The sequence below is a fragment of the Dermacentor silvarum genome, chromosome 2, assembly GCF_013339745.2.
Source record: "Dermacentor silvarum isolate Dsil-2018 chromosome 2, BIME_Dsil_1.4, whole genome shotgun sequence".
Classification (NCBI taxonomy): domain Eukaryota; kingdom Metazoa; phylum Arthropoda; class Arachnida; order Ixodida; family Ixodidae; genus Dermacentor; species Dermacentor silvarum.
In genome coordinates this window covers 157,225,816-157,802,531 of record NC_051155.1, presented here as the reverse complement: position 1 = coordinate 157,802,531, position 576,716 = coordinate 157,225,816, and the positions used below count along the sequence as shown (strand labels likewise).

General features: G+C 45.3%; 1 protein-coding gene and 1 pseudogene across 1 annotated transcript; one reads left to right on the top strand and one right to left on the bottom strand.

Moving 5' to 3' along the window:
* Nucleotides 1-350,372: 350,372 nt before the first annotated feature.
* Nucleotides 350,373-350,542, bottom strand: LOC119443223 (U2 spliceosomal RNA; annotated as a pseudogene).
* Nucleotides 350,543-572,522: 221,980 nt separating this feature from the next.
* Nucleotides 572,523-575,521, top strand: LOC125943553 (uncharacterized). The gene is made up of 3 exons (XM_049662947.1): nucleotides 572,523-572,559; nucleotides 572,753-573,268; nucleotides 574,805-575,521. The coding sequence occupies exons 1-3, from the start codon at nucleotides 572,527-572,529 to the stop codon at nucleotides 575,519-575,521; spliced, it is 1,266 nt and encodes a 421-aa protein (XP_049518904.1). The 5' UTR covers nucleotides 572,523-572,526.
* The last annotated feature ends 1,195 nt before the right edge of the window (nucleotides 575,522-576,716 follow it).

Genomic DNA, 576,716 nt, shown 5'->3' with positions numbered 1-576,716 from the left:
TTTACACATAATAACGCTAGGAATAAAGCTGATATATCTTTTTCTTTTTACAGTGCAGCAGAAAATGTTAAACGATACCTGTGCCTGTGCACGTGCCATCTAGTCAGCACCGTGTACCATGCAAGCTATAAAGCAAATTGATCAATGATCATTATATGTTTTTACACATGCAGAAAGTTAACAGGTGTCATTCAGATTTTTTTGATAACTCCAATATTGAGTGCGCGTCGGATGAATTTGCTTTTATTTCTATCTTTGCGCATACGATGCAGCTTCTTCAACATGCAGCTATTGCACTGTTACAAATTTTCCGCTCATCGTAAATAATACGTAAAACAGCGCTAAGTTTTCCCGCTTCCTTGCACATACCAGTCGATATTCAGAGTACGTGACGGACACCAAGAGAAGTAAATCTGTCCATACTAACTCAGTCTTTCGTTGTAAGTGACTCAGGGCGGAACGAACGAAGAACAGAAATGAAGTGAAACCGCACATCACTTTACGTTAAGAGTACGATATACGACACAGGAAAAAAGAATTGAAGAAAAAGAAGGATTATCGCATGGGAGCGTGCCGACTAATTCGAGGAATGACGTGATTGTGGTTTTCGGAATTAGTCCCTCTTTCCTCCACTAACTGAATTCCACCGTCGACAGAGAGCGCGACTCGTTTGCTATCAGCCGTGCAGACGTGCTTGACGTTCTTTTGAGGCCGGAATCTCGTGATTTCTGGCGTCATTTTGTACTTTTTTCCGCGTGCCCGTTCAGTTTCCACGTAAACAGGAACTAATTTTCCCGAATAAGCGTTTCTGCATCTGCATTATTCCCATCGGAGGCGGACATACACAGACACCGGTGCGCAAACATTTGGACACTCATGCGCGCGTGCCGCGTAAACAGCGCTGCTCATGACTTGCAGGGAGAAGTGTGGTTTGATCATCGGCGTTTTTTGAGTTCAGTATGAACGATAGCTCCCAGAATGAAAGTGTCACGATGAGAGTAAACCGAGCATTACGAACATGTACGCGCTGGTTTCCGCCATTTCCCGCCTTACGCAAAACTCGGCGATGCGCCTGAGAAATTATAAGGCTGCTGCTCATATAGGAACGAAAACGAAAACAAATTGTTGTTATGGCATCATTCGTTTATTGAAATCCCAGTCTCCTCTTTTCCTGAAACGTTTAGCATTCAACGTTTTTGTTTTTGTTTTTTTAGCTTGGAAGACTCATATTTTTGTCAGCAGCGCAACTTTTCAGACAGTCCTGTTATTGTGGCTCTTGTGCACCTTTCAGATTCCCGAGATGCGATTTTTGTTTTCACCGTAAATATATCGACGCTTACACAGGTGCGCTGAGATATACAACTTGTTACAACTTGAATATATGTTCGTATATATTGCATTCGTGTTCCCTTCGGAATGCTTACTTGTTCTGTTCTGTGGCGGATAAAATCCATGCATTTTTGCTTGAAACGTTATTGCCCATTCCAATATGCCTTTGTCTAATACATGACAGCTGAGTACACTGAAACACCAATCACGCCGAACAATTTTTCATCATAAAGCTGTTGCAAGACGCATGACTAGTACTAGTTAGTGCGGCTTCTACAGTATATGTGCCTATCAACTCTTGGAGGTCATATTTTGATGCGGGAGAAAACATTAACAAGGTTTTCCAATCGCTCATTTGCATTTATAATGGTGGGTCTTGCGATTTCATTGAATACAGAGTTCTTGCACTTTCTTCATCTTAAAATGGTTTCATTTTATTACGTAAGCTTGTATGAAAGCAATAGCTAATCCCCTCCCAGCCCAATTAGATCGTCTTGAAGCAGCATGACCAGAAACTCCTGAGCCTATAATAGCTCGTCTAATGTAAAGAAGTCGTTTAAAAAGCTCAGAAATAATAACTGCGCAACTTTGCCAACGTTTGCCAAATCCAGCTGAGAAATGGATGTGGCATTAACAGGCACTGTTGAATAAGTTGTTGACATTATTGTACTTCATTTGGTTCGTTTAGGTGTAGAATGTAGATGTTCAAGAATTTACCTTATTGTACAGATTGTCGGAGGAGAAATAACGTGAAGCCTGAGCCAGCGTGTAGTTCGTACTGCTTGAATTCATAAATACGATAAATCCAGCAGAACTTGTGAACCTATCTCAACTAAAGGACCTCTATCCTTCGGTTATTCCAGACACATTGGAATTATCTTGTATGTGTCATCATGCTAAGAAAGCACTATAAATACAGCGCCGGTAATCTAGGCAGCCCCATACAGCAAATCCTCACTGCAATTTTAGTTTACGTCTGTAGCGCATATAATTTCACACATATCACAGGGGTATAACTTTCCTTGTAAGCAGGCCGTCGTCAAAAAGGACTTACTTCAAGTTCATTCTCATGTTTAGCCATTACAAATCGAAGAAATCGAAGTTCAACATAAATGATGAGAACTTACATGAAAGAGCTGGCCAAATTTCTCACAGAACCAAGCTATACGCTCTCGAAGATTGAAAAAACAAACGCGTAACTAATAACGATTACATAAAGGAACCGAGTCATACATTCCAACCATGCTTGGTTTCCTCCCCTTCTATCCGTGCTACCTGCCGAGCTTGATGCACTTCAAATGAGTTGGAAAAACACATACGATAAAAAAAAAACATTAAGGCCAGACGACAGCAAAGACTCTACAGATCCTATAACAGATCCACTGAAATAACTACTCTGGCCGGTCGTCACGAAAACGCGACGCTGATAGCTAAGTAGACAACTGTGGACCTACGATTGCCAGTCGGAAGTGCGACCTCTCGGTCTTTCTGCCGACGCAACCACCGAGAATAATAGTGTCTAAAGAGTGCGTTGGTACCTGTTGCTGTTGTGATTAGCTCACACCACACTCTTCAGTTTCTCTAGAAATCCGCAACAAAGTGAAACAATTAGGCGAAGCTAGCAGTAAGACATGGAAGGCAGGAAGGAGAGACGAGGACGCAATAATTGTTTCCCCACCTAACAACTGGGGCGTGCCACATAAATGCTGTGTGCTTATCTGCAGTAGACTGCTCCGCATGTACTTACCTTGGAATGTTCATTCCAAATGATACGGAATAAAACAGTCTAAGACTTACTACGCCTAATATTGCGCTAGCTCCGATGCTGCACCACAAAGAAGATGCTCCTAAAGAAATACGATTGGCTGACGCGCGATACTTTACTGAAACCTGGCAGCTGATGTATAAAACAGCACCGAATTTTTAAAAAATAAAGGATACCAGTGACAAAATGCGAAGGGCAGAATAGCAAATAAAAGAAGCAGCTAGGTCTTCCAATTTACGACCACGGATGCCATGTACGTGGAATAGGAGGATTACATCCATAGCCTACTGTGACCATATGACGTCCTTGGAAGTGTCTTGACGTAAACCGCTGAAAAATAAATATTGACATCTTACTTTCTCGAAATGTCGAAGTTACCGAGGAGTCTTAAATTCTGTAAAGTGTATATTCAATACAAAACATAGCTTTAGCACCCTATTAGGTTGTATCACCTAAATAAAAGGGTTCTAAGTGTGTTATACTAACCAGTACATCCAATTTCTTAATTTTCAATAAAAGAGCGCAAAAAGGATCCAGCCAATCCACTGCTTACGGTGTTATGATTATAGAATTTTTTTTAATGTGTATGTGTAATGGTGAACCACGACCGAAACGTAAGGATTACGAGGGCAGACACGAACGGGCGCTAACTATTGGAAGTTAGCGCATGTTTGTGCCAGTGCTGGTCGCCCTCGTCATCGACTCATACTTGAACACCACTTATTGTGATGTCTAGTTTCAATGCTTGCTCTTCATAGCGCGCTTCACCTGAGATGGCGACTGTAGTTTTGCGTAGGAGCTTTTTGATTTGTTCGCCCTATCAATATGATTAAATGGTATCAGTCACATGTGCCTGGCTCCGCACCTTCTTTAGCTCCAATGTACTACACTATAGGCGAAAATAGAAATATTATTACTTTCAGTTTCGTAACGATGGATGCCGTGAAAAGCAAAAGGTGGTATTGCGAAATGATAAATTGCGGGTGAAGAGGAGTATTCCCAAATTGGCTGTAAGGCAGCCTTGTTGGCGTGTGACTCGGTTCCTTTTTTGCAAAGCTATATATAGCAAATGCGCCACTGGGTGTCTCCTAGTGACCTGGCAACAATACGCGCGCATTTTAGCCTCCAGTAAAGCTGGAAGGAAGAATCTAACTTTTCAAATGACAAGCATAATGCCGAGGCTACGTCAAAAGCTGGAAAGTGGAGTACCTATATTTCTGCCCTGTCTAAAGTGCAAGAGGAATGATCTGCCAAAAAATATCGGAACTGGAACAGCCAGCCGCGGAAGTACCACCGGGCCATAAAAATATGACGCCAGCCAGGCAGCACTATAAGCGTGGAGGAGGCAAGAAAGCGGCAAAGACTGTAGATGCGCCAGCTCTTTTTTTTTTTTTCCTTTCCCTACGCTAAACGCAAACGCCAGCCACATAAGCAAATCTCACTGCGCGCCACAAATGCGGGAAAGATTCATGCCTTGAAGCGTTTGCCACTCATCATGAAACAAACAAAAAAAAAGCCAGTGGAGAAACACTAGCACTGCTTGTGGTTTTGCAAATGCGTCTGCGATTGAGGGCACTCCCAAACGTCTTGCTTCGTTGTGGCGGGCCTGTGTTTTTAGAGCTATGTGTAAACGTTTCCACGGGATAGCAATAGTGCGCTGCCGTCTTTTTGCTATTATTCGAGCTCAGACCCTTGTCTGTCGGCGAAGGGTTCTGCCCATAGTGGTAATATTTTATACGAAAGCTGACCTTATCTTTTATTGTCGGGTGCCTTCTGGCATGTTGGTTGTTCGTTCGCGCACATCAAGCACCATCTTCTATGAGCACATGTGTTTCTAGACGTAAGGGGACTGTAAGAATGCGACTAGGACGTGTGGGATATTGCAGTCGCATGCTCGGCCAACCGGCATCCAAAAAGCAACTAGCTCCCGTGCCGTCGCAGATTCATCGTCTCGGGAACGCGGGTGTTTCTCCACGCCCTGCAAGGAAAACAGGTATCGATGAAGTGGTTGCATACCTTTTTCACCTCAACGCTGGGAGCAGTTGAATAGTCAGGAGGTTTGGTAACTGTGTTCCTGTGGCTGTCGCATTTCTTTCTTCTTAAATAGCGTATTTTTTTCTCCGATGCAGTAGCAGCCTGGGCTGCAAAGACAAGTGCAATGCGTCTAGGCATCTCGGTCACTTTAGGGAACGTCATGTTTTTAAATGGGCACTACTGACTCTGTATTGCGACCACCGCGAGGCAACGAAAGATATCTGCAGGTTATAACTCGTAATCACTTGTGCTGCGACGGCTGCGGTTTAATGCATTGGGAACTGAAACATCCACACGTCTGTTTATCTCACAGCACATTGAGTGGCATATACGCAGGATGTTTTTTTTTTCTTTTTTCATTTGCTCTCGTTACGTGTATGACTCCAATCTGTCCTAACCTGGTCTCCAATGCCCTCCGTAGCCATTGTACAAACTGCCGTACCTAATTTTGTTACCACAGCACGCTTTATTTCGTTTTATAGCTATTCTGCATACGAAATATATCCACAGTTTTGTTCGTGGTGATTTACCGCATCGTCGACTTGGCACGTAGTGTGAAGGACAGCGTCGAGATGAAAATGTGCTTCCGTCGATACGTATGTTTTCCTTTGCTGCATGCGACAGCAAGCTTACGTCACTTAATGTGAGCGCGGCTCGCTCATGTGCATTCATTCGTTTGATTAGATTAGTTTAAATCCAGCTGCTAGTATCAAGGTTTTTAAGGTTTTCCTTTCAAGTGCCTTTCCGTCCACTGACCGCTGCGCTGTGCACATCATGGGTTACAAACTATAACCTGGTCTTACAACTTGCTGGAGTGAAATGTCTGAGCAGGTTTTAAGGGTTAGCTTCTTGTTCGTTTTGCAAGTGCAATGAAACCAGCAATCAGAACAGCTTGCTCACGTGACATAATATTAATTTTCTGGTGCGACTTTGCGCATCAGCTATCGGATGACTATTCAGACTCGGCAAATGAAAGATCACATATCAGACAGCCGTTACCACGCTTTGAAACCAGACTCTGGCAATTATCCGTGCCTTTCCGTTGCGATATAGGCACCGGATGAAGAGTTAGGTTGGAGTTGTTAATTTGCAGGATGTTTGAGTACACTGTCCTCGCGGTGCAGAAACTCGTCTCTGACGCATAATTGTCTGGTTTCCGTACTTTCTATTCGACACGTAGAAACAAAATAGGCGTCCATCTAGAGCGCGTCGTGGAATTTCCCAGTGAAGGAGTGCCATAGCATAGGGGTGGCTTCATAAACAACGTTGTTAAACAGGTGTGAGAGACGCCACTGCGATGCATTCCAAACCTGGAATCGGTAAGCGTTCCTGCAATCTATCCTTCCTCACACCGCCCGACCATATCCACACACCTCGAATCGACAAAATGACCCTTGTTTGGTGGCTCGTAATGAAATTGCTTGCAATTACTTCACTATGAGGAAGCCGTGTGGAAAACGGCTTTCACGGTCGCTATAATTGCCTTCGGGTACTTTGACCTTCATTCGCGGCCGTTTTGAGTTAATACGGCACTGCGTGCAAAGGTTCTGTTATGAAGCATTCTCAACCCCACCAAATGGTTTCCTCTGAACGTAGGGACCAGCCCCAAGCAGTCGTGTTTCACGCAAGAACCGTCCGCTAACTGCGTGTGCCATTCTAATTACGTTATGGAACGACGTCTGCTAATTGAAACTTGCTCCATTATAACCATCAAAGTTTCACCATATCGTACAGCTGCGTGCAGCCAGTGCCCCGCAACGTACTTTTTATATCGTACCGTCATTGCGTAATGACCCCGTGTACAATACAGCACCCTGCTATACTGTAGCGTGTGGTGCTTATAACATGCGCAGATAAACAGCCTTCTACGTAAACAAGTTATGCGTACATGGTTGCCTGCATCACTTATCGAACATTTTCGGAGTAGGATAGCGAAAACAGTTTCTAAACACGCAGGTATTCAGCAGTGCAGCTCGCGTCTCGAACGCAAAACATTGATTTGATAAACCTGTAAAATAAGAGTAGTTTTGAGATTTCGTTTACCTGACGAAAACAATTGCCGACGATTACGCTACTCCTGAATGCGAAATTTGAGCGCAGCTTTACACGTATGTTCAATTAGCGGTATATTGGCTAGCGCGGATAATCGGTTTCCTGCGGCACGTTGCAAGCTGGGTGGGGTGTGGTGCGACTGCCTCGCTAATCTGGAGATCGCGCGGGGCCAGCGCGTGGGTGCGATTCACCGAAGCCGCCGCCGACAGACCTCGCCGACGACGCGCGCTACTCTGGTGCTATCGTCGCCGCACTACTGTTTTCTTTTCATGATTTTGCGATACCCTCCCACTGCTTTCCGCCATATAGTTCCGCTGCACCATCCTTCTGCACTTTCATCATCGCGCCTTTTCGCTCTCAGCGCTTTTTAACAGCGGAGCTGTTTAAGGTCGAGGTTGATCCCTACGGAGCTATGGTGTTCGCAGTTTAGAGCGAAGTGGAGAGAGTGTAAAATGTGGAGAGGAGGTGCAGAGAGAGAAAGGAAGAGATACAGAGAGCGAGAGGAATACAGAAAATAAACTTCCTTGGCGAGGTGGGATTCGGACTCGGGTACCCACGGTCCGAAGGCGAGCGTCATAACCGCTATGCTATGCACCCACGCTTGCAGAACACGCATTTATGGGAACCATCTATGATGGCGTTGTACCGACGATTGTAACACAACTTGCTAAGGGCGAGAGAAAGAGAAAAAGAGAGCAAGAGACAGAGAGAGGAAAAGGAAGAGAGAGAGACAGACAGATAGAAAGAGAGAAAAACGGAGAGAAACAAAGAGCGACGGGATTTGAACCCGGGTACTCAGGGTCCGAAGGCGAGCGTCATACCCACTACGCTATCGCTTGCAGAGCTCCGCTGTTTCATCAGATTTTGCAAGCGCGGAACTGGCTTAATTTTTTCATCCGCCGCGGCGGTCTGTGTTCTCTCTCATCTTTCACTGCGCTCGTTCGCTTGGTTACGACGGGAACGCCAACGCTCGCCGCAGGAACGGGCGCCTAAGAGCTGGGCTCTAAAACAAACCTTGCCATAATATTTTGTGGAATTATAGCATGTAAAATTTACGAAACCCTTTACGAAACAAAGCAGGCAGTGCTAAGTAGGCTACACAGTTTCATATTTAGGAGGATAGATGGATATTAGATAGATATATTGATAGAGAGATAATATTTTAAATTGCAAAAGTAGGTGAAGAATGCTAATTGCATTAAAACATCAATCCTACACAGTAATTATTTGACGCTGTGGTTGGGGTGAAGGCGTGTGGAAATATAGAATGGCTTCTCCAGGTAACTATGGCGGTTTATGCTGGTACTGCTAAACTTTGCAAAGAAGTTGCGAACAATGTTTGAAGCCAACCCCTTTTTGCGAACCCTCCCTGACTTCCCTTACCATGGCTGCTTGCTCAGTATTGCAGTCTTGCCGAATAGCTCATAATTAAAAAACTTACATAGCTCACGATGTGATCAAACCTGACTCCCAGGGAACCGTAGCCTGATGCTCCAACCATTAGGTCGCAATGGCACGTATAAGCTTATCGTACCCACGTCAACAATTTCTTTGAGATGATCATCGCGTGTGTCACGTTGCGTAGCATGCGCGAGTTTGTGAGAGCAAATGTGCGCGCGCCAGTTTCCTTTACGCCAAATTTAAGACGCTGAAACGAAATGGGCAGAGTACAGCATTTCAATAACCGCTTCACGAAAGCTTCGCTTCACATAGCTCCCAAGACGTGCGTTGGGCCAGCATAATTTTAAAGCGAAGTTTTTTTATCGCCAGCCAAAAAAAAAAAAAAAGCTGGCAAGTTTTCACTCGGTTGAGCAAAGCTTAGGCACAGCGAAAGTGTCAATACTCAAGTCTTACTGGCTGGTACTGCTAGGTATTAACCTGGTTTAACTTAACTACGCATGTAGGGAAGGTATTCTTGAGCGATCATTTTCGTAGGTACCTTTCCTTTCGTGACATTTCGCGTGACTAGCGCCTACGAGCGACAGCGTTCCTGGCTTGCCGCAAACGCCGGCAGGCAGGAGACGTGTCTGTGTCGGGTGAAGCGACCGTGCACCTGCGCCGGTGGTTACTAGGCAACGCGAGGTGACGTGATCAATACTGCTTCGGCGCATGCGCGGTTAGGCAACGCGGGCGTCGTCGGCAGCAGCTCTGCGCGCTGCCTCGTTGGTGCTGCTACAATTTCTTACTCTGTCTTTCTCGCTCTCATTTTCTCTTTCACTCTCCTGAGCATTGCGCGCGCCGCGCACATGCTCTCCTTCCCTGTCCTTAACGTCCCATGTCAAGGCAAGATGTGCACGGCACGGAGAGCAGGCGAACCACACACCGCACCGCGAGGTGGTTGCTAGGCAACGCAGTGACGTCATAGCTCGTCGTGGTTTTGCGACAGCAGGTGCCACTTTTTACGGTTAGCTAGAACAGCTTCGCTGTTAAATGCGTCTGTCGTCGCCTGTGTACAGAAAACTATCATCATCATCATTGGCTCGATCGTCGTCGTCGCCTTCGGCAGCTGGCTCGTCGGCGCCGCTCGGTTTGCGCTCGTGCTCGGCACGCGCTCGTGTCACTGTTCCCGCGTTCGTCGTCGTCGTCTTGCTAAGCTGGCTCCATTGCCGATCATCATTCTTGCGTAGAATTTCACTTCTGTCGTCGTTATGGGGAGGCCGCGTGCACGGGAGTATGAGCATTTGCTTAATGGGGTAGGAGCCAATAATTGTCTTACGTAACAGACAGATTTAAATTTGAAGCAATTTAATTTCGAAGAATCGCAAGCGGCAATAGCTGGCGAATGCTGCTAACCACGCCGCCGAGCAAACTCAAGACATCAAACGCAAGCGATAACGGCGGACTGCGGGCATACCGTCAGTGAGGTCGTTCACTCCGTCACAGCCGAACCTCATTAAGAAACACAAAGGCGTGCCTAGTAATTGAGAAGTACATTAATGAACAGTCGGGATTAACCCAGTCATAAAATCAAGGCCGCATGTTTCAGCTTCGCTGGTTAACCATCTATAAAAAGTGCTTGAGCGGTGATTTTTAACAGCCGGGCTGTTCTTAGTCGAGCGTGCGTCGGCTATGACGGCCGTCGTCACGCAGGAGCAGAGCCGGAGAGGCTGCGAGCTGCGCCGGGGGAGCGCAGGTGACGTGACCAGCAGAGTGCGCTGGGAGAAGAGGCGACCAATGAAAGGGCGCGCACGGGAGGGGGGGGGGGGGATGAGGCGACTTCAGCGAAGCATTTTTAAGGGCTTTACAGCGAAGCTGTGCAGGCTGGCCCGAACGGGGCTACTTGCGGGGGTGCTGGTGGTGAAAACATTTATTTCGCTATAGAGGGACAGGAAGTATGCTTGGACCAGCCCGTAAGGGACTGGTCCTTACAAATACTGGGTGGAGGTCCCTAGTTCGGGACGCCAGTGGCGGATGGGACGCGTCGGCGTCCACGGGTGACGGCGTTCCTGGCGCGTTACGGGGATGGGACGTGTCGGCTTCCACGGGTGACGGCGTTCCTAACGCGTTGAGGGGGATGGGACGCGATCTGTCGAAACAGCGCAGATGTGGTCATTCCTTCGATCTAAAACGAAGACTACTACAGAGACAAAAAAGAAACATACGCGAAAATCACTGAAACAGAACGGCCACAGCTCCACTGTTTCGACAGATTTCACTTCGTCGAACTGGCTGCATTTTTTATTTATTCATTTTTTCAATGGTTTTTGTGTTAGCGCTTCAATTTGGAAGTCAATAGTCTGTCAATATCCTTACAAATGTGAAGCCGAAGGGAGGAAATGAGGAAGTAAAAAATGTCACAGTTTCGCCCTAAGGGCGAAGCAATGAATGCGATAGCAACACAGCAATGTCATACGAAGTAAGGTGAGCGGCTTTGGTAGCAATATGAATTGTAGTAAACATGAGCTGATTAAGTAAGCAGGTGGCTGCGGCGTAAGTAGACCGACATGAAGAGAGATTCGATGACCACGAGAAGGCGCGTGTGAAACGGTGGTGTTGATGAGAAGCGCTTCCCGTGGGCAACGCGTGCGAAGGGACACACCTGTAGTGCTGCACTGCCGATCCGGGCAGTATTGCATGTGTAGCGTGCGTTGGAAAATGTGGCCCGACTATTACTAACTGAATGAACAAGCGTGGTGTGAGCGCGCACAAACAAACGTGAATAGATCACACTGAATGACTGCAGACAACGACTGTCAAAACGCTGGCAGCAAGCGCATATATACGCCGCAGCGGCGAAGGTACGTGCGGTCTATCGCTTCAACGGAAACTGAGCGGCGAATGCCCGGCGCATAAAGGTCAGAGCCGTGGGGAGATAAGAAACCGTGCGGGCGAGACGAGCGCGGTTGTTGGCAGAGGAGAAGTGCGCCCCCCCCCCCCCCCCCCGCTCCCTCGGGCGCTGGCTTCCGGCTTCCTTGCTTGCGCGTGGGAGATTGAGTGCGTTCGCTCTCCGTGATAGCGCGCGTCCCCGCCCGCTTCCGCTCGGGCATACGGCGCGCGGCGAAGATTTTATCTATAGGGAACCTCACGGCGACGGCGACGGCGACGCCGACGGCAGAAATCCGGTTGAAGTGTCCATATAATTGCTATCGCAATAAAAAAAATTGAGCAACGTCATGGCCCCGCCCAGCTCAGTGCAGAAAAGTTACGTTGGTGTCCCTTGGGTGGGCGGTGGAGCAACCACGGAAAATCTCATATCGATGTTTCATCAGGACCGTTCCCACTAAATTTGTCTATACAGGGTGTCCCTCCCAACTATCATGCATCAAGACTTAAAAACATGCAAATGTCACGTAGCTGGACAGAACCAAGCTAATGTTTACCATCGCTTGGATATACTCAGATTATTTTTTACATTCCGCATAATTACATAATTACTCTTAATTGATCAACTTCTCAAATATTATAGTTGGATGAAAAGCATCCATGATGAAATTGTAGAGCAACATAAAGAACTCCCGATACAGCTTTCTGTTGCTCAATGAATGCTAAAAAGAAGTGTTTTTCCGAGCGTGAAAGAATCCCGCTAATACACGAAAAAATGCCGCGCGACTGGCCGGTCGAGTCACTTTGTGTGTATTCCCGGGTTTCCTTCACGCTCTTAAAAAAATTAGCGGACGCTTAAGCTTCGCCTTTATAAGTCAAACGCCATAGCGTTATGGGGCTCCGTTCGCATCGCATTTTTCTTTATGCGTAGGCTTCATTCACTGCAACAACTAACGTGGGAAAGCCAGCTTACAAAGACCAAGCCTCCACCGATCCCCTTAAACTTAGCTTCACTTTCAAACACAAATAAATTGTTGGGAAGGCATTTTTACAGGGCAATATAAGCCGTCTTCTATCAAAATGTGAAGGCCCTAGGACCTTCTTTATTATTTTATTAATTGTTTGCTGTTGCCCTCAGGCGCGCATGTCGGGGCAACAGTTGGAGGACGCTTAAACTTCGCGTTTAGGAGGAGGCCTCCGACGACTGGTAGACGGACGTCTAGCCACAGAAGGTGGTGACGGACGCCTGCTGGGATTGGAGCACAATGACCTCCCTCTCTCCCCCTGCCCCCGGACCCTCCCCTTTCTTAAGAAGGGAAATAAAGGTTTGTCCATTCATTCAATAGTGGAACGCATTAGCATTCAAAGATCTCGTATATTCAAATTACAATCCGACGGTATCAAGTCTGTAGGTTGGGGTTAAGTTCTACTTTACAATTTTTCTGACAGATTTTACTTTGAAAAATTCAATTTTATGCCCTAAAGTCTTGCGCGAAAAAAATAAACATAGCTCGTCGGGCTGCGGATTCGAACGACCGACTTTCGGTTTGCGAGACCACCACGTTAACCGATTCAGACACTGTCGGTTTTTAGTTTAACATGGTATTTATTACAATGAATGAAATGTATGTACAGAAATTATTTAAAAGAGTATGAGCACCAGGTTAACATAAGTAATCACACGTCAACGAGAAGTTCATATAAAGAAAATATCACACACAGCAACACGTGTCCATGACAAAAAAAAAACCTGGAAGGTGTAGTTAAACACCTAATCAAAAGTGTATAGCAATCCGGCTGACATTCATCTTGGTCGTAAATGTCCCTTTAAGTGCATGTTCATCTGAGCGAAATGCGATCTTGAGGAAATTGTTGTTTCTGCATTTCGGTCTTGCATACGAGTCGGCTCATGATACCCAGCCTTAAAAGCGAGGTTTCATTTACACAGGTGGCCAGCACGCACTCGTGCTCCCCTCGCGTTCCTGCACTGCTGCCGTGATCGTCGTCGTCGGCGGCTTCCACAGCTGGAGGCGCTGCCGCAAATCATTCCAGCGGCGAACTTTAACAGCGGAGCTCTTTATGCCTAGCGTAATCTGTCTGTCGTGCACAGAAAAAAACTCCACGGAGCGATGACGTCACCTCACGTTGCCTAGTAACCGCCGGCGCAGGTGCGCGCTCGCTTCGCCCGACACAGACACGGCTCCACCGAGCTCCCGCCAGCTGCGCTCTACTGCAAATGCACTGCCGTGACGTCATCCCGGCGCATCTGCGCTCGCCGCCCGTATACTCTGCATAGCTTTCGCCCCACTTCCCCTACGACTTTGCCACCAGATGCGCACTACTGCGCATGTGCCGTGAGTCAGATGTGACGTCACGGCCAACTGTGAATGCGCTCCTTCTCTTATGCCGCGTTCCCCCTGAGTAGAGTTGGGTCCGGCTGCGAGGCTAGCCGAGCAAGCCTGCTGGAAGCTGCTCCCGACTACACTTGAGCACTGCTGGGTGGCTAGCGAGGCTAGGTAGGCGGCGCGCCTCGGCTGCTGACGCGCGCGCTTTCCCTAGCTCCTCCTGATGCTCCCCGTGCGTCTATTGACAGGGCCGCTGATAAATGAAAGGAAGGCGAGGAGGGCGCGGCGTGCCGGCCCGTTGGCGGGGGAGAGATACGCGGCTGCCACGCATGACTGTGCGTGTGTGTGCCGGCTCTCCCACTGCGGCGCATGCGCGTAGCCCTGCCAGCCTCTGCCGCCTGTGCCGCAGACTCTTTCCGGGCTCTGGCCCTCCTCTCCCCTAGCAGTGTCGACAACGGTGTTTAGCCGTTCCGTGACGTGGACATCGCGCTAGCACTCTTATCAGTTGTCCTTACGACTCCCGATGGCCTGGCCGCGTGCCATTCGTTCGGAGGAACAACGCAACGAGTGACTGCATGCCCAGGGCCGCGATTTTGTAGCGATGCATTATGACTTATTCTACTCTAGTCTTATCATCCACCGCTCACGGCCGGCTGATGCCGTTGATAACGCGAGCGGACCGTCGCTTTGACCACTGACAAACCGCGATAAGCGCGAAAAGGCATTATTACCGGAAAGGCATCGCTACGAAATACCGGCCCAGAAGCGCGCATGGGCGTGCAAACACCGCGAAAGAGCGTACGCAGCTGAACGTACGTCCTGTGGTTCGGAAGCCCTAGTCGAACGAGAGGTCGTTGGCGTAATACACGGCGAACGAACGCAGAGCCGCCAATCTGATCGGCGCATGCGGCCGCGCCGAAGGCGTTGCCATCTACGCACGGAACGATTTCCTTGTTGTAATTCAGCGATACGAGATGCCGGTGGCGAACGATGTCATCGTCTCTGCTTGCGCCGACGCGTGTGCCATCATGGTGATCGATTGTCCGGTGGTCACCGTCATGTACGTTCCACCCGCGACGCCCAAGAGAGATGTTGAAGGATTTATTATAGACTTCTTTGGATGGGTTATCTTCGATGACAAAGCATATGTCGTAATGACGGGTGATTTAAACGTTCACATTGCACGCCCGGATGGAAAGTGATTCACTTCGTTTATGCTCGAGCGCTTCGGGTTGACGTGTGTGAACGAACCGACGGTACAAGCTACGACACACCGGACGTGTATAGACTTCGTGTTTATGAAGAACATGCCTACCATTGCCGTCCACCCTATGGCGGTGTACCATCGCGACCATAAAGCAATGGTAACTGTGGTCACTAAATAAATCTAAACCACAGAATCATATGTATTTCTCATTCTTTAACAGTTCAAATAACCAAGTACAGCATACGATCACACCTTAATAGTCATTGTTGAAAATACATAATTCCCACCATAGTACAGTTTCGCTGTGCTTCCATCTCCACCCAAGTGGAAGGGCTGACACATTCAACGCGATAACGTTAAGGGCCCCGTGTCGCAGAAAATCCGGCGTTGGTGTCGCCGCCGGCATGTATGTAGCCGTCTGTGGCGGTAAAAAATCATCCCCAGCAACCTGGACCGCGCACGCCCTCCGCGTGGCGCAAGGTGTTCGCGAAGGAGAAAAATCATCCCGAACCACCCCGACCGCGCAGGCCATCCACGTGGTGCTGGGTTTTCGGTGAAGAAAAATTGAATTTCTCACAGTGAAATCCGTGAGAAAAAAAGTAAAGTACCACTTAACCACAACCTACAGACATGGTGGCGTCGGATTGTAATTTGAATGTACGACAAAACATAATTCTGTTACGAGGAAATGCAAACACAAACCCCTTTTCCAGCATTTCTACCATAGCAACACGACGCGCTCGGGTAATTTACTTGCGAAAATGCTATCGAGATGGCGCTCACATCCTCGGCAGCTCAAATCGGGACATCGCCTGCCTAATGCGTTTATGACGCGCGCGCGCGTCAGGGCAATATCAAACAATTAATAAAATAATAAAGAAATGCTAGGGCCTTCGCATTTTAATACAAGACTAATTATATTGCCCCAAAAAGACGTCTTCGCAGCAATGCAGTTCTGTTTAAAAGTGAAGCCGACTTAAATGGGATCGGTGTAAGCTTGGTCTTTGAAAGCTGGCTTTCCCAGGTTCAGTGTTGCGGTGAAGCCCATTGAAACAAAAATGCGATGCGAACGAGGCCCGATAACACTATCGCGTTCCACTCTTAAAGGGCGAAGCTTAAGCGTCCTCTAATTTTTTTCCGTTTTTTTACAGTGCACACAGTACTAGGTCCCTCATCTTCGATCACCTTCGTGCAGTTTGCACACATGTAGATGCGTGTTCGTGACCTTTATTCTGCATTCTGCCGTACGAGAACAGGTGTGCTCGCCGGACTTGATTCAAGATGAAGCCCCAAAAGGTTGCGATTACATCTTACCGTAAGCATTGACAACACATGTAAAGCGCAGGTTGTGCGTAATCGTGGTGTGTCCATGAATGAACAGTTATTAACAGAGATGAAATATTTTCGACTATTATGGGGTGGTTGAAACAACTACTGTACAGTTCAGTAAAGCTCTTTCCGTCTTGGGTTAACTGTTTCTCGCCTTCGAAAATTTCATCTGGTCCTAGTACTTGGATCAAAAGGCCGCCAATTCTTTGCGAGACCATTTGTTGCTAAATGTAAGCGCAATTACGGTCATTATACTACTCCCTGCGTTTCGGTACTGATTTATACTGCGCACAATTTTTTTGCGTACAGCACCAGTGTGATTCCCAGTGCACCAGCACCTGAGCGGCGCAACTTAGTTTACATTGGCACATATTCCCACCGCTCTTCATTCCCCTAAACATATATGCAGTATCATAAACTGCAAAGCGCTGACACCCAATAATGTGAACACATTGGAAACATATGCATATATCTGCGCCCATAAGCATGGTCGCAAGGTCCGTATGAACGGCCAACTGGGACTAGAGTAGAGCGCGTGAAAGCATAAATTCAAATATATACGATCTGTTATTTCAGCTTTTGGTAGAAGACTAGCTCTCAAACTTTGTGCGTCTGTCCATGATGTGTACAGTTTCCGTGTTTAATAAAAAATTGTAGATGAAACTGTATGAGTAGAAACAGTGATTCAAACAGCGTGTATAGTTTTCCTCGCCAGAAATACCGATGTTCACATTACGAAAATACAGAATTATTTCCGTTTCTCGCAGAGCAGTGCAGTCCCTGTACTATTACGGATGCAACGTCCGTAAAATTCAAACGGGAGAACTTTCTGTATTTTAACGGAAGTTGCTGCCGTATTTACTGAAAATGACAATTATCCGTATTTTTACTTGCCATTCCTCCGTATAATGACAGATTTTTTTTTACATTTTATTTTCATATTCTTGAGAAGAGGCAGTTTGGACTTCGCATCAATTCCGGACATAACATAAGTTGTCGTTGTGCATTTGCGCACACATTCTCTTCCGTGAAAAAGACGCTGAGATACTGTGAATGTTTATCGTCCTGAATTTAGGGTGCTTTGTTTTCTCAATTGCAAGCGCCGTTGCCAAAATGCATTTGATCCAAAATTTATTATTTCTTTTTTCTTGATACTATTTCTACAAATGCCTGCCAATACGTCATTTCGGGCGGGGTAATACGTGTAAATAAACGATACATGTTAAATCAGCTCAAACATTTGTGAGTATATAGAATAGCAACGTACTAACACGCTATCGTAATTCGCATATACCTAAAAAACTGCACATTTTGTACAATGTTTCAAATTAGCTAGCGCGAGACAAAGAAAATCGACTTTCCAGAAAGAAATCACATGCACACAAGTAAGAAAGCAAGAAACGACCATTTCATATAATGAATCACTAAACATAAAAAAATACTGGTTGCGTCGAACTTTCTTGAAAAAACCCGTGGCATACTAAATCTCACAAAAGGCGAAACACAAAAGTTTCGCGCGTGTTTTGACATGTGTCAGATTATGCGCCCTGCTATCGCTAGCTTGCAGGCGCCTTTTCAGCTCCCTCTTACGCTTAGTGCATCAGCGCAGAGTCTATGCGTTTTTGGTCCTCTAACTCCGATCACGTTCCCTTACAAGCCCCCCGGAAGAGAGAAAACGAGAGCCTTCTGAAAACATATTTTTCACTTCAGAACTTTCCCGATCGTTACTATTCCTATAAGTTTCTGTGCTGGTTCATCTTAGAGACAGAGAGAGAACGTTCAATGATAACTCGGAAGGTTAGCCTAGCGATTAGGCTTGTTGTATTGCTCCTGAAATAATTGGTGATAAGAGAGAAAGGGAGAATGATGTAAAATATGACCACCCAAGCACTCCGTACAGATGGTTAACCAGCGACGCTGAAAGTTGCGGCCCTCGGTGTTTATCACTTGGTTAATCCCGACGGTTCATTAAAGTCTTTATATTTTTTTCCATTCGTTATTGGTTACGTCATTGTGTTTCTGAATGAGGTTACACACACGTTCGGCAGCGATAGAGAGAACGACATCACTGACGGTCCGCCGTTGTCGCTTGCGTTCGATGTCGCGAGTTTGCCCGGTTAGCAGCATCCGCCAGCCATTGCCGCTTGCGATTCTTCGAAATTAAATTGCTTCAAAGTTAAATCTGTCAGTCACGTAAGGCAATGAATAGATCATACGCCCGTAAACGCGGTCTCCCCATTACGACGATAGAAGAGAAGTGAAATTCTACGCTGGGGTGATGAGCGGCAACGGAGCCAGCTGGGAAGACGACGACGACGAACGCGGGAGCAGTGTCAGGAGCGCTTTCGCGCGGTTGTGCCGAGGGGCGCCAACAAGGCAGCTGTGAAAGAAGACGACGCTCGAGCCATTGCTGATGATGAGTTTCTGCGCACATCGGACCGACGGATTTTGGTTTCGCCTAGTCAAATGCAGCTTCGCCGACACACGCACAATATACACGCTCACGAAATGCACTAACAAACAATATATTTACAGGGTGTCACCAAGACCTGTTTACAGAAGGAATGCCATTCGTGCCTTAGAAGGGCGCACATCAGGCGTGTGACGCCCCCACGGTCCATGTAAGTACATCCAGCATCTGAAGATACGTGTCATGTGGCATTTTAACTATTCGACTAATCTGTATTCAAGCTGGCTACAAACTATCCCGTTTACATTTCTGGAGCTGGCACACTTGCCTGATGGACTCTACGTTCTCGGCATGTAATTTGTAAGTCTAAAGAAAGAACGAGATATTAAGGTACCCTTCCATGTGCAAAAATAAATGGTTTTTGCAGCTTCGTCACATGTTCTACAAAAACATAGTTGCGACACGACTGTCTCAAGCAAGCTAATTAAAATCACTGATTGCTAAAGAATGGAGCAGATGTCTCGAATAAAGGAACAGACTGATAACGGAATGGTGTATGAATTACGGAATTTGACGTGCCGGTCCCTTGCCATGTACCAAAGATGACAGAGTCAAAACTTAAATCACATTCTTTGTAATAAGGCTTTTGAATGGTGATTTTTTCTATTTAATTGCATTCGAATCTTTGGAGAAAGCTCGCGTGAATTGTAATTTGCATTCCAAATACTTTCACTTTAATCAATGACCTTGACTGTCATAATAGTGATTGTCATTAATTTCCTTAAAATATGACTCGTAGTACATAAAATATTGACATTGCACGACAGCGGTACCATTAAATGAAAATACCCTTTGCAAACCACTTGCAATTATTTCTGCCCTTAATGCTGCGTTTGTGTGTGTGTGTGTGTGCGTGCGTGCGCGTGTCCGTGTGTGCGTGCGTGCACGCATTATTTAGTCGACTGAAGCTTTATCACGTTAAGTTATTCAATTGTAAACAAATATTTCAAAACATTGAAAAGGAAAATTCTAGATTACAATATTTTTCAGACAATAGAAAATGTTCTATCTAAACTCTAAATTTCCAGCATTCGCATGCTTCTTTTGACTCACCTATGAAACGAGGGCAAAAAAAGTAATTCTACTACTACAAATATTATGCACGTGTTCAAATATGCCATTCTTTGGTACTACTACTATCAGCCAAAATACTCCGCCGTAGCATGGTGCTGTGCTTGGAATCCAATGAATGCAACTGATTTACAGGGTTGTGATTACGTGTGGCAATCAAATCATTTATGTAGACCTTCATTCTAGCCCAAATAAATGGGTAAGTATGATCTTTATTGGAGAGACAAGTAATGACGCGGTATCCATTCAACAGGTAGTGATACGGGTCCATTTTTAATCAATAAAAATACCTATACATGGGTTTATACTTAACCGAAGGAAGAACCTACTGAAGCACCTACCAAGATAATCTAAAAATGAAAAGGAAGCTGAATGTAGCAGTAATGAAACATAGAGCACTTTGGCGCTACAATGAAAAGCGCCAGGGCAAACATACGCAAACACATTTCTGCAATACAAATCAGAAAATTTGTCGCAGTTAGAGATTACACAGAAGGCGGTAGGCCGACTGGCTTTGGGGGCCAATAGTAAAACCACAAAGTCAGTGAAAGGTGATTTGAGTGGGCTTCGTTTGAATTCATAGAAGCGCAGAGCAAGTTTAGTTCTGCAAAAAGACCATGGAACATAGATGAAAAGAAATGGCTGGCTAAACCACACAATTATGTGTACCTCCAATGCATGGACACGGAATGAAGGAAGAGGTCAAGAAAGTTGGCAACGAAGTGCAGGGTGATTGAAAGTGCAAATAGATAACCAGTAGTTACAAAAATGGAAGTAAGATAAACAGAGACAGCAAATTGGATGCACAGGATGAAAACAAGAAAGACCACGGAGAACTACAAAAACAGCAAGAAATAAATCAGAAGGGAAGATCTGTAGAATAACGCCAAGGGGAGTGCCTTGCTATTGGAGGCCCTGGCTAGCTGCCTCAAGGGTGAAAGCATACCGGAGCAAATGTTTGCCACAGGACGACGCATGTGTGTAATTCGAGGAAGCCCCGGAAACGACTCGGCAAATCGTAATGAAATGCCAAGATATTGACCCAGCGAGACCCGCAGACAGTGTCGACCTTCCGGAAGCATTGGGATTAAAAGAAGATGGAATTATTAACTGCTCAGCAGTCGAGAAAAGTAACACACGATTAGTGTATTGGTGGAAGAAAAGCAAGAAAGAGGGTGCTAGAAACGCGGTCATTGCAAGTGTAGGTCAGGATATTGAAAGATGTTCTAAATGCAAAAGTTACGATCGAAATCAGATATAAAAAAGGCTGGAAACAATATATGTAGTAAAACCTGATTAAATCAAGCATTCTAAGGGACTATTCTTCCCAGCCCAGTTTGAAAAAGTATGCCATAAGCATCACCAATATTGACATTGTGATTGATTATAAATACTATAAAAGGGTGTCTGTGAATACGCATGCTGGCCACTTCATGCACATAAATCTTTATTACAACTTAATGCAATGAGTCCTTGTAAAAGGCTGAAATGATGCTCTCTAAAATTGCATTTTTTCAAATGTTGGCCACCTGCTTTTTGAGAACTAAACATCCGTTTGCCGGGCTTCTTGTGACGTGTCCAGCACTCTCATCCTCGGGAGATTGAATAAAACTACACTGGTCGCATTACTGTGCGGCAGTAAACTGCGCAAGAATAACGATGCCCTAAAAATGGCGAGAGTTAATCTATAGGTCGTGCGCCTTAGCGGTCGTATATTTTCGAAACAGGATGTACGTGGTTTCCCGTTCGCCATTGTGATCAATGGGTCTTGTGCACCCAGGCAGAGGGCCCATTGATGCCAAACAGCAAATAGCGAAGTCCCAGTGGAAACGGGTTGCAGCACTGTCTTGAAGTCGCTCCGGTTTGCCGCAGACGTATCCAACGAGAAAAAGTAGGCCTGCATCCTTATGTCGCCCCGAGTATTCAGATGATCTCAGGCAGCACTAATGAGTTTTCATCGTTGAGGAGGGCGCGGGAGGCGTGTGCAGAGCCAGTGCCAGGGATTTCTCTGGGGATTCAGAACTTCTTTTTTTTTCTTCTTTTTTTTTCGTTACTGTGAGAACCACTTCCTTTCTCAGATAACATACTGTAAGCTGCATCGCCAAATATCTGCACCAAACTTGGAAGAGTAACTATATTCGCATGCGCGTCGTAAGTGCGACAGCTTTGTTTATACGGTTCTAGGTCAGATCTTCAGAAAAGTGGTGGATGGTGAGAGTATGGGTAGGTCAGCTACAGCAGTCAAGTCATGGTTGTTATATGTGTTCAAGCGTGTAAAAAATAGTGGCTGGTGTGTTTAGGGCAACCAATTACAGACCTATAGAATCACTACAGCTGGCGGCACTTGTTGACTGCGTTTTTTTCGGTGGCGCCTTCATTTTTTCCAGGGCACTGCTCCCGAGAAAGCAGCATGCCGTAAAAAGCTGCTAAAAAGAAAAGAAAAGAAAGCCCATTTGACCTGTCGTTGCGTGTTGAATGTACGTATTTGCCTCCTTTACTTGTGAGGCTTTTTCTATTTTTTTATATGCGAACCACTTTGCCTAGTCACAGCCAAGGTAAAACTTTAGGGACCTCGCGCAGTTTGTCACCTATGCGCGCACGCCCCCATGCGCTCGCTCACCGGTACCACCTCGGCTCGAGCTTGCTCCACTTTGCGGTACTGGCGCCCGAGCCATAAACAGACGTGGCTCGTTTGCGGTAGGTAGACTACGTTGCGCGTAGGCCTCTACTGGCAGAGACAATAATGGTCCCTCTAAAGATATCAAACAAAAGAAAAGAGTAAGAGTTCAAAGGCTCTGCAGAGACGACACAGGCATGGCATGTAGCGGCCATGACACAGGTATGTGATGCGTACCGAAGCGGCGAGGCAGGAGGTGTGGTGAATGGCCGGCGAGATACGTGCGGCCGTGGAGCAGCGACTCACTAGGCAGCGCAAGCAGAAGAGAAGCGACGTGTGGCCGAAGAACAGCGACATGCGAAACGGAATGAAACCGAACTGGCTGACGAGTTCAAGCGGAACTGAGTGGAGGACCAGCCCTTGCGGGGTACAGACACGTACTTTCAAACGAACTTGAAACTAATAAACTTGAAACTTGAAACTTGAAAACTTGAAGACCAATCTGGCGCGGCTTGTAGCATCTGCGATCGCCTCTGGTTCCGATAGGACGTCCTAATTGGGACATTGCCTGCCCATGTGGTCAGCCTTGAGTGAGCGTTCCCCGCGAAATGTGAGTTCGTTTGGGCTGTGCGCCACGTGCAAAGGTTTCCTGAATACGGCCACGGCTACGAGCCTGCCCCAAAGCAACGAATTCTCGTATCCCTGACGTGCCTGTCGCCTGTCAACGAAATAAGCGAGTGCCCGGTGTTAACCTCGATCTCGTTCATGCGAGTTAAACGTCTCATGCAAGAGGGGCAATTTGGAGCCGCCGGCCCTATCGTCAACGTTCCCGTCGACGTGGAGGAGATGGTAGACTCACTGCCCCGCAACCTGGCACCATCTGCTCTTGTGCCAACAAAAAGAACAATGACAATAGGTGAAGAAGAACAAGGCGGAAGGCAGTGAAGGGGACTCGAGGCTTGGTGGCATTGGCGTACAAATTCAAGAACACAAAATAAAAGCTGCGCAAAAACACACATACAGTTGCGTTGTTGACTTTAGGAAATAATTCTCATTGACTTAGATAACTATCGAGGATGATATCTGCCACAATTTTTTCAAGTACTCCAATGGTTCACGACTGTAATACGGTCAAGCGACAGTCAGCTATGACGGCAAGTTTCCTTTCATAAAAAACTGTGACTTAGCAAATTGTAACACAATGCTAGAAGCACAATTGTTTGTATATCTTTGAACAAGAAACATCAAGCTTGAAAAAGTATTTGGCGTGGTCGGGGCACCAAACCAGGATCAGCACGTATAACATATGTAGTCACCTTATGAACTTGAGTTAGCCACCATGGGCCAGGTGTCAGGGTGAGGCGGTGTGAAAGGACAACTAGTAGCTCTGAAATAATGAATAAAGGAATAAGTCAAATAAGTTGACCCTACCCGATCTTGACCTGACCTTTTGAAATAAATAAAAAAACTAATGACAGGAAAGGAACAGGTGAGCTCGCTTGGGGCTGAGAGAGAACATGGCAACTTCCAACTACTGAAGCTCTTACCGAATACTATCGGCCATGCCATGCCTGAAGCTTAGGTTCATGTCTGATCGCCGTAGCTCAAAGCGTTATAGTCAATTAATAGCAGAAAGACGAACTTGGAACGGATGAGGATGGGAACTGGGAACGCTGAGAGCTTGCGATTTTATATTCTTCTGAAAAATAGGTAAATGTCTCCCCTGAGGGAGATACTTCTACGGCTGCAGGTGCCCGACCTCCTCCTCACTCATAAATAGCGGCACTGTTGTCCTTATTGTTTTTCTTTGTTTTTTTTTTAGTTAGCAATGCCCCGGTCGTTCGGTGTACGTAGGACGAACATCCATTGAGGATAAGGTAATCTCGGTAGAAACATCAGGAAGCTATGAGCAGGCGTACATACTGCACAATAGTAGATCCTGTCTGGTGAGCCCGCCGCGACATTTTTTACAGCGAAGCTGTTTACCTGTATATATCCCCAGCATGCATCAACCCCATGCGCTCCCAGGTGCGGTACCCTGGGTCGCTTACGTCCGTATCACGGCGCGTGGACAGGACTGGAGGCGGGTAGGCGAGAGGAGGAGAAAGTATGGCGGCAGCGCTGAAGCAATGGAGACTGGTTGAAAGAGGGCGAAAGAGTGTGGCGATGGCGCCCATCCACGTGGCCTGCGCTTCTGTGGTTATAACTTCTCGCGCGTCGGAGGTGCCGGCTCGACTGCAGCAACGGTTGGGGCAGATGCATGGATGGTGCGGTATGGCGCTGAGCCGTGCTACCTCAAGGGCTGCAGAAGGCAGCGCCAACCTTTCCTTTTCTCATAACGAACCACTTAGTAGTGGTGCGGTGACCACGGTGGCGCTTGCGTCGGCGTAGTGTGGTGCCTTATGGAAAAAAAAATGTATGATTTCATAATGTTAGCAACCTACACAGCTTCGCTCGTAATCCGTCTCCATATGAATGTTGCAGCCCCACGAATTCTTCTCTGTCTGACGTTGAGAGACCTGAGAGGCATGTCTAATTTATTTCTAATTCCTTTCGAATGCTCGCCTCGGTCATCTGCCTTGTCGACAGGTGGCGGTTCTTTCTGCATACCTTCACTTTCTTCTGCAGCCTTCGCTTTCTTCTGCAGCCTTCAAGTGCATTCAGCTCTTCCACCATCGCTGTAAAAGCTTTACCATCTAATTCAATTCCTTTTTTTTCTATTATTAAGTTACGAGGAGGGGGGTGTTGGTGGTTGCTGCCACCTACCCCCCTTTGCGAAGCAACGCAAGGATAATGCGCGAAGATGGAAGACAACAGTTAGCTTTGAAGAAAAAATTGCGGTATCAAATTGCAGCAGCCATGCACAAATTTACCATTTATCGTATAAAGGCCAAATAAAGGGGACGCAGCGATGACGGCGATGCTTGCTTTAATGGAAAATATTCTTGTCAAATGTTCTTGTCAACCAACACGTGTTCATAGGCCATTTTCATAGGAAAGCAGCGCATGCAGTAATTGATTAGCTGAAGCCGAATACAGTGCAGTCAAACACAGCGCCTCAAACAGTGACACAGCAATGCAGTTGGAATCACGGCTCTGATCAAACGCCCAGACAACGATCAATGTGATCTTGAAGCCCAGTAGAACACCAAAGAAACAATAGGCATCACTTAGCTCTCAACGGAAGTTGTGTTTGCCAAATTGTATTTAAAAGGGTATTTTTCACATAGCCATGATTGCCAAGAAGAAAAAAATATAAAAAAGAAATGAAGACCGGATTGTCTTTAATTCCTTTGCTGAAGTTTTCATGTCCCTTTTTTCTGCCAGTTAGCTTCTCCAGAATTGCCGCATCCACATTCTGGAATATCCTTCCAAGAAATGGGCGAACCTCAAGACGGCACGAAAGTAAAAATGCGAAAGGAGTGATTAGTCTGGCACAAGAACTAGAAGATGTAAACGGATATGCAAAAGTCCATTTGCACAACGAGATTGGCCGCCAACAGGTCTTCAGATGGCAAAAAGCCGTATTTATTCGCACCTTCTTTCATGCTCAGGAGCCAGTCCACACACAATGCTGAGGCATTTCCGTGCATCGCGAAAGGTTTTAAATGCGAAGCACTTTACGGGCCCGGGCTGTCGCGTCTAATGTGATCTGATGTCGTCGTGGTCACGCGAAAAAACAAGATCTGCCAAAAACTCACGACTCGTTCACTTGGTATATCCGAAAATTGGCATGGAAGGGTACGAATGTATGACTAACATGATTGATAGGTCATGACATCAATACCGTCACATGCTCATTAGTTACGTCACGATTAACGATAATAAAATCACGCGTGGCGCATACCCGCATTGGATATGCGGGTATAAGCCAGCGATATGCGAGAAGTAGCAGAAACTTGTAAAAATCACTTCCGAAACGCCAGTATGGTACCAGCGCAGCGCAAAAGAGGGCGCCACCACCCCACAAGCGCTCAATTCCTCCTCACTTGTGCAAGAGTAGCACAAGAATAACATAAGGGAAACACCGGCACATTCCTGCTTCACACTTCCCCAGGTTTCAGATTAGTGGAGCTGCATTAGCGCAGGATTTCAACTGCAGAATTGGAGCAGGATTGGAGCTACAATAAGTGTAGGATTTGAGCAAGGTTTGAACTACGCAAGCGCAGAATTTTTCATTGAGGCCTGGCGCCGTGCCTCTCTCTCTGCGGCGGTAGTGATCATCAATGACCAAGGTCTTGTCGAATATTATTTGCTTGTACATGTCAACCGCGACTCACACTTCTGATGTCTTTTCCCGCGTGCTCAGATATCCCTTAAAAGCGAGCTAAAACCGTTTCCTTTTCATAAAAGGAACACACGGAGCCATTAACATTCGGCTTGAAGCGCTTAATTAGGAAATACATTGCCTACAGCTGTGCGCAGCAAATTATACTTATACGACATCCATGATTCCAATGTGCACACACTTTATGCATTAATCTCACCATTTGTCGTAGCCTCATGGTATGCACGCTTTTTAAGCATGTTCGCTCTCGTTTCGAATGTTTTCCACCCTTTAATTCTCGAAAACACGCCAAATCCATGTCGTAATTACTATACGCGCAACGTCACATATGTCACTTCGCGTTGACTTTGCCCAACGTAGAGGCTGTCATCGCTCACTAAATCAAAGTATCGTATAAATTGTGCTGCGAATACTTAGAGCGAATGGTAGTGCAGTAAACATGTGAAAACTGAATGCTCCCAGAGTGCACTATTACAAAGGTGCTGCTATCGCGCGTAGTGTTCGGCAAATCTGCGAATGTGTTCTCTCCTGACCATAATAAATGAACACATCGCCATATTCTTTTCCCTAATCTCTGCCACGTGGGTCCATGTACCATACCGCGTCTCTGAACCGGAGTATTTTCATTGAACTGTTCACTGATGCACTGTTCTGAATCAGCTACTTTCCCTTCAATCACCCTACCTTACGAGTGCGGAGGTCAATAGAATTGGCATGAGGTTGAATAGGTAGCTCTGTGCGTCTCTCTGCACTCTCTCGGTTGAGGAGAGAGAGGGGAGGAGAGGGAGAAGAGCAGGCCCTCTTGTTCAGCAGCGCGTTCGCTTTCCCCCGCGTGCACGGAAGTGACAACATAACGCCGGAAATGAACGCCGAGCCAAGCTCGATGCAGATATAGTGGTGTGGGCTGTGACGCGACAGCGTTTCGATTTCTGGGCTTCCCTGGCGCACGCGCCACATCACTCTTTGTTATTCCATCTTTATAGTCTCTTCCATTCCCTCACACCCCTACCACTGCGTGGTATGCAGGGGCACGCTAGGGATTAAACGTAAACAGATCGTCTGCCAGGCTGCGCAAATATTGACATTCCTGTCATCCGAGTTCTTGCGCCGGCGACAGTACAGGCGGCACTCACAAATCGACTTCACAGCCTCGGGCAAGCACATATGGCAAAGACTGTATTTTCGGAACGACTGAAGTCGGATGGTAGCCGCCCCACCGTATATCAGCTGAGCTGACGTACGATGCTATTATATACGTATGCATCCAGTCACCGGGAGCTTTATAAGACTGTAGAGGCGATCGGCTACGGATTCATAGCGGCACAACCATAAGGAAGCGCTGAGACCAACTTAATCCCCCAATTCCACCCGCGTTTTTTTTTTTTTTTTTTTGCGCCAATCGTATGATTGTATTCAGGCTATCGTGCTTACCGGCTTGAGGTGAGTGAGTGAAACAACTTTATTCGGTCCACAATAGACGCGAGTAAACTCAACGTCCCCTGGCTAGATAGATTTTTTATCTCTCTCTCTTAGCATTCACGGCTAGCTGGAGTCATCGACTTTATCGGCCAGCGTGGCCTTCCTTAATTACGGGCGAGGCGTGTACAAATGCATTGTGGTTTGATTATTCGTATCGGGCGTTTTCGGAGTGGTATTAACGGCATCTTTTTGTGGGAATATTACCGTACCAATTTTTAGGGCATATTTCCTGATCAGGACAGTACCTCAACGAAAGCCACAAAGCAGAAACTACGAGTATTCGTTTAGCTCTCGAGGATAGGTACCGCTGAGTTAAAGGGTCTGAACTTGAGCTGGTTGGTATGACTTCATTACGGGAAAACAGCGCGAAAAAGCGAGACAGACCTGTCTTTCTTTCTTGTCTCGTTTTTCTCTTTTTTGAGCTGTTGAGTAAAAAATGAATGATTAATATTGTGGCCCGGTCAAGTGATCGTCCCAAAAAAGAAACAAAAAGAACGTATTATTACAGTCAATGTAATACCTCCTGTTCCTCCTGTTCCTCCACCTCCTGTTCCTCGATTTCACCGGACTCCTTCACCACGGCGTCGTTCAAGATCACCACCGCCGGAAAACTAGAGAGCGCGGCCAATGGAGGTGAGGTCGCTGGAGATTCGCTGCTGAAAGATATGCCTCCGCCTGTGTTTATGTTGAAGAACAAAGTGAAAGTCCTCGTTGATGGTCTGTCTACATTGGCGTTAGTGGTCACAGGGGCTGTTGTTTCTGTGATGAGTTTCGCTTTCCAAAGGTTATTAGGACGCAAAGTGGTATTTCAATGGAACCAAGAGGGAACATTTTGTGGCGTGAGCAGGAATTCGTTGCGGTCTGTTGGTTTTTGCACTGCACAAGTGTCACTGTGTGGTAAAGTTTTCACGACTGAATTTACAATCCTCCCCCGTTCCTCACATGATGTTATATTTGGTACTGATTTCCTACAGATGTGCGGTGCCACCGTTGATTGCCGAACAGGGGAGATGTTTGTGAGTGGCGACATTTCTTACGAGCTCATGCAGGATGCTCCGAACGAGGATGGCGCATTTCATGCCTGTGAGGACACTCTCGTGCCTGCTTTTTCAGCTGTGTGTGTGCCGGTGGGCTGCGCTACTACCACTCATCAGGCCTTCGATGCCACAGTAGATCCGGCGTATTTACCGTGCATGAAGAAGAATATTTTTCTGCCAAAATGTCTTGTGTCTGTTGCTCAGCGGCGCTCTAAATTATGGGTTGTCAACCCTTCAGGCGAAACCTCAGTGGTACCTGCTGGCATGAAGCTTGTTTCCTTCAAAGAGCACAGATCGACGCCAGTCTCCGTGCTCGCACATGCTCTACATACACGAGTTGACGTCTGCTCGGAAGACTCGAAGATTCTGCCAATCATCAGCAAGTCGATCAGCATGGACGAGCGCCGTGCATTAGTGAACGTCCTGACTAACCACTTAAGCATCTTCGACTTCGCCAAGGGGGATAACGCGCCGTCCATTCCTGCGTCTCGAAGCAAGCACAGAATTAGCACGGGGTCGGCGCAGCCTGTTCGACAGAAACCCTATCGAGTATCACCATCAGAGTGCAAGGTTATCGACGAACAGGTTCACGAAATGCTACAGAAAGGAGTAATTCAGGAATCATCCAGTCCGTGGGCTGCTCCAGTTACGCTTGAGAATAAGAAAGACGATACTTGTAGGTTTTGTGTTGACTACCGCCGTCTCAATTCCATTACCAAGAAAGACGTTTACCCTCTTCCAAGGATTGATGACGCATTGGATTGCCTTCATTCAGCATCCTACTTTTCCTCTGTAGGTTTGCGATCGGAGTCCTGGCAAATCGCAATGCATCCGGCGGATAAAAAAAACAGCCTTTATAACCCCGGATGGCCTGTTTGAGTTCAACGTCATGCCGTTTGGACTTAGCAACGCACCCGCGACTTTCGAAAGATTTATGGACACCATTCTTCGAGGCCTCAAATGGCATATTTGCATGTGTTACTTAGACGACGTTGTCATCTATGGAAGCACTTTTGAAGATCACAACAGACGCCTCGAAGACGTCTTACATTGCATCGAATACGCCGGCCTGGTACTCAATTCTAAGAAATGTCACTTCGGTGAGCGGCAGACATTGGTGCTCGGGCATCTTGTAGACAGGGATGGTATCAGGCCTGACCCACAAACACAGCAGCTGTTGAAGCGTTTAAGCCTCTTCGGTCTGTTAAAGAGATTCGTAGTTTCCTAGGCCTCTGCTCTTATTTCCGCCGATTTATACCTGCTTCTGCCGATGTCGCCTATCCCCTGACTTGTCTTCTGCATAAGGACGCCGTTTTTTAAAGGTCTCACGAGTGCGACACTTCTTTTTGTGAAATGAAGCTCTTACTGACGACGGGTCCCATCCTTCGGCATTTCGACCCAGCCGCACCGACAGAGATCCACACCGATGCGAGTGGCGTGAGGGTCGGTGGAGTCCTCGTTCAGCCATGCGGCCCGAACGAGCACGTCATTGCTTATGCAAGTCGTACGTTAAGTAAGCCTTAACGCAATTACACTGTTACGGAGCAAGAATGCCTAGCGGTCATTTTTGCTGTGTAATGTTCTCGCTCGTACGTGTATGGACGCCCATTCACAATCGTCACAGATCATCATTCGTTGTGCTTGCTTGTCAATCTTCGTGATCCCTCTGGTCGACTCGCGCGCGGGGCTCTACGTTTCCAGGAGTGCAACTTCACAGTTTCATATAAGAGTGGTCGCCGACACGCTGATGCTGACTGCTTTTCGCGAATGCCGATAAACACCACACTTTGTGATGCCGATAACTTTGATCATGTGATTGCTTCTTTGGCACCTTCATTTCCTGATAAAGAGACCTTCGAGAAGGAGCAGCGAGAAGGCTTCAGCTTAGAGCCGCTTTCAACGCTGCGCATGACTTCACAACAAGCCGAGGATATTGTGTTCGTGATGACCTCCTCTACAAGAGGAATTTCGCAACCACTGGTGCCCATTTCCTTCTTGTAGTTCCGGAGAAGCTACGCTCCACTATTCTGCAGGTTATGCAAGACTATCCTACCTCCGGACATCTATCAGCAGCGCGTACATTTCATCGTGCCCAAGAACGGTTTTACTGGCCCCGAATGAGTCGGTCGACTGAAATCTATGTGGCCATTTGCGCTCAGTGTCAGGCCCACAAACACCTAACTACGACGCCAGTCGGCCTCCTACAAACACTGACGTCTCCGAGCTCTCCTTTCGAGCTAGTTGGAATTGATCTCATGGGTCCCTTTCCCCGCTCATCGAAAGGGAACCGTTGGATCATCGTATCTGCCGACCACCTGACCCGGTATTGCGAGACGGTTGCTTTGCCATCTGCCACCGCCAGCCAAGTTTCCTTTATTTTTCTGCTGCATTCGATAATTCTCCATCACGGTCCTCCTCGAGTAATCATCAATGACCATGGCCGCCAGTTTACTGCAGATGTCGTGGAAGAGCTTTTAGATGCGAGAGCATCTTATGCTGGGGGCAGTGTCCGTTCTGCGGCGTCCGCACCCATACAGCGCATGCGCAATTCTCCCTCATTCTCCTCTCCTACGCAGGTGTACGCTCTCCTCCTCCCCTCTCCCCCTCTCCGCCTAGAGCACTGCACGGGCTCGGGCTTACCCGAAAGCCCGGGCCGGGCCGGGTAGAGCAGTTTTTTGATGGGCTCGGGCCGGGTTCGGGCACGGCGTGTGCTTTTTGATCCGGGCCCGGTCCGATCTGGGGTTTTTTGACGCGGGCCTGGACCGGGCTCGGGCTTTCTGGTGGTGCGCATGTAACGTGCAGCTACTTATTCTCGGGCGTCCCAACTCTGAAAATATGTATTTTTCGGTCTCGGGCTGGGTTCGGGCCGGTTTCGAGCCGGGCTCGGGCCGGGCTCGGGCCTAAGGTAAAGGGGTGGCGGGCCGGGCCGGGCGGGTAACGTAGATTATTTCCGGGCCCGGGCCCGGGGCGCGCCCGGGTCTCGCCATAAAAGTTTTGATCGGGCTCGGGTGGGCAGCCCAATGTATCTCCGCCATAGGTGCGGCACAGCAAATCATTGCATATAACTCTCTCTCTCACTCTCCCCCTCTCCCTCTAATAGTACGCCGGCAGGCGGCGCAAGTGTCGTGGCGCAGTATAAAGCGCGCGTTCGCTGTGCTTCCGTCATTCTCTCTCTGTGCAACGATGTGCGAAACGCCATGAACAACGTCAACGTCGGCGATAGTTGCAGCGGCAGCGCCACCGCCGCGGAACAGAGGAAGGCTCGGGAAGCCGAACGTAAACGTCAGCGTCGGCAAGCGGACCCCGAACTTCGGGATCGTCTTCAAGATACCGCGCGCACCGATGCTATAGGAATCACGTACGATCTTTAAATAAAGACGCAACAACCCCGTACAAACGTCTCCTCTCTTCTCAATACATTCTCTCACACTGACTTTCATTGGGTTGTGACAGTGTGTTGCCAAGTGAAACGAAACGGAAACTCGATGCGCACCCCCCGCGATGCTTTCGCATCCCACCATAGTTGCCCGTAGGGAGAGATAATGTGATTTTTTCGATTATGTGCTTCCAGCTTCCGCCACTCGACACCGTGTCACCCGCAAACAAATGGGCTAACCGAGCGTACCAACCGCACACTGGTGAACATGCTGTCCATGTACGTCGCATCGGACCATACTGTGATGTGTGGAGCGCGACGGTGATATTTGTGGTGTGCGACAAGGTGCGGTGCATTCAAACAAGAAGCAGACGACAAGGAGAGCGCGCGCCGAGGCGAATTCCATGCTGATGGAAAACGACGACGCCGAAGACCGTCCGGTGCGTGAACACGCGGCGCAAGAAACAAAACAAACGAAGCGCCATCCAATTGGAAAGAACCACGGTGCTCCTGTCGTGAACGCCGACAGGACGCCAAATTGTCCTGTCGTGGACGCCAATTCGTGATGTGCAGGTTCTTGTTTGAAAGCAGGTCTCTGAGGCAGGGCCTCAGAGGACCGAATCAAAGGACGAAGCCGTTGGTTTCAAAGAGCAGAATGAGACATTTAATATACACGTTATGAAGACAAGTAGGAGAAATGAAGTGAAGAGCAGAAGCAATTAATAGAAAGGAAGGCACAAGAAATATAGGCTGATGATGATGATGATGATGACTTCATTTGCAGACACAGTGGGCAAGAGTGTTTACTTGCTCGCGCTGTATTACCTCAGCGGGAAAGAGCGCCGGTAAGAAAATCACAGCATATCCACGGGGTGAATTATGATGAGTGGGCGAAGCTCCGGAGGGAATCATCGGATCTCCCGCTTAAGGGGACGCTAGCACAAACGCGTTAGAGACGTGCAGTACTCTCTAGTAAGGGGGAGCGGCCACAGCGTCTTACGCAGCCATTTACACATGCCGGAACGTGCACCGCGTTTGCCGACGCCATCACATGACTGCTGAGAGAGTATACCCCCCGTATTCATAAACGCTCCTCGACTTGAACTTGACTTGCCACCGCCTTGGGCAGCGCGTTCGAAACGCGTTGAAGGTAAGGCGGAGAGGCCACAGCGTCTTACACCAGCTTCTTACACGGGCCGTAACGCGCTAGCACAAACGCGTTAGAAACGCGCTAGAAACGCGGCCTTTCGGTAATGTTATGTATTTATTGCCATCGTGGTGCTTGTGTCTATGTGTGCTTCGTGGCGTAGTGGGCTAACGCCGCGCGCTCGGAAGCGAGGGGTCCCTGGTTCGATTCCGCGCTACGGACACAACTTCGGAATTTTTTTTTCTCATTTTTCTCAGACTGGTTACACACTACTACTACGACGAGGGACGAACGGCTGCCGCCTTAAGGAGCTTCGCCCCTAAAATCCAAGTTAGACACCACACAGAGCTAGGGCTTGGCGTTGATGATAGCGCGCGTAACAGTTGGATGTGGAAGGGTGGTGGTAAGGCGGCCAAAGAAGGGCGTTCGTCTCACCAACTGGATGACGGGCTGGTCGACGACTGGGTAGAGCGCCCGATCGCATCGGCTCCGGCTCGCGGAGGGGACAGGGGCAGCTGGCGGCACGTGAAGAGCGAGGCGGCGTTCTCGCCAGGCTGCTGGGCGAAAACTCGGGCCTGTAGCCCGACAGCTCGATCGCTGCCCACAGACGCTGGAGCTCGTCGGCCTCAAGTATAGCAGTCTGCGACCGAGTGGAGTAGCGACGCCTGCGAATTGGCTGGCGGCAGGCCCAGGTCAGGCGAAGTCCGCGTGGCTCGGGTCCGAAACCCGACAGCCTGTCTTCGTCTCCCGGCCCTGTGGTAGTAGTAGTAGTAGAGGTTCGGTGTGGGAAAAGATGCATATTTCTGCAGCCCTTATAGGGAGCACGGCTCAGCATCAATTGACCTTCGCCCGGCGTCGCTTCTTGAACTCCCCCCTCTCTTCGGCCACTGCCTCGTTTTTCTTACCTCTGGTCCGTGTGTTCCTTTCGGATTGGTTACCTTCGGGCTCCATGGGCATCGGTCATTGGCCCCCGTGAGCACCGTGGTTCTTTCCAATTGGATGGCGCTTCATTTGTTTGCTTTCTTTTTCTTTGAGCCGCGGCGCCTCGTGCTTGACGCTCTTTGTCATCGTCGTCGTCTTGCGCTCATCATGCTCACGTTCACACGCGCACAATTGAGTGAACTTTGTCTACTCGCACTACCACACGCCCCACATACTAACTGGGACGACATTTTGCCCTTCATTACATACGCTTTTAACAAAGGAAAGCACGATACTACTGGCTACAGCCCGTGTTTCCTGCTCTACGCTCGTCCGCCACGTCACACACTGAACACTACATTTTCTATCTCCACCCACGACGATCTCACCATCGCCGAGACTCTGTGTCTCGCTGAAGAAGCTCGACGCTCGGCCCGCATAAGTACTCTGGCTTCGCAAGACCGATCAAAAGCACGGTACGACAGGCACCATCAGGATGTCACCTATTCTCCAGGGGATCTAGTCTGGCTATCGTGTCCGGTGCGCAAACGTGGCCTGTTTCAGAAACTTCTCGCCAACTATACTGGCCCGTACGTTAGTGTTGACCAGCTCAGTGAAGTGAATTATCGACTGGCGCGTCTCACCGCAACTGGACGGCGCTCCGCCAAGACTGAGGTTGTGCATGTCGCTCGTCTCAAGCCCTTCACACCGAGAACTTAGCTGACTTGCCCGGCGGGCTTCGTCTAGTAGGGGAGAAATATTACATTCAATGTAGACGCATGAGTAGAAGAGGAAGGAGTGTGAGCGGAGAAGCTGAGAAAAGGAACGTTTTTGCCCGTCCGAGGCTCGCCCTGAGGCCTGTTTAATAAACTCCGTTTTTCTCGCGTCGTAACAGTTGATTAATACATCCTACATACATACTGTCCCGGTTAACGTTAGACAAGTTGTTTTTAAAAAATGCTGGTACAATATACCATTATGAGACTGTGGTGTTCGGTCATCACAGAGTATTCCGCCAACTGGATGTGATCTGTATACTAATTGCTCGACTGATTAGGTAACATTATATACACATGCTCTTATAATTTTAATTAGGCAGTTATTTTTGATGAGAAAGCCTGAAAGATTCTATTATTTCGTTTTTGGTTCACTGAGTCCTGCGTAAATATTTTTTCCGTCCTTCACTCGTAGCGCGTAAAATACAATAAGTGCCGCGTGATTATGCTTATCATGCCACGCTCCATGCAAACGTGATATGCGCCACGCACACTATGGTAGTATTACGCGTACACCGTACACCGAGCGCTCAATCCTATATAATTGCCAACTTTTAGGGGGGGGGGGGGGAAGAAAAATGCTAGTGTCTGTCGCAGTGATCACTAGATTGAACGAGCCATTGCTTTGATCACATCCTATGCACAAACGGGGAAGTATAGTTAAATGGAAAGAAGTCTGTTTACATTTGTTTGCTTTTTTTCCTGCAGCTAGATTTATAGACTTGTAAAACACGCTGGTCGGGACAACAATACCAATGCTTTCTATTACTTCAATACATACAGCGTGTACCACTGCGTAGCTACCCTAATAGAAGAAATCTTCTGGTACGAACCGGAACGCTGATTTTGGGGACGGTGGCTCACCTCCGAGAGAAGCTTCTACAGAAGCATGACCTAAAGCTGTCACCACCAATATTTTCTCTTTCTCAGTTGGTACTTTGCGCACCTATAAACTTGCGATACGATTTACGATAAGAAAGAATAATGTTCTCGCAACGTGTATCGTGTCCTTGATTTTCTTTTAATTTAAAAGTGACAACCACCGGCCGCATGCATTCTGGCTAGGGTAGCTTTTACACTTCTACGTAAAAAAAAAAGAAGTAACCAATGAAGTTGTCTCAAGTAAAGCGAGAATTGAAAAACAGTCATATGGAAGCATATAGCGATGAATCAGTGTGAATAAGGATAACGCGTACATGGCAACCAAGGCGAAATAAGAAACTCGAGATAAAAGGCAGATGGACCGCAATGAAAGGGGGGCGACAATCTTTACAGTATCCGCTGTCTTTGATACCGGCAATTGCAGACTTAAATGCGCCCACAGTACAGGAAGTTTCCACCTCAACGGGCCACTGTTCGCTGAAAAAAAAAAGCTACTTCAACGTGACATTGAGCCCAATGAATATGTAGAACATATTTTTGAAACCATTCACTTTCTTTCGCGTCGCTAGGTGCCCTCACCTCCCCCCCCCCCCCCCTAGTACATACGAATAAACCCACAACATTGACAATTTATGTATCTTTGACAAATGACTCCTACCTAAACGTACTTTTTTGCTGTATTTTCTTTAGTGATGGTATTTCGTCATAAATAAACTAGGAGCGTGCTTGATTAGAGTGAAGAAATTTTCATGTGAGGTTTCGTTTTTTCTTTTTCTTTTCCTTGCATTTCTTTTTTATCACCGTACTTCATTCTGCTCACCCCATTTTCAATCTCTTCACGTAAGCGTAGACCGCGCGGCCGATAAGCACGCAAAGCCTCATCAGTCTCATAACTCTTCATTACCGGAGAGACTACAGTGTCATTTTCATAAAAGTATTATTCATTGGACATTCTCTTTTTTTCCCACTATTTTGAAGTGGAAAAGCTCCACCGCATGAAGCGAGCAATGCATACTGCATACAGGCATGGAACGGCGTCGTTCGAAGCGAAGAGATAATCTGACGTGTTTGATGGCGCAAGGATCTCGAAGCGAAGAGAAGCTCAACTCTCTCCAAGAGTGAAGCAAAAGTTCGTTTAAAAAGCAACGAGTCGCTTTAAATGTGCAAGAACGGCGAAGGGACTATGAAGGTCTATGACGGCAAGAAAAACAGGCTGGCTCGGTTTGCGTAGACACGTGGTGCTTCTAAAGTAGGCTCAATCCGGGGGCTTGACTTATGGTTGGCCATAACAGCCAAACACTTCCTTGAATCGCGAAATCCGCTTGTTAGAATTTTCTTCAACTATACTGCTGAACAGTTATGCAAGCAGCGTCTCGTAGGACATTGAAAATAAGAGCATAGAGCGAATGAAGAAAATTGGCTAACACGGTGACAAAACTTTAACGCACAATATGGGTCCAAGGTCAAGCCCGCATGGTGACTTGATGGCTACGGCGTTGCCGTATTATGCACGAGCTCACGGGATCAAATACCCGGTACGGCGGTCACATTTTGATAGGGGTGAAATGCAAAAAAACGCCGTATTCTGCACTGGACGTCCAATAAAGAACCTCAGATGGTCAAAATTATTCCGGAATCTTCTACTATGGCGTGCCTCATAATCATATCGTGGTTTTGGTACGTAAAGCCTCAGAATTTTCATTTAGGTTGTATTGGCATACCCTCGCAGACGGAGATTGGTATCAGTGTGTGCAGGCAAATAAGGCATACGGGACTGAAAATAAAAAAACGACGGTTTGGAACTCCATCAAGGTACAGAAAAATTAAAGGGAAGTGGAACAACGCAAAGCTTCATCTCACTGTTCACCTGTGGAAAGACACCCATCAAGCAGATGTAACTACGCCTGCTAAAGCTAGCTCTGAAGATTGCGCAGATGGAAAGACCTGCCACCTCGGTGCACCTTATAATTTCTGGTGTCAATGGAAATGTAGGGCTAGTTAAATGTTACCTACGAGCCTCTAGCATCTCTCTTCTCATTGGAGATATTGTGTTATGCTAGCAAAGAGGAAGGTTATGAAATGACGCACAGTTCATTTCTTTGTTAACCATCTTAGGGTTGATACTTTTTCGAGCGGCTTATTGCAGATCGCTACATGATCTGCAATACATTATGGGCATCTACATGATATATGGCACTGCTGAGCACGGCCACGCTGGTCCTATATTGAAAGCCATCTGTGGTAAGTACAGAGTGTGTGCGTGCTGAGGACTGGTGGCTTCGTGTGCGATATGTTCTCGCCGCTTAGTTAGCGTCGAAGCGAGAAGCCGCCTGCAGGGCAATTCGCGCGATGCTGCTGCAGCCACTCTTCCTCACCCCAGCGTTCTCACAGCGAGGGTCCGCGGTCATCGAGCGAGATGTGTTCATGTTTGCTTCTGCAAGCGTGACACCATACTTGTTAATTTAATTGGTAATCGAATAATTTAGTGTTAATCCGGCGAAAAAAAAAAAACTAGTGTCCTTTCTTCCACATGGCTGTTTAATAATTTGCTATCGGAATTCATGTTTCGCATTTCGGGCAAAAATGCTTAATTTTTTGCATGTGTTTAATCTTAATCAAAAATATAACCTGTAGAGCAATTAAAAGCATTAAAGTATTCTATCCACCATATTTATTTCACGGATGCACGTGATTAACAACACAGTTAAATTTCTAGAAAAAATTATTGAACGATTATTATGTGTTTATTTCTCAAATTGCAGCCATCCTGGAACAGCCTATAACAGTCTTGGCGAAGGGTCTCGAGCTTAATTTCCAAATCTTTTTGAGGCGCATGTTTTTGAAATCGTTATTCGAAGCATAGTTGTGAACTCGCTGGCCACGTCTCGGCATATTCTGAGATTTTTTTCGCTATTCTCAGTACCTAGAACATTCCCAGAAAGGGTGCGGGTTCCTTGTGACCTATTGGGGTGCTTTACGCCGCCAAGAAGTTATACATATCCGAGTTCGTAAAGGAATTTTATCATTTGTGTTTGTAGTGGGCATTAAACTTGAGAGGCCCCTTACGTAAAGAATAATCACTTCTAGGAAACCACGTGTTCAGTGCAGTACTGGCCACACAACACGAGAAACAAATACAAGGGGATACTCAATAGTAACCAGTTTTTCTTACTCAAGCGGTAGGGGAGTTATTACCAACGCGTGCGACTAGGTGTGACTAGGCTTTTTTTTTTTGGCCTGGAAGAGCTTCTTGATGTTAATTTCCACGCGCAAGCTGAGAATTTCCACGCGCAAGCTGAGACCTTCAACAGCATTTTTACGTTGAGGTGCCCAACTAATTGCCTTACGTAGGTCGAACATAACTCCCCGATATGAAAAACTCAGGTGAGAGGTATCACGAACGCACAACCCAAGCAGCCGTGAGCACGCGGCCGTTTCTGCCGAAAAGTGGTAAGAGAATGATACTGCACTCTCTCTGCGCTCCCCGGATCTAGGTTCTCGCGAGCTCTTATCTCCAAGACTGGAGCGATAGCTCAAAGAAAAAGCGCTTTCACAATGCCAGAACGTCAAGAGGGAAGCGATGAGAGCACTGAGAGCCATCAGTTTGCAAGAGTTCCAGAACAGATATTAACATTTAATAAAACGCTGAATTGTTTTTAATTAACTGTACTTTGAAGGCATTCACTGTTTGACAACGTTCAAAGAAAAATGAGACAATATTTCTCCTTACATATTTCTCCTTACTCACATAATACCTTAATGAAATCGTCTAGATTCAATAGTAACTTATTTATGTGTTACCGAAACAAGTGATGTCGATTTAACGTGCGCTAAACCTTCCATCACGTATGTGTGTACGAATCTATAGGTGTTCTTATCACCGTAACGTGTCCCTTCTGCGCCATTTACTGATGTGTTGCTGTTTGCAAATACGTATACACTCATTTGGCGCCATTGTGAATAAGTGTTAACCGGGATGCTCCTCCGGTTTTAAAATCGGCGATGGCTCTGCCAATCACAAAATGCGTCGGAGAAAAAATACGGGTGAGTACGAAAAAGTATAGCAGTGGAACTGCATGGCTTACCGATAGAGTGTCATAAATAATAATGTGAGTTGAATTTTACCGGTCCCCCGCGAGATCCGAGACCTTATCACGATCGCTCCCATTCCGCGAAATATGCATCCCGACCTAAACCGAGGCAGGCGCCTTGCGCGAGCGACCGCACTTCTCAGGCGCATAGACATGAAAACGGACGATGTCTCGTTCGTGGACGCCGCTGCCCATCGCAACGCCGCCCATCGCAACAACCGAGCCTTCGCCTCGGTCGCGGTTTCATCCTCGCAGCGGATCCTCAACTCCGCCACGATCCTCACTTGAGAGCCTGAAATAGCGGAGCAAGTAGCCATAGCCCTAGCTATGCTCGACAGCAAACGCAATGTCATCTACAGCGACTCCAGACCGGCCATCAAAGCCTTCGAACGCGGTGTCGTCTCGGACCAAGCGTTACGCATCCTCCGCAGCGCGGATCAGAGTACCCTGAAGCACCACACCGTCATCTGGTTCCCCGCCCATCTCGGAAGGGTGCCAGGTGCCCCGCCAAACCTCAACGAGATCGCCCACGACGCAGCGCGTGCGCGTACTGACCGCGCCGTCCCAGGGCAACCCCACCTCGCCGAGATAGAGACCAACCGGGATGCACCCATTACGTATAATGAAATCACCAAACACTTCTACCTTGGACGCCGCGCCGCATCTTTCCGCCCCCACACCCCAAACTTAACAGACCGCAAGCGCTAACCCTACGCTTATTACAAACAGACACGTACCCAAACCCCGCCAAACTCCACGTTCTCTATCCTGACGCGTACCCCAGCGACATGTGCCCCTCGTGCGGATACACGGCGACACTCACACACATGCTCTGGGAGTGTAAAAACGCTCATCCCGACTCTACCTCGGACAAGTGGGAGAAGTCCCTCAGAAGCTCCCTTCTCGCCGACCAGCAATGGGCCGTCCAGCAGACCCACGAAGCGGCCGCCAGGTATTCCCTGTCGGTCCCTACGTGGGAGACGCCCACTACGCCCTAAGCGCGTCCTGCAGGACCCAAATAAAGTTTGTCCAGTCCAGTCCAGTTGAATTTTAATGCCATATTCATAATAATGTAGCCGTTTCATCTATCATTTCAACTTGCTGGAAAGATTCAAACGTCACATCACGTCACGGAAGAAATTGAAGAATGTGTTATCAATTTCATTGCGTCTAAGCCATTTCCACGTTACGATTTGTTATCGACGACTACGTGAACCTTATAGTAAATAATAAAGCAATACCTCAAATTTTTGCGTTTTTGTTCGAGCTTCCGGGTCCATTCTGGTCGGGAAATACATGATACCAGGAGATTCAGAGTACACAGCCGTTTTTTCATAATTTATTAGACTTCCGCTTCGTAGTAGTGTATATTTGATGAATGTACTGCTGGAACTGGCATCCTTCATTCACAGCCTCAGCAGTTTATAGCCTCAATATTCCATAGCCACGTCTCCATAGCAAATTATTTAAAGATTGTGTTGTCGGAAGCCTATGCCATAATTCTCATGAACTATACTTTAGCCGGTGTCATGAAACTGCAGATTTATCATCCCTTCTTGCAGGCAAAGCTTACTCTTGCGTACGTTCAGACAAGCCTACAACCACACATTTACTTGCCTTGCGTAACACATTTTGTTAAGAAAGGTATATACGAAACTATGTTTTATAAAGACGTCTTTCAGAGAAGAACTTGAACAAGTTCTAAAATTGTGTTTCTGACTTTAGTGACATTGAGAGAAATCAACTAGACGCGCCTGAGTTCTAGCTAACAGAGCATGCTAGCGGCTTCTAAATTGTACCCTAATCAGTTCTATTGGGCGCACCTCGGGTTATTCTTTTACAAGCGTAACTGTTAAAATCTCGCTACAATGATCATTCCATCGTCCGCAGCTTCGGCGAGCTTGGGGAGAGAGTGAAATCAGAGTATAAAGATGACATCGCACCGCCTAGCGGATGCGAGGTGGAGAGGCGGAGTGAGACAGGTGGTAGTGGGAAACGTAGAGCTGTTGCCGACGCCGACCGCGTTTCCCTGCGTTCGCGCCAAACGCGTCCGGTCTCCGTGACTGTAGCCGATGCCTCCGGCGGTGGCTCCGCAGATTTCGACCAGAGAACGGGAGACTCGTCGCTTTTTAAAGACTAAAATGAGAGCTAGGAAATTTGAAACCAAGTGTCGCAGAAGAGAACACCACGAGTTTAGATTGAGGGAAGCCGAGAGTTCGCGTAGGCGAAGAAATGAAAATCCGGAGGCTCGTGAACGTGGACGGTCAAAAAAATTATGCGTGACTCTGCTATCGCAAACACCAGAGACAAACAGAGATAGGGGAAGCACAGCAAACTTTGACTAAGTATGTGGTTTGCCACTACTTTACTGGGCTTTCCCCTGCTCCACTGGTCTCTGGTGTTTGCGATAGCAGAGCCACACATATTTTTTATGTAAATATTTTTGAATAAATGTTCCTAAGCGCTATATGCTTAGGAACATCTCAAGTCGTATGTATATACGCCACTGCGTAAATCTCATTTAACTCTCATATCTTTGTTCTCCTGCATAAGGGAATATTCGTCTTAAGTGGCCGTTTGAGTTTTTAGTCACATGGTGAAATTTGTAGAGGATATGCGAGGTGCCAATGCAAATGTCTCACGGGGAAGAGAGATGGAAATTGATGACGAGCGCTGTCAAAGCACCAAATAAAGTAATTTATGCAAGTGCTTCCCCATGGCTTACCGACAGTATACGGTTGCACAATTTTTGCTCATAAATCACCTTAGATCACCGCTGGCCTGCAGTGACAATTTTAGTCGAGGGAGTGCTTCCAGAGTCTACGTTAAGTACGAAGTGGAGGAAGTTTCTAGAGTACGGTGGTAATTGCTCTGAGCGTAAGGACGAATCATAGAATTTATTTAATGTGTTCTGCGATGGGTCGCGCACCCTTGGATACTTATGCCGTAATCTAAAAACAGCATCTCCCGAAATGAAAGAAAACTAGTATATATAATATACGTTCGACCCACGCTCAAACACGCAGCATCCGTGAGGCATACTTCGCAAGCCTGTCTTTCTGCTGACATAGAAGCCGTGCAAAATCGCGTTACGTGGTTTGTATCATCACACTATTCTAGGCAGGCAAGTGTAGCCGTTCTAAAAGGCACTCTCGCCTCTTTGACTACTAGAATAGTAGTCACCTTGAATAATCTTCAGTTCAGCCCGTCTTCACTTATATTATTAAGCCTCCTAATCCATACATGTGCTCCTAAACCCTTTCCACTGAATATATTCCCGTTTATCTCAAAAACCTATAGATCACCTCAAAGGTCGAACATTACCCATAAGAAGCTTATTCTTCCCCCAAGCTGTTACACTGTGCACGGAATTCACTTCCTGATATTATTGCATCTTTCAAGGACCACTCAAAATTTTACGACATCCGACATCCGAAATCTTCTTGCTAACACGGAAACACCTTCGCCGCAGCGTCATTGATTTCCTTCTTTTCCCTGTACTATTACTTTATTTAATTATTAGTTTGTGTGCCTAAGATACAGCTCGGGGACCCGTAAAGATTCAAATTTTATTTACAATAATTGCTTCATACCGTAATAAAATTGCACTTTCAGTAGTACTTTTTATGTATGTGTATGTATACATATCCGTGATTACATATAGCGTCTGTATAAGTACTGATGTATCCCCCCCCCCCTTTATGTAATGCCCATGGACCTTTAGTGTGAAGTAAATTAAAATGACAATTTCATTGCATCCACTGAACTGTCAGAATCACAGTTTTTCTGACGTCATCTGCATGCCTAGTAGAAGCAGAAGCAACGTAATAATCTCCATACTGCATTTATTGAAATACGAGTGGCTTCTTGGAGTCTATGTTAAAACTGTCCGTTTCTATATAAGAAACAGTGAGCATGCACGTGGTCCAACTGCGAAATAGGCGCGCAAACACCCGCCGCCTGTTACGACGCACGTTTCGTTATCAAGTCCAAAACTGCACACATTCATATTCTCACTTCAGTAACCGCGGCATTGCTAAAATATGAATTTCTGCTCCAGCGACCTTAAAAATGCGGCCTCATTACGTTTACGGCCACGTTCACAGAAATGTTCTTAAGCCACGGCACAGAGAGATATATGAATAACTCAAAGACAGGGAGGTTAACTAGGACTGAGCACAGCTGGCGACCCTGCACTGGGGGAAGGGAAAATGGAGGCATATATTTAGAGCAGGAGAGGAAGACCAGTGTTGTTGTCGCCAAGGTAGTGAAAGTTCTGTGCTCTTTATAAGAGACGGTTATTCATTCCGGTAACTTTCAGAAATTGCCGCAGCACTCTTGTGCCTTCGGCAGCTGTGATATGCCAGACCATGGTCCCGAGATCTTGTCCAACGATAAATATCTTCCGTCTAGGTAGTTCAGAACTGTGCGGAGTGCAAGAGTTTTATTTTCAAAGGACGGGCAGTATCACAAGATATGTATTGTTTCACCGCCAACACAGGCCTTGCATTCGCCGCTATATCAGTCATTCTAATCAAGATTGAGTTCGCATTGGTCAGTGCAGCGCGCAGGCGTAAGCGACACCCTACGGTTTCTTTACTTCGGAGAAGACCAGGTAGCAGGTGGAACTCTTGTCTTGTTAGACATGTGATTGGGGAAGGCGGCCGGTCAATAGCAGGCCGCTCTTTAGAATGAAAAGCTTTGTGTATTTTGCATCTCATCTTACGGCGTCTTTACTTTATTAACAGCGAAACTGTTTAAGCTAGCCGCAATTTGTGGTTCGTATCAAGAAACTATTTAGAAATACAAGAAAATAAACTTTCATGCCCAGGCAGGATTCAAGCCCACGTACCCCCGGTCCCAAGGTGAGCGTCGTAACCACAAGGCTATACAGCCACGCTTGCACAGTGCCGAGGCAGGATTCGAACCCACGTACCCCCGGTCCCAAGGTGAGCGTCGTAACCACAAGGTTGTACAGCCACGCTTGCAGAACATGCATTTATGCGAACCATATGATTGCGTTCGAGCGTCGTCGTCTTCGTCCACAGCTGGCGCGTTCGCACGGTCGTGCTCTGCGAGGTGAAGAGATTTTGCGTGCTATCAGAGCGAGAGAGAGAGAGACGCATTCACGGAGCGGGTCTGCTGGAACGCGTTGTCGGCATTGCAACACGGTGTCGGTGTTGCAGGCTGCGCTATGCAACGCGCAGTGATGGTTGTAAGTCAGAGACGCGCGAAAAAAATTATCATCATCATGAGTAATAAGATGAAAAGTTGGTGCGCACTTCCAGAAAATGCTGGGCTACGATTGCCCAGCTTCAATGTTTCAAGCGTTGCATGGCCGAGTGCAAGGTTACTGGATGTAAAACTTTAATGAAAGTCCTGAGGTACGCGACTGAGCGAGCTTTTTTTTATATTGAGCAGCTCATAGCAGATTTGGAATTACGTTTTTTACGGTAACCATGCAAAAACAAGTTGCAACGCCCGGTGTTTTTTTTTCTTTTTTACTTCAAAGTGAGTTACTACTGGACAGATTTTCGTTTAATTCAGCCACGTGGGGCTGAATTTCTACACGTGTAGAAATTTCAGTTTTGTTGTAAACAGTGTAACTCCTTCTCTCGGTCATCGTCACTGAACACTCTTCACCACGTTCCTGCTGCTTCAGGGTGATAGAAAAACCCTCCTTTTGTTTCACTTTTCTTACACTGTCCACATCAGCGCAGGAGTTCGTTCGATGCCACGGCCGTGCGCTACATGCCGACGAGTACGTTTCATTGTTGTCGCGTCGATGCCAGCTGACGCGGAAATTTCGGAAACGACTCACGGGCCACTCGCAAAGCCACACTTCTGGTAACGACGTCTAATGCTGTCGAGCATTGGCGTTTCTATTTCAATAATTTGTATTCTCCACTTGCTGGACGCAGCCACGCTGCAAACGGTTCCCAAATGTTTGCCGAAAAATAATAATCGAAAGCAATAATTCGTGTCCGCACAAGCAAACATTCCACGTGCCACGTGAGTGTCTCAGAGTGCCCGTTTGTTTAACAGCAAGGTTCTGGATAGGGCACACTTTCCTCTAAAGTTATCAGGGAAAAGGCAACCAATGTGGTTTGCGGCCAAAGTGAAACTTCGGCACGTGGGCAGAGGACTTGGTCGTAGAAACGAATGAACATAGCAAGGACATTAGGAAATACCACATTTTCGAATATATGTAGTATATACATGTAGTATATGTATTTCGGCAGGCTTTGACTTATCTGTGCCAAAGTAGTGCTAAAAGTAAAGTGCTTCACCACTCTAGCTTCAAGTGTTCGCACAAACTGAAGAACCGAGCAAATTCAATGTCACCTCGGACATGTCATAAAAGGAAGGTAGAAATGCACTTAGCAAAGAAAGCAATGTGTTTGCTACGTCTTTACTTTATTAATGGTGATGCCTGAATCTATCTTATTATATATGAGCTCCTGTTGCCGTTGTTAGAGTTCTAGGTCACATGAATGATGTGACCTTGCCTGTCTGGAGGTACAGAAAATGAAATCTAGTGTTCAACAAAGTACAGTATACAAACATTTGAACCCCGACTTTGGCAAATGTATGGTTTGCTACGCAAGTCATTCATAGTACAGAATCATTCGAGAGTTGGTATTGTATACTGACAAGAAAGAAGCACGACATGAATTGGCATTGTTGTGCCTCCGACGTATAGGGCACGACAAGAACACAGAGGACACGGGTGACACTAACGCGCATGCCGTGCTTCTTTCTTGTCCCTTGCGTGTCGCTGTATCTCTCGGCAGATAATTCCGCATAATCAGAGCAAAACAGTCGCTGTGGCATCAATTGAAGATTTCTATTCTTGTTTTTTTTTCCTGTTACAGAACTAGAAATGCGTTTTTACTAAAAAATGAAAAACATTGACTGCATGGCGAAAAAAATTGCCCGCCAATCCACCCTGTGAAGGTGGTTGGAAAGCGAAGCTTTTTACGCCACCCTCACGGTGACTGCGGCGCACTTGATATTTCACACACTACAGCGTAACGTTAACCACGGCCTTTATTATTATTTACTTCACAACAATGTTCACTACTGCTTTATGATCGGTGTGATATACACTACTAGACTACCCCATAGTGGGGTAGTCTAGAAAATGAACCGAAGCAGTTACTAGGCTGGAAGGGTTTCGAATGACGTCAACCCTCTTTCAAGCAGCTGCATAAGCTTTGCAACAGCTGCAATCTAATCTTACGGACCGCGCCGAGCCTGTTTCCGTTGTTTTTCCCGCAGCCCTTATCATCTATCATGTTGGCTCATCACTTTGAAGCTTGTTTTTGTGGTTTTCTTGCGAAAACTAGTGCTTAGTTGTACGCTGAATGCCTGAATTCCAGTAAAAAAAATTAAATTATGGGATTTTACGTGCCAAAACCAGTTCTGATTATGAGGCACGCCGTAGTGGGGGACTCCGGAAATTGGGACCACCTGGGGTTCTTTAACGTGCACCTATTTAAGTACACGGGTGTTTTCGCATTTCGCCCCCATCGAAATGCGGCCGCCGTGGCCGGGATTCGATCCCGCGACCTCGTGCTCAGCAGCCCAACACCATAGCCACTGAGCAACCACGGCGGGTGCCTGAATTCAAGTAAGCTATACTGCTATACCTGCAATTGTTAGCGGTTCGTCGGGATCGTTTTTTGATTACAACGACGGACAGGACAGAACCCTTGGCTGGTAGAGGCACAAAGCTTCGCTTTAAAGACAGCGCGCGAAAAATGGCGCAAGAACAAACAGGGCGAGTGATTTCTTGTCCCGTTTTTCTCGCGCTGCTTTTTCGTCATGATACAGGAACAAAAAAACTCAGGTTAAGAGCCTTTTTTAAATATCGCCTAATTTACAGAAATAAATTAAATTAAAAGTGCAGAAATGTTACGAAATGGACAAATAATTTATTGGTCCATTTGGGTTACGTTCTGTGCATATTTGACGTGCGGAAAACGTTTCTAGGGTGTCAGCAACTAAGGACTTAGCGCAAGATTTCTTACGCAACTGCTCGAAATCAGTATACATTCGTTATACGCAATGTCTTCCAGTGTGCCGTGAGAACTAAACGTGGCACGGAGTCCAAATTTGAGGGAAATAAGGCAATTAGACAATGCAGAAGAGAAAGATAACCTTCAATATTCTGGCAAGGGAACAAGAATTCAGGATCGCTGGTCAGCCTCTTGAATCTGTAAAGGAGTACGTTTATCTAGGTCAGCTCAGCGCCTCTTATATTTTTTCAATGCCAGTGCAATCGCTCACTCCGCAATGGGAGCCGTTGGTGCGCCTTAGTTTAGTGAGTTTCCGCGATCTGACCCTACTCATAGAGTACCACTACCACTGCTTGCGTCACGCGTGCGTCTGAGCTCGTGGCGCTGCCGTTCTGGAGATTTGGTAGACGCTTCACGCGTCCGTCAGGATTACCTCCTCCGACTTCTGTCGTGAGACGCTAATCAAAGGGTACTCTTCCCCACGACCGTAAAGCAGGGGCGAACGCTGGCCGACGGGGCAGAGTAGGAAAGGGCGATCGGAGGGGGTGGTGAACGGTTGGATCGGCCGCATCTGGCTGGCATTGAAAAGTAGAGGAGGCGCTGGCCAGTTACTCACAGGGTACCGTGATCATCAGAAATAAATTTAGAGAAGAATAAAATTAAGAACCAATTAAGAGTATCAGAATGAGCGGATGAAATCATGAAGAATAAAATATATAGAACAATTATTCGAGTCATGCCTACAGTTTTTATGAGGCTTGTCATGACGCATGCAGGCCATCTTAAAGAGAAGCTTATTTAGAATAAGGAATAACAGTCTCGCAAAGGATGTAGTTAAAAAATTAAGATTGTTGGTAGAAACAGCCACTTTCGATGCCAGTGTCATTAGCGACTGGACATTTTTGCAGCGACTGAAGCACTCCATGATTTATTGAGTTCCTTAAGCATGAAGCAAAATATTGCGTCTTATGCCTCATTGGTTTGTTTCTGTCGTCTTTGTTTCACCTATGCAGCGCTAGCATACCTGCTCCTAAGCCATACGCGATCATTTAGGCTGCGAGTGGAAGTGGAACGTACACTGCAAACAGCCCGTTCGGCTGCACACCGGCTTAAGATTTATCATCTTCCACTCGACTGCTGACAGAGTTCGGCGCACACGCTGCTTTGCGGTTCTGGGTGATATTATGCGGTGCACCGGTAGTTTTGTCTATTCAAGACTGCATTTCAAGCTCTCGAATCGTGGTTGTGGATCGTTCTTATACATTTGCGACCCATACTTCAGAAATAAAGGTCAAATAGAATCGCCAAAGAAATTTTCGCCAGGCAGAAGGCGACCTGCAGTCGAGGCAGGTAGACCTCAGCTGCGAGATTTCCAACAAAAAGCAACGCGCAATTGCGCAAGCCTATTAAAAAGTAATACTGTAAGTTGTTCAATAGTAAATGCAAAGATTGTGAACTATGGCAGCTACAAGTGTATGCAGTAGTAGCTCGTTCACGAAAGTGCAATGTAACTTTAGAAGCAGCTGTTCAGTTCAGTTTATTAGCTTAAAACGTATCCAGGGATTGTAAATTAAGGGGTGAGATTACAGGACGGTGGTGCAAGAACATTCGCATTGTGGCTTATGATGACAGATAATCGTTTATTGCTCTCAAGAAGTCAGTCTTGGGGGTAGTGGCTGCAATATGGTGGGGTAGGTTGTTAAATTCTCAATCGGTGTGGGGAAAGAAAGAAGGAGAAATGAAACAGGAACATAAAGTTCTAGCAACTTGAAAACTATGCTGGGCACTGAGAGAGATGCGAAAAGACGGCAATACGTATCCTGTGTGGCCGGTGGTGCTGTATAAAAAGCTCTCGGAAAGCTGCCGGCAAGAGCTCGACAAAAAGAAATACGTATGTGGTAAAGCCAGGTACACCGCATACGCCACTTATATGACGCCCTTATCCCAATTGCTCCTGTAAAAATACACAACAATCTACAACAAAGGCAGCTCATCGTTGAATGCATATTTTCCTTCGGTAGCAAGGGCCCATGCGCTTGTGGAAAGAGTGCCTATTCCAGCTTAGGTATAGGGATCCAACTGCCTTATAACTGGCTCCGCTTGCATATTCCCTGCTGCCAGCTCCACAACATAAGGTGGCATGGTCTAGAACCACGGGGACGACATCGCGATATATCTAAAGTATAAAAAACCTTCCTTTACAATGTATCAATTTGACATCGCCACGACCTTCAAAACGTCTGCAGCGAGGTAACAAAAATAGAACTTTGGACCCAAGATCACTCAAAAACAACGACGATAACCACAACGATCAATATGACGACTGCATGACACTTGTCAACGATGTCCGTTGAGGGGCATTCACTGATTCGCAGTCTTGGTGCGTCAACAACCAAGACAGTGAACAGCTCTTGTTGTTGTTGCCTCAGAGGAAAGAACAGCTGTCATAGATATGTCAACTTTGTCGTAGATATTCACTGACATATACGGCAGCTATTAAGCAAACGTTCAAGTACGATTGTTTCACTTTATTTTAAGACGTCTAATCTGTGACTGCTTCTTTGACATATTTGTCAATTTGGCACCTTTCACATATATACTGTAATGTATATCAGTCGACTTTGTTGCCTGACATCTATGACAATAAAGAGCGATGTGAGCGGTATGCCTAAAATGACTTATATGCTGATAACCGTGCTGCAAACGATCACTCTTCTTTTGTTCAAAAGCGTTGGTGGCTCTGTCTTTCACAGCAAATAATTATGACTATGCCTGATTGCTTCATAATCATGAAATTCCGTAAACTTCATGTCGACATCTTTGACTATCAAAATAACAAGTCCTACTTCCGGATCTTTTAATAAGAAATTATAATGTGCACAGACCGCGCCGCTCTAGCTGGGTTCTACGAGATATTGTATACTTGTTGCGCAGTAAACGCATGCAAAAACAGAGGTCAAGTTAGGTACTGAATCTAGCGCTCATTTGTTGTCCAATCTCTTGGTGAATTTTATCACAATATTGAAACAATCCACAAAAGAATTCATCAAAATCAATTTGCAGCACAAATTTTGCAGACTGCCCAAGTTAAGAGTATTTCTCTCCGATTATGTTTCTCACTGAAACTATTTTTGTTTCAATAGCTACCCAGGCCTATCGAGACTTGTATGTCAACTCTGCATCCCTCTGCGTTTGCCCTAACAGGTGGCCCTAACAGGTAAGTGCCCGTATACGGATGGCAACTTCCGCCGACATGCAAAAAATAGACCTGATTTATTCGCTGTAGTGTACTTGGAGAGGATAAGAATATTAATGCACGGCCCATGAGGTTACTATTTATCATCCGTGTAACCGCAAGGATTAACTACGGCAAATGTGAGTGAGTTAGCTGAACGTCATTTTTTTCTGTTTTCTATTATGGTTCGCGCTCTGTGAACATCTTTATTGTGAGTTTTAAAAATTATTGCGAACCGGTAATTCAGGGGCTTAATCCAACTGAATAAATATGCTGTCCACTTCGGTGCTTGGAATATCTTCAGTTGTTGATGAAATTTGAACGCGCCTGTTCTGGGATCAGGTCCTTAGGCAGATTTGGAGTTAGGGAGGTAACGTTTCAAATGTTTCTTTTTTTATCCTTTAGGCTTACTTCTATTTTCACAAATATTGACATTTTTGTGGTCGCGTAGACGAGACGACGCGTGTCCCTGCGGCTATGGGCACTATGGGCGGTTTATAAACGTTTCTTGCAACGTTACCATATTCTAAGGTCCTCACAAATGCACACGGTCGATAGTTGAATACGTGCTGGAGGCACATGTGTTGGCTCCAGAGATGGCCACACAGCCCGACACATATTGAAGGTGACCTTATGATCGTTCTCATCGTAATATTATAGTCACACTCTGAAGGTGACTATAGTAATACGATCCTCAGTTTTCGCTTTCCCGTTTTCTTGTTTTAGCCAAATGCGCAATGGGCTCACTGCGTAACGGCATGCCACCATATCCGAAGCAAAAAATACCTCTCCTAAGTGGTTGCAAAAACCATACCCGTTGGACATAGGCTCTCAACGGTACAGCAACGCAATGAAGGTAGTGAAATGACGTTGGTTGTGTGTGCGTAAATTTTCGCAAATCCATCAAATAATGTTACGCGTAGCTGATGCCCAAGGCTGTTTACAATTTATTTACACGGAAGCCAACAGAGGCCAAGATGGGGATGCTTTGTCAAGCGGGAACAGGTCGTCTTCCACCTGTTCAGTGCAGCCACACTGTGGCGGCTGTTCCGTATCAATATTAAACCAAGTATTGAAGTAATATAGCGAAGTGCGAGATAAATTTATTTTCTACTGCGTAGAATCTTTCGCTATAGCTCAGTATTTCATGAAAAGATAGCAAGATACAGCATTCGAAGTAACCGAGTTTGAAACATTTTAAATGCGAAGCATGTCTTGGCGAACATTTGCACTTTGACAGTATCTATCTATCTATCTATCTATCTATCTATCTATCTATCTATCTATCTATCTATCTATCTATCTATCTATCTATCTATCTATCTATCTATCTATCTATCTATCTATCTATCTATCTATCTATCTATCTATCTATCTATCTATATATCTATGTGTCTATCTATCTATCTATCTATCTATCTATCTATCTATCTAGCCGCCTACGTCTTTGTGCTCTCATTGTCGTTTCGTTTACTTGGTATGTACCAAAATTGGTATACGATGACAAGGGTATATGACGAACGTAAATGATATGTCATGACATGCGCGTCATGTAGGTCATGAAACAGCCGCCTGTGTCTTGGTGCTTTCATGGTCGTTTAGTTGACATGGTAGGCTCCCCGCACACTGCTTCGCATAATATCGATTCGCACAGAGCGTGGGATCTTCCGGCTTTTCTTTTTGGTTGCAAGCTACGAAAAGCTAAAAAAGTAAGATGCAAAAAAGATATATGCCTCCGTAAGTGCGCACGTACATATTTTGTAAATGCGCATGTACGTATGCATGTATGTATGTGCGTACGCACGCACGAAAATAATTATGTCCACATACATATGTATGCATGTATGTATGTACGTATGTATCTAAAGCGACAAAAAAACCTGCGATAACCAAGACATAGGACCAGAAGGAGGGAAGCACACCCACAGTCGCTGGACTTACAACTGAAGAAGTATGTGGATGCTTCAAATAAATCAGCTGTAAGTCTGGCGACTCTGTGCGTGTTTGCCTCCTTCTGGTCCTGCGTGTTGGTTTTCGCTGTTTTTTTTCCCTTTAGAACATGAACCAACTAGCCCAGCAATTCACGCTTCTAAGATACGTATGTATGTATGTATGTATGTATGTATGTATGTATGTATGTATGTATGTAGTATGTAGTATGTATGTATGTATGTATGTATGTATGTATGTATTATGTATGTATGTATGTATGTATGTATGTAATTATTTATGTATATATGCCTGTATGCATGTGCGGATACGCGCATGCATGTATGCTAGCTGAGGTGCTCTGTGCCTCATCGCTGATACTTCCAGAAACTATGCCAGTTACACTACGATCCTCGCCATTTCTCGCTCAAATTACCGCTTGACTTGCCCAGTCTGGTTACGCTTTGCTTCACCTGCTCTACAAAGGAGAAAGTGATCATGCTTGAAAACGAAGCGCTATAGCCTCCCCCACTTCACACTTCAATTCAACTCCCCACTGGACGCCCTTTGTGAAGCGTACAAACACAAGGTGGCAGTTTTCTTTGATCCGCGATGCGTGCCGCAATCAGGTTCCTCTAGCAGGTCTCGGCAAATGTCTGATCTTTTTATTTGTTTGAACGGGGCCTCGAATAGCCAGTGGCACTCAAAGTTGCAAAGAAAGTCCCTGAATGTCTTTTTTGGCCGGCTAAATTGAGTCTGGATGACCGTGCACCAAAATTTGTATATTTAAATCTACTGCCCTGTTGCACTCTAGCTTCACCTTTCTTCCGGTCGCTTCCAGAGCGAACATCCCTGCTTTAACGAAAGAAGTGCTCTGCACTCTCAAATGTGTCTAAGCCACCGAGAGGGATGTACAAATGAAATGTTTTCGCTTCCAAGTTTCTTGGATTTTGATGTCACAGTCCCGACAATTTTTATATATTCATCTCACTTGTCTTCTCATGCCAAAAGCGTCATCGAAGCAGTCCTCTTCGATGAATAAATTAGTCGTCTTCTGCACTTTGATAGTCACACGTATGAGTAGTACTAGAAGCTCATGTAAAACAAAGTACAAAGCCTCCTGAAGCAGTGAATGCGTGGGATGTTTGTAGAATTATAAAGCAGCAGAAAAACAACAAAGTCATTGGCGAGTAACGCATTTTCTCGTTTCCTTAGCATATCACTGATTTACATTTATAACGCCCCGTACCACTTGTATACGTCTGCTACGGCCGTAATTAGCCCCCGAACTTCGATCTTTGCCGACACTCCTCTTGCTGTTCTTGCTGGCGTGCCTGTTCCGGTTGGCGTTCCTGTTGCTGTTCTTGCTGGCGTGCCTGTTCCGGTTGGCGTTCCTGTTGCTGTTCTTGCTGGCGTGCCTGTTCCGGTTGGCGTTCCTGTTGCTGGTCCTGAGCTGCCGTGCGGAGAGCAGAGGTCACCTGGGGGTGACCAGAGGCCTGGAACGACGCTGGCGAGAGGCGCCAGGGCGAAGCCGCGAACCAGGGAACCGGTACGGGCGCCGCTCAGCTGTAGCGGTCGGGCTTGGTCGGTCTTCGACTCCGACAACCTTGGACTCGGACGTCCGGGTTGGCTCTACCGTGCGTCCGCGTCCCTCGTATGCCACTGCCCGCCACGTCACTACTGCCGTCAACGCAAGTGCAAGTACACGCCGTCAACGCAAGTGCCCGAGTAACTAAGACTCGATGATTTTTGTTTCTGTGTTTTGATTGAGACTCTTCTCGCGTGGACTAACGGGGTTAATTGTACTCGTCTGCTACGGCCGTAATTAGCCCCCGAACTTCGATCTTTGCCGACATATTACCCATAATGTCCCTCTAATTTCAATTAAATATAAACGTAAGTGTCATGCTTAGTTCAACAAGGACACTAGGAAGATCTACCAGGAACCTCGTATATCGCAATAAAAATAGCGAAATACACCAGCCTTCAATAAATAATTCCAATGTTTCTCGCTAGGCAAGGAATGCTAAATTTCGGCCTGAAAGTACATATGTTATTCCTCCATCTTCGCTACATGCAAGCTCAGTGTCCCAAAAGTTATTCGGGGACACTGGGGAATGACGTAACATGGTCATAAAATACTTTTAATCAGTTTCTAATGAATTTTAAGAAATCTGTATCTGATCCACAAACATTTAGGTTCGCACACAAATGTCTCATAATATTACTCCTTTTGTCACTAAATTTGATCTCGGTAGCATTTGTACTTCTGTGATCAAAGCGGGATGAATTTTGTGCCGTCCGATAATCAAATTCATAACGCTCCGGAGTGCTTGAATACATAATTTCTTGACAAGGCCGCCAACAAACTACTTGCTTTGAACCCAATTGCCTAAACATCACTCATAACCTGGCCCGTATACATTCACCAAATATAGAAAGCAGTGCCTAAGTTAGTTAGTTCTGTGACTTACTGCTTAAACAGACGCCAATTAACCTGGACCGATCTTTCTCAGAAGTTGATGATTATTTTATGCAAGAATAGTTCAAGGTCAACTTCAATAACAACGTAATCAGCCATGCTTTAGTCTCTACAGCATTTAGCGTTCTTGTGTTTGGCGACGTAGATCATTAGCGATGAGAAAAATCACAACAGAATGGTCGCTTAGTCCCGGTCACAAGGAAAGGGGTTTCACAATCAATGAATGTGTTGTTACTACTTGGTTTAAGATAGCAGCACTAGTCGGTGTAGTAGGAGTTGGAGATTTGACAAGTTGAGCAAAGGTTAATTTTATGTACCTATCAACCAAACCAACACATTCACATGATCCACGGGTCACTACTGGAACAAAGTCAGTCCAAGAAATGTTTGCAAACGTGCAGTCGCCTAGACGGAAAATGGGCGAACTTGAGAACCTTACGCGCAAATTGCACAGTACATCATGGAGTTCAGCTGAAACACCGGTAGGCCAGTCAGGCGAGCGATATGACGGACATGTTATGTAATCCTCGTAAAAAAAATCACGCGCCATTCCACAACTGTGAAAGTAGATTACCAGCGAAGCAGTTTAGCACACAACATAGAGGTGACACAGAATTTTGATCAAAGGCATGAGCAAATTTTTATTTCTTTTGAGCGGTGAAGACGGTCATCCCGAAGAAAGGCACACGCACACACACTTTTATTTTGATCGGCGGTATTGGTCGGCGGCATATATTCAGCCGAAGGCCATCGCCACCTCGGGGAGCCGAGTGAAACTAGACAAGCGCCATGGCTCCGCCACGCCGGAAGAGCGCCTGGAAACTAGGCACGCAAGCGCTTGGGACAAAGACAAAGAGAGGGCGGTGTGAGCATACACATAGCCGACGCGGGTCGCACAGCGGCAAATATTTGAGAAACCCTTATTATTTATCTGAGAGTCTAGTGATCTTGTAAATGGTGCCGATTGATAATTAATCTACTGAAAATGCATATACCAGTGGTGAGACGTATAAGCTTTTGCATAGAATGAAGCGATTTTGCATCAAATTCGGAAACTGAGTTCTTGTACACGCACATTTGTTGACAGACACGAAAAATGCATGGCACCCTAGCAATAGATGGTTTCGCTGTAAAAGGTGAATGCACACACATGCAAGTACGAGAGGGGATGTAATAGGGGCAATAAAAGGAAACTAGTTCATCAGAAACCACCATTAAAATGCCAACGCCGTAGCAATTTCTACGGTTGCATATATAAACTTGTACTTCTCGCAGTCCAAAATCTCGCGGTTGTAAATTTTTGCACATAGCCCCGTTTTTGTTAAATCAACCAGATCTGCTCCACATGTGCCTGTCAAGGATCATTCAGCGTCACGTTTGTGGATTTCTTATATTTGACAGAAAGAGAGCAAACATCGGAAAATGATACGCGTGGTTGATGAACCACTTTCTAGCTATTATGGCGATTGCTGGATGCACGCATTTCTAGAATTATTAGGATGACTAGACGCGACAGAACTGATCACTTCAATTTCACAGACTGTCAGTACATGTATGTTTTCTTATTATTGACAAGTTAGTGCCCATAAGCTTTGTGTCTAGACGTGTAGCCAGCTGGCGGACACAGCGTTCTAGGCTTCTGCTGATTTTCAATAATTTTGTCTATTGACTTGAGTATACCGTCATACCTGTCATTTAGGTGCACAGTAAGGTCTTTAATGGCATTTAGTACCTCTCTGTGCTGGAAAGCAGAACCTTCTTTTGGCGGAATAGGGTTACGCTCTACGTCAACACCTAGCATTAGCAATTTCATGACATATTTCAGCAATTTCATGACATACTCCACAGCAGTAGCCATCACAACAATGGGGCATGTTGTTAGAGTGTTTGTTGTTGGAACGTTTTGAAAAAGAGAGGGCGATACGCGCACTTGCCACAAGACGCAGAATCCATTTGTGACCGGCATTCAAAGTGCATTCTTATGCCCATTGAAGATCAAATGCGCACGCCATGCAGTTTTGTACTGTGCGTCTGATGTAGACAATATCGCTGTGGCTTTCTTAACAAGGCAGGGCTCCAGCACAGCGTATTCCGGCAAACCTTGCAGGGAAAGGTGGTCAGGGTCGTTGGCATGGCACGTGTTGAATGTCGAATGCTAGCCAGCGGCCAACTGAAGTATCGGCACAGGCGATGTCACGTAGGAACGATAGCACGTCCCAACATTGCCAAGTAACTGCAACAAGACGCAGAATTCCTTTGTCAGCGGCATCTTAGCTGCATTCCTAGGCCAACTAGTTTTCTAGTGGATTAGTTTAAATATCTATGCCTTGGATTTTGTAATATCTGATGCAGGTAAGCGCAGGTTCTTCCAATAATTAATTAACAATGCTAAACAGCACTATCTGTCACGAATCTTCTTTTAGTCTGCAAAAGAAAAAAAAAGACAAGGAAAGAAAAAAAAACTGCGCTGTGTCTACAGCTTTCCCGGTGCAGGTGATTCCTTGTCCTTACATTAAATAGACAGTTATATCAATCGTCATGTAGACATAGCCATTGGAAACAGAACATTAGATGGAAGTTTCGACGAGTGATGAAGCTGTTCAATGGGGTGACAAGTAGTTGTTTTTTATCGAGTGTGTTTCAAATGTACGTTTACTGTGGGTTGGAAAGCTCATGTCAAGGATCAAAAACGCTGTTCACGAGTGTGCAGTTCATCAGTCAATGCCTTTCTACAAAACGGCCTCTAGTTAAGCACGAAATGTGGATTATGTTTGTCTCCAGCAAGAAGTGCTTGGATTGCGCACAAGAGCACATAATGCTCAGCTGCGGCGTCGAGCAGCGGTAGTAGCAGTTAATGCACTGAGCCAATAACCACATTCTACCGGCGTACATATATCATAAGACAGTATAGGTACATCACCTAACTTTCTCCGGGCTACGCAGCTGGGGGAATGGCACATATTTTGTGCGTATTCTGTTTTACGCCTATTGCGAAAAAGTCTTGAGTGTGCCATGTGCTACCGAGCACATATCGGGGCGTTTGATTACTGACTGCACCTACCGTGGTTTGATGGAGGCAGAATGCAAAAAATCTTCACGCATTGCCTTTTAAGATTTAAGTACCCGTTCAGAATAGGATGCAGAGTAGCCGACATTAACCCGTAGCTCTTGCTATAGGTGCCTCTTGTAGCTGAAGTGCTGATTTCGAATAATACCCAAGATCTATCAATCCATTTCAATCGATCAATAATTCTACATCAGTTGTTTACTTGAGGAGCAGGCAAGAAAAAAAATGAAGGTACTAGCCATATCCATGATCAGTGTCGAGGAGCTCATTCAGGAGTGGATGTATGGCATGCCAGGGGAACATGGCTGAAGTAATCCGGAAATTTGTTTTGGGCGCTCTCTGTCCAGAACACCTGACAAAGCGAAACACTTTTACCTATTGATATTTTATAGTAAGAAGACAGTAGCAATTGCTTTAGGATCAGGGTAAATAAGGCATGGACTAGAGGAAAAGGAGAGGCACGAACTTTTTAGTTTATTCCACTAAACCTACATTGAATGAACCTTCCTACACACGCACGTGCTACTCACATACACACACAACATAGCCTCATCACAAGCTCCAAATTTCGTGTCATTCTTTAAACAGTCATACCTAAAAAATTCAACTCATTGTAATAAAGGGATAACGAGGGAACGCGGAAACATACGAAGTTTCCTTTGGTTTCCCTAAATAAATTCAGTTGAAAATTACAGCTTGCCCAGTCCTCGTCGTCCATGTATCTTTAGCGCTATTGATGAACCAAATCATGAGCCAACTAGTCCGGAAACACGCATTAGGAACGCATGGAACAACTCTAAGCACTCTCTCGAGTTCCACTGGTTCCGCTGAGGTCTCACTGTGCATGGTGATTTGTTTGACGCATTGCAAATTTCAGAGCTGCAAAGTAGCATGCATGAATTCTAAAAGAGCCAAAATAGTTCCCTGTATTATTACTACCTTAATTTGTGTCTGCTTCAAGTAATGCTCTTTCTCTCTCCAAATAATTTAAGTGTTCAGAATTTTACACCTAAAATTTGCTTTACAAACTGTCAGCAATAGACCAGACATTGTTAATATGTTCCTGATACTCCTTTATTGTCAATCATATGTTAACATTTCTAATACTTCGAATAATATTATTCCAACACCGAGTTTGCTTATCAACGACAAGAATCAGAATAACTTGCTTTTACCTGTATATTTCAACCTAATGACGAAAGCAACTCCCTTCACGTCAACGACATTCGCCACCTGTTGGATTGTTGATGACACAGCTGTACGAACAATACATAAAAAAATGAAGTGTGTTAGTGAATTTCTACGAAGCTAAATTAAGGTGCACCGAAGAACAAACATAGTTCCTTGACAATGAATTTAAGTTATGGCGGAACATATTCTTCTGTGATAACGTGTGAAATGCTTCCCATTTACGGCGTTCACTATTTGGAATGCAGAGAGTCAAGAAATACGGGGGAGGCTTTGACCGCCAGTCTATTGGCGTACGGTACGTTTATTGAATTGTTTTTGCTGAAATATAGGCACGGGTCGTCAGCCGCAATCCTAAACAGTGCACGTACAAACATACGATGCTATGTGGAAGCAAAAATACCCGTGCTCTTTTTCGAGGCTATATATTTATGTGCAGGAGTACACTGGGAAAATTTCAATGAACCGTCACCAGGGTGCATTCTCTTGCGATTCGCCATTGAAAACCAAATCACTCGCATAAACTCGACAAGTATTCAATTTACTTTATGATGCGTATTTCTTTGTCCCGTTGGCAAGGTTCGAGATATCAAACGGTTCAACAACCTGCTCGAAGGATTTCAAACAGTACTTTATTCTTTCTGCTCCTAAATAGTTCTTGCGTATAATGCGCTTATTGACAGGTCAGCTAGTTTGAGGGAGTTTGCTTTGCTCTTCAATATAATGACTGGTGTATAACTAAACTCATCCGACCTGAAATCCTAATAGTGTTTTATGACATGTTCTCTTTTTTACGTATTTACGCCATGTTTTTCTTACTCGGATTAGAAGCCACTGGTTTTAGTAACCTAAATATGTGTGACAATGTGGCTACTTGAATAAACAAAATTGTTAATATTATGAGCGCGTACTTGTGAACATCTAGACCAAGTTCTGGCGTGTCTAGCAAAGGCTGGTCTCCAACTCAATACTAAAAAGTGTCACTTTGCAAGCCGAAGCATTAAAGTATTGGGCCATGTCGTCAGTACACTCTTAGCACGGTAACGTTTATTTTAACCTATAACTGCAAGTAACGTATAACATAAAGGTTAGTCGGTGACTAAAAAAACTTTATCTTTGTGTTTTCGTGAATTTCCGTCGCGGCTAGAGGTTACATGTGCCGAAGCGTATATTTTAAAGGTTACTGCAACGCCAAATGTCTTGTAACCTTTAGATTGTAACTTCTAAAGGAGTTGCCATTCGTGGCTTAGGGGACCTACTGTATGGATTGGAAGTTTACTTATTATTATGTGGTATTGCTATCCTGATGTGGTGTTTTTAGCCGGGACTAACCTATACGATATGTTGTGCGCCCGAGGGAATGAGGCTGGTTGGACTAGATTAATATTTTATTGATACCAGTAGGGTTCTTCGGTTTCGCAATGTAAAAAAAATTAAATCTTGCACGAGCGTATGCTCAAGAGAGACAGCAGCAATTCATTCGTCACTGATCTCTACTGCACATGTGCCATTATAATCTAAAAGGAAGCCACAGAAACAGTGAACATACACCGGAGAATATTGTGGCAAACGATGTTGTGGCATGAATTATCACTACGCGTTTCAATGTGATGGAAAGCCCCCCGCTACCGATACAGACATTTTAGGCTGTGGTATAAAACACAGACTTGTGGGCCTGCACAAAACCTAAAAGCAGATGCATAATGGTGATTGAATATATATTTGTACCCAATATTCTTTTTTTTTCCCTTGTGTATCAATGCACCTTATATTCGCGTTTGTTTTATATTCTCCTGAAACGCGACACCCACTAACAGCGGGCGCACACTGAAGGCCGCACGTGGGCGCACGCTAGAGTAGTGTAAAAGCTCGACGACCGACAGAATCAAAGCGTCGAGCAGGCCGAATAACTAATCTGCAGGGCGAGAAAGATGCTTCGTAATCAGACTTACTTGTACACTGCGACTGAATGTTTTGCCACCGCGCTTTCTTGTCCTTCTTTTCTTTCTTTTTTTTGTATTTCGATGTATAAGAGGGAGTGGTTCCTAAATTACAGCAAATGTTGGGTTCATTTGAGAACGCCAGACACGCACCAATTTTGCCCGCTCACTAACACGCGAGAAAGACGCCCCTACATTCACATGACAGCAGGCGACAGCCGCTCCAGTGAGGTCTCGTAGAGAGATGAACGTGCGCTCACGGTGGGAGGCCACAATGGCGGCCGGCGAAATGAGCAGGGAGAAAACATACAAATACAAACGAAAAGCAACATCCTGAAACATTAAAATATTAGAATCTTGATATATATGGTCCTGTGATACTTTGACGGAACCGTAGTTTGATTATTATATTTAGTTGCGCTAGATGCGGGGCGTAATCAAACGCGCTTCAGCTTCAGCCACACATGATCGCCGTCATATCTCCTCTGCATTGCGCAGTTCTCGCGATGCATGCTGGGAAGAGTATGGCCGGTGGTGTCGTTTTAAAACGGTCGTGTCGCGCTTTGTTTCATCCCTTTACCCACGTTTTTACGCTCTCCGATTTGGTGGCGTGCGCTTACCAAGCGTATTGTGTGTCTGAGTCACTCGTGACGGGTGGTACAGTTACCAAAAGGACTCCTAAAGGCTCGCGCGCCGCTGAAAAGAAGCCGTGACGCCGGACGTGGAGCACGGACATGTTTGGCGTGCTGCGTGGCCGCTGCGACGAGACTCATTGCCGATGGCCAATGGTAAAGGTTCTTCGCTTACCTGAGAGTGGTGAGCATCGTTTGTGTTGTGACTGCTGTAATGAATGCCGAAGACAGCAATAAATGTTACCTAGGTAAGCAATGCTTCCTGTTTAACTATCTATTTGCTGGTGTGTGTTTGTCGTATATTTCACCGTCAATTCTTGCTCATGCTCGCAATGTTCAGTTTTATTTAAGTGAACTACTTGCTTGCTTCATAAACACTGTTGTTTAAATATTTTTATCACTATCAGTCACCGTGTTGGTTATTCTTAAATCTGAAGTTTATGTTGCACTTTTGTGCGGACGCACATTGACCTCATGCGCGGAACTGATGTTTTGTGCTGATATTCATTTTGTAATCACTTGATATTGCATTTTGACTGTTAAACTGTCACATTATTGCGGTGTTTTTTTTTGTACTTGTACTGGAGGGGAGTACGAACTGACTTGAGAATTCATTTTCGTTCAGTTTTTTTAATCTTTAATTTTTATTCTTACCGACATTTCCTAGACAGAAGAGTATATTCGCCTTAGGCGTGTTTAATTATTTGTTCTGTGGTAGTTTTTCATCTGTTTGTGGTTTATTTATGTCTCTTTCATTACATGTTAATAGCTGTTGTTTGCAGGGCGACGCTAACACATAACTATGAGATTGTAAGATTACTTTTCTGTCGTTGTAGGCTCCACTACACAGCAAGGAGGTCTGAAAATTAGCAACTGACATACTAGCAGCAAAGAGACATGATTGTGCTCGAAACAGGGATGAGATCGGCCTCCACGTGGAAGTCTAAAACTTATATGTATTTGTATTTGAACATATTGTACACGAACCTTCAACATTTCTCTTTCTTTTTTGGCCCTATTCCTCGTGATGCTGTAGAAATTTGTGATGCCAGGCAGCGCTGTACTCAGAGGTTTTTTCATTACTGCTTCATTGCCGTGGAGAAGAAAACAGACCAAGGAAAAATGTGATCTTGCTTGTGAAGGGAGAACATTGAGTTACCTTGTTTTGTATATGAAAATAAACATGACATTTTCACTAAATGTTTTGTGTCAGCTTGCCTTCTCACAGCTGCTACTCACATCATTTCCAGAATGTGGGTGCTGCCGTCTCATACCTATATATATTTTTTTTCGATACAAGAAATGTTGCATGCAGAAATGCGTATTCATTCTGAATTGTGCCGCCTTTTCAGATGTGCTTTCCACTTGTGCAAAATGTAATTATTAGAAATCTCATTATCATGTGATGACGACATGATACTTTTTGCAAAAAACTTTTAACATGGTCCGCAGCAAAGAAAAATGTTGCGGGACGAACCTTTATACAATGCATTCACCAGTATACAAAAGCAACATACCGTGCATTTCATAAATTATTTTGTGTTTTGCACATTTAACCCAAAATTACCAATTATGTGCCAGCTTATTTCAAAAGGTACAACTCTTGATGCATTGTGCGTTCTATACTAATTCCTGCAAGCCGCCTTGTGTAAATGAGCTGCGCTGTAAAATAGCAAGGGGGCAAAGGTTTATACGTTGTTGACCAGTCTGTCCATGAATATTAAAAAAAAAAGATAATTTGAGACGAAATGTTGAGGCTAGCTTAGCAGGGCCATTTGAGGAATTATCAGGCATTGCCTGGGATATTATTTGGTGTAGCGAGGTTATGATTTCTGCTGAACAAGTTTTATAATCGCAACATAATTTCAATAATAATCATTAGTACGAATGGTGCCAATGTTTGACTGATTAGCATGTAAATAAACAATCGTGGTTAACGGCAGAGCTGGCCAATCAGCACGCCATATCCGGTTGCTGGAAGCATTCTGCCACAGGATAGTCTCAAAAGCACATACTGTGAACATGCCATAAAATGCATTGCTGTTCCAGTTGAGATATTTACAGACTTTTGCAGCAAACATGCCATAAAATTAATTGCTGTTCCAACTGAGATATTTACAGAATTTTGCTACAGGTTGTGCAGAAAGAATAACTGAAACAGCAACACACTTCATTGCAGATTCAATTTCTCGAACTTGGTGCCAGGCACAATTATGGCAAATCGGTATGCTTTCAGTACTAGCTGCCTTCAATGTGCAATTACATGTTCCCAAAGAAATGAAAAAGCTCATTAGTAAAATTTTCTTCCCAAATGTATTGAGTATCGCGCAAATGCTGTCTGTCGCCACTATGAAGTTTTCACAGCAATAAAATGTCATTTTGTCTTAAAACCTGAATATCTTTTTGGTTTTACACAATGAGTCATGTCTAAGAAATTAGGGCATAACCCCTGCGGCCATATTTAGGAACCTTTTTTTCTGTAATCTTTCGTATAGGCATCCAGTCTTGCACGTTTTCACCCGCACGCCCTTCTGCGCACGCACGTGAATTTTGTGCATTGCTCCTTCAGCCATCCATTGAACTTCACGGCAGGGCACTAGCGTAACTCACTGAGCAGCGTTTTCAGAAAAAGTGTATTTCGGAAGATCAGCCGAATTTCAACAACTTTCCGTTGGCTACGTCGAAAGGATACCTTTTTCCGATAACATAAGCTTTTACGGCGCTTAATCGTAAATTGCCTGCTGAGTTATAGCAGTGATTTAACCTTGACCAAAGCGCAAATATAACGCAGCATAGAAGTTATGACTAAGTGCCTTAAATGCCTATATTTTCAGAAGAGTGCATCCTCCTGACGTTGGTAACCGAAAGTTCTAGAAATTCGGCCGATCATTTGAAGGAGAATTTTTATGAAGTTCTGTTCAGTGAGTTACACTAGTGCATTGCGTTGAAGTTTGGTGGTTGGCCGAAGAATCAATGTCCTAAATTCATGTACATGCGCAGAAGGACGCACGTGCGAAGCCTTGCAAGACTATGCCTATACGAAAGGTTACATACAAAAGAGCTACGCGTACCTATACTAAAGGTTACTATATAGTAACTTTTAGTATAGGTACACGTAGCCTTTTATTTTATACGTTACACGTTGGTGAGAGTGTACCCTTCATTAAAGGTTACCTAAATAAAGGTTACTATGTAACTTTTTTTTTTATAGGTGCACAAATTTGTGAGAATATACCCCTTTAGTAAACGTTACCGTGCTAAGAGTGTAAGCGTGGCATCTAGCCTGATCCTGATAATATCGCTGCAGTGCTACAATTTCCGCCACCAACCACACTCCGCAGCTTTCTAGGACTAGCGTCCTACTTCCGCCGCTTTTTCCGTGACTTCGCCACCATCGCTGCTCCTCTGCACCAACTTCTGACTTCGTGCGCGTCCTTTGCGTGGTCGGACGACTGTGAAGCCGCCTTCCAGACCCTCAAACGACTTCTCACGTCAGGGCCCGTGCTCCGTCATTTCGATGCAACCGCCCCTACTATTCTACACACTGATGTCATTGGGCACGGAAACGGCGCTGTCCTGCTGCAGCGGAATCAGAAGTCTGAAGAGCAAGTCGTGGTTTATGCAAGTCGTGCTCTTTCTCCTGCTGAGCGCAACTACACAACTACGGAACAGGAATGCCTCGCCATTGTGTGGTCAATACAAAAATTTCGACCCTATCTCTGCGGCCGTCATTTCACAGTTGTGACCAACCATCATGCTCTTTGTTGGTTGTCGTCCCTGAAAAACTTGTCTGGACGCCTCGGCCGTTGGGTACCGCGCTTGCAGGAATATGACTTCACTGTCACGTATAGGTCCGGCAAACAACATCAAGATGCCGACGTTTTGTCGCGCTGCCCGCTGTCCCAAAACGCCCATGCTTCACCTTCGGTCTGCACGTCAGCATCTAGCCACACATCTAAGCACACGCCCAGTAGCCCGGGAATGTCGGTTGCCTCAGTTGACTTTCTTCCGTCTACTGACCTCGTCTCACTCCAACGTACTGACCTGTACTGCCGTACGCTGATCGACCGACTTACTGGCTTGGCACGACCCCGCAACAGTCGCTTAAGACGACAGCTTTAACGTTTTAAGCTTCAAGGTGGAGCGTTATTTCGATCAATCTACCATCCTTACGGTAACCGATGGGTACCAGTAATACCTCGCTCACTTCGACTCCAAGTATTAGAAGCATTTCACGACGACGCGACGGCTGGCCACTTGGGCTTTCGTAAGACCTACGACCGGATCAAAACGCGTTGTTTCTGCCCGGGCCTTTCTACCTCTGTCGTCAAATACGTTGGAGAGGACCAGCTGGTCCTCTGCAGTCTCTACTATGCCCGTCCACCCCCTTCGAAATTGTGGGCATAGACTTGTACAGACCCCTCCCACTCACGCCCGCTGGTCACCGCTGGATCGTTACCACAGTGGATCATCTAACGCGGTACGCTGAGACAGCTGCTCTTCACTCTGGTACTGCTTCCGAAGTCGCCGAGTTTTTCGTGCACGGTATCGTTTTGCGCCACGGCGCACCTCACGTGCTCCTGAGTGACCATGGCAAGACGTTCCTATTGCATGTCCTTCGTGAAGTCCTCCAGGCCTCTGACACCACCCATAAGACCACATCAGCGTACCATCCGCAAACAAATGGCCTTACTGAGCGTTTTCATCGAACTTTGTCCGACATGATGTCAACATATGTTCGACCCAATCACACCAACTGGGACACCATTCTACCTTTCGTGACGTTTGCGTATAATACTGCCGTCCAACGTACAACCAGTTACAGTCCCTTTTTTCTTGTGTACGGTCGTGCGCCGTCTTTCGTCTTGGACACTGCACTCCTTTCAGCACCTGCTGCTCCATCCGCGTCTGTTCCTGATGAATTTGCTGCTCGCATCGCCCGCTGCCGTGAAATTTCCCGCGCCAACACCGCTACCATTCAGGACAAAAGGAAAATTCGCTATGATGTGACGCGTCACGTTGCTTCGTTCCGCCCAGGCGACGAAGTTCTTTTGTGGTCATCTGTTCGTGCACCGGGGCTCCGTGAAAAATTTCTACACAGATATCTCGGCCCCTACATCGTTTTGCAAAGAACTTCGGCCGTTAACTACCGCGTCACTCCTGGCAGCTCAGCTACTGATCGCCGCCGCCGCACTACGGAAATCGTTCACGTATCTCGCCTGAAACCCTACATTGGCCGTACCTACCCTTTCTAGCTTGCGGTTTTGCTGACCGCTTTGGTGAAGGGGGAGGGGGGGGGGGAGTTAGTGGGAGCGCATTTTGGGCATATCGTCGTCGTCATCTGTACAAACGGCTCATCATCTTGTGTGAGCGCTATTTGTGCATAACGTCGTCGTCATCTGTACATACGACTCATCATCATCTTTTGTCTCGTGCGGTGCTTCGTCTCTGCTTCGGGGGGCTGCTCGGAAATGAAGGCATCGCATCGGTCGCCGTCTCACAATATTTAAAATATTTGCCGTGGATATTTCAAAATACAGCCAAACGATGTATTTGGACTATCGTGTGTTCGTGTCTTATTAGTCCTTCAGTTAACCGGACATGTGGTGACGTAAGAAAACTGTACTGGATAGGTGGTGTGCTTTAAACATGGCAGTTCAGACATTGTGGCCTATACAGTATTTCTGTTAAGGGTCCATCCTAAGTAGGATTATTTACGTATTACTTGTTAGTTCAAAAAATTCCCAGTTTCGTCCGAAAGGCGAAGCATCGATTGCGATAGCAAATTAGTGGACAGATATACAAAGTAAGGATAGTAGTTTTATCAGCCATATAAACTAGTAAACATTGGCGCACTAACTAAATTAGCAAGCATTGTGTCACACGCGCACAAGAAAACATGAACTCATCTCACTCGATGACAGCGGAAACTGGCTGTCAAAACGCTGGAGTGAGTCAGCGCAGCAGCAGCAGCGAGAGAATTGAGCTTCGTGCCGGCGCTCGCACCAACGCGATCTTAGCAGCGAAAACACAGGGAGTGCGGACGCACCGCAGATGGCTTTCAAGATACAGCTGCGCGGGTGGTCGCTCGCGGCTCTATTGGTCTAACCGTTCTCTCCAACTTGGGTAAACGGGTAGTCCATGGTCTAATAGGTAGCGCATCGGGTTGCTTTGCTGAAGGCACTGGGTTGGAAAACAACCGCCGCACCCACTTGAGTCACTGGGTATGCAAGCTTAAGCATATACTGCTCTTAAATGAACCACTTTCACGATAACTTGGCTCATTTGGTATGTGGAATTGGGTTTATGCCACTGGTTATGTGCCTCACATCACTAAACGTCTTTGACGCCAGAATGGGCAAGCGGGTATGCGACGAACGTGGCAGGTGAAGACATAAATGCCATGACATGTGTGTCATGCAAGTCATAAAACAGCCGCCTAAAATCACGACTCAGCGAAAAAACATTAACATTCAAAAAACACTGAAATGGGTTCGGACGTGGATACTAAGTGAAGGAAACACTAAAGGATGATGGCAGAAATCATAGTCATGAGCATGACTCAGCATAAACGACAATGACTCAGCGAAAAACGATTAACCGTCAAAAGTCACTGAAATGGGCTCTGACGTAGGTACTAAGTGAGGGAAACACTAAAGGATGACGGTAGAAGTCAGTCATGACCATGACTGAGCAGAAATGACAATGACTCAGCGAAAAACAATGAACGCTCAAAAACCACTGAAATGGGTTTGGAGGTGCTTACTAAGTGAAGGAAATACTGAAGAATGGTGGTAGAAATCATAGTCACGAGCATGACTCAGCAAAAATGACAATGGCTCAGCGAAAAAAGATTAACACTGAAAAACTACTGGAATGGGTACGGATGTGGGCACTAAGTAAAGCAAACACTAAAGGATGATGGTAGACGTCATAATCATGGCCGTGACTCAGCAAGAATGACAATTACTCAGCGAAAAAGGATTAAAGCTGAAATACAATTAAATGGGCTCAGACGTGGGCACTAAGTGAAGGAAACACTAAATGATTGTGGTAGAAGGCATAGTCATGACCATGACTCAGCAAACATGAGAAAGACTCAGCGAAAAATGATTAACACTCACAAACCAATGGAATGGGTTCGGATGTGGTACTAAGTGAAGGTAAAGGCTAAAGGTTGACTGAGGTTTTCGCCTTAAAGTCTCTTAGATGTAGCTAAATGGACTGCTGAGGAATCATGACATGAATGTCATGACATGCGTGTCATGTAGGTGATGAAAGTGAAAGAGCCGCCTACGTCTTGGTGCTCTCATAGTCGTTTCGGTAACTTGGTAGGCTCCCCGCACACTGCTTCGCATAACATCGATTCCCACAGGGCGTGGGATGTGGCGGGTCTTTTCATTTACTAACGTAAAAACTAGTCCAATGTGTATTCCTAATTCAATGAACGCTGCAGATCACGGGTATATATATATATATATATATATATATATATATATATATTCCTTATTTTTCCTTGTTCATTTATTAATTATTTATATTCACGTATTTAGCTTTGACGTTTTCTTAGAAAGTTTTTGCTTATTTGTACTTGTATTTTTTTCTATAATCAACTATCGTGTGATTTGCCTCTGTATTTACCTTGCCCCTCCCCTCTACAATGTACAACTGTATCTTGAGGGTATATTAAATAAATAAATAAATAAATAAATAAATAAATAAATAAATAAATAAATAAATAAATAAATAAATTGCCTCAAATAGACCTGAGGTTTGCTTTGCGCTGTATAATGTTAGCGTGTATGACCCCGTGCCATCAGTGCATGAAGCTTGGTTGGTTTTCGCCGGGTGGTTGAATCGGTTTTAGCCGGGCGTTTGAATCGAGTGAAAGACAGATAGACAGATGGACAGACAGACTAAGCTTTTCGCGTGTAGGTGGCCCAAGAAAGACTATCGTCATTAAAAGAAATGCTATTTTGCATAGTCCTGTGCTTGGTGGGACAGCGTCTATTGGCTACTCCCATTTGCTTCCTACCTATTTATATCTGAGGCCACCCATGCCGCTCTTCCAAAGGGGCTCTCACTGGTTCTTATTGCTTCGTGAAAAAAGCTTACCCGGTCTCTATATTTCTTTGAATTTTTATCGCCCGTTAGTAACACACATCACCTCGAAGCTGCTGGAGACGTCATCTACCATTTAAAGGAAATAGGTTCCACCAAACATTGAACCAACGGGGGGTGTAACCAGCCTACTGAGAAACGTCGCGGTACCGACAATCCCGAACGCCAAATTCCTACGGAAGCTAGCCCGAAAAATACGGGCAAGCGTCGGGAGTTTAAATCGGAAGCAGGATGTAGCAGTACAAAACGCAAACTCGAAGTGAGTTTGGTCTAGGTTTAGGCTAGCAGTTTCTTCTTCAACCAAGAGTCCTCTCCGAAGACAGGCTTGCTTCGATGTGACCGGAGTCGCCCAATCCCTATGAACGGTAGAAGTAGGATTTGAGAAACTTCCTGTTTTATTTTCAAGTTCGTGGTCCAGTAACGTTTTTCTACCTAGCACATTTCATTCAATAAACGTAAGTCGTAAAGAAGCCACCTCAGCAAGAGAAAGTAACAACGCGGAAAAGCCAGATACTTCAGAAAACATTATCGCAGAGCCAAATAAACAAAATTGTGGACCGCTGCATCAGTTCTAGTTCTCTTTTTTACTACCATGGAATGAGTTGGAATAATTTTCAGTTCAATCCCTAAGAAACTAAAGCACCATGCAACTGTGAATCAACTCTGCCCGGCATTGAGAAGTGTAGGCTGGTGTTGTTGCTGGTTGCCCCCAGACGCGTGCATTTTAGTGGTTTCTTTCTTCAATCAAGTTGATTCGAGTTCGGGCTTAACTTGTTATTGGTGTTTTGTCCTTTTTTTCTGTAAAGCCAACAAAAAACACGCTATACAAAAAAGCATCAGCGTTTTTGCTTTACGCACTAAAATTTTCTATATTGCTTTTTAAATAATGTTACTTGCTATTAACGCCACGCTTAATCGAAGCTATAGCGCTGAAGGTCAGACAAAAGCTATTTCGATGCCGCCGCTTATACCTTCAGTGCGCCAAAAATAAGCCCGACAGCTCGCCCGCCTGCACATGAAGAACCAGCAAATTATGCGATGACTGGCGGCTGTGTTTGCGGCTGTGGTTGTGAATTAAGTGCTGATTATCCGCATGAGCACAAGTTTTCCCAATAATGAGTTAGATTCGTGCGTCCTGGGTTAGCAAAATTCATAAACAAAACCAGAGCGCTTGTTTTGTTGATGCAGCAAGACATACAGACAGAAAAGCTTTCATGGTAGCTCTCGTGGACAACATGGGCAAGACCGTCAACTCACCCACAGTTATCACGAACAGCCCAGAGATTGCCGAGCAGACAGCAATCGCCCTGGCGTTAACGGATACCCGGAGGCCATACATATACAGTGATTCTCGTAGCGCAGTCAGAGCCTTTCAGAAAGGTATAATCTCGCAGCAAGCCTTACATATCTTACAAAAGAGCAAAATCCACTTCCATTCAATCTGATGGTTCCCCGCACACCTGGGGAACATCGAGAAGGCCCCCCTGAATCTCAACGAGATGGCCCATAAGAGCGCGCGAGAACTAACCCTCCCCAGCGCTGCCCTCACGGGTCAGGACCATTTCCAAGAGAACAGGGACGCCCCACTCACATATAACGAGCTCATTAAACACTTCTACCTCAGCCGAAGAGAATTTGCCACACCACATCCCACACTCAAGAGACCACAAGTACTCACTTTGAGACTACTTCAAACCAATACATACCCCCCACCCAAACGCCTACACTATACTACATGGCGGAACGATTCCCCTATACACAGTACGCGAACTGTAATGAACCACTTGACCTCAAACATATGCTCTGGCCATGCGACCGAACTACCAATGCCGATTACACTCAGGACCTGGCCAGGTTCGAGGCTGCCATTCGCAGTCCGGATCTGGTTGAACAACTTTGGGCAGTCCAGCAAGCCCACGACGCGGCCACGAAGATCCGTCTTCCGGTCCAGACGTGGGATTAGCCCTTCTATGGGTCACGCCATAGCCTTGCAGGACCAAATAAAGTTTTCCAATCATCCATCCATCCAGGGTTTGCAAATATTTCGTTCATTGCAGTCACTAACCTGGCATCTGGTACAACGGTTGAGTATCGCTTAGGGCGCAAGTTCGGCCAATAAAGAGTTAGAATCTTAACTCTCGTTTTTGACATTGTTTGGTTCCTCGCTGCCTATACCACGTGACGCATACCCTGTAGCAAATATGTTTAATGTTCGACGTGTGTCTCTCTGTGACATATATGTCTGGCATTCACATTACGCAAAAACAGCTCATTGGAATGATTTAAACATTGGCCGGCTCGGACGGTTAACTGGAGGTTCGATGCTAAAGAGACAGCGGAACTGATGGGCACCTAGCTAGCCCTGGACTTTTGGGCTAGGCTAAGCACTACCAAGTCATCCTCAGCATTTTTCGGAATTGATTGAGTATTGATCGATTATCAATTACCACGTATTTCGGCTAGGCTAAGCACTACCAAGTCATCCCCAGCATTTACCAGAATGTATTGATTATTGATTGATTATCGATTAGCTATTGACTATGTGTGTGTGTGTGTGCGTGCGTGGGTGCGTGCGTGTGTGTGTGTGTGTGTGTGTGTGTGTGTGTGTGTGTGTGTGTGTGTGTGTGTGTGTGTGTGTGTGTGTGTGTGTGTGTGTGTGCGTGTGTGTGTGTGCATGTGTGCGCGTGTGTGTGTGTGTGGGGGGGGGGGGGGTGAACATAAGGTTGAGGTACTCTGCACAGCCGTCTCGCTGAGGCGGTTGGGCGCAGCAAGTAACCTGTCCATCGCCTACCCGTTGCTCACCGTCGCTTTGTCCAAATGAGCAGAAACATAACCTACTCTAATTGAATCAAGTACAACCACTGTCATTAGCGTTCTGATGAAAATTACGTCCTGCGCAATATAGTTGTCGCTATGACATAAAAGAATAGATAGTTTATACGAATAATGTCGAGGAGGGGTACGTACTGTAGGTATTTTTTAATATCGTGCTCCTCCTGATGTCTGCTCGAACTAATCGAGTGGGTGCAGCTCGTTCCTCTTCCTACGCATATTTGACTAAGCTGAGTAATAATGTCTTGCAGCAGCGCTAATGAAATGCCTGCCAAGAAAAAAATCTGACAAAGCCTGAAGACTAACAAGAGAGAGAGATAATAATTATAACATTGCGGCGTGGACCGCTTGAAGATATCAGGGAAGAGAAAATATGTGACTTAATTCCACCTTGAATAAAAGATAATTCTTATAGTTCAATTGCATTTATTTCTTTACATCTGTCGCAGTGAGTGTCGTGTACAGACGGTAACGAAGGCGTGACGTTATGCACACTAATGACAAAAGACAAAAAAAATGAAATTTAAAGCCATCATCAGATAATGCTGCACAAGAACGATTCCTGCATATTTGTCCGCAGTACCACCACCCAACCGCAGCAACCACGCCTTGCTAGCTTATATTTATTAATTATGATTTCTTCTTTGAGCAGTACATCCAAAGACAGACACATAAAAACATAACGGCAAAACTCACCTCACGATAATTGTCGACAGTAACGCGAATAGCATTTGCGCAATATAGCGACAGGCCGTATTCCTGACGCCACGTTTATTTAACACGTGTAGTCGTAATTGTGAGAGTTTTGTTGCCTCGGCAATATGCCACATACTTCGACATAGTCCCACTTTACTACTGGCACTCGCTTGCCAGGGTCGCCCATGAGCATGGCGGCATGATAATAGACAATGGGATGAAACCGTAGTGTACGATGGCAATGGCGTAACAGTCGTTGTGCTATGAAACCTGTATGACTAGAGAGCGTGACGACGATAACGTGACGAGCGTCGGATGACGAAGCTGCAGTGTGACGACAATGGCCCAACCACGACGGCATGATGAAGACGGTCTAGCAACAAATTCATTATAACGACTGTCTGGCGATGAAGCCATGACAAAAGTGGTCTAATCACAAATGGATGACGACAGTATGATTGTATTAGAATGATGAAGAAAAAATGATGTCAATGGTACCACCAAAGCGGCATGGCGACGACGTCTTCACGAGAATGGGATGTCGTTACTGAAGTGATGACGATTATAAAACGACCACGCAACGACGACGGCATGAAGACGATGGCGCGACTATAACGGCATGACGAAAGTCAGATGACAAAGCTGGAATTCAAGCGATACAACGACCACGACGGCATCAGGACCGCGAGCCCATACTTAGTGGTCCAAGCTATTAGACAACTTGGGTGACTGGGTCGTTGTAGCGGTCTTGACGACGACGGCACGAGGATAGCACGATCATGAAACTGGAATGACTACAGTTGAATGACTACGACGGTGTCACGATCAGGAACACATATTTAGTGGCCCAAGCAAGCAGACAACTTTGCTCACTGTGAAAGGGTTAGAGACAAGATAGATAGATAGATAGATGGGCTCAAAACGGCTGATGTAGGCAAAGAATGTTATTCTCATTAAACAAATAGAATACAGGGAGGCTAATCAGAGGGAATATTTGTTTGGCTGCCCTCTATAAGGAAGGGTAAAGGGGTACGAAAGTTGAAAGAAGAAATTAAGTAGAAACAATATAGATCTGTCGGTGTGGGCGCCGTCGAAGAGTCTTTGAAGGCGCGATATGGTCAAACACAGTGTCAATGTCCGACTGAGACATACGATGCCACTAAGTGCGCAGTCGCAATTTATAGGTGAATCTGGTGTCTCTTAGGAAACGCAGCAGCACCTTAACACCGACCCACGCTGATGTCCATGTAGACTTATCCAAGAATTTTCATTTTTGTGAGTTCGTGCTTGTCCTGCCATTCTAGTGGAGACGAGAGCACTTCCGTTTGCTGGTTGGAAGGAGGGCTCTCGCAACAAGATTAGTCCTCGAGTAAACATCCTTGCCGTTTGTTTCACTTATGTTTTATTCTCAGCACCGGTAATGAAACTCACGTCTATAATTCCTAAATATTACCTAATGTATAAGGCGGTGTGCTAGATGCGCTAATCACACATTCGAAGTACCAGTGCACGTAAAAAAGCGACACTTCGTCTCCTCACGCAGCGTTTCGCGTACATAACCGCCGATGTAGGTTCCTTGGCAAGTGCGCACACCAAGGAAAGTGATGCGGAACAGCCGCCACAGTATGATATTAACATAATAAGTGTGATATTAAGATTCTTATAAGCCTATAAATGGCACTTGGTGTAAAATATTTACGTGCATAACCGCAAATTGAAGGAAAATTTCATGAAATTGCCAACTGTCATCCACTCCACTGTAGCACGAAGCGGCATACTAGGCTATGACGAAGGCGGCATAATGAAAAAAAAAAGTTGAATCAAGCAACACAGAGCTAATCACATTGATCTATAGAGGCTATAACTTCTCAAATAAAACAATGTATTGAAATAATGAAGAAAATAAATTCAAGGCTTGACGTTGCTTTTAAGGAGAAGTCATCAGATCTAGTATGCTTGCAAGTATGGTAGTAGTTCTTGAAAAGCAAAGTTCATTCTACTGTATTAACAAGTCTTATCAACCGCTTCCACGTCCACTTATTTGCCGGCTTGAGGAAACCTACCATCGACTTCGTCGGAGCACGGAGTTCACCAACAGCTGTTTGTGCTATCTTCGATGGTATACCGACCAACATTGTGTCTGTAGTTATTGTCAAAGTATATCTCAGGTAGTAAACGGTAGTTAAAGGTAGTCAAGGATAGTCAAAGTATATCTTAGATGGTATACCGTCCAAGATGTACTTTGACGGCCTACTATAGTGTGCATTGGTGATCATCATCTTTAGTGTGACAACTATGACGCATTAGAAACCGTGCAACACAGTTTTTTCGAATGCCCATTTGACGTAGACATACTCAAGAAGTTTGGGAGCTTGTGGAGAAAGGGAAAAAAGTGCCCAGGGCTCACCGGTGCTCTGGGCTTCTCGCTGTTATGCAGTATTTTACGCTTTTTTCAGTTTAGTGAACCTACTTTCATCAAGAATAAGCAAGTAGATGCTCGCACGACTACCTGAACAAGGTCAGCCGTCTGCTTCATCACTAATGTTTAAGTGGCGTGACTTTGGCAGCTCATACCAGCTCCATTCCTGGGAGAGCTCAAAGCCCGAATCCAAGTACTCTGACAACGAACGAGTACACCGTAGCCATGGGCCGTCGTATGAAGAAGATGCGAGAGATGTCCAGAGAACAGACTTCATCTAATCAGAGTGAGCAGCAGTCTTTCATGGTCTCTTACGCGCCGCTCATGGCGTCACACAACCTGAGCTCCCTAAGTAGGCAGTTTATAACAGAATATTTTGAAAGTGTGGCCGCTGGTCAAGTCAACGAAATCAGGATCAACTATCAAAAATACATCCTGATGGTAAATGCAAGAAGTTCAACTATAATAGAGAAATTTAAGATTGTTCCGATATTAAGCGGAATTCCCGTCCGTTCCTTTATAATTACGCGAAGGAGTCAATGACGTGTAGTTTTTGATATAGACCTTGAAATCAAGAATGTGGACCTCGGCAATCTGCTTAGTTCATCGGTTCGCATTCTTGAAGTTCACCGCATGGGGAACTCCCGGTGCATCAAACTAGTATTCGCTTCGTCAGCTTTGCCAGTGTCTGTCAAAGAGGGGTACGTGATACATCACGTCCCGTCATTCGTCCCGAGGCCTCTGCAGTGTCGGAAGTGCCTCAAAATAGGCCACGTAAGGGCCGTGTCCAGAAATCAACTGACTGGCCGGCGTTGCGGTGGTCATCATAATACTGCAGACTGTGATGCACCCTCATTGAAATGTCCCAACTGTCCTGGCTCTCACGAAGCAACGTTGAAGGATTGCCCGAAGATGCAGCAGGAAGTTCGTATGACTTCGGAAGAAATGTATTGCGGGGCGCATTGGCCACGACAACCTCTGCCTGTGTCAGCATCAAGGACGGTAACCGCGCCTACTGCAAATTTAGGATCTCTGAGAGCACAGGGCGAACATTCGTCGCCCCTGGGTGGCGCAGACACGAAGTGGCCTTTGCTGCCCTGTAGACCTACGGGCACGATATCATGCCGTAGTGTTCTTTTACGTCAAGGAGTGGATGCTAGGGTGAGTATGGCCGACGACCCTACGACAGGCAAACAAGGAGCCGAAAAGAATGAAAAGGAAAGCCTTGAAAAAATGCTTAAGCAACTGCTAGAATCAATGCGCGTGATTCTCTGTGATCTCCACACTCCGGCCGTTAAAAACGCCGTGCATATCCTCGCCGTACTGCAGCAGGATATGGCTGCTCTTTACATAATTTAACAACCTTTCTTGACACCTGTCCTGCTCACGGAGAAGCCCACACACAAGCTTCTTCGTTGCTCGTTTTTGTGAACTTTCAATTGCATTCGTGACTCCATCCATGCTCTGGAAGGTGGATGACACTTTTCAATGACCTTTTTGGACTTTGTTGATAGCATGAGGATGCTGAAATTGCCTTTATCGTTGTGCATTCTTCTTCTATGTCATCATCACCCCTCATGTAGCCTTTACGTCCCCTTTCCCCCCTCCTCCTGTGCATAGTAGCTGGCCAGAGCACGCTAGCTCAGGCCGACCTCTCTGCCTTCTTTCAAATAAGTTCTCTCTCTATTTCTCTCTCTCTCTCTTGGGAGCTTGTAGTCAAGCTTGTCTGCTCTTCCGGGGGGAGACGTGATGGTATGTAAACATTATTATTCAAAGTTCAAGTGACAATGCGTGCATTGACTTAAATAGCCAGTATGTGAGCCCTGTCACGGCGAAGAGATAATTGGCCGCGTGCTGGTGTCTAACCCTGGAACTCGCGCTAACCTTATTGGTGAGATTTCGCTCCCGACGGGCATCGTAACTGCTAAGAAACGCGTGTGGTCTGGGAACAGGCTTATTTCTATAATTTTTCTGTTTGACTTTCTCACTATGACATGAAGACAACAATTCTGGAAAACGTGCTGTTCGTTTCAAGAAGCGTTATTGCAACGAACTAGTGGCAGAGCACAGACGTACAAAAACCCATGAAACATTTCTGACTCACCACAGTTCACGCAAATAGGGCCCTTGTGAAGACTTCCTGGTACCAAGATATTTTAAACTTTCGTGGCAATTCGAAGCAAACGTATTGCCACAAAACTAACTAACTAAATAAATAAATAAAAATAAATAAATACCGGTAGTGCTTCACGTGTCACGCGTGTGGAGACAGGAACGCAGATACTATTTTCTCGGTATGTCCTTGCTTGGCTGCGTTTATGCGTGGTTAGTTACGTGCGAAGAAGGGCGTTCTCGATCTGCTTGAAACCCCGATTGTTGACGAGGCTCGCATCGGAATTGGTGGACCACATAAAAACGAACCTAGGGTGCTCTAACGTAAAATGATTCCAAACAGTTTGGATTCCAATTTCTTCAATCAGCCTCCACGATTGGTCAAAACATTTTCGGGCCACTCCCAACTTCGCCTGTCCGTCACGGGACGTCACGAAAACCGCGAGAGCTCCCCATCTGATATACCGTGTACACACTGATTATTCGTGATTAAACCGCACAAAAGAAATACAATCATTCCTGATTCAACGCCTTTTCACCATTAGCCCTTTGCTATTGGTCCAATGTTTTCTGGCTACGCCCACTTCACCTGTCTGTCACGCGACCTCACAAAACCGCGAAGACTCACCACGTCAAAGTGACGTGTACGCGAAAAAAAATGCATTAATATGCGGAACAAAACTGAAAACTTGTCTGAATAGCCACAGACTGCTCCATTCCGAAAGGAATAGAAGATGGCTGCCCGCTGATCGCTCATGCCCTCGCTACTCGCCCCTGCCGGTGAGCATGTATTTATTTGCGCATAATAAACCTTTTTTGCGTAGCAGTAAAACGTTATCGAGCCCTTTCGGCATCCACACGACATCGCTCTGCCAACTCTTCCTTGATGAGGATCCGTTTTAGCGGCATTCTTATCTTTCCGTTGCACGCCGCTGCGATTTTCGACCAGCCACCGCAAGCTAAGTAAGGCGAAGCGGACCAATTGGAGAAGCCCGCGCCACCCTCTTTATGCGGTTATCTATATTCACTGTGCTGGCTCGGCCCCATCAATACCCTCTCCACTAGAGCGTGCTCCTCGCCTCTTGTCAGCTAATTAGATAAGAAAAACCGCTGAGTGTAGATAATGTTACTGGTTTTGAAAGCGAACAAAGGTGACCTCCTATAAACGAGGAGAGTGTTTGATTAGGTTGTTCAGACAACGCTGCGGGTCACCGCCCAATGCTTGTGTCGGTGTTTACGTAAATTTGACGTCAGGAGTTTGGAATCAAAACAGTTTGGATTCATTTTACGTTATAGCGCCCCGAGTCGGAAGGCGATGTATTTATTTATTTGTCCATTGATTGACTGATATATTGTTGGAAATGTTGGCAACGAGTACGGTATGCCGCGAGGTCTTCGACAACGTTAAATTGTTAAGTCATTGCTTCTTGAACGTGCCTTATATAGGCGCGCTTCAGTCCACCTGGTTATAACACAAGAAACAAGCACTATATAGGCCCACCACTAAGACACTCGTAGAAGGAGCTGCCGCGTACAGCGAGGGAAACGTAAGAGATCGAAGACAGTAAGCATCAATAGAACAACAAGGACATTAAGTGCTTGAAAGACAAGCTCTGCTGCCTCCTTTGCTTAGGCGCCTATTTGCGGAAGATCTTGCGCTAACAAGGACTTGATGAAACTTCCGGCTCCTGAACGCCATCATTGCTCAGTGCCAGCTGCGATGTGCGGGTCGTGCTCTCTTTCGTAGTTGTGTAAACGTAATTGCTAAACCCTGAGAGCAGCTCGTGCGAGGCAAGATCGAGACAAGAGGCAACAGCCTCTTTCCAAACTGAGATTGAGTAGAGGTTCACGTAGTGCTTTACAGAGGTTATTAAATTTCTTGCAATGCGTACGTGCTTTCAAACGATTTCGTTCTTAGAATTAGAACGCGACCTAAGCTTGTGTTCTTTCCTTCGATCCTTACGGAAAGACCTGCGGCCATCTCTAGAGAAAATGAATGTTTATTTATCACTAAGCTTAGTTCACACACTGCTTGTAAAATATTGGGCCGTACTGCACTAAAATCCGCACCGTGGACAAATGTGTTTACGAGGCGGTGGCCTTATCGATTAGCCGGAAACATTTGCAAGCTCACACATCAAGGCTGATCTGGTTTGTTGGTTGAATTGATTTTCAACGGCTAAGGAAGTTGACTTACTTATAAGTCCCCTCATGCCGGAATGACGGCAGATGTAAAAACAGGTTATAAGATTCAGACTCCCTCCAAATGCACATAGTAAGCAAAAATTCCGGCAGCGCATATCTCACGACGACTGTCGACTTTAATGCTATTCTTCAAGTGTTCTTATTCGTGAGGCTAAAGTTTGCGGACATAAACGTCAAGTGGTCTGAGTTAGCAGGGTCTCGCCCCTGGTGCTATTATGAAGCAGTTCGGACCTTCGGCATTCATTTTTTTTTTCGTGCTTGAGTTGGCACGCGGAATAACGTCAGTGTGGAACTAAATATAAACATGCAGGCTCATTTCATAGAGGTACGGGAATAGTGACTTATAGAATGCGTTGTCCATAATCCATCTTTCACACTTTCAGCTTGATCCCTGTTCAATTTCAGATCTTTAAGTACACCTTCGGGAATTGTTTTTGTCCCAGGGCACGTCCAGCGTAGATGGCGGACATCCGCTGCAGAAGCAGGAGTGGAGCACTTCGGACACTGGGAAATGTCGTCGTATGGTTGGCGCTAAGCACAAGTGGCGACTGGTGTAAGGGCCACCCCGGCACGAAATCTCTGGAGAGAGACTTCTTCCACCTGAGAAAGGTTGTAGGGAAGGGAGCAGACAGGCGGAGGGATCAGCACGCTCGTGTCACGCCATAGGATTGATGCATGCCAAGGACTTTGGTCTGCTGCGTGAGGTTTGATATATATATATATATATATATATATATATATATATGTCCTTGTCACCTATACCAAATGACAGAATTGAGGCGGTTAAAGACCGCTGGCGAGAAAATGAGTTAGGGACGTAAAGCTATTGTGCAAACCGTCTTTCTTTTTTTAGAGAAGTAAAGAACAGCTAAGCTGCGCTTAGTGACAAGGACACATAGCAGGCACATATACCAGATACACATTGAGCTAGTATCTACTAGAGAGAACATGGTCAACGAGCTCGGAAAGACAGGCGCACAGTTGTTAATAGGTAGAATGCGCACCATAGATAAAGCATTTAGACGTCCAGATAGCTTCGTTGATATTCGGTGTATTGTAGAACTTAGAGAAGTTGTAAAACTTATTTCACAATAACATGCCATTAGTCGTGCCCTGAAGTAATTTTGGACACACAGCAATGGAGGTCATTTACGAAACTAAATTCATGTTCTCAACAAAACTAGAGCATCGGCTCTTCCGATAAGGTTAAAGGAAAAAAATGTCCTTTTTCCTAGAAGCTGCGGTTTCTCTAAGCTACAGATAACGGGGCCCTATGTCCCAATGCATGAAATTAACGCCCGCGTGAATCCGTAAGAGTTCTTAGACCCTTTTCTACACCACGAACTCGAAGGATATCCACACGTTTTTTTTTCTTTGTCAATTTGTTTTATTTTGCTGAGATTGCGACAGATGTATGATAATCGTTGTGAGACACTTTGGGTTTGCACACACTTCATTCATTCTAAACGTTATCTTTTATCGTCTCGTGGATTTATTTACTCTAATAGCTCCCCTACGTTTAAGAAAGAAAGCTGGGTATCTGCATTCATTGGCGTTGTTATTTTTGTTTGCATTTATTGTACCACTACCTGCGTTTGTTCAGATGTAATTCTTCGTTCAGGTATAAGCATCATTTTAACGTCACCAAACGTTCACAGCTCTTTTATGAGGAAAACGACCCCTCCTAATTTTTATTGGCACTTTGCTTTTGACACATAGCATTCGAAATCTCAGATCAGAGTGTAATGCGCTCAAGATTTGTCACGTGTTTCTGACGTCTGCAACATTTTTCATACTGAAAGCTGACAGCCAAATTGCATGCTCTTGGAAGGTTTTGGGTTGTGTCTGTGAATGCTGTTGAGAAGCGGGGTCTGGCTGTTTGTGCCCTACTTTGCAGATATTTTGAATGTGGGTGCCTAAATTTCGTAGGAAAACTGGAAAGTTTAATTTGTCTGTGCCTGCAGAGAAATGTGAATTTGCAATGACACACACATGAAAACTGAATCACAATTAAGCTGAACAATTCGTCTCTTTCTACTTCGGTGTTGCTTTTAATAGCATGCGAAGCAGAACCAGTTTCTGGCAGAACCTTTTGTTTCCCCTTGCACTTACGTTTTATATTTTCAATAAGAGCTCGAAAACTGTTCATCGAGCAAGTGACACAGTGCGCCAAAAAATTGCAGTGTCTTCTTCGTCTCTGCAAATTAAGTCGGAATAAATGACCCCATGACTCGGAAGCTTCAGAATCATGTTGGCATGGTTCTTAACCAAAAACATTTACAATGCCTTGGATAACTTGAAGAGCGACGGCACGCAGAACAAGAAATTGCTTCTAAGAAAAGGAGTGTCAGATCTGTTTCGTTTTGTTTTCCAAATTTATTTTTATACTGAACAACAGGCGTACTATGACCGACACAAGTACAAAGAAAATGAAGAATGCAAACATCTACTTGTGCCCATGCCACCACACTTGCCTATCAGTAAACTGATTTCCTACCAAGTTGCTCAACTTGCAGTCATTATAAGCTTAACTTTTTAGCATACAAGTTGTTTTGCTTCTTAGCAAGTCGGAAAGTATTCAGTGGCTTCGCAATAAAACATGCATAAGTTCAATATAGAGGCAAAATGTACGTGAAAGAGGGAAGTTTGCGAATGAAGTGGGTTTCTAAAATAATTAGTGAAGAGCACACGCTTGCTTACACCATATGAAAGAGAATCGCTTACGGATACTAATGATATCATACAAGCGACAAGACTGACAGCATAATTTAATATAGAACTTACATAGAATTAAATAGAATTTACCTGGGCAACCGTAGCGGCTTCAACTTAGCCATGTTTAACCTTTAGAAAGGTAAGTGACAGTAAGAACATACTTTAGTCTCTGTTGCTTTAGCTCACTTCCCTCACGCAATCAAAGCGTGTTTTCCATAAGGCTTGTCATGCATGCATAAAATTCGCTGCCATGCTGGGTGAGCCGTGTGGGCCACGTGAGAATCCGGCAGCAATACTATATGTCATATTTGCTGCAGCTCTTGGTTCATTTCCCTGATGAATGAATAGAATGTGGGCCTTGTTAGTAGTGGTCCACAAACCGGGGAAACATCTCCTGGAACTTATTTATTATCCGCCTCTTTGCTGTCTCCTCATACCCGCAAAACATCTGCTAAAAGCAAGATTTGCATTAGGAACTTCATATGAGGTGAGAGAAGACGTCATTTGCATACCGCAGCCGACAGTTGCAAATTAAGCATGGCACGACAAGCAGCCATTCGAGTAATCTGACGGTGACTGCCAAACTGTGTTAGAATAAATATACCTACTTATTCGAGCACGCACACACGTACATACCTTCTCCTGCGTGCGAACATGCGGGCTCTTGCAATACCTTAGAAAGTCAACGAGCTACCTGCCTAACACTTTTGATTATCGCTGCGTCTTAGGGAACTCGCGGTCTCCATCTGAATAGTCATGAAAATGCGCATATGAGCGTGCTGCGGGCTCATTCAGCTATGAATTCTTCAGTCACCCATAATGACTGATAGTTGGTTTGAATAAAACATATAAAGGTTGTCATTGCTTTACGCCCACGAATACACCGCTCAAAGAGATAAACTTGATGTCGGGAACATGTCATTGCGACCTACCCACGTATGGCAAGTGCCGACGGACCAAGGCTCATGGCGTTGCACCACTATTATCTTTTCATCTACATTAATGTCCGTTCTACGCCATCAAATGGGAACTACAATGAATAAAAATCTGTACCTAAACAGCTGGTTGTGTGTAAAGTCCATGCAGCAAGGATCTGCAATGGGGCAACTTTGTTGCTGACGCAATATTCGGGTTTGGGCTTGATTCTAATAATACACCAGATAGTTACACCGAATCTCACGAGAAAAACTTTCCTGTGAACATTTATTAAAGAAGGAAATACCAGCGTCGTTAGTTGGCATAATATCAGCGCCATCTCGAATGCAGAAAACTTTCGGACACAGCATAGACAGATTTTGGTTCCACGTGCGTAGGAACTCTGCACACGTAAGGACCTTGCGTGGTCTGAATGCGCACGCGCAGAGGGTAGAGAACAGGCTTGCTTCTTGCGTAAAAATGCTAATCTGAAAATGTCTGCATGCACCACCTCCGGAAGCATGGTTATCCATCCCGTACAATTGCGGATAAGCAACGCTTTCGTGCGTGTGTGCACAATATTGGACCAGAGCCTCCAATATTAAGAAAAAAAAACTAACGAAGAACACTGTAATATATGGCTGTATTCCTAAACTGGAATAGGTGATTTCAGTGGTTATAAATTATAGGCTTGCGTCACCTATGCAGTACACCTTAGTGTTTTAGGCTTGGCCCATAGGCAGTCATCGATTTATTTTTTCTGGACTTTCCTGGTAGTCTTATTAGTGTGACGAGCTGCTCCCTGAGAGAAATTGGAGAAGAAATGCAAAGCAATAATATACAAAATACTGACCAATGATTGCTTTTAGGTTTGCAATTAGCTAAACGTTCTCTAAACTAAAGCTGCTGAATTTAATGGTAAGCTCGCGTCTTGAGCTACAACACTTTTTTTCAGCTATGTGTGATTTCCATATAGCATGGCTCTTTTAGCGCTATCACATACGGTCTCTTGTTAAACCATCCCACCATGTTCAATTCGTTCTCAACACGCTCATGCCACGACTTATCCTCATTGTATTTCCTCTAGCCCAACTAAGTCAATCTCAATTACCTTCTTGCCGAAAGTGTCGTTGTTTCTACCCATGGCATGTCGAATCATCTCAATGTTTCTCCTTGAGCTTTAACTGCAATGTTTGCGATACTGAACATGGGTCTATTTCCTAGTTTCTCCTGTTCTTGCCAATCCGGCCATCAGTATAAGCAGCATCATTTCAGTAACTTTTACCTTTTTAAATCATAATTCTCTTTATTGATCTTGCTTCGGCAGCACTTCCATACATACGGTGTACGCATTGCTTTACCTTCTCTGTTGTCTTCTCCCTAAGAAGTGCATGGATGTGTATGAATTTCTTGTATCCTTCCAGGATTCTTCCCGCAGCCTTTCTTTGCAAGCTTATAATAAAAATAGCCTTATTTTTAGATAAAGAAAACATTTTTACATTTCTCATATCTACTCCACATAAGCCTGACCGCCTTGTGTGCGTACTTGGGCTGTCTAGGCAAACAAACACTTTGTTTTAGCTACTTAAATCTAAATTTCCCACAAAATGTATGCTATAGACTATGCGAACATTGACATGTGCACAATTCCTGTGCAAATCTTGACTTCTCATCTGTGGTTTCTGCTCCAGCAGGTTGTACAGTTTGTCTTGTCCCTGTTGTACTCATATAGCGTTCCACTTACGCGTACTGTCGCAGAGCTTAGTCGTTGTCAAGAAATGCAACAGTACCTTTGTGGCGCAAAGCGCGGATGACAGTCGAAGCCATGGTCGCAGTATTTATTTTCTTATTTGAACGCTCTGTTGTCCAGTGAGCCGAAAGCGTCACGCAATGTATCTTTCATTGTTAAAACAGGAGTGGTATATCAGTATATTTTGAATGGTTTTGTCAAATGCTGCACGAGGCACTGATTATCATGCGCATACGCAAACAGTAGGCGTTCATAAAAGCGACAACCAGCCACAAGTGACACAACAACGTTGCGTCTCCTCGAAGTATACCAGGCGGTAATCGCAGGCACACTCAAAGGTCAAGAGAGTGCAGTCGCGAGTTGGCGCTGAACACTGCTGTTTGTGCATGCGCGTATCCCTTGTTTATTCTTTCCTTCTTTTTTTTCTCTTACCTTTCTCCTCGCTTCCCCTTCCCCAAGTGTAGGGTAGCAAACCGTGTACACCCGATTAACCTCCATGGCCTTAAAATTCACACTCTATCTTTCACCTGTGGGGTTCTAACGTCACCGATATACTCACTGTCAATGGTGCACGGATGAACTTGGCATCACATAAGTAAACATTACAAAATGCATCTTCCATGCAGCACTACGACAGTATATCGATCCCTGCGTTTCAGACAAAATCTCACACTGGCGATCTTTCGTTCACCTACATCGCAACTCGAAAGCTACTACTTCACCGGGTAGCTTCAAACTACATTTCTTTCCTGTTCCCTATATCGAATATACAACGGATAAAACAAAATGTGCAGACACTGTGTATATATACAGGAATGAAATTCTTAAAGATATGAACATTTCGCAACCATGCGAACATTCCTTGATACTGCAAGACGTAATGAAATACGACCGAAGCATCGAATGTGTGGGGTTCGGCAATATATAAATATGCATATGCGATGGGTTTATTCTCGTGTCGAAGTATGATAGAAGCCTGTGGGTAAACTCAGTTCAGTGCGCAGCTGGTGTGGAAAAAAACTAGCAAGAATAAATACCCAAAAAGAAATATAATGGTCGTCAAAAATTTTCAAGCGAACACAAGCAAATAGATTGCTTTACTATCTTTTTCAGTGTCTCATTCACGTCGAAGCATCTGGAATCCTCCAATATTGAGGCAGGTCATTGACCGGAGATGTGAATGTTGTGTTGAGAGTTGTATCGAGCTGGTGCCAACTGTGTGTTCGTAGTATCAGCCTAGCTAACGGCAGCCGCTGTTTTTATGTAAAAAAGAACAGACCTACCCTACAACCACTGGCAAAGAAATTTTATACCTGTGAGAGTTGCGAGAAAGGTGCATTCAGTAAAGGTTCTGTTGCTCTGTTTGACGTTTGGACAGCTTTGCCGGCTTTATTTCTTATTGACTGAAAAGGGATCGCGCGATAAACAAGAAACGATAAAGAAACTGTCAGAGTTACAGAGTAGCAAGTGTTACATTTGTGTTTTCAGATGCTAAATTCTTCGAAAAGTAAAATTGTGCGCTCAATCATTGTGATCACCATTGCTTGTGAGGTATTGCGGATATGTCGGATCATTACTCTAAGTCTAAGCTTATTTTAAATAAAAAAATGACATCAGGCCGGTGACTAGCTGTGATACTTTTCTTTATTTCCCTGCGTTCAATAAATATACAAATTGTTTATTTTGTGCTCTGAAAGTACAGAACGAAGGGGGAGAGAAAAGAAGCTGCTTATTAGGCAGGTTTACAAAGCTCTCACCCGCTTATAAGAAAAGCAGCAGTACAATAAACACGTATGTTAACTCAAGAAAGGTACAATATATTCTAAACAAATTCATAAGATATACATACACAATGATATACGCAATTTTATTGTAACATAGGTAGAGTCAAGTAAAACAAACTAAACGTAGATTTTCTTACCTTTTTTTCAGTAAGATACACGGCATCATTTTTTTTCATCGTTGGAATTTAGTAATTCCAGGATCGTGCTCTTAAGCATTTATTCGGCGCAACCAGCACTTAGTGCTGTGCATTTCCGATATTCTGGATGTTTCATGACATAGGTATGCCAATTCGGTGTTAGCAAAGCACGTTCTTTCAGAAAGCAGACCTTCCTGTTGCTGCTGAGGAGTAAAGACAGGCAGTACTGATAATTGTTTTAATAATTAAAAGAGAAATGTATTCCGTTCTATGTTAACTGAAGCACGTAGACACCAATTACATACAGCTAAAAGTACTTTGTTTTGCATGCGAGTTTGTCAATGCTCGTAGCCCCCCTCCCCCCCCCCCCCCCCCCCCGTACAAGAAAAGTATAGTGCACACAATAATTTCGTTTATTTTCATTCAACTGATACATACTGCAGCCCCATAGGAGGGCTATTCCACAAGTGAATTAATACAGTGGCAAACAAAAATGAACTAATATTAATAATGATCCTTACAACATTGGCCACTTTATATATTACTACAACAGTCAATGCATTGGAACATTGTTTTCTTCCATGCTAAAAACAGCGAAACACTGAAATACATACACACAAGGCCTAAACACAATTTAAGCAGTTACACACACTGATTGTCGAATTCGCTTGTCGGGAGTGAACGAATGCAGCCAGGTAAGGAATTCCATACTTACATAGTGCGAAGAAAGAAGCTGTACTTGAAAGTATGGAAAAAGATAAGACTAAGCTCGTGGAAGTTACGCATGGAGGAAGGCTTGGCGAAAGATAAAGGAGCTGTGTACGAAATATGATTGGACATGTTAATTATGCTGTGCCAAATTTAATAATTCCACGTCACCGCATACGGAAAGCAATGTTAGTTTCAGCGCAAAGAGGGTAGACGAGGGTGAAAAATAGCGGTCATATGGTGAAAACTGAAGCAGATGGCTTTCTTTCGAAAAACTTCGTTTGATTATGTTATTTCGGTTATGGGATGACCACACTGTGGTGGCATAATCAATAATGGAGCAAACAAGAGTTTTATACATTAAGCGTTTCGTAGCCTTTGGACTCTTCTGCAAGGTACGAGGTCGATATCCGAGTTGTTTTAATGCCTTATAACATGTTTGGTCAATGTGCGCAGACCATGAGAGACTGTGAGTAAATATTAGCCGAGGTATTTATATTGTTCAACTCTGGCTAAAAAAGCAGGCCAGGAAAGTCACATTACATAAAAACAAGGAATGGTTAAGTAGTCATCTTGAGGTAATGGGGAGCTGGTGTCTGTGACAATACAGCAAGCCTACAATGCGCTCCAATTTGGTTACAACGCATTCTGAATGCGAAATGCCGGCGCATGAAATCAGACAAGATAACTCGCAGCGTCCTAAACTCTTTGAATATATCAATTCCATAGTTATTATTATAAGTGAGTGACATTCTTAAAATACTTTCTTTTTATCTGAAAATTACCCCCCCCCCTCCTTAGTATAGTTTTCTCACAATTTAGAACTACTCCATGACAAGACGGCAACGCACCTAATTTACTGAAAACATCAGTTTGCCAATATACAATCTGCTGCAATGATCATCAAGAAATATACACTTCCGTATAAACCAGAAAATAGGACGAGATTCTACCTCGAAAAGGAACAGCTAAAGTCGCAGCATCGTTGTGCATAATTGACGTATTTCACAAACAGATCAATGGGAACAAAAACACTCAGGCATCCCTTTAGCTACTCTTAAGAGATCTTAAGGGGAAAACCTTTGTCATGCTCATGACTATGAGTTTTACCATCAGCCTTTAGCATCTTCCTTCACGTGTTACCACATCCGCACCCATTCTATTGGTTTTTGAGTGTCAGTATTTTTCGCTGAGTCATTGTCTTTTTTTCTGAGTCATGCTCATGACTATGAGCTCTACAAGCATCCTTTACTGTTTCCTTCACTTAGTATACCACGTCCGAACCCATTTGAGTGGTTTTTGAGTATTAATCTTCGTTTGCTCACTCATTGTCATTTTTGCTTAGTCTTGCTCATGACTATGACTTCTACCATCATCTTTTAGTGTTTCGTGCCTACGTCCGAACCCATTCCAGTGTTTTTCAGTGTTAATCATTTTTCGCAGGGCCATTCTTATTTTTTCTGAGCCATGGTCAATATTGAGTCCTTGTTGTATTCTACTATCATTATCGTTAGTATCATAACCATATTTGCCCCTATTACTATCAGTATTTCTCGACTCTCTGCCACGTTGGGGGTTTTTCTACCCATTTTTCGGCTTTGCCATGCTCATCACCAAAATTATTTAATGACTGTGATGATAATTTATTGCTATGTATGTTAAACGTGTAATTACCTAACTATATATATATATATATATATATATATATATATATAATGTTATGGGATTTGTAGTGATCTTATTGAGTTATTGTTTTTTACACATATCTTTTACCACTTGTGTAATTTTCGCTCCTCTTTTTCAAGGTCAGCTCAAAACGACACATACGAGGCTTTCACCTTAATATTGTTAATTTATATGATGAACAAGAACGGCCCGAGAACGCGGAGCCTGTGGAATGCCAAAACAGGTTGATTGGACTATATAATGATAACTGTTATTTGATACAAGCTGTTGGTCATTACTAAGTACGCTTTTATAAAATTGTTGGCTTTACCCCGTATTCGGTAGTGCTCAGTTTTTTTTCTTCAGAAGGACGTTGTGGTTTAGAGAATAAAAGGCTTTGGAAACGCTTGCGAATATGGCGAGCACATTTTAGATGTCTTCAATATTTTTCACGACAAATTTTTCTGGACAAAAAGTGATAATTGCGTACTTTTTCGAAGGCCATATTGCGAGTCTGTTATGATCTCGTGCTTATTTTTAAAACTTATGATGCGTGTAACGAAAAGCTTTTCGGAAGCTTTAAAGACGACAGGAAGGATCGTGATTGGTCTGTAGTTGGCTATGTTGTTTCGGTCTCCATTTTTATGAAGGACAATTACTTTGACGGTCTGAAGCGCAAAAGCTACGAATATGAGTAAGAGAAGCTGCAATAAGGTCAAAGAAAATTTTACTGGTTTAACCTATATGTCTAAGGAATCGCATCCACCGTTATTTATCAGATGAATAATTGCTCACAAGATTTCCGATTCCGAAATAGCACTGAAATGCTTTCAGCACAGGCATTTATTATGCATGAAGAGTGATTATCGGCGATAGGTGAAACAGTCAAAAAGATTGATTTACAGAGTAGTCAACGAGAGCATTTGCCAAGTCAGTAATGGTAATTCTAGCGGCCATCGTCATCTTCATCGGTCACCTTTTATTTATGGCGCACTCAAGTGCATGCGCATGTGCCTCGTTCCTCATGCTGAGTGCTGCGAGGTTAGAAAAAGAGAATAATAAAATATAGTCTCTTCTGCTCCTGCCATCGCCCTGAACGGTTCCTTGTTCTTTCGCTCGCCGAATCACACATTGTTATAGTGGACTTAACCTCGGTCCCTATAACGTGGTGACCCGGACGTGATCGCAAGGTGAGCACCACATCATGGAAGGGACCACGAACGACAGACCGGCGATCGGCGCAGAGGGCATCCTTACGGTGCAGATTCACCTGCTATCGCTTTAGCCACAGAATCCTGCAGCTTGGTTTACACACGTGTAGGCAATCTTCACCCTTCGGCGCATTACTTCGCAACAAGCGAAGTTCTACCAGGCTGTCTCCGCACTCTCAACGGAGGTGGTTGCGGAGTTCTGCGACGTTGTGGACGCACCCCATGAAACGACCCCCTATGATCACTTTAAAAAGACGGTGCTGCACCGCACGTCTGTGTCTGTGCGCAGACGTCTTCAGGAGCTTCTCAACAAAGAGGATATCGGAGACCGGCGACCATCGGAACTTCTACGTCGCATGCGGCGGCTTCTCATTGACAGTAGGCTGGAAGCAAACAGCCCACTGCTGCGAGAACTGTTTCTTCAGCACCTGCTGCAGAATGTGGTTATTGCCTTGGCTACCGCACCACATGACTTGTCCCTCGACAAGCTGACGGAACTGGCCGATTACGTCATTGACTATTCACCAACAAGTACTGTGGCGAAGGCATCTACCGTTCCGCTGTCGCAACTTGAAGACCACCAGTCTCACCTAGAGCAACTGATCGATGACCTTACCGAGACTGTTAATGCACTACGTCCTCCGTCCCACCTTCGTCGACGAATCTGCGATTCCTGTTCCAGATGGTCTTCTAGGTCTAGCTTACGTTCAAGCCCTCGTCGCCATGTATACTGCTGGTACCACAGCAACTTTGCTGCCAGCGCACGTCAGTGACATTCCCCTTGCGGCTGGCAAGGAAACATACCGCAGAGCCACTGATGGCGGCCAGAGACTCTTGCCGTATGACAAGCCGCCTGTTCTACGTCACTTACAGGATTGCCCAACATCAATTCCTCGTGGACACAGGTGCAGAGGTCAGTGTCGTAACTGAGCCTACGCGTCCTCATAACAACGACAAAAAACACACCAGCTGTAAGAGCTTAGGAGCGTTCAGTGATGAGAATATTTGAGGTAGAATACATCTTACTGACCGGTACAGTACCCAGAACAGCCAAGCTACTCTCCTTCGAAGTAGTGATGAACAGGATACAGAGGTTTCTTCTATAACTAGCGATGAAGTTAGAAGGGCCTTGCAAGACATAACTTGGGGAAAAGCAGCTGGAGAAGATAGAATAACAGCCGACTTAGTAAAAGATGGAGGAGATATAATGCTTGAAAAGCTTGCGGCCCTTTATACGCAATGCCTCACGATTTCAAGTGTACCAGAGAGCTTCAAGAACGCCAACATTACACTAATCCATAAGAAGGGAGACGCTAAAGAAGTGAAAAATTATAGGCCCATCATTAGCTTGCTTTCAGTATTGTATAAAATATTCCCCAAGAAAATTTCCAATAGAATCAAAGCAACACTTGACTTCAATCAACCCATAGAACAGGCTGGCTTCAGGAAAGGATATTCTACAATGAATCACATCCATGTCATCAATCAGGTAATCGAGAAATCTGCGGAGTACAATAAAGCCCTCTATATGGCTTTCGTAGATTATGAAAAGGCATTTGTTTCAGTAAAGATACCAGCAGTCATAGAGGCATTGCGTAATCAAGGAGTACATGAGGAATACGTGAACATCTTGAGAAATATGTACAGATTCCACAGCTACATTGATTCTCCACAAGAAAAGTAGAAAATTTCCTATCAAGAAAGGGGTCAGGCAAGGAGACACAATCGCTCCAATGCTATTCACTGTATGCTTAGAAGTATTCAAGCTCTTAGAATGGTAAGGCTTAGGAGTGAAGCTCAATGGCGAATATCTCAGCAACCTTCGCTTTGCAGATAACATTGTCCGGTTCAGCAACAAAGGGGACGCATTGCAACAAATGATTGAAGACCTTAATCGAGAAAGTGTAAGAATTGGGTTGAAGATGAATATGCAGAAGACGAAGATAATGTTCAATAGCCTGGCAAGGGAACAAGAATTCAGAATCGCCAGTCAGACTCTCACATGGATCTCTTGTTCTCTATAGAGGAGCTCGAAGCTGCGCTGGCAACTTGTAGGAAGTCATCATCACCTGGGCCCGACGGAGTCACATACAAGGCACTTGGAAACCTTGGCCACAAAGCCCGCAGTGTACTTACAACGAATCCTGGCGCGAAGGATTAATTCCTTGTGAGTGTAAAGTCAGCCGCCTAATACCATTACTAAAGAGCTCTAAATTTCCATTAGACTTGGCATCGTACCGTCCCATCGCTCTTGCCAGTTGCGTTGGGAAACTAATGGATAGGATGGTGTTGACGCGTCTTGAATGGTATTTGGAACATAATGAGGTATATCGGAATGCAATGGCGGGCTTCCGGCGCGGTCGGTCATCGGTCGATAACGTGCTTGATTTGGTAACATCCATTCAACACCAAAAGAGCACGAAACGTTTAACGGTGCCGATGTTTCTTGATGTGAAAGGCGCATATGATAATGTAGCGCACCAAGCAATCCCAGATGCTTTGATCGATGTGGGCATTGGTGGCCGTGTACTGCGCTGGATTCACAGCTATTTGGAGGATAGATCCTTCTTCGTACTTACAGAAAATGGAATGACATCCCACCATGTCACAAGCAAAGGTGTGCCACAAGGCAGAGTGTTAAGTCCCACGCTCTTCAACGTAGCACTGCTAGGCCTTCTTGGATCATTGCCAAGGACGGTCCATATATCCATATATGCAGATTATATCTGCATCTGGGCGGCCGGCGTAACTTGTCCGCAGATACGAGCGAGACTGCAGAAGGCGGTCACAGAAACTTCGTCTTATCTGCGTACGAAAGGCCTAGAATTATCCTCCGAAAAGTGCCAATTAGTCACATTTACGCGCAAAACAATGACTCCTTATGTTATACGCATAAATGGACAAATAATTGCTTACGAAACAAAACACCGCTTCCTTGGAGTCATCATGGATCGTGATTTGTCTTGCACGCCACATATTTCATATATGAAAAAGAGGTTGACTGCAATAGCACATGTATGCAAATTTGTCGACGGAAAGTCTTGGGGTGCATCTGTGCAGTCGATGCTACAGCTGTACCATGCGTTATTTATGGGCTTCCTAAGATACAGCCTGCCCGTGCTGGGAAGCACCAGTAAAACGAACCTTCGAACACTCCAGAGTATGCAAGCCCAAGTTCTACAGACGTGCCTCGGCCTCCCTAAGTGTGCATCCACAGCGGACACAATCGCCATAGCATGTGACCATCCTGTATCAACGTACTTTGCAGTTGACGCTCTAAGGGTGCACATTCGACATGTAGCAAGGACGCCCTTTCACCATCTTGCTTGCCTGCCAACAACTAGGCCGCATACGAGTTTTCGCCCTCTCCTGACTATACACGGAGCTTCGCTACCATCGAATTACGTCCCTGCAGCTTGGCCTTCGTTGCCACTGTGGTCTCTGCATTCATCTCGAATATGCCTCACCATTCCAGGCGTAAATAAAAAGGCACAAATGCCGTCAGCAGCATTCAAGCAGGCAGCATTATAGCTACTACATGAGGTCCACAGTGACCGCTTACGTGTTTACACAGATGGGTCGGTCATGCACACCACTTCAGCAGCTGCAGTATTTGTCCCAGCAAAATATACAGTAATAAAATTCCGAACATCGCACTTGACATCGACGATGGCTGTGGAACTTACAGCTCTTTGTGCAGCGATGAAATTTATCGACCAGGAACCGCCCCAGAAATGGTCTATCTTCTGCGACTCCAAGGCCGCCCTCCAGAGTTTTCTCTCTGCACTACGCCGTGGACCCCACGAACCACTTGTCGCAGACACACGCGAAATTTACCATCAGGCAGTTGACAAAGGACATGACATCGTCTTTCAAAGGCTGCCAAGTCACTGTGGTATCTTTGGAAACGAACAAGCGGACGCAGCCGCTCGATCTTCACATACCAGTACCAATTACGTCGCTATCCCTATGTCCAGAACAGACGCAGCACGAAAGCTCCGTGCGCTTGCTCGCGAGCTTACGTTAGCCCACTGGAATTCAACGGACTTTAAAAACCAGCGCCTCTATTGCCTGGATCCTAATCTTAAGCTTCGCCTTCCACGTATGGCTTACCACGACGGGAGGTAACTCTCCTTTGTCGTCTAAGACTTGGAGTAGCTTTCACCAACGCGTACTCCTACCTTATCGGAATGGCCACAAGTCCAGATTGTGAAACTTGCGGGTGCAAAGAGACGATAGCACATCTTCTGTGTGATTGTCATCGTTTTAGTGTACAAAGGAAAGTCCTCGGAACCACGCTCGACAAGATAGACAGCCGTCCCCTTACGGAAGCCAGAATTCTTGGTCCCTGGTCCCAGCTGACGTCGGAACGAACTGCTTTAAAAGCACTTGTACGCTTTTTTAAAAGAAAAGAGGACATCGTGAAAAACTACGGAATTGTGCGGAGTGATGTGTTTTTTTTTTGTTTTTTTTTTCTTCTTTTTATTTTTCTCTTACTTTCTAATCTTTTCTGCCCTTACCCCATCCCCATGTGCAGAGTAGCCAACCGGACACTTAACCTGGTTAACCTCTGTGCCTTTCACCTATTATTTTCCTTCCTTCCTACAGAAGAATAAAATTGGGTCGGAGTGCCTGCGGTAGGTATTGCCAAATCCTGACTGGGAGCTTACCACTGCCGTTGAAAAAAAAAGTGTACAATCACTCTATTCTACCGGTGCTAAAATATGGGGCAGAAACTTGGAGGTTAACAAAGAAGATCGAGAACAAGTTAAGAACCGCAAAAAGAGCAATAGAACGAAAAATGTTAGGCCTGAGGTTAAGGGACAGGAAGAGAGTGGTGTATATCAGAGAACAAACTGGTATAGCCGATATTCTAATGGACATTGAGAAAGAAATGGAGCTTCATGCGGTTCATCGCTTCAACGGAAACTGAGCGGCGAAAGCACAGCGCATACAAAGGTAGGAGCCGTGTTTCAGATCGCTTTCAAGATAAGGTGCGCGCGACCAGCCGTCGCCGTGCAAAGTACAAGTACGCAGTTAATTGCTCCTAGAGCAAAAGCCGCACTCCCTCCCTCCCGCGCTGTCTTCCCGCTTTCCTCCTTTCGCTTGGCTGATTGAGTCGCCATTTCCCCCTGCGCCCGGTCGCAAGATACGCATTTGGTGCCGCAGCTGAAACGTGGCTTCTCCCCCTCCCCCCCTCCCGTCCCGCCATGGTCTTTCGCACGACGGAAGAAGTCACGTTTGCTCTCTGCCGTGCGTTCGCTCCCCGTGAAAGTGCGCGTCCCTCGCACACTTTCACTGGCACAAACAGCATACGGTCAATGAGAGTTTTTTTTCTACACGCGGATACGACCATCGGAGACTGAGCCCTTAACAGCTTCGCTCTAATAGGCTGATGATGACATCTACTTATTTATGTTTCATAAGGGCAATATCAATCGCATTCATTTCTCAGGTCACGGCAAAACAAACAAAAAAGGACGACGTATCAGGACTACAGCAACAACTCAGCCCCCTTTTTTTGTGTGTGTATGCGGGGGCTGATAAATTTTTCATAGATAAAGTAGTTGACACGGACCTCCGTTCTTCCAAGAATTTTTAGTATTCATGTGGCTAGTTTGAAATAAAGATCGCTTTGAAGTATTCTACTGACCAAAAGTACTTCAGTGCACTAGTTTTTTTTTTATCCGTCGTTTTTTGTATTTTCAACAGAGAGTATCAGCTACGAGAAATATACACTAAATCTTTCTCTATCAGTAGAAGACACTTACATAGTAGTCACCATTGGCCATTAATGCCACTTTCATTGGTGAATATTAACGATCGCTTGCGTTATCAACCCACACAACAGCTTGCTTCATGCGGCACAGGGAAATTTTTGTCTGCTGGTAAAACACTCACATGCGAATAGAGATAACAGAATCTTAATAAAGTATAAAAACATGTTAGGAGACTCATATGAAGCGTCCTCATATGAATCTTTTGCGAAAAACATAATTATTTTCAGTTTCAAGTTACAGAAACTTTTGCCCGAAAAATGGCAGTTTCGCACGATGATGAAGCATTTAAAGTTATGGCAATGTTTAGCGTTGCGCTGAAGGCGGCTGAGACAGGCGGCATGACGGAGAGGACCGCCAGTGGCGTTGCTGGCGTCGCACCTTGAAGGTGTACGAGATGAGACCACATCTAAACTGCAAGCGTTTGAGCGTCTAAAGGACGAGTTACCTCAATTCACCTTCAGGTTTGATTTTCATCCCGCTTATACCAGTGCACACACCACGGTGTGGTGTATACATACAGCAGCGCAATAGGAACGCAAATGTGGGTGCGCACAGCTGATTGAGCGGAGCTCGAGCGTGCGTCCACTTGGCTTCGTCGTTTGTGCAACCAAATGCACTGCATGTCTCTGAAGAAATTCTAAACACCAAACTACACGTACGCGTGGCGGTGCGCTAGAGGTCGCGCCCAGGCGTCTCACGCAGGCGCAAGTGATGCAGGGCAGATCACACGCGTCGAAGCGCGGAGCGAGCGCAGATGTCTTCTCCAGACAAGTATCTGTTCTCTGGCTGCCTCATAAAAATACGGAACGATGCACATCAAGGCGAAAATAGGGAGCCACGGGGGTGCGCTTGCGCGCGTCCTGTGGTGTGGGTTCAAACCGCCCTTCCTCGCGATGCGCGGAAAACGCAAGACTCGCGGACTCAAGCTTTTGCGCGCCGGCACGCGTCCGTGTGGCTTGGCCATAATGCTCCACGCGGGGACCGCACATTCGCGTCAATGCTGTGACAGCGCGACGACGCCAAAGACGAACCGCGAAGTTGCGATTCGAGCGTCCGTATAACGCTACCATAGTTAAGAAAAAAATTCTGATGCGTTCCTGGAAACAGTGATTTGCTACACTATAAGAAACGCTGCAAAGAAAACACCAAGATGCAATTCTGTGGAATTCCCTTTGGTTTTTTTTTGTTTTTGTTTTTTAAGTGCACACGGCAACAGCAGCAAGCAACACCGCAGTCATATTCGGAGTTATTTTCACAACATCTTTTCGCTGCCTTCAATTTGAGTCACCGAAGGGCCATTTTTGTATTCTCCCCCGTGGTGTCTGTCGTCATCGTCATTACGTCGTTGTCATAGCGTGGTTTGTGTCGTTAAGGGTCACGTACCCTCACTATGTTTGGCGTCAAGACGTCGTTGTCGTATATATCTGTGTCATCGTCATCACTGTTGTCGTCGACTGGTTATTGCCGTGCCGTCGTTGCGTGGTCTTCATTTTTGTAGCAATCCCACCATTGTCATTATTGTTGTCATCCTCACGCCACCGTCGTTTTTGTCATGCCATCGTCATTGTCATTACACGGGTTTCGTCTTTCTGGTCATCGCGCTATCTTCATCAGGTTACCGTGAATTTCATCATGGTTGTCGTCGACCTCTCGTCGTTTTTACGCCTATATCGTCGTTGGCGTACCATCTTCGTCGTAATGGCATGACCTCCGTCATTGTGGTCATCATGCCATCATTATCGGACCATCATCATCATCATCGTTCTCATGAAGCCATTATCAATACCACACTGTCGTTGTCATGACCTTGTCGTCGTCATCGACCACACTTCTGCATCGAAGTTGTCGTGTAGTCGGTGTCATAGTTCAGTAGTAATCGAGGCAGCGCCGTCGTCATCGTCGTTCTGACCATACCGTCCTTGTCACGCCATACAATACTTTGCAAACTAAATGACTGTAAGATCATCGGGCCATGCCCGAACCAAAGCGTGACGAATGAACGGATGACGGAATAGTTCATGATTGCTGTTTGCAGTAGAAGCATTGCAGGGTGCCTGAAAATTTTCGAACATGCTGATAAGAGCAATTTAAGGCGCCCATCTATAAATAGATAGGTGAATTATGCAAGTGACGATACCCGCAGCAATTTTAGCCCCCATCACTCACTAGCTTTCCTAACGTGCTGCACTGTATAAATTCAAGCCGAACAGTTTACCCTCACTGTCCTTGCGTAGGATCCGTTGTTTCGCTCTGATTTGTATCCGACAACTCACGACAATGTCACAGTGCAGATTAACTGAAGCTCCTAACACCACCTTTGCGATAGGTTGCTTTACCGCTCGTTTCCGGAGTAATTACCGATAGCGATGGGCGGCATCAAGCGCACGGTGCTTTGCGTTAAGTTTTATCTTACACGGGAAAGGAACGTTGCTTGCAGCAGTGATTACTCCGGTCCCTGCGTGAATAAACATCCGCCAAGGCAAATATATACAGCACAGGGTTCCTGTAGGGGATCTTCTGCGCGCTCTGCAAGCTTTACTTACGCCATCGCGGAAGTCTGTTTGGCACTGCTTTAGGAGAAAACCGGCCTTGCCACAACCTATTTCTAAAGAAGTCCACTATGAAAAAGCATGTTTCTGTTTTGGGGTAGTTGCGGATAGCAAGAGGACGAGATAAAAAAGAAGAAAAGACAAGCACGTTAGCCAGCGTAGGTTTAACCGCCGGCTTTTTGGCCAATCCAACGTCTTGAGTACGCGCCATAATATAGGAAGCAAACAAGCAAGCTAGATACCGGCTGGCTACCCTGAGCTGATGAAATGGTATTCAATGGTGATAGAAGGAGAGTAGTGGAAAAAATTGAACGGGGAGGAAAAAATATTCACACATTACCCTCAAGCAATGCCCTACACCTTTCAGAGTTAGTCGCACAATTTACAAATTCTTAAGTATCGGAGCAGGTAATTTATGTCCTTACGTGCAACCCGATCTGGACCAGTGTCCTATTACTTTTTCCTTCGTAAAGGGTAAATCGTCCAGTTTTTCAAGCGTGGTTGCGAGCACTTTTCTTGCAACATTGTAACGGAGACCGTTAAAGAAGAGGTGCTTGATCAACTCCTCGAAGCCGCAGTTTTTGAAAGCTGGGCAGTCGGTCATTATTATACTGAAGTGATAGGCGTTCGCGAATGGCATGCTGAGCCACAGGTGCACAGAAATGTTTCTTCCGCTTGTGGTATCCCTGGTAGAAGGCGGAGACGTGGATCCAGGTTGTGGAGACGTGTGTTCATATATTCGCTTGAGTTTCAAGCAGTTAGCAAGCTTCAAAAAGAAGGCACAGCGATGCAGATGAAACCCGAAACCATTTTTCTGATTTCTGGCAATCAGTCCGTGAAGATCTGAGGTGACACTTTCACTCTTTGAAAATGTTACAAGAGAGGGAGTGTGGCTACTCTCAGTGGGCTTTATTTATTTATTCATTATTATTGATTTTAGGACTTCTTTCTCACTTGCACGCTTACCATTATGTGTGCGAACGAGCTTTTTCTTTCGAACGGCGTCTGCAAGTGGGTCGTGAAGAGTGAACTTTTGCTTCAAGCTTGACATCTATTTAGGAGCTCGCTTGGATTTCTAGTCTCTTCTACACAACAGGTACACAAAATAGGTGCATAACCGCTGTAGCAAATTATGTTTTGCTGGCGTAAATACATTTTTGAAGCTTGCTATAAATAAAACGCTGTCCATGGCTGCTACCCATGTGCTACAGGGGTGCCCATGGCTGCTAGGTATAACTGATATCACTCATAGGCGATCTATCGGTTGCTGGATAGGCGACCAAGCTATTCAACGTACCATCAAAAGGCAACTTGTAAGTATCGCTGCAGAACAGTTTTCTACCGCAGTTTTTTTTTTTCAGGAGAGATTGAACTATGTGGTTATTCACTAAGTTGGCAATTTGGACTTGCTGGTTATTCATCGCGACCAACTAGTTGACATAGCACGTAGAATACAAGAACAAATGAATTGAGGGCATACTTGACGTGCGAAGAGTGCACTTCTGTAGTGGAGCGTACGCAAGCTATCATAGCAAATTAGACGTGACCGAGAAAAGTTTCGCTAAACTCCTGAACCTATTTTTGTACCCACGAAATGCAACAGAGTTCGCTGTTTTACAATTTGGTGGGTGACGGCTGAAACAGAGACACAGTGTTGTCTCTGTTTCTTGCCCCGTCATTTGCGCCATTTGCGTTCTATAGCCGGTGACAACTTAAAAATTAAACGTTATATGTACGCTGTGGAACCCAATGCTTGGAACTCTGCATTCTAGGGTTACATGTATCCGAGAAAGCCGGCGTAATGTTCTGAAGACCATGAGGGATCTTCATATTTTCTTTCTTTCCTTTATTTCCGGCAGGAAATTTTTGTAAGCAAAGCAGGGACATTCTTGTTATAGTTATCTGCCTTTTCCCTGTTATCGCTTATCTCTAGAGGTCGTTGCAACAAGTGACGTGGCAATGTCATTTGACTGACTGGATTCCACCGCTACTGTGACACTTACAGTGTTCACTTTAGTCCACAGACACATATTTTGTGTCGCTTCGCCCCCCTTCCCCCCACTCCACACACACACACACACACACACACACACACACACACACACACACACACACGCACACGCACACGCACACACACACACACACACACACACACACACACACACACGCACGCACGCACGCACGCACGCACGCACGCACGCACTTACAAAATAAAGAACGAAGAACGCACAACACCTGAGCACTTCCTTTCGGAGGGATTAGTCTTTTGGAAGACCATGTTACAGAAGCAAAGAAAATTGGGTCCTCATCACCGGTACGGTGAAGTACTCGGCGCCCTGCGCTATAAGCGCCTCATAGGAAACGGCGCGCTCAGGCGTCGTAGTCGCCCCTTGCAGAGCTCTTAACCCGATTTGCGCCTTGGAAAGTAGGAGTTTCAGGCCATCCGAAGCGGCTTCAAATTCCTGCAGACCGTGGTACAAGCTACACAGGCAAGCTTTCGCGTTTATTTTTATTTTCGTGCACAGAAACCGTTCGAAATCGGTTGGTTGGAGTTCCCTTATCGCTGCCGCACTGAGCCTGTTAACTCCAAAATTGAATGCCTCTCTGGGAATGCTAGGGGCTTCGCCTCTCTTGCAGTGCTAAGTTTACTCTAGAGTCAGGTGCCGAACAAGACGTTCTTTTCTAATAGAAGTTTATGCAAACGTAAAGATGAATGATATATTGCGTCCGACATCCTCTCTATGCTCTGTAGGCACGTTCGTTCTCTAATTGGCTCATGTGTGGCGAACGACCATGCTGCTTCCACTTAGACACCACTGCTGCCTCAAATTTGGGCATGATCTCTAAAGTTGTTTACTTCCCAGCCAGTCAGACCAAAGGCGAAGTAATTTCGTGGTCAGTGTTGAAATTTTGTATACAACCGTGGTGCCGAAATATCTCCTAGGCCAAAGTTGCGTCAATAATATTGTCACGAAGATAATTAATTCGGGCTCGCCGAAAGAGAACAGCCTATGACCGACACTCAAGAGAACGCGCGCACACCTGCGCCCTTCGTCGTCTTCTCTATGGCGATCTTGTGCCTGTAGTGGGCTGCTGACTTTTGACGATCGGTGCCTGTAGTGGGCAGCTTACTTCGCGTCATTACTCCCCACGTGAAAAGCGACCGTCCCGGTCGCCGGTTGGAGAGGGTAAAGGGCAACAGAGGACGTGGGAGAGAGTTGATCAGAAGGGCACTTCTTCGCGGCCGTAGTACGGCTTCATCCGTACTACGTGGACAATCTCGACTCGTGTTCGCCGTCGGCTCGAGCTCATATTAATACTCTGAGGGACGACCTCGTAGTTCACGTCGCTGAGTCGCCTGACGATCTTGTACGGGCCAAAGTATCTGCGCAGTAATTATTCTGACAGCCCCTGATGGCGGTCGGGTGTCCACACCCAAACATAGTCGCTGGGTTCGTACTGGATGTTCCTTTGGCCACTGTTGTAACGGCGGGCGTCGGCACTCTGCTGGTTGCGGATACGGTTGCGAGCAAGCTGCCGAGCTTCTTCGGCTTTCTGGATGATGTCGTCAGCGTTGTCACTTGTTGTTCCGTTGTCTACCGCGAGCATGGCGTCTAAAGGTGCTGTTACGCAGCGCCCATAGACCAGTTCGAATGGTGTGAATCGGGTGGTTTCCTGCCCAGCCGTATTGTATGCGAATGTCACGTATTGTAGAATTTGGTCCCAGGTCTTGTGCTCTACGTCAACGTACATCGAGATCATATCGGCCATAGTTCTGTTCAGGCGCTCGGTTAGTCCATTAGTTTGTGGGTGATAGGCCGTGGTTTTCCCATGATTGGTGTGGGTCAGCGTGACGATCTCTTGCATTAAGTCAGCAGTAAACACAGTTCCTCGGTCGGTTATTAAGATAGAAGGGGCCCCGTAACGTAGCACGATTTCATGGACCAAAAACATCGCGACTTCTGTAGCGGTTCCGCGGGGCACAGCTTTGGTCTCTGCGTACGTCTTTAGGTAGTCCGTTGCGACGACTATCCATTTGTTTCCTGCGGACGACGTAGGGAACGGACCGAGGAGGTCCATTCCCATTTGTTGAAACGGTGGTGGGGGAGGGTCCAGGGGTTGCAGAAGACCAGCAGGTTTCAAAGGTGGAACCTTGCGCCGTTGACAATCACGGCAGCTTCTCACGTAGCGTTGAACGGACGAGAATAGTTGTGGCCAGTAATACTTCGGACGTATGCGCGCTAACGTCCTGGCGAAGCCTAAGTGTCCGGCACACGGGTCGTCATGACACGCCTGCAGCACTTCTTCGTGCAGTGAAACTGGGACGACGAGAAGGAACGTTTCTTGGCTGTTTTCGAAGTTCTTTTTGTAGAGCACGTCGTTCCGGAGACAGTAAGAAGTCAGACCTCGTGACATCGGTCGTGGGGCAACAACGTCGGCACCCTGAAGGTATCTGATGAGGGGGAGCAATGTACTGTCTGCACGTTGGAGGTCAGCCATCTCGACAGTGTCTACTACACCAAGAAACGGGAAATCTTGCTCTACATCACAGGGCTTCCAAGGTATAGGTGCACGTGAGAGGCAGTCAGCGTCGCCGTGCTTCCGTCCGGATCGATATACCACTGTGACGGCGTACTCCTGAAGGCGGAGGCTCCAACGAGCGAGGTGGCCTGAAGGGTCCCTAAGACTCGCAAGCCAACACAGTGATTGGTGGTGACTTACCACGCGAAAAGGTCGGCCGTAAAGGTAGGGTCGGAACTTGGCGATGGCCCAAACGACAGCTAGACACTCCTTTTCAGTCGTGGAATAGTTGACATCCGCCTTTGTCAGACTGCGGCTCGCGTAGGCTAGTACTCGTTCGGCGCCGTCTTGCCACTCAACATGTATAGCACCAAGCCCCACGTTGCTGGCGTCTGTGTGGATTTCTGTGTCAGCCTTGTCGAAATGCGTGAGTACGGGGGCTGTTTGCAGTCGCTTCCGCAATTCTGTAAAGGCTTCCTGTTGTTCTTCCGTCCACTCGAAGGGTACATCTTGGCGTCTTAATCTCGTTAATGATTCGGCAATCCTTCAAAATCCTTCGACAAAACGACGGTAGTAGGCGCAGAGACCTAAGAATTGCTGAACTACCTTCTTGTCTGTTGGACGCGGGAACTCAGCGACAGCAGCTAGCTTCTCGGAGTCTGGCCGAACACCGCGGGGGCTGACTACGTGTCCGAGAAACTTTAGCTCCTGAAAGCCAAAATGGCATTTCTCAGGCTTGATAGTCAGATTTTCTTTGCTGATTGCGAGGAGTCCATTCCTGAGTCGTTCTAGATGTTCATCAAACGTTCTTGAAAACACCACAACGTCGTCTCAGTAGACCAAGCACGTCTGCCATTTCAGTCCAGAGAGAACAGTGTACATCATCCGCTGAAATGTGGCAGGCGCGGAACACAGGCCGAACGGGAGCACTTTAAATTCATATAATCCATCAGAAGTCACAAATGCTGTTTTTTCGCCGGTCACGCTCATCTAGTTCGATCTGCCAGTACCCAGACTTAAGATCCAACGAGGTGAAAAATTGGGCGTGGCGTAGACGGTCCAGAGCGTCATCGATCCGTGGCAGAGGATGAACGTCGCGTTTGGTGACACTATTAAGCCGTCTGTAGTCGACGCAGAAGCTTAGTGTGTTGTCCTTATTTTTAACTAAAACGACGGGTGACGCCCATGGGCTTATGGACGGCTGGATCACGTCATCATCTAACATTTCTTGAACCTGGCGCTTTATCACTTCCCTTTCCGTAGGCGCAACGCGGTAAGGATGCTGACGAACGGGGCGTGCTGACTCGTCCGTAGGAATGCGATGCTTCGTAACGGAGGTACGCCGTACTTTGGACTCGGTAGAGAAACAGCCAGAGAAGTCATTGACAAGGTCCAGTAGCTGCTATTTCTGACGTTCCGATAAGCCGGGGTTAATCTGAATGCGATCGCTCAGGTTGACCTCTTTCGATGAATTAGGGGAAGCAGTTTCTAGCGAGGCGACATCAGTGAAGGCAGCAATTTCATGAAGGAAGGCGACAGCTGTGCCTTGCGGTAAGTGCCGATATTCGTTGCTGAAGTTTGTCAGCAGGACTAATGAGCGTCTGTGCTGAAGCTGAACGAGTCCCCGTGCAATGCAGATGTTCCGATCAAGCATTAACGGAATGTTCGCCTCGGCGATGCCTTCATAGCCGTCGAATGCGTCGCACGTTACCAGGGTCAGTAGGCTGCTTCTTGGCGGTACCGTTATGCTGTCTTCGACGATGCGCAAGGTGTTTTCGGTGTGATTCTCGTCGCCAGCGTCGCTTGCTATGGCTTTTGCCATAGAGAACGTCAAGCTCGATTTTTCCAGGTTAATTATGGCTCCATTCGCCTGTAGAAAGTCCATACCGAGTATCAAGTCCCTGGAGCAGCTGGGCAGAATAATTAAAACCCCGACGTACGTAAATCCACGAATATTTACCCGAGCGGTGCATCTGCCCATGGTAATTAGTAGATGCCCTGCAGCAGTACGGACATGCGACCCAGTCCACTGCGTAAAAACTTTCTTTAACTTTGACGCAAGCTCTCTGCTCATAATCGAGCTGTCCGCACCAGTGTCAATTAAAGCGGTAACTTCGTCGTCGTCTATGGTAACCAATATGTCTGAAGTTACCACTTGCCTTTGGGCACCGGAGTGTGACTGAACGTCGGTGTATTGTCGTCGTTGTCGTCGTGATGGAGGATATTCGAAGCGCTTGGCGTCAGCGGCCTCACCTCCGGAGGTCGCTGGACTCAGTTTTCCGGGTTTGCAGGGCTGGGTGAACGACGTCTACGAGCGTCTCGATGAAATGAGGGACTTAGCGATCGGTATCGAGCAGGCGATGCAGAACGGGGCTCGTGACTTCGCTGCTCGAATGAACTGTCGCGACTGGCGATGAAGTTCTCTACCTCCATCGGGCGCTGACCAGGTCGTGGACGAGGTGCACCTGGAGGGAACCCGCGGAGGCCCACGCGTCGATAGGGGCACATCCTGTAGACCTGGCCAGCCTCTCCGCAATGAAAACATAGGGGCCTGACGTCAGGAGCCCGCCAGACGTCGATTTTTCTGGGCCTCGACTCCTCGATAGACGGTGGACTGCAACGCCTGAACACTACTTCTGTTTGTTCGGAGGGGCGCATGACGTTTGAGGGGCTGTACAGCGACGGTCGTCGTACGGCGTCCGCATGAGTCATTCGGGCTGGCTCCCGCTGTTGTGGTACCTCGTAGCGTTCAGGAGCTTGGACGGTTTGCCTAATCTCGTCGCGCACTATCTCCGCCACAGAAATTCGGGCTGTGGGCACGTCGGTTACCTGCATTTTGTGGAGCTCTTCTCTTACCACAGCCCTGATCAATTCGCGTAGGTCCTCGAGGTGGTTTTCCGAGGTCATGCTAGAGAGGCTGTGTGAAAGTTCCATCACGTTGCGATTGTATTATCTGGAACGCTGTCGAAGGGTACCTTTCCATTGCTGTCGCTTCAGCAAGGAAGTCTGCAAGTGTTGTGGGCGGATTCCGAATACGTCCAGCAAAGATCTCTTGCTTCACACCTTGCATCAAATGTCGCACCTTCTTGTCTTCGGCCACTGAGGCATCCGCACGTCTGAAGAGCCGAGCCATGTCTTCAGTATATGTGGTGACGCTCTCGTTCGGGGCTTGGAATCTTGCCTGTATTGCCAGCTCCGCTGGCTCCTTCCTGTCTATGTTGGAATATGTGGCGACCAGCTGCTGTCGAAATTCGTGCCACGAAGTCAATGTCGCTTCATGGTTATAGAATCACGTCCTCGCGGAGTCTTGGAGCGCGAAGTACACGTTGCGCAACTTGCGGTCGTCGTTCCATCCGTTGCATTCGGCGACCCGCTCGAAATGGTCTAGCCAATCTTCCACGTCTTCAGTAGCATCTCCGTGGAATACAATTGGCGTCTGTGGCTGGTTGAAGATGATCTGCGCTGGCGAAATAGCCGCAGCAGCAGGAGGCTGTGGGCTCAGGTTCATCTTCCGGATTCGATCAGGCAACAGACCATGCTCAGGTTGGAGCCCTTGAAGACGGCGGCTGGTGTGTACGTGCACAGGAGTGATCTCTCCCGGACTATACTCACTGGGGATGAGTCAGGGGTACGCTGCGTCTCCGGCAATGGTATCATATACCCAGCACCTCCACCAGTAAAATGTCACGAAGATAATTAATTCGGGCACGCCGAAAGAGTACAGCCTTCTTTAATGATGGCCGACACTCAAGAGAACGCGCGCACACCTGCGCCCTTCGTCGTCTTCTCTCTGGCGAGTCAGCTGCCTGTAGTAGGCAGCTGACTTATGTAGTGGGCAGCTTACTTCGCGTCAATATATCGCCAAGTGTGGTTCCTTTACCCTCTGCTATGACCTGCGGTGGCAGCGACTGGTTAGCCATGCATGGAGAGCTAGATATATTCCGATAATAGGAAACAGTGGTTGTAAGCGTAATACCTTATTGTGCAATAAAAGAATTGAAGGCTCATTCATCATAATCATCAGCAGCAGCCTATATTTATGTCCACTGCAGGACGAAGGCCTCTCCCTGCGATCTCCAATTACCCCTGTCTTGCGCTAGCTGATTCCAACTCGCGCCTGCAAATAACTTCATCACCGCACCTAGTTTTCTGTCGTCCTCGACTGCGCTTCCCTTCCCTTGGTATCCATTCGGTAAGTGTAATGGCCTACCGGTTATCCATCCTACGCATTACATGGCCTGCCCAGCTCCATTTTTTTCTCTTATTGTCAACTAGAATATCGGCTATCCCCGTTTGCTTATTCATCCGTACCGAAAACTGTGGTCCCGTCTCAATTCTGCAAGTTGCTACTTGTTTCGAGGACGAGTCCCAGTGCTATACCAAGAGAAAATTATTTTGAATTTTTATGAGTCTCTATAAGTGTAATGACGCTCTCAAATGGACATGAAACTTTGTTTGCCATCAGCATTTGCGATTTGTTTATCTGTGAGTTTTCTCTGGGTAAAGGTACACGCCAGCTCAAAAAAAAAAAAAAAACAATCAGCCTTCTTCTTCACTAACGGTATGGTCATGTTTGATATCGAGCACTCGAGTTTAATGTTAGAAAGTAAGCGTGACGCGTTGCTCCAGAGACATTATTCAGATAGCGCGACCTGTCAGGTGATCCGTGCATAATTATTTCCTTCTAATTCCTTAAAATACACTGGCCATACAATTTATTGTTAAGCTCGGACTTTTTGCGGTAATTTTTACCAGATAGAAAAAAACGTAATTTGTAGAGAGTAAATAAAAGTTTGAGAGAGACTGGAGTGTATTTTCGTACACAAATACAAAAGTAATTGAAACGCTACTACTTTTAAGACCAGCTAAGAACACACAAATAATATTGCAATGCGTATCACTTAAATGAAGCTTTAACGAACAATATTGTTTTATATCCCCATCTGACATGTTAGCGTTCTGGCCCTGTCCCCACAAAACGTTTTCTCACGCAAAATATTTTAGTTGATTGGCTCGCGCTATCAGGCTGACTCTAACGTGATTTATAATCACGGCGCCAATGAGCAATCGAATACGGCCCGCGAAGCATTGGAGCACCTCAGACCTGAGATACAGCATCGTAACATCAGCCACGCTGAGGCGTTTGGCAACAGATTCACGCATAATAATAGTACCGTCTGTGAAGGAATTAGGAATATTAAAGGTTACTAAATCGGGATATGGAACCTTGCATCCCATGTACGTCGATGTAGCTCATGCTCTCGCAGAATTGCAGAAAATCTTGTTTTCCAGCAAGTTTCTTCATACTTGTGCGTGCGCGAGTACAGTGCTTTGAAAGTGGCAATGAAGAAAGATTTTGTTTGCACCGGCCCAGGAACATTTTAATTTTGTGAATTTCCTTGTACCTTTGTTTTACAGTGAAGTTTAAAACTAATGTCACTGTATTATTTCCGCTCGTTGTTTCATGGTATTTTCACCCTATTGAGCCTAATTATCAAGGAACATGAGTAGCCAGCGCCAACTACAGGCACCAACGGATCTTAATTGCAATAAAATACCAATCAATCGGCCAATCAATCTTCATTGTTTCCTATAGATATGTAAAATTCCATCTTGTACGCTGGCAAGAATACTTATTAATGACAAAATAATTTTGCTCATCGCAATACCAAGCAAACATTTGCGATAACATCTTGGCGTCGAGGTGCCCTCGCGATACTTTCCATTTGACGAACGTTGCATGGACGGGAAGCCTTTCGACTTGAAATTTCTCAAGTAGCGTTGACCACGAAATAAGCGGGTTCTCTAAACTTATTCCCCCTCGTGCGCGTGGGGGACATCAAAGCCGTCTGTGACGTCTGAGTCATTTCTGCACAGCACAGTGCGCTCTCGTCTTCCTTGAAAGCTGAGCTCCTCGGGCGCATTAGAGCACCGCTGTGCTCGGCTTACGAACATTTCGTTCCTCGTGTCTCTGCTCTAAGGTACGGTGTTGGTGTTTTGTTCATGACAACTTTAAGGCCTCGTTCACTGTCACCTAAGGATGCTATAACTGTATCAGACAGGCAGCCAAGGCACAATGCAAGCACTTGTCACTGGGCATTACTGTCACTCGCTAGAAATACGACTGACACACCACGGGAGGCTATAGCTGCAGAACGCGCACACCAGCTCTTTTGGCATGGACGAAGACGCTGCACGACTGTAATAGACACCATAACTATAATTATATTTAATCATCCTTAGTGCATCTGCATTACTTTGGATATCTGCATTTGGGGTGACGCGTTTCCAGGAGCGGGCCGACCTGCAGACAGCTGCCACACTAATTTCAGAATAACTGGGAGGACAAGGGCTGGAGCTGGTCGTCTCATTGCTTGCCTTCACTGGCAGGGCGATGAGACAATAGGACCTTAACATGAATGGACATGCAATCAATCATGAGAAGACCTAACGCTTTCCGGGAGTAATATTAGATCGCGATCATTATATAGAGAGCCTTCATTATATAATAGAGCCTTCATTATATCCTATTTGAAATAGAAAATCACCAAGATAACCCACGTCCGAAAATTTATTGCGGGAAGGTCGTGGGGTGCCATCTCTATGAAGGATGCTTCAACTCTACCCTGTGCACTTCCTGCGTTTCCTGCGCTACAGCTCGCCTGTGCTGGACAGGACCCGTAAAATGAACATACGTGCGCTCGAGTTGGTACAAGCTTCAGCTCTGAGGTGCGCGTCTCTAGCGACGACTGCCGTAATCGCACATGATCACTCCATCAAAACACGTAACTTTTGACGCTTTAAGAGTGCACATCAGACACTTCGCCTGGCTTCCATCACACCACCGGGCCTCCCTTCCTACGCTTAGTTCACGTCCTACATTCCGTTGTGTTACTGCTGCCTATATGGTGATCTACCACCAAACTTAATGCCGACAGCAAGACCATCTTTACCGCTGTGGTGCCTACACTCCTCCCAGCACTCCTTACCATTGCTGGCATCAAAAAGCAAGCCGAGTTGTCGTGTTTAATCCTGCCACAGACCACACTACCATTCCTGCGTGAGAAACACATAGGTAACCTGTGTTTTTCGTACCTATTAAGGTGCAGATTCCTTCACGTCCTGACGTGATTTTTGCAGCTTGAAGCAAGGAAGTGCGGAAAGAAAATAAAATGTCGAAGGGCAAGCGAAAATACAACCACGAGCGCTGACTATCAACTGGGTTTATTCGTAAAGAACACTAAGGTGTATACATATGCGATAGGGTTATCAATCACTGTAACGGATACAATAGCCACATCGGTATATCCATGAACCATCAGTAAAAACTTGTGTGAAAACTCATCCATGGCAAGAAGTTTTGGTAGAGTTAAACCAGGCTAGATTAAGGTTTACACAGGCGCATGTTGTTTGTTGTCACTTGGAGCGCGTCTAAGTATTCTTGTATTTCGCCTAATTGCATAATTACCCATTATGAATTATTCAACTTCCTTACATGATATATTCGGAGGAAAAGTATCAATGAATAATTGTAGGATATCCTCAGAAGTTCCCGATTCAGCTTTGTACGTGCTCAGTACATGCTACACAAAGTTGTTCTTTTATTTATTTTTTCAGCCCTGAAGGACAACCTGCCAAACACAACAAAGTGGCGCTATTAGTCACGCAGCCCTTCTCGTGGGCTTTTTTTCAGGCTTGCAAAGAAACATTTACGCAGCCCGTATTGAGCAACCGAAAGCTGGATCAGGAATTTTCGAGGATGCTCTACCATTTGTACTATTTAATTACCAGGATGTCTACTATTTAATACGTTGATTCTCTAATAATCAATAATTATGTAATTAGACGAAATACAGAAAATAGTATGATTTGCTCCAGGCTACGGCAAACAACTTTACTTCTGTCCAGCTACGTGGCATTTGCATATTTAAACATTTCGGCACAAGTTGCTTGGGACACATGGTATAATAATTGCATCAATATTTTGGAATTTTCTGCCCAGTTAAGGTAGTGGGCCTCTTATGGTGACATCAACTATAGGGACACTCTATGTCAATTGTTCGCCGCCGTTCTCATCGCCGCTGTCGGCGTCAGTGGAGTAGTCCGTATCGATGCTTCTATAATTTGGCCCACACATCACCGATAACATGGTCCCGATTCGTTGAAAAGTCGCCTAGCAATGAGCTCCCCTACCAAACTGAGCCAAAATTTTATGGGCTGCGTAAAACTAGCCTATAACGCTTCCGACCGCCTACATTTGCTATATAGTGCAAAGCTTGGAAAACATAAACATTGATTAAACTTTGTCCGTACGTATCCCATACCATTCCTTCCATTCCTTTGCAAAATTCAACTCTCCACGACGTTCACTTTTCCGAGAACACAGCAGAAACTATCTACATGCTCCATAAAATATTTATACAGAGGGTCAAAATGAATATTAAGGTGCAGATTCCTACCGTAAATTCAATATTGTTCACAATAAAGTTTTATTTTCTAGAAATAAAATGCAAACGCGAAGATACAGCTTGATAAAGGACAAAAAACACGCCCCACACAATTATGCGTAAGTGTCAAATGATCCATTGAGCGAAATGCAGCTCCACTAACGTGAAACCTGGGGAGGTGCGAAGCATGGAGTGATGCACCGCTAATGAGGTCATGCCGCCTTAAGCAATGGCCCATAAGTCCGTACACGCGGCCTCCCCAATACGACGACAGAACAGAAGTGAAATATCGATCTACGCTGGAATGATGAGCGACAACGCAGCCAGGTGTGGAAGGCGACGACTATGACGACGAATGCGGGAGCAGTGGCACGAGTGCGTGCCGAACGCGAGCACGAACCACTTGTATACCATGACTACGACTACGACTACGACGACGACTATTAGGACAGGAGACGCCGACAGCCCGGGCGCATAAGGTGGGTCGCACCTAAAAAAGTTTTGCAATAATTTATATATCTTTGAGACTACGTGACCGAGTGTTGGTGAACAATAAATACATTATTCGTCACTGCAATCTTATATGTGACAGTATGACATGTTTTCTCCAAATATTAAAAGCACGTGTTAACATTTCTGTACCACCAGTATCTGACTTTGCATTTTAAAACAAATAATTTATGGCGTTCCACATCTTTTTGCCCGCTGGCTGCTGGTTGCTGTCTAGATCGATTTGTTGGTGCCGGACATACTGCAAACAGGCAAAGAAAATAGCACAAATCAAGGTTGCCCTGAGAGGCAGGTGATGCGCGCCAGTTGGGACGTGATCTCCAATACAAGCTCGCCGTCGTTGTCACTCCGTAGCCGTCATTTCATAGTCTTCATTTTATTGCGACCACTTTCGTTGTCGTGCAGTCTTCATTATTCTGCCGACATCACTTTGTCTTCATCATAGCGTTCTCATTTTATTGTCTCTACACCGTCACCATCACGCCGTAATCATCATATTGTCACCGCCATTCTGTCGTGTACATCCCACAGTTGTCACGCTGTCGGTATTGTGCAGTGTTCGTCATTTCGTAGCCATCATATCGACACCGTCCTTACGAGATTGTAATTATAAATGCTGCTGTCATACCGTCATTCTTCCATCGTCATTATGCCGCTGAGGCCTCTGAGGCTGAGGTCAATGGGGCCACTGGACAGAAACAAAGAAGGTAGATGTGAGTACAGAGAAGATATGTTTACTGTTAGTAGCGATTATTTCATCACCATTCGCCGTTTTACACTGCTTTACGTTAGGAACGATGACAGTGGCTTCCCTATAGCTGTGATTACCGGACGAAACGTTGAGAGTAGGCAACATGTTCTCGTTGCCGAGCACAAGCCCACAACAGTAGAACCAGAAAACAAAGTTGAAATAGCCTGTGGATAGTATCCAACCTAGATAAAAATGTTTTAACTCCGGTGTTCGCACCTGGCTGGTAACTATGCTAATCTCCCTAATGCTTACACTGAAACAACGCACCGATTCCACCGGTGAAAAAAAAAAGCTCTTGCATAAAAAAATGAAAATGTACAAGCACCACCATGAAAATTAGAGTGAAATAGCATCAGCAAAGCACCAGTATTCAAGGATGTTGGTTTATAAATTTTAACGAACGCAAATGCGAAACGGCGCTCACGGTATTGTGTTATGACAGTATGGGATGGGACCACGCTCAACAGATCTGGGAGAACTCTGCGTGCTTTGCGGGCGCTAAGTCTCCTCTAAAAAATTAGGAAAATTCCAAGGTCAATGAGTGCGGGCATGTTTGATGAACGGAAAAGGAGGGGTGCAAGGGGGCGAGAGGTGGCGATCGTTAGATGAACGCACAGAATTGGCGAGACCTTGAACGAGAAAGCTGCTAGACAGCTCATCTAGATGGGAAGCCTGTACCGATACGGCGTGATGGATGGCCAGCCACAGGCGTGCGTTGTGAACGATTACCTTTAACCTCCCTTCTGCGGCAAACTTCCCGTGGCCGATGGATCGTAAGCGGCTGGTGTGAAGTGCCGGAGCACATGTCGAATGGCTCTCGGCGTAGTTTTACTTTTCCTGATTTAATGTGTTCTACTGTTAAGAAAGGCTGTTACGAGAGAGAGGGAATCTGTCAACACGGAGATATGATTGGAGTAAGAAGAATAAAATATTCTTAAGTCATCGTAGACGGTCGAGTCAACGTCCTATTGTGGTGTGATCGCTTGCTGAAGACATCGTTATTGCGTGGAATAGCCGCAAAGAGCATAATCAGAGGTGGTGGGCCTCGTTAAGCAGTATAATATATATAATTACACAGAAGTTCAGCCTCTTTTCCGAAATTGCGGAAGCTTGACGAGCGACAGTAATTTGTTTTAGGTACCAAGTAGCTTGTATATTGTAAACTTTTCTGAAATATAAGAATGAATTGTGAGAAAGCTGTTTCGGCTCTTCCAAACACACAATATGAACAGTTATATTGCTTGCGAAATCATTCTATTGAGCCTAATGTTTCCCTGAACTGAACCAACTTAATATAACGCCACCGCATTTGCGGATGCTTTGTGAAACATTGCATTCAGTGTTATTGGCTAAAGAGGAGTATCGTCCCATTTGCCGCCACTGCAAAAATATTTACTTCGACGCCTGTAGCAAAACACAGCATGAGCCAAGGAGCTGTTGCGGAACTTCAGAATTAAATAAAAATCACCTACCCTCAGCCCTCTGCATTGCCACAGAGAGTTGTATATATTCTCTACCAAAGAATGAAAAAAACTTGTGAGATAAAAATGCAAACAAGGAAGACAGAAGCGCCCAAAAATTGTGTACACCCGTGTTTATTTAGGTTGTGCTGTTGCATGAAGTAGACTCTTCCTATCGAGCTGGCTGTCTTTGTTTCCTTTCTTGAGATGCGGTTGTGGACTTATTTGCAGTGTGAAGCCGCCAGGTCAGGTTTAGTTTCTCTAATGGATGATAAACACTGTCACGCCCCTTGCAATCACAAAGTAAAGTTATCATTTCCTGCCCATGAGTCTACAGTATGGGTTTAGTGACATTTTTGTATTGCTGCACGGAAGAGAGTAACGTTAAAGTAAACACAATGTGGCAGCCTCGCGTTAGGCATTAGTACAATACAATAACCACAACAGTGACCTATTACCTAGGTCAGGAGAGCAATAAGTTCCTGCCCGAGTTTGAGCGAACATAATACTTCAACACAGCCATGTATCACTGTGAGCCACATTTTGATTCCTCCTAAGGCTTAAGTACAGCTGTGCGCCACGATGTCATGCGGTGCGTGCAGCACGGAAGCACACACCAGTGCATTCAGAATACAAAGTGAACTATTGTTTTCTCAAAACTGATGAACCAGTCCCAAATTTCAGAGAACAAATAAGTGTTCAATCTATTCTCACGACTTAAAACGCTATCAACCTCGAGGTGCGTCAGGCTTTGCTTTCGGCAAACCTCTAGTTCCTTCCTGTAATAAGGCTAGCACTCGAAGTCGCTCTCTAACAATTAAAGTAGTCCTCGTGCGGCGGGAGTCAATTTTCAATATAATGCATAGATCTATTATCGACGCATCAGATCTTTTTGTACATCAAAGTATACAAAAATTCTTGCAGCGCTTTTGACTTTTTACATTGTTGCTTTTACGCAGTATCGCTTCACCATGTTTCGTGCTACGGATGAGAAGGCATACAGCAATGTCATGGACTAAGTTTCCATGTAGATGCACATTACGGACCTTTTTACTGAAGTCATTTGTGCTAGTTCTAACCTTCCATTCGTCCTCTCACATTGCTAGGCTCACAGTTACCGGAGTGCAAAGCATTGTGCCGACATAAACTCGTCATTTTCTCCGAAAAGTCATTCAAAAATCTCTTGAACGATATAGGAGGAATACCAAAGGAGATTCACTGCAACTGAATTTTTAATCGTTGAGAAGTTCGTGAGGGCACGTGTACCTAGCTTGAGGTGAGATCGAGGTTCAGCGCTGAAAAACAAAAATTCCTTTCACGTAAATAAAATCGCACAATAAGAACAAATGCAACAGATTCCAATCAGGACAATGCTGTGTATCTGGTTTGGTTTTATGACTGTACTAGGGGCTCAAGCACCACAGAGATAATAGTATAATGAATATAACATACTTCGAGACACATATGAGTTCGATCAGTTTCATGACGAGATAAGGAGAGTGTACTGATTACTGGTCAACAATGCAATTGAAACTCTAGCCGTCAGTGTACGATGAAACGACGAAACTGCTAATGCATGCCTGGGCCTTTAAAAATCGCTTGGGTTGCACGCCCAACGTCTTAGCACCCGCTTCCTGGGGCAGTAACTGATATAGGCCAAATCATTTACATTGTGCCAGATCCGAAGAGGGTTTTGCAGTGGAGCCAGCCATATCAAGCGCTTTCTTTTTATGGGCTGGACCAAGGTGACACACCTGCCGTGGTGGCTTAGCACCTATGGTGTTGCGCTGCTAAGCATGAGGTCCCGGGATCGAATCCCGGCCGCGGTGGCCGCATTCAGATGGGGGCGAAATGCAAAAACGTCCGTGTCCCATGCATTGGGGCCACGTTAAAGATCCCCTGATGGTCAAAATTAACCCGGAGTCCCCCATTACGGTGTGCCTCATAATCAAATGGGGCTTTCTACAAGTAAAACCCCAGTCCAAGGTAAATGTAACCATGTTTGTCGTAAATGTTTGAAGAGAGTGATAAAATAGCCGCTAACTTGGATACACCTAAAAAGCAGGTTTATAGGACAGTAATGCATTTGTTCTGTAATTTGACCGCAGCAGAAAGTCCAAAGTCGCTGCGTTGTTTTTGCTATAGGAGTGGTACTGAGGGTATAGATGGGCCTTGCCTGGTAGGCTATGGCTTATGCTGTTGATCTTGAGTAACCATTCCTGTACTTCTGCCATTAAGTGTGGCCTCCGTTCTGTTAAATATATAGTATGGATAAAGAAACAGTCTTACTTCTTCTCGGAGAACATATTAAGGTTAGCATCTAAAATAACTCGCATTCACACATCAGTTCGGGTGTATCAGGTATACCCGCCATTTCAAGAGTGCGTTTCGAACGATGACTCGACAATTTAAAGGTTGGACTTCAAGTCCAAAAGAAAACAAAAAAATGCACCTGAGGGCTGCGTTCTCATATTACGTAGGCGTGATGGTGAACTGAATATATGAGTCGAACTTGTAGAAGTACAGCGCCAAATTGAATGAGCCCATTTAAGAGCAGGCATTTCTTGCTTGTGGAGCAAGAGAAAGACAAAGCATTTACTAAATATAAATATAAGTAAATTACTTACTTAAATACTTAATACTTAAATATAAACATAAGTAAATTACTTACCAAGTAATAAATAAATGAACATAAGTAAGAAGACACCACGGAGAAAATGAAGCAACTTTGTCTGATACAAACGGCGTTCGATTGGTTAACGTAATATAAAGAAATACTACAATTAGAGCATTAGGCATTGAAACAATACAAAAAAGAATGATGTTTTGCCTGAACGCAATAGCAGCCATTCAAGTACTTTTTTTCTTAACGTTTTCTTATATTTTCTGCATCAGTATTGTACAGTAATCAAGTCAAGCGAAAGTAATTGTCACTCGGTAACTTTTGCATGTTACCCAATATTTCACGACTGCCGTCTGATTGCCGGAATAATTTCTATTTTTATGCGGTACACTGATCATAATGGGCTGCGGTGGAAATGCGAACATATTTTAGTAGGGTAGAGTTTTTGTAACTAGATATTATCCATTCTGCAGCTGAAGGCGGAATAAATAGAAAAAAAAAACTGCTTCCGTAAAAGCTTGAAAATATCAAAACCAAAAAGTGTGTCTTTGGGCCCCGGTTCTCCAGTGTTGTATAAGGGTATAGCAGAATAAACTTATTAAAATAATAAAAAAAACTCTAGAGTGAAGGAACTCAATTATGTACCTAAATTACATTAGTTAGCAAGCACAGTATGAGTGTGCTTCCCATCGGCAACTGAAAAAGAGCAGCTTCCGGACACTGAATATAAGGCCATGAAATATGAAGGGCTACTACTGAAAGCGAGGCATAAAAGAGAAGCAAGAGTCACGTCATTTTACTTCCTCAAGGTTTTGTTTCTCACGATTGGCCTACCCTGAAAAGTTATGGAGGACCACAGTGGTCCTATAGTTGGTTGAAAAAGAATGATGGTGGAATTTCTGGCGAACTTGAAACTTCCGAAATGAAATCCCCCGCAAGAAAAATGACTAATATAAGGTCTACAGGAATCGTGTTCTCCGTTATTGAGTTACTCGGAGAGTTCCTAACCATGCTGTCGGGCTAGGTGATAAATTAGATTTTTTTTCTCTTCCCGAAAAGCTTGCCATGTAGTTTAAGTCAAGGATTGGTGTAGGTAAAGCAAGAATAAAGAAAAGAGAAGGGGAGAGACAAACTCTTTTTTTTTTCAAACACTGATACTCGCCCAAGCTACCACGCTTGTGCTAGGGTCTGCTGATACGATTGGTCACACGATAAATTCAGTTCCTTTAGCTCGTTTATGAATCAGCGCTTGCGGACCGTAGATTAAGGTATACTATTGGTCTGGAGAGTAGTTTTGAATTATACTTTTCATAGGCTGCGGTGTTGTGCGACCTGCAAAGGAGGCTTCTTGTTTAGGTATAATAGGGCAGCTAAGTTCTCCATTGTGCTTCGAGTTTTGGCCCCCTAATGTTGCCTTGATCCCTTGCTGTATAATAGCCGGCGCTATGCCTCCATGCGATTAGCAGCGAAGATATTGCTTGACATACGCGGACATATACAGACTAATAATTCCTGAAGGTCTAGGGACAGCAACAGCTGTCACGGACATCCTGCTTTTTTGCTTAGCGCCATTAACACACTGTTTGACCTTTGTTCACCTGGACTTCCTTTCTTCCCGTTTGTATTGTTATTTGCTTGCGTATGTATGCGCTTTTCGTGTCTTGTATACATGGCGTTTTTTTTTCTTAGATTAAGCATTTTTTAAGAGTAGCGAACGTGGCGTTTTAGCAAAGGAGTTGCTAGGTTAAGCGAGTATGTATTGCGATATTATGGTTAGCTTGGAGTGGCTATTATAACAGACATTTCTTAATTACCTTTTTTTTCACCCGGCAGCTCCTATGGGAAATTTGCCGGCCGTCGCCTTTTAATGTACACACTATTTTTCTTTTTTTTATTCTTGAATATCGCCCCTAAGTATAGATACGCATTATCATATTTTAACCCTCAATCCAGGCATTACTAAAACCGAAAGTTCCATGAGCGCAGTATAGAAAGGTAGCCCTGCGATTAGATGTGACGGAAATGTTGCGTGAACAAACGTGTGACAAAGTTTGAATTACTGCACGTTACGACAGGTACTGATACGGCACATTTTTCCTGGCAAGCACTCGCCGCAACGTAGGAGGACTCAATTCTTTATTTCCCTCTCTCTATATAACGTAAACACGTGGTTGGTTGAGTGGCCAAGTCTTCCAGTGTCTTGGCCACTCAAGTCCAACTCTTGAGTGGCCAAGTCTTCCTCTTCAGCAGCTGAACCAGCACAGAAGAGCAATTATTTTTGATCTCGGCACGCCGTGGTAGCCTATCACGGCTATGGGATTTCGCTGCTGTTCTCGAGGTCACGCATTCAACATCGGCCGAGGAGGTCACCTTTCGATGGGGACGAAATGCGAAAACACTCATGTGCTTAGATTTAAATGCACCTTAAGGAACCTCAGGAGGTCAAGACTTATCCGGACCCCTCCGCTATACGGCGTGCTTCATAATGAGGTCGTAGTTTTTAAGGTAAAATCCTGGATATTTTCTTTTCGCTCTTTATTTAACTGCGTTCATAGTATAAAGACATTTTCATAGGGCGAAGAGGAAAGTGTGCGCGGCAAGCCTTTCCTCCTCTCTGGCTCGTGCGAAAACGCGTGTCGCGGCTTCATTGTGTTGCCGTCACGCGCTGCCGAACGATATGGAGATGTTTTAGCTTGTTGTCCGTGAAATTTACTTGATATCAGTTAATACGATGTCGTCGAACAACCACTGTGTAGTCTTTCGCTGCAGCGGCGTCTGTGAACTGCCTGCGGGAACTGGAAGATGTTCTAACAATCTGATCACTTGGCGTGGAAACTAAAACACAAATATAAGAGAATTCGTGTACGGCCAGCCTAATGTAACCCTGAAACGTCTAAGCGCTAATCACTATATACAACATTTGCGACAGCCACCGGAATCGTTATCATGCATTTCGAGTCTAGTATACTTGAAACCACTATATATGCTACATCTGCGTTAGCTTTCTGTGTGAGGTCGATAGCGTTGCTCAATGTAGTGATCACTGTGGTTGGTAAACCAGCATCATACACATAGTCTTTGTGCTTCGACAGTGCCTTTTTGACTTGTAGAGCTATAATGTCCAAAGGGGGAACACATAAAAAGACTCCGACGGTTATTTGTGACGGCACTATTTCCGTGAACGGCTGAGTGCGTCGTAGAGGTGGGGACGAACAAGACCGAAAAGCAAATCGGTTTTCATCTTCTTTCGCAAAAATTGAAAAAGAAAACACGGGTTAACGCCGCAATAACACTTCGCCTGGTGATTCCGCATGCTTGGGCCATGCGCTATAGAGAACAAAAAAATACTTAACCCGCCATCAACCTCTGCTTCGGAAGCTCGAGCACTCAGCCGCCGGTCGCTCGACCATTCGGCAAGTGCAATTTACAGCATACACTATGCTCTTATTACTAACCAAAACTATTTTATTCTTATGCGGAAAGCTCCTCCAACAAATGAGATAGTCGCGCAATCTATCAACAGATAAAAGCTGTAAAGCTTACCAAAGTAAACAGCAGAACTTATTTCGTAGCAAAACTGAGAATCACAGTGAGAATGCTGCAGTAAGGCCACATCAGTGAAATACATTTTCAGAAATACACCACTTATCCGAAAGGCTGATTGTAGGCGCAAACATACGCGCGTACATCACGCTGAGTGCTGCGTCCGCCTCAACGGCGCAAAATTAAACTCCTACCTTGCTTACTTAAATCACTTCAGTACATCTCACAGAACCGTTTCCCACGTAGAAGACGATAGACCCCGCGAACGCAGAAACAATCACCAAAAACTGCAGTCGAGCCTATACTTCTTGGCCTACAACATGGAGCGCTCGCCCAAGCCAGCATGCCAAGTGACCATAGATGGCGCCAATGCCTACGCAATAAGGCGGTACCCATGAAAAAAAGCTCTACATGCAAGCGTCGCGTTGTTCCCAGGTAGCCTAATGTCTAGCAAATTTTGCGAAGGAACTCTTGCACGATTGGCTTGGGAAAACCTTGCTTTGCTAGGACGTGTTTGGTACGGTTTCTTTGGCTAACGGCTGGTAATCATTATTATTCGCAGGAAAGTGAGCCCAAAGGATAAGGGTACTCCGCCACCCGCCATCTATTTTCTCGCTGATGATTTCTAAACGAAGGTGTTCGTAACTAAACATCTTCGTCTGAAAAGTCGCCTTATATTTTGCCATCGCCTTATATTTAGCGCTCATTCAGCTATACTTTACCGCGACGCACCTAAACATAGATGCGTCTAAGGAAGCGGTTTATGGGCAACAAATTAACGCTCAATACATCTAAAGCAGAATACCTCATATTTTCCACCAGTAGAGTTATAATGTCACCAATAAGTTCGAAGCTAGCGACGACAACAATTGCAGGAGCTCAAAATATAAATATCTCGGTATAACGTTAGATTCAACCCTTCATTACAGGCCACACAAAGCAAACGTCTGCGCCCAGTTCAGTCACGCATGTTTTACTTGATATCAGGTGCGTCAGCATTTTCCGGCATGTCCACTACGAATGATGATTTACTTCAGTATTTTTCATAGTCATTTAAACTATTGTATTGAGACGTGCGGGCATACGTATTCATGTTACCTAGATCCGGTGATCAAGCGGCAGAAAAGTGCCCTTCGAATTACGTCCTTCTCTGGTTATACGGAACACACAGGTATTCAAGAAAATTAAAATTATGCCATTCCTCATTGTTAGGGGCTTCAAAACAGTGCTAAGTTCATGCCATACTTTCGGACAATAACCTCCTTTCAAGTACCATTTTCATCATGCCACACGGGCACTCGAGCACACATTGAACAGACATTTTAACGCACCACCTATTAGCAACATGTACGGTAGGCGTAGGTTAGCCTACATTAAAAGAAAATGTGGAATAACCTTCCGAAGACGATAAGAGAGAGTCCAAGAATTTCGTTTGTTCTTAAACAAGTTATAATTCATAATGAGCATGTTTCACTAGTGTAATATAATTGATTTTGCGATTGTTGGTTTTACTCTTGTAATATAACATATTTCTTATTATCGTGTTAACAATATTAGTATAATATGTTCTTACAAATCACATTACCTGTTAAGATGAGTTGCAACCGCGACGGTGACGGTGACAATAACTTTTATTGGTCCTGAGAAACTGGCCAGGGGGAGCCGAAGGCAACGGTGTCTTGTATTAATTTCCATGGGTCCAGAACGAGCAGTATTGCTAATGGCCCAGGTAATTTTCAGCAACGTTCTGTAACCACGTATGGAAATAAACTGATAATAAAAAAGTAACGTCCATCGTGACCGAGTAAACGCCGTAATGTATTTGAGAACGTGGCTAACACAGGCTTTACAGAGTTAGGTAATGAAGGTGCGTCGATAAAGAAAACTTCATAAACCGTTAATCTTCATCAACGTTAAGCAAGGCTTATGAAAGGGGTTAGATATTCTGGAACGCTTCAGCCACGAAAATATTCTCCAGGTTGTTCATTATCACGTTAGCCACTTAGGGTTTTCCCTCTGGTACGTAACACACATAAAAATCCTTCATTTCCCATATGCCCTTTTTAGCCTTCAGAACATGCGCCTACCATTTACAAACTTTAGAAGTCGGTAGCCTAAAAATGTTAAACCACGTGCACGCCACCTCTGAGTAGGCCACGAGACGACATTTGATTACACCACTGAATATGGGCTGCAGCATTGTTTGAGCAGCCCTCAAAGTTTCCACATCAAGTAAATAAAAAGATTCATGGGGGATTCTACGACCGCTTACGGTTTCTCAATTGCAATTCAAATTACTACTTCGACAAACGGACGTGGAGTTGAAATATTTGTCTTAATAGGAGCACATGATGATTCAGCGCTGTCAGTATTTTGTGCACCTACTATATGTGCGCCAACGGGGGTGCAGTTTCTGTAACGGAAAGAACTCAATTTATAGCTATAGACTACCAGAAAATCTCTCTCTTCACGACATTGTAAGCAATGGGCAAGGAATTATGAATATAACTTGACGCGCATGTTACTATCTCATATACGTTTCTCTCTCTTATTTTTGTATTAGGATGCACCTTTAAGAAAAAACACTATTGAAATTCATATTGAACTATTGAAACATCACTGCTCAGAACGATCATATTGGTCTCTACAGTAAAGTCTCAACAGAAAGGTGTGCAATAAATTAATGGCATTATTATGATTTACGTAGAAAAGGCAGCAACTAAATTAGCGCACACGTGGTTACCGGAGATGTATGTATAATTGGTGTAGTGTGAGCGATTCGTACAAAGTTAGGAGCACCGAATTGGAAATCACGAATCAATAACATGAAATGCTCGAAGCAAGATTGCACAGATCATGGATGCTCCGCATGGTTAGTTTCCCAAATCCGAGAAAAAGCAATTTCTCTACAATATGTCTCATTCGAATGACGCCGCGATGTTTCCCAAACATTTTCTTTCCACTACCACCTTACTTGTTTGCCTTTTTTATAGAATGCTCAGTCTCCCTCGAAACAGAGATGGAAATAGTTTCAGAGAAGTTCAAATGCTGATTCGAATCTTTCGCATCTCCACGTATGTTGTTGTTTATGGCTGACTAAGTGAATGCAATGCGATTTCATGCACTAGTGTCGTTTGACCATTGTGCCGATGTTGTAAGGTACACGAATTTGCCAGAGAAAGCAAGACAAGGCAAGGCAAGTGGAGGTGAGGCGAGGCGAGGCGAAGCAAGGCAAGGCCCTGAGAAGCCCTGCCCTATGGCAGAGCTGCTGGCCACTCCCACGTGGGCACATCTAAAAAGAATAACAAGGTTTCTTGTCATGATCTCCTCAGTAAGTCAGTGAATTTCAGTTCATTACAGTGGAAAACAACGTGAAAAGTGGCACCTAATAAAGATTACCAACCTTGTTTATCATGTACAGAATAGAGTCAAAGCAAGGGCAGAAATGTAGAGAGGTCAACTAGATGAGCGTTCGGTTTGCTACCATACATTGGGGTATGAAGTGTTACGAATACAAAGAGGAAACAAGAGAGAAAGAGAGAGAGAGAGAGAGAGCCAACACTGGGCGCCCAAGATAGGGCCCATGGCAGGACTCCGATCAATTACTGAGAAAGGTGAGGCGACTTTAACCATCTAGACTGTCTGGCCGCGTCGTCTGTAAGGCACGCCTTGCGTGCATCTAACAGATAATTGCTTTTGAAGGGAAACAGAAGTTCATGCTTTTTGTACCTAATGCCACCGGCTGAACCTCGAATTCAATGTGTGATAACTCGTGAATCGTACTGACATATTCAGTGTTCTGACAACATATTCCATACGTTACAGAAAGGCAGGAACTCCCGCAACTTCGTTCACGCGAGTTTGGTCCATATTACCCATTTGAGCGCTCTAGTAAGACTATATGCAGGCAGACACACCCACACAAGCTACAAATAACTGCGCAAGCACACACGCACAATGTCAGAATAGCATTCCTAGTAAATATTTCCTTACCTCTTTCTCTGATAGTTGGCGCACCACTTTCGGTGCTTCGGTCACATTCGAGACGATGAGATTAACTCCCAACAGGCCTATACGAACAGGCCTATGCGCAGCTGCAGTAAGTCGTTGTTCATGCTATCAGGCTAGAAACCGGTAAACAAGCGTCCCTCGCACGTAAACGTGATTGGCTGCACGCGGTCCCTCCGCACCTGGTTCTGATACATTCACTATACTATTGCTGCTCGTCGTGCCTCGACTGTACTTCGACCGAAGACCTGCGTGAACATAAAGGCGCATCATCTGGGAAGCACCGAAACGTTTCGTTTTGTGTTTCAGGCTGTAGTGCTTGCGCGGTGATATTATAGCCTCGCATCAGTTGTTCGATGACTCGTGCGAACAAGTTCCGAACCACGCCTGCCCAGAGCCCCTGCAGACGAAATGAATATACGAGTGCTATCGGATCCACAGCTTGTAATGAGGTATGTTCAGGCGACATGAAAAGGAGAAAGGGGTGATGCATTATTTTCGATTTTAATTGGTAGATACCGCCCGAACCTATCTTTAGACCTATCTTCTGGCGTGTGCCCGTGCCGTTTCTTGCACTGAAACAAGAAATTAAAATAATTTTTTTCTTCGCTGATTACTATGGGTGATTTATTGTCAAGTGAAGTTGCGTCGCGTCATAATATATGACCCACGAAGAACTTGCTGTTAATTGTAGTCTCGCATGTATTTTATCTTCCTTCACTTGCATAAAAAGTACAAAATATATACTCAGAAGCTGAAATAATAAAGACCATTAAGCAGTCTGTGTAGCTTTTTGGCGGCTTTCTTACCTATATTCCAACTACACTGATTTCAACTCTTCATTTTTGAACTACATTCGCGGTATGCCACTTCAAAGTACTTCCCGAAAATATAAAGTGCAAGAATTGAGAAATGTAAAAACGCTTGTTATTTCCAGACAATGCCAGGGCTTATTCAACGCAGTTACTTGTCGATATAAGCTATAAACCATTGTCCGCATTCAACCATACTTCCCCTCGAAGCGACAATGCCCTAAAGAAACTTCTAATGTACGCACTTGTATTTCGACACATAACCTGCAAGGCCTAAGCTAGCACTGACCTTTCCATATAGCGTACGAATGACTGAAACTTCAAAATTTTGAAGGACTCGTTTGGAATTTAAGAATTCTTGTAAGGTGCATTTCTTTCAACAGCCTCAAAGAAAAAGCGAACACAACAATGACATAATTTTTGTCACTTGTCCAACATGGACAAGTTCATTGTTTACTTGTTTGCCATTGAGCCATCATGCAAAAAGTCCGGGTGACACGGGAGAAACTAAACAGAGTTCCTGCACCTGCATAACGGACTGGATAGTTGGTGCGAAATTAGAGCAATAGCGCAGTCTCCCCCGAAAAATTTTCCATGGCGGCTCTACTAAAAAGTAAGAAGGTGTAATGATTTACGCCTTCAGCTTCTTTCGACAGAATGCTCCAATCGCGGCCATTATTCACAGAGCAGTTCTTACGCCAGACGTGACCGCCAATCGTGAAGCATGCATGCACGTGGCGAAGGTCCATAACACATGGTTCTTAAACGAAAGAGCTTTGTTAGTTGGCACCCGAATACTACAGCAATTGTTTGCGGGTACGCGCAATAATTCCTTGTCTCGTTTGCAGTAGCATTTCAAGTCATCGAAGGCTCAGCGTTTGGATATCGAAACGGCCATCATAGCGGAGGTATTGTGTCATTACGCTTGAAAGCGCCATGCCTGCTAAATCGAAGAGATCGGTGTGGGTGAGAAAATTTTGCGAATGCAGATACCAGACACGACGCAAGATACAACATAGAATTCATGGAACAAAATTAACTATTGTTATTAGATGCTTGGTTTTCCATGCAAGAGGCATAGTCAGCGCGTGCCAGTGAGTGCCAGTGAGGCAAGCACGCAGCAATGCTAAACTTCCTTTGTGCTCACTGGCAAGCACTGATAAGGCCTCCTTCATCGGAGACAAAGCATCTGATCAATATAGCTAGTTTAGTTACGTCAGGACGGTCTTGCATCACTGGCAGGTCTTAACCTCGCTAGGAATGATCAGAGATAGAGCTCTGTACTCACATTTACGGACGTCATTTACAAAGTGACATAGAAGTTAAATCATGAGTAACAAAGGCGATTGATATGAAAAAAAAATTATTGTTGTAAATGCTTTAAAGTTTGGCGAAGACTCAGTAAGAAGACTCAGTAAAAAATGCAAGAGAAAAATGTTGGTACCTCGGGATCTACTTTGTATAACGCTGGATATCAACATCTATTTACAAGACAAGTTCAAGTACTTGCAACAATTAGGGAATCACTGAAAGCCCATCACCCTTTTTAGAGAGTCTCTTCAGTAGAAAACACCGGCAGGTTTTTAAATATCAAGCACTCACTACGAGCATCCTTTGATGCCTCCCCTTTACTTTTAGACCAGTTCAAGACAACTTGGCTATAAAAAGAAAAAAAAAAACTTCGGCGTCTGCGCGATGTGAACAAAGGACGTTACAGCTTTTGATCCTGTGAAGGGGTGAGAAAATTGGATTATATTCCTACAGGCTGTTAAGGAACCGAAACCGTGGGCAGAACACAAGTGGTTAGGCTGCGAGTCCGAGCTTAGTAACACCTCCCTAAAAACGACGCCCTTTCCCTTGTCGCTCCATCTTGAAGACACTGATACTGTGCGAGCTTCCCCTTGGCAGATTTTTAACAACCACGTGCCCGTCATCCATGAGCCGTCACTGAACCAAACCACTATTTTAGATAGCTCAGAGCCGATTCACCCATACTGTAACCCCGTTCATCATGCAACGGTGAGCTGAACGAATCTGACTGTGTCGCATGTTCCCGTTTGTCCAGTGCGCACTGCCGCTTATATATGGTCTCTTGCTAATGTGCACTCTAGCAGTTAAATGCTTCCTAAGCGTTATACTGTGAAATAAATATCTTGTGTGTTACGTGTGCTAATGACGTTGCTCTGATTTAGGTGCTCTCAGGTCATGCCTGAGGGACACATTCCCAAACGTAGAGAGCGTGCATCACAGTGTAGTATTGCAGAAAGCATAAATATTCAGAACAATTCTTGTAAATCAGGTGCAATATAATTTTTTCAATGCCGTTTACTACACAAGGACAAAATTTGCTTTTTTTTTCTTTTACGTTTTGCGTGATTTCACATTTGCAGCAAAATTACCGGAGTTCAGCGTAATATTACTACGACTGAAGACAATAGCCTAACAGCACAGACCCCGAGCCAGCTATATTTAATGGTAATATACTCTTTTATTTATTTATTTATTTATTTATTTATTTATTTATTTATTTATTTATTTATTTATTTATTTATTTATTTATTATTTATTTATTTATTTATTGCACGACTGCAATAGTGCTTGACGACACTTGATGTATGTTAGTTCGTTGTCCAAGAAAAGCTTGCTGGCCGTACTTTTTTATAAATTTGTCAGAAGATTCCCGTTTGCATACAGGCCTCTCTATAAATGTGAACGCATTTCCGCTGAATGGATGAATGTCTAATGGCTCAGTCGTTGCATAACCAAGATACTATGTCCCAGGAAGAAGCTGATTACTTCGACAGCATGTACTTCCTGCTTTTGCTTGACCAACTGAAACGCCACTAGCTCTGCATTTCGTAAATACGCCATCCCATTAGGGTCAAATTCGGTAGCATCCGCTGCTTTCAGTGCACCGATTGAATTTCGCCAGCATTGCTGCGTCATCGGAAAGAATGACGATCCCGTTTGCTCTGTGAATGCACTCAGGCAGGTCATGAAAGGGCTAAGAAAAACATTCACGTCGTCAGATGTAGTTTCTCGAGCTTTGGTGCATATCAAGTGACATTTATCACGTGTGCTTCTATAGCGCTAGGAAAAAATACAAGAGATGGTGGAACTTTCGGGCAAATGAGTAGCCAGATTTCGCTGTCAACCAAGAAACCCGTTTAACCTTCAAGCTGCATCGAATACTAAATATAGTCGAATTGGAAGGTGATTTACAATTTAAAGCGGATAGATTTCTTTGGATGATTTCCCGGTTTTCATGGCAGGCGGCGGGACCTGCACGGCTGATAGAATGGGAATAGGGTAGCACCATTGGCAGGAATAAAAGACTGCCACGGAGGTCGAGCTTGGGGGCAGCAAATGGGCCGCCAAGTTAGAGGCAAAGACACCGGTGTATACAAACCTCGATGGTTGGCCGGAGAGCGCTCACATCAGGATTGATAAGCCTAATGCGTCGACGAAGCGATCGCCTAACGTGCTGCGCGATGACTGTGGGAGAAATGAAACAGAAGTTCGAAGAGCGATGCGAGGCTCAGCAACCAAGTGCGGACGCGATAGCCGCAAATGAAGAGGAAGAAACTTTGACCCAAATATTTGACAGATAATTCAGCGGATTCAGAAAGCTATTCACTTACTTTGAAACCCATTTTCCATGATGTCCAAATATTTTTTTTTTCATTTCATGTTTCCAAGCACGTTTACTGGAACTTGACATTGTAATACACAATGGTTAGCCTGCTGTTTTAACAGAAACACGTAAGACTTCAAGCCTTGTCTGGTAGCCTTGGTATAAACCAATGCAGCAATAAAGCAAATCCTACTGTCTATTCATGGTGTGGACAAAATATACAGTGACAACCATACAGAAAATTGCATAGGGGATTTATTACTGCTTGGCGAATTCCGAAGTGCATTCCTGGGCATTAAGAAACGAAGTGCTCGCTCTTTGGCTCATACCTCTGTCGGCAACACGTCAGGGTCAATCAAGGCGCTGTCTAAATACTATGATCAACCGAGTGTCGCTCAAATGCGTTTTCTACTGCATAATACTTTACCCATCTAAAAAGATATATTGTGGCTGGTATCTCTATCATATTTATGTCCATTGCACGGCAGAGCCTCTGCCGGCGATTTCCAATTATAGTTCCACTTATAGTGCCCCTTTAACAAGCATTATTTCGGGATGAAATCCCGCCGACACAACAATTAACATATAAGTGTCCATCGCATAGCTGTGCTGCCCATGTGCCGCACTCTGTCATCGCATTCTGTCATCAGTAATAGGCGTTCTGTGGTGGACGCTCAGAACGCGACGTTCCAATGGCAGAATAGATGCATAGACTTAATGATGCACTGCAGACAAATGAAAAATCCGGTAGCTGCTCTATTCACGTGGCGGAACCATCAACAGCCACGGGATACATGTCAACGTAAGGAGCAACCTACACCACACGGATGCCTGAATTATGCCCCGAAGCAACTAGAATTACACGAGCGCTTTCAGTGCAACAGGCTCGGGCACACTATAGGAGTGTAAGACACGTTCCGGTGAGAAGATTATGTAATACACGTGTGCGACATGTCGACCGAAAGGAAAGCTAAATTTAGAAGCATGCGTAGACAACCTTCACAAACTTCGAAGCTAACTTATTTCAATATTGAATTCTGAACCCCCGTTACCCGCCGTAATAAATTCAACCGAAAACTTAGTTTAGGTCTGAGATTACGCCATCCTTCGGCCGTAGGGTATCGTGAGGGCATGTTCGCGAGAACGCGGCCTGCTGGCTCAGAAAGTTTCTTGTCTTTGCATCGTAATGAAACTCACCCAGCCCACCCGGCTTGCAGAGAACAAAATTTTTGTTAACCTTTAGCCTCGTCGGAACTTTCATCGAAGTGTGCTTCGCCTCCGCAGACCTCGCCCTCTTTACACAGTACCACTTGCCTTCGATACGCAGCCCTCTACATTGCAGTCTGTCCATCTCGATCCCGTCGGCAACGAAATTATGGCTTCGGGTGACAGATTCTTGACACGAGTGGGAGACGACACACCAGTCCAACGCTGGAAGGTTGAACTTCGTTTTCGAACATGCAAAAAAAAATCTTTTTCCCGTTTCCACCATTTCAGATATCTAATTTTATTTTCCTGCGAATTCTCGGAAATCTCAGGTACGCACAATCGGAAGCTTAATGTGGGGATTTCGGTTTTCTCGTTTATTGCGTAGTTTCTTATATTAAGATAACAGAGTATTTGTACGTAATGATTTCAAAATAAATGAGTCGCATGCTGAATCTTTACATACGTTCTTGCTGGAGGTTATTGGCTTACTCTATTCCCGAGTGACCTAAGCAAACAGCATGTGCTAGAAGTTTAGGTTTAAAATAGAAAGCGGAAAAGACTGGAACAATGCATGGTATATCCTAACGACTACATTAGTTTTAGTATATGTATAGATATAATCGCACAGGAGCCGTTAGAATCACTCATTGAATTAGAATCCTATTAGAAGGAAGAGCCGCCTTTGGACCCTGTGCGACGAAAGCAAAAGCAGGGAAGCATGAACAACCGAATGCATAATGTAATGTTGTGTCAGTGTAAGAGGTCAGTGGAGATTTAGCGGCAAGTAAATAAATTAAATGAATTACGTCGCGCCTCAGTGAGGTCCCGGATTCATGATAGAGAGAGAGAGAGATAAATGAGATGCGAAAGGCAGGGAGGTTAACCGGAAGGAAGGATTCATGATATAAACCGCATTCACCGCATAGGAAAGTGTTGTTTACAGGCTCACTCGACACACATCATCATCATCATCATCATTTATTGTCCCTTAAAGACGTCTTTCAGGGTATTACATAAGGGGGGTGCGAAAGGCATCAATAAACACTACAGTCATTATTATACACCTCATGCCTCTTCGAGGAGCGAAGTGCAACTGACGGTGGTAGCTTCACTACGTTACCGGCTCCTCACACTTCACATACACTTTTATTGCGAGAGAAATTATATGGACCCTCAAAGCGGATTTTTGCCGTCACCGTCGCCGTGAGGCTCCGTATGATGTCAACGGCGATGAACGGCAATGAAATCGTCGCCGCGTGCGAGGGGCGCGCGATTTCATGGGGAGCGAACGCACGGCGGAAAGCAAACGGGAGTTATACGCCGTTCTCCCTGAAGGGCTGCAGAATTAAGCGTCCCTTTCCTCCTTTACAATCACCACATATATAACGCAAACGCGACTCATTCCGTCGCGCGAAAGGCCGTGGGGCGACGGGAGGGAGGGAGGGGAGGCGACGTTTAGCTGCAGCACCAAATGCGTAATTATATAAAAACGTTGCGAGGCGAGAATGTGGTAAAGACTTCCGACGCTGCTCGACGAGTGTCCCGTTCTGCTGCAGAAGATAGCGCCAACCTTTCCCTTTCCCTCAAGAACCACTTATCATCAGTGTCCCGTTCCCGGGTTTTCCCGCGTTTGGTGTTGCTGCATGTCCAAGTTTATACAGCTGATAAAACTACTTTCCTTACTCCGTATAGCTCTCTACTAATTTTCTATCGCAATTCATGCTTCGCCTTTCGAGAGAAACTGCGACATTTTTTAAAGCTTTGACACTCCTAATGTTAATGCATGAAACAACAAGAACATTTATTTGGCTCTGAAACGATTTACAGCGGCAGGAGCAGCTTCTCACAGTGGACACTGCTGCATCCTATCACAAAAAACACACTGAGAGAACTGCAAATATGTAGCAACACTAACGAGGCAACGCGCAGAGCTGGCGCTGACGCCGTCCGCGTTTCCCCGCGTTCGCATCGAACGCGCGTGGTGTCCGTGACTGCAGCTGAAGCCTCTGACAGCGGCTCTGCAGGTTTCGACCAGAGAACTGGACAATCGTCGAGCAGCGTCGGAAGTCACTGTCTCTTCTCGCGTCACAACGTTTCAATGTAGTATAAGTTCCTGTTGTAGATCAGTGTTTATTTGTGCTTACGCAATTGCATGACGTGTTACATGAACATGTAACGCTGGTAACAATCGGTGTAACTAACACAGCTTCGCTGTTCGACCATCTTCACGGAGTGGAAGGGAGGTAATTTTATTGGTATAGCAGCAGTACATGGTAAATATCATGTTATGAACTTGCGGAATCCAACTGCCGATTAACACCATTTAAAATGCGTGAGCGTTGTAAGTGTGAAAGCAGAAATGTGTCTGAATTGTGGGAAGCCGATCACGTGGCAGAACTATAATTATATATTATATATATATTTGTGGGCATTTTTAGACACTACTCATTTCCATCTGTAATGCTCATCATCACGGTGGTTCACTGGGGTTCTTCATCTCGCTTGTGGGTTTGCTCTTGTGTGTGGCTTGCTGTGGGTGTGGTCCGCTCTCCGGTATCCGAAACGCGTAATAAACGCTTGATAGCTGCTTGCTCGCTATATTATATATTATAACGTATATATATATATAATAATATATTTAGAGATAGATATATATATATATATATATATAATATTTATATTTGTTCTTTACAGTTGCACTTCGCTCCGCTATGGGACGGACGTGGTGTCGGAGTGAGCTTCCGAACAACACTGCAAAGTTACGAACGTGGCTTAAATCATGGATACTGAACCTCGTTCATTTACAAGAGATGCGCAAACTACTAAACAAGACAACAAATATAACTAGTCGACAGGATAATGCTTCGAAGGAGACACAACCAGAGGCGATCAGAATCTCTGCATTGGCATCAACATCCCCTAGAAACGCGGGGATCGTATGCAAACCTCCTATGCTGGAGCAGTAGAAAATGGAAGTCCTCAGCAGCTGGAAACGCAATTCCAGGACACCATGGAGATACTGCGCGTTCTTTTTGCGGCACCACGATCGCATTAAGCAGGACTACTCTCAACCTTCGTGAAGACCGTTCTTGAGTCGGCGTTCGCGCTGGAATCCATCCTGACCTTCAGTGAGGAATCCGGTATTGTATTATGAAATTAATGAAGTAACCATGTCACCCCAATCGACCAGCAGTGCCCTTCATAATGCAACGGAACTGTTGTGGACTAATACACCGAGTAGCCGAGCTAAACCTATTTTTAAGAGACTCGCCGATTCCAATTTTGGCTCTTTTGGAAGCTGTACTACCAAATTGAAGATCACTATCTAGATATGTCGCCCATACGAACCATAACATCAACTCTTTTTTGGATAGAAGTGCTATACCTTCATCCCATGTCTCTTTGAATGTGAGAGATTTTGTGCTCTAATGTGCTGAATGTGATGGACATCAGGATGCAATGCGGTCTGGAAAAGTCAGTATTGTATCGGTGTACATGTCCCCAAAGAAAAAAAAACACATCATCTAACCCTACGGGCAACCATGATGGGATGCGAAAGCATCGCGGGGGGTGCGGATCGAGTTTCCGTTTCGTTTCACTTGGCCACACAATCCAATGAAAGTTAGAGTGAGAGAATGTATTGAGAAGAGAGGAACGTTTGTACGGGGTTGTTGTGTCTTTATTTAGAGATCGTACGTGATTCCTAGCGTGGTTGCGCGCGGTATCTTGAAGACGATCCCGAAGTTCGCGGTCCGCTGGCCGACGCTGACGTTTACGTTAGGCTTCCCGAGCCTTCCTCTGCTTCGCGGCGGTGGCGCTGCCGCTGCAACTAGCGCCGACGTTGACGTTGTTCATGGCGTTTCGCACATCGTTGCAAAGAGAGAGAATGACGGAAGCACAGCGAACGCGCGCTTTATACTGCGCCGTGACACTTGCGCCGCCTACCGGCGTACCCTTAGAGAGCGAGGGAGAGATTGAGAGAGAGAGAGAGTTATATGCAATGATTTGCTGCGCCACACCTGTGGCGGAGAGGGGGAGAGGGGAAGAGGAGAGCGCACGCCTACCTGCCTACGAGAGGAGAAGGAGGGAGAGTTGCGCATGCGCAGTATGGGTGCGGACGCCGCAGAACGGACACTCCCCCGAGCATAAGATGCTCTCGCATCGAAAATCAGACGTCAGCTACACTTATACGACCTGTGGCATTTAAAAATGCACCTCCACTAACGTGAAACCTGTGGAGGTGTTAAGCATGCAGTGATGCACCGCTAATGAGCTCATACTGCCTTAATCAATGGCTCATAACCCCGTAAACATGGCCTCCTCATTACGACGACAGAAGTACAGCGTACTAGAATAGGGTTCTAGTACGCTGTAACAGAAGAGAAGTGAAATTCTACGCTGGAATAATGAGCGGCAACGCAGCCCGCTGTGGAAGACGACGACGACGACGACGAACACGGGAGCAGTGGCACGAGCGCGTGCCGAGCGCGCACACGAACCGCTTGCTTCGACGCAGTCAGCTGTGGACGACGACGACGACGACGATTACGAGAGGAGACGCCGACAGCCCGGGCGCATAAGGTGCTTCGCACCTATAAAGTGGCAGTTTCACCCGAAAGGCGAAGCATCGATTGCGATAGCAAATTTGCAGAGAGCCATACGAAGTAAGAACAGTAGTTTTATCGGCCGTATTTACTTGGAAACATTCGCTTGTTAACTAAATTAACAAGCATAGAGTCAGTGTGTACAGCAAACGTGAATACATCGCACTCGATGACTGCGGACACTCGCTGTCAAAACACTGGCGTGAGGAAATGCGGTAGCAGTAGCGAGCGCAGTGACCTTCGTAATGTATATCGCACCAACGCAAACTGAACGCCGAGAAAACACAGCACGAGCCGCCGACGCACCTATAGACTCTGCCCCCAACGCAGATCACACTCAAGATATGGCCGCACGACCGCGCGCTGCCGCCACATACGCAGTTGAAGCCGGAGTAATTTGCCGCCACCCCCTCAGCGGAGCTGTTTAAGCCGGCCGTTAGTCCGTTAGTCGTCCACCAAAAATGTGGGCCGATCGCGCGGTAGTGCAGAAAGGGCCCAAGCGCAATGGCACATACCCCTGTGAACTAGCGATGCTGATCCTGGCTAAGTCTAGCTAATCATGGTTGGGACTACTTAAGCTTAAACAGCCATCGATAGCCAATAAACAGCCAATCAATAGCAAAGCGATAATCGATCAATATTCAATAAATTCCGCAAAATGCTGGGGATGACTTGGTAGATGACTTGGTGGATGACCTACCCCCATACACGTAGCCAATACCTTCCGATAGCCAATCGATAGCCAATCAATAGCTAATCAATCAATCATCTATGAATTGCGTAAAATGCTGGGGATGACTTGGTAGTGCTTATCCTACGTAAAATGCCTAGCCAATACCTTGCAATAGCCGATCGATAGCCAATTAATAGCTAATCGATTATCGATCAATAATCAAATAATTCTGGAAAATGCTGTGGATGACTTGGTAGTGCTTAGCCAAGCCGAAAAGCCAGGACTGGCTAGGTGCCCATCAGCTCCGCTGTCTCTTTAGCATTGCACCTTCAGTGCAAGCTACGCTATTTTTAAAAGCGAAGCTTTTTAAACCAGCCGTAATTTGTGGTGCGTGTCCAGAAACAGCCGCGCCGTAGCCATGGCAACCCGAAGGAGGAGGAGGAGACCGCGTGCATGCGCACGTGGTCTCCTCCCCGCCAGCTACCGGCCTTCCCGACCCCCGCCTCTCTTCTCTCCGCGGTGCGCTGTGCCAGGCCAAAAAAAAATGCAGGTGACAGCTTGCATTAGGTCCTGCAAAGCTCCAGACACAGCGAAGGTGGCCGATTGATATCGAGCGGCTAGCCTCCAATGCGTTCGGCGTCGTAAAGCAGCAGCGTTCTTGGCACTGTGCCAACCTTGGTTAGCCTGCCTGCGTTTGTAGCATGCCAGGAACGCTGGCGCTCGTAGGCGCCGACGCGTCCAGAGCTAGTCACGCGAAATGTCGCCAACGCGTTCGGCGTCGGCAAGCGAAGGCGTTCTTGGCACTGTACCAAACTTGGTTAGCCTGCCTGCATTTGTGGCATGCCAGGAGCGCTGTCGCTCGTAGGCGCCGACGCGTCCAGAGCTAGTCACACTAAAAGTCGCGAAATGGAAGGCACCTCCGAAAATAATCGCTAGAAAATACCTTGCTCTTGATATGTCCAGCTTCCAATTTGGTTGTAACTTCCCCTTGTGAAGAGTTCTAAGCATAGGACATTGTTAGCACGAGTCCTATTGTTTATTTTTCTTCCAATATGAAGAATTCATATCGGATGCTAGAAGCAGCCTTCTCCCAAGTAATCTATGGCAGCTAAGCTAAAGCAGAGTCTGTGCAATTTATAGAATCTGAGTGACTTTTATATTTTTGCTTGTATTGCATGCCTCTCGATTCGCTTTAAATACACTCTCAGTGACTCTCTCTTCAGGCGCAGTACGCGCGACATGCACGAGACCTTCGTTCGCCAGACAGGATTTCGACAGAGGCACGATACGACTCAAGGAATTATTGCTCACACAGAGGCATCTTCAAAACCACGTCAGCAATCGCATTTGGCAGACCGCTTGCAGTGTTAGTACAAATAACGGTAAGAGCAACGCGCACATATGTCTTTGGGACTATTCTCGCACTTTGTCTGATATGGGTTGAAGTGCTTACATTCACTGTTTTTCCTCATGGCGTGCATTTGTTTTGTGCAACACTTAAAATTTCGTCAAACCACAAGGCAAAGAAGGCTGAATTTCTGCTTAGGAAAGCCGAAAATGTTCGTGCTATCGGCAATGCCGATCTTCTGTCGCGGTCGAATGATGTATCGTTGCTCGAATCACGTACTCGTAGATTTATCGAGGCGAGACACTGAAGTTGGCACGCAATGACCAGAAAATCTTAACACTCACACCGAGCAAAGGCGGCTACGCCAGCGTTTGTCAATCAGCTCACCATTTCCGCCCAGCCATTTCCGGAGGCGGCTGCGGCAGTCTTGTTCTACACCACGCAAAGCACCCTCAAAACAAGTCACTAGACGACAGCAGTATACGGATGATTGCCGCCCAAAGTGCTTGGTTAGAGTAACTGGGGAGGGACTTTGATTTCCCGTCGGCTTCAGCAAACAGAGGACACTGCTTCCAGAAAGACAGATATCTGTAAGTGGGGCACCGGTGATGGAACGGCTTCCGCTAACGACGAGACGCATTTGCCAGTTCGCTTGCGCAGCCACTGCAAAGTTTTATTTCGATAGCCTCCGGCTGGCCACATCCCGAGCCGACCACACGTACATGTTTTGTAAATGATGAGCTTCCAAGAAGGTCACAATCAGGCAAACGTTTTCTGAACGGTTTCGGTGAAGAAGACCACAAGTCGTAAAAAAGTTAGCACCTTCTGATTGATGCAAAGAACCGGCCGGTCTAAAAAGCCAAGAAAAGATAATTATATTCAAACGCATTGTCGTTGTATGCGTATCTGACACTGATATGCATCTGAGACGCTATGACGAGTCTGAGACACTGAATGGACGGATGAATGAACCTACCTTTACTTCCGATTACACTAGATTCTGGTCATAACTGCACTTATTATTGTGCCCCTGTTATATTTACCTAATGATGTCTCGAACAAACCGACATCATCAATTGCAAGTTCTACGTCTAATTGAATTTTATTTTATCTTATGCGCAGGTTTTTTTTTCGACCAAGACATTAGTTTGTCTTCTGGTGCATTATATTTGAGCAGTTCACCAGACATACTTCTCCGTAAGATATGACGTCAATGTTGTTGTTTTATTTTATTGACACAGTTACATGCTTGGGTTCGAGTGGTTATGGTAATCAGCATTTTGGTTATCTTCTTTCTCAATTTTTCAGCGCGAAAATAAACAAATAATTCTGGTGAATCTTGCGACTGTTTACGAAATAAGCGAGAGCATAGTCTCAGCAATCCATTTTGATGCTTGAAGATCTCCATAACCGCGGCATTCACTAAGTAGCACAAAACCATTCCTCTATGCTTCTTTATAGCTTCTGCTATACACACGTGTAGAGATGAATAAACAAGTCGCTTGACGTTAATGAGCTTCTAGTACGAACTCGCATTAGAAAATATAATTCAACCAACAAATGACATTCATGTCATCAGTCAGACAATGTCTGCGGAATATAACTGAGATGACTTATGATATTATGATATGGCAATTATAATGCAGGCACACCGTAGTCAAGGAGTAGAGGAAGCATACATGAATATCATAATAAACATATGTACAGAAAGTACACAGCTGCCAGATATCATAATAATAAAATTGAATATGCAACAGCTAAAAGAGGCGGGATTTAGCGTCACAATAGCTGTATTAGTAATAACTGAATGTTTGAAAGAAAATTACTGCTATAGGTGCAAAATCTGGAAGGCTTATGTGTATTAATTTGTTTAGCGGGGCGCGATGTCGTTTCATCATGACAATGCCCTGATGATCAGTAGCGTTGAAGTACTCTAAAAGGGTACTCTAAATGGTTAAATTAAATGTAAATGATGTGTTTTTATGTGCCAAAGCCACGATTTCATTATAAGGCACGCCATAGTGGGAAGCTCCGAAATAATTTGGACCACCTGGGGTTCTTCAACTTGCACCTAAATATAAATACACGGGTGTTTTCGCATTTCGCCCCCATCGAAAGGCGACCGCCGTGGCCGGGATTTGAACCCGCGACCTCGTACTTCGCAGCCCAATACCAAAGCAACTAAGCATCCACGGTGGGTCTCCAAATCGTTTAAAATCAGAGATATGTTTTATAATTATTCAGGAGGAAAGTAATGTTCAGTTGCATGGAAAAGCAACAAGTGATCATCATTGGTATTGTGCCTTGTTCAGCTGTGAAAGAGGTGTTTATCGAGTTCAGCTGGTCAGGAGGGATCCAGATAAAGCTGCTTTCTGGAACAAAAATACCCAGATGACATATAAACTGTCATTGAGGCCGGTGCGATATGGCTGAATGGCTAAGAAATAAGCGCAGCTGGGGACAACAGATCATTCTGTGGTGAGATGAGAACAGTAAACTGTAAGGCAAAGGGTGAAAAGTCCGCTGATGAAAACTTGGGGCAATGAAATCCGCTGAAGTGACTATTGTCATCCGCTAGACATAAAGTAGGTAATTATCATGATAACGATGACGGTGATGCGTAGGCGCATAACGAACACCACAATACCTCGTTTATTGGATAGGGATCACTACCGAGTTTGTCATAAATGAGCAATAGGTAAATGTGTAACATGATGTGGTAAATGTGTAAGAAATGTCTAACATATCCATGACCTAACCTGCTGAACAAATGCTCTGAAGCTTGCTCCAAACGAGATGTAAGCATCAGGAAGTAATTAATGTTTAGTTCCAGGTTGCTGTTACTGACAATAAAACAGACAGGCGTCGGAGAACAATATGCCCTATGTCAAGTACGCCACATTCTTCCAGAATGAAGGAATTGTATCGCCGTTCACTTAAAGAAATAAACAACTCAATTCCATGTTTCTGGTCAATTCACAACAAATTGATGTTTTTTTTATAAAAGCAAAGAACGACAGAGAGGGTTGCTTGAATAATGAAACAGACTTTCTGAAAAGTACAAGGAAAAGAACGGAACAAGATTAACTGTCCGAAGCACATCTAACGTAGCGGTCAAATCTTGCGGACTCTAATTACCTTCGGTGCCAGAACATAAACATAGGCTATTGGGACAAAAGGCTTATTTGAGTTCAAGCCCAGTGATGCACAGATAATAACCTTTCTCCGCGGTTAACGCAACCTAGCTGCTGAGCTTATCCGTCAGGCGACGCGCGTGGTGAAGGCTTTGGTTACTTCCGCGCTTGCCTCCTGCATTAAGTACAAATTTGCTCGCTTCGCCACGTTCCCCAGGACATTTCGATAGACCACGTGCAGTCGCAGTAAACAAGAAAGCGCGCATGGTTTTGGCATCTGAGCACGCGTATAAGCAATATATAACAGGGGCGGCTTTTCGTAGACAGGGCTATTTGTTATAGGTCACCGCAAAATGGAAAACTCCACGGGAAGTGTATTTCTAGAAGCGATAAGAAAACATGCGGCAACCAAAAAAAAAAACCGCGCATAGAGACACCACTTGGCCTCGCGAGGAAAACTGACTTCTCTTCCGGCTTTTCGGAACAACCGCTGTCACGCGGCCTCTTGTTGTACTTTTTTTTTGCGACTGCTCTAAATGTTGGCTGCTCCTTTGCGACCCTTTCAACGTGACCGACACAAAGCGATCCACATTCATTCCGGCATTCATCATTTATAACCATAAAAGGAAAAATCAGAAGCACGCAGTGCATTGTCCGTTGCACATATAGCGGGTGTGTTATACCCTTGTCTCTTTCATGGCTATGCTCTCTTCTGACCTTCGGGTCTCAATAATGTTGAGTCTATACCTCGTCCACACCATGGTGCTGCCTACATTTACACAACTTTTCTCTTGTATGTATTAATGAATGATTTGCAGTGGACACCTTGCCATTGCGGGATCACTGCAATGATTACGCAGAAAAAGCTGTTCGAGCATCAAGACCACAGCTTTCCCACTCCTCTTTCCACGACAGACGCTGTGAGACAGCTTCGCCAACTTGTTCGCGCACTCTCGTTAGCCGAGTAGAACCCCGCAAATATAAGGTGCAATAGAAGACACGAACTAAACCCTTGATGCTGCTCCGACCTCCACCTGAACTTGATCGACGTGAGGCATCGCTTCTGTGCCGGCTGTGGTTGAGAGTCGCCTTTAAGAGGAGGCTTTAGCTCAGGCCCCACTACGACGCGGCCTATTCAAATACATGTAAAACGCAGAAACACTTTTCTGCGGTAACCCCTGGACTGATTTTAGTGAAATTTGACGCATTTCAGAGAGAAAGCTAAATTCTGGCGACTGTTGGAAGCGCAATTGCGATTTAGGAGCTTAATGTTTCAAAAAAGAGTTTTTAAAAATTTGAACGTTCGAAAGAATTAGAAGCACGAAGTTTGCAAAAATAATAGCTCTGCATCAAGAAAAGCTATCGTAGTTATGTAAACGGCATCCCGTGGATCATTCCAAGCGGACAAGTTCGATATGTCAATTTATTCTTACGTGAATTTGTTACACTGTGTACAAGGTTTCTGGGAAATCTGTATTTTCATATTAATAAATTTTGTGAGATTCATGTGTAGTATATCAGTTTTGTCCGCTTTTGATGTACTATTAGGTGGAATTCACAGAATTGCCATATCATTTTTCATGGCTGAGTTACAGAGTTGTAAACTTGATAGTTTTTCTAAGTTTGCAATTTTTGGCAATTTTGAACAAAAAAAATTGACGCCCGAGATTTTTCTTTTAAATGCAACAAAACCTCATCAAATTTGGTGCGGTGGTTGGCGAAAAAAAACGAATTCTCTTTTTACATGTATTTGAATAGGAGCAACCGAGCTAACGCTTCCTCTTAAGAAAGCTTACACTACACTAATTCGAATGACCGACAGTGTTGCGTGACATGTCTATGGCAGAGAAGAGAACATCGAGCCTGTACTGCGCCACTGTCCTCAACTGTATTCACAAAGATAAACATTCTCCAAGGAACTGCGACGACAGTAGGATCGGCTGCTGGCCGTGGAGGTGCTGCTCGGGGCCTGTGTGAACGTCTTTGCTTTCACATTCTGTCTCACACACACACACGTTGTAATCCCCTCGGTTTCCCTCCTCCAGTGTAGGGTAGACAACCAGACGCTTTTATGGTTACCATAGCCCCCCCCCCCTTTTTTTTTCCCCTTCTTCTCTCGGCTGCGGTGTGTATAGTCAAGCACATTTGCTCGCACTGTCCTTTGGGCTAAACGCACCAACACATGCAATATTAACTCCGCAGTCCTTTGTAACACCAGAATCTCGCAATTCTTATTGCAATTTTTTGCTTTGATATGCGTGATTGCCGAATCCACGAAAACAAATTTTTCTGAAATAACTCTCTATGCCACATACACACATTGGCAAGCGTGCAGCACACAGTCTTTCTTGTTGATAATGTCGCAATTCTTCTTCCAATTTTTTGCTTTTATATGCGTGATTGCCGAATCCACGAAAACAAATTTTTCTGAAATAACTCTCTATGCCACATACACACATTGGCAAGCGTGCAGAAACACAGTCTTTCTTGTTGATAACCTCAGGGCCGACACGTGTGTTTACGTGCTCTGTGTATCAATAAGCGGAATTCGGGGCACTTAGTAACCTCTATGAATAAAACAGGCATAACGCTAGCGAGTAGTAAGAAATCATGGGCGCACGCAAACGTATAGCTAGCATTTGATGTACGTTTATTTATTTATTTTTGTTATAGTTTTTTGCCCTGCGCAAGTCTAGAAGATATGCCACAAAAGCTGGAAAGATGATGCCTTAAGAAACAAAGCAAGAATGAAATTGCATTTCGCTTTATTTCGGGCCCATCGTCAGTTATTCAATTGTTCGCATCCTTTTTAATGTGTTTCTTTTTATTTGCTGACTAAGCCAGACTTGTTTTATTTTCACACAGTAACGGGCTCTGAAAAAAGACCCGCTGCCCGGAAAAGACGCCCCCCAGATTCCTGCAGTTCCCCAAAAGAGATTTGTTGCACACACCTACACATAAGTATGCACGAGAAAATAAGGAGTGCAGGATGATTTACGGAACCTTCCTTTCGCCAATCTCTTTATGGAAGTGAATGTTTCTTCTTTCTTCATGCAACATTAGCTTTTGTGGTTGAGAACCAAAACAAGGTAGTTCCTGAATAACGTTCGGGGCACCAATGTGCCCTCATCAAATCCCATATTTGCCAGGCGAAAATGGAAGTTCATCTTGAAGAGGCATTTATTTGTACGTAGACTTATTTCCACCTCTCTCATTGCACGGATGATACTCTTATTGCAAGATCCACAATGACTGGGCTGCGTTCACTACTTCACGTTAAAGTTTCTGGACTGAAACTTTGCACTGTGTGACAGCGCTGAAACAAATGTGGATGCACTGAAATAAAAGGAAAAGTTAAGGCCTCACATTTCAATCGAGCAGGAATGCTGGCTTACGCGGGGTCTTTCGAAACAATGAGAGAGGACGTGTGAATAGGAGGAGCCCCTACTTATAATTCAAGACGGTGGTCTACACACAGAACCATCACCTGCAGTGAAATATTGTGATGCCCCTGTGTGCGTATAAGTATATTTGCATTGAAGTAAGCATAGCCAGTGCCATCAAGTAGGATATTTGGAGCATTTATTCCACCCACTTCACTCACTTTATTTCAGTTTCATAGCTTTTCTAGAAGATGCCGATGGGGCTGAGACAGAGCTCGCCGGCCCTGTGGGTGCAGGTATCAAATCGTGTTGACAAATCCGTGTTCAAATTTTGAGACTATATGTGGAATTAGCCAATATGACTACCCTGCGAGGAATGAAAGCAATCTATCTATTCAGCGCTCGCATCGTTCTGTACTCTGTTTTTCTTTCTTTACAAGAGTGCAAGAGATGGTTACTCTTCAATTCAGCTCTCAAGCTGAATTGAAGCTGAATACTACAATGTCAAGTACTATAGACATTGTCTGAATTTGCACGCTGCTCCATGGAGGCTCGGGTACGGCAACATCATCAGCTTATCGGAGGCGACTCAATGTGGTTATTGACCAATTCACCGTCCCCATGAATTGTTACCGTCCGCAACATAGTGCTCGGCCTGCATTAGCTTGGCAGAACCCCCCCCCCCCCCCTGCATAAGAATATACAGCCGTGTTCGCAAACCGTTTCTTTCGGAATTGCTGTGAGGATGTGGCCATGCACGTCGCCATGTTTTCTTTCCTGTCTCTACTCATTATCTTAAGTAGCGTGCATCAGAGTGGAGGTCAGTGAAGAAATGCTGGTCCGTATACTGAAGAAATATCGACCATACGGGTTGCGCTGCTTGAGTGATGAACTGCTCAAGGGAGATAAACTGCTTCAGTGAACTGCATCAGTGCTCGCGTCCAGCAGGTCCTCCCCATTCTCTATCACTCTCTTAAAACAGTTTTTCTCGTGACTAAACGCTCCAGTATTCGCCAGCAGTTATTGCATTGTGACAATCTTTATCACATTGTTGCACGTACGCGTGAGTGAGAAAATCGAAGACTAGTGAACGTGCTTGCGGTCCCGATTTGGAAAAGAGGAAGAGGACGAGACTTAGTTCGTCAGCCTAAATTCTGCCATAATAGAAAACTTGAAGTCCTCTTCACCAAATTCAGATGTCGAATTCCTACAATAAACCTTTTTTCTGCATTGATCTGGTCTGGCGCCCTCCTCCTTGTGCTCATACTGCGGTGAAGACGAAACAATAGAACATTTCTTCCTGTAATGCCACCGTTTTTCCTCATTAAGAAAACACGCTTTAGAGGAAAAATTTCACAGTGCTGGATTGAATGTTACGATACCCGATATTCTATCTTTTGGTGCCTCTTCTCTCAGACATTGCCATAGGGATGTCGGTGCAGCTATTGTGGGGTATATAATTGAATCAGGACGATTTACTTGCTAAAATCTTTAATTTTATATAAATAAATTCCTTTAGTCATTCAAAATTTTCAAAGTGATCGTTATTAGACTCCGATAGTTTTTTTCTTCAATCACCCTATTTTTGGCCAATAACCCATAGTGGGTACGAGCCACTCTCGAAGGCAAGCAAGCAAGTTCGTCAGCCAGCTGGCCGCTATTGTGCTTACCTTCGCGACCTAAAATAAAAGGCCAACTTTATCCGTAAGCGTGATAAATGGTCTCCTTCGCGTGTAACAGAGTGGTGGAGGTGCTGGGTGAGCCCTCACAACAACGGAACCGCCACTGCTGCAGCTTCGTCGAAGCCGTCGACTTGCCGGCCCCCCGCCATCTGCCGGGACCGTCTTCGACACGCCTGAAGAAGGAGCCACTCCGACGGCAGCGCCTAGCAGTCCACTGCAATTCTACCGAGTTCCACCCACCTTCGGAGGCAAAGCGGGAGAAGATGCCGACTAGTGGCTCGTTCATTACAAACGAGTGAGCAAGTAAAACGGCTGGGATGCAACCGCTCAGCTCACCAAGGTGGTGTTCTCTCTGACCGGTACCGCACTCGTGTGGTACGAGAACCACGAGGACACGCTTACGACGTGGGAACTTTTTGTTGGCGAGCTGAAGGCGTGTTTTGGAACTCAGTCGCCAAAAGGAAGCGTGCTGAGTTGACACTTTCGCAACGGGCACAGCTACCAGGTGAGGCATGCACCACATATATTGAAGAAGTGTTAAAGCTGTGCGAGGTGGTCGTGCTCACATGTCGGAAGAAGATAAAGTCGGACTTTCCTGAAAGGAGTGGCTGAGGACGAGTACAATTTTCTCATCGGAAAAGAAAGACTAAGTTCTGTGTCCGATGTCATTCGGCATTGCAGAATTTTTGAAGCGCTGAAGACGCGTCGGATTACGCCAAAGTTTGGTGGGTTGGCAAACGTTACCACGGTTGCCAGTGTGGACACGAGCCCTTGTGTCTACCCTCCTTCGACCATCCGACAGAATGTCCGCGAGGAACTTTCCCACCGCGAAGAGATGTGTTCAACAGCTGACCACCATGGCATGTGCACGTCACGTGAGGCTATGACTGCGCCACATTTGGCCCCTTGACGACCGATGGTTAGCGCAGCGGCCGTAGAGTACAGCGCAGCCCCACAGTCTCGGATTAAGGAAGACGACGAAGTGGTTGTTCTGCACATCACTGTTTTCTGTTCTCTGGAATATTATACATTTTCATCGGTTTCAGCTGGGAGACGCCACTCCCTTTTTTGGCGATGGAAGTGGAATAGGTCGAGCACCGTCCTGACCTGCCAGCGTCTGCGGGAGCTACTCCAAGGAAGAGGAACTCTCTTCGGAGCGAAGCTGACAGCGATGACACCGAGTTGTACTCTCCCTCCAGCGACACCCCTTTGGACGACGAAGGCGTCGACGTCTACACACGCCGGAAAGCGAAAAGACGATATGTCAGCGGATGCTCCGCATCAAGCAAGTTTACTGTGACTCCTAGGCCGGGACCTCCGGAGCATACAATTATCTTCGTTCCCGAGGTGGCTACGGACAATCTCAACCGACTCAATAAACAGGCCATGTCTATTTATCTGGAGTCTCTCGTTCCAGGCGTGATAAAAGACGTCAGAATCAATGATCGCAAGAACGCCCTCGCTATCGATGTTACTAACCGAAGCGCCTTGGATCCGTTAATGAAGATTACGCAGCTAGATAACATCCAAGTACACTGCCACATTCCTCAGACTTTGGAAACCACTGCAAGAGTGGTTTACAACATCGACGTCTCAGTCTGTGACAGTAATCTGCCTATTTTGATCAAAACAACGACAGAGAGGATTCCCTTACTAGAAGCTCATCGTATTGGCAAATGAACTTGCGTGAAGCTCCTATTCAAAGGGGATAGCCTACTCAGCCCAGGAAGGCAAGGTTAGTTTCAGTTTCAAGGAACATGCGCGCTCATAGCGGTTGCCCGACATCCTAAATTATTTTTTTATTTCTCTTTTTGTGAATTTTAAATCAGACGAAGCGTGGGAAGGTGGTCGTCTTCGTGCGTCCGCCGAGCTTTCCTCCGCTCACCCTTGCCACTCGCTCAGCGATATCAGAAGTCGGATCGCGCTTGGTCGTCTGCTTCGGTTGTCGTCCCATGCATGAACATGGGAAAGACAAGACATATAGAGGCTTGATCAGGCGTGCAACGAACGCAAGGCGCGGGAAACCAGGTTAACGAAGCATTAGACGACGATCACTAAATCGGGGCATCGCATGTGTCCCGCGGCTCTGTGATGTTCGAACAATGGGAATTCCACTTCTGCCACGTTTTTCAGGTTTCCTAGTGACAACATGTAAGCACAAGTATAAGTATTTTACTTTATTTTCTGAGCAGCTATTCATTTTGCGTCAGTAAATCAGTTCTGTACAAGTCTGAGTAGACTGTCATAGGAGCAGTGTCGCTCAACCCATTCATCATGACGGCAGCCCATCTGCTGTCGGTGAAATACTTGTGATGAAGGGCATCAGTGCGTGTGTGTTTTGCTATACATTTTGTTCACTCTTTATTATACATGTATATGCATGTAGCCATCTTAAACTTATGTGGGTCTTGTCATACTGTCAATGAAATACATGTATTCTACTCTACCTTCTTTCTGTAAGCCACAATATGTGTGCGCCATCATAACATGCGTGATATTTAAGTTCCGTGTGACCAGCCTTTGATGGTTAGCAGTTTTCACATTGGTTTAGATCTTCTGGAACCTATGTTCGCTCATTGTGCACAAATTTCAGTTGTGAATGAAAATTGCTGCTGCAGACTGACACTTGCGCACTTCGTGGAGGTCAGTCTTTTTCCAGTACGGAATGTGTGAATAAAAACAAAAACGTTCAACTTTGAGTTGTCTTGAGTTTTGGCTGGCTGAGAAATCAGCTAGCTTTAGTTGATCCACTTCACAACACACGAACCAAATTAACGCTTGATGGTGGCAGGAAGTTATTTGTTTTACGACACCCCCCATATCTGTGGACTAGTTGAAGTGTACGTAGCCCTAAACGTAACCCCAAGTTTGGAATTTCAAAGCAACTTCTTTCACGAAATTACTAAATGCAATACAATAACCAGGAAAATTGGTAATTAACAACGGTTCACTATGTAAATATTCGTCATTATAATTGCTTGGCACAGGTGCGTACGAGCCTTGTCCCAGTGGTTTAAAAAATGAAAAGCAGCTTGCAAGGTAAACGTGGCAGAAAGAAAGCGCTTTCTAAACACGGCACACTTCAGTGCGCTCTGCTCCGCGATTTGGCCAATGTCGCCGCCCGGTCAGCGGACCTGCCAGAGAGCACGAACACAGCCCGTTTGCATGCATAGTGGGAAAGGAAGGCTTGAGTGGCAACCCTCCTCCTCCCAGCTGCGCGCCCTCTCCCTCTACCTTCTGACCTCTTCAGTGACGTCTTGGCAGCATTGTTTTGTTTGTGAATTATTTCCAGTAGGATATCCGGCAACCGCCAGTGGTGAAGGCGGCGCTGCCACCGCGTATCGGCATGGGACCGAGCGTCCCAAGGGAGGTATAGGGAGTTTCCGGCCCCTGGCCTACTATCGCACGGGAAGGTAGGCCATTTTCTTCCTACTGTACAACCTTTCGTGCCCAAGCCCGTACAGTGTCGCAATTGTCAGAGAATTGGACACGTGAGTGCTGTGTGTAAGAACCTAGGCATGTGCTCACGTTGTTCCGAGTCCCGTAGCTCTGACACTTGTCGTTCGACGGACTTGTGCTCCAACTGCAAGGGTGCGCACGATGCGACTTCGAAAGATTCCCCGTTCCAGAAAAATGAACAGAAGATCTTGAGGTCGATCGTTAGAGACCATTAGACGCATAAAGAAGCCGCAACTAAAGTGCAACGCCGCCGCCGACGTTCCTGGCACCGCAAGTCAGGAAAACACTGTGGTAATTCTGAGGAAGTGCACAATCCGGAGAAGGCTGGTCGTCAACCGCTGACCTCGTCCATTACCAGCGCAGATGAGAGAAGAACGCCCGCCATCGCTGACTCAAATGAAGCAGGGCCACCTTTACCGAAGCCACGCCAACTCGCAGAACCACGAGACACGAATCGTACACCAAATACAAATGGCCCGGCAGCAGACCCTGCAGCAGTCCGCACAGAAGGCCAGGACTTGCAAGGGATAGCCATGATGAAGTCACTCATGAATGTTATGCGTACGTTACTGACGAGCCTAAACACCTCGAATTCTCGCAGCGCACTGCATGCACTGGACGCGATGAATCCAGTACTTGCAAGTCTTGAATAGCATCATGGCTCATTCATCGCTGTCGTTCCGTAAAGATGTCAAGGAAGCATCCCTTTTTCAGTGGAATGGTCGAGGCCTCACATCAAGAATTTTGGATTTTCGTCATTTCATTTTTGCGAACAAGTTTCCCATCATCGTCGTCCGTGAACCAAACCTTCAAACTACAATCTGGCTATCGAGCTATGAAGCTTTCTCATCCGCGTCGTGTAATGTCCTCACCAAGGTTGTCGTTTATGTTCGATGTGAACTCACTTACGTGCTACATTCAGTTGTACCTCACGACGACGATCAATACGTGAGTTTAACTGTAAAAACAAAGAAACTTACATCCACTCTCGTCGCTGCATATATTTCTCCAACCAGTCGTTTTGACACGCCGCGACTGGGTGTTTTGTTATCTGTAACACCTGGCCCAAGGATTAACGCACACCACCCGCTCAAGGGGAGTGTGAAGATGAACTCCAAGGGATGAAAACTAGTCGCATTTGCCTCGGACCACGAGCTTTGTTGTCTCAATGACGGCAGCCCGACATATTTACGGTGACTGACCTACAGCAGCTGTCTGGACTCGACTCTCGTCTCTCGGTGTCTTCGAAATAGTATAAAATTGTTTCTGAGACATAGAATCCTATGGAAATGATCATGGTCCTACCTATTTGAAGACCAAGGGAGTGGCCAAGTCTCTATCTACGGCCCTCCGTAGAACAGATTGGACGAAGTTCAGATCGCTTATGGAAGACTAATGTCAAGAAAGCCACCCATCATTTCTGGAGAATCTGATTAGAAATGCACTGCAAGAGGCTATGTTCACTTTTAGGCCTCCTCCAAAGTATAATGAATATGAAGGTGAATTAGAAAGGCTTCGAGCGATTCGCCGACGCACGGAAAGAAGATACAGGTGCACCAAATGTATTCATCATCTGAGGGAGGCGAGGCGGATCCAAAAGAAAATCTAGCACCGCATTGATACGCTATAATCTCAGAAGTGGAAATCCTTTTGCGAATCCTTGGATCCTCGAAAGCCTCTGTCCCACATATGGAGAACTCTGCGTGGCCTACAATGCGTGGCCTACAGCACCAACTCTGCGTGGCCTACAGCACCACCCTTTTAGGTCTCTTGCCCTGCATCAAGGACGACGTGAGATCGACGTTGCTGAGTATATCTGCGCAAGAATCGCTTGCTTGCCATAACGACCTGTATCATTAGCACGTGATGTTGCGGCATCCAAGGACTCTCGCATGGATCTGTTGTTCTCTATGGAGGAGCTAGAAGCTGCGCTGGCGACTTGTAGAAAATCATCATCGCCTGGGCCTGACGGATTCACATACAAATAAGGCACTTGGAAACCTTGGCCATAAAGCCTTCAGTGTACTCTTGGACAGATACAATGAATCCTGGAGCGAAGGATTGATTCCTTGTGAGTGGAAGGTCAGCCGCCTAGTACCTTTTTTAAGAGCTCTAAATCTCCATTAGACTTGGCATCGTACCATCCCATCGCTCGTGCCAGTTGCGTAGGGAAACTAATGAAAATGATGGTGTTGACGCGCCTTGAATGGTACTTAGAACATAATGAGGTATGTCCGATTATAATGGCGGGCTTCCGGCGTGGTCAGTCATTGGTCGATAACGTGCGTGATTTGGTAACATCTATTCAACACCAAAAGAGCATGAAATGATTAACGGTGGCGATGTTTCTTGATGTGAAAGGCGCATGTGCATAATATATCGCACCAAGTAATCCTCGATGCTTTGACCGATGTGGGCATTGGAAGCCGTGCACTGCGCTGGATTCACACCTATTTGGAGGATAGATCCTTCGTCGTACTTATAGAGGATGGAATGATATCCCACCATGTCACCAGCAAAGGTGTGCCACAAGGTGGAGTATTAAGTCCCCCGCTCTTCAACGTCGCACTGCTAAGCATTGTTGCATTATTGCAAAGATGGTCCATATATCCATCTATGCAGATGATATCTGCATCTGGGCGTCCGGCGTGACTCGTCCGCAGATACGAGTGAGACTGCAGAAGGCGGTCACACAAACGTCGTCTTACAGGCGCATGAAAGGCCTAGAAGCTATCCTCCGAAAAGTGCCGATTAGTCGCATTTACGCGCAAAACAATGACTCCATATGCTATACACATAAATGGACAAGTAATTTCTTACGAAACAAAGCACCGCTTCCTTGGAGTCCTCATCGACCGTGATTTGTCTTGGACGCCACATAGTTCATATATGAAAAGAGGTTGTCTGCAATATCGCATGTATTCAAATTTGTAGGCGGAAAGTTTTGGGGCGCTATGTGCAATCGATGCTACAGCTGTACCAGGCATTATTTCTGACCTTCCTAAGATACAGCCTGCCCGTGCTGGGAAGCACCAGTAACACAAACCTTTGAACACTCCGGAGTATGCAAGCCCAAGTTCTACGGACATGCCTCGGCCACCCTAAGTGTGCATCCACAGCGGCCACAATCGCCATAGCGCGTGAGCACCGTATATCAAGTTACATTGAAGTCGACACTCTAAGAGTGTACATTCGAAATGTCGCAAGGATGCCCTTTCACCATCTTGCTTGCCTGCCAACAACTAGGCCGCATTCAAGTTTTACCTGTCTCCTGACTACTCACGGAGCATCGCTACCATCGAATTACGTCCCAGCAGCATGGCCTTTGTTGCCACTGTGGTCTCTGCATTCACCTTGAATTTGCCTTACCATTCCAGACGTCAAGAAGAAGGCACAAATACTCTCAGCAGCATTGAGGCAGGCAGGATTATTGCTACATGAGGTCCACAGTGACCGCTGACATGTTTACACCAATGGGTCGGCCATGCACTCCAGTTCAGGAGCTGCAGTATTTGTCCCAGCAAACTCTACAGTGTTAAAATTCCGGACATCGCACTTGACATCGACGACAGCTGTCGAACGTACAGCTTTGCGTGCAGCAATGACACTTATCGATCAGGAACCGCCCCAGAAATGGTTATTCTGAGATTCCAAGACCGCCCTTCAGAGTTTGATCTCTGCACTACGCCGTGGTCCCCACGAGCGACTTGTCGCGGACACACGCGAAATTTACCTGTGGCAGTTGACAAAGGACATGACATCGTCTTTCAATGGCTGCCAAGTCAGTGTGGTATCCTTGGAAACGAACAAGCAGACGCAGCCGCTCGATCTTGACATACCAGTGCCGATAGCGTCGCTATCCCTATGTCCAGAACTGACGCAGCGGGAAAGCTCCGTGCGCTTGCTCGCGAGCTTACGTTAGCCCACTGGAATTCAAGAGACTTTAAAACCAGCGCCTCTGTTCCCTGGATCCTAATCTGAAGCTCCGCCTTCCACGTGGCTTACCCCGACGGGAGGTAACTCTCATTTGTCGCCTATGGCTTGGAGTAGCTTTTTCCAACGCGTACTACTACCTCATCGGATTGGCCACAAGTTCAGATTGTGAAACTTGCGGGAGCAAAGAGACGATAGTACATCTTCTGTGTGATTGTCGTCGTTTCAGAGTACAAAGGAAAGTCATCAGCACCACGATCGACAAGATTGACAGCCATCCCCTTACCGAAGCCAGAATTCTTGGTCCCTGGACCCAGCCGACGTCAGCACGAACTCCTTTAAAAGCGCTAGTACGCTTTTTAAATGAAACAGGACTTATTGAAGAACTATAGAATGTGCGAACTGATGTGTTTCTTTTTCATTCCTTTATTTTTTTTAATATTCTCTTGTCTAATTTTTCCTGCCCTTACCCCATCCCCCTGTGCAGAGTAGCCAACCGGTCACTTAACCTGGTTAACCTCTGCCTTTCACCTCTTATTTTCCTTCCACAGTCTCGGATGACAACACGCTCTCTGACTCCCCGCTATGACCGACACGCTCAGCGCACGCCTTCTCGACGCCCGATGTCTCGTCATGACACACGCCATGAACCAAACCGCTACACGAGGGAAAATGCGAATCTTCGGTTCATCGACGAACAACCATGGTTTCGACCTCTCCCGGTGTGTTACTCTTGCGGTGTCTCGGGTCATATATCGCGGTTTTGCAACCAGCGTATGACCACGTGGTATGGCCAGCCCTCAGAGTTTTCACGACCCTCCGAACAGCCCCATGGTGTTCTGTGGCCAGCACACGCATCGTCTGGCGACGAGTATTAGCCGCGCAGCTCCCGGAATCGCTCCCCGGCATCTGACAGGAGTCACGCCCCCACCGCAACGTCGTGCTCCCCGTTCGCCCTCACCGCTGCGTCGCACCATGTCCCCTTCGTCACCCGAAAAACTATCCAGCGCGGCCGTTGGAGGTGAGGTCACTGGGGATGTGCTACTGACAGAAAGATCTCTTGTGTTTATGCTTTAAAACAAAGTGCGCGTTTTTGTGGATAATGTGCCTTTCATGGCTTTGGTGGACACAGGTGCAACAATTTCGGTTATGAGTGTCTCTTTAAAAGACGTGTTAAGGCGAAAGGTCATGTTCAAATGCGACGATGCTTCAAAGTTCTGTGGAGGGAGTGGTGACCCGTTGCGGCCTATTGGAGTGTATAGTGCTGACGTATTTTTGGGAAGCCATGTTAGAAAAGAAAACCATCATGATTTCGCCCGCTGTTTTATTAGACAGCAAAACACTAAACACGCGCGCTATTGTTATCTAGAGGCCTCCTCTAAGCTTAGCACCTAATCTAAGCTAGACAGAGATTTGATAGCGTGGTTGAAAACTTGAAGGATTAGAACTTGGTTGAAGCTTGAACCTTGAAGATTTGGCATGCCGGCTACTCTATATATACAATATCTTAAAATAGGCATTTTACTTGACCCAAAACTTCGTTCCAGTTCGCCTTTAAACATCGGTTGTCGCCTTAGACGTCTCTATTTTAAGCACGGTTGAATACTGCAGGAAAATGATAGCATATAAAGAGTCGATGTGGGAAACAAAACACATGCGTTAACGCATTGCTTCAAGGCGAAGTCTCATATCTCATGTCTATGTCCCCCAGACCCCTGCTTCGAAAAAAAAATATTCTGTTTTTCTAAATGAGCCGGTACGAAATAATGGCGACCAAGGGCGCGTTTTCCCTCGTAAATGCCATCAATAATCTGGTTCCCTCATTTTGTATGTATGCTAGTGCAGGTGTACTTAATTAATGTTCGGCAGTAATGAATTCAGGAAGCGCAGTCCTGAAGCCAAGGTTTAATAATGCGGTGGCGTCTTTGGCTGAGGAGTAAACTCCTGATGATGCCACACAATGGCGTCACAATATTCTGTCCTTGTGCATTCCGTGGCTGTAGCTGCTTCTAAATGAGTGGAACCGAGAATTAGTTTATTGAGTCCACCATTGCAACGTGAGCAGTAGGAGCGCAAGAGCTGGAGCGTTAGTAATATATTACTAGGTGAAATTGAGCAGACATTATTTTAAATGACATTACAACTGAAATGCAAGTTGCAGACGCTAGTGTGCATTTCACTTTGAAACGACATCCATCAACGTAATGAAGTGTTCCAGTGCCGTTCAATATTAAACATGCAAATCCCAACTACTCACATCAGTGCTTAATCTACAACTGTTTTGTCATGTTTTAGCTTTTGCAGAATACCGCAGGCGAAACCAAAATTAATATTGTTGCGCTACAAGCTCGCGCAGGACGTATATTAGAGGGGCGCATGTACTATGCGCACAACTGTAGTAATGCACCATGGATTCGCACCTCTGGCATTTGCTGAAGAAAATTTTCTCTCGGATTTCATATTTTAAATACCTTCGCAGTAGGCGTTTCCAGCACAGCCAGTCTGCAATATACTGGATATGCCAGAAATTATGCACGAACCTTACAAAGAAGGCAGATGATTTTACGCGAATTCGTGTTGGTCAAACTACTCTTGATAAACCACCAATAATATTTAGGGTCTGATATTAGATTGCGCAAATAAGGGTAATTAGCTAACATTTTTTATGTGCTCATTGTCTACATGCACGTTGGATCAGGAGTTGTTTAGAATAAGAGAAACACCAAAATCAGGGGCCAGATTCACAGAGCTTTTCTTTCGTAAGTTCGGTATGCCTCTGGTTGCCTGCCTTCGCTCATGATATGTCTGGCATCCAGGTTGGCTAAAATTCTTGGCTAAAAAAACTGACCCAGACTGCTACTCTACTGCAAAATTCTTTGTTATAAAAAATTCTAGCGTAAGACTTCTTTGTGAATTCGGGCCAAGATGTTTCCATCAAGAAAGAAACCCACTATGGCCTAATAACGTGAATTTACTGTTACCTATTGGCCCGGCAGCCTGAGAATGGCGTAGTGACAAATTATTTACAAACAAACAAATGTGACAATATTTATAAAAGTCCGCCCTGGCCCGCACGAAATAGCAGCGCTATGAAAGTCTAGGAGAAAGCACTTTTAAATAAATAATTATGAATACCATTATTTAGCCAATTGGCTACAAGGGCTTTAAAAATTACCGGTTGTTTCTCAATAGTACTCAAAAAAACATATACTTGGTCTTACTCACGTAGAATGATCCGTCCTTTCTTTTTTTTTCTTTTAAGGTTCGTTATGAATACTCGAAAATATGCGTATAAAACCTACAGCGGTTTCTCCCATCTGTGAACAAAGCACGTCTAGTCAAGTCACCAAACGTTTGTATTTCTTTTGAGAACGTTATAAATTGTGAAATGGAGGAAAAACAATAAAGCTTTGGCATCTGCGAGACCGTGAGTTTTCCCTCAGCTCTAAATTTGCTTTTCGGTAGATTAGCTGACTCCCACGCCGTGGGCCGTGGTTCGATCCCGGCGGGGAACTGTTTTTTTTTTTCTTATTCCCGGCGATAGCTGCTAGGACACCGGACACCACCAGCGCCGTTGGCTGTGGACACCATTGCCAAACGAAATGGCTGTTAGAAGGAGCCCATTACAGCTCACGCTGTAAAATTTCATTCGACGACGCTGACAGCAGTCGAGAGCAGTTGGAGCTGATCCCACGCGATAAGTGGAGTGCTAAGAAAGTCACGTAACGCAAACGCGTCATATCCTTTTATTAGTGTGTGTAGCATTAATTGCCTACTTCAGGCGTTTTGAGGCTGCGTATCTATCTATCTACCTATTTATCTTCTTACGCCATCACAGTGACCGAAGTTGACTTCCAGCAAAGGCAACTGGGTATGGGATCATAGTCGTGAGGCCCCGTCACGCACATTCCATCATCGTCATTTCAGCGTCGGCATCTGACTCTCGTCATGTTGTCGTGGTGGTATCGTTGCGTCCAGGAAGCCAGACATGTCTGTGTAGTAGGCTGCCTTGCAAACGGCTGCATTGCAAACATACGATACAGTGGTCACGCCTACTACACAGACCACGTGACCTAAGTTGTCTAATAGCTTGGACCACTAGTTATGTGCTCGTGGCTGTAATGCCGTCGCATTCATTACATCGCCGTCATCGCAGCTATGTCATACGACTCTCGTCATGCCGTCATCATCAGGCCATCGTTACCATACAGTCGTTCTGCAATCGTTGTCAAGCTGTCATCGTCATGCCGTTGCGACCATTCGATCATAGTCGACCCAACTTTGCCTCTGACTCGTCATGCCATCGTCGTCCCGCCACCGCTGTCACTGGGTTGTCGTCGTGCATTTGCTATCATGCCGTCATCGTGACGCCTTCTACACTATACACAGTGGCCTATAGGTTGTCTAATAGCTTGGACCACTATACGTATGTGCTCATTCTCGTGATGCCGCCATCGCAGTTTTATTGTCGGGATTCCCATTGGCTTCATGCCGGCATCACACTGTCCTCGTTATAATATCGACGTACTTTCAGTATCGACACCTCGTTTTGTAACGTCAACGCGTCGTCATACCAGCTTTGCCACGGACATCATTCCGTCTTTCTATCGTCGGCACTGCGTCGTCGTCATACAGTCAGTCATCTTCACGCCGTCGTGCTCATTGGCAACATTCAGAAGTGCGTGCCACAGAAATGTGGGCTGGTGCAGGAGACAATTAAGATTGTATCTAGGTGAAGCAAGGAAAGTATCAGAATGACTCGGACAGATTATAAATAATAGTGATTTCAGCAATAAGGTGTGCCCCTACATTGATTCAATGCTCATCGAATTACGGTCGACAGCCATCGTCAGATGGGTTCTGCCGTAATTTTTTGAAGAAGAAGCTGGCAACAGAAACGAACAAACAAACAAACAAACCAATAAACAATAAAGAACATGGTGGTTTTCAGTGTGGTGGGAGGTTGAGGGTCGATATCGCAGTAAATGAGTTCGGAGCAAACAGGAATTGAAGCAAAGAAAAGCCATGCACTATTTCCTAAACACGTTGTCGGTTTGATGGCCGAAGCGCAGGAATGATTTAGACAAATGTATTTGCAATTTTAATATCTACGTTGCCTGCCTAAGGTTATTTCAACGCTCACTCCTTGATGCATTTGCTTGCTTGTGTGATATAATCAAAGAAAACCTGCAAAACATGGCACATATATTGTTGCTATAAGGGAGCAAGGTAGCATACTACCCGAACGATGACAGTACGTTCGGCCTCCCTAGCAGGCAGGTTAAACACGGCAAAAGAGAGGATCGAGTAAGGAAATGATTAAATCACCAGAGCAGATGTTTACGCGCAAAGCGACCAAAAAAAAGGCCTAAACAGAAAAGGTAAGAAAAACAAAAAGGAAGTCATCACAGGAAGATTATATCATGTTCTGGGCTGTTGCAGCGGACGTCATACCATGCCCTAGATATACGCTATCATCAGCCCGCAGGCGCCCGTTCATCGTTTACGTTCACGTCAAGGACCATACACACACGCAACTTCGCTCTTCTATTTTTTAAAACAAAGAACAGGCTTTCCGACGCAACTCGCAAAAGAGTGTTTCTTTTTATTTATTTTTTATTTTTTCCTGTGGTGGTATTTACTTTACTCTGTAACTTTGCAAGTTGCTAAGCATTCTGTTAAACAGCCCTACATACACTTCACTTTTTTTCTCTCTCGCCGTCTTTCTTCTCCTAGTTTCCCCAAGTTTCTCGTGCAGCAAAGCACACTTTGCAGGTGAGAGTGAAGGCTCATCTTTGTGTGAACACTGCAATAGTGTATAAACAAAAGTATAGATCAGCGCGTGCCAACCGAGAAAAGCATGCTTTTCTGACGGCGCACGTCTGCTTCAGTCACATTTTTTTTACGACCTCGCTTCAGGCTTTCAGTAAATTGGAGAGCTCATGCGGAAAGTATATACGCGCTGAAAAGCAAGGAGCTAATAATGAAATAATACCCGGCAGAGGGGCTAATAGCTTCCTTTTACTGTTACTTTTATATAACAGAACCAAAAACAACAACCCCCAATGTTTTGAATCTACCAGCGTTAAACATAGACCGAAAGCAGGAAGGCACGACTGCTTTTTGGTGCGTGATTTTCCAGCTGGTTGGACGTCGCGCATCAAGAAACAACTTTTGCATCAGATGTCTCCTGTTTGTAGTAGTAGTAGTAGCAGCAGCAGCCATAGTAGTAACGTCGTTATTATTATTATTATTATTATTATTATTATTATTAGTAGTAGTAGTAGTAGTAGTAGTAGTAGTAGTAGTAGTAGTAGTAGTAGTAGTAGTAGTAGTAGCCGTGTTGTTGTTGTAATAGTATACTAGCAGTGTAGTGGTTTGTATTTTTGTTGTGGTGGTAGTGGTGGTTCTGGTAATAGCAGTAGGAGGCGGAAAAAGTGGGTAGGAGGAGTAAATAGTGGTAGAAGTAAAAAAAAACAACGAAATTATTTTGTTCGATTTTCAGCTAAACTACCTGTACGAGAAATATTTTTATTGCAGCATGATTTTCATTTTAACGTAACCACGACAGTGGCTTCGGCCCTACCATGAAAGCATGTCTATGGCAATGCAATTGTACATTATTAATGTATAAATTATTATTATAATGTAATTATCTTTATTATGTTATGTCATAGGCACGGTCCTGCAAGCCAACTGAGGCTTAGACCGGTCTGTTTATGTTCTGCATTTATTTGGTGCCCATAAACATTTATTCTCATTATTATTATCTTGTATTAACACAGTTTGTTGTATATAATATATGCCATATTGAGGCCGCAATTACACAATTGTATTGGATGGGCACTTTTTATTCCTGTTGACACATAATTGTGTGTGTGTGTGTGTGTGTGTGTGTGTGTGCGTGTGCGTGTGTGTGCGTGTGCGTGTGAGTGTGTGTGTGTGTGTGTGTGTGTGTGTGTGTGTGCGTGTGCGTGTGCGTGTGTGTGTGTGTGTGTGTGTGTGTGTGTGTGTGTGTGTGTGTGTGTGTGTGTGTGTGTTTGTGTGTGTGTGTGTGTATTTGTGTGTGTGTGTGTGAGCCGGCACCAAGACCACTAGGTTGTTCGTGGGTACGTAATTAAAATGTATTGATTAATATTAGTAATATTACCGCAACACAGCTTGCCCAAATATCGGAAATTTTGAATTCGAATCAAATACTACACACCAATTAGGTTCGACTGTATTTGTATACCTTTTCGAACTGGTAAATGAATTTGGTCAGCCCCATGGTGACCGAATGGCTTTGGAATGGTGACCGTGGATTTGGCGTTGAGCTGCTAAACACGAGGGCGATGGAGCGAATCCCAACCACTGCGGCCCCATTTCAAAAGGGGTGAAATGCAAAAACGTCCCGGTACAGTGCACTGGGCGCACGTTAAAGAACCCCAGGGGGTTAAAGTTAATCCGGAGTCCCCCACTACGGCATGCTTTATATCTTATCATGGTTTTCGCATGTAATACTCGATAAATATTTTTTAACTCTTCGATATTTTTTCAATATTGAAAACTTACCAATTATTTCGCAACAACCGAATGCTAAAGTCTCACTAAGGTTTTCCGTCTGCTAAATAAAATATTGCAAATCATCAGAATTGAGATAACGACCAAAGTTTTCGAGTTAATGTAGAAACAAATTAGGTAATGCAAGCTTTGTTTACGATTTCCTGGCGGAAACCTGCATGGCGAACGTGATTATTGCTTCTTTTCTCTCACTTAATGTTTGGGCAGTCTAGCGATGAAAAAGATTTATAGTTCGCGGTACAACCGGTGAGGTCTTCCTTGCAACCAGCACTTTTACATGTGTATTCGGCACATAAATACTTCAGCATCGCTTTCATCGGTTTCTTCCACGACATTTGATCTTTACTTTCGCCTACTGATTATTCAGCGTTTTTGGAACGCTAGTCATACAGCAGCCATTTTTTCTTGGAATGCTTACTAGTAACCATGTCGTAAAATTGTTGAGAGGTAATTGTGAAGTATTTTTAGTGACAATTAGTGACCTCGCGTTTAAAACAGAGCATTTGTCACTGATTGTTAGCTGCCTTTTTTGAACTACTTAGTAGAGGAGTAGTGCCTAACAATAGCTAACTTTATTATTCCTGCTGTAAATATATTTGTGTTGGTGTTTCAATATTCGACATTCGATATTTACTATGCGTATTCGAAACGTACTTGCAAAATGTGTATTCACCAAGCTCTAGTTTTCACCCGTGAGTTGTTGTTCACAAGCTATCGGAGTTCAATTTAATTAGTCGACTACGGCACTTTTATGTAGCTATAGTTGTGTATTTTGTATTGCTGTATAAACATTCCAATAAACAGGCCGTTAAGAGGACCGCCTTCCAATCATTGGTAACCTAAAATGGAAAATGAACAACTACGAAGTTCTGCAATGATTATAGGCCAAACTATTCTTTTCCTTTCCTAGTTACGTTATGTCAGTAATGTAGTACTTAACATTTTCAGTGTATCCTAACAACGTTCTCTTCTTGTTCTTTCTGAGGTTTTACGTGCCAAAACAAGTTCTGGTTATGAGACACGCCGTAATGGAGGGATCCGGAATAATTTTGACCACCTGGGGTTCTTTAACGTCCGCTACAATGCAAGCACACGGGCGTTTTTGCATTTTACCTCCATAGAAATGCGGCCGCCGCGGCCGGGATTCGATCCCGCGACCTCGTGCTCAGTAGCGCAACGCCTTAACTAACTGAGCCACCGCGGCGGATATCCGAAGAACGTCAAAGTATCTAAGTCCATTACATATCAAACTGGCGTGCCGGCTCTTAAGTGTCCGCGTGAAATTCAAACCAGCTAATTTGGTGTTCATTTTCTCCATCAGCCTTTAACTCTTTGCCGTCAGGCGAGGGATGTCCAGTTCTGAAATATTACATTGCCAATTTAAACTGATTAGTATCGCTCATTGTTTTCCATTTAAAGACTGGTACACGTAAAATGGGTGGTACGCGCGTCGCTGCTCCCCAGTGCCGGCACCCTTACTTTATAATAAATCTTCACATCATCATCATCATCATCATCATCATCATCATCATCATCATCATCATCATCATCAAAAACCTATTTTTATTCCACCGCAGACGACGATCCTCTCTCCCAGCTATTCTACCAGTCACACTTGCCTTGCGCCAACTGATTCCAGCTTGAGCCTGCAAACTTCCTTGAGCCTATTTAACTTCCCAGTTTGTGTGTCCATAACCTTGTTTATCATGCCTAAGCAACCTCAATTTTACAAGAGCTAGATAGAGTATTCATGTAATGCGTACCACAAATACAAACCGCGTATAAAAATAGAAGAATTGGTACTAAAGGAAGAGAAGGAACGCGCAACTGCGGACGGCAGGAGATAACGTGGTGCTCTGAGACTAGAAAATTGGGAAGTGTACGTTTGAGTCGGCTGCCGCAAAACAGGTGATATTTGAGCCAGATGCATAATCTTTGGCAGATACCTTCGTCTTTCTGCGGAGATAAAATGAGATGGCTGACGAGACCACGCGTACTAAGCAGAGCGATAGGCATGCCTACCGCGGCCTCTGAAACACGATAAACGGTGACAATGCCATTCCCAGAGTCTGCGTCGTCGCGCAAGCTATACCAACCCCTCAGAAATTGCCAAGCGTGAATTTTCTACGATTTTCAGTAGTTATCGCGTGCGCCTTTGTGCTTTCCATATTGACCAAAATAGCGTCACATTGAGTCGCAGTGGTGGCGGTGAAAAATCTTTAATTTCGTTATCTCCGCCATTATATCATATTCACTTGACGGAAAAGTCTGTGGCGCACTTCAACAAACACGCTACAGGTTATTAGGCCGCGCCACCATGGCACAGCCTTGTCGTTGCCGCGCAAAGGACGGATTTTCGCCGTAGATGCAGTGATAGATCCTAAATATAGCCTCACTTACGAGTGTATTCGTCCAAGCACCACCAGCGACACTTGTCCGTTGCAAAAATAATGACGTCAATCTCAAATCAATGTGAACCGCACTATACAGAAGCCTGACTGCTTCCAGAAAGCGGCAAACATTTACCTGCCTGGAAGAAAAGTATGCTCATCTTAATGCACAATGTATCTCAATATACAGCAGTAAACAGGAAACCAAGTTAATGGAGTTGGACGCAGGAAGCGGGACAGCTACGAAGCACATATCGTAGTTCCCTACCCTTTTTTCTTTTTTTGTCTTTCTTCCTCGCTTTGTCGCGCAGCTGTCATCTTTGAATACTCGTTGTAAAGAAGCCTTTCGTTCATTTCGCCGACGCTCTATGCACGCGGTTAAACAACTTTTCGAGAGACATGTTCAACGCGGGATACTACACATATGCCACTTCTACACGGTTTGTCTCTACTTAAATTCCTTTGAAGCCTGCGGCACAGGTTCGTTGTTTCACACTCCTTGAACTAAACACGTCAGACTTGAAGTCTACGTCGAGAGCAGGAGACACCGTACCTATCCCCACAGTAGTAGCACAAAAGAAGCTACGCCGCTCTTGTCACTGTTTATTCCCTACGCCTCTCATCGCGCTATTTGTGGGAAGATCTTAACGTCACTATAAGGCGTCTTTCATTGACCAGGAGTGGGCTCATAGGTGTATACTGGCGTGGTGATGATTATGCAAATTCGAGGTATACCCGTGGCGCGTTATTGCGCGTTCACAGCCAGTCGTAGTGCACCGCCAAAGATCGCATGCGAAAAAATGCTAGATGTGGATTGATATTTTGGCACGGAGGCACTGAGCTAAGGTGCCTGGGTAATGTGAAGATATTCACGGAGCTGATGCAGTGTAGGCTTGGACATTGCCTTACCTGTGGCTTCAGTCACCTCGACTGTTAGTGGTTCAGCGCATTGTCAGTTATACCGTAGAATACATCATTTCCTAAATATTTCTGGTTTATTCTCTCTGGCAACTCCATCGTTCACACACAAATTTCTATGACTGCGAAGTATACGTGGATAACGATAGCGTTTCAAATCCCAGCCCGCTCGAGTTTTTAAGATGTTGCTCCATCTGCGTTTGTAATGTCCGCATTCTGCATGACTCGTTTTCAAGGTGCTTGTGTGCCTTTTTTTTTTCTTCTTTTTTTTCTTTTTTTACTGGTTTAACTTTCCCAGCGGTCGTCTGTCCATTTCGTTACGCTGATGATGATCGTGGTCATCCGTCATTCGCTTTGATTAACGCCTCGTCAGATTCATCTTCACTACCACCGCAGCGCCATAAAGAAAGCTTTGCCCTTCGACCCACAACATTGCTTGTGCTGCACACAATCTAAGCTCCAGTAAACCAGGTTATATAGAACAGAAATCTGCTGCATAGTGATGCCCGTGATTGCATGTTGGTTCTGCGTAATGAAACAACGAACCTTGCATAATACCTGCATTGTATTGAGTCACTTAATATACATCAATATTGCACACAGACGCGCTAATATATTAGAACATAATATTCAACAGTCTCGTAAGTCTCATAATGAATGACGAACGCCTAAGTTGCTGAACACATCCGGTGAATGTAGACAAAGTGCGAGGAGAGTAGTCAAATAAGCGTTGACAGCTAAACTGCGTGCTATACCACCGCCCCTGTAGTTTGAACTCATGTCGCAGCAGCAATATGAACTTGGCAGCCGGACGCACTAACCTCTGCGATATTGTGCCACAATAGCGCGTGGTATCTTCTGGAGGGTTTTGCGCTCCACACACGCTCTGAGACCGGTGCGGTCTTTGTACATTGGAGACCACTTCAGCCAAGAATACAGCGGAAGAAAAATTGTAGGCATTGCATATAAGATGGTCTTCACAAGATAGAGGTATTTTGGCATACTATTCACTGTCATAGGCCTGAAAACAATGTCCAGGCTAAAAATGAGCTATACATGACGATGGGAATTCTCAAACGTGGCACATACCCCGCGTGGGGGATATGTCAAAAATCAGGTGGTTGATTTCATCGACAGTGTCACCGCTATGAATGACGACGAAACGGCCGCGCCTAAAATTATATTTCACTGTAAATGCCTAATTAGTGGCGAACATCGCGATTTATCTGCCCTGCAAGTGTAAGGAGGAAAAGAAACATTTTGTGCAAATCTCGATGGAGAAGCCTCGATATTTCAGTCGGAACATTGGTTGTGGATGAGGTTACCGCCTCCGAGGTCTATTCTCTATCCTGCGCCGTCAAAATGACTAAAATAAGTTGAAAAGTAACAATGAGAATCTGTTTACACAACAACTCGCGAAGAGATGTGTACTTAAGGCATTTTCAACCGCACTCCTCCCCATAAGGTTCTTCAACCGCACTCCTCCCCATAAAAACCATTTTATAGCCACTCGATCGTTGGCTGTTCCCCTAGTACATGAATACCATTATTTGGAAAAAGTTGTCGCAGTTTCACCTGAAAGGTGAAGCATCAATTGCGATAGCAAACTTGAAGAGAGCTATACGGAGTAATGATAGCAGCTTTATCAGCTGTATAAACTTGGACATGCAGCAGCACCGGCAACACGCAGAACTGTTATTGACGCCGTCGGCGTTTTGCCCGCGTTCGCTCAAAATGCGTGCGGCTTTGGTGACTGTTGCCGGAGCCTCTGATATAAGTAGTAGTAAGTGGTTCTTGAGGAAAGGGAAAGGTTGCACTTGGTGCAGCAGCTAAACGTCGGCGACACCTGGCGACCCACCACCCAGACAAACGGGTGGCACTGGGATGCCCCCCACGACCACTCCCCCAGCGAGGCCTGGCTCGCAGGGAGACCTCGCTACTTCTCCGGCTTCGCATCGGCTTCAGCTGGACGGCAGCACGCAGCTACCGACTGGGACGAGCGACGTCCCCGGCCTGCAGCTCCTGCGGGGAGCCGGAGACGATCGAACATCTCCTGCTGGCCTGCCCGGCGTACCTCCAGCAGCGGGGCCCACTCCTGCAGGAGTTCCGCCGCCTGGGCCTCCCCTCTGGCAAGGAGGAAGATCTACTCTTCCCCGGCCGACACCACCTTTCTGCACTTCGAGGCGTCGTGGAGTACCTTGACTCGTCAGGGCTCTCCGCACGCCTCTAAGGACATTTCTACAAGCGGGAAGGCCTCGCGGCCTCCCATCCCATCCCGGGCCTAACAGGTCTGGCACAACACCCCTGCAGACTCTGCGGCACACCAAGGCCTTCCATCTCGGCCTGATACGTGCCGCCTATGCCTGCCGGTTTTGCTTCGCACAGCCATGGTGACTCCACTCTATCCCTTCTTTCGCTCCCACTTACCCCTCCCCGTTGGCGCTGAGCCGTGCTCCCTCAAGGGCTGCAGAAGATAGCGTCAACCTTTCCCTTTCCCTCAAGAACCACTTATCATCATCATCTCCCTTCCCTCCCCCTCCCCACCACGGCCTTTCGTGCGTCGGAAGAAGGCACGTTTGCTCTACATATATGGTGATTGTAGAGGACGAAAGAGACGCCTACTTCTGCAGCCCTTAAGGGAGCACAGAGCAGAACGCGCGTTTGTTCTCCGCCGTGCGTTCACTCCCCGTGAAAGCGCGCGTCCCTCGCGCCCTTTCACTCGCACATACAGCGTTCGGAGCGCGGCGACGATTCCCCTCAAGGGCTGCAGAAGATAGCGCCAACCTTTCCCTTTCCCTCAAGAACCACTTATCATCATCATCATCGGCGACGATTTCATCTCCATTGACGTCATACGGAACCTCACGGCGACGGCGACGGCGATGGCAGAAATCTGCTTTTGAGTGTCCATATAATTGCTATCGCAATAATAAAAGCTCAGGTGCGCAGATTAACGGTAGGAAAGAGCGCCTTGACCCAGATTGAGCACTATATGCAGAGTGCATGAACATTCACATACATATTAGGGACGACGCACTGCATCACGGTTTGATTCGTGGAAGATCAACTTTGGTGACTTTAATATTGTTTCAGCCGGTCAGTCGGCCCGTTGTACTTTCTCATTCCTTTAAGGCGATAGCGTTAAGAGCCCCGTGTCGCAGAAAATCCGGCATCGGCGTTAAGCATCTTCGTCTGGCGGAATTAATCATGCCAAATCACATCATCCTGAACAACCCCGACCACAGAGGCCGTCCGTGTGGCGCAAGGCGTTAGTTACAAAAATTGAATTTCTTAAAGCAAAATACGTTAGAAAAATCGTAAAGTACGACTTAACCAATACCTACCGGCATGATATCATCGGATTGTAATTTGAATATACGAGAAAAAAAGCCTTATGAGCAGCCAGGGATCGTTGAATGCTATCGCGTTCCACTCTTATCGCGTTCAACTCTTAAGCGTCCTCCAATTCTGATGGTGTTTCGCTGTACTTTGGTTCTAGGCAACATTGCGGGGTATGTTGAAAACCGAGCGTTTCTAAATTTAGGACACGCGCGGGCCTCGGGCCAACAGCAAACAATAATAAAATGACGCAGGGCGAAGCATCATTTGCGATAGGAAATTAGTAGAGAGCTATTCGGAGTAGGGATAGTAGTTTTATCGGCTGTATAAACTTGGACACATTCGCTTACTAACTGAATTAACAAGCGTGGTGTCAGCGCGCGCAAGCAAGCATGAATGGATCACACTGAATGACCGCAGACAACGACTGTCAAAACACTGGCAGCAAGCGCAGCCGCCACAGCGGGCGAAGGTTCGTGCTGTCTAGCGCTTCAACGGAAACTGAACGGCGAATGCACAGCGCATACAAAGGTCAGAGCCGTGTGGAGATAAGAGAAGGTGCGGGTGACAACCAAAGCCGGGCAAAGTGCGAGAGCAGTTGTTGGCAGAGTAGAAGCTGCGCCCCCCCTCCTCCCTCCCGCGCTGCCTTCCCACTTTCTTGCTTTCGCCTGGGAGATTGAGTGGCAAGTTCCCCTTACGCCCGGTTGTAAGATACGCCTTTGGTGCCGGAGCACAGCGTCGCCCCGCCTCCCTCCCTCCAATACCCCCCCGGCCTTTCGCGCGACGGTCACGTTTGCTTTCCGCTGTGCGTTCGCTCTCCGTGATAGCGCGCGTCCCCCGCGCGTTTTCGCTCACGCATACGGCCCGCGGCGACGATTTTATCGCCCTTGGACTTTATACAAAACCTCACGGTGACGGTGACGACGATGGCGACGGCGATGGCGACGCCGACGGCAGAAATCCGGTTGCAGTGTCCATATAATTGCTATCGCAATAAAAAATAAGAAAGGTTCTAGGGCCCGCACATTTTGATATAAGACAGCTTAAATTGCTCCTGTAAAAATGGCTTCCCAGCAATGCATTTGTTTTTAAGAGTGAAGCCGACTTTCATGGGATCAGTGTAAGCTTGGTCTTTATAAGCTTGATTTCCCACGTTGTGTGTTGTAGTGAATCCTACTCATAAAGAAAAATGTGATGCGAACGGAGCCCGATAATGCTATCGCGTTCCACTCTTAAAGACGAATCTTAAGCGTCCGCCGATGTTTTATTTTCTCCTGCTTTATATATATATATATATATATATATATATATATATATATATATATATATGCATTGTGCTCTATACGATGTTTAGTACATATGCTGAGCGTGTTAGAAACGAACTGTCGAATGTGCGACTTTATTTCAAAGAACGGAACACGCATTGAAAGTTTGGTGTACTTGATATAGTACCGTGGAGGCTTAGCAGTTAGAAATCGGCGCTTCATTTTTATGACCGTCATGAATGTTTTCGGTGTGAACAGGAACATAGCGGTTCTTATAACTGCAAGTAAACGAAAATGTGAATAATTTATGAATATGTCAGCCATTGCTGTGAAGCTTTCTCAGAATGGAGGAAAATATATCCGCTTGCGTCAGTAACGAGCTATTCTTTTGTGCGGCAGAAAGAAACAGCTTCATTGTATAGAAGAGCATGTGAGTTCTGCAATCCTTATACGGCCTTATACTCGGCAGTGAGAAAATGAGAGAAAGTATGAGGGGAACGGTGCATCGCCACAACGCTCAGTAAATCTGTTTGAAAGGCGCGAAGCACACGCAACCGTTCACTACCCTCGGAAGCTTTGTGTGGTCTACGTCCGCAAAGTTGCTCCTCATCTTCTTTTCGCCGTTGACAAAATGTAACTGAAGACGGAAGTCGTCGTCGTGCATCCGGCCCCAAGCGCCTTAAGAATGGTGAAGTCACTCTAGAGAATGTCTCAGTGCATGAGAATGAAACGGGTAGTGCGAACATCAATTCGCACTGCTCGAACTTTAAAGAAGCGGCACCCGTAAGTGTTTTAAAATTTCGTCGTAGCGGGAAGTCGCAAAACGTGGAAGCGAGCAACTTTTATGGTGGCCATATTTTAGTGTCCAAGACGCATAGGTGGGTTCTTTGCTTGGACAACTTCATTTCAGCGAGGCAGCCTGAGATAGTTATGAGCATCTGGATGAGGTTGCATCGGTGTATTACTTTTCTCCGGAGTTCGGTCCGTTTGCAGTGGACCGCCGCTGTGTACCAAGTAGAAATTGGAGGAGCCCAACCCCAATTTAAAAATATTGACCAGTCAAGCCCATTTCTTTTTTTTTGCGTCATGTTTACACATAAGAAAATTGTTGGAATTGTGAATAATCGAGATTAAGTCGTCACGTAACATGAAAGGCGTTCTTAGTCTTTCGTGCTCAGCCTTTTATTTTCAATGGAGCGATTATGGCGGCCGCAATGGCTTGATAATTAGGAGTAAACTGTAGCACTCAGTATCGGCTTCCTGTTAATCTGGGCCTGTATTCACGCGTTCTTACGCCAGAGCTGTTCATAAGAGCAGCCGCAAGACAATGGGGGTGTTCGACATGTTATAAGCGAAGTATAGGCCACCCAATGGCAAGCAGCACTTACGAACCAAACAATTTCTGGATTTGATCACATTGCTCTTTATTCATGGCCTATCAATTGACACTCCAGATTTAACACGTTCAGATACTCTCTGGAGCTGACACATTTATCATAAAGGTACATTAAAGAGAAAAAAAATTTCAGCTCTAGTAATACATAATTATTCCACAATACTCAAAAGCCACTCTCACCGGGAGAAGAGGCCTGTTGAGTGAGAAAAGACGGAAGCCTAGCTGGAGACACCACCTTGAAGTCTACGCAAAAGCCTGCCGTGACCCCGTCTGATCGGGCCTCCCTGACGTTTCATCGGTGAAGATGAACAACATTGCGTTCTAAAAGAGTCAAGGACTGAACTTAGCAAGTTTCAGGAATTTTTACTCAAACACAATGGCCCGAATGCCAGAAAATTTCTTGAAATATGTGACGTCACAATGACGTACTAACGCTGGGTTTCGGCGTGAAATTGAAGCAGTGCCACTTGAACGTTCTTTTTAAATCTTTTAACCCATTATACCCATGATAAAACTGCAAGTGCGATTTACATCAAAGTTTGTGAATAATTAAAAAATAACATGAATATGACGTCTTCAAAAAATTGTCGAAACATATTTATTCGTTCTCGAGTTACAATGGTGTACTACACCTAGTACACTGTGTGCATACCGGGGTCTCAATGGCCAAGGCACTTGTCATTGCGCTCCTACCTTCTTATATGAAACATTTGTAAGCATTTTCCGAGGCACAAAGTATCCGTGCACTTCTCAAATTGGCATTGCAGCCGGTTTCAGATTTTGTTCGGAGTAGTAACCATGACCATCCGACAAAACACACGTACATTGACACTCAGTAAGCATGGCACCGGCAACATGGCTGAGTGCTCAATAATGCTATGGTATTGAAATCATTTTGGCGGAATATTGTTGCAGGATTTGCGAACCTACGCTAACAGGAGAAGTCATTCACGGCAAGAGCATCGGTGTTGTCGCCTTTCCCCTCGTCCGTATCTTCAGCTGGTTCTGGCAGCACAATACCAATATAAATGTCCTCTTCTATGGTTTCTATACTCGCAACTGCATTCAAAGCATGGCACAAGCGTCAAAACGGCTTGCTTAAGAAGAAAAACTGTATCCATGCTGGAATGCAACTAAAAAAGAAGCGCCGATTTGTAACTGCTAACGCCCACTGTACTATATCAAGTACACCAAACTTTCCATGCATATTCTGTTCTTTAAAATTTAGTCGCACATTTGACAGTTTGTTTCTAACACGCTCAGTATATGTACTAAACATCCTATAAAGCACAGTGCCAATATATAAAGCAGACGAGCAGAAATACATGAAAAGCGAGTAGACATCCCGATTCGTCATGAGTCCGCAGTATTGCTGGAATTGGCGCGCAATATTTAGATATGGAGGAACCTGTAGATTCTACGCTGTATTAGGGTGTGTGTGTACGCGCTCTCTGGGTGCAAAAAACGGAAATATTCAAAAGGAAACATTCAGCTGTTCAAGAGATAAGGATGCTAAACCAAATTTAATAGTTGTAGCACAGTGGGTGCTAATGAATTAATTATTATAGCAACTGTTACGCAATATTAACGAATATATACTTTTGAAAGAATGCTTTATGAGTCCAGAACTGATTTAGTATTTCTGTTTTCTGTCTCCTTGAGGATAACGAGCGCAAAATTGAACCTCGCATTCTCTGCAGGGTGACAAGCGTTATGACTCGTACGACACACACCCCCAAACCTACACAAAAGGAAACTATGAATGAGGACTTCAGACATCTGTCGCAGCGACAGAAGTAAAGTCGCATACTCTCAGACGGTGTCTGCATTCATACAACAGAGCTCTGGCATTTCGAATTACGTATGTCCACACGGAAAGCAAGGCAAGAACGTTGTTCGGGTTTGGATCCACCTGGCCTCGTATTAATATGCATTTTTTCGCAATACCAGTTTGCAAGAGCAGGCGGAAACCAATCGGGATGCCAGAGATATCAGTTAAAAAAGCTAGCCGACCAATAAAAAGCAGGGCATATAAATGAAATTCTTGTGAATTTGGCACCTCGTTCAATAGAATAACGTTTTGCGAGCATTGCTCCCAATCATTATTTTATAACAAACGTATGCAGGCGTTGGTGGTAGTACTACCTTGTACGGGGGTTGACAGCACAAATCTTGCTTGGTACATCTGAAAATTTTCCGACTCGTCTATGATTCTCGGCGCGGCAAGTGGCATCAATCGGGCTTTATCGCACCATAGTTATGTCACCTGCCTTACGGTCAAACAGCCCGCCAGAGTAAAGGCCAATGGCATTTACTCTGGCGTTATGTATTGTCATCCGCACGGTACAGAAGAGTATTCGCTCGCAGTATACCTAACTTTTAGCACAAAGTTGTTTGCTTACTCTTTGTTTTTCGACATTTTTTTCTCTCCAGCTCCCACAGTAAGATTCCTCAGCTTGAGTTTTGTGATCTCGTTAACAAAAGTATAACGGCGAAAGAAGATGTAGATACAGAGCATGCTTGGTATAATCATTGCAAGAAGAAACCAAAAACATGACCCAAGTATGTGATTATTGCTATTTATTCCTTTTCGCGCTTTCCCAGTGGTCAGAGCCGCGCTCCGCCTATGTTATTAGCGGTATCACCTATACATAGTCACGACTGGTGGATGATGAAAAAAGACTAGAATCTACCGCTAACATTTGTTACAATTTACCGATCCAAGGGAACCATACCAAACAAAGAGTTAACTTAGCACTGTGCGTGTGCTAATTGAGCAAATTGTGGTAGGTTAAGCAATAATGGACATCAAATAATGCGGACATCAACGGCAAACCAAGAGCATATCAAGAAAAATTTGGTAAAACAATTGCAATTTTTCCCGTGGTTGTGCTGCTATAAAAAGACTCAGGTCCCTTTGTGCATTCCTACTGGTACCTGTCGAGTCTGTTGGGCCACGTTTAAAATATTCACCTCTGCTATTTACGTGGACTTCCATCATTACTAACCTGCGCATAGTTAATTTTTCTTCGTGCAACAGAGGTCTTAATCCAAGCGCTACGCGACCTTGATACGCTCCTCTTTTGCTAGCTTACTAGACACTTGGGACTTCAGCTGCATCGAACTGCAACATGAAGGTCAGCATTCTAAAGTGCTCCGTATTACCACAGCTTGCATGTAAATGTAGAAACGCGCTCCTTCAACAAGCACTCGTACCGGGATGAGAGAACAACGTGACGGGATCACATTTGGCGTCACTTTCAACTTGCCGCCTTAGTAAATTCTGCTGAGAGTGCCTTCGAAAAATGCAACCTAAACAACATAGACATTGGTTGCGAAAATTAGCACTGTCTAAAGGATTGAGGAGGGAAATCGTGACTTGCGATATCTCAACACAGAAACTCGATGTCTCAGCACAAGTGCGATGCTTTATCTCGCTTCTGTATTGTACCTGCGAAGCCACGCAAGTGGTTTCAACTTGAAAGCGCAGAACGAAAAAAAAAATATTAACTATTATAGGGCTGCCCAAACGCGATCCACGTGGCTTTGTCAGCGATATGAGTGTGAGGAGCTCTGTCAGCAGAACCTCGGACCGAAGCTTCACGTGTGGCACGAAAGTGATTCGCTATAACGTTTGCAGCTCTTCCTCTTTCTGCAAGCCTATTTCGGTGCCAGAAGAAATGTACTAGGCCATTGGAGACAAAAAAGAAAGAAAAAAGAAACACGTAATTTTGTGGCACCAGAAGGGGGTGGTGAGATCTGCGGTAATGCCCTACGCAATTGTAATGCAGCCCAAGTCCATCACATAAGAGTACACTGAGTATAGAAACTGTCATGTTCATAGGTGATAAAATATAAAAAGAACAGAAGGCCCTGTTAGATACCACTTATGTCTAATGATCTCGAAGATGCTTGGAAGAGCAGAATGCTGGGAGAGTTGGAGAATCTTCGCTATCCTTCCCTCGCTGTGCTAATATGTGAGAAACTCAGTACAGCCAATAGGAACTCAAAGATGGTGATTATTGCAGCGGTAGAAGTCTATGAACTAAGGATAGACTCGTTTCTTGTGCGTGGCTATGAAGTAAGGGATACTGGCGGTGCCCATAGCCTGAATAGTTACCGTATGTGTCGTCAGTTACAGTGTAGTCCTTACGTGTACTTTAATATAGGGTTTATGAGGCATTCTGCGTTTTATGCATGCGCCAGCAAGAATTTTGCGCTATCGAGTATATGCTTTTGTCAGAGGAATTTGGCTTACATTGGCAGCAAATATGAAAGCTTTAGAGTAGTTTTAACGATTTACTAGGACGTTTTCAGTAAACAACACTGATTTTTGTTCCTGTTTATTTACACTAGAACATTCAGCTGCTTTATACGTAAATTTTACCAGTGATCACTTGGGATTTTGTCATATCTACTCCTTGACAGCGCGCAATAATGTGGATATCAATTTGTCACGTTAAGTACGGTGACTAGACATTTGAACAAAATTGAACACACACCAAAACCATCAATGTGCGGGAATATGTGCATTGACTAGAACACACACCACAGATAATATGCTGGCTGCCTGAATGAAAGCGAAAAAAAAAACAAATATTTTTTAAATGAAGGTGCTCATTCTTTGCACTACTTCGAATGCATCGTTTCTCTGCTTCCTCAAGTGAACGTACGATTTGAAAAGTGGGCTTTTCAAAGGTCTTACGTGCCATTTCCTGCGTTCACCTTTATCTCCGCTCCTAAGATTTCTTCTCCAAGCCCGTATAGTCGTTCCCGAAGTGTTTCGAAGCTTGTCTTTACAGTTAGGAGAATTTCTTTGTTCTATTCTTTTTTTATCTTTCCGGCTCGTGTACGAGTAGTCTTTCTGAATTGCTCTCCAAATACAGAGCGCCGCGAAGGCAGCCGTATACATACATCCGCCACGGCCAAAGTCATGCTTTTGAATAAATATACCTCCCACCTTCGATCGTCGGCGTTCATCCTATTCAAATGCCAGCGCGACCATGCATTTTTTTGGGGTGACTGATAACTACGTTATAACTAATAAAAAGAGGTTAGCCCAGCCTTTTTTGTAGCTCTTTGGGAGCACTCTTCAGCAGCGTGCCCTCGTGCACGCTGGGTGAACAAGCGCTGGAGCGATATGGGCTTATTCTTCAGAAAAGCGTGCTACGAGCACGAACGACATTACCCGGAAGCGATGGATGGCGACGCGCCAAGCGAAATGTATAGGTGCACGCAGGCAAGAAAACAACCACAATGTGCGAACAACGCTTCCTTCCACGAAGAAGAATTTGAGGCATTTCTCTGTTACTTTACGCACTGCGTAGGGGTCCAGAGGCACCTACAATGAAATCAGATTTTGGCAGCAGCCTGTAATACAAAAGTTAACTTGCTCGATTTTGAGAATATCGACGCCTGTGGCAATTTCTGTTAAACACACTGCATCAGGCGATATAATCACATGACGTGCACGCTTGAATTCTTCGTAAAACAAAATCAGCGAGAAAGCGGCAAAGTGTGCCCACCATACTTAGGTACTCGTCTGCAATAGCATCCTGTTCACTACACTTGTAGTCTTTCTTGAAGAAAAGACACAAAAAACATATATATTTAAAAAAGATCTCCTTGTAGCGTGTACATGTGTTCTTATTGTTTAACTGTCTAAAATTTCAAAAGCTTCTAAACGTGTATTACGTCCGTGCAGAATAATTATCTGCACAGGCAAACATCACTTTTAACAAGAACCAAGCCAGCCCATTCACTCATTAAACGCATTACTATAATTGACCTTCCCAGTTACAAACTCCATGGTATATTTGTAAGTTCCAAACTTCGAAAAAAATCCTAATAACACTCTAGTTGAAGGTATTTGCATTTCAAATGGCCATGTACGCTAAAATAAAAGCGTCAAATAATTCGTTCAAGTTACCTTATTATGCAGCCAGCACCGCGAAGGCGCGTACTATCGCACGTCCTAGCGAAATATACATTTTTTACAGCGCCCTACTGCGTCAGAGTGGCGTGGTACCACGAGCCACGCTTTGTGCGTAGCATCTGTAATCAGGTAATTTAATTTCAACAAATAATTTGACATCAGTTCCGGTCTAGGTGGTCATTTCGGAATGTAGCAACATGGAACTATATATAGAGGACTTTATGACGACTTCCTTAAACTTTGGAAATAAACATGAGGCATAAAAAAGGTAGTAATAAAAAAGCTAATTATTGTGCTAACCCGTCATGCGCGAGGTGCATGCTCGCGTCGATATTGTGAGATCACAGAGGTGGCAGTGGTCTTTCATTCTACTGTCGCGCGTAGAGTGTGCCCCTTCTCAGCTTATGGCTTGGCGCCGAGGATGGGTTCTCCCTTGCCATGCAGCAGGTTCGGGTTGGATTTCTCGTATACGGCTAGTTTTACAGCGAAGCTGTTTGCCTCTAGTTTTGCGTGGGCTCGTTTTGTGCTCACCCAAAAAGAGTACTGCCACCTAGGAGCCGCGGCCACTCACACAGACCTCGCACTGCAACCGGAAAAGGCCTTTGCCCTTGAGTTTCCGTGTAATGCAATTTTGTTTTATCGCATATTCGAATTGCAATCCGAAGCTTTCATGTCTGCAGGTTGTGTGTAAGTCGTATTGTACGAAATTCTTGACGGAGTTTACTTTGAGAAATTCAATTAGTTCAATAACGCACTTGCGCTTGGTGGAGGGCTTAGGAGAATGAGGAAGCATGCTGTTCACCCGCACACATGCGTGCGCGCGTGACGTACGTGTGCACATAGTGTATCTGTCTTCGATGCGTGGGCGCTCGGCCCGTTGCATCGGTCACACAGCGTGTGCTGCAAGCGTAATAAAATTAAGGCAAACACTGTCCAAAAAAAAAGTTGCAGTGGCTTAGCTCGGCTATGCCAGGATATACGTAGCGTTAGCAAAGGTTCAGCTGATTATTCTTAGCTTTCCTGGTTGCCTAGATTGTCAAGGATTAGCTTGATTTTCATGCTTACTGCTGCTCCAATGACACACACGCGGTATACGTATTATGTGGCACATGTATTCATTCCTGCTACGCTCAACCGCTAATTGCCAGGCAACTACTTCGGGATCCGATGAGTCAAGCTTCTCCGTTCTTCTGCGCTGTTGAGCAGCATTTGCGCTCTCCTTCTCCATGGCTATACCACACTAGCAAACGCCAGTCAGAAGCGCAGCGGCTCCAGCGCAGTGTCAGACGGCGACTGCACAGCGAGCGAACGCGCGCCGGCGCCAGTGCGTCTACCACGGCTACGACGTCACTCCTCTGGAATGCGCAGACCGGCGACGGTGAGTCGCGCGCGGCGGCGGCGGAGTGCGCGAGAGGTACCGGCTCCGGTGGCTCCGGTGATGCGCAAGCCGTGTGACATCACTGATCCTTGCGCATGCGCAGCACGGCTCTTGATGTGCCACGCGAAACGGGCTTGGCTAGGCCAGTGTAGCTAACGCTACAAAACAGTACCCGCACGTAGCGGCCGCGGCCAATTAGACCTCAAAAGGCAGCTGGAAAAGTGCTTTGTCTATGTTTCTGCGCGAAACAATCACGTTTTCTCGTATATTCGGATCACAATCTGAAGCTGCCATATCTGCAACTAGTGTGTGCAAGTCGTCTGATGCAATTTACTTTGAAAACTTTAATTAGTTCAACAAGGCACTTGCGCTCGGCGGAGGATGTATACTGCACTTTCGCATACGTGCGTGCGGCCGTGACGTACGTCGCTTGTGGCGGTGGTACTTGTCTAATGTCGTCTTCTGTCGGTTGGGCTTGTCTAACGTCAGCAGCAACTTCGCGATACATCCACTTTCACAGGGAGGAATGGATGCGGATTTTACAGTGTAAGCTGTTATGGGCTCTTTCCAATAGCCCTTTCGGTTCGCGATGGTGTCCGCCGCCACCGCTGCCGCCGGTGACCGTAACCGCTATCTCCGGAAATGCCAAAAAAAGTACCCAGTCCCCGCCGGGATCGAACCCAGGAATGCTGCGCGGGAGTCGGATACTTCACCACTGAGCCACGCAAGCGCTTACTGTCAGGCAGCGGAAAAATGCCATATAAACGCGCCCTAGGCAGGCGCGCAGGCGCAGACGACCCGAGCCTCCACCAGTATGGTGGCAGCATCTAGTCAATGTGCCTGCAAACGCAGCATGCCCGGCATGTAAGTTGCACATAGGAATTACATGCTGCATGTAACTGGACCTGGCTCACTCAAGCAGGCTAGGCGACTATTTGTCACCAGCCCGTTTTGAAGATTGCAATAAACAATCGTGATCATCATCATCAACAGCAACAACAACGTACCGTGCCTTGGGTCTAGGGAGAAGTGCACCACGTATTCTGGATATCTCTTCGGTACACGTTATGGCGTCTCCTCGCAAAGTACGAACCGCTGCTGAAGAAGCGAATCGTAGAGCTACGTGCGCGGCTACAACCAGGCTTGATCGGGCTCAGCAGACTGCTGTGCAGAGAGCATTATAAGCCGCCTCTCGCCGTCGACGCCGGGCGGACAGTTAAGATCGTTCTCGTCAAAACGAGGCAAACAGACTTTACGGCAAAGACCCTGTTCTGCGTGGTGCCGAAATTGGAGCCACTCTTCGGCCTCTCCACCAGCTGACGCTGTGACGGTGCTGGTGACAGACAGACAGACAGACAGACAGACAGACAGACAGACAGACAGACAGACAGACAGACAGACAGACAGACAGACAGACAGACAGACAGACAGACAGACAGACAGACAGACAGACAGACAGACAGACAGACAGACAGACAGACAGACAGACAGACAGACAGACAACAGACAGACAGACGGACGGACGGACGGACGGACGGACGGATGGACGGACGGACGGACGGACGGACGGACAGGACGGACGACGGACGGACAGACAGACAGACAGACAGACAGACAGACAGACAGACAGAACTATATTGATGGTCCTGAGGAACCGCGTTAGGGTATCTCCCTTTTCAGGGAGTCCCCGTAGCCGTCGCGGGCAGCAGCCACGTAGGGGTTGGAATATCGTGGTCTTCCGCCCTGTTGTAGGCCCTCTGGACAGCCCGTAGTTGCTTTGAGAGGTCACCGCTCTTAAGGGCTGCCTCCCAGTACGTTAGAGTGGTAAGCGATGAGCTGCGTAACGCAAGGCATTGCCAGAGCATATAAGAGACAAACATTGCAGCGCTTGCGACATACGAGGGGATCAACTTTAAGTTTCAGCAAATTTTTACAAATTGCCGATGACAGATAGTGTAATTTTTGTTCTTGAGCTGTATTTTTCGTAGAGGCTGACATTACTAGAACGAAAAACCGAAACACATATTTAAGTAATGAACAGAAATCTACTAATTAACTTCTTAATTAAACAATTTATGGCACATATTGCAATTCAGTATTTGCCGCTGGTTAGATTGAAATACGTATCCACTTGAAATGAACTTTCAGGAGGACACCATATTCGACATAATATTTGTCATAGTGTGGAACAAAATAGATGGGCGTTAATTGCAGTTAGTTTTGTACATCAATGCAGAAAAGAGGGCTTTGTCAAAAGAGTACGTGCAATAACACAGAATTTTTACAGCCACTTTGATGAAGCATATCTCCAAACTTGTGTGATTCTGGAAATTCATTCCAAGTGGATACGCCTTCCTAGATCACCGGTTATAATTCGTAAATGGAAATGTGCTTTAAAGTAATTCATGAAGAAGTTATTTAGTGAAAGTTTAATATTTAGTTGCAAATGCGTTTCGATTTCTCTTGTAATTATTGTCCGCCTCTCTGATTAATCCAGCTCATGGACTAGAATTACGTTATCTACTACAGGCAATTTTTTTAATTACGTAAAACTTAAAAATTATCACCCTGTAAAAGGTCACAGCAGTTGCCGTGAGTGTACGTCCCCAACTGCGCAGTACTTTTATAGCTTTGACACGATTTTGAACATGCATGATTTTGTGCTGATACCTCGATAACTAACGTAACAACTGCCATAACCAGATGTTTTGTCCGCTGCTGAACAAATTTTATAACACGACATTCGAAACTAACAGATTAACGCCTTTTCTAAGTGAACTTGAGAGATTATATATTTTGCAGAGAAAAAATACAGTTATCACTTCTATATTTTCTTAAGTCTGCCTATGGGTTATTAACTGTTCAGTGTCAACTGCCTTCATCATGCTTCTTTGATCATGCAACTAGACTTTAAACTAAATTGTCGCCCGCGCTTATGCACTCCCACTTACCTATAGACGGACCTACAACCGCCTTCTGGTTAGCCTTTGCCAGTAACTGTCTCGGGGCCAAAATTAAAAAAAAAGAAAACAAAATCGCTTGGTGTGCAAATGTCACTGACTGATATATGATCATAATCTTAATTGCAGATATCGATTCTTGTGAGGCAAAACAATCGCTTGCTTTAATATACCTACAGTTAACCAAGCAGCCCTTTGAAGCATTGGTTAAGCTGAGAAGTTGACACCTCTACGCCGACTAGGAAATCGTCGAATGAAAAATCAATAGTACGTTGGAAGGGATTATTCTAGCCATTTCGGCAGATAAAATTTTCCAGGGGTTAGTTCATAATTGTTCTGGCGCTCCTGGCTTCTGGCGCTCCCCGTATATTTGCGGACATTCCTTCACAAGGAATGTCCACAAATATACGAGTAAGTAACAGTTCAGAAACATAAATCTGCAAAGCGTATTTCGTCTCTGCAGTTCTTGCTGCAGTGACCTATGTAGTACGTATTTGTAGAAGTCTTCTGGCAGACAAGCATACAAAACATTGCCTGCCTAAGAGATCCATATTTAATTGTGCTGCCATTTTGCCTTATTACGTTCCTTTCGTGATTATTTGTACAGGATGGCATTAGAAATAACGACAGAAGGGAAATGCAGATCTATAAACATCCGACAGTGTTGTCTTAACGGGAAATATATATACGAGTCTATATATTGGAAACAATTGGAAAGTATTCTACAAAATAAGAATTTAACCGAACAAGCGATTGCATTCATTTAGAAGGACTTCGACTAACGTTAGTTTCCTAAGCGTTTTTTTTTAATATCGTCTCTAGATACCATTTAACTGATACCATCTCTATTGTTCTATGGGAGCTTCGTGTATACTATACATATAGGCGAATGTCACTGTGTGTGTCTTATAAATATTTTGTTATGAATATAATAAGCAGAACTTAAATGTGAGAAAAGGCGAGTATCCAGCGCCGCGTTTAGGTGCCATTTTACCTTGAATATATTTAATTAAAAAAAAGCAGAACACCGGAACGCTTCCACATCCCGTTGTATGTACTTGCACAAAGGACTGGTGACGACCATTTCAGAGCACGTGAGTTTCTCGTGAATATGGTGCTTCTACCGTCAATTCCCCGGTTTGTCAGTTGAACGCCTGCTTCTTATGAAAAACGCTCTCCTCTGTCTCCATTTACATCCTAGGGCGTAACCTAGCAAAGCTTTGTTTGGCAGGCCATAAAACTGGGCCGTTCATTGCAGATGTGTTCCCTTTTATTTGCATGCGCAAATAAGCAAATTCTTTGGCGGGCACTGACAATGAACGTTCACTAACGCATTGGTCGGTGGCCGAGAGGATGCGCTCGATTTCTGTAGCTGATCTCATTTGATTATTCTTATAGTGAACTGCTTCTTTGCATTGTGAGGATGTGTTGGGTAACTTCAAAACTACATTTCTTCTTACGCCTACAATGATATTTGCTTCTAAGATGCTGCAACGCCTTCTTGTATTGAAAAATGTGACTTCTAAATGTCCGCTTAAAATACATGCAACGCGTTTTCAAGTCATACAGACGTGGAGGGTATCTGCCATGACTCATTACATAGAAAAATAATATCGAGAATAACATGGGCAATGACTGACACTAACATATTTTTTGTATTCATCACTACGTAGTAAGCAAAGCCTAGTGCGATAAGTTTCTAAAAATTCCCTACGTAGCATTTTCACATCATTTTCATCTCCTGTAACAATTTTGAAGAATGTTTATGCAGTCTTTCTCCTCGTTTTTGCTAGTATTGTAGCACGATAGATCCTAATCGAATGCTCGCTCACGGAAAATGGCGGGAGTGCAAAACTTTAACCACCTAAACTTCACCTTGTTTCCGGCCAGGGTTATGCTAGTCTTCCTTAAATCTTTGTTAATAATATCTGCGCAGAACTCAACGCTGCGCCAGCAGTTCTGCAAGCATAACCATTACCAAATATCAGTTTTGTTGTAGTGTCCCCGTTTCACAAGTAAGTACACTGTTTATCAACTAAGATTGCAGTGTACACAGAATAACATTTGTATCTTTATGCGCTTGTTTATAACTTACAAGGTGCCATCGCTAGCGCAAGTACATAGAGAAGCTGACACTCTCAGCAAGGGCGGCTGAGACGCAGGTAAACACGACCATCAGCTTAACTTATCCTCCGGTTTGGCACCAAGGAGAAAGTGCTTTCTTAATTTAATATCGTAGCTTTTTAGCTTATGTTCGATTTTTTTATTTTCTAGGTACGGGTGCCGAGAGCAGAGAGGGCGCGTTGAAACATTCCAATAACAGCGCCAGCACTTCAGGTTCACGTGTACCATTCCGCTCTGGTTTTACACTGTTTTAAACTGGTGACAGTCAATACGGGAATTGTGCAAAGAAAACATGGAAGACCATTTCACAGCACTGCCCCAGAACAAACTCTTCACTAAACCAAGCACATTTCACACATCTGAGTAAACATCAGCCCTTGTTCGTTACGTTATTTTCCTCTGGTATTTTTGAAGACAAAGAAAGAAAATCTCGAAGGTGTCGAACACTTTCTGTGCTTTCAGCCTTGCTCACCGGTGACAAACAAAAGCTATTCGCGCCAACTCCCTGGTCCTCGTCTGGATGTTCATTCCCAAAGGATTGAGCCGATCGCCTGCGGCAGTGAAGACAAGCGGTATACTCCCGTCACAGTGCAATAAACACAAAACATTTCTTTATGTTTCAAGTGCTCCGTTCGAGAAGCGTATACGAACAGGCCTCTTCGTTTGCAGTCTCCTCTTTTAACAGTTTCTATAAGCGCTGTCAAAGGTGTTTTCGAACAAAGAAGCAAACTACTCAGCCTCTGCCAGCCTGCTCTTTCGTCGGTTTTCAATTTGGTGGTTCTCACTTTTCAAACTCCCATTACACCTTCCAGCATCTAAGTAAACAATTTATCGCATGAGACGCACTTAACACTAGATCCTGATGCCTTATAATCTCTTTCTTCTATAAATAGAAGCGCTGATTTCCGGCTGTTCATTTCGAGCATATACCTAGAACCGCTACGTTATTTGACGCAACAACTTTATTTACCATCACATACGTTATTAATTCGCAGGTGTGTTTTTAAGGGATATCGTAAAGGCCCTGGGCCAATTTTGATGAGCTTGTCCATACCCAGGAGGTATCGATGGGAGTTAGAATGAAGAAATCTCCGGCCCAAGCGATTATTTCCTGAAGAAAGCTGTGCCATGCGCTGACTGGGGCACGCCTACTCGTATACTCAAATTTCCCGGCACGTAAGCAATGGCAGCCGGTTTTTCATGAACGACCTCCCCCCCCCCCCCCCCAAAAAAAAAAAAAAAAAGATTGTCGGTGTTGTTCCTGCGTCACTTCAAAATTTTAATGACCACTATTCACGAAAGACTGCAACTATGCAACCCAGCGGCGCAGCAGCTCGTTCTTAAGCTTCCAAATGTACAAGGGCACTTGCTGCTTTTCATATGAACAGACTAAATATGGCGGGTATTGTTTTGCAAACATCTTTCTTAGACTGATCTATGCATATGATCCCACACTTGAAAGAAATGTTGAGTGTCAATAACCATATCAAACTCCAATGTATTAGTGCACGTTTTTGCATATAATCCGCTATCATGTGTGGCCGAGCTACAGAACAGTTAAAACCTGCATATAAACCCATGAAACAGTGCACTCCAGGGGCTAAGCCGCATGTTGTTATATAGATGCCACTCTTACGCAGAAGTCTCGCGCATTGAAATGAGATTGAGATTAAAAAAGAAATTAGCAAACAGCTTTTAAAAGTAGATCCAACATAACACGCACTTTATTTTATTGCCTCGCTGACATAATTTTTTTCGACCCCTAGAAAGAGTACATGGGACAAGAAAACAACACGTACGTGTGTGCTATTTCGAAATAACCATTTTTTAAGCATCCCTATATGTGTTATACAAAGACGGCTGTGATATACATTCATAATATCACGTAAAGCATCAGTAGGCACAACACACCAGCCGTGAAAGGCCTTGTCAACCTTATAATGAAAAAAAAATGTGTTCTTGACATTACCCATTGAGAAATAATTCATGATATAAATGATACCAGTGATTCTAAGGAATAAGCTTAATATTACAGCGTACATTCATAGTGAGCGACGTGCAGGATATGTTCAGACAAACGGAAGTTGTTTTACGGTTTTATTATGAGTTTCAGGGAAAGGAATGCATAACTTGTAACTTGTCATGTTCGAGTGGCATACATTATCGGGTGAAAACCCAAATTTGTCTGTGCACTTGCCTGTTTTCTTGTTCTCGAATCTGAGTTGCGTTTTTTCATAATTCAAAATTTATTTTACTTGCACGCCGTTTGATATGACCACAGCATATTATTACTGAAAAAAAGGAAAAAAAAAGAAGAAAAAAAACGGCGGAAGCTTGCACTAGGCCGCGGAAAGCTCAAGACACAGCAAAGGTGGCCGATTGATAGCGTCTCTTGGTTGTAGCTAGGTTGAACTTGGCTATGACCAGGTTTAAACTTCGTTGTAGCTAGGCCTATACTCGTGTACGTCATCTGCGCTAGTACTGGAAAGGCTGCGGTTGTACTGGAGAGCTGCACTGCGCCACCACGCCACCATCGCGCTATCGCCGCCGCCACGACTGGTATGGCGTCATGCTCCCTCACACTATCGCGCTACCACCGCGCACCTTTCCAGTACTACCGCAGCCATAGAGTTTCTCACTATAACACCTAGAGGGTAAACTGGCGCCACCGTCTATGCGAGTTTCCTAAAGGGCTGCCGTGCCCTCATGGGAATGACGGGATATGTGTCTGTGAGGCTTGTGTTGGCTGGTGTTGTACGATGCTTCGTCTAAAACGTGGATATGGCTACACAAATAACGCGTTCTTAAAGTAAAATCTACATAAAAGGCTTTCATTCACCCATACTACATCTCTCAATAAAGTTTACTCACCTACAACTGCAGCATCAAGCGAAGAAAAGCAAGAACAGATGACAAGTTGTTCCAAAGCGAGCGATAATCTTGTCGTCTGCCCTCCAACTTTAGCGGCCAGCTGATACTTTTTACGTTTCATAGAATTGTGCATCCAATAGTATGCCCTCAAAATTAAACAAAACATGTTTTTTTGTGTAATAATAAAGCTAAAGCAGTTTTTTTTACATGCTGTTTTAGCAGGAAATGAATCATTGTGACAGACGGAACGGTGCTAGCCAGGCGCGTCTTCAAGGCGTTCGGTCTCTCCAAGAACGATGCCAATCCGAATCCACAATATACCGGCATTCCCATGCATACCACAGCGCAGCAGTGCCACATTTCCCTCTAGGTTTTATAGTGTGAAACTCTATGACCGCAGCCTTTCCAGTACTAGCACAGATGACGTACACGAGTATAGGCCTAGGTACAACCAAGTTTAAACCTCGGCATAGCCAAGTTCAACCTAGCTTCAACCAAGAGACGCAATCAATCGGCCAGCTTCGTTCTGGCTTGAGCACGGTGTAAGATATATACTCTTTAGGTGGGGAGACTTCTCGGCTTCTGGTACTTGGCGGGAAATCCGAAATGATTGAGTGACGCGCGAAAGTAGGTCACCGTGGTGAGAGGACAGCGTGGAGGAGAAGGCATCACGTTGACGAAGCATATACGGCGACGCGACACCACTTGCAGATGCATGTTCTCTGGCTGCTTGTGGTATCCGAGCGTCCCTTGCCGTCGCAAAGCTCTCGCCTTCGATTTAAGTGAAGTTGTGTCTTCCCGCTGATAGGTATCCGCAGCCGTCACCGGGCTCATCAGGGGTTAGCAGGAAACGAGGCAGCAGACGCAGCCGCCCGCGCGCTCTCTCTAAGGGCTGTTTTCTCCTCCCCACCCGATGAGGAACCCGATCTTAATCCGGCCTATACCTTTAAACATCTCTCCTCTTGCATTCCTAGAATCGATGCCGTAGTTGCCAATTGCTTGCTCACCAACCTGCTTTTTGCCTACTTTTTGCATTGAAGTCGCCCATGACTACAGTATACTGAGTTTGCACCTTTCTCATTGCTAATTCGAGATCTTCATAAAACTGTTCTATTTCTTCATCATCGTGACTGGAAGTGGGGGCGTATGCTAGTACTACCTTCATTTTGTACCTCCTGTTCAGCTTTATTATGACGACTGCTACCCTATCACTAATGCTGTAGAATTCATCAATGTTGCCCGCTATGTTGTTATGAAGTAGAAATCCTACCCCGGATTATCTCTTATCTGGAAGACCTCTGCAGCCGAGCACGTGGCTGTTAGTCAGCACTGTGTAAGCCTCACCAGTTCTTCTAACGTGACTAAGGCCAATAATATCCCTGGCAATGCCGGATAATTCCTCAAATAGTCCTGCTAGCCTCACTCGAGAAGGTGCGAGTGTTGAACGTTGCCAGGTTCAGTTTCCGGCATCGATTCTAGGACTGCAAGAGGAGAGATGTTGGTAGCATTCGCGGAAAGGAATAGGCTCCGAATAAAGAATACAATCTTCAGGAAGCGCAGCAACAGGAAGTGGACCTAGTAAACCCCTATTGGAGAAACCAGGAATGAAATAGATTTCATACTCTCTGCCGATCCAAGCATAGTGCAGAATGTAGAAGTGTTAGGTAAGGTAAAGTGCAGTGACCATAGGTTAGTGAGGTCTAGGATTTCTCTCAATTTGAAGAGAGAAAGAGTGAAATTAGTCAAGAGGAAACAGGCCAACCTAGACGCAGTAAGGGTGAAAACAGACCAATTGAGGCTGGTGCTCGCAAACAAATATGCAGCTTTAGAACAGGAAGATGAAGATAACATATAGGTAATGAATGAAACCGTAACTAGGCTGATCTGAGAAGCAGCAATTGAAGTGGGAGGTAAGGCACCAAGGCAACCCGTAGGGAAGCTCTCCCAAGAAAAAAAGGACCTAATAAAGAAAAGTTAAAACATGAAAGTGTCCAGCTCAAGAGATCAGATAGAATTCTCTGAACTGTTGCAACTGATCAACAAGAAGAAAGTAAGGGATATTCGAAATTCGAACCTGGGAAAGATTGAGGAAGCCGTAAAATATGGACGCAGCATGAAATAAGTAAGAAGAAAGCTTGGCATAGGACAAGGCAAGATGTATGCACTGAAATATAAGCACGGTAATATGATCAGCAATTTAGATGACATAGTAAAAGCAGCGAAAGAATTCTATACTGAACCCTACAGTTCCCAAAACAGCCAAGCTACTTCCATTCGAAATAGTGATGAACCGGATACAGAAGCTCCTTCTATAACTGGCGATGACGGTAGAAGGGCCTTGAAAGACATGACCAGGGGAAAAGCGGCTGGAGAAGATGAAATAACAGTAGATTCATACAAAGATGGAGGAGATATCATGCTTGAAAAGCTTGCGGCCCTTTATACGCAATGCCTCAAAACTTCAGGTGTACCAGAGAGGTGGAAGAACGCCAAAATTATACTTATCCATAAGAAGGGAGACGTTAAAGAATTGAAGAATTACAGACCCATTAGCTTGCTTTCCGTATTATATAAAATATTCACCAAGATAATTTCCAATAGAATCAGGGCAACACTTGACTTCAGCCACCCAAGAGAACAGCTGGCTTCAGGAAGGGATATTCTACGATGGATCATATCCATGTCCTCAATCAGGTAATCGAGAAATCTGCGGAGTACAATCAACCTCTCTATATGGCTTTCATAGATTATGAAAAAACATTCGATTCAGTTGAGATACCAGCAGTCATAGAGGCATTGCGTAATCAAGGAGTACAGGAGGCATACGTGAATATCTTAGCAAATATCTACAAGGATTCCACAGCTACCTTGGTTCTCTACAAGAAAAGTAGAAAGTTACCTACCAAGAAAGGGGTCAGGCAAGGAGACAGAATCTCTCCAATGCAATTCCCTGCATGCTTAGAAGAAGTATTCAAGCTCTCAGACTGGGAAGGCTTAGGAGTGAGGATCGACGGCGAATATCTCAGCAACCTTCGGTTTGCAGAGGACATTGTCCTATTCAGCAACAATGGAGACGAATTACAACAAATGATTGAGGACCTTAATCGAGAAAGTGTAAGAATTGGGTTGAAGATGAACATGCAGAGGACAAAGATAATGTTCAATAGCCTGGCAAGAGAACAAGAATTCAGGATCGCCAGTCAGCCTCTAGAGTCTGTAAACGAGTACGTTTATCTAGGTCGATCACTCACAGGGGACCCTGATCATGAGAAAGAAATTTACAGAAGAATAAAATTGGGTTGGAGTGCATACGGCAGGCATTGCCAAATCCTGACTGGGAGCTTACCACTGTCGTTGAAAAGAAAAGTGTACTATCATTGCATTCTACCAGTGCTAACATATGGGGCAGAAACTTGGATGTTAACAAACTTTCGAGAAGAAGTTAAGGACCGTACAAAGAGCGATGGAACGAAAAATCTTAGGAGTAACGTTAAGAGAAAGGAAGAGAGCGGTGTGGATCAGAGAACAAACGGGGATATACGATATTCTAGTTGACATTAAGCGGAAGAAATGGATCTGGGCAAGCCATGTAATGCGTAGGATGGATAACCGGTGGACCATTAGGGTTACAGAATGGATACCAAGAGAAGGGAAGCGCAGTCGAGGACGGCAGAAAGTCAGGTGGGATGATGAGGTTAGGAAATTCGCAGGCGCAAGTTGGAATACGCTAGCGCAAGACAGGGGTAATTGGAGATCGCAGGGAGAGGCCTTTGTCCTGCAGTGGACATAAGTATAGGCTGATGATGATGATAATGACACCTTTAAAGATATTACAATATACTATCAAGATAGTCATCGCCTTTACCCCGCCCATGTAAAGGCCTTAGGAAGGAGGATGAGCGGCTCTTTCTCCGCCTTCTAACCAATACTTTGCTGTGCCCGGCAGTTCTAAAACATTTTGACACCTCCTTTAGTGGCAACTGCCCACACTGTGGTGCGGTGTCTTCAAACACCTATCACATGCTGTGGGCCTGCCCCTCCAACCCGGCCATCCCCCCCCATCCCCAACCCAACCCGGGAAGACTGGGAGGCGACCCTGCTCCGCTGCCACGACTTACAGGCCCAACAAGACTTAGTTGGGCGCGCCCGGGCGGCGGCTACCGCCACTAGGGTCCCGAACTATGGACCTCCACCCAGTATTTGTAAGGACCAGTCCCTTACGGGCTGGTCCAAGCATACTTCCTGTCCCACCATAGCGAAATAAATGTTTTCACCACCACCACCACCGGGCTGACGGACGCGCGCCGTTGCTACATTATTTGGTTGATCGCGTCTCGCCAGTGTCCTCACCTAAAGAGTATATATCTTACACCGTGGTCTTCAGCTTTGCGCGGCCTAGTGCAAGCTTTCGCCTTCTTAGGGGCGAAGCTCCGTAGGGTGTGGGTCTGTCCCTTCTCTGTAGTATGTAGTAGTAGTAGTCGTAGTACGTAGCCACGTCTACTTTTATGAGAAAAAAAATTCCGGAAGTTGTGTCCGTAGCGCGGAATCGAACCAGGGACCCCTCGCTTCCGAACGCGCGGCGCTAGCCACTACGCCACGAAGCGCACATGGACACACCCACCACGATGACAATAAATACCCAACATTAACGAAAGTCTGCGCGTTTCTAACGCGTTTGTGCTAGCGCGTTACGGCCCGTGTAAGAAGCTGGTGTAAGACGCTGTGGCCTCTCCGCCTTACTCCCGTATTCATAAACGCTCCTCGACTTGAACTTGGCTTGCCATCGCCTTGGGCAGCGCGTTCGAAACGCGTTGAAGGCGGTGGCGATCAAGTTCAAGTCGAGGAGCGTTTATGAATACGGGGGTTATACTCTCTCAGCAGTCATGTGATGGCGTCGGCAAACGCGGTGCACGTTCCGGCATGTGTAAACGGCTGCGTAAGACGCTGTGGCCTCTCCCCCTTACTAGAGAGTACTGCACGTTTCTAACGCGTTTGTGCTAGCGTCCCTTTAAGCGGGAGATGGTGCAATAATAAAGAAGGGCGCTGTTATAAAATAGGAATGACGTCACATATGGCGCGTGTCATTGGTGGAAGTCAATCGTTCGATTTAGTGCGGCGAGACTGGGCGAATTACACGGAAGATTCACGATTTACCGATGATTCCCTCCGCAGCTTCGCCCACTCATCATCATTCACCCCGTGGATATGCGGTGTCTTTTTAACACGAAAGTGTTTTATGCCGGGGTCCACCAAGACTTCACTTGGTGAAGTCTTTGGTGAAGACGATTTCCGTCACGGAAATACGTCATAGAACATAATACAAAGAAAGAAACCAGAAGAAAAAGTTCCACAAACATGCAAAATTTGGAAATCGAACCCACGACCTCTCGGTCCGCGACGATAGATCGCCGAGCGTTTAACCCATTGCGCCACAAACGCATTTGCAGAGAGCTACACAGACGCGCCTTATATATCTAACACTCCTCCGTGTACCCGCGCTCTTGCTCGGGGCGGTGCCGCCGCCTACGAGCAGAAAAGAGAAGTACTGCATTATGACACTAACGCGCACCGACAGTGAACGCTTCGGTGGTCTCAGCACTACGACGCCTCGATGCCAGCATTCGAAGGGACGCTGGCATCGAGCGTTGTTTTATGCCGGGGTCCACCAAGACTTCACTGACGTATTTCCGTCACGTATTTCCGTCACGGAAATACGTCATAGAACATAATACAAAGAAAGAAACCAGAAGAAAAAAAATGTGGTTGATCCCTCTTATATAGGAATCGGTATAGAACACGAAAGTGAAACGTATCTTCACAGAAGTAGTGTAATGTTTATTGCACATTGATATATAATGTCTATTGGTGTTTCGTGGCTAAAGCGCCCTTAGGCGTTGATGCACCCACGCTGACGCCTGGTGGCACGTCTCCTCCATCACGACTAGCAACGTCGATGACCATGAGCAACCGTCGTGCATATGGAAGCTGCACTACGCTGCACACGCTAGCACAACGCGAAAGACGAAGCACGTAACTGTCACACTAATACAACGCGCAAGACAAAGCACGTAACTGAATCGTCACCGAGTCAAATCAGCGCGTACAGCGCGTCGTAATTGCAGCCTCCGCGATCAACTTCAGAAACATTTTCAGAGCTAATTGCGGAGGCCACGCTCCGCTGTGCTGAGTACGGTGAACGCCACCTAGTAGTGCTGGCGTTGGTAGTGCTTCTTGATGCCAGCGTCTCTTCGAATGCTTAGTGCTGAGACCACCGAAGCGTTCACTGTCGGTGCGCGTTAGTGTCATAATGCAGTACTTCTCTTTTCTGCTCGTAGGCGGCGGCACCGCCCCGAGCAAGAGCGCGGGTACACGGAGGAGTGTTAGATATATAAGGCGCGTCTGTGTAGCTCTCTGCAAATGCGTTTGTGGCGCAATGGGTTAAACGCTCGGCGATCTATCGTCGCGGACCGAGAGGTCGTGGGTTCGATTTCCAAATTTTGCATGTTTGTGGAACTTTTTCTTCTGGTTTCTTTCTTTGTATTATGTTCTATGACGTATTTCCGTGACGGAAATACGTCAGTGAAGTCTTGGTGGACCCCGGCATAAAACACTTTCGTGTTAAGCATGACCACTTGCTACACAGTCACCTGTGAAGCGAGTTAGTGTAAAGCCAGGAACCCGTGACGCGTTTCGCATCGGTGAAGCTCAGTTTAATTAAACGGCTGTGCGCAGTACACGCTCCGCTTGCAACTCTCAGCGATCGAATACGCCGGATATATTCGAGGCACGTAGACTGCTTACAGGAGTTACATAATCACGTGTACACCTCTGGACAGAATATTTTTTTTCTCTCGAAAACTGCCAGGTCGCGGCATGTTCTATTCACTCTCCCTGCGAGGGGGCTTTTCCAGCGTGCCTATATACCTGGTGTGCTTGCATACCTGATACGTTCCTTTAAATCGAGTGAGGGAAACCCCATATAGAAATTCCTAATTGCTGCTACACCATTCATCAATACTCGATGAACCCCCACGCACGGGATGAGACTCTCACCCGTGCATGGCTTAGGCGCCTTCGAGCGCTAACACATGTTTCAGCGCCTAGAAGCTGTTTACTTAATTTAGTATGCAATCTAGGCTAAGCCACAATTGGATGATCAATGTGGCCACGCTAACACGCTTGCGCTGGTCGGGGCACACATTTATTGAAGTGGGACCTGTTCGTGCCAAACCGTGTAATAAAACATATATATTTATTCGGTGTATGGGTAAGGTTGGTGGGAGGTAGGCCGAATATTTTTCATCAAGATACCGCTCAGCGCGAAGAAGTGAAAATAGGTGAGATTACTTATCTTTATGTGGAGATTAAGTATACGTGCTTACACGCTTGCTCTGAAGACAATCAATCACGCTAATAGCTCTGGATTGTCCGACGTCCATGACCTGAAAAGCAAACTCTTTACCTTATTAGCGCCGCAGCACTGCCTTCATTTGCGGCCGTACACGTGAACGACCCTATGTAAATAGAAAGTTGGTTATTTCAGCTTGCTCCTGCAAGCTTTCAAGAAGGGGTTCCATGCGAGGCAATTTATATTTTCCGTATATTGAAGCCGGATTCGTCCTTCAGAACAGAATAGAATAAGCACAGCTCGTCTTACAAGAAGGACGTGCTCCCACTAAGTTTGCAATTTTCATATCACCAATCACTAGTCGACAGCTGCTGTTATTCCATACTCAATGCCATTAAATTCCTGACATAGTGCTAGATAATGTGCTTGAATAGGAGTCGATAAATAGTGCCATTACCGATTTTCAAAGCTCACAATATTGCATGTTGTTACGAGTTTGCAGAAATATTGCTCTTTGAAGGGCATATGGTATATGTATGCGCTGAAAGATAAGCAGGGCAATATCACCAGAAATTTCGATGACATAGTAAAAGCAGCGGAAGAATTCTATACTGACCTGTAGAGTGCCCAGAGCAGCCAAGCCATTTTCATTCGGAGTAGTGATGAACAGGATACAGAGGCTTCTTCTATAACTAGCGATGAAGTCAGAAGGGCCTTGAAAGACATGACCAGGGAGAAAGCTGCTTGAGAAGATGGAAGAACAGTCCGATTTAATCAAAGATGGAGGAGATAATATGCTTGAAAAGCTTGGGGCCCTTTATACGCAATGCCTCACGACTACAAAGGTAACAGAAAGTTAGAAGAACGCAACATTAAACTCATCCATGAGAAGGGAGATGTTAAAAAAATTGAAGAATTATAGACCCATTAGCTTGCTTTCAGTATTAGTACAAAATATTCACCAAGATAACTTACAATAGAATGAGGGCAACACTTGACTTCAGCCAACCAAGAGAACAGGCTGACTTCAGGAAGCGACATTCTGCGATGGATTAATCCATGTCATAAATCAGGTAATAGAGAAATCTGTGCATTACAATCAACCTCTCTATATGGCTTTCATACATTATGAATAAGCATTTGATTCAGTAAAGATACCAGCAGTCATAGAGGCATTGCGTATTCAAGGAGTACAAGAGGCATACGGAGAATATCTTGGCAAATATCTACAAGGATTGCACAGCAACCTTGGTCCTCCACAACAAAAGTAGAAAGATACCTATCAAGAAAGGTGTCAGGCAAGGAGACACAATCTCTCCAATGCTATTCACTGCATGCTTAGAAGAAGTATTCAAGCTCTTAGACTGGGAAGGCTTAGGAGTGAGGGAATATTTCAGCAACCTTCGGTTTGCAGATGACATTGTCCTATTCAGCAACAATGGGGACGAATTACAGCAAATGATTGAGAACCTTAACTCAGAAAGTGTAATAGTGGGGTTGAAGAGTAATATGCAGAAGACAAACAATGTTCAATAGCCGGGCAAGGGAACAATAATTCAGAATCGCCAGTCGGCCTATAGAGTCTGTAAAGGAGTTCGTTTATCTAGGTCAATTACACACAGGGGACGCTGATCATGAAGGAAATTTACAGAAGAATACAATTGGGTTGGAGTGCATAGGGAACGCATTACCAAATCCTGACTGGGAGCTTACCACTGTCGTTGAAAAGAAAAGTGTACAATCATTGCATTCTACCGGCGCTAACATATGGGGTAGAAACTTGGAGGTTAACAAAGAAGCTCGATAACAAGTTAAGGACCGCACAAAGAGCGATGGAACGAATAATGTTAGGCCTAACGTCAAGAGACAGGAAGAGAGCGGTGTGGATCAGAGAACAAACGGGGATAGCCGATATTACAGTTGACATTAAGCGGAATAAACGTAGTTGGGCAGGCCATGTAATATGTAAGATGGATGACCGGTGGACCATTAGAGTTACAGAATGGATACCAAGAGAAGAGAAGCGCAGTCGAAGACGGCAGAAAAGTAGGTGGGGTGATGAAGTTAGGAAATTTGCAGGCGCAAGTGGGAATCAGCTAGCGCTAGACAGGGGTAATTGGAAATCACTGGGAGAGGCCTTCATCCTGCAGTGGACATAAATACAGGCTGATGATGATGATTATGTTGTTTTTGAACATAAACTTGATAACACACAACGGGATACTAATTTGCGTTAGAATGGGGACACATGTGGTCGTTCTTGGAGCGTTTGTATGCACGTTCGGCATTTGTGAGTAATAGATATAGCAGGGAAGAGCATGAAGGCCTACCAGATATGCGTCTGGTTTGCTGTCCTATGCAACGTGAGAGGGTTCAAGAATAAATGGAGGGAAGAACGAAAGGAGATAAAACTAACTGTGTACGTTCATCCGGAGACGCACAGTGAAACTACAGTATTTCACTGAAGTATGTGTGAAGAAACTGTAGTAATGCCTGTCTCGCTTGCAGGGTTTGCGACGATGTGGCCAGTGTCCATGTTTGTTTGCCACCAAAAATCATCTATGTGATCTAAGCTGGTGCGGAGTATGAGGTGCCGGTCATTGTGATGGGTACAGATGTAGAGCAGATGTTCGATAGACTCATCGAACCCACAACTGTCGCACCAAAGTGCAACTTCCCAATCAGGAACAAATCATCATACTCATCGTCCTCATCATCACGACCTCACTTTTGTGTCTACTCAAGGACTGAAGGCCTCTCCCAGCGATGTACAATAACCCCTGTCTTGCTAAAGCTGATTCCGTGTTGCGCCCGCATATTTTCTAATTTCATCACCCCCCCCCCCCCCCCCGCCTATTTTCTGTCGTGCTCGACTGCGCTCCGTTTCTTTGGCACCCATTGAGTAACTCTAATGGGGCCCCGGTTACTTGCTCTACGCATTACATGAGATGTCCTGTTGTACTTTGTTCTCCTAACGTTAACTAGAATACCGACAGCCAGTCAGGAACGAATATTTGCATGACAATTCCACACCCAGCCACAAGTGACAAAATGACGTTGCGTAGCAAGAGAGGCTTTCTGTTAGCTACAGCTTCAGGGAAGGGTTGGTATGCGGCAAGAAAACAACTGAAATCATCAGAGTGAGTGAGTGAGTGAGTGAGCACAGAAACTTTCACATGCTAGCACATGTGGGAAGGTCAGTGAATGAAGGACATGCACTTACTGATCCCGTAAGTCAATGACTGAAAACTAGGGGGACTGATCAAGTTAATTAGTGGGACAACAAGGCATGCCCACAAGAACCTGCTTCTGAAACACGAAAGTTTACGTATCCCGTCGTTAGTTTGTTTGTTTATTTGTTTGTTGCTTTGTGAGCTTGTTAATCTGATTGTTGGTAAATGATATGGAAGTGGGAAATTAGGCGACCGATGGACCGGCTATTCCAACCATATAAAAATTAATGCCAGCGATTAAAGCATGTACGAAGAAAACGACTCCGCAAAAACAGGAATAAAAGGGAAATAACTCAGGAAAGATAGCGTAAAATATAGTATCAGTTAACTACACTGTAGCCTGCTATACTGTATATAGAACACGATGTATCGGCGACATGTGAGCATCCAGTCAGAGCGAGCGTGATCAAAACAGCCGCGATTTGTACAGTCACGGAATAAAAGCAAGACTTAGTGAAGGGTAAAACACATGAACGAAAGTGAAACTTCGCATAAATGTTCCTTATCTGACAAGGTCAGATGAGGAGCACGTTTACAATGAATCGTCTTTCAAAGAGACTGAATTAGGTCGATATCCCTCAGAAGGTCATGAAAAACTGTGACAACGTGTTATTGTTTGCACACGACCAGCGATAAACAACAATGTGCCATGTGTTCGTGGACATCTACAGGTGTGGCATGTATTCGTCTTTTGTTGCGTGTGTGAGGGCAATGACTTCTTGAGAAAAAAGAAGTATATGACATTTGAGGAGATACACGTTTTTGTTTGTTTTATTACTATAATTTTGGTTCTGCTTAGCCAGTGTCCTTATCAACAAACTAAGTGAAGGAAGATGAATGTATCACGCTAGATGAGAACCAACTAAGAGTATCAAGTCGTGCAAGCCCACTCCTTCGTACCACGAAATCCGGCCGTGCGAAAAACACTGCTTGACGTCGTGTCAGGCGCAACCTCTCATCTTCACCGAAGAGCAGCCGACATAGGCAAATTTGTCCGGGATGCGGGCAGCCAGTTCTAGTCGGCTAATACAACCACTGATTTCGGCGCTATACAAGAGAAAGGGACGTTCCGAAAGAATGCTTGCTCTTTGAAAATGCTCACTGGTGGACAAAAAGGGCGCACACAGGTACGCATGCACGCCTGTACGGAAGCAAGCCGATTGCATACTTACACAAAAACCCTGGTTTCACGCTGATCTCTTTATTCATTGTGACGCATATACATTTCCTGGGCTGTATATACAAGTCGTGGGGACTCTCATAATCAGAATCAGAATCAGCCAATATTTTATGTCCACTGCAGGACGAAGGCCTCTTCCTGCGATCTCCAATTACCCCTGCCTTGCGGTAGCGTATTCCAACTTGCGCATGCAAATTTCCTAACTTCATCACCCCACCCAGTTTTCTACCGTCCTCGACTGCGTTTCCCTTCTCTTGGTATCCGTTCTGTAACTCTAATGGTCGACCGGTTATCCATCCTACGCAATACGTGGCCTGCCCAGCTCCATTTTTTCCCGCTTAATGTTAACTAGAATATCGGCTATCCCCGTTTGCTCTCTGATCTACACCGCTCTCTTCATGTCTCGTAACGTTAAGCCTAAGATTTTTCGTTCCATCGCTCTTTGTGCGGTCCTTAACTGGTTCTCGAGCTTCTTTGTTAACCTCCAAGTTTCTGCCCCATATGTTAGCACCGGTAGAATGCAATGATTGTACACTTTTCTTTTCAACGACAGTGGTAAATTCCCAGTCAGGATTTGGCAATGCCTGCCATATGCACTCCAAACCAATTTTATTCTTCTGTAAATTTCTTTCTCGTGATCAGGGTCCCCTGTGAGTAATTGACCTAGATAAACGTACTCCTTTACAGACTCTAGATGCTGACTGGCGATCCTGAATTCTTGTTCCCTTGCCAGGCTATTGAACATTATCATTGTCTTTTGCATATTCATCTTCAACCCGATTCTTACACTTTCTCGCTTAAGGTCCTCAATCATTTGCTGTAATTCGTCTCCATTGTTGCTGAATAGGACAATGTCATCTGCAAACCGAAGGTTGCTGAGATATTCCCTCACTCCTAAGCCTTCCCAGTCTAAGAGCTTGAATACTTCTTCTAAGCATGCAGTGAATAGCATTGGAGAGATTGCGTCTCCTTGCCTGACCCCTTTCTTGATAGGTAACTTTCTACTTTTCTTGTGGAGAACCAAGGTAGCTGTGGAATCCTTGTAGATGTTTGCTAAGATATTCACGTATGCCTCCTGTGCCCCTTGATTACGCAATGACTCTATGACTGCTGGTATCTCTACTGATACCAGCAGTCATAGAGGCATTGCGTAATCAAGGCGTACAGGAGGCATACGTGAATATCTCAACTAGACTCTCAAATAGACGCTAAACAAAGCTCAGGTTGTGCGTCCAAGAAAAGCAGTGGGACGTTGATGATGCCAGCACCTCTCTCGCGACACGGCGACGCGGCTCGCTTTATGACGCTTGCGTCAATAGTCCTATTGATCCATCTGTGGCCATTACACTTCACAAATGACCGATGAAAGTGGCCCACGTTGTCTTGTTATCACTCTTCTGGTTAAGACTGTTTACCGTCACATGCCGATACTGTGCGAGATAGCCGTCAAGCAAGCGCTCAAACCAAATAATAGGCAGTTTTAGTTAAACGTACGTAGAGGCTTTGCGTACGGGGACTTTCTACGTGTAAGCAAGGCGCATGCGCAGAACGTAGCGGCCGCGTGCTGGTCTCACGGACGTATACGTGACATTCGATTTTTTGCGTGAGCTTCTCGCGCACGTATACACAGATTCGCACTTGGGTTTCGGGAGCTCACGAACAAGCGACAGCGCACCGAGCGCGCGCAGACGGCTTGCTTTGAAACACGGTGACAGCATGACTGGTCATCTATTTCATTCCAGGACAACGATGAAAGCAGGTAACGCTTGCGTAATACACTTCCAGGCATCGCGGAGACTATGACTGGCACGCATCAATGCACATCACTGGCTGGGATGAAATACTCATCTTGTATTGAATTGGCTACCGCAGTGCTCATATTTCCCCATAGATGGGGCTACGTGGTCCCTCTTGGCGCGCGTCGCGTACGTGTAGCTAAAAGCGTTTCAGATGGCGTGCACGTGAGGTACGTAGACTTTTCACGTTTGCGTACGTGAAATTCCTACATAAGTGTAACCAAAACTGTCTAATAACTTGTACCTAGCATTGTCACCCCTTGTTACAAATAATTGGTTAAAAGGCAGCTGCAAAATGCCGGTTGTCAGAAATACACCTGCTGCACTTAACAGCTCCATTTTCCGGACTCAATTAAAACATAAAAATAAAAATTCTAGTTTATGCCTAGAAATCAGTGTCTTGATTTCTTGCTGCACCGCTCTCTTCATCATTTGTACCAGGCTGCCCCAAATTCTTCTTTTCTTTCTATTTCGACATCAGTAATCTGCAGTCAACAGAGATTCCCACGAACATAAGCATTGAATTGTCGACTTATGCGTTCTGATAATCATTACTTCAACTCAGGAAGTGCTTTATAATTGCTGAAACAAAACTGTATCTTAGTTGAACAAATACATGGGTGGGAAACATTAACCGCTTTGTAATTTAGCGCAATCTTACCTAAGATCCGAAAGGAATAAATAGAATCATCTGTTTTATTTTTATCGTGGTTTTGCTATTAGCTTCAACATGTCAACGTTCACCAAACCCTGGTTTACTTAGGTGGCTAATGTTTCTCGCCCCTTCCCACTATCTAGCCTCACTGCCAGAAGACCGACCACGTGCCTCTTTTTGTCAGACGATACTGCCTTATCGTATATACCTTCCATCAGGTTACACAGCTGCAACGAGAGTTTTGTTTCCTCCTTGGTGCTTGGCTCAGCCACAAGTTCGACTGGCAGTGCCTGGAATTCGAACGAAAGCCGAACTCTCATCACCAGCTCTCAAGCAACTTTCGCTGATCATGCTCTACGAAAAATACAGTGATCATACCCATCTATACACTGATGGTTCAACCACCATGGACGGTTCTGCAGGATCAGTGCTTTTTCCTGCGAAAGTCTCACCATGAAATTCAAGACATCACACCAGACGACATCGACAGCCGCGGAGCTTGCTGCTCTTCGTAGCGCACTTCGCATAATTCGTGAGGAACCACCTAACAAATGGAGTGTTTTCAGTGACTCCAAGGCAGCGCTACATTGCTTGCTTTCCGCCTTACACCGTGGACCCTACGAACAACTTGTCCTCGAAATCCGAGAGCTCCTTCATTGCCTCGTCGAGCAAGGACACGACGTCACCTTTCAGTGGCTCCCTAGCCACTGTGGCGTAATGGGCAACGAATATGCTGATGAAGCTGCTCGATCTGCTCATGAAGACGGCGCACAGGAACCAATCCCGCTGTCACGAACAGATGCAGCAGCGAAACTTCGAGTGCTTGCAAACGATGCCACACAATCGTTGTGGAACACACCTAGTTTGCAACACACACGTCTGCATCGACTGGACCCCTGTCTTCGACTTCGACCTCCACCTGGACTATCCCGACCCGAAACAACAGTACTTTGCCGATTGTGGCTTGGTGTCGCATTTACAAAGTCGTTTGCTTTCCGCATTGGATGGGAGGATAGTGCTGCGTGTGACCACTGCGGCGACGAGGAAACAATCGAGCACGTACTTTGTCACTGTCCCCAACACAGCGCACATAGGCAGTCATTCGCGACCGCGCTGGCACGTCTTGACGATACTTAGGTGGCTAATGTATCTCGCGTAGAAGAATATAGATTTTTTTTCAAATACACCGCATAGAGAAAGAAAGTGGAGACGCTTTCCTTGTTGATTGCGAATAACTTAGATTGTCAATAATATGCTTATGTCTAAATCCAGATGAATAAAGTGGTGGAACTATTTGAATATGCCACAAAACTGCACTATCAACTTATAGGCCCTGTGTCAATTCTCCATTCTAGAAAAGTATTGAAAAAATTATAATATGAAAAAGCACAGTTAAATAATTAAAGATTGCTACGCTTCTCGCAAAAACATCTCAATGCAGCTTGCTATGATTGAATAAAAGAAAAGTTGAGCAACGTTTGCTCACATTGAAAGTATATGGCAATTCATCAGCACCATTCGATGGTTAAAATCATGATCGTTTCATCAGTAAACTAAACCATTATGGTATAAGTGGCTTGCACTTCACTTGATTACGCCATATTTTAGGTGAAACTGCTTTAAGTGTCAAGTTCGTTCGATTAGTGTAGGTTCACCCCAGGACAGTAGTCTAGGGCCCCTCCTTTTGATAATTTTCGATAACAATTTAGAAATCAGTGACCGCAGCAATCACAGGCAGCACTGTCAGCCATTTCGATGCGGCAAGCAAAAGCATTCGTAAAAGATACTCCAAGCCACATTCGGCAGAGAGCAGTTGTTTCGATTCGGGACTGTCCAGATTGAATACGTAGTCTGAGGGATGGGTCCAGGCGGTGCACCCGAGTATACCAGAAACCTGGCGTGCTCCGCATGGATCGTGTGGCATCACGCACGAGTATGCGAAGCTTTGTTGCTGCATCGATTCTTGAAAGTGTGATGGGCTCCTTCACCGCTTTTTCGTGAGCTAGCAGCTTCATCGCCCTGTTCGTTGTCCATGATGCCGCAGTGGCCTGGGAGCCACTCAAAAGTAACGTCATGTCCTTTTTCTGCTAGTTGGTGACACATCTGCCTTATTTCCAGCATAAGTTGGTCTTCTGGTCTACGACGTAGGGCCGTTAGCAGACACTGCGGGGCTGCTTTCGAATTGGTAAATATGTACCATTTTCGTGGTAGATTTTCATGAATCATGTGAAGGGCGCTGCGAAGTGCAGCAAGCTCTGCAGCAGTCGATGTTGTCCGGTGAGAAGTTTTAAACTGAATAGTCACGGCTTTTTCGGGAAAGATCACAGCTCCAGTAGAACCGTCAAGAGTTGTCAAGCCATCAGTGTAAATGTGGAGGTGGTCCTTGCAGGTCTTGTGCAACATGAGTAGAAATAGCTGCTAGAGAGCTGGTGACGAGAGTCCTGCATTCGTTCGAATCCCTGGTACCGAGAGTCGAACTTGTGGGCGAGCCAAACACTAAGGAGATGATGGCCGCCTCTCGGTAGCCGTGTAATCTCGAGGGAGGCAGTCAGGGTATGCCGATATTGCCTAGCAAAAGGAGGCATTGAGTCGGTCTTTCAGCAGCGTGGTGAGGTGATGGAATTCCGAGGCGCGAGCAATGTGCCTGATTTGTGCTCTGAACACTTCCAATGCCATATGAGTTGTGACTGGGTAATCTTGAGCTAGTGATGTCCTACGACATATCCATCAATGGGCAAAATGTCTGATACCCCAGGACGCACAGATTCTTAGGAGGGATCATTGATCGAGACCTCAGCTGGAGTCCCCATGTAACCTACCTGAAGAAACGCCTAACGGCCATTTCCCACGTTTTCAAATTTCTTGGAGGGAAAATGTGGGGAACGTCAGAACACGCGATGTTATAACTCTACAGGGCGCTGTTTCTCGGATATCTGAGGTACAGCTTGGCTGTACTGAGCAATACCTGCAGAAGAAACATCCGCACAATCGAGAGTGCTCAAGCGCAGGCACTCAGGGTTTGTCTTGGATTGCCGCGCTGCACATCGACAGCGGCTAACTTGAAACAGCACAAAGCTCCCCATGATACCCGAAATCCTGGGTATTAACGCATATCACACTCGCGCAATAACTACGAAACGCTAATGTGGCGCTCTATAAGCCACAGAGGTAAACATGTAATCTTATAGTTAATAAAATTGACATTCTGTCTTGTTCTGTTTCTAGTATTTTTGCTCTTTTCTCTCGCATGTGAGTTGTGTGCTACTATCTAAAATTGTGCAGTTAAGTGTTATGTTCTATTTTACTCTTTTTTATGTATATCGCTTTTCCTTTTTACCTTTCATATGTATGCTGTGCTGTAGTTCTTCGTTCTTGCCACGTAAACGTTTCGCCACGTAATGCCCCTGAATAGCAATGCCTGAATTGTAAGCTGTGGTGAAAGCTGTGCATACACCCTGTTGCTCCTATTGTTTTAATTAGATTGAGCCTGGTCAAGCTGCCACGACTTTCTCCAGTTTATTTCCGCAGTGCTGTATTTTGTTTTCTGGAAATAAATCAGAACATACCATACCAATATCTATTTGCCGTGCTATGCCCGGCTTTGACGTACTTCCATTGAAACGCTGCCGCAAGCGTTTATGTCACGTGTTACCGTCCACCTGGTACGTGCTTATCCCCAACAGGTGGGCGGTAATACAAAAATCCATCACACGGTTAGCCACGGAACCATCTTTTTTTTCATTTTGGACTTTTTGGACTTTTTTTCATTTGTCATCGACCACAAACGCCGCTTAATCAAAAGGCTGATTTCAATAATATTAGGTTTCGCTGACAGCAGCGCAGTAAGTGAGTTTCATGGCATATTAGGGACATATGTAATCACAACATGAAATGATCATTAACAGATTAGGTACTCACTTCAGAAACTGTTTTGGATTTGTTTGTTAGAAATGCGAGGGATTTCTCACTGGAATGTGGTGTCATAAAGTTCGTTGTTAGCGAACAGTTACCAGTTTATATGTCACTGCAAGAAGCGACAAACACCGTTTTAAAGGAAACGGTGTTTCCTGTGTAGCATTGTCCCTAGCTTTATTTTTGTGTGGCGCATATAGATGTGTGTGTGTGTGTGTGTGTGTGTGTGTGTGTGTGTGTGTGTGTGTGTGCGTGCGTGTGCGTCTGCGTGTGCGTGTGTGTGTGTGTGTGTGTGTGTGTGTGTGTGTGTGTGTGTGTGTGTCTGTGTGTGTGTGTGTGTGTCTGTGTGTGTGTGTGCGGGGGGGGGGGGGGGTTGGCCGACGCGTGTAATGAACCATTGCTTACAAGAGTATTAGTTACCTTTCATGGTCGTTCCCGATAACGTTTGTGTAATCGGTAGACTTCCTCTGCAGACACGTGTGTACATGTTCATGAATGTCATAGCGATGTATTGGTAGGTTAGGCAATTCCCGAGCTGCATGTTCATCTTTGTACCTTTTAGTATTATTTATTATTTATTGCTCTCTGAGATTTGTTTCCTGCGTTGTTCACCATATACGTTTTCAGACCTAGTCAAGCCATTGGAATTTGGTCTGGCACCTGCTGATAGTGAATAAAGAGCTATTTCTCTTATTGTTGAAGAAAGGCTTGAGGCGTGCCTGACTCTGGGGACCTTATACCACCGGTGTCTCAAACATATATGACGGAACAAGTTGCGCCTACCTGCACGGATGGACAGGTAGCAGCACCGCAAGTATAAAGACAAAAACACAAATCTACAGTTTTTTTCGGAGAGGTAAAAAATTATCTACGGCCGTCCATTAGAATGTGAAGTACGCCTTTCTATCCTACAAGGAAATTATTTATTTGGCAAGGAACATTTTTAACATGTTTTAGTATAGGGCGTGTTTATGAACGCTCCCTAACCTTGTTTCGAAAGACTGATGAGTTGCGTACATGTTGACGTTTAACGAATAAAGGGACGTTGTGTTTTTCTGAGGTTCTACTGCAGATCTTAAGGCAGAGGTTGACCTGGTTAAGATGTAGAGTGCTGCTAGGAAGAACCAGTCTCTCGGTATCAGCAGAGGTGCATGCTTGATGTCGTCACCAAAGAACAGCGTGTAGAGTGCTTGTAAAGGACGACGATGATCTTTCTGGTCAAAGGTTGGCTTTTATGAGATTCTGAGCACGGGTTTCCTCTTAAATGGAAGCCGCTTAGCCTAGCGTTCAAGACTATAGCAACAAAGTAACATATCCAATGCCTGGCTGCTGGCCCATCAATGGGTGCAATAAGAGTAAAATTCAATAGTTACAATAAGAGTACGCACAATAAGGGTACCCAGTGCTTCTCCCTGGCGACGCAGGTTGGCAGGGACACGCTCTGTCATTAGTGATGGCTCCAAAATGACAAATAACGTATGACTTATGTATGTTTATTCCATAGTTCAGGCGAGATACTTGAGTGCTCAGATATATTAGAGAGGTCAAGAATACGCAGGCAAATAAACATGAAAGCTAACCGTTTGGCCTCCTATATTATAGCGAAAAGGAAGCTAAATCGATAAATTGACTAGTGCGCAATTAGACGTAATGGGGTAAATAAGGAATACAATGACCCTACTCTATGAATGCGAATGCTGAGGTCAGCCTATTTCAAAAACGTGGCTATGTATTTCTAATAAAACAGATAACCCTGGAGCTAGCGTACATGCCCATTTGAAGAAAAGCAACGCTAATGTTGTCGCAGTAGTAAATGCAAGTATTATCTACCATTCATATGGATTCAGTAAGCAAATTCAATGAGTACATCGTATGATTATTGCACCCACTGCAGAAGCACATCCGATGTACCTTCGGCGTTGTCGGTATAGTATATTTTGATTTATAGCCAATGTGATCACAGCAAAACTTCCGTGGAGGCCGGGAGGTATCCCAGCTCATGGTTGGCAAGGCATCGATAGAGCTGACGCTGAAGAGCATCCAGCAATGTGTCAGGCTATGTCGTATATTCATTATCTCACAAGAACAATTGACCTTGTTCAAGCCGCCCACAGAATCATTTATTATTTTCTCATTTAAATCTTATCCCTCTGTGTATGCTTCAAGAAAAACATTTTGTCTGAATATGTTTCTGCATTTAAAAAATGTGTCCTTACGTCAGGCATAAATTTCTCAGATTTCTTAAGTTATAACTCTGTCTTTTATACCTTGGGACGATCTATCAATAAAAAATTCATTCTAAAATATGTGCTCCATTATAATAGCGAAAGTTTTCGGTGATATCAAGTTTAAAAAACACATATTTAAAATATTGTTGCACTTCTTTAAATAGGAGGCGAATTTTATCCACAACTGATACAACGCGGCGTACATGAGTCCGCTTGAAGACCTGAATTAACTGCACAGCAGTGCAAATAAGGAAGATAAATGAAGGCCAAGGAGGTTAACAAACGATGAGTGAGGTTGGCTACCCTGCACGAGGGAGGAGGTGGATTTGGGGCAAAGAGCATGAAATGTTTACGAGAACGAAACGCACCAAAGAAATGATGGGCACTGGAGTCGCCAAAGTATTGCAGTTTTGAGCACTTTGTCACCTACTGTCGATCGTAATAGGTGGACTTCAGGAGTAGCAGCAGTGGTCTTGTGACCTTCTGCAGCTGTGGTATATGAAACCATACTCCAAAGAAAAAGGTTTTCTGTCTATCTCGCTTTCATCATTCCGAGCAACGCAATATTATTTTCCTCATGATGGAATGTTCAATATTTTCGCAGCACTGAGCAGCAACCTTCTCAAGGGGCTTCGAGAGCACGTTTTTTACGTGCACTCCATCACAGTTTCAAAGATACGGTGCACTTATGTAACCAACAACAGCACGCATGCAGTTACAGAGATGCACCTTCTACATATACGCTTCATCGCTTCGCAGTCTTTCCAAAGTTCCTTTGCAGCCTAACTGACAGGCCTGCCTATAGTACGCGGTTTCCACACGCACACACACGCACCAATGCACATACGCCCTACACATACAAGCTTACAGACATGCACGCACACACACGGGCACGCATACACACACATGGTCACCCGTCGAGGTGGCTCAGTCAGCTAAGGCGTTGCGCTGCTGAGCACGCGGTCGCGGGATCGAATCCCGGCCCCGGCGGCCGCGTTTCGATGGAGGCGAAATGCAAAAACGCCCGTGTGCTTGCGTTGTAGTGCATGGTAAAGAACCCCAGGAGGTCAAAATTAATCCGGAGCCTTCCACTACGGCGTGCCTCATAATCAGAACTGGTTTTGGCACGTAAAACCCCAGAAAGAAGAACACACGTGGTCATACACTTAACTACATAAACACACACACATAAAGCAGAGAAACAAACGACTACGGAGTACGGATGTAGGCCTATAGGTCATGATGCGCATTCATCCAATCAGTGCTGACGCATAAACCACGTCCGCCAGCCCACATAAAATCCTTCTCTCGCTGCTCTATTCCTAACAATGCCGTCCTTCGCTGAATGGTGAGCCAGGCTCGGGAGAGACCCAGATGCACCTATGGGTATGGAAATTTTAGCGCACGCATCTGCCGCGTCATGTCACTGGCTGTCGTCGTTGGCCGACGGCGATTCTCTCTTCGGCGAAAAGTACGCTTTGCGTATTTAGCTTTGACCACGGAGACGGCGAGCTAGATGCGTGTCTCTGGCGGGCAGATGCGCCGGCCTTAGCAATATTCCCGACCTGGATCATTGCGTCCCTTGGATGAGCGCTAGAACAATAGTGCACCAGATGTGCACTAGATGTGCACCAGATGCCATCGGTCATCTATTACACGCTATTCTGGCACTGAAGATCTTGCTAAAACATCATTTGGGCCCTAGCTGGCACATAATTTTGAACTTAAACTTACAGCGCGAACACCTAATACGGACTACCAAAGGAAGATATGACACACCCTGGCGATCATGCGTCATATTTTCATTTTGTGGTCCGTCTTAGGTGTTTGTGCTGTAAGTTTAAGTTCAGAATGAGTATCTCAGGCTCGGCAACTTCAACTATACTACGACATTGCACATCACCGTGGCCCTTAGGACGCAATATCTGGATATAATGCAGGTTTATTGTGTGACACCGCGAGCGATGCCTTGCTGTTGAGTAAGTACGCGAGATCTCGATTCGCACCAGCTGTTCTTAATCTTATTTCTGTTAGCTTAGCGAAAATTTCGGTTATATCCATGATATGAAATGGCCACGCTTACGTTCCCATATGGCTCAAGGATTCGCTAAACAACGCCGCATGTAGTTTTTGCAATTATCTCCATTAATTGATTACAAGTATATCGACCCATAGTCTGCAAACCTCTACGCGTTTGCAAAGCATTCGGCGGCGTGGTTGCTTCTTGATAATATATAGGATGGATGAAATGCCCATGGGTGACTTGTTTAGCCATGCTCTAGTAGCGTTGAGTGCTTATTAGGCTCTCGAGTCTAGTTTTCAGCAATGGCTGTGTCCTCGCGAAATGGGCAATTGTGCCTATTAAAATATTTGCAGATAAATATTTAACAAAGCTACATGCTCTATACCAGCATATTACGCTACTTGTTAGCGTGATACTGTAGCGCGGAGCACATCACAAAACTGCTATCCGAAATATGCTGCTGCTCTTCGCTTTACGTAATTACGCTCGTATCGGTCACAGCATTCGACTCGCCGACTGTAAATGTAAAATATATCTTTATTTCGTGGAATAAGTATACTGTTCGGAAAAATGCCGTCTTCGAAGATGCTGATTTAGGTGCTTGCGTCACACGCGATTGGCAGCCGTCAAAATTTGTTCGCCTCGTAAACGCCATTGTCGTTGTTCGGGAGCTCCTGACCCCCTTCATTCTAAAAGCAGCGGCGCCGACCCACGATGCATTCACGGTTTCGTCGGCATGTAGGCGTCGATCGATGCACGTTCGGTTCTGCCGTCATCGGCCACTCCTACAGACCGTTCGTACCCTTATGTGCCAAACCAGCGCCTTCTAGAGGCTCCAGCTCACGTCTTGAAAAGAGGTTTCTTATTTAACTAATCCATCATGATTGCGTTAAAATCCTAAGTCGGTCATTTTAATAAAGTAATAGTATCCGTTATCGTAATTTAGCAATAGTGTAGTGAATCAAGCTAAAGCGGGCAGAATTGCATTTGAGTTTTGCTTGCGCAATCAGCTCATCAACATATCGGCCCGAAATAAGCCGGCGTTAAATATCTACAGCTGCCAAATCTCCGTCGGCTTGGGGTTTATACCATGACGATGGAGCAACGCCTGAAGCGCAGGTGCCGAGAGAGAAAGCCTGATATAGACTGGCATATTCACAGCGCGCAAAACACAATAACGTGGTGTAAAAATGATCACAGTTTGTTATCCTCTACGTATGTGCTTAGCTAGAAACCTAATGCAGAACAATTGTGCGACAAAACAGCCAATGTTCTCATCTTAATGCAGCAGTGTTGCTTCATTTGCACTGATGGAAAGAGTAGCAGCCTACGCCGACGTGTCAGAAAGGCATACCTGCTTTTATTATTCGTTCGCACAAAACCCCCAGCGTCGTTAAGGCATTAATACGGACGGCAAACTCTCATCAAACAGTGTGCCTTCCTGTGGTGCACCACATCCGCAGATATAATGAATTCCACGCTCAATGGTTTTTGCACAATGGTCTGCGGAAAATGAAAATCAAGAGATCGGTTCTCGAAACGCACAGTCCAATATTGAATGAATCGTTTATAGCCAAGGTGAAAGAATGAGGGGCTTTATGAGAAGATTCTGCTTTCTTTCAAAATAAAACTTTTAAAAAATTCCAAGACGGAACTTGGGCGTCGTTGGTACAAAAGAAACCAGCCAAGTTCTTTCTTTCACTGTCGTTACAAGCAGGAAACGGTGGCGTCTCCCAGGACATACCTTTTCAGTACGGACGGAATTTTTTAAGGCATGAATGTGTACACGATGAAAGAGATCCCACAAAATGCAGGAATAACCCAAAACTGGTAAACATGTTTTATGCGTTACTTTTTAACGTAACTGTACGAGTTTTAAGTTTCCTTGTAGAAACCGAAGAGAGTGTCCTGCCGTTATAATTTAGCTATACACGATAATTGATGATTTCTTATGGCATCCCCCTTTAATCGGGGTGGCGACAAATGGTCACTTAGTCTGCTTGACCTTTTCGGCTTTCACTACACCTGTCACGGTTCAGCACTTTGGGTATTTCTACTTGTTATTCTTTCTTTTCATTAAAACATCTACCTCTATAATTTTAAAGTTACCCAAGCCTGTAACGACTTCGGCTACATCTCTTCCCTGCTTTTTATCTACCCATACTCTAAACGTCTCTTGCTTATCTCGATCTCTGACCAGTTAACGATTTTATCAGCTTTGAATCTCAGTGCTTCTGGAAGGTGGATACCATCCTGACTGAGTGAAAATCTTAGCATAACATTACGGTGTGCTTAGTCATCTCCTGCCTTCTGCTGCAGCATATACAGTCCATATAATGTGGTGAATATTGGCTGCTGCATTTTTTAGTTCCAAAAACCAGCTCGAGCTACAGATAGCAAGGCACTGCGCCTTATTGTGTTGCCGCACTAATTTGCTCAGTGCATATCTGTTCCCCCGATTAAGGCTTTATAACGTAGCGCCATCTGCTGACAAAATGAAGCCATGTATATGTGACTGATGACATCTTTCTCATGCCTTGTTCACTTTGCAGGTGCTTATATTTTATTTTGTCAGTTTTTAGTGTAAAGCGCACGCTTGCACATTTGTTAACCTGCGAAAACACGGGTATTACTTGCATATTATGATGCTGTAGCGCTTATGCCGCCAAATTCAATCGCTGATAATTTTACCAACAAGGAATAGCCGAAAAAATTGTTTTCCCACCCCATAAATGTCACAACGTCTTGCTTGCGCAGCTCTGCGCAAGAAAATCTAGCGCTTTTGTTTCGCACTGGGCGAACGAGTTTACAAAACTGTCCGCTAAAGACTGTGCGTTACTAATTAAATGCCGCACCTCAATAACAAATGCCATTGCTCATTCACTCAAGAGAGCAAGGGGATGTTAGGCTTGAGTAGCGCTTCCTCCTGTTCATGAGAGTAAGCTTTAACTCGGATAAAATTATAGTTATTCGTGGCAAATCAACGTTTGAACTAGCCATTCATCCGGTATTTTTGAAAGGGCTGTCACAGAATTGAATGACAAACTGAGAAAATCGCGATATAAGAGAGAAGTCTGGCCATTTTGTGGCGTCCTACGCGGCGTTCTGCAAGCTAAATGCACATGGTGACAAAACACTTATCTTGATTGCCATTTGCGACCAAATTATTGAATTACCCAGTGACAGGAAGAAAAGAGCAAGGTGGCTTACTACGGTATCGGATCACAGAACTCACGTTCGCCTAATTTCGGGTAATGAAAACGGTGCTGCTACGGTATACTAAAAACCGCTTCACCAGTCTATTGTAAAATGGATCGTTGTCGCATTTTTACATGGGGATTGTAGAGAGGACACACAGAACTTACCAGTTATCCAGTTTTCGTTTATGATGTTCAAATTTAGAAGCCTGAGCGCGATTGTACGCGCTCCTTTCGAACATGCCAGCACGCTGAACGCAGACAGGTCGATTTTTTTCCTGGCGGCTTATGACGACGTTCACAATTTTGTTATCGGCGCTAGAGCTGTGCTACCTTTATTCCAAATAAAATCACATTCTTTATCATCTACTACCCTAGCACCTCAGGTAATTTGATGGGCTACGCTCTTGACTTTCTTTCTAATTGGCTTCGTAATTAGGTCATCTGTCCTTCCAGGGCCCGGTAACGCTGTGTTATTATCGCGGGAGTGCCGGGTACTCGACTCCAGTGCCCCATCAGCCAATGTTTTCTGAGTAGTCTGCTTCCGGAGTTCTCGAATGGCATACGTGAATAGGTGGCAGAGACGTGAAGAACAGGCTGCTGGCGCACAATAAATGGAGGCACGAAAGGAAATACCTAAGTGGGTCGCACTCGGCACCAGGTCTGCTACTCTCTCACTCTTTTCCTCTCTGCCTGATATCCGTGATGAGCAGATGTTTTAACATTTTCCAGTCCCCTGTGGCATTATAGTAACCTGTAATTAAAATTGCCTCAGGGCATAGAGCTTTCTTAAACGTGCGTACGTAGAACAACCATGGTTTTTTTCTACTCTAACGAATTTTTATGACGAGTAAGTGGAAGAAAAAGAGGAGCAGTAGCACGGCACTTAGATGGAAATGGTCAGCTCGGCGCACAGTGGCTTGAACTCTGATGGAAGTAGGCTAATTGATCCTCTTGAGACAAATCTACAGCATACTCATGCAGCAGAACGAGTGAAGTTGCCGTTCCGTTCACGTAGCAGAAAAATTTATTCTTCAAGGAATACAGATGGGTGAGCCGGCTTCATTATGGCACCCATAACAGCACATTAGAACAAAGAATTATAAAAAAATACCAGGAACAGAGAATATGTTGTAGCACAACATTTGAGAAACATGCATCTGAACTGGTAAAGCTAAGCGAACAAATGTAATAATCAATAATCATTTTTCACACATTGGACCATAAGTCTGGCTGCTTACAGAATCTTATCACTCAAAGAGAAACACCAAATCCACCTTGCGAGACAAAGCGAGAGGAGATTAAGTTTAATACAACACAATATGATGTAAAAATTTGCCGCGATATCACTGACATTACGCGCAAAACTATACGAAACACTTTCTCTAGTGAGATCATAGAATTTGCATGAGCAAGTTCATTCTCGTAACAAGCATGGAGTATATGGCACCTCGTGGAACAAGGTTTATACTATCTGCAATACACATACGAAATGTAAATCAATATCCGCTGGGCAATTTATCTACAAATGACCTATGTATAGGAGAAAATTGTTTGGCTGTTTTCCAGGCATCTGTTACTCACTTTGGCATTCACTGAAGGGAATGATGAATGGAAAACTACTCATGCTGCTTGCATCATGGGCGCTCACAAAACTGGCAGCAAGTAATTAATGAATCCTGTTAGAATGGTCGACAAGATCGTCCACACTGGTGCAAATACTACGACGTTCAAAGAGGCGACGACGGAGGACGTACCTATACGCACTGCGACGTGTGCGTGTGTGTCTTATGTCACGATGCCTTTGAGAGAGCCTGACTCTTGTGATGACACCAATATATAACCGAGACCATGTGCAATCACTGGCGGGAATTCCTCTAGGATATTGACCTCGAAATACGTATGCAAATGCCCTAAACAGAATGTAAAAGGTGCCCTTGCGCACTTATACCTGATATTTGTGATACCTTACAGTCCCTTTCGCTTGGTGTTTCGAACGTTTTAATATTATAATCCTCTGCCGCCGGGCTGATACTCATGTTATGGTATTCACACCGTCGAATAACTCACGACGAAAATGTGGTGAAGGACCGTGAAGCAAGTGGCAGTGGAACGCCGAATAATATCTCAGCTGCACAACATTCATTCCACATTCCATAGCCGTGACGTTGTCTCTGCTGGTTTATCTTTTCTATTCTATGTGCTGGCGTTGGCTTACGCATAGAGGTTGTAAAGATGCGCTGTTGATCCCAAAATTCGTTGGTTGTGTCTCTATGCAAGTTATGTTGGGCTCTCTGACTCTCTATTGTGCTCTACACATAATAAATAGCCCACCTTCCCTACAAGCAACTCCCCTACAAGCTAGAGCAGTAGGTGACAGAGACGTTATAAGTTCTGGTGTTTGATTGGTCACACTCCTGTATGTAAAAGAGACAATAGGGTCGGGGGTATGTTTATGCGAAACTCAGGTGCGGGAAGAAGAATGCTAGGAAAGTTATATCCCCCCCCCCTCCCTCGCTTTAACCTCCTGCGTAAATCAAGGGACATTGCAATGCGACCTCACTTCAACTGCTCTGCGAAAACAGAATGCAATGAGTGCAGTTTTATTGTCCCCTTTACACAAAAGTAATTCACGCAAGTAGTCACAAAACTAATTTTACTTAACTTTTTCTCAGTGGCCATCGTTAGGGCACACGCCGGTAACAGTAGTTATCGGCATTATTTCGAGAAGGACGCCTCAAGGACGAGAAACGGCAGATAGCCTTGCGTAATGAAAGTTTTGTGAATGACCGCCAGGATATTTCGCCACAAAGAAGGGGACCATTTTTTTTAAATATGTGTGCATAAAGTCCGCGGTGAACATAATATGACAATAACGTGTTCACTCTGAACAGGAAATTAGAATATTACGTGAGGCGCGGGGGGCACTTGAATTCTTAAAGAGTTTCTCAGCGAGATGATGTCTCAGCGAACAGTATAAAAAAGTGCAAGGCTCGTACTCATGAGTTATGTATGTGCGCAATTGCAAATGGTGATAAAAACACGGGACAAAAAAGAAGATCACGCCTAGAAGTGAAAAATTCTGCATGAGGACCCAGCACTTTTGAGCGCCCAATGTTTTATTGTCCCGTGTTGATGGGCCATTTCGCATAATATATGTATCGAAATGAATTCGCTCACTCCTCGATGTCATTACAATAACGTACGTCTGGAAAAGAATGGGGCACTTAGACGAACAAGAGAAAAAATTGAGTTTCGGTTGTGCATGTCCCGCATACCACCGCTAGTTTTCCCAGAAATGAGCTAAGCGTGACTAAGGTTTAGAAAACGATGGTCAGATAATTGGTGGAAAAGCAACTAATGGTAGTATTCGACATCCGTAGGGGAAACCTTTTTCATTTTTGACAGCGTCTTTTATGTCTGATATTCACCGGTACACGTAACCATTTTGTTTGAGCACTGCACTTATTTATGCTTTATCTTCTTCTTAAGGTACCATAGTCGTCTTAGTACGTTTGAAAACATACAAACACACTCTGCGCCCACCCTATTCAGTCTCAGGTTTTTAGTAACGTAGTTCTGTGGTATTCTTTCTCGTTAATTTGGCAGAAAGTTATCATTTTTTAAGTAGAAATGAACGCGGGTTATATCCTGAATGCGGCTGTCGGCACTCAACCCACTTGCCGTATGACAGTGGCAGTCATGGATCAGTCTGGGGCGAAAAAATAACGCCGATCCTCATGCAGACAGCAATCCCATTTTCGTCATGCCTCTATTAGGCTCCCCAGCACTTACAGCTACGAGATAGGTTTGGTGCCTAAATGTGCTACGGACTATAAAGTCAGAGGAGCCCTTTGTGAGCAAGAGTGAAAGTTCTGTCGAAGGTTTCTCTGAGAAAACTATGAGCTTCTTCCAATTCATATCGCTGATGAAAGAAACTCGTTGAGGCTCCCCTCTATTACCCTGTGCCTTTTTCCTGCACATCCAAACTTCAGGCACTCGGAGACTGGAAGCATAACACAGCAGAACTAAATGACTTCCTTTTGTTGCTAAAAGTAAGTGCAATTCCTATTTTCTTTGCTGGCGGTGTGCATTGTTTCTTTCTTGTTTGTTTTCATTGTTTTGTTTTGTTTCAAATAACTTCGCAATCTCGTTTCCCGTTCCTGTCTTTCTCATCTCAAGGTTTCGCGGAGATTCGATAGAAGCAGACAGATCAATAAATACCCATTGCTCGAAAGCCCTAGGCCCACGTTGGTGTCGCTACATATTCCAAGAATGATTTACAATTCGCAAGCCGTCGGGGTATTACGCATTTCTGTGATTGCCCTCAAGTCCACTCGATATATGTTTGCAAGAAATAAGGCTCGAGAGAATGAACTGCACGTTAAAACAATCGCCGGCTTTGTGAACACTCTGAAGGGTCCGTGCAATCTTAGCGGCATTTAAAATACATTATCGGTGTTTTGGCTTTTCTGTTGAATGAGAATAACTTGGGTGGTTTAAGAAATTTAAACACATCAGATCTACTGCACTGGATACAGATGAAATGACGTCCACATATTTTACGCAGATACAGAACGAAGTTTTTCGTTTTCTTTCACGTTAAAAGTCAGCTATATTTGTTGCTTTGTATGAAGAATAGCAATATGCTGCTCCACTAATCAATACTAAAGTTAGGCAACGTGACTGCCTAGCTTATAGCAGACGTGTATAAAGTACACGGTATAAAGCATAACCGGTTGCTGTGCCAATCACTTCGTGTCTAGATTTTAGGAAACACGTTTAGGTTTTGTTCATTGTATTTTGAGCTGTAGCGGAGGAGAAAATATATACATTAACGTCGTTATGCAGTGTGCATGAACTATTAAACGACCGTCCTGATGTTGGTCGGTAGTTTAAAATGTTTAGTTGCTTCCTTCAGCTCCTTTGGCGTCACTAAACACTCATTAAAATCAGGATACCCGCGTTAAATATAAAAGCGACGTCCATGTGATATTTATAATGCAACCGTTAATGCGAAAATTACTGCATGCCCCAAATAAGTAGTTTGAATACCATGTGCAGTTTCAAATAAACGCACCGCGTTTCTCTCAGGCACATACCTTTTTTTAGGGCGCAATGGACCTGACTGTTACAACTGGCGGTTTAGCAATGGCTTTTAATGAGCTAAACCCAAAGGGGAAGAAAATAGTGCTCTTGTGTGCAGAACCATTGGTACGTCTCAACTTTTTTTTTTTTTGTTAGTGCAACTATATCGAAAACCAAGTAGGAACCTAACTAAAAAAGAAAAAAAAAGAACCTACTTTTTCGGCAATGTTCAAGGTTTCCTGCCTATAGTATAGCCTAAAATCACGTATTCCACGTTGTTCCATGGGCCTTTGTGTTTTGGCACAATTGGTGCCTTCACAGGGTCCGGAAATGACTGCACCCGCTAGCCAATTCTTTGCATGTAAAGTATTCATTATTACCTGTATTCGTCGCGCATTCTGTTAGCCTATTGGAGAACCAAGAGAACAGGGCTGTCGCGGCACCGAAAAGCGGACTTATTTGACGAATGCGGTGGTACTGATATTGTTTCTACACAGCATTTCCCAAATCATCCCTATTCTTTTTTATTTTTGCTGTTTTCTTTATTGAAAGAGATCGTTTTCCTAATTCGCAAGCGTGTTTCCCGGCATCGTATATAGTGCCCAAATATTGGCGGCACCGGTCGTGGTTCAAATGAAGAAGTCGTGCTAGCTGTACACGATGGGGCTTTCTCTTGCACTGGATTTCACCACCCGAGAAACATTTCTACAATTTTCACCTCGTCTGAAAAGCGAATGGTTGATGGCACGCGCTGTTTTGCGAAAATGACTACACCGCCATTACATGAGCAAACACCGGGCAAGAAAGCCTTGTTTACAATTGTGACAATAGTCCATTGTGCCGGTTATCACACGGCAATAAATGACGTGGCTTTCTGCTGCTATTATTATGCAGTGCTTTCTCGGGAAAATTGTACGGGATATGTTATTAGCTACAATAGTAAGCCCGTTACCAAACTATATTTGACAGCAGACATGCAATGCAGTTTATTGCAGATGCCACATGTACATTAACTGCAGTGCAGATAAGCTTTTCAGATGTGAATTTCTTGCACAGCTTTGCTCTCTTTATTTGATGTTATTCTATCTTTAGCTGAAACGGCGAACAAACCGCTAACGCTGTGGGACTTATGCAAGAAGGCTTTGCAGTCATGCTTATTACTTTCTTTATCCATCACAGTGGCTTATATATTGTTGACGTAGTATTGGATAATGTACAGGCTACGCTGGGAGTTTTGCCAGGCTCGTGTCACCACATAATTTTAACACAAAGCGACAAACCACGATACGTCATTCACAGCTCGTTAATATACGAATATTCTCTAAACACGTGCAATGTGGTTTTGACAAAGCGCATCGTGGAACACAAGAAAGATGGAGAGCGAAGTTTTTCCTAAACGTTTGATTTAATTTCAATGTACAGAAATACATTTCAGCTTAAAATTTTATATAATTTCCTTTTCCTGCAAGCCACCGCTGGCGTTCATCTCCCATCACAGATGCTTTCTGCCGTCGAGTATCGCAGTAACGCGCATTTAACTGGTTGTGTTCTGCACCCGTTTGGTAGTATCGCGAATAGCTGACTTCCTGGGAGGACGCTTCTTCGCTTTGACAACTCGGTTCGCGGCCCCATGAGACAGGCGAAACTCTCACACACTCCCACAATGCGGGTTCCTTTATATGCTCAGCTTAAGCTGCGCGCACACAGCCAACGACGCAAGCGAACCGTGAAGACTACTACCATGCGACCGACGTGATCGATGCGCATGCGGAATACATAGTGTCTGAAAATGCCCCCCCCCCCCCCCCCCGCTCTTTTTCTTTCGAAGCCACCTTACGGCTCTCCCAAGCTGCAAAAGCGAATCGCTGTCATTTCGCTTACATTCACAATCATTGTCGATGGTTTCAGCCCAATACTTTATTTCGTCATCCCCGAAATCACTCCAGTTTATGGTTACACAGCCTCAGGGATTGTTCCTCGAACCTCCCTTCCCCCCTTCCTTAGTTTATTTGACGATAAACCAACCCAGCAGACATGCCAAACTACAGAGAGAAAGGCAAAGGAAGTTTCGCGTTAATACAACATTGCATAATGAAACAAGCGGCGAGGACAACATTAGGCAAAGCTCTTGTGTCCGTTAAAACCCCTGATATTGCTAAGTCATTGTTACTGCTTCATTATCGTAACAATATATTTTTACTGTAATAAATATTCCACGGCGTTCTGACAACTAATTAGGATTCAAGATTGAAGTTTTGTTACATTCGTTGCGCATAACATTACGCTGTTTACTTGCAAAACCAACTGTCTGATTACGAGGCGCACCGTAGTAGGCGACTCCAGAATAATTTTCACGGCCTGGGGTTCATTAACTTACATCTAAATTGAGGTACACAAGCGTTTTGACATTTCGCACCCGTCAAAACGCGGCCGCCGTAACCGGGATTGAATGTTCTTCTGTTACTCTCGCCCAACGAAACACATTTATTCAGTATGGGATCTAGATGCAAAATTTTGTGCAGCTGCTGCTTGACGTGCAGGAACGAGACTGGCTGGCACTTTCCTGCACGTCAAGCAGCAGCCAATCAGTGACAGCGGAAATGAACAGCCCACTAGGTAGACTCTTGCAGAATACCGCCCCAGCACCACCCATGGTCAGGGCGGCGTATGTATTAGATACTGCAAACCGCAGGCATCACGTAGTGAGCGAACGTAGAAACACGCAAGCGGCCAATAAAACTTGCGATGCTATCTCACAGCATCAATGCTACCAGATTTGAGGCACTCGCATTGCTGTATCGAAGGTTAAAAACAGGCCATTACTGGCGTCCCGGAAAGTATAATTTTTGGCTCTTTCCTTTTTATTCTTCACGTAAATGAAATAGTGAACATAGATGATTCAGCAAAATACGTTTCCGTTATTGACACCACTTTATTTTTATTGGTCATTCAGGCTTAGAGTTTTCCAGACACGCTTCTAAGTGTCTGCAACTAATAGAAAACCGGTCATGCAATAACAATTTAAAACTCAACATTAATGAAAGTCAAGTGTTATTACGGAGTAATTTGCTCTCTGACGTTTGTAAAAAAGACCCACCCCAGCATGGCTAAACTCGTAATGTATCATTGTGTGCTAATCTGATATCAGAAGGGAGCTAGCTCGGAACTAAAACTTGAGTTGCCCCCCTTTCAGTTAATAATAAAGCAATTGAAATTGTTGAGTATTCCAACACGTTAGGCGTTTACTTTTCAAGACATATGACGTGGTATGTGGATGTTTCATATTTAACTAACAAGTTTTCATCTACCGTCGGTTTTATGCGACGATACTGCCCAACGTTTGCTATACCAATCGATTTTCTGTTATAGAATTTTCTCTTGTCTTTCACAGTAAGTTAGGGTTTGCTTGTATGGCCAAATACTACGGCAGAAAAGATGAATAAGTTGCTATTGTTACTGAAGCGAGTTACAGACAAACCCGAATATATAGAATCTCAAGGTAATTAAAACAAGAAAGTTCGATATATCGCTAATTCGGTAGATAAAATAAAATATCTATACAAATATTTTCCAGGGGATTTTCCTGCAGTTCGTTATACACAATAACTTGTTACATGTGGGTTCGATATATCCGGGTTCAACTGTATTCGAATAATGTCCAAAGTTCCTTACCGCTGGATTCCAACTAGATCCATCTTCAGTCCGTTTTGTTTAAGTTTTGGTTTGTTTTGTTTTCGTATTTCTAATATATGATTATTTAAATTTTAGCAGATGTACCACCTGTTACAACTACGTGTATCTGCATTTTGTTTTGCCTGCTGTGACCTCATCCAAAAGTATGTTATTGCTGTTTTAATAGCTAATACTCCTACTGCGTACTGCCGCACACTGCTGTTGAAGCCTTTGGGGCAGCCACCCCGTCAAGCTGCTCTACGTAGCAGCTTTTATGCAGCTGTTCCTTCCTTTTCATGAAGGAAAATAAACATGAATTGACAATATGAGCGAGAATGGTAAGGGGAACAGAGGGTTTTGACTTGTTGTTAGGGCCCCATGAACCCGACAAACAATGAAGCCGGAACAACATAACGAGTCACACATGTTTCTTCGTGGCAAAAATATACAAGCTTTTTTTTTCAGCATATTCCACCACAGAGAGCTTTTCAGTGATTTAGAGAAGCAAATAATTAAAATCAGGTAAAAGAATGCATTGCAACTACAAGGCTGCTGGTCCTAACTGATGAAAGTGGGGTCATGAGGCAGCAATTGGTGCTGCCGGAGAAGCACGAAAATGAGAATAAATCGGGAAGAACTTACCTACGACGACTATCTAATTAGGCGAATAGCTGGAACGCGTCATCTACGGGCGTGTACTGTAGCCGGGCTCCTCTTTCGCACTTCCTGACCTGGTGGTCACGCTGCGCCTTCTGGCGGTGGCGCCGTCAAGTCCGCTCATATCCAGTCGCAGATACCCACACGAAACACCCACATTTTAGACAGCACTACCTTCGGGATCGACCAACATTTTAGGATTGCACTATCTCTGAGATCAGCCCACTTTTTTTTGGATGGATAGGTGGTTAGCTGGCTAGTCAAACAGCCGTCGAGATAACTGGACCGGTGTTCACAAAAACATCTCACGCTAGCGTTGTTCGTCAGGACTAATTTAAGCCAATCCTTATGCTGGACATATCATCAGCAAAAGTGGCCGGCCAATGGGAAAGAGCACTTGCGAACGACAATTCTGCCCCTGGTCTGACAAGGCCAAAAATCAAAATCAGTAGTATCAGATTTTGAGTCAGGTCGAGAAATATTAACGAACAATGACAAGCGACGTAATATTGTAAAGGTTTTGATTATATCAAGCCAACGTACACTGTAAAAACATGTTTGCACCTTTCGGGGCGTAGCTTGTCCTCCAACATGATAATCGGTTGGGCTTGAGCTTCCGTCCTTGAAAACTCTGCGCGTGCTACTTTCCTCTCAAGAATGCTACGTCCTGTTAACAACTCACCTGCCTTTCGTGACCGGGAAGAACAGGCACGCAGCCTTAAAGAAAGGAAAGGCATGCATAATAGATAACCTTTATGCTTCGTAGGATAAAATAAGACCGAAAGGGCACAAAGGGTCTTTTAGAGAGTAGTAAACAATATCAAAAGCGATCTGGCATAATCCAGACGGTCACCTTATATTGGATGATTCATTTCTTTGGGCGCACTGTTTAGACCTGATACATACGGTGAAAAATGCTCCGACAAAATGCAGATCAACAATTACCGGCACTCTTTCATCGGCGGTTGGAACAAATATGCCAGCAGGAAAGCTTTTGAGCCCTCATTCTCGCTGTATCCGCCTATCTCCTGTTCGTGCTCGCCTGCAATGTGCGTTCCCTATTCGAAACGGGCGCTAACGTACATCGACATCTACTACAAACGCCCAAACGTCTAGTGAACGTGACGCGCATATAGGTGACATCATTGTCTTCATTGCGTACCGTAGGCCTATATATATTTTTAATTCTCTCATTTCGTTAGATGCTCGGCAATTCGGTTCCATTCAAAAGTAAAAAGGAACGGCGGATGCTATGCCACTCATCCCCCCCTTCTCTCTTTGTCAGCCGATTGCAGTTATGCGAATACCAGGTTGGTCTACGGATCAAGCACCGTCACACCTTATATATAGCCCATACATTACGTTGTGCTGCAGAGAGCGGCGGCTTTATGGAGGACGTCAAAAAACTTCTATTAAAGTGGCGCTGACGCAAATGGCTTACCGTGGCATTCCTGCCAGTAGTGCCTCTTGTTCTGCCACATTCCGTGCTTGCCCTGTACGGCGAAGCGCGACGGCGCAGCAATCGTCAACGACCAAATTGTTCGCTTTCATTCGAATGGCCGGGTGGGCATTTCGCTTGATTGGTCGATGGAGTGTCATGGCGAGCTATCTTTTTTTCCCCGTTGTTTCCAGTTTAGAAGGTTGGCAGTTTTAAATTAAGGTAGATGTTTATCAGCGGCCCGGCGCTTATACATATAGCCATGACGTTCCAATGCCTTTGTTTATGATGGAAGACGCTGTTTTTCGCTGCTAGCAATGCACAGTTACAATCAATCAATCAATCAATCATTTATTCATGTATCAGCGTACATGGAGGGGTGAAAATAAAAAGCTGCCGATAAGGCAGCTTGACGTGTTCTCACCCCCGAACGTTTGAGCAGCAACCGTTTACAGCAAGCAAAAGAAAAAAAAGTAACAAACAAATAATGCATGTACAAGCATTTCGATCAGCTAGTACAGGCACAATATAAATATAAAGTAGAAAAAAATTAACTTGCATGCTGGCTTATACAAAGTTAGAGCAAAGTGAAAGCTTGTGAGCTAAGTTCAATTGAATGTAAACGATTATATAGGGGAAAAAACGACACAAAGGAACAAACTATGAAAAAAGACGCTTAAGTTCTAGTTCGGTTTGATTTTCTAACACAATATCATGATCATAAAAGTAATTTAACAGTTTTGGGATTGTACTTTTGAGCATCTGCTCTCCAAAATTAGTACGGTTTAGTGGCACATTATGCACTCCCAATTTCTTGTACTGTATATGTGTATTGGAAATGTATGTTTCGCAAGGCAAGTTAGATTAGAAAAGTGATACCGTTTTTCTCTTGCCAATGCTTTGCTGAGGCAATAATCATAAAAGTTTTCCATAGAGACTAAACCATACTTTTTTATTAGAGTCGCTGCAGTGTACCATGGCACATTACATATAACTCTGATTATCTTATTTTGTGCACGAGCGAGTTTTCCTATATTCGTTACCATTGTATTGCCCCATACAAGAAAGCAGTATTGTATATTAGAAAGAAAAAGCGAGTGATATAGTAACATCCTAATGTTCATGGGTAGTAGATCTCTATTCCCATAAAGTAAACCTGTTACTTGTGAAAGCTTTGTTATTGTATAATCGGTCTGCATGTCGCTGAGCATATGTTCAGTGAATAAATATCACACCTAAAGATTTGAAACTGCGGACTATGTCTATTGGGTTGTCATTTAAAAAGAGGGGAAAATCTGCTGGAAGTTGCTTGCTCTTTGACCCAAATACAATTGCCTTGGTTTTCTTCACATTTATGGTTAGTCCGTTACTTGAGGCCCAGAGCGCTAGTTTGGAGAGAATTTCATTTTCTCGGCAGAATAGTGCCACGGGATTGCTATCCGTAATGAATAAACTTGTATCGTCCGCATATATATTACAAATTTTAATTCCTGATCAATCTGTGTGATATCATTAATTAACAGATTAAAAAGGTAAGGTCCTAAAATACTGCCTTGGGGTACGCCGCAAGAGATGGTTTCATGGACGAAAGGTAATGACGAATTGCTACACACTGCCTACGATTGCTCAAGTAGGACTGAATCATGTTGTGCGCTAAGCCACGTATGCCATATAATAGTAGCTTGCGCAGAGTAGACTGTGGTTCAAAGAATCAAACGCTTTAGTGAAATCAATAAAGATACCTATTATAAAATTTTTACGTTCAATTTTCTCCAATATAAACTCTTTCTGTGTGAAGAGGGCGAGCTCTGTGGACCGGTACTGCCTATACCCAAATTGTCCGTTTCTTATTAGATTATGTTTATCTGTAAAAGGCGACAAGCGATAAAGTAAAGCTTTTTTCTAAAGCCTTTGAAAGCACAGGCAAGATTGATATAGGCCTGTAGTTGTTTAAATTATTTCGGTCACCTTTTTTGTGAAGGACCCCCACCTTGGCGATTTGTAACCGCGTTGGAAAAGTACCACTGGCAAAGGAGAGATTGAAAATGTGTGTGAGTCGCCTCACAATAAGATCTGCAACACATTTTATTGGGCGGACCTGCATGTTATAATAGTCACAGACAGTACTATTTTTCAAACCTGAGATTAGAGAGAACACCTCGCACTCAGATATGCTACTTAAGAACACTCTATCCTTGCACGATTCTTTATGATGACATGTGTTAGCATCCGCAATAGGGGGATGATCCATATCTACAAAGGAATGATTCAAAATATTCGCTAGTTCTTTACCGTTTATTAAGGTCCCAATAATCTTAAGCTCAAGAGGATTGTTAAGTGCCTTATTGCTACCAAATATTGTATTTACTTTTTTCCAGGTGAGTGACCGGTTGTCTGCAACTTGGGCAATAGTGCTATTAAAAATTTTGACAGTCCCTCGCTGCAATTGTTTCTTGTGAATCCTAGCCCAGGGCTTGTGGCTGTGAGTGCATTGGCCATTGTTAGGTATAACCGACTTGTTTTAGCAGTGTGCAACTCAAGAATGTTGAACTACCACTGGAGATTCCAGTTCAGTTCGTATGAGCAGTAACATTAACGACGCGTATATGTATCTCGAGTAAGTGTTTTATGTTTGATAATGCAGTACATTAGCTGTTTGATAATGCGGTACTTCGCCGCTTAGCCTAAAGTGCCAAAAAATTGGAACTTTAGGCTAAGCGGCGAAGCATTGAAAGGGAAAGCAAGGTTTGGCATTGTGCTGTAGTCAAGCACGTTTCCGAATTTGCACCAGAAAGTGAAGCTTTCCATTGTTTGGCCAAAAGCATTGATATTTTGCAAGCCCTCTGGGTGTGCGTGTGTGTTCCTCTTCTTTTGTGTTAGGTGATTCAATGCGCTTTCCACAAGCGAATACGTTGAAAGCTCAATAATAATTGTATAAAACACGGCCCATCGTTAGCGATCATAAGAGCTGATCTCATTTTCTGTCTCCACTCTCACGTTGCCATTATATGCCATTATTTTCTATGACATTATTGCCCTCGTCTGTTTTCAGATTCGGCCTTCGTTTTTTTAAACCAAGGCCGGTAATGGGCGCAAAACGAAACAGTTTATTATATGGACTCGCGTATATATGGCCACACTGTACGTTTTTCCAACAGAGTTATCTCGCTCAATTATGCACGACCTATTCAATTCCTCCCAACAGTGAAGAAATTACGCAAAGGGCAACATAAGGTTGTAGAAATGATGGGGATGCACTGTCGTGAAACTTAGGCCGTAGCAAGGTGTCACATAAATAAAGAGGTTTCGGTATAGGAAGTCATTGCTTTCTTTAGGTTAGAGTAGAAAGATTAGGCGCCATTTCATTCAAATCAATATATCTAGTTATTAAACTGTACATATCGATTTTTTAAGTTGATCAAGTCGAACGACGGTTGAATCTCTTATACCGGTATCACACGGCCACATTCGATCACGATGTAGTCCGATTCAAATCAAAATTCTTAACCGCGATTGACTCCCCCCGGCAGCTTACGCAAAGAAGCCAATGGCGACCGAGATATGTGATCCCAATGGGGCTTGATCGGGATCTAAAGTGCGCCGTGACACACCCGTATTGGTCAACGTCAAATGCAAGTTTGGTTTTACAGAGAAGCTGTTTATGCGGACCATGTGCCGTCGTTGTCGAACTTCGCTAAAAAAGAGCCACGTGACCTAGCGGAAGAGGACAGGTTAAAAGCTCAACAGGGGGAAAGGAGTTGGAGTGACCTCTTTCCCCCGGTGAGAATGCTGTGAGAGTGTGCAGAAGAAATGGAGAACCGGTAGGGGGGATGACCTAAGTCGTGCCGTCCAATGCTCGCATTGGAGGGGGATAGCATGAGGTGCACCAGCCAATGGCGGTGTAGAAAAAAAGTAGGTCAACGTAGAGGTGGGGTGTGAGAGCAGTTCGCGTTAGCGTTGGTTGTATATACGGAGCTCTGCTCAAGGACTCTTGTCTGGGAACGTCGCAGAAAAAAAGCGGGAGAAACGCCCTAGGAAGGCCGTCGCCCGTGGACGCCGACGCGTCACATCCCCAACAAGTAGCGCCGTTCGGGCCAGCCAAGTGGCCGCGAATGCAACTACGGTTCAGACGCTCGCTCCCAATGCAGCCGGCCTGACGCGGCAGGCTGGCTAACACGGCTTCGCTGTTCGACCATCTTCACGGAGTGGAAGGGGCGGCGCTTTTTTTTGTATTTTGGAAAACATCACATCCGCAAAATAGCTATACGTTCAAGAGTCTTGTATATAGGGCAATTCCTACCCTTTTCTTTTGCTCCCGAACAACCGACCTTCACGGAATTTCTATTCTGTATGAAACTTTGATGTGTGGAATTGCAAGACAGTTCGCACACTATTGTCAAGCATAATATAGCGCTATACATGGGATAGAAATTAAGACAAAACAACATGAGCGGCCAGAAAATGAGCGTCTGATGGAGAATTCAGAAGTCTAAAACATTGCTGATTTCACTGATGATTTAATGCGTTTTTCATAATTTTCACTCATGTAAGGAGCAGATCCTTTTTCATGATTTTGTCAAATCGTATTGTGCACTGGTGAAAGCATGTAGACATGAACGCTATACTTAGGGGTAAATCCGAACACACATACAAAGCCCGAAAGAGCACATCAAACCTGCCATTCTTGTGCGCTGAACAACACGTGACGTAGAAATACTACTGAATGTCCTAATTGTCTATAGACCTCTTGTTGATCTCACTTTACAGCGTTAATGTGATTCAATCTGCACTCATGGAAAAATTAACGTTGTGGTATGGTTCGCTCTATAAACTCCTTCAAGTCCACAAGCGTTCAAGACACAGCGCTCTATCGAAGCAATAGCCGGTACGTATTTGCTCTGCAATAACCTCCTAGGGCTAACATCATGTTTGACCGTTTCATTATCTCGTATGACGTGTAATCATTCTCTACTTCTCCGTGTATATTTTAGGACATCCCATCAGCGATCCTCCAAGTGTCTGGGCACTCCTCCGCCGTTTATTTTTTGAGTTAATTGCTTGGAGCAAGAAAAATAAGAACAGAACAAAAGAAATAAGGAAGTGCACTACAGCTGGAAGCACCGCGAGTGGGCGTCGACGCCTGGCGCTAGATATCATGCTCATCACTGCATAAAACACGAGAGTGCCCTTTTTATTTTAGCGTGGTAAGCGAGCGGGAGAGTAACGTGCAAGTTGTGTCAACAACCCTACGAGAACCGACATTCGAAAGAGACTTAAGTCATTTCATGGTTTGCCTGGAAACCACACTGATTTTCTTGAAAACGTCCTGAAGGGAGCAATGACGTACACTGCAAAGAGTGAAAAGAATGATAAGATGATGTAACACGTCTTGTGCGTTTCAAGAGTTCTATTACAATAAGACATTGGTGTGTATCGCGCAGCTTTGAAAATCCAGGGTACATGTAGAAAGACCGTACAGTAGCAGTCCCTTTATATATGTCGGTATATACATATATATATATATATATATATATAGAGAGAGAGAGAGAGAGAGAAAGAGATAGATAGATAGATAGATACTAAAGAAGTACAAGTTAAGTTTTAGCTGTACTTGTTGTATAATCACCATTATGCAATCATGCGAAAATCACAAGCTATTGAAATGTCTCTTTTTTAAATTTACACATAGTTTAATTCGTCATAATTCGTCATAGTTTAATTCGCTACCACCAGGGACTCGTGGAATGCTCGGGGTGCTTTAAAGCAAGAGTAGATTTTCATCAGGGGCTTAATCATGGCTCTTATAATCATTGCAAAATATGCAAACTTCCTTAGCACTAGAACAGCTTAATTTTGCATCTTCGTTTGCTGTTGCAAACCATATTGTCTAGCACACGCATTACAGGTTATTTCAATTTCAGTTATTATGAAGTTGGAGCAAGGGCCATTTTTTGAGAAATCGCCTAAGTCAACAACAGTATCCGATCTAAAAGACCGTACTTTTATTTAGAGCAAGCACAACCAGCAATACAAATGCCATAATACTGCCGAAAGTAGTGCTGAGCTGGGTAGCAAAAATAATTATAGTCTGCGTAACTATACACGTTCTTGTCTATGATATGTTTTAGGTGGTTTGGCGACAAATTCACGGTACTAAAACCCTAGAACTATCAACCTGTGAAGTGATGAAAGTATTTCAGCCTAAAGAAACACTGACACAACCAAGTGGAAAAGGCAATACCCCAAAGGGGCAGAAAATAGCATGAAACTATAACAGGAAATTAAGTACTAGGTTGAATTCACAAGCCAGCAGAACACTTCCCTATTGCCACTATTGCTTTTGATTAAGCTTCGTCCTTTAAATACTGAACTTAGCGAAATCCCCTGGTAATGAACTCCAATTACTATTAACCCTAAGAACCATTGTTGTCCCTGTCATCTCTCGTAGCCGTTTCGTTTTTCCCAAGGCCGCAACGAGAGCAAAGAGATTGAGAATGGTAAATATTTTCATAAAAAAAGAGCAGCAACGCTATTCTATGTCGCACTCGGCTAAATTAAAAAAGAAAGAAAGGAATAAACCCATGTTACAGAAAAGTTTTCGGTTTCGTCAGTAACTGCCGAGAAAGAGGAAATGCTTACTTTCAAATGTCAAGCATTTGCAAAAGAATTACTGGCATTTTTGTTTTTTCTTGCAAATGAGATGTAAATATTTAGTTGTAAAAGACAATTCAACGAAGTACATGGTCACCGTTTATAGTCTATGGCTAGCTTCTGGTAACAAGTCTATTGAAACGTTTACGGGCAGTGCCCAGCGCAGAAGAAGTCTTTGTGTAGACACACGCCTCTGCTTAGTGAGCGTGACGAATTATACTTGCCACCGATATGCAATCACCTGAAGATTGCCTTAAATATAAATGTCTATCAGGAAAATGGCCCGCTTTTACTTATATAATGGAGTGCTCCTTAACTAGTAGTTTATTTATAGAGAGAGCTGATAATGTTTAAGTTATTTTCATTTTGTGATCTTTTTAAAGTGTTTGTAGCGCTTTTTTGCTTTGTCTTCAATTAAAGGAAATTGAAATTAATGTCATTTTTCAGAAAACATTGAAAGTTCATTAAGCGTATGTCTTAAGCGATTACGTATCTGGCAGTGATGTCCAGCACTTTGGCGATATCGCTATGCCTCTCTGGATAGAATTGAGAGAAATCAGAAGCGATAGACGAACTGAAATTCGAAAGCAACTTTCTTTGACTTTAAAGTTTTCAAGTTTGTCCTCCCAAAAATGTTTACTCAGCGCAAAGTGAACTTTTTTGGCTGGATTGGCTAGTTTGCTCACGTGCCTATTTTGTTAACGCAAGTGCGAAAATGTACAAACTCTGCCTATCGTTTGCACATTTTTATGCACATAATTCACGGATTGCCACTGTTAACAAAACATTGTTTTCGTATGATTTCATATTTTACTATAGGGGTGCACGAAAATTTTCTAAAGCTTAAAAGGAGCGCATGCTATCGATGGCCATTACATATATCAGTTGTCCTGCCCAATGTTTCCGGCAAACCCAGTGTGCCGTCAAAAAAATGCTTTCAGTTGCCACTATCAGACTTTTAAGCGACAAAATAGAATTTGCGGCACTGTTTCTATGTTCAGTAACTTGAATTGAATGAACGACCTGAACAAATAATCAGAATATAGCACAGAGACGGCCGGTGTAAATCATGAACGTATTATGTACTCTAGCGGCCAGCTGTCATCTTCATCAGCCACCCTTTATTTATGGCGCGCTCAGTTTCACGGGCATGCACATGTCCTTCTTTCTTCGTGCTGCGCGCTGCGAGGTTACAAAAAAAAGAATAAAATATCGTCTCTTATTCTCTGAGAGATATTTCAGTTTTAATGCATGGCATTAATACTATAAATTATGCTGTTTAGGAAAATTAATCTGTCTGTTCTGATTACTAAATTGCACATTAACTGTAGTTTCAGAATCATATTTAAAAGTTCAGGTGCTCAATTCTTGGCCAATCCCCCGAAGTGGGTACAAGCCATGTGTTGAGGATATCATAATCGTCTGCTCCTGCCATCGGCCTATATGGTTCCTTGTTCTTTCGCTCGCCGACTCACGCATTGTTATAGTGGACCTAACCTCGGTCCCTATAACGTGGTGACCCGAGACGTGATCGCAAGGCGAGCACCACAGCATGGAAGGGACCACGAACGACAGACCGGCGATCGGCGCAGAGGGCATCGCCACGATGCAGATGAACCTGCCATCGTTTTTGCCACAGAATCCTGCAGCCTGGTTTACACACGTGGAGGCCACCTTCACCCTGCGGCGCATTACTTCGCAATAAGCGAAGTTCTACCAGGCTGTCTCCGCACTCTCAACGGAGGTGGTTCCGGAGTTCTACGACGTTTTGGACGCGCCCCGCGAAACCACCACCTATGACCACTTTAAAACAACGGTGCTGCACCGCACGTCTATGTCTGTGCGCAGGCGTATTCAGCAGCTTCTCAACGAAGAGGAGCTCGGCGACCGTCGGAACTTCTGACGTCGCATGCGGCGGCTTCTTATTGACAGTAGGCTGGACGCAAACAACACGCTTCTGCGAGAACTGTTCCTTCAGCGCCTGCCGCAGAATGTGGATATTGCCTTGGCTACCACAACAGACGACCTGTCCCTCGACAAGCTGGCCAATCCCGTCATTGACTATTCAGCAAGAGGTACTGTGGCGACGGCATCTACCGTTCCGCTGTCGCAAATCGAAGACCGGCAGTCTCGCCTTGAGCAACTGATCGATGACCTTGCTGAGACTGCTAATGCACTACGACCTCCGTCCCACCCTCGTTGACGAGACCACGATTTCCGTTCCAGATTGTCTGCTAGGTCTAGCTCACGTTCAAGCCCTCGTCGCCGCGTATACTGCTGGTACCACAGCAATTCCGCTGCCAGCGCACATCAGTGCCGTTCCCCTTGCGGTTGCCAGGGAAGCATACCGCAGAGCCACTGATGGTGGCCAGTGACTCTCGCCATACGACAAGCCGCCTCTTCTATGTCACTGACAGGATTGCCGGACATCCATTTCTCGTGGACACAGGTTTAGAGGGAAGTCTCGCTCCTGCCGTGCGACTAGACCGGCAGCACTCTCAGAAAACTGCGCATCTTCAAGCAGCCAACAGCTCTGCTATCAACACATACGGTCAGCGCTCTCTGACCATCGACTTGGGTCTCCGACGCACCTTCCGTTGGGTACTCATCGTTGCAGACGTACGCATGGCCATATAGGGTGCTGATTTTCTGACCCACTTCGCCCTCAGTGTTGATATCCGCGCTCGTCGACTCGTCGACACGATAACCATGATGTCTATACAAGGCATCCTCGCACCTACGACATTAACCACTGGAACGGCGCCTCAGGTACCATCATCTATGTTACGCCTCAATTCTGTCAGACTTCCCAGCCATCACGAAACCTTCCAACCTCGAGCTGCAAGTACGTCACAACGTCACACATCACGTTGTTACTACATCACGCGACCACATGCTGCAATTGGGCATCATCCGTCCTTCGTCGAGCAGTTGGTCGTCAGCTCTCCACATGGTTCCCCAGCGTGATCCTGGGGAATTGGCTCCCGTGCGGCGACTACCGTGCCCTCAACGCGCGCACCATCCCTGATCGCAATCCCTTCCCTCACATTCACAACTTCTTTGCCAACCTAGCGGGAGCGGTGATACTCAGCAACATAGATTTGGTAAAGGCCTACCACCAGATTCCGGTTGAAGCCAGCGGACATCCCTAAGACTGCAATTGTGACGCCATTCAGGCTTTTCGAGTACGTTCGCGTGCCGTTTGGGTTGCGAAACGCTGCTCAGACGTTCCAGGGGTTCATCAACGAGGTAACCCGCGGACTCCTCTTCGTATTTGCATATCTCGACGACCTGCTGGTGTCTTGTTCTCCCCCCCCCCCCCCCAAACAGCATTGTGACAATTTGCACCTGCTATAATCTAGGCTCTAGGAACATGGCCTTCTTATCAACCCCGCAAAGTGCGTCTTCGGTGTCGACGACATTGAGTTCCTTGCACACCGCGTGACTCGCGAAGAAATCAGACCGTTGGAAAAGAAGGTTCAAGCCTTGCGCGACTTTCTTCGCCCAACATCAATCCGAAATCTCCGCGAGTTCCTTGGGCTGCTCAACTTCCACCAGCGCTTTCGTCCAAATATTGCCCAGATTATGATACCACTCACCGACCTACTCAAGAACACGAAAGCTCTGTCCCCCCCACTGACTCGGACGTCTCACGCCGAAGCGTCCTTCCAAGCTACCAAAAACGCATTGGCGGATGCCCCACTGCTGGTGCATCCTCTGCACGTTGCACAAATGCGTCTCATCACCGATGCATCTAGTACGGAAGTCGGCGCGTTGTTACAGCAATTCCAGTGCAACTCTTGGTACCCAGTCATGTTTTTTTTTTCGCAGAAACTGAAACCTGCAGAAACGCGATGCAGCACGTTCGGTCGTGAGCTGCTTGCGGTATACTTAGACATTCGACATTTCCGACACCTGCTGGAAGGTTCAAGCTTTCACGGACCACAAGCCTTTGGCATTCGCTTTTCGCGGTAACCACAACACTTAACCGCACACGTGAAATACGGCACCTCAACTTTATCTCCGAATTCGCCGTGGACGTTGGGTACATTGAAGGCCCAGTCAACGCGGCCACAGATGCCCTCTCCCATATCGACGCAATATCAACGCCCACACTTGACTTAGAAGAAATCGCCGCGGCGCAACTTACAGACGTCGAACTTTGGGACATCCGCTCATCCACCACGTCACTGGTGCTGTCCGACGTTCCCTTTCCTTTTTCTTCGGGCACCATCGCCTGCGACGTCTCACAGGGTCGAACATGTCCGTTTGTCCCACTCCGGCTCCGCCGTCAAATATTCGACAAGCTTCACTGCGCAAGTCATCCCGGAGTTGGTGCTACGCAGTGTCTCATTACGACACGCTTTGTGTGGCCGAGTATGAAGTCTGACGTGCGCCGCTGGGGGCGTGAATGCCTTCACTGTCAACGCTCCAAGACGACACGACACACGCAATCGCCAATTCACTCCTTTCGCCCACCCGACGCTCGGTTCGATCACGTTCATATCAATATCGTTGGCCCACTCCCACCATCCTGAGGTGCTCGCTACATCCACACTTGTGTTGACCGTTATACCCGCTGGCCCGAGGCGCTTCCTCTCACCGACGTAACGGCACTTACTGTGGCTTCCGCGTTTGTCAGTGGCTAGATCTCACGCTCCCGGTGCCCCAGCGTTGTTACCACCGATCGCGGCTGACGGTTTGAATGCGATCTCTTCCGCGAACTCACGTGCCTGCTTGACATCCGCCATGTCCATAGTACTGCGTGCCACCCATCGGCCAATGGAATTGTCGAACGCTTTCATCGTCCACTTAAAGCTGCCTTAATGGCTCGCCAGGCTTGCGCTTCTTGGCTGAAGATCTTCCTCTCATCCTGCTTGGCGTGCGCTCGTCTTTCAAGGAGGACCTTGACTGCGCAACTGTGGAGTTGGTCTATGGCACAACGTTGCGTATGCCTGGTGAATTTTTCGCGCCAGCTACTGTCGCCAGCGCCCGATCCTGACAGTTACGTTCAACAGCTCCGCTTCCTTTTTTTCACGCCTGCGTCCTTGCCCTAGCCGGGATGCATCGTCGACTGGCGTTCGTGTCAGCAAGGACATGACTACAGCGAGCCACGTTTTCGTCCTGGCGTGAAGGCATCCGACCTTCCTTTACGCCTCCCTACGACAGCCCTTTCAAGGTGCTCAGCCGGACAGAAAAAACTGGCACCATCGATCGAGCTCAACGGACGTGAAGAAGTCGTGGCTATCGGCAGAGTCAAACCCGCCTACCTGCCGACCTCGCCAGAATTTTGCGCTGTCAAGCACTTCAACACCGAGGAAGCAAAGGATATACCCGAGCGCCCGACTCCAAAGGACGTTTCTTGGGCGCCCGTGCACCGCTGCGCTTCTCCAAAAAAAAAAAAAGGAGGGGGGGGGGGGGGGGCCTCGAGCGGCCAGTGTCATCTTCATCGGCCGCGTTTAATTTATGGCGCGGTCAGGTGCGTGGGCATGTATGCGCATGTGCCTCGCTCATCGTGCTACGTGCTGCGAGTTTACAAAAAGAGAAGAAGAATAAAATATAGTCACTTCTGCTAGTATATACTCTAGTATATACTTATATAGACGCAACGACAAGCCAGACTATCTGAGTAGCAAATTTTTTTTATTCACTTATGTTCAGCGATAAGGTTGCTCCGAAGCGAAAAAAATGATTTACTTTGACACAAGGACGGATAATCAGCTTTGGGCTGAAAAAAAAATTGATTTCCATGTTTCGCGTTGTCGATCGTCTGCAGCCGGGCATGGAGGAAACATTATGCCTTCGTGAATTCTTCAATGTATTGTAGCGAAAGCGAAGAAACGCGTGGTTAGGAGAGAATAATGGGCACGTGCTTAACAGCAGAAAGGTTAAGAGGAAAAAAAAAACGTTTTAGTGCACAGTTGTGTGCTTCCGATGTACCATAATAGGAGCTTGTACTTTAACGCCACAAAACATCACATTGGATATAATGAACGCCTCAGTAGGCGGTTCTGGAGTAATTTTAACCGCCAATAGTTTCAATGTGCACCCAGAGCACGGTACATTATAGCGTTCAAACCCGAGACAGAATCAGTCGCAGTTATGTTTATACTAAAAGTGGTTTGGAGCACTCAAGTTGCGCGTTTTATTTACTACCATTTCTTTTAGAGTGATATGATTACTTAATTTTGAAGAAAAAAATATCGACAAAGCTAGACTGTGCAAGGTTCCGCCGACGAGCGTCAATGTACTGATGTGCGTGCTGTGGAGTGCCTTGCAATTCAGAACACGCATTCTGTTGCCCCCGCAAAAAATAATAACATGGCGAGCTTCACGTTTCCATCAGCGTTCCACGCTTTCTCTTTGCACGAGGGCGTGTTTGCAGGCTGCTGATCGAATTTATAATGGTTTCAGAAAGTTGCTTCGTATGACACTATGGCTGTATTTTTTCCCTTGAACTGTTGGGACGCGAATTTTTCACTTGACGTTGCGGATTATTCTTTCACTTTATGCGAATTTCCCATGCCTCTCTAGCTGCTTCTTATATATCGGTTTTTGTGCCGTGTTTCACACGTGTTCATCGCCTACCTTAAAGTGCGGAAATTATATTTCAGCTTTTCCAGTCACCGACGTCCCCTTATTTCTATGGCGGCGCTACGCCAAAAGACAGAACTTTGGTATAGAGCATGACCGCAGCTTCGCCGAATCAGCGTCCTTTTGCTAAATTGAACTTGAAGATGCGCTCTTACTGTTTATTGACTATAGCAGCCTCACATTGACATTTTGCCACTTGAATTGTGTTTTGATGTCTAATTGCACTGACTTCATTATGCGTATTTTGAATGTTTTTTATGAATAAGTGAGTAGATCAGTTGAGTGATCAGTTGAACTTGAGAATAGAGCTGTACGGTTATTTCAAAAAAGGTGAATTGATTTATCGTCGAATTCGGCAAACCTCATTAGTTGACTCAATCAGACTGAAACTCGCGTGTCGATCTAAAGGTCTGCTGCATGCAATGCCGTAAAAAGTTTCTGTGCGAGTGTAAGCATAGGAGTTCATCAGGACAGTTGTTCAGTGAAACACATCTCCATATTTAGGTCCCGTGATGCTGAAGTTGTTTTCAAAATGCTGATTTTATGTGGAAGAGTGGAGATCAGCCGAACTGGACACTGTATCAACGTCCACGTGAAAAGACGCCAGAATAAGTAATTAAAAGTACACCAGACTCCCACTTTGGATTTTTCTAACCACTGTCGATCATGCAGTTGCGCTAACAATATGGCACATACTGATATCGTGTCGAGACACAAGGATCAGCGCACCCGATAGATAGCTGAAGCAATTCATGTTCATAATCACTCGCCGGTGCTTTCAAGTCAGCCATAAATTTCTCTAACAAAGGATGAAATGCGCGGGCTAGAATCCTACGGAACAAACGCGTTTGGTGTCTAGGTGCTTGCGTCATATATCTGCTGACATGACTGCACATCGCAAAAGAGGAGGACAGAAGAAAGGAGACAACACAGGCGCTGTGTCGTGTCCTTTCTTCTGTTCTCGTCTTTTTCACTGTGCAGTCGTGTCAATATTGAAACACCAACTCGCCCAATCTTCTACTTTGTCACGATATATGTACTGTTTGATTTGAATTTGTTTTCGTTCTGATGCGTTCCACCTTGGATGTATTTGTCACGTGTCCTCATTAAAGCCTCGGCAGAAAAACAGCGCTTGTGTCGTCATTTCCTGTCCCTGTCCGTTTGTATAGCTGTGGCGCGACGAAGAAGGGGGCGGTCTCAACAGCTTTTCTTCCTACTTGAGGGCCTTCATCCACCCTTGTATACGACGAAGCCGACCCTAAATGTCATTTTCTACTGTTTTATTTCCTACTTCTATATTGTTACTGTATGTCCATTAAAATATCTGTTTTCCACCTTTGCTTTCCTTGGATTCATTGCCTGTTGGTTTCGTGCGGTTGTAACCAACAAAAAATTGAGTTTCTCGGTTCCCCTTGGTCGATTTTTCGCTTTCAGAATTTTACCGCCCCTGCGTTGAAAGCGGTCACAACACAATCATCTTGTCATTCTGTAGCTGCGACTGCCATGAATTTCAGCAAGAATACTTTTTAAAGGTCATTAAATACACCTAATTTACGGCTGCAGAAAACGCACGTGGATATGATAGATGAGACTGCTTACATTGAATACGCTTATCAATGTTTACCAGTTTGAGTCGACTGGTGCTGACAGGCTACGACTCGTTATTTGGATCGGAAAAGGTGTCGTCAACTGAGTGTCTCGATCGCTTCACAGAAGAAGCAGAAAATAACAGGAAACGAAAACGAATGAACAATGAACAAGACTGTTCGCTTCAACAAGACAAGACGCACCGCCCCCCGTCGCCGGGATTCAGTTGTTATAATCAAGCATAGTATTTGTTTAATAAAAAAATGCGACCTTATTTGTTCGAATGAAGGTCTTCACGAATTAATGCTTTGCAGTTTGCCTTCAGCTTGCTTTTTGTTTTTTCTTTACCAATACAATATGGGTCCTCTGCTTGAAGCCGCAGCGCGCGAGAAATAGTTACATTGAATAAATAGTCCCGTTCTCTTCCTGCAGGAAACAATGTTTCGAGAGCAAAAGTTGCCATAGAAATATTTTTAGTAAAAACGTTTTGAGGACGAATAATTGATGACTGTTTTGTCTCTAAGGAATTTATTCGCGCTTGTGAATGATAAGTGTTCAGCTTTTTACAACGTATTTATCCCACTCATAAAAGTTATAGTGGGCACCTGGCGTTGGCTAAGATTGCACTTGTGAATCTTGGTTAAAATTGTATTTGTGAGCGAGTAGCGCAAATATTTTTCTGGAAAAACAATTCACAAAAAAAGTTTTAAAAAACCTAGCCCATGAGATGCAATACGAGAGCCTGTAGTAGTCGTGACTGCTGAGAAAGCTGCTATAGTTAGTCTCCGGTAACACAAAACCACGTTTCTCATTCTGGTGTGTGTCTGCACAGTATCTACAAGAGAATGAGCAAACAGAAAATGTCGTTAATGCAGCTACTCTAACCACTTGACTTAGCGAGCTAGTTCGTCATGGTCGGTAGGAATTTGTTTACGCCCCAAGGGCAGCGGCTGAGTTCATGCTGCTACACGGAAGCGAGAAGGATGAAACGAGACATAGGAAAAAACCGCGCGCGAACAATAGTGATGAAGGAAGTACAGTAATAGAAAGCGAAAACGTTTGCCAAGAGCTCGTTCTGAAGAAAAAAGGAAAACGAAAGTAGACAAAATTGACGTGAGTGTATAATAAGACTTGCCGAAATGCCACTGAAGGAAAATAACTAGATCTATGATCTAGGGAGTAGGTGACGCTAATTGCTGGCCTTTGTGTCCTCATGTGATATCTTTGTGTGAAGTGAGCTCATGGGGACTTATTATAAAAGTCCGAGCTGTAGTGAGTGTGCAGCTGCTAGTTTAGGAAAAACTGTATGGTTTATATATATATATATATATATATCATGAGAATATTTTATTACTTTTCCTTTTTTGGCTGTAAGATCCGTGTGGTCGGGTCCGAAAACAAATTGTTATTTTATCGCCACTGTCTTAATTCTTTATACCTTAATTCTCTACAAAGCAAAAAGCTGCTGTGCGTGTCTCAACATGATGCGGCATTCGTTCGTTTTCCCATGTCGAACTAAAGCCGCAATAAAAATGGCCATCTCGTGCAATAGATTTCTATACACAGTGTGCTAGCTGGAATATAGCCTCAGGGAAAAGCTCCACCAAATAGGGGCTTTTGTTATTGCTTGCAGTGAACAAAAGCATCTATAACGAGAATGCGACGTAGATGCGACTCTCAGTTCATTTTCTTCTTTCGCAGTAACTGTCATAATACTATCTATAGAGAGCCATTCCAGTATTAACATTTCTGAGACTAAATGGCAACTAGTGTAAACCTGCTTGTAACTATAGAGTTTAGTACTGTTGGGAACCAAGGGATCGCAGCGGAGCGCCATAAAAAGAGGACCAGCGTAGCTGTTGTCTAGAACAGAACTGCCCGTGCCGTGCTAAAGCATCGAGCACGCGCCGCTCAACTTCATTTTCGTTGTCTTTCGCTGCCAGCAGAATGGCGCAGCCGAGAGCGCCGACCTTAGCGACCCCGTGTTGCGGCGTCGGTGGGCGCTATACAGTGTCACTGCATGTTTCTACATTTTAAATGCTGCCAGATAGTTATAACCAATGAAGCATTTGATTGCGACAGCAATTATATGAACACTTCAACCGGATTCCTGCCGTCGGCGTCACCGTCGCCGTGAGATTCCGTATAAATTCTAAGGGCAATAAAATCGTCCCCACGCCCCGTATGCACGAGTGAAAGCGCGCGGGGGACGCGCGCGTTATTATAACGGTGAGCGAACGCACGGAGGAAAGCAAATGCGACCGTCGCGCGAAAGGCCGTGGGGGTATGGGAGGGAGGGAGACGGGGCGACGCTATGCTGCGGCACCAAATGCTTATCTTGCAACCGGGCGCAAGGGGAACTGGCCACTCAATCTCCCACGCGAAAGCAAGAAAGCGGGAAGGCAGCGCGGGAGGGAGGGGGGGGGGGGCGGCAGCTTGTAACTCTGCCAACAACTGCGTTTGTACTTTTTCCCCGCTGTGGCGGTCGCCCGCACTGTCTCTTAAAAGCGATCTCCACAGGGCTCTGACCTTTGTATGCGCCGTACATTCGCCGCTCAGTTTCCGTTGAAGCGATAGACCGCACGAACATTCGCCCGCTGCGGCGGCTGCGCTTGCTGCCAGCGTTTTGACAGTCATTATCTGCGGTCATTCAGTGTGATCTATTCATGTTTGCTTGTGCGCGCTGACACCGCATTTGTTAATTCAGTTAGTAAGCGAATGTGTCCAAGTTTATGCAGCCGATAAAACTACTATCCCTACCCCGAATAGCTCTCTACTAATTTGCTATCGCAATTGATGCTTCGCTTTACCAGCGAAGCTGCGACATTTTTTTTTGTACACATCCATGGTATACCATTGTCATCAACGTCTTTTTTTTTTCAGCGAAGATGTATAAGGCTAGGGTCTGAAAAGTTTTGCGTCCGTCTATCCACTCGCATCGACAGAAAAATTTTCCCCGTACGCCATACAGCTGTGCGCCTGCGGCGCGACTTCGCTCCTTATTGGAAGGGCTGAAAAATAAAATAAAATGTCACAGTCTACCCACCAATCGTTGTGCCTCGTTTTTTTTTTCTTCTGACGTACTCATCACGTTATCAGCAGTTGCACTGTAGACTTGCTATGGGCAGGACGTGCGTAGTTTGCTCTGAAGAAGAAGAACGTGTATTTAGAAAGCGGCAACGTGAACAACAGCGCGAATGGGCGCGAAAGCGACGGGAAGAATATGATCTCCTGTTCGAACGGCAATTAAATATTTTTGTATCGAATGGCGCCGTCGGATGCGTCCGGATGCAGATGTCCAAAAAGAAGGCGTTAGAAGTTGTAGCGGCCGCGAGAGGGCCACAACGTGCAGGCAAGGGCGAGCAGCCAGCGCACCTCCGAAACCTTTCTAGCCACCATACCGGTCGCACCCCGCGCCCCCGACCTCCACTCTCCACCAATGGTGACGAGTGGAAAGGGCGAGCAGCCCCAAAGGTGGCTGAAGCAAAAGAAAATTAAACCAGTTCACAGTTGGGATTCACGCCGTCGAGTCATCTCTCTCTCTCCTCCGCGCGTACTCGCGTCCCAACAAAGTCATTTGCGAGCTCATGATAAGCGCAACCACAAGATTCGAAAGCCAACTTGACATAAACAAGAGAGAAGTTAAAATATTGGTACAGCCCACCTTCCAACGACAGGAAGGAAGTCGCTGGCAAATTATCCCGGGCGAGATGTGGAATGGAGGACTCCTACCTGAAGCCGACGCCTTCGATAGACAAGGCTGGCCAAACAACGCTCCCGACGGTGCTTTGCAATTAGCCAGGAGTGCAGCTGAGACATCTAATCTGTCCCGTGCTTTGGGGGGCACGTTAAAGATCCCCTGGTGGTCAAAATTATTCCAGAGTGCCCCACTACGGCGTGTCTCATATTCAGATCGTGGTTTTGACGCGTAAAATACCCGAATTCACTTCATTCAGGAGAAGGGCCGCCACCGGCTTTGCAGGCGTCGCATTTCAGTGGTACACAGGATGACAGAACAAAAACCGTCAGCAATAATAGCTGCAACTGCGCTGTCCTTTCAATGCGCGGATCCCTGGAGGGATGTCCTGATCCTCTCACCCACCCTCCTTTAAAAATTGTTTTTGCAGCGCTAGCGCATACAGCACGTGACAAACTCATGAAAGCCTTCAGCTGTTACTCCTCTTTTGCTCTGCACTTATTTTAGTTGATACTCGATGTCTTTATCCCTGTAATAAATCAATGTCATGCTCATCTGCTTGTCAGCGTTTGTCTCAGGTAAACTGCTACCCGCGAACTCGCAGGGAGGCCCGATATCGCTTTCAGGCTTTAGTGCAACTTTCTGTTAACATCGATGTTGCAAGTAAGTCGGATTACCGTTAAAAGAAAGTGCACTTAGCATAGCAAACAGGCATTCGTGCGCTTTATCTGGTTTAAATACTGTATGACGCTGACTATATTCAAAGTACTGGCTCTTCATTATAAGAACGCACCGAGCCGGCCTGCATACTTTAACTTTAAAACAATTTCGTTCCTTTTGTATCCAGCCAACACTGACAGCTAGACTTCTTGTCAGATATTAGATATTTAAATTAGATAGTGCCTAAGTAAACATGTTGCGTAGGGGCCAGCACAGAAGACAAACGCTATGCATGAATGTCAACGCTTCTCATTTGAAAAGTACGTATTGTTACTCTATTATTGTTAATATTATTACTATTATTATTACTATTCCTAAGCATTCGTGCGCTCATACTCTTCACCAATCAACCACTATCTGAAGGTCAGAAGTCCTCTTTGAAAAAAACCTGGATCCGCGCCGAGTCCTTTCGGCTCACTACAGTGTATGCACAATGGCCTGGTATGCACAGCGATTAGAGTAATGCACAGTGGTGCAGAGCAAGAGCGCTAGTGCTTGTGTGCACAACGCTCATACTAGGAGCGGAAGGCAGAATGCTGCCCTGGCCCCACTGCAGAGCCGATTGAGCAGAGCATGAAGGTGCGTACACGTGGCTTCGTCGTTTCTCCTAGAGGGTCTGCGCAGCTCTTGCACCCGTATCAATAAATGTTAACGCAAACGTCGCTGAACAAAACAAGATCGTTAGCTTTCGATCATCCGAAGACTTGTTACTGCCATCGCAACTTCGCGCCGGCTTTGCAGTTTCTATCTAAATATTGCCTTTCCCGAGGAAATGTCATGGGAGACCTGTACAGGCTGACGGGGCCGGATGCTGCATTGCGGCACTCCCAGCCATTGCGCAATTGTGGACGTGGCGCGTACTTTGGAGACAGCCATCCATGCTTCGGGTCATTCGACGCCGGAAGAAACGCGGACCGCTTTGGGGGGATCACGCTGCGAGGGTCTTTCCGGAAACGAAAGTGTTGCAAGCAGCAGAAAATACAGCATCCAAATAGCTGCGGTGAAAGCAAGAAGCAGTCAGTTATTTTGTTCCTTCCTTTTGGGGCGAGTGATAAAGAGCCTGGGTCGGCTGGTGACTGCTTTTTCTATCTATGTCAAAACTCTGTTCTTTTCTGCCGTTATACCTTCTATATAATCGCTAAACCTATGTGCAACTTCACGCCTTGCTAAGGTTTCCTTTCTTTGGCGGCTTAACAAATGGATGTAACTGCGAAGAGCCGCCCCTGGTGTATTGTTAGCAAGCGCACTAGTGCCAAAAACACGTGCGCTCACTTTTTTATGGCGGTGTTCTTTTACAGGGTGTCAATTAAGTGGCAATGGAAGCGAAATAATATCTGCGAGCGGCAAATGCCGAGGCAAAGTAGGCCTTTGTTGCACCAACCCTTTATCAGAGTGGTTGAACATCTCGACCGTGAAAAGCGTGCACAACGTTAATTTCTTCCGCATGGTGGTGCTCGCTAACGCGTAAACAATTAGCAGTGAAAGCGTGAGCATGTTTTCCCGAATCGAGGGCAATCAATAGCCGTAGGGCCCTCTGCGTGGTATGCGCGTTGGGTGAATGAGCTTTTGTTCACCACCCAGGAAGGGGTGGGGGGTGCATTCATGCTCGCGTTTATTCGCGAAGCACGCAACCGAAACATGACCCTACATGAACTTTCGCGCGATTGATTTTCAACAAGGATGACAAGTTCTTAGGCATCGTAATTAAATATTTGCTTCTCCTGGCGGAATCTAATTGTTGGGAGTCTTCGACACTGATTTCAATGCGTCATCCATTTAGCCGCAAAAAAACTGTCATATGGCTTCATCAGGTGTGGTGAAAACAATGTACATGATGACTTTCTTCCAATGCTTCACTTCCAATGCTACATTGCAGGCTTCGATCGACCATGTTGTTGTCACCCATAATTGATGTTTCTTTTTTTAATCAGCAGTTTTCCATATTTCTTACAACATGGTTTTAGACGGCTAGTAATATGCGATATTAAGAATGGCATTTGCTTGAAATCGTTCAATGCACATTGCAAGGTAGGTTTGCCACCAGAAAACACTTACATGAAGAGTAGGGAAGAATGCACACAGCACACAGCCGGTGTGTCGGCGCATAGTGGTGTCATGTTTCATTTTCCCCTGCTATCTGCGTCACAGCTTTCAGCTACAAACCTATACTGCAATGCATAATATTTGGCCAAGAACATCAAAATGGGGGTAAACGTGTGGAAAAACTTGTTTAGTGATGTCGATAAATATGTTGTAATGACATCGCACTACACCACACTACACGTAATTTTAAGATGTCGATAATGCCCACCTAATAAACTTCAGGACACGAGCGAAAATTGACGCACATTTTTGGGAAAGCTCTGGTGTGTTGAACCTAACATCAAATTCGCTAGGCATTCTAGAATCTATACTCCATTAAAATCAGAATGAGCGACACTCCCGAATGCGAAGTTTGCTGTTAGAAATAGTGGCTTTCACACCTTCTCTGCATGAGAATGTTCGTGTTTTAGTGGGCAAAAAAACACACTTTGCAACATACTCAATAAAGTTTAAAACTACCCCTCACTGAAAGTTCAATTTTTTTACCTTTGTTGCAGCCGATGTTAGCCTATATGGGCTTTAAAAATAATGGCATATTTTCTGAAATCATGGGACTGCATCAATGACATTAATCGGTCATTGTCGCGTCGCCGCGTTTGGGCTACGAGGTGCTTGTCATTGCCATACCTAATAATATATGGGCACTCGAGGTACGCTGGCGCCATCAGCACCACCAAGAACGCTGATGTGCTGTCATGGTATCAAAGGCTAAAGCGCGGCCCGCGAACTCGAAAAAATAGGTCTTCAAGAACGCCAGAGACGCGCAGTGCGGTTGGCTGAAAACGAGCGAAGCCATGTGAACGCACCTGCAAACTCTGCTCAATAGGCTCTGCAGTGGAGCCATGCAGCATTCTGCCTTCCGATGCTGTTATAAGGATCGTGGGCATAAACACTAGAGTTCTTGTTCAGCAGCTCTGCACATGCCTTACGGCGGCTGCCATAAAGCGCTAGTGCCCGTGTAAAAAAAAATCACAGCATATCCACGGAGTGAATGGTGATGAGTGGGCGAAGCTCCTGAGGGAATCATCGGATCTCCCGCTTAAGGGGACGCTAGCACAAACGCGTTAGAAACGTGCAGTACTCTCTAGTAAGGGGGAGCGGCCACAGCGTCTTACGCAGCCATTTACACATGCCGGAACGTGCACCGCGTTTGCCGAGGCCTATCACATGACTGCTGAGAGAGCTTACCCGTATTCATAAACGCTCCTCGACTTGAACTTGACTTGCCACCGCCTTGGGCAGCGCGTTCGAAACGCGTTGAAGGTAAGGCGGAGAGGCCACAGCGTCTTACACCAGCTTCTTACACGGGCCGTAACACGCTAGCACAAACGCGTTAGAAACGCGCTAGAAACGCGGCCTTTCGTTAATGTTGGGTATTTATTGCCATCGTGGTGCGTGTGTCTATGTGCGCTTCGTGGCGTAGTGGTTAGCGCCGCGCGTTCGGAAGCGAGGGGTCCCTGGTTCGATTCCGCGCTACGGACACAACTTTCGGATTTTTTTTTCATAAAACGCCGGAAGCGTTTCCGGAAGCCGGAAGCTGGCTTCCGGAACCGGAAGCGGAACCGAAAGTGGAAACGGAAGCGGAACCGGAAGTGGAACCGGAAGTGGAAGTCGGCTTCCGGTTATACTATACGTATACATATATATGTATATATGGGTATACATACATATACGGACACACAACGCCATCTATTGAGCAATTCATAAAACTAGACGTGGCTACCTACTACGACGGGGACGAACGGGTGCCGCTATAAGGAGCTTCGCCCCTAAAAAATCACCGCATATTCACGAAGTGAATGATGATGAGTGGGCAAATCACCGGGGGATCATTCGGTTAGCCGTGAATCCCCCGACGCCGGCAAGCGGACCCAGATGCAGCGGAGCGCGGGAAGTGGCCGCAAAACGCAGAAAGCGTTCTCTACCTGAGGTTGGTGGTGCCGATGCTCGGTTCAAGCGCGACGCCTCGCAAGCGGACCCAGAGGCGGCGAGAGCGCGGGAAGCGGTGGCAAAACGCCGGAAGGGTTCTCTACCTGAGGTTGGTGGCACCGATGCTCGGTTCAAGCGCGAGCTTCGCGAGCCCTCAGCTCCGGGTCCGCTTGCCGGCGTTGCCTTGCTGCTGCAGCTTTGCGAGCCCTCAGGTCCGGGTTCGCATGCCGGCGTTGCCGATTTGCTGCAGCTTCCCGCGCCCTAAACTCCGGGTCCGCTTGTTGTCTGCGTTGCCATGCTGCAGCATCTTTGCGAACCCTCGACTCCGCTTGTAGTTGAGCCGCCACTTTCGTTTTTTCATCCATAGCGGGTGTGCCGTTATCAGAAGCGTCCGTTATCATCCATGGCTGAAGGGAGAAAGAGAGCGTGCGTCGGGAACGAATGCCCTTGTGCACCGCAGCGCCCATAGCGGACTCCATGCAAACCAGAGCTACGGACGAGAGAAAAAAAGAGCGCGCGTCAGAAACGCCCTTGTGCACCGCAGCACCCCTAGCGGTCTCCATGCAAACCAGAGCTACGGACTACGGACGACGAGGGAGGGACAAGGCTCGGCCCTAAGGTGCTTCGCCCCAAAACGCGGCTGACCCCACTGAGGTTTATGCAGTGATCTTACCGGAACGGACAGCAATCTTAAAGGCACAAAGAGGATGGTTTTAATGCGAAGCATTCCTACTTGAGTCAGTCCAGTTATTTGACAGTAGCAGTTACGCGTCCGCAACTACCTATTGTGCGTATAAAAAGACGCGCGCGCCAATGAAGCAGCAATAGTTGGCCGGACTAAGAAAGCTGAGCGGTGGATGGCTCACAGGCATTCCCGGGAGCCGGTCGCATGCTGCTCACCCCCGCCATACGCCAGTTTCAGAAACTGCTGTGGCCAACTGACGTGCCTTCGGTCGTTCAGAGCAATCTTGGAAAATTCGCTCTTGTGGACACGCGAGAACACGCAAGAACGTCACGCAGCGCCTGGAAAACTGGGCGCGTGCAAGATGCTGAGCCTGCTCCTTCGTGTTACGCATGCGCAACCCGCCTCCGAGAGCTACCTGCGTACAGAGAACTGCTCCGGGCACCAAACAACAACTCTCTATTGGCGTGTATCAACTATTCGGCCGTATATTCGTGAGCCAAATTGCGGTCTAGATAAGTGCCAATGGGGCCGTTGGGTATAAGTCAGTGGGGTGACTCAGTGTATGCCGCAGGGTATCTACCACAACGTAGCCAACACAGAGTATGTGCCGCTCTTCAACGAACCTCTTTGATGCCAACTTGTGTAAGTTGCGCTGGGTATGTATCACTGGCGATGCGACCCTGGGCCGGTATTTTGAAGCGATGCCGTTCCGGTGCCTTCCGGTGCCTTTTCGCGCTTATCACGCTTTGTCAGTGGTCGAAGCGACGATTCACTCGCGTTATCAACGGGATCAGCCGTCAGTGAGTGGTGGATGATAAGACTAGTATAGAATAAGTCATAAGGCATCGCTACAAAATACCGGCCCTCGCTCCACTGGGCATGTTCCCCAGGGGCCACTATCTATATGCCGCTCCTTAATGAACCTATTTGACGCCAACTTGTGTAATTGTGTATCACAGTAACAACAACCACATACGTAATAATACTGTTGCGCAAAAAGCAAATATTTACGTGTACGGTGAGTTGCACAGGCGTAAAGCCCGACCCATATGGATCGATTTGCTTGCGAAAAACTGGCGAACGGCCACGCGCGGCGTCTGCCCGGCGGACGGCGGCGGTTCGCCGTCGATCAAGCTGGGCTAGATATGTTCGCAGGCGGTCAACCACTCGCCGGAAGCGACGAATGAAGGCTATCAGCGCGGACCAATGAGGGCGCGGACGCGTCCGAGTTCCTGCCACCGCATTTGAATTGGCTAGCCAGCCAAAGAGCCTAGAGCGAACATGGCGACAAAAGCTGCGCGCATCGTGTACAATGATCTACTGACACAGTTGTCCAGGCCCGACCAATATAGTTCAGTTGCAGAATAACGGTTCAGTTGCAGATACAAAACAATTTTTTCAGCATTTTACTGGGAATGGAATCACGCTGTTTCGAGCAACACTCAAATCGTGGCCGCATGTTCTTCGCCGCATGTGGATGCAGCACGGCGGCGGCACGCTGGCGTTCCGCCGCACTCGTGCGGGCAGCGCGAAGTTCGCCGTGAAAGCTCGCTTCATGTGGGCCGGGCTTCAATAACAGCAGCCAGCCAAGATGGCGAGGATTAACCTCTACCACTTCTTCATTGGTGCCGGCCTAATGCCGTAGTCTTTTCCTCTCTCGCGGCATTACCCCCTGGGCGAAAACACTCGCACCATCCGGGCAGGTTAGAATGCAGCATCAGCGGACGGGTTATACGGCTTTAGCCGAGCAATGTGCACTACGTCTGGCTGGACCGGCGCGCATGGTATATTGGCGTTTCCGGTGCAATCTCATACGTCACGTCGGTAGCTTGGCGCAGAACGCGATAAGGACCGTGGTAGCGTGGTAGAAGCTTCGCTGAGAGACCAACGCATCGAGTTAGCGACCAGAGGAGCACTAAGGATCAAGGAGCGTATTATAGATCCCTGTGAGCACAATCGTAACGGATCTTCTGTGACACCTGCGACATCGTAAGGCGGTCGCGCCCGACATGACGCGCAGCGTTCGCCCTTGCGATGACATCTAGCTTGCGCGTAATGTATCCATAGGTAGTGTCGGTTCCCGGCCAGAAAGAAGACAGAACGGTGAAGAGCCTGCCGTAACGCGGCGTGGCGAATTATAGGCGAATGTAACAAAGGGTAATGTAGCATCGCAGTCGCGGTGGGCGGCGGAAACGTACATGGAGAGCATATCGGTTATGGCGCAATTCAGGCGTTCGGTGAGGCCGTTTGTCTGAGGGTGATAGGCGGTGGAGACTGTGTTTTTTGGAACATCCGCGTAGAATGTCATCAATGAAACGGGACAAGAAGTAAGGACCGCGATCGGTGAGCGGTTGAAAAGGAGCTCCGTGATGCAGAATCACATCGTGGAGAAGGAAGTCGGCAATATCGGTAGCACAGCTGGTTGAAGGTGCGCGCGAAATAGCGTAACGCGTGGGATAGTCCGTCGCGACAGCGACCCATTTGTTCCCTGATGCTGATGTAAGGAATGGTCGGAGCAAATCGAGGTCGACGCAGAAGAACGGCTCTCCTGGGACATCGATAGGCTGAAGAGGGCTGGCCGCTGGAACAGTTCGCAGCTGCCAACATACTTCTGTACGGAGCGATAAAGCCAAGGCCAAAAGAAACGATGCCGCACGCGATCATAAGTGCGCGTTACACCAAGATGGCCTGCTGTAGGTTCATCGTGAAGCTCCTGGAGGACAGTAGAACGCATGTGGGAGGGCACCACTAGCAAGCGCTCAGGGCCTTCGGCGCATACACTGCGGTGGTATACAGTTCCCTCATGTAAGGTAAACATCCGGAGCGACACGTCAGAGGCACCGGAACTGACGCGGTTGATAATGGAACGTAACACCGGATCACGCCACTGTTCATCGGCGAAATGAAGAAACTGAGATATAGAAAGAACACACGCATCGGTTTCAGGGTTGGTGCTGTCGGGTGAATCCATGGGATAGCGGGACAGACAGTCCGCGTCCTCATGTAATTTAACAGCCTGGTGCAGGACGGAAAACAAGTACTCTTTTAATCGCAAAGCACAGCGTCCGAGATGGCCTGGAGGATCCTTCAGCGAGGAAAGCCACCAGAGCACAGGGTGGCGGTCACTACCGTGAATGTGTGGTCAAAGAGGTATATACGACCGAGATTTGGAGATCGCCCAAACAAGGGCAAGGCATTCAGGCTCGGTAATTGAGTAATAGCGTTCTGGGGCAGAGAGCAGGCGGCTGGCGTACGCTATGACGCAGTCACCACCATGCTACCACTAGGCAAGGACGGCTCCGATTCCGTATCCACTGGCATCTGTCCGAACTTCCGTAGGGGCAGATGGGTCGAAGTGCGCCAACAGAGAAGTCGCGAGAAGGCGGATAAGCACAGAAAATGCATGAGCTTCTCGATGGCCGCGGAAGACAGGCGTATCTTTCTTGCGAAATTTTTGACAAAGCGAAGAAAGTAGGAATGTAAGCCAACAAAGGAGCGAACGTCCTTGGTTGAGCAAGGCACAGGGAAATTCTTAACGGCGCAAATTTTTTCTGGGTCAGGTCGGTGACCGAGCACTGTTATTTCGCGTCGACCAAAGTGGTACTTGGATGAGTTAGGCTCAAGACCGGCACTGAGGAACACTTGGAGAATAGCAGACAGGCGCTGAATATGGCTGGCAAATGTCATTGAGAAAATAATAACGTCACCGAGGTAACATAAGTACGTCGACCATTTATTTGAATCCACGAAGGAGCGCATCCATCGTGCGTTCAAATGTGGCTGGCCCATTGCATAGACCGAAGGGCTAACTTAAATTGGTATAGCACATCAGGTGTCAAGAATGCGGTCTTCTCGCGGTCCATATGATCTACGGCAACCTGCCAATAGCCACACCGCAGGTTGATGAACGAAAAATAACTCGCTCCGTGGAGGCAGTCGAGGGCATCATTTATGCGTGGCAAAGGATATACGTCTTTCTTAGTGACCTTGTTCAGGTGTCTGTAATCGACATAGAAATGCCAGGTGCCGTATTTTTTCTTGACGAGCACAACTGGAGATGGCCATGGGCCCGACGAAGGTTCTATAATGTTTTTTGCTGCCATCTTGCCGACTTCTGTTTGTATAATCGCCCTTTGAGCAGCAGAAACGCGATACGGACGGCGATGAATACGATTTGCGTCGCTGGTGTTGATTCGATGCATGACAACCGTTGTCTGGCCGAGTTGGCAGTTGTCGAAGTCAAAAACATCCCGGTACGACGCTAACACACACACACACGGAAGAGCTCATCAGCCTGCGCAGGTGAATGGTCCGCGGCCATCATTTTGTTGAATTCACTGGTGGGCAAGCTGATGGATCCTGTTGCGCACATCGGACTTCGAATGTTGAGCACAAGCAGATAAGCTTCGTTGTTGCCAATTTCGATAACCGTGTGTGGTAGGGTCACATTGTGTACCAAGACAACATCATTAATAGGGGATGCAACGTAATGCCCATCAGCGACAGCAAGAGAGGGCGTCAAAAGAGCATAAGTCGTGGATTGGGGCGGCAATCGCACGAACTATAGCGAACACATGCAGTTGCGTAGGCTTAGAAGAAAGAGTGTTGGGGGCAGAAGGAAGTTCAAGTTGAAGGACGCCGGTGCCGCAGTCGACGAGGGCTGAATGTGGCGACAAAAAGTCAATGCCCAAGATCCCGTCGTATGGGCTGAGACCAGGCTTGCTAATTCAGTTAGTAAGCGAATGTGTCCAAGTGTAGGCAGCCGATAAAACTACTATCCCAACGCCGAATAGCTCTTAACTAATTTTCTATCGCAATTGATGCTTCGCCTTTCGCGCGAAACTGCTACAATTTTTACTCTGATCGAGCTTTAATGTTTCAGTGTTTCGACTTGTAAGTGTACAGGACATGTTTCAAATCTTGAAATATTTATTTACATCGATGTTTTCTTGTAATATATTGTATTTCTCGTAACTTATGCATATACCAGCACCTCCGCTCCATGTTACCAGGAAGAATGCGTTAAGAAAGGTCAAAGACTGACTTTTGTGCTTTATAACATAAAGCTGATGGTGCTATAGTGATTTTCTTGAGCATTTCATCTGAAGCTTATGTGGTTTGCCTTTACAAAATTAACGCACATTGGGAGTTCTACATGTCTCCAATACCTCAGTACAGAAGATCAAACATTTCTTCGCCACTTCTGATTCAGCATGTCTTACGCCAAGTACTTTAAAGGCAAACTTCCTTTAGTAGACTCGCCAATGAGTTCAGTGTGCTATGTTCCTGATGACTTGCAGTCGGTGTTCATCAGGCAGACTATCTCTGAAGGCTGGGTTGTATTTGCTGCATGAATCTAGCTGAAAAGTGTGGTACATTCATGGCTCCTGCTAAAATGATCAATGCTTGCACATTTCGTGCAAGGAAAGTGCTCCTAACATTTATGAGAACTTATGCGGTAATTGTACTTTGTGGGGAGGTTCAGTATCAGTACACCCGTGAGATAAAGTATACGGGCCAGGGGTTGCGCGATAAAGCCGTTTTTTCCCTCTGTCTGTGAACGCAACCTGAAATTAAGGACTGCAGTCCAAACTTGACATTGCGAACTTTTCAGTGCACTCGTCAATTCCAGTTTATGCTTGCTAATTACGAAAAAATGCAGTTTTTTCGGCGACCCTGCGGTCAGTATACTTTTGCTCAAGGGTGTACATGTCTGTGGATGCATGTGCTATTTGTGCGTCTGTGTTATCACGGTGTATGTAAGAGCTTTCACCCAACGCTTGGAGTAGCTCTCCAGGCTGTCAGCAAGACAAACGTCTTAGCTTTCATTAAAGACAGCATCTGTCTCTTTTTTACAGAGGCTAACAATTGAAAAGTTAATCGCTTAAAAACACTAATGAAAAACTATGGGCCTCCTAAATGGGAATATTTTAGTGCAATAGTTTACTAAACGAGAAAATGGCTAAAAACGTTCGAGCCGACTTCGTGGTCCACCTAAAGAACGCTGGGAGGGTAATAAATTAGGGCATGACCAAACCCCTGTAATTCTTGCACAGACGTAGATTCAGCTGCATGGACAATATTTATCAATCTTCGCAAGTGCGCAATTAAACTGAAAATATATAGCCGCTACTTGTAGAGATAGATGGCTCATAATAGTTATGGCGTGATATGACGTGATTTTCTTTAAAAAAAACGTCAAGACAGAAAAAAAAGACGCTCTTTCCTGTGTTGCAGTTTCTTCACTTCGTTTCGCGTTGTTTCATACCATGACATTTAGGACATCTCTTGTAAGCAAAGTTGTAATCTGCTGTCAACATTCAGATTACAGGCTTTGGTCGTTTATGCACAGTGGATGCAGCGTAGCAAGACGAAAGGTAATAAGTGAGGCGATTCCTTTGTTCTGAAACAAAAAAATAGGACCAGAATGGCCTTTAGCGAAATTAAAATAGAGAGTTTCCTTTTCTGCGCGACCAGTTGCGCCTCCACGATATTTCGCGTTTTTGTTCATGACTCTTCGGGGTGCATAATGTTAAGGCGCCATCTTAAAGGAGACGTGAGAAATACAGCTGTCTTAGCACTACCGAATTGACGGTGGCACCACTTTGAGTGCTCATTACCGAAAGCTGCGTAGCGAGCACGTGAGAAGCAAACTGGTAGTTCCCTTCCACCGCTGTGTCTGAAAATGGACTTCCCATTTCCGGCCACCGTCCATCGCTTTCAACATTCAGTGAACGTAGAGTGAGAGCACTCAAGCTGTGTCGCGTTTGACCAATCTGCCATGCACGGTAGTTAAGGTGCGCCTATGCCCTTAAAGGTCACCCACCCATTTGCCACTCTATTAGTCGAAGGGATAGAGGCCCTTGAAGTGTGACTACCTGTACAGAAGTTTGACTCGTTAGGGAAGTTCGCGGCGATTACTTTCGCTTTGAACGTAAATATGTTTAGAAGCTGGCGATAGAAGGCCCTCCGCAAGTTTCGATTCACGAGATAAAATGAAAAGCATAGCGTAAGTTTGTAGCAATCGTTTAACCTTATAATTATAATAAGGCAGCACTTAGAAATTCCTTTCAATGCAGCTACTTCTGATGTTGGATGCCCTGATGTAAATGATAGTTATTCACTGTATAGATAACGGTGACCACGCGCTTCGTCTATATAAAGAAGACAAGGATTAGAGATCAAGAAATGTACTGAGCACTAGTTGCCACAATGCAGTCGACATAAGCTAACGGAGCCCTTGATCCTTATGCACTATAAGTCGGCCGAATTCTGCGGTTCCTTGATGAAATTGCTGTTTACTTAGCGATGTACGTGGCACATAAGTGGCATGGTTTGGCGCTAGGCACATGCGTGACCACGAGTAAAATGCGCCTTAGGTAGGTATAACACTCCGGCGAGCCAGCACGCCGTAAATTTTCGCAAAGTTTGTTTTTCTTTCAGTAGAAGTTGGTGGTGGTGTGACGCAGAAACGCAGGCCGTATCACTTTGCGTATTACAATCTCATCAGCTCATTTTGCAAAAATGCGTCTTTCGCATGAATGAAAGTTGACTACGTGGGAGGTCCCATTTGTTATCTCTTTCACTTTGCGCTATAGATACACAGATTCAAAAAAAAATATGGAGCGCGAGTCTACCCTGTAACTCTACCTGCTTCTTGTTTAGTGCGAGAGTCCTGTTTACGTGTACGACTGTTCTAATTTCAATGTAGGCCACAAAATATGTCATAGGATTGCCCGATTGACGGTCCAGTTATCTATTCCAATTAACTGCACCATGTCTTTCAATTCTAGGAAAATTACGCAGAATGAACGCAGTGGCGCACAAGATTGGCCCACGCACCTGTAAGTTTTAATCTCAACAATACATTACCAACTGCAGCAATATCGCGCAAACTGTTACACGGTTTATAATACGCTGCCTTTCGCATGCCAATTTTCAAACCAGGCCTTCTTATGCAGTGTAGAACAAAAATAGGTAAGATTGATGCAGGTGTGAGAGACATGAAGAGACGTATTCGCAACAATTTCAGGTGCATAAACTGACCGGCAGGTTTCGAGACAAATGCTTCATTGCGATAGCAATTATATTGACACTCCAGGCGCATTTCTGCCGTCGTCGCCATCGCCGTGAGGTTCCGTATAAAGTTCAGGGGCGATAAGATAGTCGCCGTGCCATACGCTGTATTTGCGATTGAAAGCATGCGACGGTGAGCCGGCAATCCCGGCACGCGCACGCAAAGACGGGAAGCGGGACGGACCCGCGCTCCCGTCGGGCCGGAAAGCTCCGGGGGAGGGGGGTGGGGGGGGAGGAAGGCGTCGGCGCCGCGAGTGCCTACCCGGGCAGCTGTATCTTAAAATCCCCTGCGGCGGAGGCAGAGTCCGCCCTCACTGTGTTTTCGCGGCTAAGATCGCGTTGATGCGAGCGCCGGCACGAAGCTCAAATCGCGCGCTGTTGCTGCCGCGCTGTCTCCCTCCAGTGTTCTGGCAGAGAGTTTCCGCGGCCATCGAGTGAGATGCGTTCATGTTTGCTTGTGCGCGCGTGACACCATGCTTGTTAATTTAGTTAGTGTGTCCATGTGTACAAGTTTATATGGCCGATAAAACTAATACCCTTACTTTTTAGCTTTCCACCCATTTGCTATCGCCAATCGATGCTTCATTTTTTTCCTTTCGCTACGGTTTTGATATCGTCGATTGTGTCTACGTTGAATACGCTGCGATGTAGGTTGTCTCACAAAGTGACATATATACCGCTCATTAGGAATCGCTCTGGCAACTTCATTAACTATAACTATATAACGCCCGAACTGCACCCGTACAACTTGCTCGTACCATAACGCCGAAGACGAGCCCTGCTTGTTCTGGCTACAGCTTCCGTTTTACTTGCCGAGAAACAGTCGCGCTCTTTAACACAGTTCACCTATAGAGCATGGCGTTTCTGCACTTGAACGGTATTCTTAGATGCTTTCGATTCATTTTGCTGTGATCTATTCAGATCATAACATTACAACCTTACAGAAGGGCTGATGGAATGTCTATTTTTCAAGAAAGATGTTTCAATAATATTTCTGGTGGACCTAAGAGATAAACCACAAATGTTGTACATGTTTGGAAACAGGAATATTTACGGAATATTCTGCTGGAAATAAAAAATAGTAAATCTTGTAAACATTTTTTAGAGGACAACTAGGGAGCTAGAGGTTTATACTTTGATTGAAGTGAATAGAAGTTAAAATATAAATAAGTGTGACAACCTATCATGGCATTGTAGCTGTTTGCGTACAAAAATGTTAGCCACTTGGGATTTGCGTGCGGCATGTTACGCAGCTATACCACTAAAAACTTTTGCGGTAAAACAGGGATCTGCTACAAGAATTTCTTCCTGCTGTCTAATTATATTGATTTATATAGTAAGACAAACTACTTCAGAAGTGGTGCCGACAGATTAATGTACGAAGCATTGGCGACAGAATTATGACACTGAGAACGTTACGAAAAGGCCTAACCATCAAGACAATTGTTTACCGCTGCCATTGTCAACCACAAAATAGATTTCATTAGTACGCATTGTGTTCAGCAAATAAACCACATTACGAAGCTAATTTTTTTCCCACTCAATTGAACGGCCAAACTTATTAAGAGCAAGCTCACTTTTTTTGTGACGCCTGAGCGACTTAAACTAGCTCTTCACTAGAGTACTGCAGACGCTTTTAGCTTCTTGAGTGGTTCAGGAAAACGGGTGTGCCTGCATCTCACTCTTTCATGCAATATCTTCACATATGTTCTCGGCAACCCAGAATGACATCATTAGGACGCCTTCTAGCCCCTCTCTTGTCATTATGAGGCGAAATAAATCACTCTTATCGTACGCGAATAGTGATTGGTGTGGTCGTGACCTGTGCACATTTTGCAGCATTCTCATGAAATTATTAGGTCGCGGGAGTTCCGGGTTCACGGCGCTCCAATAGACTCTAATTAAATTTTCTGATCCTGTTGAGCACAGAAATGTTGGAACACCCGTTCCGCCGATGGCGGCATGCAGGCGCTGAACTCGTTTATGTATCCTGGTTGCCTGGCTCTGCTTTATACTTGCAGACTGCCATATGTTGCGTCGTCTATTTTTTCTGTTCTGGACAATAAAAGCGGAGTCTACGTCTCCTACTAAATGTACTCCCTCAGAAAAGGCAGTTTCCTTTGATTCAATTACTACTACGAGTGACTAAGCAGTATAGAGTGCATTGAGATATAATGTTATGGCTGCAGAGTTTTTTATTCGCCAAGAGACAATCCTAACAACTTTAGATAGCTCGTACAGAAGCACGTAAATTTTATTATCAAATCGATAAGCTTGAGTCCGGCGTATTTTTAGTGGGTCTGGGCACCCGCCGCGGACGCGGTTCCGAGACCTTGTCTCGAAGCGGCTTCCTCGGCTCGCTGGACGGCCCAGAGCTGTACTGTCAGGCTCCAGCTGAGCAGTGCGGTCTTCCAACGCGAGCGGAGGCTGGCGGTGGAAAAGACGGAGGTGTCGGCACTGCCCGAATTGTTTTTTATGTCCTGACATTCCCATAACATGTGATTAAGTGTGGCAACCTCGCCACAGGATGTGCATCTGTTTGTAGTGTACATGTCTGGATACATGGCGTGCATGAGTCTTAGGTTTATGTAAGAATCAGTTTGTAATTGTCTAGGTTCTATAGCCTCCACTTTCATCGTTTTATGTGAAACAGATGACATCTGCAAGTAAATGCATGGTGTCCTGTCACACTCCTCTCGCTCGTGACGAATTACGCTCAGAGTTCGTGCTTTGAATGAATATCTCTTATCCGGGCACGTAGGGGGCGCTCATTTGTAACCGAGGGTGGTCGTACATTGAGAACTACTTTTTGATTAGATTTAATTTGTTTTGTCTATGCTGCAAACTTTCGGCACAAAATTGAGAAGCCTGAAAGGCGTGTTGCTCTGTCGCGACGTATTCAGTTGTCGCCAGCTAGGATCTGTGATTGCGGTGTTCCAGAAATTGCACTCCTTGTATATGTTAGACAAGAATAAAGGAAACTGAATAAGGGAAACAAAGATGTAAGAGGAGTCGAAAGGGGAAAAAAGTACTGTATCGAGCTTTCGAAAACACGAGGAAACAGAGAATTAATTATATTTTTATTGAGAGGAAAAAAAGCATGTTAGCGTACAGATATAATTGCCTGTAGTGTATTGCTCGCGCCCTGTCTAACCTAGCGTGAGGGAATGGGTATACGCTTCTCTGTAACTGGTAGTGTGTCGTGATGTCGTGGAACCTGGTCAAACGATCCTCCCATGCCCAGACGTTTGCAGTACCCCGCGGGGGCTCTTCCTCCGATGATGCTCGGTGAGTGAGGCCTCGAGCAACGCGGTGAGCCGCTTCGCTGGGGGTGCTGAGTCCAGTGTGTGCCGGGATCTATAGCAAGTGCCTTCGGTTATCGACGTCGGCCTCTCCCTGGTGTATGGGATTTCACTTGAGTATGTGATACGCCTCTTGCGTTATGCGGCCATTTGAAAAATTGCGAATTGCCGTTCGCGAATCGTAGATCACGTATGTAGCCTTGGTTTGTGTAAGGGCCAGTGCTATGGCCGCTTCCTCTGCCGCTTCGGCATATGTCGTGTTCACGGTGACGCTCGTGAGGTGGTTACCTTGGTGGCTAGTAACTGCCGCCACGAAACTTTTCCTGTCTCGATAACGGGCTGCGTCGGTGAAGACTGCCTCCTTGTCGTTGGAGTAACTTTTGTTCATGTGTTGTGCCCTGGCTTTACGTCTCCCCGTGTGGTGTTGGGGGTGCATGTTGCGAGGCAATGGGGGCACGTATAGTTGCTCGCGCATGGTTCTTGGCATTTCCACTTTGATGCCGTGCTGCGTGTGGTATGTAATGCCGAGCTTTTCGAGCACGCGCCTGCCCGAGCAGGTCTTGGATAGGCGCTCGAGTTGGGACACTTGTTGCGCCTCCACGAGTTCCTCGAGCGTGTTGTGCAAGCCTAGTTCTAGGAGCTTGGAACGTCTATTTATTTCACTGAAAGAAACTACATCTTTAATTTTTCCTTGTAATTTGACAGCAAAAGTGTTCTGGCGACTATAGCTGTAGTAGAAAATGACCACTGCAGAAGTTATGCTCGAACTGTCGACGAAAATTTACTGAAACACCAAGGAGGTTACAAAATGAAGTTTATGCATTTTTTATGTCAGTGGGGATATGCAGAAAGAAAAAGCTGTATTTAATGGCCAATGTGAAAACTAGGCCCGTTGTCGAAAATTATCTAAGTTCCAATGTATTCAAATAAAATTTCGAAAGCAATGGGTTTCTTGTAAATGTGACCTGCCAGGTTAAATTCTTAATCTGCAATGTGAATTCTGGGCGTGGATGAAATGATCAAATTCATGCTATATATCGTCTCTCCCTATGCTTGGATGGGAATTGGGACATTTTCAATTCGGAAATGAGTCGATGTATTTATATAAAATTTGCTAGATTTAGAAAGCGCGTTGGGAGAAGCAAATTGGAGAGACCTAATATCAACTGGATAGCGCCATATTAAAAAGTTGTAAGCCACCATCATGGCTTTTAAGAAGCTTCTTCGAGCAGTCAATAAAAAAATATTCAGTGGTTGATGTACGCAAATGTCCGAACTTTTCTCTTTTGATCTCTCAGCACGCGTAACGGTAGCCGTCTATGCTAAGCTTCAACCGTTCAAAACGTCATTGTCAGTTCGCAACCACTAATCTGAGAGTTAATGCACCAGCGCTGGCAAAATTAGACTCGGTGGATTGGGAAACCATTCGCGAGAATTCTTATTGCGTCTTTAGCGAGTAACTGATTGGAAGGTGTAACAAATGGCACGACGGGCACTGCAGCCTATGCGTCTCAAGTTCAGCTTGTCTGTATTTCGTCTTGTGATTCCACAAGGCTTCAAGGCTATAGAGTCATATTAAGTCGCAAACATGCATGATTCACTCGTGTTGCGCATAATGTGCGCAGTACCATTCAGACACTGATCGTGTGCTCACTTCGGGCTCTCATCAGCGCGGTACACATTGGCATAACTGTTTGTAAGTTACCTTATTCCTCTCTCCTACCAAGTACCCGAAATGCACTGATAGAGGTAAGCGAACACTTTCACTAGTGGTCAATGGCACCTGAGAGCGCTAAGAAAAAGGAGACTACATGACAATCAATAAGCGTTATGGTCGCCTTAATATCTCTTTCGTGTTCTTGATGTTTTTATGTTTAGCCGAGCCTGCAAGCAATGACAAACCAGTCAAGCAATCCGTTTTAATTCTTATTGCCTATCAAGTTTATTTCTATTATTGTAAGGAAATAAGAATGAGACTGTCAGTTTAGGGGGGGGGGGGAGGGGGTTCGTCCTTTTAATGAACTTCTGCTTCTTCTGTGCCCGCACCCCAATTCTCGGTGGTCTCCTTCTTTATCTTCAAGGAGGTTCCGCTTCAGGCACTTCACACCCTCCGCGGCTTTGATTGGCTCCCCTCCTGGGGCACTATGGAATCACGTTGCCAATGGCGAGGGATTCAATCTTCTCCCGTGGTGCTTCGTAATAAATGGCCTTCAGAACGCCTAGTTGTTTCATGGTTTTGGTCACCATGTAGGGACCGATGAATGGCAACTTCGAGCTGTCTAGTCCTTTGCGTACAAGGACTAAGTGCCCTGGTGTGATGTCTGTAATTTTAGAGCGATGTTTGGTGTCGTAACATTTCGTCATTGATAGCTTCTACTACTGCTGTTGGTCTATTGTCTTGGTACGTTCTTGTAGAATTACCTTGCCTACTATTGTCAGAAGATGACAGGTAGCAAAGTGAGGTGTGCAACCAAGGCCAGCCGTATAGGAGCGGTTGCGATGCTGAACAGCAGCTTGCAGAGCGCGTTTCTAGCCACCAGGAAAATTTGGATGTAGTGTCATGTATATCTTCAAATCACGAACCAATTACTCGGCCAGAACGTTGCCCCCAGGATGGTATGGTGTAGTGAACCGCAGGGTGATACTCTTTTCCTCTGCCCAAGCTCTTAGCCTTTTGCTTCTGAATGCTGGACCATTGTTGGTGACAATTATTTTAGTATTCTTAAACATTTCCCGTTGCATAAGAGAAATGACAGCGTTGGAGTCTTCGTTTCCTGGTTTCGCGGCTGCCATTCGTGTGCATTGTCCAATGGCAACCAGGAAAGCTTGTGTCTTACGCACTCCTTCGCCTTTCTTTTCACGCTCGGCAAAGTCCAGGTGCACAACTTCAACACAACTTCAAATGGCACACTGGATTACACAGGTATGGTCATTTCTTTTCCTTTGGGCCCATACTTTGCTTTGCTCATTTAGCAATCATGGCAAGTCCTGACATATAATCATGTACATCTTTTTTTCATAATTTTTCACTTGAAACGTTGCTGCACCTACATGTATGTCCTCCAAAAGCCGTCGTGTCCTCCTGAGTCGCCGCTACAGTGATAGAGCTTCGAAATATGCTGGCGACTTGTTTCTCGTACCTCGAACTTTCCATCCTTCAGCAGAATATCTTCTGTGTCTTCCCAAACACTTGGAACATGCTGATTTTTAGTTAGTTCATTCTCCGGAATATGTAATGTTGATAAAGCGTCCACGTCAGGGAGCTTCTTTTCAGGACGGCGAACGACGTCGAAGGTGAACTGTTGGATTTCGCTGACCCAACAAGCAATCGTTTCCTTCGGGGAGGTAATATTCAGCAAATAAGTGATAGCTTGGTTGTCTGTAAACAAGTTAAAGTGGTGACCTTCGAGATAAGTGCCAAAGTACCGCATTGCCATTATGACGGCCAATACTTCTTTTTCAGTGGTATGATATTTCTTTTGCGATCTGCTGAAAGTGTATGAGTAATATCCAATCACATTCAGCGGGCGCCCCGTTGATTTACTCTCATCTCGTTGATAGAAGACTGCGCCGGTTCCACACAGGGATGCGTCAGTACACAACTCAACAGATTTTTTGAAGTTAAGGGGTGCTAAGGCAGGATCTGATGAGATTGTTTTGACTAGCTCTTGATAAATGTCTTAGCATTCCTTCCTCCAAATGAACGGGGCGTCTTTTTGTGTTAGTGCTGTGAACACCGTGTTTTCGTGGCAAAGTCCTTGATGAAGGCCGTGAAGTGTCCAGCTAGACCAAGGAAAACCCTCAAAGAGTGGTGATCACGAGGTTTAGTCAAACATTTCATCCTCTGCACTGACTCTTCCTTCGTACTCCTTGTATGGCTGTCAAATGTACTTCCTAGAAAAAACACCGATGTCTTGAAAAACTCACTGTTTTTCAAATTTATCGTAACTTTGCTTTTTCCAAATCATTTAGATCCGGCGATAAATGCACCCCATGTTTGTCTTATTTTCGAGAGTAGACAATAATGTCGTCGATGTACACATTGCAGCATTTACCAGTTAGGAAGTCCAACGCGGCGTTCATATTTTTTGTACCCATTCCCCTAATTTTTTTCAGCCAAGTGGGAGCCTGTTATGTTCGTATATATCAAATGGGGTAACAAAGCTGTGTATTGTTTGTACTCTCCTGGAGTGGTATTTGCCAATGCCCTTTACAAAGGTAAATTCGTGAAGACCAGTGACATCCCCCGGTTTTATTAATAATGTCATCAATGTGTGGCATAGGAAACAGAAATAGGTCTGTTTGCTTATTAATCATATAATAATGAGTACAGAGCCTGACTGTTCCATCTTCATTTGACACTATTGTAATGGGCGAAGCTTATGTTGACGTCGACGGTCTTATAATTCCCGCTGCAAGTATCTGATGCAGTTCCTTTCTCAACCAAACTTTTCTCGTCTGATAGACTATAAGGTTTCTTACTGGCAACAGTTGTGTCTCGTAAGTTAAATGGCATTTCAACGAACGACACTGCAGAAGGGTAGGGCCCAATGCACCCCAGTTCTGGGTAAGTGCGAGGAGTATCCTCTGACGCTTTCACAACTCGGAGACGTCCGCTGGTTTCACTGTTCTATTCATCTCGCGCGTGGTCGATAGTCAGTTCATCCTGCCAATAAATGTTGATCCTCAAAAGCTTCATATCTGGCCTAGACAACGTGGACATCAACTCGACGTCGTTCATTACTATTGCTTCAATATGGATAGTAACCCCATTAGATTCAACTGGAATTGTTGCCCAGTTCTCCAGGAGCCTGGCTTTTCCATCATAACTGCGCACTTCCATATTCTTGTCTTTGCGGATTTGACTTTTCTCTACCAAAGATGCGTTTATCAAACTCATGGACGCGCCTGTAACCACAAAAGCATCTACCTCCTTTCTATTTGCTATCATTCTTGCACGGAAAATGTTGCTATTTATCACATATGCCATTGCGTATTTTTCAGGTATTCCGGACCGTTGAGGTGTACGATGGTTTGGTATATTCGGTGGTTCCACACTTAGAAGTTTAGGCCCATTTAGTGCATTTGGTGGAGTTGTACGATCGCTGTTTGGTTGTCAGATGGCGATGCTTCCACGCTGACTACCGCATGACGCGGTTTCTACAACAATGCCTTTGAGGCAGTAAAGAATGACTTCTGCAACCTTGACCTGCCGAGCTTGCAGTCATGTTTGGCATCTCTACTCATACCAAGCAACAGAAGAGGCACGACTGATGTTTCTGGTCAATTGGGATCGGCGAGTTGAAGTAGTCTTCTTTTTTCCAAATAGTAGTCACTGAGACTACCACTAGTGGACATATATGCAATTGCCTTATTCCACTGCTGTATTTAAATAAAAATGGGACAGCAGACTCTTGTTCCATTCACTCCACCCGTCGCTAAAGTTTTCCAAAATCTGAATGTCGCACCACTTCCTTGCAGTGCCATATAGAAAGAAATGTAAGTTAAGTATCCTGTCGTCAGTCACCCACTGGTTCTGCAAACAAGCGTCTTTGTAATAGTCCAGCCACGAAGCTGCAACCAGCGATTTCCCATCGAACACGTCTGGTTTTACGGTGGTGCCTCAATGATAGTGCTTATGCTGCATCGCTTGTACCATAGCAGACATAAACTGTGTTTGGTTTTCTAACTGTTCGCGACGAGTGTGGATGAGCTGCAGAATTGCTGCGGTGACGTCTGGTTGGCGATCTATATCACCTATTAGGTGATCTGGTTGAAAGAACTTAAAGTACTCTTCCATGTTGACACAAATCTTCACGGTATCTTGCTCAGTGAGTCTAGCCACAGTTGTAACCGACTTCGTCGCGGCCCAGGTGAGGTGGTTCCAGGTTCCAGGCCCAGGAGGTGGCTACAGGTTCCGAGCTGACTGGCTCTTCAACATCAATCTGGTAACTCTGGACGTATCCGCGTCCATCATTCTGTCGGCTGGTTCCAACATGGACCCAGATAAGCTTCAGGATTTAACGGCTGCGCCAGAAATGTAAGGAAATAAGACTGAGATGCTCTGTTTAGTCCGTGGAACACAGCACCCTAATTTCACAAGCAACAAAGCGAAGAAAAGCGCCCCCTGTGAGAACCTTCCACTGTAGTAGTAGACAAGTTAACAGCCAAACAAATTGCTCAAGTTTTCTAATATTTCTTATAATTTTTAAAGGAAAGAAGAATGAAACTTTTAGGAAACTATAACCAAATATTTGTACAGTGCGGCACTGAAGTTACGGTGCCAATGTGGAGAAATGATTGTGCATGTGTGTGCGTACGCTGGTGCCTGCGCACGCGTGCGTGTGTGCGCGTGTGTATGTGCCTGTGTGCGCGCACCAGTGTGTGTGTATGCATGCGTGCGTGTACACCATATATACACTGGTAAGACGGAAGACAAGAAGTTGCCAAATGACACATGAATTCAGGCGCTTAAAGAAACACAAAAAACGTGTAATTAAACATGCGCAGCTTATGTTTGTTAATAAAAACTGAAATAATAATTTCCAATCATATTACTCCCATCTATATATCTCCGGAGCCCACAAGACAGCACTTTACCCACATCTTAACGATGAAGTGTCTTTTCTACCCTTGCTGAAAAGCATTAAAAATGAGAAAACAGAAAGACAGCCAATGCAGTGTCATACTTCCTTACGTTTTCCACATTGTTCTTGCAAAAATTCTCGTTTCAGCATGAACACTGTGAAGAACACATAGCATTACAAGAATGCGTGTGGAATCTTTACTTTTTTCCTTTTTTTGCAACAAATGGTACTGAGCTTACATATATGGGAGAGCATCGCTGTGCTTCTCTCGTTTCGTTAAATTTTTCATATTTATTATGTTTACAAATTGCCATTTCGGGCGTTAGGATACAAAAGTAAGCATGTATGTATGTATCCATCTTGCGATGTGTACAGTGCTCATGATAAGATGTGAACAAAAGAAACTTTGTGTATGACAGTGGTTCAGTTAATTTTATATTGTCCTTGCTTTACAAGTCCAGCAATCTGGGACATCGACTACTGCGGCGAAGCCGACCCTGGGGCGATGCGGTTGGCGTAACTCTATGGGAAGCATTTTTAAAAAAATCGATTACTGAGCAATGGCTTATTTTTCGCGATTTGCACTTTAGGCACCATATCCCGACAACGTTCTCACGGTATATGTCGAGTGTAGTCTAATTCCATTGGCTGGATTTTTTTCCTGGGGCAATTTTGTAGACCCATTGAAAATGCATGGGGTGATTTTTAAAATGTAGTTTGCAGCACAGTAAAACTCATCCGCTAATTGCACTCTAGTGGCACATACTTTAGGTCTCTCTATATATGTAGGTCCAGTTTGGTTTTAATCCGCTGGCTGAATTTTTTTCCTGGGGCGCTTTTGTTTGGCTACTATGCGGCAAAGCATCTCTACAGGGGCAAAATATTCGTTTGCCGTGGAATTGATGGGAAAGAGCTTGCGGACCATGTCAAAAATGGACACGAATGTGCAGCTGTGATGCATATTTGCGCCATGACGTATAAGGAAAGATGATGGTATTAGATTCTGCAAGAAGGAGCGGGCCAAATGGCTTTATGGAGTGCCATCGAAGCGCGAAGCCTGGTTGCGCGCCCCCCTTTTTCTCAAGTTTCGGCTGCATGGTAAAGTGTTTCATTTGGTATTTAGAAAGATAAGGTGCTTAGACAGATTTAGTATTAGGCAAATTTTTGACACAAAAGGACATCGCCAAATAGAGCACTTGTTACGTGTGTTTACGTGTTACTTGTTAGGTGTTTACTTAATTTGTTACGTGTGTTACGTGTGTTTAGTGCAATGTGCCGACAATGCGAAGGTTTGAATATTATCAGTGTAAAAACAAATTGAAAGGAAAAACTCATGATCTATAGTGCGCGTGACGGAACGAAATAAAGAGGAAAAGATAGTCCCCGTGTTACAGCGAAAATCAGCAGCTTCGTCTCGTTTAATAAACCATCCCGTTTTAGTTTTAAATGCATAAGCATTTCTATGCCTACCAAATGAGAAATTTCTCCGTCCGTCACGTAAGACGAATGCAATGGCTCATAACCACGTAAGGCAGAGGCTACAAGCGCTCAGCGAAGTGAAGCGAACAGCGCATACATTCATTCAGATCACCCATACAATACACAGAACAGCACACGTTTCAACAAAGAACAAGTGCAAAACAAGCATCCGAACCATGAATAAACATTGCATGCTCCCTCAGCAATTGTAGTGGTGGTTTTGTAACAGCTTAGCTGGACATCCAGGTTGATAAGGACCGATAATAGTTCGTAAGGGTCGGATCGTGTTCGATAAGGTTGATAACGACCGATGAGGGTTTATAAGGGTTTATGCTGGTCGAATCAAGTTTCATAACATTGATGATGACACCGGGCAGCGTGGGGATTAGCAAGCGGCACAATGCTTGTGCATACTTAGGCAACTCCCAGAGGAGGTTCTGCGCGATTTCGTTTTTCAGTTCGGAAGTATAACTAAAATCATGCGTGCCTGTTAAGTGTACGCAAATCTCGCACGTTATACGCGAAGGTAAGGTTGTGAAGGTTTGAGAAAGTGGAGCCGCAACCGCTGAACTACACCGGGTCAATTGTTGTAGGGCCTGCTGTGAGCCACACGATTGCTTAGCTGAGCAAATTGGTAATCTCTTGAGAATACTTCTCGGAGCCCCGCTTTGTCGGGAATATTTCCTCTCGTAAGGTGACTCTTACAATGTCCTCGTAGCGCAACAAAACACTGGTCTGACGATCGTTCGGACATGACTAACCTGATTCCGGGCTTTTAAATGCAGTCGCACCAAATCGCTTGGAAATACGAAGGAAACATACAATGCGTTTGTTTCTCCACAAACTCAGTCGTACTGTGGGGAAACAAGCTTCTAGTTTATGGCAGCGGTATTTCCCGTACACAACTTTTTTTTATTATTGTGAAAGCAGTTATATGTACACTCCAGGCGCATTTACGCCGACGTCATCCGCGTCGCCTTCGCTGTCGCCGCGATGTTCCGTGTGAAGTCCGACTGCGATAACATCGCGGCCGGATGCCGTATGTTGCCGGTGCGAGTGGAAGCGTGCCAGATTCATCTTAGAAGCCTGGTGGCTCAATCTCGAAGGTTATGAAAAACGGCGCACAACAATGCCTCAAGCAAGCACGTCTCGCTGGGTATTGTGTGTATTACACGGACAAACAGGTGCACGCAGAACATCAACTCACCACTCTCGGGTTGCACTAAATGCTGAAGAAATTAAACATTCACTGTTAAGATCACCGCGTACTATCGTCAGTCAAAGCAAACAGCAGAGAAAGCTTCGCTTACTCTGCTTACCACACTGAGTCGGATCCACATAATTTTATTGCGATTGCAAATATATGGACACTCCAGGCACATTTCCGCCGTCGTCGTCGACGTGATGTTTCGTATAATGTCCAAGTGCGATAACATCGTGGCTGCGCGCCGTATGGTATGGGTAAAGTGAAAGCATGAGAGGGTGAGCAAAGAATGGTTGCTCAGTCTCGCGTGCGCAAGGGAGGAAGGCGGGGAAAAAGCGCTCCGTCTTCCATCGCGCACAAGGCCGCAGTGAAAGTGGGGGACGTTTTACTCCCGTGGCGGCTACGTATGGCGCGGCTGAGCGCGGCCGCGCGGCCCCGATCTAGAAAGCGATCTGCGCTGGGTACAAAGTCTAGGCGGGCCGATGGCTGGGACCCTATAACGTAAAACTATTCCAATCTGTTTTCCTTCTAATCACCTGATGTCCAATTTACGTAACCGCCAACGCAAGCATCGGGCGGTGACTCGCAGCATTGTTTGAGAAGGCTATTGAAACGCTCTCCTATTTTGTAGGAGGTCACATGTTGTTTGCTTTCAAAAGGAATAGCATTGCCTAACTTAACATATATTTCTTACCTGATTGGCTGACCAAGGGCGATGAGCACGCAGAAGTGGAGGGGGTAACGTGGGGCCGGGCTAGCGCAGTGAAAGTAGATAACCTGATGAGCAGGGTGTTGCCGGCGTCTGCGTTTGCCCTGCTTCTTCTTACTTAGCTTTCGGTGTCTGCTATAAAATTACGTCGGCGTGCAACGGAAACGTAACAATGCAGCTAAAACGAATCTTCAGTGAAGAAAATTTGACATAGCGATGTCGTTTTCGTGCTGAAAGGACTCGACAACCATATAATGTCACGCAAAATTTTTAATATAGGCAAATAAATCCATTCTCCACGGCAGCTCCGACTAGCCAGTGCCAGAGCGATCGGCGGGTACCCACCTTCTATTGATGTCGGAACGGGGCAGTGTCCGGCTATTAAAAAGAAAATTAAGTTTTGATCGGCGTAATAATGCATCTTTAATGCGTACAAGCCACCTTGACGCAGTGATTTTTCACGGTTTTTGGACGTCAGGTGACAGACAGGCGAAGTGGACGCAGCCCGAAAACTTTTGACCAATTGCGGATGGCTGATGGTAAAAAGGCATAGAATCGAAAAATAATATTTTTCTGTTGTTCGGTCTCACATGCATAATTAGTGTGCACACGTCATATAAGAGTGAGTAGCTCTCGCGGTTTTTTAACAGCGGAGCTGTTTAAACCGAGCGTTAGTCCGTAACCTGCGGACAGAAATTGTAGGCCGATCCTGGCGGTAGTGCAGAAAGGGTCCAAGCGCAATGACACATACCTCTGTGAACTGGCGAAGCTGAGCCTGGTTAAGTCTAGCTAAGCATGGTTGGGACTACTTAAGCTTAGTCTCTCATCGATAGACAATCGATAGTCAACCAGCAGCTAATCGATAATCGATAAATGATCAATAAATTCCGGAAAATGCTGGGAATGACTTGGTAGTGCTTAGCCTTACTTGGTTAATTTAGTTAGTAAGCGAATGTTTACAGCCGTTTATGCAGCTGATAAAACGACTAACCTTAGTTTGCACAGCTGTCTAATAAATTTCTGTCGCAATCAGTGATTCGCCTGTCGGGCGAAATTGACCTTATTGTTAATATTATTGTAGTTAATATTATTATTACTTATTACGCTCAAGCCAGGCGCAATACACATACAAGTTTCGAATACAGGCGCAGTTCTGTCTTCTTGCGACTGAGTGCCGATAATTTTTTTCGAGCAAATGGGGCTCAGCGTGTCGTTTACAAAAAGCAGCTTGGTGTCTGCCACTGCGGATACGATGGCATAGACATGTTGTAAATCCGGTTTTCTATTGGATGGCGCATATCAGCACGCAGAAAGAGAATTTCGGGTGGTGGGTCGATTCCTTGTTGGAAAAATGGATATATTCTCTCGCGCAAGCCGTTGCTTTAAAAGTGAATCCAAAGTACAAGTGCCCAAAAATGGTGGTATTAGGTAGTGTGCGCTCTTTCCCGTCTCTTGTTGTTTTCTTCCTGTTTGTTTTGGGCAGCGTCTCAATACATTAACATAAGGTCACTGTCTCGTTCGACGGAAACACCTAAACATTTTTGCAGTAGGTAGAGTCATCTGCGTTCGGCGTTCTTGGAAGTAGTCCCCTTCCGAGGTGATCAAAAAGCACAGTGCTACTTCATCTTTCTTTTCCTTTTATTAAACGTGCGACATTTAACGGTAGTGCGCGAAGGCGAGTATTACAAGCTTTTGAGCTGTAGTCGTTTTTTATTGAAAGTTGCACACGTGGCTCCACTCTCGTGCGGCCGAGACGTGGACTGTCAGAGTATGGTCATTTATCGGACAATGCCAGGGCTACTACTTTTGTTTTCTCGCCAAAAAAACGTCCCACCCCCCTAGTCGGTCAAATAACAGTCATAACCTTACCACAAACAAGACAAATTGGCTTTGTGCTTTTGAAAGCGTATAGTGACAGTCTATCAACTCTTTGTCTTTGGATCTTAGCACTTGTTTTCTTTCAAGCCCATACTGCCCTAGAAAAAAGTCGGCAGAATTTTTTTTCTGGTTACAATAAGCATTCTCAATAGGAAGTTAACATTTTCGACAGTATTCGTCTTCTACCGCAGTGCGACGTGTGTGGCGGCGTTGTGTAGAGATTCGGGGAAAAAAACGGTCAAATACGATATTGAGCAGCTGATTGCTGCACTCTCGTTAAATGCTAAACGCTTTTTGGGTGGCATGACACCATTTACACACCCTTACGTTGTCATTTTCTTGGCACATGAAAAATTTGTGCTCTTCAAATGAATGTTCTATGGTGTAAGTGCTGCATTGTTTTGCTTCTTTTATTTAATGTACTAAGCTTGAAAATGCCGCTAGTCAGACATAATAGAGCACAGAGAAGAGGCCCAACTGCACGCGGCATGGTCTTATCCTTACAATAAATTCGCTAACGAGACAGATCATGAATCCAACTACAAAATGATATCTCGCACCAAAGGAATGTGGGAAAAACCACTAGGACACACTAAGTTCGACAATCTTATTGTTAACAGGTGATTCAAGGGTGACGCAAGGCGACAACTGTTGCATATGACGGCGTGCATACGACTAGACCATCAATAGAACAACATGACTTTAGTGAACCAAGAACCAATATGCAGGCCATGCGGTAAAACTTTATTATAAAAACACATTTTCAGCATTGTTCGTACAACTCAACGCTTGAAGCCTGTGTATATTTGCGGCGGTACGTATATGTTTTATTGCTGCATGGCCCAATTTCGTTATTAGCCTGCGTAACACCGTGACTAAATTTCGCCTCATCGCACGCACATTTAAGCCTTCTTGAAAACAGAACCAGGACGATTCAGTCACTGGAACAGCCTTTCATTTATTTATCACACAGTCCCATATTCGCTCGAGGAGGATTATAGCGGGTAGCATGTATACACGCATTAAAACTTTTTTCAAGGTAACATTATAAGAAGTGATACCCAAACCAAACAAGATCTAAAACAGAGTAACAAAGCACCAGGGGCCGAATTCACAAAGCTTTTCGATCGTAAGTGCTGCACCACGATTGGCTGACACCTGCTTCTGCGAACAGTTTTAGCGTGAGAACGTTTTTGTGAATCCGGCCCCAGTATGTAGCATACAGTAGTTACCATGAGCCTAAAAGAAAAAGATTTTGAAATTAAAGGCGTGTAAAATTGTTATACATTACCAGGAATTTCGGACATCGCCGAACAGCGCCTCTACCGGCCGCCTCTGAAAACATACGCGTTTTCTACGGGAGAGCGTCGTTTTTTTTCCAAATAACTAATCACAGAAGCCATGTTTTAAAATATTCCCGTGGAAATAGGCTCTTGGCGCTTAGCCCGAAATAACATGCAAGTGGTACCATTACTTACGGCAGAAAACTCGTTCCAAATTGGGGGCGAAGTTTCAATTATGGGAGTCTATTGAAAAACCAAAATTTTGGAGGCTTTTTTGGCCAGTAAAAAGCAATTTGCGATGAACCTATTGCATTGACTGACGTATTCCTAGGGATTTATCAACTTCAATGATTTATCAACTTCAATGAATCAGCTTTCAGCTAGTTGCAGCAGCAGCTCTTGAAATGGCAAAGAAGTCGTTCCAAAATCGCAGTTTTCATAACAAGGTCGCGGAATTTATTGTGGTACATATATAAACCTAGTTTTCGCCAACAGCAGCGCTTCGAAGCGGTAGCCGAGCGTGTTGAGCGACCACAGATCAAGATCACTGATAACCACGATCGTGAGTTCGCAGGTTCGAAGCCAGCTGTGCCGCGCTTCTTCTTATCACTTTGTCGCTGCTTAGTTTGGCAGTTTTCCACCCGATGGCATATTCCGAAATGCAGGACATTTGGTTACGGTTCTCGTTTAGTTTCTTTCTACTGTACCAACGTCTTCCTAAAAAAATAGCTGGCTGGTTTCGAGAACATGCGAACGTGTTTCCAATCATCTTTTGCACTTTAGGTATATTGTATTTTGGAAAATAAACCCAGGTAACGTGTTTTGAAAGTACATTTCTTTCTTAAGGTGGATATTTATGAAGACATTACTAAGAAATATTTTGCCTTTTCAGCTACGTCTTGGGAAAGGCGTGTTTTGTGCAACTCTTGTGCGGCTTGAAACGTGCCACAAAAATAAATAGCGCCCAGTGTGTGCAATTAAAAGACACAGAAGTAGAAAAGTTGGCTGCAGCCCCAGACGTAGTATTTTTACAAAGGAATACAGTTGAAGCTATTTGACTGAGTGTATTTGCATTATATCAAAGCAGAATTTTTGCGTATACCTGACCTTCAGTGCAAATGAAGGATATCCGAATTATTGCACAAGCGTGTTTGCTTAGTACAAACCAGTACCTCGAAACATAAACATTCTACCCTCAATATGCAGCGCACGTGTCCTATCATTTGAACCATTCCCATATACCTTCACAAAATTCCAGAAATACTAAAAGTCTTCATATCCTTTTACCCTTTTACCACAACTTACGCAGAGGAGTATTGGAAATTATGCGAAAAGACTCTGGGACGTGTTAATGTAGCCTGTCGTGTAAAAATAGAGAACGACTCCAATCACAGACCACACCTTTTTTGAATTATGCCCACAAAGTTGTGCACTGTTTTCGGCTACAATTACCGAAGTTGCCATATAGCATTCTGCTGTTCTGTTCTTGACTAACTCTATTGCTGAATCAGGTCACAGCACCATGATATGATTACTGGTGCAATTCTTTAGTAATTATGTGCGAATATTCTCCTACCCTAAATTTAACATGTTTGAATAATTGAAGAAACATGAGAAAGGACCGTGACGGTTTGCAGAAATGTTCCTTTATTATAATCGTTTATGACCCATATCGGTACGGTCGTTTTGTCATGATCACGCCAGCGTGCACTGAGCATCATTTATCATTTGTCTACTGCCTATAAATAAAATACAAAAGTGTCATTCCTTGTGTGTGAGTAGCACAATGGCAGCTGAACCTTTCACATGGTCCTACTAAGCCAAACCTTCCCTTTTCTGCCATGGTGCCACAGGACATGTCAATTTCACACTTGATTTTCGCCCTTTCAGTTTCCTAGAAAGCATAGGGAGGTACACAAGACGAACAGGCGAAATTTTGAAGTAGTCCTGAGATTTTAGTAAAATTTCATAGGCAATCTTATTATCCTTTATTTGTTTACAAATTTATTACACCTCATTGGTGATAATAATGACACTACATAGTAGTTCAGTTCTTATACTTAATACATCATGTCTGAGATGGCTGTCCTGAAAATTAACCAGGTGTAAGCATTGCATGACGTTGCTTGGAAGGCCATTCATTAAAAAATATATGCAGAATAAAGAAAATACAGGTGTTCAATGGCACAGTCACCGTCAAAAGTTTACGCGGCCGAGATTCTGCGAATAAGTTCATTTTCAACGCAGCTACGCCCACAGCCAGTAAAAGTATGCAAAACTTTTGTTTACTCTAGACTAGTATACGCTGTAAATCCGAATGCCACGATGCGTGCCTCAGGCGTAGAAATATAATATTTTTTCAGCTTGAGGCGTGCGAAAGCTTTGGACGCTGACTATACGTTCTGAAGGCCAGGCTGCTTTTTAGCTTATACGTGATGACAAGCGCCGAGCTCTTGATGATGGAATATTAGAGCGTAGAATTGTAGAACTTGTGCAAGGTCAGGTGACTTCACGACGCAAACCTAGCGATAGAAGCTCAGCATGATTTTTGTTTATTAACACTGATGATAAATGAATAGTCAGAGTAAATTAATGTTACTGCCCGTTTCTGGACAGACTCGAGTGTAATGCATACGTTCTATATCACTGAAGGTTCCATGCTAATTCCATACAGGGCATTCATATTCTAATTTTGGCCTGTCTTACGCCTACCGAATCTTTAGCAATGAGAAGAGGTAGGCAATTGCTTCTTGGGATGTAGCCGAGGCCATGGTAGATGTGATTAGTAATGCGGTATATGTGAGTAGGCTGACGGGATTACATGAAGTACGCCAACGTACCTAGGTTAAGTCACGGTGGAAATTACAGAGCCCTTTATTGTATATATGTTGAAGTCATGTGAGAGTGTCTCTGCTAAAAAGTTATAAGTTTAATATCACGACTGAATAGCCTTCTGTTAAGCTGTTGGTAAAAATACTCTGTACGAAGTTCAATTGTGGTTTAAACTGCAACGTTATCAGCGTTTCCAAAAGAAAGCGACAACAAGTCCATCTTTCTCGGGCGTTCCTTTCACCTAGGGTACCACTGCCTGACTCGTGACCTTTATATTTTTAAATCTGCCCCGATGACGTTAGTTACGTTGCGGAAAAAATAAATACCCTTTCTAAAGAATGAACCATCACATCTTCCCGACAAAACGCGGTACGTTGGCGCAAGTTGTCATGTGTGATCACGATAAGAACGACCACCCGTCGTTAAAAATGACTTGTCACTCCCCGGTTTTTCTTTTTTTTTTGTCAAGGACGCGACTAACCCGTAGAAGGGTAATCCCGACTTTGGCATGATGCTTGCGACTTTTCTGGTTCCGGACGAGCGCGTTCTTTGTGTATAATTCAGGCGCCTGGCATCGAAAGGCTTACACCTTTAAACAGCGAAAGGCTTTCACAGTCACTTCGGTAGCTCCACGGAAAACGCGGAAAATCAGTCCACTTTCAGCATAAGCGCTCTGACCCAAGACACATATTTGCGAGAAAGGAGCTCCTATATTACCCATAGCGAGAAATGTATCCACAAATTACACCTCATTATACCGATGTGTTTATGAGCCGCACTCTGGTGCCTGTATTCTGTATTATGACAAAAAATATAGTTTGTGCAGTGTCAGTAGCCTAAACGTAAAACAGGAAATTGAAGTCATCACAAAGACTGTCATATATCATAAATTGCAAGAAAAAAACTAAAACTGTACTTCATAATACTCGCAATGCAAACTTTGATGCATGTGATTCATTTCAATTTCCTATCTGTTCCGACCCGCCGTGGTTTCTGAGTGGCTATGGTGTTGGGTTGCTGAGCACGAGGTCGCGGGATCGAATCCCGGCCACGGCGGCCGCATTTCGATGGGGGCGAAATGTGAAAACACCCGTGTACTTAGATTTAGGTGCACGGTAAAGAACCCCAGGTGGTCCAAATTATTCCGGAGTCCCTAACTACTTGCGTGCCTGATAATCAGATCGTGGTTTTGGCACGTAAAAGCCGATAATTTAATTAAAATTTTAAATCCTAGATGTTGCTAATCGTAGTGTTTAAGGGGAAATAAACATGCACTCTTAGCGCGCGCAGAAACTTCGCCGGTTTCTAGCGAGGGGAGCTTCCCGCCGTGACGCAGCAGACCCCTTCAAGCATTGACAGTGCAGCATGCTGCCGGCCGAAATATACGGGCGGTGGGGTGAAACTCGGATGTGGCAGGGGCTGCCGTTGCAACGCGAGGATAATTGGATGTGACGGACGTTCGCGCCGAAGATTAAAAAGATTGTTGATATTAAAGCGACAGGTGTGCACTATGACGTAGCCAAACATGGCGGGTTTTATTGGTGGATCATGAACGCTATCACAGAGAATGTTTACTGCAAAGCGTTATATGGCGGGCAGAGGCGCGGTGGGGTTTAAAGCGATAGCCCTGTGGCGGCCCATGGGCAAAAAAAATTGTACCTTAAGTATGCTTACGTAATTTGAATGCGAAAGCATTATGACTCCTCTCAGTCATTACCAATAAAGACTTCTTAAGTATTACAACCTGTTTGCGATCCTTCCTTCGCTTTCTTTTCTCTGCGTTCATTAATCACCAGACCACAACCATTCAGAACTCATCGCCAAGTAGCTACGAGTTGATATGGTGATCGACTTTAATCCACCTTAACCAAATTTAATTCATTGTAATTTAGTTTACTTCACCTTAATTCACCTGACTCCACCTTAAGTCACCCTTCTCTAACTTGTAACTTTATTTCACTTGACTGTAATTCACCTTAATTCACAATAACTACCCACAATTAGTACTAATTAACGTCGTCATACCATTTACTATCTTCTCTATTACTACTGATTTCATTCAAGACGCTGATGAAGTCACATTGACTTTTGATACCACTCGTTGTGGATGACGCCGGCTTTTCTGCCTCATGGCTCATGTAATGCTTTCACATTAATGACTACTGTAGACGACAACGGTCCGTCTGTACGGCACAGAGTAAACAGCTTTCCCACTTTCATTGCGATTTGCGCATCCCCGGTGCGCAGCGTCCCGTCATGCTCAGAGTTGCTCCAGATAGTTCTTGCGCGGCGACGAGGGGGAGCGTGTATACTGCTCGAGTGCACGCGATAGGAGTGAGACCGCTGCTCCGGCCTAAGCGGCCAGATGTTCTTCCTGACGCCGTGGTGGGAACGCGCCTTTGCTGATACGGATGGCACAAGAGCTGAAGCAAGTGGTATACCATAGAGAAAGGAATTCAACAAGAGGGGACACTCCCATAGGGCCCAGCGGCCGAATTGACTGCAGCGTGCCAAGCGGTTGGTGTCGATCACTTGCATCACTTCCGGTTTCGGTTTTGGACGCGCGTACTTTTAACGCAAGCTAGCACGCCGGCTGCGCCCCCCCCCCCCCTTTTCCTTTTTTTTTTTGCTCTTCGTGCAGAATCGGTTTATTATTTAGTAAAAATGATTGCGAACGATCTCGTAAAGTCCCATCGAATCTGTGCCACGTGCAATTTCACAAAGTAGACGCAAGCCCTTTTGTGCAATGAGAAAATATTTATTTTGCTCTATATAAAAGCTCGTTCCGCGCTTTTTGTGCGTTCATCCAACGTTGTGACACCAGCAGGTAAGGCAGTAGTTCCTGTATGAAGCTCCACCGGACGGTACCTGCTGAAAAAAAAAGTAAATTACAAGTATGTTACATTTGCAAGCACGTAACAGCATGTTACAAGCATGAGTCATTTTGGTATTTAGACATAGGAATACTGCGAGGCGAAACGTGCGAAAGCGGTGAATGGGCGGCATTACAAACGAAAGCAATTCGCTTTTACATACATTGCGTAGAAAATACCCGACTCATCCCAAACATATATGAAAACATCTGATTTCCAAGCGTTCCCCAATTTCCGGGCATTATTTCCTGCACTTAGGCAGCACAAATACACGAGCGACTTCGCGTTTCCAAAACTTGGCCTCGGGCGACGCGACGGTACGCGACATACACAGAGACGGACGCAACAGGCACTCAAGTCAAATGCGTGGGTGCAATGCCTTTTTTCAGTCCTTTAGAAGACTTAATTTTCGAATTACAAGTTTCTGATATGTTCGTCGTTCGCGCGTTTTGCCGGCGCCAGCAGCACACCCCATGTTATCACTCTTGGCAAATCGCCCATCGCGTTTTCAACAGGCGTGAGTACCGAAAGAAAGTATATGTTGTTGCGGAGCCACAAAAAACGTCACAGACTTGTCCCTCTAAGATTCATTACACGCCAAACTAACTTTATCACCACGGCCAAGCTGCTTATCGCTAACTGCGTCACAGCACGCTGTGCTGCCAGCGTGCCTGAAAAGTACCCCAGAAAGTAACGAAATTACTTTTCAGTAATGTCTGGCTTCAGAGAAAGCGGCACAATCTTCTCCTAGCAAGATGCACTAGACTACGCACCACGGCCGAGTTAGTTCTCGCTAACTGCGACACGGCGCCCTGTGCGGCCAGTGTGGCTCAAAAACCGAAATAAGTTACAATAGTCCCCTAGGAAGCGTCGGAAACATGTCTCAGCACGATTCATTTACTCAAATTAACTGCGCCAGGATGGCCGAGCTGTTTTTCGCTAACTGCGTCTTAAGTCTCGGTCCCGTGCCGTAAGCCTAATTGCGTCGTAGACTGTGAAACCAGATTTCTCACCTTGCCGTAGTCCAATAGTGCAGTGCTGTCTTGTCCCAGTGCAGAAGGAACGCAAGAATACGCCGAGAGCCCAATAAACCAGGTTACATTTAAAAAAGAAAAAAAAGAATGAGACAGACGGGTCGCCGTGCGCGAGCGCTCAAACGCGCGCGCAGCCATCCTCGCTGGCTTCGGGGGAGTGTCTGGCGGATGACGCATGTATCTGGCGCGTCATTGACCTGTGGCTAGGTAAGGCAAGGAAAATAAGACGCAAAGCTTAAGTTCATTTATACGCAAAACGTTTTAGTTTTCGCGGCAAAGAATTAAAAAAATAAATGAATGCCTGTTAACTTAAGTTCACTTTCTTTTTTTTTCGATGCTCGCGGCAGCTAACGTTCGGTGTCAAAAGTATAGCGTGACGTATGGTGACGTGTTTCCTGATGCCAGTTTTCGCCGAGTGTCCCCTCTTGTTGAATTTCTTTCTCTATGGGTATACCGGCGCTGTTTGCGCCCTGTTCTCTGTTCTGTGCCGAGTAGAACGACTTATATTACTTGTCACGGCGTGACGACGCTCGGCCAACGGCGGTGCCGCTGGCCCGAGGAAAAGACAGGCCCTGCGTATACAGGGGCACTATCCCTCACCAGTACACGCGAGCCCAAGCCCAGAGTCCACTAAAGTTTGTTTAAGAGATTTAATAGTGGAGATGTGGTTTATGGTAAATGAAAAAAAAAATAATCACGATAAGTAAGCCAAAGAATCTTGATTCCACTGTCAATCTGCATCAAATCGACAAATTTAACACATGAAAACTTTTCTATAATCGCAATGGAACATTCGCATCACTTATGCTAAAACACTGCGTTGGATCTCATGTAAAGCTTTCATTGTTGCTGTACTTCCTCTATAATAATAAATTCAAAATAATGTAATAGTAGTAGCAGTAGTAGCACTGATGGGACTTCAGACCCCCCCCCCCCCCCCCCGAAATTATTTCGTGCTGGCATGAACCGCGGACCAGAACAACCACCGGCGCCGGGAATAATTCTGGATTTTGTCCACAATGTCCTTTTCACGCTCGAAAACAGATTTCGGCACGCACATTGCGAACTCGGGCTGGATTTCGTCGCAACGCCCTTGGCACCTGGACTCGCATAACGCAAGGAGCCCCATCCGAGCACAAACTTTCAAGGGTTTTTCGATAGCGAGCGGACGCGTTGCGGCATTTCGGAGCGGCCGCGGAATCTACGGAGCGCATGGAATTCAATTCCGAAACTTTATGGGTATAAAGTTCTCATAAACTTATGACGCGAAAGGTGCACTGACATTTCCAAAGGCGTGCTTTAGATATTGAATTCTGGAACTTTATGGGTTTAATGTTCTCATAAACTTGAGCTAACATGCGCGCACTGGAGCCCTCGTGTCCAAGCCGTTTCAGAAATGGAAGGCCGCGCTCGCAATCTTCCACAGACACGAAAATACTAAATATGACCATGACTGCCAGCTGGCAGCTGATAATTTTCTCCAAACATTTTCAGGAAGGGCGCCCGATGTGATCAATCAGCTGGACCAGAGCAGGCAAAGTAAAATAAGAGAAAACAGAAGAAAGTTAACGGCCTATTTTTGAGGCGGTTATTTTTTGTGGACGACAAGGTCTGGCTCTCCGTGGCCAAAGGGACAGTGGTCCTATAGATTTAAGCAAATCCCCTCTGAAAATATTGGTATTTTCAGAGCGCTTCTTCATTTGCGAGCTGATTGTGGAGCTACATATCTTAAGAACCATTTGGATGTTGCCCCAGTAATACCTCGCATTTGAGCCCAGATGTACAAAACCAAATTATAGAAATTTGTGGTGAAATTATCAAAGAAAGCCTAGATGCAAAAGTAAATTGTGCAGGCCGCTTCTCCATATTTGCTGACGAAACGACGGATATTTCCGGTATCCAACAGTTCACTGTTCGTGCAAGGTACCTAAACAAGGATGCCAACGACGTCGAAGGAGTACTTTTAGGTTTTAGCACCAGAAAAGATGCCCTCTCTCATTGCGACTGCAGGTTCTATGTAAATGTGTAGAAACGGCTTCAGATTCTAGCCACCGTTCCAGTGACCACTTCAAGCGCAGATAGTATATTTTTAACATGAGATTAGAAAAACTACTTGCGCTCTACAATGTCTGAGGAACACATGGTTAGGCAGGCAAAGTAAAATAAGAGAAAACAGAAGAAAGTTAATGGCCTATTTTTGAGGTGGTTCTTTTTTGCAGACGACAAGGTCTGGCTCGACAAGGATGCCGACGTCCACAGAGACGTCGGCATCAACGTGTTCGAAGTCATTGACCGCTTCACTAAACTTCCCCGCCGAGTGAAGTTTGTCCTTTAGCTGGGAAGTGGCAAAAATCAATGCAAGTAAAGGTTCTGTTCCTTCAGGTTCATAAACGCGTAATTATGAAAACGTATGACTGTTCATTAGTTTGTAAAACCGCAGAAATTATCGCCGTTTATTCAAACAGGTAGCATCATGATCAAAGCTATCGTGTGAAAACGAAAATTACGAGGACATCAATAACCAATTTTTACCGACCTTGTTTATTGAAAGCCGGCCCTCGCGGCGTTTCCCAACAAACACACTCGCATATTGGGTAGTTTAACTTGCCACATCATCTGTGGCTTTCGTTTGGTCTTTTGTTTCCTTTTTTGCTACCCGCTTTTACTTCATTTTTGAACCGAAGCAATTCCCTTCCTTAATTTTGGGTGCAGAAAATTTGTCGCCGCTCTGCAGGCAGTTAAATAACACACTTTCGTACTGATTTTTGCATTATTCCTCTATTATCTACCCATATGGTGCTGTCGCGACCGCCGCATGGCCCAAGTACACATCACGAGTTACTTTCAGACATAGCGCAAAAAAGTACGCACAACACACACGAAGACACGACCGACGCGGACGAGCGCTACTACCCACCGTTTATTTCCGTCAACAAACCCTCCCATTTATAAGGTGAACCACGTACACCAACCAGTGTCACGCCCCTTTCCCATGCGAGGTGACAAAAAGAAATCTAAAAAAAGTTAACAGTACTATGTCCCTCAGGTAACAGATTTCAAATAGTTCAGTTCGGCACAGTGCAAAAGAATTGACGCTTCGATTATACAAATATCTGAGTTCTTGTGGATGTAGAATGCTTCTAGAGCCACTCGAGCCGTGTAGTTTGTTGATTTGCCTAAGATAGTGGTCTCATAAAATCGTGCCTCGCAACCACACTTAATGATGTGGGCAACCATATGTGCATACTTGTCCTCTTTTTCCTTAACTTTTAGCGCATGCTCCCTGAGCCGGTCGTTTATGCACCGTTCGGTTTGGCCGATGTACGTACACCTTCCCGCACAACAAGGGGACGGAGTATACCACTCCTGTCGCACACCACACGAAGCGGCTATCTTGGCTTGTTTGGCAACCGTCTTTCCTGTCACCGCAAATTCAATGGCAGAGCCTGGATAGCTGATTAGGAGCCGTGAAGACCACAGGAATACGATGCCTGTTCGCGACCTTCTTCAGGTTGTGCGAGACCTGATGCATATAAGGCATGGCTACGGGCGTAGCCATCCATCGCTGGGTCGCAGCCCTTTCCGCTCCAGGTCTCTTCTTTACCCTCTGCAGGATAGACTCGGCCACCGGAACAACAAGCAACTCAGGGAATCCCGCTGCTAAAAGGCAACCAATCTGATTGGGAAAGCTTTGCTGCATGGAATGCGGGCATGACTTACGGAGCGCAGCATCCAGACATTGTAATGCGATGCCCCTTTTTACTATTTTAGCGTGGGCAGAGTCAAAAGGCAGGAGACACTTCTTAACCCGTGGGAGGTACTCTCAGCAAACATGGCCTACACTAAATTTTAGCCTGAGATCCAGGAATTGTAACCCCTCAGTTCCAAGCAATTCATGAGTGAAACTCAAGCCCTGCCCAGCTTGAATAAAAACATCTAAAATACTCCCAAGGGCAGTGAAACCGTCCTCTTTCTTTAAAAGAATTAAAAAGTCATCGACGTACCGAAGCACTTTGAATACCTTCCCCCCATTAAAAGCCAAATCAAGCGCACTGTCAATATCAGCTAAAAATATGTCGCATAGAATCGGAGCCACGCAAGACCTAATACACATTCCTCTACGTTGCAGAAAAGGCTGCTCGTTAAAAAAAAATAAATGTTACACTAAGATAAAATTCTAAAAGCGTTAAATTATGAACCGACAAGCAAGCGGAGTTTTGGAAATCGCATTCGCCACTCTGATCAATGCACTTCCTAACATCAACTAAAAGCTCATCTTGAGGTACTGAAGAAAACAAGTCCTCAACGTCCACTGACAAGCCATAATCAATACTCTCGTTGTGTTTCACATATTCAGCGACTTCTTCAGATTTCCTCACGCGGAAAGGATCAACAACCGTGAGTTACATAAGGCTCTTTAGTAAAAACTGACTAACCTTCTTTTGCCAAGCCCCCCCTTCGCTCACAATGGTTCTCAAAGGGACATCTGCCTTATGTGTTTTTGCAGAAAAGAAAACCTTCAGACTGTTCCCCTTACTATTTCTAATAGCACTAGCAAGATCATTCAATTCAAGATCATTCAAGCGATCACAAAATTTGATGAACTTAGTCTTAACCCTCACTGCACTTTTTTTAAACAGCCACAAAGTTCTTGTCCACTGCCGCTTGGGCTTTTTCATTGAACATGCCTTTCGGCATAACAACAAATCCACCTTCCTTGTCAGCTTCTAGGAGAACCAAACTGTTCTGCCAAACTGAAAGTAACTATCTTAGACCAACTAGCCCAACAGGCGGTCCTTCTGGAACATATCACGATTTCTGCGATCGTAGTTTTGTTCTTGCCGGGATCGTCTGTCTTTCTATGCGTAAAGCTACTACTAAGTGTGACTGCGCAACATGTCTATTTGTCTTGTTTGACGCATTACGTATACAGTGACGTTTGCTTAAATACGTGAATTTATTGGATACTTATACATATATTTAAACATCTTGTTGCGAGGCTTTGTGTATACAAACAGTGCATTTTGTTACCAGTGACACTTTTGTGCCCTTTATCAACTTGTATCTTCGCACTTGTATATTCCATTCTATTTTCGCATTTCTAATCTACATCTTGCAGAACTCCTGCTTCTTATATGTACTCACTGCTGCGACTATATTATCGGTGTAATTACAATACAAGACCCGTAACAACTGCTCATGCGCAATCTATTGCAACGAAGGACAGCGCCATTGAGGTTTTTCCCTGGTCGTTGCATATGTACAGTCACGAACAAAAGTTTGTGGACCAAAGGTATGGTATGATGGTATGATAAAGCTTTATTACGGTCCCTCGGAACGCGCGTCAGCACGTAGCGGGCCGCTCCCACGTCGGTACAGTAAGGCCGAGTCTCTCTGCTGCCACGATTTTATTTTTTTTCCTTCGCAGCCTGGGCATTCCGGCTGAAATCAAGAGCGCAAGCATACGTGCGCGTGATGGACCAATACAGCGTATTAAGCCAATTCGGGCCCGTGCAGCTGCGCTTGAATATATTAATTTTTTTTGCTGATGCCATGGTCTCCAAATTTCTGCTCGCGACTGTACAAAAAAGTAAACAAGGTTCTTTAATGACAAAGATTTATCAAAATATTTGTGCCCAACTTGTTCTTTTCATGTCCTTTACGTTTTTCGCACCAGCTGTATGCGCTGCTTTGCTGGTTTGGAATTCTATGATATTCTGATGTTCTAAAGTTTGTGTGATATTTTCTTTACTGATTAAATAGACAAAAAGGCGGAAGCTTTGATATCAGTTATTTCTGCCACAATTTTTGGGACATACGAATATATTCTTTTATGAAAAAATACATATTTTACTTGACAGTGGGTAGCACTCAGTAGTTCATTTGCAGCCTCTAATACACAATGACATTGGCAATGGCAATGCAGTTATTATTGATATATTTGATCCCTCGACCAATTATATAAGGAGGAGGCCGCGCTGCAACGTGAGCCCCCCTCTTCGAACAAAATTTCTGGCTTTGCCACTTTGCAGGGAAGTAGGTCTTCGAACACTGACCAGTTACAGATGATTTTCTGCATTAACACCCGTCGCTTAACAAGAACTTAGAAAAGGTGTTCGGCTGAAATGTACCAAATTTTCTTTACAAAGCCACCAATATACTTTGTTCACAGGAACCTACCTGAGAAAACTGACGTCAATCCGAGCTTTTGTTGACGTGATTTTACTCTTTGCGGTGTCGGCCATTTTCGTTATGGCGCAGTTTCGCCAAGGTCACTGCCAATGGCACGGAAAATATAGCCATGCACCTAAGGCTTTCGCCTTCGAAAAACAGAAATTCCGTGGCAGTGAACATAACTCGACCAGGCACCTGCACGCAAATGCGCAAATGGACTCGTAAACTGAGGCCAACCGAGATTAAGGGTGTCAATCATGCGAATGCATATCCTGAAACATGCGCCCATCGCGTCCATTTAGCAAGCTTACATTATTATTTTAGAGTCAGCTTTCGAGAAATGAAGCGACAAAAGGGCATTCTTGCTTTTTTTGATTCGATCGTACAAAACGTTGGACGAGGAAAAGATGGACGGAAGGGGGGGGGGGGGGGCGGAGACCGCTCTTTCAAGATTCTGCACCCGCTTTCTTGAAGCGTAACTGAGCCTCTAAACGACTATCAATCGCAGCAAAACTGCTGATTCACAGTAGACTAGCTGGCCACTCGTCTTATACGCGCGGCGGTTATCAGATCAGTTGTTCCTGATTCGCGCTCGTCCATGCTCGACGGTGAAAGCTGTTGGCGTGGTCCTTTTTTATTTTTATTTTATTGTTAAAACGTGTATTCTGTTATCGTCCAGTACACTTCGTGCGTCATCGCGCGAATTTCGAATCTTGAAGGTCCGTACGCCACGTGGTGTAAAAGCTGTGAACTAAAGGCGATGTCCGGAATTGCTGGGGTTGAGTCGTGTGAGATGCATAAATCACAAACTGCCATGATCAGCATGGCAGCAGCATCTCTATTTTTTCACTTTTTCCTCGACTCTCGTATATGGTTCTTCTCATCACTTATGTATCTACCATGTATCTATAATCCTCATCATAGAAACACCGCCTACTTCCACTCGGCCTCAGTCACTCACTCGAGCAATATGAAAGGTTACCTCCAAATTTCCTTCAAGAGGCTGCACTGTATAAACACTCTTACCCAGCACAGGGTATGTGCACACGCATAGTTCGATCAAGCGAATATCTCAACGGGTAAGCTTGTTTCATAATACCATGTGCAATTCTAATTCACGCGTTATGAATACACGTTGCTCGAAAATTATTTCAGGGTTCTCTCTCATACATCATTCACATCTGAAGCTTTCTCTTTTGTGTGTGTGTGTGTTCGGGTAGTTCAAACGACCGTGTTTCCACCGGTCTGTGAAAACAAAGCGATTTGAAATTTTATCACGCGTCGGGCGTGATGTCCAGACTTCACGTTCTTTTTCCATCAGTGGGAGTTCCTGTCAGTGTGGAAAGCAATGTACTGGCAAGTTTTTCGCTGAAGAAGCACAAAATTTAATTTGCGGTAAACAGTGCTTCGTGAGAGTTTACTACGTAAGCCAATTCCCTGATCGCAGCGTTCAGTTATCTCCAGACGGACCTGGCCACTTCTACCGTGCGCGCCAATGGACAGCATACTGGCGCGAATGAGGTGGCTGTTGCGTCAGGAGACGCTCAATCACCGGCGGAAAACGGCTTTGCCGGTTGAGTACCGCATAAAGCCGTCGACGTGCGGGTGCAGATCTCACATGGCGTGCACGGCTGTATTGACATCAGCCGTGTCTAGCAGTTACGCAGACGCAGGAAGCTGAACTGATTACGAAACAAACATGGAGCCCATACGGGCGTCGAATGTGTTTGGCAGCTTACGCATTTGGTTTATGAGAGTTAGAAAGCAAACAAGCGAGTGATGATTGCTTTCCTTCCTTTCAGCCGTACGTGCACAGCGTGGACATCTACAATTATTCAGGAGACACGGGAGGAGCATGCTGCTTGCTACGCTGCTGTCATTCTCCCCAGACCTCATCATGGACACAATAAAGTTTTACCCATCTCTCTCCATACTCACGAAACAATTGCCAACTTTCCTGTGTCGCAACTTGGGCAAAACTTTCGCTGGCAAATGCACCCATCGATAACGCGCTTTTGTGCAAATCTCCCGATCGCGATCTGTTTCGTCGGTGGCTAAGTGCGTGCTCAAGCTTTGACTGTAGTGTATCTTATTTTCATGTCATTCGGTATTCAAATGAAGCCGCATATTGTTATTGAGAGTCACGGTATAAACCACAAGTAAGTAGGCGACATTAGAAAGAAAAGCAGGACTAGTGGAGAAATAAACACCATCTTGAAATGTACACGCAGTCATACTATACTGACGAATTGCTCTTTTGAAGATCTCTACATTTGTCAGATGGGAATAAAATTTAGACGATGCATACACGCGCACAAACATACACACGCACGCACACACACATACGTACACACGCACACACACAAACACACAAACACACACACATACACACGAAGGCACGTACCCACACACGCAGCCGCACGCACCAACGCACGCACACGCATAATTGTTTCTACACACTGGCGCCATAATTCCAGTACAGCACTAGACAAACGTTTTGTTATAGTTTCGTAAAATTATTAATTCTACTTTCCTATAAAAATTCCAAGAAATATTAGGAAACTTGAAAATTTTCGTCGGCTGTTAACTTGTCTACTACTACAGCTGAAGGTTCTCACAGGGGCACTGTGCTTTGTTGTTTCTCAAATAAAGGAGCTGCCTTCTGAAAATCTACGTCTTCTTTGCGCTGTACGAAACATCTGTTCGTCAGCTAGGCTATTGCTCACCATGCCTTCTGAAATACCTCCTCAGTAGATACAACTTTTGGAGTCCGCGCTTCAAGCCAGACCCCGCACGAACTGTGGAGGTGGAAAGCTGCGCGATATCCCAGTAGTTGAAATGTCACTAAAACGGTAATTGGGATACCCCAGAGATTTCTAGAAGGAAGTAAGATTGTTGGAAATAAATATTTCAGTTTTTATCAACTAACGTAAGCTGTCTGTGTTTAATTGGACCTAATTTTGTGTTCCTTTAAGCGCCTGAATTCATGTTGGTAACATTTTGCGAATTCTTGTTTTCCGTATTTGCAGTGTAAATCTGGTACTTTACGTTCCATTGAATTATTCTGTATGGCCTCTTTTGTGAGTTGATCTTACATTCCAGTTTACTTTTCGTGGCCTGCTTTCCAAGGAGCATTTAGCGCATTTAGGCGAGCTGACTTTGGGTTTCAGTGGGTTTTATGCGACCCCTCTGTTGTGACTCTTGTGAGCCGTCTTTATCATACCTGTGTAAAATGTTCTTACTTCCACGGCGTTTTATGTGACTTATATTGAGCTTTGTGTACTATATTTATACCACATCACTTCAAGTCTGATTTGTATCTTATCGTTACCTTCCTTTTGTTCCGTCACAGCATTTTTTTATTTTAGTATACATCATCATCCTCATCATCAGTCTATATTTATGTCCGCTGCAGGACATATATACGTTCTACAAAAACTGAGTAGCCAGAACCGTTCAAAGGCATCAGTGTCTTAAATATAATGTAATAATAGAGAGCGACTTCTAGAATTCTGTTATAAAAGTACTCAAAGTTGGGTGAGTTGGTTGCTATTCATTATGATACTGCAGTGTGCACACAGCAAACGAGGACACAAGAGGAAGGTAACGCTGTGTATTACCTTTGCCTTCTGCCCTCGTTGGTTGTGTGCTCGTTGAAATATCATAATGAATTATCTTATAGGCGAAGTTGCTGTCTTCAATTTCGTTCATGTCGTTTGGCCACGTACAAGGACGCTCTTTTCCGCACGTGAAGACTATGATCCCCGTGTGCAAAGAAAACGTTTTTAAATCTCCCAAACTTAATAAGTGGGAACTATAGGTGCATATTTCAGATTTTCTTAAATGTTCTCTTGGGTTACCATTAATGTAACTGCCAGTACGCCCAATTCAGCCTCACCACTAAGCAATGGGTCTTTAATGACAGTGCCTGTATAACAATCTACAAATTAGTTGGTGTGCCTAAATGATCAACCTCTGAATTGAGAAAATAAGTCAACCGTACGTTGTAAGTCAACACTCTATTGGTCTGTGCTTTTCGTTGTGCCCCATGTTGTTTTCCCGCGCAAAACATTACTAACATAATCTAACTGGTACAGTAATCGACTCTTGCGCAATATGCGGACAAATAAGTCCGGAGAACTCAAAGTGCATCGAACGCGAAGTGGCAGCCTTGCTCGTATTACTATAGAGAATTTCAGCTAGCCAATTTATATCAATATTTTAGTTTTCAGGAACGCCTGCGTACTCCACAAGGAAAAAAAAGTTGCTACACATAACAGTTTTATTTATTTAGAAACATAATATATTTTTCCTACGAACCGCCTTGCTTAATTGATATCAAACTGCATGAATATTTTAAGCAATAACCCTGAAGCGACCAACGCGCCTACGTTACCCTATTCTAACCTCGACGTGTAACTCTATAAGAGCGACCAGAATTCCACCATTCCATGATAGTCTGCAAGCGCATTCTTTTTAGCTGAGATGTTGCGTGTTCATGTTGTGTCTGCTGCGGGTGACTAGGTAAACATTTTCTTTGAAGCGAGTGCAACAGGACACGATACTTCTTTGCCAACAACACCGGAGGCAGTTTTTCGAAAGGCGGTGGCAAATACGGTTGCTTAGGAACAAGTCTTGTTCTGCGCTGCCCTCGGGCAGGTTTGATTGCGACAGCTTCCGTCAAAAATGTTTCTCTTTTTGCTCTAGTTTTCAAAGAGTAACCAGACATTCCCGGATTGCGAGTAGTAGTGAAGTCTGTACAATGGAAGAGCTGTAACAAACGCCACTTTCTGAGGCCATCGCCGGCAGCGTTTTGGATGTTTCCAATGGCCGGTCTTGTAGTTTGGTGCGGGTGTTGTATTTGTTTAGCAACAACAAAGGAACGATTGAAGAACAGCGAACGCTGGACGTAGCCCAAACGCGGCAGGATAGTTTCTGGGTGTCGCTTTAATTTCTATGTATTATTAGTTCCTCATTACCACTACAACTCCGCGTGACCCATTGCTCACCAATTTCTTAAAAAAGGAATCTTATTTCTTGCAAAAGTACGAGAAGTACTTCTTTTACTTCTTTTAGCACCTGTGGGGATGACACGAATAAATGGAAGACATGGATAAAGTTTGATAATTTCGGATTGATTCCCATTACTAAGCGAGGAGAAAACAAGATACATTTCGCATGCGCTTTTATTGGTCAAGTCGTAGAAGTGACCTTAATTGCCAGAAAGCCCACAGTAACGTTCGCTAAAATCTTATCTCTACGAGTACAATTCGTAAGTCAGTGGCATCAAGGCAATCGCGTAGCGAACAGCATGGCAGTATATAATGGTACAGCTGTGAAATATTTTTTTCAGATCGTCATACGCAGCTCATCTCCAAGTCGTATAAACATTAGCTTTGAACGCGACAGCTTCATGGAAAGAATTGATCTAAATCAATAATCTTGTTTGTGTTTTAATTTTGCATGCGTATGTTCTTGAGCACAAGTTATTGTTTGCTGGTAATAAATAATAAATAATAGCAGAAAAGTTCCTCACGAAGTTGTTCAGTTACCAGGTAAAATCTTTCTGGAGTACGTCAATATTGGCGAAATACTTTTGTTGCTTTTGTCATGCCCAATGCTCGTATCAGGACACTGCCCAAACTACTTGACACTGCTGCCCAACTGTTGAAGGTCTCTGTTTTACTCAGCTGTACAGTAAAATGCTTGAATGCTTCGGAATTAGCGTGTAAAATTATTGTCTACCACCACTTTTTTATTCTTGTTTAGCTGTACCTGGTTGCTTCACAGAGGATATCACCATTTGTTTTGTAGCTCTAACAGAAACACTTGCCTGCTTTCAACGCAATGTGGCCCTTCCCGAGACGCAAACTTATTATTAAAAAATTTTTGAAAAGTCACAAATAATATGTCAAGCTTTTAAAGCACGTACCTTTTAAAACATACAGTTCAGAAGTAACCAATAATAATAATACCTTCACGCAACGCATGTAGCTGAAGAAGTTGACGTACACAGCAACCCCTTGGGTAGAAGGATTTGTAAGTATCGAAAGGTCAGCCTTTCCTATATCCATGTCAATATCATAGACGATGCCAATTGTGGTGATGCCGTCTATGTTGGTATAAGACATCGGACGTTAGTTTTGCTCAAAAGTGCTTTTTTTGCGCAGTGTGCAGCACACTCCTGTGGACAACATAAATTACCGGGACGTTCTTTCTCGTGTTAAGTCTTCAGAGTTAGTTTACTTCACCTCTACGTATTCTAAAAACAAAAGATAGGGCAACTGTGTTTGGATACACAGATTGTTGGTGCAGTATTCGTGTACCTTCAAGTATGTATGAGGTTACCGTTGAAGCATGGGCTTCAACCTGTGTGTACTTCGGGCTGCGTTCTTCCTCGTACCTGTTATTTTTGTGTTCGCATCTACCACCCAAATAAGTAATAACTCGCCCAACCACCCATTCTGCTTTGAAGCACCGACTTTAGCCTTGACACACTTGTGGCTGAAGATTCCTCGGGAAGTTTTCTTATAGTAGTGCGGCGCGTCGAAACTGTCATCCAAAGAATCAACACCTGAGCTGGTATAACCCAACACCAGGTATTCGATACAACAAACAAAATTATGCAGATATTACGCACGTACGTACTACGTGTTTGAATCTATGGGAAGCGAAGCTTTCGAGAAGCGGTAATGAAATGCCATAAATTTAGCAATTTCGTTCCTCTGTCGTTGGCGTAAAGTAAATTGGCCCAAACCTGTGTTCTCGCGAACCCGTGTTACGCAATATGACAAATCTTACTTTAGCTTATATTTCTTGCTTTCTTCTTATTTATTTTAGATGTAGCAGGTCGCTTCTTGACCCATTGTTGGTATGTGCCATTCTATGGAAATTTATATGACCATTATCGACACACCAACGCGCCACTTTGCCAATAAATCACTGATGCTTTCTTTGCGTGGCACAAGCACAAAGGTGCCAGAACTTCTTCAGGAAGCTGGTGATTACCGAGCAGTATAGAGTTAGCACATTCCGATCTATCTCCGTAGTTATATTTCGACAGTGATTTGTACGAACGCTCGAGGCGCAAGAATACCTTCGGCGCCGCCGTTGCCGTGCTGTCCCGCTCGATGGCGCATGTGCGGCTCACGCGTGAGGAGATAAAGGTCCTAGAGAGACGCGGAGAGCGTTTGAATGCAAGAAATACAAAGTGAAATCAACGCACCGTCCTAGCTACGCTTAGGCAGCAACAATCGCTCACTGGCCCCTATGCTGTGGACTGCCACCTGTCCGTTTCTGAAGACGGTCGAGTCTACTACCCCTCATCCTCTGTTTTCCTCTATCAACATTCACTTCCCACTTCCTCTGCATTGACGACGCCTCCCTGTTCTCCGTCAAGGGTTACACAATTAGGTGTAAGTTCCTCCTATACGTCATTATATATATCTCGCTCTGCTGCTGCAGTCATCACCCCGGCCAAGTCTCAAGAAATTAAGTTAAAAACTTTATATGTTACCACGTCCGCGGTTGCGGAACTTGTGGCACTCTGTGCTGCACTTGATTTCATTAATCGAGAACCACCGCAACAATGAACAGTTTTTAGTGATTCCAAGGTAGCCCTTCAGTGCATAAAAAGGCCAATGTGCCACGGACCGAATGAACAACTGGGGCGCGATCGGAGATCTTTGTTCGTTTCGCGTTCTGTTCAGTTGTTGCAATGTTACAAAGTGGCAGTATGCAAAATTTGTGGCAACGGGAGTTAGCAGCCAATCGGCAAGCGGCGAACTCAGTTAATCGTTTCTGGGGACGTAAAAATGACGACACGCTCCTGTCAATCATTTTGATTACGAGTACGTCGTCTGCTTGGAGCAGAACGCGACGACAGATGCGAAGTTCGAGCGGTCTTGATTCAAGACACATTGCACATGAAAGTGCAATGTGTCTTGATTCCGCTTTCGCGAACAGACGCAAAGTATGTCGCGAGACTGCACTTTGCCTCTGTGGGACTCGAACGTTTTCATCATGTGTCGTTTGCATTCGTTGTCTCGGGATATAGGGATACATCTACCACTTGGATTACCATGTCCTGAACAGGCCACGCTGTACCGTCTGTGGCTTAGTGTGGCACTTACCAACTCATAGGCCTTCCTTATTGGAATGGCCAACAGCCCCACGTGCGACATGTGCAGCAGCATGAGTGACGCTCGCAGTCATCTTGGGCCCGTGGGCTCGTGCGTCCGCTCAGCAAGCCACAAAGACGATGCTGTGTGTTTTTTTTTAATGCACCCGCCTGTACCACCGCTTGTGACTAACTCAGTGATGAACGCTAGTCTGTATAATTGTGCAAAGTGTGAACTCCTCTGTTCCTTCTCCTCTTTCAATCCTCTTTCCCCCTTCTCCAGTGCAGGCTAGCCTACAGTGCTCAGCCTGGTTAACTTCCCTGCCTTTCCCTTATGACTTCTCTTTCTATTAAAGCACGTTGTAGTGCGTAATCAGTAGCACATGCTATTACCCCAATACTCTAGCGATGTACCCAGATTCATTTTTCTTGTTTCCCGTCAATCATTCCTTTTCCGTAAAACGTTTACATTTCACCATCTTGCATTAAAACTCGTCAAAGTTTTCCGATCCCCACATCTAAGAAAAAAAATGAATAATTTGGCACCATCACTACGCAACCTGATAAGCTGGGTTTTCTTCTTTTACTAGAGCACGTGAACAAAATAGTGTCCTCTGGTTTTACTGGCTAAGGTAAGAAATAGCTTTTGAAGTTCAACGTTTTCTCACATCTCACTGATCGTAACGCTGGCCGCTGACAAAAAAGCAGTTTTTTAGATCAACCACATAATGCCAAAAAATTGTTTTCAGTGATCTTATTTTAAGTATTACATTCGTTCTGTACTACTGTAGAATTACGTTATTACAAGGTTCTACTTTTTGTGTCTCAATGTTACCCTTTTTCTGGGTCTCCAGAGAACCAGAAAAAGGACTATTATCAACTTGGACCTTATGCAAACACCGTTGTATGCATGCTTCACATGATGCCCAGAAGCAAAATTAAGAGCAATAATCGATTGCCTTTCCCAGAGCTTCGGGGCAGCCACTAAAGCCGAACGCGGCCATATACGAATACGGATCACGAAACGTTTTCTTTGTTTGTTTCTGTATTTCTTATTGAACTCAAGGAAACAGATATGTGACTAAACACGGGGAGAAAATGGGGCCATGACTGAGGGACTGCAAAGGACATAAAAAATAAAGAAAACAGTGTCAGGCTGCCATTGATCGATTATGCCGAACTATCAGTATGAGTGCTGTACTATTGCTCACGAGCCCGACGTGTTCGCTTATACCGTTTTCTTCACAAATGAGGTCAATAGGGCACTAGGCCATCCAAATATAACTGTAGGCCTGTTGCGAGCACTGTAGTTCATTATTGTGGTTTTAAATACGAAAACTACACCTTGGATAACATAACCGTGAATAAAATAGGCATTGTAAAAGTATTTATAGCCAAATTTAGCGGAATTGCTATATTAAGAAGTTACAAGCCCATATGCGGCACAAAGTACCACAACATGCGCGTAAAGTTAGGAAGTTATGTAATATAGTACGCACGTGTTGTTGGCTCAGTTGTTGTTGGTGGTGGTGGTCTCCACTAGGTTAGATTACGAAACCATTCTGTGCAATTTTGCAAAGCCACATGGTGCTATTCATTATGAGAAAAAAGCTGGAGGACTTTGAAAACTTAACAAGGAAACAAATGCCTCCTTAAACAACGGTATCTGCCTTGGTTGCTTGTCTTCTCATCGTATCTGTCCTTTCATTTATTTATTGGTCCTAACATGAAGCACCTTCGATCTTATCATTCTCTTACTGAACCTTACAATGCTCGTTTTATATCTCTTAAAATGTATGTTATGAACGTAACCATGGATATACAACGAGAATTACGAGAGCCCGCAGGAAATATGATTTCTGTGCTGCAATGAAATCTGCGACAAACGATGTTAAGGGATGGTGGTTCTTCAGCGAACGCCCGTCATACGTTGTTTATGTCAGTCTGCATCATGTCACATTTATTATAGTACATACGACTTTCCTCTAACGCGGTTACAATATGTCACTAAACCACCATATTGTTATGGAGTACCAGGCTGATCAAACATGTGGCCACTGCTCGTTGAAATATTTATTTTACCCTGAAAATAGGCGCTGGCAAATTGGGCAAGCCCCCCGCCCCCCGAGATTTAAAGTCAGCCAACAACAATAACGCATACGCGCTCTTCGCTCAGGTCTCTGATCAACTCCATTGTCTATAGTCTCATAGACTAGCGGCTTGCCTGACCTTCGCCGACAGTGAAGTAATGCTACAAACAGGGAGCGTGCATAAATGCATATTGAGATGTTGATTAAGAGGCGCTGTTAGCCAAAGGACACATGCACAATCCCAAATTACATTTGTTCAGAAGCATAAGCACTTACGCTTCAAGGAAGCCGTGGAAAAGTAAAGTGGTACTAAAAATAAACCATGTGATCCGTTTGTCAAGAGAATGAAAATATAGAAAAACGTACTACTTCGAATAAACAAATCATTTTACGAAGCAAGCCGCCTTCACGTTCAAACACGATACAGGAAGTATGTGTCACTGACAGCATAAAGTGACTATAATCTACCAATAATCATATAGTAGATTACATTTTACTTATCTAAATTGTAACAAAATACCTGTTGTCTTGTTTCTTGAGAATGAAAGGCTGTGAAGAGCAGGCTGACTGGCATTCAGAATTGCCTCTTGTCGTTTCTTCCCATACCATGTGGCCGATAATAAGGACCATAAGGTAATTAGCTAAAAATTTAATAAGGGAATTCTTCTCAATTAACGCAATTCAAGTTTTTCCACAAGTAACGTCCGCCTTTTCGAGTAGACCAGCTCATGAACTAGAATTGTGCTATGTGCAACAGGAAACCTTTAAATATTAACTGCGAAGTTTTTCTTTGTGAACATTTGCCCCTTTGACAGTATCTATCTTTCCATCTATCTAGCCGCCTACATCTTGATGCTCTCATGGTCGTATCGTTAACTTGGTATGTACCAAAATTGGCATGGTATGAGAAGAGGGTATGACGAACATAATTAAATAATAGCTCACCAAATGAATGTCATGACATGCGTGTCAGGTAGGTCATGAAGCAGCCGCCTACGTCTTGGTGCTCCCATGATCGCTTCGTTAACTTTTCGGGTACCAAAATTGGCATTGTATGACAAGAATGTATGACGCATATAAATGAGAGGTCATGACATCAATATTGTTACGCCGTTACGCCGTGTCACTGCCAGTGAAAAGTGAGGGAAGCGAGGGAAGAGAAAGAGGAAGACGACGTTGCTCCTACGATTCAGACCAGCCAGCATAGCCCAAGGAGCTACATCTTTGTGCCTTAATCGTTAAACGCTCCCTTAACCCTCTGACGAGGCCGTAACAATATCATAACATGCGTGTCACGTAGGTCATGAGACAGCCGCCAAAAATGACAATGAACCAGCGAAAAAATATTAACACTCAAAAACCACTCAAATGGGTTCGGACGTGGGTACTAAGTGAAGGACACACTAAAGGATGATGGTAGAAGTCATAGTCATAAGCATGACGGAGCAAAAATGAAAATGACTCAGCGAAAAAAAGATTAACACTCATCATCATCATCGTCACTTGAATAGGTTCGGACGTGGGCAATGAGTGAAGGAAACACTAAAGGATGATGGTAGAAGTCATGGTCATGAGCATGACTCAGCAAAAATTCCAATAACTTAGCGAAAAAAAAAGATTAACACTCAAAAACTAGTGAAATAGGTTCGGATGTGATAATAATTAAGCGCCGGACAGGGCTAAAGGTTGATGGTAGAAGTCATAGATATGCGCATGACTAAAGCCTTCAGGTCTCTTAGGCGTCGCTAAAGGGACGCCTGAGGACTCTTCACATCAATGTCATGACATGCGTATCATGTAGGTCATGAAACAGCCGCCTACGTCTTGGTGCTCTCATGGTCGTTTCGTCAACTTGGTAGGCTCCCGGCACACTGCTTCGCATAACATCGATTCCCACAGGGCGTGGGATCTGCCGGCTTTGTTGAAAGTGTCCGCTAAAACACCCTGTATATATAATTAAAGTGACGAGTCTTGTTGAAGTCGTCGAACGACAGCCAGAATCACAGCGCCAGCAACGATGGCCGACAACTGACCGGGAGACACGCGATGGCAACGGTGCTTTCTGGCGTGCCGATCTTCTTCTGCGTGGCTCCGAGACAAGCGATTGTGACAGAACTTTCTAGTGCTGTTCTTCTTCCTTACAATATATACAAATTGAAATAAGCGCAGGTGCACGTATAAAATCAAAAACAAACATTTAGTTTAGATGTTACGGCCGGTTTCGAACCCAGAACCCTCAGCACGGAAACCCGATTCTCGAACTAATTGGGCAAGGACCTATCCCTAAAAGGCGGAATAAAACACCTTTACAAATTTCCGTCATTCAAGCCAACGCCTCGAGATGCTTGATGCTTTAGGTGTGTCACGTAGCAGCAATGCTAACAGTGAATGCGCGCGTCTTCGCGATCGTCGCCTGTGGCGCGGTGTCGCGCTTCTACAAAATCAAACACGTTGTGATCTTCTAATTCAACATTTTTTAATGCTGAATAAATGTTGCATTTTCCCTGCAAGTTCCACCATGGTGATAGAGGGACACGTTCCTCACTACATTCTGTAATAAGGACTTTGTCGTAATGCACGATTTAGCTTTGCTGGCTTATGAAAGCATCCAGTACACTAATTCCCACAGTGCACAGGATAGACAGACAGAGAAGGAGCTTTATTGATGGTCCTGAGAGGCTCCGATGCCACCTTTTCAGGGAGGTGATGAAGCCGCGGGCCGCTCCCACGTTGGGACGGTAAGGCCAAGCCTCACCGGCACATCGTGGGTTCTCTGGACAGCCCATACTTGACGTGAAAGCTCGGAGCTCCGTATACCGCAGAGCTCCGCTCTTCTGCATATTTTTTACCGGCTTCTTTTTACCTTTTTTACCTGTTTGTGAACTGAAACCACCGGTCACGTAAGGCGTAAAGTAAGGTCTAAACTATGTGGGGAGCGCAATATCATCACGGTGCTCCGGGGCGCGTGACCGGTGCATGGAGCCGGGCCTGCCTGATGCGCTGCGGTTTCCAGTTGAGGCAGTTGGTGCCTGCACACAACAGATTCTTCAGGTGCTGCTGTCCGCTCGTATTAACGTGACAGCGTCAAGGGCCTCGTGTCGCAGGAAATCTGGCGTCGGCGTGAATGTCGGCGTCCGTGGCGGAGAAAATCATCCCCAACCACTCCGACCCCCAACCGCGCAGGCCGTTCGCATAGCGTGAAGTGTTTGTGAACGAGAAAACCATCCCGAACCACCCCGACCGCGCAGGCCCTCCGCGTGGCGCAAGGTGTTAGTGAACAAAAATTGAATTTCTCACAGTGAAATCTGTCAGAAAAATGGTAAATTACGACTGAACCACAACCTACAGGCATGGTCGCGTCGTATTGTAATTTGAATGTACGAGAAAACATAATTCTGTTACGAGGAAACTGAAACACGAACCCCTTTTCCAGCATTTCTACATACCAACAGGGGCGCGCTCGGACAGGTTAGTTGCGAAATTTATACCTAGATGGCGCTTGCATTCTCGGCAGGTCAAATTGGGACTTCGCCTGCCTTATGCGTTTTGGACACGCGCGTGCGTTTGGGCAATAGCAAACAATTATTAAAATAATAAAAAAGGTGCTAGGGCTTTCACATTTTAATATAGGCTGACTTATATTGCCCCATGGAAAACGTCTTCCCAGCAATGCATTTCTGTTTAAAAGTGAAGCCTACTTTAAGGGGATTGGTGTAAGCTTGGTCTTTGTAAGCTGGTTTTCCCACTTTGTGTGTTGCAGTGAAGCCTACTCAAAGAAAAATGCGGTGCGAATGGGGCCCGATAACGCTATCGCATTCCACTCTTAAAGGCGAAGCTTAAGCGTCCTCCAATTTTTTCATGGTATTCATCTCTGGTAGCCTCAGATTGCTATCTGCCTCGGAAGCCAAGGTCGGTGGCATTAGACTCAAGCCTAATATTAGCAATCGCATGTTTGGTTTCTCGATAAGCGACAGTGGGAAATACGTAGTTTTGTATTGTATCTGCGTGAACCTCGTCTTGGTCAGCAGCACATTTTGGGAAACAGCAGCAATATTTACGCCTGTGAGCTATTATCAGCACATTTTTTTCGTCTGAGATTTTTTAACTCCGGGAATGTTTTGAAAATTATATTTAGGGACATTGTTTGTCAAAAACCACAATTGGATTATGAACTATGCCGCTGTGGGAGAATAATTTCGACCACCTTGGTTTCCTTTAACGTATACCCACGTTAAGGTACACGAGCGTTTCGCCCTCATCGAAATTTTGCCGCTGTGACCGAAATCAAGCGCGCGACCTCGCGCTCAGCAGTACAACGCCACAAGCGCTATAGGCTACAGCATTGGGTTACCTCGTAAATGTTTTTCATGTGATGTCGTCATGGAAAGCCTGACGCTTGGTATTGTGCGCTTGCGCTGTGGTTATTATACGTGTGCTGCACTGCCTTCGGGAGATAAAGTTGCTAGTGGCACGTGTCTTGGTCGTCTGTTCTCGTGTGCCGTCTTCATTCGTGTCATTTCTTCCAAAAAATCCGCCTGTACCAAATATCCAAACGACAAAATCTAACTCAAGAGAGCTGAACGCGGTGTTACAAATATGTGTTCAGCTACATCGAGCTAATTTGGCAGCACCTAACTGCAAGAATTTCATTTAGATAAGAAATGCGCAAATGCCTTATTTATGCAAAATCTGCCTATCTAGATTTTGCAAAACGACGACACAACGACGATGGCAGCTGCGTGACGATTACGTCGCAATGGAAGAATTGAAAAACAGCAAGCAAGGTTGTGAACTTTTAACTACTGTCCAAATAATATGCTTGCATTGAGACTTGATAAATAGTATCATGCTCTGCAAACGGCAAAAACCACATACGTAGCTGTTCATTGCGCTCAATTTATACACAAAATATTTTCTGAAGGAGGATAACAAAGATTAAGCATAGCGCTAAGCCAGAAGTAAACTTTTTATAATCACTAAATACACTGGCACATTAGAATACAATTACATAAGAGAGTTAAGCTCTTATTGGTTAAGCGCACATAGGCCAATAATTCGCAGTTCTCGACATGTTTAATTAAACCTGTGTAAAATGCATTTTGAATTCCTAGCTTTCCAGTTGTAGCGAAGCTTTCCAGCGCTTGCGGTGTCGGGTACGTAATACGTGAAAGTGAGCTTTATAGGCAGATGTCTTTTTACGTACCCTCCCGCGTTTGGCGTGGTTGGCTACTGTCTGCTGCCCGCTGCTGGATCGGTTGGTAACTCTGCAGATATATATATATATATATATATATATATATATATATATATATATATATATATATATATATATATATGTGTGTGTGTGTGTATAATTGGATGATACTGGACATAGAACATACACAAGCATCACAATAGCCCACCTTTTAAAAGCCAACTGCAACTATATTTCACTTTGCCTAAGTGTGTTATAATTGTATAGTATATAGGCACTAAACGAATATCGTCAAAGCGGCAGAGGTTGTAATTGTAAAGTTTTTTTTTTTAAAGCGAAGCTTTCTTTGCCTCTTCGACTTTTTCACTATAGTGCTACTGCTGTGTAGCACGCCGCGTCGGGGGGTGGTTCAGATCGTGGGTATACATGAACGGAGCGTGGCAGAGAGGAAACGTGACGCGAGAAACTCCTTCGGACCTTTCCATCGCGTCGCATGTGCACAATGCCCTCTGGAGCTGCTTGGGCGTCGCCAGATGAGGCTCTCGACAGCGGTAATTATCCATGACCCCCGCAAACGTATCGCAGAAAATGCAGCGCTTACCTTTCTACGAACGTGCATGTCCAAAGGCGAGATATATAGAAAAACTAACCAAACAAATTTGCCAAGCGGACAACTGACGCAGGGCGCGCAGACGCAAAGCCGCATTAAAGCCGCATGGGATTTATATAGGCAACTCTACGGAACGGTCACACATCAAATCAATATTTCTGCGCCCGCCGCGGTAGCTTTGCGACTAGTTGTATTGCTCGAAATCGCGGGTTCCATCCTAATCGTGGCAGCCACATTTAGACGAGAACCAAATACGAAAACGCTACTGTACTTGGATTAAGGTGCGCGTTAAACAACACCAGAATGTCAAAATTAACCCGGAGTCCGCCGCTACGGCGTGCTTCATAATCCAACTATGGTTTTGGCACGTACAGCTCCATAATTAATGTAAAGTTTGATAATTATGCGACGATGCGATGCGTCCTGTGAAGCAATGATAATGCTCGAACCTCTAAGATATTATGAAAAATGGCGCATAACGTCTCCCTGCGTGTTCTGTGTACTACGCAAACAAACAGCAGTGGTGTACGCAAGGTAACGTTTAACATCAGCTCGCCACTCTTGTATTGGACTAGACACTGAAGATATTAAACATTCGCCATCAACATCACCGCTAATTATCATCAATCAAAGCAAACAGCTGAGAAAGCTTCGCTTACGTCAATTCGCACAGTTCGTGGGATCAGCATAATTTTTTTGTTAGCAGCCTTTAAGTAGCACCTAAGAAGACGATGCGTGCCATTGGTGGCGTCGCTGGGAATTAAGTCCCAGCACGCCGTGTGGTGGTGGCGGTGGTGGGGGTGGTGGTGGTGAACACATTATTTTTTCTTTTGAAGGAAAGGGCAGATGGATAGATGGGGGAGGTTGCTACGCCCTGTAGTCTTCCGCAACCCTGTCAGCACGCCCCAAGATGGCCTCCTGGATGTGGGGCCTGGAGCTACTAAACACATTGCTCCTCACTACCTATTAAGCTAGTGAGAAAATGGGGTGCTTAGGGCAGCCCCACATGTTGTGTTTAAGATTAGCCTTGTAGATTTTTCACGCCAGGCGCTCGGCCTGGCTCATGTAGCCATGGCTGGAAAACCAGAGGGACCATTCAGGGCAAACTCTGTGACTGAGGGTCTCACAGGTGGAGAGAGCCCATCTTGGCACCCCGCGGCGGCCGCGGTATCTACGCTATATGTCGAAGCATTACCTCGTGCACTGCGGAGGTCAGGCGTAGGAGCAACGCGTTAAGTCGTGCGTCATTTCAAGCGAGCGGTAATGCTGATTTTTTTGCGATAGCAATTATATGGATACTCCACGCGCATTTCTGCCGTCGTCGTGATATTTTGTATAAAGTCCAAAGGCGATAGCACTATCGCTGCGCGCCGTATTCTAGCTGTATGTGGGAGTGAAAGCTTGCGAGGGTGAGCAGACGATCGCAGCCACCGACCGCCGTGATCACCTAGCTGCAATCATGATGTCATCTCATCGTCAGCGTAGCGTCATCCTCCTATAGCGGGGGACATGCATTCGTGTTCATATTGTCGTAGTTACTCCGTCATGCTCGTTCTATCGCTGTCTTCATTACAGCTTTCTCATTGCATTGCCCTCATGTCTTTGTCGCGCCGCCGCCGCCGTCATCACAGAACCGTCGTCATTTCATGCGTCATCCCATTGTCGTCTTGCCATCATCGTCATAACATTGTCATCGTTTTAGAATTGTCATCCCATTATCGTGAAGCAATCGTCGTCTCACCATCGTCGACATTACATTGCCGTAATTATTTCTTCGTCCTTGATACGTCGTTTACTATCGTTGTCATTAAATGGACATCGTGCCGCCCTCGCCATTACAGCTTATTTCCAGCATATGTTGACGGTCCTTGTCATGCTACAGGGCTACTTTTAGGAGGGGGCAACGAAGAATCAAGGCCATTATTACAATGCCTCAATATTGAACACCACGAACCTGGATTCTGTGAACAATGCTAGGGCGATGTAATCGAGAAAATATCAGGCCAATCTTTGTCCGAGTACATAAAACTCAGAGGTAAGTTTAACAAGCGTAAGACGCAGTGCATACGCCTATAGTTACGGCGTGACTCAGAAAAACCATTGCACAGATACAGAAGGGAAAGACGTCTCATTTCACGCTGCCCCTGTTATTGATTTCAGCGTGCTTGTGTTTTACTTTGTCCCGATTTGTAAGCGTTTAGTGCTGCTTTTTTAACGTTATGTTATCTGGTGTTGTTTACCGGACGAACTCTATGTGCCGTATAGCTTTATTGAACGGAAGTTTCTCCACGGGGGGAAGTGGCTTTCACTCGTGTTTGCCACGAAAGACAAAGTGCTCGGAAGCAGTGAAGCGTTTGCCGCATACAGTGAGATTCAGACGCCACCATAAATTTTCCAAAGACTTGGCTTTCCGAAGGGCAGTCACTGGAAATGTTTGTTGGCGCCAGGGTCGTATAAAGAGCGCAGTTCCGATCTATCGCTAGAGAAAAATTGTGAACAAAAGCATGCTTCAAGAAATACCCTTCCTTTGTTTTCTTTCTCTGGCTTTTCTCTCGATGAACTGAACACTTCTGAGAGGCGAAATTTATTGAGTTAGGATCCTTGAGTTGGGCACTTTAGTTGTCCGGAACTGGAGTACCAAGACTGCCGAAGTAGGGCCTACTTCGACCTGAAGAAAAACTTGCTGCTAGTGGCGTTTCTATATACCGTTTGGCATTGCACTAAATAAAACTGAAAAATAGAGTAGGTACTTCGTTCGCCGGTGAACCGAATACCGTGAAGAAAATTGAAGTTTGGGTGAGCTACAGTGTGTTTATTATTCATCCACATTGATTGCTCTATATAAGCTCATTTATTTATAAGCAAAGCCGGGCGACTGCATACTTGCCGGAAGGATAAAAGTGCACTCGTGCTCTGTACGCTCACGTGTTACATTTTACTATGGACCACACTGTACATCCCTTGTACATACTGACGAACTTCAATCTTGAATTTGAAAGGCATGCGCGAAAAGATTTATTCAACACAGTGCATTGATTTACTTTTATTTGAACAGTGTTGCCCACGCAATGCTCCATTGGCTCTGATAATGCGGTGCATCGCAGCGGCATAGTATTTATTAGTAGGAATTTGTGATTTTAGGAAGTATTTATCACTGATTCTACAACGTCGCATAGGTTTGCTCAACTTCTTTTCCTTTCAGTTTTTTTTTTATGCTAATACCTACACTAGTGTCGTGACCAGCGTTTAGATTTCCTTTTTATGCTTACGAACCTACGGTAAGTATTATTGATTGAAACTAGAGAAAGAAGAATACCATTGGAGCGCTGGTGTAACACTCTATCAATGCGCTTAGCCACTTCTTTACTGATCGGTTGCGGGCAGTTCGCCGCAGAGGCGAGGTTAAGTGGAGAGAATCGCTCGCACCGGATTATACCGGCTGCCCATCGATCAAGCAGTCTCGAAACGGGCTGCCCGTTTATAGATGAGCGCTATCGCAGCCACAAGCTTGCAAGTAAGTTCATGCAAGCTCTGTGCCCGGCTTAACTGTCACGCCAACTCAGCCGTCTAATGTTCGTAATCTCAAGGGAAAGGGGAGCTCTGTAGTCTCGCCCGCAGTATTTACTCAGTCTTGTCTGACGCGCCTAACCTCGGTCGGGGACTCACTCTCCTATTTTTCGCGGCGAACATAATCTCCAATTCCATTTCGAAATAAAGCCCCCCAACCTCCTTCCTTCCCTTGTATGCCTCAACATCACCTGAACCAAACGAAGCTGATTATTTTGTCATTTCTCCGGCTCTGCTTTTCGCTTTTTTTCCCGCTTTTCTGGATCAGAAAACGTTTTGTGCCTCTTTAAAAACTGTAACCTTATGACGTAACAAATCAATGAATCTAATCTTGCTGTCAGTATTGCTGAGGTGCACAAGTTTATTATGGTCTACTGTGGCACAATTTTGCGCTCAGCAAATTATGGCGATATTTTAATTTTTTGTTGGCGAAGAGCTGTCGGTCCGTCTAAAGCATGATGCCGGTGACTGCTCTGTTTCGTTTCTACGGCATATATTTTACGTTATTTCAGACATTTGATGTCAAGCGAATTGTTGCTGGCCTGTCTAAAATTAGAAAGACGTCCTGGTGAGGTACTTATTTCTGATGTTTGTGAAGAATGGGATATCTTTAAACACGGTATATTCTCTGCAAAAGGCGCGTTATAATCGACAGCGATTCATTGCCGCCTTTCTTCGAGCATAACCATCAAATTCAGCTGTAAAAAATGGTCACTCAAGTGTGTACTGCATCATACATGAACATGGATGTCTCTTGATACATACGGTCCTTCATTTTAAGCAGGACACTTTCTTTCGAAAAAAAACCTCTCATATATATATATATACCCCTGCCGTTCTTGAAGGTTGGCTATGTCTAGGCGAACATTAGGAACAAGCAGCCTTTCGACGAATAATTCAGTTTTTATCTAAAACGAGCTGTTTAATTACTCACATTAGGGCACATGTTGTACTTGCGAAATTGAAGCTGCGGAGTAGTGCGGGGCTATTGCATTGACATTGTGGCCTTAGTTTTCATCATTCGGATGTTTGTTACTTAATCGGGAACAGTTAATCTAATAGGAAGGAAAAATTATTCTTCGATTTTCCTGGAGTTTGCTAATACCATACGGTTGGTTTCATTTATACAGAAGGCTTCGCCTTATTCATTTATTTCATTCGAGCCGGATTAGCTGCTACAGTCGCCATATTTTTTAAATCTGCGTGTAAGCGGATGGAGCCACAGTGTGAAACATGGTTTCGTATAAGTACCTGGAACACTAAAATTTGCCAAAAAATATTAGATTGTCCGCATTGTTTTCTTTCACCATGAAAATCAATTTCTGAGAGCGGGCACACTTGACCCCCAATAGAAAACAAAAAACAAGCTAGAGCTGCAGGGGACCTGGAACCCATACTTTTCATACTCCTTATCTGCTGAGAAAGCAAAAGCGTCGAATGAAAAGAAAAAAAAATCTGCAGTGTGGATCTGTGCTGTATAATTCTTTGCGCAACCCACAATTTATCTCTGGGGAAAGTTCCGTTTTATGGTTCGGTGGTGAGTTCTTATTTAAGTTATTTTACGGACTCTCTTGGTTTCTAGACTTGCTGTGTTTTGAGAATTTTCTGGGTTTCCCCGCATGCACACACACACACACACACAGACGCACACACACGCCCTTGATAGAGATATGCGCCCTGCTCGCCTTGCCTCACCCCCTTCACCGTTCATTGACCTCGTGCAGCGTGAGAACATTCAAGAAGTCATGATGTGATGCAGCCTTCGATAGAGAGGAAGGTCAACCAGTCTCATAGCTTCAAGTTTTTCGCAATTTCGGTGTGTTTTCTTGAGGTTATACAGATTTTCGAGTCCCTTGTTCCCTTCGAGAGCAGATCCAAGTGCGCTGAAATGAATTTTGCACATGTTTAATGCACTCATATACGCCCGCACTGTAATAAAAGCTCAGCTCACATTCCTACAAAACTAGAATGCATACGTTCAGTACGACACTGGTTATTCACCTATCTATAGTACTGTAAAGAAACGTTTCCAATGTGGGGAAACGCTCATGTTCCCAGAGAGTTTACTTCTTTGCATTTGCTATACAGTCTTTTTTTTCTTGCGTTAACTTTTGTACATAAGTTGCTTATAATTTACAAAATAGGAATGACACAAACTTGATTCTTTGGAGTGGGAGTAGAGTTCAAGCAATACTCCGCACTGGGCTTTTTTCAATTCATTGCTACAATGCATGCAATAAAATTGTTGCAACTTTTAGGAGTACACAGCCTCCTGAAGTTTTACCTTTATGGCGTGAGCGTCGATCAGACACCATTTTAGCGCCTGCAGAAGGAGGCACATGCGCACAGCGCAGTATCTTCTGCAAGCGTCGCCTGCTGCGCTCTTCCCTTCAGGACTTCGGACGCCCATATCACAGTGTGCTCCCGCGATATAGGTAAAAATGCGGAAGGGTGTGCATGTTGAACACAATGTTCTCTTTTCAACCTCGAATGGAAGCTTTAAAGAGAAGTGCTGGGAGAAGTATTTACAATAAAGACATTTCAGGGCACACACCCACCCGCAAGAATAGCTTAGTGGCTATGAGGTTCAAGATCGCGGGTTTGAGGCCGGCCACGGCGCCCGCACTTCGATGGGGCCGAAATGCAAGAACGATGGAGTACTTAAATTTCGACGAAAATTACTCCGTAGTTCCCCGCTACAGCGTGCCTGATAATGAGACTCATTTTCCTCGCGCTATGCATTGGAAGACACTCACAGGGACGAAACGAGCACTAGTTCTAAATAGGGCACGAAGTGACATGAATGCACGAGCTAGCCAATTTCATCGCTCTTTTTAACTCATAATGATACCCTTGTTCTGGCTCGTAAAACCTCCGAACCGTTTCTTTTTTTTTTCAGCGGGGCGTAACCCGGAAAGAGTGCAGAGCCCGTGAAGCCAGGAAATGCCATGTGCAAATTAGTAAAATATTTGAATGCGATGAAAACATATGGGAAAGAAAGAAGGTTACAGCTGGATTACGCTAGGATGCAATGAGGTAAGAGATTGAGGAGTCGTTCATTAGAAAAAGAAGGAAAAGAAGAAGTCGAGTTGACTGCATGGGAATAAAAGACAGCACTGTCCAAAGTCGATGCGATTTCTATGAAAAATTCTAATATTCGTATGGCATGTAACCTGAAATGGAGGACGTTAAAATAAATGCTTCGGACTACAACAAACTGGTGCAAGTTTTAGGCACCTCAATGAGACGGAAGGTCCGGTTTGGAAATTTAGCCATGCTTCGGTGGTTTAAGGTGCATTCGTAAGCGAAATGGAGAATGTCAATAAAACGCGGTGCAATCGGGCATTAAAAAAAGTGCTTGTTTGGCAGTTATAATGTGAGCTTTAAGGAGCATCGCTTTCGTATTTTCAACAATATTCTGGTGTTTCGCACAGGTCTTTCCAGTGCGCGGTTCGCTATACCAACTGCAGTATACACTGCTCTTCCAAAGCAAACTCTATACAAACCTAGAATATGGCTTAACTAAGCGAGTTGGGACTTATTTATGTTGAAATGTCAGCCCGAAGGGTAAAAAAGAATAGACATCGGATCTCACATCAAGAGCGCTATTGCTTTTCTTGTCTAAATATGGTGCTTATATATGAACATTGTATTAAAGCTAATCTTACAACTGACGTGGCCTCCTCACCTCGAAGTTCGATTAAAACAACAAAGAGAAACATTAGCAACCGCTTCATTCTTTCAGCCAATGACACAAAAAACAAAGAAGTCACAGTTTCGCCCGATAGGCGAAACATCGATTGCGATAGCAAATTAGTAGACAACTATGCCAAGTAAGGATAGTAGTTTTATAGGCCATATAAAGTTGTAAATATTCTCTTACTAGCTAAATGAACAAGCACGGTGTCACGCGCGCACAGGTAAACTTGAACTCATATCGCTCGATTACCGCGAAAACTTGCCAAAACGCTGGAGTAAGAAAGCGCGCCAGTTGCAACAAGCAAATTGACCTTCGCGCGGGCTCTCGCTTCAACGCGAGCTAAACGTCGAAAGTACAGCGCATACGAAGCTGCCGGCACTCGGCCCATGCACTTTGTACCCATCGCAGCTCGCTTTGAAGATGAGGCCCCCTCGGGCGCACACTTCGGTCACATCGCACATCGCTTTCAGGATAGGCGCCCGCGCGGTAGCTCCGTGTGAAGCAGCCGCAAAAGCAGAACGCACCCGCCTCCCCCCCCACCGTCAATTTGTTTCGATGCATTAGGCAATCATGAATTGTTCGTCGTATCATTTTGGTCTGCTGCACAAGCTGGCTCTACTTATTCTTGTATTTTCCCGCTACCAGCTAGGCCCGTATTTTCTAAGGCCCTCCTTTTTTGGACGTTCCTTCGGAACACAGTGTTCCTTCGTGTTCTCCCGCAGTTTCTCGATGCACTTTTCTTATTGAGTAATGCAAATATGACGAAACTAATGAGAAAATATCTCGAATGAGCGATTCAAGAGTATGTTTATCTAAAAGCAGCAAATTTGTCTGCCGTTGCGAATACAGCTCATCTTCGACTGGGTGTGGCCCCTCATGGGCTCCCCACAAAATTAAAATAATATTTATTTGCGTTGTCTTTTTGTCTCCTCTAGTGTACTTCCAGAATACTTCGTTTTACCAGTGGTGCTGATCAGTCGGACAATTTAAGCCACTATGCGAAAAGAAAATCTCAATTTTCTCTCTCCGAAAGTGACAGATGATCCACAGGATACACAAGCCAGCTGTCCATGAATCGTCACACTTGGATCTCCCACCGGCGCACAGCCACATTTTGTGCGAGCGTTTCTAAAAAGGTGCGCTAGGATCATCGTGGACACCTCTCTGTTTTTTGGAACTGGAGTAGGGCAGTGTAAGCCGCAAACATTGTGTATCTAAGTACATGGTGACATCGAAGCACAATGAGAGGCCCTATTATGGGAATCACTGCCCCGCGCTGCCTTTATCCACCCTGCGCAGCTTTAACACCGCTACTCAAAATATTTTTCCATGCTTCCTGTAATACTGAAATTTGACACTGCGATCTCTTGGCGTCAATTTTAGGAGTTTCGTGGCGTTCTCTCGTAATGATGCGATCTTTCAGCATTAACTTCGAAGAGATTGCCTTCAGAAGAAGAGTACTATGACTGTTGTCTGCAGGCGATGAAATACGGGGTGACACAACGTGAAAAGTGGTGCTGCCACCGCTTTCGCGAGACTTACGAACTCTTATCCTTGAAGCTCGGTTTAGCTTGCAGGAGATACATATGACTTTGTTGTGCCCAGAATGGCGCAAGACTTCTAGTATAGATATCAACGCATCCCTACTGTTTTAAGGAAGCCCCGGTGTGTCCAGAGAACACGTAAGCGTTGTCCATTCCATGTATACGATGAAAACGCGAAGCGAACGCTAGTGTTAGTAGACTCATCTATTTTACAAGCTGCGAGCATTATCCTACATATCGTCGTTGTCGCCAGTGATGCATGCCAACACAGTGTTACTGGGTCCTTTCATTAAGTACTCGGCAGTGAGGCACTGTTGCTACGAAATTCAGATGACATGTTGAAGAAAAACATTACGTCCTGCCGTAAAACGTATCGACTAGTTGAATCTGTGTTTTGGACCACTCACGATTGAGTTACAAGTGATATCTCTTGCGGCCCATAGTGTAAACATATCAGTGATGGAGTTCAGCTCCGAATGACGTATTGTGCCATTTATTTTCCGCAATTCGCTATAGCTTTATTAGCGTTGAGTGGTTGCTTTCTGATATAGTCAGCGTTTCCAAAGTCGCTTCGGTTCGTTCTTTTATATTATTATTCTTTTCATTATTCTTCACAAATCAAGTCTGTTATATGTCCTTGTAGTTTTCCCCAGAACTACAAGAAAAAATTATTACGCCACGTGGAATAAATTAAACCTCCTCTCCGAAGACGCCCTTTTGCAAGCAAGGAAACTTTTAGTGGCAACTAGGTTAGTCATTCATACGTGAATCGAGCTTCTGTTTTGACAGGTCCGTCGACTCGTGTTTGTATTCCGCTTTGCATGCTCTCAATTTCCTAACCAACACCGAACGTCTACGTTCAAGAATGGAGACGCATAAGAGCCCAACTATATTCTTCTCCAGTGTGTTTACACATGCATTAAATAACTTCCGGCAGGACTCGAAGTGCCTGTCAGCATTTTATACCAAAACTGTTTAAGACGGCAAACAAAAGCGTAATGCGTAGGAGTATTGAATTAACGTTGTTTGATAAGTAACGACGGCCGCATTTTATGTATTTTTTAGTATCTCTCACACGCTAGATCGCGAGATACCTGCTCTTACATGGTTCTTTTTTTTCTGCGTTGCATTAGACCATGTAATTTTTTTTCTTTCTATGCCTGCGTGTGCACGCGTGCGTGTACATGTGGCGTATGCAAATTGAACGCACTTCCATGTATGACGCACTTCTGTTTACAGAGGTGATCTTCGCGAACTCTTTGACCTTAAGAACAACTGCCAGGGAAAGCACTCTCGTATTCCGTCTCTCGAAACTAAACAGAACGCCAGTGTCCGTAATTCTTTGTTGAATTTATGCTTTTCAACATGCCTCCAATGTCTCAGAGAAGCATGCGCTGGTTTGAGCAGTACTCAGGTTATTTATGAATTCCACCGAGAGCTATGACATCTGGATTTGGTGACAAAGAGATTATGAAGCAGTGATCAAGCTTCTAGATTTTCTGATAATATTTGGCCCAGTCCGGGTTGGTGGCTTAAGTGTAGCAACGCTTGTACAAACTGCATGTTTGCTTTATTACATTTTTAAGTCTCAGAAATGCAAACCATTTTCTTCAACGCCATGATAAAATTTCCAGTGTCGCCCGACAAGTGGTGCAGTAGCAGCAATAGCAAGGTTTAGAGTTGCGCTCGATCTCCTCCTCGAATGTGATATTAAAGGAGGTTATTAAAAAACCTAAAATAGGAAAAAACTTCTGGACGGGAAGATTACGTCCCAGAAAGGAAGCCGGAGTGCCGCCATTTAGGATACGATACGGGAGGATGACATAATAACGCGGCTTAGCACGCGAGTTAACTATACTCTTGAACAGCAGGAACAGCGCCCCGGCAGATACAGCGCCCCGACATAAATCGCTCACGTATACCTTAAATTCAACCACGCCTCTCCGGTGGCGCTGAAGCCGAGACAGCCTATACGGCGGCGTCATGAGGACTGCCGCCAATGGCGTTTAAGGCGTCTCGTCTCGATGGTGCGTGGAAGAGGGAAATACTACGATGGAGAATTACGCAACACAATTGAATCCGAGAGCATCTGCCCAACACGTAATCTTGTCGGGGTAAGCTTTAGCATCGTTCAACGCGCCGCTAGCCATGCCCAGCGTATGCTTTTCCGAAAAGACTGAGTGGTGCGACAGACAGGAGCCGCTGCCGCACTCCCACCTAGCAAAGAAGACGATAGCTAGACGAGATGGATAATCTACTTAATATACAGAGTGGACTCCAAAGCACCCGAAGCCAAATTGAGCGCACTACAACACCCACCACGAACAAAGCACAGGGGCCGAATCAGCCCAGCAGGGTCACCTGTTGGGTCGACGTTTTCGTAGGAAAAACATGAAGGGGTGACTGATTGGGTGACGTGATGTTATCTGCTATAGTTTATTTTCTTTCTCCATGCATTGGTGTATGATATGAGGCACACGGAATACCGTGGGCGATTGTCAGCGCCCAATGAAAAGCTTTAGGTTAACGTTTGCTATCCGTACCGCACAGGCCATGGATGTACACAGATGCTAAGTAGGAACTGTAGGCGTCCTCCATGCGCAGAATGTCCATGCCAACCGCGAACGGTATAATGCTGCCTTGGCTCTGGAACCTAGGCGATGGAGCACATCGTGGCAGCGCATATACTTGGCTTTGTTATTTTTGCAGCCAAACGTAGTGCGAGTGCCTCGCGTCATTGAGGACTTCCTAACGGACTTATCAAAGAAGGCTCTAGCCTTCTCGCCTTAACTTCTCACTCTCAGGTCCGTAATAGATCGCGTGACCTTCGTCCTCTCGGCGCGTAGGACGCGGATGCGCCGTTTAGCACTTAGAAACCATGGCAGCTTCGAACCGCGTAAACAGTGCCACAAGTGCCCGCGCAGTAGTTTTCGTTTTAAAACCACATCAGCCTTCTCCAGTAAAACTTCGATTTTTTTAGGCGCAGAACTTCAGGTTAGAAGCCCTTTCTTTATTTATATATTTTTCTTTTTTTGTATTTTTCATTTCTTTTGTGGGAATACTGCAGCGTGTAGTCCGTATGTGTGCCTTCCGTCATTATAATCTAAGGCATTTAACACGTTGCATACTTTTACCCTCAGAGAACAACATCACTGAAACATTCAGCAACAGCTTTCACTTGCGCGAAGTCAACGGCTTGTCCTTAAGACGATCCAGACGAACCAGACGATCATAAATGATCGTCTGATCCAGGCAGCTGTCTAGACTTAGTCTATTTTATGACGTTTCCCGCTTTGGGAGCCCGAAAAATTTGTGCAACTACAGCACGAATCTTCCCAGGCAGTGAGCAGTCACTGTACTCATTAAACGGAGGGAGGTAATGAGGAATAGGGAGGTAGATTAACCAGGCTGAGCCAGGTTGGCTACCTTGCACTGGAGAAATGGACTAAAAGAGGAGAAGGGTTGTGAAAAGTTCATAGTGCGCACGGACGAACATGCAACCAACAGTTCATTTAGGTCATCGAAACCGGTCATATAGCCTGATGCAACTCAAGAAACTCTGCAGCGCTTTTATTTCTTGGCACATCGCAAGTGGGCAATAAGGCTTCCATGATAAGGCCACTATTCAGGCAGAGGGCTTTGCTGCGAATCCAATAGATTCTATAAAGAAAGATCCATGAGGCCTTTATACGCAATACATGATTTACAACTGTTTGCATTCGAAAATGCTTTTCCACACATATGCACTCAGCAGGTATTATTAACGATGTCAGACGTTCGCTCGACTACATGGGAAGGTAATTATAATTTCATCCCTATGTGCCATGCTGTCCTTTTCTACTTATCTCAGTAGGTGTGAAAATTTAATTGTTTGTAAAAGAAAAAATGGGGTGGCTTACATTACAACAATATTGTAATTCACAGACGCAGGTTAAATCACTTGAAGAGATGCGCAAGGTCACTGATAATGCTCCCATAGTCTCTCAAGTATATTTTCATTTATTCAAAATCGTAGTTAACGTACTCGCACACTTTGTTAAATTGTAGGACGTCCATATAGTGGTCAGCGACGCCGTAGAGGAGGCCTCTGGATTGATTTTATTTATATGAAGTGCTTTAACGTTCACCCAAAACACAATACACAAGCGTTGATTTGTTTACAGCGAAAGCTGTATATGGCTAGGCGAAACGAAAAACCGTTCGTCCCATGTTTCGCTGAACGTTTCCATTGGCTGCGCCGTCAGTTACGCCGTTCTCTGCGTCGCACCCAAGCGCACGAGCCATTAGCAGCGCCGTTAGTGACGTCGTTCTCTGCATCGTACCTGCTCTGCCCGCAACGCCGGCTCCTCGGCTCGCCGTTGTCGCATGCGTTCGATATCTAGAGTTAGCTCGGCGTCGTGGTTAGCAGCATCCGCTCGCCATTGACGCTTGCGTTCCACTAGAAACACAAACATGTAACCAATAATTGCGCGGCGACATTAACCCGCTGCTAAACACCAGGGCCGCACGTTTCAGCTTCGCTGGTTAACCTTCTGTACAGAGTGCTTGGGCGGTGTTTTTTTTTTTAACGTCTACTTTGTCACAGCTACGGAAGCATATGCATTATCACATAAGCGGGAACTGATAAAATGTTTGCATTAAGTCTGGAAAATATTCGTAGGCCACATTTACTCTATTTGTACTCTTAGAATACTATATTTGTCAGGACTCCTGGACTGCTAGCTTGCTCGGAAAGGAACCATACTTTTGTTTCAAAACGACTATTTTTCTATATAACTTAATATCTTCGTAGAAATACCCTGTATACCACACTGCACCGTGGAGTTACTCAAGTCGCACTTGAGCGGTTGCCATGAGCTACAACTGGTAGACGTCCAGTAAGGTTTAACACTATTGTAATAGCCCACTCCTCATGTAAAACCACTTCACTGGGTTTTTTAAAGTATTGTGAGGAAATAAATCATCATCATCATCAGCCTATATTTTGTCCACTGCGGAACGAAGGCCTCTCCCTGCGATCTCCAATTACCCTTGCTTTCCCTCACTTATTCAAACTTATGCCTGCAAATTTCCTACCTTCATCACCCCACCAAGCTTTCTGCCGTCCTCGACTGCGCTTCCCTTCTCTCGGTATCCATTCTGTAACGCTATACCCACCGGTTATTCATCTTACACATTACATGACCTGCCCAGGTCGATTTTTTCCTCTTAATGTCAATTAGAATATCGACTATCCCCGTTTGCTCTCTGATCCATATCGCTCTCTTCCTGTCTCTTAACGTTATATTGACCTAACATTTTTCGTTCCATCTCTCTTTGTGCGGTCCTTAACTTGTGATCGAGCTTCTTCGTTAACCTCCAAGTTTCTGCCCCATATGTTAGCACCGGTCGAATGCAATGATTGTACACTTTCCCACAGAGTTTCTCACTATATCACCTAGAGCGAAAACTGGCGCTGCTACGCTGGGGTATCCATGGGAATGCCGGTATGTTGTGACTTGGGATTGACATTGTTCTCGAAGACCCAAGAAAGCCTTAAATACGAACCTGTCTAGCACCCTTCAGTCTGTCACAATGATTCATTTCCTGCTAAAACAGCACATAAAAAACTGCTTTAGCTATATTATTACAGAAAAACGTTTTGTTTAATTTTGAGGACTTACTATTGCATGCACAATTATATGAAACGTAAAAAGCATCAGCTAAAGTTGCAGGGCAGACGACTAGATTATCGCTTGCTTTGGAACAACTTGTCGTCTGGTCTTGCTTTTCTTCGCTTGATCCTGCATTGTAGGTGAGTAAACTTTATTGAGAGATGTAATATGAGTGAATGAAAACCGTTTATGTTGATTTTATTTTAAGAACGCGGTATTTGTGTAGCCATATCCACGTTTTACACGACGCCTCGTTAAACACCAGCCAACACAAGCCTCGCAGACACATATCCCGTCATTCCCATAAGGGCACGGCACCCTTTAATAAACTCGCGTAGACGGTGGCGCCAGATTACCCTCTAGGTGTTACAGTGAGAAACTCTATGCACTTTACTTTTCAACGACAGTGGTAAGCTCCCAGTGACTATTTTGCAATGCCTACCGTATACACTCCAACCCAATTTTAATACGAGAGCGTTAAGGGCCCCGGGTCGCAGAAAATCCGGCGTCGGCAACCGGCGTTGGTGTGCTATGTCGGTGGGTGGTGGAGAAAATAATCCCAAACCACGCAGGCCCTCCGAATATATTTAGGTATACGTATATGCCACGCCTTCTAATATGACATGCCGTATATGCGGGTTATATTGCCACACCATTCTATCATTATTGTGGCGCATACCTTGTCTTGCCTTCTTGGCAAAGCTATTCCTCGGAATTTCGTGAATTACAATCCACAAACAAATGCCATGAAACAAAACACCCACAGCGCATGCCTTTTATGTTAAATCTTCTCAGACTGAAATATTAAAAGTACGAAACAAAAACGAAAAGCTGAAAATTATGCTTTTTTTTTTTTTTTGGCGCGGCTGTGCAATATCGCCGGGATCGCCCCACGCAAGAGGCCGCGTTTCTACCAGAAAGCTCGCCTTCGTGCATAGCGTTCGCCGCCAGTCTTTCCCGGTAGCCATTACGGTTGCTTAACCTGCAGTTGTCGGGAAGCGTGAGAAGCAGTCAGGGATCTTTGAATGCTACTGCGTTCCACTCTTAAAAGCGAAACTTAAGCGTCCTCCATTTTTTTATTCTTCTGTAAATTTATCTTTCATGATCAGGCTCCCCTGCGAGTAATTTACCTAGATATACTTACTGCTTTAGAGACTCTAGAGGCTGACTGGCGATCCTAAATTCTTGTTCACTAGCCAACCTATTGAACATTATCTTTGTCTTCTGCATAATAATCTTCAACCACACTCTTACATTTTCTCGGTTAAGGTCCTCAATCATTTGTTGTAATTCGTCCCCATTGTTGCTAAATAGGACAATGTCATCTGCAAACCGAAAGTTGCTGAGATATCCGCCGTTAAACCTCACTCCTAAGCCTTCCCAGCTTAAGAGCTTGAATACTTCTTATAAGCATGCCGTGAATATCATTGGAGAGATTGTGTCTCCTTGCCTGACCCCTTTCTTGATAGATAACTTCTAGTTTTTTGTGGAGAACCAAGGTAGCTGTGGAAATAAATAAATGTCAAAAATGACCAGGGAACCCTAGCGCTTTCGCATACCGGGTGCTTCCGCGAACACATTGAAAAAATTTTCAAAATTGCCTGCCGCAGATAGCAGAATTCTATTCCATGAACTGGTCAACTGGTCTACTCGAAGAAGCGGACATTATACTTGCACAAAAAATTTAAGTACACAATCAACTAATTTACAAAAATTCACTAATTAAGCTTTTTAACTAATTACCTTATGGCCCATATTGCAATTTAATATTTCTAGCCGGGAAGTTGGCAAGACGGATCCAATTGGAACTAATTCGCAGGATGACAGCAGATTCGAGATATTAATTTCCGTACTTTGCGGAGAAATGCATTAGCGTTCCAGTTACTTTTGTGCTTCAACGCATAAAACGATGTTTTGCTAAGAAAGTAAGGAGAACGACAGTGCATTTTTACCACAGCTTTGATGGCGCATATCTCGTAAATCCACACAAATATTTTCAGGTGGTGATGCCTTGGAGTCTCAACCTGTAGAATTTTGTAAATTGCTATATGTGCCGTACGGTAATTAGTTTAAAAAATGTGGGCAGCTTGCACTAGTGGTGCAAGTCTGGAGTAAACAGCGGAGCTGGTGATTGACCTAGCGTCTTACAGGTTTTACTAGGCTTGGCTAAGTTTTGCTAGGAAATTCTAAGTGCTACTAGGCATGGTATTCCGAATCAGTTCGCCGCCTACACGCAGATTCTCGCTTGGCCGCGCGACGCGCTTCAAGATAAGCGGCTTCTTCTTCGGGTGTCCAGATCTTCTTTGGTCGTTCCATATCAAGGGAACATGTACTCGCCACAGAGTCAATGAGAGTCCTGCCGCCGTCCCGGCGGCTCCGAGCTTTATCTCCACGGTGACGTCACGGCCAAGATGCGCCTCCACACATGTCGGCGCATGGCTGGTCGAAACCTGCCGAGCCGCCGCCAGATGCGCCTGCTGCAGTCACGGACAACGCGCACGTTCGGCGGGAACGCGGGGAAACAGGGAAACGTGGACGGCGTCGGCAGCAGCTCTGCGCGTTGCCTCGTTCGTGCTGCTACAATTTCTCTCTTGTCGCTCTCATTTTCTCTTTCTCCCTCCCGAGGATAGCGCGTGCCACGCGCATTCTCTTCTTCCCTCTCCTTAACGTCCCATGTCAAGGCAACTTGTGCACGGCATGGAGAGGAGGCGAAGCACACGCCGCTCCGCGAGGTTGTTGCTAGGCAACGAGTGGTGACGTCATCGCCAGGAGCAGTTGAAGAGTTAAACAGCTCCGCTGTTAAAAATTAATTAGTGAATTTCGGTTAATTAGTAGATTTTGCATTTCAATTTTTTGTGTAAGTAAGGTTCGCTTCTTGGAGTAGACCAGCTCATGGACTAGAATTGTTTTATCTGCTACAGGCAATAAAATTTTTTTGAAAGATTAAAAATGTCCGCTGAAACACCTTTTATATCTCGATCTAGTGCGCAGCGTGATGCGCGCCACAATCCTTTATATAAATTTACCTTTTTTGTCTTATCTCCACCACAGGTGAAATAAGTGGGATGCTCTAGTGATATTGTTTCTTTTTTTTAGAATCCCGGTGTGCAGGTAAATGCGCTTACAATGTGCAAAGCAAATAGCAAAAAACAAAGGCTTTCATTGGTCTAATTGTGTTGTATGCTGCGCGCTCTTTGGGCACTCTTACAAAATGCACGCTTAACTTGCGATGTATTTATTTCAAGAAATAAGAAACAAATTAAAGTAGTCTATTTCTGGTTGCTCATAGATGTTGTCGCGTGATGTACACATAGTAATCGATTATTTTATGGCAATAAAAAAGATGCGACAAATGCGGCAGGTATTGGAGGAGCATAAATGCGATAATTAACATATAACAAGGGCTGCACAACGTTTAAAAATTACTTTTCCAAATTTCATATGCTACATAAAAATCATCGGCATGTATCATATAGCATTTATCAGTGTCTCATAAGCTTTCATGTCTGTGTGTGACAGAGAGAGGAAACTCTTTAATGTAATGCAGATAGTTCTGTCAGCGTGTTCAATTGTTATGATATACAGGTTAGAGCCATCTATCATAGTCTTCTACTTGGGCTGATGCTTTTATCATCAATAATATTTCCATAGTAATCGTGAGCGCTTGTTGCGCAAATTATAAAACGAACAAATGCTTCCGAAAGTATGATGCCGTCGAGGGCTATTTTTGTGTTTATTTGACTTAAGACTTTCGCCTTTCACAGATATCGGCTTATGTTAGGAAACCACTGTTTTTAAAGGTGCTGTTTTCTTTCAAAAAAACTTGTTCATGCATGCTGGAAAGATCAATTCGTGTTCCACGCGTTCGTTTATACCCAGATGTACACCCTATTCTGTGTCAGAGATCACAAAATGCGATCGGCCAGTTTTTTTTCTGTAGCAGCTTTTGGTGTTATCTGTGTAACGACTTTACGTCGCTACTCTTCATTACAGCTTAGCCTGGTTTTATAGACATGCAGGTGGAACAAACTTAAGTGCCAACGCAGACTACAGATAAGTAATAAAAACGAAACTGACACACATATGAGGTCGTCCTTTTCACGCAATATATTCTCTGTCTTGTAATTCGTCCAGGGATTCAGATCAAGTTGTGGCCGCCCACCTATTCCGAGAAGCTCGGAGTGTTTATGCATCGTGTTGATCCTTGCTCGTATCCAGCGAAACCCACAAACGTTGGAAACTAGAAGCGTCCGTAAAGAAAAACAGAATAAAGAAAAAAATATGCAGCGATAAAAGTGACAGAAACAAGCCGTGCGGTAAATTCGATGGGTGTCCGATAAACTCCTAAGCCCGTATTTTGTAACGGTCGGTTTCGCTTTGCCATTCATCTTTTCTCATCACACGGCAAGACGAGTGGGAAATCCCAGCGATAACGGCTACGCGGTGGCGTGCGAGTTAAGTCTTAGCCAATGACGAGGGCTGCAAACAATGGAGAACTTAATAAAAAATTGGAAAACATGGCCCCTCGTCTCGCCAGGTGAGAAATACTTATGTTAAGGCTTGGAATTTTGAGAAGGGGAAAGGTGCTACGCAAGACGTTTTAAAAGCGACTCTGAAAACAAAAGTGTGCTCAAGCGGCAGGAATATGCCTTATCTTCTATACAGATGGGCGGAAGAGGATGTGGATTGTTGCAGAGCGCTGAAGGGTATAAGAAATTCGAGCAGCGCTCGGCTCGTAATCCTTGGATATAGTGAAAGCCGTTGTAGTCACTTTCATGCTAATGCTCTTTCGTTTTTTTTTTCCAATTTTCATCGTCCGAATAAACATCAGCGTAAACCTCCATTGATAACATCTATACAAAATAAATTTTTAATCTACCCATGAAGACAATCAGGCACCAGTTCGTTGGACGAGGACGGATTCTATTACGGAAGATATTTTTGGCACTTCGACAGCGAAGCACTTTTTTTAAGGTGTCCAAGCATCTCTAAATGTCGGCCGCGTATCCGTGACACATTTTCCACGGTTGTATAAGTGGCAACTCGCCGTCATGCCATCGTCGTGAACTTGTACAGATTCACGCTCTTCTTATGGCGAAGATGAAACCTTTGTTCACTACTGAGGAATGAGCTCAGGCTCTAGACTCGATTGTCCTTCTGTACCAACAAGCGCCAACCACTGCATTATCACACAAATATGAAGGCGATAAACTTGTGTGGGATTTTGGGCGCCTCGCAGAGTCAGAGTGGCAGCATATAGGCATGTAATTAGAAGGACAGGGGCGCTATAACGCCGGCGACTGCGGCTGCGCAGAGGACTTTCAACATGGCTCTGAAGCGGAAAAAAAGAAAATATAAAGAAGCGAAAAGCGCGCGCTATCACCGTCCAATCAGAGATATAGGAGAGTGTGAAGCGGAGTTTATCAAAGGATGGCGGTGCTTTTCTTATATAGGGACTTTACGAGAGGAAACTTCAAGGCGCCGCCTTGCGTACATTTCTTTTTGTAAATTAAAAAGTCACCGTTGTCATAGTCTTTGATGACGCGAAAAGTCATTAATATTGATTACAATGCAAACGCAATAGTGAAAAGTGCAAAATGTCGCAGAAAGTTTGATAGTTTCAACCAATATTATTTCAAATAAACGTGTTTTTAATAAAAATGATGGTGCAAAACACAAATGCCCACACCAGCCGAGAGTGATGCAAATGCTATGAGCACGCGTTGTGAACAAAAGATTTTTATGGCCCGAAATGACAGGGAAAATGCGGCGATACGCATGCCTCTCCACTGCCATTGCATATGGCCGCTCATTACCATAATTCGCGCGGCTCGTCGCACCACAAATTATGGTGGAAAATCTCTGCAATGGCGGCCCAGCACAACGTCACGCAACGTCCAATTGACGTTTACGAAACAGCCCTTCCTGTGACGTTCCTCACGGGATATTCCTTCAGCCAATGAACAAGCTGAAATGCCGGCTATCTTGGAACGCCACCACATATTCGCGAAATTGCAGATGCATTGCACGAGCTTCTGCACGCTACCGTCCACTTTCTTTTTAAAGCGCTAAAGTTGCAATATAGGTGACAAGGACCACAAAAAAGTATTAGTCGATAAAACTTGCAGCTCACGTCACGCTTCGTCATTCTGACGAAAACGCAAAATTGCATTTTGCAAAACTTCCGTTTCCCGGCACAAATTTCGAAACACGTGACCTCTGGACAGCCAATGAGACAGCCAAAATGGCGGATAATGGCGGCCGTGCAGCCGCCATGCGTGTCCAGAATAGAGCCCAAGCAAAGCAACACAACATGTGAGGCGGGCGTGAACTTTACGAGCGCGCCTTTCTGTCCACTTCAAGAGCTGCATTGCAATGCAAGTGATAGCGGCGTCAACGCCCGCCGTTATCGGTGGGCGCTCTTATGGTGGGCGCTGAAAAAAGGTATTTGTTAATAATGATCGAGTAAAATAGAGTTGTTCTTTTTTCGCCATACATACATAAGATTGATTAGGAATTTTATTTTCGTTGAATGAATCTAACTTGTCTCCCTTTAATTAAAAACCGCTTTTTTCTTTCCCAATGTGTGTTCCCTCCAAACATAGTCGCGCTTCAATCGCTGCTCCTATAACCCCCCTTGCTGTGCTGATGTCGGTGAGAATGCGTTCTGAACCGGTTTTCGTCCGAAGCTTCGCGACCATTTGGATCGGTCTTGGTTAATGTCCCGAGACTGCGAGCAGTGTGACAAAGACGACGTTGGTCACTGGGAGTGAAGAAAACACTGTTTGCAAAAGATTGCCTCTCCGCCAATATATTTTAATTTATGCCGTTTCCCGTGGCAATATTGTCACTTAGGTGGAAAGGAACTGGCGTTAGCGGAACTGGTTTCTCAACGCATACGAAGGCATCGGTTGGCCCTAGATCTAGAGCAAGAGACTTCCTCATTGTCTTTCTTTGTTTTAAGGCAAAAGCCTTAGGTGTCTATACTGGCGGTGACCTTTCTTTCGGTGACGTTGGCGAAATTGTGCCGTGCCGAAAATGTTCGACACCGCAAAGAGTAAGAACACGTCTAAAAATGCTCGGATTGACGTCACATTTCACAGGAAGGTTTCTGTAAACAAAGTAAATTAGTGGCTTTGAGAAGGAAAACTTCGTAAATATAGGTCTGTGTGGGAATCGAAGCCGGGCCTTCTCGATTCCAGACGGGCACGGTTCACCCAGGCCACGGCGGGTACATGGCTGTGGCTTACTAAAGGAGTGCCTAGTGCGTGCCTGATTGCACACGTCACGTGGTCACACCATACTGAAAAAAAAAACGTATTTCCCATACGGCGGCTGTGGGTTTGATTCCCACCGCCGCCGGGCACCCACTGGTTCAAAAGGGTACAAGCGTACCCCGGCCTGGCGTTCGGCTTCCTTCAGGGGTGATACGCTTGGGAAGGAGCCTGCGCCCTGAATTCCCGTCGAAACCAACGTGAGCACAGAAATCAAGTGGTGTCTAGGCTGCTCCCATGGCGGTCATTTCCCATGTGGCACCCCAAGCACCTAGTGAGGTGGGCGCACCTTCGGGTTGAGGTGAAACACCCCTTTCCAAGCGTTCAGGTCCCATAATGGCCGAGCACCAGGCCGGGAGCGCGCTTGTACCTATTTTACCGGTAGGTGCCCGGCGGCAGCACTTGCCTCCCACAGCCGCGGCGGATGCTCGTCTACACGGCCGTCTGTGGTTGGACAAGAGGCACCCAGAGACAACAGCTGAAATCTCTATTGGGCCCTCTTTCGAGATGTGGACCCCCACGACAGCCGAGCACCAGGCCAGGGGACATCTCTACCCATGAGAAAAACCAGTGCGTTCCCGGCGGCACCGGGATTTGAACTCGGTACCTCCCGCATACGAGGCGGATGCTCTACCGCTAGGCCATCGCTGCGGTTCATATCCAATACCATCCATATGATTGGATATCATATCCAATATCCAATACCATCATACAGTATATGACTTGTCTGGGATCCTATATATTTTATGTCAGATTATTGGATATGAGAGTTATGGGACGTATGGATTTTTCAATAAGGCAGAGACGCGCTCGTGTTGTTTTAGTTGTTGTTCTCCTGAGTGGTTGTGGTGCATACCACAGTGGGGGATTGGCCATGAATCCGGCGGTTATATTCGGTGCATAAAAACAAGGGAATTAACGAATAGAATGCTGGAGTTTAGAAGGGAAAATTGTGTGAGAGAAGAAAAAAAAACACTAAATAATAACAGGTTATAAAAGAAATAAATGAATAAAAGAAAACTATTGTGGGAAAGGTGACAATAAGTTTAGCATGGTAATCGATTTGATTCAATGAGATATTTTGGATTGCAAAGCAAGCATTTCTGTGGCTGAACCCAATAATAGAGGCTCCAAAAGATAGAATTACAGGTTCCGATAAATCTAGGCCAATATTGCGAAGCGGGATTTGCAGTAGTCTTTGCCTTATTGCAGAAAAACGCCTACAAGACAACAAGAAATGGTCTATTGTCCCCGCTTCGCCACAGAATGAGCATAATGGTGAGGGTACCAGACCAGACCTGTGTAAGTAAAAGTTTAACGTATACGGATACGGCAGCGCAGCCTCGTGATGGCCACTTCAATTTTCCGGCTTTGGCAAAAGTCTCTGTGCCAAGGGTATAGGAGATGTCTGTATTCCAAAGAATTAGAGCAGAGGATGACACTGTCTGCATAATTACACTCCTGCGAAATCTAGCAGGAGTGACATGAGCAGTCAAAGGACAATACGGAAAAATTGGTCCGGTTATCGATGCCTTGGCTAGTGAATCTGCTATTTCATTTATAATAAGTCCTTCATAGCCAGGCACCCAAATTAAACGCAAACTTTTGAAATAACCAGGTATCAATGAATGAAACGTCCTCAATACGCGAGAGTCACAAGAAGCAGTGAGGGATGAGCACAATGATAATGAATCAGTGACTATCACGGCAGACGTAATTGATGGGTCTAATTTGCGTAGAGCCAGCACCACCGCCATAAATTCAGCTAAAAATATGGGTATAAAATCTGGCAGCCGAAGAGAAATTGTCCAATCGAGAATAGGGGGAAATATACAGACACCTGATTTTCCCTCACATTGTGAGGCATCTGTCGCAATAACGATGTTTGTTTGCAGGCTCTGCAGATGATCTTGTAATAGACCATCTAGAATACTATGTGGAAGTAATTTTGAATTATTAGGAAAGATGTCATCGAATTGAATATCAGTGGTAACAGATCTGTCGGGAATCGGAAGTACATCACAGATGCGCACATCCAAAGGGTCAAGTAAATGTTGCGTGAATGTAATTTGGGGAGTATGTGAACGCGGCCAGTTTACACGAAAAATCCAATCAGGTTGGGAAACGAATATTGTTTGAGAACGTCGCACCGGTGATTCGTAAATTCTCAAAAACGTCTGTACTGTCAAAAGATGGAACCTACACGAAAGAGGAGGAAAACGGGATTCTAGATAAAGAACAGAATTTGCAACAAATTTAGGAAGACCTAGGCACAAACGTAATGCTTCCCTTTCTAAGAGGATCAAAGGGCGGGAAGTGTAAGCTGGAGCTCCAGAGAAGAGTGCGCAACCAAATTCTAATACAGGGCGAACGTACATGCGATATATGATTAGAAGTGATCTCTTCTCAATCCTGTTCGACGATTGCTCAGCCTGCGCAAAATGCCAATTGCACGGGTACCTTTTCCAGTCACATTATCTAAGTGTGACCGCCAGATGAGAGAGGAGTTATAAATTATTCCAAGGTACTTAACCGATTCTACCTGTGGTATGTCTTGTAGGTGGTAAGAGAGAGAGAGATATGCACTGGGTCATTTATCAGAAAAACGAGAATGGCACATTTGCTGGTATTGAGTAAAAACTGGTTAACATCTAACCAGCTCTCCAGGGCACAAAGGTAAGCTTGCAGTCGTTGATATAACATATGAATGTCATTTGCAGATGCGAAAAACGCAATATCATCTGCATAAACATAAGTTGTGACTTCTTCATGATGGCGAATTGAGCTCATGAGAATATTAAAAAGCGCCGGGGAAAGGACTGAACCTTGCGGTACTCCTCTCGTTTGTTTGCACCTAGAAGACGAAAAGCCGCTTTTGTAGCAGTAGAATTCTCTCTCACACAAAAATGAATGAATCCACGCTATTATATAACCAGGAACACCACAAGATGTTAGCCGATTTATCAAAACTGTGTGTTCCACGGTATTATATGCTTTAGCGATATCAAGCGTCACTAAGGCAGCATATTGCTTATGACGTCGAGCACGTTGTATCCGGCTTTCTAAGTCAACATGGGCATGCCAGATAGAGCAGCCAGCCCTGATACTAATCCGACATGGACTAAGAATTGAATTATCGTTCACAAATTTCATGATACGAAGGTGAATAAGCCTCTCAATTAATTTTACTACATTCGACGTAAGTGCTATAGGCCTGATGTTCGCCAATGTATACCCTCCCCGTTGTTTCTTAAGTATCATTATTACTTTGGCAAGCATCCACTGCAAAGGAATCCAAGCATTTTTAATCGAATTATTTACCACGTGTAAAGAATGTTCGGCGATTCCTTTAACAATATTTTTAGCATTGCATTTGTGATTCCGTCAGGGCCAGGTGCTGTATTTGGCAAGCATGCTGCAGTCTGATTGAGCTCAGATAATTAAATTGAGGTGAAGCCATCCGAACAGTCTAAAGCATAATGAATAGTTGGAAGCCGGGCTGCAAATCGATTTTCTAAACCTTTGGCAATCGCTTCTAAGGAGGAGCTCATTTCTTTGTTTTCCCCAAGAAACATTTTGAATGAGGTTTCGTTTGTATTATCAGCTAGTTTCATGATTGTCAGGTGAGAATATAAGCACTGGCTCCTAATTGCAATGATAACATAGACACTGAGATGTCCTTCAGCAAGTAATTAATTTTTCCGTGCATAACCGTACAAGCACGTGCTTACCCCATGATAGGTAACAGTTCAGACACACACAAGAAAAGGAGGAAGTGATCTGGTTTTCCTAAAAGCAGCGTACTTGGTCTTCCACTATTTTTTGTTTACACTAACGTCTTACTCAACTGTGTTTCTCCCAACATACGGCTGTTTGCTGATGACTGCTTAATATATAGCGTCATTTTTTGGCAGCGACTGACTAGCCCTTCAATCTGACCTTTATGCAGTAACCACGTACGTGGGGCTCCTCTTGGCTTCTAAAGCAAAAGTCACATCCTTCACGCATCGCACTCATAGGATTCCGATGTCCTACACGCTAAACAACAGTGCCGTAGAACTTACTGATACCTTTGAATACCTTGGTGTCCATTTGCATACTTATTTAACATGTAAATACAACATTACCATCAGCCTTGCTGCAGCTAACCGTTCACCTTGGCCTTCTAAGACGAAACTTAAAACAAGCTCCTGTAAGCATTCGACAGATCGCCTTTACAACCCTAATTCGACCAAAAATTTAGCAAGCTTCAACAATATGGGACTCGGAACAAGCATGCCCTCTTAACGATGTAGAATCCTTTTAGAACAATGCTGTTCGTTTTATTTTTTTTTGTATATCCACGCTGGACTAGCATTACAGCGTTAAAGACACTGCCGAAGTTGAAAATTTATTACTATGGCACAAAATTTCGCGCTTATTACTCCTTAACATGCTTTAAGATACAGTATCGCTTCATAACGATTTCACTCCTTAACTAGCTGCTCTTTTTCAGTGCCGAAATCACCGAAACCAAATAAAACTGCCCATGCATATGTCACATATCGTATTATTCGAGATCATTTCTACAATGCACAATAAAAGATTGGAATTACCTTCCCCGAGACGCCGCCACATAAAATAATGTAGCCAAATTTCAAGAACTTAAGCACATTGACATCACCTGACCTTACTTTTGACATGGCTTCTGTAGACAATTCTTTGTTAATGTTGGCATTGTTTTATTGCTTTCTTTCGCTGATAACGCTCCGGAAGTCCTCTTTATTATTTTGCTGGTCTTTTGGTATTGAAAATAATGCCTCTGATGTGTTCTATCTCGAATGTTATGTTGATGTTACAATCTCACCTGCCTTTTTCGTATAGTAGTTGGAATATTCTATAAAAGTGCGGTGTGACTCTCCCCAAACCCCCGCCCCCCTACATGTAATACCATCATACTGATGGTTTTAAGGGTACTTTGAATAAACAAATAAACACATATATAAGTACAAAAAAGTAGCAGTTTCTCCCGAAAGACGAAACATCGATTGCGATAGCAAGTTAGCGGACAGCCACATGAAGTAAGGATAACAGATTTGTCGGCCATATATAAGCTTGTAAACATAGGCATACTAACTAAATTAACAAGCATGGTGTCATGCGCGCACAAGCAAACATCAACGATTCTGACTCGATGACCGCGGAAACTCGCTCTCAAAATGCTGTAGTGAGTAAGCGCGGCAGCAGCAGCGAGCGAATTGACCTTCGTGCCTCCGCTCGCGTCAACGCGAAGTAAGGTGAGAAAACGCAGCGCAGGAAGGACTCTGCCCTCGCCGCCGATGGCAACCGCCCGGGCGGGCGCTAAGTGCAAAAACGCATTTCGCGTACCATGCATTCAGGGCTCGTGAAAGAGCCACAGGTGATCAAAATTATTCCGGAGTCCCCTCCAACGACGTGCCTCATTATCAAATCGTTGTTTTGGCATATCGAACACCAGAATTAAATTAAAACCACATAAATGTTATTAGTGAAAAGCCAGTCATTAAAAAGCTGTTTCAGACAGCAAAGAACGTAGAAAACTGTGAGATGTGTTTGTGAAGTCCTCGTGATGACTTGGTCAATCCAGCGAGTGAAGGCCAACAAGCACATTTGTCACAAGCTTTTCAGATAACAAAATGTTTTCAAGACTTCCCAATCATGATTACTTCTTGCTTCATTAAAGAACATGGTCTTATAGAAAAATGGAATGCATACGCATTCCTCAGGGTGATATAGCCGTCATGGCCATCCTTTGCATTGATTTTGCTGTTGTCTGAAACGGTCAATGAAATATTTCCCTGGGTCAATATAACGTATGAATTCTTTTTTCTCGATTCTTTTCCTTTCTGTTCACTCACCACTCGGAAGCGACTGGTGCCGGAGGTATGTGCCGAGCTCGGCTGTGATTATAATGAAGCGCGCATAGGGATATAATTAGAAAAAAATCACTACATATACCTGCCGTGAATGCATTATCTAAAGTTTACTTTAACTTTGGAGATTTCATAAATACAAAGCCTCAAATCCAGTTCACAAAATTTTCTTGCTTTTTTCAGTAGAACAAGGTGACAGTTTCTTATTTCTCATAATATAACACACTTTGAAATGTTATGAAAGAGCAGAGTATTAGACTAGATAACTATTGGCTAAAGTATTCCAACTTGAGTTACTTTTACTTTCCTGTCGTTTTCTCGAAGCTGTGCGCAAGGTAAGGCAGCCAGCACACGCCAGTTACTTGGTCTTTTCTTTTATCAACGTTATAGTACATCCCTCACGCTCGGTAGATTCATTCGCTATTGATAATATTTTGTTTTTCTTGCCACTTTTTCCATCCCAAGCCTGGCGTCTCTCGTGAAGATGTAAATGTTTCGGAAGAGAAAGTTACTCATTTCCTGAAAAAGAAGTGCCCTTACCGTGTGAACTTGTCAGAATAAGATAATTTTTGTGAATGTATTGGAAAAACTCGACAGGCAGTGGTAAATCCTTAAAAACTTGGGAACCATAGAATCAACCACATTATGCGACATGCACTCCAACCTACGCCTTCAGCGTACCCTTTAAAGCACAACGTTTTCCATGGTAGGGTAGGTAAGTTTCATATCGGAGCGACAGAAAAAAAGCAATAATTTCATTTTATTTTGCGTTTGATGAAGGGATTTAAATATGCAAAGTTCATCTTATTACACTGAGGCTCGAGCATGGAAATAAACTTTCACAGCGCTCTTTAGATATTGATCGCACATTGAGTTATTCGAAGCCGTGTTCAAGCAAATTTGAATAATCATTTTTTTCACAGACCTTGGCCAAGATTTCGGTCCACATAAGATCAAAGGAGCAGCCATTCGCTGGCCCAGCTTGAAGTATTAATTATTTTGTTCTCTCAAACTTCTGAAGAAAGTGTTGGGTCACCCAAATGAACTCGTGCTTCTCATGAAAAGGGTTTGGTTTATGAAGGTCCATCTACCTTTGCTGAAAGCGTCGAAGATCCTTCTAGCATTCAACCACCAACTTAGGCCTAAACCTGTGATCAAGAAGAGATGAAGCGTGGCGAAGAGTTAAGTTCAAGCTTATTACAACCGGGTAGGGTTCCAAATAAAGGGGTGGATGTGTACATCAGCAATGTATCAATGCCGGCAGCATGTCGTTCTATACAAAAGTACCGTTAGTGTTGCAATAGGATATGTTCAGTTTTGTTACCATGCAATAACAAGAGCTTGTAGCAGACCATATACATCCGGTGTATTTTTACAGCGAAGCTGTATGTGCGACTAGAATGGCTCCAAAACGCTTTGTACTAGTTTTCAGGGCTTTCTGAAAAAAAAAAGTTGGATAGCTGATGAAGTTCATATTTAGAAGAAGAAGAAGAACGTAAACTTTATTATCAAATCGATAAGATTTGAGTCCGCCGTATTTTTAGTGGGTCTAGGCACCCGCCGCAGACGCGGTTACGAGACCTTGTCTCGAAGCGGCTTCCTCGGCTCGCTGGACGGCCCAGAGCTGTACTGTCAGGTTCGAGCTGAGCAGTGCGGTCTTCCAACGCGGAAGAGACTGAGGTGTCGGCACTGCCCGAATTGTTTGTTATGTCCTGACATTCCCATAACATATGATTAAGTGTGGCAACCTCGCCACAGGATGTGCATCTGTTTGTAGTGTACATGTCTGGATACATGGCGTGCATGAGTCTTGGGTTTATGTAAGAATCAGTTTGTAATTGCCGGTAGTGTACTGCTTGCGCCCTGTCTAACCTAGCGTGAGGGAATGGGTATACGCGTCTCTGTAACTGGTAGTGTGTCGTGATGTCGTGGAACCTGGTCAAACGATCCTCCCACGCCCAGACGTTTGCAGTACCCCGCGGGGGCTCTTCCACCGATGATGCTCGGTGAGTGAGGCCTCGAGCAACGCGGTGAGCCGCTTCGTTGGGGGTGCTCAGTCCAGTGTGTACCGGGATCCAAAGACATGACTTTTTTTCCGTGCTCACGTTGGTTTCGACGGGAATTCAGGGCGCAGGCTCCTTTCCCAAGCGTATCACCCCTGAAGGAAGCCGAACGCCAGGCCGGGGTACGCTTGTACCCTTTTGAACCAGTGGGTGCCCGGCGGCGGTGGGAATCGAGCCCACAGCCTCCCGCAGCCGAGGCGGGCGTTCTGCCACTAGGCCACGGCTGCGGTTATCATATTTAGAGGAAATGTGGAATTGTTAAAGGCAACACGCAGGCAAAGTTTTCAGTGCGTATGCTAAACAGGGGCAAATGAAAACCCCTAAACCGTAATTTGGTCTGTGTAACGGCATTTTACGAAACGCCTACAAAGTGTGCCTGCCTCCTCGGCAGGACGGCAATCTTATATTTAAAAGAACTGGCAGCCATTTTATGGGCGACAGTTCTCGAAAGTTTTAAGTCTGTAGGTTATTTATGCACTTTAAAACCTAATACTGACGAACTAGAAGCTTTGTGAATTTTTACCCATAATCTTTATCTGCGAGTTTCTGAGAAGTTACGTTATGGTAAAGTGATGTTTTCAGATAGGCTAAATTGCATGCATGTTGCTAAAGTACGGATTCTAAAGTCAGAACTGTTTCTAGATTGGCTGGTACTATGAAAGTAAACAGGATTTGTGCAATGTGGATGCTATCAGCTACAAAATGCATCTGTACTCGGGTCCTACGTAAAACATGAACTCCCAGAAAGGCTTTGCATGCAGTCCAGGATTCAGGGTCTCCAGGTGAATGATATTTCGTAAGAAGAGTTCGTATAAAAACTAAGGCGTCACGGTCAATTGTAATAACAAGAAATGTGGAGGCAGAAAGGAGGCGTGCCAACAATTAAGTGGCTCCTGCGAATGATAACATTGAAAAATATAGCCGAAAAGTAGCTCCTCGTACTCTACCGGCAACCAGCATAGCATTTGAGTTTATTTACATTTACATCTTAAGTCTGCACCGGTTTTCGGTACTTCCCGCGTAAACTCTTCGCAACTAACATTTCGAAGTAAAACAAATGTATGTAGATGCAGATAGCCTGGATGTCATATTGTGCCCTCATAAGTACAATACTCTGCCAGCGCACTGTGTAACAGGGAAATAGTAAAACCATACAACTTGTTAGTCACCATTCTCACAGTTGTAACATATTAGAAAACTTGAAATAGATCTCCGCTCCCTGACGCTGAAAGTATAGCGCCTTTTGTGAAGTAATGAAGCCGTGCTCGGGTCTGATGCGTCTGGACAACGCGCCGGACGTTTCAAAAAGCCACTTGGGCGCGAGAGAAGCAACTGTGTGACCATGACCGACTGGTTAGACTAGAGCAGTGAGCGGCTTTGCTGGAATACTTAAACCCTGTCATCGGTCACGCATGTCTTCATAGCAATAACGGTGGACTTCACCCACTTTACAGGTACCTAACAGAACACTGAAGGTGTGTTCACAGTGTGCACAAATTCGCAAGGTCATCCGTGATAAACGTATGAAGGATGTGTTCCGGAATATTTTTTTTTGTTATCGCCACTTTGGGTGCGTGTGTGTGTGTATTTGTTCGTATTTGTGTGGTATTTGTTTGTCTGATGCGGTAACGTGCCTAGCCAAACTAAGGAGTAACTGCTGAGAGGCGGTTGCCGCAGGCCGTTGTCGCCGCGTTCTCTTTCCCATCCTATAGAGATGCTTTATTCCAAGCGGGTTCTCTTCTTTCTCGGAGAAGAGGAGTTCCTTGAGCGATGATATTGTCCGTTAGTGTCATTCTCTGAGGGGCGCGTGTAGCTTGTTTTTCGGCCTCTCTGACTTTGGTAGGCAAACGTACTGCTTATTATTATCAGCAATGTATTGTATATACAGGGTCTTTCAGCGAACACCTTCAAAAATTCCTAAAGGTTGCTAATGAGCTGGTGTACTCGAAGAGGCGGACATTACTTGCACAAGAAATTGAAATGCATCATGGAATAATTAACAAACACTTACTAATTAAGTTTTTGGATAATTACCTGATAGCCCATATTGCAATTAACAAATTGTAGCCTTTGAGTTTGCAAGGCGGATCCACTTGGAAGAAATTCTCTGGCCGGATGACAGTAGTTTCGAGATAATAATTCCCGAACTTTACGGAGAAATGCATTGGCGTTCCAGTTAGTCTCTTAACAAAGCGTCGCTTTATGCATTGAAGCACAAAATTAACTGGAACGCCAATGCATTTTTCCGCAAAGTTCGGGAATTAATATCTCGAAACTGGTGTCATCCCGAGAATTCGTTCCATGTGGATTCGCCTTGCGAAATCCACGGCTACAATTTGTAAATCGCAATATGAGCCATCAGGTATTTAGTTAAAAATCTAATTAGTGAATATTTGTCAATTAGTCGATTATGCATTTCAATTTGCAAGATATGCAACTTCCGGTTGCACGCTTCGGGACCCAGGATAAGAAGAAAAGTGAAGTTGTTTGTCCCATACTTACCTACTGGCAAATGCTTTTATTAGGTTCAATTACAACAAACAGGTTACATTTATTGCAAACATTTATTTGCAAACCGTTCTTTCCCTTAAGAAATAAAACTAATTGCATCAAACAGTCTTTCTATCTGAATAACAAAATTGTTACCAACTGGAGGGTGCAAGACAATTACAGGCCATTGCAACTCGCCTTTTTCTATTCAACCACTAAATCCAGGAGTCTAGTTCCGAGGATGAAACTGGAATTGTTTTGGAACTTGAGTGTGTAAATAATAAAATGTCTATGTGACTCCTGTTTATTTCTGTTGCTCTGACGTTCTCCTGATTCCTTAGCTACGTCGTTACTCTACCCATGCTACTGCACTGGACCAAAACAGTTCCAGAAACAAGAGTAGTTTTGTTTTAGCACTGTTAGTAGTGGTGATAAAGTTAAGGTGTTCAGTTATTATGTATAACTAAAGATGTTGTGTGGTTCCCGTAGCAGTGAAAAGCAAAACACACAAGGAGTAAAAATTTGTTCATTTGTATAACATCTAAAGCACCAAAAAAATAAAACTGTTATATAAAGAAATGAAAAAAACATTGCATCTACCAGCTTGAAATTATTGGTTTTGTTCAAATGTAATAAGCGCCACTACATGACGTTTCATCGTCAAAACACAATGAAAGTCTTAAGCGTGCCATCTTCATAGTACTTCTACTTCGTGCGATGCATTTCAGTGAATCATAAGGTTGCACAGGGTAATTCAGCGGGGTCAGAAAGCTATTCGCAAGTTTAGATAAGCAGCTTCGATGGCTTCCCTATAATTTTTTACCCAACGCACTGTCTAGTGTTAATGTTCTAGCGTGAAATGGATTTTGTTTTATTGCGATAGCAATTATATGGACACTTCAACCGGATTTCTGCCGTCGTCGTCGCCGTCGCCGTCGCCGTGAGGTTCCGTATAGATAAAATGTTCGCCGCGCGCCGTATGCCCCAGCGGAAGCGTGCGGCGACGCGCGCTATCACGGAGAGCGAACGCACTCAATCTCCCACGCGCAAGCAAGGAAGCGGAAAGCCAGCGCCGGAGGGAGCAGGGGGGGGGGGGGGGGCACTTCTCTGCCAACAACCGCGCTCGTCGCTCGTCCGCGCAGTCTCTTATCTCTCCCACGCGCAAGCAAGGAAGCGGGAAGCCAGCGCCGGAAGGAGCGGGGGGGTGGGGGGCGTACTTCTACTCTGCCAACAACCGCGCTCGTCGCTCGACCTTACCGTCTCTTATCTCCACACGGCTCTGACCTTTATGCACTGTGCATTCGCCGCTGTTTCTGTTGAAGCGATAGACCGCACGTACCTTCGCCCGCTGCAGCGTATGGGCTTGCTGCCAGCGAATGACTGCAGTCGTTGTCTGCAGTCATTCAGTGTGATCTATTCATGTTTGTTTGTGCGCGCTCACACCACGCTTGTTCATTCAGTTAGTAATAGTCGGGCGACATTTTCCAACGCACGCTACACATGCAATGCTGCCCAGATCGGCAGTGCAGCGCTACAGGTGCGTCCCTTCACACGCGCTGCCCACGGGAAGCGCTTCTCATCAACACCACCGTTTCACACGCGCCTTCTCGTGGTCATCGAGTCTCTCTTCATGTCGGTCTACTTACGCCGCAGCACACCTGCTTACTTAATCAGCTCATGTTTACTACAATTCATATTGCTACCAAAGCCGCTCACCTTACATCGTATGACATTGCTGTGTTGCTATCGCATTCATTGCTTCGCCCTTAAGGCGAAACTGTGACATGTTTTATTGTGAACCCTGCAATGCGCAAACGCTGTTCCACATCGAGAAAAATTAAAACACCTTGTTGACTTTTATTTATGGGCATGTAGATAACATTTTACAAAAAGCAACGTATATGTGAGGTAAAACCTAATTTCAACAGTCACAAATTAGTTGGTAATTTGTTTGTACAACTACCACTACTGACGACTCTCTCCAGCGTATCGAAATGGTAGTAATGCTGTTTATTACGTTTCCCGTCCTCAAATGGAAATTTTGAGTAGGTTGGGCAACACAAGAATAATCGTACTTTGTCAGGTAACTATTGGAAGAGGACTTGCATCGCTGCTTTACGACACTTCAAAATTATCAGGAATAAAACCTTAGAAACGCTGTGAAATCTTTCAAAGATTTTGGCGACGTTGTGAGGTAATCGCTTTCTTTGACAAGGCGATTACATCATTCACAAATAAAAAAACGACAGTTTTTTTACCAAAAACATAAATAAGCATTACTTTCTCGCTCAATTGGAGATGCCAGCCAGGCGACGCGTGAGACACTAATCTTACCCATGAAAGGCCAGAATGACAGGTTACCGTTTTCTGCTCATCAGCAATCATAGTAAGTTCATGCATAAGCTGCTTACGGACAAGGTTACTGACCAGTAATGGCTGCAAGGAGCGTTTAAGTAAAGAAAAAATCGAGCAAAAACATTAACAGCAATTCCCAAACCGTATATATTGTGTAACAATGTACAACAAAAAACTGCGGTGAGACAATCAGTAACGTTACGTAATTGACAGCATGAAAATGGACAGTATAGTGCAGGCTTTGGAGATGCCTCCTAAAAAGAACGTTGCCAGTATTTCGAGCACAAAAGTTTTTCTTATTTTGGGGTCGTGTGGCAACGTTCACGCAACAGGTAAGTAATGGTCTGCCGAAGAATTTGCTCTCGGAAGCAACAGCTGTAGCAATTGGCTACGAAGTCCCTCTCTAGAGATTAAGTAACACGACAAAGAATGTAAGAGGCGATGACAGCAGCTACATACTACGTCCGTCGTGTGGGAGGAAGAGTGCGAGCACGTCCTTTCGGGAGTGCCTGATGTGCCACCGACAAGCACAAAGGAAACGTTGCATTTGGTCAGGGGCCGATGTGCTGGGAATAAGAACACGGCTGTGGAAACCACTGCGATGGCTTTTCTGCTCACAAGGCCACATGGAAGGCGCATTGCTGCCTTAACTCTAGCCGGCCTTTTTTTCTGAGAGGACTTTATGTAGAAGTCTCAACATAACATAAGTGTGTGTGTAATGGTCACGTTTATTTTTATTGTTAAAAGTGATGCAGTTGTCCAAGTCTATTCTCCAGTGCCGGTGGCGCGTTTTATTGGCAATCTCAGTCTCAGAATTTTTCTGTTTTACTGGAAACTAGGTTTCTTTCTTTTTTCTGCTGAATTTCAAGTACGTTTCTGCCCCCCCCCCCCCCCCCAAAAAAAAAGAAAAAGCGCCAAAGGCACTAACAAGTGTAATGAAGTCACACTACCAAGTTCTAGAAGATGCCACCACGTTTGGTTTGCTACGAGCCTGCACCCCACCCAAAGGACGCTACATAACTGCTACGTTTCTAGTTGGCCGAAAATGGTATTTGGCCGCAGAAATAACTTTATTGCTTGACGTAATAGTTGAGCGGAAACCCACTAGCTGTAGAGAAGTAATTAAATGGCCACAATCCACGCGAAAGCTGTCCAGTCATGCTGCACCCAGAAATAGATGGCCACAAGAATAAATTATCATAAGGAGGTAGTGAGGAGTTTTTACCGCTAAATGCCATAGGAAACACTTCCAGCCAGGTCCTGTGATATAGAAGCCTACCCAGACATATTCAATAAAACTGTGCCCCTAATTTTCTTTTTCCTGTAAAAATAGTGAAGCCTTAATGAACATTGCTATTAGTTAATGGCTCACTTTTCTGCTCTTAGGCTTCGTTTTCCAAGTGCCATACAGCCACAAAAATATTGGTCGCCGTCTCTGACGATGCTGTCGAGTCTGCAGGTATATATATAATCCCTCGTCGTGTGTGGAAATGACTGATGCACCGACATTTGTCCTTATACTTTATGAAACACTGACGGGACTAACTTCGCCTGTCAACCGCACCGGTGACTTTCGTCATTCGACGCGACTCAAGTGACCCTTACCCGGGTTAGACTGAACAAAAATATGGAAGATGTCTGTGGCACTGAAGGAACCTGCTGCACAAACCTAACCGTATTTTCTTTTCAGCTGATTGCACCACACTGATGATAAAAGTAGTATAGAAATGAAAAAGAGGAAGAATGGCTAAAGGCAACCTCGGCTTGAAGTGATGCTGACCGGCAGCGATCAAGTTTGACACTACAGACGCGCGCGTTTGCTGACACAGCTATAAATATCGCCCTTTGCCGCAGTGCTACATGTGCGCGATTCCGATTTCACTAGACAAGACTGTTCGCTTTTCTTCTTACCCAGTCTGGGTCTCCTGAAAAAAAAATCGTCCTTTTTTTTTGCAGCCCACGTGTCAGAATCACATCACCTTCTTACAGAATGCACGCATGGCTACCATATATAGAAGTTTTAGATGCGAGGCATCTTATGCTCGGGGCTATGTCACTCCCTCCCTCCCTACCTCCCTCCATCCATCCAACCGCCGTGCGTCCACACCCCTACTGCGCATGCGCATCCTCCTCCCCCTCCTCTCCTTGTCTCATCTCCTCTCCTCTGGGCATTCATGCGCATTTTCCTCCCCCTCCTCTCCTCTCCATTTCTCATCTCCTCTCCTCTCCAACGCTCCTCTCCTCTCCGGATTGTGCAAGGAATGGCTACACCTACGGCTCCGCGCGCGATAATGCGAAGCAGCTTAAGCCCCAACCAGACGTACGCGTTGGAAAGCGCTGGCACACGCCGCATCGCGCCTGGGCGCGTACGGCGTCAGTCACGGAGACTGCAGCGCGTCTGGACGCGTTGCGGCGTGGACACCTACCACTCTGCTAGGTTCTTTTGCGCCCGCTAGGTACAAATTACTCCTTGCGCAATACGGCCCGTTTCAAGTAAATCGTGAACTGGAATAGCCGCAAAAAATGCCGAGCAACTTCCCCAGAACAGTTCCTGCCAGTGTTTCCTACTCATTATTTCACAAGAGAAGCTCTCATTATGTGTCTGCATAACTAGGGGAATCATCTCGAAGGTGAGGCTGAGAATTTACAAGGTAGCCAGCCGGTATTTACACTGGCTAACCTCCTTGTCTTTCTTTCCCTTTCTTTCTCTCTCTCTCTCTACATTACGGCATGTCTCTGGACAAGGAAAGGTTCTCGAAGTGTCGCGAACATATTTTGTCCATTGCTTTAAGCGCTCGCTTACCTTCAGTAATTTTTTTACGCCACTGGTGCAGTAGTTGAAGATCAGATGGCGCCGCGAAGAGCGAAAACTTCTCGCGTCCTTTGCCATACCCAGATTTACAGCCGCGAACAAAACACTGTCCTGATGCTCAGTCTCTTCACACACAGGTATCAAGATACCTTGTTCCGTCGGGCATGAATAAACATACTACAGACATGTTAAACAAAGCGAGGAAGACGAAAATTTCGCACCTTCGCTTCCGCGCAGACGTAGAGTGAAAAACAAGTACTTCTGTTGTGTCTTTTTGTACAAGATCATTTATCGTCTGTTTCCTCGAAAGATATGTAAAAATGTTTCGCATACGTGCAAAAAAGCGCTACCACGTGTTTATTTGCGCTTTTATTATTTGTGCGCATATATTTTTTTGTGTTTGATTGCTGTCAAATTGAGACAGCCGAGGGTCAACGTTTGTAGCAGACGACACGCTCTACGGGTGCCGCGCTGCCGGTTCTGCGGCGCCGTCGCCGCCATCGCCGCCGGTCTCCGCCACTCAGCGCATGCGCACATGGAAGCAAGCTGTTGAGTGTTTTGCACGCGCCTCGACAGATGGCGCTACGCGATGTATAATTTGCGTTGCACGGTTTGTCCCGAGTGAATGCATTGCGCGGCGGCGGAGTCGGCGCTCCTGTTTATCTTACTCCGTGGCACAGACTTGAAACATCATTAACTCAAAAATACGTCGGATAACAGCAAGAATCACACAGGACAGAACGCTAGTGTCCTGTCTGCGCGCTTCTTGCTTGTCATTAGATGCCTTTTTCGCGCTAGTCAATGATGTCTCAGGTATGTAATAAGCACCACCTAGCCCAACTGTCTTCTCTGACCGTCTTCAACGTAGTCGTCGTCGTCGTGCTGCTGTCGGCGCACAGATGTGCGCTCGCGGCCCACATACACAGCTACTCCATTTACACAAACAGGTTGGCTCATCTGGTAGTTGTTTGTGGAAGCCCAAACAATGATGGGTAGCCAGGTACCTGCGAAATGCTTCGCATAACGTTGATTCCCACAGAACGTGAGATCTGCACAATTATTTTCTTACTTTATGTCACACTTTTCTCTTTTTTTCTTCTCTCCAAGCGAGTGGGCACAGTGTCCCGGTTAGGAGACAACTGCTAGCCCGCTTTTCTTCTCTTTGTGATGTTTGTATATAGGGGTTACAAAGTGAAACAAAGGTGATGGGCAACAATTGTTCATACCTTCCATTACATTTTGACAAATCATCTCCGTGGCCTGCGGTGTACGACACTACACGAGTGTTTGTACCCAAGTAGTTGCGCGGCTCGACGCCATCAGGCTCAACGCGCTCGCCTTACTTTTCTGGAATTAACTAATTTAGGTGCACGTTTGTAACTTAGAGACTGTTTCTTCTATTTAACGTTTTTTTAGTAGAGTGATCTGCAGTGACCCAAAGTTACCGGCCCTAATGTGTGTCTTGTACTGTGTGTTCTACTTCCGTCTTCCTATCTTACATTTTTATGTTTCTATCTGCTGCTTTCTAAAGAGTAGGCAGGCGTTGTGCCCCTTCCGGAGGCAGTTGCCAGCCTGCTCCTAGCTTTCCGTTTCCTGCCAAATGTATATGTTTTCAAATCAAGTAATAATAAGGATAATAATTATAATTATAATATGATAATACCAATAATAAGCAACATACTCACGTGATTGTTATGCTAAGAATATTTTCTTGGTGGCTACTGTTTTCATGTTATCCTTGGGTTAGTAGCTTACGTTTAAGTCAATGGAAACAAGTGCCCTTATGTTTGTAAATATATTCTGCTGTTCGTTTTCGTGTTTCTCTTATAGTGTAACTGAATTACAACTTTTGTTTCCCTGCTTTCAATCTGATATCGCTATTCTGTTCAGAATTACTTCACTAGCAGCTGTGAAAAGCTATCGCTCTTAATTTTCAACTGGGACTAACAAAAGTACTCCCACTAAATGCGCTGGAAAGATCCAGTTGAGATTCGAACAATATAGCCTTGTGTGGGTTCTTACGCGTCCGTCTTCTTTTTATTACTTCCCCGAGACGTCGTTTAAGGTTTCAGTGCCTTAAGATGTCTTCGCTTCGCGGCTGATAAAGTCGCTGAATTATTGCAGAAAGCTCGTCGTGAGTTGTTAGACCCGCCATCATATTTCTTTAAAATCATATAACCGTGTGAAATCAGCCAGCACAGTTCCGTGGTTTCCGTAAAAATTTTTTATCGCCAACAATGCAGCACAGACGTATACAAAGCGCTGTCCCCATGAACAGAACGTTTCGAGAAGCGCATTTTTTCTAAACGCACATTCCTTTCTCAGAATCGATACAATGTTCCAACAGCCTATAAGAGAAAGCAATACAAGGGTCTGAGTAAAATCGCCTATGCAGGAGAGTTTGTTGTTGGGACTTGTGGGCGTCTGCTCTCACTGCACAATGCAGCCGACAGCTGTTCAAATAGCGCTTCCGCCACGAAAAATCTTTTTCTTTCGCAAATGTGTCACGGAAGCGTTGATCAATACTCCGATGTCTTGTCATTCTTTGCGGGCAGGTTGCGACAGATGTCAGGCGTAGCGTGGCATCCTTGGTTTGCTTTCAAAGATAGCAGAGCCCGAGCTGATCGATCAGTGAGGTCTTTTGTGATTCTAGGGTGGGACACTTGTGCGCACGAGAAGACAACGGCATGTTTTTGTTCAAGATTTCATCCTATGCGGCCAAGTAGAATAATGTATACAATTACGTTTTCTTATAGCAGTTCACGGCATTTGTGAAGGTTAGCTCAAGTCATTTATTGAATGAGTATACGGTCACCGTAATGCCAGAATGAAAACAAATTTTAAGAAATCACGACTTCAGTTGCAGAGGGTGGCGTAAGTTGACAACTGTCCACGGAGACTGCTCAAATACTTCCCGTAGTATGTGCAATTTTTATTACAGTTATGGAGAACATTAAAAGCAAGAAAGACAGAGAGAAACTGAAGACAGGAGAGGGAAGAAGGTTATGCAGACTCACGCTTAGTTTTGTACCCTGCACTTGGGGAATGGGATATAGGGTTGAAAAGAGGTAGAGAGGGGCTTGGGGGAGCACAGTTGCACGCACGTTTTAAGGTGCGCACTGAGTCTATAAACGGTCACAGAGAGCTGTCGACTCGAGGGAATACACAAAAGATATGGTTGCTTTCAGTGTCATCAACGCCCGGAGATGGCTCAAGGATCTACCTTTCCGAAAAGGCTCTAGAGTTCAGCCAGTTTGTCGCTGACAGGAGAGGTTCCGGCCCGACGTCGTACTGGGGACAAATACACAAAATAAGTTCAATATTTTCTGTTCTGCCACAAGAGTCACACACGAGTGTGTCACCCATTCCGACGCGGAAAGAGTAGGTCCTTTTTAAATGCCATTCCGATCAAGAGGTGGCGCAATTATGTCGCTTCAGAGCTGAAAGCTTTTGATGGCACTTGCAGCTTTAGGGATGTATCAAGTGTAGCAAGATGACATTTCGGGAGTTTAGGAGAAGATAAATTTTTGTGCATGATAGCCTTAGTCTCGATATGAAGTTTTCTTGCAGCGTAGGTTCTGGATAGAGGACAGAAATAGCGAGAAAGTGCCCTATTGCTATTCTATACTAAATTAAAAGATTATTAAAACGTTCAAAAGAACACATACGCTTTGTAAGTGGGCATTCCGACACGGAAAGATTAAGTCTTTTTAAATGCCATTCCGATACAGAGGCGGCACAACAATGTCGCTTCAGAGCAGAAAACTTTTGATGGCACTTGCAGTTTTGGGATAGATCAAGTGTATGAAGATGACGTTTCGGGAGTTTAGGAGAAGATAAATTTGTTCTTGAGAGCCTTAGTCTCGAAATGAAGTTTTCTGGCAGCGTCAGTTCTGGATAGGACACAGATATAGCGAGAAAATACCCTATTCGCATTCTTACTAATTTAAAAGAATAATAAAACGTTCAAAACAACATATACGCGCTATAAGTATCGGCCACCTGACTGAGACATTAATTAGCAGTTGCTCATTAAAACTTGCGCCAGAACATCATTCCGCAATTTTGTTTATTAAGCACGACACAAAGAGTTCTCGCGCCTCACGACAATTATTTCTACTGCCAAGTAAGTTTGCGCGGTGAAGAGGGTTATCCGGGCTGCGTTCAGTGACTTCTAGCGGAGCAGATACCGCCCCCCCCCCCCCTCCCCGTCATCCAGGCCCCTTCCACGAAAAGAAGAACTTAGAATGACACATAAACCGGCTAATACATGGCACTGCCTCAAAATACCCACTCGCCTGACTTTCTCTCCCCTTTAGGAGAACCCTACATATATATACTGCGCCGAGGAGAGCATATGTCGCCTTGAAAAAGACAAGTCCACTTGTCGAAACGTTGGCTCCTCCTCTCACCTTTACTCGTGTTGCTCATCGTCTTAGTCCTCGTGATAAGACTGCTTTGCCGTGCTGTTTCCGGCTTATTGGTTTGTCTTTCCCTTAACAGCGAAGCTGTTTAAGCCAGCCGTAATTTGTGGTGCGTAGCCGTGGTAGCCATGGCAACCCGGAGGAGGAGGAGACCGCGTGCATGCACACACGGTCTCCTCCTCGTCAGCTGCCTGCTTTCCCGACCCGACCCTGCCTCTCTTCTCTCCGCAGCGCGCTGAGCCAGGAGAAAAAAAAAAAAGGGGGGGGGGGGGGAAGCTTGCACTAGGCCGCGCAAAGCTCAAGACACAGCGAAGCTGGCCGATTGATACCGAGCGGCTAGCCTCTAAAGCGTTCGGCGTCGGCAAGCAGCAGCGTTCTTGGCACTGTGTCAACCTTGATTAGCCTGCCTGCATTTGTGGCATGCCAGGAACGCTGTCGCTCGAACTTGCCTGCCCAGCTGGAGGCTGTCCCGGGGGTGTAACACGCACTCTACGCGGACGACATCAACATCTGGGCCACGCAAGGCTCTTTGGGAGACATGCAGGCCAACCTGCAGCAAGCAGCTACCATAGTGGACCGATATGCTCACGCTTGTGGCCTCCAATGTTCCCCCCAAAAGTCTGAATTCGTGCATCTCCGCCCCTCGCCCCAATGCACGTCGAAAATTGCTCTCTCTCCAGAGTATGGTCGAATCCCTGAACAACCTCAAATTAGAGTCCTCGGACTTTTCATCAACCAACACCGCTGGTCCGACACAACACTATAGTGAAGCTGCGGAAGGTGGGGGACCAGGTGGGCCGCATGGTCCGCCGGGTTTCCAACAAGCGCGGGGGTCTCACATGCAAAGATGCCTTGCGGCTGGCCAATGCATTTGTGACTAGTCGAATCTTCTATTCGACTCCATACCTCCATCTCCACAAGCATGAGGAGGATGCCCTTGAGATCATCCTCCGAAAGATGATTAAGCGGGCCCTTCATCTCCCGGTCAGCACCTCTGACCAGCGCCTTCTGGGCCTGGGGATGGTGAATACGTACCGGGAGCTCAAGGAAGTTCATCTTACCAACCAAATCACACGTCTTTCTCAGACACTGTCGGGTCGCCGCCTCCTTGCCCGACTACACCTCCAACCTCTCAGACAGATGGAAGAGCGCGTACGTAAGCTACAAGAATGGCGCTATGCCCTGCACGTGCGCCCTCTTCCCGGGAACATGGCACGCACACACCATGATGGCAGACGCCTGGCTCGGGCGGAGGCCCTGGCGTGCCATTATGATTCCAAACCCGGCGTTTTCTACGTGGATACCACGGGCCCACACCATGGGGGATGGTTTATGGCCGCGGTGGTCCACGAAGGCAAAACAGTTAACGGCCTTGGCTTTCGCGCTAGACATAACACATGCGGAGGAAGTCGCCATCGCGTTGGCTGCATCCGATTCTCGCTCTCAAACCATCATTAACGGACTCGCGAGGCGCCTGTCGGAACTACGAACAGAGTCAGATACCATTCCTGGGCTATCGCGTCCTTCAATCTAGCTGCCGAACCGGGGACCCCGACCCCCGATACGTCGTTTGGGCTCCTGCACACATGAAATTAGAGGCAAATGAGGCAGCGGATGCTGCCGCCCGCGCGCTTTCTCACCGGGCTCCATTTTTTCTCGGACCCCGCCGATCAGGACTCCACCCCCAACCCAATCTACTCGTATACAGAAATTACAGCTTACTATCAATCCGGCCACGAACTCTACACCCTCCGGTGTAGAGGCCTCAAAAAGGAGGAGGAGCGTCTCCTGCTCCGCCTCTTCACGAACACAATGCTGTGCCCGGCGGCTCTTAAACATTTCGATCCGGCCTTTACTGGAGCTTGCCCCCACTGTGCGGAGAAGTCTTCGTACCTCTACGACATGGTGTGGGCTTGCCCATCCAACCCTGCCTTTTCCCCCTTGCCCAACCCTACCCGGGAGGACTGGGAGGCTGCCCTGCTTGGCTGCTCAGACCTACGGGCCCAAAAGGCCCTGGTTAAGCGCGCCCAGCCGGCGGCTACCGCCACCGGAGTCCCGTACTAGGGACTCCACCTAGTGTTTGTAAGGGGCGGCCTCTTCAGGGTCGTCCCGAGCATACCTTCTCGTACGTTTTGTCGTACAATTAAAAGTTTTTCACCACCACCACCGCAGCCGCCGACGCGTCCAGCGCTATAGTCACGCGAAATGTCGCCAACGAGTTCGGCGTCGGCAAGCGACAGCGTTCTTGGCACTGTACCAAACTTGGTTAGCCTGCCTGCGTTTGTGGCATTCCAGGAGCGCTGTCGCTCGAAGGCGCCCACGCGTCCAGCGCTAGTCACGCGAAATGTAACGAAAGGCAAGGTACCTTCCAAAATGATCGTTCGATAATACCTTCCCACATGCGTAGCTAAGTTAAACCAAGTTAAGACCTAGCAGCGACCAAGTTCATACCTAGCAGTAGTAGGCAGTAAGCTTCGCAGTGCCTAGGCTTTGCGCGACCGAGTGCAAACTTGCCTGCTTTTTTTTTTGCTTTTTTGCATAAGCATTCACATTGCATTGGAATTATATTGTGACCTATAAGACAGAGCACCCCAAAGTTTCTTCGTCGTCGTAAAACAAATCATTCGTCATGCCATGGCCGTCGTACCATCGTTGTCACTGTCGTCATCGCTTTGGTGCTGTCGCCCCAACAACGCTCGTGCTACACACACAACCAGTTGCGCTGCACAAACATGTTCGTCCGTATAGTAGCACCATGAAAACCCCCAAGCGATGCTGGTTAGCCATCCACCCGCAATATTCGTTGCATAACGTCCATTTCCAAAATGTGCGGCACCCGCATAATGTTTTTTTACCTTGCATGCAACGCTCTTAATGGTGTCTGCCACTGTCATTCGTTCCACCTAGCGCATTTTATGAGCAAGCGCAAATGAGGCCCCATTTGCGGCTGCAAATTTGGCGCAGTTATATGGCCATGGCATTGTGCCAATGAAGTTCCCGCTTCCATAGAACGGGCGCTTATTCTTGAGCAGTGGTAAACACCTCTCCCCCACGCAGATGCTTTAGGCTGCGTCATTCGTGTAATTTACTTTTCTTTTCTTTTCGCGATTCGCTGTGAAAAACCAAACTGTAATGAGATGAAGTGTGGTCAATTCTTGCGAGTTTCGTCCCATACCCGAGCTTTGGCATCTACTTGGGTAAGAGATATCCATGATGTGTTCAAAACTGGCTTGATAAAGCTTATGGGAAAATATTCGTTTCGTAGCTTCTTTCCTACGCTAAAGGCTGTGTGGAATTTTCTAGCAAATCATAAATATTATCATTTGTATTTATTGTCCTGTTTCATGTATGTGTTATTCATTTTGCTGGGGTTACGTATAAACACATTAGGTATTACTTATATAAACGATAACACCTGCCATTACGCATAGTGTCCGATGGGCTGCCAAATGTTACGATGCCATTTCACACTAAGCCCATTTTATTTCGGGTCTCAGGCAACAGTTTTCTCCACAGTGTTATTTATTTCATTTATTAGATGCTCCTTCAACTGGTATTAAGAGAAGGAATGGCTAAGGCGTGCCACCCCATCAAATTGCCGCAATTCTTGTCAAGGCATAGCAAAAAAAGGTGGCACATCGAATTCTCGTTGTATTACTTATTACGCACGGAAACTGATCAAGCCACCCCTGAAGATTCAGAGCTACGTAAATTTGTGTCATTTTTTAGACACAAACAAGAAGGCAGTAATGAAGTAGAGCATCAATCGCATAAAGTGAAGTCTAATGAGAGATCCATGCAGTCTCTTTTGCAACGTAAGTGAAAAATTAAAAGAGGTTCGTCTTACACAAGACATTCAAGAGAACATATCTAATGCATTCTCCGACACCGTAAGAAGCATAAAATATTGGACAGTTTCATATTTGGGACACTTGACGACGTAGCCATCAACGAGCGCTATGAGTGACGGCATCAGTGCACACTGCTTCTCTCTGCAGTTAACGTTCGTTTCCTCAAAGTGATTATGTGCCTGGTGAGACAGTTTGTTCTAGACTCGCCGTGGTTGCTTGCTTATAGTGGCTATGGCATTGGGCTGCTAAGCACGAGGTAGCGGAATCGAATCCCGGCTGCGGCGGCCGCATTTCGATGGGGGGAAATGCGAAAATACCCGTGTACCTAGATTTAGGTGCACGTTCAAGAACCTGCACCTAACGTTACGTGCCGAGACCACGATTTGATTTTGATGCACACCGTAATGGGTGACGCCGGATTATTTAGACCACCAGTGGACCAAGTTGTCTAATAGCTTGGGCTCCAAGGCATGTGTTCATAGCTATAATGCCCTCGTGGTCCTTGCACTACAGATTTGTTATCCGACTCTCGTCATTCCGTCGGCTTCACACTATCGTCATGCAGTCGTCATGCATTCTTTGTCACACCGCCGTCCTGATACCATCGTGATTGTTCCGTCGTCGCCACTCCAGCTTCGCCATCCAGCTCTAATCATGCCGTCATCGTGACAGACTCGTTGTCACGCCATTGTTGTCATGTGCTCTTCGTAATCTCGTTCTTCTCATACCGTTGTTATGCCATCGTCGTCATTGTGTTGTCGTCACACAGTCGTCGACATGCATCCGTTGCAGTCGTTCCTTCGTTTGGTGGCAAAAGACGTAGCGCACCCGCAACAGGACAAACAAGGACATGTGTGCGTGTGGTCTGTGTCCTTATTTTGTCTTGTTTCGGGTGCGCTACGCCTTTTGCCTCCATCATGCTATATACCAACAAGCCCAACGTGCAACTCTGGTTGCTTCGTCAACAACTGACTCTCGTCATATCGTCGCACCCACGCCATCGTCGTCATACAGGCATCGTTATGGCATTGTCGCCATGCCGTGGTCATCACGCTGTGGTTTCACCATCGCCATCCCTTCAGTAACGTCTTCCCGTGGTCGTCATGCCGTCGTCGTCATACTGCCTTTGTCATTCCATCGATGTTAATCATCTAATTGATTGTAACATACTATATTGTCGCTATTCAATGGTGATTATGCCGCTCTTGTCATGTCATCGCCATCATTGAGGCGTCAGTCAGGACAGTTGATATCAAGCATCCGTCACCATAACTTTGTCGTCTTGCCGTCGTGTTAGTGTCCATTGTCGTCATTCCAGCTTAGTCATCAGGTTGCTCTCATACCGTCCATGGCACATCATCGGCGTCCTACGCTCGACGTCATCTCATTGTTTTCATGTCGTCGTTGTCATGCGGTCGTCGTTATACTATGGTGATCATTTAAAAATCATCATCCCACTGTCCTGATGCATCGTCGTCATACCACCCATATTGTTCCATAGGCGTCATTACTTCATCACCTTTCGATCGTCATCCTTGAATGACATGTATATCATGACATGAATGACATAGATTGTTTGAAATGCCATGTGCTTTATAACATGAACGGTAAGACATGCATGCACATCTCATGTCATGGAACCAATGACATAGGATGCTTGTCATGGCAGATATGTCATGACACAAATGACATGAATGACATGATGCCGTGGTGGCTATTTCTGTACTCGATATATATCAGGATATGAATAACAATCCGTGGTCATGATACAGACATGCTATGATATACATGATGGCATGAATGCCATCAATGTATATCATGACATGTCTGTATGCCAAGCCATGTCATGATTCGCATGAACGTCATGACATGCACGATAAGAATCCCATAAACTCAAAAACTCAACTCATGCATGCATGCCATGCAGGGTATGACATTGTTACCATGACAAAACTTAGGTTAACCCAATCAACAATTTTGTCTACTAACTTGGGTCGATTGCTACATGCCGAGCACATCATGCCATATGGCGTGCTCGTGATGCCGTGATGGCCATTGCATCCTCATTACAGCTTCGCATTTTGACTCTCGCCTCTGATTCTCTAGTGCTACCTGCGCTCGAGCCGGATGGCACGCGTAAGAAGATCCCGGCAGCTCGGCGTGTGGTGGTTGCATCCATCAAACAGCGATGGGAGAAAAAGTTTCCCGTGAGCGTTGATTTGTCAACGCCGCACGTACCACCTCCTGGTGTCTCCCGAAGCTCGTACCGGACTTGCACGCTCTTTGTCGTTGGTTGTTACCAGACTGCCTAAACAAACATCGCGGCCAGCTCTTTTCTGTTGCACTTAGTGTCCGAGTATGAGAACACTGCACATAATTTCACTATGGCAGCGTAATCACGGTTCGGCCCAAGCGTGGAGCGCGTCACGCCATTCGTCCGAATGGCTATATAAAAGCACAGGGGATTTAGGTTATGCTACAGTTTCGCCACCAAATCATTCGCTTGTGTACTCCAATTGATAGCATGAGTTTCGGTCCGTGAGCATTTAGTTTCTACATTTCTTACCCATCTCGCACCTTCATCCCGCTCGTTCACAAGAGTTCCGTTGTGCGTAGAAAGTCAGGTCATCGTCGTTACCGTCGTTGTCGTCTTGCTGCTGTCGTGACTGCACACGCCCTCTCACGTTCATCTTAGTTCACTGTACTCGTGTCACACATAAAAATACAGGGTATACACAAACACACTGTTCAACCTGGTTACGCTTTGCGTAACCCCAAACAATGATGCATAAGCCGCTTTCTGCAAAATGCTTCGATTCCCACAGTGCGCGGGATCTGCGCTATTTCTTTAACTTCTGTTTTTACGCCTGCCCAAACCTTTTGCGAGAATACAACGATAATCTGTTTTCGCGGAGCGAATACATGAACATACAAGAATGACAAAAACGTTTGTGATGGCGAAGACAAGGTTCCCCACCGTCATGATTGCTTTGTAAGGGAATCGCTAATGCGTGGAATGTCTGCAATAGTGATAATCTGGTATATTGTTGCTCGTCAAGACACGAGGCAAAGCTAAAAGGAAGGCGCAACTTACTGACCGTTGTAGAAAGTTGAAAAAGCGATGCAAAATCTTGAGTCAATTACCACATGAAATAGGTAACATGTATATCGTATATTTTTCTTTGAGTATGCTAGTATTTCCCATGAGAACTCAAGCTATTGCTGTTAAAGACACATAGCCTTAACAACAATTTTTCTTACTAAAACATATGTAGCAATAACTTTCACAATATTTGTGCAGCACTCGCAAATGCGCCATATAACTTTCCTGGCCCTTCGGCAAGTCCAGCCACTTTCTCGCGGGCGAGCCTACTTCGCCATTTGTGTGGGCCCATCTTGATGGTGTGCAGTCTGAAATTATGTGCCGTTGGGGCGAATGGGTATGTGCCAGTGGGTTTTAGTTTGCTTTCAATCTTATATCTTGGCATTATAAACACTCTGTCTTACTTATTTTGAATATAAACACTACATAACTACCTAATACATAACTGTTTAGTACAGAACAGTTATGCTATTCATAATATCAATTTCTACAAAACCCCAATGCTTCGAGTTACGTACAAGTCAACAACAGCGGAGTCTGCCATTTCTTTACCACGAAAGTGTTTTATTCTGGGCTCCACCATCAACTTCCGGTAACGGATGTGACGTCAGCGCGAACACGTAAAATATGCTCTCTTTTCGCACAGATGGCTCCGCCTTCTAGGAGCAGTGAAGCGAAGTACTGCATCATGATACTTACGAGCGCCGAAAGTAAGCGTCTCGGTAATCTCAGCGCAGCGAAGGCCCCAACGCGGTGTAGCCTGGCGTAGGTGGAGTAGGCTTTCTGCTGAGGTGACGACGCAGTTTAACCACATGATTTGTCTTTCGCGTGCGATTAGTCTGTGGCGCCTCGTCGCGTATGAAGTGCAGCTTCAACGTGCATTAACAGTGCTTACACGCCGCCTACTGCTTCGCTTGCGATGGCACCAGCTAAGAAAACTGCTGCACTAAGCGGCGCAGAAAGGCAATGACTTCGAGAGAAAGGCAACGACTGCGAACTCTGCCACTCGCATTCCTGAAGCTCGATGCGTCGCAACTCAACTGGCTGCCCAATACACTACGGAGCCAGACCAAGATGCTCGTACTTTCGCCGAAGCGACTTGGCAGCAGGACGCCGCGCGCCAAAGGAACCTGCAACGCGGCCGCTGACCCACAAATGGTGCACCTTTCGCGGCAGAGGACCGTGAATTTACGAAGTAAAAATGAAACAGCTTCTGGGAAGTCACGTTTCACTTTCGTGTCTACCGATTTCGATGAAAGAGCGATCAACCATATTTTTTTCGAATAATTAACGTCGTTGACATCCCTCAATGAAACGTAAGTATCTGCCCATTTATTTACGTTTTATGTGCATTTAGCCCGAGGGCATTACTCTAGGGCGGTCACAACAAGATGTGATCTGCAGAAAGTAAAATGGAGCATTGCACTCCACCAACTTGCAAAAATAAGTTTAATATTTTGGGTCCGAATACAACCCGTATCAGATATTAAGCTGATAAGAACCGATATTACACTTTGACCCGCTTCGGCTATGTCTACGTTCGCATCATACATGTGTACGCAATCCAGCGTATTCAAACTAGTGCGTACCAATCTGAGTGCCTTCTGCATGTGGACGTCATGCTCTACGTACGCTCCATTCCTCAGTTCTGCTGTGACTGTGAAATGGGTACGCCGTGTGTTGTATCGTCTGAAGAAGAACAAGGTGCCTGCCAAGAACGATGGCTGTGAACACAAAAGGGAATGGGCTCGGCAGTGGCAGAAGGGCACCACCGACGATGAGCGGGCCACGGACACCAAGCGTAAGCGTGCTGCTCGCCAGGACCGCGAGGCGGAAAGAAATGCGAACCATCCATATGGCCCGATCCTGCAAACTTGGAACGTTTCACCGGAGCAACGGTCAATCACCACATACACAGCTTCGCTGGTCATCCACGTTCACAGAGTGGACTGGCACTGATTTTTTTTACAGCACTGCCATGCACGCAGACAGCACGCGTTTCTGGTTGTGTGCGAGCGTATAAAGCTATTCAGAGATGTGAATTCTTCCTCAAGGTTGCTTTAATAAACTTTGTATAAAAATGCAGAACGTAGTGTGCTCAGAAGAGCCCTATTGGCGAACAGTTATTCCTATTGCTCCATTTTTGCTAATATTAAAACATATATTACAGTGTGCAGTGCACTGACATATTTTTTTGGATGTTGTAAATAGCAGGGCTTAAAAAATCCTCCGTGAAAATTGTTAGAAGGCCATAGATTTTTTGCAGACCGATTGAAAAATATTCTATATGTGATTTGATTCGCCTCCGCCACTTCGTTCTCCAACACCGCTATTCGCACTCCCCTAGTTTTTTTCTTCTTGTATTTAGCGATGATTTCTTGCGACGCATGCGTAAATAAAAAGAAAATCAAATAGCAGCTTGTAACTCTGCATCTTTCAGCGACTACAGCAATATCTTTGCCAACTTATTGTCCGTCACAAAACGGCTGTCGTTTTCCCATAAATGTAATGTAGGTTTCACAGTAAATGTAATACCTGCTAATTTATTCCTTAACACTAGTATTCCCTGATCAAGTAATCTCTCATAAGCCAGCCTCTTAGGCTCACCATTGCTTCAAAGGCCAGGGACGTCATTATGAAAAATACCCCGTTGGTTAATGGTAATCACATTCTTTCTATACATCAACAGCCTCGAGTTTGGTTCACCAGTCCAGCCATAGGCTGGGTTCGAACATTCCAGAACATAACGTATACCTACTCCCCGCCCTTAGTAGCCACTAATGCATTTCGTAGTTGAATCGTAGTGGAACCGGAAAGGACGTCCACAGTGGAGTACGTAAGCCTCAAGATAAATGATATAGAAGAGATAGAAGAAACACAGTCATCAAATTCCGGCAAGGTCACATTTTTGGATGCGAAGGAGGGTGTACCTCCGTGAACTACTTTTCTCGTCCCACGCCTCTGCTGTCAACTACAACCTCCCGGGTATACGTGCAGCTCTGGTAATAAGAGAAGAGGCTGTGGGCCTGTGAGCCGGAGTCCGGAGCACCACGGCAATAAATTTCCCATGACGACCAAAGCACTGGCCCAGCATCATGGACCTCGAGAAATCGCTTGGCAAGGGGTAAGATATAAGATTTAAGACTCTAATGCCCCGGGACTTCTGGACTCCACGCATTACGGAGCCACTGATAGAGTGCCTGCAAATCCAGGAAAACATGGTTCGCTTTAAAGCATGACGAAGTTTAGCATATTTGGCCGAAATAACACTACTCAGGATCGTGCAGGCATCATTCGAAGTGGATAATGTGTTGTCATCACTTCCACGCATAGCGCACGCAAACGTGCACAGCACAAGAAGAAAGGGAACCGAGGGGCCCGATTTTTATTAATCATATCATAAGAAGCCAACAAACATTGACACCAAGAACAACATAGGGGAAATTACTTGCACACACTAATTGAATTAAAGAAATTATAAATTAATGGAAATGAAAACGGATGAAAAAAACAACTGTCCGCAGGTGGGGAACGAACCCACGGTTTATTGACCAGTTGCCATCACCCAAAAAAAGATCACGTGCTCGTGACGCCTGCGGCAGAAAGGATGTTCCACATCCGCCCCTAGGTTTGTGAGTGGTGGCGCTGGCTAACACTCCCAGAGTTCTAGTTGTAAAACATAAATACCCCAGAAAGCGGATGGGAAAACGGTTCCGCGGTAGCTAAATGGTGAGAGCATCGCACGCGTAATGCGTGCACAGCACAAGTAATTTAACTTTCTCCTTTTGTTAAACTGCCATTGCTGAGCTTTTGCGCGATTGTGTTAGTTTGGTCTGGTTGGTACCTGGCATGTTGTGAAAATACAGCGCAACGACAGGACACAGAAAGCAAGAAAAAAATACAAGAAACAGCTGAACGTCTTTCCCACTATATTTCACACTTCTCTCTCTGTAGAGCTTGGGTACTCCTCCTTTTACTTATGTGTGTTAGCATGCAGCAACGTTATACGCTCCAAGGTGGCAGAAAGAAGTATACAGTCGGCGTCACCCTTGTACAAAGAGCGGGAAGGGCGGCCTCCTGGGCGCTCCGGAGGCAGCCAGCGACGTCTAACGCTGGATAAACCAAGATATGACAGCGTCGGTGTGCCATACACAGTACGCATGATCCTGTTGAACGCGATAACAGGAGATAATTTTTCAGCACATTTTTGTATTACTTGAGATCGCACTGGGACATCATCTTGTGAACGCGTTAGCTTCACTGTCATCTACTAGAGTGCTTCTGGAATAGCGGCGCCTCTGTATGGAAGGATAACCAAAAATCTACGCCTGAAGTCCCTTCGTGCTAATATGGCTGCTTCTGGCGGGAAGAGGTACTCTACCGAAAAAAAAATTGACGTGGTACTTGCAATGGCTGAGATGAATAGGAAGGCTTCATTGGCAATGCGGCCGTACGCGGCTCGGCAACCACACCATCCCCTTCCAACTAGGCCTACCTTCACAAACGCCTTTCGTCGCTTTCGCACAACAGGGTCAGTCTATCGTCCGAGACAGACCAGGACGACAATCGTCGATGAAGACTTTGAAATCGGCGTTGTCATGTGCATAACGTCGTTGCCAGAACTCAGCATCCGGCAGATTGCCGATCAGTGCGGTCACAGCGTATGAACAGTCGCAAATGTGCTAAGAGAGTATAAGTTCTATCCCTATCATGTTTACCTTCACCAGGGGGGGGCTATTCTGTAAGAGTCCATCTAGTGAACTGTCCTTGTCTGCTGGCTCCATTTCTTCAATTGGCTCCAGGATCACGAGCGAGACGCAGGCAGCCAGTCTACTTCGCGCAATGGCACTGTGAATATTCACAACGCGTAATATTGGTCACAAGAAAATACACACTGGCGGTGGCAGCGCAAGCATCAAGTTCGCTGGAGCATGAATGTGTGGCGTGGCATACTAGGAGACAGGATCATTGGACCTTACATTTTTGAGGACAACTTGAACGTAAAGATGTACACGGAAGAAATATTAGGTGTTGCTGTCGACAATTTTGTCTCCAACCTTTCGCTGAATGGCCTACACCAAGTGTGGTTCCAGCACGACAGAGCGCCACCACATTCCTCCACCACGGCAACGAGCTGGCTTAGACACACGTTTTCCACCACAGTGGATCGGGTGTGCAGGAGCGAATGTTGTGGCCGCCGAGATCCGCTGATCTTTCTCCGCTCGACTTTTTTCTTTGGAGCTGCGTTATAGATCCAGTTTATGCAACAGAGTCCAGTGATGTCAATGATATGAATATCAGGATAATATCTGTCTGTGCGAGCATCCATCAAGAAGTACTGCGCAGAGTTCTCAAGTCGACGCGAGAACGGTTTATGCTTCGCGTTGCTGTAGAAGGGAGGTATTTTGAACATTTTTTATGGCATTGACATCTTGATGGGTGAAGTGTTTTCATGAGATTTCTGCATGGCCACACCATGCAGAAATCTCATGCAGAAATCTCAAGTTTGAACACATTGTATATTAGATACTGCATGCACTTGGTAGGCACTATAAATCTGGCACGGTCGTTCATGTAAAAAAGTGTTGAATCCACTGTGAAAAAAGCGCAGCGTGTAATACGGGGCGAGCTTCAATAGGCGTGTGTAGAAACTATAGGGATGGAAGGTAAACTCTGGCGACGTGCAGCGAGATAGATAGAAGACCGAAAATGTCTGTGCCTGAGATTTAACGTGAACGTCAATTGCAGAAGTAGAGAGCGCACGAGGTATATGCGTTTATAAGCACAAGCAATGTATTGGCGTTCAGAAACCTGCTATGTCTACATTAAATGGCGAATAAACAACAAACGTTTAATGGCGGTTGCTACTATACGAATGCTTTGAGACCTATTGCGTAAGTTTCTGCGCGCAAAAATTATGGACCTAGAAAAAAAAGACTTGTTCCAGGAAGGTACAAACTCACGTCTTGGTTGCGTCCCTGATGTTGTAACCACTCCACCTTAGCAGTTGAATCAGCGCTTCCTCTATGTCTTCAAAAAAATGGGGGAGGCGCTGGTTGAGTTGAATTTAATAATAAATACTGAATAGTAGGAGCATGGCGATGCAAAGATACGCCCTACATTGAACGTGCGTCACTATGAACGCCAGGTTGGTGGGGCAAGCATTCGAATGCTATGCGCGACACAGAAAACTGTGTTTTATTAGTGTGTGCAACAAGATACTTCGTGTTCTGACTAATAAACCTATGAGAGACAACATCATTGAGCTATCTTTTTGTACGCATATGAAAATATTGTAAATATTATTAACGGGTTAGGATATGCTGGCATAAACGAACTTATCTGCGGAAACATGGGCGCCCCTCGACTATGGTCAAAAAATATTGTTTGCCTCTCAAAAATCAGCAGCCTCGCAGTTTTTTTCTACTTAACAAAATAAAGATAAGTTGGAGGAGGAGGAGAAACGTTGCTTGCTGTAGGTGGAACTATCAGTGGATGTTACCAGCAATTGCTCTGCCCGAACGCCACATTTCATACCCGGTGGGATCTGAAGTAGAGCACTGCACGGGCCGATTTTTGCGGCCCGGGCCGTTTTTACATTGGGTGGCCCGCCCGAGCCCGATCAAAACTTTTATGGCAAGACCCGGGCCCGGCCCGGGCCCGGAAATAATCTACGTTACCCGCCCGTCCCGGCCCGCCACCCCTTTACCTTAAGCCCGAGCCCGGCCCGAGCCCGACTCGAAACCGGCCCGAACCCGGCCCGAGACCGAAAAATACATGTTTTTCAGAGTTGATAAGCCCGAGAATAACTCGCAGACAGCCCGAGCGCGGCCCGGGCCCGCGTCAAAAAACCCGAGCCCGGCCCGGGCCCGGCTGAAAAAGCACACACCGTGCCCGAGCCCGGCCCGAGCTCGTGAAAAAACTCCTCTACCCGGCCCGGCCCGGCCCACGGGCCGGGCCGGGCCCGGGCTTTCGGGTAAGCCCGAGCCCGTGCAGTGCTCTAATCTGAAGCCCGTCACAATACACCTGGTAACACAAGTGCATGTGGTAGCACAAGCGAATACTAACGGCGAGGGTAGATGTAAACGGCGCACAATATCGTTGTGCAGATGCTTCTGGAGCTGTTCGCAAACAATTTTCGTATGCAGCTAGAGACTCCGATGCCCATAGGGACATGCGGTAGACCTTCGCAGCGATTCACTGTTTCTTTTTCTCTGAATTCTTTTTGATGTTTCCTGATTTGTCATAGCTGAAATGCGAACCGCAGCACCACTCAGGCTTCCCTGGCCTAGCTTTCCTTCTCAACCAGCTACCCTAGTTTCGTAGCAGGTGATGTGGCAGCTCGACCCACGTGATGGCTTATGCCACGTCACGCCGATTGCAGCGCCTGACTTTGCAGTGGTAGAGCTCATCCCCATTACCCTGTCTTGCACGGCCCCTGCTGGAGTTTACCCTGGCCTTGTGCGGATGTGACAAAGTACAGTGGCTTCATGTCTGTGCATTCCCTTAGTTTCACAACATTCACGTGTTGAAAACAACAGCAAACGGAAGTCGCGAAGAGCCTTTTTCGTGGGTCTGAACTGCAACTATTTGTGCGCAAGCCTGTCAGCGGCCTGATTTCCTGCTAGCTGATATGGATATTATCCACCTAAAACCACCGGTAAAAAATTTATCAGTAGCTAAACATCTTCATGCTGTTTTTGAGGAATTACGAAGGGGTGTATTTGCATAGAAAGAATCAGTGATATGTAGTTATGTATTGTAACATGAGGTTGGAAATATCAATGTGAAGCTCTCTTTTCACACCACCGTGATAGAGAGGGCGATATCCATTCCAAATGAATTATCGATTTCTTGTATCCGATGGGTACCGCAAGTATAAGACCTATAAGTATATGATCTTTCATTGTGTAAACATGCTGCACCACACTTCTACGAAATTCTCGCCACTGCTTCGAAAACTGTCAGCTCCGCCCAAAGAACATCTTATTTTGCATTCAGCGCGAGCGTATCGTAAGTTGCATATCAATGGCAGTCGTTTATCAATAACGGAAAAACTATCAAATGCTGTCAGAAGTCGTTTTTCAATAACGGAAAAACTGAGGGACAAGCAACATTCTGGGACTTTGCCCACGGGTGTAATTGCCATGCTTTTCGCATCCTGCCTTCTATGCGTATATCAAATATCTTATTACGCCGCCACATTAAAAAGAAAAAGTTAGCGCGCTTTCGTAATGCCGGTGTCCGCACTGCAATCACCTATGTAAATACAAAATCTTTCTAAACACTGACCGCCATTAATATGAGGAACAGCACTAATAGCATAGTTGCGGCGTTTTTCACTTTGGGAATATCGCTCGTAAGGTGCTCTACTTGCAATATTGATGATGCCGGACGCTTTTATTAGCAGCCCCCAAGAGCGTTTATACTTCTTACACTCGCCAAATGGATCATTCATAGCGCGCAATATAACGGATATAACGGATATGGCTGCTCGTCTGCGTCAACTCGACTTTAGTCACGATTCTTGCCCAACTGAGTTTCAAGCTCGAATGACGGATGTGCTGCATTTGCATTTTAGCAACAAAATACGCTAATGACCCCAGTGCTTTGCGTCAAAATGAGGAGGCGACACCATCCTCGTAATCAGCATTGACACGTGCCATTGTCCACGGCGCTTTCAAACCCTCTTCCCCTTCCTCTATAGCGGGTACGTACGCATCTCCCCGCCTCCTTCGATGATGCGCCATTGAGTCCTGCGATATCTTGACGTGGCTATGATTACGTAAACTGGAGCTCTTTTTGTCGCATGTCACATCGCTTGATCTGAGCGGGAACGGCCAGCCATGCTGTGCCGCCCGCGATTCGCGGCGGATTATGCTTGCCCAACAGAGCTGTGCGCGTTTTTTTGCGGCAATGTTCAATGACGAGAGACGCACCGGCCTCCGGGCACATTGTGAGCGGAATCGCGTTTGTCTTGCCAAGCCAGCCTGCGGCATTGCATCTCGCAGCCTATTACAATGGATTATTTCATTTTGCATGAGCAGCCTAATGAGTCAGACAGAATAATCGTAGGCACTCCCAAAGCTCTGAATCCTTCTCTGTCTGGCTTAATTTTCACCATGCAATATCCGGATTACATATAGTTGTCAACGTGCTGCCGAATGATTACATTCGCTTAGCGAACGTTCCAACTGGCTTTGTCGTGCGAACTTGCCTCGAAGGGAGCGTATAAAACAAATGGTCTGAGCTCGAAGTTGCAGGCAGCTTCGGCAGCCGTTGACGTTTAACAACAGAGTTATGTCATTTGCAGTAGTAGGCAAACTTGGGCGAGTTTGTGGAAGTTCATATGCGACAAGCAGCAGCGCTAACTATAGGTGATGTGAAAGAAAAGAGGATAAAACACAGGCGCTGTCATCTGCATTGACATTTCTTTACGTTTAATATAGACTAGATGCACGCTAACAAGGCTCAGCTGGTGCATCACTGACAAAGTTGAGTAGCTCCTGTATTTTGTCATTGTGTTGACCCGCAAATTGTAACTGCGAAATACGGGACTCGATGGCGAAAAGTGGAGTAATGTTATTTGAAGCGTACATTTGCGCAGCCAGAAGAGGAAGAGTTATGTTTGAATAGAAGACTTCGCTGACTTGCCCTACAGTGGCTGTCAAACTGCTTCCTTTGGTCTTTACGTTGAATGCCATGTCAATGCAGATGACAGCGCCTGTGTTTTATCCTCTTTGCATCCTTTTCCTTTTGCATCCTTTTATCATTTTCATTGCATTGCACCTTTGGCGATGGCTTCAGCACTATCTAGCTTCTGCTGAGAAAGCTGATATTTAAAAGGAGGCTTCAGCTCTGCCCCCACTCTGAAGCTGCCCATTCAGATACATGTAGAATGCAGAAATACTTTTGTGAGATAACCCCTTGGCCGATTTGAATTAACTTTGTGGCATTTGAAAGAAACAGTAGAATACTAGTGACTGTTTTAAACGTAATTTAAATCTACGACTTCAGTTTTTTTGCACACTTGTCGAATATTGGTAAGTTTGAAAAAAAAATAGAAGCACGAAGTTAACAAGCTCACAACTTTGCACCAAGAACAGATATTACAGTTCTGTGAATTGCATCCGTCAGAACATCCGAAGTGGACAAATTTAATGTAAATATGTTTACGTTACGTAAGTTTGCTACAATGTTTACGAAGGTTTTGTAAAAGTTATACTCACATATTAGTGTTGTACTTGAGTGCCATGCATAATACATCATATTTGTCTGCTTTAGAAATATTATTAGACGCAATTCACCAAAATTCGATATCTTCTTTTTTTTGCGGAGTTACAGAGTTGCAAACGTGATACTTTTTTTTCTGAAAATGTGAAATTTCAACAATATTTGTAAAACACTGACGGCCTAAAACGAAAATTCGCTACTAACAGTCACTAGACTTTTTTTTGTGGTTGCCGGAAAAAGTGATTTTGCCTTCCGATGTATTTAGATAGGCGCCCCCAAGCTAGAGCTCCATCTTAACAGTGAATGGCTGCAGAACTGCAGCAGAGCGTAACATATACTGCTTGAACACAGCACTGGGGCGATGAGTTACGAAGAAAGCGTCGACCCAGACAAACGCATATGTGTCACTAAACTATTACTACACTCACAAAAAACAAAAATATAAAGAGCATATCACATAAGGTAAAAAATGTTTAAAATTGACCGTATTCAAAGATGCTATGGTTGGAGCGTTTCCCCATTGCTAATGTAATGAACCTAAATAAGGTTACTTCATCGTAATGTAATTGTGGTAAAAAAGTTACATTGCGTAATCGCTTACGTAAATTGCTTAGAATGCCAAAGTACCGCAGGGTTGTAGTACCATTCTTCATCACCTATTGGTCAAATTAGCTATGCGAGAACCAAGTAAATTATTTTTGATCAAATTTATACTGTGCAATTGCACGTGTAATCTACTCTGCTATTGCGCAAACCGCCAATGGACTTAAATAATAGTGTGAGCGGATTAGTTTAAAACTTCCGAACCGGTGAAATATTTTGCCATATTTATTTCGCCAGGTGGTTTCTTTGCTACGGCCAAGCTGGCGTTTCGTATAAAGATGCCGAGAAATCTCAATTGCTTTTGCATTCGCGAAATTCAACGCGTTTTAGCTTGTTACCTACATTTTTGTCTGCAATGGACTTTGTCCTACACGTGCGCTATGCAGATGGGAATAATTCGTTGTAAGCAAAGTGGCATGCAATAGAGTGGCTTCGCAAGATCCGCCTTTATTTTTCGCGGCATCATGGTCGGCTTGAACTTTTTCCTCGAAAACATATACAGCTCTTCTGCGTTACTATCAGGGCTACCTCTTGACTTTTGTGCCGTTTGATGTGATGCGTCGTTTGCTCACACTGAATTCACACGAAGTTGTGCTTTCCATCAGGGAAAGTGTCCCATCCTTTCACCTGTCATTGTCGGACCCACCAGTGCAGGCGTCAGCAAATTTTTTGCGTGCTTTTTTTGCGTGCAGTTATTTTCCGCGTCACTTCGTCCTCCCCCCATAATCAGGCATGGTAGAGTAGTTGCCTCTTGCCTCCCTTTTCCACTTTCTCTTTTTTTATCTTCTCGTTATTACGTTATTTACGAATACCAGAGTTAGTGGAAAACGAACGATTTGCTGTCTCGTAAAGCAGCTCTTTATAGCTAATATCGGGTCTCGCATGCTTTGCCAGATGACCACAGAAGAACTTTAAAATAGGTTTGGCATTTCAGCAACCCTCCAGCGCCACTGGAAGTGTATTCTAGCTTTTATTAGTTGTTTCGCATCCGCATTCCACGTCCGCCTGTAAGATTGCATGGCAAAGAGTAACTGCGACCTCGAAGAGCAGCCAGGCAGTGTAGCCCCATTGCGAGGAATCGGCAGCTTTTTACTTGATAGCTCCACAGAGCGGCATCGACAGCTCCGTTTGCGAGTTATTTCGCCCGAGAACAGCTGCTATGCGCTTCCTGAACTTCACTTTCTACCACTTGGCGTTCACGACTGCCATCCCTTTTCTTGTTTTTTTTTTCTTTTTCATTTTCATAGCTGCATGTCACATGGGAGGTACTCAATTCTCCACTTTGCAAAGCCCGCACCGTCTAAAATAATCGTATTTTCACCAGATACTAGCTTTCGCATTTCCAATAAGCCAAGTGCATTTTTTGTTCATTCGTAGTGTTGAGCGTCCCGTAACATTTGACGCTAACTCATTCAACGTTTATTCTTTCGCTCCACCTGGCGTGTTCTAGCCTACCGATGTTTTGCCTCAGCAAGGACACACTATCGATGTTCCGCAATTCAAATTCAGTTATGGAGTTTAACCCGCGAAACTAAGGTGAGGCACGCCACGTGTTTAGCGAGCCGGCAATCGAACCCGCGACCTCGTGCTCACCAGCACAACACCCTATAGCCGCTCAGCTACCGCAGCTAGTTCTATAGTATAGCGTTCCACTACTCACGAGCAGCCACTGCAGTAAAATGGCGGTGCTGTTTTTCTAATAATATTCATCTTTTCTTTTTGCCGGTTTATGTATAATCTATCCGCACTTATACATGCAGAACGCTTCTTCCTATTTTTTATATTTTAAGACTTCAGAGCAAGAAAGTCAATTAAATTAAGAAAATCCGGGAGCCAGAAAGCATGTAGAATTGGTCACATTGTAATTTTCTCCAAAAACGGCGTTGATCCTGGACAAAAAAAGAAAACATCCGAAAATGTTAACAACTGAAAACCACTAATTGTAACCTTGGTACACTTTATCGCAATCATCCTAATGCTACCCTTCTATCGCGACAGTCGTGGTTCCAGCGCAACAAAGATGCGAAGGGATCTGGGTCACGTTCTGAGAAGCGCATGGTCAGAAGGTTCCGTAGCGTGGTTATAAACAATGCTTATGTTAATGCTTCTTAGAGTGTAGACCATGAACCCCAAGGGTTCGTCGAGAGAGTCCTCGTATGTCCGTGGATACGCTCCACGGAGGTGCCCTATTCATGAACTTCGTCTATCAAGAGTGAGTGGATAGTCGGGGCCGGCCATTTCATAAACTTTTCAGCAAAGCTCCAATTGTTCACAATGCGTATTCCAATAACTATGCAAATGAACTTTATGGATGTGTAAACTAAGCTCTCTGATTCAACAGATTAGAACCAGTAGAGTTCTCACCCGACGTTTGGTCACACCAGTCTTTATTTTATTCCGTTTGGCATCTTCTTAGGAAACATGATGTCCTTTTTGATTTTGTAACCAAGGCCAATTTTCGTGGTATGAAAATACTGGAATACACGTTCGCCCACGCTGGGCAGTACAGCATGTGTCCCCAATCCATGCAGACAACTGGTTACGTGCTTGGTTAAAACGCATCATGACTGGGACAAACGCAAGAGCCCAAAAACACGTTACAAGCGCTGGCATATATTTGCTACAACTGTAGTAACAACTCCAGGCCCATGATCCCAGAGATGTGTTCGCACATATTTATTTACTATGTAGTGACCGTGAAATGGTGGTAAAGTGTGGCTGTAGTCGGTTGGTCGTGTCAAGATGTCTCTATCTTTCTTCGAAACAGTGCCACGGCTCTTTTTGTGAAAGTGATAGTTTATGAACTATTCGCATTAAATGTTCCTTCACGGCTTCGCGGCAATTGCTAAGCGATTCCTTTCTCTTTATCATAACTCTGACCAGGGCAGTAGTCAGTGCCTTTATGAATAGCCAACATTTCATTGCGCACAAATAATTAAATATAGAAGAATAATGTGCCTGCTCAACATTAATAGCGTGCATAAACCATTGTTTCCCAACGGCAACATTTGATCTCATCTCCAGGCGTGTGTTTTCTGCATACTACAGGTGTTGTGGACCTAGTTAAAAATTGCATCTGCAACGGGAACGCCCATTGCAGTTTTAAATTCCAAAGAAGCTACAGTTTCTTTGCTTTCAAGCAGTGAAAGATAGGCGAAACATTTGACTTTTTTCCCCAACATATTTACAAGAAAACAAGGTTAAGTAAAATGCCTTGCTTATTTTACAGAGCCAAGAAAATTTCTGCACACCCTTAAAGTCCAATCGACAAAGTGACGCCAGAAAATAGGCCATGTGAAATATTTGAGGGTTTACGATATCCAAAATGTCATTTCCTTTTCGCCGAGCCTGTGGTCTGCATACTTGAGCTCTCCGGTGTACAACGTTCGCGTGGCCTCTGCAATGGGCACAATTTGCCGAGAGAAAAAAAGAAACCTTCAAATCTTTTTAAAGGTGCCATGTAGCGTCAACCAGCGTCCTGGTTCAATGCTGAGAATTCAGCCTGAAATATGTAGTGCTAATTAGGGCTTTATGCTTAGGAAAGATGTTGCTGTTTCACCAACAGAAGCCTTAATTTACGTAAGTGGCGATAAAATAAAAACTTTTGGCAATGACATGCTTCCGTGAGTTATTGTGTGTTAACCATTCGTTTCTTTCTTGGTTTCTTTAATGTCTTCCTACAATAAACGGTAAATGTATTGTAATATTCGAAGATCGGTCAAGTGCTGCACCGTAGTAATAACCATCGCGGACAATGACCCTCTGTAGACCTTCTATAGAGTATACATTGTACGGAATACCTTTAATTGTGTGTAGATCGTTGTGAAACGCTTTTCTTGGATTTAGTAAAACGCGTTGGTAGAAGGCTTAACGGCCGAAGTTCTAACGTCGCCCTGACGATAGGATTTTTTTTTTTGCTAAGTGGAATTGCGTTGACACAGAGGAACTAACTGACCGAATTACGCGAAGGCCCATTTGTAGTAGTGACGTGTAATATTTATCGTCATGTAACAGAGCAGGCGAAGTACGCAATTCAGAGAAATTTGCGTCGTTTTGTGTTTATGCTATCCCTTTTTCTGAAAAGTGCATGAGGTTGACAAAAAAAACTCACCGTGCGTCATCAGAGGGTGCATAAAACATTCATGAATCTCCCATCTGTCAGTCTAAGCCGAGCTGGCGCATAAGTATTTGCACGTGGGGCGACTCAGGTAGGAGTCGCACTGTGACTGCCATCGATCGACCACTTCCACTTACGAGTCCACGATGTTTCATCATCGTTGCTGGCGGATTTTCGTATTTCGTACGCGAGCAATCATACTGGGGCGTAAATTGATGGCAGGCGCCATTTAATTACCATTTTATAAAAATATTTCAAGTGAGGAAAACATCTTCACAAGAATTATGTTCGCCAGAAGGCGACGAGGTATGCTCCGCCCATTGCACGCAATGATTTATATTCCTCTACACTTTCTTTATTCGCTACTGTACACGTCATATATCACGCGCCCAGCTCGCTGTACATTATAAATCGGTATACCAGAATAAAAGCAACTGGAAAAAGTATATGGAAGAACTTTCATCTACATATACGTGCTGTTCAAGTTGGGGTTGTGCTAGTTGTTTTACTCATATGAGAGATGATGTGTCTATTCTGGAGGTGCTCATCTTAACTTCTCTGGAAACGTGCACGTCCCTGCAATGACTGTTGCATTACCGGGAGCCGCCATTACAGCTAATAAACCCTTGCAAAACCACGACACGTGCAGGATTTTCTTTCCATTTTCCACTTTTTAACACGAAAGTGTTTTATGCCGGGGTCCACCAAGACTTCACTGACGTATTTCCGTCACGGAAATACGTCATAGAACATAATACAAAGAAAGAAACCAGAAGAAAAAGTTCCACAAACATGCAAAATCTGGAAATCGAACCCACGACCTCTCGGTCCGCGACGATAGATCGCCGAGCGTTTAACCCATTGCGCCACAAACGCATTTGCAGAGAGCTACACAGACGCGCCTTATATATCTAACACTCCTCCGTGTACCCGCGCTCTTGCTCGGGGCGGTGCCGCCGCCTACGAGCAGAAAAGAGAAGTACTGCATTATGACACTAACGCGCACCGACAGTGAACGCTTCGGTGGTCTCAGCACTACGACGCCTCGATGCCAGCATTCGAAGGGACGCTGGCATCAAGAAGCACTACCAACCCCACCTAGGTGGCGTTCACCGTACTCAGCACAGCGGAGCGTGGCCTCCGCAATTAGCTCTGAAAATGTTTCTGAAGTTGATCGCGGAGGCTGCAATTACGACGCGCTGTACGCGCTGATTTGACTCGGTGACGATTCAGTTACGTGCTTTGTCTTGCGCGTTGTATTAGTGTGTCAGTTACGTGCTTCGTCTTTCGCGTTGTGCTAGCGTGTGCAGCGTAGTGCAGCTTCCATATGCACGACGGTTGCTCATGGTCATCGACGTTGGTAGTCGTGATGGAGGAGACGTGCCACCAGGCGTCAGCGTGGGTGCATCAACGCCTAAGGGCGCTTTAGCCACAAAACACCAATAGACATTATATATCAATGTGCAATAAACATTACACTACTTCTGTGAAGACACGTTTCACTTTCGTGTTCTATACCGATTTCTATATAAGAGGGATCAACCACATTTTTACATGACTGTGGTGCCGGTTATGGCCTCGGCTGTGGCTTCAACTGTGGCGTCGGCTGTGGCATCGGCTGTGGCGTCGGCTATGGCCATGGCTGTGGCCTTGGCTGTGGCCTTGGCTGTGGCCTTGGCTGTGTCCTTGGCTGTGGCCATGGCTATGGCTTCGGCTGTGGCTTCAACTGGGGTATTCGCTGTGGCTTCGGTTGTGGCTTCTGCTGTGGCGGCGGCTGTAGCTTTGGTAGCGCGGGCCAGGCTTCAGTATTGGTGTTCTCCAGCATGACCTTGTCAGAGTTAGACTCGACTCCGCCAGGTCTAGGAGGCAGAGGAGGAGGCGTTGTCGGATGTGCCGCGCTCTTCATAGAGGAATCTTCGTTCTTTGAAGTCCGACGGCGTCGGGAGCGTCGCTTTCTAATGGCCGCAACAGCTTCCTGACGAGACGAATGGTCTCTTGCGATCTGCTTCAAGACCGCCCTTTCTTTCCTCCTTTTAGGGCAGTCATTTGAGGTAGCATCATGGGACTCAAAGCAATTGGGGCATTTGAGCACCGTGGCTACACAGGAGTCTGCAGCGTGGGGCTGTGCGCACCGCGAGCAAACTCTCGTGTTCTCGCACACAGCGCTCACGTGTCCCAGCCTCAGGCAGTTGCGGCATTGGAGTGGTCTTTGGATAAATGGATGCACGGGGTGTCTAACGTGGCCCACCTTGACGTGTGAGGGAAGAGATTCGCCCTTGAAAACCACCTTCACACAGCGGGATGTGCCGAGTCAAGACACATGATTGATGGTGCAGCCATGAACTGCTGCCTTAATTAAAATCGGCAAGTCGGCGCTGGAGATGGAGACGTCCACGTCGCTGATGACACCAGTAGTGGTATCACTGTCCAGAGGAATGCACGAGTGGACCTGCATGCCGTAAAGTTCCGTAAGTTTGCTCAAAGTGATCCGTGCCGTCTCATGTACGACGTCAATAGCCAAGACAATTTTTCGTGTGTTGACTCTGGCATCCGTGACTTGATTTGGCGTCACCGCTTCGAGAAGCACCGAGACAGACTGTCTGTTGAGAAGCCTCATATTGTCGGTAGCGAGTTCTGGTATAAATAGAATTTTACTGACTGCGCTATTCCGAGTTGGTCCTGCAGTAGACGTGCTTGAAGACAGGTAAGCCCTGGTGTTTCTTCGTTTCGCCTTGTGGCTCCTCACAAGCTGAAAGTCGTCATCGGAGAAGTCCTCACTGCTGAGCGAGTAGACACTGGTATCGTCGCTGTCGTTGTTACTCTGGAGGCCGGTCCGCTTCCTAGAAGCAGCCGCCCCTGAATTCGCCATCCCCAGCAGAGGCCCGGGGACATCAACTTGCATCCATGCAACAATCCATGACGGCTACCCGGAGATTTACAGAGAAATTGGGCGAAAATTGCAGAGCTACATAAGTACCGTTTTCATGATGATGATGATTGCTGTAAGTGTTGTAAGAATCATTAGTGCTCTGTACTACTTGCCACGTGTGTAAAACGATGACAATGCACATCTGACAGTAAGAGTGCCGAGCAGTTGTCAACAAAACACGCTGTAAAAGTCTCATAAAAACTTCATACTCATACCATGCCTGGGTTGCTTATCATAGTGATAAATGAATATTTATTTGTAGTATTTTCTTTCCTTCCAAGATTCATTCAATTCACTCAACCCTGCGAGAATGTTGTGAGAAGGTGCACATGAAAAGGAGAACGGGGAGGGGGTTGACTTAAGACGTGCCGTCCAATAGTCGCCTTGGAGGGGGAGAGCGTGAGGCGCGCCAACCGATGACGGTGTACGAAAAAATGCAGCCAGTTCCACGAAGGGAAATCTGTCGAAACAGTGGAGCTGTGGTCGTTCTGTTTCTGCGATTGTCACGTATGTTTCTGCATATGTCGCGTATGTTTCTGCGGATGATGAGCGGCATCCATCACGCCAAGAGCGCGCGGCGCAAACACTTGCTATTATACCGTGGTGCCTCTCCTTCTCCTCCTGCCGAGCGGCGTAAATCGTGCGAAGAGCGCGCGGCGCAAACACCTGCTATTCTAACCCGGCGCCTGTCCTCCGCCTCCCCGGCGCGCGCACCGATTGGTCGACTCCTCTCCTCCCAGCGAGCGGGCCATCCGGCTCTGCTCCTGCGTGACGGTGCCGTCATCGACGGCGTAAGCTCTACTAAGAACAGCTCCAGTGTTGGTTGTATATAGGGAGCTGTGGTCAAGGACTCTTGTCTGGGAACGTCGTAGAAATACGTGAGGAACGCGCTAGGAACACCATCGCCCATGGACGCCGATGCGTCCCAACACCCGCAACGCTCAAGGAACGCAGTCGCTCATGGGCGCCGAGCCATTTCTTTCAGAGCCGGTCCTTGCATAGCCATCGTCTAAGTGCTAAAAAATACTTTATTGTGCTACTCGGAGCCGACACCGAAGCCTCCTTCCCGAGTACGTAGCGAAGGGGCCGGTTTGCCATTCTGTAGCCATATTCAACATAGTAAATTCGCAATAAAGCTTAACCCAACATATCAAATTCCCTCTTCTCAGGGTGGAAGGGCTCTGACTCTTATTCACTGTCTTGTCCTTCTCTCCCAGAATAATATTAGCCCCGTCTCGTTCTACTTGTAGTAAATACTCACAAACAGGCAGCAAAAACTATTTTGCCCATAACACTTATGAAATCAATGTCGCTTCTCTGGGAAGGCCAAGGGGCCGGTGACACCTGCGAGCGTTAATACCTGACATGTAATTAGCTTCCACGGTTGCAAGTCACAAAGTATTAGTTCGCTTTCCTCTACGGGGACTACCCTCTGATATCGTGCGTGGAACACATGAACAGATGAAAAATTGCAATAAGATATGTAATGTTGATGCTAGCTATGCATGCGCAACTCACAGTAAGCTTTCTGTATAGTTCACGCAAAGACTGCAACCTTTACAAGGACCCAAATCTCTGTATAAGGTACCTCACTGTACCTCAACCACTTTTTAACGGAATCAACGGCCCAACTTTTCAGAGAGAGAAAGGGAGAGAGAGAGGAATGTGTGGAATCACTGGTGCTGGTACTGGCGGCATTGCAAACAGCAGTCAAGGTGCCACAGAAAAACAGGCTGTGGAAGAAAGAAAGAAATTAGAGAAGGTGAAGGCGAGTGTTTCAAAGAAAGGGTTGCAAAACCAGGAAGCGCACCATATTTTTCAGTCCGTAGCGAGTACTAGCTGTCGCCAATAGTGGGTGTATGTGCTTTTGTAGTACTTGGCGTTAATGTGAGTTCGTCCCAATATGGTTACGTGACAACACGACGTCCTTGTAGTCACAGGTGCTCGATGTCCCAAACTTCTTGGCTCGCTGCCTCATTTCTGCGCTGTTCCACAGCACATTCATTCTTGGAACCCGCCGTGGTTGCTCAGTGGCTATGTTGTTGGGCTGCTGAGCACGATGTCGCGGGATCCAATTCCAGCCACGGAGGCCGCATTTCGATGAGGGCGAAATGCGAAAACACCCGTGTACTTAGATTTAGGTGCACGTTAAAGAACCCCAGGTGGTCCAAGTTTCCGGAGTCCTCTACTACGGCGTGTCTCATAATAAGATCGTGGTTTTGGCCCGTAAAACCCCATAATTTAATTAATTTAATTTAACCCTTTGAGTCGTGCTTTGTCGCGATATATATGGATTTATACGCTACATTCTTTCAGTGGAGATTTGGTGCTTTTCTTGTTCTCATGTTCATGCGTCGTTACCGAAATCTGCTTTTTACGACACTTTTACATTCCTCTAGGAAACAATGCGAACAACTTCTGCGAGTTATGCACCAAAGATTCATCATCAGCTCCTGAACGATCAATTGGGAGCACATTAAAGACCCTCAGGTGGTCAAAGATATTCCGGCGTACTCCACTAAGGGGTCCCTGATAATCAGATCATTCGTTTTGGCCCGCAAAACTCTACAATATAATTTAATTTAGAAGCAATTCTATTTTCCATCTAGCACTTCGCCGCGATGGTATCTTCTAATGCAGTATATTTGAGGCACTAGTGCTTTTTTGCCTCTTTATTTATTATGTTGAATGCTTTGTCAACAATGACAGGGCGCCTGCTGCCGCGTCACGCAAACGCATTTGTGGGAGCTCTAGTGATGAACTTTCTGCAGTTCTCGTACTTTTGCTTATGTGATCGTGCTCCGCAAGTTCCATGCGCCGCCGCCTGCTCATGGAAAAAAGCAGTCCATAGAACGTAGCTTGTCCCTCGCGACGTGTTTTGCGGTTGTACGTCACCTGATACTAACTGCAGGGACACACGCTACCTCACAACCATTGCGAGACCAAATGGCAGCATCGCATTTCACATTCAAATAAGGAAGTCCTATTTACTGTGCATAATTCGTAGCGCGAAATATGCGTCTATTCAGTACGCCTTTCAGTTCGCAGGTCTGGCGCTAACGCTGTCTGAGCGGTAGGGAAATAATATAAACCAAAATAGAGCTTACATCAAGCCCGCTCATCAAAAAGATTAAGTGCGTAAAATTGCCCTGTTTTCATACTTTTTTAAGCTCGCAATTTATTATGTGCAGGAATTTCGGTGGCTCAATTTGAGTTTTTTTTTTTTTTTGCTGTTGCTTAAACTTATAGTCTACCACTGCAACGCTGTTTCCCGTTGTCGGCACACATCGTGTCAAGCAAGCGCTGTTGTTTCCAGTATGACAACGACCCTGCTTAATACAACTGGGGTGCTATGCAGGATGCGCCGAGTTTCTCGTTCGCATGAGTTTTGCCCGAGTTTGCTCGATGGCAGTCAGTGAACGGAGATAGCAAGGAACGTGCAATACCAGCAGGCAAAAAGAAATGTCGAGATAAAGCCGCGTATGACAACATGAGCGCACACTGAGCGCCACAGTGCTTCCGCGCTTCAAGCACAGAAGGACTGCGCAACAAAACGCGCCAGCGCCGCGTATTGTTATCAATGTATTATCGCAATTTAGCAATATCGTCACTGTCCCGCTATCTATCTGCACACTTGCCGTGAGCCGCTTGCCACGCCTTTTTCAGGCGCGTCAAGGGCGTGCCTTCTCTTTCGGGAATCTTCTATCCTCCGTCGAATGCGAGCAGGGCACATGCGGTGCATTCTTGCACCTACACTTTCCCTCAATCGAATACTTTGAAATACAACAAATAAAATAACCAACATTTTATTTCTTAAAGTATCGGTTTTTCGTTTTGAATGCTGTAAATTTGTGATGACAAACGGACATCGAGTAAATTATTAAATTTTGCACTTTTTTGCCGCGAGTGGCGACAGTGAGGCGAAAGTTTACAAGTGGATACATTCTAGAGGGTCGCACGCATGAGGGAGTTCATACAGTGATCAGTTGCCAGGAGCGCTGCAGTGCGATTCTCGATAAAGTCGATGCGATAATGACGCATAAAGTCAGTAATGACAATGATCTGTCCATTCCCTGTCTATTAGGGGAATGGCAACGCAGCGCTGCGGCATGGCTGTTCACCGCAGGTGCTTTCGCTGAGGCGGCCATTAAGGCCGCGTCTTTACCAACTGAAACGACACTCTAGCCATAGAGACGGGAGCAACGGCTGTCGCTGCAAAATTGCTGTGCGGTATTCTAGGGTCCGTAGTGACGCAGCACAGTGAAAATGCACCAGTTTATCTGCGTGTGCGAAGTATCTGCAATGCATTGCGAAGAACAGCGCGCCGCCCAGCGACGCAATTCATCGCTTGCCACCGCTTGCCCAGTGCAGGTGCCTACGTGCGGATGTAAGCAGAATTAGAGTGTGTTGTTCACTCCAATGTGCTTGCCGAGTGCCTCTGCGGCTGAGCTAACAGCGATCGCAGATGGATATCGTAACGACAGCGCAGCAATCGCATTTTGGCAGGTGAGGGCTCTTGTGCGCAATTAGGAAATTAGACTTCGAACGCAGGAAAGTTATTGTGCCGTGCTTGTGATGAAGAAAGGCCATCGCACTGGGTGTGTTTGCGCTGACCGCTGACCATGCTTGCGACACTGCGTCTCCGATACATCACTGATGACAGAGCAGCCATCTCAAATGACAGCTGCGATACGTTCTCGTTAGAAAACGCCACGCACTGCTCGGGATCGTCGTCCACCGTGCACTGCGCATCGATGCCTTGCAAGCAGCTACAGTGACGTGCCGATAATTGTTTTCTGTGCGCTACGTCGCCACAATGCAGGCAATGAATCGTGTTGTGGCGCCATCGCAGCCAAAGAAGATATATGCATAAGCCAGCGAAAGTCGACGCTTTTTTTTTTATAGTGGTGCTCAGTACATCACCGATGGCAGTGCGTTGTGCGTGTTTTATCGTCGGTCAAGATTGTTAATGCCTCTCAGTTCTGCAATACGTCGCTGTTACCTAAAAATAAGTTGCGCGTGGCCCAACCGTGGTGGGCGCGTACAAGAGTTACATGCCTCGCGCGGGGCGTGGCCTATGGTTTTGACTGACAGGCCAACTCGGGACCAAACTCGTACATCGCGAAACGCACCTGGAGTTGAACTCGTGAACATGGCGGCGGCAGCAGCAGCCTGTGTCATCGCATCCAGCGGCAGTAAGCGTCAATATGACCACCTGGACCCGTTCGACTACATGACCGACGTAGAGTTTCAGCGTCTTTTTGCCTTTCCAAAACGTCAGTGCGCTGGATGTGTGACGAGTTAGGCGAAGGCCCTCGTCTGCGGAGACAGCGTGGCGGGCAAGTTATGCTTTCCGAGCACAGAGTGGTGTGACTAGCTAGGAAGCGGAGGAAAAGTTCGTGCGATCGCTTCGGCTCTCTGCTGTTTCAAGCGCTGCTCGTCCACAATGCCCCAGCCCCAAGGCCAGGTCCGGCGTCGTCATCGGAGTACTGGGGCACCTGCGAGCACCTGGTGTTCAACCCGAACCAACCAATCTGCGCAGGCGAATGATCACATTATATTGGAAGACTCAGAATGGACGCCGGGCTGCCTTCCGGTGAAACAGGTGCCGAAAACAGTTTTCGCAGTTACACGGTACCGCTGCACTGCACGGGTAGAGAGGCAAAGAAAGTTACTTTGCCAACACGGACCGCCTCGTCCGTGCGAACGATCACCTCTCCAGGCGACAAGTGATTTGGCTCACGTACTGCGTGAGCAAAAACGTAGTCATATCGATGTTGAAGGAGATGCCCGGCGACTTGTTTCCTCTATCTGAGCACGCCATCGCCGACTGGAGGAACTACCCCCATAAGGTCTCGAGGGACGATCTGCTGGCGCGACCTCCACTCGGTGGCCCCGGGTAGATAGCGCAAATTGACGAGTGCCTTCTTCGCGGTGAGCAAAAGTAGAATCGAGGCCGCCTAATGACGGGCGACAACTTGCCGCCGAGCCGCCAAAATTACGGCGGTGTTAAAGATGGTGGCCCATGGGTCTTCGGCATGTTCTGCGCGACGAGAGGGGTGCTGTGACTTTCAAGGTCGCCGACGAAAGGTGGCGAAGCTAGGCGCCATTATTGCAGCCAATGTTCAACCGGGGACCATTATTATTGACGAATTGGCTGCATACAACAGTATCCCAAATTTAGTGGATGCTAACGGGGCTATGCATCAATCTGCATTAGGAGACAGTAAACCACAGCGTGAACTTTGTGGAACCCATCACGGGCGTTCACACGCAAAAAAATTGAAAGTTATTGTAAAAAAAAAAGCGAAGCGCCACATCGTCAGCGGCGGGTACAGGGTAACTGCACCGATGCTGGAATCCCACCTGGGACGGATGTGGTGGCAGTCAACAGCCACGTGCGCTGCAAAGACCCTTTCTTGCGTTTGTTAGAAGCCACAGGATCGCTCGGGCTACCCAGTATAGAGGCTCTTTCCTGCGGTTGTTAGAAGCGATCGCTCGACGCTTGCCAGTATGAAGGTGTATCGCAAAGTAAAAGAGAATAAAGCGTAGTTTTCTGACTCTTGTATCAGTGCTTTCCGGCAATCCTGAGTGCTTACACGGTAATCGCGCGGCAAACCACTTATGCGCTAGCCGACGCTCAATTCGTCTCGCAGCTGGGGCAGCTGAAGTGCCTCGATGCGCAAGCGCGCATCAAGGCACCCTACTTGCAGCCTTTCTTTAGCGCGAGCAACGAGCGATTTGTTAAAAGCCCAGTGTGAAAACCAGGCGCACACCAATCTGTGTTCGCAAATGGGAGCGCAAGCACGTAGCGAGCCGCACCAATCCAATCCAGGGAAAAGAGAAGGAGCAACGAGAGATCTGTCGAAAGCCCAGTGCGAAAGCCAAATGCACATCAATCTCTCCTCGGAAATGCTAGCGCAAGCACGTAGTGAGCCACATCAATCCAATCCATAAGAAAAAAATGGAGGGCAGACGTTCCCTCGTGGCATAACGCGAAACATATTAAACTACAAATTAGTCTAATACACATTCACTGTACATCTTGTAAACATGAAAATGCTTATAAACCACGTTAAAATGACTAATAACATTGTACCAAACGCATTTATGTTATAACTTGCTAGTGGGTGTAATACAATCGGTGGAACTACGAACAAGTGAAAGAAGGCACGACCATGCACCGACCGTATGATCACGTGAGCCCCAGTTTGTCGGCCGCCCATATGGCAACGCCCAAGGGATGATAGCCACCCAGAGTGAATCTAGATAAACCAATGAAACTGGAGGCGTGCCAGCGGACAAACTCGGTCTTGTTACCATTAGTTTTTTCATCTTGGGGCGTCGCCAGAGCTCGTGAAGATCCCGAGTTTCGCCAAACTCGGCGCATTATACATAGCACCCCTGGCCACTACCTCAGCAACATTCATCTTCTTCTTGACTAGCGCACCTACAACAAGCGACGAGCGAGGACCACCGTCATTTCACATAAATACGTACATGTTTATTTGCACTCGTCATACATGATATATGAGGCTTAACTGAAGTCGTCCTGAATCTACAGTACTTGTTGTTGAGCGTGGCAGAAAGCTTGACACAGTAATCCTTATTAACGAATTAAAAAAGCAGGATGTATACACATGAAGTCAAACAAAGAAACACGCACACGCACACACAAAAAAATAATGCACTTTTGCACGCATTTCAGATTGAAGGAATTTTCAGATAAAATTATAGGAAGATGTAATATGCCGCATGTATAAAAATACATAAAAAAGCAGACGCTACCATAAAAACACAATAAAAAGCACATACCATAAAAACCAAAGCCGCATAATCAATAGGAAATCAATAATTTAATATTGGTGCAAAAGCTACTGCTGCAAAATTATTCGGGGATCTCACCTGCACACACTTTCCTAAACGTTTTCACCATTGTTATTTTATTTTTTATTTTGCGTATTTCTTAATAAATTTAATTTATTATACCGGGCACAAAACATTTTCTTGTGTTCTTTGAGCAATTAGTATATACTCTCACTTTACTGTATTTTCTGTGTTTTTCATTCTCAAGTGTTTTGTGACTGGCTTTTTAAATTTGTTTGCGTAGTTACTTATTATCATAATGTAACGAAAAATTATTGAATAGCAGTATTCAGAAATTATGTACTTTTCTTTAGTGCTCACATCCTGAAAGTTTCTGCCATAAGCTACCCATTTTAAAATTTTGTTTATTGCGTTAGTCATGGCTTGTTTTATTATTTTCTGAGCACTTATCAAATCAAATGATTGCACGTGCTAAACCTGATCCAGCTAAGAATTGTAGATTATGATTGTTAGCTCAAATCAAATTGTCTGCTTTGCGAAAGAGTTACATATTAGGCTAGCGCATTCTATTTTATGATTAAATATTTTACTCTGCAGAATATTAGGGTGTGCGTCACCTATGTACACATTACCTGGTTTTTCTTTCATTTATTTTTTTCAATCTATTTTATTTTCAAATTGCCTATGACAGATGCCAGCTCTTTTATGCTTTCAAAGTGATTTTTGTAAGAAGGATAAAATACTTGCATGGGAAGTCGCAGTGTTCATCTAGCCAACTTTAAAAAAAATTCGCTTACTAACTTTTACTTATTAACTTGAGCGAACATATTAAAATTCTGAAATTGAAGCGGAGCTGTAGTGAGGTCATAACAGCTTAGCACTCTTGCTAGGAATAGCAACGTTTTGAAGGTATCAATCCTTAAATTGTGATACCAACTGCAGTAGCGTTCTAATTAGGCTTCCCATGAACGTTCATCTGATAGGAAAGTAAATGTATTTTATAGTAGGTTTTGGAATCAGACATCTTCAATCGGTTCTACAAGTACCGTCGGCCTCCTCAGAACTATTAAACTGAATAAGCAATATGCAACTGGATAAGCAACTGAATAATGATAAGAATAAGCAACTGAATAAGCAAGAAGCTTTTAAAAAAATCTCTTCAAACTAAAAGAAGCGCCTGTATGGTCAGTTTTTCTCGATAAATTTCAGCAGCAACTTGCCATCCTTTATATCCGAAAGAATTGTTTATTATGGGGGGACAGCTTCCCAGAGCATTTACCTGAACTATAATGTTCACGCTGTCCCAAGACATCGGGGGAACATCACTTCGCTTGTACCGCCATAACTGCTACCATTTTTCTGCGCTCGTTTTTGAGTTCGCAAATTTTGGATCGGACGAGCACAGTCGTCGAAAAAATGACCCATCAAGTCCCAATAAACCATTGTATTCCTGCACAGACTCTAGAGGCTGACTGGCAATCGTGAGTTCTTGTTTCATTGCCAGACTGCTGATCATTACCTATGTCTTCTGAATATTTGGTCTACCCTAATTACAGCGGTCACGCTAGCCTTGAAGAAAACAAGATGACATAAGCGCCATACATTGAACATGAGAAGAATCCGAGCGCTATAAAAAAAGAGAAACAAAGACGAAACAGACGCGCTTAATCATTGTCATTACATGTAGAAGAAGAAACCCTAATTTAGGACCACCTGTGTAACTAGGGGGCGGTCATGCTTGAACACGAAGGCACGGACACCAGCTCTAGTCAGAACGCAGATGTTTAAAGGGCTTTAGCTCATTACGGAAGCTGCTAGCGCAATCGCTCTCTCAGGATCAGTATTCTCGACTGATGTATCATCGGCAGAGTGACTGAGAGGCAGGATACTGATGGCCAATGTCGTAATTTCGAATTTTCGCACCACAATTAGAACTTTTTATTCGTTGTAATTTTTGGCGATTCTTTTAAACAGGCTTTTAAACAGGAAGAAAACGAGGGTTTAACAATTCTCCTTTTTCCACTAAATAACACACACTTAAAAATTTACTTGCATATTGGCCTCCAGCAATTACCACATTCACTTAACACATAAACTTTGTCAGCGATCTAGGTTTTTTTCTCAACACGCACCTAAAATTATTTTCAGTAAGTTCATGCACGTACCTTAAAACAAAGCAAGCATAAATTACCTAAGTTCTTCGGAGGCAAGCAAGTAATGAAAAAAAACTACTGGGTTTGTTTAACATACCGCAAGTTTAAAAGGACTAGTGTGTAAAGACGTATCTTCCTACCTGAACTTTTTATTTCTAAAACAAACTCTCAATTCAACATTTGCCACTCGCTTCGAATCTTTATATTAACGTAACTGTCCACCTTGCATATTTCGACAATTATAGCAAAATATTTCAAAGTAAATTCCTCGCTGGCTTAACCTATTTCTCCTCGCCCGCACTTCTCCTCCTCCCTTTTCCTCCTCCTGTACCCTTCACTGTCGATGCGCGGGGTATCTAAGGCCACAGTGCGCCGCCAACGCGTCGTGGCACCTTTAGAGTTTCTGCAGCATTCGCCAGGGGGCGATAGGGGTTTCATGGGCTCAAAGACGCGCATCGCAAGCTTTATCTGTACTGTAAAAGGTCGGTTATTATCGCAAATTTTGTGGCTTTAAAACGTTGTTTATGTTTTTAATAGCTTGTTGAGGCTGTCTGCCGGTCTTGCCCTCAAAAACAAGGGTTCCAGGCTCTATGAAGCTAAAAAATTTCAAATTGGCGCGGATAATCTAGAGAAGATTGACACAGAGCGCCGATCGCAAAGGGACGCACTTGTATTTTTATGGAAGCGTGAAAAGTCTTACCGGCGAATGTACAGAGTAAAAAATATTTGGTTTTCACGTCATTGTGGATTGCTTTGAGCTTATGGACGTAGTTGATTTATGATCGCCTGGCTGCAACGAAATTTCAACGTTGCGCGGTCACCAATTGTTTAATTATTGTTCAGCTCCCTTTCAGGCACCATTGACGCACCTGCGCTAGTAACGTCAGATGGCATGTGCAAACATGCACGTGCCTACGAAATGTAGGAGACTGCAAACGACGGGAGTAGACGCCGTTCTGTGGAGACACAGTGGCGCCGCCGCGCCTTCGTGCTCGCGGCCGACCACTCTGAGCAACAACGAGCAGAAACGGCGTGAAACACGCAGCAAGTGAATCCGCGGTGACCGCTATAGACACGGCACAGTGGACTTCGCTTGGGATGATGTGCACACTGCAGACAGATCGCGCACGCTGAAGCTTCTACAATGAGTATCACGGTGTTGCAGAAAGCGTCGATCAACGTTGCTTTTTAAATCAGCCGGTCCTCCCAGTGACTTACTCTTTCAATAACGTGCTTGGAAACTGACGATTTCTCGACCCTAAGGTTTTTAAGTATTCATACTAGTAACAATTATATATATATATATATATATATATATATATATATATATACATGCTAATAAAGGATTAATATTGTAATGAGGAAGAAGAAACAGATTTACTTGATCGTGAACATATCAAAAACATATTCATTTCAAACGTGGTTCATTTGGCAATGACGCGTTAGTCATCATATAGTTCTCAGAACCAATCTGTATCCAGCGAAATAAAGACATAAAACAATCAAATAAACAAGGTATAAACGACGCGTCTGAAGTCACGCTGCAAGCGTAAATCCGCGCGAGAAGTTCGTTTTAAGTGACGGTAACTATTGAGTGTTATTGAAGACCTCTCTGGTGTACGGCACTACGACGCCAAACTCTTTCTCAAAGGTCAGAGATGTAAAAATACAGCTTGAATGCTCGCGACGCCCGCCGGCTATACGTACACCCGCGAGCAACCCCCCCCCCCCCCCCCCCCGTACACCCGTACACCCGTGTGCTTGCGAGTAATACGTACCACAGGGTCGCTGCAAAAACTTAACTTCTTCGTAATTAACAAGCGTAAATTGGAATTGACGAGTACACTGAATAGTTTGCAATGCCAAGTTTGGACTACAGTCCTCAATTTCCAGTTTCGTTCAAATGCAGAGGTAAAAATCGGCTTTATCGCGCAACCCCTGGTCCCTATACTTTTGCTCACGGGTGTACTTTCAAGTGCGGTGGAACAGTGAAATGAACCCAGACTACCCCTGCTGCCACCTTACGCAAAGCGGCGCCAACTCGAGTGCCGTCGCGTCATGTGCGGCGCATTGGCGGAGCCGCGCCGTTGGGTCACCTCTCCTATTCTACCACCATGGTTTTGGGACACCAATGAGAGCCGCGCGTGTCCCCGCCTACCCCGCACCTCGGCGGTGGAGGGTAGAGGAGAAGGAAAAGCGTGGAGGAGGAGTACGGGTGAGGAGAAATAGGTTACGCCAGCAAAAATTTACCATATTTTTATATCATTTTTCCATTACATGCACCTCACAAACTCAATCTCGTCGTTTTTCTGATGAAACACGAAAATCGCGGAATAGGGCCTTGCTTTAAGAGATGCTTAAAATTCAAGAGCGCGCTACAGTTAAACAATTGCGTGATTTGTAATTATTAGATGCTGTTTGGGACAAAAAAAAAGAAACGAAACCGTACTACATGCATAAGACAGGCACGGGATCACATATTCAGTATTATTCATAATAATTAAGCTTTCAGCGCTTATGGCTCCATCGCTTGAAATAGGGAACAAAAAATGGTTTAAATTGCGTTTGCTTATGCTCGCGCACGCGCCTTTACGCGTCTGGGTTCGTGATATCATCTCGGAAGCTTTCCATTCTGCCCGTGAATAATGATCGGATTGAAGTTCACGGTGTCCCGAACGAGCAGGAACCAATTTGCTGAAGCTTTAGCGGCTCGCAAGTATTATCTCATGCGTGACTCGGTTTTCTTTTATGTTAAGCGCCCATCGCAGCAGAAACTAGAAAATGGCACGCAACAGATTGCAACCATTAGCTTTCGGAGAGCCTGCTATAGAAGCCAGTATTTAACAGTCCATTTGTCAAGGCTTGAAGCCGTTCTTTTAGTGAAGCATGCATTAGTTATCGCCCTGCAGCCAGAAAGAAAAGCGTGCGTTGAGGCGTCGTCCTAAACCCTGTCACATTCAGGCAAATTTCCTTTTCATAAAACTGTTGCCGCCTTTACTAACTGAGGTTGTCAAAGCCCATGCTATATTCAGAAATATTTTCCGTGTTTCGATGTCTACATCGGATATATTTTGTTGACATTTTCTGGGACGTTCATACCCGTCTTATTTGAGGCGCAAGAAGATATACAGCGCCTGCTTCACCTGTTCACGTGATTGTTGCCATGTTTACACAGTTAGTAGTGATAAGATCTAATGATGCTGCTCACAATGCTTCCCATTTCTCGCTATGAGTTATTTTCATAACTAGTATTCGTTAATACATGTTGGATTGCTGTTTTTCCTTAACAATTTGTTAATTTTCTAGGGTACTGTTCGTCGGAGTGTGGACATGGTTGTAACTATTTCGGTTGCATCGGTGAGCCGAAATTACGCTACGTTTTTACGGGGGGGGGGGGGGGGGGGGGGGGGGAATTGTGTTACCCGCCGCGGTTGCTCAGTCAGCTAAGGCGTTGCGCTGCTGAGCACGAGATCGCGGGATAAAATCCAAACCGCGGCGGCCGCATTTCGATGGAGGCGAAATGCAAAAACGCCCGTGTGCTTGCGTTGTAGTGCACGTTAAAGAACCCCAGGTGGTCAAAGTTTATCCGGAGCCCTTCACTACGGCGTGCCTCATAATCAGAACTGGTTTTGGCACGTAAAACCACAGAAAGAATAAGGAGATTGTGTTGCCATGAGACAAACAAATATCTGGAATTTATTAAGGCAATCGTGATCAGCCCCGGCACCGCCGAGCAGCACAGTCTTGATGCGATAAAACATTATATTGATCATAGTGGTTGAAGAAACCGCTCCACTTCAAATCGAAGTCATGAATTCAAACCATTGCTCTTTTCTTTATTTCATCCAGCCTCACAAAAGCTTTAGAAACATGATTACAGAGCTCATCAGTGCGTTTGCAGTTTATGATGTTACCCGGACAATTTTCCTCAACAGTAATATTTCTATATGACATGAATGCGAAATATAAACGACCTTAACGTGCTCCTCCCAGTAACGCAAAGCAGGGTGCTCACATTGCTGGTTCTGCAAACGAGATTTAAGCAGAAATTCGGTACAAATATTTTTTTCTAATTGCATCATTCCATAAATGTATAACCAAATACATGGTAACAATTATTCAAGTTATAGTAACTAGCATACATCGAAGCGTTCATATTTGCTTATTTTTCAATCTACTGCTCGATTGGCATTCTGCATGCGGTTGCAGTGATACAAATTAAACCCCAGTCCTTTCTGTAAATGCTTTACCTAGGCCTTTAATGTCCATGTCCGAAATTATATCATTTGTTCTGTGTTTGGGATGCGCCTTGCTCAGAGAGTGTCAATGGCATTTTGTGTGTCTTTAGTGTTGGATCTCCTGTATATTTCTATCTCCCAATAAACCTGAATTGAATATACATAAACATTTCACTCTTAGCTGGGAATGAACCACTGATCTCACTACATAGACAGGAATGTATCAATTCTCAGCTTTCTATGTCAAGAGATATATCCAGGTCTTCTTATTGTATACGAATATATGCTCTCAAACGTTATCTGCTGTTCCCTACAGAAGTCTTTTTTAAGTTGCCTGACAAGTTGTTTCGTATAATTCCTTGTGCCTCAGTGGGTTGCAAATTGTACAGTCGTATTGCTGTTCCCGCATATTTTTTTGTAAGGTTTAGGCACGAAAGAAGCGTCTGTCTACCATATAGGCACACTGTTTATAGAATATGTATTGCTCGTATACTCTCCTGTGGGCGCTTCTTGAGTGTGCACTGTTGTAAGTGCTTTCTGCCGTTTATCACATAGATATCCTTTATTTTGCTTCAGGAGTAGCTGCTTTAGCGGAGAAATCTCCAAGGAACACAACTAATATCCGTGGAGCATGCGTTGTCATCTCAGGAGTCGCTGATTTCCCAGCAGGCGGTTTGTCATATTAAGTGCCCGCGCACACGGTGTCCAGGCTAATTCTACGCAGGAAACCATTAGTATGACTTTTGTGCTGCTTCCATTAAGCTGCGTATTTCATGTCGTGCTCATGTTTCTGTACGCTTTATAATTGCCTTTTCCTTTGTCTTTGAAACTTTATCAGTCTCCATTACCTGTCTTTCCTGCTTAAGCGTTGGGAGGCTTCGTGATTCTGAATAGCTTCTGCCCCTCATTTTCTTTCTCCATCGCTTACCTCTCTTTTAACGCAACAGACTTCCGGTCCCCGGAGGATGTAATACTATACGCGCGCGGATTCGGGCCCCGGAAGTGTCTGTCCAATCTTCCACTCACAAGTAACGAGAGCCTCGCCCATAGAAGAGGTCTGAAAGTACTGCGTACACCTCTGGACTGTCATTATTACTGGTACTCCTTCATACATCTTTCGCAAACTGAACCTGAACAGACTGCCGGGGACCCATTCCGCGTATTTTATGTATTTTACGATACGACAAGGAAAGTGGTTAAACATTTGTGTTACTTAGGCGTCCCTAATTATCTTACGGCTTTTTATCGTGCTATGAATTTATTGAAAGAACTCATTGAAAGATGCGCGCGTAGTCACAGAACGGCCGTAAATACTTCAGATAGCCGTAAAGTGAAAATAATCTCTGGCATCTGCAACTTTTCTGTTAAACAGCACGCTTATGTATCAGCTAAATTTGGAATAGGTCTTTAGAACGAGGCGATAGTCACAATGCCAAATAAAAAAAAATGATGGCTGCAAATAATATTACTTGAAAGGTTAACAGAATATATAAATTTATGGCGGAAAAAAACTGCAAAAAACAACAACAAAGAAGCCACTATATAATCTGTCATCAGCTGGCCATTGTCATTGTGCAGAAGTAAAGCATTTTATTTAGATAATGACAAGGATTTAGAGCTCACGTACTCGTCTACCTCTGCTTACATTTTGGCCACATTATTACCTGACTTTCATCTGTGAAGACAGAATCTCCTATGCATAGTTTGTATATTCCTCGGGCTCACGATAACATGTATATAGCAAACCGAATACTACACGCTATTACAGAACAAAAAGTTTTAGCATAAGGTCTGTATAGTCGTCGGGCTCGAGATAACATTTATATAGCACACTGAACACTACCCGCTATTACAAAAGAAAAAGTGTTTTGCATAGGGCGAATAGTGAGGGGAATTTCATTCTTTGGTATCACGTCCTAATCACTCATCCAAGTTTAGATGAAATTAAACATGAAAATATTTTTAGCGACGATATTGCTCACGAAGAGGAAACTATCAGCAACGTATGAACCCCAAATCATTTAAACATCTATAAAACGTGTAATGCCGATGTGGCTGATGAACGCTGACAGTGTAAACGTCAATTGCACATCGCAGAAGCTAGCCCACGCCTTAATATTATCTCTTTTTCTCACCGTAACAATATAGACTGGATTGTCAACTCAGATTCATACGCACCCTCGTCGTCACGAATGTGCATCCACTTGCAGGCTCAGAAAAAAAGCCGCAGTATCGCCCGAAAGGCGAAGCATCTTTTGCGATGGCAAATTAGTGGACAGCTATACAAAGTAAGGATAGTAGTTTTATCGGTGGTATAAATTGTAAACATGTGCAGACTAACTAAATTAACAAGCATGGTATCACACGCGCACAAGCAAACATGAATGCATCTCACTCGACGACCCCGGAAAGTTGCTGTCAAAACGCTGGAGTGAGTCAGCGCGGTAGCAGCAGCGAGCGAATTTAGCTTCGTGCTGTTGCTCGCATCAACGCGAGCTTAGCCGCGAAAACACAGGGAGGGCGGACTCTGCCCCCGCAGTCAATGGCTTTCAAGATACAGCCGCGCGGGTGGGCGCTCGCGGTGCAGAACACGCGCCTCCCCCCCCCCCCCCTCCCCTCGCCCGGAGCCTTCGGACCGGCGGGAGCGCGCGGCCACAGTAAGGCACGGTCCCTATACCTTCCCTCCGGAGTGTTGTGCGTGACCGGAAGACTGCGGGCTTCCTTCCTGCTTCCCGGCCTTGTGTGCGCGAGCCGCGGTTGCCGACTCACCGTCACATGTTTTCACTCGCACATATAGCGTACGACGCGCGGCGATGATTTTATCGCCCGTGGACTTAGGGGGAACCTCAAAGCGACGGCGACATAAATTCGCCTAGAGGGTCCATATAAGTGCTATCGCAATAAATATGAACGGTGGTCCACTTTCTTTGGCGACAAGCCAGCATGAATTTCTTGAAAGGGAAACGTGGATCAGTGGATGCACTAATCCCATAGAAAATATGCACTTTCAGCAGGCACACTCTTTGTGCTGTTGCATCCAAGCCACCTTGCGCCGTATTCAGTTTCCTGCAACGTTCTGTTGCAACATCTTTTTTTAAGTATGGATGATAGCTTTTTATACTAATTTAATTTGTTCTCCTACAAAACACTAAAACTACCATACCATTCTGTTTCGGATACATACAACTACAGCTGACCAATTAATTCGCAGCTTGGTGCAAGTGACAGTGACGCCGGTCCGAAATCCAAGAACAGCGATTGAGGCTCCCGACAAAGCAAAACTCTGGGTTCTGCGTGCGACTTTCCGTCTATCTTTCAATGTTAGATTTTGTGCTCAAGTTTATTTTGAAAGCCTTCGCCTTCACGATTGGACGAGATGACATCGTTGGCGTTGATCGTATTTAAGAGTGAATACAAATATACAATAGTGAATTTAGTAGCAAAAATTTCTGGAACCCCATGAGTCCTCTAATGACGGCCATTGAGGCGTCTCATCTGCATTATCTTATACATGAACCTAAGCGACACAATTTTTCGATAATTGTGATGGAATGCATCTGACTTCATAGCTCGAAGAATAAACGTGTTCTCTTCCAGGCCCATCATCAATTGCGATAGCAAATTTGTAGAGAGATATACGGAGTAATGATATTAGCTTTATCAGCTGTATAAACTTGGACATGCAGCAGCACCGGCAACGCGCCGAACTGTTGTCGACGCCGTCGGCATTTTGCCCGCGTTCGCTCAAAATGCGTGCGGCGTTGGTGACTGTTGCCGGAGCCTCTGATATAAATAGGCACTTGGTGCCGCAGCTAAACGTCGCCTCCCTTCCCTCCCCCTTCCCCCCCTCCCCCACGGCCTCTCGCGCATCGGAAGAAGGCGCGTTTGCTCTACATATATGGTGATTGTAAAGGAGGAAAGAGACGCCTACTTCTGCAGCCCTTAAGGAAGCACGGCGCAGAACGCGCGTTTGTTCTCCGCCGTGCGTTCACTCCCCGTGAAAGAGCGCGTCCCTCGCGCCCTTTCACTCGCACATACAGCGTTCGGCGGCGCGCGGCCACGATTTCATCTCCATTGACGTCATACGGAACCTCACGGCGACGGCGACGGCGACGGCGACGGCGACGGCGACGGCGACGCCGACGGCGACGGCGACGCCGACGGCAGAAATCTGCTTTTGAGTGTCCATATAATTGCTATCGCAATAAAAAAAATTCGTCGGCCCTTCCACTCCTTGAAGGTGGCTAACCATCGAAGCTGAAACGTGCGACCCCGGTGTTTATCACTGGGTTGATCCCGAGGCTTCATTAAAATATTTCTCAATTCTGAGGTTACACACACGTTCGGCTGCGACGGAGAGAATGACGTCACTGACGGTATGCCCGCAGTCCGCCGTTGTCACTTGCGCTTGATATCTGTAGTTTTCTCGGTGGCGTGGTTAGCAGCATTCGCCCGACCTTGCCATTTAATATTCTTTGAAATTAAATTGCTTCAAGAAACATCTATCCGTTATGTAAGACAATAATGCCTTAAGCAATGGCTCATAACCCCGTAAACGTGGCCTCCCCATTACGACGACAGAAGAGAAGTCAAAGTCTACGCTGGAATGATGAGCGGCAACGCAGCCAGCTGCAGAAGAAGACTATGACGACGAACGCGGGAGCACTGGCACGAGCGCGTGCCGAGAACAAGCACGAGCGCAACCCGAGGGGCATCAACGAGCCAGCTGCGGTAGAAGACGACGACGCTGGAGCCAATGCTGATGATGATAGTTTTCTCCACACGGGCGATTTCGCCTAGCCATATGCGATTTGGCCTATAGACATATAAAGCTTCGCTTAAAAAAACGAGGTAAAGTTTTGTCAGAGGATAAATTAGTGAACGAATATTGAAGCACGTTGCTCACTTCGCAAAGAGTTAAACCTTATAAGTAGAGACCGGATTTTAGGCAAATGCTTTTTTGTTCCTTGCGCTCATATCGCCCCACTTTGATATATGAGCATGAATTAGAGGTTAAGAAGGGCTTTTATAGTGTTTTATAGTGCCTATAAATGCGTATTTTGGCGTTTGTGTCTAATTGCCTCTAAATGCCTATTTTCAATATCGGCGCTTATATGAACACTATTTAGCCTCAAGTTTCGCTTTCGAGTGCAGTTAGAGACCGTTATTCATGTTACCGGGCAACGTTGACTGTTCGTAACTCTATGGGGTTCAACCTAGTCCTTTAGTTCAACCAACTCCCGGAAAACAACTGCTAGCAGCATTGAAATGAGACGCGCCGGCCGGCGTATACGCCGCCGCGCTGACATTGCGCGAGTGGTTGGCGAATGCGAAACCGCGGAGAGCCGTCAGGGGAAAGAAGAGTGAAGAGCAAAAGAAGAAAAAAAATGTGATGTGCACGTGGCTTTTGTTTTGCTTGTAACTTTGTTTTTAAAGTGTTCACCGCCGTCGGGCGTTCCTTCTCAGCGTACGAGATCATTCTCAGTGACAAGAGGCACTTGAAACCAAAAATCTGGAGATGGCGGTAGTTAGCTATTGTTTCCATAATCTTCACAGTGCATGATTCTTCGACTACGTTCCGCGTGCTCTCCAAACATATTTCTTCAAACATGTGCACTTCAAATGGTCGGAAGTGTATTTGGCAGTGTTCGGACGTCTGGCCTGTGCAATTCGGATAACGTCATTGTATATCAGCAAATTGCGCAGAGTTGTACCTAACAGTCCTCATGTAAGAACATGCTAATTTCCTAATGAACCGTAGTCTCTCTTGCATTTGTTATTTGTCTGTTTTTGGTGTGTCTTAATTTAATTGCGTCAGGCACACATAAGGTATCGTTGTTTTTCATCGGTATTCCCAGCTTTCAAGTATTCTTTTTCATGCCTGTTTCACAGTATGCGATGCTCGAGTACAGTGGACATTGAACGTGAATATGAGCAGTGTGCTTATTGAATGAAGCCAATTGATCGTCATTAGTCCAGCAGTTTTATGGGACAATTGCACGGCTATGTTCCACTGTTGGCGCCTTTGTGCCATGATAGACAATAACGTTTCTTGTTTTCCTATCGTAGATATAGGCCGCGCACATCTTCGTTTAAAATTATTTGCATTTATGTAAAAATTTATTGTGCCTATATTTACGACGTTGGAGGCCTAAAACGTCGTTTTGCCTGCCTATTTTTGGCGCCTAAAACGCGCTTTTTTAATGCCTAAAGATCGGGCCTCTAGTTATAAGGCATCGAGGCGCCCTATTAGGTAATGCACTTGTACGCCAGTGAAAAAAGCCCAGATGAAAACGTCCATGTTTTCATGGTACTAGGAGCATCTCTTCGAATGCGTTATAAGTGCCGTTGTTTTGTGTGCTACGATGACCCAGACAGTATTAAGTAAATTCATTTGAAAAGTTAGACAAAGATACTTTCACAAGATTAGCCGAACTGCTTCCACAGTCTCCCATGGCTACCCACAGAACATGCAAGTTTTTCGCGGTTCTCTTGGATGCACCAAGACCCGCCACCAGCGGAAAAAGATGAAAAGATGATGCAAATGCGTCATAGTCATCGCAACTTATGTGCAATACACAACACTGCATCAGAACAACAACAAAGCATGGCATGGTGGGAAAGCATTGCAGAATAAAATATCATGCAACATGGCTCATCATAGCCACGAACGGTAATAAGCTGCAGGTTGTCAAAATGTTTGTACCTGCCGCTATTTCTACCCGCCTTTTTCGAGGCGGTGATTTTAACATTCAGATTTGGTGTGTTCGGCGCAGCGTTGACTTCATACGCGTTGTTCAAGGTTTTTAGATATATGTGAACGTACGACCAACATAAAACTGCTAATTATGCGCCAAGATGCTGTCTAAATAATTTACAAACATAAGGCTTTTATTTTTAATAGCGTAACATTCATGGCAATTTGAAGTTATTGGCGGTGTTGAAGATATTCCACACATATGACTACATCTACGTCGGCAGAACTTGCAGCCCTCCTTGCAGCTGTTACCTACGTCAAAGAAGAGGCGACAGAAAAATGGGCCATATTCTGTGACTCTAAGGCTGCCCTTCACAGTATCAAGTCTGCCTTACATCACAGAACTTACGAGCAGATGATATCCGACATCAGGGAAGTACAGCACCATGCTCTGGAAACAGGGCACAGCATAGTCTTCCAGTGGATTCCTGCTCACTGTGGCATTGTCGGCAACGACTTTGTTGACAGGGCTACCCAGTCTGCCCACTAAGACACCCAGATGCGTACAATACCTTTGGCGAGAACGGACACTGCCAGGGAACTTCGTCTGCTTGCACTCAAAAAGTCACAAGCTTTCTGGAGTTCAAGTGCCTTCAATTGCCGATTGTATAAGTTGGACCCCTTGCTACGTATACAACTGCCATCTAGCCTTTCCCGCGGTGAAACAACCTTGCTGTGCCGCTTGTGGCTGGGAGTGGCGTTCACGAACGCTTACTCACATCGTATGGGAATGGCCGAGATCCCAATGTGCGACTCCTGTATGTGCGAGGAAACCATCGAGCACTTATTGTGTAACTTTCCTCGCTACGACGTACACAGCGCCTCTCTCTCAAGACAACTTTAAACCGGCTGAACTCGAGACCGTTCTCTGAGTCAAAGATACTCGGACCGTGGCTACACCCGTCACTGGCACAAAAAGCGTTGCGTGCATTAGTACAGTATTTGAAGTGCACCGGTTTAAGAGACCGCCTATAGTTTCCCTGTACATCGTCCCACGTATACTCAGTGATCATTCTCTCCCTATTTTTCTCTTTCTATTTCCCCTTTTCCTTACCCGTAGTGCAGGGTAGCAAATGGGACGCTTTTCTGGTTGACCTCCCTGCCTTTCCTCTCCATGCTCTGTCTCTTCAAGGATAAAGAATGTTGGCAAGCAAATATAGTTACCATTCTCTTAGTAATTCTTACCAATTCTCTCCCCAGGATAGCAAGAATCTTTTTTTTATGGTAGTACATAAAAGCCTACTGGAGACTTCGTGCTGTGAAATGTGGTAACACTATTGCAGCATAAACCGTTACATAAGAGATAGGGCACTGTGAAGCTGGCTCAGTTTCACATTCCCTTTTCTCGACTGAAAAAAGCATTGAATGTGGGACTTCAAAACTGATTATTGTTTCCGTGCTAACAAATAGTACCTAATTAGCTACCATAATGCTTAAAAAATTAAATACACTTGTGTTTATTATCGCGAAAGGAAGTCAGGCGTTACCATCGCACGTTAGAAGTTGATTCACTTGTAATTTGTTCCTGAATGCACTTCCGCCTCACCTTCACACTATAAGTTAATTGAACTTAGAAAGTTTCGCTATTGTTCTTCGCAGAAGTTGGAAATTAGTAAAGAAAAGGTTTATAAATTTTGATGAGAACTTCTTATGAATGCGTTCGACAAAAAGGAGTTCGAGAGAAAACGCTGTCGAACGGAACGTGAAGGAATTATCACGGCGAGGAAAATGAGTTCGCACAGTGACAAGTTGTCTTATTTTCTGTCGTATTTATTTAACCGTGATGGTCTGCACAACCTTTTTGCTGCCATGAAAGAAATGCGACAGTTAACAGTTTTCAATTTGTCATGAATGGCCTTGTCTGAAACAGGCGCCGTGGTAGCGCACAGGCAAATGTTTGAGTACGGCAGTGCTGTGCACGAACTCGTGCTATAGGTCGCACAACATCTTACCTTCTGCAATGCCGTGCCGTGTCTGCACTGTAAACGAGCTATTACTAAGCTGCAATTTCCCCAGTAAATGGAGTGCAATTACTCTGTCACAAACCCCTGTCAATGGGGTGTTCGAAGTATTGAGAATTTCATTCAGCGAACTTCATTTCGTCGAACATTGTGCGCATTGCCCACACCTTGCACACAAAGGTCACCTGCAAGAACTCCTCTAGGCGAGGTGACCAACGCAAGTTCACCATCACGACACCATTATTTGCGAGTTTCCCTTGCCTTCTGTCCCTTCTGATAATCGGCATAATAGGCATAATAGGCATAATCGCATGATAATCGGCATAATAGGCATGATAATCGCCTAAATTCAAACCCTGTAAGGACGACAAGCTCTACATTGTTCCCGCTTTAAGAAAGAAGCAAGTGTTATTTTGGCACGACAAGGCAACAATAGTACAAAAAGCCAAAAAGTGTCATCTGATAGTACGAAAAGTTGTTATGTCGGTGAAGTTACTAGTTGTCCGCTGATGTTCTTAGTGTTGCGCTGGACGAAACGGTTTGCCGAAACATTAATGGTCGTAAGAGTGTCGTATTTAAACACATTATGACACTAACTCAGAAATTTGCAATTTTACTTGAGAAGCTGTAAGAAATGTAAATGCCCACATCTTGCGCTTCGATATCATTATTATTTTAATTTTATTTTATTTCAGGAAGATTTGTGTCCAGTTTAGACATAGACCTGCTCCCTGTGAAGCGTACTTGGCTTCACGTTTAGGTTTAAGGCAAAGAAGACACCTTATCATACTCTAGAGGACCGTAATTTTAGATAATTCGCGTACAATTCAGGTATGCCACTTGTGAAGTGTGCTGAGCCTCACGCTAAAGTTTTATTGCCAAGGCGTCACCTCACCATAACCTAGAGGGACGAAATTTGATATCGACCTCATGTGAAACTCAAGCGCCCTTACGCTTACCATTCACGGAAGCTGTGATAGGCGACCTCTACCTCAAAGCTTCGTCTTATTTTTACAGTCGCTTGCAGGGAACACGTGAGCAAGGTCGGCCAATCTGGCGCCGTCACACGAAGAGCTTGCCTTGCTTTCGTAATTCAATGCTGATAAACTGCATAAAGTAAACTGTACAAGAACTTGCCGAAAGCAGGTTGATCACATGGCCGAAACAATTGCGGAAATGTAAGTAAAGCGAAAAAATTGAGGGTAGAGGATGCGTTCGACTGTTTCTGTGAGAAAATGCGATGAGATGGAATGCGTACGGCAGAGCTCACGCAACTCCATTATTTATATTTAAAAAAAGAGAAGGGAAATAAGGTAAGCTTCTTACTCGGTTGCAAAATTATCTAGCGGACATACACGCTTCTTAATATTGCATTTCTGTGAAATGTGACAAAACAGTAATCTAAGCTGCCCTCTTGTTCCTGCGAAAATCACCCTTCACCTTTACGTGAGTGCAATCTTTTCAGCAAAGCCAGAACATGTTCTTTCCACCTTTGGTCACTTTCAATCATGGCCAGATAAATGCTAGTGCTCTTTTTTTTATTTTGATTTTATATATGGCCATTGATCCATATTGAATTCTCCTTGAGTTCAGGCCTTATCTGAAAATCCACTTCAGCAAGTGGTCAAGAGGCGATGTCATCACAATATGTAAGATAGCTTTGATCACAAAATAGTCAACACTTTTTCGCCGCTATACTTCGGAAAATAATAGCAGCGGTTGCTGAAACGTTGCTTGCAACAACACAGCCTAATGCCCGAGTGCTAGAAATACACAGGCCACGTAGGTTGTCCAGAACTCACCCGTGCCGCTTGCATCGTACAGGCTGGTTTGTTGTCACAGTGGCATCATTGCATAGCCAAGTTACCGAACCAAGAACTGCTGTTATGGCTGATCCATTGAAATCATCGCAGCCGGTATCCGCTGATTTCTTGGGTTGCGTAACGGTTCACGGTAGTTTGCGCTTGTGCTCCTATGGGAAGCACAGCAGGTCATGATGCGTGGATAGCGCTATATAGTGTACTTTTCTACTTCAAAGGCGTTTTTATTTTCTTTCTGTATTTAAATAATAAAGGGCTATATATATTTATATATTACATGGGTCATTTATATGTGTCTATCATATGAATTTTCTTTGTTAAAAGTTTTTCTCCGGCATTCACAGATAATATTAATTTTGGCTTTGAAATAATATCGCACTTTCTATTTCTACTTGGATTACTTGAAGAGGTCGACAGCACTTTTATATCAGGAACTGATGTTTAGTTTGCTAAATAACAACATCACTCGAAATAAAATTTTAAATGTGGACGGTGCATTGGTTTTGGCAGAGGAAATGCCGAATAAGATCAAGGTCATAATTACATGCCAGAAATCCCAACACAAGCGCCAGTTCGGCAATTTATCTTACAAGAATTTGTGTAAAATGCCTTCCTAATACTATTACCTTCATCCGCACAGCAGCAAGAAAGCTTTTCTGAAAAATACTTACAGGAACTTGTGTTTGTGTTGTTCTGTTGTTCGGCCGTTTATATTTATAATTTAAGGTAAAATTTACGTTAAGAAATTGGAACGTTCGTGCATACCGGTGCTGGGTCGGCTCTTCATGGCGACAAAGAGGAGTTGAAACGGTTATCAAGGACAGATGCCGCTAGAAAAATTTGAATGCTCACCCGGGACATCACGTTGTCCATTTAGAACACACAAAGTTTTCAACGCAACCAGCTGCACCACTGAGACTCTTCTCTTCGTCTCCGCATCCCAGCTTGTCTCGGCGGATGCGAAGCTACCCTGCTTTGTCGAATATGGCTCGGAGTAGCCTTTTACGAAGTCTTTTTCTTTCCGAATCGGATGGACTGACGACGCCTCTTGTGATGACTGTGGTAGCGATGAGACACTTCTACACATTCTCTGTGACTGTCCAAGCTACAGTTTACAGAGACGATCTATCGCAATCGCGGCAGCTCGTTTGGACCAAATACATTAAACAGAGGAAACAGTTTTAGAATGCCGACATCCCAAACCATCGCAGCAAAGGCCGACGAGGGCTCTGTTGCAGTTTTACAGCGTAAGCTGTTAAGGGCTCATTCCAATAGCCGTTTCGGTTTGCGATGGTGTCCGCCGCTGCCGCCTCCGCTGACGGCGCCCGGTGGCCGAAACAGTTATCACGCAAATGCGAAAACACGTACCCGGTTTCAACCGGGATCGAAGCCGGGCCCGCTGCGTTGGAGCGAGATACTGTACCACTGAACCACGCAAGCGCTTTCAATCAGGTAGCGGAAAAATGCCCTATAACCGCGCCCTAGGCAGGCGCGCAGGCGCAGACAAGGAGATGCGATTCAGACGAGGGGCGCAATCAACACGATCCCAAGCCTCCGCCAGTATGGTGGCGCAATCTAGTTAAGGCGCCTGCAAACGTAGAGCTACGTGTGCGGCTACAACCAGGCGTCATCGAGCTCAACAGACTGCTCTGCTGAGATAATCACAAGGCGCAGCTCGCCATCGACGCCAGGCGGACAGTTGAGATCGTTCTCGTCAAAACGAGGCAAGAGACTTGGCCGCGAAGACGCTGTTGTGCGTGGTGCCGAAATTGGAGCTTCTCTTGAGCCGCTCCACCAGCTTACTTTGTGACTGTGCTGCGTGTGCCGCGCAGGCCTGCGACTTTTTTAGGCACTACAGAATTGGTCAAGCGGCTGCAGCTTGAACTGATGTTTACAGTGCAACAAGTGCTACAGTGCTGTGCGGTGATTGTATGCAGTGACACAGACTGACTGTGATTGTGTATTTGTGCTTCCTTTCTTTTTATGTCTCTACTTTCTCCCACTTTACCTCCCCCCTTTCTCCCCAGCACAGGCTCCTTCCTCCCTTCTTTTCCCCTTTCCTTTCCCCTTTCCGAGACGTGAAGCGGGGAGCACCGGTGCCTGCGAACGCTGAGAATTGTTCCCTTGCTTGCCGCGAACTCAATGGCACGTACTCAGTAACCCAAGTTGACAAGAGGTTTATTGAAGAGCAGAACATAACTACTGCATTCATTGCGCAGCTCGCTAAACTGCTGGCATGAAAGGCGTTCATTGAAAAGCGGCACATGCCCAGTGCATTTGAGGCGCAGCCTGCTAATGCATCGGGTTGCTGTCCTTGTGGAACCCTCGTGACGTGGGTTGGATTCCGCTCAGCATAGAATAAATTTAGGCATCTTTTTCGTCAGTATAGAATGGCACATTCCCAGTGTGACATTCCTAGTTACCCAAGCGGGCGTCAAAGACGATCACTGAACAGCGGCACACACCTGCTTGCAACACACCCAGTGACCCAAGTTGGCGTCAAAGAGGTTCATTGGAGACTTGTCGCCGACATAGATGCACATACCTAGTACTCCGAGTCGGCGTCAAAGAGTTTCTTCTAACAGTGATACCTACTTAGTCCCGCGTATAGAGAGACCCATGTCGGCGTGAAAAGAGGTTCGTTGAAGAGCGGCATACGTACACATTGTGACATACTCAGCGACAAAAGTTGGCTGGTTTCAAACCCTGTTACATCGGCTCACAGCCAGATGCGCTACCCGTTCCACCAGTGACTACCCAAAGGCCCACGTAGGCGGGAAAAGTTTAGATACAAACAAACATAGATAGATAGATAGATAGATAGATAGATAGATAGATAGATAGATAGATAGATAGATAGATAGATAGATAGATAAATAGAAAGATACATATATAGATAGATAGCCCCGGAAAGTGTGTGAAATACCCTAACAATGCTGAAGCATTATTAACCAGCAATAAGCCTGAATGCAGCATTATAGTGTCCATTCAGTATATGGTACAATACTGCACACTGTATATACGGTACAATACGGTGAACGAAACTGCCACATAGGGCAATGGCCCGTGCCATAAAGTTGCTCGGTTCAACTGTGACTGCTGAAACGCTGCACGTTTTAATTAGTCGACGTAGCTCTTTAATCTCATTAAAATGAAAAAAAAATTAGCTAGAAGGCGCGGGCGCTAATGGCGTTTGTTCAGAACAGAATTGGGCGGATCTGGCGTTCACGCCTAATGGTCTCTGCTTGGATGATTTCACAAAGCGTCGATGGGCGGACCCTGCCTTGCTAACGCCGGGTCCACTGCGAACTTTTACGAATGGCGTCAAAGGCCCAGAATGCAATGACTGCGAAAGCGTAGTCAACATTCCCTCAGCTGACTTAATATATGTACGGGAAAGTTCATTACGCGCTGCTCAGCCATTCCGATGTTTTTTACATGTGGTACCGCGGCTATCGTCTCACGTTTTTCAGATAAGAGGATCTCAGACAATATTATTATTTTTGCTGAGCAGACTTTATAGAATGGAATCGACAGTGTTATGCAGTCCGTCCATTCGGGAAGGAACATCTTGAAAAGTGAAGGGAAACACGGGGAACAAAATATTTTGGTAGTGTTAATGTTGCGGTTTCCGCACAACGAAATTATAAAGCGACTAAACAGCCAGTTAAGTTTGTCTTGTAACGTGACCTAGACACTTAGCACCTAGTCGTGGGAAATTGCCATCGTTTACTTTGCGAGTGTCTGCTATATAGTTTCGATGAAGACGCGCGATTCGATTATTTTCTTCCTCAAGACTGTATGCGCAGATGCGCCACTCCATACTTTCGTGATCATGAGTGGTGTTATACATACGTACATGTCTACAAACAACGTTCCATAATATTTTTCTTATCGAGCACTACACTGAGCGTCATTGATGTTCTTTGTGCAATGCATGGCTATTTAAATGAATACTGGAGTTTTAAGAGCTTTACATTTAAAGAGCTATAGTCTTGGTGCTTTAACACAGCAGTGAGGTTATCTTCAAATCAGTCCTCGCACTTGCACGTGTCAAATGTGCACATTAATCCGAAGTGCAATGCAGAAGCAAACTGATGGGACTTCACACCACCCCATCTTATCTTATCACACCGCGGCGAGCAATCAATGAACGGCCTCATATCCCGAATGCTACATGCGCGCACACTACCGTAGCATAGATAGCGTAAAGACCGTGTTGAGGTGCAACATTTATGCCTTCGTCGTTGTTTTGCGGCCAGCGATGTGCTGCAAGTGTAGTCGAAATGCATTAAAAACAGAAATAGTCGCTGAAGTGAGTGCTGCACCATACTCCTCACGAAAATAAACACATCGTTAACTTGTCATGCAGTGCTTCTACCATAAAACTCGCTTCTCAAATTTGCCGCCAGCCATGACATTTTGTTTATCTCTGTCTGGAAGACACAACACTTCCAAGAATTAAGGTGGACACACAAAATAGCGTCGCATGCACTTTTACACAGCGGACGAAGTGCTTTCAATCATTCCCGCACGCGTTTGCTGGAATGTTCGCTGCTGAATAATATATTGAATAATGTTATCTGACTTCACTGGATTTTCTTCTGCGTTTTCATTCGCTGCATGATCATATAGCTGTAGTGAGGTATACGCTACGTTTATTTTCGTGATGACTCCATGGCTTGATTAAATTGCGAGACTCAACGAAAGTCGCCACATAATGTGCAAAGCCTGAGAAAGTTTTCCTGCTTGCAAGCTATAACTCACCCCGCATTTCCCTGTGGCATGTCTGTGTTACATTAGATACGCTAAATTCAGTTACACAGCTGTTTATTTCGGAATAGGATATTTGCTTGCGTTGCTTAAACTATTTCACATGTATGAGGACTCCTGCATGCTCATATCTTACCTGTGCGTAAAACTAGTTGCTCGATTTTTTTTCGATTCATATATCCAGTCAAGATGTTACATTTTTCACAGAATTTTATCTTCGAGAGTGTTTTCCTCTATTATATTCGTTCCCCACCTCTGCTTGGAATCTTGGCGGGTACCTGTTTGAGCACCATGACAGGTCGACTTTCTTTTAAGTCATCCCGCGGTGTTGTAAACGAAGCCCTTATATGTGTCTCTGCTTCCATCACCATTTGTGCAACATTCATTTGACAAGAAAATCATTGATATAGTAAATTCCAAGTTTGATAAAATTACCATTTTGTTCCACCTTTTTGTTGCGTCTTTCACTTTCAACTTCTCAAAGCATCCAACATTCAGCTATATTGATTTTCTTGAGTCCAATTCTCTCTTCAGTAGTTATTAGAAATGGTTCCTGAAAATAGTTTCGTGCGAAGCGCCACTACTATGTTTTACTAGCAACCTGCTCATTAAAGCTGATTTTGAATTTGTCAGTGATTGCACATTTATAGAATTGGCTAAGGCATTCCTCTAGGTTTCACATGGCTTGATTATCTTCAAACTTTGCCAGATTAGCATATATCCCAACGTGCTTGCGTGGATTAAGGAACATATGTCTAAACGTCAGTATGCGACAGCTAACGATTTGTCGTCATCCAGAACTGCTGTAAAGCCTGGTGTCCTGCAAGGGTCTGTTGTGGGCCCTCTGCGTTTCTTAGTTTACACAAATGACCTTTCTGCTTGCCTTGCTTGTTCAACTTTCCGGCTTATTGCAGATGATTGGATAATCTACCAAAAAATTACTAACCATACGGATTCTCACAATTATTATTATTATTTGATTTGTACACATATACACACAAGGACACAAATGGATTAAGGAGGGAGCAAGCTGACAACTGCCACCGAGAGGGGCACAACGCCTGCCTACTCCTATAGGAGGAGGGAATAGAGGAAATGAAAATATGAGAAAAGAAAAGAGGAAATAAAGAAATGACGGAGACACGGACAGAACAAATAAAAAAATAAAAACAAAACAAAATACAAATAATGTCTATAAACGGGAGGCCAAGTCAGTGCCCTTCAGAAAACTTAGCAAGGCTCGATGGGCCTGGTCACGTCTTGCAGCGGTCCCCTTTGGAAAAAGGCAATCGTCAAGGGTCGCACATTGCAGCCCCATAAGTCTATACTCCTTAATTAGTAATGCGCGCTGCGCAACGAAAGCGGGACACTCTAAAACTAGATGTTCAAGTGTCTCACAGGAGCCACAAAACGTACACGACGGGCTGTCCACACGTCCTTGTCGGTATAGGCGTTCGCGCACCAGCACAGACCCAACCCTTAACTTGTATAACAGTGCTCTAGCACGACGGGGCAAGCCTCGACCACGAACGCGGGGAGGGAACGATCCGTCTGCAACACGCCGGTCTGGGTGCTGCTTTAGGAGGTGTCGGCGTATAAGGAGACGGGCGTTTTCAAACGTGCACGAAATGTCAGGGCAGTCACATTCATGGTGGGCACAGCTTGAAGCGAGGCGATCAGCCTCTTCATTTCCAGCGATGCCCACGTGCGAGGGTACCCACTGGGCAATGAGGGACACTCCACAGGAAGTAATTTTGCCCGAAGTTTCTTGGATACTGCACAACAATGGGCTATCGGCATCTTGTCTAAGTCTGCTGAGGGCAGCACGGGAGTCTGTAAGAATGACGACCTTCAAGGCGTTTAATTCTTCGTGTACGTCTTTCAGAGCAACATCAATCGCTGCTAGTTCTGCAGTTGTTGATGAGGTTGGATGTAGTATTCTGAATACCCGTCTGATGCCAGTCGAAGGGCAGAAGAAAGCTGCAGAAGCGCCTTGCGCGTCGCTGTGTACAGATGCGTCCGTGAATATTTCAATATAACCTTCAAATTTTTCAAATAGGTGGGACTGGGCCAATTGAAATAGTGCCGGAACAGGCTGACTAGATTTTTTGTGTATTTCAGGAATTGTCAGATAAATGGGGAAGGAGCATTTGTTGCGCTTCTTCGGAGTAGTGAAAGAAGTAGTGTCTCGTGAACTGTGAGTAATGTCCACAAACAATGCCGCCATTTTCCCCATCCGAGAGAAAGGGCGCTGAAGCAGCCGATTAATCAGTGCTTGGCCGTCTGATGCTCGGTGGAAACGTTCGATATGGTGTAGCGCTCTCTGGTCTGCTTGCAAGCTCAGGGGCAACTGGTGCGCTTCCGTGAGTAGTGGAACAGATTGTGCCTCACGAGGTAAGCCAAGCAAGACTCGGAGGGCAACACGATGGTCCCGTTCCAACTCAGACATCACATTTGGCGGCACGTTCAAGACTGGCAAGGCATACATCACGCCAGAGAGGACAGACGATTGGTATACCTGAAGTGCTGTCGTCTGGTCGCAGCCAGCGCCCCTAGCAGTCAAGGCGGCCACATACTTGAGCAGCGACCGGGATTTGCACCGCACAGAGGTAATGGCAGGGCGCCAAGAGAGGCGATCATCGATAATTACACCCAGGTAGCGGTGGTGTTGTACCCATTGTACAGGTGTCTCTCTGAGGTACAGCCGGCTCATGGTTCGACGAGCCCGTTGCCTTGGATGATATGCAATCGCGGCTGACTTAGCTGGTGAGATCTGCAGACCAACTTCCTCCAAGTACTCTGAAGTCGCATTCAGAGCTCTCTGCAAGATTCCACGAAGACGTGGACCATGGTACGAAGGACCGCTGATCCACAGTGCAATGTCATCTGCATAGATTGCTATACATATTGGAAAGTCTGCTTCCTGAGGCAATCGGCTTGGAAGTCCAGCAAGTACACTGTTGAAGAGAAGCGGCGACAAGACGCTGCCTTGTGGTACACCGCACTTAACAGGGCGAGAATCACTTGTTGCTCCTCCAACACGCACTTTCATGTGGCGCTCAGATAGAAAGTTATGCACGAAATGAAGCAGTCGACCCGAAATTCCCGCATTCATAAGGGCGATAATAATCGCCTTATGGGGAACCGAATCGAAAGCTTGCTGTATGTCCAGGAAGAGCATGTATGCAGAGTGCTTGTTTTCTCGAGCAGACTCTAGAGATGAAACGAGGTCTGCTATGCTATCGAGGGCTGAACGGTGACAACGAAAGCCGCTCATGACATCAGGAAAGAAATTAAGCTCTTGTAGCCTGCCGTCTAGACGAAACAGTACCATTCGTTCCATCAGCTTCATAACATTAGAAGTTAGCGATATTGGCCGGTAAGACTTTAGGTGTTTTGCAGGGTGGCCGGGCTTTAAGACTGGTATCACCACAGATGATTTTCAATCATTGGGGATCAGAGACGTTCGCCACACTTCGTTATATGCGTCCAAGACATTTTGATGAAAGGCCTCATCGATGTTTCGTAATGCCTGGTACGTAACACCGTCTTCACCAGGGGCAGTGCGACGTTTGGAGAGGCTGAGGGCGTGATGCAGCTCTTCGAGAGTAAAGTCTGTTTCATCCATCTGGCAGGCTGGACCATAGCAGAACGTTGTGATGTTCTGACTTGTCAGAGGATTAAGGTCATTGTTTGCGTTGTCACTTGGCATAGGAGGTACGAAAAGGTCGGCAAATGCTTCCGCAAGAATTTTCGGAGTCCGGCCAGTCGTTATGCACAAAGCAGCAGTTGGATTCTTGCAGATCTCAGGAGTGCGAAGAGCCTTCAGTATTCGCCAAACACTTCCAAAACCATTTGCCGTATGCAGTGAACTACACAGTGCTGCCCAGCTCTTTCGACGAAGTTGTTTTGTGTGCCGCCGTATGGCTGCGTCTAGGCGGTTATACACCGTCCAATCGGAGCTTCTTTTAGAGCGCTGCGCTCTCCTGTAAGCGCGGCGTCGACAGGCGCGTAGCCTCAAGAGCTTAAGATCAGGGTTGGGTTTATCTATGCCCCGCCGTCGTCTTACGGTAGCTTGTTGAAGACACTCGCTCACCAGTTTAAACAACTTATCGTGCGATGGGGCCTCTGAAATCAGCTGACGGAATTTGTTCCAGTTCGTCACTGTGTAGGCGGCAGTCTGGCGGCTAGGAGTATGTTTTGGAATCAACCAAATTGGTAGGTGATCTGAGCCCCATGGGTCAGATTCACATGACCAGGCGAGACACACATCTCTTGTTGATATCGCAAGGTCGATGGTGGACTGTCCCTTCCCTCTGCCGACAAACCTTCAACGTGATCAAGACAGTGTAGCTGAATGGCGCGCCAAATGGGTCATAACACTTAACCCAACTAAACGTAAAAGCAAATCATGCCTGTTTCTTTCACTATCCTACACATTGCACGCGTACTTACTTCCTCGACAACATTCATTTAAGATATGTCGACTATTATAAATACCTTGCAATTCCCGTCTCCTCTAATCTGTCCTGGGATGTGCATGTCGAAGACGTGACTAAAAACACAAACCTCATGATTGGTTACTCGCGTCGAGATTGTTCCACAGTGCTGACTTCCCTGAAATAAAAACATTCTGTCGCCATCAACTTTTTTTTTTCTTTTTTGCCACTGGGCTCTTCAAGAAAAGGCTCTACAAAACAATGGTGCGCTCTAAGAGTACGTTTGCGCCATAGGGGATCCCAGTCAGACCAATCTCATTCTAACCTTGTAAGCTGGTTAGAATCGCGCAGCACATGTCATGCTACCAAGTTGTTCACGTGATTCCAGTGTCACGTCAATAAAGAAAACCCTGAACCTGCCTGGCCTTCTCTCCGCCGTGATTTTTCTCGCCTGAATCTTTCTATTATTACAATATAGCTTTGAAGGACGCTCGTTTTCATCCCCCTTGCTACAAATCAGCTAGATCTGCCGTGGTTGCTTAGTGGCTTTGGTGTTGCACTGCTAAGCACAAGATTGAGGGATAAAATCCAGGCCATGGCAGCCGAATTTCGATGGGGACGAAATTCAAAACACCCGCGTACTTAGATTTAGGTGCACCTCAAAGAACCCCAGGTGGTCAAAATTAATCCCGAGTCTCCCACTATGGCGTGCCTCATAATCAGATCGTGGTTTTGGCTCGTGATACCCTATAATTTCTTCCAAGTCAGCTAGAATTGATCACTGTTACAAAGTGAGCTTACTATCTTGATGGACATATACGTGCAGCGATTCGTTTGCCCCTAGAAGAAGCGTCGCATGGAACCGCCTTGCCACCGCCACCACTGATGCTCAACAATTCAAGATTACCTTCAAAATTCAAGATTGTAGTAATTGTTTGTATTGTTATTGCTAGTGGCAGGCCTTTTTATTTTTATACTCCTTTCTGTATTACATTCGGGCCCCACAAGTATTTAATAATAAATAAATAAATAAATAAATAAATAAATAAATAAATAAATAAATAAATAAATAAATAAATAAATAAATAAATAAATAAATAAATAAATAAATAAATAAATAAATAAATAAATAAGAGTTTTGCGAAAACCCTACTTCGCAGGAACGTTCGTTGCTTCAGGATACATTAGGCGGTTTCATCTCATTTCCTTTCGCTTGTCCGCCTTCGCTTCATCAGCGCTACAAAAAAAAAAATTGAACAGTAGGCGCTTGCTCATTCTCACTTTGCTACAAATGGTTCATCAGCTTAACGCTTAACGCGTTTAATTATACAGTCTGATAAATGAAAGAGCGATCTCGTGACACCGAAGAAACAAGAAACACAGATAAGGAGTTACAGCACAGTGAAATAGTAGTCTCACTAGGTATGACCGCTCAGTTAAAGGAGCCATCATTCGCGAAAGGGTTTGCTCGCGCATGGCCGCTCCCATAATCGTCTTAACGCTGTGGCTTGTGCATGGTTTGAGAGTGAAACACAAAAGAGCTGTTAATTGACAAACTCATTACACTGCCGACGATGAGCTGCATAGCGGAATAGCATTGACAACACTGTTTCAAAAATACCTTTACACGTTTTTTATTGAGATTATTGTACAAAGGAAAAGAAAACATGTGTAAAGCGTAGTCATATAAGCAAGCTTTTACAAAGTAATTACTTAAAAGGATGTGTACTCGCTCTCCTGCGGAATATGAGCGCCAAATGAATGAGTTTTTTTTAAATACAAGTCAACTAACGTCTCCATAAGCTATTCAAACAACAATAAAATGGTGCCTAAATTTATGCGAGAAATTTATGGCATGGTATCTCCTTCTGTTAAGAGGAAGGTGATGCTTTAGAGCTCGAAAAACTTCCATATTTTGACCCTACAAATATCCTGTATGTAACAGCAGGGTGCCGAAAAAAAATTGTATTTCATTGCGTCAGGAAGAAATGTGGTGCAATCTTTGCAACGACCGTTTCCCATAATCGCCCGCGACGGCAATATACGCTACGCTAGTGGTAGGTGAGAAGTTAAGGTGATATTTACTTAACTATACGTGGAAGGGGTTAAGTAATATTTACAATACTTTTTGCATAAACAATCTTTTCTAAACTTTCCGCGTTGGGTGACCTTCGTTTACTTTTCGTAGTACACACGGCGATGTCGCATACCAAGTTGGCTTGATGCAAGTGAAAAACACATTCGCCGTTCTAACGCGTCAGAGAAGTCTTGCGGCAGCTATGCAGGCTAGTGGAATTGGCGTTTACAGTGGCTGGAGAGTATGGGTTTTGCTGATTACTGGAATTTTCCATGGTTTCGCTGTTTCTCCTTCACTTGACAACCCAGGCGAGGAAATACACGCGAACTAAATACCAGCACAGCGGAGGAGCGGCAGAACGACTCAGTGCGATTCGCGCAACGCTGCCGGCGGAACGCGGGCCGTCTACCCAGACTGCGGTGGCTATTGCCCCCCAGCACCCAACTTTATGACAGCGCCCAGAGATTGCGGCACCAATCCTGTAGTAGCGCAATGAAGGCGCCCCGGCGTCCTCCGGAAGGGTGTCTCGAAACTGCCTCTAAATGAGGCTTCTTCTTACTTAGTTCCCTTCCTGCCGCGCGTATATAGACAGTCGTATATGCGACGACATCGCGACCAATGTTATCTTCCAGCTCTGGGACCGAAAAATCGCATTTTCGAATAATCGTGCGCGGAAATGAGACCCGTAAAACAGAAGGGCAAGCAAAGTGCCAGCAAAGGGATGTTGCCCTTTTTAAGGGGTTTCCAGTCAGTTGCCTGCTTATTATTTGGTAAATAATAGCACTGTTGCCTCGAGCATTTACAATATAAATACATTGAAATCATTCAAATTGCAATATTAGTCAGGAAACGACAAACACGGTTTTCTTAAACTGTAGCGCTGCGTGCTCTTGGCACAATCTTTTAATCTGGCACAAGCTTTTTAACACGTTGTTTCATTGAGTCTTCGCAGAATACCAGACAGTATGCTATGGGCAAAACTTTTAAACGGTGATTCCGCACGACCACTTCGTTTACTAAAACAGTACAAGTCATGAGCAAATTAGACTATTTTGCTGCCGACATATGCAAGCTCGAGACATCTGGCATGGTGGACATCTATGCCTGCGGCGAATCTTATGAACGCTAAAATCGAGACGGCTGTCTTGCGTGAACAGCAGATTTGAATACATATATATATATATATATATACATGGTGTTTCAGCGAACACTTTCATGATTTATTTAAGGTTGCCTGGGGCAGATAGCACAATTCTAGTTAATCAATCAATCAAATCAATCAATTTTCTTTATTTAACAAAAAGGTTTTGCAGATAGAGGTATACAGAAGGCGGTCCCATAGTAAAAACTGAATTGGGACCTCCTCTTGATGGTTAACATAAAAGTTACAATGGCAAGAACGGTAGCTGGATGAGTACAATTGCAAAAATGATAAATAATAATACAGCTATTAGTAAATAACGATATTAATAGTCAACAGTGTAATCGGCAGTAAGTAATATAATGAAACTAGGTAAAACTTACATATAAGTGGAGGAAAAAGAATTGGAAAAAAAAGAAAAATTAAAGAACAACTTAAGCAGCATGTTGACGTACATAAAAACGGCAGGCCTAGAACGAAAGCGGGTTATACAGTGCACTATGTCACATACATATCACATAACAAAAAAAATTTCAATTCATGGCAAAACCTATGGGCTTTCTGTAGTTTTATGACAAATGTTAATGTATTCCATGATGATATGGCTGCAAAGTGAACGGTCTGTTAATGAACTGGTCTACTGGACGAGGCGGACATTACTTACACCAAAAATTTAAATGCATAATAGACTAAATAACAAAAATTCTCTAATTAAGTTTTTAACTAATTACCTGATGGCCGGCCCATATTGCAGTTTACAAATTGTAGCCGTGCAGTTCGCAAGGCGGATCCACTTGGAACGAATTCTCAGGATGACACCAGTTTCGAGATATTAATTCCCGAACTTTGCGGAGAAATGCATTGGCGTTCCAGTTAATTTTTTGCTTCAATGCACAAAGCGTGTTTTGTCAAGAACCTAACTGGAACGCCAATGCATTTCTGCACAAAGTTCGGGAATTAGTATCTCGAAACTGGTGTCATCCCGAGAATTCGTTCCAAGTGGATCCGCCTTGCGAACTGCACGGTTACGAGTTGTAAATTGCAATATGGGCCATTAGGTAATTAGTTAAAACTTAATTAGTGAATTTCTGTTATTTATTTTATTAGGTAAAAACCTAATTAGTGAATTTTTGTTAATAATTTGATTATGTATTTCAATTTCTTGTGCAAGTAATGTCCACCTCTTCGAGTAGACCAGCGCATGAACTAGAATTGTGCTATCTGACACAGGCAAGCTTTATGAATTTTTGAAAGTGTTCGCTGAAACACCCTGTATATTTCGCTGTACTCCGTGGTCTTCAGACCATATGCATAAACTATTTATTGCGCATATACATTCCACGCACCATAAAGTATGGACTTCCACTTTACTGAAGCGCATACAAAGAACTTTTTATTCACTTTGCTGTGGCTCATGGCAAGTACTACTGTGCACTTGGAAGTTATTAATAAACAAGAAGCGTAGCTGAAATATTTTCTGCCACAGCCACTTGAAGATCCTCCTGGTTTAGTTTCTGGAACTGTATATGTGTAGTAAATGCCATTAATTGGCGTAATCGGTTTTGTGACTTTTCATTTCCATCTTAACTCTTCGTAATAGTGCACCCGCGGAGGTCATGTACCAGGTACGGCGCAACATGACCATGATGCAACTCTGTGTGGTATCCCGAAAAATTGTATTTTCATTAGTACTAAAAAAACAAGAAAAGCGCTTTTACACGTTAGTATAAGCGTGCAGACGAAGCATTTATAATGTAATTTATTCACAGAAAATCCACACAGCTCAGAACAGTCTATCAAAGCAGGTTTTCCATACGAGAAAAAAATTTAAGGGTGGGTACGACGGTCTGCACCAGTCTCAGCAGCTCACCAACGGAGCGCGTGGCTGAATCGCACATGAGTTCATTTCCCGCACTTCCATTTGGCATTTCATTACGTGCGTATTTTTCACTTTCGGCTCTGGTATTGAGCAACCGCACTATAATGTGCATCTAACCGCGTTTTTGTTGGTTGCTCATGGTATTGCGTTGTGCTTAAAACCGCAGCATCCGTAAATAGCAAAGTGTGCAGCTTACGAACGCCTGAGTCACGAAAGCAGTCCGAAAATTAGGAAGTGCACGGAACGCGAGTGAGATGGAACACGCGCATAAAAAAATTCATACTTGCAGTGGCGAACGGAAGAAAACAGCGCACGGAACTGCTCCTCAACTTGCCGATCATTTTTGCCCTCCGTTTTCTCGAGACATGCGTGTGCGATCTGACTCGCCCAATTTCAGTTCAAACGCTCGAAGCGAAAATCTAGCATGAAGTTTATCAGTTTCGACGAATAGCACTACAGCACGAGGGCCGATCACTGACCTGTACTATGTTTTGCTGGATGCCGCTTCGCCGTTAGCCACACCGGCTACAGGTGAAGCCATTGGAAATGTGGCATCGAGCAGCGGCTTGTTCCGGAAGTAGGGCGCATGCTTCACTTAATAGTGCACTTAGTCGGATAATTTTGCGGGCGTGTCAAGTTTTCCTCGTGGTTTACCACGTTTTAAGGGGTGTTGTGTCGCTTTATGTCTGGTAACGGCTATTATGATAATCTGAACCCCTATGCGATGTTTTTTTTTTTCATAGCGCGTTTTCTCAATCGCCAGTGTTTCCTGCGCGCGCCGATCATGTTAGCAACGCTTTCGGCACAGTAATGACCAATTTTTTCTGTCTATCCAAAAAACATATCCCGCCTTCTTGGGTAGTTTACGCCGCAATGAGCAGGTATCTTAGGGGAAGAAAAAAAAGATGCCGAGCTGCCGTGAAGGCAAAGTTTCGCTAGAAAGTATCAAATTGCCGACTTCCGGGACAAAGGAGCTTACTTCCAGTGGCGTCAGTCGATGGCGCTTGATGCGCCATCCAGCCCCCTAATGTAGAGATCAGTAGGCCCCATCGTCGTCCTGCTTCCTTTTCTCCCCCCCCCCCCCCCCCCTCACATGATTCTCTCCTGAATCAATAAAGTTTACCCACCCACTGGAGCTTCTATTTTTCAAATGAGACGAATTTTCTTGTGCATGCTACAGATCTCGAGGACTGTAAGCAATGGAAGGCCGTTTTATCGGCTTCGGTCAAAAATTTTAATAGAGTATGCGACCGGGGTAGTTGGTGTTGATCCATGATGTTTGGCAGCTCGAACGTAGATAAATTATGGCGAACGAGGCGACAAACGAAGATGAGCGCTGACTTCCAACTGATTTTAATTTTCAGAAAAGAGTGCACATATATACAGGGGTGAACATGCGCGATTTCATGCTAACCCTTGCTCATATTAATGACACGGCACAATACGCCCGACACCTGTCATTGTGAAAGAGACATACGTGGGGCAAACCGGAAAACATCTTAACGTGTGCCCTCAAGATCACCATCAAAAAGTTCAGAAAGGCAGGCATGGCTTCTTGGCACAATATTGTTCACAATGCAGTTGTGCCATCCTCTTAAATGACTCTACAGTCATTGCTAGGCATGAACATGACCAGACCAGACTTATAATAGAAGCAGCGGCAATTGACGAGAAAAAACCGGGACGCAAGCCTTGCCGACCAAGAAGCTATTCTATTTGGGATGCACCAGAAAAGATGCGCCCGCTCTTTGACAATGACTGGTTCAGAGCGTTCAGGTTTCCGCAGCGATGCCGCTGTGGAGATCTTAACGCCGTTCGAGGGCAATGCGGCGGTTGAGGGCTGGGAATGTTGCTCCGGAAGCTGGCGACCGCTTCGGAGCACGAAGTTCGAGGGCAACGCGCAGGAAGCCCGTTGTTAGCCGACAACGCCATTGTAACGGAGAAAAGGACACAACACCCGTTCAACGGGCCGGCTGTTGTTGTTGTTTCCTACCAAATATGTAGATATTGAGCCTAGACGCTTTATTTCCTCCCGTCTACCTTATCCTCTTCCCTCTCCTGCCGTACAAGCCTGCGTCCTACCATACATTTCTTCGTCTTGAACCTCTATCGTTACAATGTATACAAAACCTTACGATAAAAGATTAGGCATTACCCCCACTCAAGTTTTACTACCGATTCCGTGAACTTCGACATAAAGCAGCACTCTTTTTAGGTAAATTGCTTACACTTTTGCTTTCTGTTTTCCATTCGTTTTATGCTTCTTCAGTAGAACTCGGCGGACAGTTACGACCACTTTAATGCCAAAATTAACTCAGCGTCAGGAGGGTGGTCTTCAAGGAAACCTGGCTTTCTCCGAGCGTCCGAAGTAATTAGCCATAGCAACGACCACTCTGAGTCCTTCCTGCGTGGGCATGCTTTGTGCCGCTCACGCCGGCCACAACGGGGTAAGGAAACAACAAGGGCGGATAGTCGTTAGCCCGCACTATCCCGCCAGTATCTGCCCAAAGGAGCTTCGTCGAGAAAATTAATTACACGAGGAGAGAGTATCTGTCAGCGTACTTACGCGGCCAAACTTTCCTAATAACTTCATCAGTGCTCCTCCAGAACTTTCTTTGGGATTTCCCGAGGCTATCGCCGGCCTCGATAAAAATTAATCTTCAACACATCCTAAGAAAACCCTTCGCGGTTTTGTTTTGCCTTCGCGCATTCAGCCAGCTAATAAATGTAAAAAGAAGAAAAAAAGCTACTGCTAGAGTCACTGAGTGTTCGCTGTCATTTTTTATCAGAAGTAGAAACCGCAATTGAACGTTTGTATCCGTGAAGAAAGGCGCAACAAGGAGAAAGGTAGACAGTGGGTTTGTTTGCTCAGCTTTCTTTTTTGTTTCGCTGTGCTTCGGAAAGTCATTGTGGTTCTATTTTAGCTGCCTTATAGAGGCGCCTTTCCGTGTTCCTGCAGTACGCTGCGCTCCGGCGCTGTTTTGTAACAGAATTTTTTCCGTAACTTTTGAGCCTATACAGGTACAGCTAACCTTTGTCATGATCTAAATATCCTTGCCTGATATTTTATACGGCCGCTTAACCGCCAGTGACCAGGTGGTCGAGACGCAATCAACAGCATTCTTTTAGTTGTTTTTTGTTTCCACCAGAGCATGCTCAAGCAGTGGCTTTGGCTCTGGGTTTCAGATGACGAGAAAGTTCACAATTTTAAATATTTGTAAGAGTAATTCTTATTGTAGAACCATCAACAACCGCGATGTAGTATTCGATGTTATAACAGAATGTATAAAAGGCCACGATAAAGATGATTGGTTTTCGAATATTATGATTAAGTAAACCACGCAAATGTTATACGCCATTGGGGTGGCGAAAAATACCACACAGCAAAGTGAAACATATTATCTGCACAAAACCCAATCAAGAGGGCAATAATACCAGCATGTTTGCTACCGAGAGCAACCTACATGCATTGTCCCAAAACAACGCAAAAATGGCTGCACATGAATAATAGAATTGAAGCATTTAAAAGAACAGCTCTGAGTTTTCGCGACAATGTCCTCGCTTGAGCACATTATGGATTTAAAATGCAGGGTAGTGAGCAAAATGTCACTTACCTAAAGGCATTCGTTCTAGAATTTGAAACGGCTATGCATTCTGTGGCGTTCGTGAGGTGGCTTATAGTGCCTAGGCCTGTTGTAGGTTCTTGGTTTCAACCATTATGCGGCGAAGTGCATAAGTATGCAGGCAGAACAGCTTTTCGCTTGGGCTGGAAATTTTGTTACCATCACCAGAAGCTTCGAATGCACAGAGCCTCACGAGGTAAGTGCTTCGCAAGGAACTTTGCACTCAAGCAAGCCGTCCAAACATCGGACACTCAGCGGAGGGCCCTAAACGGATTTCCGGGTCGTATAACAATTAGGAAGTGCCGGAAAATACTACTCGAAATTGTTAAGCCATCGAGGAAAGCCAACTGCGAGAAACGCTTTCCACGCACAATATAAATACCGGGAAAGTAACCGAGGTATTTCCTCTTATTACTTACAGAAGACAAACAACTTCAAATGCAGACACATAGACCTATACTTCTTGTAGTCGTGCGCGCTGAGCTATCCATAGCTTATTATGCTCGAGTACTTACCAAAGTGTGACCTTGCCCACAATCTGCGAGCCGTGAGGGTGAAACTGCGAAACTCGGTAAACCACTCTCGTAATTGAACGCTGCCCAATGTGTATTTTAATTGCCGATGAAATGTTATTAAGTGTACAACTAGCTCACTGCGAGTGTGCTTGCGTTTTAGTGCACGGTAAAGAACCCCAGGTGGTCAAAATTGATCCAGAGCCCTCTGTTATGGCGTGCGTCATAATCAGAACTAGTTTTGGAACGTAAAACTCCAGAAAGAAGAACCTCACGGCGACAGCTGCATTCCGACAAGCACGCAAATTACCTTATCAGGGATCTGTTTGCAGCTGCGCGCTGATTATCTGTCGATAATCTGCAGCTGCACGCAGATGTTTCAGCTGCTAGAATAATAATTCCAGCAGCTGAAACATGTGTGTGCATGAATGACATTGGACAAGTGCAAGTATTACTTTGTTTTTACCAAGGTTGAAGACTGGGCGTGTTGGTATCGCATATCTCTAGAGGTTGGAATGCGCAACATTTTAGACAAGAGACATAGATGAGGAACAGACACGACAGAGAGCTACTTGCAACAATCGATTTATTCCCTTGTTAGCGGAATAAATACTGGAAGACACTCAAAAGGGGGATCATGTGATTATGTGACAAAGCCGGCTTGGTATTGGTAGATGGCCCTGTTTGTAAAGTTTTTTGTCGCTCTCCTCCTTTTGAGTGTCTTCCAGTATTTATTCCGCTAACAAGGGAATAAATCGATTGTTACAAGTAGCGCTCTGTCGTGTGTGTTCCTCATCTGTGTCTCTCGTCTAAAATGTTGCGCATTCCAACCTCTCGCGATTTGTTCTAACACAATTGTGTTTGTCAAAAATTTGATAACTTGTAAGGTCAAAAATAAAAGAAGCTTTGCGTGCGTTTCAGAAGAATAAAATGTAGAAGGACAGGTTACTTTATTGCGCAAAGATTGAAGATGTGACATAATTACTTCGCGCATATCTATAACCCCACCCCGTGCAAATCTTCGAAATTCCTTCTCTTGGTTTGTTTGAGCATTCCAGCATTGTTTTAGGCTCTTCACCTTTCTACTTTGTAACCCCGCAATACCCAAAAACCGTTTAACATCACGGAAAGTAACAACTTCTTCGCGGCTATTTCTGCCCTTGGTGAGTACATTTGCACTAAAATAAAGCAGTGAAATGTTATTTGTTGGTTGTTGGAAATGGTTTCCGAAACAAAATAATATGCAACTTCAAACACACTCAAACGCCCCAGAAACGCTGCAACAGGCCTTAATTTAGTTCCGGCTACTTATCTCTCAATGATAAGGTATCAATCTTAGTGTATCAAAAATAGATACGTTGTACAATGTGAGTATACGTGCGTTATTATATTGCTCTGATGCCGAAGACGTCATGGTTGATCAGTGGTTTTGGCGTTGTGCTGCTAAGCGCCAGGTCGCGGGATCAAATCCCGCCTTTCTGTCGCGTCGAAATGCAAAAATGCCCTTGTACCGTGCAGTGAGTGTACGTTAAATAACCGCAGGTGGTCAAAATTTATCCAGAGTCCCCTAATACGGCGTCCCTCATAATCAGATTGTGGTTTTGGCACGTAAAACCAAAAAAATATTTTTTACCAATGCTGGTGCTATATGTTGCATTGACTTTTGCATGATTAGTATGAAATATGAACATGTCAATTTTTTTGCTTACCTATGTTTCAAGTAATTTATGCTCGAATTTTGTAAACGTGACCTCATAGGACTATTACGGGAAAATTCAATACCATTAAGATATACCAGCTATTCGAGTACTCTTGTTTTGTTTTAATCATTTCTATTCATGTATTTCATGTCATTCTGTCAACCCATGTAAAGGGGCCTGCAGGTTTATAAAGCTGCCAAACGACAGCTCTTATCCAACTCTCCTCTGATGTTTATTGAAAAAAGTTGTTACACGATCATTTTTGTGCTCGCCTTCAAATTGAATGGAGTGCCAGAAACCGGTAAACGAAAATGCGCCCTCGTGCCCAGTAGAAGCGCGACACAATCATTTAGCCTCCCTGCCGGCTCGTTAGCTGGGAGTTAGTAAGGCACAGTTCAAGTTTGGACTTAGCCCCATGTGATGTCCCACTCTGCTTTAAAAAGCTTTTCACACTTTCATTTTTAGGTAGCATGATTTAATTATAATTTTCAATATCCTTCTCGTTTCCTTAGCATGCAGCTTCAAGGTTCACTGGTATTATCTGTGCCTTCAAAATTTCAGCAGCTGCGTAAAGTTTCTGCCACACTTAAATATTATTTATTCGTATCTGCGCTATACATTAAGCGATTGCATCCCGAAATCAACCTCTAAAGTAAAAGGTGAAAAAAGAAGGAAAGCAAACCTTAAAAATTAATAGCTATTCTGGAAGTACGCGAGAACATTGTCCATTTGACGCAAGGCGATAACCACCTAATATGAAATCAATTATAGCGCTAACTCAAGTGGGCACTCGTTGCCTGACGTTGATGTTCGTACCAGATTGCCCCGCCTTTCGCTGTCGAGGCAAGTGCATTTTGCCCCATTTCATTAGCCAGCCTTCGCTGTGCATAACGACGATTAGGAAGGGAAGCGTCAGACCTGAACGAAGATACTTGCACCGCAGACCTTACGAAGAAGTGGAGAAAAACAAAGACTCCAGTTTCTATTCTTAAGTACCCCTGCTGCTTTAACAAGGTGGTAATTAATTGCCTCCTGCATTATTCTTCATACTTACGGGCGTAGGAGTTGTGTTTTATTCATTCGGTGTTTTAACCACTACTGCTACGCCCTGCCGGGATGGAAAATTTCGTTAATGCGTTCAGTTGAAGATCGCCTCATTCCCCACTAGCAGCCCTAATGAGGCCTGCATGTGTAAAGCAAAAGGCGAGAGGTGAACAGGATTACGATGAAGGCCTCACCGTAATGCTAAGACGCGATTTCTTTCTTCGGCGCGCGTTCTTAGGGGCAGCGGAATAATAGCGCTAACAGTCTGTGCGCCTATTTTTCAGCCTCATTTCAGAAACTTCACTGGTGTGCTTTTGGGAAGGTTAGTGTTCCATTGCCAATTCCCTCAGTCTGCTGGTGCTATAATTTATTGTCAAATAGCATCTTTTACTTTCAGAAAATCATTTTTTAACCAATCTGTTACAGATCATTTCCTAAAGAGGATACTGTCATTCTGAATTCGTGTGTTAAAAAAATAAATTAGGCAAGGAATAGCATGGACATAATAATATATAATAATATAAGTGTGCGTCATCACTCAGTTTGGAAATTTGTGGTTATAAGCTGGCTGCACGTTATTGTTACACTTAGGTATTTTATAGTTGGCCCCTTGCAAGCGGACCGCAAATGCCTCGCTCAATAAAACTTTATCTTGAATAGCCATATACTCTGCTAGGTTGGTAACTCAAGTCTAAAATTATATACATTCTCTACGTCGAATTACATAATGTGTTAATTTCGTCCGCCTCATAAAGAAACACAACGGCCTGAATGCTCCCACAATTCTTATCTGGTTTTTATCTCATTATTTCAAGATTTTCGATGTCATGTGTGGTGTTACAGAGGGATGGGACGATTACTACATATAGCAGAAATTGCGCATTTATATGACACTGGCGTCGGATATCTGACGATGAAGGTGGGGGGCTGGCTCCAACTGAACCAGCCCCTTGGTACTATGGAGAGATAATACAGGTTAATGTAGCTGCTTTGGACATGGCGCTGTGTGACGAGGTTGTTGCTAGATGAGTTATGAGGTGCAATGAGTAATAATTTCTGTGGTTTAAAATTCATCTGATAGATTGCGCAAAAGAGAACATGCCGTGTGATGTTTCGTCTTGCTTGTGGTCGATGAGGCCAAACTAGATTTTAATTTAAGTTACACTAACGTTACGGAACAATTAGCAATGATGGAACGTATTGCGTGGTTTCGCAGGGCTTCAATTAATGAGGTGAGGAGTGAGGTGTGAGAATCAGCAGTACAAACAGCATATCGGAATTTGAATCTGACAAGTGACCTACACTCTTTAAAAATAAATGTGATGGCTAAAAAGCGGGCAATGTAATGTGTGTTTAGGAGTTTAGCCGTGATTTCAACATCAGTTTACCTATGCGATGCCGGATTGTAATGTCGAGTTATTAATGCAAAATAGCGATACTAAAGCAGCGGTAATAAGTGCGTACGGAAATATTGCAGGGTGATAACCAATATGGGACACGCACATTATAGTTTACGTTTGTTCCCTTCTAGTTTCATTAACCAACCAGAACAATATTAACCAACCAGCTGTGTTAAGGTCAGTTTGAGGCTATGTTGAACGAGCGTTAGTTATCTCTACGAAAACCCCATAATCGTCCCTAAAACGTTTTGTTTGTGAGGGTACGTCGTTACGACGCTCAGAGGAAAGAGGAAAGGCCCGACAGCGTATGCTTGTAGGTGCATCAGCAGAGAAAGACATAGCGAGAAAACCAGTTGTTGGCTTGGGCGAAGGCAATAAATGATATCTAAAAAAGTCATTCTGATTACTTAAGTACATCGGCGACGTTATTAGGTGTCTAAAGCTTTAGAAGATGGTGACAGTGACAACCAATGACAAATTCTTTCTGAATATTCACGAAGCTATGCTTTCAGAAAAGAGCCAGGTTCGAGTAAAGAAAACAGTATGAGCATGTATACAATATCCTTGAGACTTGACGTGTTGGTAGATTGCATAATATAATGGACAAGAAAGGCAGAAATTAAGGGCAGCCGATTGTGCAGAGCTATGTGCTGTGAAGACACTGAATGAATATTGTGCTAAGTAGGGCGTGTGCTCCTTACTTATGAGCAATAGTCAATGCTTGCATTGTGCGCGTGCAGGGATGTTTCTGCGCTCACAGCCCGCTCCTTTATACATTCATCAAATGCATCACCTCTTTTGGCAATATATCAAACAAACATTGAAAACACACCGAACAAATTTCGAGCGAGTGTTCTAACTAAGAATAATTAAGTAAACCTATCATGATTTTGTGTTAATTTTAAAATATCATTAAATAGAAGCTACTTCCGACGGTTTACAACTCTGCCAAAAGGAGCAGTTATACGCTAGACGGCATTACTTTCAGTTGCAGCAGTGATAGAAAGGCGCCCTAACAACTTGTAATGCTGCGCCATAAATTGAGAGATGCGATTGAGGTATGTCTGGGGTCGACGGTTTTAAACACTCATTGCTCGTGAGGACAATGGAAACTCAATTGAAGGTACGAATTTCTTCATGATTTTCGAAAAGAAACTGAAGTTGCGACTTGTTCAGCTCTGAGTTCAAATCTCTTGCATATATGGTGCTCGTGTGCTGTTTAGTGCTTCTTATATGTTGTAATTAGCTCGTTTACTTTGCGTACTGTTTGTATATCTCGTAATGGCAAATACCAGTGTGCTGTTTGTACACTATATGTATTTTGTTTTGATAGCATTTTTATGCCACTTGTGTTAGTCTGCTTGTTCAGTTCTTATCCCGCCTGCTCCTACACGCCCACCACCACCATCACCACCACCGGCATTTCCTTCTTTCTTAAATAATGAAAATATACATCATGTAACAGCCAGCAAGGGCTCACATTATTCAATATAAACAAATATCACACCGTATTTGTATATGCATTCGTAAAGCAGTCCTGGGTGAGAACATTTAGAACAAAATATATGCTTTATTCTGTAGCAAATTGGAGTTACACCCAATAATATACCAAATTTCCAGGCGGATATAGAAGATAAAAAATGAAGATAGACAATAAAAATACCGCCTCTGGCCGACAACATGACCGACTACTGACTTGACAACATTTAGTCAAGTTGTGCAGATAAAACGTAGAATCTTTCTATGGGAACATTCAGCAGCAATCGTGTGCTTCATTTCTGCCTGCAGAAATAATTTGTCTAATGTATAAAGTAGACAAGAACGATGACCAACGTCAACTGTAATGTCACATGCTATGCAATACCGAAACGTGTGCGTTAAACTGGGCACAATTCAGTTAAAACAACGGGACTTGGTTGAAGCGACATCAAGCTATAGTGCCTAATTAAGTGCCTTCTGCTGGAGAACTCCAGATACTCACGGTGGAGTGGTTGATGAGTTGTACATATAACTGATTATAGCCACATGTCATATCTTCCAAGAACTGAACGCGTATACATCCTCCTACATCACCCCTCACCCGGAAAATACATTTTGTGTGTGCCACGGAGTGAACGTTGATAATCAGAACAATGCTGTGCCCTTTTTTGCAGTATTTAAATGTGGAGGAAAATAAAAACTTACAGGTACTCTGTCATTATCTTAATATCTGCTAGATATTTTATGCAGCGCTGTCAATGAGCTTTATTTTCTCGGGTAGTGCCCACCACTGCGTCGTAGAGGCAAAAGGCGCATTAGTGTTCAGGTTTACACGCCGTGTACCTCCTTCACGTGCCCAGCAATTTGAACAAACTACATATTTCAGAAAGATGCTGCATCCTGAAATGCACTGCTCCCATTTCTGCCGTAAGGTTCTTTACTTGAGTTTCTTCTTTTCTAGAGGTACAGAGAGTCGCAACTTCCTCGAATATGCGATCTATCTATATAGCGCGAAGAATGAATACTCGGTCACTCTATAAAAAATACATGTCGCATTCCTGAGGGTTCTCGTTGAATATAAGGCAACATCGGCGAAGAAGGCGAATACCATATCCCGTCAGTCGTCGTTCCCCGCATTTACTTTAGGCCAGAAACGCTTTGAGGAAAGGCACCCAGTACTTGCAGTCATGCAACCTACATCCCCTAGATGGCTTAAAGTCGAAGGAAATGGCCACAGAAAGCTATTTCGCCAGAAGCAAAGAGCTTAGGGACGGCATGGTGAGGCAAGGACTATACTACGATACTATGTAACTAAACGAATATCAAAAAAAAAAAACAGCGCAAGCGACTGAACACCAGAGCGGGAATAATAGGAACAGGGCAACCGCGTACAATTGCGCTTTTGGTCTTTAGTATGCGTAGGTGTAAACCATTTCCCAACGACACCCAAGAACCACTGCCTTTTCTGCAAGTTGCCTCGGTGTTTCCTTAGTAAATAGGCTTCTTGACAGACGTGCAGGCACAGGCATCCCTTTATGCCTTCCTCACTTTTTCGTTTTTTATTTCATCAACTGAGCAGGAAGTGTCAGTCTCTCGCATTCCTTCCATGGAGACTCACTGGGACATTTGCCTCTGTAGTTGATGTTTCTCTGAGCGTGGGAACAAATCAACAAAAAAGTATTTGTCGCAGGTTTTCATTTATCGCCATTTTCCTGTTGATACCACGACTATAGACTGCCTGCCTCGGTTTTCTTCGAGTTTTACGGTGCAATGTATCTTACTTCCGCTGACGACTGTTCCAGATGAGTGACTTTCCATTCAAGAGTATCTTTTGTTCGCCGCCTCAGATGAGCCAAAGTGACAGTGACTTCTGGCGATCACGTTTAGCACATGCAGTTCTCATTGTATGTAAGACGTCATAAGCGGGATAAGCTTCCATGCTTAATTGGACATTAATAATCTGTACCTGGTGTGTTTACTGGAGGAAGCAGGAAGATGTGGGATTTCTTGTTCTGTTCGCATAAACTGTCTCGTGCGCTCCACGAAGAGTCGCTCAAAGAAACTACTTTGGAGCAAATCAGATGAACAAGCTCATTCTTATACAAGGTGTTGCACCTAACTTGAGCCCAAGTTTAAAGCGAGATCTTGTGGGGCAACTTTTGGCGGGTCAGACCAAAGTATAGTAGCGGGAGGAACACAGTTATCAGCAAATGTGCGATGATATGTGGCACAGTAGCATTGCGCGTCAGGCGTACGTGAGCAATCGGTGTGACGATGTAGTCGCCGTCAGGAACGGGAGGGGTCGATGACAAACACACGTACGTGACGGCTCGAGGCGGTAGGCGAACAAAAGCGGTGGGGCTTAAGCGGCTGACGGTCGTTTGACAGGCATCTGATACAAGAGGAAGATCGAGGCAGAGTGTTTCAGAAGAACAATGAATTAAGGCCGAGTGTGCCGAAAGAAAGTCAAGGCCGAGGGTGAGGTCATGGGGGCAGTGAGCAAGGACGGCAAAAAGGAAAACAGTGCGACTACCGGCAATGCTGACACGGGTGGTGCACATTCCGACTTGAGCAGCACCACCATCGGCAACACGTACTGTCTGTGTCGTGGACGGCGTCATAATATTTTGCAGGCGGCGGCGTAAAGGGGCGCTCATAATAGACAAATGTGCACCAGTGTCGATGAGGGTGGTCACAGGAACATTGTCGACTTTGGCTTCTAGCAGGCTATGGTGAGTGGGGAGAGCCAGCAGAGGATTTGCAGGGGACGATGGCATTGCAGCTTCACCTCCATAAGCTTCACTATCTGGTTTTCCGGTGGCGAGCGTCCATAGAAGGACGGGGGAAAAAAGCGACAAGGCTGCGGAGACCGGGATTGGCGGCGTTGCGAAGACGGGGAGCGGCAGAAGCGGTGAGCAGAAGCAGTGGCGTCAGAGGGAAGAGGCTCGTGGGAGGACGACGAGTAGTAAGTAGAGGAACCAGCAGCTGGACGTCTAAAATGAGTAGGGTGCGTGGAGGTCTGGCGAGATGCGTGGGCCTAACGGCGATGGCAATAACAAGCAATGTGCCCGGCCTGATGACAGGAGAAGCAGATGGGCTGATCGTTGGGCGTTCTTTACTCCGTAGGATTGCGGAAGGAGACAGGGGGGGTGTAGGATCGTCGAGCGGGTCCAGAGGAATAAGGCCGAGCGTCAGGGCGAGTCAATGGGCACGCTGATGGAAGGCCAAGATTGGCAAACTCCTGCCTGACTACAGCTTGAATGAGGGACACCGATGGCTGCGATGGGTCACTGACGTGGCATGTAAACATGGGTGGTTGAATAGGTGCAGGACAGGTCGCTGCAATCTCGCGACGAACAGTGCGCGTAACATGGTCACAGGTGTGCGCCAGGTGAAGAGCATCACACGATGAAGTTGCAGCCGTATTGGGCAGCCGGGTGGCGACTTTACAATTGCTAGTAGGTACAGCGGAGACTTCTGCTTAACGTGTGTTGTCATGGCAATCGTGGAGCTCCTAGGTGCCTAGGAACATAATCGCTTAGGGACTTTTGAGGCACTGGTCTCCGCTGAGCGTGGCTTTTTTTTATCTCCGGGACAGGGTGCAGCGACCTTGCCGCGCGCAGCTCCTACGTGCGTAGGGAGCGAATCGTTTAGGGCGCGTTGACTGTGTGGCGGTGTCTGGCCCACACCGGCCACGCTTTATTATTGTAGCGTGTGTTCCAGTGGCGGAAATCCTTGCAGTTGTGGTGGTGTGGCATGACGGCTTTTGATCTCGGTGAACTGTGGTGGTGTAAACAAGCGGAAGACATGATCGGAAGCGTGATGAGGCGGCCATTACGGAGGTCCGTGATGGAAACAGGGAACAACCCAGCACTTCCACCACAAAGGTGTTACGTAAAACCAGACAACGCGAGACTATTTACGCGGTATTTACACTACGTGAGAGACACAGTAGCCAAGATGGTGGACAGCCACCAGCACCAGACAGAATCGTCTTCTTTGTCATCTGCCCCAGGCAGAATGTCTCTCTCGTAGCCATATGAAAAGGCTTCGTAGCTGGAGAGAACACACCCTTAATGTTGTGTGCCGTCGCTTGGAAACAGTCAGATTATGTTTTGCATTCCCCCTAATTAGCTTAAATAATTATTCAACTTACCAATTATTATAATTACATTAAAATTGTCAATGAGAAAATTAAGCAACACGCAAAACTCCCGATACAGCTTTCTGTTGCTCAATACATGCTACATAAAAGTGTCTTGCCGAGTATGAAAGAAGCCCGCGAATATACACGCAAAATCCGCTCGAGGCACTTTGCGTGTATTGGCAGGCATCTTTTAAGCTAGGAAAAACACTTTTTATGTAGGGCGTATCGAGCAACAGAAAGCTGTATCAGCTTGTATCTGCTGTATCTGTTGCATTACAATTTTCTCATTGACCCTTTTCATCTCATTATAATAATTGTGAAGTTGATCAATTAAATCAGACTAATTACCTAATTGGGCGGGATGTAAAAATCAACATCTCCAAGCGATGACAAACGACCTTAGCTTGGTTCGGTACAGCTACGTAGCATTTTAATAATTTTTAAGTTTGGCCCAAGTTAAGTAAAACACCCTGTATACACTTTTGAAATTCATCCCCGCCTGCACGCACACAAACGATGCTGCAACATATCCTGGAAGGCGCATTTTTTTTTACAGGGGACGCGACATCACCTTGAACCATCAAGACTGCATAGCGTTTGCTTTCCTATTCTAGAAGTGCCAAGGTTAGGGCTATCTTGGCGTAGACGATCAAGTTAGTGCGCTACAGAGCCAAAAGATCATTGGACGGACGAACCACGGATAGGATACACGTGACACCTAGACAGATGCATGCATGTGTACATATATCTCTAGCGTCGTAGCCTTCCTGTTTTTTTTTTATCTGGACCCCGATTGAGCAGAAATGGAGTAATTAAAATAGTAGAGGCAGCTCGAACACTGAAATTTACGAGTCCGTACTTCACTTTATGAAATATACTTGCCTGGTTGATCGCTTGTAGGCGTGATATGCAACCCTACTTGGTCGCACTGCTAATGCTTCCTTCCCTCTCATTTCCTCCTTCAACTTTCCTTCTTTTCATCCCTTAATCCCCTTCACCCTGCTTACCTCCCTACCTTATCTCTCTCTATATATGTCGCCATACTAATAGTGCGGAGATTTGATCTACGTAGTTAATAGTACATAATTAGTTATATTTAGGTCTCTCTTAAAAGTTTTGTTGAATGAGGTATAATGTGCCCAAAGAGATGTTTTCAGTGAATTAATGAATAAACCATTATTTGATGAGGATGATTTGTACGTTTTGAATCCGCACGCAGCCGAGGAAACTTAATTTTTTCCCCATTTGTATAAGTGGGCATATATCTTCAGCAATGAATGTACATTAAACACTGTGCACACAAAACATCGTTCATTAAGAAAATCACGAAAAAAAGACCAAGCACGAGTAAAGAAACTAACCCACTAATGCGACACGAAAGCAAATTAATTATTCAGTAGGCATGTTCAGAGAATCTAGAAAAACAATTAAATGTATCGCCTAGATCATGATACACGTTGAACAATGACAACTATGTCTATCGAATGCGAGTTTCGGAGCATCTATAAGACAAAGTTGTAGCTGAACTTGGCACGCACATATGCAACAGCAAGCAATTGAACACATCCTAACTTGTGGTTTCCGAGCCACCTGGACTAGATGTGTTGACGTTTATCACTGTATTTAATTTTTAAAAAAAGCCTTGATCAACTGCACATCAGTGATGCATGTTAATATATTACTTTTCCAGCATAACCAATGACACAAATTACCTTTACGTTGGCATTGAGTCGGCGCTACTTTACAGTTTCTACTTTGATGGCAGAGGGGTCGAAAGAAGTTGGATTGATTAACGTGCACGTAAATCTAAGTACACAATCGTGTTCAGATTTTGTCCCGGTCAAAATGTGGCCGCCAGTGGCCTGAATTGAAGCCGCAACTTTGAGCTCTGCATCACATTGCCACAGATGCCAGGCTAACAGGTCGAGTGTCTACATCTTCTTACCACAGTGCAACAGCAGGCCAGAGCAAGAAATGACATACCGACTTTTCTGTGTTTTTGGAAACATTTTTTTTCTTTGAGGATCCTCCCGGACTTTCCTTACCCTGGCTGCTAGATGCTGCTGCTGTTTTGCAAAATTGCATACTTGAAAGAGAAAATTGAACTGATGATGGGATCGAACCTCAAGTACAGCAACCTGATGCTGTAACCATTAGGCTCCGATAGCAGGTATATTTTATTGCGATAGCAATTATATGGACACTCCAAAGCAGATTTCTGCCGTCGGCGTCGCCGTCGACGTCGCCGTGAGGTTCCGTATGACGTCAATAGAGATGAAATCGTCGCCGCGCGCCGCCGAACGCTGTATGTGCGAGTGAAAGGGCGTGAGGGACGCGCGCTTTCACGGGGAGTGAACGCACGGCGGAGAACAAACGCGCGTTCTGCGCCGTGCTCCCTTAAGGGCTGCAGAAGTAGGCGTCTCTTTCCTCCTTTACAATCACCTATATGTAGAGCAAACGCGCCTTCTTCCGACACGTGAAAGGCCGTGGGGGGGGGGGGGAGGGGGGAGGGAAGGGAGGCGACGTTTAGCGGTGGCACCAAGTGCCCATTTATATCAGAGGCTCCGGCAACAGTCACCAACGCCGCACGCATTTTGTGCGAACGCGGGCAAAACGCCGACGGCGTCGACAACAGATCTGCGTGTTGCCGGTGCTACTGCATGACCAAGTTTATACAGCTGATAAAGCTACTATCATTACTGCGTATAGCTCTCTACAAATTTGCTATCGCAATTGATCGCAGGTGAAACTGCGACAACTTTTTATTGTGGATGTGTCACATTCCGTAGCACGGGTGTACGAGAGCACATGGACGTGTCACATTTTCTCTTATGCCAAAGACGCAAGAACGAAATGGGCAAATGTATACCGGTTCTTTAACATAGACTACAAGATGTGCTTTCGACCTGAATAATTTTTTATCTCTTCTGTCAAGTGCATATGGGTAGCCTAGTCAGCCTCATACTATTCATGATTAATATATGCTCTCGCGGTTATGAAATAGATACGGTATGCTATAGATACTGAAAGTTGGGCAAATATCTGCGAATAACGAGAGTATGGCTAGATCCGGGCCGCGGCACACGCATTCCCAGCTAGCATAAAAGAGATATAATCATTCTTATTCATGGATATTTCGCTTTGACCGTCAAAAATCTAGATTGAAGAAGTCAACATCCAAAAGGATTCAATTGGGGTGGACAAATCTTGCTATAAGGCGGATTTTAGAAGACGTTTAATATCGCTTGTTCTAGCAGCCTACAATTATTGATTTTTTGTTATTCTTTTCTTTGTTCTGCTTTTTGGCGGGAAAAACGGACGTTGGTTTTTGTTTTTGCTTCGCCCTGTTAGAAGAGAGTGCAATCAACCCAGGCGCGGGTGTTTGCATTGTGGTGAGTGAGCACTGAAGGGGCAGCCGCTTGCTCTTTTTGCTCATAATGAAGTCCACAATAAAGAAGAAAAGTTACGCTGACCTTTCAGACCATCAGAAGAGGCGTAGAGTTAATGATGAACTGATATCTGCCAGTCCTGTTACCACGAGTACCGTCCAATAAGTATCATGATAGGTTAATGAAAGTAGTAACCATGCTTCTAGTGAAGTATCCTCGCCACATGAGGATGCTCAATCCAAGGACAGTTTTCACGAAAGTGACCTTGCCTTGAAAGGAGAAAATGTAGAAGCACATACGCAAGACATTTCTAGAGAATATTTTGTTCCACAAAACGACCCTCCTATGAGCGCGGGCATCGAAAATGGAGGTTCTTCGGACTATGCGTCATCATCTGCAGAAAATCAGGCAAGTCTTTGTCAACATAAATGTGTGGAATTTCAAGGATGGCTTGCATCATGGGTTACAAGTCACCGAATTCCGCTTGTCGCAATTTCTGAACTTCTCCGGAAACTAAGCACCACTTTCGACGTTGATTTTGTCATCGATGCGAGGACATTGTTGAACAGTCCTCGGTACACTTCAACGCGATATGTCCTTCCTGGCGAATATTGCCATTTTTCTTTGAAGGAAAATTTAGAACGCATGATTGCTGTGTTCCTGAGTGGCTGTCGAGGGTAGATCCCTTGACAACGCTCAGAGAATTTTAAATGACATTGTCAGCCAAGTTGGACTGACGGTTCAAACTGTAAAATGTTTTGATATTGTTTGTCGCAGTTTTCGTTTTGTCTGTTTGGTTAACCTGTTTTACTTTGACCGAAAGGAAGAAAAAGACACCGTAGTCTAGTTGCTAGAGAACCGGCTGCTGTGCCCCACGGCAGAGGTTCGATTCCATTATAGGGTGCACATCACTTTTTTGTATTATAAAGCGAGTTAGGAACCTACCTACCTACCGCAAAGTGCCAAGAATGAGGCATTAAAAAGTTCGACTTTTGTTATTTTAAATTATCTTTGTAAGGTGGCGCTAGAATTATGGTAGCAGCCGCATTTTGTATTTTCTCAGTTAAATTAGCTAGCATTTCTGTGCTTCAGGTACCGAGTAGGAGTATTTTTCTGCATTGCAGCAGCGTGTGTCGCAAGAGGATGCAGCGCCGCGACGTATCATAGCGGCTACCTGACAAAGCGAGGAATGGCGCGACGGCTCATCGGCGTCATCGCTTGCGCCGACGTAGTCTGAGCAGCCGAGCAGACTGCGTTCTCCGCGCAGCTTCTCTCCAGATTGCGCAACTTTTGAACCCGCCGTTACATTCACCGTTATTTTTGTCAGCACCAGCCGTTAAGTTCCTGACGCGTATTCGTTCATGAACTGCGGAGCGCCAGACTGCCTTCCACATCTTTGCTCACGTAAGTAGTCACTGCCACTTTGACACCCGTCGTGCTTAATTATTTACGGTTTTCAGGTGGGAATTTTAGGTGGAAGTTTTAGGCGGTAATGAAGTTTTGCAATGAATGCGCCTTGATTTTAACTGGAATGTCTAATATTGTTTAAAAGGCATGTTTACGTCTGCGTACGTTTCTTTTATTGTGTGCGTATTCAGGTTTGCCAAAGCTGTCTAAAATTACCTCTGTGACGTTTCGTTGACCATTGATCGTTAGGATGACGATGACATTCCCGTTTGGCGCAGAATGATGAGACGTGCTACGATCTTCGGGTAGCCACAGCATTCTTCCGTCAACGCTCTTGTGCGAGATCACTCGTGTGTTTTTCCGAGCGCGAAGGATGCCCGCGAATACACGCGAAACTGCCGAACGACTGGCCGCTCGAGGCAGTTTGCGTGTATTGGCAGGCATCTTTCACACTTGGAAAAACACTTTATGTAGCTCATATTGAGAAACAGAAAGCAGTATCAGGGGTTTCTCATGTTGCTTTACAATCTTCTCATTGACACTTTTCATCTAACTATAGTAATTCAGAAGTTAATTAATTAGAACTAATTATCTAACTAGGCGGAATGCAAAAAATAATCTGAGTATCTCCAACATTACCTTGGTTCTGTCCTGGTACGTGGCACTTGCATATTTTTAAAGTTTGGCTAAAGTTAAATGAAACACCCTGTATGCAGTGCACTGTTGCCTTGTTTTTTGTAACGTAATCCGACAGTGTAGCTATTTACAGCATCTTTTTTTAGGATACCTAACATTTTTTTGGCTTCAGTCATGCAACAAATAAATTTTGAGGTCGCACTGGCGTTTTCTTTTTGCAAGTCTGTGCAGTAAGAAAATTCTTTAAAAAAATTCCAATATACAGTTGTAATAGGCACTGCTGTTACATTATAAACATAGATACTTCGAGTTATCAGCATAACAATAAAGAGTTTTTTTTGTAACTTATTATGCAGGCCCACCTACGTGCAAAAGAGAAGGCGCGTGAGGGTGAAGACACCGATCATGTACCCTCTACAGGTGCCGAAAGGGGCAGACGAAAACGCCGCCGCCCAAAGGGCCACCACGAAACTCCTGAACTCCAAGAACCCAGGTAACTGTTATTTCATATTAAAGTCGTACGAATTAGATTTTCAACGTGACACGTATACAGTCGTATCTCGATAATTCGAACTCGAAGGAGCCCGAAAGGTTGTTCGAATTAAAGGAAGGACTTATTTCTGAAGTATTCGTGCACCACAGCACGACGTATGAATCGAGTCGTTATTGACCCTTTTCGCGGCGATCCCGTGGGCGCTGCCATGTTTGATCACGTGGTGACGCGTCCATTGCTTGCCTCAACTGCCTCCTTGTTTACAATGGAAGTGTACGACACCGGCGCGGCTTAGAAAACCTCTGTTTTGGGAGATATCGTAGACGGTGACTGGGTGAACGACACGAATATTTGATCACAGCTTCGGAGGACATGCAAAAGCGCTTTCGGAGCCGGTTAACTTATGTCCAAACGGCGCAAGCAGCGTATATTGTGCTCGTTTATAAAAGCGGGGCTAAATATGTATTCCAAGCTATCCAAGCTTTCAGATTATGAATTCAGTCAGGATTAGTGTGTTTTGCTCTTTGTTCTTTATTCGGCAAATATTTTGAAGCAGTGACTTGTCAGTTTCTGACTCAGTGAAGTTCCTCGGTGCGGCCACTATCTGATTATTTTCTGCTTAATCGCTCGCGGGTGTGCTCAGTTCCGATATATTTGTTCTTGTTGCGCACAAGGCTTGAAACGTAGCTGTTTTGTACATTGTAATACCTTGTAGCAAATGTATATTACAGCTAATAACTCGCTTACTCTTGTGAACCGTCACGAAACATTCAGCTTCGACCATTCGTGCGCCATAGGTGTAGTCCGTCATTTATTGTGCGTATAGAGTGCGAATATATTCAAGTGTGCGCCCATTCACTTATCCTTGATACGTCGGCGATAGAGTGGACGTAAGTTGTCCTGCCATTTGGGACATATGTGTAGAGATAATGTGCGCGAAACTTAGTATGACAGGAAGCGGCGCTACTCCCTAAATTTGTTTAACGAGTGGTACTCACTCTTGCTGACGTTCTGGAGATGAAGCCCTTTCTTTGAAGGTTAGCGATACAAGGCTGGCGAATTAGCAAATTTCTGTATCCTCGAGGAAAGCCGTACATCACGAAGTGCCGGTAACACGTTCGGACAGTTGCAGCAGCGGTCCGCGAACTTGGCCACACAGATTCATTCTATTCCTTAACAGGCCAGTCACTATTTTTGCAGCCAACTACTGCACACGTCTTCAATCCACATGATTCAATCTAGCATGATTGGAGCACAGTGTGTTAGCGAAAACTCAGTTGCATTTCCGACAGCTGATCGCACAGAAGCAAGGTGCAAGCGGTAATGGTTTCGTATTCGCGCGCGGTCGCTGAGGAGAGGTATGGCGCGCCGCCGTGAGCGCCATCTCGTTTCTCTAAACCAAACTGCTCCGCGAAAAGGGTCAATATATCACGACGCGCAAGCAGATGGCGAGTAGGGGCCACGAGGCTGCCCACGTCGGCCAACGCTCGCAGAAAACGATGCTGTAGGGAGCGGGCGGCGCCAGCACGGCGGCGCCGGGCGCGCGTGGACACGTCGAAGGTGAGGGAGGAGGGCGTGAGGGAAGCGGATTTGGCTTCAGCAGAGGTGACCCCGTCGCTTCGGTGGCTCCCCTCACTCTCCCTCTCAACTCTCCCACCTTCGACTGTCTCCGTGCGCGCCCGCCGCCGGCCCGGCGCCAGCTTAACCCTCTCCCTTTTTTTCCTGCCGTTGAAGCGAGCGTTGGCCGGTTGTGAGCAGTTTCGTTGGCCGGACTGGGCCTCCGTCGTTGCTTCCCTCTGCGTCGCAGCCGCAGCGTTGAGACATCGACTCGAACACGCGTGTTACGGCGCGACGACGTAACGTCGACCTTGCCATTTGAGAGAGAGAAATTTACGCCGCGGTTCTTTTTCTTTTATTGCGATAGAAATGATATGGGCACTCCAAGCGCATTTTTGCCGCCGCCGTCGTGGTCGCCGTGATATTCCGTATAAAGTGCAACGGCGATGAAATCGTCGCCGCGCGCCATGTGTGGGTTTTAGTGTGTGGGCTCATTTCGGTGTAAGCAATAAATTGCATATGCAAGCACTATAGATCATAATTCATTTATAAACTGCACGAGCTTAACCTTTCACGCATTGCGTAACTATAAATGTCACCAAGGTCAAAGTTAGTGAAACTGGGTAGAAAATTACGGTTTATGTTCCCACCTTGTGTGTGGATGACTCACTGTTTTTGTAAAAAAATCCTTTACAAGTGCTTGGCAATGTTATTGTGTGGAGGTTTTCAAACAGGCAAGTCATAGGCGTGCAACATTTTAATGGTTTAATTACAAGCAATTGACTGAAGTTCTTACTGTATATGCTTGAAGCAATCGTGCTGCAAATAGTCGCTGTTACTCAAGGTTGCAGTCGGCTGCTGTCTTTTATTTTTTAAGGAATCGCAATATACTTGTTCAATTTGAAGTATGCGATGTGTTTGATAGACTGGTGTTTAGGTATATGCTCAAGCCTGCGCCATTTCTGAATTGGCTATGTGATCTGTGGCAAATAAAATTGGGGTGGTGTAACAATGCTGTCACACTGAAGCTGTGCCTTTGCAGAGCCGCAGTTACCTCTTTTCTCGTACAACATTATCAGAAATGCATTATCAATTCCTTTCTTTGAATGCTAATTGGCACCTACTTCGCACATGTTTAGGAGGCTGCTCTCATCTATCAGTCGCCAACTAGTCAAGACAACAGCCTCCTGAAAGCTAGCAAAATAGCCGACACTTACACTGGTTGGCGATTGTACATGCAACACCTTCAGTTAGATGTAAAGTATGTCTTCAAGGCAACAGAAGGGAATTTCTGTTGTGATCGGTTAATGTTAGAACCATGTTAATAAAGGTGGAATGCTCGAAAACTGTGTGCTTGGACCAATATATTGTAGTGCTGCCCATTGCCAAGATATATTGCAGTGCTTATTGCCAATGCATTAAAAAACTATACGTTCACTAAGAAAAGTGTGCTTCAATTAACATACGTTTTACGCATGCCTAATGTTTTTGCAGTAAGAAGACGTGCTGAATGAAGGAGCTACAGCCCAGCAGCCTGTTCGAAACCAGGTTTATCAAGGGCGATACCTGTAATGGACGTTACTCGGAGGCACTCATATTTAATGTTGATTGCTAGCTTGTCTAGTCGTGTTTACTTTTTGCAATAAAAATGTTATTGCTGTATGTGTTTCGTGTATTGCACAAGCGCAAACCTGCATGCCACCGGCCGGCGAAACGCCGCAGGGGCAGGGGGAGAGGGAAGGAAAGGGAGACGAGGGGGGCGCTAGAGGGGAGGGTGAAAGAAAACGGATGTCAAAATCCTGATTGTAGCAGGATTAAATCTGTATTTTTTAAATGCTTCTAATGGTCTTACAAAATCCCATTTCAAGACAGGATTTTTCGAAACTACTTTAAGCAGGATTCTAGAACTTCTTGCAATAGTCATATCCGCCGGACATTAGCAACGATATACGACCGTTTATCACCTTCTAAACGGACTGCACGGATTTTTTAGTGCGTCTTTCAGACGTTCTTTTAGTCTTGGCGAATCGGTATGGAAGCAGTTTTCTATCACTTTTGTGCTAGCTGGGTTAGGATGGGAGCGGAATCCAAAAATGCTCATGTACGTTCATTTGTGTGTACGTTAAAGAAGCACAACTCGCACAAAAAAACAAAATTTGGAGTGCTTCACTATGGCGCAGCTCATAATCAGATCCTGGTTTTAACACGTAAAATCCCCCAATTAAAATAATTATTCAAATTGCTAAGATAATGTGCCTCAAGACCAATAGTGAGGGTGTCCCCACCAGAAAATTTGAATAATTCTCTTTGATTTATAAGACCAAGGTACCAATGCCATAAATCAGTGGCTGCGTCTTCTCACTTTCACAGGAGATTATGCGGCAGAGAAGTAAAATAAAATAAAACTACTAACACGTGGGGGCGCAGTGGAATGCTCGTGTGTTCCTCCACTAATTGAATTCTACAACCACAGGGGAAAACAGAAGCAATTTTTCCTTCAGGCTCTGAAAGCCGCTTCAGGGATATTACCAAGGCTGAGATCTTGCAATTTAGGACCCCGCTACGCGCATTTAACCGCCTGCGTGCTGCAGTTTGCGCTGGAACGAAAACTAATTTAGCAGCGCGCGCGTTTTCTCATCTGTGTCATGACTGCTTCACGCACACGCAGGGGGTATACGTGTACACATGAACGGACGCACGCACGAAAATTCTAATGCTTGCTGTATGGCCTGCAGACTGAAGCACATCTGCTGCTGTGCCCGCATCCAACTTTTTGAGAACTTGGGGCGTTAAGCGGGAACTCACACAATGAGCGGGGCACGACGGCAGTAAACAAAGTATTACGCGCGTGGGAGCCTGCTACCGTTCTTTGCCACTTTTCGCAAGACATGGTGACGCACTGCCGAAATTTGAAAGCTGCTGCTCCAAGGAAAGAATATCCAGAGAATTCCCACCGTATTTTTCTTCCGTCTTGCCTCAGTCATCAGGTCATGGTGCTTTTAACGTTGCTTTATTTATGTATTTTTTTCTTACTTTTCTAGACTGTAAACTTCCAGCGGAACTGTCACGACAACGGTTCAGCTGTAAATAGAAGGACGTTTTGCAAATGCAATTTCCTGATGATCATTGTGATCTGCTCCTAAATATGTACATACACACACAGGCTATAGTCGAGGCCTAGACGAAAGTCATTCCAGAACATCTGCATGAAAAGGAGTGTATGGTACATTTTTTTCCTCAGTTTGGCATTTGAACTGTAAAAGAACAGACTACCTTTGTTTCTTGTACTGCTCTTCCGACAACAATTTCCTCTTATTTCACTCGGGTCTTGAGTAATTAAGAAGCGCGAAGACAACGCGCTATGTTTAGAGCGTATGGTCCATTTTATTGAACGGAGTGCGCGAAAAATACACACAGTAACTTATTTTCTGTGGCCTTATTACGAGTAAATTGCACGTCTTCATGCTTACTTCTAGATGTGCAAAAACATTGAGGACTTAGCCGTGTTTACACGGATGCGATGGCGTAGCACTTGGTGGGACCTCTACGAAAGCCGAACTGTTGCATGTTTTCTAGCCTCGTAATTGATTTTATTTTGCTATTTGGCGACGTCTCAAAGAAGTAGTCGGCTCACTGCACGCAGCCCTAGCGTGTCCAGCGATGTGCTACAAACATCCTCAGTAACGTGCTTCGCGCTGTCGGCCGTGAACCTCATTCGCGGATTCGCAGCATTTATTGATTGTAGGTTTGACTTATGTATTCATGTTCTTTTATGTCTCCTTTTATGCTCAATATGTGTACTCTATGCATTAGAATTTTTATATGTACTTACGCGTATGAGAAAATAATTACTCTAATTCTTTGTCTTTATTCAATGCATATCTTTTACAAAAGATGCGCTTGAGCTAGTACTTTTGTACAAATTTCAAGATCTTGTGACCAGCAAACAGGCTGAGGGCTTGAATGAAATGCTAAATTAAGTTTTACATATATTTAAACTGAATAAAACGGTCATTCATTCATTCCTTCATTCATGCGCTTTGTAACCAGGGCCTACAATATCCTCGCAAGGTTCTGTGCAATTTACGAGTGAACACAAGTTAGTTTTCACACGTTGTTGAATCGCGACGGGGCAATACATTTCTTTCGTGATAAATGGCCTGCGCTTATCCTGTGCTTGTAAATGGAAGATCTCGAAACTCACCTAGTATATTGATCGATAAGGTAAAAGGAAGGCAGTGATTCAGTACGCAAGCTTGTCATCTCTGCTCAAATAGGCATCGTTAGGTTATGCTGTGCATATGCCATCTGTTGTGACTCTCCGGGAGCGTTCGCTGATTATCCAATGCAGGTAATAGTGATTTGCATATTGCCACGTCGAAACGCTAAATAAAGATTAGCTATGCAGGTACCTTCAAGTGCATAGTGCTGCGGAATATATCTTGTCCCACCGTTTGACACAGTGTTCGTTAAGCAAAGGCAATATTTGTAAGAGCAGAAGCCCTCCTAGAGCAATATTTGTAAGAGCTTTCAATATTTGTAAGAGCCGAAGCCTGCAAAATCTGTTTGGCAACCAAAGTTTTCTATATCTTTCAGGTTCCTCACTGTGCAAGGATTTATACTCAACGTTGTCACAAGATTTTTTCAACATTTAGATAGTCTTCCAGTTTTTGAAGCTATGAGACGCGACAACATTTTTCGACCATTGAGTGCTGGAGAGTTAGGGTTAGTGCATTTGTATGTTTGATAGTTAGTCTCGCGCTTTTCCGTTTTTTCGGGATCGCTCTCATCCGGTAATACGAGCCTTCTTGCAGGTTAACCTGGTTCAGGTCCTGCCATAATTGGTGGTGTCCTGAAATTTAATTTCTAGACCTTGTTTATGGCAGTTTATGCTTGAAGTAGATTTTTTCTCTTTCTTTTCTGACTGTTCATTTTTCTAAAAGCGATTTGTTCACTGTGTCACAAAAAAAATCTTTGCATGTTTAATATCGATGTTGTTCCCGCCACCGTTTTATCTATCATCAAATTACCAGGAGATAATTTACTTGCAAGAGTGCGCAAAATGCCAGTTCCCCCTTCCACAAAAACTTTTTTTTACAAATTACACACTGAAACTATGCCCGTTAGAACATGGCGTCATAAAAAAGAAAATTTCCGAAAATAAAAGTAACTTTCGCCTTTGTGACATGTCTGAAACCATTGAACACGGTTTTTTAAAGACGATAGTCTTTCTTGGGGAAGTTAAACGCTGAAAATTTGGTCTGTCTGTCTGTCTGTCTGTCTGTCGGTCTGTCTCTTTGTCTGTCTGTCACCCGATTCAGCCACCCGGCCAAAGTTGGACCACTTGCTTACCGTCCACACTACTTAAACTGGTACGGCTGTTCATACTTGTGAGCGTTATCGATCACAAAGTAAATATTACGCATATCTGAGGCGCAACATCACTAGGTAAGTATTAGGAGGTGTGTTCCTTTAATAGAAAATACATAGATACGTAACTGTAAAGACCCTAGTTTCTTAAGCTGCGCTGAAAATACCATGCTGTGCGCGCCGACGAACGACGTTCCCCGACTGCGCGCCGACGAGCGCCCTCTGCCATGCAGGAAGGAAACCCTCTGCACAAGCTCATGTTTCCCGATGTATGGCCAGATGGCGTCCATGTCTCACGCAGCGCCTCCTCAATTTTATCAATGCCAGCCAGATGCGGCTGATTCAACATAAAGGAAGCGCTGTCTGAGGCAGGGCAAAACATAAATGGCCGCTTGATGAAATAATGCGGTAAAATGAAATCTGTTCAAAGAAACCTCCATTGCATTTATCATGCCAGGACGGAAATGGTACGAGAACAGCGTCACGGGTGGCCGCAGATCAGACCAGCACTCATGTAGTACGGCCGGCAGAAGACTATCGTCTTTCGACAACATTTGCAGCGAAGCACGCAGATATTTATTGTAAAGACACCATCTTATTTTGGGATTTCATCCATAGAAATTTATAAAAATATTTTGATCTAAATTCTCACAGTATCTGATATCCTGTTGCTCCGTGTTATGATGTAGCATTCGGTATATTTTTACTGATAGGCCTGCATAGCCTGTGGAAAACTCGTATGCGAGATCAAAATACAGAAAAAACAATTTGCTCAAGATCGCATGTCGCTCAAGCGGTTAGGCAATTAAAGGGCATTTACGACCAAGAAGGAGGTCAGCCGGATTCGTATCCAGTTTTGATCAAGTATTTAACTTCACCTTTCACCTATTTGTGGTGAGTGAAGGTGTTGTTTTCGGTGATGTTTTCTTTATATGACCTGCTCGTTGACCTGTGAATACTTATGACCACCTAGTGCTCATATTATTGTAAACAGTTCCTGTGCATACATCATTTCATTCATTGTATTAAATACCACGTTAAAAAAAAAAAACTGGCGTGGCTTCGTGGCTCAGTCCCACGCAGCGAGCCCGAGTTCGATCCCGGCGGAAACTGGGTATTTTGTTTTTCATTACCGGTGATGGCTGCTACAGACACCGGTGGCGGCGGTGGCGGACGCCATCGCCAACCGAAACGACTATAGGAATGAGCTCATAACAGCTTGCGCTGTGAATCACGAAACACTGACACCAGCCCATCAAACTACTTATTTTACGGAATGAACTGATCAGACATGCATCGTGCTGTTCACAAAGTTAAATCACGCATTTTTCTACTCCAGTGTCTTCCTTTGATGGGTGTCTGCTCTGATAACTCTAGAGGCCCTTACGTACAAAACGATTAATTTTAGTAAACTTTTCTATATGGATTCCTTCACTCAATGCTGACTAATTTCGGGAAGAAGCGCTTTGCAAGACCAGCTGATGCGAAACACTGTCATGGTTAGGTGTGAATGGCGGAAAAGCAGTAATCGCAACAGCATGTTTTCGTAGGAATGAAAAGGGAAATCTCCTGGGGGTTTTCCGGTAATATTACTCCTATTATGCGAGTCTGTGAGGTGGCCACGTCACAGAACGACACCTGTAGTAGCTTGCGCAATTGGTAATTGCGCACTTTTGTCATAAAACAGTTTGTTTATTCTTTCCAAATCTGCACGTATGTGCACTAATGATTGCTTGTAGCCATCGCGAACCTAAGATCAATTATCATTCCTTTAAATATGCCGTTCACCTACTAAGTGATCCTAATCGTTTTTGGTCAATGCAAGATCGGGTGTAGGATCTGCTTAGCTCTTCCTATTTCCTTTATGAACTCGCAAGGACGCTGTACTCGCACAACAAAAATTTATATGGTGCAGTTTTCGTCATATTGTGAAGTGCCCAGCGTGACATTTTATGGTTGTGTACCAAGCCATTGAAATGATTGCAAACGCATCTCGACCTCTTCTCGTGTTTCTGAGGCAGACTAGCACAAAAAAATCGACGTTTGCGTAGAGATGCACCCACCAAACATATGAATGGCACTTAGCGCCCCAGGGGTGTTATTAGCGTGCTTTAGATGAGAAAGATATAAACAAACAGTACTTGTTTTTGTTTCACACAATTCACAGCAGGGCGGCTTATTTTGCATTGACTAGCGTATACTTCAAGCTCGAGGTTGCAGAAATCTCTTTGCTGAAGGGCTAAACACACTTGGCGTTTTTAACGCAATAGCGTTAAGGTTCCAGTGTAGCAAAAAATCCGGTGTCGATGGCGTTGTCCTCTAGAGAGAATTATATTTAGGTATATGCATATGCCACACCTTGCTATATCACACGCAGGATATGCGGGTTATATGCGGGTTATCTACCACACCATTCTATCACTAAAGTTGCTCATACCTTGTCTTGCATTGTTGAGAAAGTTAATCCTGGAATATTGAGAATGACAGCCCACAAACAAATGTCTTGAAACAAAACATCGACAGCGCATGCCCTTTACGTTAAATCTTCTCACTCATATATTAAAAGTTCGCCACAATAATAGAAACCTGAGAATTATATAATTTTCTTTGCGCAGCTGTGCATTACCTCCGGCCTCGCCACACTCAAGGGGCCGCAATTCTACCAGAAAGCTCGCCTTCGTGCATATCGTTCGCTTCCAGCATTTCCCGGTAAACATTGCAGTTACATTAGCTGCCGTTGCCGAGAAGCGTGAAGAGCTGTCAGGTATCTTTGAATGTTATCGCCTTCCACTCTTAAAGGCGTAGTTTAAGCGTCTTCCAAGTTGTAATTGCGTCTCATGTCCCATTGTATTTCACGCCTTATAATGAGAGGCACAGCAGACGCTCGCCTTTCAAGGTGTTACCGCTGCAAAAAAAAAAGTATTCTGCGCCAAGGAGGATGGATGAAGTCCCTAAAAATGCACCAATATTGTGCAACACTACAGGTTAAACAGAACTTGCCCGCCACCTCACCCCAATCTAACTAGGGAAGAGGCAGTAACCTTCAGGAAATTGCAAACCAATACCTACGTTCACGGTGTCTTATTGCACCGAATATCACTCACTGAGCAATCATACATCTGCAAGTACTGTGATGTCCCAGGCACCCTATGCCATATATTAAGGGGATGTGTACGAAAACATGGCACTGCAGACACCCAAACACTAATCGAGGAGCAGCTAACAGACCCGGACCCGAAGAAACAGCGAACGGGCGCGGGAGGGAGATGGCCATGGCCCACGGCTACCTGGAATAATGAGGCCGCACACCACGGCCGCAAACTGCGCTTGCGCAGAATAAATGTTTGCTGTCTCTCTCTCTCTCTCTCTGCGTCGGACAGTTTCCGGAAAACAGCACTATAGTTTACACATTGCCTTTTCCCACCCAGTCCATGGGCTGCTGTTAAACATAGAGCGCCAGCGTTAAGAGAAACGAGTGAGATAGAGTACGCGTAGGGAGAGCGCGCCATGGACAGCTATATAGAGTGCAGGGGCAGCATGTGCCATGAGGGGAAACATAATATATTGGCTCGTCACGTGTAAAGGCTTAATCATAGTTTTCGTATCTCAGTTGCATTATTCACTCAATGTTTCAGCCGTAAGAACTAAAATCGCGCAGTCAGCGAACTTAACGCACTTAAACAGGATATTGCTGACATAAAGCAAAAGTACTGTTAGTTTTGCGCAGCAGTTTTGCACATGTAGCCTTGAAAGCGATTGATTTTCTGCATAATAAACTAAGTAATAACAGGGAACAAATAATGCAACCTGTCTTCGACGCCCTACTACCAGTATTATGCGGAAGAGAATAGATAACTATGCAAACTGTTATTAGCTCATGGCTAACAACAAACAGTGCATAAAAAACGAAGGAGAAGGAAGGTTCGGCTGTGTGTACACCTTCGTTCGTCTTCGTTTTCAGTGCGCCGTTTGTTATTAACTAAGACCCTTTTATTGTGTCGTAAGGGAAGAGGGAGAGCGCAATCATGAATTTATCAACGAGATGACATTGAGTTTTCGGCGCCTATGTAAACCAATTTCAAGGCTGTGGAAGCCGCATTTGTGTCGCATAACCACTAACAATTTTCTTTCTTCTTATGTGGCAGCAGATTATAGTGCATATCGATATACTTTTATTAGGCTAACGTAACTTAATTAGAGCTCAAGAAATGTCTTGATAGCCTTAGTGTCAGGACTGCTCATAAGTAGGGCGGAATTTTCCACCATGGCTTAGAACTTCACATGAGCACTTTCAGAGTTGAAACTTCGTGCATTGCTTCAATTCGCCATCTGCTGCTCATTGTAGCCCCAAATACGTCAGTACAAACATACGTCGGAACCATTTTCTATTTAGCTGCATATAAGTTGAACATGCCACCATCTTTAATTTCGTTTTACGGTGCTCATCAGCCTTCTAGTTCTTTCTTCTTCGTAGTAGTCGTTACCGCAGTACTGTGACATGCTTCTGCAGCCGCGTATAAGCCCACGCGAACCATTGCAAACAAGAGCTGGATTCAGGGATCTGTGCTGCTGGAGAAGCGGAGTGAATAATGAGCAGATAAGACGCTGGCGTAATCCCCCTTGAGTTTGACCGGTGGAACGAAGAACTTCCGCTCAGGCAGTCGAGAGCAATACGAGTGTCTTTGCTATCGTACGAAAAGGACACTGTGGGAAAGTCGCTGTCCCTAAGCATGGGTGACCCGGACCTCAGCCAATGCTGAGATCCTGGGATTTAGTGGCCCATGGCCACTCTGGAGGATATACTCATTCTGCTATTCTTCTTATATTCCATGCCAGCCAATGGCAATGTGGCGGTCCGCTCTTGCGGCACTGAGCAAAGAAGGCTCACGTAACTTGAGAAAGAAAAGTATGAAGCACGAGGTTGGATACAATGCTACGCGAAGAGCAATTGAGCTATTCTTAGCAATTGAGCTAGTTGTTCATAAATACCCAAAACAGTTGACGGTGCTAGAGATGGCGACGCCGTGTTGTTGTAGGTGTTTTGCCCTGTCTCTGTAGCGCCGTCTAGTGTTTATCACTTGTTGATTGTGCTCTCAGCTTTAAAGAGCACCCGAATGCAATCCTTGTTCCGAGCTCACAATGATGCAATCAATGCACTCCCAACAAATATACAGGAAGCTGAAGTGCGTTATGTAATAGATGGAGCTGAGTATAGGCTATTGTATTGCACGGTGTCATATTGAACCTCTGGACAGACAAGGAGGCAGTAACTAACATTTCTTTAGCAGTAATTTCCCGAACATTGGCTCATCGGAACACGTTGGGATATGTAATTCTGTTACTCTGTCTATCTATGACACTCAAAAACCAACGTGTATTAGCGGCTGAAACACAATGTTGGACAGCCTTCAGAGTCCCGCGGTTTTAATTTTTGGTGCCAGCATCCACTGTTCCCAGTTTCGATGGTGCAATGCACGTAAGCTGAGCAATGATAATACGCGGCCACAAATACGCGACCTCTTAAAGGAAACTTTTTTTAGGACACGTGCTCGAAAGTTATGAGAGACGAAACTTCAAATCTTCCTTTTATTTAACAAAAACAATGGAATAATTGAACAGCTAAACAAGTGAATTTACGTAATTTTTGTCTTAAAATGTTCTTTCACCACGTTGATTACCACCATAATTTTGCGCTTACTGCCGAAACAACGTATTTACTTAAACAAAATATTTAAAAGATCGTGTAGTATTCTCTTAGTTTTCCCAGTTTAAGCATCAATACAAAATATTAATATAAGGCACATTCGATATTGTCAATATGTTTTTGTTTTCTACCTTTTACGAACAGTTGCGATTGTATCTTTAAATTCCTGCCATTACACGGCTCAAATGATGCCCATTCTTTGCGATGGCGTGTTTCGATGTGTTTTGCCGTAGCACGACAGAAGGCGCGCCAGCATTCGGTTGGAGTGACATCGCTTGCTGTCTCTATGTGTGATCATAGGCTGCGCCTTCACCACTCGACATTGACAACCAGTCTCGAGAACACAGCCAAAATAACGCCCTAATTTTGCTGCCGCGTTGATAAAAAGCATAGTAAATATCTGCAACACCATCACTCACCATGAAGGGGGCAGACGGGTTAGAAACGACTACACGTTTGGCCTCCCGCGGGCAGGCATATACGCAGGCCAAGTTTCATTTCACCATGTCAGACGTGCACATAACTTTTTTTTTTCATTAGTGCAGCGGAAGGCTGCTGGAGACTTCGAGAAAAACCTTATGCGTTAAAAGTACAAGCACGATAAGTTTTTTGACGCGTCACAAATGAAAAAGAAACCTATACTTGTCTCATGTTATCCCTAAGTGAGATATAGGTCGATAAAATTCTGGTTGATTTTACCAAGCCATGTTAGTGAACCAGGCAGGAAACGCAGCAATCCATTCATTATCAACACAGTCTTCGAAATATCCCACAAGTTCTACCTCCCGGTGCAATTCATATTAATCAAAGAGGCGTCGGTGTGCTGCCCAATGAAGTTTTTTTAGTTACGGTGATTATTTCAAAGTACGGGTTGTATTCCCTTTTTTATGAGTATAAAATTTTATAAGCATAAGAACTTCTGCCATGAAGAATTTACTACAGACTATGGTAAAGACAAACTTTTCTGTTGTCTATTACCCTTTCATCACCACTACATCTGCAGGTTATCTTGCTTACGATTTCGAAATACTGATGGTGGAATACTGAATACTGAAAAATACTACAGTTAAGGCACTACTTCGGATTCACATTACGCTGAAATTGTCAACCCACCCTCATGTCGTCAGTCAGTGCAACAACAGGCTATTCCGGTGAAAAGAAGGCCACGAAATAAAAAGAGCGGGGCGCTTTTAATGCATCCTGGAGAGCTATGCCAAGCAGCATGCCTGGCATGCTACTAGAGATGGGAATCATGCTACAACTGCCACGCCAATAAAACCGTTCATTTTGAAAAGCTTGATGGCCTATCACCTCCTCCCAACGTTTTTTTCTGTGTATCGTATTGATTCTGGAACGTCAGCTATTATATCGTTATTTCAACGTCGTAATAACGGCAGTGATTGCCAATTCTGGAACCTGTTTACACATTCCTCGTCTTGAGGGTATGAAAAATTGAGGAACGATTCGCTAGGATTACATCCGCACACAGCGAAATTAGCATACTCATTAAAGCCACTAGGTACACAAACAAACCGCTCTTTCAACTTTCCGAATATATTTGCTCCTCGGGTCGTTATTCAGCGCCTTCCCTCGATGCTTTGATATCGCTCCTTGAAAATTCGAAACTTGGGAGTTTCCGGGCGACAGCTTTCACGTTTTGTTCCCGGAAACCATGCCACGCGAAACACAATAGCTTATAGAACGGCCAGGCTCGCGCGCGGACTCCTTTCACGCTTTTTGTTAGCTTTCAGAGGACAAAAAGAGAGACGGAACATCAGCTGAGACTTCGCGCTTCCGCTTCGTCTCGCGTAGTTTACATTCGCTAGGCTAACATCCGGCACGCATGTATCCCCGGTCTATGATGTCTCCGCTGAGGAATTATTTCATGCGTGAAGCGGAGAATCGAAAGCCGACGAAGTAAGCCCACCGCGGTGGAGTCACCAATACACGTGGGCAGTTCGTGGTTCCTGCAATACACTTAAATACGCGCTGAAGGAAAACTTCCACTTCCCGCTCTCCTCATCATAGCAGAAAGAAACCTTGGCGACTTTGTACACTTGAGCTTAAGCGTGCTTCGGTCACGTGGACGGAAGGAAAGACAAAACACATTCTACTGGAGTCTGCCTAGACTGCTTTAAGAAAAGCTAGTGCTCAAAATGCAACGCGAAGATGCCTCCATAGCCAATCTCCAAAACTTATAATGGTGTTTTTTTTTTAAATTTCCATCCAGGTGTTTACGGTCAAGCAATAAGACTACTACGAAGGTCATCCGGAATGCAAGGATCGACTTGTGGTTCGAAAAAGTCAGAAAGCACAGTTGGTTTTGCTTTTCTTCTATGTGGTATAGTCTAGCAATATATTTTACAGTGTTATTCCCTTCGTTGAAATGCACGTCGCACTGCAAATCTCATTTTCCCACCTTCGCAACTACTCGATAATTCAGCTATTATCAACGCTAGTTGTACGGGGGTGCCCTTCACACCATATCATTCAACTTTGTACTTGACGTTGATACGTCAGAAGTATGTTTATGCACTGGCACAAACGAAGCAGACGGGAAGGCATAAAATTAATATAGTTCTGAAATATATCTATGCGCGCAATTTTCAATTTGTATTTTTGTTTAAAATCTTAAGGTCCCTTGGTTAGCATGGGGCAATTTCTGATTAGCATGAGGCAACCATTAAACTTGCATGCTAGCGTCCTGTCTCCTCGCTTAGAATCTGTGCATGGTTGTTACTGGCCAATGCGTGTAAAGATATAGAGACCCACACTAAGGAATACACAACATTGTTATTTTCAAGTAACATAGTTAACAAGACTCATAAAAATCTTATTGCTATATTGTTGCACATTCTATCTCCATCATTTGTACCTTCCAGTGACCCTTTAATTATCGCCACCGCATTCGACGAATATTTTCAATCAGTATTCACAACTGATAACTTCGACATACCTGCATTCATTCATGACTCGCATCATTCAATTGGCGATATTACCGTGTCTCTCGAAGGTGTTTTGAATCTAATTCTGCACTTAGAAGATAAAAAATCTTGTGGCCCTGATGGCATTAACAACGCTTTTCATTGTTAGATATTGTGCTTGGACTAGCCGGTATTTGACTGTAATTTTTCAAAAGTCTTTATCTACCTCGACAGTTCCTTTGGCTTGGAAATTGGCAAAAATTCTTCCAATGCATAAATCCGGCAACAAACAGTCACCATTAAACTATCGTCCGATCTCATTAACGTCTCAATCATGTAAACTTCTTGAACATATAATCTTTAGGCATATTGTGGAGTTTCTTGAAAATATTAAATTTTTGAGTGATGCCCAGCATGGTTTTCGTCGCGGACTTAGTACTATAAGTCAGCTCGTAGAATTTTCGCATGACATTTCTCACGCTCTGGACAGTGGAAATCAAATCTATGCCATTTTCATAGATTTTTCCAAGGCATTCGACTCTGTTACACATTAAAAACTTCTCCATAAACTTCGCGCTATACTTAATGATTCATTCTTAGTTGACTGGATCGCTAGCTTTTTACATAACCGTTCCCAGTATGTCCCGTTTAATTCCTCAAACTCGTCTATAGTAAATGTGTCATCCGGAGTTCCCCAGGGCTCAGTCCTGGGGCCACTTTTGTTCTTATTGTATATAAATGATTTGCCAAACTGTGTATCCGCAAAAATACGCCTTTATGCTGACGACTGCGTGCTTTATAACGTAATTAATACGAATGCTGATCACATATCACTCAATGATTCATTTGCCCAATTTTGCAGGTGGTGCGAGAAATGGCAAATGAATATAAACTTTTTAAAAACAGTCACTTTATCTTTCAGTAAGCGCACCTCTACTTCTTTGTTTAATTATTCATTTAATGGCTCTTGCCTTGCACGGGTGTCCGAATATAAGTACCTTGGCCTCATCTTCACACCTAACATGTCGTGGTCAAGGCATATCGAATACATATGCAGTAAAGCATCAAAGAAAATAGGCTATTTAAATCGCACATTGCGAAAAGCTCCACGTGAAACAAAGCTGCTAACATATAAATCGCTCATCCGACCCATTCTCGAATATGGCTGCCCCATCTGGAACCCTTATAAGGTATCTGACATTAACACTCTCGAATCAGTTCAAAAGAAAGCAATCCGTTTCATATACCGCCGTTATGACTGGAACTTCTCACCCTCATCTCACCTTGTTGCACTAGGTCTACAACCTCTGTCCGAGCGGCGCGATCGTGAATCTCTCAAATTGTTGCATATTCTCATTAACACCCCACGCTATTCATCAACGAACAACTATCTGTCTCCTGCTAAATTGAAACCTACAAGGAATAGCCACAAACTCAACCTTGCACCATTTCAACCGCGCACTAACTTATTTAAGTACAGTTTCTTTCCTCGTACGATTGAAAAATGGAACGTAGTGCCAGGTGAGACTAGGTCGTTACCTTTAGAGGAATTTTTATATCAATTAGGTTGATTCATGCTGTGTTTATGTTACTTGTTGTATGTTTCATTTTGTAACAATGCTGATTTTCAAGGTGTTGAAGTTGAGTTGTGCAGACGAATGTTTTGATGTTTTATCTAATGTACACTCCCACTCCTACGATAGCCCCATTGGGCGGCAGTATGTATAAATAAATAAATAAATAAATTTAGCATAAAAGTGAAAAGTTGGAAAAACCATGCAAGAAGCAGGAACAATGGGCACAGCACCAATTTTTTTAGCTTCCAATATTTACAGCGGAGTTCTACGTTCATCGTTTGCGTTTACAAGAAAATAAAAAAAGCAATTTTTCAGTTTATTTTATATAGCTGCCTCCTTGGAATCTCTCAATTTTCTGCAGCACTTGCTCACTACTACGTGTTCCCTACACATCCGCAATCCGGTGTTATTAAAGCGATAGCGTCAAGGGTCCCTTGTCACAGAAAATCCGGTTTCGGCGTTGGTGTTGGCGTAAGTGCTGGCATCGTTCGCAGAAATAATCATGCACCGCCACATCATCCCGAGCTATCCGGACCGGGCAGACCCTTCGTGTGGCGCAAGGCGTTAGTAGACAAAAATTTAACTTCTCAAAGCAAATTCGTCAGAAGAATTGTAAAGGACGACTTAACCACAACCTACAGACGTGATAGCGCCGGATGGTAATTTGAATATACGAGAAAAAAGCCAGATAAGCAGCCAGGGATCTTTGAATGCTATCGCGTTCCACTCTTAAAGGCGAAGCTTAAGCTTCCTCCAAATTGTTTTTGTGTCCCAGCTTATTTATCTAGGGATGAGATGGTGTTTCTGGTGGATTTGTTACAAATGCATCATTTTTTTCAATAGTAAACACTCCAGTTACAGAAAATTAACTATCCTGGACTTTTTATGCGTAGGTTCCTGCCTCTGTGGGAGGCCACTTACGATTTTGAGAAGCTGAGGATAACCAAGAATATTTTGAAGATGCTAAGTACTCCGCAGGGAAGTGATGGTGCAGAAGATCGTGGTCATAACTCTAACCGACACCAATGCGGTGCTATCGGTTCAAGAACAGCTCACTGTATAACTGATAGTTAAGCGTAAATTCGGAGAAAGTGGAGGGGCAGTTCAGGGAATGCGTAAAACAGTTAATCGTGCATCTGTAGACCTTTTCATCGAGCGACTGAGGAAAGGGCGCGTGACGAGCCTTTCCTCCTCTCTGGCTAGTGCGAGCCGGCGCGGCGCGGCTTCAATGTGGTTGGCGCTGAGCCGTGCTCCTTCAAGGGCTGCAGAAGATAGCGCCAACCTTTCCTTTCCCCAGACGAACCACTTAGTTCAATGTGGTGCCGGTCGCGCGCTGCGGAATGATTTGGGGGTGTTTTAGCTAGTTCTGAGGTCGTCGAACAAGCACTGTGTAGCCTTTAGATGCAGCAGTAGCACCAATATGCGGAAATTTTTCTTGATTGTGCAAAAATGCGACGCGCATCATCCGCTGCGGTGTGTGTATGTGTTGTGAACTATGTTGAATGTATCGGTTTTCACTCGACGAATAGTTGTTGGAAAACATTTTCATCAGCCAGCGGCATCGTTCTCGCACATTTTAAGTCTAGTACACTTCAAATCACTATGTCGGCGTTAGCCTCCTGCAACAGGGCTTTGCTGAACACAGCGAGCACTGCGGTTGGCAAACCAACATGATACACACAAGCTTCGTGCTTCGATAGGCGTTTAATTTTGCCCTTTAAGGCACTATATACAAAGGGGATCCCATAAAGAGAATCCAACAGCTATTTGTAAGGACAAAATTAAATTATTAAATGCGTCATAGATGTATGAACTTACGAGACTGACAAAAAAGAGAATAAAAAAGAAAAAAAAGAGAAAAAAGTTCATATGTCCGCCTTTTGCGGCAATATAAAGCAGAACACGGGATAACGACGAAATAAGACTTCGCATCGTCGTGCCGCATGCTTGGACCACTTAGACCGTGCGCTATAGAGAATCTATAACACAGCAGTTAGTACTGCCTCGGAAGCTCGCGCAGTCTGCAGCTGGTCGTTTGACCACTCGAAAAGTGTAATTCACAGTGTACGGTATGCGGTTATTATTAACCAAACTGTTTTATTTGTGGGCGGAAACCTTGCCCAGCGATAAGACAGTGGCCCAATGTATCTACAGATAACAACTTTAAGGCCTGTCAAAGTAAACAACACAACTTATTCGCCAGCAGAACGGTACCCACGCTGTACGGGTCGTCAAATGTTTCGTAACTACTCGTTGCAGCTAAACCACAGCTGAGAATTACAGGGCTGAGAATGTTGAAGTATGGTAACATTCGTACAACGAATTTTTTAGAAATACCTAACTAATATCCGAGGCTGATTGTAAGCACAAACAAACGTGCACACCTCGCGCTTGGTGCTCCGTCCGCGCTAACGCCAGCAGAAACTCCCGCCGCTTATTTACTTCAGACTTAAATTCCTTCACTATGCATCACAGAACCATAAATAGACCACGAGTGTGCAAAAAAATCCACCAAGAACTGTCTCCGAGCGTATACCATAGCATACAACACAGCGTTCGCCCAAGCGAGCATGCCAACTGCCCATAGATGGCGCCACTGCCTATGCAATGGCGGTGCCCATAAAAAATGGTCTATAGGGGGTGTCCAAATTCACAACCCAGCAGCCGACCCTTCTGAGTAACCGTAACTCATTTCGAAGGTTAAGTTTTTGCCGACTGCACAGGCGGGAAGCGATTGCTGGAGCTGGAACTACGTCATGGCCACCAAGTTTTGACACCACCTGTTACAGTAACAAAATAGGGGCCAATAAAAGAAAGACGCGGTCGAGGACGACTGGAGATTACGTAGTGTGATGAGGCTAGTAAATGTTGCGTCAAAGCATGGAGTTCGCTGACGCAGGGCGCGGGCAAATGGAGATAGCCTGTAGAGACCTTAATGGCGCAGTTAATATAATCGACATTATGTATGTACTATAAGAAAATGCACTTCGCTTATCCAACGCATCGTCCGTGATATCTTTCGAAGCCAAAGCCTTCAGCGCCCAAGTTCCCTTCGTCATACAGCCGGCTACACGAGCCATTCCAGCTCAGGACATGACACAGAGGAAATGCACGCGCGAGTGCCAGAGCAACGACGTAATAAATTTTGCAGAATCATGAGTATGTTCGCGCAGTTGTGTAAACCACTCGAACTCACCTATAAAAGAACAATATACACTACCACGTGAGCACATTTAAGGTGTGAAGCTCTTCTCTCATATTGACACGTATACATGTTTATCTTTCACCGGTGGCCGCTTTTCACCGGCTAACAAATGTTAAACGTTATCGCTCGGCACAGGACGCGCCTGTATCGGAAGTTTCTAGAACGTTATCGATGCTTCTTTTCGTTGCCTGTTTTCACCGACGCTTATGTTATCTGATTGTGTGACCGACGCGAAGTGTCTAGAACTTTCTGGAAGACACGCGGGCATCAGGGATTAATCTGGAACCTTCGATGACTCAGGTATAAAAGCCGACGCGTCTCGCCGCTGATCAGATTTCGACGTACGCCGACTGTGTTCGCCACTTTCGTTGTGCTTCGAGTGTAGCTTGCTTTTGTGGGCAAATGTTCGCCCAATAAACAACCAGTTTCGTCATACACAGTTTTACTACTGTTTACTTCATCGTCACTACTACGCGACAATATTCAAGTACAGTCAACTACAAAAGTTTGCGGACCACGCGAGCGCGTGCCAGACTAAAGCCCCTATATTTATAAAAGTAGCGCCATTCTTAGATCTTGCCGCCACCGCGCTCACCCCGGCGCTTCCTCTTCGCCCTCTCTTAGCCGCCTCCTGTCGCCCCAGCCTCCTCCGCTCCCGCATTGGCCAATCCGTGTCACGTGGAAGTTCGCGTCGCGCTTTTGTATATTTTTTCTTTCCAGCGCGCTCCGACTGCCATTCTCGGGCCTGTGCGACGAAAGTGCTGTACGCACAAACGGATCAAACGTGTTAGGGACAAGAACTTCGTTGTGATGGCATGCTGCTGCGCCTTAAGTTGCCGCAACCGACAAGGCGAGGGCAAAAGGCTTTTTTTGTTTACCATCCGGCGTGCGCAAACGCTTGCTGCACACTTGATATTTGCGCCGTCTCGCATCGTCGCGTTGCTACTTCCAAAACGGCATTATTAAGACCAGTTACTGACTGACGAAGCAAAATCGCGCCTCAAAAACGTCCCCGCAGGGCGCGATCGAAGTTTTCCTCGGATTTCCTCTGGTAGCGCGTTAGCTGTCGTCTGCCACGGCAGGCCCGACGCAGGCGGCGCCACTGTCGATATCGCGCCTCGATCGCGCTGGTCGCGCCGAGCGCGATAGTGGAACGGAGGAGGAGGGAAGTGGATGGCGCTACTTTTATAAATATAGGGGCTTTATGCCAGACTGCCTATCCGCGCCACCTAGCGGTACGCCACCTAGCGGCGACAGGGGCGCTCTCCCGGATATGAGCCCTCTTGGTACTCGCCTGCCTGTTAATTTTTTATTCCCGTGCATGACATTGTTAGTTCGTTGTGTTGACGCAGAGCGCTGTCTGCGATAAGACCGCCACATATCTGGCTTGATAGCAGTATCGGAGCAATCACTGCAACCTTTGTCGACTGGTGTGCCAGTGGGTAGATAAGTTTCACGAAGCGCTGCGACGATTTTTTTACGCGACGTTTACTGGCGCACTTTGGTTGGCAGCATCTTGGTCCAATGAGTGTTGCTGCTTCTGCGTCTTGAGAGAAAGGGTAGGGAGGTGTTTCACTGTCATCAAAAATAAAGAAAAAGCGGATGCATAGAAAAATTTCTTTCACACATAGGCGCATCTTCGCATCAGTCGCTGAAAATGTAGTAGACTTGCTTCAGGCCACGTGGTGATTGCCTATTTGGAAAGATGCCGCTGCGTGTTCCACTTGACGAAAGAAGGCACATTGTGCGTTTATTTATAGAGGGAATACCTCAGCGCGAAATCTGCCGCCGAACCAACAGGAGCTGGACTGCCGTGAATAGGATTATTCAAGCTTTCCGCGACGATGACAGATTCACAGATATGGAGCGCAGTGGGCGTCCAAGGGCCACGACTGAGGAAGAGGACCGCCTGATTACGGCCGCCATCGTGGCTGATCCTTTTCAAAGTGCAGAGGATATCCGAGAAGCGCTCTCGCTCACGGTATCGTCTGAGACTGTAAGAAGAAGGCTGAGTGAGCTTGGCCTGCAGTTTTTCGTAGCAGCACAGAAGCCCTGCCTCTCAGACAGCCCGCTACAAGAACGACTCATGTTCGCTACAGCAATGAAAGATTGGACAACAGAGAAATGGGGCGATGTCATCTTTAGCGACGAGTCAACTTTTTCCACGCGCTGGGACCAACGGAAGCGGGTTTGGCGTCCACTAAACTGCAGGTGTGTTTACAGTGTATTGGCAGTTAATTCACGAAGCTAATTCTGCATCACAACATGTTTCACGTAAAATGAGCTTTTGGACATTACGAGATTTTTCTGTAGTGGTATTATGTTGAAAACATTAACGATTGTTTCATAGTACTACTTACTCTGAAGCTAATTAAAAGCTGCCAGTGGGTCTTTCAGTACTATCTAATGGTGTTTGCACGTTTTCTATTGCAACTCTATAACCGCATTATAAAGTTCATACGCAAGAGGAATCGCAACATTTTTAGACGCGCCGCTGGAACCCAATTGTATGCTATTTCTTGTAGATATCTGCCTAATTACACACAGAGTGTTCTATCCAGTGGACGGTGTTCCGTGAGCGTGTGGGGAGCAATCAGCAAAGATGGCCTTGGTCCCCTTGTGCGTCTGGAAGGGCCCTTCACTGCGTCACGGTACTGCGACGTCATCACTAGACACCTCGTTCCATATGCGCTGGACGGTCCCTTCAGCGACGGCTGCTATTTTTTTCAACACGACCGCAGCCCGATCCATAAAGCACGTATCGTCCAGTCATTGCTAGAAGAACATGCTGTTTGCCAGCTTGAGTGGCCTCCATGTGGCGCCGACTTGAATCCCATAGAAAATGTCTGGGGCATGTTGAAGAAACGGCTGTCCACACGAGCCAACCGCGGCCGCACGGCCGATACGCTGTGGCAAGCGATCGCACAAGAATGGGAAAGCCTGCGCGGTCGACCGGAGATTACTGAATCTTTGTACGAGTCGATGCCCACACGCATCAATAAGGTGCTAGAAAACGGCGGACATTTCACTTCCTACTAGATCATTGAGAGACCTATGTTTCATGACACTTCTGTAAATGTCTTGTGAATAAATTCATCCCCTTCAGACACGAATTATGATGCACTGTCTGCAAATGCGTCAAATGCGCATGGCATCATTTCAAGACGCTCACTATTACATTCCAAGAAAGAAGACGAAGCAATGTGTTGTTTTGTGCGAGTTTCAGTAAAAAAATTAATTAGCGTATAACTCAATATCTAATTATTCTGAAATCCGTCAGCTTCAATGCTTGCATAAAAAGAATCAACTATTAGGCCCGAAACGCATGCACACTTGCTTTTTCGGTTGTATTCGTGTCGACCGGAGAAAAAAAAATACTCTTGACGTTGGTCTTGGAACGCGGCACGTCGAACGATTGTCTAACATGGTAGTGTCTCCAGCAAAGTGATCATCTGCAGCAATACGCAGGACAATGAAGTTAACTGACCGATAGTTGTCCCATCAGGAAGCGGACACGAATGTGCACACTGAGTTTTAGGTCATTTGAAGAAACACGTGGCGTGGGACGCGCCTCCGAAGTTCGAGTCCCCAAACGAGGACGCCGTGTCGCAAAGGGTTATAAAAAGAGTCATCGCACCCGATTATTTCTTATTTTTCTAAATGTAACCACTATAGCAGCGCGGTGGTTCGGGCTTTGCGCAGCAAAACCTGGGCGCAGGCGATCAAATCCCGGCCGCTACTGTCACTTAGCGATGGGGGAGGAACGGAAAAATTCTGCCTACTGACTAAGCATCTGTGTCCCATGGCTGCCTCACCGCTCACTCACGCACTCACGAAAAAAAAAAACAGCGTGGCTACGCGAAAATAGAACTGATAACAGCCGAAGAATACGCTGTCTGATTACTTGTACTGATATTTGCTCTCAAAATATAAGCAAGTAGCCCTGGCTAACAAAGAGCGCGTCACGTTGAAAGAGATAGGTAGAAAATATTTGCGCACAGTGCGAAAATATACAGGCCATAGATTTAAGGAGGGATGCGTCTTCAACGTAGCGCTGCTGTCGATCGCTGGTGACGTAGCGGAAGTGTCGCGAAGAGGCTCTTGGCCACGCGCTCGCGTGGTCCGCAAACTTTTGTGGTTGACTGTACATGCAACGGTTCTAACGAGTTGTAGGTGCACTGAGAGTGACTAAGCCTGTGCGACGAGCTTGTGTGACACGCGGATGCGAGACACCCTTCTTAAGTCCTGCTGCGCGCAGCCTCGGCTACGTCCTCGCGACTCTCGCAGTTTGTAGTAAATTTTAACTCGTTAAGGTTTAAGAAAATTGGCGGTAATTCCATCCAAACTTCAGTTATTCGTAGCTAAAATGATCCCCCCCCCCCCCTCGCCTCCTGTAATCATTTTTCGATAAACCTCTCCCACGCCTCACCGTTTACCCGGTTGCCTTGAAACTGACAGCGTGTTTGCCACTGTGGAGAACGCATGGAAAACGTCGGTTGATATTGATGATGCATCGCGTATGAAAACGGCGCTCGGCTGAGCACAGCTTTCGGCGGAACTTATATCGCGCGACATCCTGTCCTCATACAGGGGCTTAAAATATCTTTCCGAGCTGCGTACTTTTTTTAGAACGGGACCAAGACAGCATGCATACGGTGACAGCCGAAAGGTAGTGACGTTAGCACCCGGATGAGCATGTGCGCGTCTGCGGAACAACGGGCTGCAGCAGAACGCGATATGGGATGTCACTTGCACCGAGGCTTCTTGTAGGAGTACAGAGTGCGGAACAAATAACGTGGACCGGGTCAAGATGGAGTATTAAGGTGGATGGGCACACCCCTTCGGCGGCCAAATGAAATGAAAGAATGCAAAATGAGCGCGATCTAATTTACTCCGATGCCAAGGCAGAGTATAGGCTGGATACGTGTTTCCCTTGCACAGATTAAATGTGCAGGTGGCATGTACATTTCGTTCTTTTATTTTTTCGTCTTGAAAATATGTCGAGTTTATTTGAAGTCATTCCCTTTTGCGCCTTTTATTTCTCTTACATGTTTTCTTTTATTAATTTATTTTTTTAGCTGTATGTTTTAGCATGCAAGCACGAAAAGAGCACGCGGACGTGAGGTTGATCATGTGGACAAGGCATTTAATCAGCTGTGTATTATATTCATCAGACATTAGCTGATTTATTTTTTCTGGCAGAAATAAAAGAAACTTCTACAGTGCGTGGCATCTCCATGCGTTTAAGCGAATGATCGAGGATGATCTGGCTTTTGTGGTGCAAACAAGCGGACAACAAAGCACAGGGGCGCAGGCCTTTTCATGACATCGTCATCATGCTGTCGTCATTGCGATGTCATGCCGCTATCGCCATGCCGTCGTCGTCACGTTGTCGTTGTTCCGTTGAAATGCCGCCGTCGTCGTGCCGTATTGTACCCTGTCATGATTCGTTCGCATCCTGCCGTATTGGTCATGCTGATGCCGTCATGCCGCAATCATTTCATAATCGCAATTTCACCGTCTTCAACATCATCACGCTGCCATGCCGTATACCGGAGCATAGTGGTTGACGTCAGCAGTACACTTCAGAAGCACTGCTAATGTGCGCATCCACATAGTGGTTGACGTCAGCAGTACACTTCAGAAGCACTGCTAGTGTGCGCATCCACATAGTGGTTGAGGTCAGTAGTACACTTCAGAAGCACTGCTAATGTGCGCATCCACATAGTGGTTGACGTCAGCAGTGCACTTCAGAAGCACTGCTAGTGTGCGCATCCACATAGTGGCTGACGTCAGCAGTGCACTTCAGAAGCACTGCTAGTGTGCGCATCCACATAGTGGTTGATGTCAGCAGTACACTTCAGAAGCATTGCTAGTGTGCGCATCCACATAGTGGTTGATGTCAGCAGTACACTTCAGAAGCACTGCTAGTGTGCGCATCCACATAGTGGTTGACGTCAGCAGTACACTTCAGAAGCACTGCTAATGTGCGCATCCAGTGGTTGACGTCAGCAGTACACTTCAGAAGCACTGCTAGTGTGCGCATCCACATAGTGGCTGACATCAGCAGTACACTTCAGAAGCACTGCTAATGTGCGCATCCACATAGTGGTTGACGTCAGCAGTACACTTCAGAAGCACTGCTAGTGTGCGCATCCACATAGGGGTTGACGTCCGCAGTACACTTCAGAAGCATTGCTAGTGTGCGCATCCACATAGTGGTTGATGTCAGCAGTACACTTCAGAAGCACTGCTAGTGTGCGCATCCACATAGTTGTTGATGTCAGCAGTACACTTCAGAAGCACTGCTAGTGTGCGCATTCAATAGTGGCTGACGTCAGCAGTACACTTCAGAAGCACTGCTAGTGTGCGCATTCACATAGTCGTTGACGTCAGCAGTACACTACAGAAGCACTGCTAGTGTGCGGATCCACATAATGGTTGACGTCAGCAGTACACTTCAGAAGTACTGCTAGTGTGCGCATCCACATAGTGACTGACGTCAGCAGTACACTTCAGAAGCACTGCTAGTGCGCGCTTCCAATACAAGTGTACCAGAAATTTGCAATAAAGTCAAAATCATATTATTCCATAGGAAGGGAGGCGTTCAAGAAATGAAGAAATATAGGTCCATAGTTTCAGTATTGTAAGAAATATTTACATAGATTATTTCCTTCGGAAAGACTACTACTTGACGTCAATCAGTCTAGAGAGCAGTCTAGTTAGAAAGGGCTATTCAATTATGTATCCCAACCATGTCCGCAATAAAATAATATTGAGAGATCTTTGTTGAATAATCAACGTATGTACATGCGGTGAACAGTACACGAATCAGGAGTGTCACAGGAGCCAACGCTTTTTCGACGCTGCGACTTGTCTTCGTCAGGGGCAGCACCTGCTTCCCTTGGTAGTGTTTTTATGTACGCACAGCCCACTCTCCCCCACCCTCAATGGGGGAGGAGTGGAAGAATCAGCCGGTGCATAGAATAAGGTATTTAACTTTTGTGTGATTTTAAAGTGGTTTACAAGTCTTACATCTTGGATACGAATTGGCGGTTATGTCGACGTTACATTGAGGGTTTACTTTTGCGTTCGCTAACATATCATTAAAGTTTATACTGCGGCAACACGTCTATTGGTACCTCCGAGAACGCTTTTAGAAGGCGCTTATTGCTTGATAGCATGGGATAGTATTTCCGTAGAATATTGTTTCTGTTTGGGAGCTCTTTGGTTTATTTTGCTATGAATGCATGTGGTCGGTTGAACTGTGTTGTAGGCTTTGTTCTAAATAGTCCTGATTTTCTTTTTAATTTACACACGTCCATCTAGGCAATGCTTGGGGCATTCTTAACTCAAACTAACACCTAAGCTCGCTTAGTTTGTTAGGTTGAACGCAGTATCATTTCAACTTTCACGAATATAGGCAGGAAGGAAGGCGAAGTGATAAGGGTAGAGTATTAGTTTCGTAACACCTAAATATGTAGGTGCAGTGTACTATTATGTGCAAAATAAGACGTATTTGCTAGTCGCAATCACAGGACTATTTGCTCGCAGAGACGTCGATGAAGATTGTTCACACTTACACGTCTTCTCAAGTTTAGCTTGTCCAGCATGTATCCACTGGTTGCGTTTGACCACAAAGGCCACACATTTCACTACTAAAATGTTACCTGCGTTCTGCTGTTAAAGTACCTTTCCTGAAAGGAACAACGAATACGATGCAAACCTACATTTTTCTTTCAGAGTAACCAGTTGGGCTTGTTGGGTGAACATCTTAGAAGGCTACAGTGCGCAACCGACGAAGACGAAGACAGGAGAGGCACACAAAGAACACAGACACAGCACTGACTTTCAACAGTAAATGTAGCTTTGCTACATTTTCTTAATGTAAAAGCAAGCACTGCAGGGGAGTTCCTTCTCGTCTCCGCGAATTAAATATTTTGCTACCAATGTATTCCTTTCTGGGTTATTAAGCGATTTGCGGACGAAGTTATCCAAATTATACACCGAACTCAACATCATCATCAGCGGCCTATTTATATGTCCACTGCAGGACGAAGGCCTCTCCCTACCATCTCCAATTACCACTGTCTTGCTCTAGCTTATTCCAATTTACACCTCCAAATTTCCTTATTTCACCACGCACATAGTTTTCAGTCGTCCTCGACTGCGCTTTTATTCTCTTGACACCAATTTTATAACTCTAATGGTCTGCGGTTATGCAACCTACGCACTATATGGCCTGCCCAGCTCCATTTTTTCCTTATAAATGACAATTAAAATATCGGCTATCCCCGTGTGCTCTCTGATCCACACCGCTCTTTTACAGTTTCTTAACGTCTAGCACTTAGCTTGACAGGTACCAAATCAGTGCCGCGAAAAAATTTTTACTCGCACGTACCAACTTAGCAAGGCTGATTGTTGCGCGGGTGCATATAAAATAAGATTTATTACAGTAGGGCACGTTTACTTCTCGAGGTTTACTAGTCGTTGGCGGAGCCGCCTACCTCATGTTTGCACTTTACAGTTACGAGCATGCGGATAATTGAAGGACCCTCCTTTACGGAGTTTGTTACCTGCTGGTCCTTGTGTTCCCAACTTCACTCAGGTGTTTGCATGTTTTGTTTTCAAGTCTCAATCAGTTGTTAACAATTCCACTGAAGGCACTTCCCTATGGTATACCACGTGGACTTCATTAGAGTCATTCAGCGGATTTCTTTCTGGAGTGTTTCTGCTACATTCTTCCTGGATAGGAAGCATGAGTGTCTGGTCGGCTGGATGCTCTGACAGGCAACGTGTGTGTTCAGTGGCGCACCAACCATTTCTCGAGGGGGGGGGGGGGGGGGCAAACCGCCAACCACCTGACCGTCTCTCTCTCTCTCTCTCTCTCTCTCTCTATATATATATATATATATATATATATATATTGCGAATTACTACCGTATTATTTGATAGAGCCTGGAAAACGCGTCTGTTATATTTATATGGCCTATTTATCAATCACACGTGAAGAGCCATGAGGGCCCGAAAAATTATTTTAATTTGCATTTATTTATTGGAACTATACAAAATTTCAAGATAATGCAGGTACTAAGGCAATCAGTGCCCAACACAGGTCTCTGATCCCGCCCGGTAACAGCAGTATAAAGCAGATAAAAAAGTACATTTGCTACAAACAATTTTAGTAATTAGAAAAAGAATCGTACTTGGTGCTTAGGTCTACAACAAGAATGTATCCCAAGCCAACGTAATAGTATTGTAGAGGTCATACGCCACAAAATAAAATACACATAAATTATTTGCAATATTCACAAGAAAAAAAGACAGCAGATGTGTACGACCTTGGAGAATTACGACCCCATTTCCAGCGAAGCTGTTTCTTTACAGCAGTTGCAATAAATGTTTCCGTTTCCTGTAATTATATCGCATGCTTGAAAACGTTGCCCGTTTATTGCTGTTCTGTTTGAAACCATGCCCACTTGTAATCTTTTGGAGCTCTTCGTGTTGGGGTAAATTTTTAAAAAGACAGTAATTCATCAACACGCATGTTACATCGCCAGAACCTTTACCATACTGTGCTAGGGTAGCGGTCTCAATTCTGCCCCGCTCGTTAAACACGTTCATAACGCTTTAGAGCGCTTGCGTTGGAGATTTATTGAGAAAGCCCGAATTACCAATATATTTAAAACTTTACCTACACATCACCCATTACCTGATCCTTACAGTCACCAAACATAAAGAAGCTGCCTTTTTTAGTTCAGTGAGAACACCAGGCAAACCTAATATACCACGCATGAAAAAAAAATAAAAGAGAGTTAAAGAATTACTCGTAATGCTTCTAAATAAGCCACTAACGTTAGAACTTCGCGACACATGGTATCTAAAATGTTAAAGATAAATTCTAAAAATCCTAAAATGCTCAAAAGTATAAAATTTCTGAAACGCAGCGCTCTGTTGGGACTTTGGGAAACGTGGCTTAAAATTTGCCGAGGTTCAACGCGGTTAAACCAAGTTTGTCGAGCGATAGCACGGTTATGCTTTCTTTGAGAAAGGACACAGACGCTGCTCAGCGCCGTCAGCAACTACCGCATCTGCAATTGCATCACAAGATAACACAATGACGCTGCTGCTGCCGCGCAGAACTTCATGCTGCGCGTCTCGCTTCAACGCGAACTAAGTGTTGAAAGCACAGCGCAAACGAAGCTACCAGCACGTGGCGCACTTCGTGCAGATCGCAGATCACTTTCAAAATATGGACGCCCACCCGACGTACGCGGCAGCCGCCGGTAGTGGTAGTCCCAGTTTGACCTTTGCTGAGCTTGAATGTCATATTACGGAACAAGGCGTTTTCTGGGTTTGTACCTGGAGTAGAAGAGCTATCGCTCTAATAATAACAGTAGTGTGATATTTTCAAAGGCTTGCTTGCGATGTTTTGAAACTGTGTTTGATCAACACGCATTTACCATCGCACATAAGCTTGGCGTATTGTTCCCCTTATGTTCGCAAAATTAGACCTCAGTTGTTGTAATTATGTCAGTGCAGCAGTAGAAGTTTACCGCCGCTCGTAAAACACACAAATAACGCTATGGACCACTTGCATACGTCATTTACTGGAAAAAGGGGCATTTAATCTACACATTACCCATATCTTGCCCCTAGCTTTCCCCAGATATAAACAAGATGCCTTGTTTAGCTCACCGAGGACACCGGACAAACCAACTACGAATCTGATATGATGCACAAGAAACACATGGAAAAATAAGGGTTTAGTAATTATCTGCATTAATTCCATTTAAAGCAGGAACGTGAATGTTTAGAACGCATCTCACTCAATATTCTACATATTCTTACAAAATTTCAAGTTCGTATAACGTACAGTTGTTTTATAAGTCTGGAAAACATTTCGATTTGTGACAGTATGGCACGCTGGAATGTTCGATGAGTAACTTTCTACAATGGCCGTAATAAAACTACACAGAATAAATTTTTATCGCTCTCTACTCAGAACATTGCTTCATACTGGGAGAAATATAAGCAACGTTCGCCGCATAGTTTGCCCAGCATACCGGGAAAAAACACCTAAATGCCGTGTAAAACGCAAAAATTGCGAGATGGTTGAAGACAACGAGCACCCGCCGACCTAAAAACAAAAAGGAAAACAAGAATGTTTTTGGCGTTTTTGCACCTAATATATACGGGTGCCTTGTTCACAATGAACGAGGTGCATGACGGTCTTTATTATATGCATGCCGAGTGACGTAATGTGTTTTCGTATAGCTCAGGGGGAGTCCCCATGTCCGGTCAGTCGTGTGTGCCGTAGAATATATGCAAAATGATTCAAGGAACAAGCGGGATGATAACTGCTTCTCCTATTCGATGACAAAGCCGATTTCAAATAAATAGCGTGTCCTGTTTTTTTCGTGATGTTCTGGCAGTGCATTTGACACACTGTGCCACTTGGCTGCATCATTGCGGCGCTGTTGTACCTTGTTTGTGAGTTCCAAGTTTTGCCTAAATATTTCGCAGTCCGCTTGTGCTCTACTGCTGTCGCGCGAAAACTTGAGCTGAAGAGAGTAAAGAAAGACTTACTCGACAATGGCTATCCCGCCCAGCCTATAATGACGAAAAAAGGCGTGCTCTACCGAGGGGGGGGGGGGGGATGCCCCCCCCCCCCCCCTCAGGTAGATACGCCTATGTGTGTTTGCTGCTGTTTGGTCTGTTAGTTGTCTAATCAGGGCCGCTCATGACAGCGCTCGACTACGTGCAACTTCATTATCAATGGAACTTCATTACCTCGACGCAATAAACGAAATAACAGCCTAACGAAAGCCGCACCGCAGTTCAACCGGAAGGCACAGTTCTCTAGTTGGGATTCCTTGTTTCGCTTCTGTTGCTTGTATAACAGGCAACTTCCCGGACGTGCTGAGGGAGGGACAGCCGTTAATTACTACTGAAAATGCAAATGCAATTGAGAACTCATCCAGTGACTTTCTATGCTGAAGTCGTTAGCCGACGACAAGATTCCTCAAAGGACGTGCAAAAAACGAGCAAAAAATAATGTTGGCTCTCCCTCAACAGAGTGTAGATGTAAGCATGAAATGGCTACCAGCAAAGCAGATTGGTGCCGCGACGCATTCCTCAAAGCTTACTGAGCCGAAATGAACCTGTTTTGAACTGAACCTCGTTGGAAGTCTTGTCTCGGCCAAACAACCATCCGCGGCGCGCCGGACGCTGCCGGCCTGATCACGCAACGTGGCGCCATCTCTCGAAGCAGGCGGCGCAAAATTGGCGCCGTGGAACTCCCGGACCACTGGGGTTGCAAGAGCACAGCCAACCCTGTCTCAGCGCCAAACGATGACAATGAAGTGTTCGTGAACTATATCTGCTTTTTAAACGTCGCTATTGGAAATGACAAATTACACTTCAGCGTACTAAAAGAGACAGGTCCTGTAAAAGGGGTTGGGGGCCAGAGACCACATTTTCCGGAGCTTTTACTTGTTGCCTGGATGATATCGTTTTATTCTCGTAACGATGCCTGGATTTTATCACCCCGTTGTCTTCTTTAGTGCCTGGATAACGGCTCTCAATTTTGGCTCAAGGTGTTTTGAAGGTCGCCGACAACGGGAGCTAAAAGCATTTCATGCTTAAAAAGTTCGTGGGGCCACAATATTCATATGAGGACGGATTACCAGCAAAGCTGTTTAGGCTGCCATGCATTATCAAATCATACATTTGTTTCGTACGGCACAACACTATACTGGATGATCAAACTTAACTTGACAGGTTTTTTTTAAATTAGGCGCTGAGACCTACGTGACGACCACCTCTGCAGTAGCGTTAAGCGGCGAGGGGGACACAAAGTGAAATAATAATTATTGCTGTTAGCAATACAATTAATAAAAATTTAATAATTAACATTTGACTGGCTCCAGTAAGCAGACATGTTTGTATTAAAAAGTTAGAGGCCGTGATGTTTCTGCAGAGTTCCAAGAGGCAGAATTTTTCTAGTGTATCCGTGCTAGGAGATATGGAACTGCTAAGTTTAATTGCCGTTCGCATGATTACGCATGCAATACAGTGAAGACCGGCGCAAATATCCTCCCTACTGTGACGCGCCTTTTGCGTACGGCGTTTAGTATGACAACGGGGAGGAGGCATAGGCAAAAGTGAAAAGATTCCGAAGGCAAAAAAAAATTTGGCCCAGCATTCGAAGAGTTAAAACACTCTCGGCTGGCCTAATCGCAAAGCGCAGAGGTCGGAACCGCTATCAAAACACGGAACCGCGCAGCCTGTAACGATGGTAGCTTCTGTTATACCCAGATAGGGGAGGAACTTTGCGCCGGTCCTCACTGTCTTGCATGCGTAATCATGCGAACGGCAATTAAACATAGCAGTTCGATATCTCGGAGCATGGATGAGCTATAAAAATTCTTGCAAATTAAACTTTTAGAAACACGATTGTGTCTAATTTTTCAATACAAACATGCCTGCTTATTGCAGCCACTAAAAAAAAGTTGTCGCAGTTTCACCCGAAAGGCGAAGCACCAATTGCGATAGCAAATTATTAGAGCTATACAGAGTAAGGATAGTAGTTTTATCAGCTGTATAAACTTGGGCATGCAGCAGGACCAGTAACGCGCAGAACTGTTGTCGACGCCGTCGGCGTTTTGCCCGCGTTCGCACCGAACGCGCGCGGAGTTTTTATATAAATACGTATTTGGTGCCGCAGCTAAACATCGCCTCCCCTCCCTCCCTCCCTCCCTACCTCCCGTCCCCCCACAGCCATTCGCGCAACGGAGAAAGTTGCGTTTGCTTTCTATATATGGAAAGGAGGAAAGAGAGGCTTAATTCTGCGGGCCTTCAGGGTGGTGGTGGTAGAAACTTTTATTGCCATTGATGGTGGGGGCGAAGACCCCTACATGGCACTTGGGTGCTCCCTTACTGTGAGGACGCACCCTTACAAAGCGAAGGAGAGCCCTTGGAGCGCAATCCTTCTCATAGCACTGGAGATGATCCAGCACTGGTCTTGAGGGGAAGTGCAGGTCAAAAGAGTCTCCCAGTAAGACTGCGCCACGGTCTGTGATGGGGGATGAGGGAAGGTGGGGCATGTGAGGAGGGTGTGTAGGAAGTCTCCTGGTTTACTACAAAGTTTGCATGAGGAGGGGAATTGGTCTGGGTATCGTGCATGTAGCAGCAAGGGGTATGGGGCAGTCCGAGTTTGTAGTCGACGCCAGTGTGCGGCCTGCGCTATGGTGAGGGATGGGGCTGGGGGTGTGTATTCCCTTCGTTCGTCCCGGTAGTACGAAAGGATATCACTGAAAGAAAGCAGGCGCTCCTTGGCCCGTAGAGGGGGCTCGACTCCTCCTGCCCGGAATGTAAGACCTCGGGCTAGAGAATGAGCCTCCTCATTGCCAGGGAGGCCGGCATGTGCTGGCGTCCAGATGAGGGTTATGGGGTGCCGGGGCTGCCAGAAGCGTAGTATGCGAGCAGCGGTGCGGGATATGTAGCCGTTGGCATAGTTGACAATGGCAGATTTGGAGTCAGTGATAATTTTGGTGGCAGATGTAGAGATGAGCGCAAGCGCGATGGCTGCCTATTCTGCCTCTGTGGTGGAATTGGTGATGATTGAGCTGGAGGTTAGAAGCTTTGCCTGATTGTCGGCTACCGCCAGGGCCATACGGGAGCCTGACGTATACTCTGCTGCGTCCACGTAGACCACATCATGGTCCTCGCTGTACTGTCTGTGGAGGGTCCGAGCCCTTGCTATTCTGCGGTTTCCATCTCGCTCAGGGTGCATGTTCTTGGGGATGGGAGGTATGTTGAGGTTAGAGCGGAGGATAGAAGAAAGGGGGACCCCCTCGGTAGGGTGTGAAATTGCGGTTAGGCTTAATTGGGATAATAGAGCGCGGCCAGCGGCTTAGTTAGATAGACGGGATATTTGTGCCGTAAAAGTGGCTTCTGTGAGTTCCTCAAAGGTGTTCTGGACACCGAGTTTGAGGATTCGGTCGGTGGATGTGCTGGGGGGAAGGCGTAGAGCCATTTTCGTGCAACTCCGTAGGAGCGCGTTTACCCGGTCTCTCTCCTTCTGTCGGAGGGGTAGGTATGGAAGGGCATATGTGGTGCGGCTTATGATGTAAGCCTGAGTAAGGCGCAGTGCGTTTCGCTCACGTAGGCCAGCCCGGCGGTTCGCTATGCGGCGAATAAGTCGGGTGGTCTGTTGAGCGTGTGTTTGGAGAGTCTTTATGACTTCTCCGTGCACGCCGTGGGAGTGTAGAACTAGTCCTAGCACGCGGATTTTGGATACTAGTGGGATAGGATGGGTACCTAGCGTAAGGGAGATGGAAGGAATGACTGAATCGTGTTGCTTGGGGCGGTAGAGAAAGAGCTCTGATTTGGAAGGGGAGCATGTCAGGCCGCGCTCCTGCACATATGTGTCGATGGTGTTTAGTGCCAATTGTAGATGTTGTTCTATTTCGGCGTCACTGCCGTGGTTTGCCCAAACAGTGATATCGTCGGCGTAAAGGCTGAAATGAATGTCGGGAATTTGAGCTATTTTGTTGGGGTAAGTGAAGAAGTGCTATGTTGAATAGAATAGGGGAGAGGACGGCTCCCTGGGGCATACCTCGTGCTTCCAGTGTTATGCCTAGGAGGCGGTGGTCGCCGAAGGTAAGTGTAGCTGTGCGCTGGCTGAGTAAGTCTCGGATGTAGTTGTACATCCTAGCGCCCACTGCCAGGGTTGTAAGATTCTGTAGGATAGCTGAGTGTGTAACGTTATCGAATGCCTTCGTGAGATCCACACCTAGGATAGCTTTGGTGTCGTAGGTTTGGGAATCTAGAATGTGTTGTTTCAGCTGTAGGAAGACGTCCTGTGTGGAAAGCCCAGGACGAAATCCAAACATACAGGTGGGTATGAGATTGTTGCCTTCTAGGTACTTGCTGAGCCTGGTCTGGAGTACATGCTCCATGAGTTTGCCGACAGAAGAAGTGAGGGAGATCGGTCTGAGGTTAGAGGTGAGCAGAGGTTTCCCAGGTTTGGGTAAGAACACGACTTTGGCTTCTTTCCATTGCGGTGGGAGGGTGCCCTTTTGCCAGCACCCGTTAAAGTATTCGGTAAGGGCGGCAATGGATTGGGCGTCGATATTCCGGAGCGCCTTGTTGTGTACCCCGTCTGGGCCGGAGGCTGAGGACGTGTTAAGTCTCTGGAGTTCAGCCTGAACTTCTGCTTCTGTAATGGGTTGGTCAAGGAGGTCGTTAGCGGGGCCTGTATAGTCGGGGTGCGTTACAGGAGGGTATGTGGGGAAGTACTGATCTCGAAGTTCTTGGAGGAATTCCGGTGGAGGTGTATCGGAAGTATGTATGAGTTTGGTGAGGTTGTGTCTTTGTGTGGTCTTAGATTGAGTGGAGTCTATCAAGTGCCTAAAGAGGTTACAGGTCTGAGGTAGACTCATATTGCCATCTAGCTTGTTGCATAGTGATTCCCAGTTTTGTCGTGAAAGAGTCGCCGCGTGCGTCTCTATCTCTTTGTTGAGACGGGCGAGGCGGCGTCTAAGTGTTCGGTTCCAGCGCTGCCTTTGCCAGCGTCGTTCTAGGCTTGCTTTAGCTTCCCATAAATGCAGGAGGCGGGAGTCAACTATGTCGCTTGGGCAGTCCTCTCGTAGGGGACGAGTTACGGATCGGACATCACTTTCTAATTGTTTGGACCAGTCGGTGATGTCCGTGATGGGGACGACGGTGCGGGCTGCTCTACATGATCGGAAAGAGTCCCACTTCGTGAAAGTGGAGCCTCTGGGAGGCCTGCGGGGTAGTTGAGCATTTAAGAGAATTTCGATGATGTTATGATCACTACCCAGATTCTCTTGTGTGTTGCACCATGTGGCGTGAGGGAGGCGATGTTCCAATGTAAGGTCTGGTGTAGTGTCTTTACAGACACTATTTCCCGTGCGTGTAGGAGAGGTAGGGTCGGTAAGAAGGGAGAGACCGGTCTGTTGCGCTGCTAACCACACCCGACGTCCTTTCGGTGTGTCGTGCTGGTAACCCCAGGCCGTATGCGGGGCGTTAAAGTCTCCTACGACGAGTAAGGGGCACTTGTTTGCTATGCGCTTCGCAAGAGTAAAAAGGCGTTCGAAGTTGCTTTGTAGGCATTTAGGGTGGATGTATTCATTCAAGACGAAGATACTATTCACTCGAGCGCGTTGTGGCACAAGCTCAATTAGAAGGTGATCAATGTCTTGAATCGCTAGGGAATGGGAGATGGTGGTGATTGAGCGGTTAACTAGAAACGCTACCCGAGTGGGCGGGGGGGATGTGGGTAGAATAGGAGCATAGCCGGGGAGGGTGAGTGGGTTGGAGGGCTCCTGCAGGGCAAGGATGTCGGGTCCTGTAGCGCAGGACAGCAGTTGGTGGACCACATGACGCTTCTGGCCAAAGCCCCGGCAGTTCCACTGCCAGAGTGTAAGATTACGGTTTGGAGCTGCCATCATGCATGAGAGTCGATTGGTGGTTGGGAGTCGTGATAACTGGGGGGTGGGAGTCGTGAGCTGTGGTAGGGATAGGGTTGTCCTATCCTTCAGCTGCTTTAGGCTTCTTACGTCTACTTGGGGTGGAGTCCAGCTTTGTTAGGCGGGTTGCGTAAGAATTGAGCCGGGACTCAAGGTCGCTATAGTGGTCAGAAAACCCTTGGGTTAGCACGTCGAATCGGTGCTTAAGAGCAGCATTGTCTTGTGTTATGTTAATAACCGCATCTTTGAGGGTTGCACATTCCTGGTTGATGTGAGTGACAGCGTCCTGCAATTTTGCCTCAAAGCGAGCAGCAAAGGACTCAAGCAGGGTTGGAATGTCGTCTAGTGAGAGGGGGGTGGAGGGAGGTGGCGTTGTGCATGTGGTTGAATTTTTAGAGGGTTCCGTGTCAGCCTCCATTGCTAGCGAATCAGGAGAGGAAGCAGGGTTGGAGTGGCTGGGCAAGGTATGGTCGTTGGGTGGGTTAAGGGGAGGAGGTTGAGGTGCGGTTGGAGCGGGGGTAGGTGAAATGGGAGATCTAGTGGCAAGAGCACTCATCTGGGCTTCCAGTTTGGCGATGCATTGTCGAAGAGCGGCGGCTTCTGCTCGGGCTGCTGTAGCTTCTGCTTTGGCTGCCGCTGCCTCCTCCTGGGATTTCGCCAGGGCGTGTTGTAAACTGGGATTCACTGTCATGGATGGCGTGTGCTTGTGAGAAGAAAGGGGCGTGTTCCAGGCTTGTTTCAATGGCTCTGTCCAGGCTTGCTTGTGTTGGTTGGGCTGGGTGGGTCCGGATGACAATTGGGGAAAACTGTCCCTGGGTGGGACCGATTCCTGCTGCTGCGTTTCTGGGTGGCTTGGCTGTTTCCTTGGCTGGTGAAGGTTTCGTCCCTTGCACGATCCCGTGCCGGTAAGATGCCGGAGTGGTGAGGTGGTTTCGGCGAACTGGCTGGTCGGGAGGCGTAGGCTTTATATAGCACTGGTGTCCAATCGTCTGACTGGAGCTCTTGTGTGGTTATGGTGTGGCCTTCAACCGTTACTTCCATCATAATGGCTGGCGTTGCCGGCGGTGCCGACGGAGAGGTAGAGTCCGGGTGAGGCTTAACTGGGCAGCTGAGCGTCTCGGTCCGATAATCGTTCTCAGCACAAGAAAGGTCTGATTTCACCCGGAATGGGCGGTTTCCCTGTCTTCCTTAGGCACTTATGTCGCTTCTCGAGCAGATTATAGGCCGTAGGAGAGATTGGGTAGGAGCAGCACGTACCATTTGCCGGAGCCGACGTTGCAGGCATCCGCTCGCGTTGGCCCCTACGCGGCGTCTCCGGGCCTTCAGGGAGCCCGGCGCAGAACGCGCGTTTGCTCTCCGACGTGCGTTCGCTCCCCGTGAAAGCGCGCGTCCCTCGCGCCCTTTCACTCGCACATACGGCGTCCGGAGCACGGCGACGATTTCATCGCCGTTGACGGCATACGGAACCTCACGGCGACGGCGACGGCGACGGCAACGCCGACGGCAGAAATCTGGTTTGGAGTGTCCATATAATTGCTATCGCAATAAAATATGCGTGGCTCTCTACCGCAAACACCAGATAACAGTGGAGCTGGCGAAAGCCTTGTAAAGTAGTGGCAAACCACACAGTTAGTTTTCTGGCGCTCAGAATTTCTTCGCGATGTTCTGCGTAGTATCGCGATGAATTCAACCGGCCCTGTTCGCAAGCCTCCGCATCATTATTTCTTCGCCTACGCGAACTTTCGGCTTCCCTCAATCGACACTCGGGATGTTGTCTTCTGCGACGCTTGGTTTCAGCTTCCCTAGCTCTCGCTTCAGTCTTTCGGAAGCAGCTAGTGTCCAGGGGGGGGGGGGGGGGGTATTCTGGAAGAGTCCACCTAGTGGACTGTCTACTTCGGGTGTCGCCATTGGCTGCCGCTTCACGAGCGCGAAGGTGCCAGCAAGGCTCCATCGAGCTCGTGAAACAGCAGCCAATTATGACAGCCGAAGTGGACAGTCCACTAGGAGGACTCTTATAGAATACCGCCCCTGTTATCTGGTCGAAACCTGCCGAGCCACCACCAGAGGCTTCGGCTGAAGTCATGGACACCAAGCGCATTCGGCGCGAACGCGAGGAAACGCGATCGGCGTCGGCAGCAGATCTACGCACCCCACTACCACATGGTGTCCTCTATTGAGAGACAGTTATCGCGCTGCACTTTAACCAATTCTTTCACCCTTTCCAACTATAATCTCTTCTCTCTGCCTCACTCCTCCTCTCCACCTCACATCCGCTATGCTGCGTGATGTTATATTTATACCCAGCTTGCACTCTCTCAGCTCTCTCTCCCCGAGCTTGGCGAAGCTATCGCACAGCTGGTATAGGGTTGCTAGGCAACGCAGTGACTTCATAGGTCAGCGAGATTGTGCGGCCCGCGGCACAACTTACGGCCGGCTTAAACGGCTCCACCGTTAAACAGTTAATTATTCAAATTTAGTTAACTAAGCCACCAACATCAGTATTTACCACCTCAATATGTATCCCCCTGGGCGCATAAGCTAACTGTAGAGGTGGTCTTCACGTACATCTAAGCGCCTAATTAAAAAAAAAGCCTTTCTATTTAACTTTGATCACCCTGTATGCGCCGAAACAAGCGCCACTGCGCTCACCGCACCTCCCATGCATCTGCCGCAACCACTGCTGGAGCCGCGCCGGCACCCCCGACGTGCGGGACGCTATAACCCCAGAAGGTACTGTGTACGCAGCTCAAGTTCCGCAGCCTGAGTAGATGTATTTGTTAGGTGCATGTGTTTGCCTGCCTGAGTATTAACTGATACTTAAAGATCACTGCTTGTAAAGAGTTACGGTGTTGTTTTTTTCAAGCTATAATGAGAAAAACAAAAGCTATGGTGATCTAATGGTTGGAGAAGCTGGCAGCTTGGCAGAGGGGATGGGGGGAGATTACCAGTACTGCATCCGGACGCGCTCCTTGTTCCTTTTTTTTCCACGGTTAGAATGAATTTACATGGTGAGAACCCGTCCAGTGAACAACCGACCGTGACAGATTGACAGGAAGACCCAGGCGGAACCATGGAATGGTAGGCAAAGAAAGGTTATCTTTAGACACATTTAACGAGTCAACTCCAGCGATTTTATGTAAACGCATATCAGTGGAAGTCACTAGGTACTTTCCTCTGCACACTTCCGTCATGTCCTATAAAATGAGGTTTGAGAGTTGCGCAGATTTTTTACATATCATCATCATCAGCCTATATTTATGTTCACTGCATGGATGAAGGCCTCTCCCTGTGAACTCCAGTTACGCCTGTCTTGCGCTAGCTGATTCCAACCTTGCGCCTGCAAATTTCCAACTTCGTCACCCCACCTAGTTTTCTGCCGTCCTCGACTGCGTTTCCCTTCTCTTGCTATCCATTCTGTAACTCTGATGGTCCCTCGAGCCACATGCTTTGCCGGCTCTTCAGCTACTGGCTAGCATTGTGCTATGCCGAGAAAATTCGGCATATGCAGAGCATGCTGGGAATTGATAACAGACCGCAGCGTCGAGGAGCCGACGATCATGAGCTAGTGTTTGGCGTGATAAGTTTTTTTTTTTTGCGAGAAGTTAGGTTCCGTGTGCACAGGCAAGTGATGGCTGGCACGTGGTGCTGCGTTGTTCGTTGCACAAACTTCAGCCCTCGCTTGCCGCACACACACTTTGAGGCGATGTCGATCGCGTTCAGCCTTGGCTTATAGGCTTATCAGTCACCGAGTTCGTGAGTTTACTACCGGCGGAACTTAACGATTGACGTGAACCTAATTAAGCCATTATGATGAAAACGGCTTTTGTAGTTCCGCTTTGAACATATGGATTAGAAATAAATTATTATTCATTTCGTACAGTGCAACACAAAAAGCGAGAAGCGACTGACATGGAGCCCTATAAACATCGGTAGGTTCATGTTCTCGAAGGCAGTCAATCGCGCTCTCCGGCCCTTCCCTAAATTAAATGTGACTACGCACATATGTATATTTTTACGTACTGTTATGCTGAGTCATTATTTAGCTTCCGGGGTGCACTAGCTGTTTGCCTCTTATCCCAAGTGTGGAACAAAGGCCTTAGCTTCGACACATCAGCTTAAACAACCGCCTCGTTTAGCTGTCAACGGTGTCAGTACTGACATCGGTGATTCTCTGATAAAACTACGCTTTCTCGAAATGAATGATAATGTGCTCACATTCTTAAACTATGTGTCCTTTATGAAACAAATAAATTATGTGCATGAACAGCGTACGAATATTGATAAGTAGTTTGAATGACAACGCGTACTGTGGTCTCCAGCTCACAGATTTCAGAGCCGGATGTCCGGTCGCTCATACCAGCGCTACTCAGAGTGATGCGACAGTGCTTACAGCTACCGACCGCAAACGACGGACAGTCGCTATATCATTCTGATGTAAACAAATGCACCTTTCAGTGTTTTGGACACTCAGCGGCGTTCTTCCGGAGAAATTCAATATACAAATGCGAAAAGCTGTGTTCCACAACATCTTATAGGGAGTATACCAAACGCTTCCCAGAGAAGGGGTAAAACACGTCAAATAGCAAGCAGCACATTTCAAATTAGTGGTTAGAGCTACCCTATAAATCTTCATTTTACAGCACGATGTGTTACGGAAGGCGCTGGTTCTCGTGGTGCCGGATCCAATTCGAACCGCGATTCATGGCTATTTAATTCGTGGGAATCGTAGTTGTGACTGTTTGACAGCTCCGAACATCTGGTGCAGCTCACATTGTCACCAGAAGACACTGTGACAATAGTCCTGCGCCCACGCGGATCAGCTGTGCGTCTGCTCGTGCTACCCTATAAATCTTCATTTTACAGCGCGATGTGTTACGGAAGGCGCTGGTTCTCGTGGTGCCGGGTCCAATTCGAACCGCGATTTATGGCTATTTAATTCGTGGGAATCGTAGTTGTGACTGTTTGACAGCTCCGAACATCTGGTGCAGCTCACATTGTCACCAGAAGACACTGTGACAATAGTCCTGCGCCCACGCGGATCAGCTGTGCGTCTGCTCGTCACAGCTTTCGTTTTTCGTGCTGGCAGGACCGGCATACCTTGCACGCATTCCCCACTGGTGTGCCGATCGGAACGTACTAACAAGATGTTCGCTCTCTGCTCGGTAAAGTTTTGGATTCGTTATCGCGCTTTTTTTCGTATGTAAAATTATTTTCCAACTTGCGGAACAATTTTGCTCTCAGAAGCGTGGACGCGGCGACCTAAAAATGCGATTTGCTATTACCTTGACATAGTCAAAAAATCGCCGGAGTTGTCCTTTAAGGCTTATACCCCTCGTGTCGCAGTGACACATACACAATACTGGGATTGACCATGAACGGGCGCATACTAAGTAGCACATACGCAGTTGTACAAACCGAGTGGCTGGTGTTGCCTATTCGCGCACAAAGCCTGTTGCACATAAGCTGTCAACCATTACGACGTCATCTGAGAAGTAGTGTCATCTGAGGTTACATGCGGGAAAAGTGTAAAATATACATCTTTATACCAGCTACCATGTCCGGAAAGCAGACGTCGCATCTGGAAGAAAAACCATCATCGTACTATTATACAGCTATGCGCCACCACGAACTTCTTGAAGAGCACTCTTCTTTGACTATAGAAAGGCTGTATAATTAGTGTTTTCGTTAAATCCGGTTAAGTAAAGACCATTGTATTTTTTTGCTTCCCACAGATTATTCAATAAAGGTAATGATGAAGGACCTAATGAGCACGCTAGTTTAAACGATAGCCACATTATTTAGTGTTTTTCACCGATATCCCCTGCGATATACCAATTATTACTCGATTCGTGATAAGGAGAGTACTATACTCAATAAATATCTCTTGGATATTCATACGAGTGTACAAGGTAAGTGGCTTGATGTTTCCACAGGTATGCCATATTATGAGACTGAACATATTACTTTTATTTTCTGTGTTTAGCAAGACATCATTCAGGTGCACTAGAATAACCAAGGAAAGGTTTCCACGGCACCTTCTCTTTCTTCTACTCACAGACTAAGATCTCCATAGCAACCAGTGCCCCATCAAGAAATAATCGCTCTTGAGTGCACGTTCTCCCACGAGATAAAAGGAAATGATAAGGGCGATGAATTGCTCAAGAGAAGCTTGTCGGAACTCTACTGAAGGGGATTGATCTAGTCACCGCAGCAGAAAAATATTGATTGATGAAAGCTTTCAAGAAGGTTTCATTAGTTAGTCTTGATTTTATTTCACGCCGTAAACCACGGGAAACCGCATTGGTGAGTATTTTCACGTTACTGTTATTTCGAGCGGTGCGCAAGAGTTAGCAGAAAAGTTAATCTCGCTTCTGCAGTGATGACAGCCGACGCAGAAAATTCCAAGAACCTGAATCCGGGCTTCTTCTTGTATCATGAGATGGACCGCATAGCGTCAGCGAACGAGAGCCCAGTTTAATCACGAGAGGCGCCAGCACGCTACTTCAACATGAAACCCTGCCTAGTTGAAAACCACGTTTTAGCGCTTTCCCTATGGGAAGAGCCTTTACAAGTTTAACTTTGAAACGCGAAGAAAAATGGTCTTAACGTACAGTAAACTTTTCGTAAGATACCTGAAAGTTTCTTTTACAATTTTTTTTCTTTTCCGGAGGAGGAGGGGAGGGGGTCAGGAAATAGTAAATAAATCTGCGGTTCCTACCAATACCAGTGGTTTAAAGCAGTGTAAAAAATACCACTTCAATTTCAAGGCACTGGTGGATCGATGTGTAGCAAAGCATGCAATAACGCATAGGGATATGCATCGATACCTTGAATTTATAGCCATTTGTTGTCTGGCGAAGTCCTACGAAGTTGGCTTGAACAATCAAGGCCAACATTTCAGATACTGTTGCCAGGCGTTTGCCAGCACAAAATTAGTCCAATCATAAATTCACTATTAATAAACCCATAATTGTGACCGCATATTTGATTTTTGTGCTGTTTTTGTTTTGACCTGGAAAAAGCTGGCTGGATTGAAAACTGTTTGCAGAAACAGAGCTCCTTGCACCAAGGCCGCGCGCGTCGGTTGCGCAGAAAGTAACGAGAGCATTACTCCAGAACATCGTCTACAAGCCTCTGCGATTGTTTATAAACCTGCTGCGCATCCTCACGTGCGCGTGCAATTATATAGTGAGCTCTCTGCTTTTCTTTCTCCTTCTTTTTCTCTTTATATCCCCCCCCCCCCACCCCTCAGTGCAGGGCGGCAAACCGGACTGGTGTTCTGTTAACCTCCCTGCCTTTCCTCTATTATGTTCTGTGCTTTGATCACTGCACACACCCCAATAGATAATTGATTGATGGATTGAATGATTCATTGATTTGGATAATTTACCCCCAGATACGCTGAGGCATCATGTAAGAATCCATCTTTGCTACGGATGAAGATTTGACTATTGAGGTCCTGGATCTGCATGGTCTTTACAATTGCGATAGCAAATATATGGACACCCCAGGCGCATTTCTGCCGTCGTCGTCATCATTGGCGTCGCAATGATGTTTTGTATCCAGTCCAAGGGCGATAAAAACATGGCCGCGTGCCGTATGCTGTATGTATATGCGAGTGAAGGCGTAGGAGAGTGGGCCAACGATGGCAGTTCAATCTCGCGCGCGCAAGGCACCGGGTGGAGGGGAGGGGGCGTTGTATACTCCGGCGGCTGCTGCGTATGGCGCGGCCGTGGGGGATTTATCTTGAAAGCGATCTACGATGAGTACCGAGTCTAGGAGCGCCGAGGGATCGTGTTTTACAGCGTAAGCTGTTATGGGCTCATTGCAATAGCCATTTCGGGTCGCGATGATGCCGCCGCCGGCGGCTCCCGCCGCGTAACCGCTATCGCCGGAAACGCGAAAAAAGTACCCGATTCCCGCCGGGATCGAACCCGCGCGCCCGCTGCGTGGAGCCGGATACTCTACCAATAAGCCACGCAAGCACTTGCTATCGGGCCGCGGAAAATAGCATCAATGCAAGCACGCAGGGCGAGACGACTCGAGCCTCCGCCAGTATGGTGGCGCCATCTAGGTAAGATGCCTGCAAACGCAGCGTCCGCAGACGCAGACGACGATATGCGATTCAGACGAGGCAGGCAATCAACGTGCCCCCGAGCGGCGGCGGCGCGTGGATGGACGGGCTTTAGAGCTGTCGAGCCTCCACCAGTGTGGTGGCGCCATCTAATTAAGCTGCCTGCAAGCGCGGTGCGCCCGACTTGTAAGTTGCAGTTGTAAGGCTTGATCGGGCTCAGCAGGCTGCTGTGCAGAGAGCATTACAAGCCTCAGCTCGCCATCGACGCCAGGCTGAGAGTTCAGATCATTCTCGTCAAAACGAGGCAAACAGACTGCCGCGAAGACCCTGTTGTGCGTGGTGCCCAAATTGGAGCTACTCTTGAGTCGCTCCAGCCAGCTTACGCTGTGACTGTGCTACGTGTGCAGGGCAGGCCTGTGACTTTTTTTAGAGGCAGCACGAAGGTCAATTCGCTCGTTTCAGCCGCCGCGCTTCCTCACTCCAGCGTTTTCACAGCAAGTTCCCGCGGTCATTGCGTGAGATGTGTTCATGTTTGCTTATGCGCGCGTGACATCATGATGGTTAATTTAGTTAGTAGGTGAATGTTTACAAGTTTATACGGCCTAAAAAACTATTATCGTTACTTCGTATAGCTATTTACTAATTTGATATCGCAATCGATGCATCGCCTTTCGGGCGAAACAGGGACACTTTTTTTCTTTACGCCACAACTAAAGGTAGTTCTGCGCTAAATTGATGATTGCTTTTGTGCTCTTCAAAGAGGTGGCCCCAATTTCTGTGTAAAGAGGTGCCCTAGATAACTACATAGTTGAATGTCAAACAGGAAATGGGAGACCGCCTTTTATTCTTGGACACCCGTTAGCGTGAAACGAGAGTGATGCGGACTGTTTTTCAAAGTGTTTACAAAACTAAACACACATATCAGTCACTACTTCAGCGCACCCCGTTTTTCAAAGAAGCTCGGTGCTTGCTTTACGTTTGAGCTAGCCAAGAAAGATTCGCACGAAACAAAAGGACGGTAAGGCTGAAGTGGTTCGATTTTGCCGAAAGCTAATGAGCTCTGGATATACCCGAGCACATAATCGGCTTCGTGGGACACTTAGCTCGCTGGCCTAGAGTGGCATAGTCTACTCCCTCATCCCAAAAAAGAACTGTAGTGTCGCAGGTAGAAGACAAAACAAGAAACAATAGACGAGACCGAACTAAGCTTGAACAGCATTCCTTAGAAAGTTGGCGTATCTGTATCATCTTTTCTTTGTTATTGCCTACTTGCGCCTGTGCTACAAATATCCTCTTTAAAATGGCATTAAGAAAATATCCAAGTGCTCACCACTAGAGGCGAGCCTCTATTTCTTAATCCCAGGCGTGGGCAAGGTGTTGTTTCGTGTTTTACTTCGGCAAGAGTTCGTTAATGAAAATGTTAAGCTGAAGAAAGCAATTAAAAAATTGAGGACGTGATGCTTGAGACTGCTCATGCGAACTGCCCATCTGCTTACATTAGTATCAACAGAAACTTCTACAAGTTGCTGAAGCAGAGGCGACGTACGTAAGCAACGTAAAAAGGGTGGCATGCGTCTGCGAGCGTACTCGCGGACAATTGTGACTAGCAAGGGCACTCCAGTGATTAAGAAAACAATTTTGTGATTAAGAACGTACATATATCACTACGGGTTTCAAAGCGAATCCTTCTGTACTACTCTCCAATTTTTTTTTGTTTCTTGCTGGTGCATGCTGGCTGCTGTCTGGCTAGAATGGCTGATACCTGACATAGTGCAAACAAGTATCGCATATGGGGCAAGTATAGAGGTGGCGAGGGGTGCCAGGTGAGACGCGTAAACGCGGACGCCAATTTCAACACCAAGACGCTGTCGTCGTCATTTAATAGTCTACATGCCGTTTTGATCATTCCTTAGTTGTCATGTCATCATCATCCTTACGCCGGGTTCCCTCTGCCGTCGTCACTGTGCTGTTATATCGTTGTCATCACGCCTCCGTCGTGAGGTCTGCGTGCCAAGACAACGATCTGATTACGAGGTATACGCCATAGTGTGGAACTACAGATTAATTTTGAACCCCCTGGGGTTCTTCCACGTGAAGCTAAATCTATGTACGCGAGCGTTTTTTTTTTTGTTTTGTTTCAGCCCCATCGAAATGCGGTCACCATGACATTTATCAAGCTATGGTTCAGGAATTATTATTTATAAGGTTCTATGACTCTAGGCAAAGTCATGGTAGTTAATGTCTCTACTTGGAGAAATTGTTCAGAAGAGATATACACATTGAAAAAAGCACTCCACCGCGTCTTCGATGTCAGCCTTCTATGTTGTCGAAAATCAGCCACAACGAACTGTCCTGTATCGCCTACGAAAATTCAACCTTTCCATTGTACTTCCCTTATTCGAATCGCGCGTTGTCGTATGCTTGTTTAAAAGTTGGCTAATGGTTTCAATGGGTGTCTAAACGTGTCATGCCGCTGCAAGAATGCGGGTGAACACTATGTACATGCAAGCTTGAGTCTACCCAGTGATCCTCTTCTGCAGTATATCACGCCGTCACTGATGACTACACCACTGTTAGAATGCGTCACAAGCGTCGGGCGTTTCCAGTGCCATTATTAGACAATTTTGGCACATGTAATTACCATTGCCGCTTCGCTACCGAGCTGCATTCCAGCCTGTCTGCGTGCTACAAGAACCGCCCCGTGACTTGCGTGAATTGCGGATCAGGCAACACGTGCGTGTTTACTGTCCGTCAGTTATTCCCTTATTGCGTAAGATGCCCAAGAACAGCTCGAGGAGAAGCGCTCAGTGCCAGCACCATGAATTGCCTTCGCATACTTTACGTCTTCGTCAGCGTCTAATACTCGTCGCTTGTACAAACAAAAGCGCACACCTGCAATATCTTAAACTAAAGGAAAGACGAAAGAAACAGTGTTAGTCATTAAATTCCAGTGAGGCAATATCCTTTGATGCTCTGACTCAAAAGCTCCCAGGCGGGCTTTGTTCGGCATGGTGTACGGTTCGTCCTTTTACAAGGCTTCCGCGCGCGAGCCGCTCTTCTCTTGAAGAGAGTGCAGCATGCGCGCGTGAATGGATGCGCGGAAAGGCGCAGTAATGAATTTCCGAGGACGCGCTGTACGGTGATCTTCGATGTTTTCACGTCGCGAGCTAAGGTAAACCGCGCTCACAGCGTCGTCACATTTTAAGCGGCGAGCACTTATATCTGCAGAAGCATACCACATGTGCAATCGCCCACCTCGACAATATAAAAAAAAACTAATCCGTGTTATTTATTGCTATACTTTGTGACGGCGGAGAGCACCTTAATTGCATGGCTGCCTGGAGCACACGCTCTACATAGTTAGTACGTGCACTCGAAGCCTGCATTATTTAGAAGCGTAGTGGTGGGCGTGTATCGATGCCCCCACCCTCACCAACGTTTACTGTTTATTTCTTTTATTCAATTGCCGATTTCTCCCAAATGCTGCCCTATCAATTTGCCTCTGGCTCATCATCTAAGGAAAACTTCAAAATTTTATGCATAATCAGGAAAACTTCCTCAGTGGAGAGCGGGGGCCTCAGTGGAAATTCACGGTTGTTGACACATGACCTCAAAACACGGCCAAGCATGGCGCCTATTGGTGCGCACAGGGAGGCCCTTTCCACCTACTTAATACTAATCTCTCTCGTGGCAGCTTATATAAATAATTATGCTTTTGCAAGCATCAGAGATCACATGAACACAACTGCGCTTGAAAGCTGAACCAGGTTTTCTCAAGTAGAGCACACACATGTCTGACAGCGCTTCAAAATAGAAAACGAAATAGTGTAGCTATCAGTATTCGGCTGAACTACAACCTCACTATCGGATCAGAATGAAACCATGAAGGCAGCAAACTTCGCTCCTGGAGGAGTTTCGTGTGTATTCTTAGAATTCAAGTTCTGCACATCACGTCTAAAAATATAGCACAGGTTCTGCATCAAGGTCACGTGATCAAGCACGCGCTAGTTTTGAGCGATGGGTAGGGGTGGCAGGTGAGCGGGCCACTTTTGTAGCCCAGGCTTGGCAGCGCACGGCTCGCAGAGGAGCTGAGCGCATATCAGCGCCGCCTGACCTAATGTGTGGCAGGGGCAAAGTGTGGGTGGGCCGAGATGGCTGATGGCTTCATGAACGCTGTCTTTCCCTTGCCTTGTCTAGGAGGTCGCGTAATCTCAAGCTTCGGAGACGCGTTGAAGCGAGAGGCCGAGCGAAGCGTCCGATTCCCTCTACTTGCGTTCTTCATCGCGCCAGCATTCTGACAGCGAGTGTGTGCGGTCATCGAGTGATATATGTTCCTATTCGCTTGTGTGTACGTGACACCGTGCTTATTATGTTATTTTAATTATTAAGTTAATAATTACTGACATATACAGGGCCGATAAATCTACGGACTTTACTTCGAGTAGTTGTCGAATACTTTGCAATCGCTGTCAGTGCTCCGCCTTCAGGGCGAAACTCGTTTTTTTTTTCTATGAGCCTAGATCATCCTTTACCAGCAATCAATTACCCACCTTTTAAAGTATTACTTTCAACCAGAAATCTTCAATGGAGCTGTTGGAATGCCTATTGAAAAATATCCTACTCCTTTCCTTAATTGCAGATTGCTACTGCGGCTTAATCATTCGGGACTGCAACGAAAGCATGTGATATTTCAAAAGGCACCATGTGTATAGGTGTTTTCGCGCAGCGAAATTGGTTCCCAAAACACGCTAATAACGAATAATTCATGCTGCATGCCGGCCAAACCCCCCATGAACAAACAGACCTGAAGCAACGCGAATTGATCGATGAGAACGGTCTTGGCTTAACCTTTCGCCGAGATATCTTGTGGGCTGAAAAATTAAGCAAATCAAGTAATACAATTTACAGTAAACAGCGCATTTTAATTTTCTGAAGCTCTGTCAGCGTATTTGCTGTTGACCGATAGCTTAAATGGCGAGCAGGTATAGCGGCATACAGTGATGTTCCTTAAAGACAACAAATGTGGCCATCGCCTTTTATTTTTGCTTGCGGTCTTTTCATGCGTTCGGTCTGCTTACAACATTTACTATTGGTTCGTAGCATTCGTGCACCGTCATGCGGCAAATAAATGGTACTGATCAGCGTTAGCTTGCTTGTTATTCACTCCTTGCAAGTTTTTCTTGTTTTTATCGTACTTTTGGGGTCCGTTCTTTTTCTCACTAGGTACAGCATCAGAGCAAAAAAAATTGGCGGAAGCTAAAGAGACTTGGGGCGTTATAACGCAAAGCTATTCCAAACTATACTTTTCCAGTTCTGCAATCCGGCCTCCGCAATTGGTAAAAAAAAATTTCGGGAAACCTTGACTTCGCCTGTCTGTCACGCGACTTCACAAAAACCGCGATAGCTCCCGTCTGATATACCTTGTACACACTGATTATGCATGGTTAGACCAAACAAAAAATAATTATTTCTGATTTGACGCCTTTTCACCATTAGACCTCAGCTACTGGTGAAAAGTTTACGGGGCTGCGCGCACTTCGTCTCTCTGCCACACGACGTCACATAACCGCGAGAACACACCGCGTCAAAATGACATGTACGCATTAAAGACGTATTAATATGCCGAACAAAACTGAATAATTTTTTTTCTGAATAGCCGGAGACTGGCCCGTTCCTAAAGGAATAGAAGAAGGCAGACCGCCGATCACTCGGGCACTGGCTACTCGCAGCTGCCAGTGGAGCCTGGCAGCTGCGAGAAATTTTGCCAGAGCATGGATTTATTTGCATATAATTAAACATTTTGTGTGCCAGTATAGGGTTACCGAGCCCTTTCGGCACATATATACAACATCGCTCAGCCAACCCTTATTTTCTGAGGATCCGTTTAGCGGCATCCGTTACACGCCGCGGCTATTTTAGACCTGCCAATGAAGCTAAGTAAGGGGAAGCGGACCATTCCAGACGCCGGCACCACCTTCCTCATCCTGTTATCTATTTTCACTGCTCTGGCTCGGCCCCATCGCAACCCTCTCCACCTGAGCCTGCTTCTCGCCTCTTGTCAACCAATTAGATAAGAAAAAGATCGGCAGATCCCACGCCCTGCGGGCATCGATGTTATGCGAAGCAGTGTGCAGGCAGCCTACCAAGTTTACGAAACGACCATGACCGCACCAAGATGTAGGAGGCTGTTTCATGACCTACATGACATGCATGTCATGACACTCATGTCATGAGTTCTCAGGAGTTCCTTACCTACACCTAACAGACCTTAAGGCGAAAGCCTTAGTCATGCTCATGACTATGGCTTCGACCATCAACCTTTAGTGTTTCCTTCCCTTAGTACCTAGGTCCGAACCCATTTCAGTGGTTTTTGAGTATTAATATTTTTTGTGGAGTCATTGTCATTTTAGCTGTGTCATGCTCATGCCTATAACTTCTACCATCATCCTTTAATGCTTCCTTCACTTAGTACCCCCGTCAAAACCCATTTCAGTGGTTTTTGAGTGTTAATCTTTTTCTCGATGAGTCATTGTCATTTTTGCTGAGGCATGCTCATAACTATGACTTCTACAAGCATCCTTTTAGCGTTTTCTTTCCTTAGTGCCCACGTCAGAACCCATTTCAACGGTTTTTGAGTGTTAATGTTTTTTCGCTGGGTCATAGTCAATTTAAGGGACTGTTTCGTGACCTACATGACACGCATGTCATGACATTCATGTCATGACCTATCATTTATGTTCGTGATGCACTCTTGTCATACTATGCCAATTTTTGTACCTATCATGTTAACGAAACGACCATGACGGCACCAAGACGTAGGCGGCTAGATAGATAGAAAAATAGATAGATAGATAGATAGATAGATAGATAGATAGATGGATGGATAGATAGATAGATAGATAGATAGATAGATAGATAGATAGATAGATAGATAGATAGACAGACAGACAGACATACAGACAGAGAGATAGATAGATAGATAGATACTGTCAAAGTGGCAAATGTTCGCCAAGAAATTCTTCGAATTTAAAATTTTGTACTTGCCAAAGCATCACAAGGTATCACCTCGTGCGAAGAGCCCGCTGCACTCTGTTTTCACCGCCCAGTCAGAGGAGGAAAAGGCGAAAGTCCCGTTCTTCTTCGCATCTCGGCGTCTTCCCCCTGCACCTGTGAAAAGGTTTGTAGTTGCTTCGTAACAGAGGAGCTTCAAGCTTCATTTGGCCCAGGTGCTCCATCCTGCAGAGACCTGCATGTATCATGCTTGATCCACACTTGAGTAAGGGCTTAAATCTCTCTTCCGAGTTTCATAATGATGCGCGCAGTTTCTAAGGTGTGCCTGTCGAGTACAATTTTTTCTGTCGAGAAGCGGCCATTAATGTAGTCTTGTTGTCAGCAGTATCATACCACTTTTCAAGGCATCCAATTTTATTGCGATAGCAATTATATGGACACTCAAAGAGGATTTCTGCCGACGTCGTCGCTGTCGCCGTCGCCGTGAGGTTCTGTATGACGTCAACGGCGATGAAATCGTCGCCGCGCGCCGGACGCTGTATGTGCAAGTGAAAGAGCGTGAGGGACGCGCGCTTTCACGGGGAGTGAACGCACGGCGGAGAACAAACGCGCGTTCTGCAGCTTGCTCCCTGAAGGGCTGCAGAATTAAGCGTCTCTTTCCTCCTTTACAATCAGCATATATAAAGAGCAAATGCGACTTCTTCCGTCGCGCGAAAAGCCGTGGGGGGACGGGAGGGAGGGAGGGGAGGCGACGTTTAGCTGCCGAACCAAATGCGTATTTATATAAAAACGTTGCAAGGCGAGAAGGTGCTAAAGACTTCCGACGCTGCTCGACGAGCTTCCCGTTCTGATCTCGTCGAAAACCTCCGAGCCGCCCCCAGAGGTCCTGGCAACAGTCACTAACGCCGCGCGCGTTCGGTGCGAACGCGGGCAAAACGGCGACGGCGTCGACGACAGTTCTGCGCGTTGCAGGTGCCGCTGCATGTCCAAGTTTATACAGCTGATGAAACTACTATCCTTACTCCGTATGGTTGCTATCGCAATTGATGCTTCGCCTTTCGGGTGAAACTGCGACATTTTTTCAATGATGCACATAGAAATCTGCGCACGTCATCACTTTGTTATAGCTTTGTTCGCCGGAAAACTTCTGTTGATTGCTTTGCAACTCGATATGCATTCTCGTCAGAGTTCAATCGCCATGGCACATCAACAGCGCCAAAAAATACGGAAGAAAATATTTTCTCATTTCACATAAGGTGTATGTCATAACCGCCCTAGGTGAGTGTTATGAAAGTGCACGAGGAAGAGGGTTGAGTTGAGGAAATTGTTCTCAGTATAGAAATCGTGAGAACATAATTCAAGAACAAGAATGTGCCCAAGGTCATTGTGCGGATGCGTGAGCAACGCATCCCACTCTGCTTCATTAAGCGTGGTCTCATTAATTTGGGAAAGGGAACCAGAAAATATAGGGAAGCTTACTATGCACCATTCCATGCGACTGTATACTTCTGTGTGGTCTCGTCTATGCCTCGTTGTTGCCTGTCTGAAGGGTCATCAATAATTTTCGAACGACGACTGATAAGTAGACCGCATTCACTGCTGTTTATTGCTGATGTGCACCCACAGAGCCGACGCGACGCAGTAGAGTTTTTGCGCATATCTCAAGAATGAGTAGTTGAGAGCTTAACTTTAGAAATATAATCGCAGGAATGGCCTGTGTCGCCGAGTCTGTAAAACAATGATCATTTAATGAACTCGGGCTATTTTGGTGATCCGCAATGGTGTGCTTCCTCAAGTTTGTGTGTAAATAACTGAAGCACCTTTGTGAGTACAATGAGTAAAATTCAAGTTTACGTAATTGTCACTACATACTGGTCGTGTATTGCTTGGTACATGCGCATAATTTGACAACTGTGTAACATAGTCAAATTACACACAGTTATTTTAAAATGTCAACTGTACCTATCTCGTCTTCTGTTAAGTAGAAGCTAAGGAGTAAAAATACACGAAAAATTATTAGTTTTTCTCTTTGTTTGATATAAAAAGCCACAAAAGCCACACACACACATTTACCAAACCACTACACGAGAAAACACTACAAACAAAAAAAAAATAAATAAAGGCTTTCCCAATCACTTAGAGTGAAACACATTAGATACACAAAACAAATGTATGAAGAACTTCATGTAAAGTTCTTCTTTCTTCATCTTTCTGGGGTTTTACGTGCCAAGGTTATGTAGAGTTAGCGTATGACCCGAGAGAAGCAAAAGTAGTATATTCTTACGTTTGAATAGTCCAGTTAAAAGCAAGTCAGATAAACTTGTGTTTGTGGAGAGCTATAACACATCAAAGAACCATCACAGTATTTTGACCGAGTCCCTTCCACGTGTCTTGAACTTCCCTTCACGCGTCAAGGACATGCAGCCGTTAAGCCAACTGAGATACGACACCATAGCGTGGTAAGTACGGGAGGCAATACCCGACAAAAAATTTGTTTGGCCTAAACAAATACATTTTGCTCAGAATAAACTATCTGCAATGCGTGTAGAGCGTTCATGCGGATCAGTTCAGGAAATCTTTACACCCAGTACCCTTGGTTTTACGTTCCTCCACATGTCGTTCATACTGCAATATGGTGCGACCAAAGTTGCACCTATGGTGTTGCCAGAAGTAATTCTTCACTAAGTGCCGTAAGCGAAACAACATCAAGAATTTAGTGATAGAAAACGGCAAATTAAGAAACCTTCGAACTTTATCAAAAAAGCGTTACGCTCACATCTATTCTGTTATTTTGAGGCATCGATAACATTCCATGCTTCCAAACAACTTCCGGAATGTTTCATTTTTTATCTGTTACTTTCATCATTATCATTACGCTTTCACCAAATGCTGCCACTAACGTGAACAGGATCTCAGCGAATACAATACTTTCTTGGCCACGTTCAAGCAGATACATCATCTTTATGGCCTTGAAACTGAAAGAAATATTCACTGCGCTAACACGTACCCTCGGCATAGGTCTCTTGGTCTCAATTTCCGAGTGCCTAAGCAAGGAAAGCGCTTTAGTTACCAGAAACCATTCTTTCTTATTTTTTCTATGCCACATAAACAAATATTCCCGCATCCTGCAGCCATTGTTAGCAGCGCGTTCCACTGTTCTAGGCATGTAGAGGATGCAAAGTCATAGTTCACCGTATTTCTGCAAGGCCCTAAGTTTAATTTGTCAATTGTTCTTGCGGTCATAATTATTAAAATGTCCTTCCTAGTTGCAGCAAGCTGTCGCGCGCCGCTGAATATAGCTTGCAGAAAATGATTTTTTTTTGCTCAACGAGTGCCCTAAATGACCCGGCGAAGTCGACCTGCTCCTTTTTTGGGCAATAATAAGTTGGTAGGCAATGTGACGGCTGGTGTACGTAGCAGGCCACCATCGCACTTGGCTACCCAACGTACCTATATGGCACCGACTATGAATAATGGAGATTGCCGTCCTGTTGTGGGGCGGTTTCCCCCGGCGTAACACATGCTAGCTGCATTTAGAATATACCACAATCCGGCAGTTATGAATGATAATTGAACTTCAGTTGTTTCATGCTTAAATTATATAAGTGGTCAGCCGGAGTCGAACAAAGAATGTCCTTCATTTTCACGCTACCACTGTTGATTACAAGAAACCTCCTTCTTGTGAACCATTGCCTTGTTTAGATGCTCATGGTAAATTATTTTAATATGTTACAAATCAAATAAATACAACTCAATGCTATCTTTTTAACTTATGTCTTTATTTGTATACGCCCGTTTACTAACATTTCCACCAGTATAGCAGTAAGAATCCACAGTGGTGCCTCAGAAGCCTTTTCACGATGAAGGCAGAACCCGAAAGCTCTTCTACTTTAGGATTACGTTGAAGAGCACCAAGTCGTTCAAGTTAATCCAGTGCTCTCCAATACGCTACGAAGTCGTTCAGTAGCCAACATGTTGTTTAGAAACGACGATTAACAATAAATCGCCTTAAGAGTATGCTGGAGATATAAAAGCATTGTGCAGAAAAAGTGCCACTCCATTAGACTCACACACTGCGGCACGTATAGGAATTGCAAAGCTCACCGTCTCATATGATTCACAGCATGGCTTCGTATAGTTCTGGACCACACATGTGGAGACTAGTCAAAAACATTCTACGCCCCGGGAAGCTTAACTGAGGAAATTCGCTGAGTAGAACGAACTAAACACATGTCTACATGTACACGGACTCGCAGGAAGCCATCAGCGCCGGCGCATCACACAAAAAATAAAGCCTGATCGACTCTCAAAAGATTAACCGGATTGACACGCCACTGGAAAGCACGTGGTCACATAATTGCGCCACGTAAAAATCAGACCACATTCGAGATTCCAAGAAAGAAGCGAGCTCACCAGGGCGCACCGAAGAATAACGATATCACGCTTTGACTCCCGAGTCCAGAGATGCGATTCTGATTGCACAGCCAGCCGCAGGGGTCGTATCGTTTGAAGCGGAAAGATATGATCACGCAGAACTTTGTAGAAAAGGAAAGGCACAATGAAAGATGGCACTCAAGAACCTACAACCTGTAGATCTGGAGCCTACCGGTTTTAGGTTTCATGAAGCTTATGTTCATGAAGTTTCATGAGCCTAAGCCTCATGATTGTCGCGAAATGGGCACCAACTTGTGAGGGCGATATTATTCTACCGAGGATACTATTTCCAAAACTTGTGAACAGACGAGTAGGTACGCTGTGCTCATTTTCCTAGCCCATTTGCGTATGTTCAACTGCAGGGAAACTGCAAACATACCATAGAGAACTGGTCCTTAATGTTTAACTACAATTACCACCTGTGCTGAGTCATCGTGACGTCATACAGGCGCGGTTTCAAAAAAGAATACAATCCAGTGACAGCAGTTACGCAGACACCCCAGCTTTCACTTTTTCCTGCTATTTCACGCATCGTAGGAAGCTTTACTGTCTTAACAAAAAAAAAACATGCTGGAAGTGTATTCACTATTCCATATTCGATATCCCAAATAACTGCTCTATTTCTTTCCAACATATTAGCATCGTCGTCTATGCTTTCCTCGGGTTATCACACATTGCTGGTTTACAGCTTTCGGTGGTTTGCTGGAGTGGCACCTCACACAAGCTTCGTCGTGGACACAGGTTAACAGAAGATATGCAATGACAAAAATATCAAACCAAACGTTTAGCAGTTCCAATCAGATTCATTTTGTTATCTTTGCACATTTTATGTGCGTGTTTGCAATCACTCCTCAATGAAAACTGGTTAATAAAAGAAAAGCAGTGCCCAGAGCTTCCAGTGTTTTATTTATTTATTTTTTCTTTCAAACCAGAATCAATTTCACGCACCAGCGACTCCCCTGCACTGCAAGAAGGCATGAAGGCTTGAATGAAGGGAACCGGGTTATACGCGTGTCGTAAAACTTTGGGAAAGTACACAGAAAGACACCGAAAAACGCAGAAATCAATCATTTATGTTTAGAACAATTCTGTCAAACTTTGAGCTAGTATACTCGCGCGGCTGGCATCGCAGTGGCACCATTTTCCCACGTTCTCCATTTGACAGACGAAGGGCCATTATCTTAGGTCGCATGGGCTTTTTTGGGGGGGTAAAACTTGGTGCACTTGTTTTGACTTTAGAGACACCGCGGGTCTTTCAAATCACTAGCTTTGCTTAACGGAAACATATTCCAAGCATGTTTCTGTATCTTTCAGATAACGTGTGGCGTAGCTACTATATATTTTTGTAGGTTATTTGTTATCAGCTGATGTGTTTGTTTCAGTGGCTGCTGTACCTTGCAGACAACGAAGTTTAGACATCACTCAACTTGCAGGGAAAAAGTAAATTCGAGACATCTGCAGGACTAAAATTGTAATATAGGTATGTAGAACGCCCACCACACGACAAAGCGAAGTGTACTTCCTTGTAGTAGCTTCGTTGCCACTGCATCAGCTGTCATGTTCTAGAATTGTGTGACATTTTCTTATCCTGACGCTGGCATCTTCTGATAGCAAATTTTTGTGAGGTTTACCTGATACTGGCGGCAACTCTTGAAGAGAGGTATCAAAGCTCTAAAACAAGAATTCAGTCCCTTTCGCGTGTTTATACTGTTTTGTACTCCACCTCACGGGAGATTTTAGCTGAATAACGTTGATGATCTGGAAACCCAAACAAGGGCATTGCTACTGGATAAATTCTTCGGTCACCTATAAGTTCAACGTTCTGCATGCAATAAAATTCAATGTATCTTTATGAAATAAAATAAAATCAATCATGGGCTTTATCGTCCCAGATAAGGCATAGTAAGCTATAAAAGACGCCGTAGCGAAACAGTTCTTTAATACTTTGACTGCGCAAAGTTCTTTTGACAAAATGTAGTTATATAGCAGAGTGCTTTTCTGTTTTTGTTAGTATCTGCAAAAAGTATACCGACAGGCAAATAGGGCAGAGGCATAAAATTGCAGTCGATAATTGTCAGAAATTGGCGTTTCCTCCATTTAGTGCTTTCTGTTTTTTTTTTTCTTTCTTATTCCTGCAAATTCATTGTTGTTCGTACTATTACACTGAGTCGATGAACTTGAGCCAAACTAACATTTTTCTTGTTTCTATTATAAGCACTAAGTAGGCAGCCATCGATCAATATCAGACATTAAGCAATAAAGTTCCCTGGGGTGTGAAGGAAAGGGACACTGAGCGCAGCAGGGGCTGGCTACATACCAATGCAATATAAAAAAATTTAAAGAAAAAGCGAGTGTCAATAGAAAGAAGCAGGAGCTAAACAGCATTTCAGCCCTGGTTACAAACCACTTTATTCTAAGTTGCTCCTCATTTGAAAATGCTCTGGTGGTCGCTGGTTGGCGCATTCACCAATTTAAATCTCAAGACAACAAAGGACGACCGTAACAACTTTACACTCTTATTTCTAACAAAATATAATGAATAATTATCGAAGGGATAACCATGTCTGGGAATAAAGTACCCCGGGAAAGTCGGAAAATCAACGAGTCTTGTGACAAACAGCGGCTGAGCTCCGAGTACGAGGCGGAGCCGACTGTGCAATTAGCAATCAAAGCAGCACGTAGAGAACAAGTTCCGGCAATCAATGGCGGAACCGAGTGAACTTTCTGTTTCGACAAATCTAGGTCACTTCGTGGCTTTAGTACAAAAAACAAGGAAGCAGATGTTTGACTCTATCAGCATGCTCCTGTCGGGTGAGGAATGCCTGCCCTTCTATCTCCTTTTAACTAGCTCCTATGTAAATACATTCCAAGAGAGAAATCGTTTTTCTCGGCCACAATTGCACCTGTGTTAATGAGATTTGTTGCACTTCAACAACAAAGATACAATATACCGACCATTGCAGAGCAGACTTTTTTTCAAGTCATCAATGTTTTTACAAAGAAAAATATTCAATATCGCAAAATTTTAAAATAAACATGGACTGAAAAACCGCTTACTACTCTTTAACTCAGAAATAACAAGCTTATCCCGATGCAGCAAATAGAACATAATAAAATGCATCTAAAGCGGTCAAAAGGGATATATCATAGACCGCTCCAAAATAAATAATTGAGTTTCACGCAAAACTTCGGCGAAATCCTCCTAAACATTGCAATAACCTCAAGTAAGCTGTAAACCCACATATTCAGTTTCCCACTTCAGACAATCCAGCAGTAGTAGTTTGCAAAACTGTGACATGAGCTTTTGGTGCGAAGTTCTTTATGTCTCAAGATTGTTCTCCAATATTTTTAATCTTCCCGAGTGTTGGCCGTTCTCGTTAAAGATTTATTATTCTTAATCAAAATTATGCATTCAATAAAAGTACAACTGAGGCTTCTGCCCAATACTATAAGTGCTTCTCGCTTTCCTTTTTAGTTTGATATAAATCAAGACACTACTAATTCAATCGGTCCAGTGCAACAAATTTTGTTCATACTGGTTGAGCCGCTGTCTAATAAGAGCATTTCTGCTTTTCATATGTATTTGAATAAGAAATACAGATATCGAGAAAGAAAAGAGAAAGGAAAGGCAGGCATGTCAGCCAGACACACGTTGCGTTTGCTACCCTACGCACCGGAAAGGAAAATAAGGACAGAAAAGAAAGAAAGAAATAAGGAAAGAAAGAATAAAGAAGGATAGAAAGAAAAAAAGAAAGAAAGAAAGAAAGAGGCAACAGTGAGTGTGCGTCCATGCGGACGTCCAGGTAGAGACTACAGTCGGCCACTGGTTGGCGCTCTCTGTATACGATATCAGCACCCAGTTTTTATGTCGAGAGGTACCTTTCACATGTTCCCACACAGGGTATCCACCACCGCTGCGAACACAAACCATTCTTTTTAGTGTAGCTGTGGTGAACGCGCTTCTATGGACTCGGAAACACGTAGAAAAATCCTATCGCTGTGCTGGCGACAGTCACGCGCAGTGCTGCGAAGGAAGTTCCCACCGATTCCACGCACTTGGAGGCCACGATATTCGACGAACAGGGCTGGTTTTCACGAAATTTGTGACTGCATCGATGATTAATTGTAATCTATAAAACGTTTTCCGAGTTCTGTTCCCAACAAGTTTTGGTATGCTTATTTGGTACAAAGAAACAAAAAAAGCAACAAGCTTACGCGTGCAATTTCGAGCTATGCGTAGCTTCGTCGGGCTAAATGAAGAAGCTGCCACTGCTATCTATTCCGCATTTTAATGGCAATAGACAATAAATATGTCCATAGCTAGTAAATAAGAAATATTGCTTGGGCTAGCCAATGCACCGTGGCACTTTATTTATTCGATGCTGGTGGGCAAGGCGTAGAAAAATATATAGCACCAGTAGTATTAAAACCAAAGTGAATCTTGCCAAACCATACTGTGCTAGAGATCTTTTATGTTTGTCAACTGTACTATGTGTCGGTTGTAGATCTGTAATACACAGTCTTGATTTTCTTTGATGCGGTTTTTCGTAGTTCTCGCTTTTTTTTCAAACTATACTGCCCAGCTAACCATTAGTCTACTCCAGTATTCCTCCTACATACCATTCTGATTTAAACATTTCACCGGTGAATAATAGCAAGCTGTTGTGAGTAAGCACATTTAAAGCTAAGGGGTCATTTGTAGATTCGTAGCGCTTGCTCTTGCTTCATTCCGGATTCATTTATTTTATTTGTTGTTGTGTTTGGTTTATAAAACACCATACTTTGATAAGTATGACTTGCTACTAAGTAGGTCGTATGACTGCACCGTTTGCACGACAGCTAGTATACCTGTGTAGTAGTTTCAGCTTGGGCAACTATTGCGATTGCTCGGGACCATCCGATGCAAACTCACATTACGGTGGAAGCCCTGAGAACGCACATCAGACATTTTGCACGTGCCCCCTATCACCACCTTGCAACACTACCTTCGGACCGGCGCCAAGCATCGTTCTCTAAAACTCTCATCAAGTACAACGACAAACTTCCCTCGGGCTTCACCGCTGCATCTAAACCATCGATACCCCCTTGGTGTCTTATTAGCCCCACAGTACATCTCAGTGTACCAGGAATCAAGAAAAAATCTGAGCTGTCGTCACCTGTGCTGAAAAACTGTCTCTGCTTCTTCTACACGAGAGGTATGCGGACAGTGTACATATTTATACTGATGGTTCCACAAGCCTCCAGTGTTCGTCCGGTGCTGTGGTTGTCCCAGCAAGAGCTATTACCATTAGCTTCAGGACTGACCACCCAACGACATCGACATCTGCGGAACTAGCTGCTCTTCGTGCTGCACTTCGTTTCGTCAATCGGGAGTCACCTCGACAATGGTCAATCTTCAGTGACTCAAAGGCAGCCCTACAATCTGTGCTATCAGCTCTGCGTCGCGGGCCATACGAACAGCTCGTATTCGATATTAGATACTTACTCCATACATCACAGGAGAAAGGACACCACGTGACGTTTCAGTGGCTTCCAAGTCACTGCGGCGTCATAGGGAATGAAAACGCCGATAATGCCGCTCGAGCAGCTCTTGACGACACACAGGAAGAGGCCATACCGCTCTCACGGTCCGACGCAGCCAGCAGACTTCGAGTGCTTGCACAAGAGATCTCGCTCTCTCTATGGTGCACACCAAGCAGCCAGACCAACCGGAGCAATCGTCACTACCACCTGCCCTCTTTGATGCATCTCTGTATGCCAACTGGACTCCGCCGAAGAGAGGCCACTATGCTTTATCGCTTATGGCTTGGGGTGGCATTCACGAAATCTTATTCATTCCTCATTGGAATGGCCGACAACGCTTTTTGCAATGCCTGTCTTTGCGAGGAGACGCTAGAACATATTCTATGCGACTGTCCTGAATATAATGTTCCGAGACAGTCCCTGGCGTCCGTTCTAGCACACCTGGACAATCGACCACTGTCAATTGAAACCATTCTCACGTGTCGTCGACAGAAGACATCGCAGCTGAAAGCGACGAAGGGACTGCTTAGGTTTTTAAAGGAAACGGGCTTGGACAAGCGGCTATGACATTGATGTCACGTACCACGCAAGAGTGACGGAGTGTGACTGACGATGTGTGTGCTGTGTACGTTATGTGCTCTCTCTCTCTCTCTCCTCCCCATCTTTCATTCCCCCTCATCCCGCTCCCATGTGTAGGGTAGCAAACCAGTTGTGCTGAACTGGTTAACCTCCCTGCCTTTCCTTCTCCACTCTTTCCTTCCTTCCTTCAGCTTGGGCGATGTGAGGACTCTGTCAATCTACCCTTAATGCTTGCATATCGCCAGGACCCTTCACCGAATTCAAGTCACACCACTCATTTTCAGATCGTGCTGAGGCAGCCTCTGGGTAAATATCTCGATCAGAAAATTATTCGGATTATGTTCCCTTTGTGTGGTTGGTACATGAGTTATTATAAAAGGGCCAGAGAGGGCAAGAAGTAAACAAAGTGAAGCGCTGATGTTTTGTTTCAGCACTTTCTTATGTCTGGATCTTAAACTCTGGGCCCTCTTCTCGAGCGAAATTTTTTTAAAGAATACGAAAATTCATAATGACTCTTATGTGATAATAGTTTATTTCATCCTTTAAGTGGGCGAGAATAAAATACTTATAATACGTAGGATACTTTTGTAACTATAAAGATATATTCGGTATCCATTTTGTTACAGACATTTGCTAAAGCGAACACAGCGTTCACTACTATAACGCTCAATAACTACATAGTCCACAGCAGCATGGCAACTTCCAGTTTCCATCATATGCGCCGGCGTAGCTTTGAAGTAGAGAGGACTGTTCCTCTGCATTGCATTAACCTACTGTAGTTTTGCCCATATGCTGGACACGTTAAATGTTTGTGGGAGGAACAGAATAAAGGAGTCACTTTTTTTGCTACACAATATCAAATAAAATAAAATCAGGTTTATTTTTCCATAAAGAAATGGAGGGAGGCCTGAGCAAAAAGTGAAAACTTGTTCACTTGACAAAGGCTCAGGCCCCCGTTTACATGTGCCGACCGCAGTCATGACCAGAAGAAAAAAAAAGAAAAAAAAATGCACATAGGGAAAAAAGCACATAGTTATACAATTTTAGTTGGAATTATACAAGTGTGATAAGAATATAATTAGATGCAAGACAGAATAACGCAGTAAACACAGTAATATAACGTAATATATCACTCTATTATAATATTATTACCGTGATATAACGGGATGCAAAAGAAAATGTAAAGCACATAATGTAAATCAATGTGGTTTGAGACAATTATACAAAATATAGACAATATAAATACAAGGTGTCCTACAGTTGCACAATAAAAAAGCACGTAAACTTTTTTATTTACATTTTCTATGTTAATCTTGTTCTCATGCAGATAATTCATGAGAACAGGAAGAGTGTGTCGAAGCATCTCCGTACCATGAGATGTTCGAGAATACGGCACGCTCCATATATCTGTATTACGTGTAGGGTAAATGCGTGCCCTCAATGTTACTAAATACTAATACTAAATACCAATACTAAATTGATGCTCAATCCTAATAAAAAATAATTGCCTTCCGACCTGGGTTGACAGTGTATTTTTTTCGAAAGTAGCTGAGATTACGCTTGCGTCACCAACGTCAACTTTTAGGTGAGTGCTAAAGAAACAAAAGAACAAGAAGAATAAACGATGGAGGCAACGACGCGACGGTTCTCCTAGTCCTACGCTCTCAATCTAATTGAGCGCCGCCAAAACTACTGTTGTCGGTGAAACTGCGCTTGATGAATACGGGTCCCACCATCGCCTCAACGACGGTGACAAAATTGGAGAATGAACGAGAGCGAGTCATTTCGCCGTCGCTTCCAATAAATCTCAGAGAACGGCATGGGGCAAGCGCAACGGTCCACTACCCCTCAGGGGGCCACGTGTGGTCCCTGTCTGAGGAGTTTCTCGTCGCTTCGTCGGTTGGTGACGAAATGTAAATGAGCAAGGAGGAGGGTGGAAGCGGTCCGCGTGCGTGCAGCACCGAATGTCTCGAGAAGTGCCAAGTTGCCCAAGATTTGGAGAGACGCACTTTTAGAATGAGAGGCGAATTCAAGGCTGGGTGCGAGCATTCTTTCTCAACGCTTTTGTTCAGCGTGCTCTGATTCACTGCTTCTTTTTTTTTTTCGTGCAAGGACCCTGACAAGTTCATTTTGTCGCAAGCAGCATGAGAAAAGTTGATGTGGGTCACTTATTTAGGGCCCATGTTTTCTTTTGTGATTGAAACAAAGGGGAGAAAAGTCCACCATTTTAGGTGACACTGAGATAGCTACAGAAAGAATGAGAAATTTCTGTCTGTATAGTGCTGGGTGTAAGCTATTCTTCCTGCTTGATCTACAGTCACTAATGCGACGAGCTTTAGTAGATGCTGCGTCATTGTCGGCGCCTGTTGGACCGTTCGTCAGGCCGAAAAATACCTTTTCGCACGCTGAACGAAATGGCCCGGGCTAAACTTCCTTCTTTATTGGACCACTCCGTATAGACTAAGAGTGCGAGGAAAAGAGCTACGGCTTTGTTAACACCCGAAAACGCCGTTGCTACCTTTTTCTACCATAACGTAGCATTGCTTCCCCTCATATTTTTGTTTTCTTATGAGTTCTTAGTCTTTGCACAAGGTATAACTCAACCAGACCACCTTCTAACGATGAGCAAATGTGCTCTTTTAAGTGACAATACTTAACCCCGAATATAAATTCTAATAATCAAGTACGTCAAGAAAAGCCTATTTAAGAATTTCAGGCACAGTTTTTTTCTTTTCGTAACATGCACTCTATATGACATGGCGGTTTAGAACCAGGATAATTTATCATTTGGCTCGTCTATCCGCTTAGTAGTAACTCGCCATTTAATTTTACGCATTCGTGTTCAGTTTAAGCCGTTATGCTAGCTTACATTAAAGTACCAAGTATCAATAGAAATTGCACGAGCAATTGTTCCATGGCGATAAAAGACAAAAGATGCGAAGTCACACAAACTGAGCCACCGGCTTCTACTCGTGTTTATTTCTTGTTGTTCTGGTTTATCTTTTATCTTCTCCTGCAGTAACTACAACGAACCCTAGTTATTACAAGTTATAACAGTTATATAGGCAGGCAGGTATTAGGCAGGTCTCTACTAGATGGGAACAGGATTTTTTGAGAGCATTATCAAGGCAGTGCCTGACGATTGTATGGACCAGCCTTCATAGCCGAAAGTCTCGCCTCACGCAAGTAGGATTTTGCGACTACATTGTGGTGTCAGTTGAGGAACCACTACTCTGGAAACAGATGTTCCAGCTGTAAAGCCCACAAAACAGCTGTCTTTGATGGCCGACGAAAGTTTGCCACTATAACAAATCGGTACAAAATATCCCACTACGTAAGAAAGGAGGGTGCTCGGGCAAACGTTAGCGTAGTTTTCATGGCCCCGAACAAGCTGAGAAAACTATGCACAGGCATCAACTCAGTTGCTGATAAAAGTGTGGGATGTGACAAGAGCCAAACAACAGGGTTCATATCCTGCAACGAAGGCGTCGTATACGAAATGCCACTATCGTGTGGTAGACACTACGCTGGGCGAACAGGGCGGTGTCTAAACAATAGGCTCAGAGAGCACTTCAACAACGTAAACAAAGGTGGTGGTGGCTGGTTAGCAGCACACGGAATCTTTCGTTTTGCGCAAGCACAAAGAAAAAATAACGAGACTGATAATTGAAACTGCAACTGTATAGAAGCTAGGCCAAGACTGTGTTATCATGCCTTCACTACCTTTGACAAGGAAATAATTGTCGCATCTCAGTGCATCTTAGTTTGTGCATGCCTGACTTATTGCATGGCATATATAAATAGTGATCCGGTTTCCAAGAATTTATGTTGAAAATTAGCGCTTGTGTGTGTTCGCGTGTGAAAATGTTTCCGCGCCAGAACACTATATAAGAGAAGTTACGCCAGGCATTGAAGCTCGACTGGGAAAAAAGTGCTAGAACTCGAGTGATTCCTTCAGCTCTAAAATCATATACTGCCCTCCACTACAAATTCAAAGGATGGTGTCATCAGAGCCATAAATAATCATGTTAGGCAACCAACCAGTCACCCAGCCGCAAAACACTCTTTAGGCTGTATAAATTGCCTAGAAATACTCCTGCAGGTCAACTTTACTATGAAATTGCTCAATACTGCGGGTATACTCTGGTGGTGCTCAGAAGCACGGATCATTATGTTTTCTGTCTCTAGACAGGCTGGGAGGAATAAAAAAGCCATGCGCGATTGTCCGCCTCTTTGTATTAAGACGCATTGAGTGCTCAACGCTGTCCCAATAGCGAAGCCTAATATCACAGCATCAACTCAGTGTAGGAGGACATCAAGGTCAGTAGCATATATATCAACTTCTCTCCGCCAGCCACTTCTTCACTCTTCTGTCGCCAGATGTTACGTGGACCATACCCATTTCCAGATTAATTTATTCAGCACACATTCAACCAAGTAGCGATACGCGTATTTCTAGCCTTTCCATGCTTTGGTTCTTTATGGTTGGTGTTTGTGACCGGATTAAGAGTCAGTAGGCCGCTTGACTATAGGGTCTATATATCGAGTAACCCCCTTAATGTCTGCCATTCATCTCGCCTAGATGCTTGCGGTAAACCTATTGATTTGAGGAGACAGATGAGTACTGACAATGGGTCACCCAGGGATCAGCGTCACAGCGTATTATCACCTCGCCCAACCAGCTTTGTATGAAAAAAGAGGAGAGTGAGTTCTGTGGAGATAAGTAGCTGAAAGCTTGGACGTCGCATGAAGAATGGTAATGAAAGCACCTTTGCTCACATCCCAACTGGCAGCCTAAATTGTCGCGTCTCACACGCTCGTTTCCACGATATCTTGCTTCCACGTCAGTGTACACCAGGGAAGAAAAGCGTGCATATAAAAAGAAAAGAAAACAGTGTGCAGCGATACCGAACGTACGTGATGGAAATACTTTGCACATTGAAAAGCATGCCTCTCTTTATGTGTTTCCAAACACTGGTATGTTATCGTGTCCATGCATACTGAGAGGCTTCATTGTGCAAAATGAAGGGTGACAGTCTTAAAAAAAAACGCATATTTACATGATGTACGAAATGTAATTAAAGAAAGACGCTTCAACTTTAACATCGAATAATGCATTTTAAGTCGCCTGTTTTACGGTGATAATATGCATGCGTTGTGCTTCGTCAGGTGCAACTTGCCGACCTGTTAATTGCTTTTCTTTTCTATATTGCCAAGTTTATACTTGTTTTCAAACGAAATAATATTAATTTATAATAATAATAATAATAATAATAATAATAATAATAACGATATTTAGATATATATCATAATGATCACATTAAGTGCACTCTTGCCTTTACGTACACAATGGGAAAAAATAACGTTCAAAATTTTCAATATTTCCGTCGGAGTTGTCGATGTGGAACAGCCTCTATGTTTTGTCTGCAGCAATTGACAAGGTACACAATTGATATATTGATACCGGTTTAAAGCGGGACCAGTGATTACATTTTTTTATTTCTCATTTTTTAACATCTCAATTGCCACAAGCGTCCTCGCGATATTTCCCCGAGTCATTCAGAAACACCTGGATTGACAGTAGTGCGCAGTCCATTTACATCACTCCTTTGTATTCTTTTATCAAACCCGAAATTGAGGAGCCGCGTCCCACTGGTCAGGGCAAGTTAGCATTGCACATGGCTTTCTTATCGATTGCTCACTGATGAAGAAACAACGTTCTATGCTCCGTGCTGTGCTCTCGCAGACAGAGACATGTCCCTGTAGTAAAATTGGACAGAACTCGTTTCGCGACTTTAAAATCACTCGTGTTTCTCACTGTGAGTGCATTACCACATGTCCGTTTTCATGACTGACTTTATTTTGTCAATAAAAGAACATATCGTTCGCAGACTCATTATGCTCGAAGAAATACCTCTCAGTGACCATTCAGACTGCATATTATTTCCATGTGGACCGTGACTTGATAGATTGGAGGTTTTACACCTACTCTTCACTGTACTTTGTACGTTGTGTTTTCTTTATCTTTAGCCCCACCACCATGTGTGCCCAGAATTTCAATTTCACCTGCGGGGCCTGTGATTATTACACAAGGTTATTACCCTTTGTTAAAGTCGCCATATTCGGATGTAGAGGAGATAGGAGCGAAGCGGCAACGTAGCGGACTCTAAAAAGCCGCCGCATGCCATTTAATCTCGGAAAACTTGTAAACAACATGGTTCAATTTCTTCATGTGCACTCTACGCACGCGTACTTGAGTCAGTATGCGCAAGAAAAGAACTCTTCATTATATCATGCGCTTTAAGTAAGGAGCATACGGGTAACTGGGGAAGGATAAACATCGTAACACTCAAATGATTCGTTTTATGTCATGTTTACATTCTGCCTATTGAAGGTGAGAAGTAAACCATGTGCAGTCTTTTACCGAAACTAACATTGCGGAAATTATTCCACCCGAAAATGTTTTAGCACATCTTGATGCTAATTGAGTAGAAGAAGATGGTATACGCAAGCTCTTAATTGACCACAAATCTTGGCTTTGGCTAATTAATTAGGTATCATATTGAAGGAAACCGCAAAATAAGAAGGGAAGTGAAAATATTACCCATGTGTAAGGCCTCTGCGCTCTCAAATATGTTGCACCATCGGTAGTGCGCACACGTATATCGAGGAGGCTAATCGAAGAAGGCAGAGGAAAACAAACAACTCAATACATTATCGTGCAGCTGTCTGCCTTAATTGCATCGTAACTACTATATACATGTCCTATATATATCATAAGCTTCGTTATATCAGACGTACTCGATGCACGACTAGCTTTAGTAGCCTTCGATGTAGTTTAAAGGGGCCAATAAGTCCATAGCAACATATTTGTGATAGCGCAATTTATGCATAAAAGAACAGACTCCACTCCAAACAAAGACCTCGTTGGAAATTTTACGCCTGGGAAACAGAACTTTTTGCGCAATAAGAATACTTAGCCAAGTGTCCAACCGCAGATGCCAATTTGCAAGTGCGCTTATGACTTTCAATTTCTGCACGAACGCCGTTAATGGCCTAGAAGAACTTTCTGTGGGCCTAGTTGGTGCATACTTGTTACTTTTTAAAGCGCGAACAAGACACAAGGTTGAAAAGGAAGGATAAACACCACCCCTATCCTGTGGTTGACCTTTCTTTTGTGCCTTGTCTCTTTGCGCTTTAAAAAGTTTATCGGATAATGGCGGGTGGAAAGGACCTCAACGCGGTAACATGGAGACTGCTACGTACCTGAGGTGACTTGGGAGTTTTAGATTTTGCGTACGCATACGGGATTGGGTACTCAAAGGAACATTTGCGTACGCAAAGCCTCCCGCCCGGTTTTGCGTTCTTTTGTACTCCTTCGAGGTTCTTTTGTACACCTTTTTGCGTTCTTTTGTAAGCCCAGCGATTTTAGTACCTAAATTATAACGTACGCGAAATATAAAACTCATGTATGTGTTTCAATTCTTCCTGACTTGCGCAGACGTGACATGCTACTCCCCGCTTGTATTTTTCGCCAATGAACCCCAGAGAATATTGATAATGTGAAACAAGTAAAAGTATAAAAAAGTACGAGTAGTTCATCTGACTAAAGCGAAATGGGGACCCTACCCTCGAAAATAATTATTGCGTGTTGGAAAGACAGTATTTGTGTTCACAGTGGGCAGTATAATGATGGGATGCACTTCTTTGGAGAGAAGAAAAAAATAGCATAAGGCCCTGTTCGGTTAGGCTGGTTCTTGGAAATCATTACTTTCTCTTAAATTGGCGGCTGCGCGTCAGCTATGTTAATAGCTTCTGCCTTACAGCTTGCATGAAAAAGAAAACACGAGCTTCGTCTGTACGGAGTTTTTGTTGTTGGTTAGCAGACAAGCTTTCTTGCTCCGTTCTCACTCTTCTTTTTGTCAGTATTTTGTGGAAGCTTCGCTTTTGTCTCGAGCGCTCATTTTCTTCAAAGTCGTTTCACCTTTCCCTGACTATTTCTGCTTTGTCCATGGTGAGGCAATCTTGCTTACACCACTGCATTTACCTTAAATGGCATCATTATTTCACAAATGAGTCAGTGGTGGGCGACGGCGAAAGAGCAAGACCACTTGATGCTTGGCTAGCAATGCACGTTTTACGATTACTAGCTTGCCCCACTGAACAAACTAGACACGCAGTATTAGTTGATCTTGCTATATTTTCGGTTCTCGTTATATATCCCTTAATGTATGCATTTCTTGTCGACCTTTCACGCCAATGTGCACGTTATAAACGCTTTCAGAGAACACATTTTCTACAAGCCCTTGCTGCGTCTGTGCGGGGGAGGCATTACGTGATTTTTTTTCCGGGAGGCAAATTCATTTAAGCACTTAAATGGCAGACGAACAAGAGAAGCCTCATGCCTGCAGCCAACATTATGACAAAGGAATTGTCTTCGTAAAGAAAATAACTGTTGCCACGGAAACGGGAGTAGGCATCGCTGTAAAGAGCGAACAGGGGCTGCTTTTATAACAAATCTTTAACAAGCGCGCACAAGCCAGGTGTAATATTGTACGAGGCCGGCGTGACACAGTACACTGTCCACTAATGGGAAATAGAACGTCGTGTTTGTGTTTAAATCCGATAATACGCTTGTGTGTGCTTGTAATGAGGAAACGTTTAATGAGCGGGAGTCTTAAACAGGAGAACAACATAACAGATAGCATTGAGTGAGGTTCTGACTTGAATGTTTTCAACAATCACTGTTTGAACAATCACTGTTTAAGTGCTTCCTTTCAAAGTGGCAGAGAGTGTACAATCTGCTCTATGTCACCTTGTACATAACGAATGCTTTCTTTATGGTGCACCGCACTCCAAACGGGGAGGTATGTTTCATATTTAACTGCGATCTGCCAGAAGCTAGGAAATTGGTTTGCGCGGTACTTCCGTCCTTTTTTTATGCCACCATCCCCATTATGATGTCGTTGTTGTCGTATCGCAGTTCTTGTCAGACCACTTCCTTATTGCCAGGTTAATTCTCGCCCTATGGTAAAGACAAAAAGTAAGCAAGTGTTACACGTTTGTAAAACGTGAAGGCTTAAGCCTGCCAGCTGTGGGAGAAGACGATGATGAACGCGCAAGCAGTGGCACGATCGCGAGGGGCAGTATGGGAACGCTGGTATGATCAGCGGCATCGGAGCCAGCTGTGGAAGAAGACGTCGACGATAAACACGCGAGCAGTGGCACGAGCCCGTCTCTTTGACCCCGTGACGGGTGCAATCAGGCACGCAGTAAGGTTAGTAAGCCCCAACCGTGGAAGGTCCGGGTTCGATTCCAACCCAGATCTAAATTTACCAAATTTTCTTTTCAAAGCCACTAATTTACTGTGTTTACAGGAACCTCCCTGAGAAACTTGACGTTAATCCGAGCTTTTTTAGACATGTTCTTACTGTTTCCAGCGTCGGCCATTTTTCGTCAGGGCCGAGTTTCGCCAAGGTCACGCAGAGGTCACGCCAAAGGCACCGCCAACATAGCTTCCTAAGGCTTTCGCCTTAATAACCTTCGACCCCGAGTGCCACTGGTCGTTGAAGTCATGGCCCAGCGTCAATGTGCAGTTCGGGAGCCGGACGCAGGGTTTCCTGCCCCGTACAGACTCTGACAGGATATTTAGTGATGGATGACGCTTTTGCGCGTGTCGTAAGGACGATGTTGTCACTCAGAAGACGGCGGGGCCCTCTGTGAAAACTTCCTGCTGATTTGGTAAACGAGTTCGGCACTAGGGGAGTTTGAGTCTGTGCACTGGGGCCACTGTGCATGTGCAACGGGGTGTGTACCGCTCTTCAGTTAACCTCTTTTACACCACTCTGATATGGGCCACTGGGTGCGTGTCACTGGGGCCAGTGGGTATTTGACACCCAGTGAACCTCTTTCACGCCAGCTGGGTATGTGGCCCTGGGTGCGTGCAATTAGCGCCACTGGGTCACTGGGACAAATGCGTACGTGTTCGTAAATGGCGCGTCGCTTATGTGACGCGCCTTTTGCATACGGCGTTTAGCCTCACAACGGCAAGGAGGCATAGGCAAAAGTGGTAACTGCCCCCTTTCAATCTCGGCTGGCGCAATCGCAAAGTGCACAAGTCGGCACCGCTATCAAAACACGGAACAGCGCAGCTTGTAACGGTGATAGCTTGTGTTATACCGAGACAAGTGAGGAGCGTTGCGCCGGTTGTCATTGTCCTGCATGCGTGTATAATCAGGAGAACGGCAATTAAATTTCGCTGTTCCGTATCTCAAAGCGTGGATACGCCAGAAGAATTCTGCCAGGTGGAAGTCTGTAGAAGCCCGACTGCCTCTAACTTTTCAATACAAACGTGCCTGCTTACTGCAGCCAGTCAAAAGTTATTTATTCAATTTTTTTGGTATTTGCACTGCTAACAGTGGTAATAATCATCTCACTTTGAGCCCCCCTCGCCACATAACCCTACTGTGGAGGTGGTCCTCACGTACGTCTGAGCGCCTAATTAAAAAAAAAACTGTCAACTTTACTTTGATCACCCTGTATACTACATATTATCATCCCGTATTTTCCATTTACGTCCCATCCTTCGTGCCTATATTTCGTCCCAACTTCTCGTCATATACAAAAACCAAGGTATTGGAACAATATGAAGCCGGTCTCTAGCTTTCAGTGGTATTTAACCTTTATCGGCATCGTCTGTGAATGTGTAGTTCTTATCTTCCTACTATGTCAATGCTGATGCCCGGCTGACCAAGATAACGTTGCGCACAATATTGCCCTGAACAATTCGTGAGTGAAAATTATTCCCAACAAAAGGGCACAATAAGCTTCCAAATCAGCCTGAGCTTGCCTGCCAAAATGGTTCTCTGATTAAGGTATAGACCTTATTTTCTGGTACACAACATACAACCTGTCTGAGGTAAAACTGCTTACAGTTTACTTGGACATGGAGTCTATGTGAATATCGCATGTCCATGAATATGGCAGCCATGACTTGTTTAGCTATTAGCCCAATAGCTACCGACTCGCAACAGGCCTGCCGCAACTTTACCAACGGACGAACACCGGTGCTCGCGGCTAAGATTCTAGGCCCGAGGCTGCAAGAATCCCATCAAATCACGTGGACGCCGGGTCACGCGGGACTGGAGGGGAACGAAAGGGCGAACGCCTTAGCTCGAGCGCTAATTAACCGAGCGGGGCAAAACGAATCGTCTGATCAATCCCCACCCTTTACCTTTGTGCCCCTGCCATCAAATTACTCCGACCGACACGAGATCCAGCGACTCAACCGCAGGATTTATCCTCCCCCTCACAAAAAGCTCAGCACTGAAGACGCAATAGCCCTCAGACTTATCCAAACAAACACATTCCCAAACCTACACAGATACAGCAAAATATACCCACAAACATATCGCGGCATCTGCCCCTGGTGCGGCGACACACGCCCTACGCTCTTTCACATCTCGTGGGGGTGCGGGGGCAAACCTGAACATTTAAAGACGCCTAACACGTCATTTGAGCTGTGGGAGGTACAGCTGACCGGCGATACCCTGGCGGGACAAGAAGCTCTCGTCCAGTAAGTACGTCGAGCAGCCATGGCCAGTGAAGTCCTGGAATGAGGACACCACCCACTCGTCCTCAAGATCAACTCGATGGTCTAAATAAATGTTTTCTCTCTCTCTATTAGCCCAATAATAAAAAAAGTAATATACGCAGCGGTTTCGAAGCATATGTGTCAACCGCGGATAAGCGAAGCTTTCTTTGAAGTTTACAGCAACACCTACCTTTCACTTCTTCAGTCCTATGTAGCTCAACACTCATGTTTCAACGAAAGCTCTGGTGTGTTTTGTTTCTCTTAAGCATTCTCCAAACTGAGCTGCTTCTGTGGCCGATTTCCTGACTTCTCTGAAGCCAAACACTTCAATTTTCTGTGACCAGCTTCTTAATTTTCTGTGAGCTCCACGCACTTCCGCTCAATGAACGCTATGGTACCATATTTTTTTCTCTGAACGTTTTTATCCGCGCTCTGCTGCTTCTGTTCTCAACTTCACTTCTCTGTAGCCGACGTCTGCAGTTTTCTATTGCCGACTTCACGTTTTGCCTCTAGTTTTGCCTGTCGACACTGCCATCTACGCAATGACTCATGCCCATTAGCACCTACTTAGCGTCCCCAGTTTTCTTTTCAGCCACATTTCTAGTGATACATACCCAGCGCCCCATGTTGTACACTCGAAAACACAGCAACTAGCAGCCAGCACCGTCAAATAAGGGGGAGAAGGCAACGAAAGTTTCGCTATAAGACATCGTTTTTGTTAGAATGACTGATAGCACGGGGACACAAATACCATTTACTATAATTCTACACATCAAGCTACTTCTTTCTTTCAGTGCAAGCACGGGAAAGAGGGAAGAAAAGCGGAGGTAGCGAAGCAGCATGGTGCACCCACAGCCATGTCATCTACAGATAAACAGGCAATGCAGCGGTGCAAGTTCATGGCGGTGACATCACGATGTTAGGCCAGCCCCTCGGCCGCATCGTGCGTCCACGAGGCGTAGTGAAGTAGCAGTTTGCAGCGATAGCTGTTATTGGCTCACTCCTCGGGTAGTTTTAATGCCCGCCATCGTAGTCGCAAGAATTCCAAAATCTATTGCGCGAAAATTACGCAGAATGATAAATTCTCATTGGGCAGCGAAAATTCGAGCATACGATCAACACATTGGTAGTCCAGAATTCCACTTCTCTGCCACTATGCTTCTTTTTTTTATATTATCCTATCAGCCACTACGCCAATGAACACGATTTGACTAACGCCCACTCAACGTCTCTGCACTCAATACAGCTGGCATCCGCGCCTTTTTCGTGTTCTAGCACGTGACATTTCCAGCTGTAGAGGTGGTTACAAATTACCTGCTATATTTCCGCATTTCATGACAATAATTGAGCGCGTCTGTTTCATCTTCATCAGTCATCTTCTTTTAGCTCTCGGCTTCTCAAGTTTGCTGCATGGCGCTGATATTTTCTTGCTTTGCCCCAGGACAGCGTAATGCCTGTTAATGAGGTAGCCCAAACGTCAATTTGTGACAAGCTGGACGAATCCAGCCGTGAGAAATTGAAGGGCTGTTTTGCAAGAGACTTACGCCCAGCTTGGTAAGAAGAAGAAAAGTCGTGTCTTTTCGTTTCACCTCCAGGAGCCACAACTTCTACAAAAAAATGCACCAACACCTCTTTTAATTACTTGTCTAAAATAGATTGCTCGCACGTACCTGAAAACGTCCACTCCAACAAACACTGCACAAAACAGTCTAAGCCATAGTGAGCGTTATATTTAGCCAGAACACGACCCAATGGATGTCGATACGTCGTGATAAGATGTAAATAGTTTACTCGAAGCCTATGTGATGACGCATCAATTTAGTTGAAGCGGAACTGAACCTAGTACGCAAAAATAAGTGAATAAATTTTTGTTATTGTGCACTAAAGCTCTCCAGGATTATTTCTATGGTCGTAAAGGCACAAATACTCAGCTACTGCAAAAAATAATGAGTAAATAAATAACTCATGCAAAACATTTGATGTATTGGACAATGAAAACAAAGTAAACAAATGCCGTGGTTGTTCTTAAGTTTCTGAAAAGCGCGAAAGAATAACTGCGATATGATATCGGTGTATTTTGACGCGCAACTCACGAATACTCGTACACTAAACATTGCAAGACTATACGTGGGTCGGCAGTCAACAACGCATCTTATAACTATGCGAGATCTTCGCGTTTTTGCAGGCCTTACCACAAAGGAAAAGAACCAAAGGATGCACTCAATGAAAAACCCCTCTGATAGCAGTGCACGCACTAAAGTAAACAGCACCTGCAATGCGTTTGTTTACGGCGCGAAAATTATCTTCGAGCATACGCACCGATTTCACGTGCAAAATTATATCGAAGTTTGGCTTGCCCAATTCGGCACGAGGGCCGCCACTAGAATTGCCAGCGCTGCAATATTTCTTGCGTGGAAATTGGGATCATGTGACATGGCTTGCCACGGCGAGAGCTCGCGCGACGATTTTATCCCGCAATATAGGAGGCGCGATTTATTTTGATTGTTCATAATACGTTGCCCCTGTCACTTGCTGTGGTATTAGAACAGAAATAAATGTTGCTCGAGGCCTTCTTAATGCTATCTAATATCTCAAAGTAAAATATATACATCGAAGGGTGGGATTCTTTTTCGATTTTTTTTTTGTTTTTAATGCAGCGACAAGACATTGTCTACGCAAAAGTAAACTGGTGAGAGATTTTTTCAACACCCTAATGGGTTAGAGATTACTCCTCAAAGTTTCGGTATCAGTAAGTTAGCTCGTTGTCAAAGGTTGTCTGCGTTCAAAACGCAGCTGGGTTACCGATAACGTTTGCCGTAGTGAAAAAAGTAAAAGAAAAAACAATTGGGACTTGTTTTTTAAAGTATTTTTCATCAGAAGCGCAATGAAGACGACCTTGACTTTTACATGACACAAACGCACGATAAATTTACGTATATTTTACAGTACAAAAAAAATTTGTTCACTCCCCAACTCACATCGTAGTTTCGCGCTTTTTATTTTTATTTCTCGTGCTCTCTTCGGGCATTTTTTTCGCTATAAACTTAAAAAATACAGCAAGATATCGTCATTGTTAAGGTGCACTGCGGCCCACGCGAACGATACAAGACTACGCGGCACGGTACGCTTCTTACGAAGATTAATAAAGGCAAGCGTTGATATCGGAGGCTTTGCATGGCACGGGCGATTAAACTTAGATCGCTGCAGATATTTATCGACGAACGCTATTGTTGCTAGGTTAAGTTAGCACGATACTTGCAGCGTCAAGTTAAGCAGGTTATAAAGCCGCTTTTCCCAGATATAGGCGGCCAAAGATAACGATCTCACTTATAAGAACAATGCAGCATAGGCGCGTGTTCACGTTGTCCGCGAGAAAGTAAATACCAAAACGAATAAAACGTACCAGTAAATTCAGAACATCTACCAAAAGGTCTTCTAACATGTTCAACCAACCGTCGACTTACGAGTGACGACGCTTCGCCACTAGCACAATTGCCTGCATTAGTCGCGTACTACATTTTGCTTAACGTATTCGACAGCTTTAGTCTTGCAAATTTAACTGGTCATTTTGTACTTGTATATTCGCGCTTAAAAACTCCCAAAGGAATTTAACGAACATGAGGCTTCCGTTGAAGCTGTTGCACTTTTTATTTGTGCAACAGTACGTCGATCAAAAGCAGCGCAATCCACACAACAGTTAACCACATCTGCACGAAGAAACACCGTGTAGTTTCATACGGCGTAATAATCCTTGCAGTAAAAGCAAACAACAAGCCCTGTCGCGTAAAACGAATACAACAAACCACATTACCGCGGCAGTACGGCGAAACACGAAGCACGCGATGGGGCTAAAGCAGAGGCTCCAGCAACTTATTCGACATCACACATTATTAAGGCGCTGGCGGGAAGCGGCACCACGGTATGTTCTCGCCCCCACCCCCCCCAAAAAAAAAAGAAAAAGAAAAAAAACCTCGTAACACCTATACCGCTTGCGATATATGCATTTCGCGTGCTTCAAAGGGTTCAGCAGTACACTATTGTTCGGTATATTAGACAGCGCCGATGTGAGCTCGTAGACGTTTCTTCAAGAAGCTAAGTTGCCAAAGTAAGGCGTATTTTTATGACAGCTGATTAGAAGGCCTCACACCTTTTATGTTTTCAGTGCACACATTTCTACACAAGCTTCAGTGTACTTTTCGTAAACACACCGTATTCATATTTTACATAAAGGAAACCTCGAAGAGAGAGAGAGAGAGAAGGAAGAAAAGTCAGTAAGGTTGACCAGATGCACGTCCGGTTTCTTATCTTGAATAGGAGAACGAAATACAGGGGCAAAAAGAAAGAAGAGAACAAGAGAAAGGGGAAAAACAAGAGAAAGCACTAGTTGTGCATGCGCCCACTTGAACGTCAAGACCAAGTCTATAAATGCTACTTATAACATTCTGTTATAAAAATGGAACCAACATTGGAAACAGCCATCGTAGGATTTCTCCCGCTCTTGATCTGAGTAAGATACAGTCTTGCGGGCGCCCTTGAAACAGATCTAAGCGACAGCGGAGAGCATAACTTGATTTGCTATGCAAAATAAAACACTAAAAGAAACAATTAGCAAGTGCTGGCCTACATTAAAAAAAAAAAGATTGCCCATTCATAACGACAACGGACTTCACGAACCAAAGCGGACGATAAGTTTAATTGTTACATTGCAAATGGTGATTTAGAAGGAACAGGGCAGCTTCTTGGTTTCTTGCAGCCTTCGTTTGTCTGACTCCTTTCAATATGCAAAGGTTCTTCACCTACACAGCTTTGCGCACCGGCTCGAGCTGTTTGCCTATAATCCCGTTACCCGCGCCAACAAGCAGTGAAGTTCAACTATCGCCTGTGCTTTTTCATCGAAACTCCTACGGACATATAAAACTCTATATGTGGCTCTCAAAATTCCGGAGTGATCCCTGCGCGAAAAAAAATGAAATAAGGGACAAATAAAAAAGAAATAAATATAGATACAGAAAGAAAGATAGGGCTTAGAATGTAGCTGACCCCTGACGGCTCCATCACGTTAATTGGCGGCACCGGTTCCAGTCAAGCGAACGCGCCACTTTTGTCCCTACATATCTTCGAGCTGACTGTGATGTACAGTGTGGATGCAGTGAGGAGATGACAAAGGCACGCCTTCAAAAACAGCACACGATCATGCGGCCACTTTCGCTTGAAACAACTAATTGTGGGTGATTATACACCTGCTACTATATATACACACGCTAAGAAGCTTATGAACTCGAAAATCAACAGGGCACTACTATACGTGCAGTATGTACAGAGTAGCAAGCCTTGAGTTAGCGGAGGGTGTCAGCACTTTTTATTACGATAATTATACGGATAGTCCAGGAGAATTTTCGTCATTGCTGTTGCCGCGGTGTTCCGAAAAACGTCCAGGCAAGAGGAGAATGAGTTGTCCGCGTGGTGTACAAAAAAGAAATGAACGAGTAAAATAAAATAAAAAGTGCATTTATTTATTGAAATGCTAATCATTAATTTAGGCGAGTTGGCTCAAGCGCCTGAAAAACTACCTTGGGTAATTCAGTCCCGCACACTTTTGTTCTGATGGTAGCCTCCAAGTGGAAGCATGAGGCCGTAATATGAAGTGGGATTACTATATATACTGCCTAGCTTTCATTGTCACCATAGATTTTATGCATGTACATCGTACTTAGTGATAACGTTTCAGTTTACCGCGTGATTAGGTCGAGCACATGAGGCTGACATTTCAAAGGGAACTTTTTTGGCGAAACAGTCATATCATTTTTCACTAAGCCCGCTCGTGCTTTGGAGTAGTGGCTGTGTATACACGTGAGCATCTTTACATGTATCTCCCATGCGAATACGTGAAACTGCACATGTCACACTTATTTTTTTTTCTTATCGTGGCGACACACTTTGGAAGCCCATAGAGAATAACGTCCGTGATGGCTGGAGCTGGTGGCCTGCTTCAGCACGGCTTGGAAGGGATCTTCTCGTGTATCAGAATTTCGATATTTCTGAACACGGCTGTGCTTTCCATTTATGAAATAAAGAAATTCACGGCCTAAATAAAAAAAATACCCTTATGAAAATTTCTAGCAACGTTTTTTGACAGTGTTTAAACTATGGTTAATAGAACCTACCAGCCGGTAATTGAAATTCATTCCACGGTCTTTAGGCTTCCTAATCACTCCCTGGTAACACCCGATCAACAACTGCCCACCAACGTTAATTTGAAACATGTTCATGGGCTTTCTGTCTACTTCCTACCAACTGTCTAGACACACTTGTCGTTAGACCTGCTATTACCATTCTATAAATTCAATTATGTTTAGAAATTATCTGTAAACATCCTAGTAACAATTTACTAGCGTTTTCTTTAGCACCATAGTAACCGTGTGTCAACAATTGGCCATCGACATTAAATCGAAGCTTGTTTGCAGACTGTCATCATATCATCAGCATTGTACAACCGCTTCTTTAGGCCTCGATGAATTTGTCAAATATTTTCAACCTCCCACCAACATTTTAGCTTTAGGCATTCTAGAAACATTGTACACAATAGGCCACAGTATTTGAATAAAAGCATGTTCAACTGCTGCTTATAAATTAAATTCCTGTGCAGCTTGAGAACCTTTTGTTATCCACCTCCCGCTCTGCAGAAGGCCTACCCTGAAAGGCACTCCACGTGTGCTTGTACACAGGGGCTTAAAGTATATTGTATGAGAGAGGAGAGGAGATCCTCGGAATGCTGACAACCGAAGAAAAAGCGCCGCTCTTTACGGTCTCACGCGCTGACGTGACGCGAGCTTGCACGCGAGATTGGGTATTGCATGCGCTCTTTGAAAATACACTGTCGGTAAGCGTGGTCGCGGAACATGTTTATATAGGCACATCAAAGATGCAACAGCGTAAAATATAGGAAGCGCCCTAGAATGAAATGCAAGCAAACAAGCTGCCGCACAGTGTTCGCTGGGATTGAAAGGTGCGACACGGAAAGAAAGATAGTGGGGGAAAGGTAGTTTGTACCGGTGTGAGGAAGGAATTTCAGCCTTGAGATCGTACGCCTGGAAGTGAGGAACGATGAATGCGTGCGAGCCAATTTATGCTCAGACGGAGGCGAAGGGTTCTTTGTGTGCCGGGGATGGCGAGGAAAATGTTCGTTCTTTTCTTTCTCTACCCCGTAAAGTGAAAACGGCTCGATACCATCGTGCCAAGATGTTCTTGCCGTCGAGTTTGAATACGGTGGTAAATGTTCGTGCACGCATCCATTCCAATTTATTGCTTACGAACACCAATGAATCCATCCGGCGCCGTCCAATTCAGTTTCCAGAAAATTGGGAAGCCCTCTTTTAAATACTATGGGGCGAAGCCCCATAGTATGCGTGTGCAATGCTCATGTGCTAGATATTATGCTGACAATGTCGCCTACATTTAAAGCCAGGAAATCTTGCCGAGAGAGACAGACAAAAACAAATAGGGCGGTAAGACAGGAAAGTTAGCCAGTGTAATCGGTGGTGGTAAATTCTATATACTCAAATAAGGAGGTATGGGGAACATTAATTCAGAGATAATCGGCAAGTTGGAATAAGAATTGGGCATCAGTGCGATTAAGTGCGCGAATCTCGCTCACGCTTGGGCATGCGCATGCAGCAGCAGAAAGTATCAGTGGCAAGGCTTGCTCAGTAACAATCACGTCGTTTATGCCAGCAGAGAGTAGTATTGGCTAATAGCGCAAAACTTTAGTGAGATCTGAAGAAAGCGCTTTATCGGAGCATGATCAGAGACTCATCCTGAGAACGGCTCCTCTATAGACTCACCAGTGCCCTATGCTTGCTTTCTAATACAAATGGCGCACGACTTCCTTCCCCTGAAAAGTGATTTTATGTTACCTCCCCTGAAAATCGGTTTTATGTTGTATACTTGTGAGCCCACCACATGGATCTTGGGTAACACCACGTGCTATCAGCCGAAATCGAAGTGACAATAGTGCAGTGTATATTTTCCCTTTATATTCAGCGCTGTCTAACGACATCCTTTCGTTGTTTATTAATCGTAACGAAGTTGGGGAAAAGGCCCACCGAAGGGCTGGCTATTTGCAGTTATGAAGAATAAACTCCAGTGGCCAAAATATGCAGGTAGTGAACAAAATAAACAAAAGCATAAATTGTAATGATGCCGTAACAATAGCGGTGGAATCTGGTAGCACTTACTTCAGGCAGAGTCACCTATGATTGTGCCAGAAACAAACTAATGTCAAGTCACATTGTGCGTTACCATAACAACCACCATCTTTACAGTCTCGAAAACAGCTGCGCTCTATGGGGCTGCGTGAGAGTTCGAAACATACCGATATATGATACGTGGGCACTCAAGTATTTAGTCGTTTAGAAAACACCACCTGCGCATTGAACTCTCTTAACCTTCTTGGCTTTCTCAAGCCACTTTTATTTCGTTGTCTCTAACCGATTTTGCCAAGCACCCAGAACTGACGGGAGCGCCGGTGTTCTGCAATAGCCACTCGAGGAAAACGCGCAAGCGTGCGTTTTGATCGAGTGGCCGTGGTCCAGAAATACTGCACAGTGACAACTAAGCCCCCCCTGTTCGGGTTTTTCCCAAAATGCAAGAGCCGTGCATTGCGCTCGCTCCGCCTTTAGGGGCCAGCGGATTTCTAGAGACGAACATCGAGGCGAGTGTGAATTGACGAGTGCGTGTGGCGCCGAATCCACGTAGCTCAACAGGGCCGATCCGGAAGATACTGCAGTCTAAATATGTGGGCCGATTGCCAATGCCGCATAGCCTAAAGATATTGCATGTTTCCGTGGATGCGGGCCACTGGGACATTGACCCGTGGGGCCATTGGGTATGTGCCGTAATTTAATGAACCTCTTTGATGACAACTTGGGTCACTGGGAATGCAGGGACTTCTCGGTGGCACCGCTAGATGACGAAGCGTGTTCAGAGGGAAGGGTGAGAGAGGGGTCCGGCTGCTGTACACTCCTCAGACATGACGCGTCCATAGGTGACGCGAACTGAACGACGTGGGCAAGACAAGCGTGAATAACGCCTTAGATTCGTTCGCGAGAGACATTTCCTGCTGTAAATAGCTCCACCGACTTGCCCCGGTGGCTTTATTGGCTATGGCTTTGCTCTGCTGAGCACGACTTGCGGGTTCGATCCCAGCTGCCACGGGTGCATTCTTATGGAGGCGGAGCACAAATAATTAATCTGGATTCCCTCTTGTTGAAGACCAAGAAGTAAAGCAGTTAGAGACGGAGTTCCCTTCTCTTTTGGTCTGGTGGTAGGACTTTCAACACCTCACTATGACATGTCTCATAATCATATCGTGGTTCGGGCAGGTAAAGCGTCAGAAGTCTATTTAATTTTAACAGCCGCCTTGTACGCATATTTTCTAGAATACAGCTTTCATTTTTGCCTTCAGCGCTTTTTAACGACCGAGATATTAACAAGAGCAAGTGCAAGTTTAAAATTTATGAGTGATTCCATGCACAAAACATCATCATATGATATTATGATGTGTCAGTTTTTGGATTCCATGACACTGACCACCTGAATTTATAATTTATGACAATGAAATTGAGTGCTACGTGCGCTTGCAAGAAGAAACATAGAAGTATTACACGGGAACGCTTGAACAAGTATCGGCTGTGTTCTGCAGAGGGCATATTTTCACGTCCCACCAGTTTTTGCATGTGTCCGAATAATAATGAGCGCCATACAAGCGCTCGCACTCGTCAGTATAGAATGCGAAACACGCTGAGCGTGCCATCAATGAATGCAGACTCAACGCGAACACTCAAATATACAGCGTGCAGCAAAACACGTGAATAAAATACTGGCAGCAAGCCATATAAACCTGCACAGAGGAAGACAGCGTCTCCCGTCCCTGAGTAGCCGTGCTGCGTATACAGGTAGCGAGGTATTCGCGAATCTCACCGCCTATACTATTCTGGAGAACGGATACCACGGGCAGCTATACTCCCTCGCTCGTTGAAGCACGCTTTGGTTTAGAAATTGGTTAGGTTTCACCAGCTGTCACTTGTGCACGTTCGACCTTTTTATGCAAGTTCATTTGCAACTCAAATACCCCTATACGAAGCAACTTCACTGGGTTACTTGTGGTTGGTTGTCACGTCCAAGGTAACAAGCAAAATGGTTCCGAGTGTGAAAATTACACTTTGTTTTTTTGCACGCAGCGAGGTAGGCAAAAAAGTTTACACGATGATAAAAAAGCGCTCTATGTTCCGCAACAATCTTGTGCAACTTCTTACAAAACATGCAACCAGTTGCCAAAGTTACACAGCCTGGCAGTTGAACATTTTTGACTAACGTATGGGTAGGATGTCTTCGACATCTCTGCCGGCTCCACAGAAAGGCTTACATTGAAAAGCGGCCTGTGCTATAGGACTAGCAGGTTGTGCTCACGCACCACCACCAAAACCCTCAAACACGCACGCACGTATAGTCGTATAAAGCACAAACTCTTTTCATATGTACTTCGCAGGTGAAATACTACAGTGAGAACTTTTCACTTCTCCAGAGAGCTTCTTCAAAAGCAGTTCGTTCTATGCATCGCCCCATTCAGAGTCCACGACTGTTGCATATCAATGTCCGCACAGAAGAATTGCTACCCGTTAAATGTAGTCGCGTATCGCATACAGAAGTGCACATAGGGAACAGTTATCGAGGCCTTCGACATTAGTTCAGCACAAACCTTTTATCTACCCTGAAAAATAAATTTCTTTACAGGAAACGTTTTCTAGTAGCAGCATGTGCTGCTGCCAGTTTAATGCACTCTTTATCAAATCAAACACGCTCATTGCGATTTTTTAGTAACTTATTTCCGAAGTAATCCTAAACATCAAAGAATGTAGGCTCTGGCAAGTGGGTATAACGTAAAGTAACAAACCTTTTATTCCCTGCCACTCTGCTATACATGTCCAAACTCGCCCTTTAATACCCAACGTTGACAGAATATAATGGAAGCTTCCACATTTGCATCAAACATGGCTGTTTTCTATTCCGGCCCAATTTCGTATGTATACACTCAATCATTGTTGTGAGTCACGCATCACCGAGAAGCGATGCCTTCAAAGCAGCTCGACAAGGCATTTCTTCGTATTCTATGTTTCTAGCATTTAACGTTAGCGATGTGTCGCAACTGACAACTTCACGCATGCGGTCCCTTTATCACTCCTCCACTGCAGCCCTTTCAAGACTTCCCAAACTGCGTGTCAACCCTGAGTGACAGGATTGCCTCGTTCGTGCTCTCACAACAAAACACGGTCACTACCCTGAAGTCGGAGCCTATACAAGGGGGTGTAGTCGCCGTTATCAGCACTGCTGCATCATCCAAATAACTCCAGCTCCTCCACCTCCCTCCCTCGTCAACCGCCTGTCTCGCTGTTCGATAAAAATACGCTTGTGTATAGGAGACACTAAGGGTCATTCGCGCTGCTCGGCAGTCGATTCTGTTCTGTTGCTCTCACGAAGCCACGATTATCGAAATTTTCAGCCCGCGTATCACGTCGCCACGTTATCCCTGCACATTAGGAGGCAGCCGTTGTGTGCCGCAGGCCATATCCCGTGGCAGAATGAACTATGCAGAATAATTCGTGGTGCGACTGCCTGGATGAAATGGGCGCCTTTTTGTGGTGTTGTGCAAATAACAGACGGGAACCCCGCTAGGCACATTGCGACTGGGATAGGATTTGGTTTCGAAACATTACAGCGCCAGTTCAGCTTGCCTGCTCATTACGTATCATGAAGGTATTTATTCAGCGTTTGGTCCCACCAAACAACCAAAGTGTACGTGCACCTCCTGCAATGCACAGTTTCGAATATTATAAGCCTCTCTATGTGACTAGGGAGTTTATATATACTTAGAATGCAGCGGAATCACTTATATTTAATACACAATGGCCACTTTGTTGTGTATATGGTATGCAAAACTTGCAATTATCATTGAAATTTGTTATATTTGGTCGCACGGGCAAACGTATAATGCCAAGGGGTTGAGGCCCACAGAATTCCGTACCATTATGGCGGCTGTTTATTTTATTTTAACGAGGTAAAACGATTTCACGCTCGTGTTCATTTCTAGACGCAACTAAAATGACGTTGTCGTGGCTTGCTGCTTATATCAGGCTTCAGCGATAGGTGGAAGGAGGCGCGGCGTATCCCTAATCGGGATGTTTATTGACATTTTCTTGTTTTTCCGAAAACCGGCCATTATAGCAACGTTTATCTGTTCAGATTGCCCTCTTTATCAAACTGGAATTTTGCAGGAGAAGTATGCTACGATTTGCGCGAGGGGGGGGGGGGGGGGGGGCGTATGAAGAGACACGTAATTTTCAACACTTTTCAGGTTAACCTCGAACACTGTCTCACGGAGTTATACTGACATTACTGCGCCTATGGTGGCGCTGCATCGCAACGTTTTATGCATCCATATTTCATGTTCTGAGAAGCTTTCTAATATTCAAGTACATGTTCGTGTTTATTGATTCAGTATTTTGTCTGCGCAAACGTGAGCACACATAGTTCAAATACATTTTTGCGTCCCAAATGGAATATTGCAAGGGAGACAAACCTGTTAAAAATGAATACATGTTAGTAGCGTGTGCAGACAATATTGGGCGTACAAAGGGATGAATTCAAGAAAAACTAAACCTAATACAGCGCGCATAGGTAAGAAAGTGCAGTATCAAAAATAACAACGTTTTTATTTTAATTATAACTGCATTCCAACCTCACGAGTAATGATGCATTGCAGAAAGAGCTCGGCAGCTCCCATTTTTGCGTCATATTCAGGCGAGTGCCCTTCTGCTCCACGTTCTACACGTTTTTTAATGCAGCAAGGGCACAGGTAATCTCTTTCACTTGATGAAATGGGAAAAAAGCTTCCCTTTCAATTACTTTCCTCCACGTTGTAGGCTTTGGCAGAACTGATTTGCCATTTTCAGTGCCCCAGTGCCTCAAGTTTTCAATTAATTCGCTCTCGCTCTGCAATCTTCTAGCCTTCTGGTTAGCTCAGATTGCAGAGTGACCACCCCAGAATGGCGTTGGCCCGGGTTCGAATCCCAAACCAGGACGAATTTTTCTTCAGCTGTGAGGCTTTCTTTCTGGGAAACCCGCCAGGGTTTCTTTTGCACCTTCGTGCTTTAATTCAGATGGATTACAATTTATATTTCGTGTGGACTTTCCTCTATACATTGCGGGCTTCCACAGAACTGAGTTGCCGCGTACAACGTAAAAGTGTTGGTGGATTTTCTTGATTTGATGGGTGTCCTGTAGTCGAACCTCGCACGCCACCGCTGGGAACTACACAGACTATCCTGCTATCTAAGCTTGCTGCAACTATGCGCGCGTCAATCCCCGAGTTTCGGCGTCACACTCAATGATATTCGGCAAGAAATAGCCGCGGAAATTTTATCTGGTGCTCTTTTAGCGAATGTATGTGCTTACTATTGCAGCAGAAGTGAAATGCTACTATAAGACTGCTTACTGACAGAAAATGTCTTTCCCCCGGCCAAAAAGTCCTGGGTTAAACTTGCATAGGGCTACGTAGCTGCATTTCGATGAGCTTGTCTGCAAGTGAAACTTCATGGTACTGACAGATTATGTAAACACACCAATATTATTTCTTCGCTTTGTCCAGGCTGGGTGCGACTTCGCAATGTTAAACTCAAATACTCATTCACTCTGTCGCCTCCTACACGGTAGTTTGGTAAAGATGCATTTAATAAAAACTTCTCACGTCCTGAAAGGTTTATGTATTTACAATAACGAGAATATGAGTATTCATGTCGTCAAGCTTTCTAAATGTTTTGAGACCTTATAACATGTGTTCGGGAAAGCACTACCTTGCGCAATTTTAACCGAGAAGGGGTCGGTTTTCTCACTTTTCACTGTCGCAGCCATTTTACCTATACGTATAACTGAGTATTGAACCATTAGTCGCTTGGTATTAGGTCGTTAATAGGCCAAACACTTGAACTTGTTTCATAAAAATCCGTAACGAATTGTGCGAGCAAGCTGCTGGAGCCGCATTGAGATTTTAAGAATTGGAGTAATACAACACGCACTGACCGATGATATTCAAGCACAGTGCTATAGTTTTGTCGTATAAGTGTTTCTCCGCATGTCCTACCTTGTAGTTGATGCCACTGTCGTTATTATAACTCGGCTTCCCTATCACAAGATAGTCATGCCTACATGCCCCCCTCCCCCTATACAGGGTAGCCAACCGGAGGTAATCTCTGGTTAACCACCCTGTCTTTCCTTTGTCTCTCTCTCTCTCTCTCTCTGCGCTTCACTGCACTGCCATTGTTAGCCTGCACAGTTGTTCATTTGAGAAATACAAACAATAGACGCCCACATGGGCAAAGTGATAAAATTGCAAGCACACCAAGATATTAAGAAAAGAATAAAGGACAGGCAAGGAACCTTTTTTTTTCTACAATGTATGTTCAAGTAAGCTAAATTGTGGATTACGTACGTCCAGAACCGCGATCTTATTAGCAGGCGTGCCGTAGCAGAGAACGCCGAATTATATTTGACCCCCAGGGGTTCTTTAACGCACCCGTAAATCAATATAGACGAGCGTTCTGGCATTTCACCCCCATCTAATTACAGCGGCCTTGGCCGGTGTCGAACTCCCGCCTTCGAGCTCAGTAGGGCAATGATAGCCACTAAGCTGCCGCGGCAGACGTGCTTAGTCACTTTTCCCGATAATATCATTGCCTGCTCTTACGCCGTGGCCCTGTGAATGCTTCAGAAAATGTAGGGCCTCTCCATTCGAAGTGTCACTAAAATACCGCAATTTGCTCCTGTGAAACAATTTGCTCGTGCGCATCCTCCTCTTTCATTGTAATCCTATTTCTAGGGCCGAATCTCCAACTTGAAATTTGACTGCGCCTGTACATGCGTCCTCTTGTTTTAGAGCAGGCGCTTTGCACATGGAGCAGAACCATTATGGGTTGTCTCTCACCTAATGAAAAAGTAAGCGGGTAACTAGGGCCACCGAAAGCTATCATCCGCGCCAGGAAGTGTCGTGAATTGTAATTTGAGTCATTTGCCGTTCCCGACCGAGAACACGCTGGCACAATAAAAATATCGGAGATCGAGCAGCATCGGAATCAAAGCAAGACAAATAAAATATTTCCTGAGACCAAACGTTGAGTACACGGTGATGTGGTTATGCCATAGATTAATGTTGAGCCTATATGAAAATAGAGAGTTTAAGTTGTTGCAGCGGTACCGCTCGCGCCACCTCGGAGGCTTCGTTCGCAGCATTCGCCACATCGAACTTCACGTTTGGACACAACGTGCCGCTTCAGTCGTGGCATTGATTCCGCGAGGCGCCAAGAACTTCAAGTGAACTGCAAGGTTCAGAAAGACTTGACCGTCCGGCCACCGTTTGATGTTACTCGCTTTAGCACTCAGTTAACATATGTACATATGTGGACGTTCAAATTGTTAGTCATACAAACATGCACAGTTAAACTCAACGAGAAGACAGACATTTGAATATAAATGACCTTTCATTCGTATGTTACTGTTAGGCTTTGTGTGATACTACCACCAAATTGTTAGCTTTTAGTGTCACTTAAGGTGCATGGAAGGTGATCCGAAGCGCACTTATCACTGTCATTGACACGTGCAGACATTTACGGTGACATGTCAGTTGATAGGGGTACAACACGTGCTCGGGAGGCCCCCTATACAATGTATGCATATAAGAAACGCGCATGTCTGTTAACTGCGTGCCCTGATAAAGCCGTACCCCGGCCGAGACGCAGGAAGAATAAAATTTTTTCGTTTCGTGCATCCTTAGAGCACTGCACGGGCTCGGGCTTACCCGAAAGCCCGGGCCCGGCCCGGCCCTCGGGCCGGGCCGGGCCGGGTAGAACAGTTTTTACACGGGCTCGGGCCAGGCTCGGGCACGGCGTGTGCTTTTTGACCGGTCCTGGGCCGGGCTCGGGTTTTTTGACGCGAGCCCAGGCCGGGCTCGGGCTTTCTGGTGGTGTGCATGTAACGTGCAGTGAGTTATTCTCGGGTGTCTGAACTCTGAAAACATTATTTTTTGGTCTCGGGCCGGGTTCGGGCCGGTTTCGAGTCGGGCTCGGGCCGGGCTCGGGCCTAAGGTAAAGGGGTGGCGGGCCGGGCTGGGCGGGTAAGGTAGATTATTTCCGGGCCCGGGCCGGGCCCGGGTCTCGCCATAAATGTTTTGATTGGGCTCGGGCGGGCAGCCCAAAGTAAAAACGGGCCCGGGCCGGGCCCGGGCTGAAAAAATCGGCCCGTGCAGTGCTCTATGCGTCCTATCATTTAAGCACTATATACGTGTGTGTGGCAGTAGAAAGTGTAAGAGAGGGGTTGAAGATTAATATGCAGAAGACAAAGATTATGTTCAATAGCCTGGCAAGGGAAGAAGAATTCAGGATTGCCAGTCAGCCTCTAGAGTCTGTAAGGAGTACGCTTATTTTGGTCAATTACTCACAGGGGACCCTGATCATGAGAAAGAAATTTATGGAAGAATAAAATTGGGCTGGAGTGCATACGGCAGGAATTACCAAATCCTGACTGGGAGATATACCACTGTCGTTGAAAAGAAAAGTGTACAATCATTGCATTCTACCAGTGCTAACACATGGGGCAGAAATTTGGAGGTTAACAAAGAAGCTCGAGAACAAGTTAAGGACCGCAGAAAGAGCGATGGAACGAAAAATGTTAGGCCTAACGGTAAGAGACAGGAAGAGAGCGGTGTGGATGAGAGAACTAACAGGTATAGCCTATATTAAGCGGAAAAAATGGAGCTGGGCAGGCCATGTAATGCGTAGGATGAATAACCTGTGGACCATTAGAGTTACAAAATGGATACCCAGAGAAGGGAAGCACAGTCGAGGATGGCAAAAAACTAGGTGGAGTGATGAAGTTAGGAAATTCGCAGGCGAAAGTTGGAATCAGCTCGCGTAAGACAGGGGTAATTGGAGATCGCAGGGAGAGAGGCCTTCGTCCTGCAGTGGACATAAATATAGGCTGATGATGATGATGATGACGTGCGTGTGTGTGTGTGAGTGTGTGAGTGTGTTGTGCGTGCGTGTGTGTGTGCGTAATAGTTCTCAGCAAAGCTCCCCGTATTAAGAAATATTGTATTCGTCCTGTCATTTTAAGCGTAATATTTGATCGTGACATTATCCTACTCACTGAGCAGGTGTGTCTGCTCCTATGTTCTGTACTTATGAGACAGATGAACAATATGAAGGAAACATGAGCAGAGCAGCATAGGTATCGCATCACTGAGAACATCCTCGATCTTGGGGTCGCCATCAGATTTTTTCTGCGGTTGTGGCCGTCATAGCTTCCGCAGGGTTTCAGATAGTAGGGCATGGTTTTGATTTGCGGCGCTTGTTTTCTGGCGAAAGAGAGAACGGAAATGGTAATGAGGACAAAAGAAGGCGTGGCAGTGAAATGGGAATTCAAACACTCATTACGCTGAAAATGAAGGCTCTAATCTCAGATGCACAATGTTATAATTTTTCATTCATGTACTAAGCCCAATCATGATATTGTGACGGAGGCGAGATGTAGGCGAAAGATGTATTTTCATAATATCTACAAAGAAAGGTAAGCAAGATAACATGGATGATCCGCGCCACGCTCAAGCGTCTTCATCGTCGTCTTCATTGCTGTGCCAAGCATCGCGTTCATCCATGTACGGATCGCTCCGGAACAATATTTACTGCACGTTCTAAATATTCTATCGACAATGAACCCAGCGACCCTTTTGGTCTCTGCAGTTGGACATTATAATATTGTTACGATGGGGTGCGTTTATTTTACAGATGAATTGATGATAAGGGGCCGCGCCGACACCGAGCCGCTACCAAGACAAGCGCACTTCGTTCTCCTCTTCCTCCGTCCTTGCCGTAGCTTTTGCGTAACACTCCTCCCTTCACAGACGAAGCCCGCTGGGCGAGTAACTGTTACGTCCACTCGGAGTCACGTGGATGACAGCGTTTCAGGCGAGCGACATGAACAAGCTGCGTCTTCTTAGACCGGTAGCCATTGGACACGAGCCGAGCAATCGAGTAGGTTACATCACTTAGGCGATCGGTGATGACGAAAGGCCCGGTGTAACGAGCCAGAAACTTCTGGCACAGTCCGCGCTTGCGAAGTGGTGTCCAAAGCCATACAATGTCCCCTTTGTCGTATGACACATTCTTATGTCTTGAATCGTAGCGGATCTTGGAGTGGTCCTGGGATGCCAACGTACGGAGTTGAGCTATGCGGCGTGCTTCCTCAGCGCGGCAGAGAGTCTGGGCAATAGAAGAGTCCCCATGAGGAGTAAAAGGTAGAATGGTGTCAAGGAAGTTGCGGGGTGGTCTAACATAAAGAAGATAGAAAGGGCTGTAGCCTGTAGTTTCATGCTTTGCGGTGTTGTAGGCGTATGTGATAAAAGGCAAGATGTCATCCCAATTTTTGTGCCTGGAATCCACGTACATCGAAAGCATGTTGGTCAAAGTTCTGTTAGTGCGCTCGACGAGACCATTTGTCTGTGGGTGATACGGGGTCGCGTGGCGAAACTGGCAAGCACAGAGACGCAACAGCTCTTCGACTACGTCGGCCACGAACTGGCGACCGCGATCACTCACAATAACACGAGGGGGTCCATGACGGAGTATAACGGAGGATAGGAGGAAGCTCGAAACATCAAGAGCCGTGGCCGTTGGCATCGCTGCGGTTTCAGCATAGCGCGTCAGATGGTCGACGCAGACTATAATCCAACGGTTGTCGTTTGTTGAGCGCGGGAATGGGCCGAGAAGATCCACTCCAACCATTTCGAAAGGAGATGATGGTGGCGCTACAGGGTGAAGGAGTCCGACCGGAGCAGTATTAGGGCGCTTGAATTGCTGGCACTTGTTACAACTGGCCACATACTTCTCTATATCCCGTCGCATACTGGTCCAGTAGAATCGGCCCTGAATCCGGTGGTATGTTCTGGTGAAACCCAGGTGCCCAGCGGTCGAGTCGTCGTGCATAGCACGGAGCACGTGGGTTCTTAAATTTTTAGGGACCACTAAGAGGAGGCGGGCACCATCAGCCGCATAATTCTTCTTGTAGAGCAGGCCACTTTGGATGACAAAGCCATTGTTGCCTGTTGGCTGAGCAGCTGAGGCGAAGAGGGCATCCAGGCTGCGGTCGTCACGCTGCTCTTCCCGGAAGGTGGCCAGATCAGGAAAAAGAATGTCGTCGATGGCGGCCAGAAACTCATCGAAATTGTCGGCGTCACATTCACTTGTTGGTAGAGGGAGCCTCGAAAGACAATCAGCGTCCGCATGATGTCTGCCACTCTTGTAACGGACTGCAAAGTCAAATTCCTGTAAACGTAGCGCCCATCGAGCAAGGCGGCCAGACGGGTCGCGGAGACCAACCAACCAACATAGTGAATGGTGGTCCGTAACGATTGTGAAGCGACGCCCGTAGAGATATGGCCGGAACTTCTGGACTGCAAAGACGACGGCAAGACACTCTTGCTCAGTGACGGTGTAATTTTGTTCGGCCCTGCTCAACGAACGGCTGGCGTAGGCAATGGCATGCTCGGCGTCACCAAAGCGCTGCACGAGGACGGCGCCGAGGCCGATTCCACTCGCGTCGGTGTGCAATTCTGTAGTGGCAGAGGGGTCAAAATGACGAAGTATGGGTCCAGAAGAGAGCAGGAACTTCAGTTGACGAAACGAGGAATCGCAATCTGCTGTCCAGGTGAAAGGGTTATCCTTGCGCAGCAATGAAGTCAGGGGGTAGGCAGTATCGGCAAAGTTGGGCACAAAACGTCGGAAGTACGAGCAAAGACCCAAGAAGCTCCTCAGCTCGCGTTGTGACTGCGGTTGTTTAAAGCCGCTAACTGCAGCGACCTTCTGTGGGTCTGGTCGTACCCCGTGCTTGTCCACCAGATGTCCTAGTACTAGCGCCTCTCGTTGGCCAAAGTGACATTTTTTTGAATTGAGTGTAAGGGCAGCTTGTTCAAGGCACGTCAGAACAACGTCCAGTCGATGGTTGTGTTCTGCAAAGGTGCGGCCAAAAATGACGACGTCGTCAAGATAACACAAACAAATCTCCCATTTCAGGCCGCGCAGTACCGTGTCCATAAACCTTTCGAATGTTGCAGGCGCGTTGCACAAACCGAAAGGCATGACGTTGAATTCAAACAAGCCGTCTGGGGTCACAAAAGCGGTTTTCTCTTTGTCAGCTGAATGCATGGGTATCTGCCAATAGCCTGATCGGAGGTCCACAGATGAAAAGTAGGATGCGGAATGAAGGCAGTCAATAACGTCATCGATCCGGGGAAGTGGATACACGTCCTTTTTCGTCACAGAATTGAGACGCCGGTAGTCGACACAAAACCTCCAGGACCCATCTTTCTTTTTCACGAGGATGACCGGCGCAGCCCAAGGGCTAGAGGAATCTTGGATGACGCCCTTGGCTAGCATGTCGTCGACCTGTTCAGCGATGATCTTGCGCTCTGACGCGGACACGCGGTAAGGCTTCTGCCTTATGGGATGCGCGGACCCCGTGTCAATCCTGTGGCGCGCCCGCGTAGTTGGAACGCGAACTTTGTTAGCGTTCTGCGCGAAATCAAATAATGACACATGTTTGCTAAGGACGCTGACCAGGGCTTGACGCTTCTCTGAAGACAGTGACTTGTTGATCATTCTGAGAAAAGGCAACGAGTCTTCAGGGACACCGGGGCCAGCCCCGTGCTCTCGGGATTCATGTGACGTGTCATCAGTTAAAGCGCCTATGCTGAGACTGGTGTCCACTTCAAAAGAGGCGAGTCGCATACCGCTGGGTAGCACAACAGACTGGGAGGCTAAATTTGACACCCACAATGTAGTCGTTCCGCAGGCCACAGAGAGGACGCATCGAGGTACGAGCACGCTTTTCTTCACTACCATCGAAGGCACAGGCTCAACAATTGCATCAAATGTATCGGCGTCGACACCGCAAGCAGCAACCCGAACTCTGGATACGGAACGTGCCGGTAAGACTGCATCTTCAATGACGGCGAGAGTGCATGAACAGGTAGCAGGTTGGTCGGCAAGCGAAGAGAGGAACAGCTCGCCAGTACCGCAGTCAACAGTGGCACCACACTGTTGTAGGAAATCGAGGCCAAGAATTACGTTGTGAGTGGATTGAGCAAGTACGGCAAATTCGGCTTGATACACCTTATCGGAGAAATAAACGTTCGCGGTGCACACTCCAATTGGTCGGAGCAACTCTCCACTCACAGCACGAAATGCATTAGCGTTATTCCAGCGGAACATCACTTTACGGCCTAGTCGGGTTTTGAAAGCCAAACTGATAACGGAGACACTCGCTCCCGTGTCCACTAAGGCCAACGTAGCGACATTGTCCACTAAAACATGAATCTTGTTATGACGCATGGTGACTGGCGGAGGCATAGGGGCGTGTAGCTGATGATGACTGGCGACCTCACCTCCATTGGTCGCGCCGCCTAGTTTCCCGGCGGCGGTGACGTGAGACGTCGTCGCGGAGATGGAGACCTGCGCTGGCGTGAAGGCGGTGGCGTCAAGCTCCGCACAGAAGCTGGAGAGTCACTACGGTGATGCGCCTGGTGGTTTGTCCTGCTATCGGAGTCAGAAGGCCAGCGTGTGCCGCCGCCGTGCCGGTTGCTACGCCGATAAAACGTGCGCGGTCGCTCATACGACGGTGGTGACATGCGTGGGCGATGAGGACAAAATCTGGCGACGTGACCGCGAATACCGCATTGGAAGCAGATGGGACGCTCACGGGGCGCACTAAAATTGTCATTAGCAGGATAACTGGCACGGTCATCCCACTCGTGAGAAACTGCAGGTGCTCTGGGTGAGTAACCGTCGTGGAACTTATAACTGGGATACGCGTTCAGAGTAGGGTTTGGCGCTCTTGAACGAGGAGCGAAGTTGTTGGCGTCTATGGAGGCGGCAGTGATGGACGTCTCACCGAAGTCGCAGTGAGAAAGGGGCTCTCGAACCCGCGGAGTAGAGAGGGAAGCCGCCTCACGTCGGTCAAGCTCTTCGCGCACCACTTGCCGAATAACTGACGCAAGGTCGGATGGAGTTGGGACCAGGTCAACACTGGCGACGTTAGTTACATTGGCCAGGCGGCCGAACTTCGGTGTGATACGCCGAGCTTTCAAGGCTTCAAACGTGCGGCAGTGTCGAATGACGTCGCTTACGGAGTCCAGACTGTCTTTGCCGATGAGGAACTGGTACACGTCCTCGGCGATCCCTTTTAGAAGATGACCAACTTTGTCCTCTTCTGTCATCTGAGGGTCCAGGGCCTTGCACAATTTCAGGACTTCCTCGATGTACGTCGTGCATGTTTCGCCGGGAACTTGGGCTCGCTGCATTAGGGTTTGTTCCGCACGCTTCTTTTTAGCTGCCGGATCTCCGAAGCACTTCTTGATTTCATCTACGAACCGTTCCCACGTCGTCATGCTTTCTTCGTGGTTTTCAAACCACACTGACGCGGTTCCCTTGAGGAAGAAGGCAACGTTGTTAAGCTGGGCGGTGGCATTCCAGCCATTGAACCGACTTGCGCGCTGGTAAAAGCTGAGCCATCCGTCCACGTCTTCCCCGGCTTTTCCGGCGAAGGTTCGTGGTTCGATGTAGGGCTGCCATTGGGAGCTGGAAGACGGCGGCGGGTTGTCGCCGTCGGAAGCCATCTCTGGTGGCAGACCGGCAATTCGGCGACTTCGGCGAAGCTCCACGGATTGCACTTCTGCGGGCGGTTGGTCGTCGTTGTTCGGGGACGCCGTTGTTGTACCCAGCACCTCCACCAAAACTGTTACGATGGGGTGCGTTTATTTTACAGATGAATTGATGATAAGGGGCCGCGCCGACACCGAGCCGCTACCAAGACAAGCGCACTTCGTTCTCCTCTTCCTCCGTCCTTGCCGTAGCTTTTGCGTAACAATATATATTGACCAATGTTTGGCTGGCGTTTCAGAACGTGGTTTCAATGGTCTGGGCACCACTGCTGCGCTATACGCGAGTACGAGGGAATGCACTGGTAAAGCAAGTACTGTGTTGGCTTTGTTTTTCGACTTCATCGTTACGTTTTCCAGAAACGCTCAAGTGGCGATATACCGTTACCCTATGCCCATTGTCGCTTGAGGACTTGCGCTATCCGCCACATACCTGCTCTGGTCCACATAAGCATTTTAGATGTTTATAGTAAAGCTAAGGAATCGCATTGTTTAGGACGTACCTTGTATTTTGCTGAATGAATAGCCCGGTTCGTAGTGCATGTCCTTTGTTACTAGGTAGCCAAGCAATGTGGACAATTTCTTGTAGTATGATTTACAATTTATGGTGCGCTTCAGTAAATGTTTTGAGTACTTGCACTTTGTCTCAGTTAAGATAACCGGTTGCGCCATCTTTGCTATTTGTGGTCAATGACTACGGTTGTGTAGATGCAATGAGAAATTATTAGAAGCATTCTTTTCTCTCATCAATCGGCACCTTTTTTCAACAATGTTAAAATTTCCACGGTCGAAAGCGTGGTTCTAGCCTATATCAACTACTATGTCGAACAGCTTCTGCCTTGAGGTACGTTTCAAGCTTACAAGGTCATCAGTGCTCCTTGTACTACCTAATGAATGCATGACGCCATAATCATTATTAAATAAAGAAATAGCCAGTTTCCGTTCTTTACGCTCACCTATTTATCATCGTCATCTCAAATAGCTTCCCTACGTTTACAACAGTACCACTGCCTAACCAGTCGTCAAAGTAGAGGACTTCTCGTAGTAGTATAATATTAAAGGACTTTATAGCCCTTGAGCATGATAACATGGTGGTTGCTTATAATGTGAAGTTAGCACAAGGAAAAATGATGCCTTGTTATTTACCTTCGCGTTTACGTGCAGGCTGGAGAATAAGTTATTGCTACTAGATCCAACCACTAACGTAAACCTTAGACAAATACTGGTCGGGTGTGATCTGTTAATAAGAAAAACAACATGCAAAAAAACGAAGATCCAACCACACAACAAAAATTTAGAGGCTATATATAAAAATTACAGAAAGACTATCAGTAGCGGGCTCCGAATTTCTAAAGAAAACTTCCTTCATGCAAGAACCAGGCAAGCTAACGAAATCTTCAGTGCAATATGGAAACCATAAACTACTCTTCTAATAACAACAACGCTCAAAGGAATGTATTAGGTTTAGGCATCGACAATAACACAACTACAAATCTCTCCAATATTTGTTACGCTTTAAGGAACCATTTCGTAGACATAGCTGCCTCTCTGCAGGCATCAAACATACAAAGTTCACCTCACTGCACTACCATCACAAAATGCGCATTCCTTTTTTTATAACTTGTATTTCCCGAAAAAGGAAGAAATTATTTCAGTCAATAGAAAATGCAAGCTCTACTGGAAAAAGACGGAACTTCAGTGTCGTTGCTACAAAGATACTGGTCTGTGTTAAGCGAGCTGCTTTCGCGTCTAAATGTGCGATCTTTGAAATTGGCAAATTTATATCTAGGCTCAGGGTGTCCCTAAATTTTACTTATATCTAAAAAGGGAGACAAAATGATGTTAAACAGTTATTGCCTCATTGTGATGCTGTCACCTTGTGCAAAGTTATTGAAATAGCTCTGTTTGCAGGACTTGATAATTTTTCCATGAGGTACGACATTTATGAAAAAGTGCAGTGAAGTCACTACAAAGGAAACTGTACGTATTTGTCCCTGCTAGATATTGTACAGAAAACAAAACAAAACATAGAAGATCATCTTCTTCTCATGAGAATGTTTCTGATCCATCAAAAAGCATTCGACACAATCACCGTGTACAAAAAAACAAAAAAAACTAGAACACTACGGAATAAGGCGCATTCCACTAAAACTTTTAACTGATAACATACGTAACCGTTAACAGTATGCCCATGTGCGGGGAATCACATCTACAAAATCAACAATTAACATTGGTGTTCCCCAAGGATTTGCATTATGGCCCCGGTTATTTTTCAACTATAATATTGTCCTACCACCCTACCTGTCAGAAGACTCTGTTCTATTTGTATGTTTTTATCAGCAAATCGTGAAAACAACTTTACAAAAAAGCTAAAAATCTCCAGAAAAGCTATCTACATGACTACATGGATACTAACTCTTCATAAACACAACTAAAATCAATTTTGTTATTTTCGCACCAAAGAACGTACACCAACTTGTCGAACACAAACTGTGTAAAAACTAATCTCTCATTGTTAAGAGAGTCAGTGAGAAAACTTTCTTGGTGTTTATGGGGACAGCCAGTTGTCATATATGGCACACACACGGGCATGAAATGACTCTAAAACTTACAACAAAATGGCAATATTGCACAAACTGAGACACGTGTTCCCTCCGTTTCCGCGTTCAACATTGTACCATTCCTTTATACACACCCACTTCACATATGCCATTGCAGTCTCTAGCCTCAGCACTAACAACGATAAATCTCGCACAAAACACGGCGTTACGTGCAATTCTTTTTCTTCACAGGCAAGTATCTGTGAAGATTGCTTATTCGCTTCTAAACATTCAATCTCTTACGACATGTAATGATGTGTTAACCATGGTTTATATTATATTACGCGACCGTGTTTAATGTCCGAAAACAAAAGGAGTAAAACTAAATCAACCATATTCCCTACGATAGACATCTTCATTGTTGTTGAAAATACCACAAGTAAGAACTAATTGCAGTTTGTTTTTATTAACATCCTCCACTTCGAAGCTGCAAAATGAACTTCCTGATCAGATAGCTTCAGAAGCGTTGATGTGCGTTTTCAAACAGCAGCTTCGTTCACATATCACTAGTATTGAGTGAACATTAACCGGCAACATGTAGTTGTACTCACGAACGTACACTCCTACCACAGAAACCTGCATTTTGGCTTTAAAACAGTGGTTGAGACCTATGAAACAAAAAAAGTTATTCGTTCACCTATTTGCCCTACTTTGTACCCAAGATTGTTATAACTTTGATGAAAAAAAGTTATTCGTTCACCTATTTGCCCTACTTTGTACCCAAGATTGTTACAACTTTGATAAGGTATTATTTGCGGTATAAGATGTTTAAACCTTGCGTATGCATATGTTGTAATAATTATTTTTATAGTACTTGGTAAACTGTTTGGCGAATCGTGAGTAATTAGCACTGCTAAACCAAGCAGCCCTCTCACAATCATAGGTGTATTCTGAGCTCCCAATTGCATAAATTTATGCATATATATTTCATGAAAGAATCAATAAACTTCTTTGTCTTCATGTGATTAGAAATGTTAGGGGTCAGGCAGTGCAATTTCGCCTGCTACGGAAACAACTTTTATGTCCATGTCACACATTTTAAGCATGCATGTTTCACTGCACAAAAATCATCAGCTATCTATTTCAGTGGCCAAGCACATCGTGAGCACCTATAGCCTTGTTGCACACACACATTGTAGCAGTCATAGACTTGCAAAAATCCCGTTCTTTGATTTTCATCCTATCAATTTTGTGGTCAATGCAACAGGTGTTATCACAGTACAATAATTCATTTGAGAGATATCATCCGGCTGACACAGATTTAATGAAATTGCTCAAATCTTAATCGAAATGAATTGTCGAAAAATAGTACCCTCAGCGCCGTCTCTACAGCATCACGGAAGCTACAACGATGAGCGGCTCTTCCTGTCATATTGCCTCCGAGATGGCCGCCGAGAAGCTACTGCACTCCATCTTTGAGGTCATGCTGGCTTTTAAGATATCCGGCTCTCAAGCAAGCATGTCCGTGTAGCCACGGCAAGACTTTTAAAAGGTAATTGCCCAAGATCTACTGAAAGAAGTCATGTTTATATCAACAACTGAACTTTTGTAAGCGATAACAACTTCTGCTTCTTCAATGAAAAGTATTGGCAACAGCTCATGCATGGCACATTACTCTACAGATGGCAGCTCAGTCCCATTACGCCAGGAAGGCAGCAGAAACCTGTTTCGCTGTATGTCTAGTTGCGATAGCCGTTGAACAGCGCGGGATTTTCAAATGAAAACCTCGGACACGTGCTTTTTGCCATTACCGTACTACGTGTTTGGTAAGCACCGTAGAAAGAAATAGAAATAAGTTAAACTAGAATAGGATAAATTTCAAATAAACAGCGTCATTCGGCATTGATACCAATAAACTCATTGTGCATATACATAAGAACTATTAGACGGTACATATTAACAAATGCGTCGTTTGCGAGTTGAATGCTAATGACCCACAAATGTTGCTAATCCTTATATCTCGCTGATGCCAGCGCCTTCATAGAGGCCACTGAGTTAGTAGAAGTAGTGTCCTTTAACTTATTAATAGGAAAGTAGAATAATGAAGGACTCGGTTAGAAGTTTGCAAGAAAACCGCAAGAAATTTCAAGAACGCTCACCATAGGCTTACGCTACGTTCGCAAGCTATACGAAGGTTCAAAGCAACTTTGGTGATTCCTGGCTTTGAAAATTGACTACATGCTCTTAAGGGCTCGCACAGTCCTGTTCACAAGGACTTACTCGATGGAGTGTCTCACTAAATTTGATCAATTTTCTCGTCAGTCGACGGCGATCGGTGATAATCGTGTTTACCCTCACGCGACCTACCGTACATTGAATGGTGGAGAACGTGCGTTTTATGATACAACGGTAATGAAAAAAAGGATAAACGGGCAGTGTGCATTGATATGCGCAATGTCAGTGATACCACAGTTTTATGAGGCGGAACCTTATTGCGAAATGCTCCCGTACGCACGAGAATAGGCGATGAATTGGGCAAGGTTCTCACAAATTGTCACTACGATTAGAAAGGTGGACGGAAACCTAAAGAAGCTACAAATGACAATGACATATACATGAGACAATTGTAGCATTGCACAGGTGCTATCTGACACAACGAGACGTTCTTTGCATCCAACAGTGGACGTAGAGGTGTATTTTTATGAAGTCTTTCCTGAAATAGCGCCAAACTGGTCTGATAAACCGCAAGTGGAACAAAGAAAAGGCTCGCAGATCTTGAATTTCAGCAAGTCACAAGAGACCAACGGCCTAAGCACCACATGGTATAAGTCTACGAAAGTACTGACAAAGGTGCCTCACAGTAATTTGTAAATGTACCTTTGAAGTAGAAGTTTTGCCGCTGCTGTACGCCGAAGTGGATACGGTTTTGACAGATGTCGTGCAGGCTCCCCATCTGAATTGGTGCCTTGTTGTCGAACTGCGCAATAATATTACGAAATCGATTTCTATCTGGGAAGCTAATAATATTTACATACTTGGCGACTTTATATCTTCCGGTGATTGACTGGAATACTTTAACAGCTGCCTCCCGGCCGTCAACTTAATTTATTTTTAACGTTATAATTTATTCCAAATACTTGCTCAACCCCCACCCCCGGCCCCAATATTTTCCTTACTACCGCATAATTTATAGTGCTTACTAGCGCATTTCAAAACAATTGCCGAAGTAGCTTTCTTAGATGGCTGTAGCCATGACAAGGTGCATGAACTCATTAAAAATGTCCCCTTGCAGTTTGCAAGCGTGACTAACAAAACTATCCGTGACTATAAAGCAAAGGTGACTATAATAAAAAAGCTGACAGTCACTTTAGTGTACGCTAAACAGGATCAAGACCAAAGCATGGGCGCTCACGAGATATTCATTAAATTACTTAAATTTGGTTTCTCCCAGCATAGGTCATGGGTTCGAGTGCCTTATTTAACTGTGCCTTCATTAACTTCGCCCTAATTAACACGAAAGGTAGTGGGTTCAACTCCCACCAAAGATCGTGGGTTCGAGAGCATTATTTACCACTGTATTAATTAAATGTGCCCTAATAAATTAGCCTCAAATAACAATAAAGGTTGAGGGTTCGACTCCCACCAAAGGTTGTGGGTTCGAGTGCCGTAAGTACCCATATCGTAAACAACCGTACCTTAATTAAATTCGCCTTAAGTAACACTAAAGGGCGTGGATTCGACTCCCTACCAATGGTCGTGAGTTCGAGAGCCTTAATGAACTCCATCTTAATTAAGGTAAACGTATTAAGGCACTTGAACCCACGACCTTTGTTGGTGGCACTGTGTGGCATGGTGGCACCTTAATAACTTCGCCTTAAGTAACAGCAAAGGTCGTGGGTTCGGCTCCCAACAAAGGTCGTGGGTTCGAGTGCGTTAATTAAATCTGTCTTTATTAAGGTAGAGTTAATGCACCAACGCATGGTGGCACCTTAATTAACTTCGCCTTAAGTAATACCAAAGATCGTGTGTTCGACTCCCACGAAATGTCGTCGGTTCGAGTGCCTTAATTAACTATCTTAATTAGGGCGGAGGAAATTAAGGCAGTCGAACACACGACCTTTCTTGGTGGCTCCATGGTGGCACCATGGGGAATGATGACCCCTTGAATTTTGGTGCCATTGAATTATTCGGATGGTCCAATTTTAGAACCATGAACCATCTAAGGCTTTCGCCTAAATAAGCGAAGAACTTCAGACGTTTTGTTCTCACACCTTGTCACCTTTGCTTTCTGCTCTGTCGGTTAACGAAAACTGACTTCTGTTGAAAGAAAAACCTCTGTGCATTAGTAGAAAAGTACATCCCGTTAATCAGAAAACCATGCGATAAAGCGAACGCGAGGTTCACGAACTACTATCGAAAGCTAAGGAATACGACGGCAAGGTAATACACGTGGGCGAAGTGTGAACATCCAGGCTTGGGTAGATATCATCTTTGTATGGAAGCTTACTGATCAGCTATATGGCTTCAGGAAACGTTTATCGGTATCGCTACTCACTAGCTACTGTTTATCGTTATCGCTACTCACGTAGACTTTTCTTCCCCCTACTGCCTCTAACACCCTCTGCAAAAAAAAGCCGGACCACTACGAAGAGGGACCCGCCGCTGTGGCTTCGCTGCTGTGGTGCTGCGCTGCTAAGCACGAGCTCTAGGGATGAAATCCCGGCCACGGTGGCCGCATTTAAATGAGGGCGAAACGCAAAAACGCCCCTGTCCCATGCATCGGGGGACCCCTGGTAGTCCAAATTAATCTGGCGTCCACCACTACGGCGTCCACCACAAATCATTGTTTTGGCACGTAAAATTCCGGAATTCACATCAATTCGCTACGATGAGGGAGCGAAAACGATAGCGAAATTATACCGTAAGACCCCAACTAGCTGCCACGTAAGTTAGGCAGGTAACCTTTCTAGTGCGTGAATAAATATACCCTCCGTAAATGGTTACGTCATTTCTGTACCGAGTGCTCATACAATATGTGCAGCAAGCACAACACGTTTCCCCACCCACTGCGACTTTGTTCTTGATAGAGCCTGCCCGATTTATTTTTTGACTTAACAATTGTGTTATTATGTACGCCATCCTATATTTATGTATCACCCTGTAGCGTTAAGCTGGCTTTTTCCCAGTGCTTTTCGAACGACCCTTTTTCTTATACATAGTTTGACTATGTTCGCGAACAATCTGCGTGTTAAATGATCCGTTGCTTTGTACGTTACGCTAAACTGAATTTTTTATCTCAGTATTGTTAGTAGTTTTCTTAGTTTATTGATTTATAACCCCTTTTGCCTGTCTTGCAATAAAGCTTTTGATACACTTTGCTGTTTTCGTGCCTCAGCCTACTGCTGCATTTACTTACACTTTCCCTTGATTGCCTTCCAGAACTGTCTTTCTTTCTTTCTCTCTCTTTTTTTTCACTGATGGCACCCTTACACAATGCTCGGCGTGGTGTATGTAATGTATGTTGATATACAAAACATGAAATAAAAGTATACAACATAACATAAATAAGTCGGTTCACTCACATAAGGCGCAATTGTATACTACTAGCAATTATGAAGTTTTCCTTAGGGTGATACTGCGCCGATTACAAACCGTCATGGAATAATTTCTTCGTCTCCATTAATACGCATTATCACTGGATGCTCCACTATGGCTAAACAATCATCAGATGCAAAGTGTGCCCCCGGACTGAATATTCACCCAAGGTAAATGTTGTAGCTCTCCGGCATGACCTAAAGGAAGCATTCGATTATATGCATTATGCTCGCTTGCCTCCCAATCTAGACCACATGTGGACGTATTTTGAAGCGAAGCTTTCATATTCCCCATGGTGTGGCATTCGTCTTCCTTTCCTCACCGTACGCATTTTCCATCAGTTTATCATGTGGTGTAGAGTAGTATAGGTCCTCTACATTCCCACTGATTAAATGACAGTTCCAGGGCCGATTTTCTTGAAGTATGAGACAAATTCAACCGAATTCCCGACACCGAAAGGGTCCACGCTGTTCATAGCTGAAGAATGATTCTGTAGAAATACTTACACGTTGACTTACCGTGTGCCTTTCCCGTCACAGTGACGCTGAAAGGTATGTCAGTTTTATGTGTCATGGTCCGCGAAAAAAAAAACATAGAAAGGTTCTTTACTTGCTTCTTTACAAATGCCTCCAGCCTTTACAGATTGTGGCAGTGCAGAAATGTTAAGGCCTTCTGTTTCATTGTTGATGTCATCGCTTTACTGGTTTGCAAATTCTTCTCTGCTGCTCCTCGTGCCTTTCCTGAGGAGGTGTAATAGTAACGAAACAGCGCTCTTTTTCTTGGACACGATGCTTTGATCACTGTTTTTGACCCCGTTGTTTGCTTTTCAACCATAGATTTACGCATGCATGATTTCTTCGTGGTTTGTATTATTTCTTTCATTTCTTTCAATAAAGTTTAGTTGTGAGTTCAGCGCGGTGCTTCGTGGCCTTTTTTTGGTACGTGTCTGGTTTGCGTTGCCATTTAAACATGCATTTCAACCAGCCAGCTCAAGCGTCATTCGTATTACAAGGCGTCCTAGCTTTAAAGCACCGAGAGAGAGCAAAGTAATAAAAGAATTGCGCCATGAAATCTAATGTTCACCGAAAGCGCAGCAGGCGGGGTGCATTTATCATTATCAATGTAAAATGAGCACTCGCCTGGCCTGGAAAGAAGTGAACATATAGAATCGGTGTGTTCTTTTTCTTAGACCATACGTATTATTTTTATTCGCCTGTGTAGAGAGCATAACTTAAGTTATTGGGCTGGTTTACTCATAGAGGCAGACAGTGCTTACACGAGAAATTGAAATGCCTGATCGTATTATTAGCGAAAATTCACAAAATAACGTTTCCGTTAATTACTTTAGGGCACAAATTGCAATTTACGAATTGCAGCTGGTGAATTTGCAAGGCGTATCCACTGGGATCGAAATTGCCGGAGAGCACAAATTTCGAAATATTCGTTCGCAAAGGGTACGATGGGTATTCCAGTTACTTTCGTGCTTCAGTGCATAAAAGGCCGCTTGTTAGAAAATTAAATGGAACAACCGTGCATTTCCCCCGCAAGTTTCACTGCGCATATCTCAAACCCGTGCGATCCTTACAATTCGTTTCAAATAAATATGCTTCTCAAATTCACTGCCTTCAATTCATAAATTGCAATATACGTCGTTAAGTAAATAATTGAAAAGCCAATTAGGGATTTTTGTTAATTAGTCGTATGTGCATTTCGATACCTCGTGTGAGTAATGTCCGCCGCTTCGAGTGATCCAGCTCAAGGGCTACAGTTACGCTATCTGTCACTGGTTATTTTTAAGTACTCTGTACGGTTTATAGCTATTTTTCAATTTGAAGAGAATAGCAGTGGCACAGAAAACGTAAATATATGTGCATATCTCGGTATCTTAGGACAAGTTTTGCTTCATTTAGGGAATTTGCTACATGCATACCAATTAAAAGTTTAGATCATTAGTTATTACAAACTACAGAATGAGAAAAACACACACATACAGGAGGCTTTTCTAGATGACTTAATTGCTGCTAACAATATAAAATCGATGTCATACATATACGAAGGCTTCTCTCTTTCCCCTCACCCTGTAACACTCTCGCGCAAAACACACACACGACAGTCGGGCTGGTGCCCGTGACTCCTAAAGATCGATACTGTACTTACTGCATGTTACGGCATGTTATAGTGAAGGCTACTATCGTCACTGAAGGGCAATATTCATGGCCTATCATGGCCAGGTAGATGGTTGTTGCAGTAGTGTCTATAAAACGCACTGTGAATGAAAAGCACACCCCTGACTCTAACGCACAATTTTCTCGAGATAACATTGTTTTTCATATGTGAGAAAAACATAGCATATGTAACAGTTAAAATATTTTTTTCTTTTGCATGTGCATTTCGTTATCTTGTTAAAAATCGCATATTTGTACAACACAAATATGACTGTAGTTGTTCCAGTGCTTCAATGGTGAGGTGATTACTTGATGTCTCCAAACTTTGAAAGCAATTGAATTGAATTGAATTAGAGGTTTTACGCGTGCCAAACCACGATCTGATTATGAGGCACGCCGTAGTGGGAGACTCCGGAAATTTGGACCACCTGGGGTTCTTTAACCTGCACCTAAACCTAAGTACGCGGCTGTTGTCGCATTTCGCCTCCATCTAAACGCGGCCGCCGTGGTCGGGATTCGATCCCGGAAACTGGTGCTCAGCAGCCCAACACCAAACTTTGAATGTAGTGGCCATGCCATGCCCCTTGCAGAGCCAAACCGCCAGACGGTAGCCCACCTATGCATAATTGCATTTGTTTTAGGCATGCTTGTATGAACCACTCACACGTTCCGTGCGAACACCATCCTGTACGAAGCGCTGGAATACAGAACTCACCCGGTTGAACCAACGCGAGCCAATAGTACTTTCCCAGAGCTAGGAACAAGACACTCTATATTTTAGAATTTATATGCCAATGAGAAACATAAAGGCAAGAAGACGCATCTGTCCCTTTCTGTTTCGGCAGAAGATAGAGTGGAAAATGCAGTATCAACTAGCCCAAATAACCAACTTTCTGAAGGCACTCTACGCGCTCTAAAGCTGAAGCTTGGGCCAGAGACCAATAGACTTTATACTAGACGCCAATGACATCGAATTTAAGCCATGAGGAAGCGTGAAACTGATGCAGAGAGGAAATAGCTTCTCCTCAACTTCATGTACTTGTGTGTTACAGCACACAATGTTGTGACAACTAGACACTCATTCTTCAAAACACGTAGGCGTATTTTATAATAAGCACTAATAAGAATACCTCTAAAAACACAAGTATGCAAAATGTGCGCATTCTATAAGTACTGGAATTGTATCGGAAACCTAGACGATAACAAATAAGCTTGAGAAGACGGTAATCACCATGAAATGAGCTACGGGACAAAGAATGAACGCTTTAGGCCTAAGAGACAGCTAGGAAGACGGCGGTACGAATTAGAGAAGAATGGCTTAAACTAACCTTATAATTGAGATTAGGACCAAGTGAAATTGGGCAGGTAGTTTAATGGGGGTAATGTAATGTAATGGGGGGTAGCATACAACAAGTGGGCTAATAGAGTAACAGGATGGATGGCGAAGGCAGAGAAAAGTAGTCGAGAATCGCAGAGGATTAGGTAGTGTGATGGTATTAGAAAATTTGAATGCATACGATTGAGGCAGCTGACGCAAGAAATTCGTAATTGGATAATGCTGCTAAAGGCCGTCAGCCTGCAGTAAACATAATATAGGCTGATGACGATGATTATAACGATGATGACTTAGATATATCTGCGAGCAATGCTGCGAATGTTTTCTGCGAGCGAAACAGTGTGACCCAATTCGAGGCTTACTATTAGTTACATTATGCTAAGTGCAGCGGCCACCGCTTTGCACCTAAGCTGAAAATGCAATTTCTTGATGCATTTTTACTCCGCCACCACCCCCCATAGCCCTCCGCCAGATTCTGCGTCATAGCCTCTCAGATGTCCACAGCCCAACGCCTCCTAAGCAAATAATCATTGTGTGGCCCATTGGGAGCCAGAGAAGGGGAAACCAGAGAAACACTGAAACGCCGAGAAAAACGCTGCTGTCGGACGAATTGTTCCACTCACAGAAAGTGCCGCACTTGCGGCCTCACGAACAAAAGGCTAAAGTAAGATAAAGACAACTGAAGAGCTTTCGCTTTCATTACGCTCCCATTTTCTCCGTGCATGCCAGCGCTGTGCATCAGATAAAAATGAAGGCAGCCGTACGTAGCAAGCGAAGAAGAAAACCCAAAAGATGCCAAAGGAGCAATCCACGTGTCCATATGTGCCAAGGTAGTTTGTCGGCCACCGAAAAGAAATCGGGCACTCCCGTGCGCCATTGACCCCGTTTCGCGAGGCATGCCACCGCAAACACCCTCGCGCCTCGCGCGTGCGAGCTGACGGTGTAGACAAGTAGATCTCCGCCAGCGCCATCATTTCGCGGCGAGCGTGCCGGCCGTATCATTGCCGGTAAATGACCAACGGCTACGGGAATCCACGCACCTTGGCCTCCATTACGCTGAAGACCGTGCACGAGACCGCGTCACTGAGTTCTCGTTGCCGCCCAGGCGACTCACGTTGCATATAGCAAAGGATGAGGTGCGCCTATGAACGGCGTGCTCGGAAACTCCAGCGCCCCTTTGATGCGTACACAAGCTCAAGTTGGCCCCATGGAACGAAAGCGAACAAGGACCCCGTTGACAGTTCCAGAGAAACCACGGAAGGAGGCGAGAGGGCGAGAAACAGATCTGTAAACAATGGAATTCGTACAACGGAAGCAATTCCCTCCCTCCTCGTCTGTCTGCCTTGAAGGTGCGCTGAGAGCTCCTTCCCTCCTGCCTAGTTCCCTAATGGTTGAGCTCGTTGGTCACGAAGAAGCGGAATGTGCAGGGGCGTGCTGGCAGCCGCTCACTCGTGGAAAGAACCATTGTTTCCAATCGTTCGTTTTCATTTACCTTTTATTACTGGCTTTCTCATTGCCTTGACCACCACAAGACGAACTATTAGAAGCAAGTTGAAAGGCCGTGCGCGTATTGCGTTTCTGCTGTTGTGAAATGTTATTCATATTGCCTAAAAGAAAACTCTATTACATCGCCAATGGAGATGCAGTGTGGAAATAAAATGAACGAATTCTAGACACCTACTATACCGGAGATCAAGGTGAGGTGATCCGACAGGGTTTGCACACGATAACAGCAACGTGCGACTGCAAAATGACTGTTCCATCTATTGAGCCGGTGCGCGAAATACGCTTCGAGAACACGTCTGCCAATGGCAGCTATAGATACAAGCGCCGTACAGAATGTTCAGGGGCTCAGATACTGCCCGATACGGACTGGTACTGTCTTTTGTTCTTGCAATTGCTTGATCTGACGGTTCGAAAATGGGTGAAATATATTCGTGATAGGTACGCACGCATGCTGCTCAGCGTTCGCACAATGAGATGCGCTTGAATCCTTGGTAGGGAGTCAATTTTATTGTCAGGGGTGCTTTCCGAAATTACTTATATACAATTTTTGTCAACTTGCATACATGTGATTGACCTAGGTGCAATTTACGGACTCTGGCGCAAATGAGGTATACAACAGAGCAGTATATTTTGTACCACAGTTCAGGTAATTTCTGAATGTGCTGGTGTTATACAAACAAAAAAAAAAAGTCTTTTAGTGGCGGTCATGTCTTAGTGCGCAACGCATCGCAACGTATATTTCTGGTGTTCCCCCCTGTCTATGCCTCTCACTGTGCGGCTTGGAGTCAACGCTTGTGACCTACGTTACCTGGAAGACTCCAAAAACCTTTCATCTAACATAAGTCAGAAGACAATCTGTAAAATATTGTGCCCGCATTATGTCACAACCGTCTAAAGGCAACAATTTATACCATGCACTAGACGCGAGCCCCAAAACGTCAATAACGCGGCGTCAGCAGCGTTGGCTGAGGCCAGATCTGCTGATGACCAGTTATAGATAGCTGCCCAGCCCGGAGTGTTCCTGTTCTAAGCAGTAAATGCAAAAGTTGCACATCGACGGCTCTTAGTCGGCACGCTTTTGTCTTCTAGTTCTTAAGCATATATTCCCCTCGAGGAACTAAAGAACTGGGGACCGTACTCGTGAAAAGTTGCGCACTAAAATTGCTTCTAAGACCGAATCCCCGCCAATCACGATTGACAGTTGACGAGAACATTATTGAAGTGTTCTGAGCGAAATGATAGGGGGGAGCCGGTGGCTCCCCAGTCAAGTTGGTGGCTCCGCCCATGCACGACGGGACCGGGTGGTCGCGATGTTGAACACATTATAAGTGGGTGCAGCCAGGTCAATTGCAAAGAGCCCTTACGGAGAAAAAGCTTTGTCAATTCGGCCCATAATGTTTAGCAAATGTCCTTCTTCATTTCAACATGTCATTATTTTCTCTGAATAGCAAGAACAAAGAAATATAGGGTTTTACGAGCCAAAACCGCACCATGAGACATGCTGTACTGGCGCAATCCGGATAATTTTGACAGCTTGCGGTATTTTACTGTGCATTCAGTACATGCTACTGAATAATTTTGGAATTCTACCCCTATTGGACTGCTGCCAGTGCAGCCAGGATCATACTCGCAGTGTCGTGCCCAGCAGTACAATGCCTTAGTCCCTGAAATGCCACGGCGGTTTATAAACAGCAAGTACATTAATAAAGCGTCCATGTGCACAGTCCCTGACAGAGGCACATCTGATGCCGTGAGATGCCTAGACCGGTATTCACAACAACCTCTTGCGCTAGAATTGTTCTTGAGAGAAATTCTAGCCTATGCGGAGGCTGGACATATCATTAAGCGAAGGTGCCCGACCAAAGACAAGGAGCACTTAATTGTAAAATCTTTGTGAGCTTCAATCTTATACACTTTAGTTGGCATCCATATATAGCACTAGTATTTTATATTGTGGCGCCGTAAACAAGAAAACGGTTGAATCTAGTTTGCGGTGCTTGAACGTACCAGATCTTTAGAGAAGTCACTTTCGTCTGCATGGCAACGCGTTGCATCAATCAGCAATTCGCTCTCTTCGGCAATGAAGTTCGAAATGCTTACGTGGCGCACCATGTACTATCACTATGGCATACGGATAACTTCGAGAACAGGAACGTGCGAGTTCATCAATGTGGATTTGCTTGAGGTATGAAGAGGTAGGTGACTCAACGACCAGACGTGTATGTCACCGTTTTACTAGTCTACCGGCCGCTTTTCCGAACAACTTTTCGTATGAGAAGGTGAAAGTTCAAACAAGGGCTAGTGCGCAACAACGAAATTTCTCCAAGACATATTGTCAGTGATGGTGAAGAAGGAACTGGCAGTGACAAACTGGCTGTGAGTATTGAGCGTGCTTTCTCTCGCACTTTGGCACTTCACACTGACAGCGAATGGTAATCGTGTTATGCTCGATAATCTGTGCTTTTCACGTGGACCCCGTGAGAACGCAGTGTGGGCCCGGCGAGAACCAGTCTTCGTTGCGGTGACACATACGTCACGCTCGGAACGACATCCGGGTCAGCTCGTGGCAAGGAAATAGTTGCACGGCTTATTTATAAACATGAGGAGGGCGGCCGGGAAGGGGGGAGAGGGGCTTATGGAGCTCGCTTCACCAAGGTGTCGGCTCAGATCAGCTGCAACTGAGAGGCGACTTGATTCCTGTTTTACGCCTTCGAAAAGACGGATGGCGCCATGTCGTTCTGAAGACGGGCTGGCACAGCAGAAGGTCGCCTCCCTAAATGCACTACAGATGTTCTTAGTTGCGCGACCTTTCCCACGGTCTTTCGGCCGCCTTCTCGAACATTTGCATCGGCTTCCTGCACGGGCTCCGCCCCACAACTATAACTATTCAGTGACCACCGTTCTGGTTAACGGTGGCAGGGAGAGTAAGGGTATGACGAGGCTAACTGAAGCGAGCAGAATCTAGCTTTTCATCCACTACGCCTCTGAGAAATTATGGACTTTAATGTACATTCCAAAAGTCCACAGTTCAGCGGCTTTAACGGTTTGCTCGCCTGCTTACAACTCTGTCTACACAAACCTTTCTTCGCAGATAACATTGGGCGATATTTGGCCTGGTTCTTTTTAATCAAGGTGAAAGTTGTTGCAGAAGTGTGGCGCCAATCTTTCATCGCTCCCTGATTGATCTTTGGTATGTAACGCATATAAGCTCACAGAGATTCTACAATCTGCGAGTCGAATTTGACAGTTACACATTCAGCGTGAGTGGAGTGCTGCGTTTGTTCCTTCAAAGCACGGCAGTACAGTCTAACTGCCTTTTAAAGTCCGCTATCTTTATAGTGGAGGTTCAATTAAGATACATTTGCGAATTTTATCTTTTTTGGGAGGCCTGATGGGCGCAAATACTTGTAAACTTATGCGCTACAGATGTTGTTGTGAACCACTTCTGAATTCGAAAGAAATACGATGAAAAGTGGAATTTCCCCCCACGTATAGTATTTGCCACAGTTCTGCTGTTGTGTCAGTCCTTCATATAAGGCCGGTATACCTGTGTAGAGCCCGGGTATACTTGTATAGAACATGGAGTATGTTTTTTGGCGCATAATTAATGGCGACCATGCAGCCGGTGCTGTGGTTCATGCTAGAAGCAAGTTATTTCAAAAAGGTTGCCTGTAGTGCGCGCATATTTAAGCTCACCACTCCCGCGCCCATAGATGAAATAGGCGCCAAGTTGTGTATTATAGAATTTTCATTGTGACGAGATTCATTGCATTAGTAGTTGGCCGCGCTTTACCAACCCGCAAATTCTTGGTTGAGTTTCCGTCTGTATTACTTTGTCTTTCATAGTTAGTAGCTCATCGCCGCCATACTCGCCATTTTGCGTTACCTGGACCAAGTGGGAGCCTGAGCTGAGGAAACGCGCATTTACATTTGCACTGCAGGATTGCTTATGCGTGCGTTAAAAGGACGTGCATGGAAGTTGGGCCACTAAAGAAACCGCGCACACATCGCCCGAGTATACGAGGTGCTACATCCGTCAGCGCCACTTCCGTATGTGCATGAGCGAGCGGTCGCTCTCTGGATAGGTGACGGAAACGTCACCGCTTCTGCGGGGAATATACGCCGTCAACGAGCCTGCGGTGCGTCGGCGCGCTCATTTTTTTCCGTATTTGCTCAGGCGAAGCGATGAAAGGGCAAATGTAAATGCCCGTGCCCGCGCCTAATCACGTTCTTGTTAAATTCAACTGACGACCGGAACGCTTTCCCACTGAGTCAACTCTGGCGGCCCTGCTTAATGCGCGCACGTAGCCGAGGCATTTCGTATAGAGCAACTCGCCCACGCACTCTTTGCAGTTCCGACTATTCTTAGCTCGGGGCGTGTATCCGAACTGCAGTAAAGTCGCCTCCACACGATGGTACGCTAGCCATCGACGCGTTTGTTCGGTTGCCCACACACTCTTCCTGAGGTACTGATCGGCTGGCCTAGTGTTTCAACCAAACGTGTGCCAATATAGTGTGCCGTACCAGTCGAACGCCATGAAAATGTCACTGCATGCGTGAAGAAAGGGAAAAAAAGAGCGCTCAACAGAAATGCGTGCTTCATGTATGCAAAAACGCGGTGCTTCGATGTGCCGACATGACGCTTGGTACTTTATTGCATTATTCATAACAGCGTGCAACATAGGCCAGAGCTTTCCGCTAACAACGTGTTGTCGAGTTGTGTGTTCTGCACTCCGAGAAGCAACGGTGTTGACACCGGTCCTAACAACTGGTGTTGCGCTGGCTTGACAACACACTATAGAGGCAGAGTGTATGGGATAGCACGTTTCCCATTATCACAACGGCTTCATGTATACTGCGCTGGGTGTCTAAGCGGTATGTGGTAGATCAATTATACAGGGCCCGAATCCACAGAAAGCTTCTTACGCTAGAATTGTTCGTAAGAAAGAATTTCAGCCAAGCCGAATGCAAGACATTATTATCGAAGGTGACCGTCCAATGAGAAAGAGCACTTACAAAAGAAAAGCTTTGTGAATATGGCCCCAGATCCCTCACCGTGATATTTTGCTGCCTATTAAACAGCAGTTGGCGGTCAAAAATAAAAGCCGTAGCATCCCAAGCGTCTAATATGGCCAACCCATGCGTCTTGATATACTTTAGTTAGCTTTCCTTTTTCCTGTCGACTATCTTGCGCTGCCTGGTAGGTCTTGTACATCTTGTTGCAAATGTCACGCATATGTTGTAAATAAACAAATAAATAAATAAATAGCACCACAACCTGCCGTTTGGCAGCTTTATTGTGGACGTATGCACGTTGATCGATTCAAGGACTTCAAGGACAACACTTGATGCGTACTACGCCTATCACCGGCTGCTGTGCATCGAACGCCCCGTTACACCGTTATTTTTTTTCCAATCTGCTCGTTAAGCATGTTTTTATCCTACGGTGTTTCTAACACATGCTCATACGTGTCGCCTATACGACGATAAGTGGCCACACTGTGTTCAGAGTCCCTGCAAGATCTTTGCAAGCATTAGAGATAGTTAACCTAGAACTTTGTTGCATATTTCTGGATTTAGTACTCGCTTGCTCCTTTAGCAATGCACCAAGGCATTCGCTTGAGTCGTACACAACACCAAGTGCTCTGGCTGAGTGTTGAATACGGCGTTTTGTTCAAACGGTCGTGTCTGCAATTGCCTCAGGGAAAAGCACCTGGCTTGCTCGTATACCGCCAACTGTGCAAGTCACACCAGCTGAAGCCTTTATGGCATTTTGTTTAAGCTAAGTAAAATTCATTAAACAGAGGTACATTGTAATTGGAATTCCAACGTAAAAAAAAAGCGCTAATACTGACAGTTATTTGCAGCTATCACTACCGATGAACTTCGTTGTACTAGAACCTGACGTCGGCTTTGGCGCGCTTAGCGTCCTTTAAGTCTATGTCGCATCACGACCTCACTCACAGGACAAGAACTCTTGAAGGCGAAGTTTAACGCTGTGTTTGGACGAGTAATGACACACCATAGAAAGTAGCACTACTTCACATTTTATTGTTTAAGTTCATCACATCGCCTCGCGTAACAAAATGAGTTACAGGTAGGTAGCATTCATTTATTTTACAAGGATTCATGAAGGAATGGACACATGATCAAACTGTACAACATGAGCTGACGTACAATAAATTTCTACAGCATTGGAAATGAGACCAATGAACGATGAGAAAAGAGACATCCACGAATAAACTATTCACATAACGAATCACAAAGCAATTCCTACACTAAAAAAAGAATGTCACACTCAGATTTCTATTGCGAATACTCATTACTATGCAAAATTGAAATAGCGAATGCTGTTAAAAATGCATAACCATAAATGCGTACACGGTACACAAAGTAAAAAAAAAACTGTCTATTTCTCAGTATGGAAGCTGAATAGAATCGACAAGCAATATTTGCTAATAGAAACTCAACTATGCGTGCGCAATCAACCTAACGTCGATGTCAGTGCAGAAATACAAAACCCTATCAAAAACGGGTTTCATACAAATTCTGTTACGTTAAGTGCGAGCGCAACGAATACCTTATTGGGCATACCCACTCACCAAATGCAGAGTCATTGTGGCGGGAAGAGCAATGGAACAAGCGTAGACAAACTAGAGCAGTTAGCCGATACATGAAAAACAACAAGAAAGATGACGGGAACACTCGGAAGTTAATGTGCGGCACAAATAAATAAATAAATAAATAAATAAATAAATAAATAAATAAATAAATAAATAAATAAATAAATAAATAAATAAATAAATAAATAAATAAATAAATAAATAAGAAGCAAAAGAAATACACAAGCCGGCGTGCGACCAAACAACCGTTCACTTAGGTTACGTCAACAGTATACCGTGACAAACGCGCGTGGTGCGTTAACAGTATTGGAACGTTCCGGGGTTTGCTTGTCAACATTGGCTTGTATCTTTAAGTGGCACCTTCGACATTTGCGCATGCTACTGATTGCAATCGGCACTCGATAGCCAGCTGAGTGAAGAGAGGCGATAGTTCCCGAAAGGAGGTTGCAGAGATATGGTAAAGAATGCTCTTTCCATTGCTGGCCGTGTTACGTTGCGTGTGACACGCGGCAAATCGCCATTTGGAGAGCCATCCTTTAGTCGTCTAGGAGAGGATTCCGCCAGCCAGCGTTGCTGTCGCTCATGCTGCCGCCTGCCGCGCACCGGGCGTGATTGCGTGGACTACCTATAAACTATGCGTAAAAAAACGCGGCGCCCGTAATTCAGATACGTCATCGAAAAGAGGACGCTCTAGAGGGTTGCGTCACCACGCTGCCAGCGAGCCTGGTGCCTACTGACGGCGTTCGCCGCACAATGGCGCGGCTAACGCGGAAATACATGTCCTATCGCACCGGAGCTGCTATGGAGCAGAGAGAACCGCGTGCTATTTTAGTTGGCCGTCAGCATGATGTCCTACAGTTCGGGTGCGCTGAAGAGATTGCGTTGAGTTTGCGTTTTCGCCAAACAAAAAGCGCTCGTTCACCGCACACTTGTGGGCACGTGCTGAAGCAACATTGGCAGAAGCGCTGCTACGAACCACGTTCTTCACGCCCAGCTATACAGGGCCCCAATTTTCGGTGATCCTGGCGTCGCCGGCGTAACGTATCCGACTACGCCGGCCGCTGCCTGACATGCTGGAAACGTCGGACTGTATCCGCGTTTTAAAGGTAGCAGCAATGGTTTTTACATGCTAGCTGGTTGCGTGAAGAGGGTTACACAAAGCACACCGCCGACTTCGGAACATTTCGATGCGCAGCGGGTAAACAAAGCTGCACAAGCAGTGTCGCTACTTCGCAGCCACAAGCACAAGCACTGACATGTGAGAAAATAAAACATTTGGGAAGTTGACGCTACGCCTCACACGACGTGGAGTATACGACGTTGCGAACAGAGGGAGAGGCTGGCACTGACGGTTGCTTGAATTTATGCTGATATGCAGGTAATCGCCGATAAAAGCACTAGTATAATTTCTCTAAGCACTTATAACAAATGCGCCACTCGCTTGCAGAAGCGCGAAAATCAGAAAAATGTGGTTGATCCCTCTTATATAGGAATCGGTATAGAACACGAAAGTGAAACGTGTCTTCACAGAAGTAGTGTAATGTTTATTGCACATTGATATATAATGTCTATTGGTGTTTTGTGGCTAAAGCGCCCTTAGGCGTTGATGCACCCACGCTGACGCCTGGTGGCACGTCTCCTCCATCACGACTACCAACGTCGATGACCATGAGCAACCGTCGTGCATATGGAAGCTGCACTACGCTGCACACGCTAGCACAACGCGAAAGACGAAGCACGTAACTGACACACTAATACAACGCGCAAGACAAAGCACGTAACTGAATCGTCACCGAGTCAAATCAGCGCGTACAGCGCGTCGTAATTGCAGCCTCCGCGATCAACTTCAGAAACATTTTCCGAGCTAATTGCGGAGGCCACGCTCCGCTGTGCTGAGTACGGTGAACGCCACCTAGGTGGCGTTGGTAGTGCTTCTTGATGCCAGCGTCCCTTCGAATGCTGGCATCGAGGCGTCGTAGTGCTGAGACCACCGAAGCGTTCACTGTCGGTGCGCGTTAGTGTCATAATGCAGTACTTCTCTTTTCTGCTCGTAGGTGGCGGCACCGCCCCGAGCAAGAGCGCGGGTACACGGAGGAGTGTTAGATATATAAGGCGCGTCTGTGTAGCTTTCTGCAAATGCGTTTGTGGCGCAATGGGTTAAATGCTCGGCGATCTATCGTCGCGGACCGAGAGGTCGTGGGCTCGATTTCCAAATTTTGCATATTTGTGGAACTCTTTCTTCTGGTTTCTTTCTTTGTATTATGTTCGTGTACATTGTAAGCTGACGTATTTCCATGACGGAAATACGTCAGTGAAGTCTTGGTGGACCCCGGCATAAAACACTTTCGTGTTAAAACTCAAGCATCAGGTGCAATTGATTTAGAATAGTAAGAATGAAGTAGGTTGTTCACAACAGAGGGCTAAAATTACTTTGAAGGAAAATGCCGAGGAAGCTAGCATGGACACCTGCGATAGCTGATAAAGGTGTATAGTCATCACCACAGAAGTGGAAGACCAAATATCCTATGGGAACTTATGACGCGCTGGTCGAGCTCATGGGCACAAGACAAGTCGAAAGATGTGGCTACAGAATCCCCGCATCCCCCCTCCTCCATCCCCCCTTCTTTGTTTCAGTGATTATCGGTCGGCCATCATCGCTAATAACAATTTAATATGATTCACCACCATTGCCTATAGATTGCCTTCGCCCAATGCTTCAGGATACATGACACGAAGCATTTCTAGGCCGCTGCGAATTAACGTTGCTGTACCACCTATGGCTGCGAGTGCCACTTATTAATGCTTCTTCCTACCGTTTTGAAATGGCCGATAGCCCAATCTGCGACTCCTGTAAGTGCGAGAAAACTATTGAACCTCTATTACGTAGCTTCCCTCGCTATGGCGTCTAGCGCCTTTATCTCTGGACAAGTTTAAACTGGATGGACACGAGACCATTTTTGAGTCAAAAATACTCGTACAGTGGTCACCCAGATTCGTTGTTGGGGCTAAAAGCTATCTGGGCACTGGATCAATTATTTAAGTGCACCGGCCTGAGTGACTATTTACACTCGTATGAATCCTCCCGCGTGCACACTTTACTGCAGGCAATGTTCACTCTCTCCATCTTTGTCCTTGATATTTTCCGTTTCCCTTACCCCTACTGTAGAGTAGCAAACCAAACGCTCGTCTGGTTGACCTCCCTGCCTTTCCTCATCTTGCTTTCTCTCTCTCTCTCTCTACGTCAATTCTTGCTGCAGGTGGAGCAAAAGTATTGGATCTGAAAGTAAATATTCCTCATATTTTTATATTGACACGATAGCTGTCAATATGGAACCTTGTTGCACCTACACAAAGGCATGGATGTCGTTTCTCCTGTTTTTTGTTTTTTTATTTATCAATAATTTTTTTAAACCTTCGTGTGCTTCTGTGCTTGTGGCATGTGTGTACATATTTATGGTAGAATGTAAATAGTTTCAAATTCTCGACTGTGTAGTTGGAGAGGCGGCTTCAATGTAGCCTATTTTTCCACTTGTGTGCAGTTATTAAACAAATACAACAAATAACAAATCCCCAAGAATTGTAAAGTATCTCAACAGCACTTCCTAGGTAAAGGAAACCTAATGTGCCAGCCGAAGGTAAGAGCCTTTCGCCGGGAGTAAAGTATCCGCTCTTGTTATGGTACAAATGTCGGGCTAGCATTCACATCATATAATACTGGTATTGCGAGTCGTTGTACTTTTCATATGCATGCCTCTAACACCGTGTGTTTCCGAAAGGGTCAGTTATAACCCCCTAGAGAGGGTCAATAAACCTGCAGTGACAATGTAAGAGACGCTCAGGTGGGGAAACTACCGGCCATGATCACCTGGTTGCTAGAACCTCTACCACTAACACCGTATCGGCGTAGGCTGTTTTTACATTTAACCATCAGCAGCACGCTAATCAAAAGGCTCTATAGGAGAAAGCTTAAAAACTATACAAGGAAGTTGTTTTGCTGCAGTCAAACGGGAAAAAAAAGCTTGGCATATGACCTTGTGGCCTCGCAGGATAAACATGATACAGCTGCACCACGTCTTTGAGAATCTGAAATTCACGTGCGGTGGAGTACGGCCAAAGCAATATCGTTGCGCAGCCATTGCTTCTTTTTTTTTCTCCTGTGTTGTCAATTCCGTATGCTAGAGGCGTACGGTAACGGACACCGAGTGAACCGAGTATGAGGCGATGTGCTTCGGAAAGCAGGTGAGGCGTCGTTGATTGCGACGCACATGAAATCTAGCAGCCTCAAGAGAATCTCTGCGAATACAAAGAGACAGTGAGAAGGCGGACGCTAGGGAACACGGCGAGAAAATTGATGGTTGAGCTTAGCCGAGCATTAAATGAGGTGAAAAGCTTCGCGCAAAAAAAAGAAGCAAAAAGCAAGAAGCAAACGTGGATGAAAAGTGAGGGTTCGGCGAATGTAAATGGCAGATTCTCTTTAACATTTTTGGCATCTGCACGCTTTGGAATCGACGCCCCTGGAACGTTATCTCCTGTTGTCGGCCTCGTGGAAAGCGTGCCATGGGATTTTGGCCCTCGTCGAGGAATACCTGCGAGCTCTTCTGCCTTCTCTTGGTGTTTGCGTTCGACGAGTTAACGTGGAAAGCGAGTTCTATCACATGGGGTTTGCTTTGGGAGATACATTGAAACGTGTCCCTGACATCTCTGGTAACATTCCACATAACAGAATATATATGTTCGCTGATTAGGAATAATATGAATAAGCCTTTACCCTTTTACGACCTCGCGAGTGCTGAACATGTGCTTTTAATTGAAACATGGAAGCCAGCTATCGTATGGAGCCTTTTATCGCAGTTGTTGCGTGCCACATTCTTTTCTCTTTTTCTTACTATTCAGTTTTGAGTCTGACTGTTTTTTATGACTGAAAAGTTAAGCTTTAAGGTAAGCTGTCATGTTGGACTCAAACTATCGTGGACTGAGATATTTGACAGTACACCCAACCACATTTATCAAGCTTTTCGTTCAAAAGAAGTGTTTGGGATTGATTGACTGTCTTCGCTAATAATACACTAGCTATGACCACTAACAACTCTGTGGGCTCACTAAGGGCGCCAGTATACAAACTGTTCTTATTCATGTGCGTGTGAAAGTGTTTTTCTAAGTAGGTTGCTTCGCCGAAATTATGAATTGCCAACTAGCAAATCAGTGCCTATAAAGTAGGTTGCGAAGAACAATACGCCATGACGGTTATCAGTCAGTCATGATGACTAGCCAGCGCCGAGCACATGACTTTTGCCACGCGCTTTCTCATGTTGCGAATGCAAAGTTTTGAGAATACGAGTCACATGTGTGAAGAAAACTAAACCCATAGACTTTTTTGAGCCCGCTGCTCAGCATGTACTTAGCAGCAGCGACACAACTGCAGTGCTTCTTTCCCACTGGCAATCCACTCAGGAATTAGGAATGTCTCAACTCACGACGCACCCAGTTATTTGCTAAATATCGTTGATTGGTGTCACTGTAGTTTACAAGCGATTGATTGATCGATTGATTGATTTTGTTTAAGGATCATATCAACACAGCGGATATGATAGGCGCCGTAGTGAAGGGCTATGAGTTATTTCTAAAATGTGTGGTTCTTGACCGGCACGTAAAGTGCGGTATACAAGAGTCCTTGCATTGCGACCGCATGGGACTGCGGCTTTCATGACCAGGAGCAGAAAAGTCACAGCCTTGTCCTCAGCAACGTCATATCCGCTGAGCAATGACCGCAGTAACACTTAGAAATCTGAAGAATATCTTCTTGCAAGCCGACCCAGGTACATGCCAGCGGCAGCTCGCAACCTGTATATTTGCTGCATTTTAAGATGTTTTAGAGCTGCGTCTCGCTATGCAATAACCTTGCAGAATCAATATGCTTGTTTTTCGAACGTGGAGTTCCAGTGTCACGTAGTTTGAAAAAAAGAAAAAAAAAAGTAATATTTGAAGAAGCGCACGACAGTGAATTTCAAGCACACTAACAATCGTACAGATGACATAAAAAGGCGGCTTCAACGAAAAATACCACTCGTTCGAATTCTTGCTGCAGTGAAAGCGGATAACTTTTTCGTGAGCGCCAGTCAACACCTCATTGCCTAGAGTTCTGGTAGATCAGTTTACATAAATTAAATTTTTATGGAGCATACTTCGAGAAACTGCTATTCCTCGGCATCGGTGCGTGTTAAAGCGCATAGCTTTTTTCGGTCCGTCCACTCGTTTGCGGAGTCAGCGGCCGGACTTTATTGTTGCATAGGGCACGTGATCTCGCGCAACCAAATTCAAGGGTGTGTTCGCCGCCAAACGCCATTGGTCTTTGAGACGCACGTGCTGTCGCACGCAATACAGTTCGTGATTTCTGGATGTTTAGTTGCTATCCTCGGTGTTGATGATACGCCGTGTTTCTCTTCCACCTGGACTGACAGCTGCGGGACGTCTTCGCCTAAGTCAGCTGCGCGTCTCTTCTCGAGAGAGAGTAGAACATCTTTATTATTAATATTTGAACGGAGAGAGGAGCGTGGGAGGAACTCTCAGTCGATTCGCCGTTCAAGCCGTTCAACACAGGGTTTGACTCTCCACATCTTCGCTAAGACAGATTCCGACAGTGCATTGGATTAGCGTGGCTTGAAAGAGAATGGTTGGAGGAGCATCTGGCCTCCGTGGTGTAAACGAGCAGAGAAGAACACTCATCTGGCAAAGCCTTATGCTGCCATCGTCGTCACGCTGTCGTCTCAATTGGCCGCCACCGTCGCTGTCAAGCTATCATGTCGTCTACCAAAACATGTCACGAATAATCTGTGCTGCCATCATCAAACGCCGTTATTGACGTCAGCAAGTATACTTCGCAAGTATTTCTAGCGTGTCTATTCGATTTCTGCGTACCGTATTAGCTATCACTTTCGGTGGTTTTTGCGATGAGGAGGTATACCCTTCTTATACAGTATTTTCTCATTTAACACAGGGTACAGTCTTGCTGTGGCTGTGTTTCTAAGAAGACTTTTTTTATTGTTTCTTCTCTTTGCCCTTAATAGTTGGTTCGCGCAAACTTAGTTAGTCTTGTGTTTACTTGCGTTTCAGTGCACCAAGTGCTTTATTGCGCGCTCGCCAATCTTACGTGTTTCTAGTTTGTAAGAATTCGTAAGAACCAATAGAACGCGCGGAGACGGCATACCAGAAGAGCTCAGAGCGCGAAGTCGCGTCCTCCGCAATTCTCCTCATTGAACGCAAGAGCGCCAAGTAATTCATTAGAACAACCAGGCCAAGGCTACAGGATGTCGCCTGCTCACGCGACGACTGGTTTCGCGGGAGAAGTCCCGCGAACGATATACGAGCTGCACTTGAATAGGAAATCTCTTCCTTCACCTTGAAGCCACGGGGACTGGGAAGGTCGTTGCACGGCAAGGCATGTTCTGAAGACCTCACTCCAATGATAGGTTCCTAGTCTATAAGCTGCGGTTTATGAACGCTGAGGGAGAGGCGAGTTCCGGATCATTTGTCTGCGGGCGTTGCTAATGTAGCCATACCACCGTGGACGCTCGCACCAAGGCTCCGGCTTATCTACGTGCGCCTCATTAAAGATGCTGGGTTCTAGCACCTTGCTATCCAATATGTATCATCTCGCATTGTAATGAGCGACGATTGCAGGTTATTTTTCAAATCATTTTCTGAGCGCGAGACGCACGCTTGGTGCTGAAGGAGACTACAAGTATGAAGTGCTTTTTTGTGGGTGAAAGCACTGTTGTAGGCTTCAGCAGAAGCGAAAGAGAATTGCTTTGGCAGTATCCTCTGAAGCACGACCCACAGTGTAGCTTAGTCTACAACGACCGCCAAAAGTATCGCTGTCTCTTTGTTTGTTGTAACGCCATTTTGTACGCACCTTACTTGTTGTTTCAGTTGTCTTCTTGACAAGGAATATATATATATATATAGAAAAATGAGAAGCACAACTTCGCAGTTATCTGAGGCTTATTTACCCAACAGTTTTCGTTGGTCCACCGAACGAAACTGACTGGGTAAATAAACCTAAGACAACCGCGAAGTTGTAATTCTCAATTTTCTCAATACGCTTGGCCCATTGAAAAATCCCGTTACTATATATATATATATATATATATATATATATATATATATATATTGTTACGTGCAAAGGAGACCGTTTGTAAACCTTACAGATGAAGGGGACCGTTTATTTTAGGTCGCGAAGGTGAGCGCAAGGGCGGCTGGCTGGTTGATGCACACAGCGTCGTCCTCTTCCTCTTTTCCAACCCGGGACCGCAAGCACGTTCACCGGTGTCTTCGTTTTCCTCACGCGTGACATTCCTCCCGTCGCTGGACGACGCTGAGTGCATCAAACAGCCAGCCGCTCTTGCGCTCACCTTCGCGATCTAAAATAAACGGTCCCCTTCATCTGTAAGATTTACAAACGGTCTCCTTTGCACGTAACAATATATATATATATATATATATATATATATATATCCTCAGGGAAAATTTATATGCGACTTTACATCAATCCGGTATTCATATAAGAAACTAGAATCCGAACGCGACGAATAAAGAGCCGCCGAGGTGCACTGCAGCGTTCTAGTATGAACATGAGCAAACGCGTGTACGCTTGCTAGTTCATGTGCATGTGCCCATCATGACAGTGCAGATATCTTCGACGCAACATGTTCCAAGAAAGCTTGCACGATGTCGAACAAAAATTTTGAATTTCGACTATACTGCGGCGTTCATGGGGAGCTTATAGTGAAACTAGAGATAATTATCTTTCACACGAACTCTTTTTACGGGTCAGATAAGGCACTTAATATGATAAATGACGTTGAGCCAGGAAATAAGCCCACACCTCAGGTGCCATGATTAAGCTCTTTTTGAGATTTGAAAAGAGCCCCCCCGTAGGGCAGCTCAGTTTTAATAATGAATTTGCGCAAGCACCGACATCGAGCCAGGTGACGGATGATACTTCTTGAGCTCAGCTGCGGTGGCCTTCGGGCAAGGATAACATTATATAGAGATAAAATTGTTCGCCTGTTGGTTGCAGCGGTATTTGTGAGCGAGAAGGAGCCAGCCAGTCTCCTTCTCGCTCGTGCAGCTGGAGCCAATCGCGACAGCCGAAATGGACAGTCCACTAGGTGTACGCTTACAGAAGACCCCCCCCCCCCCCCCCTATCTCCACTCATTTGTCAAGTGCGTACACTGATACTTCGAGATGTTGTACGAGGCGAATGTGTGTGAGTTTGAAGAGAGCTCATCCTTGTACTCCGCCTTGGGGAAATCTCCGATGGATGTACCGTCGTGTAGTTGGACCATGTTTGTCACACGATAAGAAGGACCCCATGAGCAAGTGACTAGAATTTATGGAGGAGTTGACGCAAGTCAGTAGCAGTTGATAGTATGGAACTGATGTTCCAAAGAAGTATTTTAGTGTACCTATGTTGTTTATGGACAGACACTAGTAATTACCGTAAGTGGCATTGAGTGCCTCAAAGAAGACCAGGAGCTCAGAAAAGATGTGCATTTGGCGACGTTCTAACGCCGTCGTTATTACCATGTTGATGCAACACTCATGTGACCCTTGTTGTCGTTATCATTGTCTCTATCAGTGTAGTGGTTCAAGTCGCACCACGTCGTCGCCTCTATCAACGTGCAGTCCTTGTTGTGCCAATTAAATGCTTTGCGCAGTAAATAACACCAGAATGCCGGAAAAGCCCAAATTTGTGCCTGCTTTTGCTCTTTACTAGCTCTTTTGCAGAGGTTTGCGTTCTGTTCGCGGCACTTGCCACCCACCTGCTATGGCAGAAGCAAAACTTAATATTCATTAAGATCAGTACTTGCGCAAAGAATTCATTATTGTAGTGATGGTACAATACATCCAAGATAAAGAAAAATTCAAGAACCATATTTATACAAAACTAAAATGGAACGTCAATATGCGTAAGTAACAATCACACGTACGTGTAGTTCAAATGTGAAAGGCTCAAGTTAAGAGGTGTAGTGCGCGTAGTCTCATGACCTAACAGTTCTACGTCATGGCTGCGTAAGGCGGCAAACAAGTCACAGGACACCATTTCTTCATTTCTTTAAGTCTTCATCACTGACTCAACCGCACGCCAGCAGCGAGGTAAGTTTCATCGCATATTGTGGCAGAATAAGAATGGTAAGACACATAGTCGCCTAGCATATTTACTTGACAATAGCGATATTCGCTTCGCTTGCTGTCATCATGGAAATCACGCCGATTCGCGGTCCCTCATATGTAGTGTACCTTCGAGCTTCTGTGACAAGTGCGTGATAGAACTAAGGCTTAGGAGAGCGTCCCCATACATAGAGTAGCTGTTCTCAAAAGCTCAGAGATTCAGTTACCGTAGTTTCGAATGCACAGTTGGGGCGATGTTCACTAACGGCAATAAAATAGAAACTTTTACTACTAAAGAACGCACTATCCTACAATCGTAGCTAGAAGAAAATCACTTAGCAAATGAATAATATTGGACGACAGTGACAGAAATGAAGCTTCCTCTGACATACTTGCAGGAGAAATTAGCTTAAACCTTTCTGCCCCTTCGCTGCTGCTTCAACTGCGGGAAATGCCCTAATCAGAAATAAGTTACATCTTCCATTTCCATCTCTAGTTTTGTGCGACGGAAGAGCATCAAGACATATACACTGAGGATCAAAGCAAAAGAAATTAATAAATAACACCGCGGACAGGTGGAAGAAACAAGTTCATTTTTCTTTTCTGGCATGCGGCCACTCGCGTGTCGACAAGCCGACCAGCGAGTTATTAATGAAAGCGGACGCGGGGGACTAGCCGCTGACAGCTCTCGCAGCAGGACGCGACCATCCACGTTTAGTTCCCTCTGGTGCACCATGATTCTTAGCGTAGCTCATAAAATTCAAATGCCGAATAGAAGCTTCTATGCACACTGCATCTTCAGAACCAGCCTTTGCAACATCTTGCGCCCTTTTTATGAAGTAATCGCGCAGCTACTGACGTCGACTTGCTTGCAGGACGCAAACTTAGGAAGTAGACAGGGCTATCAAGGTACCGTGATGCCTTTCAGGATGTTGTGCCACGTGAGGGCGCTCTTCACGTGTCTCGTTTGCGGTATGCATATTGCTACGTTCATCGCAAGCGCCTAAACACTAACAAGTAGATATACCTGCGTAGATCTGCTTGCGGTATGATTGTCCCTGCATTATAGAATATCTCCGATGATATTTTGTACGCGCACACACACACACAAACACACACACACACACACACACACACACACACACACACACACACACACACACACACACACACACACACACACACACAATATATATATATATATATATATATATATATATATATATATATATGCTATTTTCATCTCAGAGGTTACACGCTGTGACGCATAGCAAAAGAAAATCTATTTGCGTACATGTGGCTGTGTTAGAGTCCACACCGAAAAAGAACGGGCTGCGTTTATGTTGGTGTTGCTTAAGATAGCTTCTGCTTGAATAATCTTTCTTTAGAACCCCTGGATGACAGCAAAGAGTTAGCTTTTCTTTAAATGACTGTCTTATTTTCGTGAAACAAGGAACCCATAAGCATGATTAGTTTTTCTTTTTGTGCTTTGTCAAGAATATGACACCGTGAGTGACATGTAAATTTATTTATGAGCTGTTGTGGAATCGTGTTCACCTATCTGTCAGCTATCTGTTCACCATCTGTCAGTCACCTATTTTTATAACACCACGACAGCCACTGCCACAGGATGGCATGTCATAATGATTGCGTGCGCCAAGCACTACACCTAAATGACAGCTATCGATGCCGCCTCACCGCTTCCATATACCAGTGCCGAGAAAACAGGTCCGAACTTTCCTTGGCGCTTTATGCATGGTTGAGAGAACTATACGTAATCCGTTATTGTATGAGATACTTTCAAACAAAAGGCTAATTTAAACCTTTCACTAAATGCAGTAAGAGAGAGATAAATGCGATGGCAAAGGCAGGGAGGTTAACCGGAAGGTAGATATCCAGTTTGCTACCCTGCACTGGGGAAGGGGTAAGGGGAGACAGAAAGATAAAGAAAAATGCACACACATAGAAAGAGAGGGAGATCAGAAGAACACACACACACGCACACACACAAAGGAGTGTCAGTCCTTCAAGCAGGTCGCTTGTCCGGAAGAACCTCAGCAGCGCCCTCATCGCCTTCTGGAGTGAAGACTCTAAGATCGTCTGCTCAGAAAGCAGACGATCGATAATGCATTAAGCATTATCGAAGTACTGTTGTATGTTTCTTCCACCGGCCAAAATTGAGACTTGTTAGAACAATTTCTGACACAAGCATGTGTTGCCCACTACTTCATTGTAGAAGGCATTAGCGTTAGTATCCTGCCACACTTTACTGCGCACATTTTTCACGCGGGTGGACGATCTAGTTACTAGTCAAAAGATTTTGCGCTGAGAGTTTTAATTTAATTAGTCGATTGGTAATCAGGAATTTCAAAAGCGCTGCACGCAATGGAGCACTTTCCGCCTTAACTGTAACATCGCATCAACCAGGCGGAAAGTGGTAAAGCGTCTCTGCCCAAAGATCCACGTGAAGATAAGTAACGTTGGAGTGGTAAATTTTCTCAACATTGGAGCTTATAGTTAGAAGTGCAGGCAGCATATGTTTGCATTCTAGTTTATATTGGCTCATCTGGGAACCTTGTATAAATGTTCCATGGTGCATATCCCGGGTGAAGTGCATAGAGCGTGCCCTAAAGCAAGATACGAAGGATGATGATTGCTAGTTTCGTGAATCCTTCATTTAAGATATATATATATATATATATATTATTGGTCACGCGGGAGTATAGACGGATGTCAAAAGACGCACTCAACTTCAACAGCCGTTCCACTTGGAGCTAGTGCCAAATTAGTTGTGCAGACATAACTAACGGCAGCATTGGCGTCATTCAGGCCGTGCAGGATAGATTGCGTACGTTGTTAAATGCGAAGTATTCAGCAGCGTAATCAAATAGGAATTTAAAAACGTGATGCTAATGGGAGCCGAAATTTAGTGCTTGAAGTGCAACCAGGCTCGTGTGAATCTCGCTTATACTCTCGCTCATCTAGAGCAAACAGATCTCGTTCGCGAAACGTGTTGCTTTACCGCACACACTACACCTGAGCCTCTTTTGTAATATTGTGTCTGATGTCTGCATAGTTACCATAAAAGAAGCCTATTCCGACTTTTCCACGAATGAACATAAAAGGTTGCGCGTCATCGCAGCTAACTAATTTGTTTACGTATGAGAATCCCCAACCAAGAGTGAAGTATCTTGATAACGACAAGTCAAGAAGCGCAATCTGCGCTTTCACTAGAATTACTATGCAGTGAGTACAACCATGTGAAACATACAGATAATGAAGCCAAGAAAGCATAAGGGAAATTAGCCGTTGTTTTAATTGAAACGTAGAAATATTGTGATGAAGAGAAATGAATGTTGACGAAAAGGCACGTCGTCATCGATGAGAGCCGTACCCTCATATTCAATATTATGCGTGCTTTGATCTACCGAGTGAACTGCGGCGGCGATGGCCATTCCGGCCATTTTCTTAGGTATTTGCGTATATGTATTAGATCTGGCCTTGGGAATGTTAACCAGTGCCAGTCATCGCCATGGTGGCTGATGTGGAATATCATTTTAAACGTTGGCGACACGTAGTGCGTAAACATAGGAGCAGGCAACTGGCCAATAAACCTTCGTATGATACCTGAAGGCATCAAGGCTGGCTGGGTTGTCACTGTCCAAATGACAAGGAGAAAGCATCACGGCAGAATTCATCTCACGATGAACGTCGACGGTAATGCAATCAATGCAAGGTAATGCATTGGAGCAATGTATCGACACACCATATTTCTGAAGTCACGTTTACTTAACATGTCTAGTGGTCATTCCGAAACTGTCGTTGCTTCCGCTATATCCGACCTACTACGTTATTGTCCCGCTTTGCTATGGCCCTAGCTTGCCCAGGTCGACCAAGAGCATGGCGGCATGGCGACGACTGTATGACACGCCGACGCAGGTACAACGATAACAGACAAAGAAGGAATGACGTCGATGGAACGAAAAAGGCAAGACGACAATGAAATGTCAGTTCCTAAGTGATCACGATGATATGACGACGACAGCGTGACGACGATGACATGAGGGCAACAAGATGACGACTACGGGCATGACAAGAACCGGATGACGAAGCTGGAATGACGACGGTGGCACAATCAGGATCACATGATGACGACGATATGACACCGAATTCGTGACAGCGACTGTGTGAAGACGCATGACATATCGCTGGCAGTACCACTAAATGACGACAAAATGATTACAGTAAAAGGACGAACACGAAATGACGTCGATGGATCAACGAAGGCGCTATGACGACAATGGGATGACCACTGTGTGACAACGAAGGCTGACGACAACATCATGACGAGCGTCGGAGGTCGAAGTTAAAATGACGACGATGGGACTACCCGATTGGCGTCGCGATGCCGGTATGACAACAAATGACTGTATGAGGACGACGCAATGACGACGATGGCAGGCCAACAGCATGAGAACAATGGGATGACGATTTATGTGATGACATTGGCATGATGACGATTTTATCGCAAAGCCTGTATGATGACGATGGCGTGATTAGGACGTCACAATAGTCGGATTACGTAGCTGGAGTGACGACTGTGGTACGACGATGACGGCGATGGTCTCACAAGGGATGCATGATAGCGACTGTCTGACGACGACCGCATGACCAAAACGACATTATCATGATTGAACGACTTCAGTATGATTACAATAGAATGACGTAGAAAGATTGACGTCGATGGAACGACGAAGGCGGAATGGCGACAACAGCATGACGACATTGGGATGAAGATGGTAAAACCCCAGCATGACGACGACATGATAGCAATGGTATGACGACGATGGCATGACGAGTCGGCCGACAAATCTGGAATAATGGCGAAGCATTGACGACGCTGCCATCATGACGATTAGCGCATACCTAGTGATCCAAGCTATTAGGCAACTTGGGTCACTGGGTTGGGGTAAAAGGCATGATAACGACGGCATCATCATCATCATCATCATCATAATCATAATTAGCAGCAGCAGCAGCAGCACCAGCAGCAGCAGCCTATGTTTATATCCACTGCTGGACGAAGGCATTATCCCTGCGATCTTCAATTACCCCTGTATTGCGCTAGCTCAATCTAATGTGCGCCTGCAAATTTCCTAATTTCATCACCCCGCCTAGTTTTCTGCTATCCTCAACTGCCCTTCCCACCCAGTCTGTAACTATAATGATCCACTGGTTACCTACCGTACGCATGACAAGGCCTGCCCAGCTCCATTCTTTCTCTAAATGTCAACTAGAATATCGGCTATCGCCGTCTCCTCTCTGATCCACACCACTCTCTTCCTTTCTATTAACGTTTTCGCCTAACATGTTTCGTTCCATCGCTCATTGTGCGTTTCTTAACTTGTTCTCGAGCTTCGTTAACTTCCACGTTCTTGCCCCATAAGTTAGCACCGGTATAATGCAATGATTGTCGACTTTTCTTTTCAACTACAATGGTAAGTTCCCATTCGGCATAACGAGAGTAAAATCGCGAAGCTGTAATTACGACAATGGAAGAAACACGACCGCCTGACGACCACGATCACATAACTAGTGGTCCAATCAGCTATGCAACTTGATCTACTGGGACAGAGAGAGAGAAAGGCAAAAGAAAGAGAGGGAGGTTAACCAGAGATTATCTCCGGTTGGCTACCCTGTACCGGGGTAGGGGTAAAGGGATGCGATAGGTGAGAGAGAGAAAAAGAATTAAAAAAGAAAAAAAGGAAAAGAAGAAAAAAAAACGCCCACACTGTAGCGAAGGATACGAACGCCATAGTGGGTCATGCTCTCCAGCCCTGTCTAGTGGGTCGATCCCTCCTGCGCTCTCCTCGAGAAACCCCGCTCGTTCTGAGATCTCGGGCCTTGAACTAACGGTCGGTCCAAAAGGCTGGTGCCTAATAAACGCCTTTACAAGTGGTGGAGAGTGCTTCTGCCTTCAGCGTGAATCCTGGAGCTTCGATCCCGTACCCTTCGCTCAACCATGCCAGAAGACGCGTCCCAGCAAGTGCCACCTACCCCATCCCAGCAAGCGCCTCCTCAGTCTGTCATGTGCTCTGGTGTGCCTCGCCACAGGGACTCTGCCATCTTCAGCGGCGCGGATGAAACCGACGTGGAGAATTGGCTGACAACGTATGAGAGGGTCAGCCGTCACAACAAATGGGACGACCCCGCAAAGCTAAGCAATGTTATCTTCTATCTCGCGGGTGTCGCCAGTCTCTGGTACAGCAACCATGAGACCGATTTTCCGACGTGGTCCTCGTTCAAGACTTCTTTGGTGGCGGTGCTTGGTCGCCCTGCGGTGCGCAAGCTCCGAGCGGAATCGCGTTTGCGAGAACGTGCACAGCAGCCGGGTGAATCATTTACCAGCTACATCGAAGATGTTCTGGACTTGTGCAGACGAGTCAACGCGACGATGTCGGAATCCGACAAAATAAGAAATGTCATGAAAGGGATTGAAGACGATGCGTTCAACATGCTGCTTGCGAAGAATCCTCAGTCCGTGACCGACATCGTCACTCTATGCCAAAGCTACGAGGAGCTACGAAGGCAGCGCTCCTTGACACGTCGCCCTTCATCGCGTGACGGCCACATTGCTGGTTTGGCCACCATCTCCGACCAGACAGCACTGCTGACAGAAGTGAAAGCATTCGTTCGGGAGGAAGTTGCACGCCAGCTCTCCTTGCTAACCTTCGCTCAGCCACCGCATGTGCAACAGCCCGCAACGAATGTTATGCCCACGCTCCGTCGCGCGATCGAGCAGGAAATCGCCGAGGTCTTGCCAGACCAGCATCACCATCATCCTGAGGCCGCTCCACTAAGCTACGCCGATGTCGTCGCAACGCCCCAACATGTTCCGACGGCTGCACCACTCCGCTACGCTGAAGTCGTCGCGAGGTCTCAACCACTCTCTCCGAGTGTGCCTCTCCGTTATGGCGACGTTGCGGCTAGGCCGCGACCGCTGCCCGCCTTGCCGTCATACCAGCATCCGCCCTGTACAACGCGACCTCTTACATGGATGGGACCTGCCCCAGCGAACCGATGGCGTACTTCCGACAACCGGCCGATATGCTTTGCGTGCGGCTATGCCGGTCACGTCGCTCGTTATTGTTATCGCGCTCAGCCGCCTAGCGCCGCATCATCCGTGACAAGCCAGTTCAACCGTGCATCTTACGAATCCATTCGGCTATGTCACCGACTTCGCGCCCGACGCCAACTACCCGCCGTTCACCATCTCCACGCCGTCGCTCAGTGTCGCCGATGCGACCCCGTCCCGTCACTCGGGACGAGGAAAACTAATCGTCGCAGTCCAAGAGGCAAGGGCTGCGGCGCCGTCGAAACGTGAAAGTCCTCAACGCAGTCCTTCAAATGTGATCGAAGTGTTTGTTGACGGTGTTCGCGCATCTGCACTCGTGGACCCTGGAGCCGCCGTATGTGTTATGGACGCTAAGCTTTGCCGCCTACTTCGGAAAGTCACGACGCCCCTTTCTGGACTGTCCCTCCGCACAGCCAGTGCTCAGCATATCCACCCCTTAGCGGCTTGCACTGCTCGTGTTGTTATCGACGACGTTCTGTACGCCATAGAATTCATAATCCTCACCTCGTGTTCTCACGACGTTATCCTCGGCTGGGATTTCCTCTCGCGCCACAATGCCGTTATCAATTGCGCACGGGCCGAGATGGAACTCTCGCCACTGTTAGACTTGCCGATCACCGACAATACTTCCCTGTCGAGCAAGCTAATTGTCCACGACGACACCCACGTTCCTCCCCGCGCGTCAACAGTCGTGCCCATGTACTGCAGCGGAATCTCAGACGCTGTTGCGCTGCTGTCTCCATCTGACCGCTTCCTTACTCGGACAGGCCTGCTGCTACCTTTTGCGACAGTGGACATCAAGCAGGGCTACAGCACCATTTTCGTTTGCAACCCGTTCCCATACCCTGTCATGCTGCTCCGAGGGGAATGTCTAGGCAATGTCGAAGCGATTGAAGACGTGCAAGTTATGGACGTGCCCGATGAAACTTACTGCGCTAGTTCTAATGCGCTCACCGCTATTTCTGCCTGTGAGGGACCGTCCAGTGATGTGTTTGATTCTTCCATTGCCGATGACCTTACGCCGGTCCAGCGATCTCAACTTGTGTGCCTCTTGGAAGAATTTCGTTCTTCTTTCGATGTCGGGCAATCTTCCCTAGGCCGGACATCAACTGTTACTCACCGCATCGACACTGGCTCGCAACCGCCATTGCGGCAACGACCGTATCGTGTATCTCCTGCAGAGCGTCGTGTAATCAACGAACAAGTCGACGACATGCTTCGCCGCGAGGTGATACGACCTTCCAACAGTCCATGGGCATCCCCTGTGGTCCTCGTTACGAAGAAAGATGGTTCTGTGCGGTTCTGTGTCGACTACCGGCGCCTAAACAAGATCACACACAAGGACGTCTACCCTCTCCCGCGCATAGACGACGCCATTGACAGTCTACAAGGCGCAGAATTATTTTCATCTTTAGATCTGCGCTCAGGGTATTGGCAAGTACCCATGGCTGACGCCGATCGGCCAAAGACAGCTTTTGTAACACCCGACGGCTTATACGAATTTAACGTAATGCCTTTTGGGCTTTGTAATGCGCCCGCAACATTTGAGCGCATGATGGACACCGTTCTGCGTGGCTTGAAGTGGCACACATGCTTGTGCTACCTTGATGACGTTGTTGTTTTTGCGCCGGACTTCACAACGCACCTTCAACGCCTACGGTGTGTTTTGACGTGCTTAACAAACGCAGGCCTACAACTAAACCTCAAGAAGTGCCGATTTGCAGCTCGGCAGCTGACGATCCTCGGTTACGTCGTATCCAAGGATGGGATACTCCCCGATCCAGCCAAGCTTCGGGCCGTCGCCGAATTCCCTAAGCCAACATCCGTCAAAGAATTGCGCAGTTTCATAGGTCTGTGTTCTTACTTCAGACGCTTTATTCGCAATTTCGCCGCCATCATCTCACCCCTGACGAAACTGCTTACACGCAACGGGCCCCTCACTTCGTGGTCGTCCCAGTGCGACGAGGCCTTCACAAAGCTGCGTCATCTGCTTACCTCCCCGCCAATTTTGCGCCACTACGATCCGACAGCTCCTACTGAGGTGCATACAGATGCCAGCGGGGTTGGCCTCGGCGCTGTTCTTGCCCAACGCAAACAAGGGTTTCCTGAATATGTCGTCGCCTATGCAAGTCGCACGCTTACGAAAGCTGAGACAAATTACAGTGTGACAGAAAAAGAATGCTTAGCCATCATCTGGGCTCTGACTAAGTTCCGACCTTATTTATATGGCCGTCCATTTGACGTCGTCACGGACCACCATGCACTATGTTGGCTGTCGTCCTTGAAGGACCCTTCTGGCCGTCTTGTTCGATGGGCACTTCGCGTGCAGGACTACGATATCCGCGTGCTGTACCGAAACGGCCGCCAGCATTCTGACGCCGACGCCCTCTCGCGCTCTCCGTTGCCTGACAATACCTGCTCTTCCCTATCCGAGATTATTGTTTCTTCGCTCGACCTTAACACCATCGCTTCTGAGCAGCGCAAGGACCATTGGATTGCCTCCCTTCTAGACTTGCTTTCTGGTTCGTCGGCCCAACCAAGCACTCACACGTTGCGTCGCCAAGCACGTCACTTTGCCATTCGCGACAACCTGCTTCACCGACGCAATTATAACCCCGACGGACGCCAGTGGTTGTTAGTGGTACCCCGCAGTCTGCGTTCCGAAGTATGCGCAGCTTTCCACGCTGATCCACAGTGTGCGCACTGCGGCGTTTTCAAGACTTACCAGCGTCTTCAACAGCGGTATTACTGGCGCGGGATGTACAGCTACGTTCTCAAGTTCGTTCGCTCTTGTCCCGATTGCCAGCGCCGGAAATATTCGCCCCGCCTCTCGCCAGCCGGTCTGCAACCTTTACCTTGCCCTACTCGGCCGTTTGGACGCGTCGGCATCGATTTGTATGGACCCCTTCCACTGACGTCGGCTGGAAATCGCTGGACCATTGTGGCAGTCGACCACCTGAAGCGATACGCCGAAACTGCCGCCCTACCGACAGCTACAGCACGCGATGTTGCCTCCTTCTTGCTTCGACGATTCATCCTGCGACATGGGCCACCCCAGGAACTGCTTAGTGATCGCGGACGTGTCTTCCTATCCGAAGTCGTTGAAGCCATTCTCAAGGAGTGCCACGTTGTTCATCGCACAACTGCGGCGTACCACCCCCAAACCAATGGCCTTACCGAACGCTTCAACCGTACCCTCGGGGACATGCTTGCTATGTACGTCGCCTCCGACCATACTAATTGGGACGCCATTCTGCTTTTCACCTTTTTTCCTACTGTACGGTCGGGACCCATCGCACACCATCGACACAATTCTAGCGTACCGGCCGGATGCATCCGAATGTGCGCCCATTTCTGACACGGCAAGACATGCCGAAGAGTGCCGCGATCTCGCACGGGTCTTTACATCCAGTGACCAAGAGCGCCAGAAGAGCACACGCGGTGACACCACTTCTGCACCGACCTTCCTCCCTGGAGCGCTTGTGTGGCTCTCGGTTCCTTCCGCTACACCTGGTCTCTCATCCAAACTAGTGCCCAAGTATGAAGGCCCCTACCGTATCGTCGAACGCGCATCTCCCGTCAACTACGTGATCGAACCAGTTGAACCTTCTACGGACATGCGCCGTCGTGGACGCGACATTGTCAACGTCGAGCGCCTCAAGACCTACTATGACCCACTCATAGTGACCAGCTGTTAGGTCGTCCGACGGCTCCCTTTTCGCTCCCGGGGGTGATTGTAGCGAAGGATACGAACGCCATAGAGGGTCATGCTCTCCAGCCCTGTCTAGTGGGTCGATCCCTCCTGCGCTCTCCTCGAGAAACGCCGCTCGTTCTGAGATCTCGGGCCTTGAACTAACGGTTGGTCCAAAAGGCTGGTGCCTAATAAACGCCTTTACAACACACAATACAGAACTGTTTCTTCGGGCACTGTGACGCAGTCTGCAAAGGCGTTCTAGTGTTACCCAATGCCAACTGCCCATTCTACGTCGCACAGTATACAGTCACAGTTTTTAACAAAGTCCGGTGTCTTTTAAATATAGCGGCTCGCACTGATGTTCGTGTAGGCCAGTTTCCAAGGATGTTGTTTTTCGTTTGCGAGTACTTGTTCAGTCAGTTTAGCATAGCTGAGATGGTTGCTCTTTGCGGGATGAAACGAGGACACTCACAAAGGAGGTGCGCGATTGTTTCGTTGCATTCACAGAAATGACAAATGGTGGGATTGGCCATTCCGATAAGAAAGGAATGCACAAGTGCAAATCCTACTCCAAGCCATATACTGACAAGAATGATGCAATCACGTCGTGGAAGGCCGGATGGAATACGTAGCTGTAAATTAGGGTCATAGGTATGAAGGCGTGGACGTGTGAAGTTGGATGAATTCCACTGAACCAATGTTAAGTGGAATTTCCTCTCGAAGTTTCCTCTTTCCTCTCTTTCCTCTCGAAAGAGGAAAGGCAACGCTACTGGTGCGGCATAAAAGCCTGGCTAGCTAGCTAGCTAGATAGATAGATAGATAGATAGATAGATAGATAGATAGATAGATAGATAGATAGATAGATAGCCTGAAAACGGCTGAGGTAGGCAATGTATGGTAATCGCAATAAAACCAAGGAACTAAATTTCTGTCAGTCACAACCACATGAAGCCAACAGACAATGAAGCGAAGAGAGCACAAGGGAAATTGCCTGTGATCTTAAACGAAATGCAAGAATAGTACGAAAAAGGCAGACGAAAGTGGATGAAACACAACTTGCTGCCTGTGGGAGCTAAAATTATAGTATTCGCCTTACACGTGTGATGCTCTAGCAATTGAGCTACGGTGTACGGCAGGCTGTCGCCCGGGCTGTCGGCGTCTCCTGTCGTCGTCGTCGTCGTAGACACGGTAAGCAAGCGGCTCGTGCTCGCGCTCGGCACGCGCCCGTGCCGAGCGCGTGCCGAGCCACGCCTTCATACCTATGACCCTAATTTACAGCTACGTATTCCATCCGACCTTCCACGACGTGATTGCATCCTTCTTGTCCGTCTCTGGTTAACCTCCCTCTCTTTCTCTTGCCTTTCTCTCTCTCTGTCCCAGTAGATCAAGTTGCATAGCTGATTGGACCTTTAGTTATGTGATCGTGGTCGTCAGGCCGTCGTGTTTCTTCCATTGTCGTAATTACAGCTTCGCGATTTTACTCTCGCTCCCGTTTTTGAGGTCGTCTTCCACAGCTGGTTGCGTTGCCGCTCATCATTCCAGCGCTGAATTTCACTTTTCTCATGTCGTCGTAATGGGGAGGCTGCGTTTACGGGGTTGTGAGCCATTGCTTAAGGCAGTATGAGCACATTTGCGGTCCATCACTGCATGCTTCGCACCTCCCCAAGTTTAACATTAGTGGAGCTGCATTTCGCTCAATGGGTCATTTCACACTTGCGCATAAAACTTAATTCACTGCTCAAACCGAGCCTACGACTTAACTCGTGCAAAAAGGTAATGAAGCGCCTGAACACGGACATGAGCTCCAACACTTACACGCTTTCATTGTCATGCCGTCGTCGTCCCGTTATCACCTTCATGATTTGTGATAATTGCTTCACTTTTATGTCATCGTTATATTTCAGCCGTTTCTGCTTTGTCGCTGTCACTGCGTGTCCATATCGTCGTCATCACGACACCATTTGGAGCTGTCGTCGTCATTCGGTCAGCATCATTATATCGTCATCGTGGTATGTCGTCATTCCAACGTCATCACAGCATCGGCATCACTACAGCATCGGCATCATATTAGTCTAACGGCGTCGTCGTCACACAAACTTCGACATACCATCGACATCGTCATCCGATGGTCTTCATTCAGTCATTGCTCCTTTATCGTCTACCACCGTTTCCGCAAAACCGTTGTCATCCCGTGGTCGGCGCGTCACGTCGTCACCGCACAATCGTCGTCATACCATGGTTGTCATCTCATGGTCCTCGCACCATCATGGTCCTCATTCCAACGTCGTCATTCCATGGCCGTCGTGGCGTCATCATTTCATCGTCCTGGTACCGTCGCCATGCGTGCCATGTGCGAGCGCAACAAGTTGATGGTGAGCGAGGCGGTTCCGAGTCTCAGACGCACTGTCAATCAGGGTCGTGTGGTCTCAACTTCCAAATAGTCATTAAGCAGAAACACCCTTCTTTACAAACAGCAATGAAAGCTTCGCTCAAACCGATTCCCACAGCGCATTGGACAGACAGACAGACAATGAACTTTTATTGAGGTCCTGAGGGACTAGCCGGCGGAGACCCGCTGGGGCCCCCGGCTCGCCGCTGGCTGCTCCCATGTGGGAATCGGGAATCCAAGCCTCTCCGCTCTTTCACGGGCCCTCTGGACGGCCATGGACTGGAGCTTGAGTTCCGTACTTGAGATGGCCTCGTCCCAGTCCTGTTCGCTGGTGAGTGACGCATTGGATCCGCAAATTTATGTAGACCAAGCCTAAGGTGTCTGTTAATGCGAAATATATAAAATTAGCACTCAATGGTACGTGCTGATTCGATTCGCTATTGTATGTAACAGCTTTGACAAATAAAATATACGATTTTACAACCCTTCGTAAGAGGGCGCGTTATTGCACTCGAGGATCTGGGTTGGCATTCACTACAATGTTCTTATGCTAGAACAGTTTTTAAAAGCCAATTCCGGCCAACCGGGATGCATTTACGACAAAAAAGAGAAACGCCACTCAGAATTTGGCCGATGTTTGCCCCAGTGGCAAAATGAATCTTATCGGCAGAATACTGAGAACATTTCAGCACCATTGCGCGTTGATATTCTCGTACTCTGGCACAAATATACAGTGAACATAGTCAAGAATACTAAAGAAAACAATAGGGAAATATTTTCATGCGCTCCAGATCTTCGCCGCCGGGTTCAGTACTGGTGCTCATTGGCTTTTGGAATGGGAGAACTGTTATTTGGACACCATATCACAACTGCCGACGTACACCCTACACCCGATGCTGAACTTTGTCTCTAAAGTTAAAGCTCCAAATGTGCGGCTAAATGTAGTGGCAGAGTTTGGCATTCGGCGTTTTGTTTTATGTGTCAAGACTAATGGAAGAAATTTTACTGCAATGGAGTACGTGTTTTGAAGAAACGTTTGAATTTCACGCATTAATCTGTATAGCACAGACCCGATGTATGCCAAAAAAAAACAAGTTCAATAATTATCAGAGGCGAATTCATAAATACTTTTATTCACTAGGGCTCTAAGAATTTGTCGGGCCACCTTCGCTATAATGCCAATCAGACCAATTAGCTAGCATTTCCTTTTGCAGACAATGTTAGTGTAAGTACTTATTGTGAATACCGGCTGTGGATACTTCCAAGGCTCTTGTCATATTTTCTCAAGTGTCATTGAGTCGTAATCGCGGAACGTTGCCCTCACGTCTTTCATTGAGCTGTTTTTCTCGCATTGCTTAAACATGATCGCCACACAAAGCATATGATAATGATACCACTAACCTCTTTGCATTTAGGTTGACAACTAACATGAAGGCATGTTCCCCAAATAGTGAAGTTTTGCTGCAGTTGACAGTTCATAATTATTTGGAAAGACGGCGGCACAATAAAACGCCAGAGATCGCATCTTTTCTTTGTCCCTTCTAAATAAATTTGTACAGCATTTATGAGCGTCCGACTACAAAGAAATATCTGGGGCGTTACGTGTCAGAACCACGACGAGATTGCGAAGCAAGCGGCAGTGGGGGACAGGGGATTAATTTTTACCATCTGGGTTTCTTTAACGTGTAGCCAATGCATGGCACAAGGGCGTTTTTGCATTTTGTTCTCATGGAAATGTGGTTGCCGCAGTCGTGATTTGATTCCGCGCCCTCTGGCTTAGCAGTGAAACGCAAAAGCCTCACGCTACCACAGTGCTTAGCGGCTGGTTCCTCTGCGCGTTTATATGCTCCCGCCTATAAGACCCCCTCGGTGCTCCTGCAATAGATGAAAACTTCAGTACCGCATGAACAGCTCCTGGGAAATTCGGACAATGCTTATAGGGGATCTCGACATCTGAAAAACCAAGCCGCTTGCATACGGCAGCAGACGCGCGCAGCCCACAGCGCCATTCATCGGCAAGCAGTTCATGCAAGACAAGGCAGATTTGCCAGACTTTCATGAAGAGGCCTTTACAGAGTTCAACTGTACTCCTAGCGCATTTCTAGGACGCTGCTTCGTGAATCCGTGGATATCGCACACAGCACGTCAAGTGCAATATGTCAACTCCATGTCTAGACAAGTGCACGTTATAGTGCATGTGCACATTACGAAAGTTGGAAGCACCGCTTTGCAATCAACACTGTTGTTTGGTGCTGTTGGAATCGAGCTGGGAACTCTCTGCTGGGAAATGGAAAATGAGAAAAAAAATGGGTAAAAGTAGATGGCGATAACATAAGGGCCGTTTGAACATTCTAAAGTACAACAAAAAGACGAAAGACGGAGAAACGATAAGAGAATTGCGAGAAACCGTCTTTTCCTGTAGTTTCTTAATTTTTCGCCTTTTTGTTGCACTTTAAGAACTTTCGAAGATGAATGTCGACCAACTAGACCGCATGTATGTTTTGCTAAAAAAAATGGGGCTATGAGTGCTGGTCGTCAGCAAATGAGCATACTTAAAATATTGTGTGCGGTCCCGTGTTGTGTAGAAATTGTATCATAGCCCTTAGTGTCAACGTGGAATCACAAGTCAGGCGAAGGACTTAAAATAAAGCCCTCCTTGAATGTTTTGTAATTTACCTTGGGCCAGAGAAGAAAAACACGAGCAGCAAAAACGCTGTCGTGGCCGTTTACATCTCGACTTGTTGTAGTTTCGCGCGTCTTTCATATGAAGAATTGGTATTGACAGAAACGGCTACACTATTCTGACTTTTGACAGGAAAATGAGTGAGAACTAACTAAGTAAGGAAGCACTACTTTCTTACTGATATTGTCGCACAATTAATTTGTCCGCATTGTCAAGGGCTGAATGCCAATCTGATTTGTCGTTTGCAGCCGGCCTTCATGGTGTTGTTTCGAAACGAAAGCGAGATACTTGAGAGGAGAGAAGGCCGTAACCCAAACAAAACATCTAGAGAGCGAAAGTTAACAGTAAAGTCACGCCCTAAGGAGCATAGTCAAGCAACAGTGCAAGAGCGCCACGTCATGCATTCACAAGACCCTGCTGCAAGACCGAGCTGATCTTGCGATGACCCAAGTCGATGTACGCAGGGGCAAGACCACAGAGCGATTTGAAATTCTAATATCTTTCTTCCTGCCACAGACTACCCGACCAAGGATTTCCCTGCATCTAGGTGTCAGTCACTCGGAGATGCGGAACTATAGTTATGGTGGGGTCTTTTGACAACTTTACATAATTCAGGAGAGCGGATGAGGGCGTTTGTCCGGTGAACGAGGGCTTGGCCTGTTTGGCATCATGGAATCTGCACCAACTGAATGCAGCACAACACTCATTGTTCTCGTTTTCAAGGGAAAGGCAGATGAAACTATGTCGTCTTAGGCGTGACTCGAACCAATATAGTGCTTGTTCGCGCAAATTTGAATACGTTATCCAAAAGAACCTGCCAAATGAAAGGTAGGTGGTTAGTAATCCAATTTTGTAAACCTAGCTGACATCGACGATCCTGAAAATATGGAATCCGACATCACATGTAATTAGAGCTCACGACAGCATTGTTGTCCTCATGGAAACGTGGAAAAGAACGAGAGAATATTGTTCAAATGGTTCACCTCTGGGCTCTTTTCGGAATTTGTGAACACAAATGAAAATGTGACATGAAGTATCGGTGAAAGTCCTGAAAACCGGCCGCATCATTGTTAGAAATCGTTAGGTCCCACACAAAAGCATACCCAGCAGTAAAAAATAAGATGCACTGTCAATGAATATATCAAGGTTACATTATTCTATTACGAGGAGCAGCACACTCCAGTGACACTAAGTCAAGCTGGTACGATAAGCTTTCGTGCATGTTATAGTAATTAGAAACTAATGAAATTGTGTAGTGTACGTTTATTGTATAGTCTAATAATATTAGCGCTCATTCATAACGGACCCAAAGAACAATATTGGACAAGGACGGCCGCTACTAGCAACTCTTTGTTCTCATGGCACCCTACGACATTTGTACAATTTGTTGCGCATGCGCGCCGTCGCATCATCGCATCACACTGGGAAGAAATCCCAACTCAAGGCTCTCGCTAATACAAATATAGGCATTCGCTATCAAAAAGAACGCCTCTATTTGTATTAGCGAAGCTCTGATTCAAGCTTCGCCTCACGCGAGCGCGCTTGCCGTGATCGCCCGTAGCAGTCTCTCCGCCGATCTTTCCTGGTGATGGCTTATGAAACCTAGCACCCGCTTGCCTCGTGATGTGCTGAACGTCATGTCGCCCATTTTCCACAGTAGTCATCAAATTATCGTCACTTGGTGACAGTTGTTGATTCACTGCGATTAGCAATCGACTGCAACGCCGCGTTCCCGACCACGTTCAGCTTCGCACATGCAGAAAGTCCTTCTGTAATGACGGCGACAGCGTCATGAATACAAAGCATGATAAGCAGAAAGGGCATCAACAATTTCTTCTCTCTGTATTGTTAGTGCATACTTACGTATGAATGTGTGAAGAGAGAAGCCACAAATGCAGTAGACGGGGAAGTTGAAAGCATATTCTTCCTGTCACTCTCCGCGTGACGTTTTTCTCTCTCTCCTCCGTTGTACAAACAGTTCACCGATGTTCATTTGTCAGACGCGCGCATGACACGGACGGTGCAGTAAGCAAACATAGTACTTCCCTCTCAACCACTTTGTTTTGTGAACAATTCTTCTATCACGCAAATACGAGCTGATATTTCTTCAAGTTCGGACTTAAGCAGCCGTTATTCGGTGAAGTATTCATTTTCTAGTTTAAATCTGCATGGTGGTTTGTAGAACGACCACTTAAATGCAGGGCATACATAAATGGACGTCCCAAGGCCAGAAACGTCCTAATCTTCAACTGCGCACATCAATATTCAGCGTTTTGCACTGAAGCTTATGTTTAAAAAAATATAAAGCTGAGGATCCAGTTTGTCGGAATCATACTGCTGGCCATCATTCTCATTGAATTTTATGTTATCGCTATTTCGTGGTTCACATTTATTTACATTGCCTTTCTTTTACTTAGGCTGAACAGTACGCTACTTCGCTCATGTACTCAGGGGCGCCTGGTACATCATACACGATTCTCACAAGAGCTGTATGTAGCAATACGACTAGACAATAAATTGTGCTCTCGGCTTCTAATGGCATTCGCATAAGCACCAAACAGTATGTTATTTACCTCGAGGCCAACCACGCCTCCCCGCTCTTCTCAAACTGTAGGTTGATGTACAAACCGGCGCTAACGGACTCCGAACACTTATAGACTGCAGGCACCCTCCAACCACCCACCACGCCACACAGCGAGCGGAAGAAAGCAAGGCAACCGGAGAGGTGAAAGTGAAACAGCGGGGTTCGTTTGCACAGAGCAGCTTGGCCGATGTTCCCTACGGGGCGTGGCGGCTGAAGTGGATCAGGCGGTCCCGCCGCTTCGAGGCTTCCGCTACCTTCAGCCGCTCAGTCAGGGGCAAGAAGGAAGCGAGGTTTCTCGACGACTTCGCAGAGCTGAAGAACAGCGGGTAGTCCCAGTGCCATTGTCCTCAATCCTGACGTCTCCGTGGCTCCTCAGAATGGGGGAGAACGCTGCCGTTATATAAATGCACAGTGAGCGCGCCACAATATGGTCACTCGACAAACGCGCGACACCGGATGGGTTTCAGGAAGCAGGTCATGCTAGCTTTGGTAAGTGGCTACAGTTGCTTCAGCACATGAGGTGTGTAACGAGCTATTATTTTCCTGCGGGAGCATCGCGGATATACAACTGCTAATGCGCATGACAGTTTTATAATTACGAACATGAAATCGAGGTTAGAAAGAAGAACATTCTTGTGTGCAACAAGAAACATGTCCACAGAACGCCGACTTCTCTTCGCAGATTCTGCTGAGTCTTTGCGTGGCTACGACCGTACGAGCCGGCTACCCCGTGCACTCGGGCTTCGTCCTTCCCCGGATACATGGAACCATCGGACCACGAATACTTCCAGTGACGCCACTAGGCCTTTCAGCAGCCACGACAAGTACGGACACATTACCGCCACCGAATTTGGCCGCTGGAACATTCCACGGAGTCCCACCGGTGCTCGAGAAGTACCCGCTCCCATCCTACCCGCTGGCTCCCCCTTCCGCGGAAACACACGCCGGTGGAATATCCCCTGTCGTTTTCCCACGTCCACCCATCGGGCCGGTATCGCACTATCCGGTGCGCGCAGTACACAGCGCCTTTGGCCCGCTTCCGTCTTTCCCCGTTAAGTCGGGTCCTCCGGCCCCTACCGTTGGTGGTGCCATAGTGGGAGGTAGACCAGCAGTGCGCGCTTTCGTGCCACAGATTCCTGTCATCACCAAGGTGGCTACACCAGTCTTGGTGCCCGGTTCAAACTCGGAGCCTGTCTACGTGAGTAAGCTAGATTGCCCTTTGAACTCTCTTGAGTTTATGCTCGGACCAGGCTGCTCTTAGGTTGAAACCAAGAACCGTCTTCTGCTGCGTGAATGATGTTTTAAGAAGATGGCTAGAAACGCAGTAGTACGTTATGATTGACCGCCGCTTTATTTCGCGATGTGAACGCCAGTTCGCGTGCTGGAAAAGGGAGGATGACTTGTCACCTCTTCTCGCATGCTATTGCCCTGCATGAAACGTGAAATTACAAATAAGTAACAAGCATTGATAATGTCAATTGGCTACCACTGGCTGACATGCAAGTGGCTGACTATAGTAGCATTTTATCTTATGCGAAGAAGAAGAAGAAGAAATAAACTTTATTTAAAGAGCCGGCACTTTGCTTTTAGTGGTCTCAGGTGTCGGCTATAAGTTGGATTCGGGCGGCATCTTCGGCTTGCCAGACGGCCCAGAGCTGGTCTTCCAGCTCCGAACTTTTCAGGGCTGCCTCGAAGCGGTGGCGATGCCGACGGAGAAGGTCCCCGGCGGCCCCAGCAGCCGGGGCAACGGCGGGAATGAGCGAGCTCGAGGCTTCCTTTAATCTATAGTAACGCCTGCCGTTTTGGGCGCGTCGCGAACGACGGCGGTTTCCGTACCGTTGTTGTCGGCACATTCCCAGAGCATGTGTCGCAGTGTTGCTCTGTGTCCACACGCTTTCCACGCATCAGTCGCGTATAAGCTCGGGTAACAGTTGCGTAAAACAGCCGGGCTTGGGTAACTGCGTGTTTGCAGTAAGCGTAAGTTTACGGCCTCTTTCCTGTTTAATTTAACGTGCGGTGGTGGGAATTTGCGTCTTTCGAGTCTGTAGTGTTCTGTTAGGTCTCTGAACGTGGTCAGGCGATCGCCCCACAGCCATTGTGATTGTTGTTGTTGCACCGTGTCTGTCGTAGTGTCTCGATCCGGCAGATCCGACGACCCGCACTCGGGGGCGGAGGCGGCGGCCACGTAGTCTGCCACGGCTCGGCGAGTGAGACCTCGAGCCGCGGCGTTGACCGCCTCGTTGCCCGCGAGCGGGACGTCGGTGTGTGACGGGGTCCAGAGGAGGAAGACCGTAGAATTGTGACGTCGAGTCCCCGTCCTCACAAATTTGGAGTATGCGGGCCACTTATGCGAAGTGAATTTATAGCATACTTCCTTGCTCCACTTGCTCCGCAGCAAGCGCGCGATCTCTGTGTCTGCATATGCATGCCTGCCTGCGTGTGTGTGTGTTTGTATGTGGGCGCCAGAGTTCGTGTGTATGGTACATATTTCGCTAGTAAATAACAGGAGAGGATAACTTTCACTTCGAAGCAGCGAAATAAAAACTTATTGAACACAGAGGCAAAGTGCATGGGTTATCCAAATTGCGCAAATATTTAGCTAGTGTGGCGTTCACTTTGACGATTACGTAAATTGGAGCGCATATCTTCCAGCACGTCCGATTTTATCACGTCAAGCGAAGTGCTACAGGTGTTGTAATATTTTTTTTGCTAACGATCCCTTGCACTATCGCAGCCCCCGCACCCGTACGAGTTCGGCTATGATATTGTGGACGAGTTTGGCAACACCCAGTACCGGCACGAGACCAGCGACGCGCACAACAACAAGCGTGGTTCTTACGGCTACACTGACGCCAACGGCATCTCCCGCCGGGTGGACTATGTGGCGGATGCCAATGGCTTCCGTGCTCACATTCGCACCAACGAACCCGGCACGGCCTCCTCGGCACCGGCTGGTGCAGTCTACGACTCCAAGCCTGTGGCAGTCAGCACAGGCATCATCAAATCTCAGCGTGGAGACTTGCTCCTCAAGGCGGGCGGCCATGACGGGAAGTCAAATGCAGGAAGGGTGCTGTTTGTAAGCCCGGTGAAGCCCCATCCAGCCATCGTTTCTCCAACCGTGCCCTACTTAGGAGGAGCAAGTGGTGGGCATCGGACGGTTATTGCACCGGCTCGCGTCGTCCTCGGAGGAAGGTTCACTCGTCTTCACGGGCCACCGACGACAGTGGTTAACAGTGCGAGCCCCGTCGTTGTGGGTGGTCGCACTACCCTTGTCGGCGCGGACGTTAGCGGCGGCCCTCAAGATGCCGCGGGTGTCGTGGCCACCAAGGTTCTGACAGCTCCCGCAGCCACTGATGAAAACGGTGCCCATGCGACGCTCGGAGTAGTCGCGCTACAGGGCAATTATCACCACCTAGTAGCTGGTCATGACTACAAAGCTAAAAGTCGCTAAAAGACCTTCTCAGCTTTGAAACTACATTATTTTAGGAATAACTCGAGAAAAATGTCCCGTGAAAACGGACGTACCTTGGGGTGACGCGGCTCATGAACGCTTATTCTCCACATGACGGTTATACTTCAGTAGAGTGAACTGCCAGTAGTACTTCCGAAAAAAATATTTGTCAAGTCTTCAAGAGCTTTGTACTATAAGTATGTAATCTATAATAAGTTTTCATTAGGTATGTAATCTTCAAGCTCTGTGACACTTTGTATTAACAGAGAGGAATGACGCCTAAGGTGCAGGCCTAAAGCATTACTTCGTACCTAAGATGACCTTGTGTTAATAACTATGAATATATATATCATTTATTGTGATAGTGCAAGGGGAAGGCTTTTTAATAGTTATTGCGCTTCTCGCTTGTACTTAGCGCTTTCTTCTAGGGAGCCAACTATTCTTCTGTAGTTCATGTCTTAATCTCACCATCACTGTATTGCTTATCACAATTCGCGCGTGAGAAACTAAACTTTTTATCACTTTTTCAGATTAGACTTTATGGTTCAAGGCTATCCTAGACGAGAAAGTACGCAATGTGAGAGTTCATGCATTCCGTATCTTTTTGTAATGAAAAGCGTGTCCATTCGTGCGAAATGTTTTTTTTTTTGAAACTACATAATAAAAATGTCTTTTTGCAGCGTCTTCGCTTTTCTGTCATGCGCATTCACCCTTGCTTCGAAAGCAAATTTTTCAACATCGTCACAAAGAAAATAACAATAAGATGAAGACTCATATCAGCACCAAATATGCACATGCACCCAAGTGCCACACACATAACGCAAACACAAATATTCCTACGCTTGTGTGGCCTGTGCGTTTATTATTGGTCTGTGTTTTCGTCCGGACTTGTTTTCTTTACGATGTTACCAGAAAAACAAGCTGCCCCTCGGCTTACCTGTTCTGTGAACTGCCATCTAAAGTGATGCATAGCTGACGAAATAATTCGGAATCATTACGCGTTATGGCATAGATGCGCTCCTCTTCAGCGATCTTATTGTTCATTAAGGCATGAGCTTTTTGACAGAGTATTCGCATTGTGTCATTAACAGGTAACGCGGGCATCAATCCTCTCACTTTGCGGCTCCAGCACAGCCTTCGAACAATGTCCCCTGCTCTTTCTATCGCAAGTATATGCTCCATTTTTTTGGAAGTA

Bases quoted from the DNA above. Each gene is read 5' to 3' on its own strand.
- LOC125943553 (XM_049662947.1), top strand. From the start codon at position 572,527: ATGGGTTTCAGGAAGCAGGTCATGCTAGCTTTG. The intron at 572,560-572,752 runs GTAAGTGGCTAC...TTCTCTTCGCAG, and splicing joins AGCAGGTCATGCTAGCTTTG to ATTCTGCTGAGTCTTTGCGT. The intron at 573,269-574,804 runs GTGAGTAAGCTA...GCACTATCGCAG, and splicing joins CAAACTCGGAGCCTGTCTAC to CCCCCGCACCCGTACGAGTT.